We start from the raw sequence: 550,982 nt of genomic DNA, 5'->3' as shown, positions 1-550,982 counted from the left end.
TCATTTCAGTGTTAGGGCTAGCTTTTCCTTTGTTCTCTTGCCAATATCTGGAGAGTACCCAGGCTCCAGAGATCTTTCTATTTGCCCTCTGCATGCCACCGCATCTCCCCAGTGCCCTGCAGCCCCAGGTACCTTTGGCCACCCTGTGCCCAGTACCCACTTTGTTCAGGGACTGCTGGGTGGGATGTCAGTTGGCACCTGTATCTAACAGCCATAAAGTTTCAAGTTCCTTTCTTTCCCAGAGTTCCCCCATCACACTCGAGTTTTTCCTTAACAGCTGCTGAGATCAGCAGGGAGGTGCCAAATGTATTAAGTTTAGACGGAGGGAAGGGCTCCATGCCAGGAAGCAGTGCTTTGTGTTTACTTTTGATTTTGATCAGCTGTGCAACTTGTGCTCAGAAAACTTTGTCTTTTTGTGTCTACTCAGTTGTATCTCTTCATTGCTGACAGCATTCCTTTCATCTCTGGGGACCCCTTGACTCGGCAGCCGCAGCCAGTTTCTTTTCCTTGTGCTGTGGGGCATGCTACCTTGTGGTCGTGTTCACATTCTTCCTCTTCCCACCAAGCTGAGTGGGTGACCACCAACACACGATTGGGGTGGCTTTTTTTATTCCCACCTCTCTCACATACTTAGTTTCCAAACATTGATTTTCAGGTACAGTAGGCAGCCCATAGTCCCTTCCCCCTTTCCTACTTCTTGAGTGAAAACATTCACTGTTAGAGCCCAGGGAGCCATATCTCTTAACCCCGCCCACTAGGGCTCATCTTTTCCAGAGAAACATGGCGCCTTCAAGTGAAAACTGGCAAGAAGTACGCAGGGTCCGGAATTTTGCCCTGGTTACAAGCTAACAAGTTAGCCTATTAAAATTTCATGAGACACTGGCAGAAGACTCGAGACTCCTGGATGAGAGACACGGGACTTTATACAAGTAACCGGAGCTTCATGTTAGTTTATGTGCTCTCAAGTCCCTCAGGGGTGACATAAAGAGCCCGTGATGAATGCCTGAACACACAGTAGTTTGTATTGCTGGAGAGGAACACAGAGATTAAGCAATTCATAACTTTTATAGTAAGCACGAGTAAGCCTGTTTTTTGGAGAAAGATATTACATCATCATTCATGGTTGCTCGCTGCAAACTCAGCCTTGAGAAAGAGAGCTGGATACCTAGCAAGAACATGCAGTGGTGCCCAGAGCCCATGGTAGACTGCCTATCCCAACAAAGTCTCTTTCGCTACTTAGCCATAAATTGAACATTACAAGACCTGAATTTATGTGTGTAGTTTTGGAAATGAGTATTAGAAGAGCTCTAAGAAAATAATAGTAATTAAGTTACTGTTTACCTACCAGGTTCCAGGCACCCTTCTGAATTCTTTATATATTGCACCAGTTTGCCACAGTCACCACAACAAAGTAACATATACTAGGTCGCTTAAACAACATTTATTTTCTCACAATTCTGGAGGCTGAAAGCCTGAGATCAAGCAGTGGACAGGGCTGGTTTCCTCTGAGGCGTCTCTCCTTGACTTATAGATATTGTCTTCACATCTTCTCTCCACCTGTCTTTCTCCAGATTTCCTTTTTTGGTCAGGATACCAGTCATACAGGATTAAGGCCCACCCTAATGACCTCCTGTTAACTTAGTTACCTCTTTAAGGACCTTGTCTCCAAGTATAGTCACATTCTGAAGTACTGGAGTTTGAGACTTCAGTGTGTTAATTGGCATAGGGACACAGTTCACCCCTTAACTCATGTCTGGTCTCAGTCTTTGCGACATCTATTCTCTCCATTTTATGGTTGAGGAAATTAGCCTAGTAAGGTTCAGAAACTTGTCCAGGGTCTCACAGATAATAGGTAATAGAGCTGAAACTTGAACTAAGGTTTTATCTGGTTCCAAAGTCTATATTTCTAAGCATTAATTGTGACATGAAGCTTTTTTTTTTTCCTATGACAGCAAAACAAGAAAAGAGAATGCCTGGTTTATTTACAGGATTAATTTAAATGTATTAGAAAATGTAATTTGATTATCCTCATGGTTGGGAAAAGAATATCATTTTTGCTTTAGCACTTATCTTATATGTGTTAATGTGAGAACTTTGCACAGATAATAATTTCAGTTATACAGACTTTGTTCAAAGTTAGAATAACAACAGTATTGAACATTAAATGAACTGTTTTAAAAAATATATTATTTTACTTGCTATCAATACTTTTATTCTCCTTCTGTATACTGTTAACACTCAGTTTTTGTTAAAATGTCATGAAGATTATGAGTGCCACTAATAGTAACATAGATGTTTAACTCATATAGTAGTTTTGTTTTTTTTGCAAATCTGGTATTTGCATGTATTCATGCTATTATGAATCATTGAAAAAGCGAGATGGTTCTTTCATTGGATCATCGAAAAAGCAAGAGAGTTCCAGAAAAGCATCTACTTCTGCTTTATTGACTATGCCAAAGCCTTTGACTGTGTGGATCACAGCAAACTGTGGAAAATTCTTCAAGAGATGGGAATACCAGACCACCTTACCTGCCTCTTGAGAAATCTGTATGCAGGTCAGGAAGCAACAGGTAGAACTGGACATGAAACAACAGACTGGTTCCAAATTGGGAAAGGAGTACGTCAAGGCTGTATATTGTCACACTGCTTATTTAACTTATATGCAGAGTACATCATGAGAAATGCCAGGCTGGATGAAGCACAAGCTTGAATCAAAATTGCCAGGAGAAATACCAATAACCTCAGATAAACAGATGACACCACCCTTAAGGCAGAAAGTGAATAAGAACTAAAGAACCTCTTAATGAAAGTAAAAGCGTGAAAACGTTGGCTTACAACTCAACATTCAGAAACTAATATCTTGGCATCTGGTCCCATCACTTCATGGCAAGTAGATGGGGAAACAGTGGAAACAGTGACAGACTTTATTTTGGGGGGCTCCAAAATCACTGCAGATGGTGACTGCAGCCATAAAATAAAAAGACACTTGTTCCTTGGAAGAAAAGTTATGACCAATCTAGACAGCATATTAAAAAGCAGAGATATTACTTTGGCAACAAAGGTCCATCTAGTCAAGGCTATGGTTTTTCCTGTGGTCATGTATGGATGTGAGAGTTGGACTGTAAAGAAAGCTGAGTGCCGAAGAATCGATGCTTTTGAACTGTGGTGTTGGAGAAGACTCTTGAGAGTCCCGTGGACTTCACGGAGATCAAACCACTCAATCCTAAAGGAAATTAGTCCTGAATATTCATTGGAAGGACTGATGGCTGAAGCTGAAGCCCCAATACTTTGGCCACCTGATGCAAAGAACTGACTCATTTGAAAAGACCCTGATGCTGGGAAAGATTGAAGGCAGGAGGAGATGGGGACAACAGAGGATGAGATGGTTGGATGGCATCACTGACTCAATGGACATGAGTTTGAGCAAGCTCTGGGAGTTGGTGATGGATGAGGAAGTCTGGTGTGCTGCAGTCCATGGGGTCACAAAGAGTTGGACACAACTGAGCAACTGAACTGAACTGAACATACTATTAAGTACTGAGTAGATCTTGTAATAAATACTCTCCTTTGAAACTAGAAGTCTCACTCTAAAAATATATGTTTTGTAGGTTTGTTTTGTTTCCATATTTAAAAAAAAAAACTGCATGCTACCATGTGGTTTATCAGCTGTTTTTCTAATTTTTATAATCATGAGAAATATCTTTAAATATTAATTACTTATGGAACTTTTCTGTTTTTGCAAACTGAGGACAGTCCCTCAAATAAACATGATTCATCTAAGTAAGTGGGGTTTTCAAGAAACTCTGTCAGTAAGCAGGTATAGACACTTCTTTTAAAAAATATGTATTTATTTTTGGTCGCACTGGGTCTCTGTTGCTGCACACAGGCTTTCTGTGGTTATTGTGAACAAGGGCTACTTTGTAGTTGCAGTGCGGAGGCTTCTCATTGTAGTGGCTTCTTTGGTTGCAGATCACAGGCTCTAGGGTTTGTGGACTTCAGTAGCTGTGACACATGTGCCTCAGTAGTTTTGGCTCCTGGGCTGTAGGGTGTGGGCTCAGTAGTTGTGATGTACAGGCTTAGTTGTTCCTTGGCATGTGGGACCTTCCCGGACCAGAGATTGAACCCATATCCCCTGCATTGGCAGGCAGATTCTTAACCCCTGGACCACCAGGGAAGTCCCTAGACATTTCTTAAAACACCAGAGCAGTGTTGCTGTCTTTTGGAGACCAACCTGCCTGTTGAATATCGCAGACTACAAAGAGGTTTGCAGTTACTCTACATCTACATTATAGCCCATTTTCCTAAAGATAAATAACTCCTCCTAGACCCAGGCTTAACTAGTTCTTCAGAAAATTATCTTGAAAAAGTTCTTGCAACAGAATTCCTGTATATTGCAGGTGTGCCTGCCCACCCAGAGGCTGGGCAGATGCAAAATCAGCAGGAAGTGGTAAGCTGCAAGGTAAGTGAAGGGTTACCGACAGGTCATTGTGAGCTGCAGTCCCCCAAACTGTACTTCCAAAAGGGAGGGAAATAGGAGTGGAAAAATGTGTAAGCAAGTTTGAGCTAACCTGGGCATCACATTCTGCTACTGCTGCTGCTAAGTCACTTCAGTCGTGTCTGACTCTGTGCGACCCCATAGACGGCAGCCCACCAGGCTCCCCCGTCCCAGAGATTCTCCAGGCAAGAACACTGGAGTGGGTTGCCATTTCCTTCTCCAATGCATGAAAGTGAAAAGTAAAGTGAAGTCACTTAGTCATGTCCGACTCTTAGCAACCCCATGGACTGCAGCCCACCAGGCTCCTCCATCCATGGATTTTCCAGGCAAGAGTACTGGAGCGGGGTGCCATTGCCTTCTCCGGGCGTCACATTCTAGGTGAGTGCAAAGCAACAGCAAACCACCCCAACTCTATGTGTTTATGTTGTTGACCTGAAATAAATATGTATCTTCAGCGTATATATGTAGATATATATATATGCTGGATATATCTTCGGCAAAGATGGGTTTATTTGGGATCAGTGGAGAATTGCAGTTCAGGGTCTGCAACCACGGCAAGCCATGTGTAAGTCCCCACATGGCCAGGGAAGGAGAACACTTTCAAAGGGAGGAAAAGGAAGTTGGGAAGGATGTAGTAAAACAGTGCATGGCTTTAAATTGGCAGAGTCCTTGCCAGGAAAGAAGAGGAGTCTGCTGAAATGCCAGGGTGGATGAATCACAAGCAGGAATCAAGATTGCTGGGAGAAATATCACCAACCTCAGATATGCAAATTGTACCACTCTAATGATAGAAAGTGAAGAGAAACTAAAGAGCCACTTGGTGAGAGTGAAAGAGGAAAGTAAAAAAGCTGGCTTGAAAATGAACTAAGATCATGGCATCTATGGAAATCATGGGAAATAGAAGGGGAAAAGTGGGAACAGTGACAGACTTTATTTTCTTGGGCTCCAAAAATCACTGCAGATGGTGACTGCAGCCATGAAATTAAAAGATGCTTGCTCCTTGGAAGGAAAGCTATGACAAAGCTAGATAGTGTATTAAAAAGCAGAGGCATCACTTGGCCAACAAAGGCCCATATAGTCAAAGCTATGATTTTTCCAAGTGGTCATGAATGAATGTGACAGCTGGACCATAAAGAAGGCTGAGCACTGAAGAACTGATGCTTTCAAGTTGTAGTACTAGAGAAGACTTGAGAATCCCTTGGACAGCAAGGAAATCAAACCAGTCAATCCTAAAGGACATCAAACCTGAATATTCATTGGGGGGACTGATGCTGAAGCTGAAGCTCTGGTACTTCAGCTGCCTGATATGAAGAGCTCATTGGAAAAGACCCTGATGCTGGGAAAGATTCAAGGCAAAAGAAAGGGGGAAGCAGAGGATGAGATGGTTAGATGGCATCACTGACTCAGTGAACATGAGTTTGAGCAAACTCTGAGAGATAGTGAAGATCAGGGAAGCCTAGCTTGCTGCAGTCCATGAAGTTGCAGAGAGTCAGATAGGACTTAAAGACTGAACAACAACAAAATTGTCCCAGGGCATGAGAGCTCTCCATTCTGCTAGCTCTATTTAATTGAGATATCTTTATTTAATTTTTAACACAGTGGATGCAGGAGAATTGACTAGTTCCATGGTGATCTAAGCTCTGAAGAATATCAGAAACATTCAGCAAAGGGCTCATGTGCTCACGGCACAGAAAGCCAGACTCTGGCAGCAAGAGTTTTCAGCAGAGTAAGGGTTTGTTACTGGGACGGCAAGCAAGGCAGTGGGAGGCAAGCCTCATATCCACTCCGACTTGATCTTTGAATTAGGAATTTTAAAAGGGGGAGAACAGAGGTTGGGGTTAATCATCATCTTGTGGTGTATTTTAATTACAGTTTCAGGAGTCAGGATGTGTCTGGTTTACAATTCTCTGGCCAAGTAGTCCATGACTTGCGGGGGTTCTATTAGCTCATCTTGTCCTAGCAAAGCAACCAGTTTGTATGTTAATGATGATATCTATAATAGCAATTTTGGTACATTAATGATGTCATCAACAACAGCAATTTTAGTACATTAACGATGTTATCAGCAGTGGCAATCTTAGTCATCTGACTCTAGTTGATTAGTTCAGTTAGCACAGTATTCACGTCAGAGGGGACAAGAACAGGGATAAAGATTTGAATAGAGAGATTGTAATTATAAACTCAGTATGGAAACTCAGTTTTAGGGGGACTCGGTTTCAATGCTTCATTCCAAGAGAACTGAGTCACAATCTGAGTGGGGAAAAAATGTTGGAAGCAAGTAAAATAGAGCCGGGTGGGAACACTCGGAATAAGGGTAAGAGAAGGGTTACATTGGGAATGGTGAAACAATGTCATCTTGTATTGGTACCAGAGGCTAGGAGACGCTATGAGAGCTCTGAAAATAAATGTGACCTTGAAGGCAAGGTCCGTACACCTCTTGGAAACACAGAGCTGGAGGTAGAAAATCTTTCCAACCAGACTAAGCTTTGATAAGCAGAGAAGGACTACTCAGAAAGGTTGTATTTTCAGTCCTTCACTTGTAACAGGGGAGAGACCATGAGCTGAGAAACTGGCCCTGGCCATTCCCATCTCCTCTACAAGAATCTCCCCCTTGGTGGGATTCACAAAAATCCATGTCGTTTGAACATGAAGGAGAAAAAGATGCCATTTACACTCAAATGACCTTAGGACAAGCAAAGAGGTTAAAATAGATTAAATAATATTTGAACAATGAGAGCTCACCAGAAACAAAAATGGAGCTACAAAGCAGATTAAAAGTAATATTTCTAAATGAGTTAAAAGAAATAATTTACTTTGAAGTTTTTTGGGGAAAAAAAAAAAAACATTAAATAGCAATGACGACCTCAGAAATTAGATGGCTAACAACAGTTTATGAAATGACAACTAACACAACTCAGAAAAGCATTGGAATAAATTACAGTTGACCCTTGAGCAACATGAGGATTGGGGGCACTGACCACCAAGCCCTCGCAGTCAAAAATTTCGATATAACTTTGCAGTCAGCCCTCTGTATCCACATCTGAGGATTCAACCAACCTAAGATTTTATAGTAGTTTAGCATGTATTTAGGCAATGGCACCCCACTCCAGTACTCTTGCCTGGAAAATCCCATGGACGGAGGGCCTGGTGGGCTGTAGTCCATGGGGTCACTAAGAGTCAGACACGACTGAGCGACTTCACTTTCACTTTTCACTTTCACGCATTGGAGAAGGAAATGGCAACCCACTCCAGTGTTCTTGCCTGGAGAATCCCAGGGACGGGGGAGCCTCGTGGGCTGCCATCTATGGGGTCACACAGAGTCAGACATGACTGAATCGATTTAGCAGCAGCAGCAGCATGTATTTATTGAAAAAAAGAATAATGTGTAAGTGGACCAGCATAGTTCAAACCCATGTTATTCAAGAGCGAATTGTACAAATAACACAAAACAAATGAACTCCACAGAAAGCATAGTGAAGGATGTAAATTTCATTCCCAGGAACCCTGGAAAGTGATCTCCTCTTTCACAAATTCTTCTAAATTTCTGTAACACATCTGTAGTGTACCATTTTCTTTTAAGATGACGATTTAAATAGCCAAACTTTACAAAAGTTGACTTTTCTTTGTAAAGCAGGGACCAATCTAACATTATAGTCACCATTAAAGTCAGTGCCTTTAGTCACTCATTTAAGTTTGAGGGCAGCTTTTGGCTCCCTAGTTCATGCCAGTGATCTGCTCTAAAAGTCTCTGTTTAGTGAGGGGCAAGCAATAGTGGGTCAAAGGAATCCAGTCTCTCAGGGTGGCAGTGCCTTGCAGACACCCAGTGGCAGGGTTTGCATGACAGTAGGTTCACAGGCCCACAAACTTTTGTCAGGCTAACAGAGGTAACCATCATCAGTGTAATCAACTCATACTAACTAAACTCACAGACAGTTGTGGAAACAGATACTAATTTCATATTTATACCAAAACTACAAGGAAAAACAGGATACTCATGTTTACTGAGCCAAGACTTATTTTCTGCTGTGTATGAAAGTCTCTGGAAAGCTAGGAAGATTGCTTGTTGAGGCTAGAATCTAAGCCGAGGGTTTCCTGTGATTCAGCACGAGCAGTAGTGTCTACCCTTTCTTTAGAAAAAGAGTGGTGGGAACCTAGCACTAACCAGGAAGGTGAGCTCTTTGCTTACTTCTGTTGTGATATCCTTTATTCAGATGTTAAGATAATTAATTAGACACTGCTTTTTATTACTCAATCGTATTTTAGACTTGCCCTCTAGCGGCATCACCCTGTGGCCCCTTTAGGTTGTTTTTGTTTCTTTGACTTTTTTTTTTTTAATGTTTTTTATTGAAATGTAGTTGATTTACAGTGTTGTTAGTTTCAGGTAAACAGCAAAGTGATTCATATATATTCTTTTTCAGACTCCTTTCCCATACAGGTTATTACAAAATATTGAGGATCATTCCCTGTGCCATACAGTAGGTCCTTATTGTTTATCTATTTTATATATAGTAGTGTGTATTCGTTACCCCTGCTCCCACCTCTCCCCTTTTGTAACCATAAATTTGTTTTCTATATCTGTGAATCTTATTCTGTTTTATAAATAAGTACATTTTTATCATTTTTTAAAGATTCTACAGTAAGTGATAACATATGATATTTGTCTTCCTCTGTCTGACTTACTTCACTTGTAGTAATCTCCAGGTCCATTCACGTAGCTGCAAATGGCATTATTGCATTCTTTATTGCAGCTGAGTACTATTCCATTGCATATGTATATCACATCTTCTTTATTAATTCATCTGTTGATGGACATTTAGGTGGTTTCCATGTCTTGTTTATTGTGAATCATGCCTCTATTAGCATGGGGTTGCATGTATCTTTTTGAACTGTAGTTTTGTCTGAATATACGCCCAGGAGTGGGATTGCTTGATCATATGGTACTTCTATTTTTAAGAACCTCCATACTCTTTTCCATTATGTCTGTACCAACTTACATTCCCACCAACAGTGTCGAAAGGTTCCCTTTTCTCCACACCCCCTCCAGCATTTGTTATTTGTAGACTTTTTACTGATGGCCACTCTGATGGTACCTCATTGTAGTTTTGATTTTCATTTCTCTAATAATTAGCGATGTTGAGCATCTTTTTCATGTGCTTATTGGTCATCAGCATGTCTTTTTTGGAGAAATGTCTATTTAGATCTTCTGCCTATTTACTGATTGAGTTGTTTGATTGGATCTATGATCCCACATGTGGCATGGTGCAGTCAAAAAGGAAAAAAAAAGATTGCTTTGACTATTCAGGTCTTTTGTGTCTCCATCAAAATTTTAAGACTATTTGTTTTAGTTCTGTGAAAGATGCCATTGATAATTTGATAGGGATTGCATTGAGTTTATAGATTGCTTTGGGTAGTATAATCATTTTGAAAATATTGATTCTTCTAAGCCAAGAACATGGTATATCTTTCCATCCGTTTGTATCTTCTTTGATTTCTTTCATCAGAGTCTTATAGTTTTCAGAGTACTGGGTCTTTTGTCTCCTTAGGTAGGTTTATTCCTAAATATTTTATTTTTTTATATTATGGTAAATGGGATTGTTTCATTAATATCCCTTTCTGACCTTTCATTATTAGTATATAGGAATGCAATAGATTTCTGTGTGTTATATTTATATCCTGCAACTTTATCAGATTCACTAATGAGCTCCAGTAGTTTTCTAGTAGCATCTTTAGTATTTTCTAGGTATAGTATCATGTCATCTGCGAACAGTGACAATTTTATTTCTTATTTCCGATTTGGATCCCTTCTTAATTTTTTTTTTCTTCTCTGATTGCTGTAGCTTGTTCCTGATCTTAGAGGAAATTCTTTCATCTTTTTACTGTTGAGTATGATGTTAGCTGTGGATTTGTCATGTATGTTTTTTATGTTGAGGTATATTCCCTTTCTGCCCACTTTCTGGAGAATTTTTATCATAAATGGGTATTGAATTTTGTGAAAAACTTTTTCTGCATGTATTGAGATAGTCACATGGTTTTCTGTTCTTCAGTTTATTAATGTGTATCACACTGATTTGTTTGCGAATAATGAAAATTCTTGCATCCCTGGGATGAATCCCACTTGATCATGTGGTATGATCCTTTTAATGTATTGTTGGATTTGATTTGCTAGTATTTGCTTGAGGATTTTTGCATCTATGTTCATCAGTGATATTGGCCTGTAATTTTCTTTTTTTGTGTTATCTTTGTCTAGTTTTTATATTAGGGTGGTGGTGGCTTCATAGAATGAGTTTGTAAGTGTTCCTTACTCTGTATTTATTTTTTTTTTCTTGGAATAGTTTCAAAAGGGTAGGTGTTAACTCTTCTCTAAATGTTTGGCATGAAAAGATGCTCAACATCACTCATTATCAGAGAAATGCAAATCAAAACCACTATGAGGTACCATTTCACGCCAGTCAGAATGGCTGCGATCCAAAAGTCTACAAGCAATAAATGCTGGAGAGGGTGTGGAGAAAAGGGAACTCTCTTACACTGTTGGTGGGAATGCAAACTAGTACAGCCACGATGGAGAACAGTGTGGAGATTCCTTAAGAAACTGGAAATAGAACTGCCTTATGATCCAGCAATCCCACTGCTGGGCATACACACTGAGGAAACCAGAAGGGAAAGAGACACGTGTACCCCAATGTTCATCACAGCACTATTTATAATAGCCAGGACATGGAAGCAACCTAGATGTCCATCAGCAGATGAATGGATAAGAAAGCTGTGCTACATATACACAATGGAGTATTACTCAGCCATTAAAAAGAATACATTTGAATCAGTTCTAAGGAGATGGATGAAACTGGAACCTATTATACAGAGTGAAGTAAGCCAGAAAGAAAAACGCCAATACAGTATACTAACGCATATATATGGAATTTAGAAAGATGGTAACAAAAACCCTGTGTACGAGACAGCAAAAGAGACACTGATGTATAGATCAGTCTTATGGACTCTGTGGGAGAGGGAGAGGGAGAGGGTGGGGAGATTTGGGAGAATGGCATTGAAACGTGTATAATATCATGTATGAAACGAGTCGCCAGTCCAGGTTCGATGCACGATACTGGATGCTTGGGGCTGGTGCACTGGGACGACCCAGAGGGAGGGTATGGGGAGGGAGGAGGGAGGAGGGTTCAGGATGGGGAACACATGTATACCTGTGGCAGATTCATTTCGGTATTTGGCAAAACTAGTATAATATTGTAAAGTTTAAAAATAAAATAAAATTAAAAAAAAAAATAATAAATGTTTGGCAAAATTTGCCTGTGAAGCCATCTGATCCTGGACTTTTGTATTGGGGGAGTTCATAAATCATAGATTCAGTTTCAGTACTTGTAATTAGTCTGTTCATATTTTCTATTTCTTCCTGGTTTAGTCTTAGGAGATTGTACCTTTCAAAGAATTGATGCTTTTGAACTGTGGTGTTAGAGAGACTCTTGAGAGTCCCTTGGACTGCAGGGAGGTCCAACCAGTCCATTCTAAAGGAAATCAGTCCTGGATGTTCATTGGAAGGACTGATGCTAAAGCTGAAACTCCAGTACTTTGGCCACCTCATGTGAAGAGTTGACTCATTGGAAAAGACTCTGATGCTGGGAGGGATTGGGGGCAGGAGGAGAAGGGTTCAACAGAGGATGAGATTGCTGGATGGCATCACCGACTCTATGGACATGAGTCTGAGTGAACTCCAGGAGTTGGTGATGGACAAGGAGGCCTGGCGTGCTGTGATTCATAGGGTCACAGTCAGACATGACTGAGCGACTGAACTGAACTGAAGAATTTGTCAGTTTTCTTCTAGGTTGTCCATTTTATGGGAATATACTTGCCTTTACTATATGATTCTTTGTATTCCTGTGGTGTCTGTTGTAACTTCTCCTTTTTCAGTTCTAATTTTATTGAACTGGCCCCTCTCCCTTTGTCTTGATGAGTCTCACTTAAAGTTTACCAGTTTTGTCTACCTTTTCAAAGGATCAGCTTTTAATTTTATTGACCTTTAATTATATAAAAAAAGAAAGTACATGAGTCTCTGCTATGCCAGCTACTAGAATGTCAATCTAGTAAAACCTTGATTATTTTGGGTTCCAAGGGAAAAGCAGAAACTCAGACATTCCTAGCATCTTTTTGACTCTGTTCCTCCTCCCCAGTCAAGTTTAGCTACCGCCTCCTATGTTTTCTCAGCAGCTATTCAGAGAAATGCCAAGTACCACACTGTACTACAATCAGCTATGCATTTGTCTCTGTCCCCCAGTAGACTGGAATGTACAGTCAGGCTTGAGGATGCTGATGTAAAGGGGTGGTTTTTCCCCTTGTTCATTGGTTCTCAATACCTGGCAGCACTCTAGAATCACCTGGGGAGCTTTAGACAAATCAAAAACTCTAGAGTTGGGTCCTAGCCATCCAGATTCTTAAGGCTTCTCATATGATTGTTATGCACAGCTAGGCTTGATCAGTACCACTGTAACTTAAATGAGGCTTCTCTAGTGTCTTCAGTGGTAAAGAAATATGCCTGCCAGTGCAGGAGACATGGGTTCAATCCTTGGGTCAGAAAGATCCCCTGGAGAAGAAAACAGCAACCCACTTCAGTATTCTTGCCTGGAAAATTCCATGGACACAGGAGCCTGGTGGGCTCCAGTCCATAGGGTCACAAAAGAGTCAAACACTACTTAGTGACTCAACAACAACAGCAACATAACTTAAATAGAATATGAAGAGATTAAAGAGAATGTGAAGAGATATTGTTAATACAAAGTAATCGCTAATCTTTCCAGATAAAACTTCTTGCCCACCTTCAGGGGGAATACACAGTTGCAACTTAGCAAAAATACAAAAGTCATGCACTTAGCTCTAGGCTGGGGAGGGTAATGTGGGAAAAAGGCACAGTGAAAAAGAAAAATAAGGAGAGATGCAGATCTTCATGCATTATTTTATGTAAAACAGGTGCAATTCCTAAAGTATCAGATATAATTAACTTTAACTCAGCAATCATCCAAAGAAGGATTGCCCCTGGCAGAGTGGTGATCGTAGATCATAGTTACCATTAGACTTCTTCATGCCAAGCCTGATGGAGAGCACTTTACAGGCACTGGGTTGCTTAACCTCCACAGTAGTTCTGTGAGGCAGGTTCTACTGTTACCTTCACTTTACAGATAAGTTGAGGCTCAGAGGCTGTGTCTTGCCCAAAGTACACAGCTGTTTAGAGGTGTAGTCTGGCTGCAGGGCTTGAAAGACCCTAATGGCAGCCAGTGGTCTCTGAAGAGGGGCAAACAGAGACAAGAAGGTCCACTGGAGTGCAAGAGGAATATATTAGATTTTCTACTTCTGTTTAGCTTTGTTTTCTGTCATTTTTTGTTATATAATTTATATATCATATTAGTTTAATAGGATGTATATTATTTATAAACAAGTAAATGTGCAGGTATTGGGCCATATAATCAGAAAAGTTTGAAGACCTTTTTCTGTAGGACCTGCTACTGCCACTAAGTTGCTTCAGTCGTGTCCGACTCTGTGTGACCCCAGAGACGACAGCCCACCAGGCTCCCCCGTCCCTGGGATTCTCCAGGCAAGAACACGAGTGGGTTGCCATTTCCTTCTCCAATGCATGAAAGTGAAAAGTGGAAGTGAAGGCACTCAGTCGTGTCCAACTCTGAGCAACCCCATAGACTGCAGCCTACCAGGCTCCTCCGTCCATGGGATTTGCCAGGCAAGAGCACTGAAGTGGGGTGCTATGGTATACAAAGAACATGTGGCAGAATGTGAGTCAGTTTTGATACAGTAGAAAGTAACCTAGGAGCTAAAGGGTGAAAATCAGATGAATTTTGGCCAGCTCTAACTTCTTCTGTAGGTAAAAACATTGAGACTTAAAAATATATTTATTACAGTGTGTGTGTGTACTCAGTCATGTCCAACTCTTTGTGACCCCATGGACTGTACACCCCTCCAGGCTCCTCAGTTCATGGAGTTGTCCAGGCAAGAATACTGGAGTGGTTGCCATTTCCTCCCCCAGGGGATCTTCCTGACACAGGGATCAAACCCATGTCTCCTGCATCTCCTGCACTGGCAGATGGATCCTTTACCACTATGCCACCTGGGAAGCCCAGATTTTTAAGTATTTTTCAATGAGCCAATTTTTTAAAATCTAGTTTCTTTGTTACTTTAAAATGAGTTTTCATCTGTGACCACTTAGTAATGTGTTTTTAATGGAGTTTTAAGACAGCATAAGTCTCATTTAGACTAGAGAATTTATTAATTCTCTTAGATTGATTCCTGGGATAACAAAATCCACATTGTGCAAAGCAAAGAGGAATATATTAGAATTCACAGGCATGTGAATTTGCCTGTGCTGCTTGTGGCCTCGTTTCCAAGCTCCTCAATCATGGTCATGTTGTACAAGTTCTTACTTTGCGTCTGACTTTATCCTTCACCAATTCTTTCTTCCTAAATACTTGTGTCTCCTCATAGCCAAGCCCCATTCTTTGTATCTCTAACTATGAATAGTCTTTTCCTCTTCCCCTATTCACACTTCCTTCCTGAGATTTATCTTAATATCTTCATTATTCTTTGCGTTATTCTTCTAGAACGTTTTCAGAGGAAACTCTTAGTGTCTTTTTCCCTGCACACACCAAGATAACCATTATTAGTATCTGGTTTGGTTTTCCCAGGTCTCTTATAGCTCAGTTCGTAAAGAATCTGTCTGCAATGAAGGAGACCTGGGTTCAACACCTGGCTTGGGAGATCCCCTGGAGAAGGGAAAGGCTACCCACTCCAGTATTCTGGCCTGGAGAATTCCATGGACTGTATAGTCCATGGGGTCGCAGAGTCAGACATGACTGAGTGACTTTTTGGATGTAGATACGTTTTTCAGCAATCTCTAAATGGGATCATATGAAACACACTGCCATATAACCTCCTTCTGTCAAATAATAGATTAAAAAATATCTCAAATATCATTAAAGAGAGTGCAGTAAAATAGTTTCAGTGGAAGCATATTATTCCGGCTCAATAACCTACTTTATTTATTTAACCCATATCCTATCAGACATTTAGGCCAGTTACAGTTTGGCTGCTGTTACAAACAAGGCAATAAAAATGTATTTATAGCTGAATCTTTCCTCTTAATGATTGTATCATTTGAATGATTCTTAGAGATGGATATTGGATCAACAGATAAGTGGATATTTTAGCTTTTCTTTTTTTTTTTTATGTGAAAACTTTAATTTTATTTTATTTTTAAACTTTACAATATTGTATTAGTTTTGCCAAATATTGAAATGACTCCGCTACAGGTATACATGTGTTCCCCATCCTGAACCCTCCTCCCTCCTCCCTCGCCATACCCTCCCTCTGGGTCGTCCCAGTGCACCAGCCCCAAGCATCCAGTATCGTGCATCGAACCTGGACTGGCGACTCGTTTCATACATGATATTATACACGTTTCAATGCCATTCTCCCAAATCTCCCCACCCTCTCCCTCTCCCTCTCCCACAGAGTCCATAAGACTGATCTATACATCAGTGTCTCTTTTGCTGTCTCATACACAGGGTTTTTGTTACCATCTTTCTAAATTCCATATATATGCGTTAGTATACTGTATTGGTGTTTTTCTTTCTGGCTTACTTCACTCTGTATAATAGGTTCCAGTTTCATCCATCTCCTTAGAACTGATTCAAATGTATTCTTTTTAATGGCTGAGTAATACTCCATTGTGTATATGTAGCACAGCTTTCTTATCCATTCATCTGCTGATGGGCATCTAGGTTGCTTCCATGTCCTGGCTATTATAAACAGTGCTGCGATGAACATTGGGGTACACGTGTCTCTTTCCTTGTATATTTTTGCCAAATTGTTCTTCGTAAAGGCTCTGTAAATGAAAGTGTCATTTCCACAGCCATTGTCAACACTGGATGTTATTTTTTAAATTTTGTTTCATTAATTTGAATGAAAATGCAGTCTCATTTTGACTAACCATTCTTTAACTATTAGTGAGGAAGAAAGAACTGGTTTTTCTTTATATTTTTTGTTTGTAAATGTTTATATTTTAAATTTCTTCCTTTGATGTTATGTTTAGAAAGGTACTTCCAGCCCCAGGAGTGTGTTATGGTCACCTATATAGACGTCTAGTAATTTTAATTTCGTATTCAACTTTTATGTTTAAATATTTAACCCATCTTAAATGTGTTTTAGTAGATGATGTAAGATTCTTAAAAGAAAATTTTCTAAATGGTTATCTAATTGTCCCAACATCATTATGGATTTTCGTTGTCCACTCAGATACTTCTTGGCCATGAGAAGGAAAATACCAATAGAAAAAGAAACACCATGTTCTCAGTTGCTGTGAAACATTTTCATGCTGATCTAATTATGGATGTGTACTGTTCAGTGTTCCACCATTCTTTTCTGCTACTGTAGTGCCATATACTACTGAAAAAAGAATGTAGTAAAAACCTTGTCACATGAACAGTGATTAGGCAGAATCCCCGGTATAGAAGTAGTCCTGTGATATACTGAGAGCTACTCTCTCAAAGAAGTATTTTAAAGCACTTTTTTTAAAATTTAAATTTATTTATTTTAATTGGAGGCTAATTACTTTACAATATTGTATTGGTTTTGCCATACATCAACATGAATCCGCCACAGGTGTACACGTGCTCCCCATCCTGAACCCCCCTCCCACCTCCCTCCCCATACCATCCCTCTGGGTCATCCCATTGCACCAGCCCCAAGCATCCTATATCATGCATTGAACCTGGACTGGCGATTCGTTTCTTATATATTATACATGTTTCAATGCCATTCTCCCAAATCATCCCACCCTCTCCCTCTCCCACAGAGTCCAAAAGACTGTTCTATACATCTGTGTCTTTGCTATCTCTCATACAGGGTTATCGTTACCATCTTTCTAAATTCCATATATATGCATTAGTATACTGTATTGATGGTTTTCTTTGTGGCTTACTTCATGCTGTATAATAGGCTCCAGTTTCATCCACCTCATTAGAACTGATTCAAATGTATTCTTTTTAAGGCTAAGTAATACTCCATTGTGTATATGTACCACAGCTTTCTTATCCATTCGTCTGCTGATGGGCATCTAGGTTGCTTCCATGTCCTGGCTATTATAAACAGTGCTGCGATGAACATTGGGGTACATATCTCTTTCAATTCTGGTTTCCTCAGTGTGTATGCCCAGCAGTGGGATTGCTGGGTCATAAGGCAGTTCTATTTCCAGTTTTTTAAGGAATCTCCACACTGTTCTCCATAGTGGCTGTACTAGTTTGCATTCCCACCAACACTGTAAGAGGGTTCCCTTTTCTCCACACCCTCTCCAGCATTTATTGCTTGTAGACTTTTGGATCGCAACCATTCTGACTGGCGTGAAATGGTACCTCATTGTGGTTTTGATTTGCATTTCTCTGATAATGAGTGATGTTGAGCATCTTTTCATGTGTTTGTTAGCCATCTGTATGTCTTCTTTGGAGAAATGTCTATTTAGTTCTTTGGCCCATTTTTGATTGGGTCATTTATTTTTCTGGAATTGAGCTGTAGGAGTTGCTTGTATATTTTTGAGATTAGTTGTTTGTCAGTTGCTTCATTTGCTATTATTTTCTCCCATTCTGAAGGCTGTCTTTTCACCTTGCTTATAGTTTCCTTTGTTGTGCAGAAGCTTTTAATTTTAATTAGGTCCCATTTGTTTATTTTTGCTTTTATTTCCAGTACTCTGGGAGGAGGGTCATAGAGGATCCTGCTGTGATTTATGTTGGAGAGTGTTTTGCCTATGTTCTCCTCTAGAAGTTTGATAGTTTTTGGTCTTACGTTTAGATAGTTAATCCATTTTGAGTTTATTTTTGTGTATGGTGTTAGAAAGTGTTCTAGTTTCATTCTTTTACAAGTGGTTGACCAGTTTTCCCAGCACCACTTGTTAAAGAGATTAAGGGTCATCAAGAGATTTACTCTGAAAACCCTTAAAACATTTCTTCTTGCTTTTGACCTGTAGGTGGCAAACTTTCATTCTTATGTTCTTTTAAATATTTGATCTGCCTGTTTAAGTCCATAAAAAGAAAGGTGAGATTATTTTAGTGTGGGTTAGCATAAAGTTAAAGGAGATTTAAAGTAAAAGGACAGTAAAATAAGATGCAGTTCCTTTTTAATTACTGTATGTTTTGAGAAGGTCAAACAGACCCAGGTTAGCATGGCTCTGCTGTTAACTGGCTGGGCCTAGGGAAGGTAATTCAAGTTCTCTTGGCCTCTGTTATTGCATTTTTAAATCACAGAGTTGAATGAGGTCATCCCTGTTATACCTTCCAACTCTAAATTTTATGATTCATGTTACAAATTTAAATCCCTGACAGAATTTGAATGAAACTCACTTGAAAAGGGGCCAAAATGCCCCAAATTGCTTCTTTAAAGATGATAGTGATAAGGACCACCTTTAAAATTGATTATAAAAAACTATAGTATATGATGTATATAACATTAGGAGTTCAAAAACTGGCCAATTATAGATTCAAACCACTATTATGACATATTGCAAAGGAAGAGGAATACAATAGAGTGAGATAACTTTTTTCAGTGATATGAAGAAGAATTAACAGATCTGTTGTCACTGCAGCCAAATTAGTAATAGTGGATTCGCAAGTAGAATATAAAATATAAAGCAGCAAGAAACCAGAGTATAAAATGTAGAAGCCAGAATAAAATATGTATCACTTTTGTGGATGAGAGATGAATTCATGGATATTAAAAAGGAGAAGAAGGTATTAACACAATATATATTCTTGTTTGCTCTGCTGTGCTTAGTCACTCAATCATGTCCAACTCTTTTCAACCCCGTGAACTGTAGCCTGCCAGGATCCTCTGTCCATGGGGATTCTCTAGGCAAGAATACTGGAGTGGGTTGCCATGCCCTCCTCCAGGGGATCTTCCCCACCCAGGGATCGAACCCAGGTCTTGTGCATTGCATACAGATTCTTTACCGTCTGAGCCACCAGGGAAGCCCACATTTTACTTTACTACAAGAATAAAAACATTGTCAAGTGACAGGAAGAACTAAATGTGACAGACCATTAAAAGCTTACTATTTTAAATGTATGAATATGTATAATCTGGGCAGCGGTTGGGATCACCATAGCTTAAATCTAGTAACTCTGATAGCAAAAAGGCCTTCTGAGAATTTTATTTTTTATTGTGCTCCCCCAAACACACACGCACGCACACACAATTCTTTTGCTTCCATTTTTCCTTTCTTCTCACCACCCTTGACTTCTCCAGTCTTAGTGTCTACATCTAATCTATCCATTCATAGTATACACTTTATGGGTTTTTAAAGTACTTTATCAAAGATCTGAGGAAGTTACAGAGAGGACAGGTTTCAGAGTGTGGAGTGCTGACCTTTCACGGTTTCCTTCATTACACCCTCCTTTCCTGATTTTTCTCTCTCACCCTTTCGTCTTCCTCAATCAACAGAATCATCCCTAGTTTCAGGACGAGTTTTTCTTACATTCACCCTTGGCTGCAAACGCCCAGTGTTCCCAAAGGACAGTTCTCCTAAGAGAGATATTAGTAAATAAAATTTTCTTCATCTAATATCTATAGGGTTGGCATTTAATTCCACTTTAAAAAGGAGAAGCAATTTACAGAAGACTTGGAAAATGCACAGCTTGCTTCTATAATGCAGTGTATACTTTAAAGCAGCACTGTACACTCGAGTAGAAAATATATGAAAGATAAAACTCACTCTTGTTGAACGTGTGGGAAAACACACACTGACCTGCCTTGCTGGAAGAAATGCAGATTGGGTCAACTCTAAATTGTTCTTGTTCAAAAATGTTAATAGTAGTATTATACAAAGTGAAAACAAGCAAAATATTCCACAGTGGGAGAGTATTTATATTAATATGATGGAATGAGTACTATACTGCTTTTTAAAATATTGAGTATGCATTTTACCTTAACACATAAACAAGTTTATAAACGGTGCCAAATTAAAAATCAGAACTAAGGTAATATTAACTCTATGGCTACGTGAAAACAGTAACAATGTTTGGAATCCAGAAGAATGTAAATAATTTCAATGCTTATTAATTTGTAAAGTTAAGGTCCAGTTTTCAGAACTGACAATAATTTTATGAGTCATGATTTTATTCTGTCTTGTATTATATCTCTATATACGCTAAGACCAATTGTTCAAGTTTTATTTGAATTGATTCTAATAGTGTAAATGACCTCCCCCAAATTTTTTCTTTTAATATTCCTGTGAGTCAAATTTTTCTAGTGTATTAATTGAATATAGGAATAAGTTAGGTATCTTTAAAAGTTTGTTAGTGTGTGACATTCTAAAAAATGACCAGCTCTGCTCAGAACTGTCAAGGTAATGTCAAAACAAGGAAAGTCTGAGAAATAGACACAGAGGGACGTAAGGAGACATGATGACTGAAAGTAATGTGTTGTCCTGGCTGGGATACTGGAACGGAAAGAGGATATTGCGTGAAAACTCAGGAAATCAGAGTAATGGACTCTAATGAATAATTATGTATCAATACTGACTCATTAATTATAATAAGTGTACCACACTAAAATAAGATGTTAATAATAAAGGAAACTAGAATTACTTTAAACTAGGGTTTATGAGAATTCTCTGAGTTTTTTCACAATTTTTCTGTATGTCCAAACTATACTAATATTAAATTTTTATTTAAGAATGTCTTGGTACATTCAGACAATTAAACATCATCTCATGTACTCGACTAATGCATTAAATAATAGAATCTAGTTTACTGTTAGTGTTCAGCTGGTAAGGTGAACAGTTACAAGGTCATGTCTATAATCAGGCGGTAGAATAAGAAAACACTTTAGTAACGGAAGATACCCTTCAATAAAGAGAATGATGCATGTTTAAGAGCTGAGGATGTGAAAAGTACTATGTGGAACATTTTCCTTGTCCCTGGTATATATAAGCCCTCTCCAACAGGAGTACTGACTCTAGCTTCTAACAATATGTTCTTACTTAATCTGCATGTGAAGTTCTTACTATTATACTACAATATGTAAGGAAATCTATTTCAAACTGTTGGAAGATTTCTCTTCTTAATTTTTTTCTCCTTTCCCATTTTGTTTGCCATTTTTCTTGGCAGTTGCATTTTTAAAATTTCCTGATGTGTTTATCTGGTGATGTGAAGAAGATTCTTTGTACACTGTCCACTGTGAATGAAAAGCAATTGGGAATTGCACAGTCTGTTGACAAAATTGAGACTGGTGTGATGTCTAAAAAAAGTAAACCTGTTTTCCGGTGTTAACCTCAGAGTAGGAGTTGGAAAAGGCTACTTCCCAACAGGTTTCCATTTCAGACTAGTAGCAAAACAAAAGAAACAAGGCAGATGGAATACAGTTTTCTCCTCATCATGCTAAATTATACATTAAAATAATTTCTTTTTAGTGTAGTAAAATGTTTTAAACTTACATTTGTGTTTTCTTTTTCAAAGGCAATAGAAACCTCTGTTGATGAAGTCATTTATTTTCTTAGAAATAATTATTGGTTTCCTGCAGCATTTTTAAAGCTGTCTTCTTGACAAGAAGCACATGGACCCCTTGTCAAAATGCAGATTCTCTGGCCCACCCTCTCAAGATTCAAGTATGCCCCAGGGCCCAAGAAAATCTGTCTTGTTAACTAGAGCCCACTTCTGGTCAGGTTAAGTCTTCTGATTGCTTGTTTGTAGTAGTTTTAACCCTGGCTATCCAACAGTATCATCTAGAAAACCTTTAAAACCAGTAAGGCTCCAGCCCTACCCCCTTCTACACCATCAAATTGTCATTTATGTATTTTGGATGGGGCCTACACATCAGTAATTATTAACTCTCCCAGATTGATGCTAGTGTGCAACCAGGGTTGAAACCACTAGTCTTGTGCCTGGGAACAAAAATAATTAGAAAAACCTGTGTTTTACTCCTTAGGCTCTATTCAAAAAAAAAAAAAAATACTGGCTACTAAACACAGCATATGGATCTCACAAGCCTAACAGTAACAAAAGGCTACTAATAGGTACAGGGTGTTTAGCAGGAGGGTAGAAGAGAGGGATGGTGGTGGAAATGTTCTGGAATTAGATAGTAATGACTGTAGCACAACATAGAGAATATAGTTAAAAAAAAAAAAACAACCCACTGACATATACTTTAAAGTGGGGGATTTTATGTTGTGTGAAGTATATCTCAATTTAAAAATGCTACTAAGAAAGAGATGGGATTCCCAGGTGCCTCACTGGTAAAGAATCCACCTCAAAATCAGGAGACGTGCGTTTGATCCCTGGGTCGGCAAGATTCCCTGGAAAATGAAATGGCAACCCACCCCAGTATTCTTGCCTGGGAAATTCCATGGACAGAGGAGCCTTGTGGGCTATAGTCCATGGGTTCACAAAAGAGTCAGACATAACTGGGCATGCACAGACTTACTAACAAAGAAAGAACATACAGTTTAATCACTTTTATAAATTCCTATAACAGGCACGTGTAAGGTCGGTGGTTATCTTTCAGGAGGCAGGAGGGATGGCTGTTGGCAAGGAGAACAAGGAGGGGTCTTGGGTGCTGGCAAGGTTCTTATTTCATGGCCTGGGTGATGGGAGAATTCACTTTGTAACCTTTCATTTTTGAGCTGTATATTTATGAGTTGTGCTTTGGGAAAAGTGAGTTGTCAAGAGTAGGTTAAATGATATTCAGACTCCTCCACTTAAGAATCCAGGAAAGACTGACTAAGAATCTATCTTAACCTATGAGAAAAGCATGTCTGTCGAGACATAAAGATGTTAGACAATAAAGGTCATCTAATATTGACTTGTTACCAAAGAAAACTATAGAATCTCTGTCTTCAGAACTCTCTGAAAAACAGCCTTGTTGAAAAATCAGTTCTGTTTGGGAATGGTATCTTGTGATAATTGTTTAAATGTTTTGAGACTTAATCCAATTCTTTGAGACTAGTTTATGTTTACTTTTTATTCTTGGAAACTTGAATTCCTATAACAATACTTGCCAAAGAGAATTAGGTAATTCAAGTGTTTTTAGTTATAGCAAACCTTACTGCAATCTGTTTTACCAATTAGTATCTAACTGTATTTCCCTGAGCTCAATTTAATTTTATATTGTCTAATTTTTTCTTAATTGCTACCGATACACTGACAATTCTAGAGCCTCCTTCCTTTCTTTTTTGCTTACTGCTTTTCCAGGCTTTGTGAATCTGGTTGTTTCCCACTTTCTTTCTTCATATGCTCCAGAGTTTCGTATCTCTTTTTATATTTCTTTAGCACTATTTGTATTTCTAAGACCTTTGGTTTCCAGGAATAACTACAGTATTGTGAGGTTCTAGAAAATGGTCACTTCCTTTTGCAATAATGTTTGTGGGCTAGAACAATATGTTTCAACACTCACTCCTCTGGTTCCAGAATTACATCTTTAGAATTGAGTCAATTTAGCATTGCCACTGATTTCATAAGCTCTGTTTTGCATGCAGTCTACTTCCTTTGAAATCTTTTCATGAATTTCCAGAAGTCTTGCTTATTCCATTAGCCACTTGTAAACTATGCTTTTATAGTCTTACATCTAAGGTTTTATTTGTTTTACAAAGGAAACAAACATCATTTCAAATTTACTTTGTTCTTAATTATTCTAATTTCTCTGAGGACATCACTATCCTATAAGCACTCATAATATTAGCCAGATTTAGGGATAATGAGTATTTTTTTTTAAATCTTAGTTTTTCCAATTGTTTCTTCATTTATTGACAAATCTTATGTCAACTCTTTTATTAATGATGTTATTTGTTTTCATGTAAGAAAAACAAAATTACAGAAGAGCACATTTTGCTTCTTAGATATTAAGTAAATGTATATAAAACATATATTTAAGAATATATATATATACCTATGTGTGTATATATATTTGTGTGTGTGTGTGTATATATGCGTGTGTATGTGTGTGTGTACCATTGTGTGTGTGTGTGTATTCCCCTTTATTGAGGACCAAGTCCCTGTATTAGCTATGGAATATTTTCTAGCTGGAGGGAATTTTATAGATTCTCTCTTCCAATCTCATGATTTTATAGACAAAAAATTGAGGCCCAGAGAAATCTATATAGTTAATTGTTAATAAAGTCATTTTTCTTCCACGAGTCTTTCCTATTTCATTGTACTTAATTTAATCTTATTTTCAACATAAAATTTTAACATGTGAGTACACTGAGCCATTTTAGCTTTTTATCTTGTTTAATTTCTTTAAAACTTTCTGGTAAATCATTTAGCTCCTTATCAGTAACAGATGTTTAGCCTAACTACTTCAGCCCCATTTAATACATTATTATATGTATTAACACAACTTTAAAAAGTTCCTCAGAGCAAAATATTTCTCTTTGTTGTTGGTTTTTCATGTGTGTTTTTTCCTCCACCCTTACTAAATTTTCCAAACACAACTATTCCAAGAAAAGATCCATCCCTTGACATTCTCATACTCTTCTTTTCTTTTTTAGAGACCTGTTGATTAGTAACAACAGTTGACAGACAGTGAACTCTGTTGTTCACTGGACAGCGTTGATTGTTCCCATTTTACTGACAGAATGACTAAGGCACAAAGACACGGCAGAGTGGGATGCTCTTAGGCTTCCTTATTCCAAGTCTAGTATTTAACTCTGTATGCATCCCTTTAATAATTCTGCTTTTATGTATTTCATACTGTTTGTGATGTATTTACCTGTAGTGCTTGTGTATAGTTTCTAAATTTATAAAGGTAAGAATTATCCTCATCTAAAGAGAGGCCTGTCCTTTCCCTAAGCTCCCAGGAGACAGACATCTCTGAGCCCTTGCAAGTCCTGTCTGACAAAAGTGTTTTTATTACCTGGTGATCTCAGGCTACACTAGATAGTTTAATGATGTGACTTACAGTAGGGCTTTCTGCCAAGTAGCATCAGCCTACATGCATGTGTGCTTAGTCGCTCAGTTGTGCCCGACTCTTTGCAATCCCATGACCTGTAGCCCACCAGGCTCCTGTGTCCATGGGATTTCCCAGGCGAGAACACTGGAATGGGTTGCCATTTCCTTCTCCAGGGGATCTTCCCCACCCAGGGATCGAACCCACGTCTCGTGCATTGGCAGGCAGATTCTTTACCACCACTCCAGTGTTCTTGCCTGGGAAATCCCATGGACACAGGAGCCTGGTGGGCTACAGTCCATGGGGTAGCAAAGAATTGGACACAACTGAGTGACTGAGCACATACACACACAGCATCAGCTTGACCTTCAAAGAATCTGGACACTAAAGGCATGACCAAGCCCCAGTAAAAACCCTGGACACCACACCCCAGTTGAGCTTCCTTAATTGGCAATGCTCCATGTGTAATGTCACACACCGTTCCCGAAAGTTAGTGCTATTTATGACCCTACCAGGAGAGGACATTGGAAACTCTTTGCATGGACCCCTCCTGGATTCTGCCCTATATGCCTCTTCCCTTGGCTGATTTTAATCTGTATCCTTTCACTGTAAAAATCGTAACTGTGACTATCACACCTTTCAGTGAGGGCTATAAGTCATTCTAGTGAATTATTTAGTGAGAGTGATCTTTGGGACCACATGAACTTGCTGTTATTGTCAGAAATGAGGGTCTTGGTGACCCCAAAACATGTGATCAGAAAAGTTTGGAGCCCATTAGTCTAGGCAATATTAACAAATGATTATCTATTTTCTTCTTAAAGGTCTATCCGTAGATTTGTTCGGTGATCTATATTATGATGGTGTTGTAAATGTAGTCACTCACAGCAATAGCCAGTAAACGTCAAAATTTACCTGTTCTAAAAGTGTGTCTGTTTCTTTCTTTTTTTAATCTCCTTGGGTTATTTTGTTATCTTTCTGGTTCCTTTGACTGTGTTAAAAATTGTTGATAGCTCCAATCCCTCTTTAAAAAGGCTTTCTCCTGGCTGATCCCATAGAGTTAAAGGCTCCTGAGGGCTGAGACCATAACTTATTTGTATTTTTAGTCCCAACAGTTAACACAATGCCTGAGTTTCCTTTGTTAGAAGGAAAAAACAAATCATGTCTCTAATGTAGAGACAGTATTAGAGAAAAAGGCTGATTTCTAGTCCCTGGTGTTTTATTTGCTTTATCAACAATGGGTAAGTCACTTACCTTCTCTGAACCTCTGTTTCATCATATGTTGAACAAAGAATGTGGCACTCTTTTCAAATAGACTCGCCCCAAGAAGCCCGGTTGAAGCCTAAACAGGTTGTGGAAGCTATGGGAAGGCACCCAGGGCCCCTCTGCTCAGAATCCTCCCTTGCCCTCCCTGGTGTGGCCCCCCAGAGCCCTGCAGGACCCAGTGACTCTGGAGAACAGCCCCAGGATCTCACTGGATAATTCACTGGAAAACTCACTGTACACAGTCTCCACAGTCCTCTCAGGCTCTAAAATGCTATGTTCCAAAATCAGTATCAAAGTATTTTTTAACAGTTATTATCACCCCAAATGTTATCTAATGTTAGAAACTTTGTTTGATTCAGAGTTTTACTTTGTAACATGACATTTACATTGTAAAACAGATTGGAGTTGAACTCTTAAAGGGATGGAACAAATAACAAAGTAAATTGGAAGATAGATTTGTCATTTTCCTTCTCCTTTTCCAACTTAAGTCCAGTAACACCAAACAGATGGTGAGTAGTTAACAAGTCCAGACATCTTCAGTGACATGGGTGCTTTCTCTAGTCAGGAGGCTGCCGTTCTTAGCCCACTGGGAGAAAAAGAAGTCATGAAATGAGAAGCTGTTATACAAAGCTGAGTCCTGAACTTTCTAAATGCCTTGGGAAGTATCTTACAGTTAGTTTGCCTTAAAAAAGTCATTAGTAAAACCTGAACTTGGACTGAGAGTGAACAGCATTTTGTTTTGTAACAGTAAGAATTTATATAGCATCTAATTTCATTTCATAAATCTTAAATTTCATAAATCTTACTTTATGATACAAATATTAATTTGTTGGGACTTCCCAGGGGGCACTAGTGGTAAAGAACCTACCTGCCTATATAGGAGATTTAAGAGACACCGGTTGTGAAGATCCCTTCAAGAAGGAAATGGCAACCCACTCCGGTATTCTTGCCTGGAGAATCCCATGGACAGAGGAGCCTGGTGGGCTACAGTCCATAGTGTTGCAAATAATCAGACATGACTGAAGTGAGTTAGCACACATGCACACATTAATATATTATTGTCATCAATTCATGCTAATAAGTTTAATATATTTACTTTTATTGTGATTAGTAATACATTTGAACTTATATTTACTACCTTTTCTGTGTTTTATTTATCATGAGTTTTCTTTACTTCTTGTTTTCTTTATTCCCCTTTTTAAAACAGGTATAGTTTATGTACAACATTATATATGTTTCATTTGTACAACATAGTGATTCGTAATTTCTAAAGGTTGTATTCTATGTTTACTTATTATAAGATATTGGCTATATCCTCTGTGTTGTACTATGAATCTCGTAGCTTGTTTATTTTATACACAGTAGTTTGCATCTCCTAATCCCCTACCCCTATGTTCCCCTTCCCCTTCCTTCTTCCCACTGATAATCACTAGTTTTTTCTCTATATATGTAAATCTGTTTCTTTTTTGTTATGTTTACTAGTTTTATTTTTTAGATTCTATGTATAAGTAGTATCATACAGTATTTATCTTTCTCTAACATTTCACTAAGCATAATACCCTGCATGTCCATCCATGTTATTGCAAATGGCAAAATTTAATTATTTTCATGATTGAATAGTATTCCATTGTGTGTGTGTGTGTGTGTATATATATATGTGTATATGTATATATATATCCCATGGTCTTTATCCAATCATCTATTGATGGATACTTAACTTGTTTCCATATCTTAGCAATTGTAAATAATACTGCAGTGAACGTTAGGGTGCATGTATCTTTTCAAATCAGTGTTTTCAGGGCTATTTGGAAATATTCCCAGGAGTGGAATTGCTGTGTCATATGATAATTCTATGTTTAATTTTTTGAGAAACCTCTATACAGTTTTCCATAATGGCTGCACCAATTTATAGTCTCACTATTAGTGTAAAAATGTTCCCTTTTCTCCACATCCTCACCAACATTTGTTATTTGTGTTGTTTTCAATGATAGCCATTCTAACAGGTGTGAGGTGACACTTCATTGTGGTTTTGATTTGCATTTCTCTGATGATTAATGATGTTGAATATCTTTTCATGTGTCTGTTGGCCATCCGTGTGTATTATATGGAAGAATGTCTATTCAGGTTTTCCGCCCTCTTTTTAATCAAGATGTTTATTTTTTTGATGTCGAGTTGTATGAGTTTATATATTTTGGATATTAACCCTTTATTGATCATATTATTTGCATATGTTTTCTCACATTCAGTAGGTGGTCTTTTCACTTTGTTAACATTTTCCTGTGTGTTGCAAAAGCTTTTTATGTTTAATTAGGTTCCATTTGTTTATTTTTACTTTTATTTCTTTTGCTTTAGGAGACAGATCTAAAAAATGTTGCTATGATTTATGTCAAAGAGTGTTCTGTGCTTATTTTCTTCTAGGAGTTTCCAGCCTTACATTTAGATGTTTACTCCATTTTGAGTTTATTTTTGTATGTGGTCTTAGAGAATGTTCTAATTCCATTCTCTTCCATGTAGCTGTCCAGTTTTCCTAGCACCACTTTTTGAAGAGACTGTCTTTTCTTCATTGTATAGTCTTGCCTCCTTTCTCATAGATTAATTGACCATAAGTATGAAGATTCTGGGCTCTCTCTTTTGTTCCATTGGTCTGTGTGTCTGTTTTTGTGGCAGCACCACAAAATTACTGTAGTTTTGTATTATAGTCTTAAGTCTGGGAGTGTGATCCCTCCAGTTCTGTTTTTCTTTCTCAAGACCTTTTGGCTATTTGGGGTTTTTTGTGTTTCCATACAAACTTTACAATTATTTGTTATGGTTTTGTGAAAATTGTTTACAGGGGCATTAGAACGATATATACAACTAACAAACAGGCTGGGGGTTTCTAATAACAGGAGGAAACTAGTTAAGGTATGTATAGCCTTAACTTGATAAGGGATTGCGTTGAATCTGTAGATTTCCTTGGGTAGTATGGTCATTTTAATGATACTAATCTTGTTTTCTTCTTTACTGTCTGTTATCAATCTACAAGAGGAAGGTTACCATATTATTTCTATTTGTTGAGTGATTACTCAAATTTTAATATGCATATTTAATTTAATAAAGTTTAACCAACATACATCCCTTCTACCAAACAAAGATCCTTAGTATGCAATTGGTCTTCCTCCGTGCCTATCCCTGGATAGATCTTAGAGTCTTCTGGTCCCCATTTTATGGCTGAAAGGCCATTTCTGAGCCTTTTGAGCCCCTAGGTTTATGAAGAAACTTCTGTCTATCACCTAACATGCATGGGGCTATAATACATACCTTAACTGTTTCCTCCTGTTATTAGAAATTCCCAGCCCACTAGTTGTATGTCTTGTTCAAATGCCTCTGTGAGTGCTTTTAGCTCTCCTTCACTCTCTACATCTTGGCTTCTTATTTCCCCTTTATTTCATTTTTTGGAGATTTCCCTTTCTGTTCTAAAACTTTCTGGAATGAGTAGATCTCCATTATTCGCCCAAGCTACCAAATAACTGGAAGTCTCAGAGATAGTTTATTTCCTTCCTTCTGACGTGGAAGCTTGCAAGCATAGAGGAGTTATGACTAGCCTATGCCAGCATTAAAACAAAGGATAAGCAGACTTTACTTCAGATCTTGTAACTCCAAGTCCAGCATTAGTTCCATAATGTTGGAGTTCTTGTTTCTACCTCCTCCTTACTTATCCCTTGAAGTTGTTCCTAGATTCCTATTGACTTATAGCGCACCAGTCTAATTTTACCCTTCCAAAGAAAGTCCTGTTCATTCATTATGGTCCCAGAAGCTTTAGCCCAATCTTTGCCAGTATAACTTTTTAGAGCCATTTAAGCATTTTTCCCAAGCTTGTATCAGGAAAAAACTAGAGCTCTAATGCCTTAGGTGTATCATGAATACTAAGGTTTACCTCTTGCTTTTTACCTCTCATAGACTGATACAAAGCTATGTGAACCTTGTCCCCATTATTTATAAGTCCACACCTTTCTTTTACCTTTATGAATAAAAACAAGTTTCTGGACTCCTGTGACCCATGCATAAGAGAGTTTGCATACATAGCCATAAATGTAATTGGCATTTAAAAACTTACACCTCTGTGCCGTTTATAAAGGCATATTTTTTCTGTGAATAATTATTCTTATCTTCACCATGACTGTTCACCATTAATGTTCACTATTCATTCAATAAATATTTGTTGACTGTTGTTCTGTGCTAAGCGCTAGAATTACAAAATTTGGAAGGGAGCAATTACCCAGTGTAATCACAGTATTTTTACGGCTGAGCCAACCCAGTCTATCTGTCTAGAACACAGGTTTTTCCTGTATTGAGATGCATTTATTGATGGTACAGATAAGCTTGTAAAGGTTGATTAGGGACATGGATGACAAATGACTGAGGTGTTGATTCCACATGTTCATTACTGAAGATGAGATTGGGATAGGGTAGGAAGCAGAGATTCATCTTATAGTGTGTGTGTGTATAAAGTTTATAAAGTTATAGTAATTAAAAAATATGATACTGATAGTTCAGAAAAATAGCTTAATAATAGACCCTATTATATTACAAAAATCTGACTTGATGCATTAAAATTCAACAGAAATTGAATATTCATATTCTGAAAAATAAACCTTGTTCTATATTTCATACCTTTTATAGAAATTAACTTAAAATGGATCATAGACCTAAATGTAAAACATAAAACTGTAAAACCTTTAGAAGAAAACATAGAAATCTTTATGTCCTTGGGTTATACAAAGAATTCTTAGATACGATACCAAAGGTGGTACCATTAAGGAAAAAAACTGATAAATTGGACTTTCAAACAAAGGCTTTTGTTCTGAGAGCTTTGTTAAGAGAATGAAAAGACAAGTCACAGACTTGGAAAAATACTTGTAAATCACATGCTTGTACTGAGAATACTCATAACAACATAATTAATTAATTGTGGTGATGATTACACAGCTCTAATTATAGTAAAAAGAAAAACACTGAATTATACACTTTTAAGTGGTGAGTTGCATGGCATGTAAATTATATCTCATTAAGACTGTTATTAAGAAGTGGAGGAAGAGTTTAATTACTGAGGGAAGTTTTTTGTAGGATGATGAAACTTGATCCTGGTAGTGATTATATAATTCTATGTATTTGTCAAACTGCACACTAAAAGAGTGAATTATACTGCATGTAAATTTGATAGTAAGTTTTTAAAACGTAAATTCTGTGGAGAAGTTAATTTTAAGATATAAATGGTGCTAGGAAAATTCTAGTTAGGATTTCTCCTAACTAGCTAGTTAGGAGAAAAACTTTAAGAGGCTGACCTTGTACTATCTACTGAAACAGATTCTGGAAGGAGTGAAGAACTAATTATTTTGTCATAGAAAATAAAAAGAGATATTTATCAAGACTTTGTTGTGGGGATAACTTTTTAAATTAGAGAAGATGAAGGAAATGCTGAATGAAAGATTTATGGATTTGGTTACATGAAAATGTAGAAATCTGGATATCATAAAGCCCCCAAAGTAAACAAACTGGGAAAACATATTCAACAAATATAACAAAACAGTATCTCTACTATATAAAGAACTCGTACAGATCAGCCAGGAAATTACTTAAACCAAAATTGGTAAAACATATAATTCCTATTTAATTGTATAGTTACCATTTTTTATTTTCTCTACTATAGCTGTCATGTTCTGTACATTTTAAAGATGATTGATATAATATGCCTAGTATAATAACTGGCTTATCTTTGCCTCTAAAAATAATTGCTACTATTATTTTATTCAAGGCTTTACCAAGAATTTGCATGGTTTAATGATAATTAAACATTTTGTTAGCACTTTCTTATATATTTTTCTGGCTGAAGTGATACTTGATAAATTTACCATGAAAATTTTCCAAGCTAAATTTATCATTACCCTATTCTATGGGGTAAGAATTTAGAACCTCCTTTTTCTATTTGTTCATCTGTTGGAAACTGACCTAACACTATTGCAACAGTCAGTTATGACTGTGTAATCACACACATGATATTTAACAAAAGCATATATTTTGCCCATGGATCTGTGAAGTGGCTGGGGTAGTTCTGCCTCTGCCTGCAGCCCCTGGCTGTTCTTCCTGCTGCCAGACTATCCATAGTTTGGGACAGCTCTTCCCAGCATGTTTATTCTTAGACCTAGACTAACAGGGCCATAGCTACCCAAAGTAAGGTTATCTCAGGGTGATAGTGCAGGTGCAAGAGAACAAGCAAAAATATGCAAGATCTCTTCAGGTCTAGGTTTGGAATTGGCATCCTGTCACTTCTGACCATGCTTGCTAATTTGCTTCAGTTGTGTCCAACTCTTTGCGAACCTATGGACTGTAGCCCGCCAGGCTCCTCTGTCCATGGGATTTTCCAGGCAAGAATACTGGAGTGGGTTGCCATGCCCTTCTCCAGGGGATCTTCCTGACCCAAGGATCAAGACCCAGGGATCAATACATTTCCTGCATTGGCAGGTGGGTTCTTTACCACTACCACCACCTGGGAAACACTTCTGCCCAAGCCAGTAGAAGAAGTAAATTCACCTTTATAAAAGGAGGAACTACTGTGTCGCAGGGCCAGCTCCAAGCTACATTACGGGATGAGGAGTTGAAGACAATAATAGAATCTACCACAATAATGATTATAGAATCTTGGCTTGCTGGCAGACACTCCTTAATCCTACTTCCTTAAAGAGGCATGTATCCCGGTTAGGCTTCTCATGCTTTCTCAATAGGCTTAAAATCCCCTACCTGGCTGATGGTTGAGGCTTATGATTTTTTCCTCAAATAATAACATGGAATGTCTGCCCCTATTAGTTACCTAAAAGAGTATACCTGTGAATTCTGTGCTGCCTCATAAAATCTCAGTTTGGAAAACTGTATTTGCAGAGGATTTCCTAATGAGTTATCATCCCTCAAATTAGACTAAATTTCATACCTTCAACAAGACAGATTACAAAAAAGTTTCTCTGTATAGCATAGCATGTTGGCCTCTTATAAAGTTGCTTTTACTTAAGTAAACTTGAGTGTTAAGCTCTCTGCCTACACTGCAGAGTTATAAAGAAATAGTTTATAGACCTAATTATTAGTTGAGGTTGACATTGGTGTGACCTACATATTGCATTTTTTTTAATAACCATGGCAGAATTTTCTCTTGGCTCACATAAACAGGAATTTTCCATACTCCTCCTAATGAGTTGGCTTATTTTTATCTTTTAGTCTCTGATATAACCGATCATCTTTCTACTTTTATATTGCCAATAGGAAGCTCTGATACAGATTTATAAGCCATCTCTGCTGGAGCACAGAGCCTTGTGCACAGTATAGCTATTATGTGTCAGGCTTTAGGGAATATATTTAGCCATTATGTCATGCTTAAGTGCTTGACACATAGGAAGTGCTTATATGTTGGCCATTTTTAATATTTTATTATTATTATTATTATGGATAATAATGGGATAAATTTGGTATAAATGAAATTCAATAATATAAGAAAGTGAATCATAATATTTGTCCCCCTTTATACTTTTGGATTAAAAAGCACTCAATTCATATGTTGCTTTTCAAGACTTTTGTAATGAAATTTCCTGAAGATAAGCAGACCAAGTATCAGATGGGGAAGTTTTCTTTTCTTTCTGCTTAACCAGTATTTTCCTGATTAAATTTGTACTGTTTGTACCAAAATAAATGTCCGTTTCTTGCTAAGAACAGTTATAAAGAAATAACCAAAAGCTTAGATAGGACTACAATAAATATTACTAAAGGATGAGAAAGAGATTGAAACTGTCTTTAATCATCTGTGGCATGGGGGTTGGAGAGGATAAGACATCCAATAAGGAACTCTCTTCTTCACAACAGTTAGTTTTTGGCCTAAGCCGGGACACTAAGATTGCACTTTGCTCCCTTTTCCTGTAGACTGGGAGGGAGTAACAGGCCTACATTGGTTAGGATCGATAGTCTCATAATCTCAAAGATACTATTCCCTCAAGATCTCCTGATGGGAAAACAGACCAGAGCTCCAGTGTTCTGTCCATTGAGTTTGGTGCACTCTTGCCTTGATGCACATATCAAGTCTGATGCACAGTTTAACAACAAAGAAAGAAAATGGCTGTTTTATCCACAGTCAAAGGGCAAAACAAAGAACACAAGCTGTCAAGCCCCAGCCCTCACTCTTGACCAGAAGGAAGGACTCAAAAAGTCCCCTGCTAGATAAAGCAAGGTGTCAAGAAAAAATTTCCCACCAATTTGGGGCTATTTCTGTTATTCGTAAGAACAACCTTTCACAAAAGTAGACACATAAATCAATGGAACAGAAAAGAAAGCCCAGAAGTGAACCCACGCTTTTATGGGCAATTGATTAATGACAAAGAAGGCAAGAATATACAGGAAGAAAAACAGCCTCTTCCATAAATAGTGTTGGGAAAACTGGAAAGCTACATGCAAAAACAATCAAACTATACTACTACTTTCTTATACCACATACAAAAATAAATTCAAAATGCATTGAAGGCCTAAATTTAACACCTAAAACCATAAAACTCCTAGAAGAAAATATAGGCAGCACATTCTTTGACATCAGTTTTAACAATAATATTTTTTTTGATCTACCTTGTCAGGTAAGGGAAATTAGTAAAATAAACAAATGTGACTACATCAAGCTAAAAAGCTTTTGTACAGCAAAAAAATGATCAATAATAACAACAAAAAAAAGGCTGCCTACTGAATGGGAGAAGATATTTGCAAACGGTATATCCCACGAGGGTTTAATATCCAGAATATATAAAGAATTCATACAACTCAACATCAAAAAACCAAACAACCCAATTAAAAACTGGACAGGGGACCTGAATAGACATTTTTCCAAAGAAGACAGACAGATGGCCAACAGGCACATAAAAAAATACTCAGCATCATTAATTATCAAGGAAATGCAAGTCAAAACCACAGTGAACAAACACTTATTACACTTGTCAGAATGGCCATTATCAAAAAGACAACAAATAACAAGTGTTGATAGGATGTGGAGCAAAGGAAATCCTCGGGCACTGTCGGCGGGAATGTGAATTGGTGAAGCCACTGTGGAGAACAATATGGAGAATCCTCAAGAAATGAAGTTATGGTCCAGCAGTGTCTGTCCTTAGTATTTATCCTAAGAAAATAAAAACATGAATAAAAATGATACATGTACTCCTGTGCTCGTTGCAGCATTGTTTACAATAACTAAGATATGGAAACAACTGAAGTGCCTATCAATAGGTTAACAGATAAAGATGTGGTACACACACACACACACACACACACACACACACACACACACATTGAAATATTACTCAGCAATAAAGAATGAAATGTTGCCATTTGCAGAAACATGCCGTTTCACTTAGCATGATGAAATAAGTCAAGGGAAGACAAATACTGTATATCTTCACTTGCGTGTGGAATCTAAAAAACAAAACAAATATAACTAAACAGAAACAGAGTCACAGATACAGAGAACAAACAAATGGTTGACAGAGGAGAATGGAGGGGGAAGAAGAGAAATAGGTGAGGGAGATTAAGAGGTGGAGACTTTCAGTTACAAAATAAATGAACCATAGGTATGAAATATAAAGTGTAGGTAATGTAGTCCAGAATTTTGTGAAATCTTTGTATGGTGACAGATGGTAACTAGACTTATCATGGTGATCATTTTGAAATGTATAAAAATACCAAATCACTATGTGTATACCAGGAACTAACGTGGTATTGTAGGTCAGTTATACTTCAAAAAAAAAAAAAAAAGGCAAATCCATAGAAGAGATCAGATTTGTGGCTACAAGAAGTGGGGGGTTGGGGAAGGGGGAATTGAATGAAAGTAATTGAAAGGTACAGATTTCTGATTATAAGGTAAATAAATACTAGGGATGTAATGTACATTATGTTAAAGATAATTAACACTGCAGTAAATTATATATATAAAAACTGTTAAGAGAGTAAATCCTGAGTTCTCATTGCAAGGCTTTTTTTCTACTTTAATGTTAGATCTATATGGTAATCACTTCATGACATATGTAAGTCAAATCTTTACGCACTACACCTTAAACTTATATAGTACTTTTATATCAAGTTTACCTCAATAAAACTGGAAATAAAAAAGAACAACCTTTGGACAAAGAAAAACTGAATTTTAAAATTTTTTAAAGAAAAGAATAGAATGTAGTATGCAAAAGACATGAAAAAATCTATATTAGAAGACATCGAGATGAAATTTCCAAGTAATAAAATTAAAAAGATTTTACACTTTAAAGAGCATATCTATAGTGAGGAGTCTATAAAGATTTTATATCCCAGTAAAGACAGTATAGGGAAAAAGCAGTTAAGTTTGATATTAAAATGTAGGCTAATTTAATTATCTGCATTAAATTATAGATAAATTAGTTTAAAATGTAGACAGTTGGTTTTTTAAAGACAAAAATGATATCATGCCAGTTTTGTGGGAAGCAGTTTGAAAATATCTTTGAAAATAATTTTGATAAAGTCCAGTAGGAGGACTTTATCCTATGTGTCATGTGTGTGTAAAATCAGTAGAATCATATGTGCATAAAATTTTGTATATATGCAATTATTTATTATACTGTTGTTTGTGATAGTAAACTATTGGAAATGATATAAATACCTGTTGGGGGCCAGAGTGAGGTACTCCACCCATGGCAAAGGTCATGAGGAAGGAGGCTCGACATACGCAAAGGCGGGATCGAACCTCAGAAGTCCCCCTGGAAATCCTTGAGCATCTACCCCCATAACCAGAGCCTGCCTGACAGGCTTGTCCGGCCACATGTGATTGCTCACAGCCTCCCAACCGTGAGAGGCGAGAGATGCTTTAAACCTTCTAAAAACAGGTTCCTTAGAAAAGTTAGAAAACTATTAGTATAAGTATAATGGGCTGATTAGAAATTGTATTGGTGAAGGGTTTTTCATTTGTTGAGCCAATGTTTGTTGCTAAGTCTCCATATCCCCTGCCCTTATGCACATTAATGAATATATAGAAGAAATAAGTATTAACCTTTGATATTAATCATGTTAGACCTTAGGCTAAGTAAATTCTTTCCTTAACTAAAACCCACTACACCCTCACCCTATAGGAATGTAACTTTATTTGGGTGGCGTCTGTTTTAAGAATAATCACCCCTGGAGGAATAAGTGTCCTGGTTGACTGACCGCTGTCATAAGGAGAGGGTCATAAATTGTCAGCAGGCCCCCTGGCCAGAAGATGATGTAACGCCCCTAAGACCTCTGTATACATTTGTATGAAGCACCTGACTTTGATAAAAGTCAGGACTGCTGACCCCACGTGACTTTTGCATAACATCTCAGTGTATAAAAGTAGACCATGGAAAATTAAGAATTGGGATCAGTTTCTCGAAATACTGGTCTCCCCATGTCGCGCTCTCTCTCACTCTGGTTGAGTCTCCATCTGGAGCGTGGAACCCGCCATGCTTACTAATTATGCCTGGGCTTCTAAGATCCGACCGGGGAGGCATCAGCGTCTCCTCTCCTTCGGGAGAACGGAAGGACGCCTGCAGCCTACGTAAGTGGTGCAAACTTCTTGTCTTGAAGTTTTATTGGTCTCCCGCGTAAACCAAGCTACTCAGCCTCTTTTCTCCACTGAATTTTCCTACTGAGCTATCTTCATCCTATTACTCTTTATATCTTTGATAAAATATTTAAATAAATACGTCACCAACGCCATCCCTGCTTCGAATACCCTGGATCAGCCGGGGCTGGTCCCCGGCAAATACCCATTTGTTGGAGACCAGCTAAATAAATTATGACAATTCACACACTACAATAGGTAGTCATTAACCAGAGTGAGGCGGATATTTGCATAATAATAATACAAGCTTCCCAAGATGTATTTTAAGGAAGGTATGGAAGAGAGGATATAGAACTGCTGTTCATGTAATAATATTTACTTGCATTTACCTGTTTTCACATACGCACCCCTGGAAGGACCCACATGCTAAGTCCCTTCAGTCGTGTCCAACTCTGTGCAACCCCGTAGACGGCGGCCCACCAGGCTCCCCCGTCCCTGGGATTCTCCAGGCAAGAACACTGGAGTGGGTTGCCATTTCCTTCTCCAATGCATGAAAGCGAAAAGTCAAAGTGAAGTCGCTCAGTCATATCCGACTCTTAGCGACCCATGGACTGCAGCCTACCAGGCTCCTCCATCCATGGGATTTTCCAGGCAAGAGTACTGGAGCAGGTTGCCATTGCCTTCTCCGGGAAGGACCCACAAGGAAATGACAAAAGTGTCCGTTCCCAGGCAGGAACTGAGTGTCACATATACGGGAGTTTTTTACTCTATACCTTTGAGTTCCTTTTGAAGCTGATGCCATTTAAATATGTCATATTTAAATTTATTAAAATTTATATCATTAAAGAAATAGAGAATTCATCTGAAACAACAGGAAGCAAAATTGGCACAGTTGCAAGTAATCTGTGATGTAGAGGACAAGCTTGAGAAAAATCACGCAGAGAAAACAGAGAGACCATCCAAAGACATATGGAGGGCATATCACCAAGTTTCAACCTACAAATAATCAGTATCACCAAAGTATGTGTATTAGGATCCTAACTGTAAAGAAAAAGCTATGCCTACCAATTACCTTATATTTGTATGTGTAACTATCTCCTTATGTATGATTGTCTCCTCATCATCAACAAAAGCAGCGCTCACCACATGCCAGTCACTGTGAGTGCGGTAAGTGCTCTATAATGCTACTGTTAAGCTTCCCAGCAACTCCGGGAGGTAGGCAGTTACCTGCATGGTACAGATGGGATTCCAGGACACTGAGAGCTCAGTTTCTTGCCCCTAGGTCACGCAGTAAGTGGTAGAGCGAAGATTTGTGCCCAAGCAGTTTGATTCCCAAATCTGCCTTCTCAACTACTAGGTCACAAGACCTCCATGTCATATAAAGAAAACTGTTTGGGAGGATAAGCAACAGTTAATATCTGGAGATTAAAACTGTTGGGAATTTCTATTTTCTGTATGAACATGTTTATATCCTTTAAAATTTTATAATAAAGTACCAGTTTTGTAGTTAAAAAAAAAAAGCTATAAATTGAAGAGAGGGTATTAAACACTAATATGAGACTACTCTGCTCTCCCTACTCACTCTTAGCAGCAGAAGTTTTCTAAGGAACCTTTTTTTTTTTTTTTTTTTAAGAAATCCACAGAACCCATAACACACTTCTTCCAAGTCCAGTATTTAGGGTTCACCCTGATGCTTTTGATCTCTTAGTGAAGTTCTCTGATTGCAGATAAATAATGTTTCCTTTGCTCCCAGTGGCCCTCTTAAAAACAGAGTATGCTAGGGTTCCTTGTTTTCAAACCTACGGTTGCCCACCAAACCACTGAGCTCTGGCTCCTCAACAAATGTGTTTAGTTGGTCCCTGCTGCTGCTCTTCTAATCACCATGTCAGCTTTAAAATTCTAGCCTGGATATTCTGGTCCTCTCTGCAAGGATTACTATCTTTCTCATTTCAGTTCAACAATACCAGCATATCTTAGTTTAAGCTGCTATATCAGAAGGTATTTAATTCTATTATTAATAGAAATTTATTTCTCACAGTTCTGAAGGCTGAGAAGGCCAAGATCAAAGTGCCAGCAGATTTGCTGTCTGCTGGGAGCTTGCTTGCTGGTTCAGAGCCTGCCTGTGTGACCTTCCCACCATGTCCTCACCTGGCAGAAATGGCAAGATATGTACCTGGGGTCTGATTTATAAGAGAGCTTTACCTTGATGACCTAATCACCTCCTAAAGCCCTCACCTCCTAATACTATCTCATTGAGGATTAGGATTTCAGTTTATGCATTTTGGGGAGATACATTAAGTCTGTGGGGGAGCTTCCCTGATGACTCAGTGGTAAAGAACCCACCTGCCAATGCAGGAGACACAGGGTCGATTCCTGGGTCAGGAACATCCCCTGGAGAAGGAAATGGCAACCCACTCCAGTATTCTTGCCTGGGAAATCCCATGGACAGAAGGCATATATATTATATATCTATAATATATATTATATATGTCATCAGTACTAATCTATAATATAAAAATTCCATGGACAGCGAGCCTGGCAAACTATAGCCCATGGGGTTGCAAAGAGTTGGACATGACTGAGTGACTAACACAACACACACACACACACACACACACACACACACACACACCTGTACTATATATTATATATATCATCAGTACATATATAACAGTATACACTATTATATACATGCATACATACACACACACTAGATGTTTAGCATGTTAATAAGGGACACACATAATTGAGTCTTTGAAATTTAAGCTTTTCACCATGACGTTGTTTGAATAGCTATGTTCCTTATATCTTAAGACTTCTAGTGTTAATGGCATTTTTCTCTTTCATGACAATGGGATATATTTAGTAAGGCACTAAGGCTTATATATATAACATTTTAAATTATTAAGAATGAGCAGTTATAAAAATCTTAAGAGCATCTTGATCTCTCAAGAATCTAGATCTCTGTCTAGAGCCTAGATCACATTAACAGTTAAGATGATTATAGAATTAACAAATTCAACTTGTTACTGGTATCCATCAGGTTTATTTAGATGTAAGAACTCCTATGTGTGGGCATACAGTGAAAAACAGATATGATGAGATGTAACTGTAATAAATGTAGTTATCATAACAGCGTCTATATATCTATGTGGAATGAGGATTCCAGCTTGAATTTAGAGTATGTCGACAGTTTTCTTGGCAATTCCCACCCTCTCCCACTGTTGAATTATCAGGAATCCATGGAGAGCTTGGCTTGAAACAAAGCCAGTCTCCCAAACATGCCCAGACATGTTGGAACAATGTGTGTTGCCCAAAGATTAGAAATGGTGAAAGGCCATGGGACTGAAAATAAACTCCAGTTGGCCTAGTTTCCTGAGGATTTCAGCCTAATGAGTTAATCCGGTAATCTGCCCTTTTAATTTATTCTTTTAATTCTGAAATCTCTTGCTTATTTAGTCATCTGACTACTAGGAATTACTTTTGAAGTATAATATTACAAGAAGACAAAAACCAGAAGTAAGTATTATACACAGGATTTCCTGTTTATAGATTTGCAAAATACTTTAGAATCCTAATTAAATGACTAATGGGGGTGAATACAATATATCTAAACAACGTACTCACTAAAAGCTTCTACACAAATGCGTTGGATAGCTTGTTCCAATGTCTGACTCAGAAGAAAATATTCTAGTGCACTCATGTACATGGAGAAGAATGCTGACGGTAGATGGATGCAATCGTTGGGAATGAAGTGGCAGTGTTAACACTTCATTAAAATGATTTCATCAAAAATATAAGACAGAACGCTGAAATGCTTCTTAATTTTAATCATTGATTTACTTATTTTGGCTGTGCTGGGTCTTTGTTGCTGCATGGGGTTTTTCTCTAGTTGCGGAGAGTGGGGCCTATTCTAGTTGTGTGCGGGTTTCTCTTGTTGCGTCTCACAGGCTGTGGAGTGTGCTGGTTCAGGAGTTGTGGTCCCCGGGCTTAGGCTTAGTTGCCCTGTGGCATGTGGAATCTTCCTGGATTAGGGATTGAACCTGTGTCCTCTGCATTGGCAGGCAGATTTTTAACCACTGAACCACTAGGAAAGTCCCTGGGATGCTGATATTTTTAAAATTTTATTTTTAATTGGAGGATAATTGCTTTCCAGTGTTATGTTGGTTTCTGCCACACATCAACATGAATCAGCCATAGGTATACATATGTTCCCTCCCTTTTGAACCTCCCTCCCACCTCCCACCCTAATGCTGAAATTTTTAAATGATAGCACGTGCTGCTGTCAAATTGTCTAGTGACACCACTCAGTTTCTCTTTCCTTGTAATGTCAACTTCAATTTTCTGTTCTGTTTTTCTACCAGTTTTTGAAAATAAATATGTAAGAAAATCACCAAAAATAAACTTGTCGTCATTTTCATCTTTCTAACCTCTAATAAGTATTGACTACTTCCCTTTTGTACAGTAATTCTGACATGTGGAACAAAGAGATTTTCTGATTCTTAATAGAAGTAACAATGTTATAGCTTTTTGCCTTCTCATACTGTAAAAAAATTATGGTTTTCCAATAGTCATATATGGATGTGCACGTTGGACCATAAAGAAAGCTGAGTGCCAAAGATTTGATGCTTTTGAACTGTGGTATTGGAGAAGACTCTTGAGAGTCCCTTGGACTGCAAGGAGATCTAACCAGTCCATCCTAAAGGAGATCAGTCCTGAATATTCATTAGAAGGACTGATGCTGAAGCTGAAACTCCAATACGTTGGCCACCTGATGTGAAGAGCTGACTTGTTGGAAAAGACCCTGATGCTGGGAAAGATTGAAGGTGGGAAGAGAAGGGGACAGCAGAGGATGGGATGGTTGGATGGCATCACCAACTCGATGGACATGAGTTTAAGCAAGCTCTGGGAGTTGGTGATGGACAGGGAAGCCTGGCGTGCTGCAGTCCATGGGGTTGTAAAGAATCGGACATGACTGAGGGAGTGAATGAATAGAAGTAACAATACGAATTTCAGTGTTTGGGCATTATTGTTTTTTTCTTGAAATCACAAACTAATCTTTTGCACTCTTTCCAGGAATTACTATATGATAGTTTCTAATCTGATTAAGACTGTTTTTTATCAGTATGCAGAAAATTCAAAGAAAATTACTATTCAGTACCAATTATCAATAAAAAAGAAAAGGAGAAATCTGTAGTTTTCTTTTTTCTCCCTCCTCCCTGCAACCTATAACATATATGACAAGAAGTTTCTTAAAGCATTTGAAGAAAAGAAAACTTTTTTAAAAAGAGAGAAGAAAGAGGAGAAAATGGATACTGTTGAAGTTTGGAAGATTCTTGAATTTGATGAAGTTGTAATAAGAACAGTTTAAGAGAATACAGAATTTAAAAGCAGTTTAAATGTTGGAAAACAAGTAGCAACATGAAGTTATTGTCGGAGCATGCTGCTGCTGTGTCACTTCAGTCATGTCCGACTCTCCCCCTTCCCTGGGATTCTCCAGGCAAGAACACTGGAGTGGGTTGCCATTTCCTTCTCCAATGCATGAAAGTGAAAAGTGAAAGTGAAGTCACTCAGTTGTGTCAGACTCTTCACGACCCCATGGATGGCAGCCTACCAGGCTCCTCCGTCCATGGGATTTTCCAGGCAAGAGTACTGGAGTGGGGTGCCATTGCATATCCCAGTGCTAATTCCTGCTTTCAGAGCAAATCAAAAGTCTTACAGTCCCTTATCTGACCTGCTCTACTCCAGCTTCAGTTTTGTGGTATATCTTTTCCCAAGATAAATAGCTGTCACCACATGAACATTTTTTTAGATTTTCCAGATTATTTTTCTTGTTGCCCAGTTACAAGGATAAGCAAGTTATTTCTTCTGGGTTCTATGTCAAAACTCTTACTAGTAAATAGGATTTTGTAAAGCTCAGAAAGACACTGTACATAAATGTACTTTAAAATGCACAAAGAATCATACAAATATGTCAACATCATTACCAAAATGATTTTGTAATATGTCTTTTTTTTCCTTTTCTTTTTCCTTTTTTCTCATCCTATTTTTATTTTATGAATAATCAACACTGCTATATTGAAATTATAATATTATTCAGTTAGGTTCAGAATGTCAAGCATTTTTGGTTTTACCTTTTAGTAAAACTAACAAACATACTCCACCTTGCAAATTTTTACTTTAGATTGAAGGTGATAGTATGTTAAAAAAAAAAAAAAAGATAAGAAAACACACTCTAAAAATATTGGGGCTTCCCAGGTGGCTCGGTGGTAAAGAACTTACCTGCCAAGATAGGTGACACGGGTTTGATCCCTGGATCAGGGAGATCCCCTGGTGAAGAAAATGGCAACCCACTCGTCTTCTTGCCTGGGAAATCCCATCGTCAGAGAAACCTGGTGGGCTACAGTCCACTGGGTTGCACAAGAGTTGGACACGACTTAACGACTAAACAACAACAGCAACAGAGTTGTTATTTTCTAAAAAGTAGTTTTTCTTCTCGGTTTTCAATGATTAACCAGCTGCCTTGGTGGTGGTGGTTGTCATCAAAACTGTCATTGAAGTAAAATTCCACAGCTTGGTGTGTAGCCGTTAGCAGTCTCGTACTTCAAGGTAATTCAAGTGGTTACAAAGGTCATTCAGGGGAAAGAAATCAATGGTCATAATAAATTATTCCTTTCCTTAGTGTTTATAAACAAAGATCTCTGGGAAACACAGTCTGTGCAAAAGAAGGCAGAGAAAGCAAGACAAATTGTCAGACTGGCTACAGACACAGAAAATACGGTCTGTGTTCAGCCTGTCGCGCTCCTCAGGGGTTGTGCTTAGACCAGCACTACAGTAAGAACACACTTTGTATATTAAACACGCAAGGAGGCAAAGCCAAAGCCTGAAATGCAGTCCACTTCCAGTAATCTGCATTTTTTTTCCCTGGTTTATCACATAATGTTTTCTCTCAGATAGGAGATCTGGCTGGCTTCCCTGCTACTTCCCCTGACTATTGCTTTAGTGTTTATTATGGTATCATAAGTTATTTTTTATTATTTTCCCAAGTAAAAATAAGAAGGAAAGAAGTAAACCCATTCTTTAAAAAAACATAATACATTACATAGAAAAAAGAAAAAGGGTTCAGAGTGTGGCTCCAGCTCATTCTCTAGAATGGGTAATTATGAGGGGCTGTCAGGTCAGTGAATACTAAACAGAACAGAGACATGTTCATGAATCAGCCCTCGTTCACTGTTAGCATGGGACCTTTAGTTTATCTTTCCTCTGTTTTTGCTCATCTGCATCAGCACAGAAGAGCCAATGACAATAAAAGAATATATCTTCCCAATATTCCTTCCTTTATAGGCCCTTTTTTACTAAAGCTTGGTCATTTTGATCTCTGTACCTTTAAAAACCCATCAAACATAGAAAAAAAAAATTATAGTTACCAGGGGGTAAGGAAGGGAGGGATAAATTGTAAGACTAAGATTGACAAGTACACACTGCTATATATAAGAAAAATAATAACCTACTGTATAACACAGGGGACTCTACTCAATGCTCTGTAATGGCCTATATGAGAAAAGAATCCAAAAATGAGTGGATATATGTATAACTGATTCACTTGGCTATACACTTGAAACTAACACAGCATATTAAATCAACTATGTGCCAATAATTTTTTTTTAAATGCCATCTGAATCTACATGGAGACTGAATACTGGCAGAATATGCTTCCCCAAAATATGCCTTTGAGCATAAAAATTATTTCTTGCTAAAGGTGCCTGAAAAACAGCAGGTACAAGAAGGGTGCTCTGACTTCCCCTTTTCTTCCTGAAAGCAGAAGATAAAACTCCCTTGTGAAAGATGCCCTCACTGTACCGGGAGGAAAGGGACACTCTTATCACCAGAGATGGGGAGTGGAGGCTGAGAGAACTCTGGACAAACAGACCCTATTAAAATGACTCTGATTTTCCTTTGCTCTCCCCATAGATTTTATTTATTTTCCCACAACTTTCTCTCTTTGTTCAACCTAGTATATAAACACTTAGACCTAGCCCCTTCTTTGGGTATTCAGCTTCAGCTTAAGCATCAGTCCTTCAGATGAATATTCAGGGTTGATTTCCTTTAGGATTGACTGGTTGGATCTCCTTGCAGTCCAGGGGACTCTCAAGAGTCTTCTTCAGCACCACAATTAGAAAGCATTGATTCTTTGGTGCTCAGCCTTCTTTATGGTCCAACTCTCACATCCATACATGGAAAAACCATAGCTTTGACTATATGGAACTTTGTTGGCAAAGTGATGTCTCTGCTTTTTAATATGCTGTCTAGGTTTGTCATAGCTTCTTTCCCAAGGAGCAAGTGTCTTTTAATTTCATGGCTGCAGTCACCATCTGCAGTGATTTTGGAGCCCAAGAAAATAAAGTCTGTCACTATTTCCATTTTCTCCCCATCTATTTTTCATGAAGTGATGAGGCTGGATGCCATGTTTTCGTTTTTCGAATATTGAGTTTTAAGCCAGCTTTTTCACTGTCCTCTTTCACTTTCATGAAGAGGCTCTTTAGTTCCTCTTTGCTTTCTGCCATAAGGGTGGCATCATCTTCATATCTGAGGTTATCGATATTTCTCCTGGCAATCTTGATTCCAGCTTGTGCTTTATCCAGCCCAGCATTTCACATGATGTACTCTGCATATAAGTTAAATAAGCAGGGTGAGAATATACCTGAGAATATATAAAGGAGCCTTGACATACTCCTTTCCCAGTTTGGAACCAGTCCGTTGTTCCATGACTGGTTCTAACTGTTGCTTCTTGACCTGCATACAGGTTTCTCAGGAGGGAGGTAAGGTGGTCTGGTATTCCCTTCTCTTTAAGAGTTTTTCATAGGTTCTTGTGATCAACACAGTCAAAGGCTTTAGGGTAGTCAATGAAGCAGAAGTAATTTTTTTTTTTAGAATTCCCTTGCTTTTTCTGTGATTCAGTGGATGTTGGCAATTTGATCTCTGGTTCCTTTGCCTTTTCTACATCTAGCTTATATATATCTGAAAGTTCTTGGTTCACATACTGTTGAAACCTAGCTTGAAAGATTGTGAGCATTACCTTGCTAGCATATAAAATGAGTGCAGTTGTGCGGTAGTCTGAACATTCTTTGGCATTGTCCTTCTTTGGGATTGGAATAAAAACTGACCTTTTCCAGTCCTGTGGTCACTCCTGAGTTTTCCAAATTTGCTGGCACATTGAGTGCAGCACTTTCACAGCATCATATTTTAGAATTTGAAATAGCTCAGTTGTAATTCCATCACCTCCACTAGTTTTGTTCGTAGTAATGCTTCCCAAGGCCCACTTGACTTCACACTCCAGGATCTGGCTCTAGGTGAGTGACCACACCATCATGGTTGTGTGGTTCACTGAGACCTTTTTTGTATAGTTATTCTTTGTATTCTTGACACCTCTTCTTAATATCTTCTGCTTCGGTTAGGTCCATACCATTTCTTTCCTTTATTGTGCTCATCTTTGCATGAAATGTTCCCTTGATATCTCTAATTTCCTTGAAGAGGAAATTAGGAACTCCCCGATCCTGTTTCTCAAAAGATACTGAGATGTTTTTCAGAGACAGCAGAACAAAACACAAGTCTATGGCCAAAGTCTGCCCAGAGGAGAAAATTTTCACCAAAATAACACCTGGAACAAAGCTCCTCCCCAGGGAGCAGAAGGACTGAGATAGGACTAGAACCTGAACCATTTCAGAAGCAAAGGGTCCTGAGGGAGGGCACACAGGTTGTTGTACCCCATGTCAGTCAGTCGTTGGTTCCCTGGTTGGGGTATGGTGTGTGTAAGTGTGTGGTAACCTCCCATGCAGTTTTCGACAGTTCCCTGACAAGGGCAATTTCTGGAGAAGGGCAGATCCATAAGCTACTATCAGCCGACAGTCACAACAGTTGAGGGTGGAGTACTGGCCAGGAAGAGGGCATGGGGTGGGGCCAGTGGTGTCTAGTAGAGAGGGCTTCCAAGGCATCCAGGTGTTGGCCATGGTCCTGGATACCTGGTCTTCTACAGTCTGTCATCCAGCACTCTGCTTTATCAGCACTTACTCACCTAGTAGTGTACAGATACACCATCTGTGTGGTCTTCAGGTGGCCATCATCAACTGAGATCTGGCTGAGAATTCAGCTGGTCCCCAGGTGTGGCCAGTGCTGCAGCCCCTTCAGGTCCCAGCCCTGGGACCCTCCTCCCCTGCCTCCCTCCCTCTCTCTCTCACTCACTCACTGTCTGAACCCTCTCGCTGCTCCAGGACCGGGAAGCGCTGACTGCACTCCACACCTTCCTGGGTGAACAAGGTGAGTGAGGCTACCCCGGGCCTTGTGTGGGTCTCAGGCAGGAGCTTTCTGCCACCCAGGGCTACAGCTTAGGGCAGGAGGCTTCCTGGTCTTGGCCTTTTGAAAAATAGATTCTCTTCAGCTTCCCTCTGGGGACTCAGCCCCTAAGGAAACATGGGTTCGCATGCCTTCTCTGACCCAACTCTGAGCTGCTTTCCTCCCCTCTTCCGGTGCAGTGCTTTTCTAGTCTTTGGGTTGGTAGGTTCTTTATATCTTTTCTGTTAAACTTCACTGGGAGATTTTTCTATTGATACTTAACACTATCTTTTTGGAACCAAAAAAAAAAAAATCCTTTTCTCCCTCAAAAAACCCTGATTTTTTTTTTTTCTTTCAAAACTATTGTCTCAGCTCTGGGTTTCAAAAGTTTATTCTTAAAACAGAAAAGCTGGACAAGAACATTTTTTGGTTTTGCATTCCCGCCTTAATAATGCTGATCCTCCCTGAGGCAACACATGCCTCTGACTAAATAATAGAATCTTTGAAACAAGGAAGATTTCAGAAGAGGACACCACCTCAGCCCGGCCACCGAGAGGGAACTACAAGACCAGAGGCATGGGAAAGTGGGGCCTGGCTTAGAGGCCCTGGAAGCATAAGGAGTTTGCTACAGAAGAGGAAGCCTGCCAGAAAGACAAAGGCAAAGGAATGTGGAAAGAAATCAAGATGAGTTATTAGAGGTTTCTGGTTTCAGGCTCCATAGGGGAATCCCTAGATCACTGGGCCTGACCTGGGGCTGCCCTTCCTAGGGCATGTCCGGACTTGCAAGGTCTGGATTCTGGAAAAGAGGATAAGATGGAAAAGAAAGAGAAACCACCATGAATTTGTTCAACATATTTAAAATAGACAACAGTGAATATTGGGCCTTGATCTAGATACACAAACAGCCTAGGTGTCTACTACTAGAGAGGAATTTAAAAGACATAGAATGTAGTTCAAGATATGTCAGAGCTAGATAAAAGAGTCATGTAGAACCAGTAAAGGAAAATACAAAGTATAAGTTTTCTTCATTGTAGAAAACTCAGATGAAGAGGGAATACTGTTCTGATTTTCAAACTAGAATTAATGGTATTGGGTCAGGGCAGGCTGCCCCCAATTGTGCCAAAGGGGCATACTGATCATTTTGAATTTAAGTTACTTAAGAAACAGCCCGTCTAGGAAGGACACTCGGACCTTGCTCTGTCTTCCGTGAAAGCTGGAAATAAGTCCCCGCATGAACAGTGCCTTCCCTAACAGCAGGAGACAAGGACATGTTCTTCTTACCAGAGCAAGGCCAGTGCTCAGAGGCTGCAGAAACAACACTTGTTACTTCACCACCCCAAGTCCAAACTAATGTGTCTTGTCAGCTTTTCACAAATTTATTTTTTCTTTATTTAAAAAGTATAAAAGCTTCATGCCTTGATTATTTTTCCTTATCTTTGAGACCCCCATGGTACAAAATTTAATTTGAATTTCTCCTGTTCATCTGTCTTGTGTCAATCTAATTATTAGACCAGCTGAAAGAACCCAGAAGAGCACGGAAAAATTTTCCCCTCTTCAACAATGGCATGGTTGAAAACAGGCCTAGTAATTTAAGTAAATCATGTAAAAGGTACAAAGTGTATTCCAGACACTTACCAGGGTAAATGGAGGATTGGCCACATAATTCCTCTTGGTTTCTGATATTTGGGTCAAACAAACATTTCCAAACTGTTTTTTAAAGTATTTTTGTCTGTTCATAAATAAACAACAGGATTTGTTTTCTCACTCTTAGCCTTTTAATTGATAATTTATTATCAATCAATCATCTCTGAATTGATAATCATATTAAAAAAAATCATATTTATATTTACTGAGAGCTTAATATTTGTACTTTACATATAATAACTCATTTAATCATCACAAAAACTCTGTGAGATGGATTCCCATTTTATAACTGAGGAAAAATTAAATATTCTGTCCTTTGCACTAAGTGCTTTGTATGTAGTATCTCATTTAATTCTTAAATTAAAAAAATAACTATGGTCACCAAACTTGGGTCTGCTTGCCTGTCATACAGCAAAACCAATCTCATGACACCAGGTGGTGATGAAGGAAAGTACAGCATTTATTTGCAGGGCTCCAAGCAAGGGAAATGGGCAGCTTTCACTCAAAAGACCTGAACTCCCTGTTGGCTTTCAGGCAAGGGTTTTTAAAGACAACCTGTTGGGTGAAGGTGAGAGTTATAGCTTCTGGACTTTCTTCTGATGGACTAGTGGTGAGGTAACAGGGTGATGTTTCAGGAATCTTAATCATCAGCCATCTGGTTCCAGCTGGTCCGGCGTCTAGCACTTGTGCTCGGCAAGTAGTCACCATCCTTCACCTGGACAGAGGCCTTTGTTTCTACAGGACAACTCAAAGATGTGCATCCGATTGTTAGCATGTCTCTTGAGGAGAAATCAAGACTTTTATTGCTGAACTCTTGCTTCTTGACTGCTTTCTCTTTGTTTCAGAATTCCTTCACTTCCCTAATTAGCAACTGCTTGCTCTTTGGAACTGAGGGACAGTCTAGGAGACTAAAGCCTTTTTCTACAAACCAGAAACAGGTGACACAGGGACTTTTGTACCCAGGAGGGCCCTGCAGGGTGCTGCTTGGTTTCAGTCCCCTCTTTTCTTTGATACTCCTCAATCCTGAGTAGAGCAGGGATGAGCCCCAAAAAAGGAAGAAAGTTTTAGATAGGTTGGTCATAAACTCAGCAGGGGAATTTGATTTTAGGGAGGACTCAGTTTTCACTATGAGGTTCTATTATTTTCCCTATTTTGTTGATGAGAAAATAGAGACTCCGATGAATTTGTTTTTGTTTTAAATTTTTATTTATAGTTATTTATTGTTTTCACTTTTGGCTGTGCTGAGTCTTTGTTGCTGTGCATGGGATTTTTCTCGCTTCAGAGAGTGGGAACTACTCTCTAGGTGCGATGTGCTGGCTTCTCATTGTGGTGGCTTCTCTCATTGTAGAGCACAGGCTCCAGGGTGTGTGGGCTTCAGCAGTTGTGTCTCATGGACTCTAGAGCACAGGCTCAGTAGTTGTGGCACACAGGCTTAGTTGTCCTGCCACATGTGAAATCTTCCTGAACCAGGGAAAAACTCATGTCCCCTGCATTGTGACATGGACTGTTAATCAGTGAACCACCAGGGAAGCCCTATGAATTTGTTTTAAGGTGATACAACTAGTAAGTGATGCAGAAAGGATTTAACCCAAGCCTACCTGTTAACCCAAATGTAGTGTTAAAAATAAGGCAGAGTGCTAAAGAATTGATGCATTCAAACCATGGTGCTGGAGAAGACTCCTGAGAGTCCCTTGGACAGCACGGAGATAAAACCAGTCAATCCTAAAGGAAGTAAATCCTGAGTATACATTGGAAAAACTGATGCTGAAGCTGAAGCTCCAGTATTTTGGTCACCTAATGTGAAGAGCTGACTCACTAGAAAAGTCCCTGAGGCTGAGAAAGCTTGAGGACAGAAGAAGAGGGTGTCAGAGGATAAGATGGTTGGATGGCATCACCGATGCAATGGACATGAACTTGGGCAAACCTCTGGAAATGACATGGGACAGGGAGGCCTGGTGTGCTGCAGTCCATAGAGTCACATCGAGTCGGACACTACTGGGTGACTGAACAACAACAATGTTAAAAAGCTAGAAATAATCTGTTCTCCTCTTCCAGGAGAGGGGGACACATTTTCAAATGGAAATTTATATCAGCTTTATGAAGCTAAATTTATGGCCTGTTTTTAGGCAGAAAGAGGAAGGCAGAGTTCTTCCTTTGTCAGCTGCTTCTCAATTGCCTGCAATTCACAATAATCCTCATGAAAAGTAGTATATGGTATGTTCTGATTCCCTTCACAAGCAAAAAGAGAGTCAAGAGTGCTTATCATTGGGGCGGCTGCATGGGCATGTGGCCTATGCGGTCATGCAGAGCCCTGTACTCTGAAGGTCCTGTACTTGGTTCAATGCTCTGCTGTTTCCATCCTGAAATTCTTGGTAATTATTGAACAAGTTTAGGGGAGGGAAAAAAAAATTCCCTCTACCCTTTTGAGTTCTTGGCTAAGTAAATATTAGTTGCTCAGTCCTGTCTGACTCTTTGTGACCCTGTGGACTGTAGCCCACAAGTCTCCTCTGTCCATGGGATTCTCCCAGCAAGAATACTGGAATGGGTAACCATTCCCTTCTCCAGGGGATCTTCCCAACCCAGGATTTGAGCCCAGGTCTCCTGCATCACAAACAGATTCTTTACCATCTGAGCCACCACAGAAGCTTTGGCTGAGACCCCCTTGTTAATTAAAAAAAAGTTAAGAGAAAAAGCACAGAAGTTTATTAATATGTATACCTCATGTATATATGAGAGATACCCAGAAAAAACAAATAACTCTCCAGATGACTCTAGTATTCTTGCCTGGAGAATATGTTTAAAAAGTAGAAATAACGTATATATTCAGCAATAAGTAATTAGCTAAGTTAATGGTGAAGTGAAGTGTTAGTTGCTCAGTCGTGTCCAACTCTTTACAACCTCATGGACTGTAGCCTGCCAGGCTCCTCTGTCCATAGGGATTCTCCAGGCAAGAATACCGGAACCACAGCTCATATCTACATAACAATCCTTACTAAACAAGTTCTGTCTCCCATTTATTTCCTAGTCATCTTCCACAGTTGACTACCCATACAACACCCAAACCCCTTTTCCTTTGCTCCTCCACAATTTACCAACCTTTGTTAAAGTGATACATATTACATAAATCCACAGGTTTAACTACTTATTGGGGTTTTCACTTTTTTTCTGTGAAGCTCCAGTGCATATGAAAATATTAACATCTGTAAAAACAAAAACATGGCTTTTCTCATATCTGTCTTGTGTCAGTTTGATTGTAGGCTCCTAGATACAGAACCTGAGAGGGTAGAAGAATAAGTTTTTCCCTTTCCTACACTTATCAGTATTACATTGCTTGTATGTCTTGCTTTGGGAATAAAAAAAGGCCCTAATAAAGTAATAATAGAAAGGGCATCAACTACAGTGATGGGAGTTTGGGAATACATAACATATAAATATAGGTATACATACACATACATGTATAGCTAGATAATTTTTTTCTAATTGCCTTCCTTCCTTCTTTCTTGTTTAAATAATTTGATCCTAAAGCCAGTAGATGAAATTGAAGAAATGTAAATATCCATATTGGAGAGTGGGTGCTAGTGACCCAGTGCAAGGAGGTGGTACCCAAGAAGGAAGAGAAAGGCATTTGCATGGAGTGGGTGGTGGTAGCAGAGTGTGGCATGTGAGCCCATGCAAGGGAAGGACAGCATCCATACCATGGAGGAGCAGCTGCCAGACATGGATGTTGAAGGCAGAATGAGGTGAGGAGGATGTCCACTCAGGGAGCAGTGGGAATGAGAGACATTGGGGGTGGATCCAGCAAACATGCTGAGATAATTGGGGGCCAGGTTTCTCACCGTTAGAAAAAGAGTTTACAAATATGGAAAGGGAGAAAATCAGAATACACCTGTGGTATGTAAAATTAGAGTTGGATATATCAGTGATTTTGTGTTTTTGATAGTATGCCAGTATGTGTATATACATATGTAGATAGATATTCCCTAGTTCTTTCCATTGAGAGAGCCTAACAGCAATGTCATTGCACTAACAGTGAGCATACCTACTGTTCAAATACACTACTAAATACCATTCTCTGCAAAAATTGAAACGAAAAACAAAATTAAAAAACCCCAGAGCTCTTTGAAAATCTATTTGATTCTGGGGTTGGGATTGTAGAAGTGTAAGATAAGCCTTGAAAATTTTTGTGTGTGTTCTAGAAAGTAGTGTTCAAAGAATGATGGGATTATGTCAAAAGAACCTGAAAACCAACCTGAATGGGTTCCCACTAGCCAAATCTGGGACAATTTGAGCATCAGTAAGCAGTGATGGAGAAGGCAATGGCACCCCATTCCAGTACTCTTGCCTGGAAAATCCCATGGACGGAGGAGCCTGGTAGGCTGTAGTCCATAGGGTCGCTAAGAGTCGGACACGACTGAGCGACCTCACTTTCACTTTTCACTTTCATGCATTGGAGAAGGAAACGGCAACCCACTCCAGTGTTCTTGCCTGGAGAATCCCAGGGATGGGGGAGCCTGGTGGGCTGCCATCTATGGGGCCACACAGAGTCAGACACGACTGAAGTGACTTAGCAGCAGCAGCAGCAGCAGCAAGCAGTGATAGAAACAGATATTACCTACTGAACAAAATAAGCATCCATGAGTTCATACTAATATACATAAATGGATGGATGAGGAGAAGAAGAAGCTTTTCCTTACAGTATCTGATGCCATGTATATAAAATGCTCACTACTAAATGTGGAGGGAATGACAGATTTAGGAAATCAACATTTGGCATCATAGTAAAAAATCTTCCAAGGCTTCTCGACAAAGAATAGAACTTTCAGAGGCAACTGATAAAGGAAAGGTAACTAGACTAGTAAGAGACTTCTTACCAGCAAACTTGATTGAATCAGACACTTTGCATTTGTATTTACAGATCACTGGAGATATCCCTCTATCAAAGGCAGATCTCATCCACACATGAGAGCAAAGTAAAGAAATTTTGGTGTCTTGCAGAGGCTCCAAAAATATCCTGCCCATGTGCCTTTCTGAGAAAATGTTCCGATCAAATGAAACCCAAATCTCATGACAGGGAAAGTGAAAAGTTCAAGAAACATTGATAAACAAAGAATCTTCTAATATTTGCAATTATATCTAAATGGATAATGACAGTTAACTGGAGATTATGGTGATGGACAGGGAGGCCTGGCATGCTTTAATTCATGGGGTTGCAGAGAGTCGGACATGACTGAGCGACTGAACTGAACTGATACTCTGGTAAAAATTTTGAAACAGGAGAGAGATTCCGGGAGGAAAAACTCAATCACTGTCTGGGATTAAAATCCTATAATTACCTCATACAAACTCAAGATTTAGGCAACACTGGGAGGAAATGGGCAGTTAAATATTCTAGAGGTTTCACTTCAGTGGAAGGAGTGGAGAAGGATTAAACTAATAATACAGGGTGGTAAGAAGGCTAAGTTGTTACTAATTTTTTTGGTACATCAGCATAAATATTATAATAGTTGGGAAGACAACTATTAGTAAAAATGAAAATATACATGTCTGGTAGGAAATGAGCAAGTTGGAGGATATTATTTAATTTTCACATATCCATAGAAATGTAAATATGACTGTTAAAGCCAGGAACATTATGAGTAGCAGATGGACATCCAATTTATGAGTAGAGGAGGAAAAGCTAAAAAGAAACCTTATCAATCTAAGTGAGGAAAAGAGCAAAAAGAAAGTATAAAAATGTACAATAAAATGGAAGAAATAAAGTTAACTATAAAAATTGTCACAATAAATGTGAAATTCTCCCATCAAAAGGCAAAAATTATCAAGTTGAGTTTGAAAATCAAATTCAATTATATTCTCCATCAGGCAGGGCCTCAGTAAAATGACACATTTGAAACAGGGTAATTTGAGAAAGGTTTACTCTGGAAGCTGTGGGCGGGGAATGGAAGATCCACAAGGCATGGTGTTAGAACTGGGTGAATACCGGCAGGGCTATTACCACTCTGAGGCCCAGAGGGACAAGGGGAGAGTGGGAATTTGGGGAATTGCCAGAATCTGGGAAGAAAGAATCACGTTGGACACCCTGCAGGGAGTAATGAGTCTCAGGTGAAGGTCACAGAGGTGACATCACAGGAAAGAGCCAAGAATTAACTTCAGTCTCCTTCTTTCCCTTCCCATTTAGCTAGAGAGCAAGGGAAGAAGTTGGTGTGGTCCCTCCAAGTCAGCCTCCTTGTAGGGACCAGAAAGATGAATGGTGGGTCCAGAGAGGCAAGCAAGCCAGACACCTGCCACCTATAACATTTACAAAAACCGTACTTAAATTAAAGCAGTGCAGAAAATGTTGAAGAAAGGTACGTAGCTGTAACAGGATATTGATAGGACTTTTTCTATTATCTACAAGTTGTGGGATTTAGGCTGGACCCAAAGCTAGGGAGCTATGAGCTCCCTACATGGGAGATTACATGTTCTCCCACAAGAGAAGTATCTGGAAGTCGAGCTGCTAGAATATCCTCCCAGGACTTACTAATGGGCACACCAGCTAGTACCCTCTTCTTCCCAGTCTATATTAAGGGAGATTTAGGGAATGGGAATAGTGATTTTTAGGCCTTAAGGAAAGCAATATTCCTGGAGATAAGAACTTGAAGAGATACACAAAGGTTGTAAACTAGGTTACTTGTGTCCAGTTTCTTGACTGGGTACTTGCTGAGTTGCAAAACACACAGGTCTAATCAGGTGATGCCACCAAAGTAGTGAATAGTCAGAGAGTCCTTGCAAGAGTAATGTGACCTCCTAAAGCATAGGTCATGCCAGAATGTGGACACTGTGTCTCCTTCTGGCCTGGAGAGCCTTGAAAATGGCCATTGAGTGAACCCTGCCAGCAGGGTCTGTGACTGGAGCAGTGTAAGAGAGGGCATACACCAATGAGCAAATACAAGGAGGGAGCACAAATAGGACTGAGGTCTTAGGCTCGTGGAATGTGGATGAAGTCTTTTTTGTAGTCATCTCTTTTGCTGTCATACAGTTGCTTAAGTCTTCAGCAATGAATGAAATCAAAGGCTCAAAACAGAGACATAAATGGGTGTAAGTAGAAGAGACAACCATTAGACAACCCTTGAGGAATTTTGCTTTAGAGGGAAGCAGAAAATGGGGTGGTGTCTAAAATGGGCTGTGGGGTCAAGGGAAGGGAGGGGCTTTTATGAAGATATACAAAGAGCTACATATTTTTATGCTGATGGGAATGATCTGTTAGAGAGGAGCAAAAGTGATGCTGGAGCAAAGCCCTTCAGTAAGGGAGAGGAAATGTGACCTCCTCAAGTGGAGGTAAGCAGGGACAGGCCAGCAGCCACATGGAGAATAGGGGCGGAGATACAGGTAGGTTGGCTGTTTGATGGTGCGAAGTTGAGGAAATTCTATTCTGATTGATTATATTACCTTCAGTGAAATAAGCAAAATGATGAATCAACTAAGAGTGGGGTTTTTTGGAAGTTTTGAGATAAAAAGTGAAGTATTAAATGGTCTCAGAAATTGAAAGAGTTAAGGGACCAAGACAGTATGGTAGAATTTCCTGAGAAAACGGAGGATCTTGGGTAATAGGTCTTACTGACATATCCCACTGCAAGACAACCTGTCTCAAGTACATGATATCAATGCCTTGAACACACAGTCTTTCTTTTTTTCTGTGTCTCTTAAAGAACCCAGTTTCAGTTCTATAAATTGCTGGTATCCTCCTTTTTCATTTTATATGTGAACAATGATGTTGAAAGTACACTCGAGAGCAGCTGTCTTAAAGTATCAGCTTACATCTACTCTTCGAATGTTTTGTCATTATACCGGAACATCTTCTGCAAACAGAATAATCTGACCCTAGGCACTGACACCATCACCCATCAGAAACCATGACCTATGATTTACGGGTGTGAATTAGATCGTAGACTCTCGAGAACTGACACCCCTCAGCAACTGCAAAATGAAGAAATCTGTATCATTTTGCTTGGGATGAGTGATGTAGGATTTTTTTTTTTTTTAACGTAATGGCTCTAAGAGAAGACAAGGCCACACAAATTGCATGACTAACTCCTCTCAAAAGTTTGATATTTTTTTGCAGCCTACACGCTGATGTCATTAACAGTACTTAATACCAGTGAGGTGGATATGATTGCATAGTGGAATTTATTCTAAGTGGATCAGGAAATGAGGGAGAGAAATGAACATATTAAAAGGAAAACCAAATTTAAATACTTAAAATAATTGACCAAGAAAAATGATCAGTGTATATTTTATCTTTTGTTTCTTTAAAAATATGTGTTGTATGGAAATTGTGATGAGCGGAAAAGAACAGTTCAAAGGTACAGGTACCTAACTGGGTTTTCCTGTCAATTTCCCCAAATGTCTAGCTCATAGGCGCCTCTATGGTTCACCTCTGCACAGATGAAAATCTTTCTTTAACAGACTGGAAGGCAGAATTCTGAATATTTATAGCCTGAAGTTACTGTCTGTGAATCTGGTAGCTTAGACCAGAGAATGTTGTTTTGAACACTGGTGATTTAGGCACTTTCCAGATAACATTTAAATGACCGTTTCTAAGCACTTGCCAAACTTGTGAAAAAATTTAAAAATCTAAATTAAATCAGTAGTGAACTGACATTTTTTGCATGCCAAGGTAATGCCCGAGGTGATACCCAAAGTGAATGTGGAAAAAGAGGGACGCTCATCCTGCTCTCAGGAAAAGTCTGAACTGACACAGCTTTTTCAAGCAAACTTGATAAAATGTTCTCCAAAGTCTTAAAATGTTCATTTATTTAATCAGAAGTATTTATTGAGTGTCTTCTATATCAAGTGCTAGAAATTATATTCTATCAGTAAGTGAGTAAACATTACACAGATAATTACAAGGGCAATGGGCCCTGTGAAAGAGAAATCAAAAGGACCTGAGACCAAAGTATTAGTCCTGAGAAAGTAATTAGAATTATACAGTTACATATAACCTAAACAAGGAGAACTACTTATATGTTCACAAGCAAGGGATTAAATAAATTATTGTATATCCATGCAATGGAATAATGTGATGGAAATAAGAGTAAATTTACAGAAAAATACCTAATGACATGACAAATGCTTATAACATACTGTTAATGGAAAACACTATAAAAGTGTGCTATAAAAGTGTGTCCAGTATGACCCAATTTGGTGAAAACTAAACAAAACTATTTCTCAATCTCGATCCTTATCCGTCATCTATGAAAGATATACCAGAAAATACTACCAATGAAAATTGCTGGCTGGGGATATTAGAGCAATACCTTCTTCTTTGTGCTTATCTTCATGAACATTCTTGTAGTTTGTAAGAAGTAATAATAGTGAAGAAGTCTAGAATTGGGCACGGGATAAGTGACATTTGAGAGAGAAGACCTAAGGAAAGTATTATTCAACCACTCTTCTAAATTACCCAAAATCTGTTCTTGTGTTAAATTAGATCAACAGAATACAGTATTCCTGAAATACATTTTTAAAATCCCCTCCAGAAATGCTTTCACCAAGTTATAATTGAATGTTGAACTCAACTTTATTAAGGCAATCTGAAGAACATTTTCTTTCCTTTTTCGTGGTGAACGGAAGTGCAGCGTTTATTATAAGGTGCCAAACAAAGAGTCCAGGACAGTTAGTGCTGGAAGAAACCAAACTCCCGTATGGGTTTCAAGAAAGCAGTTTTTTAATTGGAGTTTGTTTGATTTGCAATGTTGTGTTGGTTTGTGCTGTACAGCGGAGTGAATCAATTATATATATATATAAAATAATATTTTATATATATAATATATATATATGTATCTATCTATCTCAGTATCTCAACTCTTTTTTTAGATTCTTTCCTCATGTAGGTCATGACAGAGTATTGAGTAGAGTTCCCTATGCTATACAGTAAGTCCTTATCAGTTATTTATTAAGAAAACATTTTTAAAGGCCAAGTGAGGGAGGGTGGTTACAGGGTGTGTGATTAGCTTGTGCACACTTCTCTGATTGCTGGTGACAGGGTGGTGTCACAGGGGTCAACATTATCAGTCCTTACACTCCAGTAGGCCTGAGGGCTGCACACTCATGTTCATCAAGTTTAACACTGTCTGTTTGGTGGGGGTTTTCACAACTGTAAAACAACTCAGAATACTATTATATAGGGACTTCAGAGAGGAGCTAAAGCAGATGATATAGGGGATGGGCCTGTCCCAGGAAGGTCGCATTGAGTCCTGCTCTGTTACATTCAGTTCAGTTCAGTTCAGTCACTCAGTCGTGTCCAACTCTTTGCGATCCCATGAATCGCAGCATGCCAGGCCTCCCTGTCCATTAAGACTGCATTATGGTTCAACTTCTTCTCTGTCCTACCTATTTTCCTAACTCCTCCATGGTGCTAATCCTAAATGCCCCTCTCCCCCTGCCCCCACCTGCCTCCAAATTCAAGCAGACAAATCTCCATTTGAGAGCCTATTTCAAGGGACCCAGACCCAAGATGCCATCCAATCTGATCTTGTTTCTAAGGTAAGGTTGTATTGCTATAAGCTTCCCTCTTGGAACTACTTTTGCTACACCCCACAGGTTTTGGGTCATTGTGCTCTCATTTTCACTTGTCTCTAGGTATCAGTGATCTATTAGTTGTTTAGTAGCTTATTGTTTAGTCTTCACGTGTTTGTGTTTTTATAGTTTTTTTCTTGTGACCAGTGTTAGTCACTCAGTCATGTCCGACTCATTGTGACCTCATGGACTGCAGCCCACCAGGCTCCTTTGATCATGGAATTTCCCAGGCAAGAATACTGGAGTGGGTTGCCATTTCCTTCTCCAGGGGATCTTCCTGATCCAAGGATGGAACCTGGGTCTCCTGCATTGCAAGCAGATTATTTACTGTCTGAGCCATCAGGGAAGCCTCTCCTCCTATTTTTTTTTTTTTTGGTAGTTTATTTCTAATCTCATAGTGTTGTGCTCAGAAAAGATGACTGATATGATTTCAATTTTCTTGAATTTACCAAGGCTCACCTTGTGGCCCAGCATATGGTCAACACTGGAGAATGTTCCGTGTGCACTTGAGAAGAATGTGTAGTCTGCTGCTTTTGGATGGAATATTCTATAAATACCCATTAAGTTGAACTGATCTAAAGTGTCATTTAAGGCCTTTGTTTTCTTGTTATTTTCTGCTGGATGATCTGTCCGTTGATGAAAGTGGGGTGTTAAAGTCCCCCACTATTATTGTGTTCCCATCAATTTCTCCCTTTAGGTTGTTAGTATTTGCCTCACATATTTATGCCCCTCTGTTGGGTGCATATATATTTCAGTTCAGTTGCTCAGTCGTGTCTGACTCTTTGTGACCCCATGAACTGCAGCACGCCAGGCTTCCCTGTCCATCACCAACTCCCAAAGCTTGCTCAAACTCATGTCCATCAAGTCGGTGATGCCATCCAACCATCTCATCCTCTGATGTTCCCTTCTCCTCCTGCCTTCAAACTTTCCCAGCATCAGGGACTTTTCTAAGGTGTCAGTTCTTTGCATTAGGTAGCCAAAGTATTGGAGTTTCAGCTTCAGCGTCAGTCCTTGCAATGAATATTTGGGACTGATTTTCTTTAGGATTGACTGGTTTGATTTCCTTGCAGTCCAAGGGACTCTCAGGAGTCTTCTCCAACACCACAGTTCAAAAGCATCAATCCTTCGGGGCTCAGTTATGGTCCAACTCTCGCATCCATACATGACTATTTGAAAAACCATAGCTTTGACTAGACAGAACTTTGTGGGCATATATATTTATAAATGCTGTATCTTCTTGGATTGAACCCTTGATCATTATGTAGTATCTTTCTTTGTCTAAGTCTTTGTTTTAAAGTCTATTTTGTCCAATATGAGTATTGCTATTCCAGCTGTCTTTTGATTTCCTTTTGCATGGAATACCTTCTCCCATCCCCTTACTTTGAGTCTGTAAATGTTACTAGGTCTAAAGTGGGTCTCTTGTAGACAGCATACATACGGGTCCTGTTTTTGTATCCACTGAGCCAGTCTCGGTGGTGCATTTAATCCGTTTACATTTAAGGTAATTACTGATATGTAGGAATGAAAAGAAATTAAGACAGCCCAAAGAGACCTCTGGGATAACATTAAACACACCAACATTCACATTACAGGGGTCTCAGAAGGAGAAGAGAGAAAGGACCTAAAAGAAAATATTTGAAGAGATAATAGCTGAAAACTTCCTTAACCTGGGAAAGGAAATAGTCAACCAGGTCCAGGAAGTGCAGAGTCCTAGGCTGGATAAACCCAAGGAGGAACACACTGAGACACATAGTACTCAAACTGACAAAAATTAAAGACAAAGATAAATTATTAAAAGCAACAGGAAAAAATGACAAAGAGCACACAAGGGAACTCCCATAAGGTTATCAGCTGATTTTTCAATAGAAACTCTACAAGCCAGAGGGACTGGCACAATATTTTTAAGGTGATGAAGGGGAAGAAACTACAACCAAGAATACACTACCCAACAAGACTCTTACTCAAATTTGATAGAGAAATTGAAAGTTTTATAGACAAGCAAAAGTTAAGATAATTCAGCACCACCAAACAAGCTCTACAAGTGCAAAAGGAACTTCTCTAGGCAAGAAACACAAGAGAAGGAAAAGACCTACAAAAAATACGCATGAAAAAATTAAGAAAATGGTGAAGAACATTATTATAGTTCAAAATATTGACCCTTACTGCTCCTTTTATTTCTTTTTTTCTTTTTTTGGCTTTGCCCCAAAACTGTCTTGTAAATGTCTCCTTAAGATATTAACATTCCATATGTGATGTGTTCAAAGTTCAGAGAAATTATACCCTTTTATCATCTGCACACTAAGCATGTATTAATGAAGCCCAGTTATGGTAACTTTGGGGGCAATTATTTACCTATTGGTTTCTACTAATCACATGATCTTTTCTTTTTCTTTTTTCGGTATACCAACAAAACTGATAACCCCGTGGCATATAGGATCTTAGTTCCTTGACTGGGGATTGAACCCATGCCCCCTGCATGGAAGCTCAAAGTCTTAACCACTGGACCACGAGGGAAGTCCCATACTCCTTTCATAAAGAGCCACTGGACAGGTTTTTAAGAGAATTGATTCCAGGAAAGAGGTTACTTTTCACTGAGCTTTTATCAAATAGCACACATTTGAGAATCTTACTTCTTATTGCCTTGTCTGCCAGAAACATTAGAGCTAAATTCAGGGATCAATTAACATAAAGATCTAGCTCCTGGTACAACTAGTTTTGTCCTTTTAAGTGACATGTGCTGCTCATTTTTATAATTTTAAGCTCTTCTGTCTTTTAATAGGCAAATTCCCTCAAATTGTCTTTCTAAATAGACATGCAAGGTAGAGGGATGTCCAGATGCTCTATAGTAAATAAACACAAAAAAAGGGAAGTTAGGACTCTTTTGCTCTTTGTACATATCCATAACACTAAAGTTTTAAAATAGTCATCCTTGTAATAGTCAATATGCTTTTCCTAACTTGTTTAGCCTTTTACATGAATAGTGAAAACATTAACTTTATCTCAGCCTCCTTGAATTATAATGGTTTTAAACAATGGCACCCCACTCCAGTACTCTTGCCTGGAAAATCCCATGGATGTCCTCCAGGAGCCTGGTGCGCTGCAGTCCATGGGGTCGCTAGGAGTCAGACACGACCGAGCGACTTCACTTTCACTTTTCACTTTCATGCCTTGGAGAAGGAAATGGCAACCCACTCCAGTGTTCTTGCCTGGAGAATCCCAAGGACGGGGGAGCCTGGTGGGCTGCTGTCTATGGGGTGGTACAGAGTCAGACAAGACTGACGCGGCTTAGCAGCAGCAAACAGAATCTTTACTATAACTTCATTATTCTATTAGTAAACTGTTGGTCAAAACATTAGTTTTTCAGACAGCATATTGTTTTGGAAAGTTTAAATTAATGAAATACATTTTCCTATCATAGAAGGAATATTGAGAGAACATTTGAAACCTTTAAGTCTAGTCAATTCTGGTTCCAGCTTTTTTTTTTTTTTAATCACTACTCTTTCTTTCTGTATTACTTTTGTGAGATGACTTTAACCTTTAGGAACACTAATTTGGGATGAAATTTCGTATTCTCCTAATGACTAGGGGGTGAAGTGTCTAAATGACCTTTTTCATCTCCAGGGAGATGACTGCTATAGGTCAGGCTTGAGGTCATTGGCTAAAGAATTACAAAGAAAGTCATAGTTTTGGCAGATACAGATAAAGCTACCACAGATAAAGCTGATGCTTCTGTGATGAAAGAGAAAAATATTACTCCTCTCCTCTGAGCATAAATAAACATTGGCTATAATCAGCCAGGTTTGGTGGTTTGGAGTTTAAAATATTTCTAAATTTGATACACATTACCATATGTGGTCAGGTTAAAGTTATTGATGTCTGGGAACATTTCTGGGAAAACAGAAATATTTCCAGAAAAAGATAAAGAATCTTAGAACTGTAGAGATGGAAGAACTCTATGGTAGTCTATTTGGTATCTAGAAAGGCTAACACAGGTTCGTAATATGCAGAAACTCTCTCTGGAAAACTGAAGTAAGATTGTTTTTGCAACTTCTTGCTGTAATGCACTTTTATTCAGCCTTTCCATAAAAGAAACTGATGAAAAGTAGGAATTTGCATGATTACCACAATACATGATTATGGTAATCGATGTTGCCCTGTCCTGAAAACTGTCTTGTCAATGTCTCCTTAAGATATTAACATTCCATATGTGATGTGTTCAAAGTTCAGAGAAATTATGCCCTTTTATCATCTGCTCATTAAACATCTATTAATGAAGCCCAGTTATGGTAACTTTGGGGGCAGTTATTTACCTATTGGTTTCTACTAATCATGTGATCTTTTATTTTTCTTTTTTTGGTATACCAACAAAACTGATCTCCTTAGGTATAGATTTACATGAGTATTGTAGGCCTGGGATTAGGCGATTGAATTTTTAACTTTCATGTCATCTTTTTTTTTTTTAATATATTTATTTATTTATGTATTTGAGTGTACCAGGTCTTAGTTTCAGCATGTGGAATATGGTTCCCTGACCAGGAATCAAACCTGGACCCCCTGCACTGGGAGCACAGAGTCTTAGCCACTGGACCACCAGGGAAGTCCCTTTGTCATCTTTTTTAATTGACTTTTCTCTAACCAGATTTTGCCATGCTATACTTGCTCAATTTATTCTTTTTTAAACTTAGTAGAATTTTACTATATCTGCTAATTTTATCTTAACACTTATAACTTGTAAAAAGGCTTTTAAATTTTTATTTCATCATCTGTACTAAATTGGCATTCCCAGCTTTATGATGCCAAAATTTGAACAAGAATGGCACCTCTATAAAGGCGTGAGCACTGTTCATTGGTAAGAATATAACATAGTACTGTCACTTTGGAGGTGAATTTGGCAGTGTCTTTTAAAATTAAAATTGAAAATGCAGGAACCCAATAAATCCATCACTAGATAACAGCTCTGGAGAACAAGTTGAATATATGAGCATGGAGACAAGTACAAAGAAGGATCCTACACCACTGTTTGTAATGGCCAAGATTTGTGGACAGCCTAAATGTACATCAGTCAGGGAATGGTTAAGTACTATGGATATATTCCTTGGGAATACCCTGTAGCCATTAAAATGAGCAAAGCAGATTCATGTTTAGTTATGACATAAAGAATTCTAATACATACATTGAGCAAAAACAAGTTACTGAGAGTTAAGAAAAAATGATAGCATTTAAGTAAAGATACATATACTCATTGGGCTTCCCAGGTGGCACATTGGTAAAGAAACTGTCTGTCAATGCAGAAGACATGGGTTCGATCCCTGGGTGGGGAAGATCCCCTGGAGGAGGAAATGGCAACTCACTCCAGTATTCTTGCCTGGAAAATCCCATGGACAGAGGAGCCTGGCAGGCTATAGTCCATGGGGTCACAAAAGAGTCAGACACAACTGAGCACGCACACATGCACTCATACTAAATAATACTGTGTGTTTTCTATGGTATACATACATATGTAAATGCACAAAGGAAAATTTGAAATGATGACCAAACTGAGAAAAATGGTTTGATCTGGGGAGAAGTGGGAAGTGCCTGGGATTGGGGGTTGAGTCCAAGGGATACTCTCACCATTATCTGTAATGCTTTCATTTTCTACAGAGATATTATATAACTTAGTATTACTATACAAAATTAATCTTTAATTAAAACCCAACAACAAAAAGAAACCTAATTCAAGTTATCAATAAAAATGTTTAAAAGTAAAACATCCTTAAACCCATATTAAAAACATACTTCTTCATTTTATAGAAATGACAAATTAAGAAATGGGAAACCAATTATAAGACATTGGCTGCCTAAAAAGCCCAGGAACATCTTCTGAATGGAGGAATCTCAATGTGCCTTTGTGGAATTTTGGGGTGGGTGGTGATGGGTTAGTTACTAAGTCATGTCTGACTCTTTGAGACCTCATGGACTGTATAGCCCACCAGGTTCCTATTACCATGGGATTCTCCAGGCCAGAATACTGGAGTGGGCAGCTGTTCTGTTCCCAACCCAGGGGTCAAACCCAGGTCTCCTGCATTTCAGGCAGATTTTTTACCATCTGAACCACCAGGGAAGCCCAAGAATACTGGAGTGGATAGCCTATCCCTTCTCTAGGGGATCTTCCCAACCTAGGAATTGAACCAGGGTATCCTGTACTGCAGGCGTATTCTTTACCAGCTGAGCTACCAGGGAAGCCCCTATTTTGTTGTTTATTTCCAGTCTGTTGCAACCACAAGCAAAGCTGAAGTGTGTGTATTGACCAAAAAGTTCACTCCTGTTTTTCTGTGAGATTTCTATATGTATGTCTCTGTGCCCATCTGAGAACTAGACCACTATATCTGATTCTAGGTTTAATTTGCATTTCTTTCACTCCCATGTTTTATATTTTATTTGTATTTCTTTTTCTATGAACTACTTGTTCGTGGGCCTTTGCCTGTGTTTTCTCACTAATACTTAAGGTCTCTTTGTATTTTAGATTAACTTTGATTCACAGATAATGTATAATTTCCCAGCTTGTCATTTGTGTTTTGACTTGGTTTAGAGCAGGGAGCTGTGGCACTGGAGGGGGTACTTGTGTTAAATTTATGTAATTGAAGGGTTCATTCATATAGCTTTCCCAAAATCAAGGAGCAGTCTGTCCCAAAGGTAAATTCAGGTTCCCACTTCTTGCACTGTTGCTTTAAAATGACAAGGGTTTTTTTCCTCCTGTATTTTGCCCATTAAAAAAAAACCAACAAAACTGCCTTGTATTGACAGTCAGGATGCCCCCCTTTAATTTCAAATAAAGAATAGATGGACAAGGTAATTGGAATCTCTCCAACCTGAGCAGACCACACAGAAGATAAAGCATAACATAAAGAAAGGGCCTTTCTGTAAGGGGCATCTTTGAAATGTATTCATTATTAACAACAATTTATTTGAATGAAATTAATACAAGGAAGGCTGAGCTCCTCTGATTTAATAGCTTTCTCCATCCAACTCTTACTATAGTATCAGATCAGATCAGTCGCTCAGTCGTGTCCGACTCTTTGCGACCCCATGAATTGCAGCACGCCAGGCCTCCCTGTCCATCACCAACTCCGAGAGTTCACTCAGACTCACGTCCATCGAGTCAGTGATGGCATCCAGCCTTCTCATCCTCTGTCGTCCCCTTTTCCTCCTGCCCCCAATCCCTCCCAGCATCACAGTCTTTTCCAATGAGTCAACCCTTCGCATGAGGTGGCCAAAGTACTGGAGTTTCAGCTTTAGCATCATTCCTTCCAAAGAAATCCCAGGGCTGATCTCCTTCAGAATGGACTGGTTGGATCTCCTTGCAGTCCAAGGGACTCTCAAGAGTCTTCTCCAACACCACAGTTCAAAAGCATCAATTCTTTGTATAGAGCTAATTAAAAAACATAGAACATATTACTTCTAGCATCCCTCTCTTTAGTAGGTAAAAATAAAAGGCATTGTAGTTGTCCAGTGGTCCTCAGGGAAGCCCAAGATAATTTAAGGGTAAAAGACATAGTGAAGTTTTTATTTTTCTGATTTTAGGAGTTGATTCTGGGAAGGCAAAATCATAGAGCTTATGAGAGGAGACTGATCACTTGATTAATACAGTCATAGATGCCTGAAAACAGTGCATGATTGTAGCTTGACTGTCTGTTTAGAGTGACAGTACAATATTTAAAAATAAAATGCCCTGAGGTGGCATAATTAAGCTTCTTGGCTATTTCAGGAACTTCGGTATGTTTGTTGTTACTTACCTGTTTTAAGAAATCAAGGACACAAAATCTACATAAAGCACAAATCATTATTCTGAGACCAGAACCTGCCATGTAGGAGGGAAGGTTAACGATAACCTTTTCCTGCCTCTCGTGGAGATGGAATAGAGGCGCTCACTCTGCTGATGGTCATGTGGTGACTCGAGAACTGGTTAGATGATTTCTGATATACTAGGCTTTGGAAGTCAGTAATTTATGTATTTTAGTAAACTTTCATAAGGAAATGGGGTTAGTGTGATTTCTTTCAAAACTGGTTCACATTTAGAGTTCCACTGTCATTGATCACACCCATGCATAATGTAGATAAAAAGTCTGGTTTTTCAAAAGAGCTTTCTAAAATGAAACTAGTGCATGTGTTCATTTAGTATATATTAGTTCAGACTCTGCTTATTGCCACTAGGTCCAAGAACACAGCAATGTTTAGGGCAAAAAGATCTCTTCCTTTAAAGCACTTTATATTCTATTGAAGTGGGATGACTGATAACATATAAGGAAATGAATAAATAAGATACAATTTTAGATAATAAGTTTTATGTAGTAGTGAGTAGCCAGATTATTTTTAGAAAATAAAAATAATTTGACTATCCGAGGTAATCAGTACTAACATTTTAATATATCTCATTCTAATATGGGCTTTAACAAATTTAACAAATGGATTATTATTCTATAGTTTTGCAAACTACTTTCAATTCACAATATATTATAAGCATTTGTATTCTATTATAAAACTGTCTATGTGGCTTCATGGAACACATTGGTTTCTATGACTATAACATGATTTACTAAAATTAATTTGTTCATCTTTAATTATTTATATTATCCTTCATTTTTTCTCATTATGATCAATTCACTGAATACCAGGGTTGCTAAATATATACATATGTGATTTTTTTTCTTGAGAGTAAATTTCTTACACCAAAACTGTTGGCCCACATTAAATTTACATAATTTCAAAAATTTAAGAATGTGATGCACACATTGCCTTTTCAAAATGCTACAATAATTTATCCTCCCATCTGGCAGTTCATGAAGTTTCCCATTCATCCTGTTTTTTGGTAACCTGCGTTAATATTATTTCTTTTTTTCTCTCAATTTCATAGGAGAATATTTCCATTTTTATTTCAACATGCATTTCTTTATTTTTTCTAAGATATAATTCACATACCATAAAATTCACCATTTTAAAGTATATAGCTTAGTGTTATTTTAGTATTTTCACAAAGTTGTGCAACCATCACCATTATCTTAACTCCAGAGCTTTTCCATCATCCCCACTAGTGGTCACTGCTCAGCTGCCTCCTCTCCCACCCCTTGGCAGCCACTCATCTGCTTTGTATCTCTGTGGATTTTTCTCTATTCTTGACATTTTGTATACCTGAAGCAAAAGTTGCTCAGTCGTGTTTGACTCTTTGTGACCCCATGGACTGTAGCCCAACAGGCTCCTCTGTCCATGGGATTCTCCAGGCAAGAATACTGGAGTGCGTTGCCATTCCCTCCTCAAGGGTATCTTCCCAACCCAGGAATTGAACCCAGGTCTCCCACATAGCAGGTGGATTATTTACCTTTTTTTTTTTTGTATACATGGAATCGTGTTTTTCTATCTGGCTTTTCTGCCTTCACTGTTACAAGGTTCATCTATGTTTTACCATGTATGGGTACTTTATTTCTTTTTATCTGCCTGCGATGCAGGAGACCAGGGTTCGATCCCTGGGTTGGGAAGTTCCTCTGAAGAAGGGAATGGCAATCCACTCCAGTATTCTTGCCTGGAGAATTCCATGGACAGAGAAGCCTGGCGGGCTACAATCCATAGGGTTGCAAAGAATAGGACACGACTGAGCGACTAACACACACACACACACACACACACACACACACACACACAGACACACAATATTCCATTTTATGGATATACCACATTTTGTTTATCCATTTGTCAGTTGACAGACATTTGAGTAGTTTCTACTTTTTGACTATGATGAATATTGATGCTACTAACACTCATTTATGTGTTTGTTTTTGTGTGAACATAGTTTCAATTCTCATGTGTGTATGTAGAATTAATGAATGGAATTGATAGGCCAAATTGTGAAACTTTGTAATTTTTTGAGGAAATGCCTGACTGTTCTATATATTGGCTATACCATTTTATGTCCCCCCCCCAGCAATGTATTGAGGTTCCAATTATTCCACACCCTTGACAGCCCTTGTTATCCTTTTTTTTTAAAAAATTATAGCTATCATATTGGGTGTGAAGTGATGACTCATTGTGATTTTGATTCACATTTTACTAATGACTAATTATATTGAACATCTTTTCATGTACTTATTGGTTATTTTTATAGGTTCTTTGGAGGAATGTCTATTCAAATACTTTGCCCACTTTTAAATTAGACTGTCTTTTAACTGTTGAGCTGTAACAATTCTTTACATATTTTGGAGACTAGACTCTCATCATATATATGATTAGCAAAATTTTTTCCCCATTCTCTGGACACCTTTCATTTTCTCAGTAGTGTAACTCGGTGCACAGAAGTTTTTGATTTGGAGGAAGTACAATCTATCTGTTTTCTCTTGTTGCTGTCTCTCTAGTGCCATATCTAAGAAACCATTGCCTAATCCGAGGTCATGAAGATTTATACCTATGTTTTTATCTAAGAGGGTTTGTAGTTTTAACTTTTAAATTTAAGTCTATGATGTATGTTAAGTTTTTAATAGTGTGCTGTTCTTATACATTTATTTGTCCAAATGAATTTTACAATATTGTTATTTAGTTTTAAAATGGTGCCAAATTTTTAAACTAATATTGTTTAATTTGACATTGTTATTTTACTGTATGTTTCCATCCAGGAACACTTAAGTATTTTTTAAGTTCTCATTACATCTTTGTACTTTTCATCATTTAGATTTTGAACAATTCTTATTAATTCCAAAGTAATTTACCTTGGTGTTGAGAAGGAAATTCTGGAACCTAATTTTTTTTTTAATAATGGGTTTTGTATCCGTCATCTTATAGAATTCTATTGGTTCTAGGTTTTTTTTTCAAAATTACTTTTATATTCATCCTTAGAGTTGGGTAAAATGAGAGTGTAAGTAAATTGACTGCTCATGGTTCAACTGAGAGCAAATTGATTGCATCTAAGAATATTGTGTCTGTCTTTGTGTATCTACAAGTGTATGTTGAGAAGAGTCTGGTTAGGAACATAAGACAACTTTCTTAAGGATGTCTTCTTGGAATTAATGCTATTTGACTTAGAGACCTAGATTCCCAGAGCTGGCTTATCCATTTCCAGTGGTATCTCCTCTCCTGGTTTTGCAAGATCTAGGAAACAAGAGGTTATTGTACATGGGATGCAGTTCCACAGGACCTGTGGTCCATTAGCATACACATTCCTGTTGCTGCTGCTAAGTTGCTTCAGTCGTGTCGGACTCTGTGCGACCCCATAGATGGCAGCCCACCGGGCTTCCCCATCCCTGGGATTCTCCAGGCAAGAACACTGGAGTGGGTTGCCATTTCCTTCTCCAATGCATGAAAGTGAAAAGTGAAAGTGAAGTCACTCAGTCGTGTCGGACTCTTAGCGACCCCATGGACTTCAGCCTACCAGGCTCCTCCGTCCATGGGATTTTCCAGGCAAGAGTACTGAAGTGGGGTGCTAATGCCTTCTCCAAGCATACGCATTACTTAACTGCTTGTAACTGTTCCCCAAATTTTTGGATACTACTGTGAAATAAATAGTTTGGCTTAGCTTTTATCCCTTTGTTCTTGGAATACTCAGGTTTCTGTGCACAGATTTCAAAGCTTGTTCAAGTCTAACTTGACTTCAAAGTAAGTGGCAACTCAATTCATGCTGCAGTAACTTTAAGCATCCCTGAGGATTCCCACAGAGATCTGCAAGGGAGCTGTTTGTCTTAACAGATTTTCAGCGCAGCTAAAACCTGTCCATTTTGGAGACAGATGTCCGAGAACATCCATCAGCCCAGAGAAGAGTATTCCTTGGTTCTTAAAGCTCCAAAGAATCGTACTCCTATTTAACATTCTAGAAATGTGTCTAGAGTTAAACCCATCTCAGAGCCTTATGAACAAATGCACCATGGATAATCTTTTGAAAGCAAACAAGTTCTTAAATAGAGGAACTTCTGTATTCTCACTTCTTCCAAGAAGCTTTCCCTTACTCCTGCCTATCCTCAAGCTGAATTACTCCTTGTCTGATATCTCCTGAAACTTTTTACTCGTCTATGGCCTTGACCTGTTCTACTGTTAATAGTATTTGTGTTACTCTGGGTCCCCTTGTATCACCTTCACTGTGCCAGAAGACCCTGTTTGATCGGGCATCTCCCACTGCACTTACTGAATGCTTTGCACACCGTAGATGCTCAGCATATGAAGTTCTAAAGATGAGTATTTTGCTAATCTGTAGTGCCCGTTATATTCTACTGAAAAATAAAGTGTAATTAACCTCAATTTTGTAGTTTGGGATTTTCAATAAACTACCCTTCCTCCAAAAAGTGCCTAACAGTTTAGCTAGAACAAGACATTAACATGCTTCAATCGCGATAAGGATTTGAGGGCCATTTTCATCTTTGCACGTTGACTATCTCCAGGTTAGTCAGAGAAAAATCTTTTCCTCTCTGCGACTCAACCCCTTCTCTGGCCTCTCTCCCCCCTCCTGTTAGTAAAATACTTCAGCCTCCGCCTCCCATGTTAACAGTTTGTGCCAGTGCGTGCCCTTCGTCTTTGGGTAATTAGAGACGTTCAAAACGTATTTTGACACACAATCCTCCCTGACTTCCAATTCCTCTACTTCTTTGGGGTGGAAATAGTTCCTACGCTTTGAGACGCTGGCAGAGAAAAAGACTGGGGGAGAAAATTGCATTTAAAGTTTGAAAAGTTGAGTCACGGCTGGTTGCTCAGCGAAAGCTCCGCAATGTAGAGAAAGTCGAAACGTGGTTTGGGCTGCGCGGAGCTGGGCTGGGGCGACTTCTGGGGAACCGGCGGGGTTGAGCCCCTACAGCGGCGGAGGCCTGGACCAGGGCCTCCCGCCGCGTCCCCGCACCTCCCCCGGCCCTGGCTCTCCCCCTCGGGCTCCCGGGGCACGGATGTCGCGCGCTTGCGTCCTGCGGCCCGAGCGCCCGACCCAGACACCCGCCCCAGAAAACCCGGAGCGAGTAGGGGGCGGTGCGCCGGAAGGGAGGCGGGCGGGGGGCGTGGGGGGTCGTGGGCGTCTGGGGGTGGAGACGTATTAGATGTGACGCCGCGGCCCAGCGGATAGCAGACCGGCGGACGCGGTGCCCGCGGATCCCGGGTGCTGCGGCTTAGGGAGGCGGCCCTCCCAAGAGCGGCGGCCGCAGAGGCATCCAGCCCTCACCCCCCGATCCCGGACCGCCGGGCTCCCCGCGCTCTAGGGCAGGCGGAGAGGGAAGCGGCCGAACAGCTCGAGGCTGGGGGCTCGCGGGCGCGGCCGCGTGCCGCGGGGAGGGAGGCTGGGGGGCCGGGGCCGGGGCCGCGCCGCGGAGCGCGTCGGAGGCCGGGGCCGGGGCGCGGCGGCTCCCCGCGCGGCTCCAGGGGCTCGGGGACCCCGCCAGGGCCTTGGTGGGGCCATGGCCGCCGGGAGCATCACCACGCTGCCAGCCCTGCCGGAGGACGGCGGCAGCGGCGCTTTCCCGCCGGGCCACTTCAAGGACCCCAAGCGGCTGTACTGCAAGAACGGGGGCTTCTTCCTGCGCATCCACCCCGACGGCCGAGTGGACGGGGTCCGCGAGAAGAGCGACCCACACAGTGAGTGCTCCCCAGGTCTTCCGCGGTGCCGTCTTCGTCCCCTGCGGTTCTCTCCCCCGCCCCTGCCTTCCAGCCTCCGCGCTCCTTCTTCCTCTTCACTGTGACCCCGGTGGGACTTGTGGTTTCTCTCCGCTCGGCCCTCGGCGGTTTCGGGCTCACCACTCGCCCCCCTCCTGCCCCGAGCTGCGGTGGCGGTAGACGCTCCTCCAGGCTTTGGAGTGTGCCGGCTGCTCAGCAAAGCCAGTCCCCTGGGCCCCGAGCCCCCGGTGCCCGGGCTTTGCGGGCGGCTCCCTGGGCGCAGACAACCTGTCGCGTCGGGGGTGCCCGGCGGCTGAGCAGAGGTGAGCGGCTCAGCGAGGTGCCGCCCGCGCCCCGAGCCTGAAGTTCCGACCGCTTCTATGGGATGCCCGTTGTCTCCGGGGCAAAGCCAGGAGGGACCGCAGACCAACTAAAAGGTCCTTGTTGGAAAGATACCTTGCATCAGGTTTGAGGATCAAATGAGAATTTGAAGTGCGCAGAGGACTCAATTTACTAGTCTACAGTTGCATTTTCTGTAAAAATAATAATGATGTATCTGTGGTAATAGCAATAAGATTGGTCTGAGGCGTTGGTTGTCAAACTAAGAGTGCATAAGAATCACCTGGAAGGTGTGTGTGTTGTGTGATTCATGGCTGAACCATCTCCCAGAGTTTCAGATCGCTTAGGTCTGGAGTGGGGCCTCATTTGCATTTCTAACTACTTCCCAGGTGATGCTGATCTGGGAGCACAGTTTGAGAACCCGCTGGTCTAGAGAAAGAGGAAGGAAAGAGGTATAAAATGGGCTGATAAAAATAGATGAGTTTGAAGTGAGACAAAGAGATCAGATATTTTTAAACTGTCATCCTGTAAGTAGGTAAAACATGTTTTGAAAGCTGTTTGTTCTGCCATTCCTTCCATAATGGTTTTCAGGTGGAAAACTTGATCCTCTTTTTTTTTTTTTTTTTTGCCCAAGTTCCGCAAGAGGCCTTCTTTACCTTGTGATGCTAATAGTGCGTCCTTTGGGGCTCTCCAGGTGGTACTGGTGGTAAAGATCCCACCTGCCAGTGCCTGGGATGTAAGAGGTGTGGATTGGATCCCTGTGTTGGAAAGATCCCCTGGAGAAGGAAATGGCACCCCGCTCCAGTATTCTTGCCTGGAGACTCCCCATGGACAGAGGAGCCTAGTGGGCTACCGTCCCTAGGGTCCCAAAGAGTCGGACACTGAAGGAATTTAGCAAGCTCTCACTCTGGGATGAGAGTTAGGAAGAGGAGAAAACTCTGCAGCCAAACCTAGCTGACAAATTCAGTAATGGGAAATGTCCCTTCATAAGAATTGGTCTTTATTGATTTCAAAATAGCAACAAGCAAAGGATTCAGGTCTGTAACTTTTTTCGGGCCTGCCATAATTAAACAATTTTCTTAACCACTTACATTATCCAGTAAAACTGAAAAGATGCTTGTAGTCCAATATATTGGTTAGTGCTCTTTCTCTATTTTGGTAACTAGGTTTCACAAAATTATCTTTCTGTGTGGGGTTTATTCTGTGCTTGCTGCCAGGGTAGCCCAGCTGAACAGGGCAAGGTGCACATATGTCCCAATTAATTTTGCTCTTTTCTAGTATCACAAAAAGTAGTTTGTTCTTTGACGAGAAGACAGAACTCTTCCCCCAGATTAGGTTTATACTGGAGCTTCCTTTAGTACATTTTCTTCCAGACATTTTATGAGTTGCAGGTATTTTCTTTGCCTTCTCAATACCCTATTTCCTTTAAAACAAAACTGTATAGGGGCTGGGCTTTCCAGGTGGCGCAGTGGTAAGGAATCCGCCTGCCAATATAGGAGATGCAGGAGACACTCGTTCAATCCCTGGATTGGGTAGATCCCCTGGAAAAGGGAATGGCAACCAACTCCAGTATTCTTGCCTGGGAAATCCCATGAGTGGAGGAGCCTGGCAGGCACAGTCCAGGGGGTCGCAGAAAATCAGACGTGACTGAGCACACAGGCATGTATGGGAGTTAGTAAGGATAATTCTGAATTGCATATTACATTACCACCCTTTTAAACACAACTATTAACTTTTTATTCCCAGTTTGGGGCTGGGCCATCATTACTGTATTCTTATTTTAACTTCATGGTCTGAAATAGGATTGATACTCTCCAGGGGACATTTGGCAGTGCCTGGAGATGTTTTCACTCATGCCTGGAAGGGTGCTACTCTCATTTGCTAAGTAGAGGCCAGGGATGTTACAGTGCACAGGACACCTCCCTAATCGCTCAGCAAAAGAATAAAAAATGTTCTGACCGTAAATGTTAATAGTGTTAAGGCTGAGAAACCCAGCCAACCTGATAACTAGCTCAAGACCTTTAAAGGTAGAGAGTAGAGTACTCATCCAGACTTGTGGAGAGCACTGATTTTCAAAAATCACCTTGTACCAGGTGGTAGACTGACAAGAATAGAAACCTGAAAATGATCAATTTAAATGACTTTTGTATAGGCCAACCTGGACATATGTTTAATTAAGGACAGTGTTTTTTTTTTTTTTCCCCTGACATATCAAAGGTGTACTGATAGTTGACAAAACCAGGAGGAGACGGGTAAGAAATATATAGGAAAAACAATGCCATATCAGTATCCTCTTAACCATATCCCCTCCATTCCCCTAAAGGAGCAAAACTGATCAGCAAACGTGGAGAAATAAAAGCTGTTAATGCTTGCTACAGCTTCCCACCGAATTAAGGTTCAGATATCTAGACATATTTGAAACATTGGAAAATCCAAGGCCCCCTCCCTCAAACTCATTTGTCCATACACCCAAAATCTATCACTGGAGATTTATCCCTTTGGCATTAACTCTCTGTCCAGATGTTTCTAAAATGCAAATGCAGTGTGCTCTCCGAATCCACAGTCTCCATCTGTGGTGATGACAGCCAACGGCCCTACACTGTTTTCCACGAGGGACTTGAGCCTCGGCGGGTGCTGGAAACCCTGGACCTGGGTCCTCATGGGTACGGGGTGGAGGGTGCCTCTGGAAGGACAAGTGGAGCAGTTACCCAGTTTTAACATTTCGTGTGAATTAAATTGTATGTGCATGATTTCTTTCCCAAAAGCTGACCAGCAGGGCTGGAGTTGAGGGGGGAGGCTGTGAAGTCGGTGGCATGAATGTGGGGCGCTGGTCAGGGGCAGGGGACATGGCTAGGTTCTGAAGGGACATAGGGCAGGACGGTGTGGGGCTGGGCGGACAGCGTTTCCAGCTTCCCACTTTTGCTGGAGATCACCTGTGTTTCTCCCCGGGTTTTCTCTTGAATTGTTTTCACAATTGTTTCAAAAGGCCCACTTTCCTGCACTTTTCTCACAATCCTGAAATAACCTGTATTTGACACGAGTGTGTTGGTAAAAGCGAGATAAAGACAGGGCCAGCGTGGGTGCCGCACATCCACCTTCCCTTTGGTGTCCCACTTGCCCACGGGGATGTGTAACAGAAGTATATGCCCTGAAGTACTGAAACCATGTGAAAACATTCGGAAGAGAGCACATTTTATCCCAGGCAGCACGTTCAACATGTGGTGGAGTATAATAAGGGCAAAGTATGCTGCTTGTGTACATTTTAGCATTAAATTTATTCCAGATGCTTTTATTTTGGAAAAAACGAAGGTAGTTAGAAGTGCTGGATCGACCTTTGGGTCTTCTCCCAGGAGGTGACCGCCTGCTTGCCACACTCCTCTGGCTTCCAGCCTCCAGAGGACACTGAGCCTTGAAGAGGCTGAGGGACCTGCCCACCCCCAAGTGGAGCAGGGCTGGGATCCCGTCTGACTCCCACCCTCTGTGCCACCGCACATATTCCATGCAGCCCCGTCATTAAAAACGAACTGTTCACCAGCTTCATCTTGTAGAAGACGAGATTGAGGTCCACAGGCGGAACTGATTGCCTGAGTTTACCTGCCGATTCTTGCCCACTTGCCCCCTTGCGGACTATCCCTGCTGTTCTGGCTTTTTAGGCTTCCTCCACTTCAAAATATTGACATAGTCGCTCTGGGGAGTTCTTATGAGTCCACAGGTTGCCTCTGGTTGTACCCCCTGGAGCAATGAAGAAAGCCACCTTTTCTTCTCTTCCTTTATGTCAATGGAACTTTTGATTGATGACACCAGATTCTCCCCCCTCCACACACATACACCTTTTTTGGGTAATATCTGGCAAGTGGATCCCACCAATTTACTTTAATAAGCATACTGTTTACTCTAATGACATTTGTGTGCAGTAAACAAATGAAGTAAGAACCCAATAGCTCATTTAATTGTGGAAATCGTGTAATTGGTTCAGCAATGAAAGGACAATTCATGAGTCATGGATATTACCACACCTTAGGAGCCTTTTAAAATGAGTTTGGTGCCAAATGACTTCAGCCTAGAACTGGCAATATCCTCTTGTGACATGCCTTGAGGGCTTTCTTTGTGTTTATAAAGTGGCCATCCCATAATTGGATTTTGACAGAGGTATGAAAAGTGGATTCTGAGCATTATGTTCAGACTTACGATGTTTTAAATGGATAGCTGAGATTTTTAGGTGTAATTTGAAAAAACGTTATAGACAAAACAAGAATCATCCTCAATACATTATAATTATAAAATTGACTGTTCATCTACATATTGATTCTCAGAAATTACTGTCAGCGATATTGGAAAAAGGCAGTATAAGGTCTTGCATTATTAGAATTGTTATTTTCTGGCCAAAAGATGCCTGTGGAACAGGGAGGTAACTACTCACGTGCCATTGCCTTTACTTGTTTTTCAAAACCCCCTGCTTGGGCCCCTTTGTCCTACAACAAACATCTGTAAGACTGGCCTGGGGTAACCACTCTATTTCTGGGAATTGGAACAAGACAAGTCAGCACATTTGGACTTGAACCTTAACCTCATTACCATATCCTCTCCAAACAAGTATTCTTGGTTCTATTTTGTTTTTGAGCTTGTCATTTTCTGCACTCTGAAACCAGGTCTTCTGCTTAACTTGTATGTTGTCAAGTGTTTGGCTGTTGACAAAATAATTCAAGTAACAATTATCATTGTGGAATTTTCATTATGTCACTGGTGGCTCAGCTGGTAAAGAATCTGCCTGCAATGCAGGAGACCTGGGTTTGACCCCTAGATCGGGAAGATCCTCTGGAGAAGGAATGACTACCCGCTGCAGTATTCTTGCCTGGAGAATCCCATGGACAGAGGAGCCTGGTGGGTTACAGTGCATGGGGTTGCAAGAGTCCGACATGACTTAGCAACTAAACTGCCACCACCACGTCAATGGGAAATGCAGTTGTGGCACCGTGATTTTCAGTGTTCCCTTACTGCATCCATTGCTGCTGCTGCTAAGTCACTTCAGTCATGTCCGACTCTGTGCGACCCCATAGACGACAGCCCACCAGGCTCCCCGTCCCTGGGATTCTCCAGGCAAGAACACTGGAGTGGGTTGCCATTTCCTTCTCCAATGCATGAAAGTGAAAAGCGAAAGGGAAGTCGCTCAGTCGTGTCCGACTCTTCGTGACCCCATGGTCTGCAGCCTACCAGGCTCCTCCATCCATGGGATTTTCCAGGCAAGAGTACTGGAGTGGGGTGCCGTTGCCTTCTCTGGCATCCATTGTTGGGGGGTAGCTATTGCTTTCTCTCTCTCTAAGCTAGGTTATTTATGGCCATAGGAATTTAGGCAGGGAATAAAGGAAAAATGGCAACTCCCAGGGAACTTCACCCATTGAGCCATATACCACATAGTTCTTAGAAACTGGATTAGTCCCATTCTAAATTCCTGTGGGATATTTTTAGTTTGAAGAAATTTGGAGGGCCTAGAGGCAACAGATAGCCAATATTCAGTTTTAATTTATGTCTCATCCCAGTTGTTCCCTGTCACTGTTCCTGCATATGGTGACTTTTGAGTTGACTGGTATATCCTTAATACTCATTCATTTACAGTAATCAGTAATGTGTGTGTGTGTTTGCATTTTGATTTTCTTTTAAAAAATTATTTACTTGGCTGCTCTGGATCTTAGTTGCTGCATGTGAACTCTTAGTTGCCACAGGTGGGGTCTAGTTCCCTGACCAGGATCGAACCCAGGCCCCTCCGTTGGGAGTGCAGAGGCTTAGTCGCTGGGATGCCAGAGAAGTCGCCTGCATTTGTATTTTCAAAGGGCTACTTACTTTCTCAAGTTAAGTTACCCTCTAAATTAAATTATCCCATAGAATTCTAAAGTGTAAAGTTCACAGATTTTTTAGGATATTGCAGAGGGTGGGGAGGGAAGGTTGTTTTTTTTTTTTTCCTGTTTTGTTTTGCTTTTTAAAGGAAATTTGTGTAGTGTAGTAATGATCTGGCTAGGATTCTGTGAGTGGGTTATTTTCTCTGTTCATGATTTATGCACTTTGAGAAAATTTGGCATCTTAAGGTAGGGACCATGACTTCTCCATATAAATAAACATCATAAAAAGGCTTGTACCTTTTACTCTGGTAATTCTCACTAAAAGTGAGCTGCTGATGAGAACATTCTATGTGGGTAACTACTCAGGGGCCACATGCTGTTCAAAGCCTGGTCAAGGTTTACAGTTCTCTTGGTATAGTAACATATACGATTAGGCACTTAGCCTTTTAATGAAGATAACTATATGTAACAATTATATTTGGAAAAATGTAATCATATTTGAAATATTAAAAAGCTGGCTATTAGCAATTTTGGTGTAGTCTATAAAAAGATGAATCATTGCTCAGGATAATTAGTTAAAAGCTCTCATTATGAATTGTTTTCTTTAAAAAGCATCTAAGATATTTACCATGTACTGTGTGATGGAAGATTCCTCAGGTATGCTGTGCATTGTTCATTCGTCTTTCTGTGACCGGTATCCTAGAATCCTGTACTCTCTGCTACTTCATCTCCTTTTCTCTTTCTAACTCTGGATTGTGCTTCTGGTATTCTGCTTAAATCATTCTGGGCCCCGGCAGTCTTCCAGTTCAATCACATGGACTTACCCAGTGTGTCACCCTATTTCTGACGCTTCACACTATTGTCTGCCTCTGTCTCACCAGAATTCCTTGGCACATTAACCCGGTTTCCTCTCACCCTTCCAACAGTCTTTTCCTCTGGTCCCTCCTATCTTCGGTCTTTTGCTGTTGTATCCCCCAAGGCTCTGTTTTTGCCTCTCTTCCCATCTTTCTGAGTACTTGTGATCTTTCAGCACAGATCATTTCAACTCTCTCTGCTTTTCTGTCTCTGTGTTAGTATCGTGTTCCTGCTGCCTAAAGGATAGATGTGCTGCCGCAGCCTCAATTCATCCCACAGAAGACAGAACATAGCATCATTTTCTCCACCTGGCACCCTTCCTACTGAATTTCTGCCTGAAATGAAATTCTTCTTCTAGTCTCCAAAACTAGACACCTGGGATTCATCCCTGCCTCAGTGACTTTTCTTCGCCCTGTCTCTTGGTTTCCTCTGTCCTTTTCTTACCTATGAACAGACCCTCCAGACTTTCCCTCTGAAGCATGACCTACCGGCTCAGTGTTCCAGCTCTTTACGATCCACACTCCCCTGATGCTGCCAGCGCTTTCTGCCTTCGTGATTGTCTCTAAACTGGCAGAACCATCACTATTACAGTTGGCTTTTCCACTTGGTGATCCTTGTTTTTGGAAAATCCTTTATCACACCAATTCTTGTCTCACACCCTCCTCCCACTCTCACTTTTCCCTGAAAAGATCTTTTACGAGCCAGCTCAGTGGTCTTTTCCTTTGTGAAACTTTCCCCTACCTTCCCAGGGAGACTTGGTTGTTTCTGTCTGTGCTTTTTTCCCCATAGTAGTTGGGATGTATTGTAGACTTAACAGTTTTTCTTGTAATTAATTGTTTACATGTCTATCTCCTGCACTGGGACTGCGAGCTCTGTCTACTTAAAGAATGTGTGTTAAGTTCATTGTGTACCCAACAAATGAGCCAAGTCTTCTGACTCCCTCTCTGATGGCCTTCTGACATCCTTCTCCTCTTAGCCTTGACTCAGGCCGTTTCCCTGAGCTGAAGTGCACTTAGTCCTCCTTCCTGACCCCAGTCCTAGGCTTTGCATCAGACCCTGTGGCTTTCACATGGCCCTGTACCCGTCTGTCCTCTCCTGCATTATCGAAAAATTCTCTCTAATAGCTTGATGTGTTTTAACCTCCTGTCCCTCAGTTTTACTGGAACTTTCTAGATGGCAAGGATTTTAAAAAATTTAAACATTACCCAGTAGTCCTTTGCTCTCTTTTCTACTCTGAGGACTGAGACTGACTTTAGGCACTCCAGAATTCCCTGGACTCAAATGAATGACCATGCTGAGGCCCATGAAGAGGTTCGATGTGTATTGTTGAATGAGCTAGAACTTTAAATAAATAAGCATATACACTTCAGCATGAAGTGCGCAGAGCAGATAAGTTGAACGTAGCATCACTGTGGTTCCTTCTGTGGACACCTTTCACATTATTCAAAGGAAGCAATAAAGGTAAAACACAATCATTTCATTAGGATTAATTTTTATTGTGGAAGTTTTTCTTTTCAGCTAATGAATAACATGTCAACATTTCTAGCCAATTTCAGAACTAGCTGTCATCTTCTAATTAAAAACCATAGATCTGAGAGTTCATACTTGAGTCAGATATTTAATCCTTAAATCCCTTTCTTTCCCTCTGTCTCTTTCTCTCTTTCTAAAAGCTGTGAATCATTTTATAAATTAGGATTAAGAACTGTCTGGTACCATTGTTAATATCCCTTTTGGCTGTGAGGAAATGGCACAAATAATTTCATCCTAATATTCATTCAGATTTATGAGCCAGTATTCATCACAACAATCTTAAAACTCTTGAAAGGATAGAAACTGTATGACAAAGTGAGTCATAGTCTTTGTGATGTGATGTCTGCAAGGGTGGGTGGGAGAGACTACTGAATGACCAGTCTCATTCTGCTTTCTGAGCTGAATCATTTTGCAAATAGAAAACAATTCATAGATTTATAGATGGTCATAACATAAATAGGAAATGGAAGAGAGTAACAGAGTCAAATAATACCTCTATTTAAAAAATTACTTTTTGAAACATAACACTTGATGAACAGTCTTTATTTTGAGTTAGAAATGAAATTAATCTACTGCCTAATAATACATATATTTTGATACTTGCTGTATGTCTTTATATATTTTCATTTTTTCCTATTGGTTATGTTTCTTTTAAAAAATTCTCTCATGTAATTTGACCTTTATCTTCATAGCTATTTCTAGCTTTGGCTTGTTTGACAATTGCGTGTGTGTTTGTGTGTGGAGAAGGAGGGGACTACTTGTATGGAAACTTGAGAGAAGAAGGTCCCTTTCCTCTTGAAAATTCTTAATAGTATAATCTTGCATTTTGCATGGTCGGTCTCCTTTTGTTACTTTTCATCTTATTAGAATTAGCAATATGGAGAGTCTTTCTCTGAGTCAGATTTAACCTTTAATCTTTAAATGTAAGATTGATTTACCTTATTTCCTTATTTTCTTTGAGACAAAGTATTTGTCAAAACAATTATATGAAAAGTAAACTATTCTAGTTTGAGTGTGTTTCTTGAGTTTTAGAACTTTAGGACTCTTCTTACATTCTTATATTTATCCATTAAACTCAACAATTTAGTAAGGGGGATATAATACAAATAAAATTGGGAAGCTAATTTTTCTAACTGGTTTAGTAGAGGACAGTAGTATATGAAGAAGACATATATTACATTTAATACAACGTGTTGGATTGAAAAATAGTTACAGCAATACCTTCAGTTGTTACAAGGTGGGAAAAGTAAGGCGCAGATTATTTTGGAGGGAAGGTATTAAAACCATGACGTGTTGATGGGATCTGTCCAGCCTGAGCCAGACACCAAAGCAGGTTCCATGGCAACTTGGCCACGTCCCTGCGCCTTTAAAGAGGAAGGGCCTATTGTTTGGCCTTCACCAAATGACTTCACCTGGGATCTTGTTATTTACTGAATGTTTTTTGAATGGATGGATGAAATTCCTGAGAACATGCTCTGGGCCAGCTTTATGAACAGTATGTTTAATCTTATTATAGTCTTATGAAACAAGTGTTATTTTCATCTTACAGATAGGGATAGAGTTTTTGCTACTGGCTTTTCAAACCATGGTCTCTTTGTGATTGTAAGTAATTAATTGTGTCTTCCAGATTTGTTAGTGTTTAGAATACAGTTCATGGCCAGAATTTCAGATGGACGGTGTGGCATAAATTTGAACAGAAATAGTGATTTTTAAAAATAGTTTAAACTTCCCAGAGCCTTTACTGTGCTCAGCAAAGTTAGTCTCTCATCTTTTCTTCTACCCCTTTATTGCATCCTTTTTAATTAGAAAATATTTGTCATGAATTAATACGAAACAATTCTTTAATATTTTAGGGATTGCTTTCTGAAGAACTCAAAGATTTTTAAAAGGCATATTTAAAAATTAAGAGTAGGACATAATTAAGAATAAATACTATATAAGAATGGGATAAACCTCAAAGATAGAGTCTGTAAAGATGCAGAATAAGCTAAGGCATGCAGAAAATACAAAGAGGATGATTAAAAGGATGTTTAAAAAGTTAGGCCCTTTGAAGGAAATTTGAGATAGGCTCACTATTTAAGGACATAGTGTAAGATGAAAAGAAAAAAATTAAAGAAAAAAAAGCAGATGGACCTGGGCCTATTTTATGTTAATGTTAATCTTCTTCTCCAAGTGAGATTGTCAATCAGTAATTATCTGAGTGTCTCATTGAGAAAATAAAGACCAAGGTAGACAAAGAGATACAAAGAAAGCACTTAGCCAGACACATCTAGAAATGTGTTTATAATGAAACTCCTCTTTCCTTGAAATCACTTGTCCCCCTTTTTTGACCCCCTGTATTTTAAAATATAAAATATTTAACTTTGTAAATTTCTTGCCAACCAGCCCATCTCGCAGAGTACATTTCTACTCTTCATCCCCTCAGTCTTCACATCCGTCTCAGGCTCTGTGCTTTCAGTTCTGCTGTGTCCTTCATACTCACGGGGGTCTCTGCGTTGTTGCCACAGCTGCTCTCGTTCGGTCCCTGACTGTTGCAACTGCCTTCTACCTGATCCCATCTGTATCAGTTTGCTAGGGCTGCCATAACAGATTACCGTAGACTGAGTGGCTCAAACAACAGAAATTGATTTTCTCATGTTCTGTAGACTAGAAGTCCAAGATACAGCTGTCTGCACGTCTGGTCTTTCTGAGGCCTCTTCGGGGTTTGCAGCAGCTACCTTACACATGGTCACCTCTCTGTGCACACATCCTGATCTCTTCTTCTTGTAAGGGCACCATTCAGATTTGGTTAGGGCCCACTCTATAACAGCCCCATTTTGACTTAATCCTTCTTTAGAGGCCCCATCTCCAAATAGTAATTTTCTGAGGTACTGGGGCTTCAGGCTTCAGTGTATGAATTTGGGGTGGGGGTACAGTTCAGCCCACAGCACCAGTGAGTCAACTGGATATTGTTCCTTGGCAGAGTATCTTTCCAGAGAGCAGCTCTGATCTTGTTATCCCTCTCTTTAGAAAAACTTCATGGACTCAGAACAGTCTAGTCCCCTGGTTCCCACATTGCTTACAGATGTGGGCACTGTTGAAAGTCTATGAGAATTACAGAGAATAGGAAGTTACCAGCAGATGAGTGATTGTCTTATATATCAGAAAGTGGGATAAAGGTATTTTCTGGAAACTCTAGATAGCTAGGAAGCCTGATGTAGGTCCTTGAAAAAAATCCAAGGGACTTGAGAATATGGAGAAAAGAAGATAACATAGAAAATAGTAAATAGGCTCGTATATAGTGGAAGAGTAGCAGTATACATAGGCTTCACATGTTATTTCGGTGGAATATCTGACCAAATTTCTCATAACAACCTTCTGCAAAAGAAGTACATTTTCTTTGGGAGAGTAGAGTTTTTTCATATTTGGGCTTCTAAGGCCAGGACCCAAGGACTGTATCACCTTTAATGAACTGGAAGTATGCTCTCCCTCCAAAAGGTAAAGAACTAAAGATAAAATTGGTGATATGGATTTATTATCATGATCTGAAAGTATTCTTAATAGACAGCTGACTCTGTTTCCTAATTACCACCCTGAAGTGAAGCTTTAGATTCTCATTTTAATTCAAAGCTTTTTGCTAGACCCTTCACCCAGCTATTGGCAGTATTGCTCACATCCTCATACAGCAGGAGAATTTTTAGTGATTTACATGATATTTTGCAGCTCAACGAATTTTTCTTGAAAGGCGTTGCAGGAAGCTACATTACTCAAGAAGTAGATAGTCTTCAAGTGTTTTAATGAGATTAGGGAAAAAAACACCAGTTGAGATACCTGTTTGGTTATACCTCTGTTGAATCTTTTCCAGACTTGTTATTTTGGGCTGTACTTAATGATGTTGAACTGTAGAGCTTTTGTGTTTAGGATTCTGGAGACTCTTGGCCTTGCCCATGCCCTCACCTCCAGCAGTGAGAGGGTGTTCCTACTAGGTACCTCTGTTTTCTGGAAGAAGCCTAATGCTCACCGTGGCTGACAGTTAATATATGTGATTCTTTATAATTCAGCCTGACTCAAAGAGATACAGTACATCTTCCTTCCAGGTTGGGTATTTTAACCTGGACAGTCCATGAACAAGCTCCAGGTTTCCATAATTCCTTGAAAATATATATAAAATATTATATCAAGGTGTTGTTTCTGAGGGGAGAATACACAGCATTTTATCAGATTCTCAAAAAGTTGTCCATGGCCCAAAATACGTCAAGGACACTGCTGCTGCTAACTGAGGTGTATCTTCTCACTAACCCAGCTGTCAGGAAGAGCCGATTTGAATGTGTTGATTTGAGTCTGTAGTTTATGGTGAATGATGCTTGGGAGTAACATCTTTGCAAAACTGGTGTCTGTGTTAATTCTAAGAAATATTTCAAGCTGCTGTTGATCTCATTACATAGTGTCCACTCTGAGGCCTCCTGAGGGAAATTTCTCTGTGGTAACTGTCGGGACTAGCTCATGCTTCTCCTTGGCAGCCAGTTTATTTTAACCTTATGGACTCTGGGAAGCTTGTTATTGCTACTGGCTTCTAGAAAGCCTAATATGTGGTCCACTTCTAGCAAGTATGATAATCTCAATCCTGGCTTCACAAATTTTTAACCCTTATTTCCTATTTGCCTTATTTAAAACCATTTTTAAAGTTTGTTTTTTTGTCTTGGTATATTGTCTGTATCTTTGTAACTCATCTTAAATATTATTTGGGGCCAGACAGGTTACATACCTCAATAAAAAATTTTATTGATTTCTTATTTTAACCACAAAATGTCTACTATAAAGTCCTATATAGCATTGGCTGCTGGAGATTAAAAGTCAAATAAGATAGGCACCTAACACTTGAAACTAACACAATATTGTACATCAGTTATACTTTGATTAAAAAAAAAAGGTAGGCTTCTGCTCCTTAAGCTGTGTATTGTCTGACAGGATGAGAAAGATGTAAGTCAGCATTGACACCAAAATGTTATGGCTGCTTTGCTTGTGCTGTGTCCTGGGGGACGGGTGAGATCATGTCAAGGAGGACAGTGATTCTCACAGCAAAGTCGGAAAAAGGCTTCAGACAGGAGCGACTGCTCCATTGGGTGTTGGGAGGCAAGTAGATGTTTGCCAAGCAGCTGACTCTCTAATCACCACCGGAAAGTGATGCTTTAGGTTCATACTCTAAACAAAGTTAGAAACTTTATTCTAACTTATTCTAAACAAATTTCTGCTAGATTAGCCACACCATTTTTAACAGTGATGTGGCTAATATCCCCATGCAGCAGGAGAATTCATTTGGTTATTACATATGTGTTTTGCAACTCAACTAATTTTTCTTAGAAAGCAAAGAAGGGCATGAAGGACAAGCAGCAGCACCAGCTTTGGTATGCTTTGGGGTCTGCAAATATGTTGCCATGGCTGGGGTGTAGGGTTAGGGCAAGAGGTAAGGTCTGCCACACAGGAAAGGGCCCAGATTCTTTTTTTTTTTTTTTAATTGAAGTATGGTTGATTTACAGTGTTGTATTAGTTTCTGGTGTACAGCAAAGTGATTCAGTTATACATTCATGTATCTATTTCTTTTCAGATTCTTTTCCCTTATAAGTTATTAAAAAATATTGGGTATAGTTCCCTGTGCTATATGCTGCTGCTGCTGCTGCTTTTATCCATTCTATACATAATAGTTTGCATCTGCTAGTCTCAAACTCCCAATCCAGCCTTCCCTGCACTCCCCTCCTCTTGGCAACCACATGTCTGTTCTGTGTGTCCGTGAGTCTGTTTCATTGGTAAGTTCACTTCTGTCTTATTTTAGACTCCTCATATAAGAGGTGTCATGTGGTATTTGTCCTTTTCTCACTTCTCTTAGTCTAATGATCTCTAGATCCATCCGTGTAGCTGCAAATGGCATTATTTCATTTTTTTGTGGCTGAATAATATTCCATTTTATGTAAATTTGTGTGTGTGTGTGTATATATATATATATGTACCTGTATAGATTACATCTTCTTTATTCATCCATCTGACAGTGGGCATTATGTTGCTTCTATCTCTTGGCTATTGTAAATAGTGCTGCTATGAACATAGGGGTGCACGAATCTTTTTGAATTACAGTTTTGTCCTGATATGTGGAAGAGCCTGGATTCTGATGGGCTTTGTAAGCCATACTAACACTTTGGTCTTGATCCTCAAGGCAGTGGGAAGTCAGTGAAAGATTTTAATCAGGAGAGTATCAGGTTTGGGCTTCTGTAAAATCACTCAGACATGCATGTGGGATACACTGAAGAGTATAAGGCTGGGAGTAGGGAGGAACCTTAGGGAATTATTGCAGTAGTCCAGCTGAGAAATGCAATTCTCTTACACCATTGCCTGGCATATCGTAAATGATATAAATGCACTAGAATGGAAAGGTCTCCATTTTATCAACAGAAAAAAGGAAATTATTGAAATAACACTAAAAATATTACCCCAAGTATAAATATACAAAAAGTACTATCTACTTACAGAGTAAATATGTAGGCTGAGATCTGAAAAGGATATGTACCAAACTGCTACCTCGTGCTTGTAACTTCAGAAAGGGAGCTAGGATTGAGAAGAAGTGAAGGGGAGCCTTAACTTCTTTATGTGTATTTGGAAAATGTTAACAATTATATATCCATATTTATATAAAAATTTCTAAGAAAGATGAGTGGGGGTGAGGGAGAGGAGGCAGATGTCGGGGTGCGGAGAGCGATGAGATAGTAACCAGTAGGTTCCTGTCTTGGGAGGGTGGAGCTGTGTGTGGAGGTGGTCTTTGGCCATTGGTCACACGGATGGACACGGCACACCGACTGACTGACTGTTGGAGATCAGTGCTCAAGCCTGTGCTTGCTCATTAGAAGAAACCTACTTCTCACTCCTTCATCTATTCCTTGGCTTATTTTCTCTTAAGTCCCACTCAAATGCGTGGCTTTGGTCCTTATGAGTGTAAATGTTTTGCTTTGCTTTGGGAAATGATGCTGTTTTTGAAAGTCAAACATTATATCTAATTCACTATACTTTCTAAGTAGCATTCACCACAGTTCGGCATAATATATTTTACTCTTCTAAGGTGAATCATAACTGTGTTCTTTGGGACGGTCCTAGACTGGTGGAACAGTGGCCTGGGAAAGACATGAAGGGACTGGATCAGATCACAGAGGGGTGGAGTAAGGTTCATGGAAGCAGAGAGACTCTAGGAAGGGAGGAGATGGGCACAGGTGGAGTCTGGACTGGCCCCGTGCACGGGTTGATATACGAGCAGCAGCGCTCACCAAAGGCCAGTCTGACTGAGTCTCATCACTGAGGCCAGCCCTGCTAGTGAAGGTGCTGCGAGGGCAACAACTAAACAGGTGCTCGTCTCCTGATGACCTGGCAGCTCAGTTTGTAGGAAGACTGGGCCGTATTAGGGTTCTGCGGAGAAACTGAACCATTAGGAGATACCTGTGGGAGAGGGAAGGAGAGATGTAAGAAACTGATTCCTGTGATTATGAGACCCAGAGAAGAGGCAGATGTTGCAGTTCAAGTTCAAAAGACTATCTGCTGACAGAATTCCTTCTTACTCAGGGAAGGTCAGTCTTTGTTCTGACAGACCTTCAGGAGATTGGATGAGGGCACCCACGTGGAGGACAATCCAATTTACTCAAAATCCATAAGTTTAAATATAAACCTCATCCAAAAACACCCCCCACAGAAATATCCAGAATGATGTGTGACCAAATATCTGGGCTCCATGGCCCAGGCAAGTCGACAGTGAGATTAACAATCACAGGGCCTTTGTTGGCATAAATCCTGGACTGGCCTAAGTTTTCAACTTTGGCTTTGACAGCGCCCCCTTATTCACAGCGATATCCCAAGGACGTGGGGGCAGATGGTTCCTGAGAGAGGCATAGACTGGCCTCCTGTCAATGCCAAGGTTGTTTGGTTTTGCTTTGGTCCCCACTGAGAGCCCAAGGAGACTCCACCTTCCATGACTGGTACCTGCTAGGGGACGTGGAGGCTAGGTTCTTTCTCCTTCTCCCCATCCTCTGCTGCCTCCTCCCTTTCCTCTTTCTCCTATAAATTGAGATATAATTGACGTATAGCACTGTATTAGTTTTAGTAATATATCAAATCATTGTTGTATGTACATATTGCAACATGATCACAAAAGTAAGTTTAGTTAACATCTGTCATCTCTCTTACAGATTTTTTTTTTTTTTATGATGTGAACTTTTAAGATTTACCCTTTCCCTGGAGAGGGAAATGGCAACCCACTCCAGTTATTCTTGCCTGGGAAATCCCATGGACAGAGGAGCCTGGTGGGCTACAGTCCATGGGGTCACGAAAGAGTTGGGCATGACTTCATGACTGAACAACAAAATGCTTTTAACCCTAGCACCAGCTGGCTGAAAGTTCAACCTTTCTGAGCCTTGATTTTATCATCCAGTGTTCTCTCCTACAGTAGTAAATGTTGTTAGGAGTACAGAATCCTTGGGGGTGAGAACAGTGCTGTAGAGTGTTGGACTTAAATTCTTGTCCCTAAAAACGGGCATAGTTTTGGCAAGTCATGAAACTTCTATGTCTCAGAATTCTCATCTGTAAATAGGAGGTGGTTCTTTCCAACCCTGAAATGTAGGTATGTGTTTATTAAGAGCTAAGAGAACAAACACGTTTCAAAGGTGGAGTTTATAGGTAAAAAGACTGGCAGCACACAAATAACAGATACTAAGAAGCCAGACAGACCATCCATGTTTCTATCATAGTGAGTTCTTACCATTATTAGGAGAAGCAAATTTCAGAAAGTGAAAAATCAAACACAAATCTCTTCAGTGTTGAAAGCTTTTATTTTTAACAATATTACCATTTGGATTTTTTTTTAAATGATTTCTCTTAGAATTTCTCAAGAAAGAGAAATAGTTTGAAAAAGAAAAAATCAAAGATCTACCCTTCTAGCAGCTTCCAGTTAAACAACACAGTTTTGTTAACTGTAGACACCGTGCTGTACATTACACCCCCAGGACTGCTTTCTAATTTGAAATTTGTACATTACCTTTATCCATTTTGTCCACCTTCCCAGCTTCTTGCCCCTGGCAATCAATCCATCAATCTGTTCTCTGTATCTATGAGTTGTTCTTTTTAAGATTCTACATGAAAATAATATTCATTACCTATTTTTGTCTGTTGGACTTACTTCACTTTGCATAATGCCCTTAAGATCCATCCCTGCTGTCAAACATGGCAAGATCTCCTTCTTTTTTAATGGCTGAATAATATTCCTCTGTATGTGGTCGTGCATGTGTGTGTTTCACATGTCTTTATTCATTCATGCATCAGTGGTGGACACTGAAGTTGTTTCCATGTCTTGACTGTTGTAAGTGATGCTGCAGTGACCGTGGGTGCAGATTTTGTCTTTGAGTCAGTGATTTTGTTTTCTTTGTGTAAATACCCACAGGTGGGATCATTGAATTATATGATAGTTTTATTTTTAATTTTCTGAGGAATCTCTGTACTGTTTTTCATTAGCTTTTTTCTTCTGGTTCTCTTTTCTTTTCCCCAACATATATGGGTTAGTCTTGCTTCCTTAGGATTTCTGAAAACAAGAATAATGACCCTATTCCAGAAGAAAGGATATTATTAAACAAAAAGGATCCCCTACAAGATCAGAGCAATACTTCCACGTGGAGACGTCTGGGGCTGCTGTCGCCTGTGGTCATCGGTAGGATGGCTGCTGTCCTGGTCTCTGTCAGCTGCCATCTGCTCCAAAGGCCCCCTGCTCAGCCATCATTACAGAAGTGAACTGGGCCTCAGGTGCTGGTTTCTGAGGACCAGACAGCAGAGAGGAGTTGAGGCTGCAGTCTGATTGCATAAAACAGGTGCTGGTTTTTCTTTTTTTTATATCGTATTTTAGTCTGTGATTGGAAATGTCTTTCATACATCATCCTCTTACTCTTAATTAAGGAAAATTAGCATTGACTAGAAGCAGGGGTATCAGCATAACTAGAGGTTCTCCTGTTGTAGTCTAAGCCTCATGAGAAATCCAACCGGCACAGAAGTAAAGGAAGTGGGGATCAGATGCCGTTCTGCTCCTCGGTATACATGAGTGGTGCTGCTGGGAGAGAGCAAGGGCGTGAGGGAGTGTGGCGAGGTGTTGGGCCGAGAGCAGGGCTTTTCCCTTTACTGCGGGTCTCCCTCACCGCACCTGGGACTGTTGGGTCTCCTTGACCGACTCTCCTGGTTTATATCCTCAGGGGCAAGTGCCTCCCCACTGAGAAGCTAAAAGGCCATGCCAGGCAGTACCACCAGATACAGAGATTTCATTGTGTCCATTTTGTAGCAAAATGGCACAAAATGACAAACCCTCTTCGGTGCCTTAGTTGCTGTTAAAAAAAAAAAAATAGACAAACGTGTTCCGCTAAATGATGAGCGTACTTGGCCAGCACAGTGTGAGAGTGAATTCATTTTTAGGAAAATGGGAACACTGAAGGACACTATGTCTGCAATAGTTTTTTTCTTTGAAGCAGGAGGCAGTGCTGTCTCTGGAAGAAGAGGTGTGGCTGTGGGCTGCGGCCTGTAGAGCATGCTATAAGCTTTGTGGCTGCTGTAGATGGTGTGAGAGGACAGAGGCGCGAGCTGTGCCCGCGGCTGCTGGCGGCTCACTTCAGGCTGGAGACCCACATTCCTGATAACACCAGTCTGGATGGTTGTGTCACTAATGGGTACACTTCCACTGTGTATGTTCAACAGTGCGAGTGCAGAAATGGAGAAACCAGATGGCAATATTGGTCCAAAAATTGGAGCTTAGGTTTTAGAAGTGCTAGAAGGAAAAAGCAGACCTGAGAGATGACCCACAGAGTTCAAAGTGATAAGGCCAGCCCCGGAGGCTACGGATGGGTAGATAAATGGTAGCATCAGAGTCAGTTACATCAGTGAGGCTAAAAAACCAGCCAAAGCATATAAGGTTATACCACATCACAGTTTTAGGTGAAGCTGCTCTCGGATGATGGCGTGGCCATAAAGGTGGTGAATGCAGGTTCCTAGAGTCGTTAAGCCAAGGATCTTGGAGGCTAGGTTTTTGGTGGGTCTTTTACATGAAAGGGGCAGTCTTTCTAGGTGATGGCAGGAGATGCAGGGTGCCAAATTCCAAGATCTTTAGTGAGTGATAGTGACCATCAGTGGATAGCCCCGACAAGGAGGAAAGCCTTGAGAATGGTGGTTGGAAATTAATATTGTAGATGCCGCGTTGCAGGAAGCCAGAAAAAAGCTGCATATATTAAGAGGGGAGCAGCCCACTCCAGTACTCTTGCCTGGGAAATCCCATGGACGGAGGAGCCTGGTAGGCTGCAGTCCATGGGGTCTCGAAGAGTCAGACACGACTGAGTGACTTCACCTTCACTTTTCAATTTCATGCATTGGAGAAGGAAATGGCAACCCACTCCAGTGTTCTCGCCTGGAGAATTCCAGAGACAGAGGAGCCTGGTGGGCTGCAGTCTATGGGGTCACACAGAGTCGGACATGACTGAAGTGACTTGGCGGCAGCAGCAGCCCGATCCTAGTGGAAAATGGCAATTTGGAAGAACTGGCTGGACCCGTGTGCTTAGCTCCCAGTGGTGTTGCAATGACCTGTGATGACCAGCAGCCCTTAGTGTTGCAAGGGGAAAGGTCTGGGTGGAGTAAGCAAAACATCTTTTGGTCAAGGCGACTGTTTCCTATTTTTAAAAACATTGGTGTTGGGACAGGTAATCTGCAAAGCGCCTTCCTAGTTTAACAGTTCTTTCCATGAACCTAAAAAAAAATGCATATCAGGAGTTTGATCCCTTGTATTGTCCAGCTGGAAGAAGAAGCCTAGATTCTGAATATTCCTTTCTTCATGGGAAAGTCATCTTTCCCAGAGACACAGAAAGTAGACTACGTCAGAAAGTCTTGGGGGAGAAAAAGATTTAAAAAAGGTAAAAGGTATGAGTTGAGCAAAGTGAGATGTAATTTTGTGTCTGGTTTTGGAAAAATCTGGCCTCTGCAGTAAAGAATGAGCCTGCAGCACAGGAGACACAGGAGATGCGGGTTTGATTCCTGGGTTGTGAAGACCCCCTGGAGGAGGAAACGCAACCTGCTCCAGTATTCTTGCCTGGAGAATCCCGTGGACAGAGGAGCCCAGGGGCCACAGTCCATGGGGCTGAGAAGTCAACGGAACACACACTTGGAACAGCTTCCTTGGGAGGGTGACTCTTTCAAGCCTGAGATAAAGAGGTTTCAGTTTGGAGCATCTCAAGAAGAATCACCTTTCTGTGCCTAAAGCCTGTACTTATTCCTCTAAAAATAATGCTGAGACAATGATGGGTATCTTTATAGATGCCTAATTTTTTTTTTCTCTTTTTCATAGCCCTCATATATTTTCTGGAGGAAGCAGAAAAGATAAAGTAAATCAGGGGAGCAGACAGGGTAAGGGAGGTAGAAAGTACAGAGGGAAAGGAAGAAAGAGGAAAAAACAAACACACACCCAAGAATACGCAAGAGAAGATTTAGCCTGAAACAGACTTTCATATTTAGCCTCCTGAGTAATTAGTTGTCCGGGGTTCTTGGCATTCACTTCAGAGAGTGGTTCCAAATCTGGGAAGGAGAAAGCAGCAAAGGAAAACAAAATGCCGACTTTTCATGGCACAGAGGAGGGAAATACATTCAGTGATTTTGATTTTAGGCTCTTTTCTTGGGACCCAAGTGTGAATACTAGAGCCAGATGCTATATGCTTTGCTATTTGTGTACTTTTGTGACTTTTTAAAAACTTTGTAAGCTATAGTAACTAACTCTTTGTCATTTTATTATAAGGAATAAGAAGACACAGTATAAGGCTTTCTTTGGGAAGATAAATTCCCTTGAAAGTGAAAGTGTTCGTCACTCAGTCATGTCCGACTCTTTGTGACCCCATGGACTGTAATCCATCAGGCTCCTCTGTCCATGGGATTCGCCAGGCACGATTACTGGAGTGGGTTGCCACTCCCTTCTCCAGTGGATCTTCCCAACCCAGGGATTGAACCTGGGTCTCCCGCATTGCAGGCAGACTCTTTACCAACTGAGCCACCTACTTCTTGGTCTTTTTCTCTATTTGCTGCTTCCCCCACCACTCTCTTCATCCTCACACAATTCTCTGTTTGAAACAAGGCACAATTTCAGCATTATTTCAATCAGCTGTTCTTTGAAGAATGGCAAGCGAGAAAATGACTTGCTTTTCAGGTCAGTGCCACTCAGCAGCCATCCAAGAGAGGAGGATTGGGACTGCTGACCTTTAACCCTGGGTCCTTAGCTCAAGCAGTCCACCAACCTGGGACTCTGCCTCCTTATCTTGAACTGAAAAGTCCTCACTAGATGATTTCCAAGGTCCAGGCTCTGAGGATTTTTGACTTAGATTCTGTTGGAGGTTCAAAGAGTCATTTGGGGAAAGGGCTGATAATGTCATCAGAAATAAGCATGGCCAAAGGAAAGACCACAAGCCGAGACAAGAGGGCACTTCATGCCAGGCCTGTCCCCGAAGATGGCCAGACAGTGACGCTCCTAAAGCAGAAGACTGAAGACCACGAGTGGCTCTGCCTGTAGCTGCAGGAGACGCTGCCGTCACCAGAGTTCAGTACAGAGGGAGAGTAACAGGCAGGAGCTGGCCTTCTAAACAGGGGCTCGACTTCATCATTCCCGCCCTAGACACATCGCCTCACTAGAATGTGTTTTGGACAGCTTTTCTTGAAGTTAGAGAAAAAATGCAAAACCATAAGCAAGTCGTTCGTTATTTCTGCCCTAGTCCTGCCCCCGGCAGTCCTCTGTTAAGGTCATTCTCCTCTTTCACGTTTGTACAGGTAACAGGTAGACCTGGGTTTAGGTCAGCTGTGCCTTTCTAGTTGTGTGATCTTGGGGAAGTAACTTCTTTAAGAACCAGTTTCCTCATCTGCCAAGTGGGGATGCTAGCTAATGATAGCTGCAGTGTTTATTTTGTGTGAATATGTCAGATAGTGAGCCCTTACTGGATGTCAGCTGTGACTATTGTTGTTCCTAAAGCTCCCCTTTATAAACTTACATCTCATCTATCTTCCAGGGCTTGAGATACCTACTGCTGGGTAACAAATGTCTCAAAAGTTAATGGCCTAAAATTACCACTTTCTTGTTTCTCACGATTCTGTATGTCGACTGTAGTTCAGCTGGATGGTTCTTCTTCTAGCACAGTTTGAAATTTGTCGTGCAGCTGCAGTCAGACGGTGGCTGGACCCGGAACACCTGAAACGGCTTTACGTACGTGTCTGGTCCTTGGCAGGGAAACTGGGGCCCCAGTGATCTTTCTTCACTTGGTCTCTCCATGAGACTACCTTGGGCTTCTTTACACCGAGGTTGGATCGCAAAGAGCAAAGCTCCAGCCTGTAAGCACTGTTTACATCATGTTTGCTAACGTCCCATTGACTAAACTCAGTCAGCCTGGCCCAAGACTAGAGTCAATATGGGAGGGACGGACTACACAAGGTATGACTATCAAGAGGTGTGGTTCATTGCAGCCACCAAAATAAGTCTCTACCACATCCAGTTTCCAAACCCCTACTGTCTGGAAAACATTTTCACTTGGACATCACTCTTAGTTTGAACATAGCTAATTCACTTCCAATTGAATATAGGCAATTCGTTGTTCTCATTGATGAGCATGGAGCTGGTGCTGGATCATAAAAGGTAGCCTCATTTTGTCAGCTTTCCTCCCGATTATTCCATCAGTTTTCTCCCAAGTTAAAAACCTAAACGCAACTCCCCCCTCACCTTTTTATTTATTTTTAACCAAAATCTAGATTTCATGAAACCTTGGCATTTATTCCTTTGTTCTCCACCCTCATGCCACCGTTGAAGTCCACATCCTTATTGTCTTGCATGTGAACAACTGCAGTAACCTTTCAGTTAGGTTTTCTTTAAACACCATTTTCAGTTTGATGCCTTTCTTTTCAAGAACCTGCAGTATATTTGTTGATCTTACTGCATCAAACCTGCTTGTTTTTCCAGTGCCCTTATTTATCAGACCCTACTCCATTTGTACAACTCTTCTCTTCCACTGTTGTGTATCATCCATCCTTCAGAATCAGAGAATGAGGACGGAAGATACTTAATGAGTTTAAGTCCATCTACATTATAAATATCTTTGAACACAGAGGGGAATAGAGGAGGTGATGAGGAGGCAGAGCAAAAATCCTGAAAGTAAAATGTGAAGTGGAAGGGATTTTACTGTTGCTGTTTGTGTCTTTGAGAATTAGGTAAGAATTAAAGGAGGAAACTAGGTATTTCAGGGCGCTGGAAATTAGTTCCGTTTTAATGGAATGCCTTAAGTTTAAAAAATCTTGAACTGTTTCGTTCTTCATCGCCCTGCTCCTGGCTCAGTTGGGTTTTACATCTGATAGTCTGTTGTATTGTTATCAGTGGTGCCAGCTGTATGTTCTGACGTGGTGCTTGGCCCACACGGAGTGCCTCGTGAATGTTTGGAGGAAAAATATAAGAACTCAGTCAGACTTTTTATAAACTAAAATGGACAATATCCACAAAGTATAAGGAAAGGATGTAGTTCTCTTACATTAAATGGACAGAGATCCAGGAGGCAGTTCTGTAAATTATGTTCACCACTGAAAGCAGACGTTTGTTAGTTAAGTACTTACTCAGTGCGTGTGCTCTGGACGCTAACTGAGGCTGGGGTGAGTGCGGCTTAGCTAGTTACGCTGCACGATGAGAGCGCCCATGTCTTCTGTAGATGGGCATAGAAAATGTGTCAGGAATGTGGGAAGAGAGACCTATTACACTTTTTTTTTTTCTTTTTTAGACCTATAAGCTTTTTGAATCATATAACATTTAAAAAACAGGATATTGAAAGAATAACTTCCTGTTCATATGAGGGAACAACATTATAAAGTGATAAACACAGAAAGGCATGAACCTAAGGAATTGAACAAACATATTCAGTTAATCCCTGACATTATTTTGATAGTTTATTTTTATTTCAAAGGTATCATATTTTTTGTGAAATCAGTGATAGTTTTTAACCTCAGTAATTGAGATTCTGTGTAAGGAAATGGCCAGCGTTTTGAAGAATCTCTCCCATTCCACCAGCTTTCAACCACAGTTTCAAATACACTATTTTAAAGAACTTAACTCCAGAGTAGTCCACTTAACTTTATTAACTTGGACTTCAAGGCAGCTGCATTCTTTGGGGTGGAGCCATGCTCTTCTTTCACTGTGATCCTGTTTTATTCCTTTAACTTCTCATCACAGCCGAAGAAGGGGCCCTATTTCTTCCTGGAGACTTAGAGGCCAAGGAGCTGTTTCCAGCTTCCTCCTGAGTCTGCCCGGCGTGTCATGCAGGGGCTGCAGGGGGAGCTGTCCTTGGGAGGGCCTCCTCAGAAGTTCTGGGGATGGGCCTCGAGCTCTTGGCTGCAGTCAGGGTTTTCCAAAGTGGAGGCGGCAGTAACGCTCGTCATTGACTGAGAGACGTGCTGCCTGGGCTATTTTCATGAGGGTCAAATAAAACTCTCTTGTCTTCAGTCTGCTTTGAAAGGTGTTTTCCTAATGATTTTACCAGTCAAACAGAATGACTGTGTGGGAGAGTGTAGTTAAAGAGCTGGAACACGCCGGGCCACTTCCCTTCTCCACCCAGTGCCCCTGCTTGCCTTTCCTCCTGAAGCTCCTCCTCTCCCAGGCACACACTCGCTGCTCTGTTTTCTGTTCTGGAACTGCCTGAATTGTGAGATTTTTGAGGAACTCCTCAATCCAGAAAGAAGTGCCAGGAACACAAACAGCTAATTGGCATTCATCCCTAGGGGAGCTGCATGACCAGCCAGGCTGGTCACATTATCTCCATGGAGCACTTAGCTTTGAGAGAGACCTTGGCACTCTCAAATCATCCTAGAAGCGTTTCCAAAAGGTAGAAAGAATTGCCAAGAAAAGGCTGTAATCAGTAGGTGCTGTATCTTTTGGGTATGTTGGACTGGTTGCAGAAATACTGGCTGGAGGCAGTGTATATTTTTGCTGTTTATCTTCATCTGATCTGCTTGTGATTTATTTCAGGGAACTCTGGCCAGGTTAATAAACCTTTGAAATGAATTTCTGATTGGTGATCCATAAGCCAAAATGCGACCTCAGCAAAGTGTGTGTGTTTGCATGTGTGCGTGTGCGCTCTTGGCTGGTGCTGAGTAGTGGCTGGCCTATCAGTTGGGATGTATGTCCTGTGGTTTATCATGGTCCCCACTATTCCCTTCTCCTCCTGGCCTTATCACCAAGCTGCTTCCCTCTTGTCTGTTACTCACATGGTCCCTGCCAGCTTTTGAGTTTGATGCCCTGCTTTTAGTACAAGTGTTTTCAGTGGTCCTCGAATGCTGAACCCCATTTATTCTGAGACAAACCAAAGGAGCTGATAAAGATTTTTCAAGAAAATTTAGAAACATCAACTGTTATTTTTCAGTGAAAATATTTCTCAGCTTCTAGCAGGCTGCCCCTGACTGAAGGTCTGTCTGACTTGCAACAGCTTGGCCCACGTTAGGCTGTTGACTTCCTCAGGGGCCTTCTGCCACCGCCCCTTCAGACAACACAGCAGCAATTCTGAAACCTGGCGCTTCCTGCTCCAGCTTTGGAAGGCTGCTGCTGGAAGATGGCTCCTCATAAGTGGTACAGATACCTGCTCTAGGAGCCGACGCGTGTCCTGTTTATTCAGGAAACACTGTAGGAAATACGAAGAAATGTGAAGGGCCCACATGTTCCAGGGTCACCAGGGCAGTTTTTAGTGTTCGATTACTGATGAAAAATGTAAAGATCTACAACATTCCACTATCTGATGCATACAAAATTTTTCAGTCTTTTTTTACATGACCACCTTCCACCATCTATATTTTAATTGTAATTTGGCTCCCTTTGTTATACAGCAACTTAGCACTAGCTACACGATGGTGTGTATATGTCAATGCTGCTCTCTCCGTTCATCCTACCTTTGCCGTCCCCTGCTGTGTCCACAAATCCAGTCTCTAGTGGGTTCCTCAGTACCATTTTTCTAGATTCCACATGTATGCTTTAATATATGTTTTTCTCTTTCTGACTGACTTTGTATAAGAGACTCTAGGTTCATCACCATCTACCTTTTAAATATGGCAACAAAGAGGTAGCAAAAGTGATATTTGAACTTCATTCTTCTTTCCTCTATCCTCTGTTCCTTTACCATCTAGTGGAAATACTGAGACGCTGTGAATAGAGAATGGAAAAAATTGAGAATCTATGGGGACAGAATAGCCCATAGGCCATGTAATGAGCCTCTGTATAATTGAGAATTCGATAAAATAGAATAAGCCATCAAAAAAAAAGAATTTTCAAGTAGTGATTTGTCTTGGAATAATTTCATATTTCCCCATGATTATTAGAGTAAAATCATTAAAATGTAATGTTAACTGAAACTTTGCATCAGATTTTTTATACTGTATGGTATTGTGTTTTATTCCATGTGCCTAGATACGACTGAGATCATGGACAGCCACGAGTTGTAGAATGGAAAACTATCTAGAGCGTGTATACACTTGAGCCTGATTATTTGGTTTATGGGCTGTTTTACCTATGGGTTCTCAATTCTATCCATTTCTGTTCACTAAGGAAATGGAAGTTATAGTAAAAATAATATCTAGAGTTTATCTTCTTTACATTACTTGGCTTTTTTCTTTCTCAAATAATTTTGTCTCTTAAAGCACATAGTCAAATATTAATTATTAAATGAGACGACATTTTGAATTAGTTGGCTGACATTTTTTAAATGAAAAAATTTGAGATAATTTTAGATTCACTTACAATAGTAAGAAGTAACATAGAGATTCTGTGTCCCCTTTGCCCGGTTTTCCCCAGTTGTAACATCTTACAGTGCCTTTCACAGTTTCACACCAGGATGTTGACATCAACCCAGCCAAGACACAGAACATTTTCATCATCACAGGTATTCCTCAGGCTGCCCTTTTATAGCCACAGTCAGTCCCCCAAGCCCACCTCTGGCAACTGCCAATCTCTTCTCTATTTCTATAACTTTGTGGCGAACTTATTTTTAGAAACATTTCTCCAATAGTTGGCCTCTGGGAAGAAAATAGCCATTAACACTTACATAGAGCAGATGACTTTTGTAGGTGGAAGCTGGTAATTATGCATGCGTACTCAGTGCTGACTTGGGTTGCTCTGCCAGGAGACAGTGTGGGGTCCTCAACTGCAGATTACTGAGGTGTCAGAACTGAAACAGTTCTTGCCAGAAAATGCTTCTGCCAAAGGCTGTCAGAATTTTCCCTCCTGAATTACACACCTCCACAAAGCAGGCCAAGAAATGACTTGGGTGGCAAGCATTTCTAGCCTCTCCTGACACTAGAATAGTCACATACTGTCTGGGATCCCTAGTAGCTATGGAAAGGGTGAGGGAAGGTATTTTCTCTGTCAGTTTGTGATTATCTGCTGATGAGGGAACTCTTTCCTTTTCTTTCCATCTTTGTAGTTATCTTTGCTACTGTGAAGCTCTGCATTAACCCTGTATTGCTCTTGGAGCTTCTGGAATGCCTCAAGGTGCTAAATTGTCTTTCCCTCTTCCTCCTTGTCAGTCTGACTTCATTATCTGATGCCACTAACAAAGTAAAAGCCATGGTGTGTGTTAGTCGCTTGGTCTTGTCTCTTTGCTACCTCATGCACTGCAGGTCATCAGACTCCTCTGTTCATGGAGTTCTCCAGGCAAGAATATTGGAGTGGGTTGCCATTCCCTTCTCCAGGGGATCTTCCTGACCCAGGTCTTAGGCATTGTGGGCAGATTCTTTGCTGTCTGAACCACCATTATTGCTGTTCAGTTGCCAAGTCGTGTCTGACTCTCTGCAACCCCATGAACTGCAGCACTCCAGGCTTCCGTTCTTCACTATCTGAGTTTGCTCAAACTTGTGTCCATTGAGTCAGTGTTGCCATTCAACCATCTTATCCTCTGTCACCCCCTTCACCTCTTGCCCTCAGAGTTTCCCAGCATCATGGTCTTTGCCAGTGAATTGGCTTTTCATATCAGGTGGCCAAAGTATTGGAGCTTCAGCATCAGTACTTCTAATATTCAGGGTTGATATCCTTTAGGATTGACTGGTTTGATCTTGCAGTCCAAGGGATTCTCAAGAGTCTTCTCCAGCACCACAGTTCAAAAGCATCAATTCTTCCATGTTCACCCTTCTTTATGGTCCAGCTCTCACATCCATATGTGACTACTGGAAAAACCAGAGCTTTGACTATATAGACCTCTGTCAGAAAAGTGATGTCTCTGTTTTTTAATACACTCTCTAGGTTTGTCATAGCTTTTCTTCCAAGGAGCAGATTTCTTTTAATTTCATGGCTACAGCCACCATTGCCATTCATTGTGTTATTAGAAGAATCTAGAATCATCTAATGTCTGCAGCTGTTTGGACCTGTGTTACATTTGCTCGTACCTGTAGCTCAGGTAGCTCAAACACTTCCACTTTAGGACGTGAAATAGGAGATCCACTAGATACTGTAAGAAATTGATTTTTATAAGTTTTTATGGGTTGGAATTGCTTGTAACAGCCCTGTCTTTGGCATAAATCAGCTGTACATTAAAAATTTTTATTGCAGGAATTAAATGATATGGTTTAGACATAAATGGCAAATTTGATGTTTCAGACATATTACACTTTAACTATTTTATATATTTTGTCATCATTGGTAGTCTTAAATCTCATAATGAAAACGATTTCTACTTTGTAGCTATAAGACTTGATACAGAGAAAGATTTAATCGACTCGTAAAGCCATGTCCTGAGTAACAATGAAAGAAGTCGTGGATTTCTAAGGTCCTTCCCTTCCTTCCTAGTTTTCTTTGTTATGCTAATTTTAACCTTTGAAAACTGTAGAGTTGCTAAGAATTTCAATGAACTGTGTGTCTAATAATGTTCTTGTTTATAAACTTAAGTTGTGAAGAGAATGGGATGTATGGGTTCCCCCTTCCCGCCCCAGGATGATGTACAAAAGGAAATGATCAATGAACGGTTAATGAGAGTCAGTGTGAAGCTCGTTAGTCAGATTTGTGTTTTGTCCACACAAAAAAGGAATAATTGAATAAATTTAGGTTGCTGATCTTTGTTATCTGATTACTACCCTCTGGTATTCCAGACATATATGGAGATTTAAGGGTTTTCATTTTCAAGAAGTGTTTCTTTTGTTACATGGACTCCTTTGTCAGTTATCTGTGCATTAGAAAGTTTTTAGTGTGGTCTTCAGCATTAAATTGGATGATTTTTGATGTAATAAAATAAACCAATGGGTTATGCCTTGGAATTTAGTTATTAGTTACTCATGAATTACAGTTCCAAGGAGACAACTGAACCTAACTCAGTTACTTATTGACTGAAAAATATTTTATTGTAAAGCTAGGGTTGGACACGACTGAGCGACTTCACTTTCACTTTTCACTTTCATGCATTGGAGAAGGAAATGGCAACCCACTCCAGTATTCTTGCCTGGAGAGTCCCAGGGACAGGGGAGCCTCGTGGGCTGCCATCTATGGGGTCGCACAGAGTTGGACATGACTGAAGCGACTTAGCAGCAGCAACACACTTTATCATCAAGTTTTAAATTAATGTTGGTTTTGAATGAGTAAGGAAGGAATTAATATGTGTGCAGTGCTCTAAGAGGAGGATGTCAGGAATATGAGTACTGTCAGCTGTAGACCTATATAGTGATCCTTGAAATAGTGTTAGATAACTGCTTTCTGATTATTTTTGTGTACTAAATTACAAATTTCACTTTGCTTTGACTTCAGATTATTTAAATGAGAAGTAACATTAATGTTGGACCAACTAAAGAACACCATGCATTTGCCACCAGAATGTAAGCTACGTGAGGGCAGACACTTTGTAGTTCTTGGTTCCTGTTGTATTTCTAGCTCCTAGAACAGTTTCTGACACATGAGGCAAGTGTGATACCATTTTGTTGAATGAATGAATAAATATTAAACACAGGACAATAGGTTGAGAAATTGTATAAGGCCTGTGTCTTCTTTGCAGTAAGTACCTTTTAGTTTACTTCCCTTGAGAATAGTGAAACTATAAATTTCATCAAGAGGCTTTTGAGTTCCTCTTCACTTTCTGCCATAAGGGTGGTGTCATCTGCATATCTGAGGTTATTGATATTTCTCCCGGCAATCTTGATTCTAGCTTGTGTTTCTTCCAGTCCAGCGTTTCTCATGATGTACTCTGCATATAACTTAAATAAACAGGGTGACGATATACAGCCTTGACAAACTCCTTTTCCTATTTGGAACCAGTCTGTTGTTCCGTGTCCAGTTCTAACTGTTGATTCCTGACCTGCATACAAATTTCTCAAGAGGCAGATCAGGTGGTCTCGTATTCCCATCTCTTTCAGAATTTTCCACAGTTGATTGTGATCCACACAGTCAAAGGCTTTGGCATAGTCGATAAAGCAGAAATAGATGTTTTTCTGGAACTCTCTTGCTTTTTCCATGATCCAGCGGATGTTGGCAATTTGATCTGTGGTTCCTCTGCCTTTTCTAAAACCAGCTTGAACATCAGGAAGTTCACGGTTCACGTATTGCTGAAGCCTGGCTTGGAGAATTTTGAGCATTACTTTACTAGCATGTGAGGTGAGTGCAATTGTGCGGTAGTTTGAGCATTCTTTGGCATCGCCTTTCTTTGGGATTGGAATGAAAACTGACCTTTTCCAGTCCTGTGGCCACTGCTGAGTTTTCCAGTTGATGATGGACAGGGAGGCCTGGCGTGCTGCGATTCACGGGGTCGCAAAGAGTCAGATACGACTGAGCGACTGATCTGATCTGATCTGATCTATTTGTTGAAGAGTTGCAGAGGTTTTACAAGTTCCCCTGTGCCTTTACCCAGCCTTCCCTGAAGTTAACTTCTTACATAATTTACACAGAAGTGTGGCATTTTACTCAAAAAAAAAAAAAAAAAAAAAGCTGATACTGGTACATTACTATTTGCAGACTTCATTTAGATTTCACCACTTTTCCCACTAACATCCTTTCTCTGTTTCAGATCCAATCCAGAATATTATGTTGCATTTAGAGTCTTAATTTTAATGCAGAATATTATACTACTTGGAAAGAATAACAGTTTTGTCTCTTAGTTTCCAAATCTCTGTATGCATATGTGTGTGGTGGTGGTGTAGGGATTAGGTATGTGTATAGTACATACCCTCAACAGGCTGGCTGAGAGAGAGAGTGTGTGGGTGTGTGTGTGGTATAGGTATTAGATGCGTGTATAATACATACCCTCAAAGGCTGGCATGGACTGACCACTCTTCCAGGTTCTACACCCTGTACTCCTCCTGTAAGTGTTGGTGCTCCCCAGGATTCCGTCCTTTGCCTTTAATTCACGCCTGCTACACACTGTTATGGATCTCATTTTAGTCTTCCTGTGTGGGTTTGGAGCAGCCTGTGCATCCAAGGTAGCCACTGTTTGCTATGATTAACCAGATCTTTATTCTAGCAGATTTCTTCTTTGAGCTCCATATTCATAAAGCTGACTATCTTTTGGATGCCTGTGTCTGCATTTTCCAGAGACTTCCAGTATTACTTTCAGGGAACGTAGCTGATCATCTTGCCAACTTGTCTCTCCTTTTGTATATCCCACCTCAACAAAGAGAAACAGTTCTTTCTTTCCTTGTTTGTGTCCTTACCTCCATTATCTCCATTCCTTTCAGATCTATTTTTGTTTCCTTCATTTCTCACATATTTATCAAGTTCTCTCCATCCAATTTCATACAAAGCACTCATTCTTTCATCCTTTTTCAAATTCCTTAACACAGTATTCAGAGCCTCTGGCCTCACTCTGTCCCGTGACACCCTCTTCCACAGCACACACAGCACCCTCACTGTGCTGGCTATATCCATGAACCTGGCGTTTGTGGCTATGCCATGCCGTCTTTCTCCTTTGCAAGTTTTGTCAGGATGCTTTTGTTGTTGTCCCTACTCTCTTCTGAGTAACTCCTGCTAATTCTGTTGGTCTCCATTCAGTTGTCACTGCTTCAGGAAGCCTCTCCTCTCCAGGCTGGGTTAGGTGTACCTTCTGAGTGCTCTTGGGTAGCTTGTGTGAATTCCTCTCATGGAACTTACAGTACTGACCTTGTTTAGTTACCTGTACCATCTCTCTTCTTGACAATACTGTATGTTTCTTAAGGTCAAAGACTTGTTTCCTATTGCTCTGCACAGTTCCTGGCACATAGCTGTTACTAACAAATGTTTATTGAATGAATAAATGTATTCCCTGTTCTAGGAAACACTGACTTATGTTTCCAAAAACCATATCCTTTTACCAGGGACAAACTTCTCTAAACGTCAGCTTATTTATATATGAGCAGGGTGCACTGCTGGAGAAGGCGATGGCACCCCACTCCAGTACTCTTGCCTGGAGAATCCCAGGGACGGGGGAGTCTGGTGGGCTGCCGTCTATGGGGTCATACAGAGTCGGACACGACTGAAGCGACTTAGCAGGAGCAGCAGCAGCAGCAGGGTGCACTGCATGACCTCTAAGTCCGCTCTAACAAGTTAGTATTTATGATTTTAAGATTTATCATCCCTTGAGCCTATTCAAAGGAAAATGATACAAATTCCAAAAAAGGAGTTGCAAAATGTTTTGAGCCATAGTGTCACATTGAAATAATCCTTTGGCTGGCTTTTTGGTTATACTGCGTAACTAAATGTGTCAGATGTTAATGGTCTGAGCACTTGAACATTTGAGTAGTTTACTTACTGTGATCAGAGTTTCTGTTTCTTTGCTTACCTATCTAAATCATTTTAGAAAGACCATGTAAATTCTCCTTTGCTAAAGACTGTCAAGTAAAAAGTAGACAACTGTTTATGGATATTGTAGATGGGATTTAAGACGTAACTGTATTATGATGGGACCAAGTGATGACTAGTGAAGTGAGTGTGTGCAAGTCACTCAGTTGTGTCCAACTCTTTCGGACTATACGATCCATGGAATTCTCCAGGCCAGAATGCTGGAATGGGTAGCCTTTCCCTTCTCCAGGGGATCTTCCCAACCCAGGGATCAAATCCAGGTCTCCCACATTGCAGGCAGTTTCTTTACCAGCTGAGCCACAGGGAAGCTTGCCTAATGATAAGGTTCTTCAATTCGGTGCTTTACAGCTTTTGTTTTTATGCTACAGCAGAGGGGAAAAAAAGTTGAATTTTAAGCTTGGATAACACACTTTTTCCAAGTTCATCTCTTACTGGACTTAAATATCAACATTAGGAAGCCATGAGAAGTCTTACGTTTATCAAAACTGTTGACTTCTGTGCATCCAAAACCTGAACATAGATTGGTGGTCTCCAGCATGCTGAAAAGACCTGGGCTATATCAGGGTTCAGAGGTCCAATTTAGAAAGAACGGTTTTCTATTGTAGATTATTTTAAAGAACTTTCAAAATGTAAAATGTAGATACAGGAAACCATATAAAACAAATTCGTATATTAATGGGTTATTACTAGGTGAACATTCTTATAACCACCACTCAGGTTAGAAAACAGAACTTTGCCAGCCACCCCAGACGCCTCTCTGTGTCCACTGCCTCTCCAATAAAGTACACAGATTTCTAATTACTTTGAATTTCTTAGTAGTTTCATCACAGTGATAGGCATCCTTAAATATTCTAGTTTAGTTTTGCTTTTTAAAGTATGAGCTTTAGGCCTTTTTTAGTCTCAGGTCCCCCTTCCATCTTTTTTTCCTCCATAGTAATTGATTGATTGTTGAAGAAACTAGATTATTTGACCTGCGAGGTTTCTCAGTCTGGATTATGCCTGTTGCTCGAGCTGTCTCAGACTTGGCTGTTTAGGCTTCGGGGCTGTCTCCTGCCTCAGTCCTGAAATGACAATCTGCCTGGAATATCATTTCTTTTAATCTCCCTACCCTGTACCTTGTTTGTGATATTATCTCCTACATATCTTTCAAACCTTAGCTCAAATCTCATCTCTCCTAGAAAGATTCTCGGATTTTTTCATCTGATAATATATGTCATTTTCTGTAATCTCATAGCACCTGTATAATACTCATGTACAATACCAAGGACATTACAGCAATGAGTTCCTTTATCCATTTTTCTTTTGCGTGAGATGCTTTCAACTCACCAGATGTTCACAAGGTATTTCTCTGTGCCTGGCATGGGATAGAGACAGATAAAGTATAGTTCCCTTTTGGATGATATGCTTCTTACATCTCTTTTAATTGAGATACTTCCTCTTCCTCTTGTTACTCATAAATGCAGTTATTTTCAGTCATGTTTAATATGGCATACACTTGGTATTTTATACAGCATATAAAAATTGGCTCACAATGGATCAAAACCTAAATATACAAGGTAAAACTAAAACACTTAAGAGAAAAGCATAGGCATAAGTCTTCATGACCCTGGGTTAGGCAATAGTGTCTCCAATACGACAAGCAATGAAAGAACAAAATCAATACGTTGGATTTCATGAAAATTAAAAAATGTTTATGCATCAAAGGATAACATCAAGAAAGTGAAAAGACAACCCACAGCATGGAAGAAGATATTTATTTGCAAGTCAGATATCTGATTAGGGCTTGAATCTAGAACATATACAACTCAACATGAAAGTCTTTAAAAATGAGCCAAGGATCTGAATAGACATTTCTCTAAAGATACACAAATAGCCAATAAACACATGAAAAGATATTCAGCATCAGAAAAATGCAAATGAAAACTAAGAGATAACCACTCTATACCCAATCAAAATAACTATAATAGGAAAACAAAAACCCAGGACTACAAAAAAAGTGGCCTGGATGTGGAGAAACTGGACCCCTTAATTTCTTGTGAGAATGTAAAATGGTTGCTTTGGAAAACAATGTGACAGTTTCTCAAATGATTAAACATGGTACCATATTGACTTTTCAGTATATGTCCAAGAGAAAAGAAAATGTGTCTATACAAAATCTTGTACAGGAATGTTTGTAGCAGCATTATTCATAACAGCCAAAAACTGGAAACTGTCTATCAAACTGGGTGAGTAAATCAAATGTGGTCTAATTCAATGGAATGTTATTTGGCAATAAAAAAGAATGAAGTGCTGATGCATGGCCATAACGTGAGTGAAACTTAAAAACATGCTAAGTGAAGGAAGTCAGTCACAAAAGACCACATATTGTATGACCACATTTATATGAAATTTCCCGAATAGGCACATCTATAGAGATAGGAGGCAGATTAGTGGCGGCCTAGAGTTGGGATGGTGGTACTGGGAACATAGGAGGTGTGGGATGAAGATGTTCTAAAACTAATTGTGGTGATGGCTGCACAACCTTGTGACTGTATTAAAAACCATGGAATCACGAATACTTTACATGAATTGTATCTTGACTTAAAAAACAAAAGTACCAGTACTAGTTTAGTACCAGTACTTTAGTACAAGTACTGGTACTAAACTACTTTAGTACAAGTACTGGTACTAAACTAGTACCAGTACTAGTTTAGTACAAGAGCCATTGACAGTACTTAAACATCATGGTAACTCTGGAGAAAGAACTTCTAAGCTGGAGTTAACTGATATGAACAATTCAAGTCAGCTAGGCAAATAAGCCGCTTACCGTGATGGCAGTTTTTTTGTTTTTTTTTTTTAGCATAGTTTTCAAATGACGATGTTAAGAGAATAAAGTCTCAGGTAAATGAAGCCTACCTGATCTCAAAAGGAAAAAATGTCAGATCAGGTTAGTTGACAATGTTATTCTTATATTCCATATACTTACTGATTTGTCAATTTTTGCTTCAGTTCTGTTTTTTTTCTTGAGGTATCTCTCCTGATTATGAAATAACTTTGCTCATATCTAGTTACACTAGTTGCCTTGAAGTCCACATCAGATACTAATATAGCCATACCAGCATTCTTAATAGGGTGTGCAACTTATGTTTTTCCCACATTTTCAATTTGCTCATATCTTTGTATTTAAAGTGCTTTTCTTGTAAACAACATAGTTGGGTTTTGCCTTTTATCTTGTTGACAGTTTTTTCACCTTTAAAAAGTGAAGTATTTAGTTCCTTTATATTTAATTATTGATATGTTGAGTCCCTTGGACTGCAAGGAGATCCAACCAGTCCATTCTGAAGGAGATCAGCCCTGGGATTTCTTTGGTGGAAGGAATGATGCTAAAGCTGAAACTCCAGTACTTTGGCCACCTCATACGAAGAGTTGACTTCTTGGAAAAGACTCTGATGCTGGGAGGGATTGGGGACAGGAGGAAAACGGGACGACAGAGGATGAGATGGCTAGATGGCACCACTGACTCAATGGACGTGGGTCTGAGTGAGCTCCGGGAATTGGTGGACAGGGAGGCCTGGCGTGCTGCAATTCATGGGGTCGCAGAGAGTCAGACACGACTGAGCGACTGGACTGAACTGATTGATAATGTTTGGGTTTAATTTGCCATCTTGGAATTTGTTTACCCCATTTGTTCTTTGTCCTTTTGTTTCTCTTTTCCTGCCTTCTTTTGGGTTGTAGTCTTCCATATTCCATTTTTCTGAGACAAAAATGGCCCAGCTGTTAACTGTTGGGGTAGTTCAGGAGTTAACTTTGCTCTTGAACTCCACCTTGTCTTTTCAGATCTCTCTTCATCCTCCTTTTCATTTAGTGAAGGCTCAGTGCTTCTCGGGGGCTCTCAGCTCTGTTCTGCTTCCAGACTTCAGTGGATAGCTGCTTTGCACTCAGCAAGGCCTAGGTGATTCAGAAGGCTCTGAGGCCCTTCTGTTCTGTCTTCTGCCTGTCGGGTGTGATGGTTCTACACTAGGTGTAAGCTCTGTAGGAGAGAACTGGCAGGTGGGTATGGAATTGCTCTTTGATATCAGCAGCTGTTAAAAGTCTGTAAAAGTTCAGCTGGTTTATTCATACTCCCCATTTTGGCAGGATTATTCTTCTTCCTGTTAAAAATGGAAGCAGGTCATCTCTTTTTGCGGGGAAGGGACCCCAAATGTGGAATTAAGTGAAATTTTGTTTGTTTAGATCTCTTTATACCTCAGATCTGATGGGTTTTTAAAGAAAATCTATGATTTTGTGGATTATCCAGCTTCTTATTGTTTTAGGCTCTGGTTCCTGTCTCTGTTTTTATGGTTATATGGTAACAGAAACACTTTTCAGGCATTGACAGTTTACTTTTTAGTGGCTTATCAAATAACAGTATCCAAACGTGAATTCCCAAGGAATCTATGAAAGGCCAATGAATAAATGAATGACATTTACTTTTGCTTCTGAGTCACTGGTATTGACCACATGTTAATATCCATAATCTGACTTATGAATAGAAATTATACATTTACAAAATGGTGGGCTGGAGCTGGGCTAGTTTATTGATAGATTGCCAGAAAAAAGTATAGTGATTGTGCAGTCATGAGCATTTATACAACCTCATGAGCTAAAAAGAGATGCTCATATATCATATATGACTTAAGGATCTAATCATTAATAGAATTTTGCTTATATTTGTCAAAAATCTTTTCTACATTTTTCCATAATGTTGTGAAAAACTCTGTTTTCATGACTTGATTATATTCCTTTTACTTTGTATCTTATTTATTTATTCCTATTTTACTTTGTATCTTTTAAGATTCTGCAGAAGAATTTCACCTGGAATGACTGGTACATTGAGGAGAATCAGACATAAAATTAAATGTCCAACAAATGTCTTTTTTACTTGATTCCCTTTGTGGTAATTTATAATGCAGGTTATGAGAAGCACAGTTCTGAGAAGTCTGACAGTAAAGAGTTAATCTGACTTACCAAGAATTTCTTAAATTTAACTGGCCCCAGAACCTGTTTTTTAAGTAATCTGTTAGTCAAAATACATTTTGGAAAATGCTGCCTCTGAATAGCAAAAGAGAAATTTTAAACTTAATTTTCATTGAGTTGATTAGATGATTATTTGTCCATCTAGCATTATCATGCTTATGTAATATCTATTTTTTGTTTGTTTTCTGACGATCTGTTTAATATTGACAGTGTAGTGTAACACCTTGGTCATCCTCTTCAGGATCTTATAGGCTGAAATCTTCATCACACCATATAAGCAAATTAAATGTAAACATTATTTTTTTGCAAATATCTAGTTGAAAAACAAAATCTATATATCAAAATCTGTCCATAAAGAAAGATGAATAAAGATGAATACATTTGCATTGTATTGAATGGAAAGCTAGAAATAAGAAACTCAAGGAAATACAAACCAAAAGATAATAGTGAGCAATTATATTTTATTTGTGAAGAACAGGTTAAAAATAGCTTTTAAAGAATTTAAACTTTAGTAGTGTGAAAATTCTCTTAATTGGTTTATATATTTATGTACCCTTCAAATATGTACACTCAAAAAATCTTTAGTTAACAAGGCCAAGTGGAGGTAATTGCCTATTGAACAAGAGAAATTCTCCATCTGTCCCTCTTATCAGCTGACACTGGAGTGAGAAGGGAGTCTGGAGGCACTTGTGCTCTAGAGGGTCATTCGCTCTAATAGAATTTAATTGACGTTTCACCTCGGCCGCCAGCTCCTTGCCAGGGTGGACTAGCTGGTTGGTTGTGTGTCTCAATCTTTTCCCGTATGTTGCCTAAATGTGTTATGTAGATGCCTCATTTTCCTATGATACTACAAAGGTAATTTTTCTCTGTTACTTATAGTCAAACTACAACTTCAAGCAGAAGAGAGAGGGGTTGTGTCTATCAAAGGAGTGTGTGCAAACCGTTACCTTGCTATGAAAGAAGATGGAAGATTACTAGCTTCTGTAAGTAATGCTTTCTGTATTTATATTTTTTTCTTTAACTTTTATTGCTGTAAATTTACTAGTATTGGTATTTATTAAATTTTTACTAAGGTTTTGTAAATATTATACCACTTAATCTTCACATTCATATAAATAGAGAGTATTATACTCTTATTTCACAGATGTAAAAACTATAGTCCTGAGGGAGAAATAAAGCAACCAAGAAAAGACAGCTCGTGTGAGGCAGAGTCTGGAGGGCACGCCAGGTGGTCTTAACTGTCTTGACTCCCGAGTAGGCACTCTAATTCACTGCATTTTGCTGCAAAGCTATTATTTAGTTATAAAAATATATTGTGCAGTTGTCTGAAGAGCATTGGGATGGACATATTAAATTTTGAGTATGAGTTTTAAAACTTCTTTAAAATTTGACATACAAAACACTATATAGAATACTCTCTGCCATGGACTGCAGCCTACCAGGATCCTCCGTCCATGCAATTTTCCAGGCAAGAGTACTGGAGTGGGGTGCCATTGCCTTCTCCAGGGGATCTTCCCGACTCGGGGATTGAACCCAGGTCTCCCACAATGCAGGCAGACACTTTACCCTTTGTGCCACCAGGAATGCCTGTGGGCTCCTCACTTAGGTACAAATGCTGGCTCTGTCACTTATTAGCTATTTGTTCCTGGGCAAACTATTCTGAGTTCGTTCCCTTAGCTATAACACAGAGACAACAATGATCCTATCTCAGTTTTTGTGCAGACTAGTTTATATCAAGTGCCAAAATCGGGGTCTCTTATACATAGTAGTGCTCCAGATTTTCACCTCCTCCTCCTGTTCTCACTTATAAACAAGCTCATTTATGAGCAGAGACTTTTTAACTTTTTATCACTGCCACTCCAGGGTCCTCACTCCTGGCTAGTATCTTCTCCATTAATGCAGGTTCTCTGTCAACTTCTACCATTATTATTACAACTGGGATTGCATGTCTGTTGACCAGACTGCGTGGGGAATGATGCAGGGAAACAGAGCAGTATAATAGACACAGACCCTACTTGTGTCATTTCGGGAGTAGGAAAGACATGTACCTAAAAGTGTGTTTATACACAAACCTCAGCCATGATACCAGTAGCAGTTAGAAGCTCTCTATAACTTTCCTCACAGAAGGGATCTAACAATACTTATTAGGTGTTTTGAGCTTATACAGATAGTTTTTGATTTTTTTTTTTCTGAGTGAAGATCTTTGGATTTCTTTTTAATTAACTTAATGGTGTGTAGTTGACAGTGTCACATTAGTTTCTGCTGTACAGCAAAGTGAGTCAGTTATACATAATATATTCTTTTTAAGATTCTGTTCCCATATAGGTCTTTAGGATTTGAGTAGAGCTCCCTGTGCTATTAAGTAAGTAAGTAAAGTTGCTCAGTCGTCTCCGACTCTTTGCGACCCCATGGACTGTAGCCTACCATGCTCCTCCGTCCATGGGATTCTCCAGGCAAGAGTACTGGAATGGGTTGCCATTTCCTTCTCCAGAGGATCTTCCCAACCCAGGGATCGAACCCAGGTCTCCTGCACTGTAGGCAGACGCTTTACCATCTGAGCCACCAGGGAAGCTTTTACTAGTTATCTGTTTTATATATGTGTACATGTCATTCTCAATCTCCTAATTTATCCCTCCCTCCTGGGTAATTATCAGTTTTTTACACCTGTGACTCTATTTCTACTTCTAAAATAAATTCACTTGTACCATTTCTTAAGATTCCACATATAAGCAATGATATTTGTCTTTGATTTACTTCTCTCGGTATGACAATCTCTAGGTCCATTCATGTTGCTACAAATGGCATTATTTCATTTTTTTTATGACTGAGTAATATTTCATTGTATATACATACCACATCTTCTTTATCCATTCCTCTGTTGATAGACATTTAGGTTGCTTCCATGTCCTGGCTATGTAAATAGTGCTGCAACAAACACTGGAGTGGCGTGTATCTTTTTGAAATATGGTTTTCTCCAGATATATGCCTAGGAGTAAGATTGCTGGGTTGTATGGTAACTACTTTTGGTTTTCTGAGAAGCCTCCATACTATTCTCCATAATGACTGTACCAATTTACATTCCCACTAACAGTGTAGGAGGGTTCCCCTTTCTCCACATCCTCTTCTAGCATTTATTGTTTGTGGATTTTTAAATTAATGACCATTCTGACTGATGTGAGGTGATACCTTATTGCTCTAGTAATTAGTGATGTTGAGTATCTTTTCATGTGCCTCTTGGTCTTTGTACATGATCTTTGGATTTCTGAAGGGACTGAAACATACTTACAGAGAAAAAGAATATTCACTGAGTGATCATGTGATTAAGATATATTTATTATGATATGTTTGTGATTTTTGCAGGAATAAAGTCTAGGTGTAAAGGTGCTTTCTCTCTCCCTTTTTGTAAAGGAATAAAAATTTAGAATGGTCTTCAAGAATAGTGTCTTTGAGTGTAAGGCAGTGGCACCCCACTCCAGTACTCTTGCCTGGAAAATCCCATGGATGGAGGAGCCTGGAAGGCTGCAGTCCATGGGGTTGCTGAGGGTCGGACACGACTGAGCGGCTTCACTTTCACTTTCACTTGAGTGTACTAGATACTATGCTAGGCATTAGGATGATAAAACTGAATGCCAAATGGCCTGTGCCTTTAATGAGTGGCAGTCCTGGGGAGGCAGAATTGTAAATAAGTATTTGTAGTAACGTGTAGGAGAAGGCAATGGCACCCCACTCCAATACTCTTGCTTGGAAAAATCCCATGGACGGAGGAGCCTGTTAGGCTGCAGCCCATGGGGTCGATGAGAGTCGGACACGACTGAGCGACTTCACTTTTCACTTTCATGCATTGGAGAAGGAAATGGCAGCCCACTCCAGTGTTCTTGCCTGGAGAATCCCAGGGACAGGGGAGCCTGGTGGGCTGCCGTCTATGGGGTCGCACAGAGTCGGACACGACTGAAGTGACTTAGCATAGCATAGCATAGTAACGTGTAAGGGGATTGATATGTTCCTTTTCTATCTTGCATGGATGCATAGTAATATAGGAAAGGAAGTGATTAAATGTGTCTAGATTGGGGAAGATGACCTATAAGAGGATTGAATGGAGATTGGGTTATGGGTAATTTTAGGACACAGCACATGCAGAGACATGGATGCAGGAAGCTTACTAGGAGTCTCTCCAGAAGTACAGTTTACTACTGTGGGAGTGTAAGGTGCAAAGGCAGTACGAGGTAGAAGGGAAGAGATGTGGCTGGAGAGGCAGGTAAACTGCCTCCTGAAATATCTAATGTGTCATGTTGCAGTCAGCAGTGGGAAGCTGTGAAGTGTTTTAAGAAGACACACATCAGATTTGAATTTGAGAAAGTTCTCTTGCAGCAATGTAGAGGATGGACTGGAGGGGGCCAGGACTGGTGGAGACAGAGCAGTTAGAAGGCTATGGCAATAGTCCAAGCAAGTGATAAGAATCTGGCAATAACAGGATGGAGCAATGAAGTTGATCAGGTTTAGGACTGGAATAAAGGAAAAAGTCAATGATGACATCTGGGTTTCCAGTTTGGATGAAGAGGTAGATGAGAAAGGGGTTAGAAGAAAAGAGCAAGTTCTAGGAAAAGGTAATACAGGTTCAAATTTAGTCTTATCTAGTTTGAGCTGTCTAAGAGAAATTCAGGTGAAGATGTGTAACTACACAGTTGGAATTATGGGTTTGGACTTTAGAAGTCTGTGTTGACCTCGGTGTCATCAGTATATAGTGGATAAATAAGGGGAATGGATGGACTTTCCTAGGCGGAAAAAAAAAAAAAAAATATATATAGCAATGAAGACTACTTGCATGTCTTCCACTGTTCTTGCTACAAGCCTGTTGTCAACTCAAGGGATGATGTAATACTTGGGAATGTACTGAAGTAGCATGTTAAATATTTCCAGGACACTGAATCTGAGGTTAACTCCAGTATTTTCACCTCAGGACGTGGCAGACACACACAGTGCGAATCACTTTGTCTTCTATAATAGTGTTGATTTGGCTACCACCAGACAGTAACGGTGGTGGAGATAAGAAAGGAGATGACAACGTTAGCTTCTGTCTTAACTACGAACAACACTAGTCAAAATGGTTTCAAAGCTCCAGACTTTGCTATGTCTGTCTCAGTCTGGCTCAGTGAGTGACTTCAGATTCTTACCCTGTGGTTTTCCATTATTGAGATTAGAAGATCCAGTAACCTGGTAATCATGGTGTTCCTGTAAGATCATCACTGGAGGGGTTATTTATCTTGAGAACATAGGCTGGAACTTAGGTTCATCTGTAATGATAAAAGGCTCTATAATTATCTAAAGTGATGATAACAAGCTATTCTACTTTATTTATGAAAACTTTTTTTTTTTAATTGAAGTTTAGTTGATTTATAATGTTTTAGTTTCTGGTATACAGCAAAGTGATTCAGTTTTACACACACATGCACCTGGCAGTTTAGTCTTTGGGGTTGCAAGAATTGGACACTTCTTAGCGACTAAACCACTACCACATACATACACACATTTTTTTCACATTCATTTCCCTTATAGATTATATAAGACACTGAATATAGCTCTCTGTGCTATAAAGTAGACTTTGTTGCTTTTTTTTATATACAGTAGCTTATATCTGGGCAATCCCAAACTCTTTATTCTTTTTCCCCTTTGGTAAGCATTAGTTTGTTTTCTATGTCTATGGGTCTGTTTCTGTTTTGTAAATAAGTTGATTTGTATATTTTTCAGATTCCACATATAAGTGATATGTAGTATTTCTCTTTTTCTGTCTGATGGACTTCACTCAGTAAGATAATCTCTAGGTCCATCCATGTTGCTTCTATGGCATTATTCTATGTTATGGCTGAGTACTATTCCATTGTGTTTATATACCACATCTTCCTTATCCACTCATCTGCTGATGGATATTTAGGTTGAGAAGCTACTCTACAGTGCATCTCTGAAACTACTGGGGTTATAAAAGAGGAGAAAATTTATGACACTAGACCTAAAAACTGAGCTTTCTTCTCATTCTTACAGAATACTCTACAAGTTAGAATTCAGAGAATTTTGACTCCTTCTCTTGGTAAATAGGCATTAAGTGTCCCAAACTTGCTTCTGTACCATCAGAAGCATAAACTACTCTAAAATGAAGTGTTTTCTAGTGTCTCCCTTAGCTAATAAGCAGGACCTTTCACAATATTTATGGTCACAGCATTTTTAGTCTTAAATATATTTCTGTCCCCTTGGACAGAAATTAATTCTTCCTGATACAACAGACTTCCTTTAGATTGGTATAGCAAGAGTTAAATCAGCAATGCTCAGATATTTACCACAAACTCTGTAGGGACAAAGCCACAGTTGTTACACATAAATGGAAAATTCAGGATTTATCGATTTTCTTTGAGGAATGGCACCAGCCAAGATCCATTTGTTCCAGCTCCCGTCCTAGAAGCTATTCCTGCCAAGTTCATGAGTTAATCTCTAGTCTTACGATACAGTTTGTATGGCTTTCTGCCTTGCGTTTCAACAGCCATCCTCTTTCAGATTAGTCTGGGTGGGCTGAGTCAATTTTCAGATGAAAAAGTAAGTGTCGCTACTCCCAAACCAAGGAGGTGGTTCAGTAAGTGGCATACTTCTTGGAGCCAGATCCATAGGCATTGAGCTGTCAACAGCAGCTTTTAGATACGAAATTAAAAGTCTTGACCCTTGGCTATTAATATCATCTTGCCAACATTTACTGGGTTGAAATGAATCACTGATGGTGAGACATCCCATAGCTAGGGATGTCACTGGGGACCCACTCAGGTGACTTCCCAGAGACTACTGGGCATGTAAGAAAAAAAGCAAAACGACTTTGCATGTAAGTCCAAGGTTGTGACCAGTAGCCATCATGTGGGGATGCAGATGTTCCTTATTATGTAGAGACACTGGGTTTATGAACTTGAACTTGCCAAAGGCATAATTCTTTCCACTCTTCTTTTACGGGGCCCTATTTCACATCCATCCCTGGGTTCTTCTGCATTTCCCCCTGTGTGTGATTCCTACACAGATTTATAAAACTCGTTTCCCTCGCCTCAGAAAGAGCATTCTGGACAATAAAACATTTTAGTTTCTAGGAGTCACATTAGGTTGACTACCACCAGTTGAGAGTATAAAAACAAGACTTAAGTTGTGTACCTTTTTTATTTTTTTCCCCAACATCTTCACATGTTAAGGGTCTTCTTCCTCCTCTTCGAAGCTAGAAAATATAAATGTACAAGCAGTAACTAAATTTATCTGCCAAAGCATAAATTAAGGCTGACGTTGAGTATTCTTTAATACACAACAGACTCCTTATTCCACTCCATAGCAAGATAAATTCTGTTGCTATGAGCAACAGAAGCCCATAACAAATATTAGAATTTGATTTCTTCAGTGTTCAAAAATTGCATATAATAAGGTTAACTGCGATCTTAAGTTTAAATCACCAAACCTCAGTGTTAGCACTGGTATGAAAAAATTTGCCTGATCTTTATCTGCTAGAAAGTTGCATGTTGTTTTCTATATTATGTGATATATTGTGATAACCTAAACAAAATAACTTAGTATTAGAATGTATTTGACCTGTGTTGATCCATATGAAATATGCAAAAATTATATTATCTGAGGATACACATTTAATTATTGGAAAATACTTTTTCACTTATCAAATAGGGGGCCTTATAATGAAATGAAATTTACACACATAGTAAAGGAAAAGATTTTTGAGGGTTCACTTAGATTGGCAAAATATACTGATTAAATTTGTCAGAAAAATGCAGTAATTAAAGAGCGATATATATCATTTTAATTTTCTTTAAAATCATTTTTAAAAGATAAAAAGCTTCCCTGGTGGCTCAGATGGTAAAGAATCCACCTGCAGTGTGGGAGACCTGGGTTTGAGGGTTTGATCCCCAAGTCAGAAGATGCCCTGGAGAAGGAAATGGCAACCCACTTCAGTATTCTTGCCTGGAGAATCCCATGGACAGAGGAGCCTGGCAGGCTGCAGTCCATGGGGTCTTGAAAAGTAGGACATGACTGAGCAACTGACACTTAACACTAGATTAGATGCAAACACTACTACATATTAAGAACTACTGCTTTTTTTTAGAAACCAATCATATAAAATTTTACACAGGCTACATACATACTACAATATTAAGATTAAATTTACTTTTAACTTTCCACACTCTGTGTGTCTTATTTTGTTTTGAAATAGTCAACACTGATACTGACATAATGTCTGTCTTTAATTCTCAGAAGTGGGGTAAGCAAAAGCATTTTTGGATTCATGTTGAGCAGACTCGTAAGTTAAAACTGCAACATCAAAGTACTGTAAAAGAATGACTAATCCAAAAAACAACATGGTGGAACGGCCCTAAGGGTCAATTTAACAGAAGTGCATGAGAATTCTGAGGCCAATATGTAAGGACAGGAGATTGGAGTGAGGGGGAAGGAGAGGAGAATTTACTCTAGTTCTTTTTTTTTCTTTCTTAAAGTGTGCCAGGGCTTTAAGATTGTTTGAAGGCTTAAAAATTGTTAAAAACTAGGAGGGATCAGAAGACAATCTCTACCCATATGGCATTTATAGTCTGGTGAAATAAAATGGATATGCATATATAAATAAATGATCTGTATCTGGATGTTTTAGAGCACAAAAATAAATGAGATGCTTTTATCCATCATGGTGTAACAAGAGTCACTAAATTTAGTTTCTTGAAAGATGCTCTTATTATGGTCACACTGTAGCGCTAGGGTCAGGTTTTAAAAATATTGATTTTAGAATAGTTTTAGTTTTTCAGTCAAGTTGTGAATATACAATACAGAAAGCATCTATATACTCCATTCCCAGCTTCTCCTATTAACATATTACATTGCATGGTACCTCTGTCACAACTAATGAATCAATATATTGATCATTATTAGCTAAAGTTCACACTTTATTCATATTAGTTTTACCTCATGTTCTTTTTCTGTTCCAGGATTAAGTTCAGGATACCACATTTAGTCATCCTGTCTCTTCAGTCTCCTCTACACCCTGACAGTTACTTAGACTTTCCTTTTTTTTGATTTGACAGTTTGAGGAGTACTGGTCAAATAAGGTCTTTCAGTTTGGGTTTGACTGATTAGACGTGGGTTATAAGTGTTTGGGAGGTAGATCATAGAGGTAAAGTGCTATATTTTCATTGTATCACTTATCACTAATAGTATTAACCTTGATCACCTGGCTGAGGTAGTGTTTGTCTCCACTGTAAAGTCACTCCTGTTCACCCCTTTCTGTACTGTATTCTTTGGAAGAAAGTCACTATACACAATCTACATTTAAGAGATTGGAGGGTGGGGATGGGTGGGGTTTATGCTCCATCCTTGAGGAAGTAGCTACATAAATTATTTGGAATTCTTTTGTATGAGAAATTTGTCTATTCTCCATTTATTTATTTAATCATTTATATCAGTATATGTGCATGGGTATTTAATTTTATGCTTTGGGTTATAATCCAAAACTTTGCTGTGTATTTGAAATTGTTTCAGCTTTGACCACTGGGAGCTTTTTCAGTTGGCTCTCATGCTCTTTCACATACCCTAAACAATGTGGGCTTTTTTGAGTATTTCCTTATCTTATGGCCTCTAAGAGTGCTCTAGGCTCATCTTGTATATTCCCTACTCCAGCCTAGAATGAGCTATTTCTCTAAGGAGCTTGGTTCCTTCTAATACCATTAGAAAATGGTATTAGAAACCAAGATCTGGGTGTTTGCTTCTAGGCAGCCTTACCTGACAGGGCAAGGCATCTATGAACAGTTCCGTATTTAACTATGTGTACAGTTTTATATTAAAAAATGAGTACATGCTGATGTATCCAACCCTAATCCACCAGTATCACATGAACCACTTTAGCCTTCCATGCTGGCTTGTCTATAGCCACCTACTCCAAGAGTGAGAAACCTGGTTCCTCCCATCTCCTGCAATTAGTTTTTCATTATGTGTAAATATCTCACACTGGTTCACTGTCTTTTAATTTACTTTGAAATTTAAAAATGTCTAGATGAAATACAAATCAAACTATTAAAAACTGTTGATTATGCTTTTTCAAACTCTCTTCAGTTCTTTGCTATTTAGATTCCTACAAGGGGTCAAACTTCCAGCCTGCACATCTTTAAAACCATTAGCATCACATCAGTATCAACAAATGCTTATTAAGTCCCTTATCTTATTAAGATCCTAAGCTATGCTGGTTCACGTACATAGCATTCAGGAAAGTCTTGAGGTGTGGTCTACCACTGACACAAGATACATTTGTATTACTCTCATACATGTACATCTACATTCATTTTTTAGATTCCATACCTTTTAGAATTGAGAATAATGGTTTACTGAAATTATTGTAACACACTTCCTAGCTTTCAAATAAATTAGTACTTTTCAAGTTCCAATTCTGTGGTTATTAGCATTAGTAAAAGGGAAAGAAGGTTAAGTGATGTCTGTTACATAGTAAGTGCTCAGTAAACATTTTTCTCCACTAGAATACCTACTATTCATCTCAAACTCAACATGTCCAAAACTGAATTCCAAATCTGTCCCTATAAAACCCATCCCCACTCATAGCTTTCCCCATCTCAGCAAGCCCATCACTGGGCACTAATGCCAGTGCCATCCTTGACTTCTCTGTATCTCTTACCCTGAACATCTGATCTGTCAGGTTAACTCTTGACAACTCTACCTGCAGAACACATCCAGGAGGAGACAGCTTCTGATCCTCTCTGGTGCCACCCCTGTGGTCCGAGCCTCCCTCTCTGTCTAGGTTCTTGAGCAAGCCGCCAATAGGTGTCTCCACATCTGCCTTTGGTCCAGAGTAATCCTGGAAAAATAGATCAGATCATGCTCAAAAGTCTATAGTGGCTTTTCATTTTCTCAGGATAGAAGCCAAAATATTTGTAATAGCCTACGACTCTTGTATCTCATTACTTCTCTGCCTCATTTCCTATTCCTTTTCTCCTCCAAACCTTCTGCTTTATTTAACCCTCTTGCACTTCATACTCTAGGCATGATTCTGTTGAAGGGATTTTACACTGGCTTTTCCCTCTGCTTAATGCTCTTCTCTGGTATCTGGAGGGTTAACCCCACTTCCTTCAAATTTTTGCTCAAATACCAGAGCCTACTGTTACTTTTCTATTTAATACTGCAACCTAGTGTGTACCCCCCACCATTTCCGTTATTCTATTCAGCTTTATCATATAATTTACTCAATTATGCTGTTTATTGTGTATCTCCACCAGTGAGAACTGGAGCAGCAAAAAGGGAGGGAACCTGGTTCAGATTTGTTCCCTTATTTGTTCCCAGTGCCTAGAAGAAAATATATGTTAAATGATTAAATGCATTATTTGAACTATGTGCTTTTTGTGTCCCCAAACTATTCTTAAATTTTAAAAAATGGAAAATTAAATTTGATGAAAAGGTATCTGATAGATACATGGGCAAAGGGTATCTACAATCTGAAGTTACTAAGAGCCTTGAATTTTGGATTCCTCATTTGTCAATGAGTATAATATTGTGTTGGCCAAAAAGTTCATTTTGATTTTTCTGTAATATGGTATGAAAACCTGAACAAACTTTTCGGCTGACACAGTAAATAAAATGCTATGCATGAGAGCGGCCAATAACCATGAATTTAGGGATTTCCTAGCTCCTGCGCCTATGTAAAATAAGGCCTTGAAGAACAAATTGTATAAGCCCTTAGAAGCTACTTATCTACTGCCTCTGTGATGTCGCTTTTCCTTTTCTCTTAAGTTTGAAATGGTGAGCAGTTAAACATTGAGTATAAGAAAAAAGCTCTGTAAATATTTTTATAAAGTTAAAAAAAATTACATTGCATCAATTTTTAACAGGAATACTGACATCACAGCTAGTGAAGAGAATTTGTAAACTCAGAATGGAAGGACTGAAAATCACTTAAAATGGGATATTAAATGCCTGGTTTTAGCGAGACTGAATTTTGGCCCTGCTACCCATTACAAAGATGGGAGTTTGTTTTCAAGTGCAGAGCAGCAGTTTAGGAAACTTACATGTCTGAACGTTTGGCACAGATGCACAGTTTCCTTCTTTCTCCTCTGTGTAAAAGAACAAGAAACCTCTGTTTTAAAAAATTGTGGGTTCCATGATGTATTATCCACTTAATCCCTGGTATCATTCCTTTTCTCTAAAATATTAGCAGTTGGCTGAGAAGGCATATATTATTGGTATGGTACATAAACCATTGGCGAAACATTATAGGTGACACACCCTTGAGGCTAACTGAACACCAAAAAATGAGCTTATCAACATCCTGAGGATAACTGATGTGGGTTAGGTCTACTTCTGGGGAATTAGCCCAAATCTCAATGGTGACCTTTCATGTTATCTTTATGATTACATGACTTTTCCTTTAACTCTACTGTTCTGCTTCTGATCTCAAACCTGGAATAGGGAAGAGGAAGATGTTTGTTGCTGGCACTCAAAAATGACAAGATAACCTGTATTACTTTAACACATGAAGCACGATAATTTCATGAAACGTAGAGTGAAAATACTGGCTATACAATATTCACGTTAGTATATGTATTCCACTGTTATCACATTTGAATCTCTTTGAAAACCCCAAGATAGTCCTATGTATCATACAGCTGTTCCTTGTGCAATATCTGCTTCTCTGTAAGGCTACCTGTGATTTATTTGCATCAGAAAGTCTGAAGTTGTTTTCTTAGTTGCAAAAGATGACCAAACTAGATAAATTTGCACTTCAATTTATAAAAGTTAACTGTAGTCAGAACAAGCCAAGTAAAATTCTTATCCCTAGAAGCTGACTAAAGGAGCTAATATTCACTTTTAGGGCTTTTTCAGTACTTTACTTTTAGAACACTGATTATCATGCCAGTTCTTTTCATTGCTGTACTTACATGTTTTTCTCACACTTTATGCCACTCTGTTTATCTTAGAACCAAAGAATCTGGGAAAAGATTCAAGTCTTTTGAATGTGGATTTCCCTAAACCTCAAGTTTCCTAGATTTGAGTATGTAGAAATCAGCTGGAATCTGGTATGCTCATAATACAAAACCATAGGTTTATGTCATGTATCTGTGTACACATGTTGTATTTATATGTGGACATATGTGTGAATTTATATGGTTTTCTATATAAAATTATCATCCTACCCTACTTAACTAATTATAACATAAAATATAATTTTTCTTCTCTTCTCTTAAATTGAGTAAGTCACTTGTTGACTTTTCCCCCCAGAGGTCAGTAAATATCATCAGTGCTGCCCTATGAAGTTGATTTTTGAACATTTACCTGAAATAATGCAACAGCCTATTGGACTCTATAATTTGGAATATTATTTCCAGGTCTCACTATTTGTAAATCTAGCTATTTTCCACCTCCTCTAATAAACTGTTGAAGTAAAATGGCAGAGTAGTTGCCCTTCCCACAAGAGACTGTCTAGATTATTTATTCCTCATTATCTATTAGTGTTTTGAGAATGCTGTGCTGTGCTTAGTTGCTCAGTTGTGTCCGACTCTTTGAGACCCCATGTTCTGCAGCCCACCAGGCTCCTCTGTCCATGGGAATTCTCCAGGCAAGAATACTGGAGTGGGTTGCCATGCCCTCCTCCAGGGGATCTTCCCAACCCAGGGATCGAACCTAGGTCTCCTGCATTGCAGGCAGATCTTTACTGACTGAGCCACCAGGGAAGCCCTTGAAAATGCTAACCGTGTTACAATGTTCCAGTACAATTTTTTGGCATTATATACATTGGCAGTTTTCTGTACAATAAATTATTCTCTTTATGCCTCAGAATCAGTGTTAGTCACTAGGAAAAAACATAATATAAGGAATAAATTGTTTCTTTGAGTAAAGTATTACTAAAACCCTTCTTCTTTATGGGAAGGTTACCCATGGGTTTCAGTACTAGAGATGCTGCTGCTGCTGCTGCTAAGTCGCTTCAGTCGTGTCCGACTCTGTGCGACCCCATAGATGGCAGCCCAGCAGGCTCCCCCGTCCCTGGGATTCTCCAGGCAAGAACACTGGAGTGGGGTGCCATTTCCTTCTCCAATGCATGAAAGTGAAAAGTGAAAGTGAAGTCGCTCAGTTGTGTGCGACTCTGTGTGACCCCATAGATGGCAGCCCACCAGGCTCCTCCATCCATGGGATTTTCCAGGCAAGAGTACTGGAGTGGGGTGCCATTGCCTTCTCTGGTACTAGAGATGGATGGACCATAAATACCTAAGCGAAAGCCATTGCTTTGCGTTTCCCTAACTTTTTCGTGCTTCCTGTTACTGGATTTATCCTTTGTGGAGACCACTGAAAATCTGTTCATGGGATGTTTTAGTTCTGTGCCAGTGTGGTTTTTAGACCACCTGGGTGCTTTTGCTGCCCAATATCTGACCTGTCCGTTGTGAGGCTGCAGGATGGTCCTTGGACTGCTCCTCCAAAGAGATGTGCTTCAAGTTGTACTGCTGACATGCTGTGTTCTGTCCCACATCTTTCTGCAGAATAAGAAACCTGTGTCAGATTTTGGCCTGTTGAGTCTTGCTAGTTTGACTGTCCTGCTGAACCCAAAGCACTGTGTACTATTTCTTTAAATATTTAATATGAAAGTATCACAACAACTACTAATTTTTCCTTTATTTTGCAGAAATGTGTTACAGACGAGTGTTTCTTTTTTGAACGATTGGAATCTAATAACTACAATACTTACCGGTCAAGGAAATACTCCAGTTGGTATGTGGCACTGAAACGAACTGGGCAGTATAAACTTGGACCCAAAACAGGACCTGGGCAGAAAGCTATACTTTTTCTTCCAATGTCTGCTAAGAGCTGATCTTAATGGCAGCATCTGATCTCATTTTACATGAAGAGGTATATTTCAGAAATGTGTTAATGAAAAAAGAAAAATGTGTACAGTGAGCTGCTCAGTTTGGGTAACTGTTCAGATAACCATTTATCTAAGAGTAAAATATTTAACCATTGCCTTAGTTTTTTTTTAAAGAAAAAACACAATAACAGCAAAAATTCCTGGAAAATGTATACATTTCCACTTTTTATACAGCATTTCCTTTTATCCAGTGAAACTTACTTAAAGCTACAATCTTTCATACAGTTGCTTCATTTGAAGAGGCTTTTAAAATGTGTACAAACAAGTTTTCTTCATGGAAATTATAGACATTAGAAAATTAAAGTCATATTTAGTTATTAACCCAAATGTCCACTACTTCCTATAATATGGCACACATTAATCTACATGTACAACTTACTTAAACATGTACAACTTACTTAAACATTTTAAAAACATGTAAATATGAATTTAATCCATTCCTGTCATAGTTTTGTAATTGTCTGGCAGTTTCTTGTGATAGAGTTTATAGAACAAGCCTGTGTAAACTGCTGGCAGTTCTTCCATGGTCAGATCAATTTTGTCAAACCCTTCTTTGTACCCATACAGCAGCAGCCTTGCAACTCTGCTTGTTATGGGAGTCGTATTTTTAGTCTTGACTAGATCGCTGAGATTCATCCACTCACACTTTAAGCATTCACGCTGGCAAAAATTTATGGTGAATGAATATGGCTTTAAGCGGCAGATAATATACATATCTGACTTCCCAAAAGCTCCTGGATGGGTGTGCTGTTGCCGAATACTCAGGAGGGATCTGAATTCGGATTTTATACCAGTCTCTTCAAAAACTTCTCGAACTGCTGTATCTCCTACATAAAAGAAAATGTACAAATCAATAACGATTATACTTTTAGAAATTTAATCAAAGATTTTCAGATAAGGAAGCATTATTATGTAAAGATTCAAAAGGTAAAAATTTACCCTAAGAAAAGAAAGCTTTCCCTGTAAACTCTGTCCTCTGGACATCCTGAAAAAACAAAGTATTTTCTTACCACTGTGTAGCTAAGAAGCTTTTGAAATAATATTTCTTTGGCTTCTACTTGCAAGCTTACCCATCTATATATATGTATTTTGGGAGTCACATATTTTTAAATTCTTCCTGCTTTATTTCCCAAAAGGTGAAAACATAGGTTGCAAAGCTGTAGTTAATATTCCTGTATATTTTTTCATTATTATCTTGTTCCTGATTATCCATTAAAACTGCCTAAACTGATAAACATTTGAAGTAAGAAAAAGTGATCCATTCTTCTTTACAAAAGTCTGTAGAGCTGCAGAATATATAGAACTAGGAAATGATTCAAATCATCCCTGGTCTCTCCTGGGACTGTCAGGCCTCTGAAGTCATAGGTCGGATTTCGTTATAACCATTTTGTTATGCTCTTCTAGTTATTCTGTCAGTGGAATCCCACCATGGTAATTTCTGGCATTTTCTTTGTTTCTTGCTGTTTCAAAGAACTTGGATTCATTCTTCTAACACCAAAATGCTACAGTCATCAGAAGTTTAAAAAAAAACTTGCAATTTACAGAATTTTATAATATTACCAGGCTTTTCACATTTTATAAAGTTGATTTTTAAATAATACGCAAATTTCTAGGACAGGATTTTTATTGCCATTAACTTATTTTTGTGGCTGCTCTTTCTAAATATCCAGATGAACCTCCTACCTGGGATTTCTGTAATTTTCTGATGCTGTCATTGTCTCCCAAAGTGTTTATGAAAAGCCCTAAAAAAGCTGCCTTCCTTGTCTATTTTCTGGGAAGTTTCACAATTGCCACAAGTATAGATTTTTGTTTAAATATCTTTTAATGCCTTCATTTTCTTGTTTGTCAGGTTGTAAACTGTATTTGGCTTCTCAGTAGTCCTGCTAGTGAGGAATAGGCAAGGAAGAGCAAGTAAACAAGAAATGTTGCAGTGTTTTTTCTAATAACAGCTCTGGAAATAAGCACAGGAAGAGTAGTGTGTAAAATATGACATCTGTCTACCATATTTGAATTCTGTGTGAATGAACTTTTTAATTGAGATTTGCTAAAGATCAAATCAACATGGTTAGAAATTATATTTTTAAACTGAAAATATAGAAAAATATATGTTAAGAAAAGGAAAACTTGGCTTAAGAAAAATAATTTTTGTTGTATTAAAAAACTTGTATTAAGTTTGTTACAGATTGTGGCACTAGTCTTAAATTTTACATGTCATTTGCTGATCTGACTTAAAAATTGTTTAAATGTTTAAAAAGTTCTTTAAACATTTTAAAATGACCATGGGGGTCTTGTTTAGCTCTTAATAACACTAGTCAAGAGTTTAACATTTAGTTCCTGTGTCTAGCCTGCTTGTATGTTATAGAAGCACAGGATGGGGCTGGTGAGTGAATCTGCCGGGCTTAGCCATCACCACAGCAGCTGATTCAAAATCAGCACTGCCTGGATAGTTTGATCCATTTAACTTGAATCATGATGTCATTAACTAGACTAAAAATTAAATGGGCAAATAAGTGCTTTTAGATCTAGAGGAACCAACCCCTTCTATATTAAAATTGAAATCTCTTCTCCAAGGATTTTATGATGAATTAAAAATTTTAATTTAGGTAAAGTGCGTTATTTGCTGGTATTATTTTAAATGTACTGTAAGTAAACTGAATAACGGTTTTATAGATTTGAAGAATATAGGAAAACCAAGAGGGTTTTGTTTTTATTTTTGCTGGTTGAAAGATGTTTAAAAACATCATAGTGTTTTATTTAGTTAAAGGACAGTACTGAAATGGAGTTTATATTTGTTACTTCTATTTTGTAATATTTAATAACAGGATTAGGTTGAAATAAAATAATAGGAAAAACTGTGCAGAATGTGGATTTTCCTGGTGTCTCCCCCTCACTCTGGTACACTGATGAGCTCTGAGCAGACCCCACTGCTTTACAGACCTTTGGCTATACAGGGAGTTCTCTTCCTGTTAGTGCTAATGAGATTTTTTTCCCCCCAGAAAGGCAGCTTCTGTTTTTAACCTTATCTATAGATAGCCTTTCGGAGAAGGCAATGGCACCCCACTCCAGAACTCTTGCCTGGAAAATCCCATGGATGGAGGAGCCTGGTGGGCTGCAGTCCATGGGGTCGCTAAGAGTTGGACACGACTGAGCGACTTCACTTTGACTTTTCACTTTCATGCATTGGAGAAGGAAATGGCAACCCACTCCGGTGTTCTTGCCTGGAGAATCCCGGGGACGAGGGAGCCTGGTGAGCTGCTGTCTATGGGGTCGCAGAGTCGGACACGACTGAAGTGACTTAGCAGCAGCATAGATACCTTTTTGTACTCTGCTTCATTTACCTAATACTTATCAAAGAATGAAGGATTCCAAACAAATGAGCTTCTTATTTTAACTAGTATTTACTGCTTAACAGCCAGTATGAACATTTGCACATTTATGATGGCGGCAGTCCTATTACATACTTTCCTAAAAACAGAGTTTAAAGAAAATAAATAATTCCTGGTTGATTTGGCTTCATCATTAAGAGTAATCTATTACTATACTGTTACAAAACAGAAATGTACTCTACATAGACATGGTCTTTCAGATCTCTATGTCTCTTATCATTTCTAGCTGCTTTCAGAGTTTTATCACTTCTGAGGCAATGCTTCAGTTTTTCCTACTCCTAGGCAATATGGTAAATGCCAGTTGCTGCTTTTTTCTTAATTCCATGTGGCTGGAGGCATTAAAAACAATCTCTGACTAGGTGGGTTGTTGTTATAACCACAAGTATTTTTAAAAAGTAGTGAATTTCTAGTTATATGGACTTGAAATGTTCTGGAGTACACTCAAACCTAAAGTGTACTTACTTACATGGTGTGGAAATGTGTTTATTTACATTTAAATATATCTGAAATTCAGAATATCAATGAAAACTCAAATGAAAAAAGTTATTCATTTGAAAGAAAAAAAAAAAAAAGTTATTCATTTGAGAAGGCAAGGTTCAGAAGAGGAAGTTATACAAACTTCCTATAGACTGCTATTTGCCCAGTATGGATTAGATAAGGATGTAAAACAGACACTTAACTAGTTCACCTGATCTCATATCACATGATAGTGTGAGATAACCAGGAATTCTAGAGTAAATGGCTTTTTCTTTCAGCACTGGCACTACTACAAAATCCTTTTATTTCAACAGAAGACCTAGGGAAGACTAAGCTAAAGGTCAGTGAGCACCTAAAAACCAAAATCTGCTATGATATATTTGTAGTGAAATTTATTTATAGGATGTTAGGAGTTGGCTCTATACTACGAATAGGACATTTTCATCTGTGGAACATTAAAAAAAAATCATTTCAAGTATATATATATACATTTAAAAATAATTTAGGGCACTGCCTTCATATAAGTGATGGCTAAAGAGAATAGGGTACATATACACAGTGAGGAAAAAGTCATAGAAAAATAGTTAAGTATGAAATGAGTTACCTATTGATTTATTATGATAAGGACTGTGCCTGACACAATGGTTTAAGGAAGAGACAGGAAAACTCAATTTCTACTCTCGATTTCCTGTAAAATCAGTGACATAAAGAATTCTTAGATTATTTCAAACTTCCCTTAGATACTGAGCTCAGTAAATTGTTCTAGGAAATTATCTCTCATTTCAGACTTTCTCACATGAGACATGTTACCATCTTTTGGCTTTCTGACTATTGAAAAAAATAGATAAAATTTCCATAAACAGAAGAATTATACCACCACTGTTCAATAATTGCCTTTAAAATATTTCACATTTCATTTAAAAGTTCTCTTCAACCTTGTGATAAAATGGTCAAGAATTTTTCTAATAGTACAGTTCCAACAATTTTGTTACGCCGAGTTGCTCAGTTGTGTCTGACTCTTGTGACTCCATGGACTGTAGCCCACCAGGCTCCTCTGTCCATGGGGATTCTCCAGGCAAGAATACTGGAGTGGGTTGCCATGCCCTCCTCCAGGGGATATTTCCAACCAAGGGATCAAACCCAGGTCTCCCTCATTGTAGGCAGATTCTTAATTGTCTGACCTACCAGGGAAACCCTCCAACAATTTTAGTCAAATTCAAAATATCCCTTAATGCTAACCTTAACTGTATATCCAAAGTTTCTCATTTCCAAATTATCTAGAAGCAGTCCTAAGCCAAAAAACAGGTGTTATGCTCTGAATGGTATTATTTATACTAATGGAATAAATTGTAGTGTTAAGTTTTGCTATTAATTTTATATCAGCACTGAATAACTTCTTTGAAATTTTCTGACTTAGTCTAAACCAATTAGAAAGCGTAAAATCTCATTCTCAGCTCTAGAGCAAGAAAGTAAACACATAAATTTATTCAGCATTTTCAAGTTAATTATAAATATATAAGATACCCACCAATATCTTCTCCAGGCTCTGACAGGCCTCCTGGGAACTTCCACATGTTTTTCAGCTGTAGCATTAAATCAGAAAGCAAAGTTAACACAGCTCTTATTTACTAACATACACATACATAGAGATGCCACAGAAGCTACCCATAATGATCAAGGTGGTTGAGAATTTATTTTTTGGTAACTGCCACCAATTTTTTTCAGCTTCCTTCCTCACTCCTTTCTTCTCTCGGGAAACTGCTGACTTGTGAAATCTTTCCTATCTTTTTCTTTAGGAAATAGAAGTGGTTTTTTTTTATGTTAATGTGATAAATTCTGTATGAGTGAAACAGTGGGGGGAACATCTACTGAATTTGTATAGTTAAAAATTTTTGCTGCTAGTTTATTAAAGAATACATGAATCTTACTGATGCTGCTATAAATTAGTAGAAAATATATAAATGTAATCACTAAAGTATGCTATTTTTAATTTTCAATTTACTTTCTATATTGTGTGTCTAATCAGATATATTAATCTTAAGAGTTTTCTTGTTCTCTGTGTTAATGATTTTATGTAAAAATATAATTGTCTTTCCTGGGAAGTGTGAATAAAATTGATTTAAGTTTCTGGCTTTTTGTATACACCATTTCCTGTTCTTGGTGGGGAGGGGCAGGTGGGAAGATCTGATCTAGGACTGGAGATAAATATGAAAACTTGATTTAAAATCATTCTGCAGTAGTATGAAACAATATTCTTATGGCTGACATGATTATTTTTTCCTGTTAGAATTCTGTTAATATCAATCCATCACCATGATAAAAACTGAAGAATTAGAAATTACAACATACTCATAAAGGTGCTGCAGCTTGGAGCCAGTACACCTCATACTCTTCATTCATAAAACAAGTTTATGGACCTTACTGGTGTGCTTTGTGGACCCACTCATTTCCTGGACAAGAGCTCCTTAAAGAATGTGTCATTTCCCAACTATGCTAGGTTGGAGACTAGTGGCATGGTTCCCAGGGTTTCCACAGACTGTTGATTATGTGGGTACAGAGTTCTGGCTTTCCACCCTTCCGTGTCTGCCTCAGACTTGAGATTAATTTATAAAGCACATTATGTTTTTTTTAATGTAGCGATATCTCCAAGTATATCTCAACATTAATGCACTGTCATTGGGGTTCCATTTTGAAATTGTTCCAGAAGCTACATTTCTATAGAAACTATGCAGACTTTTTTTTTTTTGTCTGCTAGGATATTAAACTTCACCACTATAAATTCTACTTCTAAAAAAGAAATGTTATGGGACAAACAAATGCTTCCCCAGAACAGAAACAAATTTTGAAAAAATCTTCACCTGGACCTGATTGTAAGTAATTGGAAATAGTTGAGCTTACAGTTAGTTCTAAGTGGTAGGCTGAGAGGCTTAAGTTTCGTGATTTGAAAAACCTGGTTAATGCTCTAGATAAAATCAATCATTGAGGGGATAAGTCTGCCTTCAACCTTTTTTTTTTTTTTACATTAAAAAATACTCCCACTATCTGGGTTTAGCTATGTAAGTAATAATAATAAATACTAGATAACATATTGAATGTTCACTATGTTCCAGACACTATGCTATGTTTTAAGAAGAACTGTACACATTTACAGTAACCCCATGAGAAACTATTCTTGTTCCCATTTTTTTCCTTTAAATTGAAGTATAGCTGATTTATAATACTGTGTTATAGCAAAGTATATAATGTATAGCAAAGTAATTGAGTTATATACATATTTTTTCATATTCTTTTCCATTATAGATTATTACAAGATATTGAATATTGTTCCCTGTACTATACAGTAAATCCTCATTGCTTATTGTTCCCACTTTAGAACTGATGAAACTGAGGACAAAAGATTTAATAATTTACCTGGAGTGACACAGCCAGTGCATAGTAAACTCATGGTTAAAATCCAGGTGATCTGATTCTAATCATCTCTTAAGAAATTTTAAAAGTTGATTTGGTATTTTCATACTAATCTTTTACCACTATTCACTGCTTTCATATACTTTTTGATCTCTTCTTCAGTTCTGATTGGAACATTCTATATAAAACCAATTAGAATCTGTTGCTTAGTCTGACATTCCTCCAGGAGTTGAGAATTTGAACTAACACCTAGTTTGGTGTCAGATGTCTGTCTACCTCTTGCCTATGAGTTCCCTATCTAGAATCTTCTGATTGGCATGAGATTTATCATTTTGTTAGTGATTTACTAAGATTTCCAGTATATTGGTCCACAGAGGAAAAATTACTGAGGAAGGAGTAAGGTTGGGCTTTGAATATTTTTTAGTTTATTATCTGTTTTCATCTTTGTTCTCTATCCAATAAAAGAATACAAAACATCTCTCTGCGTCATGTATAAAATTCCATGAACTTTTCCCTGCTAATCTTAAAAAAGAAACTTTCCACTCCCTTTTAAAATAAATATTCTGCTCAGACATTTTTGTGCCTCTTTGCCTTCTGGGTCTTACCCAGCATTCACGTATATGATCCCTCCCTACTTTGAATTAGTGAGGTCATCTAATTCCTGAAGCATATCTGACTTTTACATACTATAAAAAGGAAATTTTTTATAGTATGTAAAAAATTTACATACTATAAAAATTTACATACTATCCTTCTAAGTCATAAAAATGTGGGATTTTAAACTATATTTAGAGTAATTCCATCATAAAGAATGGTGAATGTGATAAATTCTTCCTGTACATTTGCCAATTACAAATCTGATGTTCGTATGTGTGTGTGGGTGTGCGCACGCACATGCAGGAGTGGCAAACAGAAGAGAGTGTGGATGAGGTACAGTGGTCCCATCTATCACTAAACTGCTAGCCCAAAAAGTAGGCATTATCAACAAAGGGTAACTTTTCAATGCATTCTTAATATTAACAGAGTGTTAGGTATTTTCTCTGTTCAGGCTATTTCAAGTTTAATTGCTCTGCTTCTTTTAAACCTGTCCTGAAGAAAAACTCCCAAATTTAGTGTTTCTAGAATAGATAAAGAGGAACGATTCGTTTTCTGATCCTTTTTCTATTCTTCCAGTCCCATGGACATCTTCTGTTTTCCTAAGCAAATGATTAGCTTCAAGATCTTCCCTGGGTGTGGCTGCTGAAATCCTAACTAGGAATTTGTATAAACAGCAATGCCCCCCGCCCCCCCCCCCCCAAAAAAAAAAACAAAAAACATTACTTTCTTTCAAGTCAGAAACTAATCTCTGAACAAGGGTTCAGACTTGCTAGTCTATTCCTTTCGGTCCTCTTGTACTATGTGACCTTCTCATTCCTCCCTTACTCCGAGTTGCTCAGAGAGACCTCATTAGCTTTTATTTTCATTGTTTTAACCTTTAATGTTACTGCTCTCACTTTTCAGAATTCAAAGCCACTGTACTTAGAAAATTAACTGAGTGATAGGTCTCAGGCACAGAGAAATTTATGCACAGTACAGCAGGCCAATCACTCTCTTTCTCCTACTACTACTGTATTTTCTTAATAACATTTACCACCACTTTTATATATATTTTATTATTTGTATCTCATTTAGTTGGTAAGTTGTGTCCGACTCTTATACAACCCCATGGACTGTAGTCTGCTAGGCTCCTCTGTCCATGGGATTTCCCAGGCAAGAATACTGGAGTGGGTTGCCATTTCCTTCTCCAGGGGATCTTCCAGATGAGGGGATAGAACATGCATCTCCTGGCTTGGCAGGTGGATTCTTGACCACTGAGCCACCAGGGAAGCCATTTGTATCTTACCTATTTGAATATAAGCTCCAGATGTAGAAACCTTGCTTTGTTCACTGATATTTACCTAGTGCTTAAAACTCATGAACTCTCTAATGTTTAGTGAATGAATGAAAAGGTCCCTACCATTAATTCAGCTCTTGAGCACCAGGTTTACAATGTCAAGTCACTGTTAGGTCTTGACAGTGATGGGGCAGCAGTAAAAGAACTGTATGGGTAGGAAAGGAGAAAGGACATGTTTAAAGTATCATTTTAGCTTTGAGTCTGAGTGTACATTTGCTTACAGTGAAGGTTAAACTTTCCTCCCTAAGACATGCTTGACACTAATGCCTAGGAGGAGTGAATCACTTAAAGAAAAACCGGCTCAGATGTCTGAAAATATGCTTATTAGTTATTTATGGCTAATAGCTATCATCAGGGCTTCCCTGGTGAGTCACATGGTAAAGAATCCGCCTGCAATGCAGGAGACCTGGGTTTGATCCTTGAGTTGGGAAGATCCCCTAGAGGAGGGCATGGCAACCCATTCCAGCATTCTTGCCTAGAGAATCTCCATGGACACAGGAGCCTGGCAGGGTACAGTCCACCGAGTCTCAAAGAGTTGGACATGACTGAGCGACTAAGCATAGCACAGCTATCATCAACCTCAGATAGACAGATGATACCACTAATGGCAGAAAGTGAAGAAGAATTAAAGAGCCTCTTGATGAAGGTGAAAGAGGAGATGTGAAAAAGCTGGCTTAAAACTCAACATTCAAAAAATGAAGACCACGGCATCTGGTCCTGTCATTTCATGTCAAATAGATGGGGAAAATGGGGAACCAGTGTCAGATTTCATTTACTTGGGCTCCATAATCAATGCGGATGGTGACTGCAGCCACAAATTTAAAAGACACTTGCTCCTTGGGAAGTATAGTTATGACAAACCTAGACAGTGTATCAAAAAGTAGAGATACCACTTCGCTGACAAAGGTCCAGATAGTCAAAGCTATGGTTTTTCCAGTAGTCACGTATGGATATGAGAGTTGTACCATAAAGAAGGTTGAGCACTGAAGAACTGATGCTTTCTAACTGTGGTGTTGGAGAAGACTTGAGAGTCCCTTGGGCAGTGAGATCAAACTACTCAATCCTAAAGGAAATCAACTGTGAACATTTTTTGGAAAGGCTGATGCTGAATCTTTTGGCCACCTGATGTGAAGAGCCAACTCACTGGAAACAACCCAGATGCTGGGAAAGATTGAGGGCCAGAGAAGGGGGTGACAGAAGATGAGACGGTTACTGACTCAGTGGACATAAGTTTGAGCAAACTCAGGGAGATAGTGAAGGATAGGAACACCTGGCATGCTGCAGTTCATGGAGTTGCAAAGAGTCAGACACAACTTAGCAACTGAACAACAACAGCAACAATAGCTATCATGCTTAAATTCCACCTAAAACCAAAATAATTACATTATAATTAATATAACAGCATCTCACTTTATACTTTTTATTACAACATTGAGCTATATAAGAATACTCAGTTTTCACATTTTATTACTCCATTAGATAAATCTGGTTATAACAAAAAAATCAAAATCCTAAGTAAGAGTATCACTTCTATTTAATCCACAAAGAAACCAAAGTCTTATATTAATATAATGTGAATTTGTTTCTAACTTTTGCCAATCCCAGCTGCCTAGAGGCATAAGGGGAATCATGATTAGATTCTGAGAAGCAGTACTTTCTTATTCTTAAAGAACCAGTCATTGGCAAGACTGAAAATCAGCAAATGAAGAATCTGGATGCCCAATGCTCTAGTTTGGTGGTTCTCAAACTTGACCATGCACCTAAATCACCTGGAGGGCTTGTTAACACATCAGTTGTTGAGTAGTATCCCCAGAGTCTGAAATCAGGCCTGGGGGTGGAGCAGAGGTGTGAGCACATGTGGTTTCCAAGAAGTTGATGCTATTACTGTCCCTCAGTTTCAAATTCACCCTCCATGCTCTGCCTAGTGATGCTAGAGCTGGGACTTCACTAACTAGTTTGTTTTGCCAACTGACTCCCTTAAGCCTCTACCAACAGACCGCAGAGCTGGGGGAGGAAGAAAGGAGAAAGAAGGCTCCTCCTGTCTGCTTCCTGTGCCTTTTCCACGTGCCTGTGGGTCTTGTATCGCTTCAGCATGTTGCTTCATTCTGGCAGTGGCAGGGCCTTCCCATAGCAACAGTCACATCCACTTTGCAGTTTTCTAGCATTTCCTACCTAAGCTTCATTGTGCCCTCTCTTCAAAGGTATCAGAAAGCTGATGCTTCATTTGCAGAGGTCTGGGCCCCATGTCCTCCGAGTTCAGAGACAACAACAGGAGTTGAACAGCATTTCTTATTAGAGATTTAATTAGCTATGGGCAGTCCCAGATGAAGGGATGCACAACCTACCAGAATGGCATAAAGATGACTTTAAACCACAGACATCTAAGATACAACAAGATGTAGAAAGAAGCCTTTCCTGAGATTCCCTTTATCAGATTAAAGGGAAAGCATTCTGAGAATGAAGCTGCCATAAATCCCTTCTAGGGGAACTTCCAGCCAGGAAGGAAACTAACCTTTAGTACCTGGTGAGAAACTGTATACACATACTTTATCAGAAGCTGCCATACCTTCTAAAATTACTCTAGCTCCTTCACTTAATCATCTTCCTTTTCTCCAGAATACTTTTTCTTCACACTTTTGTTCTAACCTCTCTTCTTGTACTACTAAAGTATCACTGCTGGTACCTGAATTGAATGAAATTGTTAATCTCAGCAACAGACAAAGGCATCTGTACTATATATTAAAAAAAAAAACAAAACTATCTCCCTAAAAACAAACCCCATTCAAGTGAAGTTTTGTATCCTAATATATAGGTATTGCCATACAACTACTGACTCCCTCAAATTCAGGTATTAATTCATTTTATGTTTTCATTTGCTTTATTTTAATGAACAGATTCCTCTCGAGGCTTAAATTCTCATTCAGTTGTGTAATGATGAAAAAGTTATTCAAAGTTTTTCCGAAAAATGGAGATGATAGTATGGGAAAATTTTTGTGGAAATATTTTATGTCATCACAGTGATCATCATTTATGTGATTTTATTTCTATTAAATAGCAAAACATGATGGAATTAATTTTTTTTTAGCCTGAAAACCTCATCATCAGGATCAGGAATGTGTACTATAACAGAAGAAAAGGTGACTCGGGGAACGTCAAGTGTTAGCAAATGGTTAGTTATGAATTTTTACGAGGCTGGAAGCCATAGCAGAGCTGGTGCTACCACTTTACCTGGGTTTTTAATCCTCTTCAGATATGGTTCCAAGAGATACCAAATAAACCATTTAGGAACTTATGCAGAGTTATTTACTCAAAAGTCTCCCCAGCTTAAAGGTATGACCTTCAATTGACCCTAAAGGCAATTGATACCCCAAAGAATCTGGAGGCAGAAGATGGAAAACTCTCCACTTGTGTCTTTGTAAGTAAATGTTACAGGATGAATAATGGCTAAAACAATGCCACTTTGGATAGGTCTCTTGGAATTTTTGTTTAGTCATTAAGTCTTGGGTCTCCCTTTGTTTCTTGACTACCTTGGAAAACACTAGCAATTATTTCTTTGAAAATGAGATGAGCAAAACTAGAGAAGCACTGATTGCAGTCATGATTAACTGAGAATCAGAGTTTTTAGTCATTTATAGTGGAGTTTATGCAAATTTATACATACTTTTGACCACAGTCCTGTTTTAAAAATGTAGCTCAACTCAATTCTTTCCTTTTCAATTGCTGTAATACAGATTGCTCTGGAAGTTTGATTTCTCCAAACTGAACCTGTTAAATCATGTTTTGACAGATCTTATAAGGGAAAAAAAACACACCCCCCCAAAACATCATGCGGTCTAGGTTTGGAGTAAGACAGGTCAGCCCTAACTGCCGGGGAAGCCCTTTTCTTTTTTTCAGACTGCAACCCAATTTTTAATATTTTTAGACTTAGGTTTGTTTTCTATGAATTTCCATGTTTTAATAAATGAGTAATTATATAAATAGATTCTTACTTGGTTGATCTACCAAACCTGAAAAACTGCTTAGAGTGGAGACATCATGTTAGCCTGGCTGTCTTTCATTCTCTGTTGAAGTCCTTAATGAAATTTTATTTGACAAAGTCATTTCCAAAATTGTGTTATTTTAATATCTTAAAAGTTTACCCTTTTCAAAACCAGATTACATCTGGTACCCTGCTATATATGTACATAAGAGGATAGGGAGCATTACAGTACTGGGGTATTTAATTTGTGATCACCAAATCTAACTCAATTTCATAAATGGTGCAAATTAGGTCCCCAGAGGCTCATAGATATGCCCAGAGTTGTTTCTTTGAACCCAGGTCTCCTGACCCAATTTTGTTTGTACAACTTCTTATGTCACCTGAGCCTAAAAAAGAATAAATAAATTTTGGTGATACTGCTGGTTCTTCAAATGCATGGAAAAGACAATTAAAGGGATACACTTAAAAGACAGTAAAACCTTTTATAATATCTCTTTAGAAGTGTTTTTTATATACCAAAGTATAGATTTTTTTCAAACTTAGCAAAAGAAATGAACCAATTTATGTTACTTGTATATCCTTGTATGGAATCTGTCAATAATGTAATGTTTGGGCATATCATTCATCTGCCATATTGCAGAGAGTTACAATACTTTAGTATAAGCCAATTTAACTGAACAAAATCCTAAATAAGTTCTCTGACCTTAGGTACTCAATTATATATAAGCCCCTTTGGTCTAAGGGTTGTAAGACCTGAATGATAAAATGATAAAATAATGACTACAGGAACTCTTCTTTTGTGGGTTAGAGTAGGATAAGTTAAAGAACATCTGTTGTCCCTCCTAATTTCATGGAGAATAGGGAAATAGCTGTATGTCTGTGAAACTGTTACTCAGTGTTTGAAATTGAATGTGAAGAGAATCAGGGCTTATTACTTTCAAACAAAATGAGTTATTTTAGGTTTTGACTAAATTTTTTTAAACAATTACTCTGAAACTGCACTGACTAGACTGGTTCCACTACTACATTATCTGCATGATTTTGGGTAAATAGCCCCTCTATATGCCTTTCACCCTATCTCTAGTTTCTAGATCTAGCAGTTTACCCTATGGTAAAAGATCCCTGTGAGATAAACAACATAATATAATCCTGAATATAATTTCTTATTCACCTTGTCTCATTACCATAATTTATACCTCAATTAAAGCATCATTCTATCTGCAAGTAATATATTTCTTTAAAATATTCTGTAATTTAGATTTCCATTTAGATAAACTTCTCCTCTTCCTCTTTTCTCAATCACTGTAACCTTATGGTATACCTCATTAAATTGTTTTCTCCCTTCAGTGAAACTCCCTCGAAACTCAAACTAATAATGCAAATACAGATGGAGCAAAATTAACATATTAGAAGAAAAGGATAAAAAATACATATGGATCCATGCTGAGACAATACAAAACAAAAACCACATACCACTATGCTATGAGGAGGATCCTGAGCGCACCCTGGCCCAGGTTAACTGATGTTCTCAGACATCCCAGATGTTCCCAGTGTCCTGCACTTTAATATAATTAACTGCTCCATTAAAGATGTTTCTATGTCTATTTCTGTTTGTTCAAAACAGTCTATAGCAACTTTGACTCCTAATCCTGAACATGACAATAAAGCAGTACCACATTATGTTTTTAGTCAAGTCATAGATTATAACCTAAGTATTTTCAACTCTTACTCATCTGTTTAAAACCAGACATTTAGGGAGCTAAGCAACATAACTGGTTGGAGATTTCAGATATATCATTTAACTATCCTCTGCTTCAGTGAGAAAGGATCCCTAAAGCTACTGATGAAAAATCTTCAATTAAAAATCAAGCAGGCTGACTCAGTGGTGGGCAGGTGAAGAACCTTTGCCCACAAAATCATCTATAACACTCCAGTTTTCTTTGCAAGACCAGGCTGCTCCTGACCCACCATTACAACACAACCAGGGTTCACATCAGAATATGAAGTCGAATAGACACTAATTCAAAACTACTTTTGGAACAAATGTCAGATTTTGATCTGTCAATGGTTCCATAGTGCAGTTGTCTTACAAAGCAGAGGCTCTGCATCACAACACTTGACTTTTCCTCCACTGAACATACCAAGTTAAACTGCTAAAGTAAAATAAGGCCTGAAAGAGGTACTGCATTTGAAATTATAATTAAGGCTGAATAAATACGGCTGGCTTGTGGTTCAAACTAATGTGCCAGTGATTATGTTAACCAAGTTTCGCTTTTTGTCCTCTAGCCTGTTTGTGAAGATGGTTTTCTCTCTCCTCCCAAGACCAGCATTCCCAGATGTGAGAGTGAGGCCTCCTTCATGGCTTTGGACTAGATACATATATGGTGGTGCTCAAAGGTTAACTTATCAGCACAGCGTTTCTCACGACAGAGTGCAAAAGACCAGGAATGGGCGTTTGCATCACAGTTAGGTCACCATGAAAGTATTTTCAATGAAAATGAACATCTTATCCACCCCCACCTTCTACTTCGATGTCAAATCCACCAACAGTTAGGTGGATGAATACTGAAAGTCATTCCAAAGCCAAAGAGCTTGCCAAAAGCTGGACCCCTCTTCATGAACCAGTTGCTGCTCCACAAGTGGCAGAACATCCTGACTGGCACAAATGATGGCAGGGTTGTAAAGACAGTACCACAGGGTGAAACACCCTTCTTACTTGGTTCAGCATTTAACTGGCAGCTGTTAAGGTATTCAGCTGATAAATATGTATCAACATCACAAAAAAAACATGAAGATCTTTCCCTGTTTCTCAAGCTCAGACACCTACATTTAGTCCTTATCTATGATTAAACTCTTCATTCAATGAGACCAAAAAGGTGTTAATTGTGAAAATTAGACTCATCTGCTACAGATTTTAGGCTAGAACAGACTCTAGATTAGTCCTTCTTTACAAAATATATCACTGTGAGATTAATTCTCTAGTCCTGATGCATATATACATCCCTGAAGTTCTGCATAAACTGTGCCAATACTTGAGTTCTTCTAGCAAGTGGCAAAATAATATTAATCATGGATCTAGTGGTCAATCATCTGATTCTTCACTTTCATGAGAGGTCAAAAAGGGTGGGAAGAGGATCGATCACATGTCTATACACTGTAAGATCTGTTTTCTTCAAAAAAGAGTTCATAATGTGTGCCCATATCTCTCAGTGTAATAATACCCTTCTATGATATAATTTTCATTAAATATCAGTTTCTCTCCAAGAGTACCATCCTCATCTTCCTATTCATCATTTTCATCTTCATGATTAATGTCCTCTAAGCAAGCTTCAATAATTGCTACCAATTCATCTCACTTCAGTTCAGTTCAGTTCAGTCACTCAGTCGTGTCCGACTCTTTGCGACCCCATGAATTGCAGTACGCCAGGCCTCCCTGTCCATCACCAACTCCCGGAGTTCACTCAAACTCACGTCCATCGAGTTGGTGATGCCATCCAGCTATCTCATCCTCTGTTGTCCCCTTCTCCTCCTGCCACCAATCCCTCCCAGCATCAGAGTCTTTTCCAATGAGTCAACTCTTCACATGAGGTGGCCAAAGTACTGGAGTTTCAGCTTTAGCATCATTCCTTCCAAAGAACACCCAGGACTGATCTCCTTTAGAATGGACTGGTTGGATCTCACTTATCTTTCTTTTTAAAATTTATTTATTTTTAACTGGAGGATAATTGCTTTATAATATTGTGTTTCTTTCTGCCATATAGCAACATGAATCATCCATAGTATAGGTATGTCCCCTCCCTCTTACACCTCCCTCCCACCTTCCACCCTACTTCTCTTTTCTAACAGGCTTTTCCTTAGGATAGTGAGTGAGATTCATTACCAACTGCAATACTTTCATTGCAGTAAAACATTCAAAGGGAATGACTCCATAAGGTAGTCTGGGTCCTATGCTAACTTCAGCTTTATCAATTTGAGAATGAAGAGACTCCAAAAGATCCTAGGTAGTTGTTCTTTATTGCCTTGATAGCCTTTGCTATTAGCCCTTATAATATACTCTAACAATAACATCTTCTCACTCATTTCCTGTAATTCTTCTTTTAATTGGGACATTTAGCCTTTCAGACTGGTTGCCCAGTTTGATAATGTTCTCACTTATGTAGGAGGGTTTGATAAAACTCTGCCATAACTTTCCATAATGATACTAGTAAGAGATGCATTTGCAGTCTCGGGGGCACATTCCATAAAGTGCAAAAATAATAAACTGGAGACTAAAGAGAGACCTAACAGCAGCCAGTAGGTCCTGCTGTGAAGAATCAATCATTTTCTAGGCATTCTTATTAATGTGAACTTGCCTAATGAGATAAGTGCTTTACTTGTTCATACCTTTAGCAAAACGTTATCAAAAACTACAAGAGTCAAGGAAAGACATTACATAATGATCAAGCGTTCAACCTAAGAAGATACACAGTTGTAAATATATATGCACCCAACATAGGAGCATCTCAATATATAAGGCAAATGCTAAAAGCCATAAAAGGGGAAATCAACAGTAATACAATAATAGTGGGGAAAATTAACACCCCACTCACATCCAATGGACAGATCATCAGGCAGAAAATTAGTAAGGAAACACAAGCCTTAAATGATACATTAGACCACACAGACTTGACTGATATGTTCAGGACATTCCATATGAAAGAAGCAGAATACATTTTATTCTCAAGAGCACATGAAACATTCTCCAGGTTAGATGACATACTGGGCAACAAATAAAGCCCTGATAAATTTAAGAAAACTGAAATCATACCAAACATCTTTCCTGATCACAACACTATGAGATTGGGAATCAACTACAGGAAAAAAAAAAAAACTGTAAAAAACACCAATACATGGAGGCTAAAAAGCATGCCACTAAATAACCAAGGATCACTGAAGAAATCAAAGAGGAAATGGAAAACAGAAAACCTAGAGACAAATGGCTATGAAAACAAGACAATCCATAACCTATGGGACATGACAAAAGCAGTTCTAAGAGGCAAGTTTATAGCAATACAATCTTACCTCAGGAAACAAGAAAAATCGCAAATAAACAACCTAACCTTACACTTAAAACAACTAGAGAAAGAACAAACAAAAGCCAAAGTTAGAAGGAAAGAAAGTATAAGGATCAGAGCAGAAATAAGTGAAACAGAGGCAAAGAAAAAAACAGCAAACATCAATGAAACTAAAATCCGGTTCTCTGAGAAAATAAACTAAACTGATAAAACCTTTAGGCAGACACATCAAGAAAGGGAAAGGCCTCAAATCAATACAATTAGAAATAAAAAGCAGAAGTTACAATGGACATCACAGAAATACAAAGGATCATATGGGCTACTACAAGCAACTATATGCCAATAAAATGGACAACCTAGAAGAAATGGACAAATTCTTAGAAAAGTATAACTGTCCAAGAACAAACCAGGATGAAATGAAAAATATAAACAAACCAATCACAAGTACTGAAATTAAAATTATGATTAAAAATCTACCAACAAAAGTTCAGGACCAGATGGCTTCACAGGTGAATTCTATCAAACATCTAGAGACTAGTTAACACTTATTCTCAAACTCTTCTCAAAAATGCAGAGTAAATAATAATCCCAAGCTCATTCTACACAGCCATCATCACTCTGATACCAAAACCAGACAGATACCACAAAAAATCTTTTACAGGCCAATAACACTAATGAACATAGACACAAAAATCCTCAACAAAATACTAGCAAACCGAATCCAACAGTGCATTAAAAGGATTATACACCAGGATCAAGAGAGATTTATTCCAGAGATGCAAAGATTCTTCAATATGTGCAAACCAGTGTGATATACCATATTAACAGACTAAAAAATAAGCATCATCTTAAGAGATGCAGAAAACACTTTTGATCAAATTCAACATCCATTTATGATAAACATTCCAGAAAGTGGGCATGGGGCTAGGGAACTTACTGCAACATAATAAAGGCCATTTGTGACAAACCCCTGTCAAACTCCTTTCTCCAGAGGGTGTGATGGTTGGATGGTATGACCAACTCGATGGACATGAGTTTGAGCAAGATCCAGGAGATGGTGAAGGATAGGGAAGCCTGGTGTGCTGCAGTCCATGGGGACGCAAAGAGTCTGACATGACTAAGCGACTGAACAACAATGACAAACCCAGAGCAGACATGATTCTCAAAGGTTAAAAACTGAAAGGATTTCCTCTAAGATCAGAAACAAGACAAGGATGTTCACTCCACTTTTATTCAACATAGTTTTGGAAGACCCAGCCACAGCAATGAGAGCAGAAAAATAAAAAGGAATCTAAATTAAAAAAAGAAATAAAACTGTCCCTGTTCACAGATGAAATGATACTATACATACAAAATCCTAAAGAAAACTACTAGAGATCAATGAATCTGGTAAAGCTGCAGGATACAAAAATAATACACAGAAATTCATTGCATTTCTATACATTAACAATGAAAGATCTGAAAGAGAAATTATGAAACAATCCCATTTACCACTGTATCAAAAAGAATAAAATGTCTAGGAATGAACCTAAGGAGGCCAAAGACGTGTACCCAGAAAACTGTAAGATACTGATGAAAGAAATCAAAGATGATACAAACAGATAGAGAGCTGTACCATGTTCTTGGATTTTAAGAATAAATATTGTCAAAATGACTGTATTACCCATAGTGATCTACCGATTCAATGCAATCTGTATCAAATTACCAATCCATTTTTCATAGAAGTAGAACAAAATATTTTACAATTTGTATTGTCAGCCATGGCAACTGCCATGGGTGCTTACCATCTACCTTTACAAGGATTAAATCATGTGCTGCAGCTGCTGACTTTCAACAACCCTTGAAGGAGTTCAGGGTGGAGAGCAGAAATGAAGCACTCTGTGCCTGGGAACTGGCAGGACAAGTCTTGAGATAGTTTGTACTCTCCATTCATCAAAATCATATTACACTGTCCTTTTCCTCTACCTGTATGGAACAGTTTCTCAGCTATCTGAGGTACTGTCTCCTGAGATGCAGTCCTCATTTTTGCCCCAAATGGAAAAAAAAAAAAGACACGAAGTGAGTGTTGCGAGAAGTTTTAAGTTGACAGTTATGGTGACGCTGATGAAGGGACCCAGAGTGGACTTCTCTCCTCTGCCTGAACTCTAGAAGGAACTGGATGGAGCCTTGGTAACCAGCAGAGCCCCCTTGTACCTGTACACCTTTTCAGAGTGTAGACAAATTTGCTAAGTCTCTCCTGGTTCTTGGATCTCCTGTATTGGTTGGTGATTCTGAGTTTTATTTGAGGTAGAACAGGTTCATGCCCCCTCCCAGCTGAAAGATATTTTTTCGGGGAGGAGCTGGTTGAAAGATACCAAGGAATACCCACTCAGCTGGAAGATAGGAGAGGGGCTAGATGAAGGATACCAGAATTTGCTCAGCTGTAGAAGACTGAATGGTCTGTGCTGGGTGGTGAGGTAAGAGGCTGATCTGATGCTTTTACAAGGGACGTCAATCAGGAAGTCAGCCTCTATATAAAACCTCAGCCAGGGTTATATACATACAAAACTTATACTTGCAAGTACCTACTTGATTGGGGAAAGTAATGGCACCCCACTCCAGTACTCTTGCTTGGAAAATCCCATGGACGGAGGAGCCTGTTAGGCTGCAATCCATGGGGTCGCTAAGAGTCGGACACGACTGAGCAATTTCACTTTCACTTTTCACTTTCATGCATTGGAGAAGGAAATGGCAGCCCACTCCAGTGTTCTTGCCTGGAGAATCCCAGGGACGGGGGAGCCTGGTGGGCTGCTGTCTATGGGGTCGCACAGAGTCGGACACGACTGAAGTGACTTAGCATAGCATAGCATACTAAAGGAGACCCCAACCTAAAATGACCAAATTGGGATTCTTCTGATATTCCAAAACTGATATTTTTACATACAGTTAGAAAAAGCTGGCTATAAGATCACACAGACTGAATGGAATGCTTACTTTGATTGGTATCTAGAAGCTTCTCTTGAAACTGCATCAGAACAAAAAAAGGCTACTAGCAGTCTGTCACTGACTCTGTCTCTACCTCTAGGTATCCTGTTTTATCTGAATTACTCAGTGAGATGCTGTATCTTTTTTTCTCTTCCAACTCTTCTGCCTCCTGCTGCTCCCCTTTCCCCAGCAAAGGAAGATTAAAACACAAACCAAAAAAAAAAAAAAAAAAAACAGTAACAAACTTTTAAAGCAATATTCTGGCTTGACACCTGAGTCATTCTCTTAACCACCAAAATGATCCTTTGCTTAATCCTGCCTTTCAGAAGGTTTAGATGAGAATTTGGCTATTCTAGTTTAAAAAAGACAATCTAGGTTAGTCTGAGTTATACACAAACACTTCTTACACTGATTGACCAACTTTTCAGAACCATTAAAAGAAAGATAAGGGGCTATCTATGAAAATTACAAAACTTCAGTTGTGCCAATTAATTACACAATGCCAGTGGAAAGGTAACTGACCCACAACCAGTAGACAAAGTTGGTTTGATTACATGTATGTGTGTGTGTGTGTGTGTGTGTGTATCCTGAGAGAAAAAGTCCAAATTAGAAGAATCTGATTTTTGCTCCCTGTGCCTTGAAACCAGAGCTCCCAGGATCCCAGAGCTCCCAGGAACACTAATCTATTCTACTCCTGAAACTGAAGTGCAAAAAAAAAAAAAAACACAAAACCCAGGGAATGCAGTCTTCTAAAATCTTTCTTATAAACTAGTGATTTTTATATTGAGATATCTGATTCATGACTAAGTTTAGAAAATGAAGCTAAATTTCTTTTATCTGTCTGAATATGTATCAGTATGTGTCTGTTTTTGGATAGTATTGCTGGGGTTAATTTGTAAGTGAGCTCTAATTTAATTGGCCTGCAGAAAAGTAAGTGATGAAAAAACAATTCTAAATATAAGGAAATTAAGCTAAAAGAATTTCTGCTTTATGGGAACTAGGAAATATTCAATATTAAGTTAGTTGTTGTCCCCTTGCTAAGTCGTGTCTGACTTTTTGTGACCCCATGGACTGCAGTATGCAAGACTTCCTGTCCTTCACTATTTTGAAAACTCATGTCCATTGAGTCAGTGATGCCATCCAACCATCTAATCCTCTGATGCCCCACTTCTACTCTTGCCTGCAATCTCTCCCAGCATCAGGGTCTTTTCCAATGAGTTGGCTCTTGCATAAGGTGGCTAAAGGATTGGAGCTTCAGCACCGGTCCATCCAATGAATAGTCACAGTTGATTTCCTTTAGGATTGAATGGTTTGATCTCCTTGCTGTCCAAAGGACTCTCAAGAGTCTTCTCCAAGCACCACAGTTTAAAAGCATCAATTCTTTGATGCTTAGCCTTCTTTATAGTCCAACTCTCACATTCACACATGACTACTGGAAAAACCATAGGTTTGACTAGACGGAACTTTGTTGGCAAAGTGATGTCTCTGCTTCTTAATATGTTGTCTAAGTTTGTTATAATTTTCTTCCCAAGGAGCAAGCGTCTTTTAATTTCATGACTGCAGTCAGCATCCACAGAATTCAGTAAAGTTGCAAGATACAAAAGTAACACATACATTTCTTGCATTTGTGCACTAACAATGAAAGATCAGAAAGAGAAATTAAAGCAACAATACCATTTACCATCACATTAAAACTAAACCTATGTAAAGAGGCAAAAGATTTGTACTCTAAAAACTGAGACACCAATGAAAGCCAACAAAGATGACACAAACAGATGGAAAGATATACTATGTTCTTGGATTGGAAGAATCAGTATTGTCATATTACTATACTACCTAGGGCAATCTATAGATTCAGTGTAACCCCTAACAAATTACCAATGGCATTTTTCACAGAACTAGAACAAAAAATGTTTAAATTTGTTTGGAGACACAAAAGATTTGGAAAAGCCAAAGCAATCTGGAGAGCAGAAAAATAAAATGAAATGGAGGCATCAGACTCCCAGACATCAAACTATACTACAAAGTTACAGGATTCAAAACAGTATGGTACCATCACAAAAACGAAAGTATAGATCAACTGAACAGGATACAAACCCGAGAAGTAAACTCATGCACCTATGGTCAATTAGTCTATGACAAAGGAGGCAAGACTATATAATGGAGGAAAGAGTCTCTTCAATAAGTCATGCAGCGAAAACTGGGGCACTATACATAAAAGAATTATATTAGAACATTCTCCAACACCATACACACAAAAAAACCTCAAAATGGATTAAAGACCTAAATGTAAGACTGATACCATAAAACTCTTAGAGGAAAACATAAGCAGAATGCTCTCTGACATAAATCACAGCAATATCTTTTTGTATCCACCTTCTGAGTAATGAAAATATAAACAAAAATTAAAAAAAAAAATGGGACCTAATTAAACTGAAAAGCTTTTGCACCACATAGGAAGATTACACAAAATAAAAAGACAGCCCACAGAATGGGAGAAAATGTTTGGAAATGAAGTGATCAACAAGGGATTCATCTCCAAGATATACAAACAGCTCATGCAACAGAATATTAAAAAAAATAAAGATAAAAAAATGGGCCGAAGACCTAAATAGACATTTTTCCAAAGAAGATATATAGATGGCCAAAAAGTGCATGAAAACATGCTCAACATCACTAATTATTAAGAGAAATGCAAATCAAAACTATAATAAAGTATCACCACACACCAGTCAGCGTAGTGATCATCAAGAAGTCTATACACAATAAATGTGAAAGACTGGAGAAAAGAGTATCCTACTATGCTGTTGTGGGAATTAAATTGGCAGAACCACTAGAGAGAACAGTATGGAGGGTTCTTAAAAAATATAGAACTATCATGTGACTCAGCAATCCCATTAATGGGCATGTATCTGGACAAAAACATTGTTTCAAATGTACATGCACTCCAATGTTCACTGCAGTGCTGTTTACAATAGCCAAGTCATCAAAGCAAACTGAATGTCCACTGACAGAGGAATGGATAAAGAAGATGTGGTATGTATATACAATGGAATATTACTCAGCCATAAAACAAACAATGAAACAATGCCAAAAAACACAGATGGACCCATGGATAATTACACCAAGTGAAGTAATTCAAATAGAGAAAAACAAATATGATGTCATTTATATGTAGAACTGATGATACAAATAAACTTATTGGCAAAACAGAAACAGACCCACAGACCCCCAACAGACTTCTAATTGCCAAGGTAGGGGGTAAATGTGAAGGGAAGGGATACATTTGAGGAGTTTGAGATTAATGTGTACACAGTGCTATATATAAAACAGATAATCAGCAGGGATCTGCCTTATAGCACTACACACTACTCAGTATTCTGTAACCATCTATATGGGAAAAGAACCTAAGAAAGAATGGATATACATATATGTTTAATGGACTCAGTTGTACACCTGAAATGAACACACCACTGTAAATTAACTATACTAGAATAAAAAATAGAAACTTTTTTTTTTTAAAAGAAGGCTGACCACTATCATCTCTTCTATTAAACATAGTATTGGAAGTCATAGCCACACCAATCAGAAAATGAAAAGGTATCCAAATTGGAGGGAAGAGGTGTAGTTGATATGATTCTACACATCAAGTCCCCTACATATGAAAGAGTTTGAGTTCTGTTCTGAGAGCACATTTGTAAGTCCAATTTTTCATAAGTCAACAAAATTAGCATTGGTACTCAACTAATACAATCAGCTGTATAGTACTGTGAGGTTTATAATTGTTATACAAATAATACATAAAAAATGAACACAAAAATAAAATATTTTTCATCTTACAGTATACTACCAATGAAAAGGATAGTAGTACAGTTCAACAGCTGATATACAGGGGCTGGCATCCAGTGAACAGGCAAGACTTACTGACTAGAGGAGTGAGAGGAAGTGAGAGTTAAGAGCCGAAGGATTGTCAGAAATAAGAGACAGATGGCCAAGTTGCAATTTCACTCATGCCTGACATTGATATAAAGCTCATTCACATCTTTGAACATATGCAACTTGAAGGTTCATATGCAGGGGACTTACTGTATACAGAAAGCCCGAGAGATGCCACTCAAAAACTACCAGAGCTGATAAATGAATTCAGCAAGGTAGCAGGATACAAGATTAACAGAATCTGGCTGCATTTCTTTAAACTAACAATAAAATATCATAAAGGGAATGTAAAAAAATACTTTTCAAAATCGCACCCCCAAAATAAAGTACCTAGGAATATAGCTAACTAAGGAGGTGAAAGTTTAAGACACTAATAAAGGAAAGTGAGATGATTTAAAGAAATGGAAAGATATTCCATGCACTTTGATTGGAAGTATTCATATTGGTAAAATGCCCACACTACCCAAAGCAATCTATAGATTCAATGTAATCCTCGTTAAATTACATATGACATTTTTCACAGAACTAGAATAAGCTTAAAATTTAATTAGGATTCATAAAAGACCCAGAATTGCCAAAGCAAGCCTTAGGAAAAAAGAACAAAGCAGGGGGCATAACCCTCCCAGACTTCAGATAATATTACAAAGTTTCAGTGATCAAAACAGCATGCTATTGGCATAAAAACAGACAGATCAATGCAACAGAATAGAGCACCCAGGAATAAACCCACACACTGACAGTCAATCTTCAATAAAGGAGAAAAGAATATACAATGGGGCGGTGGGGGGGGGAGTCTCTTCAGAGGGTAATACTGGAAAAGTTGGACAACAACACAGAAACTAATGAAGTTAGACACACCCTTTCACCATACATAAAAACAAATGCAAAATGGCTTAAAGATTTAAATATAAGAAATGACAGCATAAAACTAGAAGAGATCACAGGAAAACATTTTCTGACATAAATCATGCAAATGTTTTCTTGGGTCAGTCTCCAGAGGGAATAGAAATAACAAAAATAAACAAATGGGACCTATGAAACAAATATTTACACAGCAAAGGAAAACATAAACAAAAAGACAAACTACAGAATGGGAGAAAATATTTAAAAATTATGTGACTGACAAGGGCTTAATTTCCAAAATATAAAAAGCTCATACACCTCAACAACAGAAAAACAAAAATCCAGTTGAAAAATGGACAGAAGACCTAAAGAGACATTTCTCCAAATAAGAAATACAAAATGGCCAAAAGGCACAGGCAAAGATGCTCAACATTGCTATCTATTAGAGAAATGTAAATCAAATTTACAATGGTCACCATTAAAAACTCTCCAAATTTTAATAACAAATGCTGGATGAGATGTGAAGAAAAGGGAACCTTCCTAAACTCTGGCTGGGAATATAAATTGGTACAGCCAGTATGGAAAACAGGATGGAGGTTCCTCAGAAAACTAAAAATAGAATTATCATATGATCCAACAATCCCATATACCCAGACAAAACTCTAATCCAAAAAGATACACACATGCACCCCTATGTCACATAGCAAAGTCATGGCAGCAATCCAAACAGTCATCCACAGATGAATGGATAAAAATGTGGTACATATACACAATAGACTACTACTCAGCCATAAACAAGAATGAAATAATGCCATCTGCAACAACATGGATGCAACTAGAGATTATCATACTATGTGAAGCAAGTAGGAGAAAGAAAAATAACACATGGCATCACTTATATCTGGATTCCAAAATATAGAAATGAATCTATCTGTGAAACAGAATCACAGATACAGAACAGACTGGTGGCTGTGAGAGGGACAGGGGAGGGATGGAGTGGGAGGTTGAGGGTAGCAGATGTAAGCTTTAATACTGGGAATGGATAAGCAGCAAGGTTCTACTGTGTGGCACAGAGAACTATGTTCAATATCCTATGATAAATCTTTATCCTATGATAAAGAATGTAAAAGAATATTTTTAAAAAATCACACATAATTCAGTCACTTTGCTGTGCAGTAGAAATTAACAGAATATTATGAGTCAAATATAATTCAATTAAATTAAGAGAAATATTCTTTCTCTTGAGAAACTGAACAAAAAAACCTATTAGAACTGATAAATAAATTCAGCAAGGTAGTGAGATACATCAGTATATAGAAATTGGTTGTATTTCTTTAAAATAAAAATGGAATGTCAGAAAGAGAAAGCAAATGTACTATCTTATTTAAAATAACATTAAAACAACAACAACAACAACAACAACCAAACTCTACAAATAAAGCTAACCAAGGAGGTGAAAGATTTAAACTCTGAGAATTATAAAACTTATAAAGGAAATTGAAGATAACCAGGGAAATGGAAAGATAACCCATGCTCCTGGATTGGAAGAATTAATACAGTTCAAAAGGTCACAATACCAAAAGCAATCTAAGATTTAACATGATCCCTATCAAATCATCCATGATATTCTTCTCAGAAACAGAATAACCCTCACATTTATATGGAACCACAGAAGACCTAGAATTGCCAAAGCAATCCTGAGGAAAAAGAACAAAGTTGAAGGCATATCCCTTCCAGACTTCAGACAACAGTACAAAGCTACAGTAATCAAAACAGCGCAGTAGTGGCACAAAATCAGAATTACTGATCAGTGTTAACAGAATAGTGAGTTCAGAAATGGCAGATTAATCTTTAACAAAAGTGGAAAGAATATACAATGTAGAAAAGACAGTGTCTTTAGCAAGTAGTGTTGGGAAAGCTGGAAAGCATGTAAATTAGTGATGTTAGAACACACCTGCACACCATACATGAAAATAAACATAAGATTTTTATGAAAATAAGAAAAAAAATGAGGAGTTTCATAAAACTCCTCAGAAATAACACAGGGAAAACATTCTCTGACATAAATCTTAGCAATATTTTCTTAAGTAAGCCTCCCAAGGCTAAAGAAATAAAAGCAAAATTAATTGTTTCAAGAAGGACATGTGTTCATCTTCTGCCAGACCAGCAAAATTGCACCTAGCTGTAGAACCACCATTGACAACACAATGGAACCCACCAAAAAAGATACCTCACATCCAGGGACAAAAGAGAAGCCACAATACAACAGTATGAGGGGCACAATTACAATAAAATCAAATCCTATACATGCTAGATGGGGGACCACAAACTGGAGAACAGTAATATCAAAGAAGTTCTAGGTGTGAAGGTTCTAGGCCCCACATCAGGCTTCCTAGCCTGGGGATCTGGCCAAGGGACTGGGAATCTCCAGGGAATCTGACTTTGAAGGGCAGTGAGATTTGATTATAGAAATTCCACAGGATTGGGGGATATAGACTCTTGGAGGGTACAAACAAAATCTTGTCCACACCAGGACACAGAGAAAAGGAGCAGTGACCCAACAGGAGACTGAGCCAGACCTTACTATAAGTGTTTGAGGGTCTCCTCCAGAGGCATGGGTCAGTAGTGATGCACTATGGGGACAGGGGCACTGGCAACAGCAGTCCTGGGAGATTCGTGAATTCTCCAGGAGGTCACCAATAGCCCTACAATAGAGTCTGTAGACTCCAGGACTGGGTCACCTCATGCCAAACAACTAACAGGAAGAGAGCACAGCCCAACCCATCAGCAGATGACTGGATTAAAGTTTTACTGAGCACAGCCCTGCCCACCAGAGCAAGACCCAGTTTTCCCCACAGCCAGTCTCTCCCATCAAAAAGCTTACATAAGCCTCTTATCCTCTTCCACCAAAGGGAAAACAGAAGAAATAAGAACTACAATCCCAGCAGGCTCCAGAACTAATACCATAATCTCAGAAAACTAACCAAAATGAAAAGAAAAAGAATTATGTCCCAGATGAAGGAACAAGATAAATCCCCAGAAAAACAACCAAATGAAGAGATAAGCAACTACCTAGAATAATTCAGAATAATTATAGTAAAGATAATCCAGGATCTCAGAAAAAAGAATGGAAAAGATGCCATGAAGAGGCGGACATGACTGAGCGACTTCACTTTAATGCATTGGAGAAGGACATGGCAACCCACTCCAATGTTCTTGCCTGGAGAATCCCAGGGATGGGGGAGCCTGGTGGGCTGCCATTTATGGGGTCACACAGAGTCGGACACGACTGAAGCGACTTAGCAGCAGCAGTAGAAGAACTAAAGAACAAACAGAGATGAACAGTACACTAGAAGGAATGAATAACTGAGGCAGAAGAATGGATAAATGACCTGGAGGACAGAATGGTGGAAATCAATGCCACAAAACAGAATATAGAAAAAATAATGAAAAAAAATTAATACAGCCTAAGAGACCTCTAGAACAACATTAAATGCCATCAATATTCACATTATAGGGGTCCCAGAAAGGAGAGAAAGAGAAAAAAAAGAGAGCGAGAGAAAGAGAAAGGACCCGAGAAAATACCTGAAGAAATAATAGCTGAAAACTTCCCCACCATGAGAAAGCAAATAGTCAACCCAATCCAGGAAGCACAGAGAGTCCCTGGCAGGATAACCCAAGGAGGAACACACCAAGACACACAATAATCAAACTAATAAAAATTAAAGACAAAGATAAAATATTAACAGCAACAAGGGAAAAAAGACAAATAACATACAAGGGAAAACCCATAAGGTATCAGCTGATTGCTCAACAGAAATTCTACAGGCCAGAAAGGAATGGCAAGTGATGAAAAGGAAGAACCCATAACCACGAATACTCTACCCAGAAATCCTCTCCTTCAGATTTGATGAAGAAATCAAAAGCTTTCCAGACAAGCCAAAGGTCAGAGAATTCGGCACCAAACCAGTTTAACAACAAATGCTAAATGAACTTCTTTAGGCAGGAAACACAGAGGAAAAAAAAAAAAGCTACAAAAAATAAACACAACTAAGAAAATGGTAATAGGAGTATACATATCAATAATTATCTTAAATGTAAATAGAATAAATGCACCAACCAAGAGACACAGACTGGCTGGGTAGATATAAAAACAAGAACCATATATATGTTGTCTGCAAGAGACCCACCTCACACCTACAGACACTTACTGACTGAAAGTAGGGTGATGGGAAAAGGTATTTCAAACATTTGGAAATCATAATAAAGCTGGAGTAGCAATACTCCTATCAGACAAAATAGACTTTAAAACAAAGCTGTTATAAGAGACAAAGACAGACAATAGATAATGACCAAGTGTTCAATCTAAGATGATGTAACAATTATAGATACATACACACCCAACACAGGAAAAACTCAGTATGTAAGACAAATACTAGTAAAGGGAGAAATTGACAATAACACAATAATAGTAGGGGACTTTTATACCCCACTTTCATTAACAGACAGATCAACCAGACAGAAAATCAATAAGGAAACACAGGCCTTAAATGATACTTTAGACAAAATGGCCTTAATTGATATTAATGGAGCATTCCATCCAAAAGCAGACTACACATTTTTTTTCAAGTGCACACGGAACATTCTCCAGGATTGACCACATGCTGGGTCACAAGGTGAGCCCTGATAAATTTGAAATCAAAACCATATCAAGCATCTTTTCTCACAACGGCATGAGATTAGAAATAAACTACAAGAAAAAAAAAAACTCTAAGAAACACAAACATGTAGCGCCTAAACAATCTGACACTAAACAACCACTGAGTCACTGAAGAAATAAAAGAATGCCTAGAGACAAAGGAAAGTGAAAGCACAATGGTCCAAACTTCATGGGATGCAGCAAGAACAGTTCTAAAAGGGACGTTTATAACAATAGTCTTACCTGAAGAAACAAGAAAAGATCTCCAATAAACAACCTAACCTTACACCTAAAACAACTAGAAAAAGAACAGCAAACCAAACCTAAAGTTAGTAGAAGGAAGGAAACCATAAAGATCAGAGCAGAAATAAAGGAAATGGTGACAAAGAAAACAATCACAAAGATCAATGAAATTCAAAGTTGGTTCTTTGAAAACATAAAACTGATAAATCTTTGGCCAGACTCATCAAGAAAAAAAGGGAGAGGGCTCAAATCAGTAAAATTAAGAATGAAAAAGAAGTTACAACTGACCCCAGAAATACCAAGGGTCATAAGAGACTACAATGAACAACTGCAGGCCAGTAAAACGGACAACCTGGAAGAAATAGGCAAATTCTCAGAAAGGTACAGTCTCCCTAGACAGAAACCAAGAAGAAAGAAAATATCAACAGACTAATCACAAGCACTGAAATTGAAATCATGATTAAAAACCTTGCAACAAACAAACGTCCAGGACCTGATGGCTTCACAGGCAAATTTTATCAAACATTTACAGAAGAGTTAATACCGATCCTTCTCAAACTGTTCCAAAAAGTTGCAGAGGGACGAAAATTTCCCAGCTCATTTTAATGAGCTCACCATCTCCCTGAAACCAAAACCAGCCAAAGATAACACATAAAAAGGAAAATTACAGGCCAATATCACCGATGAACATAGATGTAAAAATTCAACAAAATGCTAGCAATTTGTATCCAACAATAAAAAGATCATATACTATGATCAAGTGGGATTCATCCCAGGGATGCAAGGATTTTTTAACATCTGCAAATCAAATCAATGTGATATACCATATCAACAAATTGAAGGATAAAAACAATACCATTCCAATAGATGCAGAAAAAGCTTTGGGAAAAACTCTGCACCCATTTATGATCAAAACTCTGCAGAAAGTGGGTGTAGAGGGTACACAGCTCAACATAATAAAGGCTGATATAGACAAACATACAGCTATCATCATATGCAGTGGTGAAAAGCTGAAAGTGTTTCCTCTAAGATCAGGAACAAGACAAGAATGTCCACTCTCATCACTTTTATTCAACATAGTTTTAGAAGTCCTAGCTGCAGGTATCAGAGAAGAAAAAGGAAAGGGAATCCAAATTAGGAAAGAAAAAGTTAAACTGTCACTGTTTGCAGTTGACATGATACTATACATAAAAATCCTAAAGCTACCAGAAAACTACTAGAACTCAATGAATTTGGTAAAGTTGCAGGTTACAAAGTAAATACACAGAAATCTGCTGCATTTCTATATACTAACCACAAAAGATCAGAAAAAGAAATTCAAAAAGCAATTCCATTCACCATTGCATCATAAAGAATAAAAAATATAGGAATAAACCTATCCAAGACAAAACTATAATATGCTGATGAAGGAAACTGAAGACATAAACAGTTGAAAAGTTTTTGTATTGGACAAATCAATACTGTCAAAATGACTATACTACCTAAGGCAATCCAGATTCAATGTAATCCCTATCAAATTACCAATGGCATTTTTCACAGAACTAGAACAAAAAACCTCCAAATGTGTATGCAGACACAAAACTCCTGAATAGCCAAAGCAATCTTGAAAAAAGGAGCTGGAAGACCAGGTTCCCTGACTTCAGACTAAACTACAAAGTGACAGTCATCGAAACAGTATGGTACTGGCCCCAAAACAGAAATATAGATAAATGAAACAGGACAGAAAACTGAGAAATATGCATATACATCTATAGTCAATTAATCTATGACAAAGGGAGGCAAGGTTACACAAAGTTAGAAAGACAGCCTCTTTAACGAATGGTGCTGGGAAAACTGAACAGCTACGTGTAAAAAAAAGAAATTAGGTCATTCTTTAACTCTATACACAAAAAGGCTCAAAATGGATTAAAGATCTAAATGTGAGACCAAGCACTATAAAACTCTTAGAGGAAAACATAGGTAAAACACTCTCTAACAAAAATCATAGCAATAGATCTTTTTTTGATCCATCACCCAGAATAATGGAAATAAAAGCAAAATTAAACAAATGGTAGCTACTTAAACTCAAAAGCTTTTGCACAGCAAAGGAAACAATAAACAAAATAAAAACACAACCACAGATTGGGAGAAAATACTTGCAAATGATGTGAGTGATAAGGGATTAGTCTCCAAAATTTACAGACAACTTAGTAAAATTAAAACAAACAATCTGTTCTTTTTTGTTTAGAGGACTTGAACAGACATTTCTCCAAAGAGGACATACAGATGGCCAATAGGCACATGAAAAGATGTTCAACACTGCTAGTTATTAGAGAAATGCAAGTCAAAACTATAATGAGGTTTTATAATGGCTATCATCAAGCATCAAGAAATCACAAAGCACAAATGCTGGAGAGAACATGGAGAAGGGAACTCTCTGCACTTTTGGTGGGAATGTAAATTGATACAGCTGCTATGGAGATCAGTATGCTGCTGCCCCTGCTAACTCACTTTAGAAGTGTCCAACTCTGTGAGACCCCATCGACGGCAGCCCACCAGGCTCCTCTGTCCTTGGGATTCTCCAGGCAAGAATACTGGAGTGGGTTGCCATTTCTTTCTCCAACACATGCATGAATGCTAAGTCACTTCAGTTGTGTTCGACTCTGTGCAACCCCATGGACAGCAGCTCACCAGGCTTCTCTGTCCACAGGATTCTCTAGGCAAGAATACTAGAGTGGGTTGCCATTTCCTTCTCCAGATCAGTGTGGAGGTTCCTTAAAAATAGAGCTACCATATGGCCCTGTAATCCCACTCCTGGGCATATATCCAGAGAAAGACATGGTCCCCAAAGATACATGCACTCCCATGTTCACTGCAGCACTGTTTATAATAGTCAAGACATGGAAGCAACCTAAATGTCCACTGACAGAGGACTGGGTGAAGAAGATGTGGTACATATATATAATGGAATATTACTCAGCCATTAAAAAGAATGAAATAAGACGCTTTGCAGCAACATGTATGGACCCAGAGAGAGTCATACTGAGTGCAGTCAGACAGAGGATAAATATCACATGACATCCTTATATGTGGAATCTAAAAAGAAATGATAGAAATGAAGTTACTTACAAAACAGAAAGAGACTCACAGAAAATGAACTTATGGTTGCCAGGGGAAAGGGTTAGTTAGGGACTCTGGAAGGTCAAGTACATACTGCTATATTTGCTATATTTAAAATGGATAACCAACAAAGATCTATTGTATCGCACATGGAATTCTGCTCAATGTTATGTGGCAGTATGGATGGGAGGGGAGTTTTGGGGAGAATGGATATGTGTATATTTATTCACTGTTCACCTGAAACCATAACATTGTTAACTGGCTATACCCTAATAGAAGAGGTTTTTGGTGTTGAAAAGAAATAAAAATAAAAAAGCAAAATTAAACAGATGGGATTTAATCAAATTTGTAAAACCTTTAGCATAGCAAAGGAATCCATAAACAAAATTAAAGAGAACATATTGACAGAGACAAAAAATTTGCAAATGGTATGACTGACAAGGGCTCTATTTCCAAAATATATGAACATCTCGTACAACTGAATAACAAAAAAAACAAACCGATCGAAAAATGGGTAGAAGATATGAGTCATTTTTCCAAAGACAGACAGATGGTCAACAGGCAACATCACTAACTCTTCAGTTCAGTTCAGTTCAGTTCAGTCACTCAGTCATGTCCGACTCTTTGCAATCCCATGACTTGCAGCACGCCAGGCCTGCCTGTCCATCACCAACTCTCGGAGTTCACTCAAACTCATGTCCATCTAGTCCGTGATACCATCCAGCCATCTCATCCTCTGTCGTCCCCTTTTCCTCCTGCCCCCAATCCCTCCCAGCATCAGAGTCTTTTCCAATGAGTCAACTCTTTGCATGAGGTGGCCAAAGTACTGGAGTTTCAGCCTCAGCATCAGTCCCTCCAATGAACACCCAGGACTCATCTCCCTTAGAATGGACTGGTTGGATCTCCTTGCAGTCCAAGGGACTCTCAAGAGTCTTCTCTAACACCACAGTTCAAAAGCATCAATTCTTCGGCGCTCAGCTTTCTTCACAGTCCAACTCTCACATCCATACATGACCACAGGAAAAACCATAGCCTTGACTAGACGGACCTTTGTTGGCAAAGTAATGTCTCTGCTTTTGAATATGCTATCTAGGTTGGTCAAAACTTTTCTTCCAAGGAGCACTAACTCTTAGAGAAATGCAAATCAAAATTACAGTGTGGTATCACTTCATATGGCCATCAGCAGTAAGTCTACAAACAGTAAATGTTGGCGAGTATGTGGAGAAAAGGGAACCTTCTACACAGCTAGTGGGAATGTAAACTGGTGCAGCCACTATGGGAAAAAATATGGAGGTTCCTTAAAAAACTGAAAATAGAACAACCACATGATCCAATAATCCTACTCCTGGTTATATATCCAATTAACAATAATCATACCTTGGATAAACCTCACTGGCTACAACAGTGCCACTGCACAAAGCTTGGGTACATATCCAGAAAGACATAAACTCTAATTCAAAAAGATACATATCTAACAATGTTCACAGCACTACTATTCACAAAAGCTAAGGCACTGTAGAAACAATCCACGTTCTCAGAAATAAACCACTGACTTAAGAAGCTGTGGTATATATTTACAATGGAATATTACTCAGACATAAAGAGGAATGAAATATTGCCATGTGAAGCAACATAGATGGATCTAATGAATACTTAGTTAAGTGAATCAGAGAAAGACTAATACAAGATACTAACTGTAAGTGGAATCTAAGAAATAATAGACATGAATCTATATATACAAAACAGAAGCAGATTCATGTAACAAAGTTACTAAAAGGGAACATTGTTGGGAGTGATAAACTAGGAGTACGGGATTAACAGATACAAAACACTACACATAAAATAGATAAGCAACAAGGATTTACTATTTAGCAGAAGAACTCTGCTCAATATTCTGAAATATTCTTTGCTCAATGTTCAGATTCAACAAACACCTGAAACTTAACAATATTTTAAATCAACATATTAAAAAAAAAGTTAAAAAAATTGTATCATGCTCTGTACTGCCATTCCATGCAAATGGAATTTAAAGAGAGCCAAAGAGTTCTAAGCAAAACAAAAACAGTTCTAAGAGGGACGTTTATAGCAATACAATCTTACCCCTGGATATAAGAAAAATCTCAAACTCACTGCCATATGACAAAATAGAGTTTAAAATAAAGTCTATTACAAAAGACAAAGAAGGATGGTACATAATGATAAAGGGATCAATCCAAGAAGGTATATCATTAATATAAATGTCCTGAACATAGGACCACCTCAATATATAAGGCAAATATTAACAGCCATAAAAGAAGACATCAACAGTAATACAATAGTAGCGGACTTTAACAGCCCACTTTCATCAATGGAAAGATCATCCAGACAGAAAATCAACAGAGAAACACAGGCCTTAAATGACATATTATTCCTGATGGCCTTAACTGATACTTATAGACCATTCCATTCAAAAGCAGCAAATATATATGCTTCTCAAGGGCACATGCAATGCTTTCCAGGATTGATATCTTGGACCAAAAAGCAAGACTCAGTAAATTTATGAAAGTTGAAACCATACCAAGTATCTTTTCCAACCACAATGCTATGAGGTCAGAAATCAAGTACAGGAAAAACTATAAAAAACAAACACATGGAGGCTAAACAGTATGCTATTAAATAACTAATGGGTCACTGAAGAAATCAAAGAAGCAATCAAAAAAATGCCTAGAGACAAATAAAAACAAAAATGATGATCCAAAAACCTATGGGATGCAGCAAAAGCAGTCCTAAGAGGGAAGTTTATAGCAATCCAATCTTACTTCCAGAAACAAGAAAAAGTCTCAAATTCACAACCTAGCCTTATACTTAAAGCAACTAGAGAAAGAAAAAATAAAACTGAAAGAGGGGAAAAGAAATCATAAAGATCAGAGCAGAAATGAATGAAATAGAGATGAAGAAAACAGCAAAGATCAATGAAACTAAAGCCTGGTTCTTTGAAAAGTTAACTAAATTGATAAATCTTTAGCCAGACTCATCAAGAAAAAAGGTGAAAGGGCTCAAATCAATAATAAAAGAAATGAAAAAGAACAAGTTACAACAGACACAATAAAAATACAAAGGATCATAAAAGACTACTACAAGCAACTATATACCAATAAAACAGACATTCTAGAAGAAATGGAATAATACTTAGGTATAATTTTCCAAAATTGAGCAGGAAGAAACAAAATATAAACAGACTTCACAAGTATTGAAACTGTGATTAAAAATCTCCCAACAAACAAAGGTCCAGGACCTGAAGGCTTCACAGGCTAATTCTATCAAACATTTAGAGAAGAGTTAACACCCACTCTTTTGAAATTATTCCCAAAAATTGCAGAGGAAGGAACACTCCCAAACTCATTCTATGAGCCCATCATCAACCTGATACCAAAATCAGACGATATCACAAAAAAAGAAAATTACAGGTCAATGTCACTGATGAATACAGACGCAAAAATCCTCAACATAATACCAGCAATCTGAACTTTATAGTATATTAAAAGGATCATACATCATGATCAAGTGGTATTTATTTCAAGGATATAAGGTTTTATCAATATCTACAAATCAGTGTGATATATCACATTAACAAACTGAAGAAGAAAAATATATGATCATCTCAATAGATGCAGAAAAAGCTTTTGAAGAAAACTTAAACACCCATTTATAAAAAAACAAAAAACAAAACTCTAGAAAGTAGGCACAGAAGGAACCTACCTCAGCATATAGGAAATATATGACAAACCCACAGCTAACATCATACTCAACAGTAAAAAGCTGAAAGCATTTCCTCGAAGATCAGAAACAAGTCAAGGATATGCACTCTCACCACTGTAATTCAACATAGTTTATGAAGTCCTGCTGCAGCAATCAGAGAAGAAAAAAAGTTAACAGGGATCTCAATTGGAAATAAGAAGTAAAATTATCACTGATTGCAGATGACACGATACACAGAAAATCCTAAAAATGCTACTGGAAAACTACTAGAGCTCACCAATGAATTCAGTATTAAAGTTTCAGGATACAAAATGAATACACTGAAATCTGTTGCCTTTCTATAGGCTAACAATGAAAGACTGGAAAGAGAAATTAAGTAAGCAATCCAATTTAACATCAGTATATATATGGAATTTAGAAAGATGATAACAATAACCCTGTGTACGAGACAGCAAAAGAGACACTGGTGTATGGAACAGTCTTATGGACTCTGTGGGAGAGGGAGAGGGTGGGAAGATTTGGGAGAATGGCATTGAAACGTGTAAAATATCATATATGAAACGAGATGCCAGTCCAGGTTCAATGCACGATACTGGATGCTTGGGGCTAGTGCACTGGGACGACCCAGAGGGATGGTATGGGGAGGGAGGAGGGAGGAGGGTTCAGGATGGGGAGCACATGTATACCTGTGATGGATTCATTTTGATATTTGGCAAAACTAATACAATTATGTAAAGTTTAAAAATAAAATAAAAAAAATAAAAATAAAAACAGTATGGGACTGACACAGGAATAGAAATATAGATCAATGGAACAGGACAGAATGTCCAGAGATAAACCCACACACTTATGTTCACGTAATTATGACAAGGGCTTCCCACACAGTGCAGTGGTAAAGAATACAGCTGTCAATGCAGGAGATGCCAGAGTCATGGGTTTGATCCCTGGGTCAAGAATATGGCCTGGAATAGCAAATGGCAACCCTCTCCAGTAATCTTGCCTTGAAAATTACATGGACAGAGGAGTCTGGCAGGCTACATTCCATGGGGTTGCAAAGACTTGGACACGACTAAGCACACATACACACACTCTATGATAAAGGAGGCAAGAATATACAATGGAGAAAAGACAGTGGTTCCCGGAAAACTGGACAGCTACATGTAGAAGAATGAAATTAGAATACTCCCTGACACCACACAGAAAAATAAGCTCAAAATGGATTAAAGACCTAAATATAAGGCCAGATACTATAAAACTCTTAAGGGAAAACACAGGCAGAACACTGACACAAATCACAGCAAGATCTTTTCTAACCCACCTCGTAATGAAAACAAAAAGAAAATAAACAAATGAAACCTAATGAAACTCAGAAGCTTTTGCAGAGCAAAGGAAAAACCATAAACAAAATGAAAAGACAATCTACAGAATGGGAGAAAATATTTGAAAATGATGAGATCGACAAGGGCTTAATTTCCAAAATATAACAACTCGAACAACTCAGTAACACAAAATCAACAACCCAATTGAAAAAGGGACATAACACCTAAATAGGTATTTCTCCAGAGAAGAAATACAGACATCCAATAAGCACATGAAAAGATGCTCAACACTGCTAGTTACTAGAGAAGTGCAGATTAAAACTACAATGAGGTACCACTTCACACCAAAATCGCCACTGCTAAAAACTCCATATAAATAACAAATGCAGGAGGAGATGTGGAGAAAAGGGGACCTTTCTACTCTATTGCTGGGAATATAAGTTGGTAGAGCCACTATGGAAAACAGAATGGAAGTTCCTCAAAAAACTAAAGATAGAATTACCATGTGATCCAGCAAAATGCAAATTCAAAAAGATACTTGCATGTTTATGTTCACAGCAGCATTACTTACAATAGCCCAGTCATGGAAACAACCTAAATGACCTTCCACAGATGAACGAATAAAAATGTGGTAGTTCCAGTTTAAGGTGGCAGAATAGAAGGATGGGTGCTCATCTTCTCCTGTGAGAACACCAAAATCGCAACTAGCTATTGAACAACCATTGAAAGGAGGATAATGGAACCCATCAAAAGATATCGCACATCCACAAAGAAGCTGCAGAGAGACAGTAGGAGGGGCGCAATCACAATAAAATAAAATCCCATGACCACCAGGTGGGTGATCCACAAACTGGAGAATAATACCAAAGAAGTTTTCCCATTGTTGTACAGGTTCTGAACCCCACATCAGGGTTCCCGGCCTAGGGAATCTGACCTTGAAGGCCAGCGGGATTTGATTACAGGACTTACACAGGACTAGGGGAAACAGGGACTCCAGTCTTGGAGGGCACAAACAAAATCTTGCCTGCACCAGAAACCAGAGGAAAGGAGCAGTGACTCCACAGGATACTGACCAAAACCCCTGCTAGTGTTGGAGGGTCTCCTGTGGAGGTGTGGGTTGGCAGGGGCTCATCACTGGGACTGGAGCACTGGCAGTAGTAGTCATGAAAGGTCCCCCTTGGTGTAAGCCCTCCTGGGGGTCACCATTAACCCTACTACAGAGCCCTTCACAGATTACTGGCTTGTTGTGGCAAAGGGGCTTGTGTAACTCAATGAAGCTATGAGCCATGCCATGTAGGGCCACCCAAGACAGATGAGTCACAGTAGAGAGTCCTGACAAAACATGATCCACTGGAGGAGGGAATGGCAAATAATCCCAGTATACTTGCCATGAGAACCTCCTGAACTGTATAAAAAGACAAAAAGATACGACACTAAAGGATTAGTCCTCCAGGCCAGAAGGTGTCCACTATGCTACTAGGAAAGAGCAGAGGACATCTACTAATAGCCCCAGAAAGAATGAAGTGGCTTGGCCAAAGTGGAAATGATGCTCAGTTGTGGATTTGTCTGGTGATGAAAGTAAAATGTGATGCTGCAAAGAACAGTATTGCATAGGAACCTGGAATATTAGGTCCATGAATCAAGGTAAATTGGACATGGTCAAGCAGGAGATGGCTAGAGTAAACATAGACATCTTAGGAATCCATGAACTAAAATGGACGGGAATGAACGAAGTTAATTCAGAAGACCATTATATCTACTACTTTGGGCAAGAATCCCTTAGAAGAAATGGAGCAGTCTTCATAATCAACAAAACAATCTGAAATGCCGTCCTTGGGTGCAACCTCAAAAACCACAGAATGATCTGGGTTTGTTTCCAAGGCAAGCCATTCAACATCATAGTAATTCAAGTCTATGCCCCTACCACCATCACTGACTCAATGGACGTGGGTCTGGGTGAACTCCGGGAGTTGGTGATGGACAGGGAGGCCTGGCGTGCTGCAATTCATGGGGTTGTGAAGAGTCGGACACGACTGAGACTGAACTGAACTGAGCCAAGTACGACTTAAATTCCCTATGAATATGCAGTCGAGGTAATGAATAGATTTAAGGTCAGTTCCTTGAAGACCTAGAAGATCTCCTAGAACTAACACCAAAAAAATATGTTCTATTCATCACTGGGGATTGGAATGCAAAAACAGGAAGTCAAGATACCAGGAATAACAGGCAAGTTTGGTCTTGGAGCACAAAATGAAGCAGGGCAAAGGCTAACTGAATTCTGCCAAGAGAATGCACTGGTCATAGCAAACATCCTTTTGAAACAATACAAGAGATGACTTTACAAATGGACATTACCAAAGGGTCAATACCGAAATCAAATTGATTACATTCTTTGTAGCCAAAGATAGAGAAGTTCTTTAGAGTCAGCAAAATCAAGACCTGGAGCTGACTGTGGCTCAGATCAGCTTCTCAAAGCAAAATTCAGGCTTAAACTATAAAGTGGGGAAAAGCACCAGGCTAGCCAGGTATGAGAAACGCTGGGCTGGAAGAAACACAAGCTGGAATCAAGATTGCCAGGAGAAATATCAATAACCTCAGATATGCAGATGACACCACCCTTATGGCAGAAAGTGAAGAGGAACTAAAAAGCCTCTCGATGAAAGTGAAAGTGGAGAGTGAAAAAGTTGGCTTAAAGCATTCAGAAAACGAAGATCATGGCATCCGGTCCCATCACTCCATGGGAAATAGATGGGGAAACAGTGGAAACAGTGTCAGACTTTATTTTTTGGGCTCCAAAATCACTGCAGATGGTGACTGCAGCCATGAAATTAAAAGACGCTTACTCCTTGGAAGGACAGTTATGACCAACCTAGACAGCATATTCAAAAGCAGAGATATTACTTTGCCAACAAAGGTCTGTCTAGTCAAGGCTATGGTTTTTCCTGTGGTCATGTATGGATGTGAGAGTTGGACTGTGAAGAAGGCTGAGCGCTGAAGAATTGACGCTTTTGAACTGTGGTGCTGGAGAAGACTCTTGAGAGTCCCTTGGACTACAAGGAGATCCAACCAGTCCATTCTGAAGGAGATCAGCCCTGGGATTTCTCTGGAGGGAATGATGCTGAAGCTGAAACTCCAGTACTTTGGCCACCTCATGCGAAGAGTTGATTCATTGGAAAAGACTCTGATGCTGAGAGGGATTGGGGGCAGGAGGAGAAGGGGACGACAGAGGATGAGATGGCTGGATGGCATCACTGACTCGATGGACGTGGGTCTGGGTGAACTCTGGGAGTTGGTGATGGACAGGGAGGCCTGGCGTGCTGCGATTCATGGGGTTGTGAAGAGTCGGACACGACTGAGACTGAACTGAACTGAGCCAGGTACGACTTGAATTCCCTATGAATATGCAATCGAGGTAATGAATAGATTTAAGGGATTAGATCCAGTAAACAGCATGCCTGAAGAACTATGGACAGAGGTCTGTAATACAGTTCAGAAGGCAGTGAACAAACCCACCCCAACAAGAAGGCAAAGTGGTTATCTGAAGAGGAAAAGCGAAAAGCAAGGGAGAAAGGGAAAGGTAGACTCAGCTCAACGCAGAGTTCTAGAGAATAGCAAGGAGAGACAAGAAGGCCTTCTTCAATGAATGATGCAAAGAAATACAGGAAAACAACAGAAGGGGAAAGACTAGAGCTTCAGGAAAACTGGAAATATCAAGGGAACAATTCATCCAAAGATGGGCACAAATAAAAGACAGAAACAAGAGCGACCTAGTAGAAGCCAAAGAGATTAAATGAAGCCAGAAGCATACATAAAGAACTGTACAAAAATTAACCAGATAATCATTATGGTATGGTTAATCACCCAGAGCCAGACATTCTGGAGTGTGAAGTCAAGTGGGCCTTAAAAAGCACTGCTGTCAATAAAGTTAGTAATGGATGTGATGGAATTCCAGTAGAGCTATTTAAAACCCCCAAAGATATGCTATCAAAGTGCTGCACTCAACATGTCCACAAATCTGGAAGACCTAGCAGTGACTATAGGACTGGAAAAGGTCAATCCTCATCCTAATCCCAAGAAGGACAGTACTAAAGAATGTTCAAACCACTGGACAATTGCACTCATTTCCCACACTACTAAAGTAAGGCAAAGTCAAATTGCTCATTCATATCTGACTCTTCACAACCTCATGGACTGTATAGCCTGCCAGGCTCTTCTGTCCATAGGATTTTCAAGGCAAGAATACTGGAGTGGGTTGCCATTTAAGATCATGCTTAAAATTTTGCATGGTATGCTTCTGCATTACATGAACCAAGAACTTCCAGATATCCAAGCTGGGTTTAGAAAAGGCAGAGGAACCAGAGATCAAATTGCCAACATTTGCTGGATCACAGAGAAAACAAAGGAATTCCTAGAAAAACATCTACCTGTTCCATTAACTATGCTAAAGCCTTGCACTGTGTGGATCATAAAAAACTGGAAAAATCTTAAAGAGATGGGAATACTAGACCTCTTACCTGTCTCCTGAGAAACATGTATGCAAGTCAAGAAGCATCAGTTAGAACCCTGTATGGAACAACTGGCTAGTTCAGGATTGAGAAAGGAGTATCACAAGGCTGTCTGTTGTCACCCTGTTTATTTAACTTATACACAGAGCACATCATGAAAGATGCCAGGCTGGATGAGTTACAACAGGAGAAACACCAATAACCTCATGTATGCAGATGATACCACTCTAACGGCAGAAAGCAAAGAGGAACTAAAGAACCTCTCGATGAGGGTGAAGGAGGAGAGTGAAAAAGCCAGCTTAAAAGTAAATACTAAAAAAACTAAGATCATGGCATTCGGCCGCATCACTTCATGGCAAATAGAAGGGGAAAAGATGGAAGAAGTAACAGACGTCCTCTTCTTGGGCTCTAAAATCACCGTGGATGGGGACCGTGGTCATGAAATCAGAAGACAAATGCCTCTTGGCATGAAAGGCATGACAAGCCTAGATAGTGTGTTGAAAAGCAAAGACATCACTTTGCTGACAAAGGTCCATATAGTTAAGGTTATGGTCTTTCCAATGATCACGTATGATTGTGAGAGTTGGACCATAGAGAAGGCAGAGTGCAGAAGAATTGATGCCTTTGAACTGTGGTGCTGGAGAAGACTCTTTAGAGTCCCTTGGACAGCAAGAAGATCAAACCAATCTGTCTTAAAGGAAATCAACCCTGAATATTCACTGGAAGGACTGATGCTGAAGCTACAATATTTTGGTCACCTGATGTGAACAGTCGACTCACTGGAAAAGACCCTGGATGCTGGGAAAGATTGAGGGCAGAAGAAGGTGTCAGAGAATGAGATGGCTGGATGGCACCACTGATGCAATGGACATGAACTTGGGCAAACTCTGGGAGATGGTGTGGGACACGGAGGCCTGGCCCGCTGCAGTTCATGGGGTGGCAAAGAGTCGGACAGAACTGGGCAACTGAACAACAGCAAAAACAGAGCCCTTAGACCCCAGGGCTGGGTATCCTCAGGCCAAACAACTAACAGGGAGGGAGCACAACCCCACCCATTAGCAAATAATTGGATTAAAGATTTACTGAGCAAGGCCCTGCCCACCAGAGCAAGACAGAAGAACCAGAGTTCACTGGGGCTAGAACAAAAACCACATTAAAGAAAGTTAATCAGGATGAAAAAGCAGAAAGTTATGTCCCAGAGGAAGGGACAAGACAAAAACCCCCCAAAAACAACTAAATGAAGTGGAGATAGGCAACCTTCCTGAAAAAGAATTCAAGACTCTCATTTAGATTTGATGGAGAAATCAAGCTTTCCAGACAAGTAAAGAGAATTCAGCACCACCAAACCAGCTTTACAATAAACGTTAAAGGAACTTTCTAGGCAGTAAACAGAAGAGAAGGAAAAGAGCTACAGAAAATAAACCCAAAACAATTAAGAAAATGGTAATAGGATCATACATATCAATAATTACCTTAAAGGTAAATGGATTAAATGTATCAAACAAAAGACATACACTGGCTGGGTAGATGAAAATATGTGCATGTATGCATTTTCCCTTATCACATCACTCTGCTTGACCCCCCCCTCCAAACTGTATGTAATTATTTTATTGTTAGACTAATCATGTTCCCATTATGGCTTGCAATTGTAATTATCTTTTATTGTCTGGCTACTGACTGTGAAAACTGATCAAAATATTTTACTGTTGTGATTATGTAACTATTACTCACTTAATACCACTGTATCATGATTGGTCAACAGAAAATATAATAGAATTCTGCATCACCAAGACTACCATTTAATAGAAAAACCTGTAAAAAGATGTGGTACATATATATATACAGAATAGAATACTACTCATCCACAAAAAAAGAACAAGACAGGGCTTCCCTGGTCTGGGAACCACTGGACAAGTGGTTAAGAATCTGCCTTGCAATGCAAGGGACACTGGTTTGACCCCTGGTACAGAAGGGTCCCCTGTGCTGGGGAGCTGCTGAGCCCGTGCGGAACAATAATGAGCCAGCACTCTGGAGCCTGCAAGCTACAACTACTGAAGCCTGAGCACCTGGACCCTGTGCTCTGTAACAAGAGAAGCCACCTCAATGAGAAGGCTGCACACTACAATGCAAAGTAGCCCCTGCTCAGCACAACTGAAGAAAGCCTGCATGCAGCAATGAAGACCCACCACAGTCAAAAAATTAAATAATCTTTGGGGGAAAAAAGAATGAAATAATGCTACTTGCAGCAACATGAATGGAACTAGAGATTATCACACTATGTGAAGTCAGAAAGATAAATACTACATGATATCATTTATATGTGGATTCTAAAATATGATACAAACTGATCTATGAAACTGAAATCATGGACATACAGAACAAACTGGTGGTTGCCATGGGGGAGGGGGTTGGGGGAGAGATGGAGGTTGGGCAGATGTACGCTTTTATACATAGAATGAATAAACAACTAGGTTCTACTTTACAGCACAAGGAACTATACTCAATATCCTTTGATAAACCTTAATGGAATAGACTATTAAAAAAGAAATGTGTATATATGTATAATTGAATCACTGCTACACAGCAGAAATTCACACATTGTAAATCAACCATATGTCAATAAAAATACTGATTGCAGTAAATAAAAAATATCTTTCTATATTTTTTAAGCATATCAAAGTTTCCACACTTTATTTTTCTCTAGATAGAAGTAAATATTTAGAAAGCAACTATAAAGAAGAAGCAACTTACTTTATTTCGATCTTGGACAACCAGTATTTTTCTAGTATTTTCATCAAATACAGCTCCTGTTGGGGGGAAAAGATAATCGAGAAACATGAATTTCATTCACCTCAGATTACTCCCACACTATTACCTGTGGTCATCTGAAGGCCTAGTTCAAATAACCACCTCATCCTTGAAGAGTTGTAAAATAACTTCAGTAAGAAACCAGTTGCTCAGTTATCTTGGGTCTTTTAATGGCTGAAAGTAACAACGATGGTTCTAGCATATGCTATCTTACAGAATAATCATTTGCATCTCCTTCTCTAGATCATCTATTCCTGATGATAGTTAAAATATTCTTTCTATTCTTTTAAGCATTTAGTGTCCAATTTTAAGTGCTTAAAAATATCCATTGAATCAATGGATTGACTTTTCCATTTTGATACTTATTCCTTGAATCGCTATGTATAAACATGATCCAAATCTCAAATATCTCAACTTTCAGTTCAAGACTTCTTCCTTAAAGCCACTTAAATTCCCTTATCACATTATGTACACAACTTTATAACTTACCAATATATTGCTACAGAATACTTTTTAATCAGCAGTTTATATTTTTTAAAGTTCTAGACCATTTCTTTGATTTATTCATTCAACATATACACTGCCCAGCACACTAGGCATTTTGCTAGATATCAGGCACTCAAAATTAAGTTTTTTTCTATCCTTGGGTAATGCTAGGTCAAAAACAAAATGACACTTTAATGATCTAGAGCTTCCCTGATAGCTCAGTTGGTAAAGAATCCACCTGCAATACAGGAGACCCAGCTTCGATTCCTGGGTCGAAAGATCCGCTGGAATAGGGATAGACTATACCCTCCAGTATTCTTGGGCTTCCCTGTGGCTCAGCTGGTAAAGAATCTGCCTGCAATGTGGGAGACCTGGGTTTGATCCCTAGGTTGGGAAGATCTCCTGGAGAAGGGAAAGGCTACCCACTCCAGTATTCTGGCCTAGAGAATTCCACGGACTGTAGTCCACAGGGTCAGAGTCAGACACTACTGAGCAACTTTTACTTAAAGATTTGCATTAAGTTTCTTTAAATGCTATAATTTAAATATTATTTGTATTTACATAATATGGGAAGATATTGTTAAAAAAATACTTTCTATTCATTCATTCAATATTAATTGAGCTCCTATATATAACACATGTAGGTTCTATATTTATAGTATATGAATTGAGATCTTTTTTTTGTGTCAGGCACGTTTCCAGTTGCTAAGGATACAGTCTCAAAGAATCAGACACAACCTAGCAACTGAACCACAAGGATACAGTGGTGAACAAAATGCCCTATCATTATGAGGCTCTTGTTTTGAGGCTGGTACGAAGTTACAAATGAAAAATAAATTATGTAGAACCTGTGTGCAAGCTAAGTTGATTCAGTAGTGTCTGACTCTTTGCGACCCTATGCACTATAGGCACCAGGCTCCTCTGCCCATGGGATTCTCCAGGCAAAAATACTGAAGGGGGTTGCCATTTCGTACTCTAGGGGATCTTTCCCACCCAGGGACAGAACCTCTGTTTCTTACTTCTCCTGCATTGGCAGGTGGATTATTTACCACTAGCGCCACCTGACGGTGCTTAGTCGCTTGGTTGTGTGCTACTCTGCAATCCCACGGACTGTAGCCCACCAGGCTCTTCTGTCCATGCAATTAATCCAGGGAAGAATACTGGAGTCAGTTGCCATTTCCTACTCCAGAGGATCTTCCTGATCGAGGGATTGAACCCACATCTCCTGTTTCTCCTGCCTGGCAGGCGAATTCTTTACCACTGCACCACCTGGGGAGCCCATATAGAACATGCTGCTGCTGCTGTTAAGTCACTTCAGTTGTGTTCGATTCTGTGTGACCCCAGAGACGGCAGCCCACCAGGCTCCCCGTCCCTGGGATTCTCCAGCAAGAACACTGGAGTGGGTTGCCATTTCCTTCTCCAATGCATGAAAGTGAAAAGTGAAAGTGAAGTCGCTCAGTCGTGTCTGACTCTTCAAGACCCCATGGACTGCAGCCTACCAGGCTCCTCCGTCCATGGGATTTGCCAGGCAAGAGTACTGGAGTGGTGTGCCATTGCCTTCTCCGATATAGAACATAAGGCGGTAATAAATATTACAGATGCAATACAGTAGGGAATAGATACATGTAACAAACGGAAGAACAATTTTCTCTGAAATTTAAACATCCCATTTTAGCACTTCAAAGTCAAGAAAGAAAACCACAAAGTGAGATAATTAACATTAATGTTGGCTTCTAGTAGAAAATATAAACTATAATTGGTTGAGTGAGCCTTAGGAAGCATTACTACAAACAAAGCTAGTATAAGTGATGGAATTCCAGATGAGCTATTTAAGATCCTAAGAGATGATGCTATTAAAGTGCTGCACTCAACATGCCAGCATATTTGGAAAACAGCAATGGCCACAGGACTGGAAAAGGTCAGTTTCACTCCAATCCCAAAGAAAAGCAATGCCAAAGAATGTTCAAACCAACATATAATGTCACTCATTTCACATGCTAGCAAGGTAGTGCTCAAAATCCTTCAGGCTAAGCTTCAACAGTATGTGAACTGAAAACTTCCGTATGTACAAGCTGGATTTAGAAAAGGTAGCAGAACCAGCGATCAAATTGCCAAAATCCACCGGATCATAGAAAAAGGGAATTACAAAAAAACATCTGCTTCACTAACTACACTAAAGCCTTTGACTGTGTGGATCACAACAAACTGTCGAAAATTCTTAAAGAGAAGGGAATACCAAACCACCATACCTGCCTCCTGAGAAATCTGTATGCAGGTCAAGAAACAACAGTTAGAACTGGACATGGAACAATGGACTGGTTCAAAATGGGGAAAGGAGCATGTCAAGGCTATATATTGTCACCCTGCTTATTTAACTTATATACAGTGTGCTAAGTGCTAAGTTGCTTCAGTTGTGTCCGACTCTGTGTGACCCGATAGACGGCAACGCATCAGGTTCCCCTGTCTCTGGGATTCTCCAGGCAAGAACACTGGAGTGGGCTGCCATTTCCTTCTCCAATGCATGAAAGTGAAAAGTGAAAGTGAAGTCACTCAGTCATATCTGACTCTTAGCAACCCCATGGTACATCATGTGAAATGCCAGGCTGGATGAAGCACTCAGTCCAATTCCAGGCTCAATCAAGCTTAAGATTAAGCTTGATTTATCTTAATCTTGATAATCTTAATAATCTTAATCTTGATAATCTAAGATTAAGGGTAAAATATCAACAACCTCAGATGATACCAGTTTAATGGCAGATAGAGAAGAGATAAAGAGCCTCTTGAGGAGCTTGCAAAAAGAGTGTGAAAAAGCTGGTTTAAAACTCAACATTCAAAAAACTACAATCATGGCATCCCATCCCATAACTTCATGGCAAACAGCTGGGGAGAAAGTAGAAACAATGGCAGATTTTATTTTCTTGGGCTTCAAAATCACTGTTGATGGCAACTACAGCCATGAAATTAAAAGATGCTTGCTCCTTGGAAGAAAGCTATGACACAGAGTGTATTAAAAAGCAGAGAGATCACTTTGCTGACAAAAGTCTGTATAGTCAAAGCTACGGTTTTTCCAGTAGTCATGTACAGGTGTCAGCGTAGAACCACAAAGAAGGCTCAACACCAAAGAATTGATGCTTTTGAACTGTAGTGCTGGAAAAGACCCTCACAGTCCCTTGGACAGCAAGATCAAACCAGTCAATCCTAAAGGAAATCAACCCTGAATTCATTGGACAGACTGATCCTGAAGCTCCAGTATTCTGGCCAGCTGATACAAACAGCCAACTCATGGGAAAAGACCCTGGACGCTGGGAAAGATTGAGGGCAGGAGGAGAAGGGGGTGACAGAGGATGAGATGGCTGGATGACATCACTGACTCAATGGACGTGAGTTTGAGCAAACTCCGGGAGACAGTGAAGGACAGGGAAGCCTGGAGTGCTGTAGTCCATGGGGTCACAAAGAGTTGGAAATATCTTAGCAACTTAACAACAAAAACAAATAATTTAACTGGACTTTATGTGAGTTTAAGGCCAAAGAAATAACCAAGAAAATCTACTCTTAATTTTTAATAATTTGTCATTACACAAATTGAACTTTTCCTTCCTTCACTATAAATGAGCCAAAAATAGCACCGGTAAACACAATGTGAGCGACCCCTGCTGGTCACAACACAGAAGCTAAATAAACCCAAAGAAACAGTGAAAACAGGGAAAAAGTGGAAACAATGACAGACTTTATTTTTGGGGGCTCCAAAATCACTGCAGATAATGACTGCAGCCATGAAATTAAAAGACACTTGCTCTTTGGAAGAAAAGTAATGACCAACCCAGACAGCATATTAAAAAGCAGAGACATTACTTTGCCAACAAAGGTCCATCTAGTCAAAGCTATGGTTTGTCCAGTAGTCATGTACAGATGTTAAGAGTTGGACTATAAAGAAACCTGAGCACCAAAGAATTGATGTTTTTGAACTATGGTGTTGGAGAAGACTCTTGAGAGTCCCTTTGACTGCAAGGAGATCCAACCAGTCCATCCTAAAGGAAATCAGTCCTGAATATTCATTCGAAGGACTGATGTTGAAGCTGAAACTCCAATACTTTGGCCACCTGATGCGAAGAGCTGCCTCATTTGAAAAGACCCTGATGCTGGGAAAGATTGAAGGTGGGAGGAAAAGGGGACGACAGAGGATGAGATGGTTGGATGGCATCACTAACTCAATGGACGTGAGTTCGAATAAACTCCAGGAGTTGGGGATAGATAGGGAGGCCTGGAATGCTGCAGTTCATGGGGTTGTAAAGAGTCAGATATAACTGAGTGACTGAACTGAAACCCAAAGAGATTAGGGATTCAATTATTGTATTAAGATGACTAGTCAGGTACTGTACTATTTTTCCAGAGAAGGCAACGGCACCCCACTCCAGTACTCCTGCCTGGAAAATCCCATGGATGGAGGAGCCTGGTGGGCTGCAGTCCATGGGGTCGCTAAGAGTCGGACATGACTGAGCGACTTCACTTTCACTTTTCACTTTCATGCAATGGGGAAGGAAATGGCAACCCACTCCAGTGTTCTTGCCTGGAGAATCCCGGGGATGGGGGAGCCTGGTGGGCTGCCGTCTATGGGGTCACACAGAGTCAGACACGACTGAAGTGACTTAGCAGCAGCAGCAGTACTATTTTTCATAATAATCCTGTGAGTGGTATAATTTTGAGTGCCCAACTTCACAAAGCCTTGAAACTGATGTCCTTTCTGGGTCACAAGCAGGTACTCTCACTGTCCAGTACCTTCACCACACAATTGCCTTTTCAGAGGGCTGACATTACCATTTGAAGATCTATCCAACCATTCATTCAAGAAATATTTACTGAGCAGCTAGATTATACCAGACAATGTATTTTTGCATGCATGCTCAGTTGTATCCGCTTCTCTCCAACTCCATGGATTGTAGCCTGCCAGGCTTCTCTGTACATGGAATTCCCAGGCAAGAATACTGGATTGGGTTGCCATTCCCTTCTCCAGGGTATCTTCCCGGCCCAGAAATCAAACTCATGTCTTCTGTGTCTCCTGCATTGGCAGGCAAAATTCTTTACCATTGTGCCACCCGAGAAGCTTGACACTGTGTTTAGTCTGAGGATTAAGAGGTAAACAAGACAGATAAAATATTTGCCGTCCCAGACTTCACATTATTGTGGGGACAATTAAGGACATGGTAATTTCAAATTGTGATAAGTTCTACAAACAAAAACAGAGCTGGGAACTTCCCTGGTGGTCCAGTGGCTAAGACTCCATGCTCCCAATACAGAGGACCTGGGTTTGATCCCTGGTCGGGGAACTAGATCCCACCTGCCACAACTAAGACTTCACATGCTGCAACTAAGACCTGGCATGGCCAAATAAACAAATTAAAATAAATATTAAAAAACAAAAACAGAGCTGGATAAAGGATGATGGGATTGGTAGGTGGGAGGACTATTTTATGCAGGAAGGTCAGGAACTTTTCTGAGGAGATATTTCAGCTCTAAAGAGCTCAATAAACAAAGCTCTCTGGAAGAGCACTGCAGGAAGAGAAGCCAGTAGGTTTAACAGCTCTGAGGCAGATAGAAGCTGTTTGAAGACAGGAGGAAAGCCACAGCTTTCCAATGTAGAGGAGGAAAGATTTTTTTTCCCTTTACTCACTTCAGCTGTGTCTGAGACCTGAGCTGAACTGACATGACAGATTAATGGATAAGAAATATGTACATTTTATTTGGTGTTAATATTACCACATGGCCTGGGTGGAGGTCTCCACAGAAATGAAAATCTCCTCAAAGTGTTTAGACCCAGGGGCTTATGTACATACCATTCTAGGAAAGAGGGATAAATTGTGCATAAATGACCAAAGAACGAGAGCTTTGTTCTAGGGGAGATAAACGGTGAAAAAAGTGCCGAGGAACTAACTATATGGGGAAACTAGGAAAACATAATGGTTGTTTTCATAAGGTTTGTACTGACAGTGAAGAATCTGTCTGCACTGCAGAAGACATCGATTCGATCCCTGGGTTGGAAAGATCCCCTAGAGAAGGAAATGGCAACCTACCCCAGTATTCTGGCCTGGGGGATTCCATGGACAGAGGAGCCTGGAGTGCTATAGTTCAAGGGGTCGCAAAGAGTCAGACACGACTTGAGTGATTAACACTTTTTTTACTTGTTATTTCATAAGGTTTGTACAGATTTATCTCAATGTCAACTCCCCATCTCTGGTGATAATATTCTCCTCTTTATGGTAGAAAAATTTATGCCCTGCTTTTAGATAGAAAGGGTCAGGCCGAGAGCCCTTCCTGCTCTCTCTCAATTGTCTTCACTTTGGCATATTTGAGGGTGGTATGTTCTGAATTCCTTAACCAGCTACATCTTGTAGCTTTTAACAAAAAATGTCAACTATTTTCTCTTCATCTAAAAAACTGTATCTTTTTAGAAAAATGTCTTACAGTATCTTCCGACCTCTATGGCCACTTCAAATCCTGGTTATTCTTCAAAACTCTGGTCAAGTTCCAGATTTCTCATCCCCTAAACTCCTATGGCATATCTTAACCATAATATATAGTACTTAGTTATAAACAAGTTCTTCATAGGTGACTCTTTATGCATGTATTACCAATTCTCTAGTACTAACTGGAAACTCTAATTTGAAAGTCTGTATCAATGAACTGATAATTATCTGTATGTCTTTTTAAAGAAGTGTGAGACTGTCATCAAATTTTCAAGTGGTCTTTTGAAGCAGAGAAGAATGGAAAGCTGAATTGCCTCTATTTGCTACAGGATAGTGAGACTGTGGACAGAGAAAACACTAGAAATCCTTGAGCAACTCCTTAGAATACTTTGAAGATGAGGACTACCTTTTAAAACTCTTATTAATTATATGAAGGCAAATGATGCTCTTATTAATAAATTACTAACAATACATATTGCTGCCTTGTAATAAATCACAAGCATTTTTTCCTATTTTCATTTTTCCGAAAACCTGAGAGCTTTCTTAACCCTCGTTCTCAAAGGGTCATCCTAGAGAACCAGCATCAATACCAGCAGCTGCAGCAGCAGAGAATTTATTAGAATTGCAATTTTCGGGCCGCATCTCAGACCAAATGAATTAAAAACTCCTGAGGCTGGGGCCCAGCAATCTGCTTTAACAACCCCCTCCAGGTGATTTTGATGCACTCTATAGTCTTGCCTGGAAAATTCCATGGACAGAAGAGCCTGGTGGTCTACAGTTCATGGAGTCAAAGAGAGTCAGATATGAGTGAGTAAGCATGTGCGCACACAATTTGAGAACTCCCGTCTTAGCTCAAAGCACTCAAGCTAACCACTGACTTAAAAGTCATGTTCCAATCACTGAAAAACTGGTTTGCTTCACCTTAAATTCAACTTTACAGTTTTATTATCACACAATTCATACTAACACGGTGTACCATAATGAAATGATATATTCCTGGATCCCATTAAGTGTTCCTATTTCAGTAGTGAAGTTCAAATGTCTGTGTAAAACATGTTCAAACATATCCTTTGGAAAACTAACCTTGCTTGTTCTCTGTGCTGCCCTCTGCTGATTCATAAGGCAAACTTCATCTCTTTAAAGCATTAGCTCCAGTTGGAAGATAATCATTTAATCAAATTATTCATTCCACATGAATAAAGTGCGGCTCAGATGGTAAAGAGCCTGCCTGCAATGTGGAAGACCTGGGTTCAATCCCTGGGTCCGGAAGATCCCCTGGAGAAGGGAATGGCAACCCACTCCAGTACTCTTCCCTGGAAAATCCCATGGACGGAGGAGCCTGGCGGGCTACAGGCCATGGGGTCGAAAAGAGTTGGACACGACTGAGCGACTTCACTTTCAGCTGTAAGAAGAAATCAGGTAATCCTCTAAACAATTGATTCTGATTATCTTCAGTTTGAAACTGACCTGCAACTCCCACTTGATGTGTAGCATATCCTGGTAATCTGCTGGGCCCATCTCCCAGCCACAGAGACAGCATAGATGAATCTGATTCCGCGTGATGAAAGCAGAAGCCCAGGGAAGCGGCAGGGGCAATAAATCGACTTTGGAGGATGGGAATGTGCAGCCACACCGCTACTCTACCTTCTGATCTCCATTTCTGTACTGCAGCTGAAATGCAAAAAACAGACATCTATAAATATTTTCCAGAGAGAAAACTGGAATAAATTAAAACTCAACTCTGGGTGTCACTTCCTCCAATAAGTCATATTCAAGTTCCACTTGGGGGATGGTGGTGGAGGGGGTAAGGGGGGATCCCAAAATGTCCTGTTAACATACATCAGCAGCATAATTTCCCCATTTCTTGAAAATGAAGTCAATATAGTGATGATCTTTATATATCATCTGACAACACCTGACATACAATTTGTGCTCAATAATTGCAGAATGCACAAACCGATTTAAATAAATTACTGTTTCAAAGCTGTTCTTTTTAACAATGAGTTTCAGTCTTTATAAATGACTACCACGGGCTTTTATTTACTGTTTCAAATATATGTGGGGTTTTTTTTTTTTGGTTTATACATTTTGAGGTGGTTAAAAATTAGCTTTGCTTTTAAATAATGTATGGTAGTTCTAGAAAATTTTGAAAATAAAATGAAGAAATCAAAACTTCACATTAGCACACAGAGACATTTAAAATTTTGACCCTTTTTCCATAAATATAATTTTGGAACTGACACACCACATATAATTTACAACATGCTTTTTTTTTTTAATATAGACATTTTGTTACCATTAAAATTCTTTAATGAACATATATTTTTAATGACTGCATAATTTTCCTCATACATTTAGGTGTACCACAAATTACTTAACTAACCTAATTTTGGACATGTAGATTGTTTGTTTAGTTCAGTTCAGTCGCTCAGTCAGTGTCTGACTCTTGGCGACTCCATGAATCGGAGCACGCCAGGCCTCCCTGTCCATCACCAACTCCCGGAGTCCACCCAAACCCATGTCCATTGTGTTGGTGACGCCATCCAACCATCTCATCCTCTGTTGTCCCCTTCTCCTCCTGCCCTCAATCTTTCCCAGCATCAGGGTCTTTTCAAATGAGTCAGCTCTCTGCATCAGGTTGTCAAAGTATTGTTGTAATCTTACCTTATTATTAATTATACCATGACAAACTTTAAAATATATTTTTGGTCTTTGACTTTAAATTCTCTTACTTTGTGACTTAAGATTGAGTTGGGGGAAAAAGATGCTAACATTTATCTGGCCCTTACTAAAATCCAGACATTTTAGATACAGTATTTTATTAAGTTCTCACAACATGAAAGGCAAGTACAGTGACCGCTAAATTTACAGGTGAAGAATACTTAACAGTTTCAGAAAAACTTCCCAGATCACTTTCTGTATCCACCATCTCAATCTTTACAATAATCCTATAAAATGTGTGGAGACAGGGGAAAAGACTGGATCATTTAATGGTTAGATTCCATTCCTTCCTCTTCTACAGCCTCTGAGGTAAGCATCTCCCTGTTAAGGACCATTGTTTCTCTACTCTTTCAAAGTCAGTGTGACTAACACAGTGACAAACAACTTGGGGCCTTAATAGACTTCTTGATTTGGGGCTATGGGGTCCTGTCACATCCTTCTCACATCGAACTTTCTCTGGTATCTTCTTAAAAACTGACATAGTTACATAAAGTGAAATGCATAAATCCTAAGCGAACATTTGAGTTTTGACCTATGCATTCACTTGTGTAGTCCACATTCCAGTCAGGATTACAGATTTCTATCACCACAGGAAGTTCCCAAGTCCTCCTTTCCAATCACTCCAATCAAGGGAAAAAGCTGAAGCTCTGAAAGTTTAGGGGAAAAAAGTTCAGAAAAAAAGTTCTGAAAAAGCTGAAGCCACTTGTTTACTATTTTTTATCTTCACACTCTGACTTGGAGAATCTGTCCACTCCCACTGCTTCAGCTAACAACTATACAAGGATGCTTGCCCGGTCCTGATCTCACTGAACACTGAATTTTGCTGCTCTCCAGCTGCTCTCATTTTCTGAAGGCTGCTGCTTCAAACTTCTTCATACCTGTATTCAAAACTGACTCCTACAGCCATCCTCAAGTAGTTTTTATTTACCGGTATACTTCTGGCTCCAATGCTCAAAGTCTAAGAATCATTTTTAAAATCTTTTTTTTTCTCTTTTTTCGCTAATAAACTTTAATGATTTTTCCTCCTGTCCCTCATTCCTTAGCTCAAATATATTCTTCAAAGTGAGCTCACATACCACCTCTTTGACAATAAGCTTTCCCTAAATGGTTTCCAAATGTGAACTTAACTCCTCTAATAGATTTATTAGAACTTACTACACAATGCCTAATGACATCTTTTGTCATTTATTTTTCTAGTCCTAATATTCTATGGACAGAGGAGCCTGGCGGGCTACAGTCCATGGGGTTGCAAAGAGTTGGACACGACTGAGCACGCACACACAATATTTTGTGCATCTGCAGTCCTCCAGGTTAACATGATATTATGCTTGGGCTCAATTCACATTTATTAAATGACTGACTGGTGTAAAGTTACACAGCTAGTTGAGTAGCATAGCAAGGATCAGAATCAGCGTTATTTCCCCACTTACGCAGATATTCGTGAAGCTTAATAACACAATACGTCTTCACCTAAATTTAGTTGTCTATAACAGGAACAGTAAAAGAACAGACCTCACGTGCAAAGGTGCAAAACAACTATTGCTAATACATTTATATACAATCAGTTCTATTTGCTTGAAAAGAAAGAACAGATTTAGACATCCTATCAGGCTTTCTTCTCAGATTATTTATTTCAGTTTCTTTTTACAGGCAACATCATTCAGTTTTGTTTGACTCAATAACAAAAAAACCAGCAATGGTTCTTATAGTGCAGCAAGAACAAATTCTAGAGCCAGGAGAAGTTAATCTGTCTGTTAGTACCATCATCTTCGAAATGCGGATAATAGTAGTAAATATCAGGTTATAAGGACTAAATGAGTTAATAATTTTGAAGTCCTTAAAAACAGTATCCAGCACCTAGTGAGTATACTAGGATTTTATTTAAAAAGTATGTAAGACTTCAGAGTTTATAAATTAGTCTCATGTAATTTATCTTTGATGACCATACCTATCCAGTAAAGTAATTAGAGCTGGCATTATTCACATAAGCAACCTAAGGGGCAGATATTTTCAGTGGTGATTATCCTAACGCCTGGTTAAGCATGTGGCAGAATGTGGGACTTGAAACCTGGTCAAAGAGAAAGAAAGCCACTCAGTCGTGTCCGACTCTTTGCAACCCCCTGGACTATACAGTCCATGGAATTCTCCAGGCCAGAATACTGGAGTGGGTAGCCATTCCCTTCTCCAGGGGATCTTCCTAACCCAGGTCTCCCAAGTTGCAGGTGGGTTCTTTACTAGCTGAGCCACCAGGGAAGACCGAAACCTGGATGTGACACCAAATCCAACCCACTTTCTGCTTTGCCTTCCTGATTGAGGTAGAGCTTTAATCACTAACAAGTAACAAGTGTGTACAATAAACACCTGTGTCTACCCACACATATTACACAGATTTGATTCTCCTACCGTTAACCCTGTTGGCAGTTAACAATTGTTCCCGAATAGGAGAGAAAATAAGGTGAAGGGGTAAATAGTTTCGAAATGAAGATAGTTAAAGATTAAAACAACTAGCTCAATTACATTTCCATAGATGCTCACTCGCCATATTGCTCCACAGGATAAAGATCTCAAGTTTCCTTTTTAATGAGAGAAGAGCAATTTTTCATGCCTTGCTCTCAATTTGATCGTAAGGACCCTTGGGCAGCTTGAAAAATCGGCTGCTCCACCAAATTATGGGCCCTCAAAGCGAAGGCTCCTCTATCCAAGTTATCTTTTCTATCAGTGGACTCAAGGTTCAAAAGTGGTGAGTTTTCCTACCGAAGACTGAAACCACTCCATCAATCTCCCCGGTTAATCACAAAAAGCAACCAGCTTTTTATGAAATAGACGCAAACTAGTTCACAGGCTCCACAGCTCCTGACCCAACCTGTGTACAATACGACCACTCAACCTCCCAGCCTATTCACTGGCCACCACCTGTACTAGGAAGCGACAGTTTTGTCCTAGGCAAAGTGCCCGGCAGAACCAAGGGTCGGTAAATGTCAGTAAATAATAATAATATTAACTAACGTTTACTAAGCGGTAAGTATGTGGCGGAAACTCTGCGAGGCACTTGATACGTGTTATCCATTTCATCCCTCAGCAATTCCACGAGTTCCTATTACCTGGTTTTACGGATGAGAAAATGGTGGTTTATACAACTTGGCTCGAGGGTACACACTAGAAAAAAGACCCGAAACAACGGCTGCAGATGCCAGAGTCTGAGCTCGTTACTGTTTCACCCAACCGCCTCAGAGACCTCCCCGCCAAGGGCACAAGAACGAAAGGCAGAAAACAGGTGCGGGTCACGCATGCCCTCTCCTTCCCTCGGGCGCGACTCGGGAGTGGGGACCGCTGTTACTTCAGGAGAAAGACTCAGCAGCCCGGAGAGCCTCGGACCAGGCGCACTTGCCCTGCAAGGCCCTCTGGAAGGCGACCGGGTCCAGGCGGTCCAGAGCGTCCAGCCTCCCCAGGCGCACGGAGACGCCTCCGAATCTGTCCAGCTCTCCCCGCAGCTCCTCAGCTCCCAAAGGGGAGTCCCGAGCGCAACTCGAACCCCCCGCGGACCAGCGGGGCCCTGCACCGAGCACCACGCGGTGGGCCAGAGCCAGCACGACACGCCGGTAGCTCCCCCTCAGGAGTGGCGGCATTTTAGCGCCGACCCTAGTTCCTCACGCGGACGCTCCAAATCACTCAACCCGCGTGACCTGGAAAGGAGGGAGCTACCGTAAGTTTTAGAAGAGTGCCGCCCAGGGTTACCTCTTCGCAGAGGAGACGGCGAAGTCCAGTCGACCGGTTCATCTCAAGAATCTGCCCAGATCCAGTAAAGCGGGAGAAACTTTCCCACCACTGCCCTCCCACCCCGATCCACCCCAGCACCTCCCACCCCCAGTTTAATTCAACAGATTTGTTCAGGATTAGGGAAGGCGGCGGAAATACGAAAAAAGTCCTGTTTTTAAGGAATTTACAATCTAAAAGAACGTTCCGTTCACCTAATCTGTTTTCCTTGGCCATTCAGGAACTCTTCAAAGACCGCGAATTCTGAAGAAGCTCGGTTCTCCGGCTCTTACTGCGCTGCACTCAGGGGATTACGGCTCGGGACGGAGCCTTGCTGGCTTCTGCCCCGGAAGTTTTTCTCTCAGAGAAGCGCGCACGTTGAGCCGGCTTTACCGCTGTTTCTTTCAGGCTGCCTACGGATCATGTCGTCCAAGAAGAACAGAAAACGGCTAAACCAAAGCGCCGAGAATGGTTCTTCTTCGGCATCCGCTGCTTCGTTTTCTAAAGGGGCCACAGCTTCTGCCGTGGCGCCCGGGACTCTGGTGGTGATCAACTTCTTAGAAAAGGGTAAAGAGTTCTGAGTGGGAGACCCGAGGCCGAGGGGGCGCCGTCTGAGAGGACCGAAAACCTAGCGATTCTGCCTTGAGGTGTAGAGGTTTTTAAAAATTGAGCGAGGCAGAAGTGTGAGAGCTCAAAGAAGTCTGTAAAATAACCGAAGTCGCCCCTGCACTGGAGAAGTTAGGTAGAAATAACTTATCAGTGCCTAAGTCAAGCTTTTTTGTAAATTGCCTTGAATTTCTAGTAAGTTGCACTTGAAGCAGCTTTGCGTTAAGATTAACGGCATCTCTAACTGCAAAATCGTTCGTATCTAGCGAGGATAGTATACGAAAGCTCTGAAATCTATTTCTGTAACAGTGCGGATTCGTCCTTTCTAAGAGACGTTCATGTGCCTTTAAAACCGAAAGGTATCTTTTTTCTTATCACACAGGTTCTGGTATTTAACAAATAGGTGTTAATTGCGCGCGGTTGTCAGCAGTAGGTTGGGTATTTCAGGTATATATCTCATTTACTCTTCTCAGAGCTTTGGGAGATGAGTACTATATTATTACGGTCATTTTACAGAGAAAAATTAACGCGATTCGCTTCGCCCCCAGGTTACACAGGTACTAACTAAATGGCAGAGACTTTTTAGAGTCCACATGTATTTGACTCTAAAGCCATTGAGCTACATCCCAACAACCTTGACTTGGAAGAACGGATTTAGTTGGTATAGCTTTTAGCAGGCTTGACCTCGTGGCAAAAATTTATGTCTGTTGCAGACCCTAAAGACAGTCTTAAAGTTGACGTAGTGTTTTCAGTCTCTCTTGGGATCAGAGGACAACTTGCTCTGTCCTGCATATTCAGTCCTTTTTTCGACTGGATTTTTCCCATTGGCATTTAAACCTGCTGATACTTTCTTTCATCTTAAAAGCTCCACACTCTCCATTCCAAGACTTATTAAATGGAGCCATCTCTGCCTCCTCAGCTCTTACTTATTCCTTGAGAGTGAAAGTGAAGTCGCTCAGTCGAGTCCGACTCTGGGCGACCCCAATGACTGTAGCCTACCAGGCTCCTCTGTGCATGGGATTTTCCAGGCAATAGTACTGGAGTGCATTGCCATTTCCTTCTCCAGGGAATCTTCCCGACCCAGGGATCGGACCTGGGTCTCCCACATTGTAGACAGACGCTTTACCATCTGAGCCTCCAGGGTAGTCATATTTATTTATTCCTTAGGCCATTCCTATTTGACATCCATCCCAGGATTCCATGGAAACTGCCTGCTCCCTGATCTCTGATTATCCCCAGGTTGGAAATCCAGTGGATGGTTTTCATTGCTTATTTACCTCAGCAGCTTTTGGTATTGCCAGCCGTTTCCGTTTTCTTGAAATACTTTGGTTTTTTTGACTTAAATGTCATCAAACTCTCCTAGTTTTTCTCCCTCTTTTGGTTGGCACTTTATCAGTTTCCTTTTCAGGTTGCTTTCTTCCGCCTGATGTAGAAGTTCCTTTATTCTTAGCCCTAAACTCTCTTTCTCTCTATAAATTTTTTTTTTCTTTGGCAAGTTCATCCAGTGCCCAGAGTTTTCCATTTACACTCTTGTTATTTTTAGATTTATATTTGTAATTTGTTTCTGAGTCTTGATTCAGTGGTCTTGTAGACCAGTGCTTCTCACACTCTGTAGGGAAAGTTTAAAAATTCCCGACATGTCACAGATCAGCACTTTTGTAAAATACGATAAAAGTAAATTACTGGAAAAATAAGTTAAATAATTTTTATTAGATTCAACAGATGTAAAATTACTCTGTCAAATTACAATAAAAAGTACTTAGTGCATATCCTTATTTTCTGAGGTAAGTACCTCTCATGAACAAAGAGTTCGTGGACCACGACTTTTTTTTTAACTGAAATATAGTTGATTAACAATATTATATTAGTTTCAGATGTAAGTCATATCACTTTTAAATACATTGGGAAACGATCACTGTGATGAAGTCTAGAAACCATCTGTCACTATCCAAAGTTGTTATAGTATTATTGACAATATTCCTTATGCTGTGCGTTAATTCTCTGTAACTTATTTATTCAATACTTTATAACTGGAAATTTGTACTTCTTATTCCCCTTCTTTTGCTCAGCCACCCCCACCTTTCTCCCATTTCAGAAACACATTTCTTTGTGAATTGGTTTCTGTTTATATTTTTGTTTTTTAGATTCCACATGTAAGTGAAATCATATGATACTGGTCTCTGACTTATTTTACTTGGCATAATATCCTTTAGATCCATCCATGTTGTTGCAAATGGCAAGATTTCATTCTTTTTTTAAATTGTTGAGTAATATTTCAATATGTATAAATGTTCTTTATGTATTTTGAATGTTAATTCCATATCAAGTTATCATTTGCACATATCTTATTTCATTCAATAGGCAGTCTTTTTGTTTTGTTTGATGGTTTCCTTCATTGTGCAAAAGCTTTTTAGTTAGATATAATCTCATTTATTTTTGCTTTTGTTGCCTTTGCCTCAGGAGAAAGATCCAAAAAATATTGCTGAGACTAACTTCAAGGAATTTACTGCATTTGTTTTTTTCTAGGAGTTTTATAGTTTTGGGTCTTACATTTAAGTCTTTAATCCATCTTGAATTTATTTTTGTAAGAAAGTGATTCAGTTATTTCTTTTGCGTGTAGCTGTCCAGTTTTCCCAACACCAACGATTGAAGAGTTTGTCTTTTCCGCATTATATATTCTTGCCTCCTTTGTCATTGACTACTTATCTGTATATGTGTGGGTTCATTTCTGGGCTTTATATTCTGGTCCACTGACCTATGTGTCCATTTTTGTACCACTACCATACTGTTTTGATTTCTATAATTTGAAATCAGAGAGTGTTCTACCTCCAGTTTTGTTCTTTCTCAAGATTGCATTGGCTATTCTAGTTCCATTCGAATTTACGATTATTAGTTCTACTTCTGTGAAAAATGCCACTGGTATTTTGATAGAGATTACATTGAATCTGTAGATTGCTTTGGGTAGTATAGACATTTTAACAGTATTAATTCTTCCCCAGTTCATGAGCACAGTGTATCTTTCCATTTATTTGTGTCTTCAATTTCTTTCATCAGAATCTTACAGTTTTCAGAGTAAGAAGTCTTTCACCTCCTTGGTTAAATTTATTCCTAGGTATTTTATTATATTTGATGCAGTGATAAATGGGATTCCTTTTTTTTTTTTTTTTAATTCATGATCCCCACTTTGAATATAGCACTGTGCTATACCTCTTCTTTTGAATTTTTCAAAGATACTTCAGGACTGACCTTGTGAACTGGTACTTCTCCAACAAAATAAATGAGCCCTGTTCAGTCTTTTTCACTGTAAAATTCAGAAATCTCAGATTCACCCTTGACACCTCTCTCTTAAATCTCACATTATCCAGTCCACCATCAAGTCCAGTTTACTAGCTAAAATTTTTCCCATGTTACACTTCTGCATTCCTTTCCCACTGCTTCAACGTTAATCTCAGACACCATCCTCTCTCACCTGAACTACTACACTGATTGCTCCTTTCTAATTCCTTTTCCACTCTGCAGACAGAATGATCTTTTAAATAAAATAAAATCTTAAAAATAAAAATCCTGTCACGACTCTGCTTTTCTCTACTAACTGGCCTCCAATTACTGTCCGATTGAAGACCAGGAACTTGATACAGCCCACTGCCCTAGGTGGTCTTGACCTTCCTTACGTGGCTTTCTGTTGTCTCCCACCACTCTGTCTACACTTTCCCCTCAGAGGCACAGTGCTGTCTTCTGTCAAGGATCTCTGTACATGCTGTTCTCTTTAGTCAGAATTGTCTTTTATTTCTTCCCCTCTTCATTTAATTAATTTTACTCTTCCTTCAGACGGATGTAAACATTATTCCTGGAAAAAAAACATTCTTTGATTCTTCTAAGTTATGTCTGATCCCACATTATAGGCTCTCTTAGCACTCTTAGTTGGTATTTCATTACATTAATCTTAGTTTATAATTATACAGTTATTTAGTGATTGTTAATAGTTCATATTCAGTTAAGTTATATGTTCCATGACAAAGACTGTGTCTGCTTTTGTCCACCTTGTATCTCCAGTGCCTAGTGTAGTATTTGCCTTAGAGTGGGCACGTGCTGTTTGCTGAATGAACAAATAAAGGGTAGATGGTTGTTTGAAATTACCTTTACTATCTCATTAGTTAATCTGCCCCATAAGGTGCTCAATAAATTAGTAGGGAAGTGGATGTGTGGATGTAGAGATAGAAAGAATTGGAGGAATGAGGACTGGTGAAGGGAATTGTGCAGTTAACAGTAGGTAAGCAGAGAATACGATGGAAATGTATTAGGAAATAAGGCCAGTGGATGGGAATTTGAATGCATTGGTGGTGGGGAGAAATGGAGGTATTTGAGAAGTGTGTGATGTATCAAATCTTGGTTCAGGGTAGGACGGAGGGAAGAGAGAAAGAAAACTTAAAATCTTGTCAGGGACTGAGTACCTCTGCAAGGTAATTATCAAGAGGGAAGGGTAATTCATTGAAGTTTCCTTCGTAACGAGAGAATTGGCAGAAACTGAACATTACAAGGTTATCAAACAGGATGCTTTGCTGTTACTGTTGTGTAAACTGTGTAAGAGACCTGGTGCTCATAGGAAAGTTGAATTTCTTTTCAGTCTCTCATTATAAAAAATGGTTATTTTATGATCACTCTTGTTAATCTTAGCCCTGGAAGATGCTTTGTTTTTCTATATTTGTTCATCTGATGACAGAGGGAAAATAAAAGTGTTGGGAAGTTACTTTGCAGTGGCAAAAAAATGATGTAAATCAAACCTCATGGTGTTGCTTTTGTTGACTTAGTTTCTTTTTAATTACAAAAGATCTGTCTTTCTGATTATGGAGGAACACGAATACTAGTCAGAGCTCTCTGATTATGATATATGTGACTATAATAAGTTTTATAATAAAGTTTGTGACAGGCATCGTAAGTGCTAGCATGGATTTTGTGCTGAAAAGAAAAACACTGTATACTTATCTCGGAGGAGGCAATGGCACCCCACTCCAGTACTCTTGCTTGGAAAATCCCATGGATGGAGGAGCCTGGTAGGCTGCAGTCCATGGGGTCACTAAGAGTCGGATAGGACTGAGCGACTTCACTTTCACTTTTCACTTTCATGCATTGGGGAAGGAAATGGCAACCCACTCCAGTGTTCTTGCCTGGAGAATCCCAGGGACGGGGGAGCCTGGTGGGCTGCCGTTTGTGGGGTCGCACAGAGTCGGACATGACTGAAGTGACTTAGCAGCAGTAGCAGTATACTTATCTACTGGATCCTTTCTTATCATGGATATTTATTATGCAGGCGAACTCTGTATTTGATGAACTTCTAGGCAGTGGAGTTTACAAAGATGAGTATGACCCAGTTCCTGCCCCCAAAGCAGTATATAGTTTAAAGGAAAGTCGAATTGTAAAATGAATGTTATGATGATAAGTGCTAGTATCAGACAATATAAGGTTCTGGGAGATGAGAGGAGGGGCAGCTAACTAGATGTGCAGCCTGAGGGAGTGGGTGGGCAGAGCTGGAGATGTTAGCACATCATTTTCAGAGATTTTGTAATTGGACTGAATTGCAGGCCCTTCTCTGGCCAAAAGTTGAAAGCACTAATGGTCATTTGAGCCAGTGTGTCTTCGCCTAAGGAACAAGACCTGTGTTATGGTTATCCATGTGTTCTTGGGAATAGAAAGGAAAATGTCTGATTGCTGTCCTGTGCATCAGAAGTGGAAACATAACTTTATCTTCTGGAGCCAGATTATGTGCCATTTCCCCAGTTCAAGCCTTTTAGTACTAGTAGCCAAGTCAACTTAGAATTTGTAATAGAAGTTCAGAACGCAAGTATGAAAAGCCCTATTGCAAGTATGTTCAGTTAGTAATGAAATTAGAGATTTTTAAAAAAATAATGAAAACCAATAGCTACCTGTAAAATATCCTTTTTTAGTTAGCATTCATATTGTCAGTGGAACCTCACCAAGGCTTGGTTTTAAGTCTGCTAAAATAAAGAGGGTTCGAAAAATAGTTTCTCCAGGGTATGGTAAGTGCATTCATGTAGTAATGTAGATTAAGGATTTTTATTTAGTCCAAAAGAAATCTTGCTTTAACTTCAGTTACAGAATACTGTGAAAATAATTTTCTTCTTCTTGGTAGATGACAAAGTTCCTAAAGCATTCCAGAATTCTCTTGTTCAACTTGGACTCAATACCATGAAGTCTGCAAATATTTGTATCGGTCGACCAGTGTTGCTTACCAGTTTGGATGGAAAGCAGGAGGTAAGAGTCCTTTTCATGTCCTTACTTTAGAATTATTTGAGATGTTTTTGATTTTCAACACAAGCACTGATAATTGAAAAGCTATATCTTACAAGAGCCTCACATCTGTATAAACTTCTCCTTTCTATAATACCCTGGGAGTTGTAGCTCTTAAGTGTCATGATGTGGAGAAGCCTTTCCCCCAGAGGTAGTGATACACTAACAGCCCTATATTTTTCTGTGAGTTGTATTTCCTCACAGAAATGTTATTTTGGGTCATTTGTTTCATATGTAAATATTTGATTACCCTCTGTTTGTCCTTGCAGCCATTCATCATACCTGAGACTCTTAAGTCCAGGATCTTCCTTGAATCATTTTTGGCAGCTTGGCTTTCTTCCTCTGCCTCTGCCATGTCTTCTGCTACTGCTTCATCAGTCAGTGTTCTCTCAACCAGTGGGGTCCTCTGAAAATATTTTGTAATCTCATATCTGCTGATGGCATGTCTCTCATTCCTTTTGTTGTCCTGGGCTTATACTGTAAAGAATCCTTTACTGTGTTTTGTGGAAGAGAAGACTATAAATGCATAAGCTCAGCCCACTAATCTGGAGCTAGAAACCTTCTCCCTAGAACATAAGTCTGATGAAATCCAGGTTCCCATGGAGCTCTTGTGCTGGTCCTCCCTGTTTCCTAGATGTAGTTTATGCTCCAGACTGAATTACCTTACAGTTAGCTTGCCTTCAGTATTTTTTCTTATCTTCTTCTTATCACCTGTTAACATCTTATCTCTTCCTAAAACCAACTCTCAGTTCTTCCACCATTTTCCCTGTGGGATTACCCCTAATCCACCAAAAAAAGGTGTAATATTTATCAGTTCAGTTCAGTCGTAGAGTCGTGTCTGACTCTCTCTGACCCAGTGAACTGCAGGATGCCAGGCTTCCCTGTCCTCACCAACTCCCAGAGCTTGCTGAAACTCAATAGTTTTTTGTAGTTTGTATCTCATAGTATCTCCTGTGGGGCAAAGACTGTGTTTTGCAGAGCCATGTACTTGACTGTGCTTAGTTTTCTTTCTTGTAAATTAATGATATTCTACAAATACGTATTTTCTTATTTTTCTGTTTCCTCTGTTCTGGGCAGGTCTATACAGCCTGGCCTGTGGCAGGATTTCCTGGAGGCAAGGTTGGCCTGAGTGAAGTGGCACAGAAGAACGTGGGTGTGAGGGTTGGTGATGCCATCCATGTCCAGCCTGTTTTGGGTGCTGTGCTGCAGGCTGAGGAACTGGACGTGGCTCTCAGGTTTGTCTCTTATTGGTGGTGATTGTCTGGATTAGTGCTGCCCAGTAGAAATATGACGAGTCAAATGTGAACCACACGTGTAATTTTGCATTTTCTAGTAGCCACATTTAAAAAGTGAAGAGAAAGTAATTGTATATTTTATTTAATCAATATATAAAATTTTATTTGAACTTATACTAAGTAAAAAAAATTATTAACAAGATTTTTCATTCTGCTTTTCAAACTGAGCCTTCAAAATCCACTGTGTTATGTTACCTTTGTAGCACATCTCAGTTTGGGCTAGCCGCGTTCTTGGCACTTGATAGCCAGAAGTGTTGAGTGGCTAGTGACCTACTGTATCAGACAGCACAGACTAGATGGGTGTTATGTCATTTATGGACTACAGGCTCTCTAATGTCCTGTGATTACAGTGTGCTCTGACATTTTAGGTAAGAGGAATTATTATTGGTGGATATTTAATGGTGATTTTCTCTCATGGTTTGTGGTGTAATCAGGGCTTCCTGTCTTACAATTGTAAAGACAGTAGTAGATTACTTTGAGTAGGCAAGAAACAAGTTTTAATTAAGACTGTTCAAGCAAAATATGTGATTGTGTATTTTAACTCATTGGTTATTCAAACCAATAAAATAGTTATATCTATCATATTTTTAAGTAGTCCCCTGTGAAAGACTATCGATGTGGTTAAAGTATATCACCCACCGTCTTGAACGTTCTGTATCTATTAGGGTTTTTACTCAGTTTGCATATACAAGTCTTACCAAAATTTGTTTAAAAAAAATCTTTTAATACTTTAATAGCATGTTTATAAAATTTTGGAGGATTTTATATTATGTTCTGGAATCACAAAACATTTTTCAATCATTAGCTTGATTTTGAAATGTTTTCTTCACTTTTGCTACTTTTGTAGATCCCAAGCTTAAGCTTTGGCCTATTTTTCTTTTTAAAAACAGGAAAATATCTTCAGTGCATTTTATAACATTTGGTGAGCAACAAAGTAAAAGGCAGAAAGGAAACGAGAACACAACATATGTTGAGCACCAATCATGTGCTAGGACACAAGTGCATACACTTTTCCCATTTTTCTTCCCTCATTTAATCCTCTAAATATCCTGCAAGGTATCCATGTTTATCCATTTTTACAGGTGAGAGAATGGGCTCAGTGAGAAGTAACCTGCTCATTATTTTATGGTAATTTTTTAATTAACTCAGGTTAAATGGGATTAATCTCTAGACTGTTCTAAAACAGTCCTTTGCTGCTGCTGCTAAGTCACTTCAGTCGTGTCCAACTCTGTGCGACCCCATAGACAGCAGCCCACCAGGCCCCACTGTCCCTGGGATTCTCCAGGCAAGAACACCGGAGTGGGTTGCCATTTCCTCCTCCAGTGCATGAAAGTCAAAAGTGAAAGTGAAGTTGCTCAGTCGTGTCCGACTCTTCACGACCCCATGGACTGCAGCCTACCAGGCTCCTCCATCCATGGGATTTTCCAGGCAAGAGTACTGGAGTGGGGTGCCATTGCCTTCTCCAAAACAGACCTTTAGTCAGTTATCAGTTGACTGGATATTCAGTTACAAGTGTGACCTCTTGAGGGCGCAGCAGTCTTAGGTGATAACAGGTACCTATTATAGAGGGACTTTATATGTATTAAATGGAAGCTTTTTTTTTTTTTAAAGAATCTTGTGTTTTAAATGTGGCAGCAGAACTCAAACAAGAAACTTAATTTTAGTAAGAAAAATTAGTAATTTTTGTCTGCTGCTTAAATCCTTTAGGTGTTATCTGAAAAATTTTATTACTAGTGTTAGAGCTCCTTCTAGTGGAAATGATTTTATCTGCACATTCTTTTTTTTAAAAGCAAAACTGTTTATTTTTACATATTTTACATATTTGCAAATATTTTCTATTCAAAGTTTAATAAGTAAAAACAGTCTAAGTAGTTTCAGAGTTCTATAAACAAATAAATTTAAGTATTTAAGGAAATACATACAGTTTCCTTTTTATACACACATTTGATTCATGAAATTTTCTCCTTGTTTTTCTTTTTTATTTGAATAAATAAAAAAATCAAATCATCATTTGCAGTAGTTATGTTACATGAAGTTGCCACAAATACTGAACCATTGCTTGGCGGGGGGTGAGTGTGTGTGTGTGTGTGTGTGTGTGTAACATGTTTAAATATATGAAAATGTATATGTTTGTTTAACATATATAAATATATGAAAATATATATCTTACATAGATTATAATTTATAACTTATAACTCCCTGAACAACCCATTCTTGTAGATTGTATTTTCTTTACTTTAGAAAAGATAAGTGGCTAAGAAGCATTAAGTGACTTGCCTGAGGTCACCCCATTAAGAGGTGCCAGAGTTAGGATTCAAACCCCCCTCTACCTGGTCCTGGAGCTGCAGCTTTTTGCTGTATATTGTACTGCTCCCTTCCCTCCCCAGCTTCTGTCCTCTGGTCACCTCTGAATGAGAGTTGAAATAGAGGCTTTTTTTTAACCTCAGCTGGGAAAGTGTTGGGTAACTCACATTTTTGTCTGTTCTGTTCTCTTTCACAAATGTCTGGGAAAGCCCCGCTAGTATTGCTTTTGGGGTTACAAACATATTTTAGCAAGTAGATGAATTTGCACATGGAATCCTCAAATAAGTTTGTATCAGTTTTCCCTGATAATGTGATTGAGATCATGGCTTAGATTTGAACCACATGGGCCTGCTAATATACCTTTTCCTGAGCTAAAACATTCTCCCTCTGTGATCTCTGTCAGAATTCAGCAGCCATAGGCTGCTTCTCCTGATACTGACTGCTTACACATGGAGGTGGAAAAATGCATGTTCTGAGAACTCTCCAAGGATGTGTTTCTTTACAAGTGTAATGATTTTTAGTCATACTTCTGTAATCAAACAAGCAGTCTTCCTGGAAAACACAGTAATTGGTCAGAAGAAGGTGTTTTCATCTTTTTAGGCATGCCCTTTCTCTTGAATAAACTTCCATTGTACCATTACCTTGCTTTTTTCTTACCTCTTCAGATAATATACTCTATAGGATTTAAATTTCCTTAAAGGTAATTTATAAATGATTCAAAGAGAATAAAGTAAGCTATTAATAAAAGCCTTTATCCAAGCTGGGCAAGTTCAGAAAGGGAAATGATTGAGGCCAGTGGTTTTTTAAAAATGTTTTTGGCTGTGATACACAATGAAAAACACATTTTTCATTTTAATTTATTGTACATATACTACATCCAGAGATGTAGTGCATAAATGTACACCACATGTACAAACATGTATGTGTGTGCTCAGTCGCTTGTACATATATGCACCTGAGTATATGGGGGGGGGTGTGTATAAGTGATACGTAAGATAGTAAAAAAAACATTGATTTAGGCTTCTAGGAAACTAAATTACAAATGATTTCATGGCTGTAAGATGTATCTGAAAAGTATAAATCATTCTAAAATTGTATAAATTTTTTCTAGGTTGTAAACTAATGATTTTCTTGATTAGGTCTGCGTTATCACTGTGTACATGGCATTTTATATTACATTTTAGTTTCTGGTGTACTTAATGCTGATTTTTATTTCTCCCACCCTTCACAGTGACAAAAATGCAGATATTAATGAAGAACAACTGGCTGGTTGTATTTTGAGAAAACTAGGTGAGATGTATTTTTAATAGTTTTCTAAATTTTGAAAAGCAAGGCAGCAGCAAATAAACTAATGTGTCTTCTAGGTCTTGTGTGCATAATACTTTTCTTTGAAATAGGGTAGAGAATATTCTTTCCAATGAATTAATGTCCCTTTGAGATAGGGATGTAGTCTCTCTCTCCTTCCCCCCACCTACCCCTCAGCATTAACTTCAGCTGCTGTGTAATTGACTGATAGTTGAGCTGTGGAGAGAACATATGACTTAACCTGTGAACAGTTGGTGGTAGAACTGAAACTTTTAACCCTTGAGCTCTGTTCTTTGCAGTGAGGAATGTTGGAGTGTTAGTTTAGGTGTGCCATCTTAGGTTGGTTCATTGCTGAACATGGAATGCCTGGCCATATGGGGATATAGTTGATAGAATCATACATGTATTGAGTGTAGAGGATCTCAGAAAATCATCTTTTCCGTCTGTCTCCAAATAGTGCTGTAATCTTAGGGGAGGAATTTTAGGTCCTCTGTTTTTCATCTTTGATTTAGTCTTTTCAGGCATAATTATGTTAATAGATTAAATTGCTATTCAAACTTTAAATGAATGGAAAATTGTGCTGACATATATATCTAATAAATTGTTTTCCAGATGGCAAGGTGGTTTTACCAGGCAACTTTCTGTATTGTACATTTTATGGACGACCGTGCAAGCTGCAGGTGTTGCGAGTGAAAGGGGCAGATGGCACAATGTTGAGAAGGGCTCAGAATGACTCTGACACTGCTGCCCAGGGAATGGCCTCTGAGCTGTCCAGCAGAGATCCCAGCACCCTGGATATATCCTTACAGCTAAGCCAGTTAGATCTGGAAGTGCCCCGACGGCCGGCATCAAGTAGCACTCCTTACAAACCAGATGACAGAATGATGAATAAAGCTGGTGGCATTTCGTCAGATGGTACACAGAGTCCTGGGACTGGCAGTGGACGTGGACTAGAGGAAGTCACAGGGCTCGAGTGTAGTTTTGAGTCTGCCAGGGAAGGAAGTGAGCAACCTGTCAATGAAGAGAGATTGCTAAAGTTACCCAGCGTGGGAGCACAGAGCAACACCGATACCTTTTATTTTATTTCTTCAAAAACAAGAGTCAGTTTTACAAAGAACCGTACAAATTCAAAAGACCAAGCCAATCAATTAAAAGTAACTTATGACATGATAGGTGGCTTAAATAGTCAGCTGAAAGAAATTAGAGAAATTATTGAATTACCTCTCAAACAGCCTGAGCTTTTCAAGAGTTATGGTATGATTTTTTTCAGTGTATTATACCCAGAAATGTTAAACTAGAAAGCAGTTGGCTCATTGCACTTACCTAATAACTGTTCACCTTCTCTTCCTGTTTTTTTTTCCTGATTGGGAGGTGTGGTAGGAGTTGCGAGTTGTTTCGGGAAATGCCTTTTAATTGAGCCTTTTTCTATGCTCCGGATCTAATGCCTAATGCTCTGATGTGGAGCTGATGTAATAATCATAGAAATAAAGTGCATGATAAATGTAAAACACTTGAATCATCCCTAAACCATCCCAGTCTTCCTACCACTGCACCCCTGGTCAGTGGAGAAATTATTTTCCACAAAACTAGTCCCTGGTTCCAAAAAAGATTGGGGACTGCTGCTTTAGGGTATAATGTGAGTCAGTCATAGTCTTGTCTGTTTTAACTGCATACTTCCACAGTTGTTTGTATTGGATCTGGAATAAGTACCATGCTAGATTAACTGTAATGACTAAAAAAATAAACCAAACATTAAATAGTTTGGGTTTCTTTGTTAGGCAGTGTAGCTGAATGCAGATCTCTTTGTATTGAAACAAGTGCAGGGAGTGACTTGACTTTTAGAAAACTCAGGGCTTCTGAAAGATAATTGCCCAGATCCTCTGCATATATGTGGTGCATACCATGTCTTACTCCACTTTTTTGCTTTTTCCTTTTTCGTGAATCTTTATATGTATCAAATGAACCCTTGAATTGACATTTTGCTGGTAATGCTTATATTCTCTGAGATGACTAGTTGGATGAAAACTGGGATTGGTGGCTTCTTTTGGATGTCCTTGTTTGGGTTTTGTTTTCTGGTCATTGGACAATGCTGTGTGGATTGGGGCATGACGATCGTGTGGGTATCCAACCAGTTTTTTACTAACCAGCCTGGCCTGGCTCGGTCTACACAGAGAGAAAAAGTCGGAGATGAGTGTTTAGGCTAGTTGGTGTGTCGGGGGTGGGGTGGGGGGAAGTTCTGACTCTTACTTTAGTTTTGATGCACATAAATTTATTTTATAACTCATGTTTGAAGTCATGTGACAATGCTTACCATAAACCTATTAATGCTGAATCCAGTGTTCTCTACTTCTTCTAGGAATTCCTCCCCCTAGAGGAGTGTTACTCTATGGCCCTCCGGGTACTGGAAAGACAATGATTGCCAGGGCTGTTGCTAATGAAGTTGGTGCCTATGTTTCTGTAATTAATGGCCCTGAAATTATAAGCAAGTAGGTGCATAAATTAAGAGTAAACAATATTATTAGATATACTTCTTAAATGTAGTTTTTAAAAAATGGCTAATCTGTCTGGATGTTTCACACTGAAATGTTAAATTTGCTTTTAATGTGTATAAAATTTAAGTTTAGAAAATAATTTTTTAAAGTAGTTTTAAGTATCCTGAAAATATTTGAAGTCAGATGAACTTTTATAGGCAGAGCTTTAAAAATGATAAGAGTTGGCCCTTAACCGTAATTTATTTCTTACAGATTCTACGGGGAGACGGAAGCAAGATTACGTCAGATATTTGCTGAAGCCACTCTGCGGTATTCTTTATTTTTGGATATTTAGAATTTTTTGGATATAGTCAAGGCTATATTAATGAAAGTAGAGATAGTAGCACTTTATATGAAACATGAAAAAATAGAACAAAAATATAGTTAGCACTGGAAGTAGATTATAAATTTAATGAGGTTCTAATCCAGTTCTATCTAATTTTATTTTAGAAACATCTTTAGAAATATTGTTTTAGATAAATAAGTTACTAAATTACATAATATAATACCAAAAGGTACAAACTTTCAGTTATAAATCATAGAGATGTAATCTATAGCATGGTGACTATAGTTATATAAAGAATACATATAAACTATCTAAAGGAAATTTAAACAAATAAAGAACAAATAATAAAGAGCATTTCTTACTTTCTATCCCTTGAACTTTAAACCACAAGGAATAGCTTCACTGGCCTCAGTTTCTGAATTGATCAAGAGATAGCAATTTAGGGGGCCTTAGTGGGCAAGCTCTATCTGAGCATTCACTCTCATCTCATGAGCTATACAAGTTCTCAGTATTCTGCTTTTTGTTGAGGGCAGATCTACTAGCATGTGATATTGGTGACTTAATAATTGAGGCGAGAATTAATCTAAGATTTTTCAGCTTCATATTCTGTTGCTTTTGTCTTTGATACTAATTAAATTCTAAATTTGATGCATTGTGTTTCAATCAAAAAAACAATGTCAATGTTTTAATTGAAATGCAGCGTATCAAATTTGAAAGCTAGATGTGTACTAGAGAATTCATTTTGCTTGTTTACTTTTAGGCACCCATCAATTATTTTTATTGATGAACTGGATGCACTTTGCCCTAAAAGAGAAGGAGCTCAGAATGAAGTGGAAAAAAGAGTTGTAGCTTCACTCTTAACACTGATGGATGGCATTGGTTCAGTAAGTATAGCACCAGTATTGATTTCTTTAGTAGGGGATATTTTCTTAATAGGGAGCAATTGCTCCCTTAATGTAGGAGCAAAAACTATCAAGTATGTCTGAGTTTTTTGGGATCTCTAGGGCTGCAGTCCATGGGGTCGCTAAGAGTCGGACACGACTGAACGACTTCACTTTCACTTTCCACTTTCATGCATTGGAGAAGGAAATGGCAACCAACTCCAGTGTTCTTGCCTGGAGAATCCCAGGGACGGGGGAGCCTGGTGGGCTGCCGTCTATGGGGTCGCACAGAGTCGGACACGACTGAAGTGACGCAGCAGCAGCAGCAGCAGCAGCAGGGTAAAGGAAAAAATATTAGCTCTAAGAATTAGAGGACCAAGACCCATAAAATAATTTTCTCCAGTAATTTCTTAGTAACAGCAAGGACAGTATAACCTGGCAGTGTTTTTCTAGCATATAAAATTATTTACATTGATAAATTTTTTTTTTTAATAAATGGTATTAACCTAAAAACCTGAAGTAAAAATCAGTAAGGAAAATTTAGCAGTTAAACTTAAGGGGAATTTACTAAGAAATTTCATGAGTAAATCTCATATAACTCTTGTAAAAATTAGTTTGGTGGGAGAGCTTTAAGTTTTGCAAGTGAAAGGACAAAGTGAGAATCATGGGAAAGGTACAACATTTAAAAAAAAAGTTTACTCATGTTACCAAATTCTTTGTATATAGTGCATGCAATCTTATATTAATAAGAACTATGTGCTGATTATGAAAGGAAGATCAGTAGAACTAATAGGGAAGAGAAATGAAGAAAAAATTCAGACTCCTGGCAGGCATTTATCAGAATACACTTCTTACACAAGATTGTAAAGAACTCAGTTTTTAGAATCTTAATATATTAGAGCCTAAAGAAATTTTAGAAATCATGGAGTCCCACATCCTTTTGCACATTAAAAAACTAGAGAGTTGGAGCCTCTTGGTTTTACTGCCTATTGATAGAAACTGAACATATGAAAATAACAAACTTTTGGTTATTATTTCTGTTACTTGCTTACCTGTGCTACAATTTCAAGAATAACCTAAGAGAAGGGTTGTTGCTTACGGCAGTCTGGATGACCACCTGGTTCTCAGTCTTAGGGAAGAACCTGGGTGTGATTATAATGTCCCAGGTTTGGACCTCCGCTTACAGAGCTTGGGAGGCTTCCCCAGTGGCTCAGTAGGTAATGAATCTGCCTGCAATGCAAGAGACACAGAAGAAAAATCCTGTGTACAGAGGAGCCTGGCAGGCTGCAGTCCATGAGGTCACAAAGAGTCAGACACAACTGAGCACACAGCACGCACACACTACAGAGCTGGAGGAGTCAGTGTTGTTAGTTTATTGGAGAGTTTATTAGTGGGGCTCTGAGGATAGGTCCATAATAACAATACTCTCAAGAGACCGATACATAAAGTGGGACACCAGTTTGTCCATTTATAAGAAATACAGTTGTTAAGCTGACCAAATGCTTTGTTTATAAACAACACTCTTTTCATCCTTAAAAATACATGTGGAGAGCAATGTTATAATTAGTAGTTTTTTGGTAAGTAGAAATCTGATAGAAGGCTCTGTGTTGGAGGATCTTAATTACTATGTCATTGCTATCTCTTTCTCTGCCACTGGGATAGGCCTGCTGTGAACTGATGTTCTTGCCTTTGGGCAGGACTGGGAGCAAGCATGTGACACTAATGTTTTGGCCTGGAAATGTTTAAGGGCCTATATTTCTGTCTTTTAAAGTCATAATTCGTAGATTCATTGTAGTCCATGCATTTTCTGTTGGCACATCCAGTTTAATTGATTAGGTTTAAGTTTTCTTACTTCAAATTACATTTCAGTTAAACTTGTCTCTGTGAGATTGCACTTAGGTCAGGTCATCTGAATAGAATGTTGGATAATTTCTACGGATGGCATATTGTGATCATATTGTTCCAAGTTTTATCCTCAGGGTAAAAATCCATATGTATTCAAGGGTATCTGATACTTGGGTGTTGGTTATATTGTGTGTGTTTCAGGAATGTGAAGATTTATCAAAACAAAAAAGAAACAGTCCATATGTATGAAGATTTCTTAGACAGCTGTGTAATAGGGCCTTGTTCTGTTTGAAGCACATGTAGATCATAATTTTAATGACTGTGAGTCATAATCTTAATTTCAAGTGGGGGAAAAGAACAACTTAAAACAGTTAAAACTATATGGTATAGAGTATAAATGTTATATAGATTGTTAGTCCTGAGAATTGTGTAGTTAAGATGCCAGAAGTGGGAGAGACGTCACTTACAATAGATGGAGAGTTAAGTATTGAAAACTTTCTAAGTGAAGGGGTATTTAGACTGAGCTTTGGGAAATGTGGGATGAATGATGAAATTTGAGAAAAAAGGGATAGGACTTAGCAGCATGAACAGTTAGATCTATCCTTGTCTGTATAACAAGTGCATTTTTTTTTAAATTTCACAAGAATATGTAATATATTTTTATTTTATTTTGTTAGGAAGGAAGCGAAGGACAAGTGTTGGTCCTTGGGGCCACAAATCGCCCTCATGCTTTGGATGCTGCACTCCGAAGACCCGGACGGTTTGATAAAGAGATTGAGATTGGAGTTCCAAATGCTCAAGACAGGCTGGATATCCTCCAGAAACTGCTTCGAAGGGTACCGCATTTACTCACAGAAGCTGAACTGCTACAGCTGGCAAATAGTGCTCATGGATATGTTGGAGCAGACTTGAAAGCCTTGTGTAATGAAGCAGGTGAGAGTGATTGCTATAGTGAGTCTGTACTGATGGATTTAATAACTCTGGTTTCTTTACAAGCTGATAATTTATATCTAATTACTTTCCTATTGGAGGCAGCTAATTTTTTCCTAATCATAAAAATATATATGTTTTAAAAAATTCAGGTAATTCAGGAAACTGTAAACAAAACAAAACAAAACACTCTTAATCCTTCTTCCTAAAAATAACCACTGTTACATATTTTTCTTCCTAAGTACACAGATACACACAGACACACACACACATAACTCAATGCATTAATGGCAATATTGATGGTGAAAGTGTTATTGATATTGTTCTATTAGAAAATAGGGAGAAGTGCTTGCTGGAGAATGAAAATTTTTCTTACAGGGCAGCTTTGTATTTGTTGAAGTGCTAAAAAAGTACTTAGTGAAACCTAAGAATTCTATACCTCAAAATAATGTGACAGTGATGTTTCAGTTTGAACATGTATAAAGGCTGTTATTAATCAGTTGACTCTGACTTTAACCACAGCATAACTGTAGTTGCTTTGGAAGCTCTTAAGACCTTTTTTTTCAGGGTAATTTTAGCCATGGAAAATGTAATCAGATCAGAGCAGTTTTTATAGCCTATTAAAGTATTTGATGGGCTTCCCTGGTGGCTCAGACGGTAAAGCGTCTGCCTGCAATGCGGGAGACCTGGGTTCGATTCCTGGGTCAGGAAGATCCCTTGGAGAAGGAAATGGCAATCCACTCCAGCACTCTTGCCTGGAAAATCCTATGGATGGAGGAGCCTTATAGGCTACAGTCCATGGGGTCGCAAAGATCAGGCAGGTAAGACTTTACTGAAAATGTCGAATAATCTTTTGATTTTGTTGTTCTGAGAGTATTTATTTCTAGAAAAGGCATCTTTCCTAGAAAAGATATCTTTCTTCTAAGACTGGGTGTATACCTCATAGCATTTCTAGTTTGCCAGTAATTTTAGGTTCCTTAAATTTATTTTTTCCTCTAGTATGGACATATGTTTCTAAGTCCTTTTATATTTTGGAGGAATCTTTTTTCATTTGTGGCATTCTGTTCCAGTGTGTGACCTATCCAGTATCTTCATAAGGTGCTTTAAATAAAGTTTAACCCTTGTAGGTCATGAAAGAAATTGAATTCTTGAATTGGGAATTTAGTTTTTTGGTTTTTTTTTTTTACAGTTTTGGTACAGAAATATGGTAACTTTTATTTGCAAAGCTTTGATTCATAGTTAATCAAATTTACTAGGTTCTGGACTCTTTTATTAGTCATTTGATCTTTATAATCTGACGTAGGTGTGCAGGGAAACAGTTTTGAGAAGGAAGAATAGAAAAGATATTTGGAAGAGATAATTTGGATATATTAATTCTTTGTAGAAAAAATAAGTTTTAATTCACTCTTATTTGGTCACTTTCACAATTTCCATTTTAGAGGACACACAACTAGGGAGGACTATAGGTTATGCAGATGACAAGGTAAATATGAACATTCTGCTGGTACTTTATGGTCTTGGACAGAGTCCCTTTCTGCCTAGTTTCTTGTTCTTCATAGCATTGATGAGTTTGATCATGAAAATGAATTCCCTGCTGATCAAGAAACAGAAATATTAGTGGTTTACTTTGCTTCCTTCATTCCATTAGATGACAATGAAAAGTCTGGATTACTCTTTAAGCATTACTTTGTACTTGCTTATCTAGGCAAGGATTCATTCTTCAGCATCCTTTTTCAACTTTCTAATAGATTTCATGCATTCTAGAAGGTTCTGGGATTCATGCTGTCTAGAGACATACAATCTGATGAAGGAAAAAGATCTGTAAAGAACTATACAGTGAGATAGAGCTTCCCTGATGGCTCAGTGGTAAAGAATCCTCCTGCCAATGCTAGAGACGTGGGTTGAATCCCTGGGTCTAGTAGATCCCCTGGAGAAGGAAATGGCAACCCCACTCCACTATTCTTGCCATGGACAGAGGAGCCTGGTGGGCTGCAGTCCAGGGGGTTGCAGAGTCAGACATGACTTAGTGACTAAACAACAACAACAGTACAGTGAGATACATGCTCAAAACTAGGGAAAAGTGATATGGTAACTCACATACCAGATGTAAATAGGATCATCTACTTTCTAGTCACATACTAGATATAAATAGAAACCCCGCCCCCCGCCAAGAACTTTAGGAAGATGGCAAGAAAACTTAATTTCTACTGCTGTGTTACATTTAATTGAAAAAGTTGTGAAAGGGTCAGAAGGTAGGGTAGGGAGAGAATGCTTATTTGAAGATATGTACACATAAAAAGGATGTATGTACATGGCATATACAAGCAGTAAATAAATATTAACTGCTGTTAATATGACTTAATGATTTCAAATCATCAGGTATTTAAACTTACCTTCTGTTTCCCTAATCTAGCAATACATCAGATTTTGAGAACATAATTTTAAAAATGATTTAGTCTCAGAGCTAAAGTGTCCAGTAGGGAAAATAATGTGGTTTCTGTATACTGTCTTAAATACTAGCCTGTGTTGTATTACATAATGTTGTTCTCTAATTTTATGTAGAGAATAAAGCTTAAGAACAGTGTCCTAGAAGTTTTGCAAGGGATATTCCTAAAGAGGCAGCAGGGTGGGGAGTTATAGTAGAAAATGGATTTTTAGTAGAAAATACCTTTAAGATCAGACTTGTGGTCTTGGGCAAGTTCTTTACCTTATCTGAACCTTAGTTTTTTTCCATTTGTAAATTAACGGAGTTATGGTAGATGATATCTAAGTACCCTTGTACATATGACATTCCCCAGATATAAGAGAACAAGAAAGAAATGGAAAAAGAGGGAGGGAGGAAAGATAGGAAGGGTAGAATGAACTTAAATAAGTTCGGGTAATAAATGGGTAATAACCTGGAAATACCCAAGTTACACAGTAAACCTGGCCTGACCTCATGAGCTACTTGCATATACCTGGCCTTTCCATGCTTCAGTGTCATCTCTTTTATACTTGTTTGCCTGAATTTAACTGGTTCGTCAGGAATTTCTCCTGCACTGTCCTTAGAAATAATGCTACAAAGCAGACTAATACAGATTGTGAAGTCAACTGCCTTTTCTCATTGAAACAGTTTTATAGTTTCTGACTAAGGATTTGAGTAAATTATACATTTGGTTAATAGTATGACTCAGAAGGGAAGATAAAACAACTCAAACTCTGTATGCATTAAAAATAGTAGAATTGTGGTCCAAATGCTATAGAATGGGCATATCTTACTTATCAAGGGCATCCCTAATATGTGCATTGAGCATAGGAAGAAAAAACTTAGTCATATAGTAAATTTGATTATGTATTCTCCTGTGAAGAAGGCTGAGCGCCAAAGAATTGATGCTTTTGAACTGTGGTGTTGGATAAGACTCTTGAGAGTCCCTTGGACTACAAGGAGATCCAACCAGTCCATTCTGAAGGAGATCAGCCCTGGGATTTCTTTGGAAGGAATGATGCTAAAGCTGAAACTCCAGTACTTTGGCCACCTCATGCGAAGAGTTGACTCATTGGCAAAGACTCTGATGCTGGGAGGGATTGGGGGCAGGAGGAGAAGGGGATGACAGAGGATGAGACGGCTGGATGGCATCACTGACTCGATGGACGTGAGTCTGAGTGAACTCCGGGTGTTGGTGATGGACAGGGAGGCCTGGCATGCTGCGATTCATGGGGTTGCAAAGAGTCGGACACGACTGAGCGACTAATCTGATCTGATCTGATTCTCCTAGTTCTAAGTAAAAAGAATTGGACATTTAATGTTTCCTCCTAAGTAAATGCAAATTTAGAGAAGTTATTAGGGTAAAAATTGAATGGCTCTTAGTCTTTTTAAATGACTGCCTAGAAAAGTTTGAACTGGTGGCCCTCTCTTTTATTTTACTATAGTAAGTGTCCTTGGACAGGTAGAAGCGGTCACAATTATTACATTGAGCTTAGAATTACAAAGTTAGAATCATGATTTTTTACAAAAAGAATCATGGTAAAATCTTAATATTTAGAGGCAATATTAATGATTTCTAGTACAAAATAGATGCCCAATAAGTATTTGGGAAGTGTATGTGAAAACCAGGAGACATAATGAGACATAGTTACCGCTCTACACCTCTTGTGGAAGTCGCTCAGTCATGTCTGACTCTTTGCGACCCCAGGGACTGTACAGTCTGTGAAATTCTCCAGGCCAGAATACTGGAGTGGGTAGTTGTTCCCTTCTCCAGGGGATCTTCCCAATCCAGGGATGGAATCTACGTCTCCTGCATTGCAGGCAGTGTCTTTGCCAGCTGAGCCACCAGGGAAGCCCATGGATACTGGTGTGTGGGTAACCTATCCCTTCTCCAGGGGATCTTTCCAACCCAGAAATCAAATTGAGGTCTCCTGCATTGCAGGTGGATTCTTTACCAGCTGAGCCATCAGGGAAGCCCATAATTACTGGAGTGGCTAGCCTGCCCCTTCTCCAGGGATCTTCCCTAAGTTGGGAAGATCAAATTGGGGTCTCCTGCATTGCAGGTGGATTCTTTATCAGACGAGCTATTAGGGAAGCCCCTACTCCTCTTGGTAGGGTAATAAAAACATTTATTAATCTCAGAATTGAGTTCAGTTTTGTCTTTAAACTCCTGGTGAGTTTCGTCTCTTCTTGACCTCTGGCGCCTTCAAAAATCACTGCTCTATGCTAAAGGAACAACTCCAGGTGATTATTGCTACCATCATAGGTAGCAGTAGACAGACAAGGAAGTGTCTTGTGGTGCTTTAAATGTGTGCTCAGTCGTGTCTGACTCTTGTAGCCCTGTGGACTGTAGTTCTCCAGGCTCCTTTGTCCATGGGATTTTCCAGGCAAGGATACTGGAGTGGGTTGCCATTTCCTCCTCCAGGGGATCTTCGTGACCCAGGGATCAAACCCGCATCTCTGGTGTCTCCGGAATTGGCAGATGGATTCTTTACCATTGCATCATCAGGGAAGCCCCCTTAAATAACTACTGCTGTTTTTTGTATAGTTCCAGTCAATTTTGGGTTTCCCACTGACAAGATTTCTCAGGTATAGTTCTGACTGTGGATTTAACTACATCTTGGTTAAAACCAGTGCTTTTTAGGAGGCATTTTCATTGTTCACCAGTTGGGTTGTGTTTAAGTGGACAGCTTCAGAATTCCCACTGGCGTGTGTAGGAAGTAAGACACCTTAACCTCCAAATTCGTGAGGACGGAAAATCCAGATCCAGGAGATGTATTCATCGGTAAACAAGTTAATTCTTCCTCTATTATATATTCTCTTCTGCAGAATTCATTCATTTCACATGTTCTCAGTTCCGGACAGATCACTTGGAGTTGAGGTTCTTAAACTTTATCATGCATCAGAATCACTTGGAGAACTTAATAAACTACAGTTTACTAAGATGGCTGGCTGTGCACTTTTCCCAGAATTTCAGTTTCAGTAGGTCTGGGCTGGTGCCTGTGAATTCCTAACATGTTTCAACTGCTGCTGATGCTTTCGGTCTGGGGACCACACTTTGAGAGCCACCGACATAGGTCATTGTTGCTTAAACCTTATCATGCCTTAGGTTGACATACATGCTCCCTTTCCATACTTGATTGAAGAAAGAAAGTGGGGAACTAGAATCAGTGTTTGTAATATTTCCCAAGTGATTTGAAGTAGCCAGTCTTGTACTTGCTTGTGAAAAAGAATTTGTATTATTAGGCCAGTGTTTCTCCTGTGTTAAACTTGTATATGAGAATTAGTTGAAGAGCTTATTAGGACACAAACCTGGGCTGCATCCTACTGGTTTAATAGGTCCAGGTCAGGTACAAGAATTTGCATTTCTCTCAGGTTACAGCTGATACCAGTGCTGCTATCCCAAGGGCTATACTTTGAGAACCACTGATCAAGGCCCACCCATCTCTCTGATTTTTGGAGTTCCTCTGTAACGGATTTAAATAACTGCATTAAGTTTAGGTTATATAATTTTGACTCTTTGACTGATAGTGTTGAGTTTCTTCCTAGAGTTTTTTTTGTGATAGTGATCTACTGTCCTGAACCACTATGTCATTTCTTCTAGAAGATGAGTATTCAGGTTTGTTTTGCAGGTGTGTATAATGGTTTTGAATAAAACTTTAAAGTGCAAAATAATTCTATTCATAGATTTTTTGATGATGGCCACTCTGACCAGTGTGAGGTGATACCTCATTGTAGTTTTGATGTGCATTTCTCTAATAATTAGTGGTGTTGAGCTGTCTCTCTGTGTCTTTGGAGAAATGTCTGTTTAGGTCTTTGACCAATTTTTTGATTGGGTTTTTGGTTTTTGATACTGAACTGCATGAGCTATTCATATATTTTGGAGATTAATCTTTTGTCAGTTGCTTCATTTGCAAATATTTTCTCTCATTTGAGAGTTTTTGTCTTGTTTATGGTTTCCTTTGCTTTTAATTAGGTTCTGTTCATTTTTGTTTTTATTTATTGTTTTACTCTAGGAGGTGAGTCAAAAAAGATCTTGCTGCTATTTATGTCACAGGGTGTTCTACTTGTTTTCCTCTAAGAAGTTTGTAGTGTCTGGCCTTACATTTTAGGTTTTAATCTGTTTTGACTTTATTTTTGTGTATGGTGTTTGAGAATGTTCTAATTTCATTCTTTTACATGTAGCTGTTCAGCTTTTCCAGCACCACTTGTAGAGGTGTCTTTTTCTTCATTGTGTATTCTTGCCTTCTTTATCACAGATTAGGTGACCGTAGGTGTGTCTGTTTATCTCTGGGCTTTCTATCCTCTTCCATTGATCTATATTCCTGGGTATATACCCAGAGAAAACCATAATTCAAAAGATACATGCATCCTAATGTTCATTGCAGCACTATTTACAATAGCCAGGACATGGAAACAGCCAGAAGTCCATCAAAAGAGAATGGATAAAAAGATACAGTACATATATACAATGGAATATTACTCAGCCATAAAAAGGAATGAAACTGTGCCTTTTGCGGAGACATGGATGGACCTAGAGCCTGTCATATAGAGTGAAGTCAATCAGAAAGAGAAAGACAAATATCCTGTAATATCACTTATATGTGGAGTCTAGAACAGTAATACAGATGAACTTATCTGCAAAGCAGAAATAGAGACACAGATGTAGAGAAACAAATGTGTGGATAACAAGAGGGGAGAGGAGGTGGAATGAATCAGAAAATTGAGATTGACATGTATAGACTACTATGTATAAAGCAGATAACTAATGAGAACCTGCTGTATATCACAGGGAACTCTACTGAATTCTCTTCAGTGATCTAAATGGGAAGGAAATAACAAAAAAGAGGGAATATATGTATACATATAGCTGATTCACTTTGTTCTACGGCAGAAACTAAAACAACATTGTAAAGCGGCTGTACTCCAATACAAATTAATTTAAAGTAACAGGTAAAATGAAAATAATTCTGAAAGCTAGAAAGCCACAATTAAGGAAATAATTGAGGGTTAACAATGAAGAATACAAAGAAGAATATAGACGTGTTTTTCCTAGAACATCTGCTTGTTTATGCCTTGCGGACATACATGTTCTTTGCGTTTTTTGTGTGTTGGCTGCCTGATGGTTTTCCTTTTTTCTGAGCTGGCCTCTTAGTTGGGGAAACTCTGCTGTTTTTAACAAAAGTGGTGCATGGGTATCTAGTCATTGCATACATTGAAGTGATTCAGAATTAATAAAACTGAAGTGAACTATGTTCCTGATTGCTTTGGTAATCATAAGGTTATTATTTGTGGTTTATTAATACAAAAGGTCAAAATCCTTGTAGTATATATGTTTGTGCATGGTTTTCCAGAGGACAGAACATTTGCAGTCTGTTCCAGAGTTTGTGAGAGTGATACTGCATCTTTTGCAGTGTGTATACTCTCAGCTTTTCTGCTCTTCTATTCTAGTGTTATTGAATATTATCCATATTTTTAAACTTTGTGTCTGTAATGAATAAGAAAGTTGGAAATACTACTGTAGTGTTGCTTTCAACACTTGTATCTTGTTTTATCTGAGCAGATACAGTGTTTGATGTTGAATGCTGGGTGTGAAACTGATTTTCAAATGTTATATTTTCCGTATAATTAATTTTTGAGCTAGAGTGTGGTTTGATAAGTGGTGACTTGTCCAAAAGCCTAATGTTTTGTAGTTCACCTTTTTAAGCAAAGAGCAGCTGCATTTTGAAACGTTTTATCTCAAGCAGACAAGCTGTTTTAAAAGCTCAACTCTGACACATCTTGACATTTAATGTCTATGTTTGTATCTGTCCTGGGATTAGGCTGCCTTTCTAATTAATTAGTTGCATAGCCTTTTATTAATTCCCTCAAAATTTATAATATTTTAAATTAACAGCATAGATAAGCATACCATGCTTTTTTAGAAAACATGAGATGTTAATTATGCAGCAGAGACATGAATTATATAAACTCTGTTGAATGTTAGAGGATGCTTAGCAACAATGTTTTCCAAATGCAGGGATTTATTATAAACTTATCCTTCTAAGGCTGCCTGTGCCATTTCAGGAGAGTGAATATAAATAGAGCTTGATTTCTTCAAGAAATGGACTCAGTCATTTTGTTTACAGTGGAAGGAAGCATTCGCTTCACATCTCTAAGAATTTATCTTTAGCATCCTTGTTGATTACACATCATTTCAACATATTCATACCAAATGCTTGGGCCTTGATAAGATACCATCACAGAACAGGAAGAGCTAAAACTCTTATTTAAACAATGGTTTTGTCATTATTACACTTACGTAGGTCTAGTAAAAATACTGAATCTAAATTACTATAACATAACTTTTTTTTGAAATGGAAAATTTTATCTGTCTTGTGGTGGAGTTCTGAGATATTTATAGCTGTTAATCCTCCCACCCTTCACTAGCTTGTTTTAATAGGAATTTATGGAGGATCTTCTCCATCCAGTCCAGCTCTTAAGAAAGGTTCTTTTTCTAACATTTTCCACCATTTTTTTGAATTCTGCTAATGTAATTTTCTAGGTTAGAATTAAAATACTGATACTGTAAAAATTCTGTATTTTTAAATAAATTGCAGGGAAATAGTGGGGCTTCAAGGAAAGCCATGGTAAGCTCTAGTTTCAAATACTAACACTACCTCCTATCAGCTGAGTCATTGGGCAAGCCATTAACCTCTTGAACTGTTCTCTCACCTGCTAAATAGGGATAACATTTTTCTAAAGAGTTCTTACAAGCTTTAGAAGTATAGCCTGACAGCAGTGTTCGTGGTTTATAGAGGCTCTTGGTAGGTGTCACTTTCTGTTTTTGGAAAAAAAATGTTTTGTGTGTATTTATGCATTTCTCTGGTAGATGTTTATTTGAATTTTGACAGTATTCTTGATTTTATGAAGTATTTGTTACTCTAGTACAAGAAATCTCAGGGAAATATAGCACATTCCATTCTCTTCTAGAGTACTGATTTTTACTGAATCTGGATCAGTTAAAGTCTTGCCCATCAATAGAAATATGCAGACTAGACTTAGATATGGCTTTTGGGGGCGGGGAGGGGTGCCTGCTTGACAGATGTTCTTGCTGAATGTGAGAGCTCTCCTGTCAAACACAATCAGAGTCACAATCTCTTCCCTCCCATCCCCACTTCGTCTCACAAGTGAGTCCACTGTAGGCCTGCGGTAGAGCAAAAAAATAAAATTGATGTATGAATCACGATTGTCACTCTAATTAGCATTTTATAAGGGAGCCTATCTTTACTTATTACTGTAACTGGATAAATAGGCAGTAATTATGCAGTATAATATTTCATATTGCATTGAATTTTCCCCTCTGGTTTATAACTCTGAAATATAGTGATAGTTATATTTGTGATGTTGGAATTTTTCCTACTGCATAAATATTATGGATATTATGTAAGAAGTGGAATTTTTTTTGGTCAGTGATTTGGGTATCTTAGTATTACGTTTGCTGTTCATTTGAAATGACTGGAGTTGAATGGTTTGTTTTAGGAAAACAGGTGGTAGTTTAAATTCTGGTTAAGCTCTAAGTGATATATACCATTTACTTCACTAATGGAAAATTTTCTGAGTTGCCTTGCCAAGGCTATAAAAGTAGAAAACTTGAGGAAAGGTTTTCTTTCTAATTAAAACAATTGCGAAAATAAAATCAGTCTTTCTAAATGGAAGTTATTTCTAAGAGTTATTCTTGACTGCTTTTTTTGTTACTCTTTATCAAACCCAGTTAGCTCTTTTTCAAGATTTATTCAGAGTTTCAACTTTAAAAGATTTTTTTAAACATCATAACTGTTTTGATTACTCTTGTCTGGACTGTAGAGATTTTTCTTCCTGCCCACTCTGTCCTCCACACTCTGTCCTCCACCTTCTATCACTTTTTATTCTTCACATTGTCTTAGCTTCAGGACTTTAAATTGCAGGTTTTGGAGATGAGAGTTTTGGTTGGATACGTGGGTCAGCAAGTTCTTAACAGTTAGATGATGACTGAAGCCATTGAAATGAATGAAATCACTTAGAATGAGCAAAGTTTATTCATTCATTCATTTCTTGAGTCAGGCACTGCACTGGGTGCCGAGGCTACCTCAGCAAGTAAGAGAGAATTGGACTCTCCTCATAGAGCTCACTGGAGAAGGCAATGACACCCCACTTCAGTACTCTTGCCTGGAAAATCCCATGGACGGAGGAGCCTGGTGGGCTGCAGTCCATGGGGTCGTGAAGAGTCAGACACGACTGAGCAACTTCACTTGCACTTTTCACTTTCATGTATTGGAGAAGGGCATGGCAACCCACTCCAGTGTTCTTGCCTGGAGAATCCCAGGGACAGGGGAGCCTGGTGGGCTGCCATCTATGGGGTCGCACAGAGTCGGATGGACACGACTGAAGCAACTTAGCAGCAGCAGCAGCATAGAGCTCAGGGTGCACAGGGAAGTGCAGCAGTGTAACAGGTGAGATTATAATACATTTGTGTTGTATTTGTGAATGATCAGGGGGTTTTAACATGCTAATGAGGAAAGAAGGGATCCTGAGGACAGATCACCACTCAGAGGTTGAATTGTTGGGAAAAGTGGTAGGAGACTGAAGAATGGCAAGAGAGGGGGAAGAGAACCCAAAAAAGTGGTGACTAAAATGAGGGTAGATTCCAGGGAGAAAGTAATTAGAAATAATATATTATTAGTTACCACCAGTTGAGTATTTAGTGTGTCAGCCATTGTTTGAAGTGCCTTAACACTTGTTAATAATTTCTTACAGCATCCTTTATATGTTTATCTTCATTGTATAGGTGAAGAAACTTAGTTCAGAAATTTAGTTACAGAACTTCACCAAGATCACACAGGAAGTAAATAGTGAAGCCAGCAGCAGTATAGAGACCACAGGGATATCAAGTGCTTAGTACCTGGAAGGTCATGAGGTCCTTAGAAGAGAGTGGGGTCCTGTGGCTCACTACTAGATTGCAGTAAATTGAGGGGTGATTGAAAGTTGAGGGAAAAGGGACAGTGATTGGGAATTTTTTTTCAGTTTTAATGGTGTGTTATTTAGAGTTTTTGTACCTTCCAAAAAAGAGATAAATATAGCTGGGTTGCCCGCCCTTTCTGCCCCCTTTCCTCAAGTCACAGTCAGACCTGGCTCTATCCCTTCATTATTTTCTTAAGTTCCTCTCTTCCATGGGCCTTGCCCTAGTCCACCAAGCCATAGATCTTCAGCCTTTGTCGGCATACAAACTGTGCTCTAATCAATTGTCCTTTTTTAAAAAACTCTACATTTTAATAGGGTTGGTAAGCCAGGTGAGTAAATAATTTGACATCGAGAATTTGAAACTAAAAGCTGTATTTTTAGGAAAGTTTGTTAAAACCTGGGACTGGTGAAGTGAATTAATTCTGATGTTTTATGTAAAACTAGAAGACTTTATCCAGAATCATTTAGTACATTCCCTAATTTCACAGATGAGGACAGACTATGTGACCAGTCAAAGCTCAAGCAGTTAGTGAAGTCTTGGCCCATAATTTGGGTCTTGAGACCAGGGTGCTTTTCATAGTGCCATTATTTTAAGAGCAACTTTTAAAAGTGATAGGGGATTCAGAATAGACTTGGCTTCTGCAATCAGTTTAAGTTATATCAATCATTTGTAATATAAATAACACAAGAACCACAGTACCCTCTTTGAGAGTATTCTGTTTAACTTCTTTTCTATGAATAAGAAGTGAGAAATGGAACTCTCCCAGTGATATATCGAGTGATACTTACCACCTTGTCTATATTTAATACTGAGTTGAGGGAGAATAAATACTCCAGATAAAACGTTTACTGGAGCTCTACTATTTTGAGGAAAGTTTATTTTAAAAAAAGAGACTTAAGATTTTGTTACAGTTGCTCTCAGACTTCATATTCCTGAGTATACTACTCAGAAGTTTTACACATGACTTTTAAAATTCAAATCTGAGATCCAGATGCCTGTGTTTCATGTTGCTTCTTTATATAATTAAGTGTCTGTAGGGTAGACAGTAATTCTAAAAAACATTATTACTCCTGTGATCAATTTAGTTTTCAAGAAGGAACTTAATTGCAGTCTCAAAAAATAACATTATTATTTAGCAAGCATAAATTGTAAAATTGTAGGATGCCATATGCTCGGCACAAGATGTTTGTTGATTGAATATGGAGCATATGGTTTTGAAGAGCATGAATTTAGAGTAATTACTCTTGTCCAGAACTGATTATATCTGGAGAGTGATGTGGGTCTTACAGAGAACATGTCATATTACTGGAAAGAATGTGTTGGCATTAGGCTTGCTTGGGGCATTTTGCCTTTTTTCCTCTTCCTTGCATCTTGTTTTCCATTTCAAAACTTTTGAGATCATTAGAACATAAAATAATGAAAACAAAATGACACATTTAATTATCTACACCTGTTTTTTGTTTCAAAGTTGTGTTTCTTAAGAACATAGAAGTATTGCTTCTGTTTTTGTTTATATTTTTAAAATCAACTAAACTTAGTAAGGAAAGGAATTGTCATAGATTGCTTGCCCTAAGCTATATTCCTTGATGATGTACATGTGTCCATTTGCTCCCGTAGTTAATTATTTACTTCCAGTTTATAAAAATATATGTATTTTTCAGATTTTAATTACTTAGCATAGATAGCATCATAGAATTTTAAAGATAAAAAAAATAATTTAGAGAAAATATATTTTTTTCTTTCCATGTAATAAATGAGATAACTGATGGCCAGAGGAACAAAATTTTATATGTAAAGTGACACCTGAGCTGGTGACAGATCTAGGACCATGGAAGACTGGTTGCAATAATATGATAGCTTCAGAAATTTTTAATTTTTCAAACTCTGATATACACTTAACATATAATTCATATAAATTCTGTTTCAACTTTATGTTGTTTTCAAGAACAGCATTTGTATAAAATACAGTACCTTTATATAGAGTATAGAAACATTGAACTTCATATTGAGAAAGAATCTGAAGGCCTATGGCTAGAATTTCCAGTATCCCCTGTTAGGTTTTGCAAATCTGTAATCCATCTTTCAATTTTCCTTTTCTGACAGTCTGCCCTTTATTTTCTCACATATCTGCAAATGAACAGAGTTGGATTTAGGTTTATTTAGAACATGTTTTTTCTTTCTAAGAATGAACTCTATAAGGACAGAGATTTTGTCTTTTATTGTTCTTCAGGGCCATGTAATCTCTAAAGCGTTATGCTCATTCTTGTCCCTAGGCCTTCATATATGCTATCATCTGAATACTCCACTGCCTCTTTGGCCTCAATTCCCATATTATCAGTTTTTCATCAGTTCATTTTTCAGGTCTAACTACTTGAGCTTGTACACAGTTTTAGTCTCGCTTCATTTGTGAAATTAAAGAATTTACTGAATGATTTCTGTGAGAATTACCTAACTCTAAACTGTCACTAATGCTGCTAAGCTGAGTTAGATGTCCCTGACATGTTTTTGTGCTACTTTGTTCTAGGTCATTGTACTTGGCATGGCATATAATAATAACAACTTCTTTTAATCTGTCTTCTTTATTAGACTGTTAGCACTGTGAAAGGTTTATCTGCCTTCTTGCGCTTTTGTATTATTGCGTGAAAGAGCTCAGTACATTGCTGGGTAAGTTAAATATGCCTAGGAGTTTCTCAGTGAATATTTTGAATATATAAGTAGGGTTAATATTGAAAAAGAACACTGTGAAAGAGTAACTTGTAGTCAATGGCTATATCTTCTCAGTGGCTTCATGACATAATATTTTATGATTTGTTTTGCTTTAATATGAATAGTACTGAATTGGCAAGTAATACAGGTCCAGAATAGAGATTCGCTCATTGAGAACTGTTCTTTAAAAATACTTGCAGATTAATTAACATAGGGAATGCTCTTGTCTCTCAAGTCCAGTTCTTTTCTCCCTTTTTTGTAGTGTCTTTATTTATAATTTTTTTCCCTTTAACTTTACTTTTTTTATGTATTCTATTTTTTAATAAACTTCTTCCTGAAATATATATAGAAAAATGAATAAACTGTAAGATCTATGCATTTTCCAAAGTGAATACATTTATGTAATCACATGAGTGTATTTATATAGGTAATTGGATATAAAGCATTATTAGTACCCTAGAACTTATATCAAATTTTCTCCCATTTACTACTCCTCACTTCAATCCAAAAGGCTTCTAACACCATAGATTAGTTCAGCGTGATTTGTGCTATCTTCTTTCACTCATTATGGTTTGAGAGCTTCATCATTTTATTCTGTGTATCATTAGTTCATTTTTATTGCTATATTTTATTGTATAAGTATTGTGAATAATTATGCCATCAATATTCATGCACATAGTTTTTTGGTGCGCAAATGTACAGATTTCTAGTTGCATTATATCTAGGGTGAAATTATTGGGATATGGAATATGTGTACGTTCTTGTTAGTAAATGCTGTCAAAACTTTTCTGTAGTGATTGCATCAATTTACTCTTCCACTAGTAATGTGTGAAAATTCTAGTTTCTTCTCATTCTTGCCAGCATTTGGTAGTTTTTTAAACAGAATTTCATTGTGGTTTTATTTCTTTGATGCTGTGTTGAACACTTTTTTATATATGTATTGTCCATTTAGATATCCTCTGTTGTGACATGCCTACTGCTGTGCTGTGCTTGTTGCTCAGTCATGTCTGACTCTTTGTCACCCCATGGACTGTAGCCCTGCAGGCTCCTCTGTCCATGGGGATTCTCCAGGCTAGAATACTGGAGTAGGTTGCCATGCTCTCTTCTAGGGGATCTTCCCAAGCCAGGGATCAAACCCAGGCCTCACACATTGCAGGCGAATTCTTTACTGACTGAGCCACCAAGGAAACCCAGGAATACTGAAGTGGGTAGCATATCCCTTCTGCAGGGGATCTTCTTGACCCAGGAATCAAGCTGGGGTCTTCGGCATTGCAGGTGGATTCTGTACCAGCTGAGCTACCAGGGAAGCCTGTGATGTGCCTATCAAATATCTATTCAATTTTTCTATGCTGTTGCTTTTAAAGAAATAATTCTTCTGTTTATAGTGTCTTTGAGGAATAGAAGTTTGTAACCATATCCATTTATTTTGGATATTATTATTCATTGTGTTCTTTGCCTCTGTTCTTTTCATTATATTTTATCTCTGTTAAAATTTTCACTATTCCTCCATTCTGTTCCTGAGTTCATTGAGCATCTTTATGATTATTACCTAACTCCCTATTGAGTAGATTGCTTATCTCCCCTTTGTTTAGTCCTGTTTCTGAGGTTTTGTCTTATTCCTTTGTTTGGAACATACTCCTCTGTTTCCTCATTTTGCATATTTTGCTGTTTTTGTTTTGTTTTCCTGTGTGTCAGTACAGTTGACAATACAGGTCAATTGTATTGAGTGATTTTGGAGAAGTGGCCTTTTGTAGGTGACGTTCTGTGGGGCCCAGCAGCATACTCCCCTATAGTTACTAGAGCTATTAATACATGCTTTAGGGTGTGACCCCTATGTGGGCTGCACAGGTCCCCCTATTTTGGTGAGGCCGACTGCTCCTGGTACACTAGGAGACAGAGCTGTCCCCAGATCAGTTGCCAGCCAGTCCCTCTCTCATGAGTAGCTGCTGGCCTGCTGGTATGTGCAGTTGGGTTCTAAGCTGGCTAGCTATGAAGCTCAGAATATTCTGGGACTGGAGATGGTCTGCTCACAGGCAGGGCAGGATCCTGGTGTGACTGGGCATCCCAGGAGGATAGGGTCTGGTGCTGGCCCACTAGTGGGTGGTAAGTCCCTGGCACTAATATGCTAGAGGAAGGACTCCACAGTAGTGCTGGCAAGCACCACTGTCCTCATGATAAAATGAGTTCCTAAAAAATGACTGCTGCCAGCAGCTGTGTTTCCAGCAGAAATTCCGTTTGCCTTCCACCTTTCTAGAAGGTTCTCCAAGATTAGCAAGTAGATCTGACTCAGGCTCATTTGAAATTACTGCCTTTGTACTGGACCCATACCTAACCCTTTTAAGAGCAGAGTCTCTGTTTTGTACAACCCTCTGACTCTACTGTAGAGAAGCCCAGCTGGCCAGATGTTCTTGGGGCTTGTCTTCCCTTCTCAGTTAGTGCAGGATCCCCAGGCTGGGGAGCCTGGTGTGGGGCTTGGGCATCTCACACCTTGGGGATAATTTTGTAATTATGATGATTCTTCTGTTTATGGGTCACCCTCCTAGGTGTATGGGTATTAACTATGTTGCATCTCTGTCCCTCCTACTGCCTCATAGTTCCTTCTTTTTATCTTTAGTTGTAGAAATCTTTTCTGTTAGTCCTCAGGTTGTCCTCATAGATAGTTGCTTTGTAAATAGATGTAATTTGGGTATCCTTGTGAGAGGAGAGGAGTCAGAGTCACCCTATTCTGCCGTCCTTGTGACACCCTCCCTAAACTCTAGGCTGCTTTATTCTTTTGCCTTTTCTGTCTCCTCTGGGAATTACTAATTTTCCCTTGCTATCCTTGTAGGTGTGAAGTTTTTCCCCAGCTCTATGTTCTGTAGTTTGTATTTGAATTTGTAGAGGTTTTGTTGTTTTAAAAGTATACATTTATATTATAATATTGTGTGTGCTTTTAAAAACCGTATATTGCTTTGTAATTTGGTGTAGTCACTGGAAAACAGTATAGACATTTCTCAGAAAACTAAAAATAGCTTTATCATATGATCCAGCAATCTTGAACTATATCCAGACAGAGCTATAACTCAACAATACCCATGTACCACTATATTCATAGCAGCACTGTTCACAATTGCCAAGACATGGAAACAGCCTAAACGTCCTTCAACAGATGAATGGATAAAGAAGATGTGATACATATGTAGAGTGGAATACTACTCAGCCATACAAAAAAATGAAAGAGTGCAATTTTCAGCGACATGGATGCAACCAGAGATTATTATACTAAGTTAAGTCAGAAAGAGAAAGACAGATTCTATATAATATCACTTAACGTGTAGAATCTGAAATGTGACACAGGTGAACCTGTCTATGAAACAGAAACAGAATCATGGACATGGAGAGCAGATTGGTGGTTGCCACAGAGGAGGGAGTTAGGGGAGGAAAGGAGTGAGGGCTTGGGGTTAGCACATGTAGGCTTTTATATATGGAATAGATAAGCAGCAAGGTCCTACTGTATGGCACAGAGAACTGTGTTCAGTGTCCTATGATAAATCATAGTGGGAAAGAATATTTAATAAAAGAACATATATATGCATAACTGAATCACTTTGCTGTACAGCAGAAATTAACACAATATTATAAAGCAACTGTATTTCAATTAAAAATCCCATAAACTTCCTGTCTTTTCCAAATCCCTTTCACAAATTAAAATTTTGATTTCTTCTGTTGTCAAACTTTTTGCTTCATGCCATAAATTTTGGAACATTATTAGACTACTTCCTTTGTTTCAGTTTTTAGTATATCAGTATCAGTAAGGTGTCTGATCTAAATTAGAAATGTTGACAAGTATTACCAGATAGCCATTTGAAACATGAAGTGTTAAATTCTTTTGGTTTTTTGATCACTTCCATTCATATAAGATTTTTTTTTTTTTTTTTTTAGCACTGCTTACATTCGTTAGGTCACACAGCTGCCTTACAACCAGTGCATTATTACTGAAGTTTTACTTATTTAGTTTATTATGCTATTACACTGTTTAACTAAAAGGTTTGTTGGGCAGTGAAACAGCCTAGTTTAAAGTAAACTTATATTTTCATGTCACGAGCTGTGAAGGGTTTGAGATTTTATCCTACTTGCAAGCTAACTAGGATCATAAGTTCTTGCAGAGGACACAGTATTCCTGGGTCAGAGTCAAAGGATAGACAGTTACTTATAGCAGCAGAAATAGCCAGAGCAGCAGAATTTGCACCAGCTCCTAGAGCCTCACTCACTTTTCCCAGAGAGACACAAAGAAGACTGGGTGACATCTGAGTCTGTATAAGGTGGCATTACAGGAGTAGAACCCTAAGCTTAGGGAACCTGAATTTTTTGTAATGGGCAGTAAGTTTATCTGCTCTTTGCTTTGGAGGGAGGCATTCTATCTTCCTCTGTACAAACATCCTTGAAAAGATAGTCTATAAGAGAGGCAGTTAATGCTGGAAAGATAGGTAGAAATTTGAGAGACATAAAGAAGAATTATCTTTCAGGGACTTCCCTTGTGGTCCAGTGGCTAAGACTCTGCACTCCCAATGCAGGAGACCTGAGTTCAGTCCCTGATCAGGGAAATAGATCCCACATGCTAAAGATCCTGCGTGCTGCAGCTAAGACTGATGCAGCCAAATAAATTAATTAAAAAAAAAACCTTTCAGTGTTTTTGGAAGGCAGAAAACCAAATGGGCATTTATAAGATAGACTTAAATAAGCGATTTATAGACTTTAGATTTCAGAGAATGGCCTAAGAAAATTTCCCTAGAAAATAGTGATCTTTTTACATAATATCTTTGATTTCCTCTTTTGTAGCTTTTTTTCTAGTTATTATCTCAAAGACCTCCATGAATATTAGACTCACAATGATAGTTTCCTTGGGAAAGATTATTATGTATCTGTTTTCTGAGTGGTGTCCTAGTATTCACTGTTTTTCTTTAGTAAAAAGGAAAGATACCCAAACTTTTGTTGGAGGGGATTTATGTTTGCCTTCCTTTCACCATTGCTTCTGTTTCAAAGTTCAAATAAATTAAAGCAAGTAAAATGACTATTATGGTATCATTTTAATTTGGCAAAATTCACTGAGGCATAGCGTTTTAGACAGAAGACATTAAAAATGATAGAGCTAGCTAGTGTCCCAGGGCAAGTTCAGTTATTCAGACTGGATTTCCAAGAGGTCTCTGAGACTTAAATTCTTCAGAGTGGAACTTGATTTGTACTAGAACATAAATATAGCACTTCATTACAAAAGACCCTAAAGCAGAGAGCACAGGGGGACTTTGCTGCCCTCTAGACTAGAGATTCTTATCATAGATCAAAAGGCTTTAAATCTGGCAACTTAGATTTGGGGGGATGAGTTGGGGCTTTCAGTTCTGTCAGTGTTTTAACTGCAAGCAAATAGCAAAAACAACGTAATATCTTTAACTTTTTAGGTCAGGGTGATCTTTTAAAAATTATTTTGTGTCTCTCTAACTCTGACTTAGTTGATCATTTTTTTAGCTTTGTGGCATTTTACTGTCTCTCTATCTCTGCCTATTCTCTCTCTCGTCTTATACCATCATTTCTTTCTGTGCTGCTCAAATGATCAATTTTCCTAAGATTGAAACTTCAGCCACCATTCTTTCATCCTGATCTCTCTCTAGCTTCCCTTTTATAGGTCTCTTCTCCTCCTATAATTTTTCATATATATACATATAACTCTCAAGTTTGATTCTCCCTTGAATTCCAAAACCACATTTCCAACTGCCAGCTGAACATTTCCTTCAAGATGTTCTGCCGATACCTTACAAGACCTGTAACTCTGATTTGTATGTACTAGCAAAAGGGGCAGGGCAAAAAGTATATTACTGTTTTAATATTTTACTCTTTTCAAAGAAATTCTCCAAACAAATTATTTTGACACACTTTATGTTCTTTTTTATGGGTGGTGTTTTGTAAATTTTATTTCACGTATGTAAAACATCTATCAAGATCAGTTTGTCATATTTTCACTGCCAAAACTAAGCAGTTAGATTTTTGCCTTCATCCCTGCACGTTATTCCACCTCCCTCTCCACCCTTCCACCGCTATATGCAAGCACACAAAATTTAAATATTATAATATGTATGAGGTTTGGATTTTGTTGTTGTTGTTTCTGTTGGTAGTGGTTCAGTATGTATTTATGAGGTAGAAGATAAAGCTCGTGTTACTTTCCTCTTTGCAGGTCTTCATGCCTTGCGGAGAGTCTTGAGGAGACAGCCTAACCTCCCTGACAGCAAGATGGCTGGATTGGTGAAGATTACTCTGAAAGATTTCTTGCAGGGGATGAATGACATCAGACCCAGTGCCATGAGGGAGGTAGCAGTCGATGTCCCAAATGTAAGTCATTTGACTCTCATGCTAGCCACATTGTTTGAATTAAACTGTGAAAGAAACTAAGACCCCAGGGGAACTACCTTCCTAAGCTAACCTTTAAAAAATTTTTTTAATCAAAATTTTTATGGAGATAATTGTAGATTCATTACAGTTCTAAAAAATACTTCAGTGAACTCCTGTGTAGCCTTTACCCAGTTTGCCTCAGTGGTAGCATCTTGCAAACTATAGTACAGTATCCTAAGCAGGATATTAACAGAATCATCGATCTTTTTCAGATTTGCTCAGTGTTTCTTCTACTCATTTATGTATATGTGTGTGTTTAGTTCTGTGCAGATTTATTACATGTGAAGGTTTGTGTGTTTATCTCCAGAATCGAGATACTGGGGAGTTCTGCCACCACAAGGATCCCTTGCTTTGCCTTTCATAATCATACCCACCTTGTTCCTGCATCCATTTCTAAAATTCTGTCATTTCACAAATCTTATATAAATGGAATTATACAGTGTGCAGCTGCTTGGGATCAGTTTTTTTCACTTAGTATAATTCCCTGTAGATTCATTCAAGTTGTTATATATCAATAGTTTGTTCCTTTTTTGTGCTGAGTATTGTTCCATGATAGATGTGTACAGTACTTTGTTTAACCATTCACCAGTTGAAGTATATCTGGGTTGTTTCCAGTTTGGGGCTAGATGAATAAAGCTGCTGTGAACATTTTTCTGCAGGTATTGTATAAATATAAGTTTTCATTTTTCTGGAACAAATCCCCAACAGTACAGTTACTGGGTTGTATACTAATTCCATGTTTACTTTTATAAGAAAATGTCAACTAGGCTAATTTTAGAACAACAAAAATGTCTTCTAATTATGATACTTTCTACTAATGATGCTTGATATTTCCTTGGATTTCTTTACATATGCTTCAGCATTGACCATTTCTGCAAACTTTCAGTCACATCACCATAAGGGCAATAGAAGTTACCTCTTATTGCATGAACCACCTGTTATGTTATTCATGACACATATGGGCCTGATATTTGAGGGGGAAATGGCCTTATAGTTTTCTTTGAATGTACTAATATTTTAAGAAAATACTGAAACAAGCATTGGCAGTGTCTTCTGTACTATAATATGTTAATGTGTATTTAGTTTGAAGTATCAAAAGCAGGCTATGATTTAAACTTATTTCACCATGGACCATGTGGAGCAGAGACTTTCTGCATTTTACAGTGTAGATTGCAAAAAATGACCGCACTTCCCATCACTGTGTTTGCTCATTTATATTGCACCCTGAAGTTTCTGCTGTGAAGACTAGGGAGTCAAGTTTTCTGTCCTTGTATCTGCACTTGGTAGTGTAATTTGCTTTGGCCAGTAGACTATTAGCAGCCATAATACAAGCAGGCTTGGAAGTGCATAGGGCTTGTCTTCACTTGCTGATCTTTGACCTTGCATTAACTTTCTTAAATCTGTAGTAATTTCCTGGAGGATGAGAGACTCTGTGGAGAAAAGATGAAATATCCTCATTCCAGCCGAGATCCCCTCATTTTAGTCATCCCCAGTTATCAGACATGTGATGCCATTGCTAGACTATTGTACCCCGATGAAAGTTTGCCCCAACCAGAAGAAACCACTCAGTTAACACTCAGAATTGTCAAAAATAATTAATGTTTTGAGCCACTAAATTTTATGGTAGTTAGCAAAGGCTAAGAGAAGCAGGAACTTGTTAGATTTTTATAGAACACACATGTTTTATATTCAGGCTGGGAAACATTCCTTGGAGATAAGAACATTCCCACGGACTAGCTGCTATCAGGTTGATGCGAAAGTAATTGCGGTTTTTGTATTGGTGAACTTTGCTGTTTGATGTTGGAATACATTCTTTAAATGTGGTTATGTTATACATCATTTTAATGCACATTTCTTGCTTTATTTTTTTTGCTAATGAGTTATTACTTGCTGTTTATTCATATTTATTTTAGACTATGGAAATGATGTTAGACAGAAAGCAAATTCCCGCAATTCTCTTATTCGAGCTCAATATGGGTCGTAAAATAGCAGAAGCAACTCGAACCATCAGCAGTGCATTTGGCCCAGGAATTGGTAATGAACGTACAGTGCAGCAGTGGTTCAAGAAAATTTGCAAAGGAGACAAGAGCCTTGAAAATGAGGAGCATAGTGGTCAGCCATCAGGAATGACAATGACCAAGTGAGAACCACCATTAAAGCTGATCCTCTTACAGCTATGTAGGAAGTTGCCAAAGAACTCAACATTGTCCATTCTACAGTTGTTTGGCATTTCAAGCAAATTGGAAAGGTGAAAAAGTTCAATAAGTGGTTGCCTCATGAGTTGACTGAAAGTCAAAGAGATTGTTGTTTTGAAGTGTCGTCTACTTTTATTCTATGCAGCAACAACAATGAACCATTTCTCAATTGGATTGTGACGTGCAATGAAAAGTAGATTTTATATGACAGCCAGCAATGACCAGCTCAGTGGTTGGACCAAGAAGAAGCTCCAAAGCCAAACTTGCACAGTCATGGTCACTGTTTGGTGGTCTGCTGCCCGTTTGATTGACTACAGCTTTCTGAACCCTAGTGAAACCATTACACTTGAGAAGTATTCTCACCAAATGGATGATATACGCCAAAAGCTGCAACGCCTGTAGCCAGCATTGGTCAACAGAAAGGGTGCAGTTCTTCTCCACTACAACACCTGACTGCATGTCAGAGAACCAATGCTTCAAAAGTTGAATGAATTGTCCTACAAAGTTTTGCCTACTCCACCATATATTCATCTGCTCTCTCGCCAACTGACTTCAAGCATCTCTGCAACTTTTTGCAGGGGAAATGTTTTCCAGGAGTTCACTGAATCTCAAAGCATGGAGTTTTACACTACAGAAATAAACAAACAATATATTTCTCATTGGCAAAAATGTGTTGATGGTAATGGTTCCTATTTTGATTAATGGAGATGTGTTTGAGCCTAGTTATAAATGATTTTAATATTCATGGTCTGAAACCGCAATTGCGTTTGCATCAACTAATAGTTTAGGCTGCCTAATGTGATTGTGAATTCTTTTTGAAACATTTTCAGATTTATTACTGAAAGCTCAACTTCGGGGTTTTTTTCAGAAGCTCCATAGAACATACTAATTGAGTATGAATAATTTGAGTTATAGAATAAGAATAATTGATGTTGAGTTAGTAGAAGCATTTCATTTCTTTGGAACTTATGGTCTAAAGTTTGGGGACATTGATTGATATGAATGCTTTTGTTTGCAGTATTTATATTTTATTGGTTACCATTGCATAATATGTCAGGTAGATGCCTAATCATCAAATGCCACATGTGAAAATTTCAGGAGATAGGGTTATAACCAACTATACCATCCCAAGACATTTTAGTGATTAAAAAAGTTTAGAAACTAAAGAAACATGTAGTAGGCTTTTAAATTTAGTTACTGCCAGTGGAGAATGTTTAAACAGTGGCTGTCCACTCTTAGAATTGCTGAACTGATTTATTCATCACAGGAACCAGTACTACAACTGCATTTTTAATTGCTCTAATGTAAGATTTTTTTCCTTTATTCTCTTTTGATACAGTATTTACAGTCCATGGACTTGGCCATTTTCCATTTGGCATGTTATTATTTGGCCTCGGGCAGTGGTGGACTCGTGTTACTCCTGGGCTCCAGGGTGGTTAGCCTTGGTCAGAGTACTTTGTTACATTGCTTTTCATGCTCACTTGAGATAGTAAAGTTTTCCTGAGAAGTCAACATTTCTATAACTGGATTCCTAAACTTCACTCTTCTGATTTCTATTACACCAACAAAAATATCTACAAGTTATTTCTGCAGAACCTGTTTTAAGTAGCTCATTAACTGCAAACTTTTTTTAAATAGTAAATTGAGCATTCAGCATCTTTTGAGAAAAGATTTTAGTGTGTGAAATTAAACCTTCTAAATCACATTTGCTAAAGTTTGAAAGAAATGTCTTAAGGTGGGAATGTTGCCAGTTATAATGCATTATTAATTTTAGGAGAGCACAAGTGTTAGCCACTTACTTTAATGTTTCCTTTTTTTGGATATTCTGAGTTGGTGACTATAGCAATTGATGTATTAAAAGTCAAATGTATTTTACATTTAATTGATGATAAATGTCAAGTATACTTCTTTACTGTAGGGATTCTTAGAATCTTTGAATATTGCTAATATCCATTGTGAGATTTCAGTTTTTCACACAGAGATAACTGTTAATATTGTATTATAGTTCCAATAGATTTTTTAGAAATTTATAGGTACTTTTCTGTGCATAGATTCTTTACCATCTGAGCCACCAGGGAAGAAGCCCTCTAACATAGTTAATATAAAATATAATATTTATATTCTGCTTTTTTCACCTAAAGTTATATGATAAACATTTTACTCTAAAGTTCTCGACAAACATCTTTTTTGTTGACAGCTTAATAAACTATTATGTTGATAAACTGTAATTGTTTTATTTTTCTTTCATTCTCAAATGTTAAGGGTTTTTTCTGTTTTTTTTTTTTTCCCTCTTATAAGCATATTTGTCCATTTTTGATTCCCAGAAGTGGAATTACCAGACTTAAATATGTGATTTTTAAAGTGTGTGATGAATATCATTAAGTTCTTTTTTCCCCAGAATGTTCTGATTTTTAATTATGTACTACATATGTAAAATTATGAAGCGCTTAAGGAAAATCTCATTTTCACTTTAGTTCTTTTCTTTTTTTACTTTCCACTAGTCTGTTTTTTGACTGAAAAGTTCTTTTGCAAGGAATAATACTGGTTAAGTTTTAGATGAATAGAGATTTTAAAAGAGAGTGAAAAATGTCTGTTAGTTGTATATCTTCTCCTTCCTATAAAACCGTTCAAGTTTTAGATACAGGGTATACGTGGATGGTTTTTTAATGGATTTTAAGTTCCATAAAAGCAGAGGGTCTTACTTTTTACTTTTATCCTTAGTATTAATATTTAGCATTGGACTAGCACATAATAGATGTCCAATCAGTATTTGTTGAATAAATGAGTGAATAATTATAATTTTCATGAAAAAAATATTACATGGTCAATTTCAGATATTTGAAGAATGTTTGCAAAAGAGTATCTAATCCTTCTTCTGTACCAAGGTATAATATAGGCCATGAGAATGCCTCATGTAGCATTCTTCATATTTTTCGTGTTTTATAAAGCAGCTGATTTCTTTAGTGAATTATAGCCATATTGTTAGTGAGTGTAACACTTTTGGAATACAGATGCCTATAATAGTGCTAAGCCTGTCCACTCTGGAAGGATATATAGTAATCCTTTATATTTAATGCAGAGCATGTTGCTTTCTTGATCTATCACTAAAAATTCTTAACTTTATTAAGGTAAACAAAATAGTGCTTTTAAAGAGTATTTATATTAATACATTATTGTTTTAGTAAGTCATTGCATATACATCATAGCAGTCATCACTGATAAGTGATATTCTTAATGAAATATATGCAGGTTAGTTCTATCGTTTATGTAATTCATATGTGTATCTTAACACCCTCCCCTTCCCCCTGTTTTATCTTATGTAGTTTAGGTTATCCCTTATTTATAAATAATCTATCTGTATGCTTCTGATATTACCTTTGGATTGCAGCTTTCAGAATTTGGGCCTTTGGTTTAGAATAAGCCAAAAGCCAGTTAAAAATAGGACTCTACTCTCGTGTGAACCCACTTTTGTAAAGTGAACTGCAACAGAGCATCGATACTAACTGTATAGCCCCAAACCCATTTGCAGTCTTTAATCCAGGTTAAATATAGAGATAGTTGGTGGTCAACTTGAGTGTCTGCCAAATGTCATTAAATAAACATTCCTCAGTTACGGGCTTCCCTGATAGCTCAGTTGGTAAAGAATCTGGCTGCAATGCAGGAGACCCTGGTTCAATTCCTGGGTTGGGAAGATCCTCCTGGAGAAAGGATAGGCTACCCACTCTGGTATTCTTGGGCTTCCCTGGTGGCTCAGCTGGTAAAGAACCCACCTGCAACTTGGGAGACCTAGGTTGGGAAGATCCCCTGGAGAAGGGAAAGGCTACCCACTCTAGTTTTCTGGCCTGGAGAATTCCATAGACTATTTAGTCCATGGAGTCACAAAGAGTCGGACACAACTGAGCGACTTTCACAGTTATCCGTGTTTTAAAAACTAGCAGACTTCTTTATTATATGAATAATCAAAAGGTTGTTTACTAATTACATATTCAAATGTTGCTGCTGTATTTTTCATTTGGTGCTTTTTTCAAGATGAGACTAGAACATCAGAATGTGAATTGATTTCCTAGGATGAGCTCATGAGCATTATTCTTCTGTTGCAGAGATTGAATTAAATAGTTTAATTGACCATATTTACATTTCATTCTTCTTGTATCCTCAGGATAATTAGAAGGAATTTGATTTTCTGCTTTTTAAAACAGTACTTTATTCTGTATTTTTTATTTCTTACAAACACAAAGGATTGAGGGTTTCTATGATGCTTTGCACATTGCTTTATTTTGGAATAGATAGTACAACCTGTGGACACTGTATTAACTCCATATTGGTTCTTGGCAGGGCTTTGGAATTTGGTTTCTTTTGATTTTGCTTCTTGTTGTCTAGACAGAAGACGGTCTTCTATCACTTCCAAGATCCTAGTCTTCCCTGCCAACTTCTCTTGTGCATTTTTATAGTTTTAAGTAATAACAATTGAATGGGAAAACACATTTAAGAGAGTTGATTACTTTTAACTAGAAATACTCTGTGCCAAAATCACAATTATAGCTTTAACATTATTAGCTATTGTAGAAGTTCAGCTCTTTCATTCCACTTTTCTTTTTCTACTGTACTTTTCTCAGGGTTCTATAGGGGAAGAAATGAGTGGAAGGATCAATAATTTCCATTCTCACCTCTGATCCCAGTTAACATTGATGAAGTTGAACATTTTTCTGTTCAGTTTGTAGAGAACTCTTTAATTTGCAATTTCTGATAGGTGTCTTATAAATAATGTTGAGGTTGTCCTAGAAGGATATGCCACACTTGTATATATAGTTGATCAGTACTCAGTATAATAAGCACAGCTCATTTTGTTGTGTTTCACTTTATTGCAATTCACGGATACTGTATTTTTTCAAATTGAAGGTTTGTGGCATGACCAGCAAGTCTACTGGAGCCATTTTTCTAACAGCATTTTGTCTTACTTTATGTCAGTATTACATTTTGGTACTTATTGCTGCATTTCAGACTTTTTCATCATTATTTTTAGGGTGAGCTTTGATCAATGACATTTGATGCTACTATTGTATCAAATAATTATTTTAGGGTTCACAAAATGCCCCCATTGTGTGTGTTCTGACTACTTTAATGGACTAGCCGTTCCCCTGTCTTGCTTCCCCTCCTTTGGCTTCTTTATTCTGAGACACAACAGTATTAAATTTATGTCAATGAATAACCTACAGTGGCCTCTGAGTGTTCAAGTGAAAGGAAGAGTCACATCTCTCACTTTCAGTCAAAAGCTAGAAATGATTAAGTTTAGTGAGGAAGGCATGTCAAAACCCAAGATAAGCCCCTAAAAAAGCTAGGGCCTATTTGCTGTATGATGCAGGGAGCTCAACCCAGTGCTCTGTGACAACCTACGGGGTGGGATGGCATGGGAGGTGGGAAGGAGGTTCATGAGGTAGGGGACATGTATACCTATGGCTGATTTGTATACATGTATGGCAGAAACCAACAGAACACTGTAAAGCAATTATCCTCCAATTAAAAATAATTTTGTTTTTAAAGCTAAAGCTCTTGTGCTAGACAGTTAGCCAAGTTGTGAATGCAAAGGAAAAGTTCTTGAGGTGGGGGTTAAGTGCTACTCCAGGGAACACGTGAATGATACAGAAAGTTTGTGTGATCTGGATAGACAAATCAGCTACAGGATTCCCTTACGCCAAAGCTTAATCCAGAGCAAGGCCCTAATTCTCTTCAGTTCTGTTAAGGGTGGGATAGGTGAGGATGCTGCAGAAGAAAAGTTTGAAGCTAGCAGTTGATTCATGATGTTTAAGGGAAGAAACCATCTCAATAACATAAAAGTATAAGATGAAACAGCAAATGCTGATGTAGACGATGCAACAAGTTATCCAAAAGATCTCGCTAAGAAAATTTAATGAAGGTGGCTACCTAAACAATGAAACAGGTTTTTCTTTGTAGACAAAACAGCCTTATATTGGAAGAAGATGTCATCTAAGACTCTAATAGCTGGAGAGGAAATGTCAGTGCCTGGTTTTAAAGGACAGGCTGACTCTCTTGTTATTGGCTAATGCAGCTAGTGACTTTAAGTTGAAGCCAGTGCTCATTTACTATTCTAAAAATCCTAGGACCTTTAACAATGATGCTAAATCTACTCTGCCTGTGCTCTATAAATGAACAACAAAGCCCGGATGACAATACATCTGTTTGCAACATGGATTTCTGAATATTTCAAGCCCACTATTGAGAACTAAAACTCAGGAAAAAACAAAATTCCTTTCAAAATGTTACTGCTCATTGACAATGCACCTGTTCATCCAAGAGGTGTGATGGAGATAAACAACAAGATCTATGTTGTTTCCATGCCTGCTAACAGCATCCATTCTGCAACCCATGATTCAAGGTGTTATTTTGACTTTCAAGTGTTATTATTTAAGAAATTCATTTTGTAAGGGTATAGCTTTTATAGATAGTGATCCCTTTGATGAATCTGGGCAAAGTTAATTGAAAATCGTGTAAAAAGGATTCACCATTCTAGATGTGGGTATGCCATTAAAAACATTCATGATTCACAGAAAGAGGTCAAAATACCACCATTCCCATCATCAAAATACCACAGGAGTTTGGAAGAAGTTGATTCCAACCCTTGTGGATGACTTTGAGCTTTTCAAGACTTCAGTGGAGGAAGTAACTGCAGATATGGCAGAAATAGCAAGAAAACTGGAATTCGAAATGGAGCCTTAAGATGTGACTGAATTGCTGCAATCTCATGATAAAACTTGAATGAATGAGGAATTGCTTCTTCTGGATGAGCAAAAAAAAAATGGTTCCTTAAGATGGAATTGACCCCTAGTGAAGATGCTCTGAAGATTGTTGAAATGACAACAAAGAATTTAGAACATTACCTAAACTTAGTTGATAAAGCAGTGGCAGGGTTTGAGAAGATTGACTTCAGTTTTGAAATTCTACTGTAGTTAAAAATGTAAACAAACATTGCATACTACAGAGAATTTGTTTATGAAAGGAAGAGTTGATTGATGTGACACACTTCACTGTTGTCTTAAGAAATTGCCATAGCAACCCCAGCCTTCAGCAACCACCACCCTGGTCAGTCAGCAGTCATCAGCATCAAGGCAGGACTCTCCCAACAGTAAAAGATTTTGACTCATGGAGTGCTCAGATGATGATTAACCTTTTTTAGCAATAAAGTATTTTGTAGTTAAGGTATGTACATTTTTTAAGGCATAATACCATTGCACTCTCAATGGACTACAGTATAGTGTACACATAACTTTCATATGCACTGGGAAACAAAAAGATCTGTGTAACTCACTCTATTGCTATATTCACTTTATTGAGGTGGTCTTGAACCAAACCAATGTTATCTCTGAAGAATGCCTATAAATACTTGATGTGTTGTGCTTAGTCACTCAGTTGTGGCCGCCTCTTTGCAACCCCATAAACTGTAGCCCACCAAGCTCCTCTGTCTATAGCAATTCTCCAAGCAATAATTCTGGAGTGGGTTGCCATCCCTCCTCCAGGTGAGGTGAAGTGAGAGTCACTGTCGTGTCAGACTTTGCAACCCCATGGACTATATGTATGTATATATTGCTGCTGCTGCCAAGTCGCTTCAGTCGTGTCTGACTCTGTGTAACCCCATAGATGGCAGCCCACCAGGCTCCTCTGTCCCTGGGATTCTCCAGACAAGAATGCTGGAGTGGGTTGCCGTTTCCTTCTCCAATACATGAAAGTCAAAAGTGAAAGTGAAGTCTCTCAGTCGTGCCCGACTCTTAGCGACCCCATGGACTGCAGCTTACCAGGCTCCTCCATCCATGGGATTTTCCAGGCAAGTGTACTGGAGTGGGTTGCCATTGCCTTTTCCATGATACATATATAGTCCCTGAAATTCTCCAGGCCAGAATATTGGAGTGGGTGGCCTTTCTCTTCTCCAGAGGATCTTCCAAACCCAGGGATCAAACCCAGGTCTCCTGCACTGTGAACTGATTCTTTACCAGCTGAGCCACCAGGGAAGCCCAAGAATACTGGAGTGGGTAGCCTATCCCTTCTCCAGTGAATCTTCCCATCCCAGGAATTGAACCTGGGATCTTCCCAATCCAGGGATCAAACCCAGGTCTCCCTTATTGCATGTGGATTCTTTACCAGCTGAGCCCCCAGGGAAGACCAAATACTTGATGAGTGTTTGCTAAAAACAGTTTTTCATTTACTGTAAAGGAAATCATTGGTAGGGTTAATGTGGTTCTTTTGTGGTACCACTTCTTCATTTCACCTTGTACAGATATGGAGCAATTACACATTCATCTGATCTTGCCCTTTTAGTTCATCGGTCCCAACTGTCTTAAAAGCCATTAGCATAACGACTTATTGATAATCTCTAAAATGAAGTCTTAAGCTCTTTAGCTTATTCGTAACCTGACTTGTGCCTTCTTCACTTTCATCTTACATTGTTCTATTCAACCATTTTGTATTTTTGCACATTGTCCCTTACCTGAAAAATTTCTGACCTCTGTTACTAAAGATCTTGTAATTTGATTCCTAATATACACATGCAAATCTTACACATATATGCCTGTGGTTCTTTTGTCTTATTCATCTTTATATCCCCTCTGTTTGGCAAATAGTACCAACTAAATTTTATTGAATAACTGAATATTTTGTGAAGCGTTTTGGCTCATAGTGTTTCTTATTTTTCAGAAATACTTATTTTGCCTTTTTGTATAAAAATACATGTAAATATATTTAGTAGCAGCTTTATTGAGATATACTTCATGTATGAATCATTCGCTTATTTAAAGGGTACAGTTAGCGTGGTGTGCTCAGAGCAGGGGGCCTGAAGAAATGGCTCACTGTTTACAACACACCCAACAGGAATCTGGGTTCATTGTGACAGGAGACACAAAATGTCTGGCCTTTCCATGAACAAGTACCCAACACATGTCCCCCTGCACCTCCATGTGGCTTCGGGACAGGACCAGTGAGACAGGGCTCAACATTGGAAGAAAAAGTATTTAGTGGGGAAGCTTGCTACCTAGAGCTTGTCCAGTCCACACGTGGGTGGGCCATGATTAATCTTATAAAGTCTTTGAACCTCTCTTTTCAAGGAGAAATAAAGAAAGAAAAAGAGATTCCAACTATATGCCATTCTGGAAAAGGCAAAACTGTGGAGACAGTAAAAAGATCAGTGGTTGTCAGGAGTTTGTGGAGAGATGAATATACACGGTACAGAAGTTTTTATGAGCAGTGAAAATACTTTGAATGGCTTTATAACGATGGATACATGTCATTATGTGTGTGTGCTAAATTGCTTCAGTTGTCCGACTCTTTGCGACCCCATGGACTATAGCCCACCAGGCTCCTCTGTCCATGGGATTCTTCAGGTGGAATACTGGGGTGGGTTGTCATGCTCTTCTCCAGGGGATCTTCCTGACCCAGGGATCAAACCCATGTCTCTTCAGTCTCCTGCCTTTGCAGCTGGGTCCTTTAGCACTAGCACAACCTGGGAAGCTCACATGTCATTACACTTCTGTCTAAATACATAGAACGTGCACTGCTATTCTCCTCATAAAAGTGAACTCTGAGTGAATGAGGACCTTGGTGATTATGAAGTGTCAATGCTGTTCATTCTTGGTTTAAAAAGAAAGAAAGAAAAGAGTACCATTTTTAATAATGGTTATGCCTGTGAGGGAGGGGGTATATGAGGAATTTCTGTACCTTGTCAATTTTGTTGTAAACCTAAAACTGCGTAGAAAAAAAAAGAGTCCCCCCCCACCCAAATTACACTCACTGTAGACATTTTTGGCAGAACTTTCATTTCACTTTAATATATGTATAGATATTATATATATGTGTGTGTGTTTGTTGGATTGTGGTGTAAAATGTATATTTTAGATCTGAAAAGTTTGTAGGCCACTGTAGTTATTTATTTTGGCAAATAAAAACAAATTAACCTCAAAAAAAGGTACAATTCAAAAAAAGGGTCTAGTATATGCAGGAGTTGTACAGCTATAATTACATTAATTTTAGAACATTTTCATCATCCCAGAAGGAAACTCTGTACACTTTTCCCATCGTCTCCCAACCTGTCCATTCCGTCAGCCTTAGGCAAGCACATACCAATTTTATGTCTCTAGATTTGCTGTTTCTAGACATTTCATGTAAATTAGATCATAAAATATGTGGTTCTTTGTGGCTGACTTCTTTCATTTAACATAAAATTTTCAAGGTTCATCCGTGTTGTGTCATATATCACTGCTTCATTCCTTCTTACTGCCAAATAACATTCTATTGCATGAATATTACATATTTGATTATCCATTCCTTAGTTGATAGACATTAGGATTCTGTTTACATTTTGGCTCTCATGAATAAAGCTGCTAAGAACATTCAAACATTCATGAACAAATTTTTGTTTGAATACCTGTTTCCTTTTTTTTTTTTTTTACTTAATTTAATTGCTGGATAATTACTTTATAATATGATGGGTTTTGCCATACATCAACATGTATATATGTATCCTCCCCATCCTGAATCCCCCACCCACCTCTCTCCCCACCCTATCCCTCTGGCTTGTACCAGAGCACTGGCTTTGGGTGCCTTGCTTCATGAATTGAACTCTCACTGGTCATCTGTTTTGCATATTGTAGCGTACATGTTTGTTTCAATGCTGTTCTCTCAAATCACCCCACCCTCACCTTCTGCTGAGTCCAAAAGTCTGTTCTTAAACATCTGTGTCTGTTTTGCTGCCCTGCATTTAAGATTGTTGGTACCATCTTTATAAATTCCGTATGTATGTGTTAATATACAGTATTTATATTTCTCTGTTGGACTTACTTCACTGTATAATAGGCTCCAGGTTCATCACCTCATTAGAACGTACTCAAATGTGTTCTTTTCATAGCTGAGTAATATTCCATTGTTTATATATATCACAACTTCCTTATGCATTCATCTACTGGTGGACGTCTAGGTTGCTTCCCTGTTCTAGCTATTGTAAATAGTGCTGCAGTGAACATTGGGGTACATTGGTCTCTTTGAATTCTGGTTTCCTTGGGGTGTATGCCCAGCAGTGGGATTGCTGTATCTTGGTTTCAGTTCTTTGGGGTATATATCAAGTAGCGTTGTTGCTAGGTCCTTGGTAACCGCTTGTTTAACCTTTTGAAGAGCTGCCAAGCAGTTTTTTGAAGTGGTTGCACCATTTTACATCCTCAGCAGCAGTGTATGCATCTTTTGTATCTTTTGAGTGTAGCTATCCTAGTGGGTGTGAAATGGTATCTCATTGTAATTTTGATTTATATTTTCTTTGTGGCTAGTGATGTTGCAAAGCTTTTCATTTGTATATTGACCATTTGTATGTGTTTTCTTTAGCAAAATGTCTACTCAGGTTTTTTGCTCTTTTTAAAATGTTTTTATTATTGATTTTATTAATATATGCAATTTATTTTATTGATTTTGATATTGATCAATTGATATTGATTTTATTAATATATACAATTGAGTTGTATATATACTAGATCAGATCAGATCAGATCAGTCGCTCAGTTGTGTCTGACTCTTTGCGACCCCATGAATCGCAGCACGCCAGGCCTCCCTGTCCATCACCAACTCCCGGCGTTCACTCAGACTCACATCCATCGAGTCAGTGATGCCATCCAGCCATCTCATCCTCTGTCATCCCCTTCTCCTCCTGCCCCCAATCCCTCCCAGCATCAGAGTCTTTTCCAATAAGTCAACTCTTCGCATGAGGTGGCCAAAGTACTGGAGTTTCAGCTTTAGCATCATTCCCTCCAAAGAAATCCCAGGGCTAATCTCCTTCAGAATGGACTGGTTGGATCTCCTTGCAGTCCAAGGGACTCTCAAGAGTCTTCTCCAACACCACAGTTCAAAAGCATCAATTCTTTGGTGCTCAGCCTTCTTCACAGTCCAACTCTCACATCCGTACATGACCACAGGAAAAACCATAGCCTTGACTAGACGAACCTTTGTTGGCAAAGTAATGTCTCTGCTTTTGAATATGCTATCTAGGTTGGTCATAACTTTCCTTCCAAAGAGTAAGCGTCTTTTAATTTCATGGCTGCAGTCAGCATCTGTAGTGATTCTGGAGCCCAGAAAAATAAAGTCTGACACTGCTTCCACTGTTTCCCCATAGATACAAGCCCTTTATTAGATATCTGCTATCAGGTGGCACAGTGGTAAAGAATCCACCTGCCAATGCAGGTGATACAGGTTTGATCCCTGGTCCAGAAGATCGAGAAGAAATGGCAACCCATTTCTGTCTTGACTGAAAAACTTCATGGACAAAGGAGCCTGGTGGGCTACAGTTCATAGGGTCTCAGAGAGTCAGACACAAGTGAGTACTCACACGTCAGATGTATGTGATTTGCAAATATTTTCTCCCATTCAGTGAGATACCTCTTCTTGATAATGTTCTTTGCAGCATTAAAGTTTTTAATTTTGAGAAAGTCCAGTCTCTCTCTTTTTTCTTTTGTTGTGTGTAGTTTTGATACCACGTTTGAAAAAGTATTGCCAAATTGAAGGTCAGGAGGATTTACCATATATTCTATTTTGAGAGTTTATACTTTTAGCATGCACATTTAGGTCTTTGGTTAATTTTTTTTTCCCTCCTGAGTATGTTTAACTCTGCTCCTTTACATGTAACCATGCTGCTGCTGCTAAGTCACTTCAGTCGTGTCCGACTCTGTGTGACCCCATAGATGGCAGCCCACCAGGCTCCCCCGTCCCTGGAATTCTCCGCAAGAACACTGCAGTGGTTTGCCATTTCCTTCTCCAGTGCATGAAAGTGAAAAGTGAAAGTGAAGTCACTCAGTTGTGTCCGACTCTTAGGGACCGCATGGATTGCAGCCTACCAGGCTCCTCTGTCCATGGGATATTCCAGGCAAGAGTACTGGAGTGGGGTACCATTGCCTTCTCTGACATGTAACCCATAGGACTATAGAAATTCTAACTGTAGCTTGGAGTTATAACCATATGTGGAAAAAGATTTGTTGTGGTTTTTTTTAAACTGTGGTAAAATGTGCAAAATATGAATTTTACCATTTTCACCAGTCTAAAGTGTGTAATTTGTGGCATTAGGCATATTCCCATTGCTGTGCATCCATCACCACCATTCGTCTTTAGAACTCTTCCTCTTCCTGCACAGAAGCTCTGTACCCATTAGAGAGTGACTCTTTGTTTCCTCCCTCACTATTAAGTATGATGTTGGACTTGTTTTTTCTTTTTTTTTCTTTTAAAGAGTCCTTTACTAAGTTCCTTTCTATTTCTAGTTTGCTGAGAGGTTTTTTTTTTTTTTTTAAATCATGAATGGATGTTGAATACTCTTGAATGCTTTCTCTGCTTCTATTGAAAAGCTCATATGGTTTTTCTTAGTCTGTCAATACAACAGATTACATTGAGGTTTTTTTTTCACATTGAATTGTTCTTTTATTCCTGGATGAACTCCACTCTGCTGTGATATAGTATCCTTTTTATATATTACTGGATTCTATTTGCTAACATTTTGTTGAGAATTTTTGTTGAGAATATCTTCATGGGAGATGTTGGTGTGTAATTTTCTTATAATGTTTTTGTCTGGTTTTGGTATTAGGATAATGCTGGTATTATAGTGAGTTGGAAATGTTCTCTACTCACTTATATGTTGGAAGAAATTATGTAGAATTCGTATTGTTTCTCCCTTGAATGGTCTCTATTGAAACCATTTGGTCCTATTATTTTCTTTATTTGGAGGGATTAGGTTTTATTTAATTTTTTAGTAAACCTAAGATTATTCAGGTTATCTGTTTTTTATCTTGAGTGAGTTTTGATAGTTTGTATCTTTTAAAAAATTGGTTGATTTTGCCTTAATTTTCTGATTTAGGGACATATAGTTGTTTATCGTCTTCCTTATTATCTCTTAACTGTCTGTGGGATCAGTAGTGATATTTTGTCTTTCATTTCTGATACTGGTAATTTATGTCTTCTTTTTTTTATCACAATCAGTCTGCCTGGGGGTCTAGTGATTTTATTGAATTTTTTTCCCAGTTACCAGCTTTTTATTTTATTTTTCCGATTTTGATTTCATTATTTCTGTACTCATTATTTTCTTTTCCATCTGCATTAGGCTTAATTTGCTCTTCTTCCTTTAGTGTGAGGTGGGAGCTGTGGTTAATGAACTTCTGTCTCTTCTAGGTCAGTGTTCAATGCTGTAAATGATCATTAGGCATTGTTTTAGCTGCATCCCTCATATTTGATGTGTTGTACTTTCATTTCCATTAGTTTAAAATATTTTTTATTTCCCTTGAAACATCTTTAACTTAATATGGTCTACTTTTAAGTGAAAATGTATCACATGCAAGAATCTTTAAACAGTCTACTTGTATTGCTCCCCTCCTGGCCTTTGTGCTATTGTCATATATTTTACTTTGAGTTCAGTTCAGTCGCTCAGCCAAGTCTGACTCTTTGCAACCTCATGGACTGCAGCATGCCAGGCCTACCCCTGTCTATCACCAACTCCTGGAGTTTACTTAAACTCATGTCCGTTGAATCAGTGATGCCATCCAACCATCTCATGCTCTGTCGTCCCCTTCTCCTCCTGCCTTCGCTCTTTGCCAGCATCAGGGTCTTTTTAAATGAGTCAGTTCTTCGCAACAGGTGGCCAAAGGATTGGAGTTTCAGCTTCAGCATCAGTCCTTCCAGTGAATATTCAGGACTGATTTCCTTTAGGATTGACTGGTTGGATCTCCTTGTCTTCAAGGGACTCTGAAGAGTCTTTTCCAAAACCACAGTTCAAAAGCATCAGTTCTTCAGCACTCAGCTTTCTTTATAGTCCAACTCTCACATCCATATATGACTACTGGAAAAACCATGGCTTTGACTGGATGGACTTTTGTTGGCAAAGTAATGTCTCTGCTTTTTAATATGCTGTCTAGGTTGGTCATAGCTTTTCTTCTAAGAAGCGAGTGTCATTTAATTTCATTGTGGCAGTCACCATCTGCAGTGATTTTGGAGCCCCCAAAAATAAAGTCTCTCACTGTTTCCCCATCTATTTGCCATGAAGTAATAGGACCAGCTATTTGTAAGGCCTCCCCAGACAGCCATTTTGCTTTTTTGCATTTTTTTCTATGGGAATGATCTTGATCCCTGTCTCCTGTACAATGTCATGAACCTCATTCCATAGTTCATCAGGCACTCTATCTATCAGATCTAGGCCCTTAAATCTATTTCTTACTTCCACTGTATAATCATAAGGATTTGATTTAGGTCATACCTGAATGGTCTAGTGGTTTTCCCTACTTTCTTCAATTTAAGTCTGAATTTGGCAATAAGGAGTTTATGGTCTGAGCCACAGTCAACTCCCGGGCTTGTTTTTGCTGACTGTATAGAGCTTCTCCATCTTTGGCTGCAAAGAATATAATCAGTCTGATTTCGGTGTTGACCATCTGGTGATGTCCATGTATGGAGTCTTCTCTTGTGTTGTTGGAAGAGGGTGTTTGTTATGACCAGTGCATTTTCTTGGCAAAACTCTATTAGTCTTTGCCCTGCTTCATTCCGTATTCCAAGGCCAAATTTGCCTGTTACTCCAGGTGTTTCTTGACTTCCTACTTTTGAATTCCAGTCCCCTATAATGAAAAGGACATCTTTTTTGGAGGGAAAGTTATGACCAACCTAGATAGCATATTGAAAAGCAGAGACATTACTTTGCCAACAAAGGTCCGTCTAGTCAAGGCTGTGGTTTTTCCAGTAGTCATGTATGGATGTGAGAGTTGGACTATAAAGAAAGCTGAGTGCCGAAGAATTGATGCCTTTGATCTGTGGTGTTGGAGAAGACTTGAGAGTCCTTTGGACTGCAAGGAGATCCAACCAGTCCATCCTAAAGATCAGTCCTGAGTGTTCATTGGAAGGACTGATGTTGAAGCTGAAACTCCAATACTTTGGCAACCTGATGCGAAGAGCTGACTCATTTTAAAAGACTCTGATGGTAGGAAATATTGAGGACAGGAGGAGAAGGGGCTGACGAGGATAAGATGATTAGATGGCATCACCGACTCAATGGACATGGTAAACTCTGGGAGTTTGTGATGGACAGGGAGGCCTGGTGTGCTGCAGTTCATGGGGTCGCAAAGGGTTGGACACAACTGAGAAACTGAACTGAACTGAACTGGAGCATCCCTTTAGCCAGTCTTGGCAGGAGAAGATTTTTCTCTACGTGTATGCAAACATTTTTATTATCAGGCAACCATCAAAAGAGATCAGAAGAAATGGTCTGAATTTATGACCCAAAAGATCATAAATTTGGACAGATCTGGGCTAGAAAATGTCTTGCAAAACATATGTATGGCCCAACACTTTTACATGTTGGCAACATTTTTGACTACTTCTGACTACATGTGTTGGTTAATTCCTAACTCCCTAAATTTCTATTTTTCCCATCTCACCTCCTACAGTCTATTTCCCTGTCATTTCTACTCCTCTGCCACTTTTTTTTAATATAGCACAAATGAAATGTACATCTGCTCATTTATTTATTCCCATACCAAACATTGAGCATCTATACTGTACAGACACTGTGTTAGGAAGGTCCTAGTGATAGATACATACATAACAAAAGAACCCTTCTGTTTGGTTATTATTCACTCATATCACAGATGCCCAAAGAAGAATAATCTCAACAAAACTTTAAAAAAAATCTTTGCTATTTGAAACTTTTCTGGGCCTTTTATATGATTTCTTTTAGTTTGGGGGCATTTGGTCATACATTACATGTGGCTGATTTAAAATTCACTTGAGAAACTTTGTGTACATGTGCTTCTTTGGTCCCAGGGCTAGGGGCCCAATCAGTAGAAGTCCCAGTCTTTTCCTACTGTTCCTGTATGTTTCATGTATTTTATCCATATTCTTTTATCTTTTCCCTATTGTGCTATGCCATAGTAAGAATGACAGAGGTTAGTAAGTTTCCTTAAATAATCAAAGAATTTTTTGCTGAATGCAGTTAAATTATTCAAGGAATTTGGTAAATTAGGAAAAACATAAAATATTTTAATGAGACATGAAGAATTTTCTAAATGAAACTTTGTCATTTTCATGATGTGAGTTTCATTTTTTTAAAAAAGAATATTGCTGCAATTGGATTTTTTTTTCTTGTTAAGTTTCCATTTTTTTTTTTTTGGTGAGACTTTTCATTGTTTATCAGACAAAAGTAAGTTGTTTTTTAAAAGCTCATTTTGGAAATGGTTAACCATTTTTAAGTTGAACTAGGGCATAAAGTTTTGATCTAAGGGGGACTTATTTACATACTTATTATATTTGTAAGTTTGACTTCAGTATAGCCAGCTCTCTGAGCACAGCTCATAGTAGACTCATTAAAGTGTGATTGTAATGTAAATGATGTTTTAGAAATTGAACTCAAGTTTTAATATAACCACTTAACTGATCAAGAAATCTATAGTTTGAAATTTGGTTACAGTATTTGCCTTAAAGTTGATCCTTATTGCCATGGATTTTGGAATATCTTTTTATTTACTGGCATAGTTCCTTTCTTCTTTACCTTAATGTTTTCCTTTATTAATTAGAATTAGAGAACCATCTGGCTCCCATAACTTTTATGTTTCAATGAGATTCTCAAATGTGATTTACTCAACAACAAAATCACTCAGATTGGTAGCAGTTTGCAATTATTAGCAAAGTTCTGATGTACAGTTCCTTATATTCTTTCTCATCTACTATTTTTTAGCAGTTCTTTCCTGTGAAACTGTTAGGTATTTCAACCTAGCAACCTTATGCAAAATGGAAGCAGGAAAAGGGGAAAAGCTGAGTTAAGAGAGAAAAGAGAAGGAGAAAAACACTGCATGCTCAGCCCTTTCCACCACCCTGTGCAAGGTCTTTCTCCGTATTTTTATTTGCCTTATGCTCCACTCGCCTTTTACTTTTCAGAGTCCTCATGTAGTTGGGTTTTGTATTTTGTCTGAAATTCGTATTTTTAATCAGTGGGGTTGGGAGACAGACAGAGGCTATATATGGTTTATGGTACTATAGTGGAACTGGAACTTAGACTTGTCTTTTAAGAAACCTCAAAAGAACATTCATTTGTTTGTTTATTTATTTAAAATTTTTTATTGGGGTATAGTTGCTTTACTCAGTCCTGTCTGACTCTGTGACTCCATGGACCATACAGTCCATGGAATTCTCTAGGCCAGAATACTGGAGTGGGTAGCCTTTCTCTTCTCCAGAGGATCTTTCCAACTCAGGGATCAAACCCAGGTCTCCTGCATTACACATGGATTCTTTACCAGATGAGCCACAAGGGAAGCCCCCACAATGTTGGTTAGTTTTTGCTCTACAGCAAAGCGAATCAGTTATACATATAACCAGTCTTTTTTAGATTTTCTTCCCATTTAGGTCACCAGAGATCATTGAGTAGAGTTCCCTGTGATATACAATAGGTTCTCATACACAGTAATGTATATATGTCAATCCCAGACTCCCAGTTTGCACCAGCCCCCTTCTTCCTTTGAAAACCATAGGTTTGTTTTCTACATCTGTGACTCTATTTTTGCTTGTAAATAGGTTCATCTATACCATTTTTCTAGATTCCATATATGAACGATATTACACAGTATTTGTTTTTCTCTTTCTGACTTACTTCATTCTGTACGTCAATCTCTAGGTCCATCTACATGTCTGCAAATGGCACTGTTTCTTTCCTTTTTATGGCTGAGTGATATTTCATTGTACATATGTACCACATCTTTTCTATCTGTCCTTCTTTCAGTGGTCATTTAGGTTCCTTCCATGTCCTGTTCATTGTAATAATGCTGCAATGAACATCAGGGTGCATACATCCTTTCGAATTACAGTTTTCTCCAAATATATGTCTAGGAGTGGGATTGCTGGGTCAGATGGTAGCTCTATGAATATTTTTAGTTTTTTGCTGTTTTCCATAGTGGTTGTACCAATTTTACATTTCCGCCAACAGTGTAAGATGGTTATCTTTTCTTCACATCCTCTCCAGCATTTATCCTTTGTAGATTTTTTGATGATGGCCATTTTGACTAGTGTGAAGTGATATCTCATTGTAGTTTTGATTTGCATTTCTATAATAATTAGTGATGTTGAACCTCTTTTCATGTGTTTGTTGGCCATCTGTCTTCTTTGGTGAAATGTCTATTTCGGTCTTCCACCCATTTTTGGATTGGGTCTTTGTTTTTTTTTAATACTGAACTGCATGAATTGTCTGTGTATTTTGGAGATTAATCCCTTATCAGTTGCTTCGTTTGCAGATGTTTTCTCCCGTTCTGACAGTTGTCAGTTGTCTTTTCATTTTATTTTAGAATTATTTTTTAAAGCAGGAGGAAAAGTATTTTGTCTTTTCACCATATAAAGCTAATGACTTTCACTTATTTTTACTTTGATGTAAGAATACTTTTTAAACACTGCTTCCTAAATTTGATTTGTCTTCATTAAAGAAGCATCTGGAACTTTTTTTTTTTTTTGAATCTTGGAAGTTGGTTTTCTAAGCTTATCTTTCTGCATTATGTAGTATCCCTAGTTATTTGGTATATTTATGATTTCTTATCAAATTAAATGTATCTTAAATACTTGAATTGTCAAGAAGCTGGTGTATGACACAGCAGAGAATTTGGAACAGGTGCCAACCCACTTGCTAGTGCCTGTCCTTACGTCGGGACTTGTTAGTGTACAAGAACAAAGTGAAAAGCACTCTTTGTTGCCATATATTCTATAAAAATTAACACTTTCAAAAGAATTTTTGTTCCTGGCAGTGTAATACTTGGCACATAGCAAATAAGAGAATCTTGACTAACAGGTATATAAGGACACTGTCAGCCCCATATAAGGACACTGTCAGCCCCTCTGGAGCTACTGAATCCCTCTTTCATAGTCATTTTTCTTGTTCCTTAATTTTTATTTTGTCCTCTTGGAAGTTGTCTGTAAAAGTTTTTATGTTTTGTTTTGTTTTAACCTGATCATTAAGTCTTCTGGCTTCTGTAGGTGTGCAGTTTGAACTGAGTTTTTGTTTGTGCAGTTTGAATTGAGTTTTTGTTTTTTGGGTTTTTTTGGATTTGTGTCATTGTTGGATGCTTGTTCAGAAAGTACTTATTTGTACTTATTTGTGAGGGGCATTTCCCTTTGGGAAATTTATTTCACTGTTCTGTGCTTCTTTGACAGCTGTTCCTTCACTTCTAACTTTATTACTAATTTAAAACGTTATAAAACCATATGTGAGCAGCTGTTCACCATTTTCATCAGAACAAAATAAGAAAGAAAGGACCCAAATATTATCAGGAATGATTTAGGTTAGATTGTAAGAATAATTTTTTTGGTAGTTATGATATAGTGTAACTTATTTAAAAGACAGTTATAGAATTAAAAATGATTTTAAAGAGCATAAAATAGTATTTGTTGAAAGATGAAATACTGACTGAAGGAACGATAGCAAACCAGCTAGTTTTTGAATTCTTGTTCTGGAATTTTATAATTTCATGGTGTTTATTCTTCTCTTACAGACCTTTTTCCATTACTTTCTGTGCTTTAAGATTCTTCTATGCAATAGTATTCTAAAACCAATTTACATTTATTTTTAATAGGTTTCTTAGCTGTACAAAGACATTTATTTGGCATGCATTTGCTAAATAAAAATGCAAAACCTGTTTGCCTGTAGTTTAAGAAATGTGGTAATGTATTTTAAGAAAAATAATAGAAAAGTTATGGTAATTCAGTATTGTTTATGAAACTACAGATGTTATGGCTTGATTGTCCTTAGTCTTCTATCACTAGTCCTTCAAAATATTACTATTCAGACATTTAAAATAAAAATAATACTTATGTAGTGTTTATTAGTTACCACGTGCTAGGCAAAGTTCAGCTAATGAAATATATACTAAACTTTTTGATTCTCACAATAATCCTGAAACCTTAGGTTTTGTTGTCCCCTTATTATAGATGAGAAAGAAATTTACAGAGATTAAGTAAATTGGCCCAAGTGATACAGTAACTAGTGAAAGTGAAAGTCACTCAGTCCTGGCTGACTCTTTGCGACCCCATGGACTGTATAGTCCATGGAATTCTCCAGGCCAGAATACTGGAGTGGGTAGCCTTTCCCTTTTCCAGGGGATCTTCCCAACCCAGAGATCGAACCCAGGTCTCCCACATTGCAGCAGATTCTTTACCAGCTGAGCCATGAGGGAAGCCCAAGAATACTGGAGTGGGTAGCCTTTCCCTTCTCCAGGAATCGAACTGGGGTCTCCTGCATTGCAGGCGGATTCTTTACTGAGCTATGATGGAAGCCAGTAACTTCATACAAAATGAAGTGTATGAAGTTTTTAAAAAGTAGAATATAAAGTTCTGTTATATTATGCACAGGCACAGCCATTTGAAAGACTAGAAAGTACTACCCCACAATATTAAAAATGGTTCTTTTTAGGTGATGAGGTAACAGGTAATTCTTACATTGTCTTTCATAATTTCTTACAGGTTGTACTAGCTATAAGAGCTATAATACCTAACCTCATAAACATATGAGGTGGGAATTGGTATTATTACCTTCATATTCTAACACTTTGACATAAGTCTTTCTATATGCCACCTTTTCCAAATTTCTGTCCTCCTCATCTCACATATTTAAGAACGTTAACCTATTTTATTTTCTCAGTAGTTTTTGTATTATTTTGTGTGTAGACAGATGTTTTATGTCTTTAGTCAAAGACTATGTCTTTTAAGATACTTTCCTTATTCCTCTTTCTAGATTAAAAATATTTGAGGACATTATCTCATTTTCTTTTGTGCCCTTACACTAAGACAAGTTGAGCACAAAGAAGACATTAAAGTTTATTGAATTTATTTCCCTTGTAAATTCCCCAGTGCAACTGGAAACTAATTCCTTAATTTCCAAATGTATTTTTCTCTCTTTTAATGTAACTTTCTATTATACATTTCCCCAAGTCTGAATCCTGACTGTTAAGCTTGACTTGGTTTTCTTTTTTACATCTCCTCTCCAAATCTAATTAAGACTCATTGATTAGTCTTACTAAATAAAGTTAATATAATTTTAATCCTTTTTCCTCCATAGTAATGCAGATAACTATGGTCTCTTATAAGACTTGGTGTAGAAGCCTCTCCTCCCCATCTTCCCAGTTTTAATCCCCGCTCCACTTTATAACCACAGTGCTCTTCTGGAGATCTGATCACATCATTTTCCTTATTAAGTTGCTCTCCATTGCTCTCGGGATAAAGTATAAATTTTTTGATGTTTTATGAATCTTCAGTGTCTGATAGCTTCATATGTTGGCTGACTTCTCTTGTTTCTCTTCTCCTGGTCTCAATTCTAGCCACACTGAATTACCTTTATTTCACCTAATGTTTGATGCCTTTTTTTTTTTTTTTCTTCACACTTTCTCTTTTCCATGGCATTCGCTGTTATTTTCAGCTGGCTAATTTTCTGTTCATCAGATCCCACTTTATATGTCACTTATGAAAAGCTTTTCTTAACCATCCATTTAAACTCTGTGACTACCCTTTTAGCATATACCAGGCTTTATAGTAATTATATAACTATGGAAGTATGCCTTTTTAAGGAAATATTCCATCAAGTCAGAAACTCAGTATGGACAAGTATTATTTTGTCCCTAGGAACTAGCATAGTGTGAACAGGCATTTAAACAACATTTAATAGATTGATTGATGTTTTGCAGATGACTTTGCCTTCTATTTTCCTGAAAGGCTCGAGTTTCTGATGTAACTCCCTGCTTTCCTGCGAGTCTTAAACTTATCTTTATCTGTTTACTCTCCTTCCCTGTCATTGCTTGGGAGGATAAATACTTAACTGAAATATAAAATGGAAAACATAAGTGTGATAGAAATAGAGGAATATGAACTATCTTTCAAGAAGTTTAGCACTGAGAAAGATGGGGAAATAATAGTAGAAATAATATCAAAGTAAGGTTGCTTTGAAGCATAGGGAGAAATGGGAAATATTTGTAGACTGAGGAAAAAATACAGATTCATGTTGATGTATGGCAGAGGCCATCACAGTATTGTAAAGTAATTATGCTCCAATTTAAATAAATAATTTTTTTAATAATATAATTAAAGCAGGAATAGCGAGAGACAACTGGTGAAGCAAGAGACCCCAAACATCAGGAGATAGGAAGGGGACGGCTTTGTTTTATCTCAGGGCAATGGACCAGCACTTCAGTATAGACTACTAGGCCATGCAGTGGCCTTGGTGTTTTGGCCTATTGCATTTCCAGTGAACATTCAGTTTTCTGGTAAGAGCATCTTAGTTTTTCTTGAGAAACAAGCCTTCTCCAGCTTTTGGTCCAGCTGACACTGTTTGCTTCTACTCTCTGATCCGTAACTAAAGAGATTATTTTTATGCTATGGATTTCCTTATCTTTTATTTTGGTGATTTCCATGTGTGTTTCATGGAGGTGCTTCAGGAGTTTAATATCTGATATTGCGTTCTTTTAAATGATTCTTTTTAAAGATTTTTTGAAAGGCTGATTAAAACCAAAATATACTCAAATGTGTTAAATTATATCATATTGAAGATTATCAGATTATATTGCTAGTTATAGTTTCATATAAATCTGAGAAAACCATTTTTCTCACCATTTGTAAGCATACCATTGGATTTTGTTTTAAATGCTATTGATTAGGAAGGATTTGGTTCTATACTAACTTTTAAGAAAATTCTATCTGTATATGTGTGCTTTTGTAAATTTTTGTTATTCAGTCACCAGGTTGTGTCTGACTCTTAGCAACCGCATGAACTGCAGCACACCAGGCTTCCCTATCCTTCACTGTCTCCTTGAGTTTGCTCAGACTCATGTCCATTGAGTCACTAATGGTTAGCTCATCCTCTGTCGCCCCCTTGTCTTGCCCTCAGTCTTTCCCAGCATCAGGGTCTTTTCCAATGAGTTGGTTCTTTGCATCACGTAGCCAAAGTATTGGAAGTTCAGCTTCAGCACAGGTTCTTCCAATGAATATTCAAGGTTGATTTCCTTTAGGATTGAGTGGTTTGATCTCCTCATTCTCCAAGGGACTCTCAAGAGTCTTCTCCAGCACCACAGTTCTAAAGTGTCAATTATTTGGTGCTCAGCCTTCTTTATGGTCCAACTTTCACATCCATACATGAATACTGGAAAAACCATAGCTTTGACTATATGGACTTTTGTCAGCAAAGTGATGTCTCTGCTTTTTATACACTGTCTAGGTTTGTCAAAGCTATTCTTCTAAGGAGCAAGCATTCTGCTAAAGGTTTCCCTGGTGGCTCAGACAGTAAAGAATCTGCCTGCAACACAGGAGACCTGGGTTCCATCCCTGGGTCAGAAAGATCCCCTGGAGAAGGGAATGGCTACCCACTCCATTATTCTTGCCTGGAAAATTCCATGGACAGAAGAACTTGGCAGCCTACAGTTAATGGGGTTGCAAAGAGTCAAAGATGACTTGAGTGAATAACACTTTCATTTTTTGAAATATTCTTCTGGTATATTTGTATTCAAGGTATAACTCAAATAGGGTTCAAGGCATGTAATAGCTGCTCCTCATGGAGCATGTTCTCCAACAGAATGTGCTGTTCTCATTGCATAGGTACGATAATTGCCTAGTAACAACTGAATGGGTATCATGCAGCATCATATCATTTGAAGTCATAAAAGTTGCTTCTCTGACTTATGTGTTTATGATAGTTATAAACACAGCTCTTATCCATTAGATAACATATATACCCTCCCTCTCTATATGCATGTTTGCATGTGTGTATGCATGTATGTGTGTGCTGTGTGTACGTATATATGCCACTGCTGAAAGGGATAAAAATACAAACTACTGATTTAATTAAGCAACTGTCCAATAACCTCATTGCAGATCTACTGACCATTTCTTCTTAATTATCTCTACTTTCTGATCTGTAACTTTTTTGATAGTTGTTGACTACCATCAGCAACTCCCCGTCAGAGTAACAACTCTGCTGTATTCCTGCCTATAGCAGGCTTTGGCTACACAAATAATAGTTGCCGTCTGTGATAAACAGTCACTTGGATCCTAATGATGATAGCTACATGTTTTTAAGGTAGTAAGATCATGTGCACTAATCTTAGGTTTAATTTTAATTTTATTAATTGGTGAAATCAGAAATCAGTTAGGAAAAACAAAGACAAAGTAAAACCTAAGGCTGATGATGCTTCAGGGAGATATACACATATTCCTCATGCCTTTAAAATGGACGAACTGGTTGCAATAGCAAACTGGCGTTAAGATTGTTTTTCTTGTTCAGTCGTGCAGTCGTGTCCAACTCTTAGAGACCCCATGGACTGCAGCACACCAGGCTTCCCTGTCCTTCACTATCTCCCGGAGTTTGCTTAAACTCATGTCCATTGAATTGTTAATGACATTAGGTATTAAGAGACCTAAAATGTTCATGCCTTTTAATCTAGTAATCTCACTTCTTGAAATAAATCCCAAGAAAGCAATTTAGAAAACAAATAGTTAAATCTTATCTCAGTGTTATGGTCGATAATACAGAATTATCCTGGTTCTGTGTACAAAAAACAAAAACAACAGAATCCCCCCAAAAAAATGCAAATTTATTTGGAAAAAATAATCTTTACCTGATAGTAACAAACAAAACCTATCTCTTTTTTGTGTTTGTATCAATAGATTACTTGTTTTCTCACTTTTCTTCTTCTTTTCCTCTTTCCTCTTCAATGTAGGTAGCATCCATCAACCTTCCTTTTACTTACATCTCTCTTCTCATGGTTGGCAATTTTAGTTGATCTCATGGTTTCTATTGTTTGTATGAGGATAACTCTGAAATCCAAAATTTCAACCCTATTATCTTTCCAGAGTTCCATTTGTGACACATATTCGACTCCATGTGTGATGTGTATTCAATTGTTAATATATGCAACTCTGTATATCCCCCCAAAAGTCTTACTTTCTCTCCTACCAATCATTTTTACTGTGGTCTATATTCTTACCAATCCATCTTGAAATCTTTAGCTTCACATTCTCCTTCTGTCTTCCACTGCCTTCATAATCCTCAGCTGTAGACCTGCAGTATTTTTCTGGTGTGTCTTCATCATCTCCATGTGATTACTGTAGTTCAGGCTTGCCTTTTTTTGGTGGGGGGTAGGGTGCTTCCCTTTTCATACTGTTCATACTGTTCATGGGGTTCTCAAGGCAAGAATACTGAAGGGGTTTGCCATTCCCATCTCCAGTGGACCACATTCTGTCAGATCTCTCCACCATGACCCGCCCGTCTTGGGTGGCCCCACAGGCGTGGCTTAGTTTCATTGAGTTAGACAAGGCTGTGGTCCTGGTATGATTAGACTGACTAGTTTTCTGTGAGTATGGTTTCAGTGTGTCTGCCCTCTGATGCCCTCTTGCAACACCTACCATCTTACTTGGGTGTCTCTTACCTTGGGCATGGGGTATCTCTTCACGGCTGCTACAGCAAAGCACAGCTGCTGCTCCTTACCTTGGAGGAGGGGTATCTCCTCACTGCCGCCCTTCCTGACCTTCAACGTGGGATAGCTCCTGTACCCTCCTGTGCGCGCGCAGCCATGCATGGAGTGGGGTTGGTCCTCCCGGCCGCTGCCCCTGGCCTCAGGTGTGGGGTTGGTCCTCCCGGCCACCGCCCCTGGCCTCGGGCTTAGGGTAGCTCCTCCCTGCTGCCGCTCCCTGCCTCGGGCGTGGGGGCGTGGGGTAGCTCCTCTCGGCCGCCGCCCCTGACCTTGTTCGCCAGGTAGCTCCTCTCGACCGCTGCCCCTGACCTCGGACGTGGGGTAGCTCCCGGCCAGCTGCCCCTGACCTCGGACTTGGGTAGCTCTTCTTGGCCGTTCCTGCGCCGTCGGAGCCTGGCACTCTTGGCCGCTGCCCCTGACCTCGGACATGGGGTAACTCCTCTTGGCTGCCGCCCTTCGGGCATGGGGTCCTCCTGGCTTCTGCCCCTGACCTCGGACGTGGGGTAGCTCCTCTCGGCCACGCTTAGTGCCCTGGTCACAGCCTCCGCCGCCGCTCTTAGTGCGCGGTCGCAGCTTCAGCCTCCGCAAGACCTTTTAGAATTAATACCGAAAAAAGATGTCCTTTTCATTATAGGGGACTGGAATGCAAAAGTAGGAAGTCAAGAAACACCTGGAGTAACAGGCAAATTTGGCCTTGGAATACAGAACGAAGCAGGGCAAAGACTAATAGAGTTTTGCCAAGAAAATGCACTGGTCATAGCAAACACCCTCTTCCAACCACACAAGAGAAGACTCTACACATGGACATTGCCAGATGGTCAACACCGAAATCAGATTGATTATATTCTTTGCAGCCAAAGATGGAGAAGCTCTATACAGTCAACCAAAACAAGACCAGGAGCTGACTGTGGCTCAGATCATGAACTCCTTATTGCCAAATTCAGACTTAAATTGAAGAAAGTAGGGAAAACCACTAGGCCATTCAGGTATGACCTAAATCAAATCCCTTATGATTATACAGTGGAAGTGAGAAATAGATCTAAGGGCCTAGATCTGATAGATAGAGTGCCTGATGAACTATGGACCGAGGTCGTGACATTGTACAGGAGACAGGGATCAAGGCCATCTCCATGGAAAAGAAATGCAAAAAAGCAAAATGGCTGTCTGGGGAGGCCTTACAAATATCTGTGAAAAGCAAAGGAGAAAAGGAAAGATATAAGCATCTGAATGCAGAGTTCCAAAGAATAGCAAGAAGAGATACGAAAGCCTTCCTCAGCGATCAATGCAAATAAATAGAGGAAAACAATAGAATGGGAAAGACTAGAGAGCTCTTCAAGAAAATTAGAGATACCAAGGGCACATTTCATGCAAAGATGGGCTCAATAAAGGACAGAAATGGTATGGACCTAACAGAAGCAGATATTAAGAAGAAGATATTAAGAAGAGGTGGCAAGAATACACAGAAGAACTGTACAAAAAAGATCTTCACGACCCAGATCATCACGATGGTGTGATCACTCACCTAGAGCCAGACATCCTGGAATGTGAAGTCAAGTGGGCCTTAGAAAGCATCACTACAAACAAAGCTAGTGGAGGTGATGGAATTCCAGTTGAGCTATTTCAAATCCTGAAAGATGATGCTGTGAAAGTGCTGCACTCAATATGCCAGCAAATTTGGAAAACTCAGCAGAGGCCACAGGACTGGAAAAGGTCAGTTTTCATTCTAATCCCAAAGAAAGGCAATGCCAAAGAATGCTCAAACTACCGCACAATTGCACTCATCTCACACACTAGTAAAGTCATGCTCAAAATTCTCCAACCCAGGCTTCAGCAATACGTGAACCGTGAACTTCCTGATGTTCAAGTTGGTTTTAGAAAAGGCAGAGGAACCAGAGATCAAATTGCCAACATCCACTGGATCATGGAAAAAGCAAGAGAGTTCCAGAAAAACATCTACTTCTGCTTTATTGACTATGCCAAAGCCTTTGACTGTGTGGATCACGATAAACTGTGGAAAATTCTGAAAGAGATGGGAATACCAGACCACCTGACCTGCCTCTTGAGAAATCTGTATGCAGGTCAGGAAGCAACAGTTAGAACTGGACATGGAACAACAGACTGGTTCCAAATAGGAAAAGGAGTACGTCAAGGCTGTATATTACCACCCTGCTTATTTAACTTATATGCAGAGTACATCATGGGAGAAGGCAGTGGCAACCCACTCCAGAACTCTTGCCTGGAAAATCCCATGGATGGAGGAGCCTGGTGGGCTGCGGTCCATGGGGTCGCTAAGAGTTGGACACAACCGAGCGACTTCCCTTTCACTTTTCACTTAAACGCATTGGAGGAGGAAATGGCAACCCACTCCAGTGTTCTTGCCTGGAGAATCCCAGGGACGGGGGTAACCCCAGTGGGCTGCCATCTATGGGGTCACACAGAGTCGGACACGACTGAAGCGGCCTGGCAGAGTACATCATGAGAAACACTGGACTGGAAGAAACAACCTGGAATCAAGATCACCAGGGGAAATATCAATAACCTCAGATATGCAGATGACACCACCCTTATGGCAGAAAGTGAAGAGGAACTAAAAAGCTTCTTGATGAAAGTGAAAGAGGAGAGTGAAAAAGTTGGCTTAAAGCTCAACATTCAGAAAACAAAGATCATGGCATCTGGTCCCATCACTTCATGGGAAATAGATGGCAAAACAGTGGAAACAGTGTCAGACTTTATTTTTTTGGGCTCTAAAATCACTGCAGATGGTGACTGCAGCCATGAAATTAAATGACGCTTACTCCTTGGAAGGAAAGTTATGACCAACCTAGATAGCATATTCAAAAGCAGAGACATTACTTTGCCAACAAAGGTCCGTCTAGTCAAGGCTATGGTTTTTCCTGTGGTCATGTATGGATGTGAGAGTTGGACTGTGAAGAAGGCTGAGTGCCATAGAATTGATGCTTTTGAACTGTGGTGTTGGAGAGGACTCTTGAGAGTCCCTTGGACTGCAAGGAGATCCAACCAGTCCATTCTGAAGGAGATCAGCCCTGGGATTTCTTTGGAAGGACTGATGTTGAAGCTGAAACTCCAATACTTTGGCCACCTCATGCGAAGAGTTGACTCATTGGAAAAGATTCTGATGCTGGGAGGGATTGGAGGCAGGAGGAGAAGGGGACTACAGAGGATGAGATGTCTGGATGGCATCACTGAGTCGATGGACATGAGTCTGGGTGAACTCCGGGAGCTGGTGATGGACAGGGAGGCCTGGCGTGCTGAGATTCACGAGGTCGCGAAGAGTCAGACACGACTGAGCGACTGAACTGAACTGAGGGTGCTTCCCTGGTCACTTAGCTGGTAAAGAATCTGCCTGCGATGCAGGAGACCCTGGTTTAATTCCTGGTCAGGAAGTTCCCCTGGAGAAGGGACAGGCTACCCACTCCATTATTCTTGGGCTTTCCTGGTGGCTCTGCAGTGCGGCAGACCTGGATTTGATCCCTGGGTTGGAAAGATCCCCTGGAGCAAGCCAAGGTAACCCACTCCAGTATTCTGGCCTGGAGAATTCCATGGACTGTATAGTCCATGCACAAAGAATTGTACAGGCCTAAGCAACTTTAATTTTCGCTTTACTTTTTTTTTTAAAGAATGTTTGTGATAGATCTTTAATTGTTCTCTCTGAAGACACTCTCCTCTCCAGTGAATCTTGTCAGAGAAGTCTTTCTGAAGCACAGATCAAAGAATATTGCTTTCTAGATTAAAAACCTTCAAAGAATTCTTATGAATAAAGAGATTCTTGAGCTCCATCTAGTCTTCAGCGTTCTCCACTAGATGGCTTGAAGTTGCTTTTCCTTTTTTAGAAAGAAGAACTTTCTTTTCTTTTCTTTTTTGATTTCCCTCTCAAGTCTTTTTTTCTCTCATATTCTTCATGTTTCCTTCTGAGCCTTTCATAATTTTTTGGCTTCTACCTAACCATTTTCCTATTTTTATATTTATGGATCTCATCCCTGTTTCAAGAGTTGGCTCTCAGATTTACCTTCCAGCTGGGAATAATCTTTTCTTCCTGGGAACGCCCAAAGGATTTTTCTGTTTCTTTGTCATTGTGGTTAGTATACTTTGCATTGTACTATGGTTATTTATGTGTGTGTTACTGATATTTGTTAAGTTCTTTAGGATCTGGATTTATGTCTCGTCTATTTCCTGTGGACTTTATATGATATGTAATGCATATTTATTAAGTACATAAACATAAAGAGCTCTCTTGTTTGGGGAACATTTTGGGAAGAACAAAATTTTGAGAATTCTTATTAATATACCGAAGGCAGAAAAGTTTATATGTTCCATAAGGACCTACAGAAGTGTATTTGAAAGTAATTTTGCTTTCAAGAAAAGAAATATAAGAAATTAGATATGTAGATTTGACCTTGAATCACTGATTCAAACTATTTTCAAACAGATGAAAGCTAGTTTTTAAAGGCATGTAGAATAGAATATAGACTTAACAGTATATTCAGTTGTTTAAACAGTTACTTATACAAGTAAGACTTGCAAGAAGTAACATTTTGGTTTTCTTTAGTATTTCTATAATACGCAGCTCACATTTTATAAACTCCTAGTTCTTAATCTTGTTGAGAATTTTTTAAGGAAATTATTGATTTTTAAATAGTTCTGTTTCCTTTCTTGTATACATATGTTTTAAATTTTTTGTTTGTTTTGCAGGTATCCTGGTCAGATATAGGAGGACTGGAAAATGTCAAGCTGAAACTGAAACAGGCTGTGGAATGGCCCTTGAAACATCCTGAGTCTTTCACCCAAATGGGTATTCAGCCACCCAAAGGAGTTCTTTTGTATGGGCCACCTGGATGCTCTAAAACAATGATCGCAAAGGCTTTGGCCAATGAGAGTGGACTGAATTTCCTGGCTATAAAGGTAGGGTTTAAGTTTATTAAATTGTTACTCTCTCTTCTAGCAGTCCACCCCCCCACCCCCCCCGACCCCCAATTCCTACCCTTAGGAGAGCATGGAAAGCCATCTTAAGGAGTAGTTGATTTTTTTTTTTTTTTTTTGAGGTTAATGGCAATGTAATATAGGGAGATGAGAGATAAATAAATTAGTGCCTATAATCAGCAAATCATGGTTTTGTTTCTTGATTTTCAGTATTTCTTACACTCACCCATATGTAATAGAAAACAATTTTCTTTTTTTTCTACATTTTTAAATTGTACTAATCACTTTTGCTGAACCATGACTTAAATATGAATTTAATAAATTTAATATTTATAAACATATTATTTTAAAAGAACTCAGATACTTTATATGGAAAAAATAAAATTTTAATAAATATTTTTCTAGTCAGAAGGTATATATACATTGTTTATATTCTGAAACATACACACACATATTGTTTGTTCACTGCATGCTAAGTTGCTTCAGTTGTATCTGACTGTACAACCCCATGGACTCTAGCCTGCCATGCTTCTCTGTCCATGGGATTTCCCAGTCAAGAATACTGGAGTGGGTTGCCATGCCCTCCTCCAGGGTATGTATACACACACACACACACACACGTATGTATATAAAGCCTTAAATTCATCTCTTTAGACTTTATCACAGAAATACATATTTAAATATGTTAACCATCAAAGTCATTTAGAAAAAAAGGCACATGATAATTTATTTTGATGTTTTCAGGGAATTTTTTCATAATAAAATGTTTTATGTCTTAAAACCTCCTCCAGGGTATGTATACACACACACACACACACACACACACACACACACACACACACACACGTATGTATATAAAGCCTTAAATTCATCTCTGTAGACTTTATCACAGAAATACATATTTAAATTTGTTAACCATCAAAGTATTTAGAAAAAAGGCCCATGATTATTTTGATGTTGTCAGGGAAGTTTTTTCATAATAAAATGTTTTATGTCTTAAAACATTGAAATCATTGGCAGTTTCACAATTATTTTAGTATAAACATTTCAGAAGGTCAGTCTTTTATTAATACTTTACTGTTGATTCTTGAACAACCTAAGTTTGAACTATGTGGTTCCATTTATACACAAGTTTTTTTTTTTTTTTTTAAAGTAAATACTATGATATTACATTATCTACAGCGGATTGAATTGGCAGATATGGGGGAACTGTGTATATGGAGTTATACTAAGTTATAATTAGATTGCACGGAGGATCAGAGCTCTCACCCCCTCATTTTTCAAGGATCAGCTGTACTTTTTGTGGAATGTTATTTAGATGTATTTAGGCTGTTTTCTTTTTAAGAATCAGTATCATTACAGTCACTAGTGTTTGCCTGTTTTTTTTTTATCTTGTGGAAGATATTGGATATGGATTTGGGGAGGGGACCATTTTCACCATGATTAGTTATAACTCACAACCACAGTTTTAAGGGTTGCAGTTTTAAATGTTGGAGTAATGAGTGATTTTGAAATTTCCAGAGACATCTTGATTTCTCTTTAGTCCTTGTTCTCTTATCTTGTGGTAATGAACATGGCCATTTTACTGGCATTTCCTCCTTTTTTTTTTTCCCTGTCATCTTCATTTCTCTATGTTACCTTCCACAACTGTATAGTCATAATCTTTGAATTTTTCCTGTGTACTGGATACCTGAAACTTATTTAATGAGGACTTAGCTCACAGTTATTTACACTTGAATATCAAGGAAGAAAAAACATGTATATTTCCTTACAAATTAGAATCTCACTCTTTTGTGATTGAAGATAACAGTTGCTACCAGGACTGCTTTCTGGCTTACCCTAGGATTACTTAGAAATCTATTTATTACAATTTTTAACTATGAAACCTTTCATAACTTTATAGTTTCACTTTGGTCTTTTTTCATGCTGAGAAAATAGTAAAAAGATTTTTTGTAAGGTTTATCTTGGACACTGTTCATATAAAATAACCATGTGTTAACTTATAAATGCCTTTCATTAAGTATTTAATTCTTTTAGGTCACATACACAAAAGATACATGATGTTAAGAAATTTTCTTCATAAGTTGAGTTTGTATTTTCTTAGGGAGGGTTACATATCCTACTTACTAATTTTTATGTAATGTGGACTTTCATTCATTATACAATTTCGTGTACTTTGAAGGTATTAATTTTTGAATCTGGGTGGAGGATATAGTTAATGAACAATGGATGTTCATTTACTGTTCTTTCAGATTTTCCTATCTGTTTAAAAATTACAAAAGAAAAAATTAAGAACACAAAAATAATTTGCTTTTCTATGCATTTTCATTAGTTCTTTCATCTTGGTTTGATTAATTTATGAGAAGAGTTAAAGTAGCTATGGGCTTCCCAGGTGGCGCTAGTGGTAAAGCACTTGCCTGCCAGTGCAGGAGACATAAGAGGTGTGGACTGGATCCCTGGTTCAGAAAGATCCACTGGAGGAGGACAGGGCAACCCACTCCAGTGTTCTTGCCTGGAGAATCCCCATGGACAGAGGAGCCTGGCAGGCTACAGTCCACAGGGTCGCACAGAGTTGAACACAACTGAAGCGACTTAGCACTCACAAAATAGCTGTATCATACAGTTTATGTATGAGGAAATCAGGTTAAAGAAGTTAGGGATTCATGTTGTATTCTTGCAAGTTTTATTTTCCTGTGAAAAAGTTGTCTTGTTTTCAACATAGATATTTGTTTTCTATGGGATTTAAATATTATAATTAAATTTGAACTTATTTCAATGACAAATCTTACACGTTTTGAAAGTGACCAGAAAAAAATAGATACTGGTATTGGGAGACCTAAGTGTTTTGGATATATGGGAAAGAATAAATTCCCTAACACTTTTTGCAATGGTGATTACCTTTAATTTACAAGATAAAGACTTTTAAAACTTTAAATGTTTCTTTGTTAGTTTATGAAAGAACCCTTTAGCTCCCCCTGTGCATCTTTTCTAAACAGTGATTACAAGATTTATATTCTGCTCAGAGTTAAGTCTTCACCTTGGCTTGTGTGGGCTTTTAATATTCTTTGGCATCTCTATGTGTTTTTGTACAGACTGTAGCACTTGACATATGCTTAACTTTAGTTTGTCATCTGGGTCAATTACGTCAAAATATTTTCCAGTTGAAATTTCCTCTCTGCTTCTCTCTTGCTTTTTGTCTGGAGTGCCACAATAGATTAATTACCCTTGAATAGCTGGGCTATTTCACTTTATGAAGAACTGTTACTGATTCTGGAAGAAGGGGGGTTAGGCCTCTGACAGGGATTTTGGGCAAGTCCTTTATGAACGGTATTGGCAAGTACAAGAATATAATGAACCTAGTATATCCTTGAGTTTTGGAGGAAATTCTTTTCTGATACATCTCTCATAGAGGAATTGTCCAAAATATATCCCATTTTCAGGAAAACAAAAAAACCCACAACCCTGTATTTTATTGAAATCAGTGCACAATTCAGAATAATTACTATTGTCCATTTAACTAGATGCCCTACTATTCTGTTACCAAAGATACAAGTTAATCTGAACTGTATAAATTCCATGTCCATTTTTAAGCATTTTTTAAAAAATCATGTAGGCTAGTCTATAAATCATAGAGCTTTCATTTTACAGATACTACATGGAAAACTGCATAGATTCCTCTTTTATATACAGAATGCTTTAAGATTAGTTTCTAGGATGACAAATAAGGATAATGATGTTTAAGAACGTGAACTGACTTTTCCAAGTCAAAGGAATGGTGATAGAACCGAAATTTGATCTCAGGACTTTCTGACTCCAGAGTCCAAACTCTGAATCACTGTATAATATAATCTTCCTTTTTTTTTTTTTTTAATAAAACTAGTGTCCAGTACTCTTTTTCATTAATTACACCAAGTTACTAGAAAAGATAGTTCAGGCAGTTTCTATAGGGCAGGTTCAGAGACATGGAAAGACATTTCTGGGACCTAGTTTAAAAAATAATTTTGCTTCTCAAGGGCAAAGAAAACTGAGGAAAATAGCATAGCTTTGGAGTCGAAGTTGGTTGAATTGATAAGAAAGGGTAAGCACTGCCAAAGAAACAGGAATCTGATAAATTAAATGGAAGTTCAGGAGCAAAGACTACAGGTTGAATAATGTAAAGCTTGAAATTTACTCATTAGTATATAATTTGTGCCCTTGAAATTGAGTGTGTTACAATGAAAAGAGCATGAAGCTGGGATTCAGATAGCTTTGGTTCAGTTTCTAATACTAGCACTTTTTAGGTCTATAGCCTTAACAAGTTCTCTAAGACTTAGTTTTTTCATCTGTATAGGCCTTTGGAGAGAATTATATTAAAACCATAAATGAAAAAGTTTTAGAGGGCCTAACTACTTAACTCCTGCATATAGTTATGACTTCCTTACTGAGGATTCAATGTGGAAAGGAGGGAAGTGAAGAGTTACTTGGTAGTGGAGAAACCTGCCTCAGCCAGGTGATCATGGTTAACATCATTAGGATTAGTCATGTTGTTAGTATGTACCCTTGTATGTATGATGTGATGAGAATGGTACTTTATTCCCAAGGTCTTCCTCCCAAACACTCATAACCCATGTTTACCTATGAGAAAAACAGCAGGCAAACCCAAATTGAAGGACATTAATTCTGTAAAATACCTGACCACTACTCCTGAAACTGAGTTGCATCCAACTCTTTCGACCCCATGGGCTGTAGCCTGCCAGGCTCCTCTGTCCATGGAATTCTCCAGGCAAGAATACTGGAGTGGGTTGCCATTTCCTTCTCCAGGAGATCTTCCCAACCCAGGGATTGAACCCAGGTCTCCTGCATTGCAGGCAGATTCTTTGCCAACTGAGCTATGAGGGAAGCCCCTGAAACTGTCAGGGTCATCAAAAATAGGGAAAGTCTGAGAAACTGTCACAGCCAGGAGGAGCCCAAGAAGACAGGAGAGCGAAATATACTGTTGTGGTTTCCTGGGTGAGATCCTGGAACAGAAAAGGACGTTAGGTAGAAATTGAGGAACTCTGAATAAACTGTGGACTTCAATTAATAGTAATACGTCATTATTCTTTCACTGGTTGTAACAAATACACCGTATTAATAATATATGATAAAAATAGAAACAGTATGTATTGGGGTAGGAGTGAATATATGGAAAGTCTTGGTACTGTATGCTCAATTCTTCTGTAAACCTTGGATGAGTGCTCAGTCATGTCTGATTCTTTGCTGCCCCATGGACTGTAGCCCGACAGGATCCTCTGTCCAAAGGATTTTCCAGGCAAGAATACTGGAGTGCCATTTTCTCCTCCAGGGGATCTTTCCGACCCAGGGATCAAACCCATGTCTCCTGCATTGCAGGCATATTCTTTACCGCTGAGCCATCAGGGAAGACCTCTGTAAACCTTAAACTTAACCAAAAGAAAAAGAAAAATCTGTGAATTTATTTAAGTATTAAGGTCAGTATCACAGATCGAGCCGTATTATGACCTGAGTATAACTGAAGTTTAAAAGGCCAGCTCAGATTTCTGTATTGTGCCGTACATGACGGGTGGAATGCAGGGAAAGAAAAGAATCATGGGGAGATTGTCAATTCCTTGGGTGAGGGCTTTGGAGGAGACCTGTTCATCACTCTCCTGTTCATGTTCCCCAAATTAGCGGAAAGTTACTGAGAAAAGCCCTTAGGAGGTTGGCTGAAGAAAACTGGGTTTGGGGCTGCTATGAGCTTGGCTATTTGAGTTCTCCGTTGAAGCCATTAAAGGTATGTTGGTTCTGGCCCCAGACCCAGACCCCAACATTATAAAGAATACTTGCCTTTAGTGTTTTAGTTACATTTTTCCTTTTACCTTGGGTGCAGATTGTAATTGAGTCTCACCAGTAACTATGTCCAGTTCCATGCCTTTTGTGGACCCTAAGTCTTTATTCTCTTTCTACAGGTTTTTATTGCTATTTGTGTTCATCTAGAGTCTGAAACCATTTGTTTCTTCTTAACTTCTGTTAGAGTTGTGTTTTTTTGTTTTTTTTTTTTTTTTTAATTTAAAATCTCTGTTATGTCTCCAAACAGTGTTGTCTTATGTGCCCCATACTCTTTAAGTTGACAATTACGGACATCAGAGTTAAAGACATATACTTAGTTTTAGTAATGTTTAATGCTATTAGGGAATAACTAATAGTTCTCTATTTTTCTTAGGACAGATAGAATAGTTACTCTGCCATGGTCAGAATCACAAAGTTATGTAGGAGTTAGATTGAATTTGCTTAAATTTAGTGTTATTTGTGCACTATATATGCTGCCATGTTAAAGCTGAGATATATATTAAAACCATATATGTTAATAAATTATTTTTTTTAGTTGAGTTTGTATCAAATTGATGTCTTGACATGAAAGTATTCTATAACATTTGGCTAAAAGTAAAAACAAAAAAATGACAATATATATACAAGAAATAAAACCTTTAGTATTTGGAATCCAAAAAGACCTAGAGAAATATAAAAGAAAAGAATGTTTTTACATTTCCAGGAAAGAGAAATAGAATATTTAATAGAAAACTTTGTTATTGTATCAGTTTAATTTTTTACCTGTGGATTTCAGTTGAGAGAGATTGATTATTTTTTCCTTCTTTTAAGTCTCCTTTGAATGAAATTTAATTCATGTCTATAACACTTAAACTATTTGTAAATATTTTACTTTTGTAGCAACAACTCAAATATATATTAAGCACCTTCTGTGTGTCATGCACTGTACATGGTAAATGAAGTCGTTAGAAGGGCTTCTTGCTACCTACCAAAACTCATAATTCAGTGAGAATAAACAAATGAAGTAGCAAAATGATTAGCATTTTGAATCTTGATGATTAATTGTATGTGAGAAATGAGAAAGAAGTTAAAGGTGATTAAAATTTTACTTTTAACGACTGGCAGGTCATTAAAACTACACTAACTCTAGGAAGAGTTAGCGGATGAGGAGGAAAAGTAGGTTCGAGGTGGGAAAGCAGGTACCCATTTGGGATTTAGACTTGTGGAGTTTGAAATGCCTTTAGAACAGGATGACAGAGATGTCTAAAAGGGTGTTGAACACAAATTTGTAGCTGAAGGGGGCTTCCCTATAGCTCAAACAGTAAAGAATCAGCCTGGAATGCAGGAGACCCTGGTTCAATCAAGGTGGGGAAGAGCCTCTGGACAAGGGAATGACAGTCCACTCCAGTATTCTTGCCTGGAAAACTCCACGGGCAGAGAAACCTGACGGGCTGCAGTCCATGGGGTTGCCAAGAGTCAGACATGACTGAGTGACTAACACTACTACTTCTACTCCTTGTAGCTCAAGAGAATGGTCATTTCTAGGGATGAAAAAATGGAAATTGAGACCTCACGTTTAAGATGCTGTACAGTAGTCAGTAAAGAAGATTGACAGCGTTGAGAGTGATCGATAATAATATAAGGGATTTTTCTGGGGCCAGGGAGTGTGCGTAGGAACACTATAGCTAGCTGAATTGTAGTCAGCATGGTGCCCACATTGTTAAGTTGTAAAGAAATGTGTCCTTTTCTTTTCTTGAAGGAATGAATTGTGGGGAAGGTTTGTGTTATAATTTTTGAGAAAACAGTTTGGATTCTATTTCCTTCCTTGCCAGCCGCTGTCACTTTTTTAGGTTTTTTCACTAATCCAGGCATTTCTTGCCTAGTACCTAATGCCAGTTTTCAAATTCTTTGAAGTTCCTTCCCAAAGTGGCCTTTTTTGTGTGCTAGTGCTGTACTTTTTATTAATTTTCAAGATCCTTTACTCACATTTCTATATGTAATTCTACCTCATGTGAGTTTGGGTTTTTATGAGCTTATTCCATAACATTTAACCATAGTTAACACTTGGGTTAACTTGCCTTCCCTAGACATTTTGGAATTTATAAAAGCTGGATATGAATTGTAAAAGCCAAAAGTAACAGGCAGGTGTCAGACACATTTAAAAGCCCTTGAGAAGACTGGGAAAAAAACCCAGTAGTGATTAAAGGGGCAAAATTGCAAGAGCATAATCTATGACTGGAGAAGGCAATGGCACCCCACTCCAGTACTCTTGCCTGGAAAATCCCATGGACGGAGGAGCCTGGTAGGCTGCAGTCCATGGGGTTGCTAAGAGTCGGACACGACTGAGCGACTTCACTTTCACTTTTCACTTTCATGCATTGGAGAAGGAAATGGCAACCCACTCCAGTGTTCTTGCCTGGAGAATCCCAGGGACGGGGAAGCCTGGTGGGCTGCCATCTCTGGGGTCGCACAGAGTTGGACACGACTGACGTGACTTAGCAGCAGCAGCAATCTATGACTACTGTACTTGAATTTGTGACTGGAATGGTGGAAAACACTAAAACAAAGAGATAAGTCAGGTTAGTTTCCACTAGATTAATAGAACAGTTGGACATATGTTTATATGTATTTGTGTTATTTTTGTTGTTTTATAAACTTAAGCACTTGAAATCTTTATCATGGAAAAATTAAAACTAACACCCCAATTTATGGTACTTTTGGTGGGTTTATTGATCACCCTTATCAATGAGGCACTTTTCTAACCAGGTGAAATGTGGCAGGACTATCATAACATAGTTATTTTGGCAAGTAAAACTAGAATAGAAATAACCTTATCTAGTTTTATCAGTCTTATCTATTTTAGAGATTTATTATTCCTTTTTTTGTTTATGAGCAAATGTGAGATTCTATATGTATCTAACCCTTGTAAGTAGATACTATTGGTCTCTCAAAATTAGTTATCAATAAAATTCTTTTTTTCAAAGTAACCTGTGCTCAGTTCAGTTCAGTTGTTCAGTCATGACCAACTCTTTGTGACCCCATGGACTGAAACATTCCAGGCTTCCCTGCCCATCACCAACTCCTGGAGCTTGTTTAAACTCGTGTCCATCGAGTCGGTGATGCCTTCTAACCATCTCATCCTCTGTACTCCCCTTCTCCTCCCACCTTCAATCTTTCCCAGCATAAGGTTCTTATCAAAGAAGTCATTCTTGGCATCAGGTGGCCAAAGTATTGGAGTTTCAGTTTCAGCATCAGTCCTACCAATGAATATTTAGGACTGATTTCCTTTAGGATGGACTGGTTGGATCTCCTTGCAGTCTAAGGGACTCTCAAGAATGTTCTCCAACACCACAGTTCAAAGGCATCAATTCTTCAGCACTCAGCCTTCTTTATAGTCCAACTTTCATATCCATACATGACTACTGGAAAACCCATAGCTTTGACTAGATAGACTTGTGTTGGCAGAGTAATGTCTCTGCTTTTTAATATGCTGTCTAGGTTGGTCATAGCTTTTTTTCCAAGGAGCAAGCATCTTTTAATTTTTTTGCGGCAGTCAGCATCTGCAGTGATTTTAGAGCCAAAAAATATAAAGTCTCTCGCTGTGTCCATTATTTCCTTCTATTTTCCATGAAATGATGGGACCAGATGCCATGATCTTAGTTTTCTGAATATTGAGTTTTAAGCCAACTTTTTCACTCCTCTGTCACTCTCATCAAGAGACTCTTTAGTTCTTCACTTTCTGCCATAAGGGTGGTGTTGTCTACATATCTGAGGTTATTGATATTTCTCCTGGCAATTCTTCAATTGTCCTTCAATACTTATTATCAATTAATAATTTATTGGAAGTTAGTGACAAAGGTTATTCATATTTCTCTTGGCGATCTTGATTACAGCTTGGGCTTTATGCAGTCCGGCATTTCACATGATGTACTCTGCATATAAGTTAAATAAGCAGGGTGACAATATACAGTCTTGATGTACTCCTTTCCATGTTTGGAACCGGTCTGTGTTCCATGTCCAGTACTAACTGTTGCTTCTTGACCTGCATACAGATTTCTCAGGAAACAGGTCAAGTGGTCTGGCATTCCCATCTCTTGAAGAATTTTCCACGGTTTGTTGTGATTCACATGGTCAAAGGCTTTGGCATAGTCAATAAAGCAGAAGTGGATGTGTTTGGGTGAACTCCGGGAGTTGGTGATGGACAGGGAGGCCTGGTGTGCTGCAATTCATGGCGTTGCAAAGAGTCGGACACTACTGAGCGACTGAACTGAACTGAACTGAACTGAAGATGTGTTTCTGGAACTCTCTTGCTTTTTCAATGATCCAGTAGATGTTGGCAATTTGATCTCTTGTTCCTCTGCCTTTTCTAAATCTAGCTTGAACATCTGGAAGTTCACGGTTCATGTACTGTTGAGATCTAGCTTGAAGAATTGTGAGCATTATTTTGCTAGCATTTGAGATGAGTGCATCCAGTTGTGGATGTGACTGGCGATAGAAGTAAAGCCTAATACTGTAAAGAACAATATTGCATAGGAACCTCGAATGTTAAGTCCATGAATCAGGGCAAATTGGAAATGGTCAAACAGGAGATGGCAAGAGTGAACATAGGCATTTTAGGAATCAGTGAACTGAAATTAACTGGAATGGGTGAATTTAACTCAGATGACCATTATATCTCCTACTGTGGGCAAGAATCCCTTAGAAGAAATAGAGTAGCCATCACAGTCAACAAGAGAGTCCGAAATGCAGTACTTGGATGCAATCATAGCAAACACCCTCTTCCAACAATACAAGAGACGACTCTACACATCAACGTCACCAGATGGTCAATACTGAAATCAGATTGAATATATTCTTTGCAGTCAAAAATGAAGAAACTCTATACAGTCAGCAAAAACAAGACTGGGAACTGACTGTGACTCAGGTCATAAACTCCTTATTGCCAAATTCAGACTTGAATTGAAGAAAGTAGGGAAAACCACTAGACCATTCAGGTATGACCTAAATCAAATCCCTTACGATTATTTAGTGGAAGTGACAAATAGATTCAAGGGATTAGGTCTGACAGACAAAGTGCCTGAAGAACTATGGACAGAGGTTCATGACAGTGTACAAGAGGCAGTAATCAAGACCATCCCCAAGAAAAAGAAATGCAAAAAGGCAAAGTGGTTGTCTGAGGAGGCCTTACAAATAGCTGCAAAAGAAAAGAAGCAAAAGGCAAAGGAGAAAAGGAAAGATATCCCATTTGAATGCAGAGTTCCAAAGAATACCAGGGAGAGATAAGAAAGCCTTCCTCAGTGATCAATGCAAAGATATAGAGGAAAACAATGGAATGGGAAAGACTAGAGATCTCTTGAAGAAAATTAGAGATACCAAGGGAACATTTCATGCAAAGATGGGCACAGTAAAGGAAAGAAATGGTATGAATGTAACAGAAGCAGCAGATATTAAGAAAAGGTGGCAAGAATACACAGAAGAACTATTCAAAAAAGATCTTCATGATCTAGATAACCATGATGGTGTGATCACTCTCCTAGAGCCAGACATCCTGGAATGTGAAGTCAAATGGGCCTTAGGAAGCATCACTACGAACAAAGCTAGTGGAGGTGATGAAATTCTAATTGAGCTATTTCAAATCTTAAAAGATGATGTTGTGAATGTGCTGCACTCAGTATGCCAGCAAATTTGGTAAACTCAGCAGTGGCCACAGGACTGGAAAAGATCGGTTTTCATTCCAATCCCAAAGAAAGGCAGTGCCAAAGAATGTTCAAACTAAGCCACGCTAGCAGCTATTTATTGAAAATTAGACTTTGCCCTTGCCACCTGATCTCTTCCAACAAAAACCTTTGAATTTGAATTGCTGCTATTGTGTCTAGTCTTAAGAGGACATTTCCTTTTTTATTTATTTTTTTCTTTTTAGAACTTGAAAATCAGAGGACATACAGTTTTTAGAAAGTGTAGTATTAGTATTCTGGAAACTCAAATCCTCTATTTTCTGTCATTTAGTTTGTCTAGGACTTTTGGTATTTCACTTAATTTCTTTTGCTTTGTTTTCCTCAGGCTTTAAGTGAGATAGCTTAGAGTAAATGATTCTCCTGAAGTTCTTTCACTAATAAAATTCTGTGAGTAGCTCACATAATGTTTGTATTCTAATCTGTTGCTTATCTTTTTTGCTTATTGGTGGCTAACCATTTGGGGCATTTTCTCTAATTGTCAGCATAACGATTAAGAGGCTTCAATATCTGTTCTGTCATCTACTAAGTTGTGTGACTAAGTTGTGTAAATTACTTAACCTTTTTTTCACTTCAATATTTTTTTCTCTAAAATTATGATAAGAGTATTCGCCTCAAAGGTGTGTTGTAAGCAGTTAGGGGGATAATGCATATTAAGCATTTAGCAGTATTTCGTAAAATTTGCTGTCGCTAGTTGCTATTTTCTTCTGTTTTTAATAATTGGATGTATGCTGCTGCTGCTGCTGCTAAGTCGCTTCAGTAGTGTCCGACTCTGTGCGACCCCATAGACAGCCTCCTACCAGGCTCCTCTGTCTCTGGGATTCTCCAGGCAAGAACACTGGAGTGGGTTGCCATTTCCTTCTCCAATGCATAAAAGTGAAAAGTGAAAGTGAAGTCGCTCAGTCGTATCTGACTCTGCGAGGCCCCGTGGACTGCAGCCCCCCAGGCTCCTCCGTCCATGGATTTTCCAGGCAAGAGTACTGGAGTAGGGTGCCATTGCCTTCTCTGCAGTGATGTATATTTGACCTCAAATAGAACAAAAAGTATAGCAGCACAGCTTATGATCCCTTAAGTTTTCTGTTAGTGTTAAAATGTATTTATCTTTGAAACTGAATTTAATCTTTTACAGTTTGTTGTACAAGAAAATAAGAAATTTTTGACAGTTGGAACTTCAAATTCAAAATTACCTTCCTTAGTGATGATGACTTCATAAAGAATTTTGGATTCAGCCAGCTACATAGTAAAAAGATCATACATGATGACCAAGTGGCTTTCTCCTAGGGATGCAAGGATTTTTCAGTATTTGCAAATAAATTGGTGTGATACACTATATTAATAAATTGAAAGATAAAAACCATATGATTATCTCAGTAGATGCAGAGAAAGCCTTTGACAAAATTCAACACCGATTTATGATAAAAACTGTCCAGAAAGCAGGCATAGAAGAAACATACTTCAACATAAAAGCCATATATGGCAAAACCACAGCAAACATTACCCTCAATGGCAAAAAATGGAAAGTATTTCCTCTAAAATCAGGAACAAAACAAGGGTGCCCACTCTCACCACTACTATTCAACATAGTTTTGGAAGTCCTAGCTGTAGCAATCAGAGAAGAAAAGGCAGTAAAAGGAATCCAGATTCGAAAAGAAGTAAAACTCTTCACTGTTTGAAGATGACATGATCCTCTACATAGAAAACCCTAAAGAAGCCACCAAAAATTACTGCTGCTAAGTCGCTTCAGTCGTGTCTGACTCTGTGCAACCCCATAGATGGCAGCCCACCAGGCTCCCCCGTCCCTGGGATTCTCCAGGCAAGAACACTGGAATGGGTTGCCATTTCCTTCTCCAATGCATGAAAGTGAAAAGTGAAAGTGAAGTCGCTCAGTTGTGTCCGACTCTTCACGACCCCATGGACTGCAGCCTACCAGGCTCCTCCGTCCATGGGATTTTCCAGGCAAGAGTACTGGAGTGGGTGCCATTGCCTTCCCCCCCACCCCAAAAAAAATTACTAGAGCTAATCAATAAATATAGTAAAGTTGCAGGATATAAAATTAATACACAGAATTCCTTTGCATTCCTATGCACTAACAATGAGAATACAGAAAGAGAAAGTAAGGAAACAACCCCATTCACCATTGCAACAAAAAGAATAAAATGCTTAGGAATCAGTTTACCTAAAGAAACAAAACACCTGTGTATAGAAAACTATAATAAAGACCTGTATGTAGAAAACACGGATGATAGAAATCAAAGATGACACAAATAGACAGACAGATATACTATGTTCATGGATTGGGAGAATCTATGTAGTGAAAATGAGTATATTACCCAAAGCAATCTATAGATTCAGGTCAATCCCTATGAAGCTACCAATGGTATGTTTCACAGAACTAGAGCAAATAATTTCACAATTTGTATGAAGACACAAAAAAACCTTGAATAGCCAAAGCAATATTGAGAAAGAAGTATGGAACTGGAGGCATCAACCTGCTTGACTTCAGACTATACTACAAAGCTACAGTTATCAAGACAGTATGGTACTGGCACAAAGACAGAAATATAGATCAATGGAACAAAATAGAAAGCCCAGAGATAAATCCACGCACCTATGGGCACCTTATCTTTGACAAGGTAGGCAAAGATATACAGTGGAGAAAAGACAATCTCTTTAACAAATGGTGCTGGGAAAACTGGTCAACCACCTATAAAAGAATGAAACTAGACACTTTCTAACACCATACACAAAAATAAACTCAAAACGGATTAAAGATCTAAATGTAAGACCAGAAACTGTAAAACTCTTAGAGGAAAACATAAGTAGAACATTCTCTGGCATAAATCACAGTAAGATCCTCTATGCCCCACCTCCCAGAGTAATGGAAATGAAAACTAAAGGGACCTAATTAAAAGCTTTTGCACAACGAAGGAAATTATGAGCAAGGTGAAAAAACAGTCTTCAGAATGGGAGAAAACAATAGCAAATTAAGTAACTGACAAAGAATTAATCTTAAAAATATACTAGCAGCTCATGCAGCTCAATACCAGAAAAATAAACAACCCAATCAAAAAATGGGCCAAAGAACTAAACCTGACATTTCTCCAAAGAAGACATAAAGATGGCTAACAAACACATGAATAGATGCTCATCATCACTCATTATCAGAGAAATGCAAATCAAAACCACAATGAGGTACCATCTCACACCAGTCAGAATGACTGCCATCAAAACGTCTACAAACAATAAATGCTGGAGTGAGTGTGGAGAAAAGGGAACCTTCTTACACTGTTGGTGGGAATGCAAACTAGTACAGCTACAATGGAGAACAGTGTGGAGATTTCTTAAAAATCTTGAAATAGAACTGCCATACGACCCAGCAATCCCACTGCTAGGCATATACACTGAGGAAGCCAGAATTGAAAGAGACACATGTACCCCAATATTCATTGCAGCACTATTTACAATAACTAGGACATGGAGGCAACCTAAATGTCCATTGGCAGAAGAATGGATAAGGATGTTGTTGTACATATACACAATGGATTATTCCTTAGTTATGAAAAAGAATGCATTTGAGTCAGTTCTAATGAGGTGAGTGACACTGGAGCCTATTATACAGAGTGAAGAAGTCAGAAAGAGAAACACCAATATAGTATATTAACACATATGTATGGAATTCAGAAAGATGGTAACAACGACACTGTATGCAAGACAGCATAAGAGACACAGATGTAAAGAATAGACTTGGAAAAAAAAAAAAAAAGAACAGACTTGGAATATGTGGGAGAGGTCGAGAGTGGGACAATTGGATAGAATAACATTGAAACATGTATGTTACATATGTAAAATAGATGACCAGTGCAAGTTTGATGGATGAAGCAGGGCACTCAAAGCTGGTGCTCTGGGACAACCCAGAGGAATGGGGTAGAGAGAGAGGTGGGAGGGGGTTCAGGATGGGGAGATACATGTATATCCATGGCTGATTCGTGTTGATTTATGACAAAAACCACCACAGTATTGTAAAGTAATTAGCCTTCAATTTAAATAAATAAATTAATTTTTTTAAGTCATGCAAAAAATAGAATTTTGGGTTCAGGTAACATGTCAGTTCAGCTAGTGGCATTGCGTTTTTAGGTCAGGCATCCAGATATAATTCCTTAGCATGTACTGTACAAAATCACATGTTTTCTAGAGTCCTTACAGAACTTTTCATTACTACTGTGACCTGTTAGTAATAATTGAATTATTCTAACCCAGATTTTCTTCTCAGTGCTAACTTCCTAGGTTTGATTTTCAAATTGGTTTGATTTTTGTTTTTGTTTTTTTCCTTTTGCTTTTGGAGGAAAAAAGCAGTCTTTCTTACCCACAGAGTTTTCTGTAGCCTACCTCTAGGTAGTGGTGGAATGAGCCTTCACTGGGTCATTAAGTGAAGGCTTAATGGTTAAGGCTTAAAGGTTAAGGCTATAGGCCATATTTTCACATTTTCAACAAAGTATTTATTGTCTGTTTGCTTGGACATCAGATTTTTAAAACAAGTTAATCTGTCTGTTATCAGTAGCAGCATATTGTATTCTCATGTCATGAAATGATCGTAGTCTTATTCCAGCACTGATATTCAAGTCATCTTTTTAGAGTCAGCTCTATGGAGATCAGTAATCATTTCTCCAAATTATCTAACTACTTTCCTTTAGTTAAAGCCAGATAATTAGAGGGCAGTATATATATGCATTAAGTATATTGCTTACTTTAAAAAATGGCTTCACTGGATTACTATTTTATGTTACACTATTGACTTTTATGGAGAGTTGCTGCAAGAACAATAACAGTAATACAGAGTTTGCGTGATAATGATTAAAAATAATAATATTGGAAACAGATAATGTCATTGATTACATGATTCCCATTCCTTTTTTTGAGAATTATCATAGAGTCATAAAAAGAATAGCCCTGAGATCTTGCTTCTTGTCAGAGAGCCATGCTGTTCTAGTACTAGACTGTTCTGTCTTCAGTGCCTAGCACCATGTTTGTTACATAGTAAAAGTATGGATGGATGTGTGGGTGGATGATTAAGATGTTTAACTATCATGTTTAGTCACAGATACTATATACTGATGTGCAGTTTTTAGAATACAAAATGGCTTTAATTTTTGAAGCATAAATAACACCCAATAAAAATAAGCATGCAAGAGGAACTAATTTAATGAAAAGCAGATTTTTTTTTCTCTTTTTTTATGTGTGTATTTTCTCTTTTTTTTAGACATAATCATGTAACTGGATTTATAAAGATGCTGAACAGTTGTTTTCTTTTCATGCAGGGGCCTGAATTAATGAACAAGTATGTTGGTGAATCTGAAAGAGCAGTTAGAGAGGTAAGATTATGCCTTAAAGTGGGACTCTGCATAGGAGAACCACACTTCTGTCCTCTAGTTTCCATTTTATATGGGGTTACAGATTTAGAATTTCCAAATCTAAATTCTAGTGGTATATTTTTTTCTTCAGGCAAATATTATTTTTAAATGTAATTTTGGTTATCTACAATACATAGTCTTTGTTTTTAAACATCATAATATTTCTAGCCTCTAGTTTTAGCAAATATATTTTTTTAACAACTGTCAGCATCTCATTAAAAAAAAAAAAGGATATGTTTATACTTAACAACTAACACATGATGTTAAAATGAGATTTAAATCCTTTAAACCAGGTAGTCCTTTAAATCAGAGAAGCTTATTAGTGTATGAAAATTTCAATGTACTCTCCTTATTTTATTTACTTTACCTTTGACTAGTGATTTAGAAAATGCATCCCCCTTCTCTCTTAAATTTTAAAGTTAGTGATTGGCCTGCTGATTACTTCATACTGCTAAAGCTGCACAATTGGGAAATTCATGCAAAATCAAGGCACTGAAGTGGGGTAAACTATAGCAGTTTGGCCATAAGTTTTGGCTCTCCTAAACAAAGGCTGGCCTGCCTCACATGGGCATCGTGTATCTTCCCAGATGCTGTTCAAGGACAGAAATACATAAAGAGCAGTGGAATGGATTGTCTCCATTTATGAAATATGTGGGTACCAACCAAGAGTATTAGAGATTGGAATACTTTGTTTTGCATCTGAGAAAAAGTTTTAAGTTACTTTTTGTTTCTTTTTTCTCTCTGAAATATAGATGATGGTGACCATATAAAATATTAACTGATAATGATAGCACCCTTCTTGATTAAAAATATGAAAAAGGTGGTGCTTATTAATACTAATGTTTTGGTAACTATTGTGTATTTTTATGGTCATCATAATTGTGACCAGAAAATGAGGGCCTGGTCACACAAATTTGTGCCAGTTAACACAAATTTGAATTTCTTTCTGCCTGTACTGACTTTTTCTAGCCCATTTCTGCATATTGCCCCATGGCTGTCCAGCCAGTCTTTGATTTTGATAGCCTGATTGACTTCTGGTCTATCCAATCTATTCTCTTCCAAGTGTTAACTATGTTTTTCCATATAGTCTTCAGAGAAATGAGCAAGGCATATGACTTTTAGGTTTATGGGTATTTTATATGCTAAACTTTGGCTGATTTTATACATTATTATTTTTCTTTTAAACTTGTGTTTATGATAGATAATAATAACTGTCATTTACTGAGCTGTTACCATGTTCCAGGCATTATACTAAATGTGTTGCCATCTTTTTAAATTCAGTTCTTAAACTTTTGAGGCCGGCATTTATCATAATCTCCATTTTTAGAGATATGGAACTTGAAGTTTAGAGAAGTAAAGTTATCTGCTGAAAATCACACAGTTACTAAGTGGCAGAGGCGGGATTTTAACTGAGATTGTCTGATTACTTAAGCCAAATTGTCTCCTACACACCTTTAAGAATATGTATTGATGTCTTGTCTGTTTGCAAGTAAGCACCATGATAGAAGGTATTTTACATCCATTATGAAGTGTGAATACATCTGTTACAGGTTGTATACAAAGTGATTGAGCTGGTTGACTGGTACATAATTGATTTGGTTCTAATAGTTTTCAAACTAAAACCAGTAATGGAGTTTTCTGAAGTTTGCTGATCTTTAGCTAATGTGGCACTCTTTCCACCAGATCTTCCGAAAGGCAAGAGCAGTGGCTCCTTCCATTATTTTCTTTGATGAACTTGATGCCTTAGCAGTTGAAAGGGGCAGGTAAGAAATATAAGACTGCCGCTAATAACTGTATATTAGCAACTACAGTGTAGAGGAACTAGCACTTTTTATACAGATTTTATTTATTAATATTATTAATACATTTGGCTTAAAAGAAAACTTTCAATTCACTTTTTTTTTTCTTATATCCTTAAAATTATTTCATATTACCACTTTATTACTTCTGAGGTGAGATGGAACAAAAGGTTACAAATAGCTTAAGTTCACCTTGATGCAAGGGAAGAATAAGAAGCCAGAGAAGTTTGCTGAATTAGGGTCATCTGCCACATTTATGTGCCATCAGAGACATCTGTTTTTGGAGCCTAAAAAGGAACAGGATGGGAAACATTGTTAAATATGAACCAGATGGTAGGTGGAATATATAGCAGAGTTCTCATAAAATGCCTTTGAAATATGTGTGAGAAACCAGACAAGATACTCGGTAGAAATAACCTGGTTTTGTAGGCATTTTGGCTCAGGAGGAATTGGCATATGTATTAGAGCTGTTAATAATTTGCAGCCTCTAGATATCATTTTCTTTAATCGTCTTCATCATATTGTGAGTCCTTCCTTAGTGACTCATTCAAATAAATTCTATGTAGTTTCCTTTGCACAGAAAAATTTTGGTCAAGTTAGTTGACGCTTTGAAAACAAAGGTAAGGCTGACTACGCAATGTAATGTTAATAGTACAAATAGAAAATTGCAGTTGTACTTTAGCTACACTAAGTCTTAATCAGTTTGGTTTTTATAGCCATAAGAATCTCATAGAATGATACTCTGTTTTCAATTGTTTTTTCCCTGTAATTGTATAATGAGCTAACATTGCCTAGAAAGTTATTGTTTTGTCTAGTTGGAGTGCTATTACCTGAAAACTAAAACAAACAAAATCTTGACACATATGTTTTTGTTCTTTAGCCATTTGAATTGGACATAGTTTCTAGAAATTGGAAAACATATCTGTTGATAGATAGCAAAGTATAAAATTCCCCAAATAATAAACCAGGTTTAGGCATTGTTAAAGAAATAGAAAACATAGGAAAACAGGGAAATTTTTAAATTCCGTAAACTATTAATTTTCTCTATAATTTTAGGCATTGCTTTCATTTTTTTATTTTCTATGATAACATTCAGATCAAACTCATATGACTAATCCAAAAAAGATAGTGCCTAAGAAAACTTTCTTCTTATCATGATTTAGATTTCCACACGTAAGATGTTTAACAAATTGAGCCATGAATCATAATATATGCTCGTCCATACTATCCAGGATGTTAACTCAATTATTTTGACTATTTGAGTTTACTCAAATTAGCCATGAAACTGAGGGTTGCAACCTGCACATTGTAAATAGAGTATAGACATACCATTTGCTTAGCTTTAGAAATATTTGTGCTTTCAGAAAGAGAGATTTCTACTTATAAAAGTGTCTTATTTCATGCTCACAAAAATGTCTACTTATAACCATGATTGTCTCCTTTCCTGTGCCCCATTTAAGTGTCTGTGGGACTTCAAAAATAAATAAGCCTGATACTTACTTCTCATTTTCTGTATGCCCATTTAAATTATGGGTGTTCTGGATAAGATTTTTTTGTCTGATTTTGTTTTGTGAGTTGGAGAAAGTGTTGTAAGATTCCCTTTGTGAAGTGCTTTAATGATCTCTGTAATATTTGGGAAAATTGAAAATGCTGTTGAAGTAGCATAGCTCTTTGGAAGATGGATAATATGGTAGAGAGAAAAGGCACTGAGGTAGGGAAGAGATTTGAATTATTCTGAGCTAATAATAATATTGGGGAACATTCACTTACTGCTTACCATATTCTAGAAACTGTTTTAAGTGCTTTACAGATTAAAAAAAATTCACAAAAAAGTCCCTACATTAATGCAAAGCAGGTTATTGTACAGTTGGCTCCAGTACTCTGCCCTGCCTCCCAACTAGCTTAAAATTTTACCTTTTTCAGGATTATAGTCAGGAAGGGTATACTCTGGGTAGTAAATCATAAGTCAGTTTTGTCTTAGGCAACAGTTCTGTCCCCAGAGGTGAAGACATATAGGATGGTCTATGTATATATAGAACATATACTATATTCTCTTGGCCCAGACTCCTCTGACTGAGGGAATGGCCACTAGACTAATCCAGAGATTCCTAGAAAAGCTTTCTCTTTCTCGGATGTTCCAGCTAGTCACTGGATCCTGAATCATCCTTAGTAGCTGGCATTAATTGCCTGCTTCCAGACTTCAAGCAGAACTAGAAATTTGAAACTAGAAACATATTTCTGAAGACTGCAGAGGCCCATCTTATTTATTTAATTTACAAATAGCATCACTCCCTTTGGATTTCACTCACCATGTTATGGCCTTTTGTTTATATTAACCTTTAATCATCACCACAACCCCAGGAGGAGTAGGTCCTATTTTCATCTCCAATTTACAGGTGAGAAAACTTAGGCATCTAGATCCATAACTGCTTTATTCAACATCATATACCACAAGTAGCAGAGCTGAAATTTGAATTTAAGTATTTTGACTCCAGAGCAGATACTCTGAGCCACTTTTTTTATTTGACTGTCACACCACAGATCTCAGGATTGCATGTCTAAGTAGTTAATTAACCTTTCAAGATTGTATTTATTGTATGTTCTCTTTGTGAGCCTGTGAGTATAAGACTCCTTTGCAGCATTCATTCATTCACTTGTTAAGTAAATATTTATTGAGCGCTCTTTCTGCAATAGGCTTTGCATGGGGGTAAAACAGAGAACAGGACCTAGAGCAATTACCTTAACCTCTTTAAGCTTTAGTTTCATTTCTAAAATGGAGATAGTAGTAATAAATTCTAGGTTGTTGGAATTAAATACATGTAAAGTGCTTTCTGTAGTGCCTGGCATTTAGTAACTGCTTAAAAAACTTGTTTCTCATAATTTCTGCATTGATATTCTTGTAATAATGATCATTTCCATATAAATAGAAATACAGTAATATAGATAGAAATGAGTCCTACAACAGGATTTAGATTGTAGTGGAGGATATTGAAGCATTTGGGAAATTAGAGTATTCTACAGGTGACAGGCACTATGGCATTTCAGCAATCTAATTTGTAAGTTAGATTTGGTTAGTTGTAAGACATACCATTATTTTACATACCATTACTGAAGAAAAATGCAGCCCTAAACTGTGAAATGGTATTGAGAAATCAACAACTCCAAGGAATATCCTGATTTCAAAAGTTTTAAATATGAAAAAAGTTTGTATTTTAGAAATAGAAGAAAGACATTATTATTTGGGAGAAAAAGAAGATGATCTATTGTGTTTTATAAAACTTAAGGCTACCATATAAAAATAGTTGATATATTGTTTTATGACTAGAGTATTAAAGAGATGGTTAAATATATGGAAAAATGAAAAAATTAAGTGCTCTGTTAAAAACTGACTGATATATTCTGTGAAGTATTAAGAGTATCTGTGATATTAATAACTGTTTTCTTGTATAGCTGTTTCTGCACTTAAAGTCCTGAATTGATTTCCATTTGGAGTGGTCAGGGGAAAAATAAGTTCTGAGCCAGCTTTCATTGAAAATGAAAATTCCAGGCTTAGTAACATTTTGAAAAGAGCTCTGAGTGTTAGAGTAATGGTCAGGAAATGGGATAGCCTCTTTTGCAGTATTTCCAGATTTCAGGTAACTTTAGTGAATTCATGACACCGAACACTATAGAAGAAATTTTTGTAGGCATCATTCTGTAAATGACACTTTTCAAAGAGGGTTATAAATTTTTAAATGTGATTTTATAGCAGTATTTGGGCTTCCCAGGTGGCTCAGTGGTAAAGAATCTGCCTACCAATGCAGGAGACACAGTAGACGTGAGTTTGATCCTTGGGTTGGGAAGATCCCTAGAGGAGGCAGTGGCAACCCACTCCAGTATTCTTGTCTGGAAAATTCCATGGACGGAGGAGCCATGGAAAGAGAAAATAACTTAGGCTGTAGTCCATGGGTTTACAAAGAGTCTGACATGACTGAGCACGCCTGCATGCACATGGTGGTATTTAAAATTTCATAAAATCATAAAATTTTGTAGCTAAGAAAGTTCTTAGAAATCATCTAGTACAACCTTTTATTTTTTAGAAGGAATAGAAGCCCCTAGAATTTAAGAGAAGAGGAGCATAACTCCTATGTCCTCTAATTTAGTGCTTGTTGGATGATAATACTACTGCTTCTTAGACTCTCAGGATTTGGGATAGAAAAAGTATGTTCATATCAGGGTAAAATTTATCATGTATCTAAATATTTAATGAATATTTTTTATGTAAGAAACTCTAGCAATAACAACTTATTAAATACTTTTAACTATTTTTACTTTGTATATCTCTGTTTCAAGTTGCTAAATTCATTGCATATTTCCTGGTATGCAGTTTTTTTCTAATTTATACTTCATCACCTCATAGTTTTTACATTGTTGAACTTTTAATATTAAACAGAACTGCTGAAAGAAACAGAGTAAAAGAATAAATGGAACATGTGTAACTGATTTCTTATTATAAGAGTTTTATGAAGTATAGCAGATTTCTATGAATATTTTGTATTTTGCATTTTGTCTAAGCATTGTGGCTGAGTACTATAGAATGGATTAAAGGTAAGACTTTCCCTAGAGAGATGGCCTAATGCAGCATTTTATTAGGAATTGGGACTTATTTCTTGTTGTTCTAGGACGTGTTAAGTCTCTTGTAGCTATTTTGGTTTTAAAATGAAAATTTGCTTGCATTTTGCATGCACCAAGAAAATTATCATAAGTAATGCTTGTGTTTAGGGCAGTATATGTCTGGCTATCCTTCCTTGGGTCTTTTTCACACCTAAATATTGACCTTGAGAGTATGGGAGGTTTGTTTTAAGAAACAAATTCAGATGCCTGCCATTTGGGATTCTTTATGACATTTGAAAATTATACTAGAAAAAAATTTTGAAATATAAATTGGATATTTCAACTGTTGGTCTATAATTTAAAGATCATATGAAGGGACAATAGGGAATTTTACTTTACTAAAGGAGTTGAAATACATGTCATTGTTGTGAAATTTTTACTATTGAAAAATAAAATCAATTTAATATTAGCATCATGGTGATGAGATTTCTTGAAGATGAGGGTTAGCAATGTTTTCTGAAACAGGCTAATTTGTAAATATTTTTTTGCTTTTTTTGGCCATACAGTTTCTATTGGAGCTATTCATCTCTTTTGCTACCATGCAAAAGGAGCTACAGAGAATATGTAATCAAATAAAAAACAGTTGGCTGGCCAGATTTAGACTGTGGCTGTAGTTTCCTGACCTGTTTTAAGATGTCATAAAGTCTCTTCAGTACATGGCACTGTGACTTTTGAAGGGGGGTAATTTGGGAAAGGGGCTTGACTCCGGAAGGGAAAAGAAAATTAATCTCTTGGAAAAGTCTAATTTTAGTACTTTCTGTAGCTGAACATTTTTTCCCATTGTTGTGTTGCCTTTATCTCTAGCAGATAATAAAGTTTTAAAATCATTTCATTATGTTAGTGATTACACATTTATTCTTAAACTTGAAGTTGGTTTTGATTTCCTAGGATGTCAGTTTTATGGATTTTGTTTCCTACTGCAGCTTTGAAAGTCAGCCAAGAATATTTCTCAGTCCATAAAACATTTTCATTATGCTATTCTCCAGCTAGTTCTCAATGATCTGTGGAAATAAAGGGCAAAGGCAGCATGGGAAATGAGAATCCAAAGAATTCCCTTCACCTCATCTTCAGCATTAATTATAGCTCCCAGTTTCTCTACAGATAACAAATTGGACCAGTATTATACCTTTCTATTTAGAAGCATTCTACTAGAGGTATCAATATCTTTCTGAATTGCTAATATTTTTATTGAAATGAATGAATTAAATAACTTAGGTGTTCTATGTTACCAACAGAGACTAACAGAATTTTGAAACTAGAAGAACCTGTATACTATCTAATTTAATTCCCTTATTCATATATGCCAATAATTATGACACCCTCAAGGGAACAGTAACATCTTTATCCTCTTACCTCACGTGTCCAAGACAGTGTCTAACAGAGAAGCACCCAAACGTTTAATTTTTGAATAGGAAATGTAGGCTTACAGAAACTAGAGTTTAGGTTCAATCAGCTGGTTGTTAGCAGAATCTGATTTCACCATGTGTTAGTGTCATTTATGAACTAATTTTACTTTAAACACCAAGATAGTCTTTTGGAATTTTGTCACTTGCATTATTTTCATAGAAGCATCATCATCTTTATTATAAAGAATTATTTGTAAGCTATAGAATACATTCACTTGTCAAAGAGCTCCAAAAAGAATTAACCAAGAGCTGACTGATATGTTTTTCTCAAAAAATTCGATAGTTTTTGTACACAGTAACTCTAAAAGTGAGTCTGGACTCAGAAAACTTTGTTAGTTGTGCTCAGGGTACAGAAATGATAAATGTTCTTTTCAGTGTAGCTGATAGCAACAGTATTCAAATCTAACAGAGGATAGCAACATAGATACTTAACTACAGTGAGAAAACATTTTGAAAGACTATGGACGTCCTTGGTATACTAATTAATTTTGTAGAGAGATCACCATGTTACCCTCTGCCAGAAGGCCATTCAGTCACACTTAGTGTAGGGGAATCAAATTGAGTCTTTTCTCATGCATTCAAGTCATTGGGTTCCAAATCCTGTGTGTCTGTAATCACACTTAGAGCATTATAAATGAAGATGCTGAATCAGTATCCACCTACCCCCTACACCCTTCCACTCCCCGCCCCCGCAAAAAAAGGTTCATTTAGAAGACTCAAAAACACGTGTATACCTATGGCGGATTCATTTTGATATATGGCAAAACCAATACATTATTGTTAAGTTAAAAAATAAAGTAAAATTAAAAAAAAAAAAAAGAGGATAGAAGTAACAGATGACGAGAATGTCTTTTGATATAGATCTAAGTAAGAAACCAAGGATGTGGAGATTTTCTTTTCATTCAGTTTCTTGAGCCAAGCAGTTCTACATCTGAGCAGTCTTACAGTATGTTGGTTTTTTCCATTTTAGAAGGTTTGCCATTTTTTAAAACGTCACTTTTAAATTATAAAAATATCTGAGCAGTACAAAGATCTCCTTATCTGGAAATTTTTGCTATTCAAAACATATTGTGCCTTGAGGACTTTGAGGAGCCAAACTCTCACTGCATTTGAACAGCTAGTATATAGGTAAGATTAAAATGTAAAGAAGTCTCATTACCAGTGTATAGTAATTTCCTTCTAATACATCTTGTATAAACAAAGTATTTCTTAGTAGTTTGTTTATTAGGCTCACTGTTTTGGGCATCGTTATGAAGGGCTTAAGAGGAGTAGTTTTTATCTTAATCTTAGCCAAAAGGCCGAAGAGCAGTTGAGTTTTTACCTTAGCATTATGTTGGTGGTTTTGATGGAAAAGTTTAAGGAAGTTCGATACTTTCTATCATGTTTTAAGTAAAGCTAAGTAGGAAACTGACAATATGTATTTGCTGACCTGTTTTAACTTCTGAAAATCTTTAATCATACATCATGTTCATGTTTTATTTCAGTAACATTTATGTGTCACACATTCCTTTTTCAGTTTAATTGGTTAAAATAACTTGTAAAAGGTTATACACATCGCCAGCAACCAAGGTACAGTGGTGATAATAGTTATAAGAATTATTATTATAATTATCTATTGATCTTTTCTTTGCACTAATTATTATGCTATATCTTTTATACATTTTATTTAATTTTGAGAGTGCTATGGGTCTTTCCGGAGAAGGCAATGGCACCCCACTCCAGTACTCTTGCCTGGAAAATCCCATGGACGGAGGAGCCTGGTAGGCTGCAGTCCATGGGGTCGCTAAGAGTCAGACACAACTGAGCAACTTCCCTTTCACTTTTCACTTTCATGCATTGGAGAAGGAAATGGCAACCCACTCCAGTGTTCTTGCCTGGAGAATCCCAGGGATGGAGAAGCCTGGTGGGCTTCAGTCTATGGTGTTGCACAGAGTCGGACATGACTGAAGCGACTTAGCAGCAGCATGGATCTTTCAAGCTTACTGAGTATCATCGTGGTTTAGTTGTTAAGTCGTGTCCAACTCTTGCAACTGCATGAACTGTAGCCTGCCAGCCTCCTCTGTCCATGGGATTCTCCAGGCAAGAATACTAGGGTGGGCTGCCATTTTCTTCTCCAGGAGATCTTCCCAACCCAGATTTCAAACCTGGGTCTCCTACATTGCAGGCAAATTTTTTACCGACTGAGCTACGAGGGAAGATTCACTGAGTATCATATCTTAGCTCTTTTCCAAATTCAAAGCAACCCTCCCAATAAGTACTGATCAGTGAAGATTTTACTGGAGTGATTTGTAAAACTTTATATTGTATAATCATTTATTATAATCACTGTAAAATTTTAGTTTTCCTTGTCGCCATTTCTGGATCTATGGCACTTAAGAAAATGACACGTTTATAAGCATTTTTTCTGCTTCAGTTTTTAGCTTGTTGTCAGAAAAATGTTTGAACTTACATGTGTTAATTTTCCTTATTTTCCTTTTGTTGGATTATGTTTATAACAGCAGCATAGGGAGGGCCAAGATTATGAAAAATTCGCTTCAAAAAATTGCTTTTTGTAGAGGGTAAATTGAGTTAAAACTATAGAACTGTAATGAGCAAAACTATACAAATGTAATGTAATACCTATGTTAGCTTGGAATTTTTACTGGGAAATCATGGCAAAATGAAAAAATATATACTTTTATGTCATTCTTTGTGTTAACAGTTTATACAAAGCTGCAGTTATTCAGAGCACATGCAGCTTACAAGCTCTCAGACAGCTGGGGAAGATAACTCATTATATTAATATATGTCTGTCTGCTTTTATAGGGTATGTTGTTAATCTAAAGTAATTTATTTACTATTAGGTTTAAACTGAATATTGACCATAATATGACAGCATAGATATCCTGTAGTGGTAGCTGGAATATTCAAGGCATTATTGATTTTTGATATTCCTTGATCTTGGATTTTGGTGTCAGACATTAATTTGGGGAAATTCTCAGTCATTATGGCTTTAAATATATTCTACTCTATCTTCTATTTTAGATACACATATATTACATATTTTGTTGTCCACAGTTCTTGGATATTCTTTTCTGATTTTTTTTTCACTGTTTTCTTTAGTCCGGTTTTCTCTTTGCTTTTCCATTTTGAATGTTTCTCTTCACTTAAACAGATTATTTCCTCAGCCCCTGTGTAATCTACCAATGAACCCAAAAAGGGAATTCTTTTTTTTTCTGTTACAGTGTTAAATCTCAGCATTTCTCTTTGAGCCTTAGAATTTCCATTTCTCTGCCTATGTTGCCCTTTTCTTGCATGTCGTCTACTTTGTCCACTAGAGCCCTTAGCATATTAGTCATAGTTTTAAAAAATTACTGGTCTGATAATTCTAGCATTCTCGCTGATTCTCTGGTTCTGATGCTAACTCAATTTCTTCCAGCTATATTGGTTAGCCTTTTATTCTGCCTTACAGTTTTTTTCTTGATAGACAAGGTTTACTGGGTAAAAGGAACTGTGGCAAGTACGCCTTTAGTAGTGTAGTAGTAAGTGAGCACACAGTGAGAAGGTGTCAGTTACCAGCCAGAGGAAGAGTTCTCACCTGACCATACTGGCTTCTTGATCTTGGACTTACCAGCCTCCAGAGTGTGATAAATGCAGTTCTGTTGTTTATAAACCACCTAGTCTGTGGTATTTTGTTATAGCAGCCTGAACGGATTAGGGTGCTCGAGTCTCACATTTCTGAGGGATCTAAAAAGAATTGTTAATTTTTCAATTTCTAGAGCTTTTTACTTGTTAGGAGGGAGTTAAGACTTATAAGATTCTTACTTTATACTGGACTGGAAAACAGACTAGTACTGCCCAGTTGGGGCTACCCTGATAGCTCAGTTGGTAAAGAATCTGCCTGCAATACAGGAGACCCCGGTTTGATTCCCAGGTCGGGAAGATCCACTGCAGAAGGGATAGGCTACCCACTCCAGTGTTCTGGCCTAGAGAATTCCATGGACTATATATTATATATATATATATATATATATATTATATAGTCCATAGGGTCGCAAAGAGTCCGATACCACTGAGTGACTTTCACTTTTACTGCCCAGTTGTAACTGGTTTTCTATATTGTAGCCACTGTGGTCCTCAGAATTATAAATCTGATCTTTTCATGCCTCTACTTGAAACTTGCTATCCACTTCAGTTTAAAATCCAAGCTCTGTAATTTGGATAATAAGCCTTTGTCATACACCCTGGGTTTATCTTTCTCTGCTGATCTTTTACATTTTTACATTAATGCTGCTGCTGCTGCTGCTGCTAAGTCGCTTCAGTCGTGTCTGACTCTGTGCGACCCCATAGACAGCAGCCCACCAGGCTCCCCCGTCCCTGGGATTCTCCAGGCAAGAACACTGGAGTGGGTTGCCATTTCCTTCTCCAGTGCATGAAAGGAAAAGTGAAAGTGAAGTCGCTCAGTCATGTCTGACTCTTGGCGACCCCATGGACTGCGGCCTACCAGGCTCCTCCGTCCATGCTGTGCTACTCTGAAGTGGTTTCCATTTTCAGTGTTCTCTCTCTTCCCTCTATTTTTTGACTGTCTAGTCCCCACTCATTTTTTTTTAAGTTGTAGGTTAGAAACCATTTCCTCTGGACAGCTCACCTTAACTCTCCCAAGACCTGATCCTGTGACCTTCCATAGCACCTTGTAGTGTAGTACCACAACTAATTATTAGCAAAGTAGATATAATTATAGGCCTCAGATGTAATCAGTTGACATTCTTAAATATTTATATGCTTGTAGTCATCATGCAGAAGCCCTAGAGCTTTTGCTAGCAATGTTCCTATCTAACATTTGGATAAGTTTTATCATGGAGCATTTTTGGAAAGATAGGTAATCCATTTATTCAAAATGTTCTAAGTTTATTCTTAAGTAGAATCAGGTCAGCAAATTCATACACCTGCCAATTGTTTACTTGCAGGAATTAGTGCTAACTAAAACAAATCTCACTGGCTTCTCTGATTCTCCTTGCTTGCTCGCAAAGTTTTTTGGCATTGGGAAAGACCATTTAATAAATTGACAGTGTAATTTATATAATAACCTGGAAGAACCTACCATTTAATTTAATTGATAGTAATGATTTATATAACAGCCTCATGTGTTTGATTAGTGTGAATTAGAGGCTGTTCTCCTGTGTGTCAAGTTTTGGAACTTGTAATGCATGCTGAGATCTAAATTCTTCTGTTTAGAGATCCTGATTACTTTATTACTAAATGTATTATGTGATGATTGTTGAACATTAAGGTGTACTTGTCATGCTAAGATAAGAGTATGGGGTGTGGTTTTCTACCCTCTTTCCCTCTTCTCCTCCTCTCCCACTCTGAACTGCATCTGGTTGAATTTATACATTTAATACATTTACAGTGTTGTGTCACTCTATAATTGCCCACCCAGATGTTTATTGTGTATTTCTCAATTCTGAACAGGTTTTAGTAAATTCCAGCTAGTGCTAATGAGAATTACTATTTTGAGACTTTGATTGTGTAATATCAGGATTTTGTTCACTATTAAAACCTGTTGGGTTTACTTCTTAAGAATAGATATTCAGTAATTTTTTTGTGATCAAAGGAAATGAGATTAAAGTATAGTTTCTCCAGGAGTAGCTTTGTAATTGACCTAGGACATGAACAAAAGCAACAAAATAAAATGCTTTTTTTTTGCCTGCCTCTCCAGATAGGTGTATTGTGGTGACTCCTTATTTGCTGATAAGTTTAAATATACTCTTAATATTTATGAAAATATCAAGATAGGTCAAAAATACCCCATTTGTTATATGTTTGTAAGGAATTTTCTGTCTCATGTAAGCTCTGAACTTCATTTGAGAATGAATCTGTATCTTACTCATTTGTTTATTCCCAATTCTTGTCAGTTTAATTGCCATGTAAAATGTAAATATCAGTTAAGTAATTATGTATTTGATGAACCTTTAAAAAATAATCTTACATCTTACTTAACAGATCTTTTATATTTGATGCTTTTTAGCATTTTGTTCTTAGGGAGAAAATAATCATGGTTGATGATGGAGGAAAAGAAATTATTTCAATCTAGTTAGTTCTTGAATATGATAATTCAACAAGTAATGAATTCTGAAGCATGCATTTTATAATTTGAAAAAGACATAATGTTTCTTGGTACAGAATATACAGTCTTTTAAAAATAGTAGAGTGTTTGGGGACAGGTAAATAGGTTTTTAAAACTGTGTTTTTAAAAATCAGTTCTTCAGGTGCTGGGAATGTAGCTGATCGTGTCTTGGCTCAGCTCTTGACGGAAATGGATGGCATTGAACAGTTAAAGAATGTGACAATTTTGGCAGCTACCAATCGTCCAGATAGGATAGACAAGGTAAGGAAAGAAGGCAGTGTGGGCATTGTATAATCAAGAACTGGATCATTTGATTATATTGGGTTCTTTTTTTGTTTTTTTTCTGTCAAACTACTTTTTAATCAGTTTGTCATTTAGAGGATACTGAAAGATCTTAAACTAAAGGAAATGAAGAGAACAGAGAAAAAGTTTTGTTTATGTTTTTATTGCTTATGGTTTGGTATTAATGAAATTATTTTATTATCCCTTGAGTTTCTCCTCCCTCATTGTTGCATTAAACTCTCAATATAGTTCCCTATGGTATTGAAGTTCTGAAATTCGTTTTGTGTTTCATCTGATTTGAGAAGTTTTTTTTTTAATATTTTCATTCATATTAGGATAAAATTCTAGATATTCACTAACTAGTTAGATTCAAGTTATTTTCAGCAGTTTTCTAGAAGTCCTGACCTAGCAATTGCTCTCAGAGTAAATAGAATCAAAATGATAATGAGTTTTATTTGTCTTAAGAAGTTACTTAGATTATACCATTAAATTAAGCTATATAGGTGCAAAATTAATACTATCTAGCTGATGTGAAGAGCTGACTCATTTGAAAAGACCCTGATGCTGGGAAAGATTGAGGGCAGGAGGAGAAGGGGACAACATGGCATCACCAACTCAATGGACGTAAGTTTGGGTGAACTCCAGGAGCTGGTGATGGACAGGGAGGCCTGGTGTGCTGCGGTTCATGGGGTCACAGTCGGAAATGACTGAGCGACTGAACTGAACTGAACTGATTGCTACCACTATTTTTCCCCCAAGTCATGTTTTAACAAATGAGTTCACTTAAGTTTTAAGAGCCTAATTTATACTTAATGTATAATTTTTTAACAAGGATCTAAATTGAGAGTAAAAATTTACTCCCAGGGCATCAACCAGTTTCTCAGCTTTTGTTAATGTTATTGCCTCATGTACATGACCTTATAAACTTTTTCCTCCTTGTGCACATATATACTGACTTTCAGTTTTAAATATGGGATTTTTTAAAAAATCATCTTTTTAAAATATGAAGGTAGGTTTTATATGGGAAGAAAGCCTTGCTTTCATTCAATTTGATATTTTGCTGTGTTATGAAGTCCCTTGGTTGAATGCAGATGAGAAAGCTTTGAACCTTAATAAATTAAATTGTTCTCTTCCTGATTAAGTGTTTTATAAGAAGCTGGTTGAGTTATGAACATCTGTAGGATCTGGGTTTGTACCCAGGCATCTCTCATGTCTGTTATGGCAGAACCAATACAATATTGTAAAGTTTAAAAAAAAAAAAAAAGATAGGACTATATCTTAACAAGAATTATAGAAAGTGCTAAAAGAAACCTTAAAGATGACCTAATCCCACCTTTTGGTTTTAATGAATCTAGAAGAATCATCTTTTTCCTGGTAAATACATATTGTATTTTATGATCTTTGTCTCCTAGTTACTATGGCTAATGAGCTTGAAATTTTCTTAGATTTCTTTCCCAGTAGTGTCTAATCTAATGGCCCTCTTTGGTATTTTAGTGTTGTATGTCATTGATGTTAGACACATTTCTTTTTTTTTTTAATTTTATTTTTAAACTTTACATAATTGTATTAGTTTTGCCAAATATCAAAATGAATCCACCACAGGTATACATGTGTTCCCCATCCTGAACCCTCCTCCCTCCTCCCTCCCCATACCATCCATTTCTTGAAGTAGCATTTGGGGCTTACTGTAAACTTCTTGGGTTCTTCTAAATCAAGCTATATGATTGAGCTTGATTAGTGCATGTATTAAGTTTGTCTTACTGTGTAACGAGTTACCTCAAATTTAACAGCTTCACACAATATTTATTACTGTTTCTCTAGGTAAGTCAAAATCTGGGCATGGCATGATGGGATTGTCTGCTCAGGAACTCAGCAAGTTGTTGGCCAACTATGTTCTTGTCCTTAGTTGATATTCCTCAGCTAATTGTGGCTGAATTAAATTCTTGTGATTGTAGACCTAAGAACTAAATTTCCTTTCTAGCTGTCACCTGGTAACCACTCTCAGCCCCTTGAAACTTGCATGGCCCCTTCCATTGTCCCAAGATAGCAATGGAGAATCTCCATCATATTTTATCCATCTTATGCTTTAAATTTCTGTTGCCAGAAAAAGCCTAGTTAGTGTCTTTTTAAGTTGTACATGATCAAGTTAGGTCCATCAAGGAAAATCTCTTCACCTTCTAGTCAGCTGGTTCAGGACCGTTTTACATTTGCAAAGCCCTTCACAATAGCATCTTGACTGAGCTAGAATTCTTCCTGCCACAGTACTCTTCAGCTTCTTCTCTAGCCCCTATGTGAGTTCTCTTCTGGGCACTAAGAATAACTTCTAACTTTCACAGAGACCAACTTATCTTTGCCATTCATTTGATTGGGTACAAACCTGCTCCTTTGAAATATTCTTTTCTGTGGAGTCTGTCTTCTTCAGATGGAGTATTTCTGTGCCTTGCCTTGTCCAGATATATCTTTCTTCAATTATACATATAATCTCTCTTAAAGTAGAAATGGATAAATGAATTTAAACTCCTTTATTTAAAGGATACATTTTTTCATGTTCTTTATAAGTGTAACAGTAAGCCTGTTGTTTAATACAGTGAAATTGTTGACATCATCTCTTTTGCTAACTTTTTGCTCTATAAGACCTACATTGAACCTCAACCTCTTGTGTTTTGCATTAAGGTGAAATTTATCCTAGTTTTTACCTCCACCTGGTAGAAAAGACCTAAAGAAGTTTTTAAGATAAACCTAGAGATTTTAAGTTATCTTGTGTCACTGTAAGGTTTTGGACCTTTATTCTCCTTCATCTTAGAATACGTTAAATACCAATACCCAGAGGTAATGGTAGATGACTTCCATTCTTTTAGGGATACTTTTGTCTGTGGATATCTTTGCTCTCTTGGAGAAAATGCTTAACCACTTTGGGCAGAACTTGTCTCCAAAGGTGGGAGATTGAAGGGAGGGAAGTGGTTCTTTTATACATTTCTTTTTGCATTGTTTTTAATGTGTTTATTGCTTGCTAATAATATTTGCCTTTGGACACAGATGCTCACAGATGCCACTTATTGCAACTCATAAGTGGCAATCTTCAGTATCACAGACTTAGAGAAATTAAAGTTTGGGAAATAACTTGCCAAAATTCTTGTCATGTTTTTGATCTTTTATAAAACATTAACTTAACATCTTGGTTCTAAAATCACCTAATTATTGAAAATGTGTATTTTAAGTACCAGTATTATTACACACTGGTAATGCCTTTTGACTAACCTTTGCTTCTAGATGCATCAGAGAAGTGCAAACATATACAAACACATATATGTATATATGTGTACTTATACATATGCTTGTTTGTATGTATGCATGCATCATATACACACACATATGTATATACTTTGATTAATTTTTTAAATTTAGAAATACAACTTTTTTACCAAACTAATCTTAAATGAACACATTTAAATTAAGATATTAAGAGTGTTTGTAATTCTATGCTGAAACTTAATTTTCTAGGTCATAGGGATCTAAAGGCCTTTACTACTCAAATTTTTCAAAATCTGTAGTATCTAATTTGTAATAGATGAAATTATATAATTATGACTGGCAGCAAGGCAAAATTGGTAAATGGAAAAAATATTTTGTGATAAAACAATGGCTTCAAGATCATCAAATGATACATGCTGTGCTTTCAAGTACAACTCTGAATTTAGTACATTGAACCATGGTTTAAATGTTCTGCATATGTTCTGTAGTTGTGCAAAAGACAATACTTTAAATAATCAATGATTTTTATAAAAATGTTTTAAACATTTTCTATTTCAGCTGGAACTCCATATTCATATTTAGTATGAATTTTTTATTAACTGTACTTCTCTTATTACTCAGATGATATAAGCTATATCAAAGGTGTATTTTCTAGATTTTTTATGGACTATTATATTATTTGTGTATTGTTTAATAGTACTATTGGGGAAAAAAAGGTTTTAGCACATGTGTGATTAGAACATGGTGTTCAAAATGTGCCCTGAATGTGTTGTTAGAAACAAAACAGTCTTAAGAGATGATTTAACAAAGAACAACTTCCTGTTATGAAATGAATAGACGTAGTTTTCACCACCTGTCTTGTCTGGGAAAAACAGAAGTAGGAAGAGAATAGGCGACAGGAGAATTTAAAGTAAATTTCCTGTGCTGATGTTGAAAGGTAGAGATTTTTTTTTTTTTTTGACGTAAATCTGGAAAGAAAAAGGATTGTTCTAATATGAAAGATATGATGCAGTTAATCTAACTTGGGTACATTTAATTAAGGTGTTTGGCCATGTAAAATTAGCTTGCATACTTTACAATCCTGTTGCCTGTTGACTAACAACCTCTGTATCATGATGACCTTAAGTTAGTATATTGGAATGGAAAGAATTCTTGGACTGTCAGAGAAGTGAAATTGATATCATTCTATGTCCCATATATTGTGCATGTTTAGTATCTTTCTTGGACAATATTTCAGTTTCATATAGCCTGGGGAAACTAAAGCTGGAGTATCCTGAGGATTCAGCAAGGGAAGTGAGACACATACCTCAAGAATCACATTAACCTGCTTCCTGCTATGTCATGTTTACATGTTAAGCACATTAGCTGCAGTGTAGCTCTCTAGGCTGAGTGAAGTGATTGCCTGGAGTCTCCAGTGGTATACTGAAGCCACCATAGACCTTTTACCCACTTACCCTCCTCTTTCAGCTTTTAGATGAGTGAAGAGAAGTTGCGTCCTTTAGAGGCCATTTTACATTAAGAATGACAGAATGTGAAGGACAGATGAAGATAAATGAGATTGTGATGTCAGGCCATTGCATTGTCTTTAGATTGATGATGGCCTGGATTTACACAACATCAGGAAACAGAGCAACAAACAATTATTTTTGATGCCCAAATAATGGTTTAAAGCTCAAACTCTGGGAGTTTATATTGTTCTTTGTTAGACTGTAGCTTACATAGCACCTTTAGAAGAGTATAGTGTTCAATCCATGGTATTTCAAGTATTTGTGTTGGATATTAAGGAAGAAATGATCATGTTTTCTTACCCTAGTGTTAAATAAGGTTCAGAATGGTTTGATTTTATGAATATTTTAAAATGTAGTCCCTTTGGCTACTTTTAGTACTGATGCTTAGTGTGGCTACTTTTAGTACTGATGCTTGGTATATAACAGGCTCTCAATAATGATTACTACTATAATTATTATATCTAGCCTGAAACCTAGTTTTCTTATAATAGTAAATTTGTAGAATTTTAAAAATTATGCTCTAAGCCATCTATGGAAGAGATTGCTCAATTGAGGACATTTTTGTAAGTTATGTAGAGGTCATGAGTGATTCAGTATTCAAAATTATTTTCTAACTTAGTATTTTAACTCATGGAAGTTATAAACTGGAATTAATTTTCCTCCCAGTTTTTCTGAAAGGCAGGTTGATTGGTTAAATATAGCATAATATTTTTATTTCTTAAATACTATAAATTAAAAGTTGACTTTATTGATATCTTTGTAACATGGAAAAATTAGCATGTTTAGAAATGTTAGCAGATGAGAAGCTAAATAGATGAGAAGCTAAATACATGTAGCTTCCAATTTTCAAATGAATTGTATTCCAGAAATACCTTCAGACAGGTTAAAAATACGTTTGTGAACAGTTTTCCTCTCCACCCTTCCTAGTTATAAATTAAAAGTCCTATTCATCTGTTACTGCTATTCTCAGATAAGTCAGAACTAAAAAACAAGCTGCTTGATCTAAGAAACATTAAAAGTTTAAATGAATCATAATTCTTTTTTTTCCTGTAAGTATTTACAGGATGCTTTTTGATCTTTGGGCTTCCCTAGCAGCTCAGACGGTAAAGCGTCTATCTGCAATGCAGGTGACCTGGGTTCAGTCCCTGGGTTGGGAAGATCCCCTGGAGAAGGAAATGGCAGCCCACTCCAGTATTCTTGCCTGGAAAATCCCGTGGACTGCAGAGCATTGTAGGCTACCATCCATGGGGTCGCAAAGAGTCGGACACGACTGAGTGACTTCCCTTTTCACTTTTTGATCTTTCAGTTCAGTTCAGTTCAGTCTCTCAGTCATGTCCGACTCTTTGCGACCCCATGAATCGCAACATGCCAGGCCTCCCTGTCCATCACCAACTCCGGGAGTTCACTCAGACTCACATCCATTGAGTCAGCAACGCCATCCAGCCATCTCATCCTCTGTCATCCCCTTCTCCTCCTGCCCCCAATCCCTCCCAACATCACAGTCTTTTCCAATAAGTCAACTCTTTGCATGAGGTGGCCAAAGTACTGGAGTTTCAGCTTCAGCATCATTCCTTCCAAAGAAATCCCAGGGCTGATCTCCTTCAGAATGGACTGGTTGGATCTCCATGCAGTCCAAGGGACTCTCAAGAGTCTTCTCCAACATCACAGTTCAAAAGCATCAATTCTTCAGCGCTCAGCCTTCTTCACAGTCCAACTCTCACATGATATTTATCAAAATGATATGGAGAGTCTTAGAGTGTTAGAAGGTGAGCCACAGTGTGGTCAGATGTAGGAGGCTTCTTGCAGGGTCATTGGTCAGATGTGGGAGGCTTCTTGCAAGGCTATTTTCCAATTTCAGCTTTACCATCATTTTGTAAGACAGAAGTAGTTTTGTTATTGTTGCTGTTTGTGTGTGGGTTTTTTTGTTTGTTTTTTTAAAGCGTTAAGTGTTTTCAGTATATTTATTATGGCAGCAGTTAACAAGGGTTTCAGCTTCAGGACCAGGGGTACGGAATTTTGTCAGAGGTTGTATGCATATGTGAGTCATGTCTCATTTAGAGATTAAGGTAAAGACTGTCCTTCCCAGGGGAAGTCAGCAAACTATGGCCTGTGTGCCAGATATGTTATCACTTGTTATTCTGCATCTCATGATCTAAGAATGGTTTTTACTTATTTAAATGGTTGACAAAAAAGGTAATTTTTGTGATGTGAAAATGATACTAAATTCAAATTTCAGGCCTCATAATAAAGCTTTACTGGTACAAGGTTACACTATTTTTTTTTCAGATTTTAAAGCTTTTTATATTATATTGGAATATAACCAATTAACAGTGTGATAGTTTCAGCTACACAGCAGAGGACTTAGCTATACATGGATACATATACATGTATCCATTCTCCCCCAAACTCCCTTCCCATCCAGGCTGCCACATAGCATTGAGCAGTGTTCTCATGCTATACAGTAGGACCTTGTTGGTTACCCATTTTAAATATAGCAGCTAAGTTAGACTAATTTTTGATGTATTGTCTGTGATTTCATTTGCACTATTTAGTAGTTATGGTAGAGACCCTATGACTTATAAAGCTTAAATTATCACTTGGAACTTTGCAGAAAAAGTTCACCGACCATTGGTGTATCCTTGTAAGCTTTTATCAGTTTACTAAAGTCTCTAATGTCCGTTGTTCACACAAGAACCACAACATTTTTTTTCTAAAGGTTGTTTAAATATATTATTTCATAAATATATATGACCGATAAATATGGGTCAATATCATGCTGAGGTTAAAATAAACCAATAATAGTAGGGAGACTATATTAACTTTTTGTTCTTTAAATTACCTTCAATATCTTCTTGAGCATTTTTTAAATATTTCATCTTTAAAATACGTTTTCTTGGGCTAAATAATTATTTTTCCAACTGAATGACTTACCAAAATCCATAAATATAGAAGCAAAATTTTTATTATATGAAAAAATAGTATTCATGACATCTCAGTCTTAAAGTTGTATTGTTTTTTTTTCTTTCTATAATTGTGAGTTGAAAGCCCTTTGTAGTGTTTTCATTGTTAAGATTTTCAGACTAGATGTTTAAATTTTGAGGAGTTAAGACTCTGTAATCACAGATAGCTGTTTTGTACCTGATTTTGTTTTTTCATTTGTTTATGTGTGCCCCAGTGTGCCTGAGGGCTTCCCTGATAGCTCAGTGGGTAAAGAATACACCTGCAATGCAGGAAACCCCAGTTCAATTCCTGGGTCAGGAGATCTACTGGAGAAGGGATAGGCTACCCACTCCAGTATTCTTGGACTTCCCTGGTAGCTCAGCCGGTAAAGAATCCACCTGCAACGTGGGAGACCTGGGTTCGATCCCTGGCTTGGGAAGATGCCCTGGAGAAATGAAAGGCTACCCACTCCAGTATCCTGACCTGGAGAATTACAGTTCATGGAGACACGACTGAGTGACCTTCAATTTCACTTTTTAGTAAATAACATTTGATTATTTCACCATACAAATAGGAGTATGTTTAATCTTCTGTTAGAGTAATAATAAAGTACATATTGTCCTTGATACACACATTCTAAAAAAATTATTTTTTTTAAGATTAGAGAGCAACTTGGACAATTTAATAGTCTAGTTATGCTTCTGATACATTGACCCTGTTATAAAATTTCTACCCCTCATTTCTCCATTCTTTGTTTATTACTTACCTATACTGATGAGGAGTATGTTAACTCATGAAATAGACCACTTCATCTTTGACTCAGACTACTAGGAAACTCTTTTTCTACTGAAGAAACAGCTGTTTTTCTGCCTAAAGCATCTACATACCAGCCTGATTCTACTCCAAAATGCTATAAAGAACAGTTTTTATTACCTCTTCTATGTAGTTCTTTATTTTTGAAAACTGTATTCTGGGTCTTATTTTTACATTCCACTTCACAAACCAGTCTTTATGTCCTCCAGGCTTGGCATTTTGTTTTATTTCATATGATACCTTTATTGCATCTTCAGAAATCTTACCCTTTTGTTATAGATACCACAATTTCAGAGAGAGAAAATAAAAAGCATTCAAATTGGAAAGCAAGATGTTAAAACTGTCACCGTTTTACAGATGACATGATATTGTATGTAGAAAACCCCAAAGACTCCATCAACTAAAGTATTAGAATTAATGAATTTAGTAAATTATCAGGATGCAATATTAATATACAAGTATCTGTTGCATTTCTATATATTAACAAAAAACTATCAGAGAAACTAAGAAGGCTCTTCCATTTACAATTGCATCAAAAATAAAATACTTAGAAATTAATTTAAACATAGAAGTGAAGACCTGTACTCCAAAAGTTATAAGATGTTAATGAAGGAAATTAAATATGACTCAAATGGAAAGATATACTGTGCTTATGGATTAAAAGAATTAATATTTTTAAATGTCCCTACTATCCACATCAGTCTCAGAGTCAATCCCTATCAAAATTCCAGGGGAATTTTTCACAGAGCTAGAACAAATAATCCTGAAAATTTGTATGAACTCATAAAGGATAGCCAAAGCAGCCTCGTGAGAGAAGAACCAAGTAGCAATCATCATGCTCCCTGATTTCTAACTATACTACAAAGTGTAGTAAGCAAAACAGTATGATACTGGCACAGAAATAGACATATAGATCAACAGAGCAAAATAGAGAACCTAGATATAAATCTGTGCTTGTATAGTCACTTAATTATGTCAGTGGTGTCAAGAATGTACAGTGGGGAAAAGACAGTCTCTTCAATAAATGATGTTGGGAAAGTTGGACAGCAGCATGTGAAAGAATCAGACTGGATCACTTTCTTATACTATGTGCAAATAAACTCAAAATAGATTAAAATATAAGACCTAAAATTACAAAAGTCCTAGAAGAAAGCATAGTAAGTTCTTTAAGATTGGTCATAGCAATATTTTTTGAATCTGCCTTCTGAGGCAAAGGCAACAAAAGCAAAATAAACAAATGGGACTACATCAAAATAAAAGCTTTTGCACAGTGAAAAAAAAAACTATCAATAAAATGAAAAGGCTTCCACCTGCTGAATGGGAGAAGATATTAGCAATGATATATCCAATAAGGGAGTAATATTCAAAATGTTCAAAGAACTGATACAAGTCAACATCAGTAAACAACTCGGTTAAAAACTAGGCAAAGAATACGCATTTTTCCAAAGTGGACACAGATGACCAACAGATACATGAAATGATGCTCAACATCATAGTCATCAGGGAATTGCAAATTAAAGCCACAATGATATATTGCCTTATACCTGTCAGAATGCTATTATAAAGAAGATAACAAATATTCAGTTCAGATCAGTCACTCAGTCGTGTCCGACTCGTTGCGACCCCATGAATCGCAGCATGCAAGGCCTCCCTGTCCATCACCAACTCCCGGAGTTCACTCAGGCTCACGTCCATCGAGTCAGTGATGCCATCCAGCCATCTCATCCTCTGCCGTCCCCTTCTCCTCTTGCCCCCAATCCCTCCCAGCATCAGAGTCTTTTCCAATGAGTCAACTCTTCGCATGAGGTGGCCAAAGTACTGGAGTTTCAGCTTTTAACATCATTCCTTCCAAAGAACACCCAGGGCTGATCTCCTTCAGAATGGACTGGTTGGATCTCCTTGCAGTCCAAGGGACTCTCAAGAGTCTTCTCCAGCACCACAGTTCAAAAGCATCAATTCTTCACCGCTCAGCTTTCTTCACAGTCCAACTCTCACATCCATACATGACCACAGGAAAAACCATAGCCTTGACTACACGGACCTTTGTTGGCAAAGTAATGTCTCTGCTTTTGAATATGCTATCTAGGTTGGTCATAACTTTCCTTCAAAGGAGTAAGCGTCTTTTAATTTCATGGCTGCAGTCACCATCTGCAGTGATTTGGGAGCCAAAAAAATAAAGTCTGACACTGTTTCCACTGTTTCCCCATCTATTTCCCATGAAGTGATGGGACCAGATGCCATGATCTTCGTTTTCTGAATGTTGAGCTTTAAGCCAACTTTTTCACTCTCCTCTTTCACTTTCATCAAGAGGCTTTTTAGTTCCTCCTCACTTTCTGCCATAAGGGTGATGTCATCTGCATATCTGAGGTTACTAATATTTCTTCCAGAAATCTTGATTCCAGCTTGTGCTTCTTCCAGCCCAGTGTTTCTCATGACGTACTCTGCATAGAAATTAAATAAGCAGGGTGACAATATACAGCCTTGACGTACTCCTTTTCCTATTTGAAACCAGTCTGTTGTTCCATGTCCAGTTCTAACTGTTGCTTCCTGACCTGCATACAGGTTTCTCAAGAGGCAGATCAGGTGGTCTGGTATTCCCATCTCTTTCAGAATTTTCCACAGTTTATCGTGATCCACACAGTCAAAGGCTTTGGCATAGTCAATAAAGCAGAAGTAGATGTTTTTCTGGAACTCTCTTGCTTTTTCAATGATCCAGCGTATGTTGGCAATTTGATCTCTGGTTCCTCTGCCTTTTCTAAAACCAGCTTGAACACCTGGAAGTTCACGGTTCACGTATTGCTGAAGCCTGGGTTGGAGAATTTTGAGCATTACTTTACTAGCGTGTGAGATGAGTGCAATTGTGCGGTAGTTTGAGCATTCTTTGGCATTGCCTTTCTTTAGGATTGGAATAGATTAAATAGAAACTGCCATATTATTCAGAAATTCCACTTCTCAGTATTTATTTGAGAAACAGTAACACTGCAAGAAGAGAGATGCATCCCAGTGCTTACTGCAGCATTATTTACAACAGCCAAGGTAAGGAAGCAACGTAAGTGCTCAATGATGAGTGGGTAAAGAAGACATGAGCTGTAGATAATGTATACACATATACATAGGGGCTTCCTAGCTTGTCTCAGTGCTAAAGAATCCACCTGCCAGTATAGGTGATGGGGGTTTGATCCCTCGGTCAGGAAGATAACCTGGAGTAGGAAATGGCAACTCACCCAGTATTTTTGCCTGGAAAATTCTGTGGACAAAGGAGCCTGGTAGACCACAGTGCTTGAAGTCACAAGAGTCAGTCACGACTGAGCGACTGAGCACGCATGCATGCATATATATATATATACATATACATGTATGGCAACCAACTCCAGTACTCTTGCCTGGAAAATCCCATTGACAGAGAAGCCTGGTAGGCTACAGTCCATGGGGTCACAAAGAGTCGGACATGACTGAGCGACTTCACTTCATATATATATACACACACGCACACACATACACGGAATATTACTAAGCCATAAAAAATTATAATCTTGGCATTTGGGACAACTTGGATGAACCTTGAGTGTGCTATGGTAAAGAAGAAAGTTGGAAAGATAAATACTGTATTTCACTTACATGTGAAACCTGAAAAGTGTAACAAATGAACAGACTTAACAAAACAAATAGAGTCATAGATACAAAGAATAAACTAGTGGTTACTAGAGTAGAGGGGAGTGAGAGGATAGGTAAAATAAGTGAAGAGGATTAAGGGTTATAAACTTCCAGGTATAAGATAAGTAATAAAGATATAATTGTACAGCATAGGAAATATAGTCAATAACATTGTCATAACTTTGTGTAGTGACATTAAGTAGATTTACTATGATGATCCTTACATAATGTATAAAAATGCCAAGTCACTCTTGTATGCTGCTGCTGCTGCTAAGTCGCTTCAGTCGTGTCCGACTCTGTGCCACCCCAGAGACGGCAGCCCACCAGGCTCCCCCATTCCTGGGATTCTCCAGGCAAGAACACTGGAGTGGGTTGCCATTTCCTTCTCCAATGCAGGAAAGTGAAAACTGAAAGTGAAGTCGCTCAGTCGTGTCCGACTCTTTGCGACCCCATGGACTATAGCCCATCAGGCTCCTCCGCCCATGGGATTTTCCAGGCAAGAGTACTAGAGTAGGTTGCCATTGCTAATATAATATTGGAAGTCAGTTATACTTCAATAAAAATGGAATGAATAACTGATACACACAACATGAGTGAAATTCAAGGATATTTCTCTAAGTAAAAGAAAGTAGAAAAGATTATTTATTGTATTATTCCATTTGTATGAACTTTCTAGAGAAGTCAAACCTGTAAAAATAAAAAGCAGGTTATTGTCCGATGCTAACCCTTGGAGGAGCAAACCAGTCAATCCTAAAGTCAGCCCTGAATATTCATTGGAAGGACTAGTGCTGAAGCTGAAGCTCCAGTACTTTGGCCACCTGATGCAAAGAGCTGACTCATTGGAAAAGACCGTGGTGCTGGGAAAGATTGAGGGCAACAGAAGGGGGTGACAGGATGAGCTGGTTGGATGGCATCACTGACTCGATGGACATGAGTTTGAGCAAACTCTAGGAGATAGTGAAGGACAGGGAAGGCTGGTGTACTACAGTCCGTGGGGTCAAAAAAAGTTGAACATGATTTAGCAACTGAACAACAACAGGTGTGGGAGAAGAGATTGACGGCAAAGCTGCTAAGGGAAATTTTCCAGATGCTGAAAATACTATAAAACTAGATTTTGTTGATGGTTGTACTACAAATATTGAATGTACACATCAATGAGTATATTTTATGGTATGTAAATTATATCTCGAAATGAGCCTATTTAGGGGGGAAAAAAAAAGAAAAGTGACTGATACAAAGAGATCTTGGTTTGTAACTCAAGCTCTGTTGCTATCAAACAGTGTATTCTTTGAAATTATTTAGCCTCTCTGGACCTCATTTCTGTACCTGTCAAAGATGTACCACATAATCTGTAATATGTCTTTAAGGTTCTCAGTTCTTTTATTTTGTGACACAGAGATAGATAGTAATAGAGATTCCAAATGCTGCATTAAAGGTTGATATTTACCAAACAAATTTCTGGAGTTTTTGTTTTGGCTTTTGAGGTTTTATGCTCTTTTTTTTTTTTTTAAGTTTTTTTTTCAGGTATCACCTTTTCAAATGTTCTTGTTTTTGAAAAGTTCCTTTCTTCATACAGGTTATAAAGTAGGCAAATATCATCCAGATGCAAAAGTGACTTTTCTTTTTAACCACTTGATTGTCAGAAAATGGGGGTTGGGGGAGAGCCATAAATCAGCCTTAAAGGTACTGTTGTGAAATAGAAAACTTAGCTGACAGTTGAAAAACACCTTAACTTCTTCCCTGAAAATTTATTACTCTTTAAAAAAGGAAAACTTGTTGAGCTGCATATTTTCTCTTTTCATAGTTGTCTGTTCAGCCTGTAATATTTTGGTCTATTTACTATGCTGTTTAAAACCTTCTATTAATGTAAAAATAATTCTGAGTTACACCAGAAATGTCTGACTATGATTATTCAGAATTGAGTCATTTTTAAAGTTGAAAAATCTTCTCTTGGATTATAAATACCTATAGAATCTCATGTTTGGGAACTAATGTTAAGTGTAGCCAAGAACTAAATCTGGAGCCATTTTTTGACTATTTTAAAGTCAAATAGAAGAGCTAGTTTGGTGATTATTTTTAAAGTGCTTATAGAGGGTTAACAGTAATATGCCATATTTTGGTCTGGCATTATATTTTCTTTTGTATTTGTGTGTTTGGAAGTGGTGTACAAAAGTATCAGATGGGGCATATAAGAAAATTCAGTTCTTAAGATATGTGCCATCTAATTTGAAATACAGGTAAATTTTGAAGTATTATAATCATAAAACATGAACAGTGTAAACTTTGTATGCAATAATTATTGGTGTATACTTAGAGTAAATTTGAAAAATGGATTTTAGATCTCATACTTTGGTCTCTATTATCATCTGTGTTCTATATTTGACAATAAATTTGGTACTGCAATTACTGTTTTTGAACACAAGATGGTGATGCTCACCTGAAATGTTTCCTGCATGTAGGATGTATTGCTTTCATTTATTTTAGTCATCAATTGCATTTTAATTTATTCATTTATTTTACCTATTGATTGAAGTATAGTTGATTTACAGTATTATGTTAGTTTCAGATGTACAGTATAGTGATACAATATTTTTAAATTTATCCTCCATTAACAGTTATCAGAATATAATGGTTATAATCCTCAGTACTACACAATATACTTTTGTTGTTTATCTTTTTGTACATAGTAATTTGTTTTTTTTTATCTGATCATGGCACCCAGTCCCAACACTTCATGGAAAATAGATGGGGAAACAATGGAAAGAGTGACAGACTTTATTTTGGGGGGCTCTAAAATCATTGCAGATGGTGATTGCAGCCATGAAATTGAAAGACTCTTGCTCCTTGTAAGGAAAGCTATGACCAACCTAGACAGCATATTAAAAAGCAGAGACATTACTTTGCCAATAAAGGTCTGACTAGTCAAAGCTATGGTTTTTCCAGTTGTCATGTATGGATGTGAGAGTTGGACTGTAAAGAAAGCTGAGCACTGAAGAATTGATGCTTTTGAACTGTGGTGCTGGAGAAGACTCTTGAGAGTCCCTTGGACTGCAAGGAGATCCAACCGGTCCATCCTAAAGGAGACCAGTCCTGGGTGTTCATTGGAAGGACTGATGCTGAGGCTGAAACTCCAATACTTTGGCCACCTGATGCAAAGAGTTGACTCATTGGAAAAGACCCTGATGCTGGGAGGGACTGAGGGCAGGAGGAGAAGAGGATGACAGAGGATGAGATGGCTGGATGACATCACCGACTTGATGCACATGAGTCTGAGTGAACTCCGGGAGTTGGTGATGGACAGGGAGGCCTGGTGTGCTGCGATTCATGGGGTCGCAAAGAGTCGGACACGACTGAGCGACTGAACTGAACTGAACTGACACTGATGGTTAGAATCTAAATTGTAGTCACTATGGAAAACAATATGGAGATGCCTCAAAAAATCTAAGAATAGAGTTACCATATGAGCCAGCAGGCAATCCCACTCCTGGATATATATACTAAAAAAACCCCCACAAACTCAATTTCCAAGAAAATGCATGCATCCCAGTATTCATATTATTCAAGATATGAAATAAACTATTCACAATAGCTAAGATATGAAAATAACCCGTGTCCATAAACGGCTGAATAGAGAAGATGTGGTATGTGTGTGTGTTATATATAACACACACACATACCACATCTTCTCTATTCATATATATATATATATATATATATAAAACACACACATACACAATGGATATTACTTGCGATCTGCTGCTCTTAGAGGCTTCTCTTCTGCAACTGATAAATGAACAGCTTAAAGGAATGAGTGGGATTGGTTTTGCTTTAAAAAGTAGTTGAGGGCTTCCCTGTGTCTTAGTGGTAAAGAACCCATCTGCCAAATGCAGGAGACGTGGGTTCTATCCCTGGTCCGGGGAGATCCCCTGTGCCATGGATCAGTAAAGCTCATGCACCACAACTGCTGAGCCTGTGCTTTAGAGCCTGGGAGCCACAACTCCTGAGCCCATGTGGTGCAACTACTGAAGCCCGCACACCCTAGAGCCCATGCTCCCCAACAGGAGAAGCCACAGTGAGAAGCCAGTGTACCACAGCTAGAGTAGCCCCCACTAGCTGCAACTAGAGAAAAGCTCGTGCAGCAACGAAAACCCAGCCCAGCCAAAAATAAATAAAATTATAAATAAAAAAAACAGTGGTTGAAATTTTTGTCTTTTCTTTTGTATAGCTTACTTAACAAACAGTGATTTACATTTAACTGGGGGTTTATGTAAATTTGGGTTTGGGGGAGTTGAGAACATTAAGAAAATGGGAATTTGAACAGTGTAGAGAGAACAGTCATTAGGCATATACTGTGCACCAGGTATGTGCTGGGGAATTTGCATATATTATCGAAGTGATTCTAGTTCAGTGTAAGCAATCTATATTTTACACAGTACCAGTGTGTTCCTTTGGAGAAGGAAATGGCAACCCATTCCAGTATTCTTGCCTGGAGAATCCCATGGACAGAGCAGCCTGGTGGACTGCAGTCCATGGGGTCGCAGAGTCGGACGTTACTGAAGGGATTTAGCACACAGTGTATTCCTTAACTTGATAAATTGCAGGATTAGTAGTGTGTTCCCTCTCATAAGAACTATGGTGTACCATCCATTTAGTATCCTGTTTTAGTGAAGGTATCAATCTTTGTATTTTTTTAATAAAAAATTTCTTATATAGTTAAATATATCCTTATCATATGTATAGCAACTCTAATCCTAGGTGTTTGTCCAACACAAATTAAAATATTTGTCCACATGAAGACCTTTAAGTTAAACTTTTTAAAGCAGCTTTGTTTGCAATTATCAAAACAGGCCCAAATGTCTATCAGCTGATGAACGGATAAAGAACTTACGATATGTTCCTACAGTGAAGTACTGTTCAGCTATAAAAAGACATAAACTGATATATGCAACAAGATGAACGAAATCTTAGAATTGTCATGCTCGATAAAAGAAGACAGGCTACACAATGTCCCATTCATGGGACAGTGTGCAAGAGGCAGAATGCTGCTGCTGCTAAGTTGCTTCAGTTGTGTCTGACTCTGAGCAACCCCATAGACAGCAGCTCACCAGGCCCCACTGTCCCTGGGATTCTCCAGGCAAGAACACTAGATTGGGCTGCCATTTCCTTCTCCAATGCATGAAAGTGAAAAGTGAAAGTGAAGTCGTTCAGTCATGTTCGACTCTTCACAACCCCATGGACTGCAGCCTAAGAGCTTCCTCCGTCCATGGGGTTTTCCAGGCAAGAGTACTGGAGTGGGTTGCCATTGCCTTCTCCGAAAGGCAGGATGATAGGATCAGAAATCGGATTTGATAGTTGGAGGGAAGGGCCATGGACCACAGAGGGCAATGAGGAAACTTTCTGGAATGATGGAAGTTTGTGTTTGGGTTATATGTATTTTGTAGTTTGTGTTTTGGTTATACTGATGATCATTGGACTGTGTGTGTTTGTCAAAATGTTTCTGTCTATAAAACTAAAAATAGAGAATTTTACACTATTTAAAGTGAATTTCAATAAATGTGACCATTAAACACATTTGGGGGGTGGGGGGAGCAACATGTTTTAATTGTAAATGCAAAGGAAGAAAGGTCAAGTTTATTTCAGCAACAGTTTCTTCCCAGTAGTACTTTCTTGGAGGTAAAGCCTCACACATCCTGGCTCTTTTCCTAGTGTTTGTCTTCTTATAACCCATTTATGCAGACCTTCCTCTGTCAATGCCTCGGTAAGCTCAGAACTACCTTAGCAGATTTTGCTTTCAGACAGTGCTACCCAGCTTTGAGGACAGAAGTAGGTGTTAGAATTTTGATGCTGGGATGATTAGAGAATTTGGTTTCTTAACAAAAATTTGGCAAACTAGAGATTTTACAAATAAATATTTTAGAGAAGTTATTAAGTACCAAAGTCAACTTGTTACACATGTATCATGGACAATTTTTAATCTAGTTTTTATTGTAGTAAAGTGTAACTAAAATTATGAAAATATACTTTTCCTTCATATTTTTTTAAACACTAGATTATACTCTTGTCTCCTGGAGGGGACAGTGCAAGTGAGTCAGATCAGTGCTTTAGACCAATCATCATATTGCATATCAAGTAATAATGTTTACCTTCCAGTAACCTTTTAATCTCTTATGCCAATAAAATTTATGGTCCAAAGGTTACATATTTGATGACAGACTTATTTAGTTATATTTTGTTAAGGAGAAAAGAAGTATAAGTCAATCATAATAGTCATACCTTTTGGAAATCTTGATTCTCAAACTTTTTTTGTATTAAAGTACAAAAAAGGGGTTATGATCTAATAAAATAGAAACAAGAGGTGGTATAGTTTATGTAAGTAGACAGGTGAAGGAATTAAATGTTAATGTGTGGGCAGGTAAGCACATTATGTTTTTAAGCACATTTAGCATCGGAGAAGGAAATGGCAACCCACTCCAGCATTCTTGCCTGGAGAATCCCAGGGATAGGGGAGCCTGGTGGGCTGCCGTCTATGGGGTCGCACAGAGTCAGACACGACTGAAGCGCCTTAGCAGCAGCAGCAGCATACTTTTGGAGATTTAAGAGTTCTCTTTCGTTAATCCTTTATTTTCAGTCTTAATGATGTACTCATTTCCTCCTCTGGATAAAATGTAGGTGTGCTCTTTCAAAGGCCAGTGGAAGGCTGATATTTTATTGAGTGCAGTGACTTTATGAGGTTGGCGCTGTTATTGCCCCCGGTTTACAGTTGAGGAAACTATTACTTTAAAAGATTTAAGTAAATTGTCTGCTTCACTGGAGTTGACAGTTTAACAAATTCACACAATTTCCAAACTCACACTCTGAGCCACTAACTAAATTAATTCTTAAATTCTGTATCAGACTTAATGTCTTTGAATTGTTTGCTTATTTAGTACTTCGAGCAGCTTCTGCATTTGCCTTTATTTACCTGAATTCAGTCTCTGATATTTGCATTGTATTACCAGATGGCTGGCAGTGCTGCGTGTGTGTGTGTGTGTGTGTGCTCTCTCACAAAACCTATGGGATGACATTAGCTAGTGTAGTAACTTCTGTCCCAGTTTGAGTGAGTCTCCAATTTTCACTTAAAAGAGAGAGGGAAAGGAAAAGAGAAAAGACAAAACAGGGAGGGAGACGTGGAGTTTGCCTGTGTTGTTATTGCTGTAATTATGTTTCGTTTATTTGAGTTAGTTGATTAGAATTGAAAAAGTAAATATTTGCAAGTAGGTGATTAATTTGCCTTTATTCTTGAAGGAAATTTTAACTCAAGACTTCAGCCAATTAGATATAGAATAAACTAAGAAGAGATTGGAAAACTCCTGTGCTGATTGCATGTTTTTTATACATTAAGTTTTATTGGAACACAGCCACACTCATTACTTGTTTGGCTGACAGTCTGAAAATATTTATTGTCTGACCCTTGAAGAAAACCCCTGAACAAATTTTGGGAACAAAACTGTTCAGATAAACTATTTATGGCTTGGATTGTCATCAATAAATACTTATTGAGCATCTTTTATGTGCCAGGCCATGTGCTAAGTGATGGAGAGGCAAAACCAATGTTCTACAAACATGTTTGACTCTCACTTTTATTACTAATTATAACACCAGTTGCAGAAAGCTAGTGGGAGTTATTAGAGCTATGAAATACTCATAAGACAGATCTAATTTCTGAAACAGTAATAATACTGCATCTCTTAGGCAATAGCCTTATCAGTTATGACACCAGAGATACTTCAATTCCTTTTCTCTGGTTTTCCTGATTCTCTTCTAGGCTACTCAGTTGTTTATACACACACACACACACACACACACACACACACACACACACACACACACTATTATCATATAGTGTACTTACAGTGTTTATTACTCTCTATCTCCCCTTGTCCTACTCCATAAAGGCAATGATTTCTGTTCTGTTTACTGATGTATTTCAAGTACCTGGAAGACATAGTAAGCAGTTAGCATGAAGCAGACCTGCCTTACATACTCTTCTTAATAGCTATATTAGCTTACCTGGAAAGCATCAGTGTTTTCATGTCAGCTATAATTTTGTTGATTGAAAATGAAAAAAATCTGCAGGGCTAAATTGTATATCTTTTTGTTTTATATGTTCTTTAAAAGTTAGATAACTGTTTAGTAAAAATCGTTTTGTGTAATTGAATAAAATTATTTATTGAAAAGAAGTGCATACTTTTATGTGCATAAATAAAACTTATGTTAATTGTTCTGATAACCTTGAGGAAGTAATGTGGTTGCATAAACGTTTAATTACTGTTAAAATAATAAGAATAATTTCTCATAAAACTTCTTTTTCTCTTAGTTACATTTGTAAGTATGTTTTGCTGATAGTTGATTACTCTGCCTGCATAGTTTGCAAAATTAGTAAGGAGAACGGTATTCTGAAGCCAAGTTTCCATGAGTTGATATTTCACATTCACTTTTGTGACCTGAACCTGTATTCCTTCAGACAGTGAGAAAAGCCAAATGTTCTTATAAGCAGTGAGGATTTTCTTCATGGAAAACAAAGATGTAAAAGTGTATTCCAGATAAAAGTATAATGTGTATATGGAATATTATAGGTAAATCTACCTATATAAGTATGAATAAATGCTTTTAAGCATTTCATTGTAGGATTTTGTCTTGGTATTATTTTTAAGGTAAAAATTAAAATAAAAATTGAATATATGAAGGGAACCAGAAAAATCCAGAAATATTACAATTAATTGAGCAGGCAACAGCATCTGTAATTCTAATGATCCTGCAAAGTAGTATTTCTGTTTACAGAGATGAGAAAATTTATGTTCAGGGAGATTAATAGCTTGCCATGGTTCAAGAACTAATAAATAATAAAGGCGGTATTGTACGGCAGGGCTTTCTGTCTCTGAATACCTTATTCTTTATCCTATAGCATGTCAGTTTCTCCTATATTGTCATGATGTACCCCCCAAATAACTATGTTGATACTTCATTTAAAAATGTTACATATTGTACATTTGCACTCTATACTTTTAAATTTTAAGTTTTTGTAACATAGTATGCTTCTAAATAACCCGGAAAGGGTGTTCTATGAAAGGAAATGGTTTCCTAATTTCAGGGAGTGGTGCATGGAAGAAATAAATGCCTCCTTGTCTTTCATTTTAAAGCTAAAGCCATTGCTTTCCAATTTTCAGCTAACATATATTCTTCCATTTTACCTCTCTCATCTCATTAACATACTAGGCATTATGTAGCCACATATACACATGTACATAATCACAGTATGATTTTCAAAATGTTTTATTTAAAATATTTAATATTTCAAAAGTTTTTAATTGAAAGTACTGTGTATAAGAACATTGACCAAAGACATCTTTATTATATAAACTGAATGCTGAAAAAAGTGGGATGTTATATGGTACTTTTTATGACTGTAGTGTACATTGTTCATATCATTAAGTGGAATTAGCCAGCCATGTTAGCCAAGAAATTGAGATAACATAATTCTGTAGCCCTTTATATAAAATTCACTTCTACTTTTACTAAATTCAGATGTTGAGTTGTTTTAAGAATAAATACTTCGATTCATTTAGTGAGTTTTCCATTTTTAAAGCATTAAGAAATAACGTATTGTTTTCACTGAGACTTGAGGGCATATGACCTATGAACCCTTGTAATCTGGTTTAGTATAAAATTTGATGTTATCTTGTTACATAGACATCTACATTCTCAAATAGCTCTCAGATTTTACATTTAATAAAGACACTGAAAAGGCTTATTAAACTTTTGACTTGATGAAAGGCTGAGAAACCAAAGGGCAGTGAAGGAATTAGTATTTCTGATAATGGTTATACATTCAAGTCTTGTGGTGGCATATGGAAAAGAATCCTAGTCTTGAAAAATTGGGAAATTTAAGTTTTAATATTATATTTAATTCTCTAACTTTCAAGTGACTCCTTATAGCTGCTTCTTATTTCTCCCTGTTTTTCATCACAAATTTAACTTTTCCCCTTTTAGAGTAGATCATAAAACCAAAAAAGAATAAAAGGTTAATTATAATAGTGTAGTGAAATTATTTTGTACGTATTTAAACATTAATGGGGGTGTGTGTGTGTGTGTGTGTTTAGTTGCTTAGTCATGTCCAATTCTTTGTGACCCCATGGACTGTAGCCTGCCAGGCTCCTCTGTCCATGGGATTTCCCAGGCAAGAATACTGGAATGGGTTGCCATTTCCTTCTCAAGGGGATTTTCCTGACCCAGGGCTTGAACCCACGTCTCCTGTGTCTCCTGCATTGGCATGCAGGTTCTTTACCCATTAAGCCATTAACCCAAATATGACACATTTAAACATTATTTAAATGTTAATTCTTACTATAGTGATAATGATTGCAATGATACAGGACCTTATGGATAATGTTTATTAATACCAACAATTGCCTTAAACTAATATCTGTTGAATAAGTATATGACCGAATGATTGTATGAATTTAGAGCTCTGGGCTCCTTCCTTTGAATGGATGGTCCTTCTTCTTGGTTTTGAAAATATTATTTTAAAAGACAGCTTAATGGGGTTTTTTTTTAGTTATTTTATATAAATGCCAAAGAGAAACCGTGGAGTCCTCCTCAAGACAAATGAGGTAAAGAAAAACCCCAAAAATTGATGAGCTAAAGTGTTGATTTCTATTTGTTTTCTATGTTCCTCAGTTCATTGAAATTAAAATTCAGGTATGGAGGCAGTCCTCTTGAGTTTTTTGTTTGAGTCTGTCAAATTTGTTCTTTCCATATCAGATAGTAATACTGCTCAAGATGATTCTTGATTTAAGGATTTTTTTTTGTATTTCATATTTGCCTATTTATCAGTTAAGTCATATGAAACTTAATTACTTCCATCATTCAGATCTCAGTTTCTTTCCCATCAGAGAAATAGTGCTATGGAATCATTTTGTGTAAATAGTTGGCTGCAAGTACAAAGATAGAAACTTAAATACAGAATAGTAAATTTGTTCGTATTCTTCTTTATCTGATTCCCAAGCATTAACATTTTTTCTTCTGGTACCAGTGTTTTAAGAGTCTTCAAAAGTATCCCTGGGGCACAGAAATTCTGTTTAAATATTTCCATGTGCTTTATTTTCTTGATATTTTAATTTTGCAGAATGAATTTGCCATTTACTTTTGATGAAGTTAGTATCTATATAGTATCTTTAGATTATTATTTCCTTGATTTAGAGGATAATTTGAATGTTAGAGTTTTTTAAATACATGTACATAGATGGCTATTAGTAATCAGATTTCGTTTACAACTAATCTACTGTAATATAGTTATCAGGAGCTAGTGGGGAGTCATTCACATATTTTTATTTCCTATGTCATGTACTTGCAAATATTTGATGGTCTTCATTGGCTTTTTTCTCTGATGTGTTTTGAACTTCAAAGAATGAAGCACTACATACTTATCTCTCTGTATGTGCATTTTCTTATGTGTTTATTGGTTTTAAGTAATCTACTATACATGTAAGTGGACATTTAAAAATGATAGTCCTTCCAAAAACTTTGCTTGGGGTCTTTGCTGGGAGGACGATTTAGAGGGATGAAGAGGGTCGCTTGCTTTACTGTTTATCATTTTCCCAGACAAATCCATGGAGACAGGCTGCTGATAGGATAGGAGAAAAACAACAAAAACAAATACAGTGCTTTGGCCTGGAACTGAATTGTATTATCTGCACTGTCAGCTAGAGTCTTTGCTCACTTACCCAGACAATCTCTACAGGGATTAAAACATCCCCCTGCCTTAGTAATAGCCTTTAGTATGCTGCAGCCTCATATCCAGTTAAAAATAAATCAAGCTATAAACAGTTCTTAATAGCTTGCAAAATCCTCACTAGTTCAGCCTTTGAGGACAGTGATTATGCTGAAAAATCAAACAGGAGTGTCAGTAATTAAATTACTAATTACCTGTATTTCATTTTTAGTTTCCATATATAGCTCCTTACAACCCCTGCTTTGAGCCTGATTTGGAAGGTTGACATTTTGTCATCTTTGTCAAAGTTAACAAGAAAAACATGAGCCCTTACAGTAATGGGTACACTGGTAATTCAAGACTATTTTCAGGACATTTCTCTTATTTGTTAGATTTATAAGAATTTTGACTCTACAAGAAAGTTTAGAGGGAGAGATTTATAGAAACAAACAAGAAGAAAAACTTCAAAAGATGCTGTAAACCAAACAGAAACTATTAGAACCAGATTCTGTATCAATGTCTGAGCTATCCAGAAGCTGATTATCTATTCTTTCTTCTAAAATTTTTAATAATGGGGATTTTGTAATCTTCTCTAGCAGTGGTTCTCAACCTCGTGATTCCTACTCACCACACCCCTTGGACATTTGACAATGTCTGAAGACATTTTTGGTTGTTGCAAGTAGAGTGATGATATTGACATCCAGTAGATAGAGAGCAGGGCTGCTGCTGAACATCCTATAATGTACGAAGGAGCTCCCATAACAAATATTATCTAGCCAAAAAGTCAGTCATGTTGAGGTAGAAAAATCTTGCTCTCAAGCATGCATTTTATCCTGATGGCAATTTTCCGAAATGAAGAGCCACACTGATACTTAGAGTGTTTTATAGGGAGATTTTTTTGGTCTGTTTGAATTACTAAGAAGAGAGAAAAGAGAGTTTAGATGTTGATTTGGGGACTTATGGACATGGTAAATATAAACATTCTTTGAAAAATATTCATGGAGACAATATGGTGATCTCATGATACAGAGAAATGAAAATCTTATCATAGAAAGGTGAGAAATTTTGTGTAACTTCTTACCTTCACAAATATAAAAGGAAGCTTCTACTTTGTAGGAGATGAGGTTGTAAAGAATTTTTTCTTTATTAATGCTTAAATCATTTAATTAAAAAATAATAATATGTAAAATTCTCTTAGAATATTCAGCAGCCTGAAGCTTTGAATTTACTTCATAGTTGAGACCATGGGTAATTTATTTAATGTCTAAGCCTCAGTTAACACATCTGGAAGTCATGTGGTTATTTTATACTTGTCACATGGATGTTTGCTAATTTGTACTGACCCTGAACTTCTCTCGGATGAATTAAAAGAATTGTCCAACCTTTACCTAATTGAGTGTTGCTTGCAGTGTAAGAGGTAGGCATTTCCATGTTCATTCCACAAGTGGAGCTATTGTACCTCCATTCATTTTCATCATTATCTACTAAATCATAGTAGTTTGCAGTAGGAGGAAGTATATGTAAACCACACATGTATAAACACAAACACATCTAGTAACTTAGTGGTAGGGAAGTTAGAGACTGACAAAAAGTGTTTATATTGCCTTCCAGAGATCTAGGTTTTTGGAACCTGGCTTGTTTCCAGGGTATTTCTATTACAGCTGTAGAGGTTTGTGGCAGTATTTCATAGAGAAGAGCATATAGCCTCTTAAGAGATGTAAGAATATTCCATCCATTGTATGTCCTCATCATACATTGGGGACTAAATGTAAGTGATCTCCTTAATGCCACAATACGTAAAAAATTGCAATTGACCTTGTTTTTAAATAGTTGTGTTGTTTGCCATACTTCCCATGCTCCATTAACTGAATACATTTTATGAAAGTTATGCTTACTGTAGAGGGTGAAAAAAATGCAAATTGAAGTTACAAATCATATCCAGTCACTTACTTTTGTTTCATGTTTAAGACGTTGTCTCTTTCATGGAGACATGCAGGAGATCTACATTCTGTCATCACCAAAACTCTTCATAGGATTTTGGTTTTGTTTTGTTTCTTTAAATTAAGGGACCAGCCAGAGCTGTGAAGTTAGTATAGAGAAAAAATGGTATCTCAGTTAGAGGTGAAAAATGACATATGATTTCTTCAAGATTGTAATGTAGAAAATAAATTTTTTCACTGATAACAGAAAGGAAAGTAATAAATAGCTTCTTGTATTCTATGTATATTTGAGTTACTTTTCACCTTAAAGACTATTTTACATGATATCTTAATATCCTGTAATATAGATCTAAAAGATCTAAAGTGTTTAGAAAGACCTGTATGCTGATATCTTGCTCCTACCTCTGTATCCCAATCTTGCCTTCCTCACCTGATTTTTATTAGTCTCTTTCTTCTTCCAATGCTGTTTTTAATGCAAGAAAATATGCATATATTTTACTTCTTACACCCATGTCTCCCACAGTTCAGGTCAGTTCAGTCTCTCAGTCGTGTCTGACTCTTTGCGACCTCATTGACTGCACTATGTCAGGTTGCCCTGTCCGTCACCAACTCCCAGAGCGTGCTCAAACTCATGCCCATCAAGTCGGTGATGCCATCCAACCATCTCATCCTCTATACTCCCCTTCTCCACCAGCCTTCAATCTTTCCCAGCGTCGGGGTCTTTTCTAATGAATCAGTTCTTCACATAAGGTAGCCAAAATATTAAAGTTTCCAGCTTTAGCATCAGTCCTTCCAATGAATATTCAGAACTGATTTCCTTTAGGATGGACTGGTTGGATCTTCTTGCAGTCCAAGGGACTCTCAAGAGTCTCCTCCAACACCACAGTTCAAAAGCATCAATTCTACACTCAGCTTTCTTTATGGTCCAATTCTCACATCTGCACATGACTACTGGAAAAACCATAGTTTTAACTATATAGACCTTTGTCAGCAAAGTAATGTCTTTGCTTTTTAATATTTTGTCTAGGTTTGTCATAGCTTTTCTTTCTTTCTTATTTATTTTTTTTTTAATTTTATTTTATTTTTAAACTTTACAAATTGTATTAGTTTTGCCAAATATCAAAATGAATCCAAGGAGCAAGTGTCTTTTAATTTCATGGCTACAGTCACCATCTGCAGTAATTTTAGAGTCCAAGAATGTATTCTCTCACTGTTTCCACTGTTTCCCCATCTATTTGCCATGAAGTGATGGGACCAGGTGCCATGATTTTCGTTTTCTGAATGTTGAGTTTTAAACCATCTTTTTCACTCTCCTCTTTCACTTTCATCAAGAGGCTTTTTAGTTCCTCTTCACTTTCTGCCATAAGGGGGGTATCATCTGCATATCTGAGGTTATTGATATTTCTTCTGGCAATCTTGATTCCAGCTTGTGCTTCATCCATTGTGGCATTTCGCATGGTGTACTCTGCATATAAGTTAAATAAACAGGGTGACTGTATACAGCCTTGACATACGCCTTTCCCAATTTGAAACCAGTCCATTGTTCATTGTCCAGTTCTATCTGTTGCTTCTTGACCTGCATAAATATTTCTCAGGAGACAGGTAAAGAAAGAAATAAAGTGAAGTCGCTAAGTTGTGTCCAACTCTTTGTGACCCCATGGACGGTAGCCCACCAGGCTCCTCTGTCCATGGGATTTTCCAGGCAAGAATACTGGAGTGGGTTGCCATTACCTTCTCCAGAAGATCTCCCCAGCCCAGGAATTGAACCCAGGTCTCCCACATTGTAGGCAGACACTTTATTGTCTAAGCCACCAGGGAAGTCCAAAGTGAAATCGCTCAGTCATGTCCAACTCTTTGCACCCCATGAACTGTAGACCCCCAGGCTCCTCCGTCCATGGGATTTTCCAGGCAAGAGTACTAGAGTGGGTTGCCATTGCCTTCTCCAGAGGATCTTCCTCACCCAGGGATCGAACCCAGGTCTCCCACATTGCCAGCAGACACTTTACCGTCTGAGCCACCAGACAGGTGAAGTGGTCTGGCATTCCCATCTCTTGAAGAATTTTTCACAGTTTGTTGTGATCCACACAGTCAAAGGCTTTAGCATAGTCAATAAAGCATAAGTAGATATGTCTCCCACAAATACATGAAATGTAGAAAAATGCATACTTCTATGTCCTTTGCTTTTTTCCTTTAGCTTTGTATCTTGGAGATCTTTCCTTATCAGTCTTTGGGTATTTTCCTATGCTTTTGCAGGTAGACAGACACAATTACATACAAATAGTCCCCCACTGATGGACACTTAGGCTGTTGCCATCTTTTGCCATACCTCAGATATGCAGATGACACCACCCTTATGGCAGAAAGTGAAGAGGAACTAAAAAGCCTCTTGATGAAAGTGAAAGAGGAGAGTGAAAAAGTTGGCTTAAAGCTCAACATTCAGAAAACGAAGATCATGGCATCTAGTCCCATCACTTCATGGGAAATAGATGGGGAAAGAGTGGAAACAGTGTCAGACTTTATTTTGGGGGGCTCCAAAATCACTGCAGATGGTGACTGCAGCCATGAAATTAAAAGACGCTTACTCCTTTGAAGGAAAGTTATGAGCAACCTAGATAGCATATTCAAAAGCAGAGACATTACTTTGCCAACAAAGGTCCGTCTGGTCAAGGCTATGGTTTTTCCAGTGGTTATGTATGGATGTGAGAGTTGGACTGTGAAGAAAGCTGAGCGCCGAAGAGTTGATGCTTTTGAACTGTGGTGTTGGAGAAAACCCTTGAGAGTCCCTTGGACTGCAAGGAGATCCAACCAGTGCATTCTGAAGGAGATCAGCCCTGGGATTTCTTTGGAAGGAATGATGCTAAAGCTGAAACTCCGGTACTTTGGCCACCTCATGTGAAGAGTTGACTCATTGGAAAAGACTCTGATGCTGGGAGGGATTGGGGGCAGGAGGAGAAGGGGACGACAGAGGATGAGATGGCTTGATGGCATCACCGACTCGATGGACGTGGGTTTGGGTGAGCTCTGGGAGTTGGTGATGGACAGGGCGGCCTGGTGTGCTGCAGTTCATGGGGTGGCAAAGAGTTGGACCTGACTGAGTGACTGAACTGAACTGAACAGTTCCCCTGGAGAAGGAAATGGCAACCCACTCCAGTATTCTTCCTGGAGAATTCCATAGACAGAGAAGCCTATGGTGGGCTACAGTCCATGGGATTGCAAACAACTAACACTTTCACTTTCTTTTTCAACAGTACCTCAAAGAATAACCTTCTCCAAGAATTATTTTGTACTTATATGCATTTGTTGTAAAGTGGAATTTTCTGTCTCTATTGATTGGCTTTCTACTATAAGGAAGAATGTTCCCTTTTTCCTTGTTTTTATCACTATGAACTTAGGAATTCTTACTGTATTCACTTTTTTAGTTTTTACCAGTATTTATCTTGATGTTCAAATTGTCCCAATTTAGGCCACTTGGATCACCTTCCACTCCCATACTCTTTGTTTGATCTCCATCGTTCTTTTGTACGTTCTTTCTGGCAAAATGTGTTCTGGACTAATAATCCTGAAATCTGCCACTTCTTCAAGAGGAACTGATTCCTTTTGATGGAGAACAGTATTTAGAAGTCAAGTTGTGCATACCAAGTGTGTTTATAGCTACTGGGGTGTCCAGGTCCAATTTAAACTAAATTTTTAGTTTCAAGTTTGGGGGCTATGTGTGTAGTCTTATTAAGACTCATGATTATCAGTTCTGTGGAGAGTCTTTGTTTCTTTATTTCTCTTTTACCTAAGGCTGTGATGCCATATCCCAGAGTCTCCCTCTGTAGCCTGGGTTAGGCAGTGTTGACCTATTTACAATGTCCATTTGGGACTCACTTCTTTTTGTACTCTCTCTGATTCACTCATCCTCGAAGGCAAGGCCCTTGACTTTTTTGTTGTTGTTCTTTTTAAACCTTCACAGATATATGGGAGTCATTAATTTCTGGATTACAAGGAATCCTCAGGTATACTCAAGACAAATGCCTGCTCTAGAGTTAGCTATTTTTCATTAGCTTACCTCTGTAAATTTGTAGTTTTCTTTTTGTTTCTCGAGAATTTTCTTATATTTCTGTCACTTTTTAAAGAGATGGTTTTTTAATTTTGTGTTTGATATTTTTAGGTGCTGATAACTTAGGTTTTCTTTATGTTGGGGAAAATACAGCTCTATAATTTTAAAATTAGATATAGTTGAAGCTTTCTCCAACAATATAGGATTTTGCTTAAAGAAATTATTTATAAAAATATTAAAGCAAAAATTCAGGTAGAATGTCTTAGAAAGTAGGAACTATTTATGAAGAGTTATAGTTGACTAATTTAGTGCTGAAAGTTAGAAGATAATCCTAGGTGTGATCAAGTTTCTTGCATTATTTCAACAGGTTATTTTTTTCTACCATTTCATTCCATCTATTTCTGTTTCTTGCTCTTGTTTATGAGGAGACTTAGGATCATAATCCTGGCTTCAGGAGAGAGAGAAGATAATAATTAGTTGCACCCATTTCACATGCTAGCAAAGTAATGCTCAAAATCCTCCAAGCTAGCCTCAGCAGGATATGAACCAAGAACTTCCAGATGTATCAGCTGGATTTAGAAAAGGCAAAGGAACCAGAGATCAAGTTCCCAACATCCACTGGATCACACAAAAAGCAAGAGAGTTCCAGAAGAACATCTACCTCTACTTTATTGACTACACTAAAGTCTTTGACTGTGTGGATCACAACAAACCGAGGAAATTCTTAAAGAGTTGGTAATACCAGACCGCCTTATCTGCTTTGTGAGAAACCTGTACGCAGGTCAGGAAGCAACAGAACCAGACATAGAACAACGGACTGGTTTCAAATTCGGAAAGAAGTACGTAAAGGCTGTATATTGTTACCCTGCTTATTTAACTTATATGGAGAGTACATCATGCAAAATGCTGGACTGGGTGAAGCACAAGCTGAAATCAAGATTGCCAAGAGAAAAATCAGTAACCTAAGACATGCAGATGATACCACCCTTATGGCAGAAAGTGAAGAAGAACTAAAGAGCCTCTTGATGAAAGTGAAAGAGGAGAGTGAAAAAGCTGGCTTAAAACTTTAGTTGTACTCAAGTTCATCTAAGTACATTAAAAAATCTAAGATCATGGCATCAGGTCCTATCAGTTCAGGGCAAATAGATGGGGTACCGATGGAAACTGTGACTGACTGTTTTCTTGGGCTCCAAAATCACTGTAGATGGTGACTGCCGCCATGAAATTAAATGACACTTGCTCCTTGAAAGAAAAGCTATGACAAACCTAGACAGCATATTAAAAAGTAGAGACATTTCTTTGCTGACAAAGATCTTTGTAGTCAAAGCTATGGTTTTTCCAGTAATCATGTACAGATGTGACAGCTGGACAGTAAAAAAAAAAAAAAGACTGAATGCCGAAGAATTGATGCCTTTGGACTGTGGTATTGAAGAGGACTCTTGACGACTCCCTTGGACTGCAAGGAGATCAAACCAGTCAATAGTAAAGGAAATCAACCCTGAATATTCACTGAAAGGTCTGATGCTGAAACTGAAATTCCAATACTTTGGCCACACTGATGCGAAGAGCCCTCTCATTGGAAAAGACCCTGATTCTGGGAAAGATTAAAGGCAGGAGGAGAAGGGGATGACAGAGGATGAGATGCTTGAATGGCAGCACCAACTCGATGGAGATGAGTTTGAGCAAGCTCTGGCTGATGGTGAAGGACAGGGAAGCCTGGCGTGCTGAAGTCCATGGGGTCGCAAACAGTTAAACATGACTGAGTGACTGAACAACAACAGTCCTTTATTGTCTTTCTACCATTTCTCTTCTTAGACTTAAAAAATTAAGATGAAATAGAGTAGTGTGCAGGATGGAGCTATCTTCACTCCCAGTTTGGCTTTCATTTTGCAACTTGTTTCTTTTTGGAAATCTTAACATTTTCTGTGGAATTAATCGATGAGCTAGATGTGCTGGGATTTAGAGAGCTTTAGACCAGATTACTAAAATAAAGGTTCAGTTTAGATAGTATTGTGTTAATGAGGCCATAATTATGGGCTATTTCATTGTCGTGACCAGTTGTTTTCTAAACTCACATAATTTATTATCAACCCTGACCAGCCATTTCAGTTGTGTCTTAGTTGTTTCAAGTACTGGTCAAGGGAATGTGGGTGGATCCCTGGGAGTTAATCACTCCTGTTGAGGAAACAGTTCATTACATTTAAATTTCTACAGTGAGTCATTAACACAATTCTCATATTTAAAGTTCTGCTTGTATCTTTTCTGACACTTTCTATCTTGCCTTTATTCACATAGCTTCTCAGAGAAACTAAAAACAAAGAAACAAAAAATAATGATTAAGGGATAATTATGATCAAAGGACTTTGGTATGCTGGTGATATTTTATCCATCAGTATTTATGTCTAAAACAGATAATTAGTATTAACCATCCTTTCAGTTTACATTATTTTTCTTATTGTGTGTGTGCTGTCATCATGTATAGGACCTTAAACATGTTCCTCAGGCAAGAGTAAGTCTTGGTGAATGAGGATTGTTACTGCTGTCAAATTAAGATACTTTGTTCTGTAACCTTCTTATCTAAATATACTATTTTAATTGAGTCAAATCCCAAAGGCCTTTTTGTATCCCCTTGGAGCATAATGAACTTTTTCCTCCTAATTCTTAAAAGATGAGTATTCCAGGGTGATTGTTTACAAAACTTTTTAGGGGGCAAATCCAACTTTTTTAAACTGGCTTTGTTACTCACTCTCAGGGATACTATCATCCCATAGTTTTCATTTCTGACCCAGGGGCCAGTGTATGCTCTCATTTTCTTAGTTTTTTTGTTTGTTTGTTTCTCATTGTTTTGTTGCCTCACTCATGTCCGCACATCACCTTCTATTTCCAATCTGTATGTTCAAAACTTACTTGTTTTAGTGTTTAGGGTATTATTCATGGGCTTTTCATGTGGCGCTAGTGGTAAAGAACCTGCCTGCCAATGCAGGAGATGTAAGAGATGCAGGTTCAATCCCTGGTCTGGAAGATCCCCTGGAGGAGGGCATGGCAACCCACTCGTATTCTTGCCTGTAGAATCCCATGGACATCAGAGCCTGGTGGGCTACAGTCCATAGTGTCACAGAGAGTTGGACACTACTGAAGCAACTTAATACACAGTGTATTGTTTAGATAATTAGGTAATTATTTCTGTAGGATATGCTGATATGGGATAAGTATGTTTGTTTTAACTATGCTTCTCTCAACATAATATTGCTACTTTTGATGTTTAGTGCAGTAACAACTAATGAAGATACCAGGAAGAAAGACTTTTAATATTGTATTGATAAACTGTTCTTTCTGTACTTAGGACTATTTCCTTGTATTTTTATTAGTCTATTTTAATGAATATAGTATAAAACTATTTTAGCTTGGCTGTGTCATCTTTTTTCAATTACATGTTTGTTAGACAGCATTTTCATTTGTGAGCAGTGTTTTGAAATATACCTCTGCTCATCATCCAGATGTGTCCTACATTCAATATTGATTTAAATTTGCTTTACATTCCTTAGTTAAAATGGTCATTCCTTTTGTCTTCTCATATGTACTTTACTTTCTGAAAACTGACCTCTTTGTTTTTTTAATTTTACTTTTTTGTGGGGAAATCTCTTGTCAAAGGAACTTTAATTTTGTTTTCAAAACGGAATTGACTTGGAAAATCCCGTTTTACTTGAGTCTGAAAATGGAAAGGTGACATTTTTAATTGCAAAAGGTGTTTGAAATATCTAGAGTAACTACTGCTATAAAATGTGTTCATGTATATAAAGACTAGAGGATGATATTCAAAGAATTGAAAAAAGGTTAATTCTTTTTATAAAATTTTATTTAGTAACATATAGTCGTTTTCAATTTAAAAGGAAGAAGATATTATCAGATCTCTGCCTATTTAACTTTAGAGAAAACTTTGTTTGGTCTATTATGTAGACATCCAGTCAGTATAGCACTTTATTCATTTTACAAATACTTATGATTTTTCATCTTTTCTAGGAAATATCAATTAGTGTTAACATCTCATATCAATTTTATTGTAATGTTTTGAAGATTTAGTCATGAAGAGAAATAACACCTTGCTTCAAAACAATTGGTGTCCTCTTCAATAAAATAATACATTCTTATTGGACCTCATTATATCCTGGGGTTTTATTACATCATTTTTGTGAGTGTGAGTTTTAAGAGGAAACTTTGATCATGTCAACATTCAACTTTTAAAAAATATTTGTTCTGTGCTATGTGCTGTGCTAAGTCGCTTCAGTCTTGTCCTACACTTGACAACCCTATGGATTGTAGCCCCCCAAGCTCCTGTGTTCATGGCATTCTCCAGCCAGCGATACTGGAGTGGATTACCATACTTTCCTCCAGGGGATCTTCCTGACCCAGGAATCAAACCTGTGTCTCTTAGGTCTCCTGCATTGGCAGGTGGGTTCTTTATCACTAGCACCACCTGGGAAGCCAAAAAAAGTGATTATTAATTATTTATTTTATTATTTATTTGCCCTGCTAGGTCTTAGTTGTGTCATGAGGTATCTTCAGTCTTTAGTTTTGTCATGTGAACTCATATATTACACTTCTTTCAACACAATTTCTTTACAGCGAAAATGTAACATAAGGTTCAGAAATTATGATTTCTTTTGTTTTTGTTTTGTGTGTGTGTGTGTGAGATTCTAAAACAAAAGTACTGTTTTATCTTAGGAGACACATTACTTTTCCATGTGGTCTTCTTTACTGCTTTTACCTGCAGCGTATGAATAAAGTCTATTATTGAGTTGCATGCTCTATTCCAGATGAATTCACAGAAACCGTATTTGGAAAAACTATGCTGACTCTTTGTGACCCCATGGACAGTAGCCTACCAGGCTCTGCCATCCATGGGACTTTCCAGGCAAGAATACTGGAGTGGGCTGCCATTTCCTTCTCCAGGGGATCTTTCCAACCCAGGGATGGAACCCAGGTCTCCTGCATTGCAGGCAGATGCTTTACCATCTGAGCCACCTAAGGGCCTACATGTATGTGTCAGAAGCAGTGTCATCAGTGGGTCAGCTTTAAACTTTTTTGCAAAATAACACACAGATTTTTCTAGATAGATATAGAAAAATGAGAAGTGTTGACTAGAAGAAGCCATTCTGTGGGACTGGTCATCTCCAGTAGACACTGGATTCCTGGGTAGAAATGTGGTATCAAGTATTTTCCAGGTTTTTTTCTGAATATTGATCTATCATTTTTTTGTTTTTGAAAAATGAACTTGGAAGCTGATTTATTGAGATAATTGAGACCATTTGCCATGAAATTCCTCATATATCCCATCTTGAACTATAAAAATAGCTCTGCCCTGTTACTTATATGCTCCTCCTTTCCTCTAACCTGAGATGGACATATTCTCCTTAAAGTGAATTCCTCTGCTTTGTTTCTGTATCTCATCTCAGTTTTTTAAATTTTAAGCTCTCTAGTTCCTCCTTGGGTGAACAACTTTAATAAAAGTGAATATGTAAGGGTCACCATGACTACCACACAAAATTTAATGGCTTCTTAAGGGTTCTTATTTGTCTTGAATTTCACAAATTTAATCCTGCTGACTACTCACATCTCCTTGAAACTCTGTATCCCATTAGCTCCAATGACACTACAATTTTTCCTTCTGTTAACTTTTTGTCCACTGCTCTTTTATTTCAGTTGAATTTAACAATCATTTAATATGGCATAAGAATTAGACAAAAAGCTGAATCCAGTTAGGCACTCAGTATTGTTTTTAACTCAAAATGTGTCTCAATTGCATTTCTCTTTTCCATTCCCTTTGCTTCCATTCTGGTTGACTTCTTTCCTTGGCTTACTATAGTTGTCTTCCAGTTTTCTCTGCCCACAGGCTCTTCTTCCTCCATTTCCTCTTTGTTTCTGTTTCACAATATTCTTCCTAAAGGATTGTCTTTAACCAGGTTTTATGCTGCTTTACCCCATTATTACACTGTTTTTACCAGGGTATCATGCTGCTAAGGAACCTTCAGTGAATCCTTGTTTGTCTCAAGTCTCGCCCTTCATTCTAGCCTTTTTAGTTTCAAAAGTTGGGTCCCATCTCTCTCTCTTTTCTATTCTCACTAAACATTTGTCCATTTATTCTGGAAATTAAACTCTTCTGGTGTCCTGTGTTCTGTGCATTCTATGTTTAGGATTTCCTCCAGGCTTCTTCTTACTTTGTCTCTTTTATATTTTCTTACTACATTTTCTCAGCTGTCTTGGTCTTACAGTTTTTTAAACTAATTTTGCCCTACCAACCTCTTTCCCTAGCTTACTTCTCTTCAGTACTATTTAGTTTAGTTCCTGATTTTCTCTAATAGTTTATTATTTTTCAGATTTTTCTGTTCATCTAATAACTTGTAAATATTTTGAGGCCAGAGAGATGAAATCATATTTTTGATAAGTGTGAGGTCATAGATATTCCACAAATATTTGCCCATTGAGTAAAAATAAGACATGGAGGTTTAGGTATTTAAATCTCCTTCATTTTCAATAAGAAATTGAAGCTAATTTCTGAGTAAAACATAGTTTAACTATTACAATTTTATTAACTTCTGTAGTTTTGAAAATTTTGCATCAGCAGGGGGCAGTCAAACCAAAGTTCATTTTGCTATCATATGAAAAATTAAAATTAATCTCTGTGAAACTTACTCTACTTGGGTTCCCAGTTACACTTTATAATCTACTTGTAAGAAAAGGTGAAAACTCTTTAGTAGTAGGTTTGTAGAAACTTTTTTTTTTTTTTTTTTTTACTCATGGAAGGTAAATTTTTTAAGTGAAAACAATGAAAAAATATTTTTTAGAACATAAAATGCTGTATTTGTTATTTTTGATTGGTAGCCCCTTTACACAGAAATTTATTTTTTCTGCCTCCAAATTAGTTTTTCAGTAAAATCAACTTATTAAGCTGTTTTTCATTCAACAAAGTATTAACTTTGATAGACTACTTTTATTTTCTCCTGTGAACTTGAGAAAAATGAGTTTTTTATTAGACGCTGTAGTGTGACACTCTAAAACGCAGTTTGGCAGATTCTTCAAGTTTAATTGGGTTTTTCCCTGAGCCTTTGCTCTTGCTGGCTGCAAACGCCTAGTGGTTTGTGTTTATAGATGTGCTCATTTTCAGCTCCTTCTCCTGGAGGTTAGCCTAATGCTTAGGAAGAGAGAGACACAGTTTATACTGAATAGTGTTTAACATAGACTGATGGTATTACTGTATTTCCTGTTTTGTGTTCACAATAAGAAGATTCTGAAAAAACCCGCCTTTGTATAAATACTTCACTGACATTCCAGACAAGTATAATCTTGTCTGCTAGTAGGCAGGAAAGAGTGATGTCCTGGAATGCTGTTAAGAGAAGGAAATCTCTTTGTGTTCCACAAATGATACCCGTAAACCTTTTAAGAATATAATTTAAAAATGACAACTCTGTATTTGCTTTTCCTTCCGTTTATTAACTTTGTATGCTTCAAAGTTCAGAAATGAATTTAGTCAGAAAAAAAATCCATTGTGTCTGAGAAAACAAGCATCTTCCTGGTAGTTTGCTAGAAATGGCTGGTAGAAACACCAGAGGGTAAACATGAAAAAGGGTTTTAGTAAATAATTATTACTTTTTTCCCTCTTAGCATGAAACTTATTTTGATACTTCAGTCAGGCTTTTGATAATTCTCTGCAGGCTTAAAAGATGCAGGATTTTCTACTCTTTTCCAAATTTCCAGTAAAGAAATAATTTGAAGATTGTTTTGAGAATACAAATTATATATTTTTAAAGTTAGATTGGAAGTTTTTATGTTATTCTGTTATTGTGAACCATTAAGATTTAGAAAAATAAATCATATAACTTTAATCTTGAATATTATAGTGAATGGATTTTCTTATACTTAATTATGATAGTTAATTCAATTAAAATTGTACTGAAGTTTGTCTACAGTGACTGAAAAAGTAATAGTCATGATTAAAGCTTTGAATAATAACAATGACAAATAGCACAGACTAAACCTATGTCTGATTTCTAGATTATTTGTGCTTTTTCTGCTTTCTTGTTATATTCATTATTAATATGAGAAATAACCTAATTACTTACATTGACTCTCTACTTCAGCCCTCATTCCTTCCAAAAATCCAACAAAACAAAGAATCATTTGTGAGTATTTTTAAATACATACAAACTTTAAAATGCTTATCAGTTTCAAACTGTAGAAATCTATCATGTGCTTTTTGTGATTAGGTAATTCTTTTTGTAATTAGGTAATTAGGTACATTAATATGTACATGTCGTATGTTGTGCCTTTTGTTTAAATATTTGCTTTAAAATGTGTTAATATTATTCTTTGTGTATGCCCCTTGTCATAAATCTGCTTTGATGAGTTCTGAAAATACTGTGACTGCTGTATCTTCAGTTAAGAGTCTTTTAAAGGGAGTAATAACACAGTGGAGCCGCTAACTTGATAATGGAGGTTCCATGGTGTCAGAAACTCAGATTCCTTCTATCTTGCTGCTGTCCCGTTCTTTAGGCCACATAGTAAAAATCTTATTTTTATGTCACTTTGGTTCTCAATCGGATGAGCAGGAATGAGGGATGAGGTAATGAAGAGCTCAGTCTCTCACTCTAAGGACATAACCTATAAATTTGTTGTTGTTGTTCAGCTGTAAAATCATGTCCAACTCTTTTGCGACCCCATGAACTGCAGCACACCAGGCTTCCCTATCCTTCACTGTCTCCCAGAGTTTACTCAAACTCATGTCCATTGAGTCAGTGATGTTATCTATCTATGTCATCCTCTGCCCTTCCCTCCACCCCCCACTGTTCTCTTGCCCTCAATCTTTCCCAGCATCAGGGTCTTTTCCAGTGTTTTACATGGCAATAATCTGGTTTTACTTGTATTTCTGTCTCCTCTTGATGCCTTTACATATTTATTCTCCTCTGCTTAGCCATAAAATGTTGAAGTTAATGAAAATTGTGTGCCATGACCCCTCTTTTCCTTTTCTGTCCATAGGCAATCTCATCTATACCCATGGCTTTAGGAATCAACATGATTGCCCCTGATTCATCTCAGAGATTTGTTTTGACCTCTTCATTGAACTGCCTACTTAGATACCTCAAAGGCATTTCAAATTCAGCATATCCTGAATCTAAGTTTTGTTGAAAATATTTTAATCGTTAAATCTTAACTTTATAAAATCAATATAGTACCATACTTGATCCTATAGGTAAAAACTGAAATGTAGACAGGTTAAGAAACTTTACCAAGGTAATAGAGCTTAGTAACTTGTGTATAGTTCTCTGAGTTTTTGATAAGTGTGAATAATTGTATAACTACCACTACAATCACAATACAAAAAATTTATTCATTGCAAAAAGCTTCTTCATGCTGCACCTTTGTAGTCAAACCCTCTTTCTGCCACTAACCCCTGGCAACTATTGATCTGTCCCTATAGTTGTCATTTCTCTTGTCATATAAATGGAATTATATAATATGTAGCCTTTGAACATGGCTTTTACTTAGGTTTTTGAAATTTATTTGTGTTGTCTGTATCAGTGATTTGTTCCTTTTCTCTTGCTGGGTAGTATTCCACTGTCTAGAAGTGCTACAGTTTGTATATCCATACATTCCAATTTGTTGAAGGATATTTTAGACTGTTTTCATTTTTTGTTATGAATAGTGAAAGTGTTAGTTGCTCAGTCGTGTCCCAGTCTTTGGGACCCCATGGACTGTAGCCCACCAGACTCCTCTGTACATGGGATTTTCATGCAAGAATACTGGAGTGAGTTGCCATTCCCTTCTCCAGGGGATCTTTGACCCAGGAATCGAACCTGGGTCTCTTGCATTGCAGGCAGTTTCTTGAGCCACCAGGGAAGCTTCTTTGTTATGAATAGTGCTGCTATAAACATGAGTGGACAGATTTTTGTGTGAATGTAAGTATTCCTATCTCTAGAAATAGTAAGTCATAGGGTAACTGTTACTGGCAGTTTGTGTCTTCTTCCTCTTTTGAGGTTTCTCAATTTTCTCAATCTTTTCAAAGACCCTGGTTTCATTGATTTTTCTCTTTTGCTTTTTAATTTTCAATTTAACTGGTATCTGTTCTTGTACAATTTTCCTTCTTCCTTTGGGTATTTTTTGCTCTTTTTATTCTTGTTTCATATAGTGGAAACATTACTGATTTGAAACCTCTCTTCAGATGCTATAGATTACTCTCAAAGCACCGCATTAGTGGCATTTCACAAATTTTTGATATATTTTTATTTTATTTTCATTTAGCTCAAATATTTTCTAATTTCTCCCCTAAGATTTGATTTCCTTTTTGATTACAGATTTGATTACCAGTGTATGTTGCTTAATTTCCAAGTATCTGGAAGCTGTCCAGATAGAATTGTGCTTTTAACTCCTAGTCAATTGTTATGGCAGAGACATTTTTGTATGATTTCAGTTCTTTTAAATTTGATAGATTTCTTTCATGATCCAGGATACCATCCTGTCATTGAATATTCCATGTAATTTTTAAAAGAATGTAGTTTGCTGTTGTTGGGATGTCTTTTTCTATTCTTTTACATATAACATATCTATTATTTTATTTCATTTTAGTTTCATATAGAATAACAGGTCTCGGATTTTTTAATTGATGTGTTTATACCATTTACATTTAGTAAAATTGTCAGCATGTTTGGGTTTAGTTCTATGATTTGTTTTTCTTTCCTCTACTATCTTTTGTCAGCTTCCTTTTGAATTACTGAAATATTTTTCAGTACTCTGTTTTAGTTTATATTTTGCTTTTGTTATTGTATTTCTTTGTATGCTTTTTAAAATTTAGTTATCCTAGTTATTATAATATTAACACTTCATTTTTCAGATTCTACTTAGATTTACTATATTATAACTTAAAGTGAGACCTTACAACCATCTGGGTCAAGAAAAGTCAGCAGATATTTGGTGACAGCTAGGTGTGTGCCTCAGAAGACATCCTTAAGTTATTTGCTCTTTAGCCTCTTCTTGGCTTAATCTTTTCTGTACTACCTTTAATCATTTGTTTTGTTCTATACTACTTTCAGCCTGTAGTGTACAAGTATGTAGGAAATAACTGTATTCATGCCTTTTTTCTTGGAATTATTTTTTTTAATTCAATATTAGATTATTAATATAAATGAGAAAACTGAGATGCTAAGAAATTTAATTGCCTAAGGTCACATAGCTAATAAGTGGCAGGTCTTAGATTTTTACTCTGGCCCTCTTGCTTCAGGGTAGGCACATTTGACCATAATGCTACTACTGACTATATTTTACTTCAGACAATAGTAGAGCTTATGACAAATCTCTTACTCTTTTAAGCATAAGGTTTTTAAGTCTACTTATTACTATATCTGTGAGTGTTCTAATTTATTAAGTTTTTAAAATGTACTTTTTTTCCCATCTTCTTTTTTTATTTTTTTTTAATTGGAGGATAATTGCTGTACTGAATTTTGTTGTTTTCTGTCAAACCTCAACATGAATCAGCCACAGGTATACTTATATCTCCTCGGTTTTGAACCTCCTTCCCATCTCCCTCCCCATCCCGCCTCTCTAGATTGATATAGAGCCCCTGTTTGAGTTTCCTGAGCCATACAGCAAATTCCCGTTGGCTATCTATTTTACATATGGTAATATAATTTTCCATATTATTCTTTCCATACATCTCACCCTCTCCACCCCTCTCTCCATGTCCGTAAGTGTATTCTCTATGTCTGTTTCTCCATTGCTGTCCTGGAAATAAGTTCTTCAGTACCATTATTCTAGATTCTGTATATATGTGTTTGAATGATATATTTCTCTTTCTGACTCACTTCACTCTGTATAATAGGTTCTAAGTTCATCCACCTCATCAGAACTGACTCAAATGTGTTCCTTTTTATGGCTGAGTAATATTTTCCATTGTGTATATGTACCATAACTTCTTTATCCATTCATCTGTTGATGGACATCTAGGTTGCTTCCATGTTTTAGCTGTTGTAAATAGTGCTTCAGTGAACAATGGGATACATGTGTCTTTTTCAATTTTGTTTTCCTCAGGGTATATGCCTAGGAGTGGGATTGCTGGGTCATGTGTTGGTTTTATTTCTAGTTTTTTTAAGGAATCACCATACCGTCTTCCATAGTAGCTGTATCAATTTACATTTCCATCAACAGTGCAGGAGCATTCCCTTTTCTCTATACCCTCTGCAGCATTTATTGTTTGTAGATTTTTTGATGATGGAAAAATCCTTGCATTCCTGGAATAAACCCAACTTGATCATTGTGTATGAGCTTTTTGATGTGTTGCTGAATTCTGTTTGCTAAAATTTTGTTGAGGATTTTTGCATCAATGTTCATCAGTGATATTGGCCTCTAGTTTTCTTTTTTTTGTGTTGTCTTTGTCTGGTTTTGGTATCAGGGTGATGGTGGCCTCGTAGAATAAGTTTGGAAGTGTTCCTTCCTCTGCAGTTTTTTGAAAGACTTTTAGAAGGATATGCATTAGCTCTTCTCTAAATGTTTGATAGAATGCTCCTGTGAAGCCATCTGGTCCTGGGCTTTTGTTTTGTGGGAGAATTTTGCTCACAACTTCAATTTCAGTGCTTGTAATTGGGTTGTTCATAATTTCTATTTCTTCTTGGTTCAGTCTTGGGAAGATTGAACTTTTCTAAGAATCTGTCCACTTCTTCCAGGTTACCATATAATGTTTCATAATAGTCTCTTATAATACTTTGTATTTCTACATTGTCTGTTGTAACCTCGTCCTTTTTCATTTCTAATTTTGTTGATATGATTCTTCGCTTTTTCTTGATGAATCTGGCTAAATGTTTGTCAATTTTATCTTCTCAAAGAACCAGCTTTTAGTTTTATTAATCTTTACTATTATTTCTTTCTTTTTCATTTGTTTTTGCTCATACCTTTATGATTTCTTTCCTTCTACTAATTTTGGGGGATTTTTGTTGTTGTTCTTTTTGCAGTTGTTTTAGGTGTAAAGTTAGGTTGTCAATTCAATGGTTTTCTTCTTTCTTGGGGTAGGATTGTATTGCTATAAACTTCCCTCTTAGAACTGCTTTTGCTGCATCCCATAGGTTTTGAGTTGTTGTGTTTTCATTGTCATTTGTTTCTAGAAATTTTTTTTATTTCCCTTTTGATTTCTTCAGTAACCTGTTGGTTATTTAGAAACGTGTTGTTTAATCTCCATGTGTTTGTGTTTCTTACAATGTTTTTCTTGTAATTGATATCTAGTCTCATAGCATTGTGGTCGGAGAAGATGCTTGATACGATTTCAGTTTTCTTAAATTTACTGAGGTTTTATTTGTGACCCAAGATGTGGTCTATCCTGGAGAATGTTCCATGTGCACTTGAGAAGAAGGTGTATTCTTCTGCATTTGGATGGAATGTCCTGAAGATATCAATGAGATCCATCTCATCTAATGTATCATTTAAGACTTGTGTTTTCTTATTAATTTTCTGTTTTGATGATCTGTCCATTGGTATGAGTGGGTTGTTAAAGTCTCCTACTATTATTGTGTTACTGTTAATTTCTCCTTTTTTGTCTGTTAATGTTTTGTCTTATGTATTGAGGTGCTCCTATGTTGGGTGCATAGATATTTACAATTGTTATGTCTTCCTCTTGGATTGATCCCTTGATCATTACATAGTGTCCCCTCTTATCTCTTGTAATAGTCTTTATTTTAAGGTCTATTTTGCATGTTATGACCAACCTAGATAGCATATTAAAAAGCAGAGACATTACTTTGCCAACAAAAGTCCGTCTAGTCAAGGCTATGGTTTTTCCAGTGGTCATGTATGGATGTGAGAGTTGGACTGTGAAGAAAGCTGAGCGCCGAAGAATTGATGCTTTTGAACTGTGGTGTTGGAGAAGACTCTTGAGAGTCCCTTGGTCTGCAAGGAGATCCAACCAGTCCATTCTAAAGGAGATCGGTCCTGGGTGTTCTTTGGAAGGAATGATGCTAAAGCTGAAGCTCCAGTACTTTGGCCACCTCATGTGAAGAGTTGACTTATTGGAAAAGACTCTGATGCTGGGAGGGATTGGGGGCAGGAGGAGAAGGGGACGACAGAGGATGAGATGGCTGGATGGCATCACCGACCCAATGGACGTGAGTTTGAGTGAACTCCGGGAGTTGGTGATGGACAGGGAGGCCTGGCATGCTGCAATTCATGGGGTCGCAAAGAGTCGGACACGACTGAGCGACTGAACTGAACTGAACTAAACTTGTCTGATACAAGGATTGCTACTCCACCTTTCTTTTGTTTCCCATTTGCATGGAATATATTTTTCCATCATCTCATTTTCAGTCTATATGTGTCTTTAGGCCTGAAGTGGGTTTCTTGTAGACAGCATATATATTGGGTCTTGTTTTTGTATCCATTCAGCTAGTCTGTGTCTTTAGGTTGGAGCATTTAATCCATTTACCTTTAAATAATTATTGATATGTATGTTCCTATTGCCATTTTCTTAATTGTTTGTGGTTGATTGGTAGATCTTTGTTCTTCTCTTGTATTTCTTGACTATATAAGTCCATTTAACATTTGTTGTAAAGCTGGTTTGGTGGTACTGAATTCTCTTAACTTTTGCTGTTCTGAAAAGGTTTTTATTTCTCCATTAATTTTGAATGAGATCCTTGCCGGGTACAGTAATCTTCATTGTAGATGTTCCCCTTTCAGTATGTTAAATATATCCTGCTATTCCCTTCTGGCCTGCAGAGTTTCTGCTGAAAGCTCATCTGTTAAGCGTATGGGGTTTCCCTTGTCTGTTACTTGTCGCTTCTCCCTTGCTGCTTTAAATATTCTTTCCTTGTGTTTAGTCTTTGTTAGTTTGACTGGTATGTGTCTTGGCGTGTTTCTCCTTGAGTTTATCCTATATGGGACTCTTTGTGCCTCTTGGACTTGATTGACTATTTCCTTTTCCATGTTGGGGAAATTTTCAACTATAATCTCTTCAAAAATGTTCTCATACCCTTTTTCTCTTGTTCTTCTGGGACCCCTATAATATTCAAGTGTTGGTGTATTTGATATTGTCCCAGAGGTCTCTGAGCCTATCCTCAGTTCTTTTCATTCTTTTTACTTTATTCTGCTCTTCAGAAGTTATTTCCCCCATTTTACCTTCCAGCTCACTGATTCATTCTACTTCAGATATTCTGCTGTTGAAATTTTTTTAATTTTAGTAATTTTGTTGTTTGTATGTTCATTCTTTAATTCTTCTAGGTCTTTGTTAATTGATTCTTGCATTTTCTCCATTTTGTTTTCAAGGTTTTTTGATCATCTTTATTATCATTATTCTGAATTCTTTTTCAGGTAGTTTGCCTATTTCTTCTTCATTTATTTGGACTTCTGCATTTCTACTTTGTTCCTTCATTTGTGTAGTATTTCTCTGCCTTTTCATTATTTTCTTTTTGTAACTTATTGTGTTTGAGGTCTCCTTTTCCCGGGCTTTCAAAGTTGAATTCTTTCTTCCTTTTGGTTTCTGGCCTCCTAAGGTTGGTCCAGTGGTTTGTGTAAGCTTTGTGAGATTTGTGCTGAGTTTTTGTTTGTTTGTTTTTCCTCTGATGGGCAAGGCTGAGTGAGGTGGTATTCCTGTCTGCTGATGATTTGGTTTGTATTTTTGTTTTGTTTGTTGTTTAGATGAGGCGTCCTGCACAGGGTGCTACTGGTGGTTGGGTGATGCTGGGTCTAGTATTCAAGTGGTTTCCTTTTTGTGAGTTCTCACTATTTGATACTCCCCAGGGTTAGTTCTCTGGTAGTCTATGGTCTTGGAGTCAGTGCTCCCACTCCAAAGGCTCAGGGCTTGATCTCTACTGAAAAGCAGAGACTTTCAGATTGGCTTAAAATTCTGCCATATACTGTTTATAAGATGCATGCCTGTAGAATTTCAGATCAGACTAAAGTACCATTTGACATGTTTTGGTTTCCATATTCCATGCTTTAATTATAAGATTTGCCATGAACTACAGTTGGGGCACCTGGTGGGCTGGCTCCACCCTAGCCATGCTCCAGGAGAGGCCCTGAGGAGTAGGTTGCGACACCCTGCCCACCTCCTGCTCCCGTACTTCTTAAAATGGCTCTTAAAATTTTGTTTCAGCAATTTTTAACATTTTTGAGTTAGTGGAATTAGTTTTTGGCATCAAAAAAATTTGTGGATTCCCATATGCTGCTGCTCCTGCTGCTAAGTCGCTTCAGTCGTGTCCGACTCTTGCGACCCCATAGACACAAGCCCACCAGATTCCCCCGTCCCTGGGATTCTCCAGGCAAGAACACTGGAATGGTTTGCCATTTCCTTCTCCAATGCATGAAAGTGAAAAGTGAAAGTGAAGTCGCTCAGTCGTCCCCAACTCTTAGCAACCCCGTGGACTGCAGCCTACCAGGCTCCTCCGTCTATGGGATTTTCCAGGCAAGAGTACTGGAGTTGGGTGCCATTGCCTTCTCTGGGATTCCCATATAATTGCAGTTAAATTTTCTCAGTGTAATTGAAAAAATGTCTTCTGGAAAATGGTACTGAAAACTGTGTAACATTTTCTTTCCTGTGTTTTTGTAATCATAGCATATTTATATATATTTGAAAAAACAACAGCAAAATATGTGCTAGTCATATTATTTCTTCATTTTTAGATAATGCTTGGTGTTCATTAGGGTCTTTAAGTACAAGAGTTTGCAACCACACTTTAGACTATTAGTGAATAATAGTAACAAAAGTAAAATTTGCATTTTTTTCCCTAGGATGCTAGAGTTGAATAGATTCAAATTTAGGGGGAAAATATATACACATACGGAGAAGGCAATGGCAACCCACTCCAGTACTCTTGCCTGGAAAATCCCATGGATGGAGGAGCCTGGTGGGCTGCAGTCCATGGGGTCGCTAAGAGTCGGGCATGACTGAGCGACTTCACTATCACTTTCATGCATTGGAGAAGGAAAAGGCAACCCACTCCAGTATTTTTGCCTAGAGAATCCCAGGGACGGGGGAGCCTGGTGGCCTGCCGTCTGTGGGGTCACACAGAGTCGGACACGACTGAAGTGACACAGCAGCAGCAGCAGCAGCAGCTTATACACATACAGATCAAAGAACTCTAATTTTTATCAAACTCAAACCTTACCATTAAAATGGAAATATTCTTCATATTATCCACCTAAAAGGTTCCTATTACATGTGAAGTATTCAATGGTATAATTTTTTGAATTTTTAATAGCTATCTTTTTCTCTTTCAGCTTTGATTATAGTATATAGTCTTCTCAAATGGAAATAGAAATTTTTCTTTTTTAAAATATTAAGACAACCAAAAACTTGTTGTATATGAAGCAGATTATTTCAAAGAATATAAAGCTAATTGATCTGAATATGCTTCAAATTTGACTGCTTTCTTTTTCTTTCTTCTTTAGTAATTATATTTTCCTAAAGAATTAGTACTCGGGGTCATTTGAAAAGATCCATTAAAGCCATCAATGCAATTGTTCTGAACAGAGTACTTTTAAGCAGCCTCTATTTTTGTTTTTTAGCCTTGGGCACAATAATCTTTTCTTCTTTCTGAAATCAAATGAGTTTTAAAGATTTGAGAAAATCAACACTAATGTTTGGAGGTTAAAATGGATCCATTCAACAGACTTTTGATTCAGAAAAGCTAGAAGTAAAAATATAAATTCTAGTTTTACAAATATAGTAATGAAGATTATGATTTAGTGGTAACTTAATCTCCATATTAGAGAATTAAAATCAGTGAATTTCAAAAGATCTGATTGATAAAGTAACATCTGGATTAATGTACTCTGTTTAAAACCATTATAAAGGAATGACTAGTCATATAAACTGAACTTTTATCTTTCATTTAAGTAAAAATATATGTTGTATTTTATGTTCTGTAAAAGTTGACACATTATTATACTACTTGTATAGTGTAAATAGCAATTTGGGGACAACTTTGTGAATGATTACTAGTTTTATAAATCATTTAATTTATACATTCTTTTAAATTTTTATGCTTATTAGTTAGAATGAACTTTTTCCTGTTTTCAAATCAAGATCCATTCCTCTTCAGCCAAAGCAAATGAATAGATTTCCAGGATAATACAGTTTAAAATACTGTCCTCACAAAGAGATAGAGGTCCTGTAGCTAAAGTTGAAGAACTCACTTTCTTCCTTCTTTTTAAGACACACAAAGCGTACATCACAATGATTCATCCTGTTCATTGCCATCAAGATTTGTATGTTATAATAAGCCCTACTCTCTCTCTGTGTTGACTCCTCTCCAGAATACTGTGGCAAATCACAGGTGGATTAAAAAGATGCTCAAAGAGCCCTCAGGAATAGGCAATCAACTGACAGGTCATTGCTGAATCAAGGAATTATACCCTTTTCTTTGGCATATCACAGCTCATGAAGGCTAACATTTTGGTGACTGTTTCAGGAAAAGAAATACTGTACTGTATTTCCTCTCTTCCCTTCAATATCTGTTATACAAAGCAAACAAACCTGTTTACAGAACAGCCAGCCCTTTGGTTGAGTAAATGACAGGTAGGAAATTAAGCTGTTAATACAGGAGGATGACTAAGTGAGGAAATCCGTCTTTTGTCAACCACTCTTACATTTTTATTATTTTCAAGTAGAATCTGCTTTCGGTTTCAGTGGGGGTGTTAGATGTATGTGGCTTAATGGATTTTGTACTTGAAATTCTGGCTTCCCTCTTTTGCTTACAATCCAACATCACAGTAGAAAATAATGCAAATAGTCTTCTAAATGATTGATATACAGTGATGATTTAGGCTTATTTATTGAGTCAGAGCTCCACACCTGTTCTGTGTCATAACAACTTCCTCCAAGAATGAGTTTTTTTTTTTTTTTTAAGCCATCCTTTCTTGCAATGCCAGAGGCATTAAAAATCTCTAAATTGAATAATACTGAATTAAATTTGCTTCTTATTTAAATCTATTTAAAGGTAACCCTTTGCATACTTTCTGGGTTTTTTAGTACGGATTGTTGATTATCACATTGTATGTATACGTGTTTATACATAATTTATATACATATATATATGTATATGTATTTCTTTTTTATAAATTTTGATAAGATATTAATCTTGACATTTATCATAACATGAAGAACAATCCTAACATTATTTACAATGTTCTTCCCCTAAATGAAGTTTATTGAAAGCAACTGTGATGTTTACATTTAAGTTCATCAAAGTAACACATACAAGATGAACAAGACTTTACTTATTTGGTGGTACATGGAAATTCAAGCTCACATTTAATATATCAGTATTGTCATGAACCTACTGAAAAACGCTTATGTCATTTTAGGCTTCATTAATGACAGTTTCTAGATCACATAAACTAATGTTTTGAGGTATTCTGTCCTGGTTAGGTCACAACTAGAATATAATATACAATTTTGAGATCTCATGGTTTGTGAATAATTTTAGATATAACAGGTATAGATCAGAGCATGATTTTACCTTGGAGAACAGAAAAATACATGCAGATACAGTTATTGCCTTCAGATGTTTAAAAGTTTATAGAAGAGACAGAGTTAAAAGGTTCTGGTGAATCAGAACAAATTCCCAATGAACTAAAATTGTTCACTTATTACCCTCTTATTGCAAGTGTTTTAAAAAGGGTTGATTATGCTAAATATCTGCTAAGTTGATTCAAAGTTGGAAAAGATCGTTTCTTATCTCGTCAATTTTGATTGAAGTTGATTAGGAAGCTGGAAAAGATAAGTCTGATCTGGTTTCAATTTTGAATTGAATTGGCAAGCATAAAATGATTTCATTATTCAGTCACTTAGCATATATGTGAATATTTACAGATTTAAAATTTAAATTTTGAGACTAATCTTTGAAAATTACCTTATGTTTTTTCTTCTTTTTAAATGATGATTCCAGATATTTATAAAAAAGGAAACATCAAAATTTGGCCCAGGTCATTTAAGTCTGGCCTGAAGCTAGAGGTAGGAATGAGAGTGAATAATACAGGTCCCCTGTTTAACATGTGAATCCCACTTTTCCCATCATATATGAAGTTGAACATTAAGAATTTAAATGGACAGTCTAATAACTTACTGCTTTCTTTGAAGCAAGCATGGTTCCACCTCAAAAGGGGGGAAATGTATTTGAATTTCATTCTTTGACAGTATTGTCCTTTGAACTCTAGGCTGACTGAATAAATAAGCTTTTTGGCTCATCTCATCTTCCAAAACTTCCTGACCTTATTCTCCTTTCTTTAATGTTTTAACTATTTCAGAGAGTGGATAGTAAATATAGCTTATATGTTTGTGTAGAATTCAGCAAGGGAGATTGTGTGCCTTGCATTAAATATTAATATCTATATTGCTATAAATTTTAATTGCTTTTAGATACTAGTTGACATTGAGTAGCACACAGAAAGTACCTATTACATAAACTTACTGTGGAATGTAAAAGTGAAAGAATGAATATGCATATGCATGCATCCTTTATAGTTACAAGATCAGTGATCATGTTTTATTGATGGCCTAGTCTTAGGGTGTTTTTTGACACTCTCAAGTCCTGATTAACATTTGTCGTATAATAAATATATCAATTTAGGTAGCAGCAGATAGGTGTCAGCATTTGAAAAGAGCAAATAATTATCATTTAAATAATTAGCTTATTTCTTTGTTAAATTATGAATTTTCTAGGGATTCTATGCATATGTTGATTTCATATCAATCTAAAACAATGCATTGAATAAATGTATTAACTTTAGTAGTCTGCCATAAACTTCACTCTATTCTTGTGGCCATTAATTTAGGAGAATGGTGGTTCTTGATGCCCTCACAGTATTAATCTCTAGAAAATAGCACAAAGGTTTCTGAGATCTCAAGGAATCTGGAATGGTTGTATATGTATGGTCCTCACCCACTGTCAGAAATCCAGCTACTTAGGAGCTTTTCCAGTTTTTTGGCTCATATGTAAGTGGAATTTTCTGATTTCCTCAACTTGGTGACTAAATTTTTTGTATTTTTAAATTGGTCTGGATTGATACCAGTCTATTTAGAGAAGGGTAGCCTGGAAAGTGTTAAGCCAGAGACAGGAAGACTGAAGATTGAAGCACCTTGTTGTTCATTGTACACATAATACCTTATTTTCTCCAAGGTTCTTGTTGAGCCTATGTGATTTGCGTTACAGACTTTCCAGTACAGTCTACAACATATACTGAATAAACTACACCATCTGTATCTTTCTGTCTGTTCTAATCTTGGTCAACATCTGCATAGCACTTCTAGTAGAATTGCATACAATTTATGAGCTCAAAATAAACACAATGAAGATTTAAGCTTTTCATCTTTATTCTAGGAACATTCCCTATTTCCAAAATATTTATATTATTGTGATTCTACTATGAAATCATAAGACAAAAATTGTACCATCCCTTCAAATCAGAACTTTATTCAGTTTATGACTCTGCTTGGAATAAGAACACAAGTTTAAAGAACGCATTCTTTAAGTGCCACTAGTGCGAAATAAGGAAAAAAGTGTTACGTTAATAAATTTGTGTTGTATGCACATTGTCGGTCTCCCAATCTATAGAAACATGAAGAATAGAATTCATGTTTTTAATTTCTTAGAGACCAATAGGATTTTAACATGAAAGTGTTAGTCACTCAGTCGTGTCCAACTCTTTGTGACCCCACAGATTGTAGCCCATCAGGCTCCTCTGTCCATGAAATTCCCCAGGCAAGAATACCAGAGTAGGTAGCCATTTCCTTCTCCAGGGGATCTTCCTGACCTAGGGATCGATCCCAGGTCTCTTGCATTGTGGGCAGATTCTTGACCACCTGAGCTATCAGGGAAGCCTCAATAGGATTTTAACAAATTCGTAAATGGAGCAGAAAAGAAAAAAACTGTTGAACCTAAAGCCTGGCTTCATCCAGAAATAAATATAAATTTTTCTTTTTCTGTCTCTAACCTGAAACTATGTTCAGAAAGTGAGACCTCACCAGAAACATTACTGATGTTCTGTAGGACAGTACTTTTTTCAGCTTATGTCCTTTAGTTTAGACTTCCTGTTTAGTACTAGGAAATATTCCCACCAATATTGAATAAATGAATTTATGCAAAAATTTATATCTGAGCAAAAACCACGCTAGAGGCTTTTGATACCTGGTTCCAGGTGGTTTGATACAGTAAATGTTACAGTTCAGAGAACAGAGAGATTATGGAAAGTCAGAATACTTAGGAAAACATACATTACTTATTTTTAATTAAAAAATTAATTTTTTTGTGACAGACTAAGTTGTTTGCATATGCTATATCATTTCAGTCTGCACAATAATGCAATTAAGGTAGATATTTTTTATACTATTTTGTAGGTAAAGAAATAGTATCACAGAAGTTAAGAAATTTGGTCCATGATCCTAATAGGTAATAATTATAATGAATGCTACATTTGTTCATTTGGATTTTCTTTCCAGAAATCAGTGACTTTCGATGGCCTTTAAAGAATCTGAACTGGTTAACAGGGTTCCTACAGCCCTTGGGAGTCGCTGGGAATGGATTTAAAGGCGTTAGAAAATCTGACAATGGCTAATGAGTGGGAAGTTGCGTAATCCATCTAATTCTCTTTACAAAAAGTAAAGTCAATTGCATTATATTTCTCTATCATTGACCTGATTTCTGAGTGTGTAATCTTGTGAGTGATGTGGGTCATCCAAACTTGCTTTACTTTTGGCAGATCCCAACTGAAATCAAAGAAGTACCTGCTTCTTATTTACAAGATTTTAATTTGCTTAAGAGACAAAACTGTTTGCAGTTTGAGGGACCTTTCATGGATTGTGGTGTTCAGTAATACATTTCTTACAAGCATGCCATGATATCTTATTTACAGTAACATGAGGTAGAAGTCAAAATCATTTCAAGATACTGCTCACTGTACCATTATTGGCATCTTATTTTAGCATACCAGTAATTATTAGGGAGCTAATTTTATATGGCAATTTAACATTTTTTAGTTTATGGATGCTAAGCTGCTGTAGCTTGGTACTTAATGATTAAGCACATGGACTCAAGCCTTGGGTTTGAATCCCAGTTATATCTTGTACCATATGTATGACCTTTGGCAAATGAGTGAATCTATGTGACTCTGTTTTTTCACTTGTAAAATGGAAATTACAATAATACCTATTACAGAGAATTGTTGTATTAAATGAATAATAAATTTGTAATAACTTAAAGCAACACTTAATAAATGTTGTGTGTTATCCTTTTTAAAAGTTTGCCACCATTTATATTTGATTAAACTAGGAGCCAGTGAAACATTCTTCATGGATTTTTCACTCATTGTGGTATTGAAATACATTATGAAATGTGGTTGATTTATATGTAATAGATCATCTATATATTCATTTTAATATACCATTTATATATTAATCTGGTAGGCTAATACACATGTATTCTTTTTGAAAATAATTTGTGCTTTTGGAAATCTGAGATCCTTCCCAACATTTAGGTATAATGAATTTCAAAAAAGAAAATGAATGTCAGATTTATGACATACATGGGAAGAGTCTATCCCCATTCAGTGAATAATTATTATTAAATTCCTAGTTATACTTGGCCTTTATTAAAATATTTTCAGCATTTTGTTTGTTTTCTAGTGTGTTTTGCTCATTTGTTTTTAAACCTACCAAAAATATTTATTTAGATCCTTAGTATGTATAGTGTTAGGTGCTGGGAATACAAAAATGAATAAATAGATGGAATTACTTCTCATGGGGCATACAGTTTGGTGGTGGTTATAGACAAATGAACAGTGAACCACAATAAAATATGCTAAATTCTGTGATGGCAGAAGTGCAGAGAACTCCACGGGGAATGGGATTAGACAAAGAGGACACTAAAACTAGATTTAGGGAGAAAAGAGTTTCTTGGAATGAGCCTGATAAGGGGGCTAGAAATAATGAAGTGGAAGTGATGAGATGTTTCAGAAAGAACATAACATTATGTGGAAAGGCCTAAAGTAGAGAGAGCACGTGATACATTGAGAGAGCATGTGAGAGCACGTGTAGTTCCGTATGGCTTTGCTGTGGAGGGAAAGGTGAGAATGGCAGGGGGAATCACACTGTTATGGCTTAACCATAATAGTCTTTGAATGCCATGGCACAGAATGTTTCTTTTGTCCTGGAAGCAAGAGTAAGCATTAAGGCAGTTAAGCAGGAGGTGACATAATCAGATATGTGTTTTAGAATTATCTGATTATAAGAGGATGGACAGTGAGGGTCTGCTGGTAGGAGTGACTTTTCGGAAATCTAGGAGGAGAATCAGTGGTCTGAATTAGAGAATGATGAAGGTGGGATGAAAGGAAGTAGTTGGTTTCAAGAGATCCTTAACAGTGAGTAGAATGCACAGGACATGATGGTTGATTAGATGATGACCTTGATTCTCCTTTGACAGGATCAGCTTCATGAGTGTGCGGTCTATACATATGCATGGGATCCTATGCCCAGAAGGGCCTCAGTGTTGGTTTAATGCTGTAGTTGCTCTCTTTAAATTCTTAATAGTTTTTGAACACAGAACCCGAATTTTCCTTTTAAACTCCACCTTGTAAATTATGTAGTCGGTTCTGGTCTCAAAAAGTGGTTGGATAGTGGTATGTTTGAGCTCTCTGTATGGGAAGTCCATATTGAGTTTAAGGTACTTAAAATATGTAATAGCCTTTGGACCTTAGTTCAGCAGGTTGATGATACAGATTTAAGAAAGAACCCAAATTTTCCTTTTAAACTCCACCTTGTAAATTATGTAGTCAGTTCTGGTCTCAAAAAGTGGTTGGATAGTGGTATGTTTGAGCTCTCTGTATGGGAAGTCCATATTGAGTTTAAGGTACTTAAAATACGTAATAGCCTTTGGACCTTAGTTCAGCAGGTTGATGATACAGATTTAAGACTTAGCATTTTAGTGATAAGTGAAGCCATTGGAATGGATACTATCTCCCAGGGTAAGTATATAGTAGCTGAAGAAAAGGTTGAATAGGAAGAAACCCAGGTGCATTCTGATATTCAAGGGTGGGCGGAAGAAGAGGAGTCCAAAATGAGGACAGAAGGCATTATATACACAGAGGAGTTTGAATATTCAGAAGGAAGAAGGTATATAAAGTTAGAGTTATAAGTTTATTGATGTCAGAAAGTTAAGAAAATTCCCATCTAATATATTGTATTTCCTCTGTGACATATGAGGTTAATTCAGCTGCTGAGAAAAAAAAAAAAGTGGTCAGGTCAGGCTTTTAGAGGAATGGAGAAGCTTGAAATAACTTCTGAGAAAAATAAAAGAACTTTCTGAGAAAATAAGAATGCCAGGCAAGTTTAAGGATCTCTTTAAAATTGGAGATAATTTTATTGCAATTTTTCATTAACCAAGTATTTAGCCATCAGTTATAGTTGTGTGAAATGGAGACAGTCATATTGATTGGCTTCTTATTTATCTCTGGGTCTTCAGTGTTTAAGGCTTCCCAGATAGCATAGTTAGTTAAGAACCTGCCTTCCAATGCAGGAGACTCAAGAGATGTGGGTTCGATTCCTGGGTCAGGAAGATCCCCTGGAGAAGGAAATGGCAACCCACTCCAGTATTCTTACCTGGAGAATCCTTCATGAACAAAGGAGGTTGGTGGGCTACAGTCCATGGGTCGCAAAGAGTTGAACACGACTGAAGTGACTGAATACACATATTGATTAGGACTCAGTTTTGCCACATGGAGGAAAGAGATTTGAATGGAGCCAGATGCAAGGGAAGCCAGTAAATAACTTAATAATATCCAGAAAGATCCCAGCTTTAGTTGGAAAAAAAGGATGTCTTGTAAGTAGGACCATTGTAAACTACACAGTAATTATAAATCTCCATAATTATAAAGGGGCATTTTCTCTTCTTTCTTTAACCTGTCTTAAGTATTAGATATGATTGAAAGAAGTGTTTCTCTCAATAACAAGAAAAATATTTATTTTTACAGTCAGTTTTTGAAACAAAAGGAAAAACTCCACAGGGATAAAAATATGTCCACACAGTGCCTGCCATGTAAAGTTTTCCAAACTCACAGAGACTTGAACCCTGCTTTTTAGTTATTTGATGAAATTGCTTACACTAGTTTATAAATAGTTCTGAATGTTCTTGTATTCTTTTTCATATAAAATATTTAAAAATGTGTCAGTTTTGGTTTCTCCATTAGTAGATGGACCTGTGGAAAAGTGGGGCTTGCTTACAAAATGCTTTGAAAGCAAGAATTTTCCCAGCCTTGAATAATTTATTTTCTCTTTCTTCGAATCTCTTGTGGAACATATTATCTAGAGTATCCACTGAACATTTAATATATATGCTTTAAATTGCTATATATCTTTGTTTATTCCCACATTGCGAGCTTCTGAAAGGCAGAGATTCACTCTCTTGCATGTGAGTCACCTAGTACCTGTGTCTTAAATAGAATAAGTTTATAAGAAATCATTATTTATTCTGACTAAAATCATGGCATCTGATCCCATCACTTCATGGAAAATGGATGGGGAAACAGTGGAAACAGTGGCTGACTTCGTTTTTCTGGGCTCCAATGTTACTGCAGATGGTGATTGCAGCCATGAAATTAAAAGACATTTTCTTTGGAAGAAAAGTTATGACCAACCTAGACAGTATTAAAAAGCAGAGACATCACTTTGTCAACAAAGGTCCATCTAGTCAAGGCTATGGTTTTCCAGTGGTCATGTATGGATGTGAGAGTTGGACATAAAGCTGAACACCGAAGAATTGATGCTTTTGAACCGTGGTGTTGGAGAAGACTCTTGAGAGTCCGTTGGACTGCAAGGAGATCCAACCAGTCCATCCTAAAGGAGATCAGTCCTGGGTGTTCATTGGAAAGACTGATTTTGAAACTCCAATACTTTGGCCACCTGATGCGAAGAGCTGACTCATCTGAAAAGACCCTGATGCTGGGAAAGATTGAAGGCAGGAGGAGAAGAGGACGACAGAGGATGAGGTGGTTGGATGGTATCACCAACTCAATGGACATGGGTTTGGGTGGACTCCGGGAGTTGGTGATGGACAGGGAAGCCTGGTGTGCTGTGGTTCATGGGGTCGCAAAGAGTCGGACACGACTGAGCAACTGAACTGATACTGATACTGATTTATTCTGAAAGTTTCTTTTACCTGTTATGCAATTGGGGGAATAATTTTATCTAGCTACACAGACAGAGCTTGTAAGTCTATGCTGACTCTTTTACTCATTTGCCGAGTTGTTTAAATGAAACTGAAGTTGGAGACAAGTGAAGGAAAAAGGACCAGTGCTATGAAGACACAGGAGTTTTGAAGGTGGCTGCAGTTTCTTCATTTAATCTCTGTGTCATCAGTGACATAGAGAGTAGTCAAGTAGAACTTGTCAATGACAAATTGAGCAGTTGGTAATACAGCACATCTAATAATGACAAATCATGCACTTTCAATTTGTCAATACGCTAAGCACTTTACATTATTTCTTCCTTTTGCAAGAGAGAATCTGAAACTTAGAGAGTTTATAAACTCCCATGGAGTAATATAGTTCTCAGTAGGTGGATTCATACTCTCTGTGAATCCTAGGAGTCAGAAAACGTTAAACCTTAAAGAGACTCTAGAGATAATCTTAGCCTACCTCTCAAGTAGGGAGGTAGAAAGTGTCTTTATTATGTAGAGGAAAGTCAGGAGCCATTCTAGAGGGATCATAAGCTGAGGGATAGTTTTCTGACTGAGCCCTTTTCTCTCCTCCATAGTGCCCTTTCAGTTGCTCACTCTGTTTTTAGTATTAGGCAAGAAAATAGTAGTCTAGTGCCAACTAGAGACAGGACATCTAGTAGGGGCCTGGCTTAGGAGGCAATATTGTATTAGGAGTAGATTTAGGTATCTTAACTCTCTCAACTTTCCTCACTATGTGGACCAGGCAACTATTGCTACTACAGAAGCAGGAAAGCCCCTAATAATAAAGATGCCTAGACTGGAGAACCTTAGAGATTAGTAAATAGAGGGCCTGGAGAGTAAAAACAGGAGTTCACGCTGAGACATCAGAGGAACTTAAAACTGCTTTGGAAAGCACAAGCTAGGGCCCTTCCACCTAAGTAGAAATTATTAACTAAGGCAGCTAAAAATCACACCATAAAATGAGCAAAACCAATGGTACAGACAGAAGAGAACTGTAGTATAAATAGATGTTCTTAAAGATAATAAGGGAAAAAACTGGATTCATAAAGAAAAAAGCAAATGTAACCAATTGGATATATTGAGTTTGAAAAACTGCCACTTTTTAAAACTAAAATGCAAAACAAAACAAAAACCCGGTGGGTAAAATAGCACAATGAATACAGCCAAAGAATAAATTCACGATTTGGAAAATCAAATCTAGAAATCTTTTTAGAAACATCAGGAAAAGATAATGAGAGGGAAAGAATGTGAGAAAAGTCAAGAAGTATGAATGATAGAAATAGTTATGTATGTCATTATTTGTGTACTAGAAGTCTCAGAACCACAGGCAAAAAGTAAATTGAGAGGAGAAAATATTAAGTAAATAACTGAGAATTTTCTGTAATTAAAGGTACAACAATTAAGATTAAAAGGTTCAGAGAGAGCTGAAGAAAACCTACATCCAGACTTACTGTATTCAAATATTAGGTTATCAAAGCTAAAGAAAAAAACTCTAAAAGCTTTCAGGTAGGAAAAAACATGAATCAGACTGGCTTTAGAGTTCTAAACAATACCAGACAGAGGGGAAACCGAAATGACATCTTCGGAATCTGGCAGGAAAATAATTTTGAACCCAAAGTCTTATTCAACTTGACTGTCACTTAAATGTGATAGAGAAGGGAGGATATTTTCTGATACACAGGATCTTAGAAAATTTACTATGCAAAAGTCCCTCTCTGAAAGAGCTCTCAGAGCATGCACCCAGGCAAGAAGAGAACTGAATCCAGGAACAAGTAATGATATATACGGGTAGTAATAGAGAATACAGAATCCAAGAATGTGCTTTATAGATGTGTGTGTGCTCAGTCCCTCTGACTCTTGGCAGCCCTTTGGACTGTAGCCTTTCAGGCTCCTCCATCCATAGAGTTTTCCAGACAGAAATACTGAGGTGGATTGCCATTTCCTTCTCCAGGGATCTTCCCAACACAGAGATCGAATCCATGTCTTCTGCATTTGCAGGTGGATTATTTTACTGCAGAGCCACCGGGGAAACCCTGCTTTATAGATAAGCAATGGCAAAAAAAAAAAAAAGGATGGGGGATACTAATAACCAAACATCTCACAGCCTACAATTAAAACTCCGAGTAATATTAATCTTTGGGAATTTCTAGGGGATAAGAGGGGTAAGATGAAGAGAGGAGTTGCAGACCAGAGGAGGTGAAACTGTAATAAGGTTGTTGTCTTCTTCATGGAGAGTACATAGATATTAACATTAGACATTTACAATGAAGAATAAGCATAGTTATAGAATCTCTTTGCTTGATAAAAGATAACATGAGCAGATCACGATACATTGGAAAGAGTTCCAGTATTGAACAAAACAAAGAATACCAGTTTTCAGATGCCTTGTCATTTTACCATGTTTGAGAACCACTGTGTCACTTAAATCAGGGCTCTAATATTTTTATTCTTTGAGACTGCAGCAGTGCATACCAAACTTCTCATTTCTACCTCGGCATTCCACCCTATGTCAAATGCCCATGGTCTGAACAGATGAAACAGCTTTACTATGCTGTCATGTCATATTGTTTGTAGAACCATAAGTAACTCCTCTCATGGACATAGATCTACCATTCTAGACCTTTTCTATTCTGAATCGTTTTTCCTTCCTTGAAATATTGCATTTTATGAAAAACGTGGTCTTACTTTATGAATTTTTATTACTTGTATTGTAGTTTTACTCTTTGGTTGTCTTGACTCTAACACTTGAATGCTATATGGCCAATCTTGCAGAAGTTAATTTCTTTCATTCATTTTTGTAAACCAGGAGACTTCACTTATGGGAGTGCATGCTTTCCATAGGAATAACAATTTAAAGAAATTCATTTCCAGATCTTTAATGCCTAAAGGTGATCTGCCTGAGAACACACTTGTGTTGAGAGTGCAAATTCCCCCTGTCCAAACTCTTCATTATAAACCTCTGAGATACCAAACAAGAAGAAGGCAGTGGGAAGTTAGAGGTTTGAAAGAGTGGATCACTCTGAAGCACCAGTTTTCTAAGTGTGGTCTGGAGATTAGAATTACTGTTTGCCTTTTTCACTCTCGTTTTCTCAGGAGTTGCCGTTTAAAAGGCTTCCCTGATAACTCAATTGGTAAAGAATCCACCTGCATTACAGGAGACCCTGGTTTGATTCCTGGTTCAGGAAGATCTGCTGGAGAAGGGATAGGCTACCCACTCCAGAATTCTCGGGCTTTCTTTGTGGCTCAGCTGGTAAAGTATCCTCCTGCAATGCGGGAGACCTGGGTTCAATCCCTGAGTTGCGAAGATCCTGTGGGAGAAGGGAAAGGCTACCCACTCCAGTATTCTGGCCTAGTGAATTCCATGGACTGTATAGTCCAAGAATTTTAAGTTGTCCCTTGTTCATCATCTTTTCTGAGATATAATTCAGACTTCAGAGAATTGGGAGGTGTCATTATGTGAAAATTTCTTACACTCTCATTTATGTGAACAAAGTCTCTTTGTACTTTATTCCATTAAAAAAAGGTTTTTTTTTTTTTTTTTTTTTTAAAGAATTTTAAAAGAATCGAATCCTCCCAATGAGTAGGTGGCTCAGCAGTAAAGAATCTGCCTGCAATGCAGGAGCCGCAGGAGATGCAGGTTTGATCCCTGGGTCAGGAAGATCCCCTGGAGGAGGGCGTGGCAGCCCACTCCAGTTTCCTTGCCTGGAGAATCCCATATACAACAGAGCCTGGCGGGCTAAGGCCTGTGCGGTCGCAAAGAGTCAGACATGACTGAAGCACCTGAGCACACACGCAATGAGTAATAGTCTCCCGTGTTTACAAGAACACATTTGGGAGAAGGAGACTAAGGAGGTAATTCTATCAGTCTCTTTAAGAAATGAGTTTCCAATAAACTTTAACTTTTTATGCTTAATATTTTGCCTGAATTGATAATATGTATAATGGTACCTCAGTAATTGTAATGCTAATTCAACACAGAAGAAATTTAATACTTAGAACCTTTTGTTCATGTGAATTTTAAAAAATTTAATGTGTATATGTATTTTTATTTGTTAAAATTATTACCAAATGATTCATGAAGGAAGGAAATTTTCTTGGAGTAGTAGAATGACAATACAAATTTAAGGAGAAAAAAAAATCTGTTTAAAGTTTCTCGGAACTAGTTTTTAAATGAACCATAGGATTAACTTATTTAAAATCTGTTGAATACATTGATGAAAGTTGAAATAGAAATCATATTTTAAAATATCAATATTTATAGTATTCTGGAAGTTCATCTTTTACTACTGTTTAAACATGGATACATGTGAGAAGGCAATAATCTCACTTTTCTCTTTAAAATATATGTATAATTCCTTTTTAGCACTAGCAAGAGCTATATGTACCCACTGATTAAGACCAGAACCCTACATTTTTGGAGAATGGGAGGGAGGTAAAGAGAGAAATGCTTTTAAAATTAAGCAATGAAGCTTTTCCAGGGAGTGACAAAGAGTGGGTACTTATAAAATGATTTTGGAAGCAGATCAGCCAGAAAGGTAAAAGAATCAGAATGCTGATATGGCAAAAGATAATGGAGTTGGTCCCTAGCTAGGCTGTCGCAACTGCCTTATTATATTTTAATATATGCTATTAGCTATATGTCTTGATTCCTTTGACTTTCTGCCAAATAAATGACTCTTTATTACTGTAGTCACTAGAATTGAGTTGACTGGTCTACTGATACCACCACAGTTTTTTCTAACCCATTGTATATTTATATAGTGGAATAGGAGGATGGTGGTATTCGTTTGATTACCAAAAAAAAAAAATACCCACCTTGATTTGTTTTTAAGACTTTTTCTCATTGGTTTTTAGCAACTTCATTATGATATCCTTTAGTATGGTTTTCTTGTGTTTATCTTGCTTGAATTGCTTTATGCCTACTTATTCTTGAAGCTGCTTTTTTTTCTGTTGGGGTGATAGTTTTATTAAAGCTGAACCAATTTTGGCCATTATTTTTTTCTTTTTTTTTTGGCCATTATTTCTTTGCATCTGTTTTTTCTGATTCTCTTCCCAATCCACCCCACCCCCCACTCCTCAGAATTCAATTTCACCTATGTTAGATTACCCAGTAACATCCCTTAGGCCACTGAAGCTCTGATCTTTTGTGTATTTGTGTGTGTGTATGTATGTGTGTAGTTTCGTTTTGTGTGGTTATGTTTTGCTTTTTGCCTTTTTCTTTCTGGGCTTCAGTTTCAGTGGGGTCACCTACCAAGAGTTTACTGATTTTTCACCTAAGGTTAAGTTCACCTAGTATTCTCTTTTAAAAAGAAGCACTGGGAAAGATTGAAGGTGGGAGGAGAAGGGGACGACAGAGGATGAGATGGTTGGATGGCATCAGCAACTCAATGGACATGAGTTTGAGTAGACTCAGGGAGCTGGTGATGGACAGGGAGGCCTGGCGTGCTGCAGTCCATGGGGTTCCAAAGAGTCGGACACGACTGAGAGACTGAACTGACTGATAGAGTGGCAAAACAATTCAAACAGGATAAACACATGCAAACCACACTAGGGTATATCATAATGAAGTTGCTAAAAACCAGTGAGAAAAAGAATGTCTTAAAAGCAAACCAAAAAGAGGAAAAAAAGAAAAAAAGTCACATTAAATACATTGTCAGAAACAGTGCAAGCCAGGCAACAATGGAATGATATCTTTAAAATGCTGAAAAGAAAAAAAGCCCATCACTACAGAGAAAGCAAAACCTATTCAACTTAAATAGTCAAATGTTTTCTTTTTGAAAGTGTCCTTTCCATTTATAGTCATAGAAACCAATGCTGAAAAGGACCTTTGACTTTATTAGTCCATAGTAATGGGAGTGGGAGTAAGATTAGACTGACTACTCTCTAGAAACACACACAGGGCTTTAGGTTTGTCCGATACACCTGGAAGCTTTCTCACGGACATCCTTCCTCTCCCCTCTCACTGTAGCATTACTAGGGCAGTGAACCTCTGTGTGCAATGAGACTAAGATCATCTAGGGTTTGTTGAGGCAGAAAACAGATGAGAATCACTGACAGTCCACATCCCCACTTTATACATAGGATCATTAAAACTTTGAGAACATAAAATGACTGTCTTCAAATCATTTTTGACAGAGAAACTAGTACACTGAGTCCTAGATCAGGTGCTTCTCTATTTCTTTTGCATATTAAAAAAATTGGGAGTCCTCCTAGAATTTGTTTATGACAACGTATTTGCAACGAGAGGTAAATCACAAGAATTTCAGACAAAATTTGTGTTTATGTATGTGTGTGGGGGAGAGATACATAGAGTTTTTATATCAATGCAATTTTATATAAACTCGCAGTATATAAACACTAGGGTTTACTAAGCTATTAATTTACTAAGGCATAACAATAATAAAGATGAATAAAACATCTTTCCAGTATTTCATCTCTCTCCTTGACACGTGAAGTTCCGGGTGTGGTAATACCTATTATGGAGTGACTCCTCAAAGTTCAAGTCCAGAAATACAGAGTACATAGACAGTATATAAACATGCTTATTGTTGCATCATGTCAGGGGAAGAAAATACAGAAGGAACATTTGAGCTCCATAAATCGCTGCTAAAGAGAGCGTTACTTGCTGCAACCTGTCTGCAGCAATCAGAGGAAGGAAGTCAGCAAAAAAGGGAAAGAATGCCAAGTTGCAAGTGCCAAATTGTCTCATCACTTGCAGCTCAAGAGAAAGACCAGATTCCTATAACTCAAAACAAGGTTCAAATTCAGTTGCTAAAATTACAATACTGTCCTGGATTTTAGAATCCATTTTGCCCATTTTTCCCCTACCAGTAAAAGTGATCTTTATCCAAATGTCCGTGAAAGCCATGGAGGAGAAGTGTTGAAAGGGTCATAAATCATGTCAAAACCTCTTATATTCCGATGAGATAACATGAATCAAAGAACATTATTTGACTCCTCCTCCAGCGGTCTGTCCATTAGACATTGTTAGGAAGAATAATTCTAACCAAATCACTTTCAGATTCGAGGTAAATCATGCCTCATCTGAAGTGTGTCTTTGTTATTTGGTTCTAGCTATTAAGTATTCCAAGGAGCTAATTCTGAAGGATTTATGGGTATTATTTAGTTTTCTTTTATAAAGGTTTTGACAAGTTTTTAATCTGATAGTCTGATTCATTTGGGAGCTACCAGATGTTGCTTTTAAAAGTCTCATTTCTCACTCAAATACAGTTTTGATAAAACAGGCATGATTCTGTGGGGGTGTGTTTTGGACACATAGAGAACCAAGTCAGATGGAAGTCACAGAAGTGCTAAGATGCCACTGATTGGAAGGTGTATCATTACTTTATAGATTACTGAGATAGAAAAATGCAGCCAATTATGATGTACATCGATTCCAAGATAACACACCCATTTCTGTGATGTTAAAGAATGGAGAAATGTGCTCCTTAGAATCAGTGAAATATTGAAGGTAGTTGTTTAGCAAAGGTAAGGACACTTCTGGAAAAGCAGGAAGCAGAATGGATACAGGAGTGCAGAGTAGACACTAGATTGCAGAGCGTATGAGCCTGTCACTCCTGGAGAGCGCTGGGAGAGAACTGCAAGCCAGCAGCACATTGGGCTGGGGTAAGGTAAAGAGTGAAGCCCTTAACCTGAGTTCATCTTCCAAGTGAACAAGAACATTTACCAGAAATTGAGTCTTAACAATTTAAATGGGAGAGCAACACTCAAAATCTTTGAGACTCTCCTAGGATTTAGAAGACAAGATTGAATGCTGACCTAAAGCATTTGAACCTTAGATTTTAGTCATTAATGAGCTCTGAAAGAGAAATAAAGAGTGTTTTAAGAAGATGAATCTAACTAACAATGGTGTGAAAGCTATAATCTGCCAAAAATACTGTCTTTTTTTTTTTTTTCCATCGGCAAGTACTCTCTCTGGAGAAAAAATAGTAATGTGATCACTAGCTTTTTTTTTCTCCCCCGTTCTTTCTGTTTTTTCCTATGTTGTCCTACTTCTTTGAGAAAAATCTAAGTCCTGCAAATGGTAGTAAAGAAGCTAGTAGTTGTTTACATGAGCTTTTAACCTACTCTCACCAGTAAGCTAAAACACAACCTTCAGTTACATCTTTCAGAGGGAAAAAAAAAATTATTCACTTTGGGTGGAGTATAGACTTGCCCGTAGTCTTCAGTTTTACTGCAGGCAAAACAAAGACACGCCTCTTCCTGAAAACATAGACAACACAAATTGCTGTGGGCAGCTCCTTGCATTATCACTTTTACATCAGCTCATCCCTAACTGCTAACCACCTAATACTGCTAATGTAAAACACCTGCCCTTTGCAAGCACCGGGCCTCCTTTGGTGTAGTATTCTGGGATAACCTCTCATTCCACACTATCTTAGACATTTCTTCTTCCTATAAGATATTCTCATCTCTGTATTTTATCATCTCCATCATATCACTATGAACAAGAAATTTCCTTCCTGTTTGTTTGTTCTGCTAAATTTCTGCTTCTTTTAAGAATCAGGTCTCCTCATATGACTGTGTTCCTTGACAATAAGATTTCTTTCTCCTTATCATAGTGCTGTTCTTGAATGGTTGAACATGTCTCTAATTCTGGGGTCTGTCGAGGTCTCACATGTGGGATGGCCTGCCTTTTTCTCCCCTCACTCTGCTTAGTAATTAAAATTGAAGCTGCTTAAGCATATAAGAATATTAAATTTTTTTCCATTATAAAAAAAGAATCAGATCTCCTGATCACTCCCAGCAGAAACTGGAGGTTCTTCTGTGCATAAAGCAGTGGTCTGTCCATCCTTCCTTTCTTCCATCATCCTTTTCCCCCTTCCTTCCTTTCTTTTTAAAAATACTTTAGTTCTTTCATTGTATTGTACACTCCTTGAAAGCACAGGCCCTATCTCTTCAGATTTATATCCCAGAAGCTTAGCACAATGCCTCATATATAACAGATGGTCACTAAATGTCTGCTGAATTGATTGGTTGGATGATGGAGATTTATATCATCAGATCAGATCAGTCGCTCAGTCGTGTCCAACTCTTTGCAACCCCATGAATCGCAGCACGCCAGGCCTCCCTGTCTATCACCAACTCCCGGAGTTCACCCAGACTCATGTCCATTGAGTCAGTGATGCCATCCAGCCATCTCATCCTCTGTCGTACCCTTCTCCTTCTGCCCCCAATCCCTCCCAGCATCAGAGTCTTTTCCAATGAGTCAACTCTTCGCATGAGGTGGCCAAAGTACTAGAGTTTCAGCTTTAGCATCATTCCTTCCAAAGAACACCCAGGGCTGATCTCCTTCAGAATGGACTGGTTGGATCTCCTTTCAGTCCAAGGGACTCTCAAGAGTATTCACCATGAACACTATTGGCTTAATAAGATATATTCACTAGCCTCAAAATCAGAATCTAATATTAACTTAAGAAACACAACTACTTTGAAGACAAAGAATCCAAAATAGTGTACTAGAAAGAGCAGACAGAGAACATCCAGCAAGGGCAGATTTCTTCTAGCAGGAGTGACTGAGATTATATTATGCTGAGTCTTGGGTGAAAGCATATTTCAGGAAACAGGAGAGGAGTAGGTAGGCATTGCATATGGAACTGACACTGTAAGCAAAGAACATAGTAGACATGAAAACAAGAAATATATTTGCAAAATGATGAATATTCTAATTTATATGGTTCAGAATTATAAGTACAGGATCAGTGGCTCATAGAGCTGGGCAAATCAGTTGAAATCACGTCTAGGGAGAGTTCAGCTTTAGTAAACTGGAGAGAGAATTTCTGAGTAGAAGAAAGAAACTGTCATGAGATTTTAGGAAGATTAATCAGTGCTCAGGCTGGATTAGAAGAGGAAGAAACTAAAGACTGGGGTGAAGGGTTGCAGTACTTTTTTAGGAGAGGAATTTAAGACAAACTAAATCAAAAGGATATATGTGAGTGACATGGTAATATATTAAAAAAAAAAAAAAAGGTGTCTCACCCTGTCGTGTGTTGGCCAGTTTACATTTGGATCACCACATTTATGAGAAACAGTGGTAAGCCAAGGTAAACCAAAGAAGAGCAGTCAGAACCGGGGTGGGAGGGAGGGACAAGGGTCTGCAAACTGTGAGTTCCTGATGAATCAGGAGGAGAAAAAAGGCTTTGAAGAAGTGATGTGATAGACAACTTCAGTTAACCCAGAGGACTGACATCTGGAAGAAACAATAGCATCCGTATTCTGTTGCTCCAAGGAAGCAAGGAGAGATACTAGGCTATATCCAGAAGAATGTGACCTAGATGTAGAAACCGTGTCACAGAGGAACAATAATTGTGATGTATCTCACGAGGATGAATTTTTATGATAAAGGAGATTTGGAAGGAACTTCAACACTGTCTTCAAATACATGAAAATTTGGCCACCTGAGAATGGGTCTGGTGAGCAGATTTAACTCCATACGTCAGAACAGTTTGTAAGTTATAGATAAGCAGCTTTCTCTCTTTTTGAAAAACATATCATCTTAACTATTTTAAAAATAATTATTATTTGTTAATTTATTTTTGCCTGGACTGGGTCTTCAGTGCTGCACGCAGGCTTTTCTCTAGTTGCGGTGAGCAGGGGCTGCTCTCCCATTGCAGTGCATGGGCTTCTTTTGTGGCTTCTCTTGTCGTGGAGCACAGGCTACAGGGTGCACAGCCTTTAGTACTTGCAGCATCTGGGCTTGGTGGTTGTAGCTCCCAGGCTCTAGAGCACAGGATCAGTAGTTGTGGTAAATGGGTTTAGCATGTCCTACAGGGATAGAACCCACATCTCCTATGTTAGCAGGCAGATTCTTTACCACTGAGCCACCAGGGAAGCCCCAGCTTTCTCTATATCATCAGAAACCGACTAGCAGGCCATTCAGCAGAAATATCATAAAAAATATGTTAGTATTGGCAAGTGGTTTTAAAAGGACAGATTAATAGAGTCCGTTGGATTTATCTTATTAGTATATATTTCTATTATCAGAGAGTAAAAAAGAATCAGTGGACCCATCAATGTCTTAGAACTTAATGTCTATAAATTTACTTACGACATTTACTTATTGTCCATAAGTTTGCTTATGAATGACTATTTCAGAATTTATAGCTCTAAGCAGAAAATTCAAAGACATATAAGGAATCTTAGGTACCCATGTATCCATAATAAAGTCACTTTCTTAATCTGAATCCCAAATGAGGTATGGTATAGTATAAAGAGTCATGGGTTGACATCAGACATTTCTGAATTTTAAGCCAACTCTGCCACTTACCAGCTGTTTTAACTTTAGCATGTTACTTGGTCTCTCTGGGTCATAGTTTAAACAACAATATAATTACTCTCTTCCAGGGTTATTACAGAGATTAATAATAATATTTATTCAGTATATAGAAAATAACCTAGTACATCTTTGGTACTTTTAAAAATAACAACAATTGATGTTATCTGAAAAGGTTTTAAATAAGCATCCTTCATAGATAAAAAAGTAGTAAAATGAAAAGAACAGGAGCTCTGGAGTCATATTGATGTCACTTTGAAGCCTACCTCAGCCACTTCATTAGCAGTATATCCATAGCAGCCTATTTAAGCAACATGAACTCTGATTCTTTATCTGTAAAATGAGAACAGTACTTATCTACTCTATAGGGTCAGAATATTAAATTAGGTCACATTTATTATTTCTGTGTTTAGCAGAGTCTGGTGTGTAGTAAAACCTCAGTGTTAATTTCATTTCCTCAACTGTATGAATAGACAGTATCCCACTCATGACCGGTTAGTATTTTACATGGACTGGAAGTCCTGGCTAGGCTTCCAGGTCCCTAAGGGAAGGAAGAGCTGTTCCTGTATGCCTGTGCCAACTCCTAGGACTGATAAACCTAATAGGCTTCCCTGTATTATGCAACCCTACAAAGGAAATGTCTGAATTTTAAGAGATCAAGAGGACAGAGATGCAAATCTTGTTTTATACCAAACCAAAGAGTTTCTTATTAACATCTGCATGCAGGCATGCTCATTCACCTACAGTCGTGTCCAGTTCTTTGCAACCCTATCAGTTCAGCCGCTCAGTCGTGTCCTACTCTTTCAACTCCATGGACTGCAGCACACCAGGCCTCCCTGTCCATCACCAACTCCCAGAGTTTACCCAAATCCATGTCCATTGAGTCAGTGCTGCCATCCAACCATCTCATCCTTTGTCATCCCCTTCTCCTGCCTTCAATCTTTCCCAGCATCACGGTCTTTTCAAATGAGTCAGCTCTTGGCATCAGGTGGCCAAAAGTATTGGAGTTTCATCTTCAGCATCAATCCTTCCAGTGAACACTCAGGACTGATCTCCTTTAGGATGGACTGGTTGGATCTCCTTGCAGTCCAAGGGACTCTCAAGAGTCTTTTCCAACACCACAGTTCAAAAGCATCAGTTCTTCGGCATTACTTAGTTTTAAGTATTTGTTGAGGATTTTTCCAACACTTAATTGCTTTGTTCAGTTAATTTGCCTTTGAAAATTTTCTTAGCATTTCTGATTTATTTTCATAATTGGAAACAATAAGATTTTGTATATAGGACTCCCTTAATGTAAAAGACTCACTAAGTGTTCTTACTCCTAATGCAACTTTTTTTTCTCCTAAACATGATACTGAAGAAAACAACAAATGGCACTTCTACTTATTTAATGATTCTGCAATTCTGAATTATGATTAATGGCAGTAAGAGTGTAACATTTGAAGATTCTTTTAGTATCTCTGAAAAGTCTTAAAATTTTTCTGTTTATTTTATATATAGATGTTATAATCTCTGATAAAAATCTGGGATTTTCATTTTCACTTGACTTTAAAGGTAACTTTGCTTCCCTGATAGCTCAGTTGGTAAAGAATCTGCCTGCAATGCAGGAGACCTCAGTTCTATTCCCGGGTCGGGAAGATCTGCTGGAGAAGGGATAGGCTACCCACTCCAGTATTCTGGCCTGGAGAATTCCATGAACTCTATAGGACTCTATAGTCCATGGGATTGCAAAGAGTCAGACATGACTGAGTGACTTTCACTTAAGGATAACTTTATTTGGAGAATCCTGTAAACAGAAAAAATGTACATTGAACTTTAGAAAAATTCTTCTTAGTAAAAAAGCTAATAAATTACATGATTCCATTTATGTGAAATACCCAGATAAGATAAATGTAAGGAAATAAAAAAGTAAAACAGTAGTTCTCTGGGTTTTGGAGATGCTTCAGTAAACTTGTTAAAAATTAATTTATGAGATTACATGGTTAGATTTTATTTTATAATAAATTTCCCAAAGTGATAATGTTTCTAGTTTGAAAGGCAAATATATTGATTCACATTATTCCAATAGAAAAGCAAATTATTGCTACTCTTTAATTGTTACATTGATATATGAAATATTCATGAAATTCAGATAATTTCTCACTGATATCTGTGATTTTCAACTCTGAAAATAATATAATTATTACTTGCCTATTTAAATCAAGACATACTACTAGACTTAATCATAAAGTGAATTTTTTCAAAGGAAATATTCTTCATATATTTCTATGATTAAATTTGTGAGATATTCACACTGGGAAAAAATTAAAACTTGGTAAGTTATAAACTTGACAATGAAAAGTTGAATTTACTGGCTTAAATTTTTGCTAATCTCTGCTTACTATTCTATTTCCAAGCATAAGAATTTCCCTTATCCCAATGTTGTTTGACTTTATACTTTTAGGTTCTATTCCTAGATTTGTATTTTCATATATAATTAAGCAGTAATGCTGATTTTTTACTTCACACATGTGCTATCAGACAGGAAAATTTACAGGTATAAGAGACCTTAGGCATTATCCAGTCCAACTTTTAAACTATACAGTTAATGTGAGATTCTAGGTGGTGAAGGAATTGGTTTGAATGTATAGAGTTACATAGGTAGCTCTTAATTTTCATGGAATATTCACAATAAACCAACCTAATTTCCTCACCTAGTCAAAGAGAAGAGAGTTAGACTGATTTGGTCAGTTCCTTGAACTTCAAAATTACATAAACTCTCTGGATTTGAATCTAGCTCTGCCTGATATTTACTCTGTGACCTCAGACAAATTGTCCACCCCTTCAGTATGGTGAGAATAAAATTCTTCATAAACGTGAGAATTAGATGAGTTAATACATAGGAAGTGCTTAGATTAGTACATTGAATATAGTATAATAGGAACTCATTAACATACTGTTAATAATATGTTTAACATTTAATACAAGTTGAACATATTGGTCAGAAGGAGTAAAGAGTCAGATCTATATTAGTAGCTTTTTTCCTCTCAGTCTTTTGCTCCTCAAAGGTTTAATTCTGGAGCTGTGTTTCTTAAACTTACATAATGAATGCTTATGCACATTTTAAAGAAAATAATTCTATCAGGCTTTTAAGAATATACCTGAAAACCAATGAGGAACCTGCATTAATTAAATGTTGTCATTTCCATAATAACTTGGTACCAACACAATCAGAAATACAAATGCAAATTTATGTGCTTAAGTTAGCAGTAGCCATTGTGAGGTGTTCATTCATTCGATCTAGCATTATTAAAATGCTAATTATAATTTTTAAAATTAATTTTGAGGTTATCATCAAAAAGAAAACACAAATTTAAACTTTTCTTGGCAATACTTCAGCATACCTTGCTGTAAGAACTGTTGCATCAAGCAAAAATAACCCATCTCATGTACAATGAATCTCTCATTTTATATGTATCCAATACTCTGTTATTCCTGTTTGTTTTGATCGGTTGAAATCACTGCAGGGTACTACCAGATCTGACTGCCAATGGTGGTAGCAACTGAAGCATCTTTGGTCAGATCACAGAAGAGCAAGGAAAACCATTGCTGGGATCTGCTCTAGGAATAATGATAAAATTGGTTGTAACCTCTTTATCTTCCTTCTCTATCATCCCAATAAGCTCTCATGCCCTTCCTCCCATCTGATAGGTGCTTACATTTCCCGGAAGATTTACTTTTTAATAAAACTGTTCTCAGGCCTTGAAAGACTTTAAGATTTATTAGAATCTCTTAAAGTGGAATTTCCAATACTCTGACAGTTTTAATAACAAGAAATATTGATATATATATTTATATATAATTTTTTATGTTTGTAAAGCAAGACTATGCCCTCTGTAGTAAACTTTGAAAATGCAGTGAAACAATGAAAAAGCATTCTCCACTTATGAAGACAACCAATTATAATATTTTTGTTATATTTCTTAACATATTTGTTTGGCATTTTAAAATATTATTAAAACAAAACTGACCAGTTTTATACTTTATCTTTTTCATTAAACATTATAAATGTCCCTTTCTCATGTTTTTATAAACTATTCTAAACATTATCTTTCATGATTGTTTACTATAGATTTACTAGGTTATGAGTACTTGTGATGTTCTTTATACATATTGCTAATAACCTTTCAGAAATTTTGTACTATATTAGATTTCAACCTGCATTATATCACTTTATTGCCATATTTTAATTAATTTGTGAAAATGGTGTCCTTAAAAATAGTTTCTAGTTTTCAGATTTTTGTTAGTTATTTGATTTTCTCTTGTATAAATGTGCTGTTTATATACTTGCTCATTTATCTATTGAAATCATATCTTTCTTAGCAATTTGGTTAAATTCTTTATATAAATTAGTTATTAATCTTTCCTTGGAGATATTTTCCCAGGTGGTTGTTTACTTTGTAGTTTCACTTTTAATGTTCCCTAACATACATAACAGAGAAGGCAATGGCACCCGACTCCAGTACTCTTGCCTGGAAAATCCCATGGACGGAGGAGCCTCATAGGCTCCAGTCCATGGGGTCGCTAAGAGTCGGGCACGACTGAGCGACTTCCCTTTCACTTTTCACTTTCATGCATTGGAGAAGGAAATGGCAACCCACTCCAGTATTTTTGCCTGGAGAATCACAGGGACAGAGGAGCCTGGTGGGCTGCTGTCTATGGGGTCGCACAGAGTCGGACACGACTGAAGCGACTTAGCAGCAGCAGCAGCAGCAACATACATAAATCATCTCTGCAGATTTTTCTTTGCTTTTAAACTTAGAAAATCTTGGGGGGAAGTTATTTGGAGATAAGATGGTACTTCTATTGCTTTTCAAACTATTAAGATTTATATTTTTAAAAAAGCTAAACTTGCATTAATTTCTAAGCAGTTTATTAATGAAGGAACAAATGATATCAGAGGTTTGTGTAGAGTCTTCTTAATTGTGATAACAGATAAAGGGAAAATGAGAAAGTAAATCTCGATTATTTACATTTTTATTTTTATTTCGGATGATACAGTAAATGATGTAATATCTAACTGCTTTTAAAAATATCTATAAGACAGGATTGCTAGTATTTAAAATGATATGTCCAACTAGGTAATAGGTTAATATTCAAAACGTTGGGTGTTTTACAAAATAATAATAAAGTTAAATTTTAGAACTTGGTACATTAACGAATACCAACGTTATTAATTGTACTAGGAGTAAAGGCAGAGTAGTCTCCATGTTTGCTTATAAAAACATAATGATCATAAGGAATTAATTGGGGATAATTATATATGAAATATTGTGGATATATATTAATATAGAAATTATTTAAAATATAAAAGCATTATGTCATTTTGTAAGTCTCTTTCTTTCTTTAATTTTGGAAAGAAAAAAGCCAAAGATTCCTTTTGTATATATATATAGTACTAAAAGCTATAAATACTATTGATTTGTATCTGATAGTTTGTTATAGAAAAGGAAGAATTGGTACTACCATAAATACACTCTATTCTTTGACTGAGTTGTTGAAGCTAATTGTAGGTGATTGGTATTTCATTTTGTTTCTGGTATCATGTTTAGAATCTTATCTTATGACATGATTTGTTTTAGAGTAATGCTGGCTTGCAATTAATTAAGTACATCTATTACTGTAAACATGGTTAAATAGTACCTGTCCTCAGTTGGTAAATGTCTGCTTGTATGATGATTATGCAGTAACAATCTGGATATAACAACTACAGTATTAAATCTGTGATGATGAGATGGCAACTGTCTTGTTAGTTTAGTATATTATTGGAAGGTTACGTGTTTAATAGGGCTGGGAGAGGACAAAGCAATAGCTTCTTCTTGTTAGAAGTGAAGTGAAGGCTTGTATGAAGATCTCTTACATTTCCTTGAATAATCCCTTAAAAGGTGACCTTTTTTTTCCATCTTTACTTTCAGTTCTTGCTTATACAGTGAAAATAAAGTCAGAAACCAGAAATATGAGTTTAATAGATTCTCATTTTTATATTTACAAGCTGTAAGGTTTTAATCAATAAGTGCCAAATGGAAGAAAGAATTTATATTTTCTTCCAACCTAACCCACTCCAGTGTTCTTGCCTGGAGAATCCCAGGGGCGAGGGAGCCTGGTGGGCTGCCGTCTATGGGGTCACACAGAGTTGGACACGACTGAAGTGACTTAGCAGCAGCAGCAGCAGCATGGCGCTCCTATATTTTCAATATAGTCATCAGAATAACCCTGTAATTCCAGGGAGGATTAATGACTTGTCCAAAGAAGGTCATTCACTCTCAAACAGGTAGAGTCTGCCCTAGTATAGTATAATTTCTGGTTAGTGCTGACTGCGTATGACAAAGAAAGGACAGATTGCTCCACTCTGTAATAATCAGGAAAAGCTATGTGAGGATACAACTTGAATTGGACTCTAAATCATGAGTGAATGGGATATCTCTAGAGAGATATTGGCCTTAGGTGGAAAGAAGACTTTTGGAAGATAATTGTTACTGTGTGTTTAAAGACAATAGGGCTTCCCTGGTGGTGGTGGGTGGTGGTCAGTCAGTAAGTGGTGTCTGACGCTTTGTGACCCCATGGACTGCAGCATGCCAGGCTTCCCTGTCCTTCACTATATCCTCGAGTTTGCTCAAACTCATGTCTTTTGAGTCAGTGATATCATACAACCATCTCATCCTCTGTTGCCCTCTTCTCCTGCCCTCTATCTTTCTCAGAATCAGGGTCTTTTCCAATGAGATGACTCTTCACGTGAGGTGACCAAAGTATTCGAGTTTCAGCTTCAGCCTCAGTCCTTCCAATGAATATTCAGGGTTGATTTCCTGTAGGATTGACTGGTTTGATCTCCTTGCTGACCAAGGGACTCTTAAGAGTCTTCTTCAGCACCACAATTTGAAAACATCAGTTCTTTGGTGCTCAGCCTTCTTTATGGTCCAACTCTCACATCCAGACATGACTACTGGAAAAATCATAGTTTTGACTAGACGGACCTTTGTTGGCAAAGTTATGTCTCTGCTTTTGATATGCCATCTAGGTTTGTCATAGCTTTTCTTCCAAGCAGCAAATGTCTTTTAAATCTCCTGGCTGAAGTCACCAGTGCACTTCCCTGTGGCTCAGTGGTAAATATTCCGCCTGCTAACGCAGGAGATGTGGCTTCAATCTCTGGATCAGTAAGATCCCCTGGAGAAGGATATGACAGCTCTCTCCATCATTCTTGCCTGGGGAATCTCATGGACAGAGGAGCCTAGGGGGTTGCAGTCCATGGGGTTGCAAAGAGTTGGACACAACTTAGCGACTGAACAACAACAAAAGACAAAAGAGAAGATGGTCTCTAGGTTACTTAAGAGTGCGGTCTCGATTATTGGCATCTCAGTTCTTAGCACAGTACCTGACACCCAGGTGTATGTTTAACAATGTTTAAATGGTATGTTTGTTGAAAACAGTCTAGGAGATGAGAAACATAATTGAGAGTGAATTGCATTGTTGGTGGTAGCAGAATTAAGAGCACTTTACCCAAAGGTGTTAGCCTGGTATGGGAGCTGGAAATGGGCAGGAATGGGGAAAGAAAGAAAGAAAGAAAATGAGCACAAATCAGCTTTTCCTCTGATTTAGATTAATGGGTCAAAAAAAGTAGAACTTTTGATGTCATGAGCAAGGTTGTTGAAAGAGTTAATACTTAGCCAGCTTTGAAGGACAAGAGCCTTCTTGAACCATTAAAAGTGAATGTATTAGTCACGCAATTGTGTTTGACTCTGATCCCATGGACTTTAGCCCACCTGGGTCCTCTGTCCGTGGAATTCTCTAGGAAGAGTACTGGAATGGGTAGCCATTTCTTTCTCCAGGGGATTTTCCCAATCCAGGGATCAAACCCTGGTCTCCTGGATCGCAGGCAGATTCTTTACTGTCTGAGCCACCAAGGAAGCATTGAGAGAAGTAGAAAAGATTTGGATTAGCCATTGAAGAAAGGTTAGATATGTTCATAAAAAGAATAGCCATATAGCAAAGCAGCAAGGACCAAGCTGAAATTTAAGAACTATGTTTGAATTATCTTTATTTCACATGGTTTTTCTGTTTTCTTCTCAGAAATCTGATGTGCAGTGCAGAATTCTACCTTACATATACCATTCCAAATCTAACATGCAGTCATATGAGTTTCTGTACTTTTTTCAGGTCATGAGATCCAACCACACATGTATCCCTAGGCCTCTATGCAGGGTTGTAACAGTGCATCAACACAAAATTTTAAAAAATATTCTACCAATCAGTCTTTCAAAAATGCTTTAAAAAGCTTTAGGTCATACAGCTCAAGTCGTAGAGCTGGAAAAACGATTTTGTGGAGAAAGCTAATGGGTTTATTTTTGCAGTTCTAATAATCGTAGTATTTTTAGTAGTTAGGATGTAGAGCTCTGTCTTTCCCATCTAATTATAATGTGCAAGGGCTGATTGCTTGTGCTCTTTGACTACCCTCCTGGCACTAAGAACCATAAACAAAGCTGCAGGCACTAATTACCTCCTTTTCCTAATCTGAATTTTGATGTGCTTTTGAACTAGTAAGTCTTCTAGCATTCTAAGAGGGCTTCCCCTACTATTGGAAAGACTTCTACTTCCCCTGAATTCCAGGAGCAAGATTTTGAATCAAAGTTTTTTCTGGAGAAGTTTTTAATGCTTATCATTTTACAGCAACAGAAATAAATTGGTATGGCTATATTTGTTTTATATATTCAAAGTAGCACTACTTGCATATGAGGAGATAATTATAGACATTTACTCTTAAGATACTCATGAGATGTGTGTGCTTTTTGATAGAGAGTATAATGGAGACAAAGGATTTATTTTGTCTCCTGATTGTCAGATTCTATCCATAACTGATCAATAATGGGATCCTGTATCTCTTTTTGATGTGCTACCTGACTTTCTTGTGGTAACACTAAGAAAGTAGAAACAAAAATTAACTTTGGGTTATGTCAGCTTAAAGGAAGGTGATTCACTGACTGCTAAGAAGTTTTGAAAAATGAAAAATGACAAGGCAGAGTTTATTTATTCCTTCTTGGTTAAAGAACCAGGAAACAATTTTGACTAATGGTATTGTAATGAGTTAAATTTGTTATCTTGAAGCACAGAACTATTGTTTTTCTCCAATCTTGACCGAGAGAACATGATCTCATATAAAAATAAATATAATTTGGTTTATCATTTTTCTTTTAAGAAAATTCAATACATTTAATTTTTTCTTACTCCTTTTTAAAATTATTATTATTAATTATCTGACCTGGGCAGCTCTCTCTACTTCAGGTTCCTTATCCTTTAATGGGGTTATTAACTGACCTATTTAACAGAGCCATTGTGAAGATTAAATAAGATCAAGTCTGTGTAATGATTATTCATAGAATGACTAGAACAGTACCTAACAATTAATGAATATTGGCTGTTGTTTTCAATTAAAGCAGAATGACTTCAACAACACTGACGGGGATAATATTTCTATTCCACCCTTTACTAGGATAGTTACTTAACCTCTTTGTACCTTATTTTCTACATCTGTAACATGGAATAATATCAATGCCTTATATATTTTTGCAAAAATAAATGCATATTAGAGTGCTTAGAACGAACTGGCATTTGTAAGCTTATTACTGTAATTATTTTCAACATTATCACTTTTTGTTGGGAAAAATTTTATAAAAATGCAAGAAAAGTGCTATAAATGTACATAATTCTACATTGTGGCCAAGTAGGGAAATAAAAATAGATACTCTAAAATCACAAGACATGAGGGAAGGAAAAGAATCCAGATTGATAGGAATCTATCCTATCTATTCTCTCTCCCTGTGTACATGTTTACACTATCTGCTTCTATAGTCCTTACTCTCATTCCTGTTCCTAACAGTGTAAAACAGGTGCACACAGGGAGAGAGAACAGATAGGAAAGTTCCTGAAAGTTTTTCCTGCTACTAAAATTCATTTACTTGTTTTACACAACACATATCCAAAATATAATCTTAGACTGTACTTGCCTTGTGGTCTACTATCTCCCATAATTTCACAGTATTTATTATACTATACTCTGATTGCTTGGTTAATTGTCCATCTTCCCCTTCAGACTGCAAGTTCTCTGAAGGCAAGAAGCATGTATGTCTTGTTAATCTTTGAAATGATTGTGTCTAGCACATACTAGGTGCTCGATTGTTGTTGTTGTTTAATTGTTCAGTCCTGTCCAACTCTTTATGACCACATGAACTGCAGCACAGCGGGCTTCCCTGTCCTTCACCATCTCCTGGAGCTTGATCAAACTCATGTCCATTGAGTCAGTGATGCCATTCAATAGTCTTGTCCTCTGTCACCCCCTACGCCTCTTGCCCTCAATCTCCCAGCATCAGGGTCTTTTCCAGTGAATGAATGGGGTCTTCATATCAGGTGACCAAAAAAAGTATTGGCACTTCAGCTTTAGCATCAGTCTTTCCAGTTAATATTTGGGCTTGATTTCCTTTAGGATTAACTGTATTTGATCTCTTTGCAATCCAAGGGATTCTCAAGAGTCTTCTCCAATGCCGTAGTTTAAAAGCACCATTTATTCAGCGCTCAGACTTCTTTATGGTCCAACTTTCATATCCATACATGACTACTGGAAAAACCATAGTTTTGGCTATACAGACCTTGGTAGGCAAAGTAATGTCTCTGCTTTTTAACACACTGTCTAGGTTTGTCATAGCATGGAGGCACTCAGTAAATATTTGCATTTCAAAAATAGGACTTTGCAAGACTAACTTGGATTTTCCCATCAATTTTCCCCCCAATATTTCCCATAAATACGCCTTAAATATTAAATATGTGTGTATTTTACACATATATAAAACTCCTTGACTGTGTATAACAAATGTGCCTTTAATATATATAACATTTTTGTTTCTAAAATTTTTGTCTTAATGTGGAAGTCTCAATACTTATAAATACCAATGCTATTTAACATAATAATGCTTACCACATATTTAGGAAAATGCAGTCTTATTCACTGCATTTATGTCATGTTAATTTTTCTATTATTTCTTTTCTTTCAGAGTCTATTATTCTTTTTGTTTGTAAATCAGCATGCTTGATGCTGCAACCAATGGCTTTTTGCCATGCATTCTTAGTACTTCTTGGAACATTTGGTTTAGGAAGTAGGGTAATTAGTATATAAACATTGTGTAGCAGAACTACTCTAATTAGTGCCTTTTGGCCTGGGTCCAGTGATAAACAAAGTAAGATGCACGTCAGTATTTGTCCTAACAGTTTATAAAAATCCTGTTATGGCGCTGTGGGACAGCATGCACAAGATATATTAAATAATGTGGTTGTTGAGATCATGAGAAAAGGTTCCATCATGTCAGTTTAATAGTCTTCATATAATAAATTAGCTGCCTAACTTTGAAGCCTTTCATTAGTCTTAATTATTCAAAAAGTCCTAACATCAAAGTGTAGCTTCCCTGGTGGCTCAGATGGTACAAAATCTGCCTGCAGTGCAGGAGACCCCAGTTTGATCCCTGGATCGGGAAGATCCCCTGGAAAAGGAAATGGCTACCCACTCCTTAATTTTTGCCTCGAGAATTCCATGTACAGAGAAGCCTGGTGGGCTGCAGTCCATGTGGTCACAAAGTGAAGTGAAAGTCCTTTAGTCGTGTCTGACTCTTTGCAACCCCTTGGACTATACAGTCCATGGAATTCTCCAGACCAGAATACTGGAATGTGTAGCCTTTTCCTTCTCCGGGGAAAGTTCCCAACCCAGGGATCAAACCCAGGTCTCCCACTTTGCAGGCGAATTCTTTACCATCTGAGCCATAAGGGAAGCTCAAGAAGACTGGAGTGGGTCACAAAGAGTCAGACGCAAGTGAGCGACTACCACTTTTGTAGTACCCTAATAACTTTCCACATCTTTAGTGAAATGTTGTTTCTTTGAGAAGTCGCTCGTTGTGTCCAACTCTTTGCAACCCCATGGACTGTAGCCTACCAGGCTCCTCCATCCATGGGATTTTCCAGGCAAGAGTACTGGAGTGGGCTGCCATTTCTTCTCCAGGGGTTCTTCCCGACCCAGGGATAGAACCTGGGTCTCCCACGTTGTAGGCAGACGCTTTACCATATGAGCCACCAGGGAAGCCCTGAAGTTGTTTCTTTAATCCATACCTAAACCAATTTCTTTTTGTTCCTATAGTTTGCTAGCTGAAGAGCATTCATTGATGTAGACCATCAAAATGAAATAGATTTAAAAACCAGGTTTAGAGGCAAAACATTTCTCAGTCACTTTATGGAACCTTCAGCAAATTTCCTTCGGTTCAGTTCACTGTTTCTTAAGTCTCTCACTTCTGATAAGTACTACTTCCTATTTTTGAAGTAGACATGCCCAGAAGACTTTTCTTAATAATATTTTGTCCTGTGAGTCCACATTACTAAAGCTGATATCCACATAGGGACAGATCATTCTTTTCCAACTTTTTGCTAACCAGCTTATATTTTAGAGATACTCCAAGTTTAAAACTGGGGACAGAGTATGAGGTCTCAGTGCTGCTGCTTTTGAATTTCATTTGTGTTCAGATGGTTGGTTGTCAAAAACTTCTTTGTGATTAATTTCCTCGTATGAAACCACTGAAAACAGAAGGTCAGATCAGATCAGATCAGTCGCTCAGTCGTGTCCGACTCTTTGCAACCCCATGAATCACAGCACGCCAGGCCTCCCTATCCATCACCAACTCCCCGAGTTCACTGAGACCCATGTCCTTCGAGTCAGTGATGCCATCCAGCCATCTCATCCTCTGTCGTCCCCTTCTACTCTTGCCCCCAATCCCTCCCAGCGTCAGAGTCTTTTCCAATGAGTCAACTCTTCGCATGAGGTGGCCAAAGTACTGGAGTTTCAGCTTTAGCATCATTCCTTCCAAAGAACACCCAGGGCTGATCTCCTTCAGAATGGACTGGTTGGATCTCCTTGCAGTCCAAGGGACTCTCAAGAGTCTTCTCCAACACCACAGTTCAAAAGCATCAATTCTTCGGCGCTCAGCCTTCTTCACAGTCCACCTCTCACATCCATACACGACCACAGGAAAAACCATAGCCTTGACTAGACGAACCTTTGTTGGCAAAGTAATGTCTCTGCTTTTGAATATGCTATCTAGGTTGGTCATAACTTTCCTTCCAAGGAGTAAGCATCTTTTAATTTCATGGCTGCAGTCACCATCTGTAGTGATTTTGGAGCCCAGAAAAATAAAGTCTGACACTGTTTCCCCTGTTTCCCCATCTATTTCCCATGAAGTGATGGGACTGGATGCCATGATCTTCGTTTTTTGAATGTTGAAACAGAAAGTAAATATATATAAAAGTAGAAAACTTAATGGTCAAATATTTGTCAAAGAAATGGAAATGATAATCAAGGCTCTCCCTAAATTCTACATACAAACACCTGAATAAACCTGATCTCAGGTGGCCTTGGCCTGTAGCAGCTTGAAGCAGATTTCAGTTCCTGGCCAGAGATTGAAGTCAGGCCTCAGCATTGAGGGCGTTGAATCCAAACCATGAGACCTGTGGCCAGTGACAAGGTCCTGGCCTGTCAGCTGTGTAGAAATGAATTCCACATAGACATGGTAAGTAGTGAAACATATGTTTTTAGGAAAAGAATGCTTGTGGATAGACACACAGATGGAATCAGAGAGAGTCATGCCCTAGTGGTATCAGTAGTTTGAAGCACTTCTGTGGGGCATTTCTTTCAGGTTTCCTTTGGCCAATCACCTTGCTTTGCCTGCTTCTGAATCTGTATTTTGTATATCTTAGGGTCCTCCTAGGTGTGTGCATGCATCTCTTAGTCAAGATAGATTCTAGGAAAGAGGCCAATGGATAGTCAGCTTCACTTATTGTGAGGTGATGTCTCCTCTCTTTTGGACCTTCAAGGAGCCTTTCTGCACATGTGCAGTCAAGAAGGTCTCCTTGACTTGAGAATGAGGAATATGTGTTTTTTTTTTCTCTCTTATCTAGGCAGGGCTTCTCCTCTCCTCCTGCCATTTTGCAGTGTATCTGTCCACAGGGGACGAACTCTGGCTCCTCAGCCTGGGACTCATCCATCTCCTGCCTCAAACTGGCATACCTCCCCAAGTTGAATGAGTTTTACAAAAAACTTTTTACCAAACTTTCAGGAGTTATACCTCCTGTCTCATGAAGGTTTTTTGTTGTTGTTGTTTGTTTTTAAAGGGGAGAGGGGTTGGGAGAATGGTGCCTGGCTAATTTTGTAAGACTTGTACAACCTTAATTCCAGAAGAATAGTAAAGAAAAGAAAATTATAGGTCCATCTCACAATGACAAGTGTGGGAATTTTAAATAAAATACTTGATACCTAACTTCCCACAGCAGATTTTCTTTTATATATACTATTTATCTCTGGAGGGTGAAGATGGTTTAATATCAGAAGTATCAATGAAATCTGTTAATAGTGAACAAATATAATAAACAAAAAATGTTACATAATTATCTGAAAAAGCACTTAAAAAATATTTAACTCCAATTTGTGACTAAAGGTCTAAAAAACTAGGAAAAGAAGGAAACTTTACAAGCTTGATAAATGTAATATACTAAAACCTATAGCATGGCACCCCACGCCAGTACTCTTGCCTGGAAAATTCCCTGGATGGAGGAGCCTGGTAGGCTGCAGTCCATGGGGTCGTGAAGAGTCTGACACAACTGAGCGACTTCACTTTCACTTTTCACTTTCATGCATTGGAGAAGGAAATGGCAACCCACTCCGGTGTTCTTGCATGGAGAATCCCAGGGACGGGGGAGCCTGGTGGGCTGCCGTCTATGCGGTCGCACAGAGTCAGACACGACTGAAGCGACTTAGCAGCAGCAGCAGCAAAACCTATAGCAAATATCAAAACTTTAAACAAGCTTAAGATAAAGCAAGACAGATATACCGACTAAGATATATTCTTGATATTGATCTGACTAATTCAAGAAGCACAAGCTGGAATCAAGATTGCCTGGAGAAATATCAATAACCTCAGATATGCAGATGACACCACCCTTATGGCAGAAAGTGAAGAGGAACTAAAGAGCCTCTTGATGAAAGTGAAAGAAGAGAGTGAAAAAGTTGGTTTAAAGCTCAACATTCAGAAAACGAAGATCATTGCATCTGGTCCCATCACTTCATGGGAAATAGATGGGGAAACAGTGGAAACAGTGTCAGACTTTATTTTTGGGGGCTCCAAAATCACTGCAGATGGTGACTGCAGCCATGAAATTAAAAAACGCTTACTCCTTGGAAGGAAAGTTATGACCAACCTAGATAGCATATTGAAAAGCAGAGACATTACTTTGCAAACAAAGGTCCATCTAGTCAAGGCTATGGTTTTTCCAGTAGTCATGTATGGATGTGAGAGGTGGACTGTGAAGAAGGCTGAGCGCCGAAGAATTGATGCTTTTGAACTGTGGTGTTGGAGAAGACTCTTGAGAGTCCCTTGGACTCTTGAATAAATGAAGAGTTATAACACATTCATTGTGGGGCACATGACAACATAAGATGTCAATTCTCACCAAATGCAATTCTAATTCAAATTACAATGGGGTTTTTTTTGAGGACTTCAATAAAATGACTATGATGAGCAACAAAAAAGTCCAGATATCTAATAAGTCTATTTGAAATGTATCTGGAAAAAAATTAACTTTTTATTTTTTTAACCAGATTTTAATTTATGTTAATAAAAGCAATTTGAAACAGGCAAAGAAACAGATAATCAGACTAATGAAACAGAGGTGAATACTCAGAAACAGATCCAAAGTGGAGAAGAGGTGTGTTGCTTAGTGGGTTCTTAGAAAGATGGTTTATTAGATGAAAAAGGTTAAGTTGGGTCCCTGCTTCATATCATATGCTATATATGAACTGCGAAGAGAACAAAGACCAGCCTAAAAGTAACAGGTAAAACTATAGAGTTAAAAGAAAATGTTAGTATCTTTGTGATTGTGGTATGTGAGAGAACTTAAACCCTTTCCTAAAAGCACAGGCTTTCAGGGATAAATTGGTAGCTTTACAATGTCGAAACTAAGGATTTGTGTTCAGTGAATTATAGGGTAAAGCAAAACTAACATTAGAGTTGCAGGTTGGAAGAAGATATCTGCAGTACTAAAGCATGAAAGGAGATAAATATGTGAACTATATGAGAAATGCTTGCAAATTCATATATGTGTGTGTGTGAATGTATAATGTGTATATTTTATATATATATATACCATATATATGTGTGTATATATATACTGTATATATATATGTTTTTATAAGGTTTATATATATTATATATATATAATATATACCATATATATGTGTGTGTATATATATATAAGCAAAGGTTATTACTAAACAATTCATGGGAAGGAATTCCTGAGCAGCTAAGTGTTTGGAGAGAGATGTTTATTTAACCTTTTAAGTAATTAGAGAAATGCCAATTAAAATATGAGTAGCATACCACTTACCACAGTAATATCTGTGGTAATAGTAACATCTCATATACCACAAGTATGTGAGAAGAAAGTTTTGAAAAATCAGTAGGTAAATCAAAATACAGGTAAAAATTTGGAGTAGTGGGGACAGGTCCTAGCTAATGCTGGGCATCTAGACTGCTGCAGTTGTTGAGCGGGCTTTCTCTAGCTGCGGTGAGCAGGAGCTACTCTCTCTAGTTGTGGTGCTCCGGACTTCTCACAGTGTTTGGATCTCACTGGGGTTTTCTTGTTTGGATCATGGGCTCTGGGGCACCACAGGCTTCAGTAGCTGCAGCACATGGACTCAGTAGTCGCAGCTCCTGGCTCTAGAGCACAGGTCCAGTGGTTGTGGCACACAGGCTTAGTTGCTCCGTAGCGTTTGGCATCTTCCCAGATCAGGGATCAAACCCATGTCTCCTGCATTGGCATTTGGATTCTTCATCACTGAACCACCAGGGAAGCCCCCCTTTTTCTTTATTTACATCATTTTATAGACAGGCAAGGGAAGAAGTATCCTGTGATAGTTCATATGTCACCAAATCTTGTTTTGTCATTTCTGTAATTACTTGAACCTTTATTAACATCATAGGAGTAAGTATAGAACTTTTTAAAGCATTCAAAACCCTGAGATTTGTTTTTAGGGATAATTACTCTTTATTATATTACCTCTATAAATCCATGGCAGATCCCTATCTTTTATGTCCAATAATAAATAAAATGAATTTTTATTTAAGAAACAAACATACCTCCATTCACATTCTTGAACAAAATCTCAATTGGTGACTTACTCTGGAATTCTGCTTATGAAAATACAACCTATGAAATCTCTGTATTGTGTAAGATCTCTGTTTTCTTAGAGCGAAGTGACATTGTTTCTTATAGAACTTATTCAGACTTCTGAGTTTGATCTCTTGAAGTGTCTGTGTTTCATCTCTAAAAATATTTAGCAAATTCCATTTGTTATATGTAGATAGGATTAAGAAGGAACTGTCTTCTCAAAATTGTGTTGTACATAAATTGTCCAAATTCACACTTTCCTGTAAAGCAGTATTAAGAATGCTAGCTCACAGTCTCTTTGAAACCCATAATATGACTGACATGTTTGCAATAAGGAATGCTAGAAAAATAATACTCCTACAAGCATACGTAATAGTCCTTAATTCCACATGTCCCTCTACTTCTGTTAATACATACACATAGGCTTCCCACAATTGCACTGGTCCATTCCAGATTCTGAAACTCTGTTTACATTAAAATATGAGTAAAAAATGTTTGACCTACCTTTAATCTTATGAAACAGAGGGATCTAATGGACAGTGGTACAATATTATCCCTCTCCTCCCCTCCAACCAGTTTTCCTTCCTAGACATAGTTATGTTTTCTATATCCCCTATACCCTCAGGCCCAAGATTAGAAAGCATGGTAAGAAGCCAAAAAGATTACTTTTAGAGGAACTTTCTTCTAGTTAGCGCACCTTGGGCCTTAAGCAGTTTTTCTTACAGATACTAGCAATCTGGGAGGAGTAAGATGAGAGCAGACAGGTTGCTGCTTCAGCTGAATAATGGAATGTGTTTCTTTGCAAACTCTTCAAATTGTCAACTCACATTCTTTAAGACTGTATTTAATATACCCATATCAGAGACGGAACTTGACACACTTTTCTCTATACGGACCCACACATAATAAATGTCACCCTCTTGCAACTGCTGGAAGAATTAGTGCTTATAGCATTGGACATTCTGTTAAAATCATTAACTTAAGATCATGTTCTGTACAGGGGAAATTTTATCAGAAAGGCTATAAGGTGTTTTGAGCATGTGATTCCAAAGGAAAGGAAAAACTAATAAAGAACTTCTTAGTATAACCATTGATTTAGCGATTTTACAGGCACAGTTTGAAACTAAAGTGATTTTTTTTTTTTTAAGAATCTTTAGACACTGTGATGGTAAGAGACAGATTTCGTATTTATAGAGGTTTGCATGTGGTACATTTGGCTTTAAAAGTAATTGTGTTTGGCACCGTAGTAGGAAGTCATCTACGGTGATGCTGACATCTAATACCAGGGTTTCTGGTAGCCATGGGCCAGAATTTGGTTTGGTTTTTTGAGAAGGGGATTATATGTCTATTTAGGCAAGGTCAGTTCGTTCTTTTGGCATTCATACTAAAACTCTCTATTCTGATTCTTAGGTTTTTGTACATAATAGACAAATAGTAAATACTGTGATTCTCCAAACAGAGAAATTCTTGAGAATATAGATGTTTAAAACCTGAAATCAGTTGACCTTAAAACATTTCAGTGTGTTGAAGGAGAAAAGGATATTGTCTTAATTCCCCCTTTACAAAGAAGTTTTGACTACATTTAAAAATTGTGTTTATTACCCGATATACCAGGGGTGTACGGCTGGTATTCTTTTTCTTCCTATGTCTCAGTATCTCTGTTTTTCTTTAAAGCAAGGTCAGCAAACATTTTTTGTAAGGGCCCAGAGAGTAAATACTTTAAGGCTGCATATGGTTTCTTTTGGGGCTTCCCCAGTGGCTTAGCAGTAAAAATCTACTACAATGCCGGAGTGGCAGTAGACCTGGGTTCGATCCCCGGGTCGGGAAGGTCCCCTGGAGTAGGGCACGGCAACCCACTCCAGTAGTCTTGTCTGGAGAATCCCACGGATAGAGGAACCTGGCAGGCTATAGTCCATAGAGTTGCAAAGAGTCGAATATGACTGAGGTGACTTAGCATGGCAGCATGGTCTCTCTTGCGTCTCTCCTAGTTCCACTGTCCTTTTCCCCATCTCTCTCCTAATCTCTGTTACAACCTTTTAAAACTGTCAAAACCGTTGTTACCTTGAGTGGCCTATGAAAATAGATTTGATCCCATTTTATTTGAGTCCTCAGTTCTAGACCCAGTTGTGTCCCACACACACTTGTGATTGTTGGCAGTTGGTATGATTGGCTTCTCTTACCTTTTTATGAATATAACCTAATAGTCTTTTCCAACTTGCAGAATCTGTGAAATGCCTATACACTTGCTTTTGTTCTTTCATTTTAGATACACAGTTTATTAATTGCAGAAAAGTTTGGTTGTGTTTCAATTAAATTTCATAATGCTTAGATTAGAATTATCTAGAGCCAAGCCATCTGGCATGTGAACTCAAGTGTCAGAATTCTGAATTTGAATCTTTTTTTTTTTTTCCACCACTTATTAGGCTCTTGTGGTCTCAAGCAAGCCACCAAACCACTCTGACTTTCAATTTCCTCTTCATCAAATTTAGGAAATGACACCAACTCTGCCAGCCTCTTAAAGCTGCTTAATTTTCTAACTGAAATGTAGATACTGAAAATGCTTTGTAAACTACAAAACATAAAATCATCAGTATGTATCATTCTTTTAAGCTCCATGCTTTTATAACTGTGAATTTCCCCTTATAAACTTTATTATAGAAAAATATTTTTTCTTAAAACTACTAGCTTAAATGACATTAGCCAAAAGGACCAATAAAGTCTTCTCATTTTAACATCTGGAAAATGACTAGTCAAGGCAGCAGTAGCTTTTCATAGTATCAGATGCTCTCGAGTATGGATACGGCAGTTTCTAATATAGTGCCTTGCACATAGTAGCCACTCAAACATTTGCTAACTTTCTGTAGGACCTTAGTCGGCAAAGGCATCAGATGGTCCTATTTCCCTTTCAGCTGTAAATAATTACATTTTTATACTTACAATAGTAAACTTTGGGCCCTCCTTCTTTCATAGTTGTTGTTAAAGAAATTCTTCACAGATGTTTGCTCCATTCCCTCAATGATTCTCTTTTTCTATTTTCCTTCTTCTAGGATAGGAGAATGAAAAGAAAAATATTCCCTGAGACTGGATAGGTTTTGTCTAATTGAAAGGGAGTTAATTCCAAGTTTACTTTTTTTCCTTAACCCCCTCCCATCAGTTATTTTCATCAAAAGGCTCTTTAAACCAATTTTCAAGTAATAAAATCTATGCCTTGATTAATGAAAGTTGATCTGGGTGGAGGCAGGTGGGAAGGAGACTCCCTAGAAATCTGAGATGGATTTCTCAGACTTATTTGGTTTTGTGTTATATATACCCTACAGGGAAAGAAACCAAAGTAACCTAGTGCAGTAACCCCCAAACCTGGCTATACATCAGAATCACTAGAGAAACTCCTGGCCCTGTCTTAGACTTACTGAAGTAGAATCTTTGAGAGGGTCAGGCCTAGGAATCTGTAGAATCCTGAATCTTTTAAAAAGATACAGCCAGGTTTGAAAACCAGTGGAGTAGTTACTACTGTGGTCTGTAGAGTAGTAAGACAGATGTAAGTTTAAACTCTGGCTCTATTATTTATACTTCTTATATGAATTTGAGCAAATTAATCTCTCCAATAAAGTAAAGACAATAAAATTATATTTCATAGACATTTTCAAGGATTAGCATGAGATAATTTAGCATTTAAGTGCTTGGTACATAGCACTTAGTAAATTGTTTATCATTGTTTATGACTATCTCACTGTTTTTCTGACAAATACTGTATTCCTTGGGAAAAAAGGTTAAACCGAAGTTAAATTTTGAATATAATCTTATATGAATAGAATCACAAATTAAATTAGTCATGCCACATGTGACTTTTTTACATCTCATTAATAGAAATATATATTCACTCTGAAGTTTTCTTTTGAAAACTTGATACTTTTTACAGCAGTAATTCATACATGTTGCTAACAGGCCAAGTGGACAAGTCATGTCTATTTGGTGACATTTCTATTTAGAATTCAACCCAATGCAGTAAAAAAATATTGAAAAGAAAGAATGCAAAGTAATTTTGTGTTCATTGCTTGATTTTCATTAGGCTCAACCTGATTTTTTTTTTTTTTCTAAGACCATAGTCACAACTGAGCCTGGGGATGCTGGTGCATACAAGACTATGATACAAACATGGCAATTTTAGCAAATATTTACTTTTCTTTAAAAATATGAGTTTAAGTACTATACCAGAAAGAAATGATATCAGTATTTTATATGTGCTGAAATAACTATCTGTACAGACTGCTATACAGATACTGTAACATCCTAAATATTATGAGATTCTTTAAAAATATTTATCCTTTATGTTTGTTTATATGTAAAATAAAAATAAGTCTTATGAAATGTAAGAGCGCTTCATCCGGTACTTCTCATATCACGCTAAGTATTGTATTACTATTTTAAAAGCTGATTTGCCCCATAGTTTAGATATGTTCCCTGGTGGCTCAGAGGTTAAAGCGTATGCCTCCAATGCAGGAGACCCAGGTTCGATCCTTGGGTTGGGAAGACACCCTGGAGAAGGAAATGGCAACCCACTCCAGTATTCTTACCTGGAGAATCCCATGGACGGAGGAGCCTGGTAGGCCACAGTCCATGGGGTTGCAAAGAGTTGGACACGACTGAGTGGCTTCACTTTCATTTTCACTTTGGATGTGTTGTATGAAACACTGAACAGCTACCACAGTTATGTATTGCTGAGAATAACCCTTCCAGTAAGGTCTAGGGTAGCCATTTCTGAAGTGACAGTGAGCAATGAAAAGTCATCATTTAAAATAGCCTATTATGTGGTTCTTTGGTTAGAATGAAATTCCCAGTAATAGCCATGTAAATTATAGCATTGTATTGATAAGCTGAATTTGGCCAAGTTTTGGCCAAATCCCCAAGATGGATTCTTAGAGAGTATTTATTATTAAACATTGAAAGTCACAAATTCATGATGAGTATAATGCCAAAATTTCCATAGATTTTAGTAATTAATAGCATAGTTTTCTAAGAATCCTGATATAAGGATTATTTTGGTGACAGATCATTCATGCATTTCTGTTTTACTGACAGCAGTACGACTGAACCTGGTAATGTATTGATTCATCTTAGGTGGATATTATGACTCCTGAATGATTAACGTAAGGGATGATTTTGGCATAAGCAATGGAGAAGTTGGGTAGAAATTATTAACAATAGAAGTTTTAACTTCTTCAAAATAGTGGCTTTTCAGAATATGAGGCAGTTTTTCATTATTGTGGCCTGCCTTATGTAGCTTTTAAAGTGAAGTGGAAGATAAGGTGTCTATATGTGAGTGGATTTATCTCTGGTCTTTCTATTTTGTTCCATTGATCTATATTTCTGTCTTTGTGCCAGTACCATACTGTCTTGATAACTGTGGCTTTGTAGTAGAGCCTGAAGTTAGATAGGTTGATTCCTCCAGTTCCATTCTTCTTTCTCAAGATAGCTTTGGCTATTCGAGGTTTTCTGTATTTCCATACAAATTGTGAAATTATTTGTTCTAGCTCTGTGAAGAATACGGTTGGTAACTTGATAAGGATTGCATTGAATCTATAAATTGCTTTGGGTAGTATACTCATTTTCACTATATTGATTCTTCCAATCCATGAACATGGTATATTTCTCCATCTATTAGTGTCCTCTTTGATTTCTTTCACCAGTGTTTTATAGTTTTCTATATATAGGTCTTTAGTTTCTTTAGGTAGATATATTCCTAAGTATTTTATTCTTTCTGTTGCAATGGTGAATGGAATTGTTTCCTTAATTTCTGTTTCTGTTTTCTCATTATTAGTGTATAGGAATGCAAGGGATTTCTGTGTGTTGATTTTATATCCTGCAACTTTACTATAATCATTGATTAGTTCTAGTAATTTTCTGGTGAAGTCTTTAGGATTTTCTATGTAGAGGATCATGTCATCTGCAAATAGTGAGAGTTTTACTTCTTCTTTTCCAATTTGGATTCCTTTTATTTCTTCTTCTGCTCTGATTGCTGTGGCCAAAACTTCCAAAACTATGTTGAATAGTAATGGTGAAAGTGGGCACCCTTGTCTTGTTCCTGACTTTAGAGGAAATGCTTTCAGTTTTTCACCATTGAGGATAATGTTTGCTGTGGGTTTGTCATATATAGCTTTTATTATGTTGAGGTATGTTCCTTCTATTCCTGCCTTCTGGAGAGTTTTTATCATAAATGGATGTTGAATTTTGTCAAAGGCTTTCTCTGCATCTATTGAGATAATCATATGGTTTTTATTTTTCAATTTGTTAATGTGGTGTATTACATTGATTGATTTGCAGATATTGAAGAATCCTTGCATCCCTGGGATAAAGCCCACTTGGTCATGGTGTATGATCTTTTTAATGTGTTGTTGGATTCTGATTGCTAGAATTTTGTTAAGGATTTTTGCATCTATGTTCATCAGTGATATTGGCCTGTAGTTATCTTTGACAAAGGAGGCAAGAATATACAATGGATTAAAGACAATCTCTTTAACAAGTGGTGCTGGGAAAACTGGTCAACCACTTGTAAAAGAATGAAACTAGAACACTTATAACACCATACACAAAAATAAACTCAAAATGGATTAAAGATCTAAACATAAGACCAGAAACTATAAAACTCCTAGAGGAGAACATAGGCAAAACACTCTCCGACATACATCACAGCAGGATCCTCTATGACCCAGCTCCCAGAATATTGGAAATAAAAGCAAAAATAAACAAATAGGACCTAATTAAACTTAAAAGCTTCTGCACAACAAAGGAAACTATTAGCAAGGTGAAAAGACAGCCTTCAGAATGGGAGAAAATAATAGCAAATGAAGCAACTGACAATCAACTAATCTCAAAAATATACAAGCAACTCCTACAGCTCAATTCCAGAAAAATAAGTGACCCAATCAAAAAATGGGCCAAAGAACTAAATAGACATTTCTCCAAAGAAGACATACAGATGGCTAACAAACACATGAAAAGATGCTCAACATCACTCATTATCAGAGAAATGCAAATCAAAACCACTATGAGGTACCATTTCACGCCAGTCAAAATGGCTGCGATCCAAAAGTCTACAAGCAATAAATGCTGGAGAGGGTGTGGAGAAAAGGGAACCCTATTACACTGTTGGTGGGAATGCAAACTAGTACAGCCACTATGGAGAACAGTGTGGAGATTCCTTAAAAAACTGGAAATAGAACTGCCTTATGACCCAGCAATCCCACTGCTGGGCATACACACTGAGGAAACCAGAAGGGAAAGAGACACGTGTACCCCAATGTTCATCGCAGCACTGTTTATAATAGCCAGGACACGGAAGCAACCTAGATGCCCATCAGCAGATGAATGGATAAGAAAGCAGTGGTACATATACACAATGGAGTATTACTCAGCCATTAAAAAGAATACATTTGAATCAGTTCTAATGAGATGGATGAAACTGGAGCCTATTATACAGAGTGAAGTAAGCCAGAAAGAAAAACACCAATGCAGTATACAAATGCATATATATGGAATTTAGAAAGATGGTAACAAGAACCCTGTGTACGAGACAGCAAAAGAGACACTGATGTATAGAACAGTCTTATGGACTCTGTGGGAGAGGGAAAGGGTGGGAAGATTTGGGAGAATGACATTGAAACATGTATAATATCATGTATGAAACGAGTCGCCAGTCCAGGTTCGATGCACGATACTGGATGCTTGGGGCTGGTGCACTGGGATGACCCAGTGGGATGGTATGGGGAGGGAGGAGGGAGAAGGGTTCAGGATGGGGAACACATGTATACCTGTGGCAGATTCATTTCAATATTTGGCAAAACCAATACAATATTGTAAAGTTTAAAAATAAAATAAAAAAGTAGAAACAACAACAACAACAAAAATAAAGTGAAGTGGAGTCACTCAGTCATGTCTGACTCTGCAACCCCATGGACTGTACCCTACCTGGTTTCTGTGTCCATGGGATTTTCCAGGCAAGAATACTGGAGTGGGTTGCCATTCCCTTCTCCAGGAGATCTTCCTGACCCAGGGCTTGAACTCGGGTCTCCCGCATTGTAGGCAGACACTTTACTGTCTGAGCCACCAGGGAAGTCCCTTTTTTAGGTAGCTTTTAGAGTTTAGTACACAGCTATTAATATAACCTATTCTAATAGAATTGGTAGACCTGTGAAACCTGGATGCCTTATATTCTTAAAAAGTAATGGGTTCTTCTAATTTGTAAGGTTTAGTTTGCTAAAATCTAATAACCTTGTAAAAGATAACATTTTTTGTTTGAATTCTAGTTTGTCTAATCAAATGCTTTCAATCATGGCTTGTAGTTTTCCTGAAAAGTATTTGCCATTAGTATCATACAGGAAAATGATGAAAACTATATTCCTGAACATATTTGTTGTTTGGGATGTGAGGTATAAACCTCTAGGGATGTGCCTGAGAAGATACCTTAATCATAAGGAGAGTACCATATGCTGTTCTTTGGCCTTTCAAAGAATGAATGTACATTCAAAGGTGCTCTGGCATGTGAAAGAAGTGTGAGGCAGGCTGAACTACCTAAAAGACTACACTCATTGCAGTGCTTCCTAGACACTGCTTTTTGAGGAAAGGAAAAAGGAAGTGTTTCATATGAAGGAAAAGACTTGGGAAGAAGAAACATCCATGATTTTCTGAGTGCCTCTTCTGTTTTCATTGCTTTTTAAATAAGAAGAAGGCAAATACATATAAATGACCAAAAATACAAATGACCACAAGAGAGGAGTCAGGGTTCAGTCTACTTTGTTTTTACATCCGTTTTTTTTCTGGCGTGCATTTGTGTTTACAGTGTTCTCTGAAACAAACCTCCCATAATCACTTTTTTGGTAACTTCTTTACCAGTCGTTGTCTCACTTTTATGAAGTGGTTTGCATTAATTTGCATTTATAATCATTCCCTAAAATCATTCTAGAATGATTGAAACCACTTATAAAAAAGAAAATATTGAGGATATCTGTTGGTTTAGGGTGTTACTTACGATTGCTGAATTTTGCTTTTGACCAAGAGTGTATTGACATTTACATTCAGAAATATATCATTTTCTTTTTGTAATTAGAATACATATGGAGATAATAGTCTTTATTAATAATATTAATAAATATTTTTAATATTAATACATATTATTTTGAATATTTCTCTTTGAAGCTTAGAAAATTTTGGCATCAAAGGTAGATTTATTGCTGATTATACCTAATAATAAGGGATCTTCCTTCATAGCTCATTTGGTAAACAATCTGCCTGAAAGGCAGGAGACCCAGGTTCGATCCCTGAGTCGGGAAGATCCCCTGGAGAAGGAAATGGCAACCCACTCCAGTATTCTTGCCTGGAGAATCCCATAGATGAAGGAGCCTGGCAGGCTACAGTCCATGGGGTCGCAAGAGTCGGACACAACTTAGCGACTAAACCACCACCACCATACCTAAAAATTGTATCATTTGTACCATTTATATCTAAACTAAAATAATTCTTCAGAACTCTATGCCCTAGAGAAAAAAGAGACTGAACTCTAGTCTTTAAATTTATGCTTCTGGATTTTAAGAAAAAAGGAAGGAAATAAATTACTATTTTATTCTTAATATTTTATTTTATTTCCTATTATTAAATATATACAGCACAGTATTATATAGTGCATATAAATTTAATAATCTATATTTAGGGGGATTGCATATTCTAGTATCTGTTCCTTAATAGAATAAGTACATTCCTAAAAAATTTGCTCTACAACAACTTTCTATTTATTATATTCCCTATGGCTCAGACAGTAAAGTGTCTGCCTTTACTGGGAGACACTAGTTCGATCAAACTGGAGACCCAGGTTCGATCCCTGGTCAGGAAGATCCTCTGGGGAAGGAAATGGCAACCCACTCCAGTACTCTTGCCTGGAAAATCCCATGGACAGAGGAACCTGGTAGGCTACAGTCCATGGGGTCGCAAAGAGTCGGACAGGACTGAATGACTTCACTTTCTCTTTCTTCCCAGAGATTTCCATTATAATATTAAAATTGTAAACCACTTTTTCTAGTTCTGACATTAACTATCGTAAAATCACATTTGTTTTTAAACATCTTAAAAGCAATAGTTCTCCCATAAGATATTAACAGTGTTGAAATATTAATAGCGTTTTTTCAGTGTACTCAAGACCACAGTCTTTGGCAGATTGTCATTCTCGTCTTTCTTCACAAACCGTTCTCCAGTCATGGACAATCATATGAGCTTTAGTGATTAGGCTACGCTGATGGCTGGTGTGGAATTGCACTGCCACTTCAAATGTTGTCTCCACGTTAACAGTGTTTTTTCATCTTAGCCATTTACCTTCTTTAAACCTTACTATCTTCTCCAAAAGTCTTGATTTAGACATCTTTTAACATGTTGATCTTAAAAAATAATTCTGTTTTAATAGAGTATCTATTATATATGAATCATAAAAGCATCATTTTATAGGTAGGCATCCTAATAGTCATAAATGTTGTATTGGTCCCCAGAATTCTGTAATCAGTTCTTGTTCTATAATGTTGAGGCAATTGACAAGTTCCAAAAATGTGAGTTTTAACAAGTGAATTTACATTCATTATTCCTAAAGATATGTCCTTCTTATAGTACTAAGTGTATGAGATAATTTCTTTGAAATATCATGAACCAACTACATTTGGTAGTTAAGGCTGTCACAATCTATGTCAGCCTTCTTCTCTGGGTTACATTTTCCCTTATCTCCAAGGACTTTTCTTTGGAATTTTTATCTTTGGCCTCAAGAAACATGGTGTTGGTTCAGGTTAACTCAGCACCCAAGCACACCTGGGTGGTAAGCAGTTGGAGAAAGATTAAGAAATGATGGGGCTATCATATAAACACTTCTCCAATCCCTCTTCATATGAAAAAAAAAAAATGTCTTTTATTTGTCTTCCTAGTGGTTTCATTGTGACCCACATAATAATATGTGAAAAAGAGAACATCATTTAGATGATAGAAATAAAACATTCAGAGGCAAAGAGTTGAAATTGCTTATCATTCCCCAACTTTTCTTTGAGCACCATCCTGTGTTAAACCAGATTAATGTAAACTAGCAGAAAAGTAATATTAAATATGAGTATATGTGAATTTTCCTGGCCAGGCTTGTTTATTGGCTTCTTGATATAATTCCTGAATTTCAGAATCCAGACCTCAGCATGTACTTTAGATGAATGTTTTTAAAAATTTGAAATACAGAGAATATTATTATATACTTGGTTACTGGATGTTAAAGTTCTGAAATACATCTATGTATAACATATTCTCTCCATTTTAATAATTCACCATGTAGGGAGGTATCTTAAGACCTTAAAGAAAGACTTGATCGGAGTTAAACCCTATACTTCCAATCCTTTGGTTCAGAAGAGTAGTTGCATACATATTTTCATGCTTTTGTACATTTTGTATTCCCTTAATGGAATTCCTGCCTGCTGACAAGCTCTAGCTTATTCTGTAAAGCTTAGTACAGGTGTCATATCCCCTAAGGCAACTTCCTGACCTTCCCACACTTAATCAAGTTGTTGTTTGCCTCCTTTGCACTCTCATCACTTTATGCACACTTACTGGAGCACTCTTTCTCAGTCACTAGGATCTAAATTTCTTGAGGGCAGAGACCAGATCTAATTATCTTTGTTTCTATTTAACCTGTATACAGCAGTTTATACCTAGTGTATGCTTAGTATGTGATTACTAAATACAAAGATAAATGACCATGGTAGGAATCATTGACTCAATGAATCCAGTTATACCCTGAGCTCAGGAACACATGTTCCATCCTTAATATGTATATTTTAGGTGATTATCAATCTGTGAGCATTATTGGGTATACAATATCCATATTTACCCATAGGTTAATAGAGTTGCTAAAGAAAAAAATTGTAGATAATTATCAACAAATACAACTATTTCTACTATGAGCAAGGCATTATGCCAAAGTTAGTTATGGGTTCTCTGTTACAGAAAAACTTTAACTTAGGTAGCAAGACATAAGCATATGAAAAGTGGTTATTGTATTGGTTTTGCCACACATCAACATGAATCTGCCACGTGTGTACACGTATTGCAAAGTGATTAGCCTCTAATTAAAATAAATACATGTAAATTTTTTTTAAAAGTGGTTATATGCCTCTGCAGTTTTCAACACTAGTTCAAAATACAAGAGGTCATAAGAGATGCCAAATGATTTTACAGATCAGTTTAAAACCAGGAGAAGAACTACTGTATTGATTCCTGGTCATCTTAATGGTATGACAACTAACAAATCACCGTTCTCCATTTTAGGCAGCAGAAGTGCTGTACTGCAAAAATAACTAAAATTTGATATGGATTGTTTCACTAAAGCAGTGGTTTTCAACCAGAGGTGATTTTTCCCTCTGAGAGACATTTGACAGCATCCAGAAACATTTTTGTTTGTGGTCTGTGTGCTGTGCTGTGCTTAGTCACTCAGTCCTGTCTGACTCTTTGAGACCTCATGGACTGTAGCCCACCAGGCTCCTCTGTCCATGGGGATTCTCCAGGCAAGAATACTGGAGTGGATTGCCATGCCCTCCTCCAAGGGATCTTCCCAACCCAGGGACTGAACCCAGGTCTCCCTCATTGCAGAAGGATTCTTTACCATCTGAGCCACCAGGGAAGCTGTGTAGAGACCAGGGATAGTGCTAAAACATTCTGTGATGCACAGGATCGTTCCCCCATGACAAAGAATACTGTGGACCAAAATGTTAGCATGGCTGCGATTGAGAAACCCTGCTAAGTGGTGCAGTATAAAAACTCTTTTGTATTTTCCTTTCCTTTTACAGGAAATTTTATTCATCTGTAATTATTTCTATTTTGTTCATTGTTTATCATCTGCTCAGTTGTAAGTTTACCACAAGTGAGACCAGGAGCATACCCCCAGGGAACAGACCACACCGTAATTCAGTTCCTCATAAGTTGTTTCCTAAAAGAGCCTCCTTTTCTTTCTGCTAGAACCCTTCGGATGACTTTTTTTTTTTTTTTTTTTTTAAGGCTTTTCCAGCCCATACTAACACCAGAAGTCTCCAACTTACACAGATCATATTCAGACCGAGTTTATAACCACAAGGTAGAAGTGCCCACAAATACTAAGATAGACTCTCCAAGGTGGCCATACCCTGAACAAGCTTTCTGCCACTATTTTTTTCTCTCTAGTTTTTCTCTCACTTTGACAACTGCTTCAGCCTTCATTCCTGATCTCTGCCTTCCCTTTGCCTGTGCTGACTTGTTGCCTGGATTGCTTCTGTGAGTTTGATCTGGACTAATTTTAATCTTAGCCATTTGCTAAGATCGGTTGAATATTGGAAATGCCCTCTTCCTAGGCAGCAGTCCCAGGATATTGTAACAGTACTGTGATTTTTCTCTTTTCTCAAAAATGCACACTGGTTTAAATGTTTAAGAGATGGGGAAGACAAGGTCTTGATGATGTGCACACCAACGTAACAGCTGAAGTGGTGGCTATATATCTCTGCTTCAGTAATAGCACTCTTGGCATTAATCCACTATCCAAATTAATTCCAGAAAAGTATGTGTCACATTTTGTTTCACCAGCTTTCCATCTCAACATTAAAGATGAAGGCAAAAAACAAAGCAGTGTGCTTTATGTATCTAACCTCATCTAATTTCGTAGTCATGGCCAGATTTCACAGAGATGAATAGAGGACTTTGAGGTATCAGTTTTCTTGTTAGATTTCCATCTTTGCTGTGTATGTTTAATAGAGCCAGCAGAATGAGAAAGGGTCTGAAGGGTACCTCTGTCTTTGCTTCCTCCTCCAGTGAAAGCACTTCCTGTCATAGATAGTGGACAAGGGTTAATAAAAGCAGTATTCACAGGAGTAAAAGAATAGCTATGCATGAAGGAAATCAGGTGTTACTGTAGGTGTGTTTATCAGAATTCTAACTTCTGTACTATGTAGTAGTGTTTGGAACATTTGTTGTTCATGTTTTATAGAATACCTGATTTCATTGTGTAATAAGAATGTTAATATGCCAGTTTATAGATGAACACTGCCTCAGGTTTCAAGATCCGTGCTTACACCTAGGTGTCAACCCTTTCACTGTGATGCTACAGAGGAGCTCTGTCTGTCACCTGAAAGCTGTCTGAAAGAGTTGTTGTTCAGTCACTCAGTCGTGTCCGACTCTTTGCGACCCCATGGACATGCCAAGCCTCCCTGTCCTTCACCATCTCCCAAAGCTTGCTCAAACTCATGTCCATTGAGTTGGTGATGCCATCCAACCATCTCGTCCTCTGTTATCCCCTTCTCCTCCTGCCTTCAAGCTTTCCCAGCATCAGGGTCTTTTCCAATGAGTTGGCTCTTCACATCAGGTGGCCAAAAGATTGGAGCTTCAGCTTCAGCATCAGTCTTTCCAATGAATATTCAGTATTGATTTCCTTTAGGATGACTGGTTTGATCTCCTTGCCAGCCAAGGGACTCTCAAGAGTCTTCTTCAGCACAACAGTTCAAAAGCATTGATTCTTCAGTGCTCAGCTTTCTTTATGGTCCAACTCACACATCCATACATGACTACTGAAAACAACCATAGCTTTGACTAGAGAGACCTTTGTCAGATCTTGTCTCAAAGAGTACAGAGGTTGAAAAAATTGCTCCCATGTAAAACTTTACAGAGATGTCACTTTCTGCCTATAAATGCCCTCATCTTGCTATCTAGGAAGCACCTTTCATGGACTGCTACCTTCTGGTAGATACGTATCAACCACATGCAGTTTGACAGAAAAATTCACAAAAGTTAAGATATGAGGATACTGTTTTCAGTTAGTCATTTAAAAGTGAAATTACAATTTGATTCATACAAGTGATATAGACCCTGTCACTAGATATTTTTGTCAAGTATTACCAGCAACACAATGTGTCACTTCTTTGAGAAGTGACCTTTGGGTAAAGGAGCTGATCATAGCCTCCTCAACTCATCTGGGGCTCTTTTTTTCTTTCAGAACTCCCTGGAGGCAGAAGGTTCCAATGTACCTACTGTACCAGGCAGTAAGCTGACAGAAAAGGTTTCACCCCTAAAGGGAGCCTGCAGTTGGCTCATGTGACTAAGCCTCTTAATGAGTCAGCTCTTTGCATCAGGTGGCCAAAGTATTTGAGTTTTGTCTTCAACATCAGTCCTTCGAATGAACACCCAGGACTAATCTCCTTTAAGATGGACTGGTTGGATCTCCTTGCAGTCCAAGGGACTCTCGAGAGTCTTCTCCAACACCACAGTTCAAAAGTATCAATTCTTCAGCACTCAGCTTTCTTTATAGTCCAACTCTCACATCCATACATGACCACTGGAAAAACCATAGCCTTGACCAGACGGACCTTTGTTGGCAAAGTAATATCTCTGCTTTGTAATAATGCTGTCTAGGTTGGTCATAACTTTTCTTCCAAAGAGTAAGTATCTTTTAATTTCATGGCTGCAATCACCATCTGCAGTGATTTTGGAGCCCCAAAAAATAGTCAGCCACTGTTTCCACTGCTTCCCTATCTATTTGCCATGAAGTGATGGGACCAGATGCCATGATCTTAGATTTCTGAATGTTGAGCTTTAAGCCAACCTTTTCACTCTCCACTTTCACTTTCATCAAGAGGATTTTGAGTTCCTCTTCATTTTCTACCATAAGGGTGGTGTCATCTGCATATCTGAGGTTATTGATATTTCTCCCGGCAATCTTGATTCCAGCTTGTGTTTCTTCCAGTCCAGTGTTTCTCATGATGTACTCTGCATATAAGTTAAATAAGCAGGGTGATAATATACAGCCTTGACAAACTCCTTTTCCTATTTGGAACCAGTCTGTTGTTCCATGTCCAGTTCTAACTGTTGCTTCCTGACCTGCATATGGGTTTCTCAAGAGACAGGTCAGGTGGTCTGGTATTCCCATGTCTTTCATAATTTTCCACAATTTATTGTGATCCACACAGTCAAAGGCTTTGGCATAGTCAATAAAGCAGAAATAGGTGTTTTTCTGGAACTCTTTTGCTTTTTTGATGATCCAGCGGATGTTGGCAATTTGATCTCTGGTTCCTCTGCCTTTTCTAAAACCAGTTTGAACATCTGGAAGTTCACAGTTCACATATTGCTGCTTGGAGAATTTTGAGCATTACTTTACTAGCATGTAAAATGAGTGCAATTGTGCGGTAGTTTGAGCATTCTTTGGCATTGCCTTTCTTTGGGGTTGGAATGAAAACTGACCTTTTCCAGGCCTGTGGCCACTGCTGAGTTTTCCAAATTTGCTGGCATATTGAGTGCAGCACTTTCACAGCATCATCTTTCAGGATTTGGAATAGCTCAACTGGAATTCCATCACCTCCACTAGCTTTGTTAGTAGTGATGCTTTCTAAGGCCCACTTGACTTCACATTCCACAATGTCTGGCTCTAGGTCAGTGATCACACCATCGTGATTATCTGGGTCGTGAAGATCTTTTTTGTACAGTTCTTCTGTGTATTCTTGCCACCTCTTCTTAATATCTTCTGCTTCTGTTAGGTCCATACCATTTCTGTCCTTTATCTAGCCCATCTTTGCATGAAATGTTCCCTTGGTATCTGTAATTTTCTTGAAGAGACCTCTAGACCTTCCCATTCTGTTGTTTTCCTCTGTTTCTTTGCATTGGTCACTGAGGAAGGCTTTCTTATCTCTCCTTGGTATTGTTTGGAACTCTGCATTCAAACGGGTATATCTTTCCTTTTCTCCTTTGTTTTTTGCTTGTCTTCTTTTAACAGCTATTTGTAAGGCCTCCTCAGACAGCCATTTTGCATTTTGGCATTTCTTTTTCTTGGGGATGGTCTTGATGCCTGTTTATGTTTTATATGGTCTTTTATTATAAGGGATTTTTTTCACTTTAATGTAACTTAGTTTATCAATCTTTTCCTTTTTGTGTTCTTTATGTCTTCTTGAAGAAATCCTTCTGTGTACCCAAAATCATATTTTTTAATGAAATTCTCTCAAGTTTTACTTTTTATTTTTGGGCTTTTGATCAATCTGGCATTTTTGATGTAATAATCAGTGCTGCAATGAATATAGTCATGCATCCCCTCATGTAGATATACACTGTCCAACATAGAGACTACTAGTCACCTAACTATTTAAATTGATTAAAATTAAAGAAAAATTTTTAAGTTCCGTTCTTCATTCTCACAGTAGCCACATCTCAAGTGCTCAGTAGTCCTTTGTGGCTGATGACCACGCTATTGGAGAGCACACTTGCACAATACCTCAACACTGCAGTAAGTGGTTCTTTGCTCTTCAGGTCTTTACCAATACTCTCTTCTTAGTAGGTTTTAATTTTCTTTTTTTAATTTATTCTTGCTTGCACTGGGTCTTCATTGCTGCATGCAGGCTTTCTCTAGTTGTGTGCAGGAGCTACTCTCTGTTGCAGTATGTGAGCGTCTCATTGCAGTAGCTTCTCTTGTTGTGAAGCACAGACTCTAGGCATGCAGGCTCAGTAGTCGTGGTACATGGGCTTAGTTGCTGTGCGGCGTTTGGGGTACGGATCGAACTAGTGTCCACTGCATTGGCAGGCAGATTCTGGTCCATACGGTACCATCAGGGAAGCCTTTGGTGGGTTTTGATTCCAGTTTCTGGCCTCCTGAACATAAGCATGTTGAAAAGGCAGCTGGTTTTTTATCTATCAATAGCTTCTTCCAGGAATTAAAGCTGCTCCCAAGTGAAAAGCTACGCTAAATACAGGTCTTATCTCTATAGTCCTCCTTCCACATCTTGGCTTTGTTATTACTTTTTAGTTCTCTAATTGCTTCAGCTAGATATTTTTCTCCAATTTTTCTAGTTATTCTGAACAGGAGAGTTTCTTCAAATGACCTAGACTCCCATTAGTAAGAATGCAGCTACCCAGTGTTCAAGCTTACATTTCTTAACTAAAATTTGTTCATTTATATATAAAGGTTTGATTCTTTTAGCCTTAATTTTGAGCTCATGCTATTTAAATTAAATATATTGTCTTTTTAAGTCAATATATTTTTCTTCCCAAATCCAGATTGGGATTTACCTAATCTACCTTTGATTAGGTCTGTTAAGTAAATAACCTAGTCCATTTAAAGTTATACCATATTTGGTATTAACTTTAAACATAAGCACGCTGCTGCTGCTAAGTCACTTCAGTCGTGTCCAGACTCTGTGTGAGCCCATAGACGGCAGCCCACCAGGCTCCCCCATCCCTGGGATTCTCCAGGCAAGAACACTGGAGTGGGTTGCCATTTCCTTCTCCAAAACATAAGCATAAATTATAATAAATATTTGCTTAATATTTCTAAGGCATTCATGTGAATAAATAATGAATAAGTCTAGGCTTTATCTGAAAAAGTACATTGTTCATTTTTTAAAATATGTTTTGCTTGCTCACTGAATAACTTTATATATTCTGAGGATACCAGCAAACTCCATGTAAATACAAATACTCTTGGAAACATGAAACTTTCTAGTAAAACTTTGCTGAAGCACAATTTTGTGAGGAGACTTATAAACTTTGCAGATTAACACAGTGACAACCCAACTTGAAGCATTAAAACCAAACTGCCTAATAACAGATGTCAATAAAGCTATCATGTGCATCTAACATTAACATACTTGGTGACATTAATGCAGTGCTACCAACTGTAAAATACTGCAGGCTTCAGTACACTCAGCATATAGGAAATTGAAAACAGCATTCTTAATGTTTCTGTTTTTTTTTTTAAATACTTTTTAATGTTACAAGATTTTAATATATTTACCCATAGGAAGTTTTGACCTATAATACAATATGCAGACAATATAAAATTGAAGATAACTGTTAGTACTGGTTATTCCTAATAAACTTTGTTGCTGAATGTTATAGTAAATAACAATCTTCACTTTAAAGTACCACAGATGGAAGTAAAGCATAATACTTAACAGCTAATTAAGAATCCATCTGCAATGCAGGAGACCCCTGTTCCATTCCTGGGTTGGGAACATCTGCTAGAGAAGGGATAGGTACCCACTCCAGTATTCTTGGGCTACCCTTGTGGCTCAGCTGGTAAAGAATCCACCTGCAAGGTGGGAGACCTGGGTTCGATCCCTGGGTTGGAAAGACTGAGAAGAGAAAGGCTACCCACTTCAGTATTCTGGCCTGGAGAATTCCATGGACTATACAGTCCATGGGGTCGCAAAAAGTCAGCCAGGACTGAGTGACTTTCACTTTCACTAGTTACTGTATCACTTGGGCCAATTTACTTAATCTCTGTAAATTTCTTTCTCATTTATAATAATAGTCCATGCTATGGCAAAGAGTCAGACATGACAGAGTGACTTTCACTTTCACTTCACTTTCTTAATAAATGATTTAGCATTTTAAAGCATTTAATAAGGCTGAAGTATTTAGTATACCTTTGTTTCTTAATAAAAATGTGGGAAATACAGAATTTTATTTCATTAACATTTAAACCAGACTTGACGTCTTTAAAATATGCCTCAAAATTTAGAAGTATAGAAATGTCATCACTTATACAAATAAGAAAAAACTAACACATGTATACTCCATCTCAGTCATTCCTGAAAACAGACTACACAACAAATTTACATTTTTAAGCCAAGAAGACTTTAAAATATAAAGCGGAGGAAAGGAAACTTAATGGCCTCAGAACTAATGTCTTCTGTGTATTGAAAGGAAAGTTCTAGTGTAATAGGGCAAGTATTCTTCTGTCAGCCTCTCAGTTTACTTTCCACTGATTTTTAGAGTGAGAAAGTAATTCATTCTCTGTACTTTATTGAATCAAGGCTATATTAAACAACTTGAAATAACATATAAAATGTCTTATGTGGACTTCAGTCTTTGAGGGACAAACTAATCATCAAATTTCTTTGTACAAGTTTACAGGATTGTACTTTTTCCATGTTAATACATAACATTATGCTGCTTTATTTTCTATTTTACCATGTTGTATAAGTGGCTCTTAGAAATTTTAAAGGATTTGTGCAATTCAGTATTTGTTCTTGGGTAGCTCTGGGAAATGGAAGTCAGGATAATGCCAGAGGAAATCATCTGCTTTTCTTCCAGAAGGAATACAAGTATTTGCAGGGAAAATACAAGTTCAGATATAAGGGCTAGAGAAAAATTCATTGAAACCTCAGTCCCACTTTTTATAATAATTTTTCTTAGGGATACCCTAAGACTGAGCCATTTTAAAAATATATATTTTCTCTATAAGAAAGGGCAAATCTGTCTTATTGAATAATATAAAATCTAAGAGATTTGGAAAATTCGAAAAATTATTAAGAAAATTTATCAGTATTTTGATTGCATTTCAATTACGAAGTATATTTATGAATAATGTTTAAATTTTTAAATAATTCAAAATTGATGATCAGTGCATGACTTTAAACATGAGATTTCCTAGCTTTGTGGTGATGATAGAATCGAAGTTCCTAGGCTTGTGGGAGGCAGATGCTTGTGGGAAAGACTGGTACTTATTAGCAGTAGTAGAAGTAGTAATAAAAATAATGATTTCTTAGAATAATACTCCTTACTTAATTGCCATCTATTTACCAATTTTCTTTTAAGATGCTCCTCCTAATATTATTATTCTTAAGTAGCAAATAGGGAAAATAAGAGAAAAACGAGTCAAATGGCTTTAAATCTTTGTTTTTCCATTTATTCCCTCATTAGTTTATTCATTTCCCTCCTGGTTTCTAAAAGAATATTAAACTATAATAGCTTAATGATAGACATCATATGGTGATGCTTAAACAAGTGACAAAGTAAAACAAAAGCATGAATATTTTACACACTTCTGTCATCACTGAGGCGTTATGTCAGTTAGTCAAATACAAAATAAGTCAAACCAATTTGTTTTATGTAAACAGAGCGTAATCCAAGTCATTCCCTTTTCTCACAGTATTTGCTATCCTGAGAATTGAGTCTGAATCATGTTGAAGCCAGTTTATAAGATACACATCAAAATGTATCATAAATATAAAGCTCCATGAGGTCAGTTTTATAAATTTCACATTGTATTTTTTTGTAATACTTAAAATAGTTTAAAGCTTCAATTAAGAAACCTCAGATTCAATTAAAAGTAATAACTTTTGGATGAAAGAATACACAGTACATGTCAAGAGACAGAGTTTGAGTTTATGAATGTGCAGATATACAGTGATATTTTTAAAATCTAGATTAGAAAATTGATATAAAATCCAAGTTTAACAGCATATCTTATTAAGATAGGAATCTTAATCCTCTATGAAAAGAAAAACAAAACAAAGCCCGGATAAGAGGTTTCTTTTGGTGGTGATCTACGAGGTATTAGGGATACGATTTCCCTCTTGTTCTGCTGTCTCCATGTCCCTCAGTCATCATAGGTAGCCCATCACTTCAATAACTCTTCCTGTCAGTATTGGTGGCGACAGCCAGTCTGACCCGAAAAGAAACCAACACTCCTTCCCAACCTGGAAATGTTGGTAATTTATTTCACCAGCTCCTACCCCCTACAACTGCCCCCCTCACTGCCCCCCAGCAGCAGGCTTTGTTTATTTAAAATACAGAATACCTCTCTCAAGTGTAAGCTGATTGGATTCTTCAAGTACTAATCAACTTAACGTAGTTTTCCTGAACATTACACGTAAAAAGAAAAAGACTACAATTTTTTTCCCCCACATTAGACCATTACTTCTGAGCCATTCTACTTCTTTAAAGAATTTCTTATAGTGGATGTTGTAATAGGAATTGTTTTATTTGCTATTTGTTGGTCAGGTATAACTAGGTGCAGAGATTGGCTGAGGAAAAGTAAAGAGAAATTACAGAAGCGTACTTCTGAGGCTCTCAAAGTTCATTACTGTTTAACACTATTAGAAACAAAATAACTGACATTTCCTTTCCCAGCCCTATATATAGTGTTTGTAATATGCTTGTCATGGTGTCTTTACTATTCATGGATTTATAGGAGCCATTTTTCTGGCAATCCAAAACTCTTTCTTAAACATAAAACATTGAATAAAATAAAAGTTGAAAACATTATTAATACTATTAGGCAAAAATGCTGTTCATTAGCTTCAGAGAAGGTGATGTCATCAATATTAACAGTGGCACTTGCTTTAAAAGAATAAGTATCCTACTCCTGTTTCTCATTAGAATACAAGCAAGAGTACTAACAAAGTCTTGTTTGCAATAATCAATCATTTGAAAGACTTGTCTAAATCTATTAGATTTACACACTTTATATTGGCCATATTCAAGTTTATTATGAGTAGTCAAATACAGTTAAAATATGTATTAAACCCACCAATTCAGCCAGTACAACAATTGAGAGGGGCACTGATTCTCTTATTTTAGACATTAGCCCAAACATTAATGTTTGTTATAATTATATATTTTCCCTTCAGTTCAGTTCAGTTCAGTCGCTCAGTCGTGTCCGACTCTTTGCGACCCCATGAATCGCACCACGCCAGGCCTCCCTGTCCATCACCATCTCCCGGAGTTCACTCAGACTCACGTGCATTGAGTCATCATTTCTGTTACTTCTTAAATCTACCTCTTGGTTAAGAGAACATAGACATTTGCATGTTACTGTAAAGACAAGATAAAAAAAGAAAATACATATTAAAGTCCCAATTAGGCTCCTTGACCATGCTCACTGGTTTCACACTAGGTTTCTTTTTTATAAGCCTTATGTACTTCACTTTCATGGATGTGTTCAAAGTGTTAATTAACTCTGTTAAGAGTTTTTGAGTGGTGAATTGCAAATTCTATTTAAATAGCATTAGCAATAGAAACTCTGGGATTTTGAAGCCCCCAACATAATGGTGCATTAAGAGGATAATAAAAACCAATTTGAAAGTATCTCGCCTACAGTTGCCCAAGCCTCCTTTCCCTATACCATGGGCCCATTTTGCTTGGTATTATGATATGTGTGTCTGATTGTATATCTGTGTGTTTTCTATTACTTGTTCTAAAGCAAAATAAGAAAGAGGTGGGAGGAGACAGATTAAGGAATGTGTTGACATTTGTGGGGATTAGATCCAGGACATGAGGGGTAAACTGGAATTCTGGGACTTCTGGTGTTAGTATGACATAACATAGGTGAAGGGCAACATGAAATTAGTGTTAGTAGATTCAAGGCATAAATTGTAGTGGCGCCACTGTGAAGGGTGGGAGAAGGGAAGATCGGGTATTGGGGGCTTCCTCTTGAGCCCGTTTATAAACGTAAATGGTCTTAGTAAGTGAACCTGAATCCCAGTGTACAGAACTCATGCTTAACCTGGAGTGGGGAGGAAGCCTTCATGTGAGAGCTTGTGCTCAGTCGTGAAGTCATGTCCAACTCTTTGCAACAAACACAATGGACTATAGCCTGCAGGCTCTTCTGTCCATGGGGATTCTCCAGGCAAGAATACTAGAGTGGGTTGCCATGCCCTTCTCCAGGGGATCTTCCCAGCCCAGGGATTGAACCCAGGTCTCCCACATTGCAGATGGATTCTTTACCATCTGAGCCACCAGGGAAGCCCACCATGTCAGGGCTACTCCTCCTCTTATAGGTCAGGGCTATTCCCTGACATCTGTGAGTTATAGACATTCTGGATCAGTAAATAGATGACAGGTATAAATCTAGAGTCTGGTCAGGTATATAAAGATACAAATTTTGAGCTCTCCAAACATCAAATATAAAGTAATGTTAATGTTTATTATACAAAAGGACTTTTAAACAAACTGAACTTGGAGAATTTAGATGACCCACAGAGACGCTAATTTTCATTATGAGTAATAGCATAATTGTTATTCCTGGTCGCTCACATGGTAAAGAACCTGCCTGCAATACGGGACACCCAGGTTTGATCCCCAGGACAGGAAGATCCCCTGGAATAGGGAATGGCAACCCACTCTGGTATTCTTGCCTGGAGAATCCCATGGACAGAGGAGCCTTGCAGGCTATAGTCCAAGGGGTTGCACAGAGTTGGGCATGACTTAGCAACTAACACACACTAAGAGACTAAAATGTAGCTCTACATAGATAATGTCACATTGTTTTCCATATTAAAATTTTAAATTTGTTATCTTATAAGCACTAGATAAAATACAGAATGTTTTTTCAATGATATACCCAGGTTTCTAATGTTTTATCTGTTGTCTTTCCTACAAATCTACTTATGGATCCACCAATCCTCATGGCAGAGTGTATAAAATATCAACCTGCATCTACTTCTGCTTTATTGACTATGCGAAAGCCTTTGACTGTGTGGATCACAATCAACTGTGGAAAATTCTGAAAGAGATGGGAATACCAGACCACCTGATCTGCCTCTTGAGAAATTTGTATGCAGGTCAGGAAGCAACAGTTAGAACTCGACATGGAACAACAGACTGCTTCCAAATGGGAAAAGGAGTACGTCAAGGCTGTATATTGTCACCATTTATTTAACTTCTATGCAGAGTATATCATGAGAAATGCTGGACTGGAAGAAACACAAGCTGGAATCAAGATTGCTGGGAGAAATATCAATAACCTTAGATATGCAGATGACACCACCCTTATGGCAGAAAGTGAAGAGGAACTCAAAAGCCTCTTGATGAAAGTGAAAGTGGAGAGTGAAAAAGTTGGCTTAAAACTCAACATTCAGAAAACGAAGATCATGGCATCTGATCCCATCTCACTTCATGGGAAATTGATGGGGAAACAGTGGAAACGGTGTCAGACTTTATTTTTCTCTGGGCTCCAAAATCACTGCAGATGGTGACTTCAGCCATGAAATTAAAAGACGCTTACTCCTTGGAAGAAAAGTTATGACCAACCTAGATAGCATATTCAAAAGCAGAGACATTACTTTGCCAACAAAGGTTCGTCTAGTCAAGGCTATGGTTTTTCCAGTGGTCATGTATGGATGTGAGAGTTGGACTGTGAAGAAAGCTGAGTGCCGAAGAATTGATGCTTTTGAACTGTGCTGTTGGAGAAGACTCTTGAGAGTCCCTTGGACTGCAAGGAGATCCAACCAGTCCATTCTGAAGGAGATCAGCCCTGGGATTTCTTTGGAAGGAATGATGCTAAAGCTGAAACTCCAGTACTTTGGCCACCTCATGCGAAGAGTTGACTCATTGGAAACGCCTCTGATGCTAGGAGGGATTGGGGGCAAGAGGAGAAGGGGTCGACAGAGGATGAGATGGCTGGATGGCATCACTGACTCGATGGACATGAGTCTGAGTGAACTCCGGGAGTTGGTGATGGACAGGGAGGCCTGGCGTGCTGCGATTCACAGGGTCGCAAAGAGTCGGACACGACTGAGCGACTGATCTGATCTGATCCTTATTTTGTGTGAAATATTTACCTAAACCAGGCTTTGGTTTTCTTCTGCACTACATTTTTTAAAGTTATTTCCACATACATACATTTAGCCTGGTTCATCCAGTTCAGTATTCTTTCCTGGAAAACCCCATGGACAGAGGAACCCAGTTATAATCCATGGGGTCACACAGAGTGTAACACAACTTAGTGACCGAACAACAACAAAAGAAATGAAAAATATCTTTAGTTTCCTTAAAACTACTTTTTTGATTCTTTGCCCTTATATCTCGCTCTTTTTATTGATATGTGGAGCAAGAATGATTTTTCTCTTTTCCAGACTCTGAAATGAGAGATATATAGCAATTCACATTATGATTATTTATGAGATAAACTTAAATATACAGGATCTTAGTACATACTGATCTTCCCTGGTGGCTTAGCTGGTAAAGAATCCTCCTGCAGTTTTGGAAACCTGGGTTCGATCTCTGGATCAGGAAGATCCCCTGGAAAAGGGAGCAGCTACCCTCTCCAGTATTCTGTCCTGGAGAATTCCATGGACTATCCATGGAGTTGCAAAGAGTCGGACACAATTGAGCAACTTTCACTTTCTTTAGTACATACCAGCCCTAATTAAATGAATACATAAAACATTGTCACCAATTATTCTGTTCCAGAGAAAAGTCCACATTCTGTGTATTAATTTGTTTTCTACCATAGCCATTTCATATGGGACTCAGAATTATGAGAGGAAGTGCATTTATTTTCTCTACTCTAATTGTATATCATCTTGAAAGCCTGAAGGTATGTCGTGTTCAAAATAGCAGTTTGTGTTGTTGTTCAGTACATACCGATAACACACTGGTAAAAAGCTGTGGGTACCTGAGGGGCTAATGCAGGTGTCATGTTAAAACATTTATTTGAAGAGATAACTTGTGTTTGCCCAGGGTTGCCCATTTGGGAATGCTCCTGTGCATACCATAAGCTTGGCCCTCAGTTTGTCCCTGCTCATAGTTTGGAGTGGCTCCTTTCATTGTTTGAATTTGGTTGCATTGAAAAAGCAAGCCTGTTTCTTCATTGTAAAAAGAAAGTGCTTGTCCAAGCACGTTGCATGTTGGCAGTTTAGAGTCTGCTCTTTTGCTGTCTGGAACTTGGACAACTTTTTAACCTCTCCAAGGCAAGGTAGCTGTGACAAGGTGTCAGTTACTTTAAAAAAGTAAATAAATCACGGGCTTTGAGTTTCGGTGTAATAATAAAGATCCAATGTCCTCACATGAGTTTCTCATTCCATGATTTTGAATCATATTTTTTGTACTGAATGCTCTACCTTCAAAGTAAAACTTTAAATAAAAGAAAAAGCACAGGTTGAAGAGCAGAGCATTCTGAGAGGAAGATTTTTAAGAATTAACAATGAAAGAACAGTGTGTTAACTTTAATAAAGTGAACTAAAGAACAACAAAAAAAATTAAAGATGTATTTGAAATTTAATCTTTCTTAGCTTGTTTTCTTTACCAAATCAGGAAATCCCAGGATAGCTATAGTGTGAGCATCGTGGTACTAGAGGGTGTGACTTTCAGTGCTTAAAATATTTTGTAAGCCAGGTAGTCACTTGCTGTAAATTCACCAAAGACAAATTTCCATGAATAATTCTAAACTTACTCTATAGAACAATACCTCAAAAACTGACAAATTCAGAGATAAAAGTCTTTATGACTTAACTCTGTTGATTGGCTAATATCAAACAGCAGTCTACATTTGCCAGATTCCCTCCAAAATCATAAACTGTACTTTTTTAAGAAAGAAAATAAAAACACTAATCATTAATTAAATAAAGAGATTGTTTGCCTGATAACAAAGTGGTCTGCAAATATATGAAGCTTGATTTTGCTAATCTTTACCAATTTTCAGGCTATCCTGGGGGCTCAGCCTAAAGAATCTGTCTACGATGCAGGAGATACCAGTTCGATTTCTTGTCGGGAAGATCCCCTGGAGAAGGGCACGGCAGTCCACTCCAGTATTCTTGCCTGGAGAATCCCCATGGGCAGAGGAGCCTGGCAGGCTACAGTCCACAGGGTCGCAAAGAGTTAGACACAGCTGAACACCCACACCAATTAATTTCCAGGGTTTTTCAACTATGTGTAATAGAAGAATGATACCTTGATGAGCAAAAATTATGTTTCACTTTTAGTTTCATTTGTTCTTATAACCTCAACAAAATATTTCTACTTAGCAGTTTTCCAAACTTATTTCAGTATTTCTTGCTTTTACTATTTAATGCTAGGGTAATATTCTGGACTTAATATTGTGCCAGAATACTATATATATTACATTTTGTTTTTCACTGTTTAAAAACAATAGGCTAATAACACATGAGAGCATTGGTCTATCAACTTTTTTATTATATGTTCCTGTGATTACCTTTTAGCGTGAACCACCAATATATGCTTGCTTGATAAGTTTCTTAGTCATGTCGGACTCTTTGTGACCCTCTGGACTGTAGCCTACCAGGCTCCTCTGTCCATGGGGATTCTCCAGGCAAGAATACTGGAGTGGGTGGCCATACCCTTCTCCAGGGGATCTTCCCGACCCAGGGATCAAACGTGCGTCTATTATGTCTCCTGCATTGGCAGGCAGATTCTTTACCATTAGCGCCACTTGGGAAACCCAAATAAGTGTAGTCTAATTAACACTATTATACCCATAACAGTATCCTGGTTTTAGTAGTATTCTACAGTTATATGAAACACCACCACTGGGGGAGTTGGTGAAAGGTTCATGGGAGTCTATGTACTGTTTCTTACAGTTGTCTGTAAGCCTATAACTGTGTTAAAATAAAAAGTTAAAAATAAGAGGAAAGAGAAAAATGATCCAGTGGGTATAAAAATAAGACAATTCAGTACAGTCACTCAGTCGTGTCCAACTCTTTGCGACCCCATGGGCTACAGCATGCTAGGCTAGGTTTCCCTGTCCATCATCAACTCCCAGAGCTTACTCAAACTCATGTCCAATGAGTCAGTGATGCCATCCAACCATCTCATTGTCTGTCATCCCTTTCTCTTCCTTCAGTCTTTCCCAGCATCAGGGTCTTTTCCAATGAGTCAGTTCTTTGCATCAGGTGGCCAAAGTATTGGAGTTTCAGATTTTGCATCAGGCCTTCCAATGAATATTCAGGACTGATTTCCTTTAGGATTAACTGTTTGGATCTCTTTGCAGTCCAAGAGACTGTCAAGAGTCTTCTCCAACACCACAGTTCCAAAGCATCAATTCTTCACCACTCACCTCTCTTCATAGTCCAACTCTCACATCCATACATGACTACTGGAAAAACCATAGCTTTGACTAGATGGACCTTTGTTGGCAAAGTAATGTCTCTGCTTCTTAATATACTGTTTAGGTTGGTCATAACTTCTCTTCCAAGGAGCAAGCGTCTTTTAATTTCATGGCTGTCGTCACCATCTGCAGTGATTTTAGAGCCCAAGGAAATAGTCTCTCACTATTTCCATTGTGTCCCCATGTATTTGCCGTACGTGATGGGACCAGATGCCATGATCTTTGTTTTCTGAATGTTGAGTTTTAAGCCAACTTTTTCACTCTCTTCTTTCACTTTCATCAAGAGGCTTTTTAGTTCCTCTTCACTTTCTGCCATAAGTGTGGTGTCACCTGCATGTCTGAGGTTATTGATATTTCTCCTGGCAGTCTTGATTCCGGTTTGTACTTCATCTAGCTGGCATTTTGCATAATGTACTCTACGTATACAGTAAATAAGCAGGGTGACAGTATACAACCTTGACATACTCCTTTCCTGATTTGCAACCAGTCTGTTGTTCCATCTCCAGGTCTAACTGTTGCTTCTTGACCTGCATACATATTTCTCAGGAGGCAGGTCAGGTGGTCTTGTATTACCATCTCTTTAAGAATTTACCACAGTTTTTTGTGATCCACACAGTCAAAGGCTTTAGCATAGTCAATAAAGTAGAAGTAGATGTTTGTTTGGAACTCTCTTGCTTTTTCAATGATACGGTGGATATTGGCAATTTGATCTCTGCCTTTTCTAAATCCAGCTTGAACATCTGAAAGTTCACAGTTCACGTGCTGTTGAAGCCTGGCTTGGAGAATTTTGAGCATTACTTTGCTAGCATATGAGATGAGTGCAATTGTGTGGTAGTTTGAATATTCTTTGGCATTGCCTTTCTTTGGGATTGGAGTGAAAACTGATCTTTTCCAGTCCTGTGGCCACAGTTGAGTTTTCCAAATTTGCTGGCATATTGAGTGCAGGATGTCACAGCATCATCTTTTAGGATTTGAAATAACTCAACTGGAATTCCATCACCTCCACTAGCTTTGTTCATGGTGATGCTTCCTAAGGCCCACTTGACTTCGTATTCCAGCATGTCTGGCTCTAGGTGCATGATCACACCATCGTGGTTATCTGGGTCATGAAGATCTTTTTTATATAGTTCTTGTGTGTGTTCTTGCCACCTCTTCTTAATATCTTCTGCTTCTGTTAGGGCCATACGATTTCTATAAGGCATGAAATCTCAGAACCTTTCACCAACTCCCTCAATTATAACGTTTCATATGACTGTCAGTTCAGTTCAGTTCAGTCACTCAGTCGTGTCCAACTCTTTGTGACCCCCTGAATCGCAGCATGCCAGGCCTCCCTGTCCATCACCATCTCCCAGAGTTCACTCAAACTCACGGCCATCGAGTCAGTGATGCCATCCAGCCATCTCATCCTCTGTCGTCCACTTCTGCTCCTGCCCCCAATCCCTCCCAGCATCAGAGTCTTTGCCAGTGAGTCAACTCTTCTCATGAGGTGGCCAAAGTACTGGAGTTTCAGCTTCAGCATCATTCCTTCCAAAGAAATCTCAGGACTGATCTCCTTCAGAATGGACTGGTTGGATCTCCTTGCAGTCCAAGGGACTGTCAAGAGTCTTCTCCAAACCACAGTTCAAAAGGATCAATTCTTCGGCGCTCAGCTTTCTTCACAGTCCAACTCTCACATCCATACATGACCACTGGAAAAACCATAGCCTTGACTAGACGGACCTTTATTGGCAAAGTAATGTCTCTGCTTTTCAATATGCTATCTAGGTTGGTCATACATATGACTGTAGAAGAATATTAAAACCAGGATATTGTCATTGGTATATTAGAGTTAATTAGACTATTTTTATTAATAGTTCAGAAATTAAAATTAGACTTTTAATATGTAGTTAATTCGACTACAGGTCTTATTTAGCTTTCACCAGCTTTTGAATGCACTCATTTGTGTTTGTGCCTTTGCCTCTGTGTACTTGAATGTGTGTTTGTGGTATACTTCTTGACCCCATTTATAAATTCATGTAATCACTACTGCAGTCAAGATATAGCATTGTATCTTGGATCACTGCAAAGAATTCTTTTGTATACTCCTTTGTAGTTGAATATCCCCCTATTCCTTTCTTTTTTGTCTGTCACCTTTCCTGTTGATTGCAAATCAGGAAAGGCAGTCACAAGTTGGTGTCCATCTCCACAGTTTTGTCATTTCAAAAATGTCATATAACTACAGTCATACAGCAAATACGTAATTATGGGAGGTTGGCTTTTATCAGTAAACATTATATTCTTGATATCCCATCCAAATTGTATGTATTGATGGTTATAACTTCTGTTAATTGCTGAATAGTAATCCACTGTATAGATATATCTGAGTTTGTTTAACCACTTACCTGTTCAAGGACATTTAGGTTATTTCCAGATTTGGGCTCTCATGAATAAGTAAAGCTGCTTTAAACAACCATATAAAGATTTTTGTGTGAACAAAAGTTTTCAGTTCCCTGTGACTAAGTTTACTGTTGGTCAGTCACATGATGTATTAGTTTTCTATTGTGGCTGTAAGAAATTATTAAAAGACTAGCCACTGAAATAACAAATTTATCATCTTCCAGTTCTGTAGGTTAGAAGTCCAATATGATCTCACTGGCTAAAGTCAAGGTAAATGTCAGGGCTGCAGTCCATTCTGGAGGCTTTAGGGGAGAATCTGTTTCCCTTGCCTTTTCCAGTTCCTCCTGATGTCCTTGCCTTCTGGCCCCTGCCTCCATCTTCACAGTCAGCCAAGTTGTATCTCTCTGCCTTTCTTCCATAGCCACAGTCCTCCTCTAACTGACTCTCCTTTACCTCTCTCTCCACTTTTAATCCTTACCTAATGTTAATCTCCCATTTTTAATCAATTCATCAGGAACCCTAATTCCAACTATAACCTTAATTGTTTTTGCTAGATAAGGTTCATATTCCCAGGTTCCAAGGATTAGGATATGGACAGCGGTGGGGTAGTGGAGCCAGGCATGCACTGTTCTGCCTGCTTCATGTGATCTGTCTTTAAAAACTGCTAAACTATACCCCAGCAGGGCTATACCATTTTATGTTCCCACCAGGAAGTATAGAATCTAAGTTTTCTATATCCTTACTGGCATTTGGTGTTCTGATAACTCTGTAGTGATATCTCATTGTAGTTTTAATTTGCATTTCCATAATGCCTAATGATATTTAACTTTTTTATATGCTTATTTGTCCTTAATATCTCCTCTATGGTGAAATGTCTGTTTATGTCTTTTGCCCATTTTCTAGTTGAACTTTTTGTTATTTTACTGTCATGTTTTGAGAGTTCTTTATGTATCCTAAATATAAGTTCTTTGTTGAATATGTGCCTTGAAAATGTTTCTCTCTGTCTGTAACTTGTCTTTTTATCTTCTTTAACATGTTCTTTTCCTTATGGGAAGCTTTATAAAATCTCGTTTCTTGCTTTAAGTAAGTGATGCCATGTACGGCAACCATGAAATCTCATGGGGTTTTAAAGAAATTTACATTACACAGTAATTGTTACTGAAAAGTGTTCTTTAGGTAATATTTTGTGTTGATCTGGATGCATTTAGAGTTGGACCCAATGATATGCTAGAACTAGCTCTTACCGGTTTACAAGAACAGATTTAAATTTTTTCACAAATGTTACAAATCAGTTTTAAACAATCAGTACAATGTCTTTGCCATTAATGTAAACTTAAGTAAGTAAAGGAAACAGATTATGACAGAGTTCATAATTATAATATGTGAAAGAATTTAAAAGTATAGCATTAACATTGGTCTTATTAAAATTATTTGTTTTGGCTGGATGTTAATTGCTTATTTTTTAAGATATATTTTTCAAAACTTAATATTATGTGGATATAAAAATTAGGTCAGATATTAGTGTTATTTTAATTAACTTGTGGAATAAATTAAAATTGAAAAATAATACTCATTCATCCCTGCTTGTTTTAGATATTGAAATAAATATGTAATGACTTCATACATTAAATCCAGTCTAGAGCTAAACCAGTTAAGACAGAGTTGACATATCAGATTTGACCACTTTTCTATAAAGTATTTTAATGCTTTAATCAGACCCTAAAGTTGTCTTCAGGTCTTCCCCAATGGCTCAGACTTCCCTTGTGGCTCTGCTGCCGAAGAATCTGCCTGCAATGCGGGAGACCTGAGTTCGATCCCTGGGTTGCAGAGATCCCCTGGAGAAGGGAAAGGCTACCCACTCCAGTATTCTGGCCTAGAGAATTTCATGGACTGTATAGTCCATGGGGTCGCAGTCGGACATGACTGAGTGACTTTCACTTTCACTTTCCCCAGTGGCTCAGTGGTAAAGAATCCACCTGCAATGCATAAGACACTGGAGATGCAGCTTCAATCCCTGGTTCAGGAAGATCCCCTGGAGAAGGAAATGGCAACCCACTCCACTATTCTTGTCTGGAGAATTACATGGACACAGGAGCCTGGCAGGCTACAATCTCTGGGGTCACAAAAGTCAGACACTGAGTGACTGAGCAAAATATCCCCCCCTTTTTTTTAATGGCTTAAAACAGCACGAATTTATTATCTTGCAGCTGTGTAGATCAGAAACCTGACACCAGTCTCACTAGGCAAAGATCACAGTATCAGTGAGACACATTATGTTCTGGAGGCTCCAGGAAGAATCCATTTCCTTATATTTTCTGTCTTTTAAGTGCTGCTTGCTTTCCTTGACTCATCACCATTTTCCTTTATCTTCAAAACCACCAGAGGCAGGCTGAGTTCTCATGTTGCCATCTCCCCAGTTCCCTCTTCTGATGCTCTCTTCCACTTTTAAGGACCCTTAGAATTCCAGGGACGGGGGAGCCTGGTGGGCTGCCATCTATGGGGTCACACAGAGTCGGGGGGGAGCCTGGTGGGCTGCTGTCTATGGGGTCACACAGAGTTGAACGCAACTGAAGCAACTTAGCAGCAGCAGCAGCAGGATTATATTGGGTTCACCAGGATAATCCAGAGAAATCTCCTACTTTAAAGGTGTCTGGGTAGCAAATTTATTTCCATTTGCCACCTTAACTCATCTTTGCCATATTGCCTCACATATATTCATAGGTTAGATAGATTAGGATATGTACATTTTGAGGGGCCATTATTCTGCCTGCCACAACTTTCTATCTAATTATTTATACATACATCCTGGGAAATACAGTGAGTCATTTTAAAAATTGTATTCATATCCCAACTCTGTTTTCCCAAACCCTAACCGCCCCCCCAAAAAAAAGAGAAGAAAACTATCCAGAGAAACAAACCACAGAATGAAATAATTGTAAAGCTAAAAAAAGTTACGTTCTGCTTTTGCTATATGAGTTTAAGAGATCAAGATCTCCGTAGTATCACCTGTGTGGGAGTTTTATGTGTGAAAATCTAAGTGCTCATAAGTTACTTCCAAGTCCCGCTCCCAGAATGAATAGATGTGATCTTGTTATAATCTGCCCACTGTTTGCCTGAAATTGTTTAAGCCCTTTTCTTTTAACTGAGATATAACTGACTTATAACATTTTGTTTTAGGTATACAATATAATGATTCGATATCTGTTCAGTTCAGTTTAGTCACTCAATCGTGTCCGACTCTTTGCAACCCCATGAACTGCAGCACACTAGGCCTTCCTGTCCATCACCAACTCCCGGAGTCTATCCAAACCCATGTCCATTGAGTTGGTGATGCCATCCAACCATCTCATCCTCTGTTGTCCCCTTCTCCTCCTGCCTTCAATCTTTCCCAGCATCAGGCTCTTTTCAAATGAGTCAGCTCTTCGCATCACATGGCCAAAGTATTGGAGTTTTAGCTTCAACATCAGTCTTTCCAATGAACACCCAGGACTGATCTTGTTTAGGGTGGACTGGTTGGATCTCCTTGCAGTCCAAGGGACTCTCAAGAGTCTTCTCCAACACCACAGTTCAAAAGCATCAATTCTTCGGTGCTCAGCTTTCTTTATAATCCAACTCTCACATCCATACATGACTACTGTAAAAACCATAGACTTGACTAGACACACCTTTGTTGGCAAAGTAATGTCTCTGCTTTTGAATATGCTATCTAGGTTGGTCATAACTTTCCTTCCAAGGAGTAAGTGTCTTTTAATTTCATGGCTGCTGTCATCATCTGCAGTGATTTTGGGGCCCCAAAAAATAAAGTCAGCCACTGCTTCCACTGTTTCCCCATCTATTTGCCATGAAGTGACGGGACTGGATACCATGATCTTCGTTTTCTGAATGTTGAGCTTTAAGCCAACTTGTTCACTCTCCTCTTTCACTCTCATCAAGAGGCTCTTTAGTTCTTCTTCACTTTCTGCCATAAGAGTGGTGTCATCTGCATATCTGAATTTATTGATATTTCTCCCAGTAATCTTGATTCCAGCTTGTGCTTCCTCCAGCCCAGCATTTCTCATGATGTGATTTCTGTATGTATTGTGAAATGATTGCCTAGTCTGTTTTGAAAGCCCATGTTTTTCCTACTACGTACATCACAGTGCGTCCCACCTTTTAACTTGCCGCAATCCAGATATTTGCCTCAACACCCACCAAAGAAAATTCCTAATCTGCATTCTCTGCCTCCAGGTATATTTATTGCCTGAATGCATCTCTAATTAGGATGCTCAAATAGTGTAACAAGATGAAACACGCATTCTAATGTCAGAGGGGCTCTTTTGGGGGCCATTGGGGCTACTAATGTGGAGGCTCTTAGGTCTGCCCTAGTTCCAGTCTGGCTTATTATTCCTTGTTCTTTAGTTCACTCCTGAAATGCATAAGGTCTCTAAAAACCCTGGGTGTGTCCCCTCGCACCCCCCCTTTTTTTCTTTTAAACTGTATGCTATCCTAATAATGCAAGAATAAAGGAGAAAGGCTTTTCAGCAAAATAGATTGTTTTTAATTTGGTAATTGTGTAGCAGACATTTAGGGCCCTGAATTTCATGTTCCAAGATAGCAGAAGAATACATATAGGCAGCACAGTGTCATGACAGGTTTTTCTTGAACATTTCTAGATGGCATTCTACATTTTTTTCAGTATCATATATTTCCATATTATACTTTTGAAAATATATATAGATTAAAGTGCATGTGAGCATAAATTAGCATAAACTTTCTAAAAGGTAGTTAATATATAACAAAAAAACCTTCAGTATTCCCCTTTTGTCCTACTAGGAATTTATCCAGGATATAATAAGCAGTCCACACTGTTAGTGTAAAATGTTCATTGTAGGATTTTTATAGATTGAATCTCTAAATAAGACTAATGGTACCCATCTATCTTAAGAGTAGTTTTGAGAATTGAATATTACATATGTGCTGTATGTATGTAACAAAATAATGAGCAGCTATTAAAATGGTTATATGTACTATATGTATTAGCAGTAAAAGAAATCCATACACTATAATTACTGGGAAATAAAGGTAGGTTATAAAACAGTCATAAATAGCACAACTTTATGTGAAACAGCATACATTACAATGGTCTGGAAAATTGCTCCCCAAAATATTAACAAAGCCATCAATTTGGTAATTTTTTGTTGTTGTCGTTCGGTCACTGGGTCATATCTGACTCTTTGTGACCCCATGGACTGCAGCATGCCAGGCTCTTCTGTCCTCCACTATCTCCCAGAGTTTGCTCAAATTCATGTTTATTTTCTAGTTAATGTAAATCAGTGTTGTGTCAAAATTGCTTACAATCTATGTGTAATTTTTATATTCACAGAAATCAGTCATCTTTATTTTTAAAATAAACTGAATGGGTATTACGTTGCTATTTACTAATTGTATGGCTTTTAATTTATTTTAAACTTCCTTCTGTATAAAAGGAGAATCATAATAAACTTTCAGTTTAAATGTCAATTATAATCCCCGTCCCATCTTCCTTCCGATTTATAAATCCTGAGCCATTCTTGGCTGCATAATAGCTGAAATGAATGAATGTCTTCTCAAAGGATGTGGGGTCAGATTTCTCATCAGCAACTTCCTTAGCACAAGTCACACTGTCAGAGAAGTGGAGGGGGGTGAAAGGAAACCAAGATGTTGATAGAACCCAGGAGAGAAGTCAGCCTGATGATTGCAAGGGGTATTGGCAAAGTTGAGAATTAAGTTGCAGTGTTAAGACTATATTTAGTTTTGCTCATTGTTTAGAACTCAGTCATGTTTTAAAATTATCTTGGCGAATTTCAGGAAGGAGAGACCATCTCTCATTTGGACTCAACAACTTTATTTTTAGGTGTATACATAGAGGAGAAATTCTCTTGGTTAAAAAAGGAAAAAAAAAGTTTTTTTAAGGAAAAACTTTATAGACAGTTGAAGTGAACGGTAATCTTGAGTGTACGTGTGGAGGATGTACTAAATGACTGTGTGTCATACCCTCCCACCCACACCAGAACTTTTACCTTGAAACGTGAATGCTTGTTCCTGGCTATTCTCAGACATAACACACTTTTAAAGAATACTGTATAATCAAATACGAGGTGTTTAAAAATAAGTGAAACAAGGTATCCTATGATACAGCATATGGCTCTTCAGCATTTACAGGTTATTTTTTCTTTCTTTCTTTCTTTACTTCCCCATTTGGTTAATATTAGACAATAAACCCATTTCAGAATTATTCACTGAGAAGGAAATGGTTTAACAACTCCCAGCTGTGGCTGCATAGGTCATCAACAGCTCCCTGGGATTTAGGATCAAATCTGAGTCGATATTATCAGACTACTTCTGCCCAAGATAATAAAATTTGAAGTCCTGTGTTTTAAGAGGACGGCCATGTGGGCAAGTACTTGAGGAAATGTATTTCAAGTATTTTTGTTTCAGAAAAGAGAAGAAGGAGTGCAAAAACAGGATAGTGTATTGGGGATTTTAGTTTAAGATTCCTCTTTCAGTTTTTTTCCCTAAGAAATTTTAGTTCTCTTTAGCAACCTGCTTGTCAAGTACAATAGTGAATCTTACAGAAAATATGAAACTGGGGAAATGAAGAAATTCACTTGCTATTTGTGCTGAGATTGGGTGCAGGTATAATAAAAGTGGGCATCTGATACAAGAACAAAGAGAATTCTATTGATTGAGCTGAAGTGAATCCCATCTCTGTATAGGTTGAAAGGTTTAGAGGTTTTGTTATGATTATTTTGTTTAGGAAAGTTATACAAGTTTTACCTTTAAGAACAAACTTTTGAATCTAAGGGGTCTCATCATGAACTTATGTGTTTACCTGTCATTTCCACTCTGTAAGCTTTTTTAAGGTATGGATGATATTGCTTATTTTTGATAAATCCAGTTCCAGACATAAATATTTGTTTGGTTAGCTAATTAATTAATTTTGCCTTCTAACGCAGGATATTTGCCTAACAGTAGTTTTATACACACAGGCCTACCTTTTATTTTCTGCTGCTTCTAACTTCAGGAATTTGGGAATGGGAATAGTTTTGGTATAGCAATTTATAAAATTTTAGCATTAAGGGATGAAGTTAAAATAAATTGAGTGGGAATTGGAAGGAACAGTAATATTGGAAGTTGTTTTGTATTTTAATTTTTATGTGCTAGAGGGTAGGAACCGGAGAAGGCAATGGCACCCCATTCCAGTACTCTTGCCTGGAAAATCCCATGGGCAGAGGAGCCTGGTAGGCTGCAGTCCATGGGGTCGCGAAGAGTCAGACACGACTGAGCAACTTCACTTTCACTTTTCACTTTCATGCATTGGAGAAGGAAATGGCAACCCACTCCAGTGTTCTTGCCTGGAGAATCCCAGGGACGGGGGAGCCTGGTGGGCTGCCGTCTATGGGGTCGCACAGAGTCAGACATGACTGAAGCGACTTAGCAGCAGCAGCAGAGGATAGGAACTGGTCAGCTGTGGCCTTCACTGCATTCAAACATCAAAATCTGTGACAACAATGAATTAACCACCCGTTTCCACATTGCCACTTAGTGTAATACGTCAATGCTAAATGTGGGATAACTAATTTACATAATTTCTTTCATATTTTAATTCCTATGGATAATATCTATATCCATAATGTGCACATATATAAATATAAATAAACATAATATCTATTTCAGACAGTTAAAATATAAATAAGACACAAAACTTTACTTCTTTGTGTGGTGTTTGTGTGTATTTATTTAAACAAACATACATACATACACATATACCTAATATTTCTAGTAGTACTTACCAAGAAGACTTTAGCTCCATTTCTTAAAATGAATATAAAATTCTAATTAATAGACATTTTTCATATCTCTGAACTTGAATGAGTTGAAATCTTGAATTTCTGCTAAAAGTCTATGACAAGAATTTAGGACTCAGTGTCGTTGGAACAGTACCGTTCTATTACACCCTTCTCTTAACAAGTAAAATCTAAATGGTTTACAGGATTATTTCATTTTCTAACAATTTGTGCCTCTAGTAGAAATCTAAACAAGAGTTCAGCGTAACTGAACAACAAATTGAAATTTTACTTGGAAAACGCCTCTATTGTCACAGGTTCTATTTTCTAGTGAAATTTAGAAATGATTCTTTCATTGTTGTTATTAATGAGCTAAGTATTTTTCAGCCGATAATGGTTCATTTTTTAAATGAATTTACACATTTTTAAATTATTATTAGTGACAATAAGCAAAAGTCTTTTGGAGAGAAAGATGCTCTCTTGTGACGGCAGTTGATGGGACTGATAATGCTTCCTTAAGGGTAATTTATCCAGTGTTCTAACAGTTTAGTTTGCATTTGAGAATGGTTTCTTCAGTGAAGGTCTCCACAAAGCCTAGAACTGCCGGACCAGTTTGGTAGCTACTGGCCACGTGTGGCTGTTACGCACTTGAAATGTGACTTATCCAAATCAAGAAGTGCTTTAAATATAAAATATACTTCAGATTTCAAAGGCTTTATATAAAAAAGTAAACTATTTCTTTAATAATTTTATGACATTTAAATAATACTTTATATTGACATATAGATAAATATTGTATTGTATTAAATAAAATATATTATTAAAAGGAAGTTTACCTTTTTTGAAAACTTTTAAAATGTAGCTACTAGAAAATTTTAAAGTATATTGCATCTGTGGCTCACACTCCATTTCTACTGGGCAGCTCTGACCTCAAGTTTTACTCTTATTGTCAGAGTTTAAATGGATGATGATCTTTGATGCTAAAGATATAATCAGAATGGAAATCTCATGCTTCAGAGCTAAAGAGTCCTGAGTCAGAGGTCGTTTCCAGCTTTTACTTACTTTTTACTAGTCTCAATTGTGTCCTACTTTTTGTAGAAAATACAATTTTTCCTGAGCTAATAGGATATCAGAATATTTCTTCACTTCTCTAGATCTGGTAAAATAAGTTAGAATATTATTACAGGAATGACTCTAACATATAACACTTTCTTGTGTGTCTGTTATTTTAAATTTAAAATTCTCTGTCAAGGCTCCAGGATGGCTTTAGCACATGTTTCTCCTTGCTCTGAAAGCTGTTATTTTCAGACAACAAAAGTTCTCAAGCACTAGTATTCTGGTATGAAGTTGCTCTGTGTTTTATAATGTTACTGGCAAAACAGCCATGCATGGTTTTAATCTTTCGATTAAAGGGGTATCTTTTCAAGAGGATGTTATTTTTATAGTGTTGTCAAAGGACTTGCCTCACAATCACATCTGAATGTTTCTTCTGTGACAAAGGTTAGAGCAAAAAGCAAGCCCCCAAGTTTTAGAGCTGTTTCAATTACTTCTTACAATCTCCTAATTTATTATGCTTATAGATTATTGAATCTTTACTTGTAGCTCAGTTGGTAAAGAATCTGCCTGCAATGCAGGAGACCAGGTTCAATTCCTGGGTCGGGAAGATCCCCTGGAGAAGGAAATGGCAACCCACTCCAGTATTCTTGCCTGGAAAATCTCAGGGATAGAGGAGCCTGGCAGGCTACCTACTGGGGTTGCAAGAGTTGGACATGATTCAGCGACTAAACCACCATCATAGATTATTTAATGTTGCTTTTTGTATGCAGATCATTGGGGAGAAGATTTATAAGAAAGAATAAGTTTCAATAAGTCTTTCCAATTAATTCTTTCATCACATGGCCAGGGTGAGGGGAGATGGGTAGAGAGAGAGAGGATGAGACCAGATAGATCCATGAACTGAGGAGACTGGAGCCAAGAGAATGTTCTGCTTCAAGATAAAGGCCAAGTAGAGTGCATTTTTGTTACTGTTTATTTGGTACTTCTCCAAGTTATTTCCTTTTAAAGTTCTTGAAATTTCTAGGCAAGTTTGAATTAAAATCCAAACTGATAATGATTTGCTTCCTGGATTTGTAAAAGAAGGACTAGAGGTAATACCCTTTTGGCAGAGATCTGGCAGAAGTTTGATTAGGGGTCAGGGGATCATTAAAGGCCCTAAAACATTTTGTGCAACTAGAGTTCTTAGTCTGAGTCTAGGCCAACAGAGATTCAATAAATTAAATCTTATCATGAAGATTCTAAGAAGGCAGCCCCTATATTCTATTTGGCTAGGCACCTAGAGATGTAATGGCAATACCATTTATATGCAGTGATCATACTTTCTTATATTTACTTTTGAGTTCTTTTGAGTTTCTTACTGAAAATTACTTAATTATAGAAATTACTTAAAATAATCAGATGCTTTATCTGTCATTTCAGAACCTCCTTCTCAAAAAAATCTAAACATTTCATTGAAGCTCCTGAAAGTAAGCTGTGGTTTCCCAGATCATATCATTTCCTCCTAATCTGTTTATTTTTTCACTCTCCTAGGCAATAGTCTAGTATGTTCTCTCTCTTCAGGCTTTCAGTAGCATCTCCTCTATCATCAGTCTCACCTTATGTCTTTTTAATAAGAAAACTGAATAATCAGAAGGAAAGCATTCAATAGAAAATACACCAAGCTAACAGGGATGATAAACTTAAGGAACTATAAGGCAGCTATTATAAATCTATTTAAAAGTTTAAAGGAAAACATAATTAAGAGGAGATACATGGAAGGTATGAAATAAATCAAGTGAAAATTCTAAAGCTGGAATATGTAGTATCCAAAGTAAAGATTCACTGATTGGACTTATCAACAGATTAGATACTACATAGCCATAAAACTGTCCAAACTGAAGCGCAAAAAGAAAAAAATACAGAGCAGGGGTCCGGTCATGGAAAAAAATATAGCCTCAGTAACCTGTGGGATGATATCATATAATCAGAGCACTTAAAAAGAAATCAGAGAGATTGAGGCAGAAAATTATTTGATAAAATAATGGTCACAAAAATTTCCAAATTTGATAAAATATGTATTTTAATAAACCCCAAGCAGAATATACATAAAGAAAATTGCACAAGGCACACCATGATTAAATTGTATGAAATTCATGATAAAGAGAAAAATCTTAAAAGCAGTTAGAGAAAAAGTGATTTTATATACAGATTAACATGATAATTCTGCTGATTACTTGTAGAAACCATGCAAAACAGAATGCAATGAAATGACAAAATCTTAAACAAATGAGTGCACAAAGCCAAACATTTCTTAATAATGATAACTTCCATTTCGGTTAGTACATGTTATACACCAAAATTATAATATTAGATTTAATATACGTTATTTCATCCTTAGAACACCTCTGAGAGGTAATAAAATAACCATGTCTTAGAAATGAAGAAAATAAGTCTCAGAGAATCCAAATAAGCATCTCTTATTAAATATTTCTATTTTAAAAATAATTTTAAATATTTAAGAAAATAATTGTAGATATTTAGAGTGCTTTGAATAAATACTAAGTGCTGTGAAAGCATGCAGGAGAGGGATTCTAACTTAGTCTGGAAGGTTAGGGAAGGCTCCCCTGAGTTGCTGATTTCTAAGCTGAATCTAAAGAATGAATAGGCTATTAGCCAGAAAAAGAAAAAGTGGGGTGCAGATGATCATACTATTCAAAGGGCTCAGCATTTGAAAAGACATCAAGGCTGGAGAGAGGATAGTGTGTTCTTTATTTCAAGGACAGTGGGAAACAATTGATGGTGTTAAGAATGTGATTGCAGGATGGCTGACAGTCATCCCGTTTGCTTTGAAAAATCATTTCATCAATCCAGCACTCTGTTATGACCAATCTTTGAAATCCAAGAATGGGCTGCAAGGATAACCATGGAAAGTCTCTCAAACACTGAGAATGGACCAAAGTTAGAATCCACAGAATCTGGCAGTTTTGAAAGTGGGAAATGAGAAAGAAGAGACATAGTTCCTATGTCTCTTGCTTGGGTTGGTGGAAAGGCTTTTTACTGAGAATAGGAATCATGGAAATATTGTCAGCTTGGAAATGAAAATTATGAATTATGTTGGGTATGTTTGTATGGATATACCTTTGTGACATCCAAGTAGAGATGTCAGTTAGAAAGTTTGACACAGAAGCCTGGAGCTCAGAGGAGAAATGTAGGCCTGCCATTTAGATTTGGGGAATCATTTGTCTATAGATGATAACTGAAGTCAAAAGAATGAATGGAAAAGTGAAGAGAAGGAAGAGAAGATTAAGTGTAAGTTCTGAGGAACTTCAGTCTTTAAGTTTAGGTAGAGGGAGAAGAACCAGTCAACAGGCATGGCTGAGTAAGAACATCTGGAGAAATGAGAGGTATCGTGTGGAGTGTCAAAAGCCAGGAGAGACATGTTTTAAGAACAAAAGAGTAATTTAGCTTTTCAGACCCTGCTGAATGTTTAGACAGGATATGGGTAGATAAAGTATTTGTTTTTTAATTTAACATTAATGACATTTAGTCGTTGATTATCTTAATCAGGGTCCTTTTTGTGGTGTGATAAGAACAGATTGGAGTCAACTGAGAAAAGAGTGACAGATGAGTAACTAGAGACAGCTATTGCTTCACTCTTTAACTATGCATGGGGAAGAAAGAGTTTGGGCAGTAGCTAGGATGAGGTAACGAACAAGGGTTTTTGGTAGATAAGAGGTATGTGAGTGTGTTTAAACCATGATAGAAAAAAGAAAATAGAGTCAAAATTGAATTTTCCCAGGGTGAGGACAGTTGTAATGCTATGTTCCATGTTGGCAGAGTGATGTTGGTTTGAAGGGAGTGCTGCTCAATAAGAAGGCTAGTTGGCCTGATAAAAACATAAAGTAGGTGAAAGCGTACCATCTAGTCTAAATGTCAGTTCTTACCATCACACTGAAACCAGGTGAGGACATTGCTTGCTTTTTCTAAAGGAAATCTTTTTTGTTAGACCAAAAAGGAAAACTAACCCCCAAAAAGCAGATGAAGATACTGAACTGACATCAAGGAGCAATATCAAGTAATAAAAAACAAAATTCATTCATTGTTTAAATCATTAAAGCAGAATTATCTATTTGAGAACTTTTATATCTGTGGTCCTATTAATTTTAATATCCAAGTGTTAATTCATGATCTATATGATTTTTTTAATGCTTTCTTAGAGAATGTGGTGGACTTTAGTTGCAACTTTCAAACTCTTTAACAGTTTGTAATATTTGCCTAGAATTCTATTTTTTCTTTTTTTCATACAGAGGTCTCTGTCCTCCCCCACCTTCAGAGTAGGATCTGAAATGATACAGTCACATCTGTTAGAGCTATGCTAACCTCTTGTCCAGCTGTTGTGGTTCTATTTCCCTTCCTTTTCCTCTCCTCCTAGTCTCCCAAATCTTTAAAAAAAAAAAAAAAAGTTGGGATAAAAAACAAATTGTGTCTCTTTTATATTGATATTTAAGGTGGAATAAAGGTAGTTGTAAAAGCATCTATCAACATAGCACTATCTTGCCAAACTAAGTATTTGGGTTGGAAATCATTATTTCCCAACTGCTTCAAAACAGGAAGTGTCTCTGTTAAATGATAGATAGCTCCCTGATGCTGCAAGGGAAGGCCTCTTTCATTTCTCTGCATTTTTCAGCAGTATAGTGAGTTCTACAGTTCCATACATAGGAGCCAAATACATACATACATAAATACATACATGTGTATATATACGCACTGCTGCTGCTGCTGCTGCGAAGTCGCTTCAGTCGTGTCCGACTGTGCGACCCCATAGACGGCGGCCCACCAGGCTCTGCCGTCCCTGGGATTCTCCAGGCAAGAACACTGGAGTGGGTTGCCATTTCCTTCTCCAATGCATGAAAGTGAAAAGTGAAAGTGAAGTCGCTCAGTCGTGTCCGACTCTTCGCGACCCCATGGTCTGCAGCCTACCAGGCTCCTCCGTCCATGGGATTTTCCAGGCAAGAGTACTGGACTGGGGTGCCATTGCCTTCTCCAATATATATGCACACATATATATTAAAAAATACATTTGCAGTATGTGTGTACACACACACATAAGTACAGGCATACCTCATTTTGTTGTGCTTTTTTTATGCTTTGCAAACATTGCATTTTTTACAAATAGGTTTGTTATCCTGTGAGTCTATAAGCACAATTTTTCCAACAGTATTTACGCACTACATTTCTCTCTGTTATATTTTGGTAATTCTCACAATATTTTAAGCTTCTTCATTGTTATTAAACTTGTTATGGTAATCTGTGATCAGTGATTTTTTTAAATTTTTATTTGTTTATTTTTTAACACCAAAAACATTTTGTATTGGGGTATAGCCAGTTAACAGGATTGTGTGTTCTGATTGCTCCACCAATTGGCTCTTCCCATCTCTCTCCCTCTCCTTGGACTTTCCTGTTCCCTGAGACACAATATTGAAATTAGGGCAAATAATAACCCTACAGTATCCAAGTGAAAGAATCAATTGATGTGGCAGACTTCATTGTCTTATTTTAAGAAATTGCCACAGCCACCTCAACCTTTAGCATCCACCCTGATAAGTCAGCAGTCATCAACATCAAGGCAGGACCCTCCACCAGCAAAAATATTGTGACTTGCAGAAGACTCAAATGATGTAACCTTTTTTTAAGGTTACAAATACAATAAAGTATTTTTAAATGAAGGTATGTACATTGGTTTTTTAGACATAATGCTATAACTTTATATGCACTAGGAGACCAAAAAAATCTGTGATTCACCTTATTGCAATATTCACTTTATTGTGGTGGTCTGGATCCCAACCTGCAATATCTCTGAGGTTTGCCTGTCTGTATGTGTAAATATATGGTAAAATACCTTCAAAGGTTTTAAACATAGAATTTCTTTTCATAAGCCAGCCCAGGCACATCCTATCCAACAATTCAGGCAGAGTTTTTGAATCTGTCAGAAACAGCCTATAGGTTTGCACTGGGTGATTAATTGTCAGGAGATTCTGGTTCTATATTTCATGAGATATAATTGTTATCTTTTCTAAAGGTGTTCTTTAACTAAGCTCCTACCTTAAACAGGGGGAAACACATACACACATAACTTACATTCCTGATGCTTAGCACTTCTTACAAAAAGAAAAAGGAAAAGTTTAGCTTAATCCAGTAACAAAGGCCTATTTGTCTTGGTTCACAGATGATTTTTCCCCCTGTTTTTACTAAAACTTAAATATTTTAAATTACCTAGAAATTTGTCTTGAGATAGCAGTGTGGAAAAATGGAATATAGTTTAGTTATCATGATCTGAGGGTATGGAATTAAACCTTAGTTCAAATTCCAGCTTTGCTATTTAATGTTCCTTTGACCTCTGGCAGTTATTTAACCTCTTAAGCCACCATTTTCTGTCTTATAAACTGCAAATTGGAATATCTTTCTCAGTGTTATTGTGAGGATTACACAGATTACCACAGTAAAGCATTTATCACAGTTGTGAATATATAGAAGGAGCTCAATAATGTTATCATTTTAAACATATTTAGAATGCTTCCTCTAAATCTACCACTTAATCATGTATGACTTTTGACATTGATTTAAGCTCAGTGGACTTATGTCTTCTTAGCAAATGTAAGAGTTTAGAAATGAGAGAAATTTATATGACACTGATATCCTGTGACTTTCTAATTATCTTAAGGTCAAATTAAGGAAATATATTTTTGCTTTAGATACAAATTATTCTTGCCTTCCCTCAAAACTGAGAAAAGCAAGGAACCTAGCTTCTGTTTACAGGGTAATTTTTGCATTACTTTTCAACTGTGAGTATTCAGTAGGATACCCTTTGGTGTAGTGACTGAATGTGGACTCTTAAGACTTCTAACATTTCCCCCAGCTCTACTGCTTACCATATAACTGGGCAAGTTATTTCACCTCTCCCTACCTCAGTTTTGTTATCTGTAAAGTAGCTAACTGCCAGGGTTGTAAGGATTAAATTAAATGAGTTGTTTTATGTAATGGACTTAAAACAGTGTCAGGCATACATTGTCTTCCATAGGAAGGTGTTTAATTGTTATCATCATCTTCATCCTGGAGCAGCTTCTCCATTGCCTGTAAAAAAAAAAATATTTATTTATTGGCTTTGGTGGGTCTTTGTTGCTGCACATAGGCTTTCTCTAACTTCAGTGAGCTGGATTGGGAAGATCCCCTGAAGAAAGAAATGGCAACCCACTCTGGTATTCTTGCCTGGAAAATTCCTTGGACAAAGGAGCCTGCCGGCCTAGTCCATGGGTTTGCAAAAGAGTCAGACACTACTTAGTGACTAAACAACCACAGCAAATTCTACCTATTATGATAGGCAGTTAGGGTTTGGTTTCTCTCAAACACAGGGACTATTTATGACTGTAGTCCTATGAATATTTAGGACTAAGATCTCTAAAGATGCACACATACCAACAGAGTGAGAGCAGAAAATGTTAGTAATTATCAGATCAGATCAGATCAGATCAATCGCTCAGTTGTGTCCGACTCTTTGCGACCCCATGAATCGCAGCACGCCAGGCCACCCTGTCCATCACCAACTCCCGGAGTTCACTCAGACTCACGTCCATCGAGTCAGCGATGCCATCCAGCCATCTCATCCACTGTCGTCCCATTCTCCTCTTGCCCCCAATCCCTCCCAGCATCAGAGGCGTTTCCAATGAGTCAACTCTTCGCATGAGGTGGCCAAAAGTGCTGGAGTTTCAGCTTTAGCATCATTCCTTCCAAAGAAATCACAGGGCTGATCTCCTTCAGAATGGACTGGTTGGATCTCCTTGCGGTCCAAGGGACTCTCAAGAGTCTTCTCCAACACCACAGTTCAAAAGGATCAATTCTTCGGCGCTCAGCCTTCTTCACAGTCCAACTCTCACATCCATACATGACCACTGGAAAAACCATAGCCTTGACTAGACAGACCTTTGTTGGCAAAGTAATGTCTCTGCTTTTGCATATGCTATCTAGGTTGGTCATAACTTTCCTTCCAAGGAGTAAGCGTCTTTTAATTTCATGGCTGAAGTCACCATGTGTAGTGATTTTGGAGCCCAGAAAAATAAAGTCTGACACTGTTTCCACTGTTTCCCCATCGATTTCCCATAAAGTGATGTGACCGGATGCCATGATCTTTGTTTTCTGAATATTGAGCTTTAAGCCAACTTTTTCACTCTCCACTTTCACTTTCATCAAGAGGCTTTTGAGTTCCTCTTCACTTTCTGCCATAAGGGTGGTGTCATCTGCATATCTGAGGTTATTGATATTTCTCCCGGCAATCTTGATTCCAGCTTGTATTTCTTCCAGTCCAGCGTTTCTCATGATGTACTCTGCATATAAGTTAAATAAACAGGGTGATAATATACAGCCTTGACAAACTCCTTTTCCTATTTGGAACCAGTCTGTTGTTCCATGTCCAGTTCTAACTGTTGCTTCCTGACCTGCATACAGATTTCTCAAGAGGCAGATCAGGTGGTATGGTATTCCCATCTCTTTCAGAATTTTCCGCAGTTTATTGTGATCCACACAGTCAAAGGCTTTGGCATAGTCAATAAAGCAGAAATAGATGCTTTTCTGGAACTCTCTTGCTTTTTCCATGATCCAGCGGATGTTGGCAATTTGATCTCTGGTTCCTCTGCCTTTTCTAAAACCAGCTTGAACATCTGGAAGTTCACGGTTCACATATTGCTGAAGCCTGGCTTGGAGAATTTTGAGCATGACTTTACTAGCGTGTGAGATGAGTGCAATTGTGCGGTAGTTTGAGCATTCTTTGGCATTGCCTTTCTTTGGGATTGGAATGAAAACTGACCTTTTCCAGGCCTGTGGCCACTGCTGAGTTTTCCAAATTTGCTGGCATATTGAGTGCAGCACTTTCACAGCATCATCTTTCAGGATTTGGAATAGCTCAACTGGAATTCCATCACCTCCACTAGCTTTGTTCGTAGTGATGCTTTCTAAGGCTCACTTGACTTCACATTCCAGAATGTCTGGCTCTAGGTCAGTGATATCTGGGTCATGAATATCTTTTTTGTACAGTTCTTCTGTGTATTCTTGCCATCTCTTCTTAATATCTTCTGCTTCTGTTAGGTCCATACCATTTCTGTCCTTTATCGAGCCCATCTTTGCATGAAATGTTCCTTTGGTATCTCTGATTTTCTTGAAGAGATCCCTAGTCTTTCCCATTCTATTGTTTTCCTCTATTTCTTTGTATTGATCGCTGAAGAAGGCTTTTTTATCTCTTCTTGCTATTCTTTGGAACTCTGCATTCAGATGTTTATATCTTTCCTTTTCTCCTTTGCTTTTCGCTTCTCTTCTTTTCACAGTTGTTTGTAAGGCCTCCCCAGACAGCCATTTTGCTTTTTTGTATTTATAGTCATGATTATTTTGTGTAGCATTTTTTAAATGTACATTTGTGTGTGTTATATAATATATACAGTATGTTAATACAGAGATACGTGTATATACTTTCTGAATAAATACAGGAATACTGGGAGAAAGTGCTCAAATTGATTTTAATAATATGAATAAAAGTCAAAAAGTTTGAAGACAACAGTCCCAAGAGCCAGTGTCTTCCACACTGACCTGGCTCTCAGTCTCAGTTGTCTCCCAGTACTCAATGGAGACGAACACATGCTGAAGAAGCCAATCAAACTTCTTTTCATAACTCCAGAGTGCTTGGAAAGACCTTAGCCAGTGAGCAATTCTTTGCTAAAGACAGGGTAAACACAGTGTGGAATCTGGGTTTTTCTGGGTGTTTTGACCACTTAGTATGACTGAATAATGAGGTGACTGAGAGATATCAGATCAGTCAGTTCTTTTCAGTACTCATATTTGGACTTGACTATGTAAGAAATTCTGCTGTTCTCAGTATCCAGGAATCACAAAAACACACTTTGATAGGATAACCAAAATCCTCTTCTGCTTATATTAAATGGCAATATAACAGAGACTTTTCTGACACATTTAAAAATATTTAATTATAAATATACTTACTTCCATAGGATTGAGGAAATTATTAATTTTTTTGTTTTTTTACTTTGTTTAGAAAGCAACAGGAATAAAAGAAAGCCAACACATTTATTTCTTGAGTGGATTCATTTTAAGCCAGGGCAGCAGCATTTAGAAATAATTCACAATGGGTTTTTTGTTTTTGGTCTCCATGACAAGTTTTCCTAATGGGTTGTTGATAAGGCCCATGTTCTAGGACATAGATACTTAGAGGTAAGTGACCATATTCATCTCTTTAATGAGTGGATTCTTTGGGGAATCTCATGGATACACTCTGAGGAAAATGTGCATACACAGTTTTTGCATACCAAATTTGGCCTCCAGTTTTAAGAGTTAACAGGTACTCCCATCCCTTGGGCTCTCCATGAACCTTTAGGTCATTGAGATCCTCAGGCCTCTGAAGGGAATGCAGCTACGTTTGTACTCCAACCCATGAGTCACTGTGCAATCCTGTAGGGCACACGTGCTACTAAGTCACTTCAGTTGTATCTGACTCTGTGCAACCCCATGGACTGTAGCCCTCCAGGCTCCTCTGTCCCTGGGGATTCTCCAGGCAGGAATACTGGAGTGCATTGCCATGCCCTCCTCCAATCACTGTAGTATTGACCCCGTTCTGTAAACCCTTTATTTTCCAGGTTTGACTTCAGAAAGTCATTGGTACAGTTCCTAGTCTTATGTCTTGTTTTTACACTTGAAATTGTGCTTAAATTTGGTATCTGTATTATCTGCTTGTTATGTGCTTATCTGCTTATAAGCAGAGAGTTGACAGAGCACATCTTATAGCAAACTTATGAGACAGGCAACACAGAAAGAGTTGCATTTTACAGATGAGAAAACATAGACAAGAGCAATTAGGGTGATTTGATTCATTGCTGACGTGGGGACAAGGGACCTTCCAAGTTTACCTGTGTTTTTTTCAAGCCAACTTCTACAAACTGTGTCTCTCAGAGTCTAGTCTCTGGACTCCCTGCATCAGAGATCGCTTGCATACCTATTAAGCATGCAGAGTCTGCTCTATCCCTCCAAGCCTAATGTATCCCAGTGAAGGTGAAAGTGAAGTCTCTCAGTCATGCCCGACTCTTTTCGACCCCATGGACTGTAGCCTACCAGGCTCCTCCGTCCAAGGGATTTTCCAGGCAAGAGTACTGGGGTGGGCTGCCATTTCCTTCTCCAATGTATCTGAGTGGAGTATAAATAGGGCATGAACCCTCCTGGATTAAAGAAGAAGTCAGATGATTACTGGGGATGTTGAGGTTTAAGAAATGAGAAAGTACTTGAACAGTGGTTTAACTGTGACTCCACACTGGAATTATTTGCACAGCTTTGAAAAAATACTTTGCCTGAGCCTGGACTGATAGAGTAAAACTCTGGAGAACTGAGTGATAGAGTAAAACTCTCTGGAGAACTGAGTGATAGAGTAAAGCTTACTGGAGAAGTGAGTCCAAGGAAATCTGCTTTTTAAAAGGTTGATTATAATGCCCAACAAGGATTAAGAGCCACTTTGTAAAGGATTTGGAAACTTTTTCCATAGAGGATCACATAGTAAATGTTTTAGGTTTTTCAGGCTGTTATCTTATCAGTTGCTGCTGCTGCTGCTAAGTCGCTTCAGTCATGTCTGACTCTGTGCGACCCCATAGATGGTAGCCCACCAGGTTTCCCTGTCCCTGGGATTCTCCAGGCAAGAACACTGGAGTGGGTTGCCATTTCCTTCTCCAATGCATGAAAGTGAAAAGTGAAAGTGAAGTCGCTCAGTCGTGTCCAACTCTTAGTGACCCCATGGACTGCAGCCTACCAGGCTCCTCCATCCATGGGATTTTCCAGGCAAGAGTACTGGAGTGGGTTGCCATTGCCTTTTCCGATCTTATCAATTGCAGCTAGTCAACTCTGTTATCCTAGAATGAAAGCAGCCCCAGGTAGCACTTAAATGACTGAGCACAGCTGTGTTCCAGGGCCACTCTGTTTGTAAAACAGGTGGCGGGACAGATTTGGCCATAGACTATGATTTGCTGAACTCTCCAGAGGTACGTGGTTCTTCACATGCCTCACTGAGCCACTTTTGGGCTGTGGCTCTATATCTCAGGCACTTGGAGTTATTTGACACGAGAGTTGAAAACTACTATATTAAAACTCAATTAATAAGTAATTGAGCCAGAATTTTTAACTATGTGAAAGAGAGAAAAGAACCTGGTAGTATGTATTATCAAAGATAAAACAAAAAGGTGTTAGGTACGTGGAAGAAGAAAGGTGCACTGAACAGCCAGAGCAGATAAAGCAGGTGCAGTATTAATGGTCATAGAGCCCAGAAGTGGGCTAGGATCCGTCTGAGAGTTGTTTTATTTTTTAAAAGGAAAGGATAAAGCAGTCCTTTACTCTCAGATGGTGGAATTGATAAGAAATAACTTCATATACTTGTTATTTTGAACCTTCAAAAATTGGGGTGTTGGCAACAGTAGAAAAGAGAATCATTCTGTTTGGAGTGAGAGGCAGAGGAACATTCAGCTCAATGGCTGTAGAACAATCATGAACCTTGCCGATACAAGCAGGGAGGCCATGTGTAGAGCTCTGTAGTGCTGCTCTGCAATACCCATCAGCCTTGTGGTGCCCATTCAAGTCACACTGTGTAAATCTGTCATGCTGCATCTCTATCATTGATAGCTACCTTTAGCACAGAATAACACAGGAGAGGGGAAAACTTTGAGTCAACAAGAAATGGTTCATTTACATTTACCGTATCATCTGTTAGGTTTTTACAAATGGTTGTATGTAATGGATTAAATACCCCACCTACCCAGCAATTTGTTTGTACCAATATTCTCAGCAATTTGTTTGTACCACCCGATATTTCTTGTATGGTAGGTATGCTCTTGAATATGGTAGGTATCTGTAGGTAGGTCACCTTAAATTTTGACAAAATGATTTTTTTTTTAAATTTGGACAAATATGTGTCCATTGAATACCTTATAGTCCAGTGGAGGCATTAGAACATATGAGCAAATGTTGTAGTGTAATCTATTCAACGGACATGTAAACAATGTTTAGGAGTAATGTAGAGCAGAAAATGACTGTTCCATTGTGTGTGCAGAAGTGATTTGAGGGAAGAACCAGAATTTTCATGGAGTACATAGCATAGGGCTGGCTGAATAGGACTTTCTGAAAGATCAGCACGTACCGAGGTACAGAGCATGTGCTATTTTCAGTGAACTACAAGGTGTTCAGTATTGGTAGAAAACAAAGAGAAAAAAGAAAAGATCAGAGAGGGGTCAAATGATGGGAGCTGATTCTGGCAAATAAGCACGGGACAGATCATTTCTCCCCCGACAACCACCTCTCACCTTTTCCCCCCATTACCAACCTATGGGTTTATTTATATTTAAATATTATAAAAATTGGTGTTTTCATGTAAGGAAGTTTCCACCCCTTTTCAACCTTATGAAGAGCTTTTAAAAGAGTGCATTTTTATAGAGATATTAGAAAGATTAATTGTACTATTTTTAGTTTTCCTCTGTAGTATATCAAAAAGCACATTCACTTTTTATAAGAGGAATAATTGATTAATTCTAGATAAATGCTGTTTTGGTTTTGTAAAAGGGTTCCTTAATAGAAGTGGGTGAAGAATATAACATTCTAGTAGAAGGACTTAAGTGTGTGTGTGTATGTGTGTGTGTGTGTTGAATTATTTTTGTTCTGTTTTCTTCCCTCTTTTGTACTCCTCATCAAGTACTGCCATTTATTGTGATACATTCTTCCTAAACACCTGCTGTCAAATGTATCAAGTCTTTTCTTGCACAGTGCTACGGGTTTCTACAGAACTGAGCAGGCCCAACATTAGACAGCCTACAGACTGATTGATTTATTTGTTTTAATACAAACACGTGCTCAGATGTTGTCATACAGAAATCCTTTTTAGAAGAATTATTTTTCAAAGAACAAAGAACGTTGTAACCCTAGCACCTAATCCTGTGCCTGACACAGAGTAGATACAAATGTTTGTGGAATTGAACTGTTCTGTGAAGTCTCAAACTGAATAGTAAAAACTTCCTCAATTCTAGGGATAACTGAATATCTTAAATAGCTATAATATGAACTGAAATGTTTAAAAAGCATTTCTAGCAGTTTAAAAATGAAGTTGTGACATATTGTCAGATCCAGATTTTAATTTGGCAAGTATTACTGTCTTTGCAGAATACAAGTACAAATCTGTTTAAGAGAAATCCTGCTTTATCTTTCTTTGCAAAATGAGAAGGCATTGTCAAAAGGAGGAAATGTCTAGTAATAAGTTGAAAACTTTGGGCAGTTTTACCTCAGAGATATATCTTAAATTGTCCTTTTCCGGTTCACTGCCTCTGTTATTATTTATGTTCTAATTTAAGACCTCAAGATTATATTCTTTTCCTAACTGGAAGCTGCACTTCATTCCTGTGCTACCTCCACACTGCAGCCAGATTTATTTCCTTAAGCAGAACATTGAGCCTGTCCTTCACCTGATTACAAACCTTTCACAATTTCCTATGAACTATGATGAGAGAAAGACCAAAGTTCTTGGCATTGCCACTGTGTGTGATAGAATCATACTTGTGGTGGATATTTGTTTGTTTGTTTTACTTCATCTGCCTCCATAGTCCCATGTTTCATGACAGGACATGACATACATGGTAATAATAGCCCAACAAAGTTGCTATTGGACTACCTGGAGCCTCTGGCTTCTTTGGACTCCTGGCCCTCCTGAGACCTGAAGAAAGCAATGTCCTAAGCACACCTGTAATCCATGCTTGGTGCAACTGTTGGAAAGGTGTGCACAGTAAACCCTTTGCCTTCCCAGATGCACCTTTAATTCTTTGGGCATAGTATTTTTATCTGCCTTTTCCCACCTTCTCAACCTGGTAAATCTCCCCTATTTGTCGTTTAAGGGCCATCTCATTTGGTTCAGGGTACTGTTTCTAGATTTTTTAAGGCAATTTGAAAGTCCTTATTTCCAAAGTCTTATCTCAAATTAATTAATTTTGACTCTCAGAACTGCTTACTTTCCATTATCTGAATCAGTTGTAATAAATATAAGTGGACTAATAATGAGTTTATGTTTTAAAAATACAAATAAAATGTTTGTTTCCTCAGATTTTTTGGATCTTTCCCACCTGGATTATATTCTCCATAGTTTCAAATATACCTAACTCAAAAGGGCTATTTATTTAAAGGATGGTGTGTATAATGCAAATATATATATCATTACTACTTACTATACTACAAAATTTTAAAATCTCAAATGATTTCTTATGAAAAGGTTTACTAAGCTAGAAGCTGTAAGAGAAGAATTATGAAAGTGGGTTTTCTTGGTTTAACAGAACCTATTGCTTGTTTTAAGTGTAATTGATCTCAAACATACCTGTCAACTCTCTCTGCCTTTCCAAATGTTTTATATATGCATTAGGTAAATATTCTTGGTTTTATCTCATTAAATGAGTGGTTTTTAGTTTCATAGCATCTATCAAGTTGAAATTTGATTCTCAATTCATCCTTAAATTATTAAGTTAGCACTTATTCATGTATTTTCTCACCTTTTCTACTACTGTCTTTTTTTTTTTTTCCCTACTACTGTCTTAACTCATTAGTTACAATTTACTGTATTTAACTCTTTGTACATTGACTTTTTTCCACTTATAAAGTCTAAATTCTTAAAAGTTAGGACCAAGTCATAATGCTTGGTCACGCTGCTTATTGTGCTTTGTACAAAAACAACTCATTTGGTGTTTTTAAGTTACTTTAAAAATATCACATGGGTAGTTAAATTTTTGTTATTCAGATTTTATGTAAAACCTGTTTCTGTTTTCTAGTTTCTATTGAACAGATACTTCCCTCAATTTAAGTGCAATTTGTATACTTCCTCATTGCCCTAAAAGCTTAATTACCAAATGATATAATGTAGAGTGTTCCTTTCGGTGGCTTACATGGTTTTTACTAAATATTACTTATTTTATTGGTCTCTAAAGCTATTCTTCCTTCAATCTAATTACTTTTAAAGTTTCCTGAATTTCATACAAGATATTATGAAATTATATTCCTGAAATATTAAGAATTTCAAGCCTTATAAAGATCATAGCTAAAGTGAAATAAGCAGACGAAAACTAACACTATGTGGTATCATTTATATGTGGAATCTTAAAAAAACAAAAGCCAGTTTCATAGAAAGAGAATAGAATGGTGGTTGCTGGGACAGTGGACATGGTATATGGGGACATGTTGGTCAGAGGGTACAGACTTTCAATTATGAGTAAATTCTGAGGATTTAATGGACAGCTTGGTGACTGTAATTAATAATATGGTATTATATGCTTGAAATTTGCTGAAAGTAGATCTTAAGTGTTCTCATCACATACACATAAAGGAGTTAACAATGTGAGGTGATGGATATGTTAATTATCTTGATCTTGATAATAATTTCCCAATGTATATATATATCAAATCATCACATTGTATACTTTAAATACATATAATTCTATGTGTTAATTTTCTCAATAAAACTGGAAATAAATAAATTTAAAGAGCAACTAAATTTAAAGATATAAATCATTTCCATACCAGCAAATTGGACAACCTAGAAGAAATGGACAGGTCTCTAGAACCATACAGGCTGCCAAAACTGAGTCAAGAAGAAATAGATAATTTGAACAGATCAATCATTAGAAGTGAAATAGAATCTGTAATTTAGAAACAGAAAAAAAACCCTGCAAACAAAGGCAGGAACTGGATGGCTTTACTAGGGATATGTTTGGATATGCCAAACATATCCAAAGAGAAACTTATACTATCCTTTTCAAGCTATTCTAAAAAATGGAAGAGGAAGAAATACTCCCAAATGCATTCTATGAAACTGTCATTACTCTGATACCAAAACTAGATAAAAACACCGAAAAAAAGAAAAGAGCAGGCCAATGTCTTTGATAACTATAGATTCAAAAATCTTCAACAGAATATGAGCAAACTAAATCCAATGATACATAAAAAGGATCATACTGAGAGGGTAATAGGTAGAAAGGCCAAAGGTCCCCAAGCAGCAGGAAGAAATAAAATGCAAGTGGCAGATAGTTTTATTCTTTTTCTACACAAAATTAAAAGAATCTTGTTTTAATTCTGTGTTCCCTGGTAGCTCAGCTGATAAAGAATCCACCTCCAGTGCTGGAGACCCTGGTTCAATTCCTGAGTCTTTCCTGTCCCCTTCTGATGTCTATGTCAGAAGCTTTCTCTATCTCTTTCTATACTTTAATAAAACTTTGCTACACAAAAAAGCTCCAAGTGATCAAGCTTCATCTCTGGCTCTGGATCAAATTCCTCTCCTCCGGAGGCCATGAATCCCATGTTGTTCATGGCTCATAGCAGCAATACATCATGATCAAGTTGGTTTCAGTCCAGGGTCACAAGGATGATAGAACAGTACAGAAGTCAATTAATGTGATATACCACATTAACAAAAGGAAACACAAAAAACACATGATCATCTCAAAAGACACAGAAGAAAAACTTAAGAAAATTCAACATCCATTCATAATAAAAACTCTTAAAACAAAGTAGGTATAGAGCGAACATCTCAACATAATAAAAGCCATTTTGACAAACCCACAGCTAACATAATACTCAAAGGTGAAGAGCTGAAAGCCTTCCTGCTAAATTCAGGAACTAGACAAGGATACTCACTCTCTACTTCTTCTATTCAACATAGCACTAGAAACCCTAGCCACAGCATTCTGACAAGAAAAAGAAATAAAAGGTATCCAAATTGAAAGGGATAATATTTGCAGATGATGTGATACTCCATATAGAGAACACTAAAGCCTCCACACAAAAACTGTAAGAACTGATAAATTCAGCAAGGTAGCAGGATATAGAGAAGGCAATGGCACCCCACTCCAGTACTCTTGCCTGGAAAATCCATGGATGAAGGAGCCTGGTAGGCTGCAGTCCATGGGATCACTAAGAGTCGGACATGACTGAGCGACTTCACTTTCACTTTTCCCTTTCATGCATTGGAGAAGGAAATGGCAACCCACTCCAGTGTTCTTGCCTGGAGAATCCCAGGGACGGGGGAACCCGGTGGGCTGCCGTCTATGGGGTCGCACAGAGTCGGACACAACTGAAGCCACTTAGCAGCAGCAGCAGCAGGATATAAGATTAACATACAGATATCTGTTGCATTTCTTTATACTAACAATGAAATATCAGAAAGTATAAAAAAAAAATCCCATTGAAAATCTCATCCAAAAAAATTTCTGGGAATAAATGTAACAAAGAGGTGAAAGACCTATATGCTGAAAACTATAAAACATTGATAAAGAAAACTGAAGATGATTCAAAGAAATTGAAAGTTGTCCCATGCTCTTAGATTAGAGGGATTAGTATTATTAAAATGACCATACTACCCAAAGCAATCTACATATTTAATACAGTCCCTATCAAAATATCCATGACATTTTTTAACAGAACTATAACAAATAAACCTAGAATTTGCATGGAATCATAAAAGACCCACAATTAATTGCCAAGACAATCCTGAGGGGAAAAAAACAAAGCTGGAGACATAACCCTTCCAGACTTCAGACTATACTACAAGCCTATGGCACCCACTCCAGTATTCTTGGCTGGAAAATCCCATGGACGGAGGAGCCTGGTAGGCTGCAGTCCATGGGGTCGCTAAAAGTCGGATACGACTGAGAGACTTCACTTTCACTTTTCACTTTCATGCTTTGGAGAAGGAAATGGCAACCCATTCCAGTGTTCTTTCTTGGAGAATCCCAGGGACAGGGGAGCCTGGTGGGCTGCCATCTATGGGGTCGCACAGAGTCGGACACGACTGAAATGACTTAGCAACAGCAGCAGAGAGCCCAGAAATAAACCCATACAACTATGGTCACTTAATCTATGACAAAGAGGCAAGAATGTATGATGGAGAAAAAAGAGTCTTCAACAAGTAGTGTTGGGAAAGTTGGACAGCTACATGTAAATTAGTGAAATTCTAACACTGTCTCACATCATATATACAAAATAAACTCAAAATAGCTTAAAGACCTAAGTATACAATGTGACATGTAAAACTCTTAGAAGAAAACATGGGCAAAACACTCTAACATAATTTGTAGCAATATTTTCTTAAATCATTTTCCCCAAGCAAAAGAAAGAAAAGGAAAAATAGTCAAATGGGCCCTAATCAAGCTTAAAAACTTTGCTCAGGAAAGGAAACCCTCAACAAAATTTCAGAACAACCTACAGAAGAATGGGAGAAAATAATTTGCATACATTGCAGCCAGCAAGGGTTAATATCCAAAATGTGCAAACAGCTCATACAACTCAATACCAAAAAACAAATAACCCAGTCATAAATGGGCAGAAGAACCTGAATAGACATTTTTCCAAAGAAGACGTACAGATGGCCAGATGGCCAACAGGCACATAAAAAATACTCAGCATCCCTAATTATTCAGTTCAGTTCAGTTCAGTTGCCCAGTTGTGTCCGACTCTTTGCGAGCCCATGAATCACAGCATGCCAGGCCTCCCTGTCCATCACCCACTCCTGGAGTTTACCCAAACTCATGTCCATCGAGTCGGTGATGCCATCCAACCACCTCATCCTCTGTCGTCCCCTTCCCCTCCTGCCCCCAATCCCTCCCAGCATCAGAGTCTTTTCCAGTGAGTCTACTCTGCATGAGGTGGCCAAAGTATTGGAGTTTCAGCTTTAGCATCAGTCCTTCCAATGAACACCCAGGACTGATCTCCTTTATTTATTTATTTTATTTTTTTTGTTCCCCATCCTGAACCCTCCTCCCTTCTCCCTCCCCATACCATCCCTCTGGGTTGTCCCAGTGCACCAGCCCCAAGCATCCAGTATCGTGCATCGAACCTGGACTGGTGACTCGTTTCATACATAACATTATACATGTTTCAATGCCATTCTCCCAAATCATCCCACCCTCTCCCTCTCCCACAGAGTCCAAAAGACTGTTCTATATATCAGTGTCTCTTTTCCTGTCTCGTATACAGGGTTATCGTTAGCATCTTTCTAAATTCCATATATATGCGTTAGTATACTGTATTGGTGTTTTTCTTTCTGGCTTACTTCACTCTGTATAATAGGCTCCAGTTTCATCCACCTCATTAGAACTGATTCAAATGTATTCTTTTTAATGGCTGAGTAATACTCCATTGTGTATATGTACCACAGCTTTCTTATCCGTTCACCTGCTGATGGACATCTAGGTTGCTTCCATGTCCTGGCTGTTATAAACAGTGCTGCAATGAACATTGGGGTACACATGTCTCTTTCAGTTCTGGTTCCCTCAGTGTGTATGCCCAGCAGTGGGATTGCTGGGTCATAAGGCAGTTCTATTTCCAGTTTTTTAAGGAATCTCCACACTGTTCTCCATAGTGGCTATACTAGTTTGCATTCCCACCAACAGTGTAAGAGGGTTCCCTTTTCTCCACACCCTCTCCTGATCTCCTTTAGAATGGACTGGTTGAATCTCCTTGCAGTCCAAGGGACTGTCAAGAGTCTTCTCCAACACCACAGTTCAAAAGCATCAGTTCTTTGGCGCTCAGCTTTCTTCACAGTCCAACTCTCACATCCATACATGACCACAGGAAAAACCATAGCCTTGACTAGACAGACCTTTGTTGGCCAAGTAATGTCTCTGCTTTTGAATATGCTATCTAGGTTGGTCATAACTTTCCTTCCAAGGAGTAAGCGTTTTTTAATTTCATGGCTGCAGTCACCATCTGCAGTGATTTTGGAGCCCAAAACAATAAAGTCTGACACTGTTTCCACTGTTTCCCCATCTATTTCCCATGAAGTGATGGGACCGGATGCCATGATCTTCGTTTTCTGAATGTTGAGCTTTAAGCCAACTTTTTCACTCTCCTCTTTCACTTTCATCAAGAGGCTTTTGAGTTCCTCTTCACTTTCTGCCATATGGGTGGTGTCATCTGCATATCTGAGGTTATTGATATTTCTCCAGGCAATCTTGATTCCAGCTTGTGCTTCTTCCAGCCCACTGTTTCTCATGATGTACTCTGCATAGAAGTTAAATAAGCAGGGTGATAATATGCAGCCTTGATGTACTCCTTTTCCTATTTGGAACCAGTCTGTTGTTCCATGTCCAGTTCTAACTGTTGCTTCCTGAGCTGCATATAGATTTCTCAAGAGGCAGGTCAGGTGGTCTGGTATTCCCATCTCTTTCAGAATTTTCCACAGTTGATTGTGATCCACACAGTCAAAGGCTTTGGCATAGCAATAAAGCAGAATGTTTTTCTGGAACTCTCTTGCTTTTTTGATGATCCAGCGGATGTTGGCAATTTGATCGATCTCTGGTTCCTCTGCCTTTTCTACACCCAGCTGGAACATCTGGAAGTTCATGGTTCATGTATTGCTGAAGCCTGGCTTGGAGAATTTTGAGCATTACTTTACTAGCTTGTGAGATGAGTGCAATTGTGCAGTGGTTTGAGCATTCTTTAGCATTGCCTTTCTTTGGGATTGGAATGAAAACTAATTATTAGAGAAATGCAAATTAGACAACACAAGAAACATTCCCAGAAGTCAACTGTGTTCATCTCTAGGCTGAATAATGTGGATCAGCAACACGAAAAGATTTAATAAATACAGGCGTATTCTAGGACCTCCTCTCTTACTGATTCCTTAATTAGATTCCTGATGAAGAGAGCAAGCGTATGTCTATAACTTCTCCCTTCCCTATTACTAAAAGTCTCATTTCTGAGACCATTATAAGAGGCAGGGAGAGGAAGAGGCAAGTTGAAAGTTGTTAAATAGTAATCCCTTTTGAACACTGAGATTTAAAACATAAATCAAGAATCTTTATTTTAACCTGATTTGTCTACTATTGTTCTAACCTCATGGTTTTAGAACATTTATCCTTTTATTCATTCAAAGAACATTAATGCTTACCTTGTGCCAGGTTTTAGGATCCAAAGATAACTAGCATTCCCTGTATTCAAGGAGTGCAGTCAAGTACTGGGATAATTATACAGGAACAGTAATGATGATAATAACATCTAAATTGAAACACGCATGCCATTGCCATGTACCAAACACTGTGCTGAGCCCTTTATTTAGATTATATGATTCAATCCATAGAGTCATCCTCTTAAGTAACTAGCACTGTTAAGGATTTTAAGGTACCAAGAAGTTTAAATGATTTGTCTAAACACACAGATAATACATGATGGAGCTAGAATTTTAACCCAGTTAGACTGATTCTTGTTCCCTCACTTTTAACCTGTATGCCAAATTACAAGTTATATGGTACTCAGAAGAGTCACAGAAGGTTGCATAAAAGAAAAAACTTTTAAGTTGAAACTTGAACAAGAAGTGGAGTTCACCTGATAGGCTAGGAGATAAAATGTGATTCAGAGCTGAGAGTGAATTATGTGTGAGAGCAGGGCTGCAGAAAGCAGCATGGAGTTTGGCTAACTCTGAATGCTTAGATGCTCTTGGAGTCAGAGGATGAGAAAGGAAAAGTAGCCGCAGATAAGTTGAGAGAGTTACACCAAAATTATAGACGCCTGAAATAGTATGCTTGTATATGACTTTTTTCCTTGAGGTGCCATTCAGTGATTAGAGAATAGGGAGTTATAGTATTTGCAGTTAGAATAATTACTCAGCAATGATGTAGACACAGAGAGGGAGAAAAAGGAATGAGTAAGACTGCCAGTAGAAAGACAGCTAGCAATATAGTTATGGTATTCTAGACAAGAGATTATGTCAGCCTGACTTCATTGAGTAAGCATGTATTGAGTGCCTTGAATATGAGTGTGTATGAGTGTATTGAGTGGCAGAATATGATATCTGCCATTACATTTCTGCCTGTAATCTGTTGGGAAAGACAGACAGTAAACACACACACAAACATATAATAAAGAAGATGGAATACAAGTGACAGTTTCAAGAGAGATTTAAGAGGTAGCATTAACCACACCTATTAATCAGTTGAATTTGGAGAGAAAGATGCCCAGAGTAAGTCCAAGGTTTCTTTGAAATAAATCAGAGCTGTTACTAAGGATCCACCTCTCTCTCTCTACTTTCTGGAACTGTTTTCTCCATGAATCATGATACACTGATATGTTTCCATCAGAGTAAAATGTAAAGGCTCAGTATTGCTTTTCTTTATAATAGAAGATGTTCCCTACACTCACATACACACCCATGTTGATCATTTTCTTTCTTTCTTTCTTTTAAAGGGGGTAGGCGTATTGTGTTTACTGAACACCAGCCTGTGCCAGACACAGTGCTAGATGATTTACATACATCATTTCTCTTAATCCTTCTAAAAGCCTTGTTGATCATTTTAAATGAATAGGAGCCAACAGAACCTAATTTCTCAGAGTGTCTATTATAATACTTTGGTGTGAACAAGTATTTCTGTGCTAATTAAATTAGATTTGGACATTGATAGAATATAAAAATTGCATATGTTGAACTTCAGAATTTATAAGAAAGAAAAAGTAGAGTTCATTTTGTAAAGGTCGGAGGAAAGAAAGGGAGTAGTGTTAGTTTAATTAAGTAGTGTAATTGCTAAAATTATACTAACACCTTTTCAGTAAAGACCATGTTACATAATCAGGCATTGCCTTGAGTAAGATAGTATATGAATTGAGTCCAGAAGACCCATGTAAAAGGTCATCTAATATAGTCATGCTTAGTGCGAGGTGCACAAACAGATTTCACTTGAACTCAGTGGAATTATTTGCAGAATTGCATGGGGATGTTTTCTCTTCTTGTGTATTTTGAGGGAAATTCTTGTCAGAAGTATATAGGCTTCTCTGATTTAAAAACCACTATCGTTTTCACTCATGAGGAAACTGAGGTTGTTAGAGATATAGAGACTTGCCTAAGATGTTGAAAAAGTCCTCTTTAAAAAGCTGTTTGCCCAACAGTTGTTTAACCTAGAATTAATATAAGGCTACAGTGTCTATGCCCTTGCAACCAGAAGTATTCAGAGTTTTAGGAAGCCTGGGCTTGTTTTTTCATTGAGAATTGTCATATGGTGATTTTAAAGTAACAGCAGATGCCATCATTCGGAATACATTCTTCCACTCTAGTATTGCAGAACAGTATTTTTAAAGAAATTCTAGGAAGGGTGTTAACTCATTCAGGGTTTTACAGGAAGGAAAGCTCTTTCCTACCTTTTTTTAAGCTAACTTTCACTGACAAGATCAAGCCAGAAAAAGCTTAGCTGGCTGTTGGCCCAGACAAAGTTATAATCGTTGAAGTATACTCAACCTCCGTTGCCCGGGGAAAGCTGCAGCTTAGGGGAGAAGGGATGAGGACGGAGCACAGATGCTTGCTGAGTGTTGTTCCAGAGACTCAGATGACGTGTGTGCTCTATATCCTTTGCTGTGTTATTCTTTCAATTATTAGAAAGGAAATTTTAAAATAGCCTAGAATGACTAGTGTTCCCAGAAAGGTGAAAAGGATACTTCAACTTTAAAAAACTAACCAAGCCATTCACAGCTGTATCCCTAGCAACTAAAAAGGAGCCTGGCACATAGTAAAGGTATAATCCTTTTTTTTTTTTTTGGTGAAAGAATTCTTTAAGTTATTGTGTCACTTATGTTATATTTTAGAACAAGAATTTTTTTTCCTTCATCCATTGATACTGAGTATCATATTGTAGTGGCAAGATAGTAAAAAAGAAAAGGTGTGACTCAACATTCAGAGACCTCCTGATTTTCGTTTACTTTCTATCATTTATTGCATGATCTTGGGCCTCGTTTTTTTTCTTAATGGGGGTATAACAATATCTAATTCACAAAATTTAGAATAATATTAAATGAAATTTGCTATGTGAAAATTGCTTTATGGATTCTTAGTTAAGTCTCTCAGTCATGGGGTCCAACTCTTTGCGACCCCATGGACTGTAGCCTACCAGATACTTAAGGGCTATATAAATATTAATGTTGATTTTAGATAACATTTTTAATAATTTGAAAAAAAATGTGTTTGCTGGTATCATCCTAATGTCCTGAATCCAGAATTTGTTTCTTTTAGGTAGGGAAGAAGTGATCCCAGTGATTGAGATACAGGTTTTAATTCTATGATAAAATACATTTCAAGATAATCATGTGTCATTTCTACCTAATGAACTAATGTTAAGTGTGGGGAATAGTCTGAAAATAATTAAAGCATCCATTTTTAAACAAGGGCACTATATTTATTATGTATTTGTTAATTGAATTTTTGTTTTCTAATTTGTACATGACTTAAAAATTAGTACATATTTATTAAATGCTCAGCATATTCTAGGTATTGTGATATGTGCAAAAAGTATACAGCACCTTTTTCCAAAGTGGAAATGTAATATTAACTTTTGAGATATTCTATTTTGAGAATTTGGAGTAGACTTTCTATATACTACCTGCAGTTCTCTCTTGGAGATTTCTCATACCCATTAGTATCAGCTCCAGAAATCCCTGCATGTAGAAACCTGTTTAATTTTGTTTCTACCCAGTGTTGCCCTAACTTATTTTAACAAGAAGATCTTTTTTTTTCTCCTTTTTATCTGCTAACATTTTTCTGAGCAGTTTATGAAGCACCTGTATAAGATACATAGTATTGACTCCATGAGTTTTAATATTCTATTTGCAACTCTAAATATAAATATCGGGTGACTTTTTTAAAAAGTGGGAGATATACTTGTCTGGAATTGGAATGGTCGTGATGCCTGTCATCCGTATACATGGCCAAATCATAGAAATTGAGCTATAAAGCTTGTTAAGAAAATGTTCTTTCTCTTATTGAATGGTTATATTACTTTTCAAAAACTGCTTAGTCCGAGAACACAGTCTGTTCGAAAAGAGGATCTGAAAACATCTCTAAGCCCCTTAAGTTTATTGATATTTAATATTGAGGATCTCAGTATTATATGTCAATATATGTTGATATATAATTATATGAGTATAATGCTAAGAAGTTTAATCATCTTTATTTAGCTATAATTTGCATATAGTAAACTGCATCAACTTAAAGAGTATAATTCAACTAATTTACGTGTGTGTGTGTGTGTGTGTGTGTGTACTTACCTGTGAAACCACTTCTGCAATCATGATGTAATAAGAGAACTAATAATAGAACATTTCTGTCAGCCTGAAAGGTTCCTTTTGCTCCTTGGAAATCCATCTTTCCCTTTACCCCAGGCTCCAGCCAGCCACTTGTTTGCTTTTTATATAGATTAGATTGAAAATTTTTACATATTTTATATAAATGGAATTTACAGTAGGCAGTTTTCAATGTCTGCTTTCTTTAACTCAGAACAATGGTTTTGAGACTCGTGCATATTATTGAGTGTAGCAGTAATTTTTCTTTTTTATTGCTGAGTGGTATTCTATTATATGTAAATACATATGTGTTCATTCATGAATTGGTAAACATTTGGATTGTTTACAGCTTAGGGTTGTTGTAAATGAAGCTGCTGTGAACACCTATGTGCAACTCCGCATGACTCTCTGCTTTTGCTCCTCTTGGATGAACACCTGGCAGTAGAACAGCTGTATTGTTCTGGTGGGGAACTTTCTAAACTGCCACTTTTCCAAAGTAGTTGTGCTATTTTATGTTTCCATTAAGAGCCTACAGTTTCTAATTTTTCTGTATCCTTATTCAATCTTTGGTATTGTCAGTTTCTTTAGTTTTAGTCATTCTTATGAGAAAGTAATGATATCTCATTGTGGCTTAAATTTGCAGTGATCTGATGAACCATGATTCCATGCAGCTTTTTATTCAACATTTGCTTGCTTGCCAGTCCTATAGCTTCTTATATCTGAATCTGTTTAGATTTCTTGCCTACTTTCTATTGGGTTGTTTATTTTCTTATCATTGAATTTTAAGGTTTATTTTTATAATTGAATATAAGTTATTCATTAGATATGCCTATTGTAAACATTTTATCCCAGTCTGTAGCTTGTCTTTTATTTTCTTAAAGGTATCTTTAGAAGAGAAGGGTTTATTTTTATAAAGACCAGTTTATCAATTTTTTAATACTTGTAGTAGTTTCAGCTCTTAAATTGAGATTCATGATTCATCTCAAGTTAATTTCTGAGTTTGGAGTGAGTTAAGAGGTCAATGTTTATTTTTAAAAATGTGGGTATCTAGTCATTGAGCATCATGTCTTAAATTGCTTTCCTCCATGAATGCATTAAAAATAAAAATCAATATGGACTCCATATCCTGTTCTATTGATCTGCTATGTCTGTCGTATAGACCTCATCACACTACCTTGTTTCTTTATTAGCATTATAAGTTTTCAAGTTAGATAAATCCTTCAACTTTGTTCTTTTTTTAAGTTTTAGCTTTTACTATTCTCAGTTATTTGCATTTCTATATAAATTTTATAATCAGTTTGTCAGGTTTTTTAAAGTCTGTGTAATTTTTATTGGAATTGCACTGAGTCTGTATATAAATTTGGAAAAAAAGAATATCTTAATAGTTTTGAGTCTCTGTTTAAATTGGTCATCTTTAATTTCTCTCAACAGTGCTCTGTGATTTTCAGGGAAGCATTCTCTTGTTACTTTTAGTCCTCCTTTATGTTTTTATATGTTTCCATTAGGTGGATTTTTTTAACTGTATTTTCTAGTTTGCTGCCTAATACATCTTTTCTAGTTTTAAACTTGTATCCTCTAATCTTGCTATTAGTTGTTTTGTAGACTGCTTAGACGTTCTAGGAATCAGCAAACTAAAATGGACTGGAATGGGTGAATTTAACTCAGATGACCATTATATCTACTATTGCGGGCAGGAATCCCTCAGAAGAAGTGGAGTAGCCATCATGGTCAACAAAAGAGTCCGAAATGCAGTACTTGGATGCAATCTCAAAAACGACAGAATGATCTCTGTTCATTTCCAAGGCAAACCATTCAATATCACAGTAATCCAAGTCTATGCCCCAACCAGTAACGCTGAAGAAGCTGAAGTTGAACAGTTCTATGAAGACCTTCAAGACCTTTTAGAACAAACACCCAAAAAAGATGTCCTTTTCATTATAGGGGACTAGAATGCAAAAGTAGGAAGTCAAGAAACACCTGGAGTAACAGGCAAATTTGGCCTTGGAATACGGAATGAAGCAGGGCAAAGACTAATAGAGTTTTGCCAAGAAAACGCACTGGTCATAGCAAACACCCTCTTCCAACAACACAAGAGAAGACTCTACACATGGACATCACCAGATGGTCAACACCAAAATCATATTGATTATATTCTTTGCAGCCAAAGATGGAGAAGCTCTATACAGTCAGCAAAAACAAGACCGGGAGCTGACTGTGGCTCAGATCATGAACTCCTTATTGCCAAATTCAGACTTAAATTGAAGAAAGTAGGGAAAACCACTAGACCATACAGGTATGACCTAAATCAAACCCCTTACGATTATACAGTGAAAGTGAGAAATAGATTTAAGGGCCTAGATCTGATAGATAGAGTGCCTGATGAACTATGGAATGAGGTTCGTGACATTGTACAGGAGACAGGGATCAAGACCATCCCCGTGGAAAAGAAATGCAAAAAAGCAAAATGGCTGTCTGGGGAGGCCTTCCAAATAGCTGTGAAAAGAAGAGAAGCGAAAAGCAAAGGAAAAAAGGAAAGATTTAAGCATCTGAATGCAGAGTTCCAAAGAATAGCAAGAAGAGATAAGAAAGCCTTCTTCAGCGATCAATGCAAAGAAATAGAGGAAAACAACAGAATGGGAAAGACTAGGGATCTCTTCAAGAAAATTAGAGATACCAAGGGAACATTTCATGCAAAGATGGGCTTGATAAAGGACAGAAATGGTATGGACGTAATAGAAGCAGAAGATATTAAGAAGAGATGGCAAGAATACACAGAAGAACTGTACAAAAAGATCTTCACGACCCAGATAATCATGAGGGTGTGATCACTGACCTAGAGCCAGACATCCTGGAATGTGAAGTCAAGTGGGCCTTAGAAAGCATCACTATGAACAAAGCTAGTGGAGGTGATCGAATTCCAGTTGAGCTATTCCAAATCCTGAAAGATGATGCTGTGAAAGTGCTGCACTCAATATGCCAGCAAATTTGGAAAACTCAGCAGTGGCCACAGGACTGGAAAAGGTCAGTTTTCATTCCAATCCCAAAGAAAGGCAATGCCAAAGAATGTTCAAACTACCGCACAATTGCACTCATCTCACACGCTAGTAAAGTAATGCTCAAAATTCTCCAAGCCAGGCTTCAGCAATATGTGAACCGTGAACTTCCAGATGTTCAAGCTGGTTTTAGAAAAGGCAGAGGAACCAGAGATCGAATTGCCAACATCCACTGGATCATGGAAAAAACAAGAGAGTTCCAGAAAAGCATCTATTTCTGCTTTATTGATTATGCCAAAGCCTTTGGCTGTGTGGATCACAATAGACTGTTGAAAATTCTGAAAGAGATGGGAACACCAGACCACCTGATCTGCCTTTTGAGAAATCTGTATGCAGGTCAGGAAGCAACAGTTAGAACTGGACATGGAACAACAGACTGGTTCCAAATAGGAAAAGGAGTACATCAAGGCTGTATATTGTCACCCTGCTTATTTAACTTCTATGCAGAGTACATCATGAGAAATGCTGGACTGGAAGAAGCACAAGCTGGAATCAAGGTTGCCAGGAGAAATATCAATAACCTCAGATATGCAGATGACACCACCCTTATGGCAGAAAGTGAAGAGGAACTCAAAAGCCTCTTGATGAAAGTGAAAGTGGAGAATGAAAAAGTTGGCTTAAAGCTCAACATTCAGAAAACGAAGATCATGGCATCTGGTCCCATCATGTCATAGGAAATCGATGGGGAAACAGTGGAAACGGTGTCAGACTTTATTTTTGGGGGGCTCCAAAATCACTGCAGATGGTGACTACAGCCGTGAAATTAAAAAACGCTTACTCCTTGGAAGGAAAGTTATGACCAACCTAGATAGCCTATTCAAAAGCGTAGACATTACTTTGCCAACAAAGGTCCGTCTAGTCAAAGCAATGGTTTTCTCAGTGGTCATGTATGGATGTGAGAGTTGGACTGTGAAGAAGGCTGAGCGCCGAAGAATTGATGCTTTTGAACTGTGGTATTGGAGAAGACTCTTGAGAGTCCCTTGGCCTGCAAGGAGATCCAACCAGTCCATTCTGAAGGAGATCAGCCCTGGGGTTTCTTTGGAAGGAATGATGCTAAAGCTGAATCTCCAGTACTTTGGCCACCTCATGCAAAGAGTTGACTCATTGGCAAAGACTCTGATGCTGGGAGGGATTGGGGGCAGGAGGAGAAGGGAACGACAGAGGATGAGATGGCTGGATGGCATCACTGACTCAATGGACGTGAGTCTGGGTGAACTCCGGGAGTTGGTGATGGGCAGGGAGGCCTGGCATGCTGCGATTCATGTGATCTCAGAGAATCGGACACGACTGAGCGACTGAACTGTACTGAACTGAACTAGGAGTTTACATAAACTATTATATATCCTCCGTAAAGGAGGATAGTTTTTTACTTTTTACTCTTCCAAGTTCTATACCTCCTTCCCCTATACTCTCTCCACTCTGGTTTTGCCTTATAGTACTTCTGTTGTAATGTTAGGTAGAAGTGGTGAGTTTTTACCTTGTTCTTGATCTTAGGTAGAAAACATTGAATATTTTGACATTAAATATGATGTGACCTGTAGGTTTTTATAGTACCATATATTATATTGAAGAAGTTCCCTTATATTCCTAGTTTGCTGAGAACTTTCTTATCATGAATAGATCTTAAATTTTGTCTTTAGTTTTTCTGCACATACTGAAGTGATTATATGGTTTTTCTCCTTTATTCTGTTACTATGGTGAATTATACTCGATGGATTTTGAGTTAAACTAACTTTGCATTCCTGGGATGATTCTTACTTGGTTACTATGATTTATCCATTTTATATATTGTTAGATTCTATTTGTCAATGTGATTAAAGAATTTTTAGGTCTGTGTTTATGTCGTCAGTCTGTAATTTTCAATTTTTGTGATGTCTTTCTCGAATTTTGGAGTTAGTATCATACTGGCTTTTAAAACAAGTTGAGAAGTGTTCCCTTCTCTGTATCCTAAAGTGATTGTGGTCTTCTTTCTTATAATTTTGGTGTTATTTCTTCTCTGGTTCAGAAATAAAATTCAGAAAGGAAGCCATCTGGTTTTGGATTTTTCTTAATGGGAAGGTCAGTTATAATGAATTCAACTTGATGAGTTCAGTTCCATTTAAAAAAATAAATGTAGAGCTATTCTGATTTTATGTTTCATTCCCTGTCCATTTTCATCTTGAATTTCTCAATAAATTTGTTTATTTTTATTGTCAAAGTTGTTAATAATAATCGATTATCCTTTTATTATCTTTGGTGATAAACCTTTTTTTTTTCATTTCTAATTTGTTCTCTCTTTTATCCTTGTTCAGTCTAGCTAGAATTTAATCAATTTTAAAAATCTTTGTGGAAAGCCACTCTTAACCTTTGATTTTTCTCTCTCGCTTGTTTCCCATTTCATTGATATCTGCTCTCATGTTTCCTTCCTTGTACTTACTCTTTAAATTTAGGTCATTGATTTTAGACTTCTTTATTCTTATAAGCATTTAAAGTTATAAATTTGCCTCTAAGCACTGGAAATGGCAGTCCACTCCAGTACTCTTGCCTGGAAAATCCCATGGACGGAGGAGCTTGATAGGCTATAGTCCATGGGGTTGCAAAGAGTCAGACATGACTGAGCGACTTCACTTCACTTCACTTAACTGCTTTAAGTATATTTCACACATCTTCATTTGTTAAATTTTCATTATCATTCAACTTGAAACATTTTCTAATTTCCTTTGTGGTTTCTTCTTTGATTAATGTCTTATTTAAAAGTATGCTGTTTAATTTCTAATGTGCTTGGGATTTTCCTCTCTTATTTTTATTCATGACTAACTTATCTTCTTGTATTCAGAGCTCTACTCTATTTGAATTTGTTGAGTTTTGTTTTACTGCTTATCATATGGGCTGTCTTGGTGAATATACTCAGTGTACTTGAAAAAAATACGTGTTCTGCAGTTATTGGACATGATGGCCTATATATAAATTTCAGTTAGGTCTGAGTAATTGATGGCTTGTTAGATCCTCTCTGTCTTACTAATTTGTTTTCTAGTTCTATTAATTACTAAAAGAAGAGAGTTAAAATCTCCTATTTATGTTGTGAATTTGTATTTATTATCTTTTTAATCCTGTCAATTTTTGCTGTATATATGTTGAGGCTTCATTATTAGGAACATACATATTAAGAAATGCGAAGGTTCTCAGACTTTACCCTATTTGAAAGCTAACAAGTTAGCCTGCCATAATTCCATAGAGTCTGGCGAAAGACATGAGACTCCTGAGTCAGAGACAAAGGATAATTTATTACTCACAGGATATCATCATTTTTTATGCCAGTTCCCTAAGAACTAAGTCCCACAGAGCAACTATATGAAGTTTCAATGTTTGTGTTTTCTGTCGTGTTTTATGTGTGGTCACAGCTGAGTGTTTAAGATTTTGTTTTTTGTTGTTATTGTTGTTGTTTTAGATTTTGTAATTAAAAGAGATTCATGTCTGAGTTCTTGTCTTCCATACTTTCTGTATTCCTATCACATCTTTTTTCTAGATACTTCATATTCATAAATACACATTAAAAATACACTGTTTTGCATTATAAGTAAGTATCTCTTATATATTCAAGGAGTACTATTTCTCATTATGCCAGTAACAAGAGTAATTTTTGGCATATCTAAGGAGTCTACATGTTTGTGGTATTTCATTTCCAGTCCACTTTCTTTCTTTCTGAAGATTCAGTTTTTCATCTCATGTCATTTACCCAACCTTAAGAACTTCCTTCAGCATTTTCTATAGTGTAGATCTACTGGTTTTCTTCCAGTGGAAGGGTCTACTAGTAGATATTCCTTGGTTTTCTGTTACTGAAAGTGACTTTATTTTTCCTTCGTTATTGAAGGGTACTTTCACTGGGAATAGAATTCTTGAATGACATTTTCATTCTTTCAGCATTTTAAAGATGTTGTTCTACTGGTTTCCATATCATTTTGATTGAGAGTCATTGGTGATTCAAATCATTGTTCCCTGTGTTCACTCTGGCATCTTTAATTTTCAGCAGTTTGACAGTAATATGTTTGTGTATGGTTTTCTTTGTAGTTACTTTGTTTGAAATTCATTGAGCTTCTTGATTGTGTCAATTCATGTTTGTTTACCAACTGGGAGGAATTTTCAGCTTTTTCTTCAAATAATTTTTTCTACCCCATCTTTTCTTGGATTTTTATTATGTATATGTTAGACCTTTTTTGTCCCATAAGAATGATCTTTTCATATAAATCTTATCATTTCACCTTCCTGCTTAAAGCCTTCCAATGGCTTCTCATTGCAAATAGAATACAATCCACACTCTTCACCATGTTGCTTAAGGCCTTAGAATCTGCCTGTGACTGTCCCTCTAACCACATTTTCCTACATCTTTTCACTTTATTCAAGATTTCTACCACAGTGGGGTTTTTTATTTCTCTGGAACCTACCGGTCATCTGTGCCTTTACACTTGATGTTTCCTTTTCCTTGAGTTCTCTTTCCCCAGATTTCTGTATGGGTGACTTCCAGGAGTATCAGCAAAATTTATTTTTTCAAAGAGGCTTTCTCTGACTGTCCCCCACTAAAAGCTACTGCATCCTGTCAACAGACACACTTTAGACCCTTATTTCTTTTAATAGTTTTATTAAGATATAATTCACATACCATAAAATTCATTCACTTAAAATACACAATTCAAAGGTTATTAGTATATTCACAGACATGAATAACTGTCACTATAATTGGTTTTGCACATACCTATCTTATTCATGCTATTTCCTAGAATCAAGAACAAAGTCTGATATATAGTACATGCTCAATATTTTTTTTTCTGAATAGATGACTTCATTGTTTCTAAGATAATTCAGGCATTAGCCTTCAATAAAATATTTGGGAAGTTTTTTGACTGCCATCAGCTCTTAGAAGTATTCTTTGATCTGAGCTGTTATTTTGAGACCTCTGAAATAGCTTAACCCATATTTTAAGAATTACTGCAGGAAGTTATCCAAACACAAATCTTTTGATATGATGAATGCAAGTCGTATACACATTTCCTTAAAAGAGAAGAATCGTCTTTTACCGACCTGACAGTTAGTTGCAAGGGAGCAAAAAGCCGTTCAGAAGTACTGCTTTTCTGTTTTCAAAAGTACTCTGACATTGCTATTTGTTTGAGTCTTTGATGTAGATATAGAATCACTGGTACTTGTTTTAGTTACTAATTATGGTAGTAGTGAGTTATTCATAAGATTCTGGGCATCCTCTTTCCTTGTGTACCTTTCATGAGGAATGTCAGTTCTGAGCTTGGTTAATCTGTGTTGCCCCCTCTTCTTTATATAGGCTTTGATGCGGCCTGGAAGAATTGATAGAATCATCTATGTGCCTTTACCAGATGCAGCAACAAGAAGGGAAATACTTAACCTGCAGTTTCACTCTATGCCAATCAATAACGAGGTTGATCTGAATGAACTCATCCTCCAAACAGATACGTATTCAGGAGCAGAGGTAAGACAATTACCTTCCAAATACCTTGGTGAAAGGAAAGCAGTGGTTTGGGGTCATTAGCAAAGAACGTTGCTTGATGCCAGCTGTTTTAAATAACTCCATATTAAGAAATCTTAAAACAGGAAATACACTACATGACAGATAGTCACTAAAATTAAATTACATTTTACCTAGCCTACAGTATTTTGTTTGCTTTTACCTGGCTTATCTTATATCTCAAAATGTGGTCTTCAGAGAGTTTGCATAATATAGTGGAGAGATCACTGGACTAGAAGTAGAAGATTCTTTGGGGGCTTCTTGATACAGCAACTTCCAACCAGTTACACACTTTTCTGAACTTTTATTCCTTTACCTAGCAAATGGAAATAGTGCACAACTTTCCCTACTGTGTTCTCATAAAGATCATAAAAATGAGATTAAGATATCATGAACATACTCCGAAATACAAAAGACTTGATTTTCTTATCTTTTAAGCTTTTGGAAAATTATCTCAATCTACAAAGATTCTGTGATAAAAACCATAAAAGGGACAGCCAGCCTGCTCTTAATAGTAAAAATACAGTTTAAACAAGAACAGCAACACCTCTGTGAAAATATGAAAATTTTAAGTATGGCATATTAAGTAAGAGATATTTTTCTCTCCCTAGCAGCTCTTTACTTAGGCTGTTTTTGTTTACAGAATAAAATTCCACTAAAATACTTGTGCAACTTTTCTACATGTGTTCAACACAGAAATCTCTTCTGAATACCACTGATACAGGTTTGTACTAGAAAATTAATACTCTCATAAATACGAAGTTGCAGATTCTTTTCATTCTGAATTATCCAGCAGACTGGGACTCCACTTTCTGTTTTACTTGCTGTTATTTTTATCTGTCTTCTATAAAAACCAAAGAGACTAATACATAATAAACCATATGATAATCAAAGTCTTGTAGATAAATTTACATGTGGAATTGGATTTAGTATATCATGCAGTCATAGCTAATAGCAACAACCAAAAAAAAATCTCAGATCTACTAATTGTTTCTACAACTGTGAACTATGTATATTTGCTTTTCCCCCTTTAAATGTTTAAATTCACTGGGGTGGAAAATTCTTGTAGAAAGCTTGAGACGCAGTTAAAGTGCCTTTACGTTTAAAGTCTTGTCTAAAACAATAATCTTTATGAGCATCTCTTTGGCATGACCATCCATTAAGTTAAAATGAACATATAGTTACTGCTAGCCAACTGCTGTAGCATTTCTAAAATTTCGTTTTTGATGTAAGAGCAAAGGCTGGCATCCTGTATATGGTATGTCAGTTTACAGGAAACAGCCAGGAGAAGAAACCATAAATCTTTCACTTAAGTGAAGTGGAAGAGCAGTTAGCAAAGTATAAATATGCCTTTCTCACTTTGAAGTAATTCATGATAGTAACACAGAAGTGCAAAACAAAAATCAAAGCCAGTGAGGTTCTGTCTGGCTGAGAAGTAAAAACTCATTTGGTGCCAGGAATTATTGTACCAGCTTGCTAATTCTTATGTAGTACATGCCTTATTCAGCCTAAAATATAAGCACATTCATTTCTGATTAATTTTTATATCAGATCTTCTAAAAATAGTCATAGAGAAAGTAGCAGACATTTCTGTCCCTCGCTTTACATTTTTGTGTCCCATAATGCTTGGATGAGGGAAGGGTATTCTACTGTGGTCCTAATTATAATTAGTGTATGACTACAATTTTATAGACACTTATTCCAGATATATATCTTTGTAGTTCTGCGTTTTCAATTTGGACAAGACAGATTAGTTACACAGTTTTTGTTTTGAGAGGAGGGTTTAGTCTCAATATTTAGGTAATTCACACAGGTGCCCTATTCTTTGAAAAGAAATACTAACTTTTTTAAAGTCTTAAAATTGATCAATAGGAAATTTAAGATAGATTAAACTTAGCTTCACATAAAATATAAGATCTCATCTTTTTTTCTTCTCTGTATCAGAATGAAAATGGCAAGACAATGTTTGAAAGCCAAAATTAGTTTTGATGGGTTTTTAAATAGTAAAAACAAAGTCAAAGTTTTCACTTCAGTCATGTGACTCCTACAGACTCACTGCTTTATCACTGATGTCACTAATTTATTTCTTCCCCCAGCAAGGCCAGCACAAAGCCTACTACATAGAATATACTTAACAAAGACTTAATAAACTGAAAAAATTATATTTAGGAAAAACAAGACTTTCCCTCCTCATTTGTCATATAGGAAACTTCTTATAGCAATGCGTCCAGCTATGGGCACAACCTCTTTTTCAGGGTTGAAGTGTCTCTGTGGCCGCTTTTGGTATAAAAATGAAACTGCCGACTCAGTTAATTATTGTCTTCTCAGTAAAGTAGTATATTCAGTATTCAGTATTCAGTATTATATGTAGTATTATATATAGTATATATATATAGTACTCAGTATTATATAAAATTAATTTTATTTGGCTGTACAATATCAACTATTTAACAAAAATTTGTCTGGGTGAGCCAGAAATGAGGAAATTACTGGCACTCTGTTTTTTTGGAAACAAAATGTTTACTTTAACTGTGGTGAGTATTTTATTTATCTTTTTAATTAAAAAGTTGTAGAGGATAATTGGGATGCAGATGATATCGGCACTTATTAAGCAACTGGGATAAGAGGGGTTACTTTTTCAAAAGAAATTTTTGTCACCTGGTGCTTTTGTTTCATGGAAGCTTACAGACACCCAGAGATTGAAATAGCTCCTTATACTGAGTTACTTTATTTTTCCTCCTTGGAAAGGGTCTACAGGGAATTAGAATATATTTTTTAATCCTAAGGAGAGTCCCAAGGGGAAGTTTGTCACCCACTGAAAGGAGAAGGTGGTCCCTAGGGAGTATCTTCTGCAGAGAGGCTGAAGCAGGCAGCGTCCATCAGCCACCCCTGCAGCCCGCTATTCCCCGGTGGCCAGAGCCTCATTGTCTTTGATTTCTTGGCTGTAGCTTCCACTTAATGGAAAAACATGTTGCCATTTAAAAGCAGATGGGAATTCAGCTCAGGAGGAAATAAGAAGTCTTTTTTGGTTATGGCTATTGTTTTCTTTTGCTTTGATTTTTGTTTTTTAAGTTATTTGTAGCAGATTCCACTTCATGTATTTCTGCTATGTCAAATTATCCTAGTTCCTTTTGGAAAACTTTTACCACTGGCAGGAAATCAGCAATCATAAATATATGTATATTAAGCCATAACTGGGCCCATTACTCGTGTGCCATGTGGTTGAAGACAGAGGTGATGAATAAGATACATAATTTCCTCGGTATAAGAATTTGCTGAAACAGGCTGACAATTAATGTCAGTAAAATTTATATTAACTATTTGCATTTGGATGTTATCCTCGTTTTAGTGATTATCTCGTTAAATTGACAAAACATCTAAGAGCCAGGTATCAGCTATACATTTATGAGTAATATAGGCAATCATAGCATTTATTTCACATATCAAGATTTGAGAATTCAGCTTTCAAGAGAGGCAATTAAGTAGGAGAAAAAACAATTTTAATAATACAGTTGAATTGTAGCTCATTTCTTCAGAGTTGCTTCAGACAAGTTATTTAATATTTAACTTCTTTGAATCTTAGTTTCTTCATCTGTGAAATGCCTGCATGACAAACTGTTTTGAGGGTTGAGTGAGATAATAAATGTAAAAGCAACAAGGCCTGACACATAATGAGTGCTTCATAAATGTTATTTGCCTTCATTTTATCCTCCTCATATCAGTTCAGTGTTTATATTTACCACTGCAGTATTGAATGATGCTGCCATAAAACAGTTTTGCATGGTCTCAATAACCAGATAATTTATCTGAAAGCTGTTAATAAATAATAATTGAGTTTGCCTCTTACACTTTTCTCCAACTGTAGAAATCTACTTAATATAGTGACCCATTCATAAGATGACTATCTTATGAATCTAGCTCTAGCAATTTGTTAGAGTTAAATTCATTTCACATTAATTTTTTAAAAAGCTTTAACTTCATGTAAATTTAGTCTTATCTTTGTTTTACTAAAGCGATGTGTCTTGCCCTGAATTCTGTTTTGAGTCTAAGTCTGGGCCCTTCTGAGTCTAATAAAAGCTCAAAATCTTCATGTCAGCTTGACATTAAAAAAATCACCTTTCAGTGTGCCCCATCAATTCAAAAAGGGTTCTATGCACTGTGCTTGAGCTATTATAGCTAATAAAGTTGTTGTTCAGTCACTCAGTCGTGTCCAACTCTTTGTGACCCCATGGACTGCAGCACACAAGGCTTCCCTGTCCATCACCAACTCCTCGAGCCTCCTCAAATTCATGTCTATCATGTCGATGATGGCATCCAACCATCTCGACTTCTGTTGTTCCCTTCTCCTCCTGCCTACTTTATTGTCTTGCTGACTATTATTCTTATAACATACTTTCTCTTTTCTCCTACCCAGTGAAAACAGAAGGAGCAATTATAATCATGTAGGATATCTGTACTTTTCCTCCATGAATCCTCCTGTGACTATTTTCCCTAATCTAAAAATCATGATCAATGTACTGGAACCTGGCATAGATCGACTCTTTATATGACCAGCCTAGCAACACATCTGAGACAGGACTCAAGATCCTCAGGCAGGACAGGACACGTTTTGGTTCCCTGTGCAGTGCTGGTGGAGAGTGATTAGCAGCAGTGTTCACATCTCTAAGTGCAGCAGGCACCACGGGACTTAGCAACCTCCTGTAGATACACCTGCAATCTGCCTGTCCTGCCTAATCAGAAACTGCCCTGTGAAATCGTGCTGTTGTGACCATTTGGTCTACTGCTCTTATTTGAGATCTTTGTTCTCTCCACTCTTTATTGTGCGTTTACCCTAAAATTCTGTATCTATACCCCAGAGTTTCAAAGTACTCTTTGCTCACACAGCCTGTTGAAATCACTGCTTTGTCATAAAACCATCATGACAAACCCACCCAAAAATGGCTTCTCCTTTTGAATGCTTTTACTCTGATTTTTGTTTCATTTGTTTGGCTCTTAGGATATTTTCCCTTCTGGTTATTTTAATAAGGGCAGCTGCCTCATGTCCCGCCAGACAAACTGTAAGATTGTCTATGGCAGAAACTAGGTTCTGTACTTCTTGGACTCCCAGCACAGCAGCCATGTGTCCACTGCATCAGTGAACTCTATGGTGGATGGATGATTTGTGTGTTGATTCTAAGTAATCCTAATGAACAAAAATACCAATTTTAACATTCACTAAAGTGACACTTGTAGTTTTAAACTTTTTTTGATACTGATTTATCTGAAGTCCCATAACAAACAAATGTGACAGACCCAGAACCAGAAATCAGATCCTTGAACTCGTCCTGAAAGGCTCTTCCTGCCTCTGAGTCAACAGAAGTATCTTTGAAAAAGTTCCATAGTCCCTTTGACATCTCTGATCTTTGATAAAGGTTTGCCTACTCTTGTGGACAGTGGGTATGAAACATCTTGACACTTTTTTTATATGTACTTTTCTTACAGTTATTGTCATCTTCACAAAAATTATAAGCTACTTAAAGTTAGGAACTATATTTTTCTTTATTTGCTTACATTATTTCCCCAGGTATTGTGAATAAGATCTTCAGTTTAGAGGGAAAGACATATAAACAACTAAGTTCTATGTAATGTGTTTGTGTGTGTGCTGAGTTGTGTCTAACTCTTTATGACTCCATGGACTGTAACCCACCAGACTCCTCTGTCCACGGGATTTTCCAGGCAAGAATACTGGAGTCGGTTGCTGTTTCTTTCTCTACTACAATGTGTTTATGTGATATGATATAGTCATGTGCAGAATACTGTGGGAAAAAGAAGAAGTTGTAACTCTGCACTAAGTAGGATTCAAAGAGGGGATAGCTGATCTGAGTCTTAATCGATGAAAAGGAGTCCCCAATATAGGAGGGCTGGAAAGGGGAGTGTCCCTGGCATACAGAAAGGTAGAAATGCATAAAAGTACATAGTGTATTCTACATTCCATTAAAGGTTGAAATATGAATAGAAAAAGAGTCTGAGAGTAGAAATGGTAGGTAATAAACCAGGGGAAATGAGTCAGACAAGTGTGAAGGACCTTGGACATCACATCAAGTAGCCAAAGTATTGGCGTTTCAGCATCAGTTCTGCCAATGAATATTCAGGGTTGATTTCCTTTAAGATTGACTGCTTTGATCTCCTTGTTGTCCAAGGGACTCTCAAGAGTTCTCCAGCACCTCAATTCAAAAGCATCGATTCTTAGATTCTCTGCCCTCTTTATGGTCCAGCTCTCACATCCATACATGACTACTGGAAAAACCATAGCTTTGACTATATGGACCTTTGTAGGCAAAGTAATGTCTCTGCTTTTAAATACGCTCTATAGATTTGTCATTGCTTTTCTTCCAAGGAGCAAGCGTCTTGTAGTTTCATGGCAGCAGTCACCATCCACAGTGATTTTGGAGCCCAAGAAAAGAAAGTCTGTCACTGTGGACAGTGGACAGTCTGTCACAATGGAAACATTGTTTCCCCATCCACTTGCCATGAAGTGATGGGACTGGATGCCGTGATCTTAATTTTTTAATGAGTTTTAAGCTGGCTTTTTCACTCTTCTCTTTCACCCTCATCAAGAGGCTCTTTAGTTCCTCTTCACTTTCTGCCATAAGGGTGGTTTCATCTGCATATCTAAGGTTGTTGGTATTTCTCCTGGCAATCTTGATTCCAGCTTGTAACTCATCCAGCCTGGCATTTTGCATGATGTGCTCTGCGTATAAGTTAAATAAACAGGGTGACAATAAACAGCCTTGTCATATTCCTTTCGCAATTTTGGACCAATCAGTAGCTACCCTGTTTAAATGAATCATGATAAAATCTTCCAATGCAAAAACCAGATATACTGAAAGCATGTATTAATTAGGCTGTGACTTTTAAGCCAGTCCTCTGCCCCCTCTCTCTTACTGTTTGGTAAAAACCAAGACCTAGACTTCAGTCCTTTGTTGACCACTTACTACAGTATTAATTTGGCCAAATCAGTTATCATCTCTGGAACCAATTTCTCGTATTTTAATAAAAGAGTAGAGTTATGGTCTTCATGATCCTTCCTAGTGCTGATAACGTGTACCTATACCTGTCATAGATTAGAGTAGTCCTATAAGGAATTCCTTAGAGATTGTACCTCCAGGGACGTATAACACAGTTATGTTTTCCTTACAATGCTCCTAGAAACCTGGAATCTTGGGATTGTGGTCATTGTCTCTAAATGCTTGCTTCTATGGCCTAGAGACCCTAACCATGGCACAAGAAGAATAGGAACCTTGAAAGACTCTGACAGTTCCTAGAATTTGGATTTTAATAAACATTCTCCTGGGAACCCTGGAAGTCCAGTGGTGAAGACTCCATGCTTTCACTGCCAAGGCCCCTGGTTCAATCTGTGGTCTGGGAATGAAGATTCCACAAGGTGTGTGGTGTGCCCGCCCCTCCACCCCACCAAAAAAATCTCCTTAGCAAACTTGAACAATTTTCCACTGAATGGAAATGAAAGTTTTAATTGCTTAGAGATTCCCATGCCCAGTGATTTTTTTTTCCTTGATACCTTTGGTTTTCCTGCTTTCTTAAGGACAGCTTGTCAAGTTCAGTATCTATGATTCTGGAGGCATTAGAATAAAAACTCTTATAAAATGAAAATATACATCAGCCTGCTTTTTCCCTAAACTCTTTGTTAGGAAAGTAAGTAAAAGCTACAAAGTTATAATGTTCATTTTAACTTACAGTTTTAAAAATGTACAGTGTATGGAAATGTAACATTCTCTATATTTCCAAACGTGAACTTCTGCTTAAATTGGCAATAAATTCGGCTTACCTGAAGGCTATTTTAGATAGGATGTTTATACCAAAGCAAACTATCCTCCAGAACACCTTGTGCTGCCATACCTGTATTACTGACTCCTTGCCAGTTGTTTAAAACTGCTGTCAGATTACAAGAAGCATTAGTCAGAAAGGAAATGAATGTTGAATGAGAGGCTGGCTGGCAACAGACTTAATAGAGCATGTTATTACTGAAAGTATAAAGTACTGAAGCCCATTTATAAAAAGAAGTGGTGTTATCAAAGCAACAAGTTCATCAAGACCTACCTGATAATCTAGTCCTCAAGCCTGGTATCCAGGCAAAGTAAGTATCTATGAAGAATTACTCCGGCCCATAGTAATGGCATTTTAACAGTCTCCGTTGTTTCTCCTCTTCCAGATTTTCAGTCTCTGTATTGATCCATGCTGGTCCCCCCAGAATTTTTGTATAAACATTGAATCTGTGCTTCTTCATCTTCGAAAGAGTGATAAATTTGGGGGTTTTACCAACTTGGAAGGAGCTCAAGATTTTTTTTTTAAATGTGTAGAGCATGCTTTAATTCTGTGGTATAGATCCTGGTAGAGTTGGACAGTTTTGATTATTTGAGGTGAAGTAGGCTCAGTCCATTTCAGTTCAGTTGCTCAGTCGTGTCCAACTCTTTGTGACCCCATGAATCTCAGCATGCCAGGCCTCCCTATCCATCACCAACTCCCAGAGTTCACTCAAACTCACGTCCATCGAGTCGGTGATGCCATCCAGCCATCTCATCCTCTGTCGTCCCCTTCTCCTCCTGCCCGCAATCCCTCCCAGCATCAGAGTCTTTTCCAGTGAGTCAACTCTTTGCATCAGGTGGCCAAAGTATTGGAGTTTCAGCTTTAGAAGTAGGCTAATTTCTAATAATAATTTAATTGATCTACATATGAAAATCACTGCAGATGGTGATTGCAGCCATGAAATTAAAAGATGCTTACTCCTCGGAAGGAAAGTTATGAGCCTTACTCCTTGGAAGGAATGTTATGAGCAACCTAGATAGCATATTCAAAAGCAGAGACATTACTTTGCCAACAAAGGTCCATCTGGTCAAGGCTATGGTTTTTCCAGTGGTCATGTATGGATGTGAGAGTTGGACTGTGAATAAGGCTGAGCACCGAAGAATTGATGCTTTTGAACTGTGGTGTCGGAGAAGACTCTTGAGAGTCCCTTGGACTGCAAGGAGATCCAACCAGTCCATTCTAAAGGAGATCGGTCCTGGGTATTCTTTGAAAGGAATGATGCTAAAGCTGAAACTCCAATACTTTGGCCACCTCATGCGAAGAGTTGACTCATTGGAAAAGACTCTGATGCTGGGAGGGATTGGGAGCAGGAGGAGAAGGGGACGACAGAGGATGAGATGGCTGGATGGCATCACTGACTCGATGGACGTGAGTTTGAGTGAACTCCGGGAGTTGGTGATGGACAGGGAGGCCTGGTGTGCTGCGATTCATGGGGTCACAAAGAGTTGGACACGACTGAGCGACTGAACTGAACTGAACTGATATATGAAAAGTATGCCATCAATGTAAGTGAAGACTTTTTCTTCTTTTAAGAACAATTTGGGGACTTCCCTGGTGGTCCAGTGGCTAAGACTGCACACTCCCAATGCAGGGGGCCTGGGTTTAATTCCTGGTCAGGGAAGTAGATCCCACATGCCAGAACTGAGTGTTCACTTTCCTCAACTGAAAGAACTCACTTGATGTAATGAAGACCTGGTGCAGCCAAATAAACAAAAAAAAAATTGTTTAAAGAAAAGAACAATTTGTACCATATGAAACTGCATTATAGTTAGCAGATAGGTTAATGAGAGAGATCTGTTGTCCAGAATAGATGAAATGATTCATACAGTAAGTACATAAGTGTATTTATCCTCGTACATATAGCAGGTGCTCAATAAATCATTTTTGTTGTATATTTGTATAAATCAGCAAAATCAATTTCATTGCTCTCTAATATAAAGAACTTATGATTTGTTTAATATTTCTATATTTTACTGCCTTAGATTTTATGAGTACTCATGAGTATTTTATGTATATGTCATGTTTTTAGTTATAATGGTATGTTCTTTAAATTCAAACTATAATTCATAGTTACGTACAGAATTTATTTTGGCTGATTTAGATTTAAACATCTGAAATCCCTATTTTTATTTGTTCTTTTTTAAACACATATACTTTTTTTTTTTTTACTTTCAAGTACGAAAAAGTATTTGTAAGTATTTCCTTACCAACTGTCTACATAATATCCCTATTTCAGTATATTAAAGTAATATTTGGTTCCTTGGGTACAATGTAATTTTTTAATATGTTTTTATTAATTGAAAAGAAAAAAATGGTACATCTAGCATTTCTACTGGAATAATTGTTTCGGAAATACACATACCAAATTACTATGCCCTTTCAATTTTAGCTTAGAGTTGAACCTGAGTGTTTAGGTAAGGCTCAGAAATGTAACGCAAAGGACAAAAATACCTCCTGTTTGTCATCTGGTGTTAGATGGTGACACAGAGATGTTCTTATTCTTCATCCTCAAATGACAGTGATTCTGAGTTCTCAAAGGTGTCATTCTATTAAAATATTACCAAAACTGTAAAATAGTTCAGAGTTACAATACAGTCATTGAATTGTTTTTAAACATAACCTCTCCTGTGTTTTAGAAATTTAAAAACTGAATCTAACCTTGCCTTAGGCTTGAAAGAAAAGTACAAAGAATTAAGATTTGCATCTGTTTTTTGTTTTGTCTGTTTTTAACCTCCAAATACTATTTCTGGTGGTCTTTAATAACAGCTAGCTCTCTTTTTGCTTAAAATCTGGAAAATGGGTTTTGCTTTTATATATGTGGGAAAGTTTCCCTGTTCATTTAGAAGGAAAAATTAAGATACAATATACATACCAATTTCATCATTGTAGAAGTTCCAAATCATAAATTAGCCATTTTCTCTTTTTCTTCAGAATTACCCAAAAAGATGGAAAATCACTTAAATTGTTTTTGGCATTTGGAAAAGACCTTCTTTCTGTGATAGCAAAAGTAGTCCTTTGGCATATTTTTATTCACTTCAAAAGAACCCTTAAGGAATGGTTTTATATTTAAACGCAAGAATTATATTTGTTTGCCTAGCATTAACTTCTTGCCAGAATTCTTAAAAATACAAAAGGTCAAACACTGAACAGTCGTAGTCCCCAGCATTTCTTTTTTCATTTCTTCTCTGTATCATAAATCCAGGTCAGAACTGGAGATTTGGGGGAGGTGAATCCAGAAGTGTCAATAAGAAGTGAACTTTCTTATTTTACAATTGAATTGGTCATATGAGTGAGTGAGTGAGTGAAGTCGCTCAGTCGTGTCTGACTCTTTGCGACCCGTGGACTGTAACCTACCAGGCTACCCCGTCCATGGGATTCTCCAGGCAAGCATACTGGAGTGGGTTGCCATTTCCGTCTCCAGGGGATCTTCCCGACCCAGGGATCAAACCCAGGTCTCTCGCATTGGAGGCAGATGCCTTAACCTCTGAGCCACCATAATGAGCGTAAAGTATGTATACATGCACAAGTTCATGGACACTGGGCTACCATTTCATCCATGGCTTCTTTCGAACTTAATAAAAGACATTTATGCTATAAAATTAATATTGTGCTCCTGCTATAAACAGCACACCAAAGTTTGTTGCCATGTCTAGTTTCCTGATTTTTGAACCTGTAGGGATAGTTTCATGAGTAAATTATATCCTTGGTGCTTTTAAATTACATATTTAAAAATATATTTATAAAATTTTAGAACATTTATTTTGTAAAGCAAGTTACATTAATATTTTCATTCACTTTGCACTTGTATCTAAAACTAGAAATTAGTCACTGAGTTTTAGGAATATAATAAAATAACTCAAATGTATAAGACTTGGTCCCTATTATACAACATAATAAATTATGTAAAAATTGAAACACATCAAAGGCCTGCTGTAACATGATCTAGTTTATTATAAAATCCAGTTTAATGTGGGGATGACTTGGATCCTACCCCAAGTGGTTTATTTTCAATTACTACTCTAAAGCCTCATCATAATAATTTTTATAATAATATCTTATAGCATAAAGTAGTATATAGCTGTGTTCTGTATTGTTTTGAACTTTTGTTTTTGCTACTCCAGTAGTGATATAGCCTGAGGACCTCCTGAATTCTTTTTTGATAACCAATACTTTAGATGATCAAGATGTGATTCACTTTGAAAGTCATATAATAGGCAAAATATAAAATATTAAAGAGAGTATTTCTCCCATTTTATGTGCTTCACAGAGAGAACTACAGGCTCATAAAAGAGAGGCAGAGATCTTAGTGCCTAATAAGTTTGAAGTTTTCTTTTCTCTTTTTCATGATCATAATTGCTTATAATTTTTTAAAGAGTGGCTATGAACCAAAATCTGTCCCTGAAAAATTCATATTTTGAAGCTCTAACCCCCAACGTGATAATATTTGGAGATAAAGCATATAAGGAAAGGAGGGAACTAGGATTAAATAAAGTGATGGTTAGGGTCTAATAAAGCCTCCTGATGTACAGAGGAAAGGTCATACATGACCTAGGTCACTATGATACTTTTGGATGTCTGCAAGATAGGAAGGGAGCGTAATTGACCCTGATGACACTCAGTCTTAGATTTCCAGCTGTGAGAAAATAAATGTCTAGCGCTTCTACCATCCACTCTGGTACTTTCTATGGCAGCCCAAGCAGACTAACAGAGTCCATTACACCTCGCATTATTAAAGAATGGGTCATGTTATATTTTTTCTTTTTTTCTGACTAATAAAGAGTATTTCTGTTAGTTAATAGTCATTAATTTCATCCTGAATTATCTTTGAGAATCGGGTTGGTATAGGCAGTTCCTAGTTTAAACAAAATTTACTCTGAGTTGCCTCTTAAGGATTAAAAGTAACATTTATGTCTCAAAGCAATGCTTCCATTGGTGAAGTGTCCAAGCTAGTTCCCTGAAATATAGTACATCACGGTATAAGTAACCTAACAGGAGTGGGTATAAATTTTAGTTCCTGGAAAAAGAAGGACATGAACTATTAGAGCCAACCAAAGGAATGAGGGAGATTGTTTTTTTTTTCCCTTGGCACAAAGCCAGTCCTGTGCAAGATTAGATTAGAGAAGGTTTGTCTTCACTTTTTCTCTTTGGATAACTTTTCACCCTTCATCTTCCAAGTTCCTTGCCCCACCCCTAACATCCTCCAGACCTACTTTTCTGAGTTCTTTTTTTGACGATCTCAATCATCAGTTGTCTGGTTGAAAAGCAATCTGATTAAATCAATTCACTACATAATGTTAAATAATCAAGAACATACACAGAAGTATCTGCATTTTTTAAAAATTTTACTCTCTCAAATGAATCTCTTAAGTGGTGCATTTTGGGGTTATATTTTTTAAAATAAATAGAAAAGAACTTAAAAGTATTCTAGTATGTTCCCTATAGCTTTTCTTGTTCTTTAACACTTTCAGTTCAGTTCAGTTGCTCAGTCATGTCCGACTCTGCGACCCCATGAACTGCAGCACTCCAGGCCTCCCTGCCCATCACCAACTCCCAGAGCTTACTCAAACTCATGTCCATGGAGTCAGTGATGCCATCCAACCATCTCATCCTCTGTTGTCCTTTTCTCCTCCTGCGTTCAATCTTTCCCAGCATCAGGGTCTTTTCCAATGAGCCAGTTCTGTGCATCAGGTGGCCAAAGTATTGGAGTTTCAGTTTTAGCATCATTCCTTCCAAAGCAATCCCAGGGCTGATCTCCTTCAGAATGGACTGGTTGGATCTCCTTGCAGTCCAAGGGACTCTCAAGAGTCTTCTCCAACACCACAGTTCAAAAGCATGAGTTCTTTGGTGTTCAGCTTTCTTTACAGTCCAACTCTCACATCCATACATGACTACTGGAAAAACCATAGCCTTGACTAGACGGACCTTTGTTGGCAAAGTAATGTCTCTGCTCTTTAATATGCTATCTAGGTTGGTCATAACTTTTCTTCCAAGGAGTAAGCTTCTTTTAATTTCATGGCTGCAATCTCCATCTGCAGTGATTTTGGAACCCCAAAAAATAAAGTCTGTTTCTACTGTTTCCCCATCTATTTCCTATGAAGCGATGGGACCAGATGCCATGATCTTCGTTTCCTGAATGTTGAGCTTTAAGCCAACTTTTCACTCTCCTCTTTCACTTTCATTAAGAGGCTCTTTAGTTCTTCACTTTCTGCCATAAGAGTGGTTTCATCTGCATATCTGAGGTTACTGATATTTCTCCTGGCAATCTTAATTCCAGCTTGTGCTTCATCTAGCCCAGGGTTTCTCATGATGTACTCTACATAGAAGTTAAATAAGCAGGGTGACAATATACAGCCTTGATGTACTCCTTTTCCTATTTAGAACCAGTGTGTTGTTCCATGACCAGTTCTAACTGTTGCTTCCTGACCTGCATACAGATTTCTCAGGAGTCAGGTCAGGTGGTCTGGTATTCCCATCTCTTTCAGAATTTTCCACAGTTTGTTGTGACCCACACAGTCAAAGGCTTTGGCATAGTCAATAAAGCAGAAGTAGATGTTTTTCTGGAACTCTCTTGCTTTTTTGATGCCATTGGATGTTGGCAATTTGATCTCTGGTTCCTCTGCCTTTTTTAAAACCAGCTTGAATATCTGGAAGTTCACAGTTCACATACGTTGTAGCCTGGCTTGGAGAATTTTGAGCATTATTTTACTAACGTATGAGATGAGTGCAACTGTGTGGTAGTTCGGGCATTCTTTGGCATTGCCTTTCTTTGGGATTGGAATGAAAACTGATTTTTTTCCAGTCCTGTGGCCACTGCTGAGTTTTTCAAATTTGCTGGCATATTGAGTGCAGCACTTTCACAGTGTCATCTTTCAGGATTTGAAATAACTGGAATTCCATCACCTCCACTAGCTTTGTTCATAGTGATGCTTCCTAAGGCCCACTTGACTTTGCATTCCAGGATGTCTGGCTCTAGGTGAATGATCATACCATTGTGATTATCTGGCTCATGAAGATCTTTTTTGTATAGTTCTTGTGTGTATTCTTGCCACCTCTTCTTAATATCTTCTGCTTCTATTAGATCCATAGCATTTCTATCCTTTATTGAGCCCTTCTTTGTGTGAAATGTTCCCTTGGAAATGTTCCCTTGGAGAAAGATCTCTAGTCTTTCCCATTCTATTGTTTTCCTCTATTTCTTTGCACTGATCACTGAGGAAGGCTTTCTTATCTCTCCTTGCTATTCTTTGGAACTCTGCATTCAGATGGGTATGTCTTTCCTTTTCTCGTTTGCTTTTCGCTTCTCTTCTTTTCATAGCTATTTGTAAGGCCTCCTCAGACAGCCATTTTTCTTTTTTGCATTTCTTTTTCTTGGAGATGGTCTTGATCCCTTTCTCCTCTACAGTGTCACGAACCTCTGTCCATAGTTCATCAGGCACTCTGTCTATCAGATCTAGGCCCTTAAATCTATTTCTCACTTCAACTGTATAATCATAATGGATTTTATTTAGGTCATACCTGAATGGTCTAGTGGTTTTCCCTACTTGAATTTAAATCTAAATTTGGCAATGAGAGGTTCATGATCTGAGCCACAGCCAGCTCCTGGTCTTGTTTTTGCTGACTGTATAGAGCTTCTGCATCTTTTGCTGCAAAGAATATAATCAGTCTGATTTTGGTATTGACCGTCTGGTGAAGTCCATGTGTAGAGTCTTCTCTTGTTGTAAGAAGGTGTTTGCTCTGACCAGTGAGTGCGTTCTCTTGGCAGAAGTCTGTTAGCCTTTGCCCTGCTTCATTCTGTACTCCAAGGCCAAATTTGCCTGTTACTCCAGGTATTTCTTGACTTACTGCTTTTGCATTCAAGTCCTCTGTAATGAAAAGGACATCTTTTTTGGGTATTAGTTCTAGAAGGTCTTGTAGGTCTTCTTACAACCATCCAACTTCAGCATTATTGGTCGGGGCATAGACTTGGATTATCGTGATATTCAATGGTTTGCCTTGGAAACGAACAGAGACCATTCTGTCATTTTTGAGATTGCATCCAAGTTTTACTAAGCCTTATTAGCATGAGGGACTTTAGGGTAGAAACTAAAAGATAGGTAATAGTAGTAGAAAATTCAATAGTAAGTGATTTTATAATTGGAAAATATTTCTATTTTAGAGACTAGTTTGAAGCTGACTCTGAAAGCACCAGGGTTCCTCTGGGTGGTCCTAAGGCTGGGGCATAGGAGCAAACAGGAAGAAAAATACTAGGGCCCCTCATCTGGACTGCATTGAGGGGAGCAGCTCCACTTAATCTGTAGAATTTTGTTTGATAAGAGGGATTAGTTTCTAAAAGAATTTTGGTTTAAGGTCCAAATTTAAGAGGAAATTCATTGTTAAAAATATAAAAAACTGGGAATTTCCTCCACTAGCTCAAAAAGACAACTGAGTTAAAGAATAAAAGTCATAACCAATTTCTGCCCCTTTTAAAAAGCTTTTCTTCATTAGACATTTTTATATAAAATTTTGGGAGATGTATTAGAAGGCACCCAGTAAAGAATTTCCAAAGAAAACTATTTATAAATATTTGGTCACTAATTCTTAAACATGACCCCTAAAAAAACATGACCCCTAGGACATACATGCTTAAGACCATATTTTTCTAGTATTTGTATATAAAATCTGAAAAGTACCATTTTCTATTAACAAAGGACCAAAATTCTTTTTTTTTTTTTCAGGGATGCATTTCTGTAACTTGAAAGTTACATTTAGGACTCATATTTCTAAACATCTGTCTCAGTAGAGAAATTAAGACTATTTCTTCTACATTGCTAAAATATTCTTTTATTAACTAGAATTATCTCTTATGTGACATTTTTAATTATATATTTTTTATTAATAAATTTTATTTTCTGAGCAGTTTTAGGCTTACAGAAAAATAAGTGGAAAACATAGAGTATCCATTCACTTTCTCACCTCCTTCTCCCATTTCCCCTATTATCATCTTTCATTATTATGATACATTTATTAAAATTATTGAGCCAAAAAAATAAATAAATAAAATTATTGAGCCATTATTAATATATTACTATTAACTCAAGTCCGTAATTTATATTTCAGTCTTGGTGATGTACTTTCTATGGATTTTGACAAATATATAATGATACTTGCATATGACATTTGACAAATATATAATGATATAGAATGGTTTCACTGCACTAAAAACCCCATGTGCTCCACTTATTCACCCTTCCTCCCTAACTCCAAACCCTTGATGTTTTTACTGTCTTCTTAGTTTTGCCTTTTCCAGAATGCAGTATAGATGAAATCTTCTTTAACATAGCAATTTGCGTGTAAAGTTCCTCTTGTCTTTCCGTAGCTTGGTAGCTCATTTCTTTTTATTGTAGAATAATATTCCATTGTCTTCATGTACCACAGTTTATCTGTTTACCTACTGAAGGACATCTTGCATGCTTACAAGATTGATTAAAGCTTTTTATAGATATTTATGTGAAAGTTTTATTTATGGACTTAAGATTTCATCTCTTTGTGGTAAATACTCAGGAGGGTAATTGCTGGATCATAAAGTAAGAATACATTCAGTTTTATAAGAAACTGACAAGCTGTCTCCACTCCCAACAAGTTTCTTGTTGCTCCAGATCCTCATCAGCTTTTGATGTTGTCAGTGTCTTAGATTTTAGCCATTCAGATACATGCATAGTGATAGCTCATTGTTAATTTGCAGTTCCCTAATGATCTATGATATTTAGCATCATTTCCTTATTTTCCATCTATATAACTTCTTTGGTGAGGTGTCTGTTCAGATATTTTGCCCACTTTTATTTTTTTTTTCTTTTTTTTTTTTTTATTTTATTTAATTTTTAAACTTTACGTATTTGTATTAGTTTTGCCAAATATCAAAATGAATCCACCACAGGTATACATGTGTTCCCCATCCTGAACCCTCCTCCCTCCTCCCTCCCCATACCATCCCTCTGGGTCGTCCCAGTGCACTAGCCCACTTTTAATTGGATTATTTTCTCTTTTTTGGATTTTTAAAGTTCTCTATATATTTTGGATATCCTTCCTTTATCAGATTTGTGTTGTCTAAAGAGTTTTTCTTAATTTGTGGCTTATCTTTTCACTCTAATCTAAAATTTCATAGAGCAGAAAGTTTTTATTTTAATAAATTCATATCTGTTTTTCTTTCTTTAATAGGATATTAAATGTATTCTTTCTGTAAGAAAAAGATACCTATTTGGAATCGTGTTATGTTTTATAAATGTTTATAGGTAAAAACAGCCATATTTGCTCAATACTTTACTTTTTGCCCTCATAATTGTGATGATTTATAACTTATAATGATAAGGGAGAATTATTCCCTCCAAGAACTGTTAACCATGAAGAAAAACATTCTATTTTGAACATTATGTTGCTGTATTTGAATTAGATATTTCTACCTGTATGAATAGAAGAACGTTCTCCTCAGAATTGGGATTCACTACTCAACAGGAGCATTTTTAACTTGGGCACATGCAGTATTTTATATGTAGATGACACACCACACAGTGGCCGTACTATATGGCAGTGCTTTAAAACACAGGATGACTGTGCTGGGAGGTGATGGATGAGGGGAGGGACCTTTTAAATGACAAAGTACATTATAGAGAGAAGTTTTTACTCTTAAAGTTTTGTCTGATTCAAGAACCTTGTCACATCACACAGAATTTATATATGACAGAATTTATATATTCAGCAATCTCTCTTTAATGGCACAATTTTAATAATATCTGAACAAGATACTGTAGTAAAATAATACAGAACAATCTAGTATAATTTTTCTTTTTATGTTGACTTAGCTTTACCTGTATTTTGTGGATTTTTCTGTTGCCACAGTGCATGTATGTATATATGTTCACCTACACACCAAGCTCATACACAGACCATAGAAATGAGAACTTCAAACTTTGCTGAAACTAATTTATTTTTCATATCATGCAGTTTTCCATAATTAACAAAACTACCTTATGGGAATCATACAGCAAACGGGAGCCTTTTATTATACTGTTTAAAAAGCCCGTAGAATGGGTGTGCCCTACATATGACCACAGCTTTAGAGAATGACATCTTGGCAGGAGAAGCCAATATACAGTTATATTTGGGTGGCATTAACAGGCTATCATTTGGAGTTTAGTAGAGGTAAGAAGCATTCACCTTTGCTTTTTACTCCTGCTCTCCTGCTTTCCTCTTTTTTCCCCCTTGCTTTATTGAGATGTAATTGACAAATGTATGTTAGTTGCTCAGTTGTGTCCCACTGTATGCAACCCCACAGACTGTAGCCTACCAGGCTCCTCTGGTAGTCCATGGAATTCTCCAGGCAAGAATACTGGAGTGGGTTGCCATTACCGTCTCCAAATTGACAATTGTAGGATGTTTAAAGTATCCAACATGGTGGTTTGATAAACATTATGAATGGATTCCTCCATCAAGTGAATACAACCATCACCTCATGTATTATGTGTATGTAGGTGTGAAAGAGAAAATTTAGCTTCTACTCTTAGCAAATTTCAGCTACACATCACGGTATGATCAACTTTGGTTACCATATTACACATTAAATCTTCAACCTTTTATTCATCTTATTACTGAAAGTTTGTACCCTTTTACAACATCTCCTGATTTCCCCAACTCCCCCAGCCTCTGGCAACCACTTTTCTCTTCTGTGAGTTTGATTTACCATTTATTTATATATTTTTGTTGTTGTTCTTGTTCAGTCACTAAGTCATGTGTGACTCTTAAGCAACCCCATGGACTGCAGCACGCCAGGCTCCTCTGTCTTCTTCTGTCTCCTGGAGTTTGCTCAGATTCATGCCAGTTGAATCAGTGATGCTATCTAAGCATCTCATCCTCTGCTGTCCTCCTCTCCTTTTGCCTTCAGTCTTTCTCAGCATCAGGGTCTGTTCCATAGAATCAACTCTTCACATCAAGTGGCCAAAGTATTGGAGCTTCAGCATCAGTCCTTCCGGTCACTATTTAAGATTGATTTCCTCTAGGACTGACTGGTTTGATCTCTTTGATGTCCGAGAGACTCCCAAGAGTCTTCTCCAGCGAAGTTCAAAAGCATCAGTGTTTCAACACTCAGCCTTCTTTATGGTCCAACTCTTACATCTACACGTGACTACTGGAAAAAACCATAGCTTTGACTAGACGGACCTTTGTCGGCAAAGTGATGTCTCTGCTTTTTAACATGCTGTCTAGGTTTGTCATAGCTTTCCTTCCAAGGAGCAAGCATCTTTTAATTTAATGGCTGCAGTCACCATCTGCAGTCATTTTGAAGCCCAAGAAAATAAGATCTCTCACTGCTTCCACGTTTTCCCCTTCTTCTTGCCATAAAGTGATGGGACCAGATACCATGATCTTAGTTTTTTGAATGTTGAGTTTCAAGCCAGCTTTGTCACTCTTATCTTTCACCCTCATCAAGAGGCTCTTTAGTTCCTCCTCACTTTCTGCCATTATAAGTTTTTAGACTCCACATTATAAGTGATACCATGAAATATTTTGTCTTTCTCTATTTACTTCAGTTGTCATAATACTCTCCATGTTTGTGTCACAAATGATAGGATTTTCTTCCTTCTAAAGACTGAATAATATTCCATTTTATGTGTATTTATAAATATTTACATAGTTATATATATGCACACATCACATTTCTTATCCAGTCATCCAGAGACAGACACTTAGGTTGTTTCCATATCTTGGCTGTTGTGATTAATACTCCACTGAACCTAGGAGTATAGGGGTCCCTTCAAGGTAATGCTTTCATTTATTTTGAATGTGTACCCAGAATTGGGATTGCTGGATCATATAATACTTTTGTTTATAACTTTTCTTCAAGTAGCCTCTGTACTGTTTTCCATAGTGGCTTTATTAGTTTACATTCCCACCAACAATGTACAAGAATTCCCTTTTTTCCATATCCTTAATAGCATTTATCACCTCTTCTGTTTTTGATAATAGCCATCCTAACAGGTGTGAAGCAACAACTAACTATGGTTTTGATTTGTGTTTCCCTGATAATTGGTCATGCAGAGCACCTTTTTATGTTGGCCATTTGTATGTATGCCATTTGGAAGAAAATAACTGTCTGGCCTTTTCCCCATATTTTAACTGAGTTATTTGGTTTTTTGATGTTGAGTTGTATCAGTACCTTCTATATTTCTATATGTTAGATATTGACCCCTTTTCAGATATATAATTTGCAAATATATTCTCCCATTTAGTAGGTTGCCTTTTCACATGTTGATGGTTTCCTTGCTGTGTAGTAGCTTTTTAGTTTGATGTAATCTTGTTTATGTTTGCTTTTGTTGCTTTTGCTTTTAGTGCCAAATCCAAAGCATCATTGCCAAAACGATTGTCAAAAGAGCTTACTCCTGTATTTTCTTCTAAGAGTTTTATAGTTTCAGGTTACATTTAATCCATTTCCGGTTGGTTTTTTATGTGGTGTAAGATATGAGTCCAGTTTCATTCTTTTGCATCAGATCAGATCAGATTCCCAGCACCATTTGTTGAAGAAGCTTTCATTTCCTGATTGTATATTTTTCACTGCTTTAAGAAAATTAATTGACCATATATGCATGGGTTTATTTCTGGGCCCTCTATTCTGTCTCATTGATCTATGTGTCTATTTTTATGACAGAATACTGTTTTGATTACTTTAGCTTGGTAATATAATTCGAAATCAGGATGTATGATGCCTCCAGCTTTGTTCTTCTTTCTCAAGACTGTTTTGACTATTCAGAGACTTTTGTGGTTCCATACAAATATTAGGTTGTTTGTTTCTGTGAAAGATTTCACTGGAATTTTGGTGGGAATTGCACTGAATCTGTAGATTACTTTGGATGTATGGACATTTTAACAATACTAATTCTTCCAGTTTATATTCTTTAAAAAGATATAAACACAGTATATCTTTAATTTATTTGTGTCTTCTTCAGTTTCTTTCATCAATGCCTTGTTGTTTTCAGTGTACATACAGATCTTTTACCTCCTTGGTTAAATTTATTCCTAAGTATTTCATTCTTTTTGATGCCATTATAATTGAGATGTTTTATTAATTTCTCTTTCTGATCATTCAAAGCCAGAGCACCAGATGTGTATACAAACTCCTTCCAGGGAGATACTGGCAACTTAGTTTCATTGTTTGAACTGGCCAAAAAGAAGGTGGGAGAAGTGTTTGCAGGCCTCCGCCAAGAATTGCAGCCAGCTCCTATATGTATGCTACAAGTGCAAGCTGGACCCGTGGGCAGCAGTTTGTAAAGTAGGCATTTAGACCCCTTTCAGAGAAGGCAATGGCACCCCACTCCAACACTCTTGCCTGGAAATTCCCATGGACAGAGGAGCCTGGTAGGCTGCAGTCCATGGGGTCGCGAAGAGTCGGACACGACTGAGCGACTTCACTTTGACTTTTCACTTTCATGCATTGCAGAAGGAAGTGGCAACCCACTCCAGTGTTCTTTCCTGGAGAATCCCAGGGACGGGGGAGCCTGGTGGGCTTCCGTCTATGGGGTTGCGTAGAGTCGGACATGAGTGCAGCGACTTAGCAGCAGCAGCAGCAGAGAAGGACTGGGAGAGATAGGTGTTGCTAATGTATCCCTGTACTGAGTCCTGGGGAGTGGGAGGAAGGGATAACTACAGTGATTACTTATGCACCAATGAAGCATTGCTTCTTTGTTTGCTGTAATCTTCTGGGTCTTATGGACACCAGCCAAGCCAGGTGGAAGTCTTAAAAGTTGAGGCCTTAGATGTTCAGTCCAAACCCTTGCTCCTCAGGGAGAAGCTGAGAGTTTGGAGTTCTCTTCAGGTTTTATGGCTCTGGGCCAGGAGTGAGGTTTATGATGAGTGCATCTCAGCCTTTCCTACCCATTTCAATGTGGGTATTTTCTCATTCATTCTATGTATACAAGTCTCTCAGCTTATTTCTGGATTTCTTTCATAAGTAATTGCTCCTTGTGCATTCAATGTGTATGTGGGAAGAGGGAAGTTCAGAAAACTTCTTGGTTGTCATCTTGCTCAACTTCCCTCTTGCTTTCCTTTTTATAGTATAAAATCCCAGTTATTTTACTGGTATCGAGCACTGTAAGGGATAAGCAAAGGCCAGACCAGAAATGGATATGTTTCTTTGCCAGGGTTCTGTTGCTTATGTTAAAAAACTAACATGCCAAAAAGAAGTTATAATAGAACAGGATGTAACTTATGGTCTAGATTCATCTTTCTGTGTTTTTTTTTAATGAGTAATTTGGAAGCTTTGTTTGAGGACTGGTGAGCTTAAGCAAAACTCTGAGAAATAATGGTTTTTTTTAACCTGGGGAGACAGGCTTGTTTTTCTTAGGACTGTTCAGTTTCTTATTTCTCTGAAGAGACCCATGGACTTCATTTGCTGACCTTATTAACAACAATCTTCTAGCATATTAAAGATTGAAGTTTCACTGCTACCAGTTTAATTTCCTGTGTAATACCTTGTCTTTAAAGCACTATGCTTCGCTTTTCCTGCTCTCTGTCAGCTGCAGAGCTGCTGTTGTCTCCCTTGTTTTAAAGGCTACATTCTCTCTACCCATAAAATGGGGAAGGACTTCCCAGGTGGCACTAGTGGTAAGAACCTGCCTGCCAATGCAGGAGACACAAGAGACTCCGGTTCCATCCCTGGGTTGGGGAGATCCCCCAGAGGAGGGCATGGCAACCCACTCCAATATTCTTGCCTGTCAGTCCATGGGCTACAGTCCATAGGATTCCAGAGTCAGACACAATTGAAGTGACTTAGCACACATTTCTTATTGGGTGGGAAAACAAATATATTTAGGAACATTTTACAGAATACCTAAAGCTTCAAAGAACTATTCATCTTAGTTTAAGTCTTTTGTACCCACCCACTCAGCTTAGTTATAACTTCTTCCAGAAAGTCATTTCTAACACTTGTAACTCAGATTAGATACCTTCACTCTGTATCCCACGGGCTTCCCTGGTGGTTCACGGTGAAGAATCCACCTGCCAATGCAGGAGACCCCAGGTTCAGTCCTGGGTCGGGAAGATCTCTTGGAGAAGGAAATGGCATCACACTCCAGTATTCATGCCTGGGAAATCCTACGGACAGAGGAGGCTGGCAAGTTACAGTCCATGGGATTGCAAAGAGTCAGACGCGACTTAGCGACTAAACAACAACAAATGTATCTCATAACACCTTGCACATTTTCTGTTCTTATCTAGATTTTTTGGTTTTTTGTTTATTTAAGCTTTGTGGAGAGCGAATCAGTAAAACTAGCTATACTTGGTTTTAAGAATCTTGACTTATGAGTTCGGATCCACATAGGCCAGTAATTTTGGTACCTTTAAGCTAAAACAGGTTCCTCAACCTAGCATTTGGTGATGATGGGAGAAGTTGTCGAAAATATCTTAACATATGCAGCATAATAAAGCTCTAGCAGATTTTACTTTCTTATCTTTCTTGTAATAGTTTCTGATAGTTTCTCATTCCTCCAGTATGGCTATGATAAATACTTTGGATCACTTTGGAAGCTCAATCAGTAAAAACGTTTTTAAGCTTCTCTGTGTAAGCTGACAAGGAAAAGTCATTCTTTTCAGATTGTCACTATTTGTCTGACTTGCTTTTCAATTGAGAATAAATAATAAGGAAGACTAGGAGGTGACGATTACATCAGTTACTCTTAGAAATTATAAAAGCAAAATATTGTCTAAAAAAATTATCATGTTCTTTCCATCTCTTCATTCCAATCCAGAACTGTGTTTCTCCATGGAAGCTTTATTTTAGAATTCAGTGTTAATCTTTTCTATCATTTTTGAAACTAAAGAAGAGTAGTTTCTGAAAGATTTTAGTAGCCAAAACTTGTTCTCTCCCTCAAATAAAACTTTTTGTAGAAAGTTTTGTTCGTTGTTTAGTCATGCAGTCATGTCTGACTCTTTGAGACCCCATGGACTGTGTAGCCCACCAGGTTCCTCTGTCCATGGGATTCTCCAGGCAAGAATACTAGAGTGGGTTGCCACCAATTCCTTCCCCCTGGGGATCTTCCCGACCCATAGGTCAAACCCACGTCTCCTGCACTGGCAGGCAGATTCTTTACTACTGAGCCAAACAGGGAAGCCCCACGTAGGAAGACCATTAAGGTAAGAATGAATCTGCTTTGGTTGGGGCCTGTCCCACCTATATACCTTTCCCTCCTTTTCCTGCTGTGACCTCTGAGTCACCTTGCAGACTGCAGAGTGTTTTAAAAACTGTTTCACTAACTAAGAAAGCTACTGACCACATGGCTTATTTCATTCTTGTTTCTCAGAATTATAACCCGAGTACTTATTATTTTCTTGAGCTCAAGAAGCAGAACATGCTTGTAAGGTTTTGTACCTCTGTGTGTGAAATGCACACTGAAATTCCGTCTTGACAAGTTTGCACCTATCTGATTATAATAGTCTTCTTTTTAATGAAATGTCTTTGCTACAGTTTCAAATAAAAGTTGGAACTTCCAGTTTTTACATTCCTGACATTTTTAAGTTTGAAATTAGTAACTCATATTTCTTTTCCCGTGTATACATGAGCTGAGGCAAACATTGAGCATCCAAATATCATGTGTTAGGGGAGGAGAGCCTGCGGTTCAAGTACTCCTTGTACAACACCCCTTGTCCCTCTTAATACTGTCCTTTCTTTTTCCCGTGTCACCCCTATAAAAGAAACCGTTGACAGATTTATAGTTTTAAATAGCTTCTCAGATACGATCTTCTCTGGTAAATAAAGCTAAAAGATGAAGTTAAAGAATAAAAACAGATAACTGAATGCTATGAGAATTTGAGTTTTTGTATAGTGTAGTCATTATGTCTTTCACATTGGAATGGAACCTGCCTGTTTACCTTAAAAATGTAAAACACGAAATAGTAGAGCCTGGCAATAACCTCAGTTTGAAAAGTGATTTATCATTGGTGAATATTAAAAATGCCAACTTGTCTTTATTACCTGTATACTTTCTAGGGGAAGGGTATTCCCTAATGAAACTTTTTATGAAATGAGTTAATGTTTAATATTTATTTGTAAAGCTCAGAAATATAATGAAGAAATAGCTATAAATCTTGTGTGCTTTGTACATCAAAAAATTTAGGTTCATGTTGCTTTCCCATTCACCTGTTCATTTGGGGTTCTTCAATAAAATAATGCAGAAAACATAGTTTGAACTTAAAAGAGGAAAATAATGTTTTAAAAACTCCACCTTTTATATCCCTACCTGTAATTTTAAGAATTAAAACCCTGAGCAACAGTGTGTCTTGGCAGGCAAATTATTTTAACCTGAAGCTTGATCAAAGTACAATTAGAAGAGCACTCTGAATTATAGCTAGAGATATTATTATCTTCTTTTGCTCAACCTAAAAAGCGGATGCACAGATTACCTTTTCAACTCAGGATGTTTTCATCTTTAAGACCATGAAAAGTAGTGTACATGGGAAAATCAGTATAACAGTCCATCATTTTTATCCCTCATTCATTCTCCAAGGATAGTTTCTGTGACACCTGTGAAGAAGCTTATCATGGAGCTATGTGCACATAGGTAATAGGATATACCCAGATTTAGCATAATTGATGAAATCCTTGTAGTGTACTGCAGCGCAGTGCTGGAGAGTGACTAGCACTCCAGGGAAGTCCCTCGCTAAGGAGTTACTTCCAAGGCCAAAGTATTACTTAAACATAACTTTAAGGAAAATTGTGCCTTCCCAGCTTGGCAAGAAAATAATACTTGGAATAGTGTAAGCATGTTCTTCGGTTCTTTATCTGCTTCTGGTTTTCTGCCTATAGAAAGAGTTAAAAAAAAATATCCATACGTTTTTACTTTTCTTCTTTTGGTTTAATTTAATGAGGATTCTTTTGTTATCAAGGGTTGACAGCACTGGTAAATTCCTGCCAGCAGGAACACAGCAGTGCACAGTTTCAGGGGGGATCCCTGTGAATATTACCCCTTGACTCAGACAGGACTCAGTCACTGTGGCCTTATTCGGTGTCCTTGCTTGCCAGCTTCATTTTATATAGCTTTCCATGAAAGGTTCATGGCTTGAAGGATGTCCTAATCCCTGTGGGTTAAGTTTCCTCCTTTTCTCCTTTGGCTTACAGCTAGCTTACTCATTACTGAGAACAAATCTTTGGGTACTTGAGATTCATTGTTCATTTGGTGAAACTGGTACACGTGTGTGTGTGTGTGTGTGTGTGTGTGTGTGTGTGTGTGTTAGTCGCTCAGTCATGTCTGACTCTGCGATCCCATGCACTATAGCCCACCAGGCTCCTCTGTATGTGGAATTCTCCAGACAAGAATACTGGAGTGAGTTGCCATTCCCTTCTCTAGGGGCTCTTCCCAATCCAGAGATCGAACCTAGGTCTCCCACATGGCAGGCAGATTCTTTACTGTCTGAGTCACCAGGGAAGTCTATGATGCACATACATTTGAGTGAATTTAAGGTTTTCATTTGCCATGTGCAACTTACACTGAAAAGTCATCTGGTCCTACAGTTGAAATTCTGCCCTGGGCATTCTTAATATTTCAGTTTTGTTTTTTTTTTCATCATCCAAGATGGTATTAATTTGAGTCTGTTCATTGGAGCATGCATATGATTTACCTTTAGTAATTTTGAAAAGGTTTCACATGCTGAGAATCACAGTGTCATTAACAGTAATGCACTGTAGTACACAGTGAGATTCTTGGAGGCGTTGGCAAGAATGATCTTTCCTATCAACCAGTCAGCAAAGGCAGTGCAAAATTTCATCACTCAGTCTTGCTGCTCAGATAATACCAGTAGTTGGGGTGACATTGTTGAACTTCTTTCTGCTAGAAAATATCTTGCTTTTTGTTTTCAAAGATGGCTGTTGACAGATAATTCATTCTCTATGTGTATGGATATAATGAAAATACTTCTGTGAATTTAGTAGACCAAAATCCATCTTTAGGACTTTGCTACATATTTGTAAAACTTATTAAATAGTTGTACATAACTGTGTCTCCAACCTATGAACTTCCTTTCTTCATTCCTTTACGCTGTTCCTGTTTAACAGTGTATTCCCCCTCAGTCTCCAATATTGGATGCTAAATGCCTATAAAAATTCATTTGGAGTTGCTTTGTTTATAGTTGTCTCATATCAGAATTCCATTTATCAGCTTCAATTTTTTACTAGAAGACATTCCAAGTAACAGCTGGAATTTTAGGAGTTAGAAACAAATTACAAACGAAAGTGGACATTTCCACAAGTAGAAACATAAGGATGTGTGAGATAGAAGCCTCCTAAACCACTCACAATGACTTCCACTTGAATTAGGTTATAAATAATTTGCATTGGGAAAAAAATGGTAGATAAATCCATAGCCACATCTTCACTATACACTCAGTAATCAGGTAATAATGATTTTAGTAAATGTTTGCAACAGTTTTGTTGAACAATTACTATGATATTGCTAGACAACTAGCAATAATGTCATGTAATAAATAATTTAATACAATAAGCCTAATATAATTTGTTGTTTAATTTTTAATACAATAATCCTATGAGACACAAAGTTATTTGATTTAATACAATAACCCTATGAGAAAAAAAAAAAACAGTACACTCATTTTACAGAGGAAGAAACTGTAGCTTAAAATAGTGTTTTTAAGATCTCACAGATAAAACTGGGAGATCCAAGATTTGAACCCTACTAATACCCCAAAGCCTATGCCCTTAAATCTTAATTTCCTTGAATATCCATTGTTTCTTTAGGATGGTTTTGAATGCTTTCAGTAAATGTGTGTGTGTGGCTGGGAATTTGTGTCTATTAAGCTTCTGCTCTAGCTTTTTCTTACTTTCTGACCAGCTTGATAATCTAGTCTTATCTTCAGTATCACAAGGAATTAATCTATATAGTATATTAGTTGTAACTCAGTGTCATCTTGAAGGGTTTTTTGAATTATTTTAATAGTTGCCCTTCTGCAGTGATCTGAAAACACCACTTACATTTACCAGAAATAATGCCTTTCTAATGCCTGTGTTAAAGCTTCAGAATCTTAGAATGAATTGATTGATCAAAGAAGACTATTAGTGTCTGGCCTATAGTTTGTTCTTAATAAATGTTTGATGAGTGAAAGACCTCATGCATACAGTGTTACTTTTGTGAAAGTTTACCACACTGACCACTCTACCGTCTTCTCTGGAAAGAAGTAGTATGTGTCCTTTTTGGAATATCTGAAACTATTTTATCTTAACTGTATTAAGAACAAGCATTTGTTTGAGTCCCAGGCATTTGCCAAGATAGTCACTGGAGATAAAGAGACTTCTCCCACTGCCTTTTACCTTGGGTTTGAGTTTTGATATTTGATGATAACAAGTTGGGATCAGTGCTGGTCTGGGCAAGGTTCAAATTAATTATATAAAAGGGTACATCATTTTTTAAACCCTATCATATCCTGTTACCCAGTTCTCTAGTTCAGGTGCTCTAGGCACTGATTTAATCTGGAAATGGTAATTGGACTCCCCACTAGAATAGTCCATGTGTTTTGAGAGGCTGTCTGGTAATGAGAGGATGTCATTCTTATATGAAAGAACTTGAGGCAAGAATCCAGGATGAAGAACTTTGGGTGATCTCACCAGAGTCCTGGCAACACTGTGATCTGAATCATTTTGGTCAAAGTCAAGTTTCCTGAGGGTCATAATTTTCAGTAAGAGGAAGAATCCCAGAGTAATTTTCTAGATGGGTCTAAATAAAAGCACAACTCATTGGTTGCGTAATTGAACATGTTTGCTCTTACTTCTTGAGTTGTGCAGGTATATTAACTTTCATATCCAAGTCTGTCAGAAACAGTTTTTTATTTTAATTGAATTATGTTTATGTTAATTTTCTCTGCAGTACTTTTTCCTCAGAAAGACCCTTGGATAGTTGTCTTTTTTTTTTTTTTAACCCCCTTCAATTTCCACCATTGTCAACTCACTTGTGTTCCAGTTAAGTGGAAACAACCACAAACAGCCACACTTTGTGAAATAACCCATTTCTGCCCTTGAGTCTACTCATTTACTCTTCTGATACATGACTTTTGGGGCTTGCAGAACCAAGGGATGAAACCTCTGGAGGTAATGTTGATGCATTTATAAGCAGTGTTTGCATAAGGTTCTGGTAGCCTCTTCTGTCCATGTTTGGTTTGGTCTTTTAAACTGCCTTACCTACCACTGTTCTTTTGTTTTTGTTTTGTTCATCATTTTAGTCCGTTTACGACCAGAAAAATGACTTGGGAGGGAAAGGAAAGTTTTATGGCAATCCTTATATTCTTAGCTAACTGACCTAATTGGCTTATCATTTAATTTTTGTTTATGAAAGTATAAAAACATAAAGCATGTGATAAATGCCGAGTTAAGGTACTGATACTTTTCCTTAAGTTTGTACATTCCAGAAATTTGTTATGTTTCTACATTAGGGGAAGTTGTGTGCTTAAGTTTTAAGGGGAAATTTTATGTCTTAATCTATATGTTTCTTATTAAATGGCATTTTGTGGATGTTGAAATAAACCCCTGGATTTAGGACCATGGTAAACAAACCTGAAATTATTAATTTTTCCCTTACTGTGAGTTTATATTACTTCTGATTGAAATGACAGTTTTTTTTAAGCTTCAGCTAGAAGGAATAAATAACATATAAAAATATACACAAATTGGAAGTATAGCAGAAAGATGAAAAACTCAGTGTCTTGAATGAGGCAATCCTGGATTTGAATCCCATCTCTGATATTTACTAGCTCTGTGACCTGGGTAGTTTTCTCATATATATAGTCATTGTAGTAATAGTAAAAGAAGAATAACTACCAGAGGTGTGGAAGCAACCAAAATGTCCTTCAGTAAGTGAGTGAATAAATAAACTAGCGCATCCACACAGTGGAATCTTTCTTATTCAGCACTGAAAAGAAATGCACTATCAAGCCATAAAAAGACCTGGAGGAACCTTAAGTGTATATCACTAAGGAGCCAATCCAAAAAGGTGACATACTACGTAATTCCAACTATATGACATTCTGGAAAAAGCAAAAAAGCTATGGAGATAGTAAAAAAAGATCATTGGTTGCCAGGGGTTAGAAGGGATGAATAAGTAGAGCACATAGGATTTTTAGGACAGTGCGACTACTCTGTCTGGTACTGTAATGGTAGATACATGTCATTACACATGAGTCCAAACCCACGGGTTGTACCGTGCCAAGAGTGAACCCTCATGTAAACTCTGAACTTTGGGTGATAATATTGAGTAGGTGCAGGTTCACTGATTGTAACAGATATACCCATGGGTGAGGGATGTTGATTATAGGGGAGGCTATGTATATGTAGGGGCAAAGGGTATCTGTACTTTGCACTCAGTTTTACCATGAATCTAAAAACACCTCTAAATAATAAAGTATACTAAAAATAATAATAAGGATACAGCATGGGAGGAAATGAAGAAGGAGAGAAGAAATAAAAAGACTGCTCACTGAGCCTGCTCTCAAGGCCACCGCCTGTTTTACACCCTAGGCCTTCCCACTCTCTCTGGCTCTCCCTCGCCTCCAGCCTCAATCGTTTCCATGTGGATGGTTAAGGCAGCTTGTTTCCCCACAATGAATTCCTAGAACAGTGCCATAAAGCAGACCACCACAAAACAGGTCACTGCTGAGAGAGTTCTGTTTCCTTAAACAGACAATATTATAATAGAGGATTGCATTCCTGACCAGAACTTGCCATCAAATAAAAAATTGTGTTCTAAATTCTCTAAAACAAGTGTGACTACCCACTCCACATTGATTGCAATCCTGGGTACCATGAGTGACCAGTCCATAAAAATACAACTCTGGAGATAATCCAGTTTTACAACCATTTGGGGGTAATATATTCATTTTTTTAAACCTTCCCTGAATCATTGTTCATCCTCGGGACACAATCTGTCCCAACCAGCTGCGTCTTGCAGCTACCCCTGTGGTACCCACAGTGCCACAGGGCACCGTGACCACACTGTAAAGGGTTGATGTGGCTGAGGAGCAGTTCCCCGAATAAGAAGGCCTCATCTGTTCAAGATTACTAAGGAGAAGTACTGGGAATATCCACCCAAAAAAAAAAAAAAAGGAATACTGTTTCCTATATCAACGTAGTGAGACACCTACCGGGATGTTTTGTAAGTGTTTCTCCTTGAATGCAGAAAGAAAAAGTCAGTGTTTGTTGCATAATAGAACATTGAATGTATAAAAATTATTTTGCTTCACAAAAACTGTGAATGTACATGCTTTGCACTTTTATATTTCCTTTGTTTCTGGAAGTCTAGGTCAGATGATCCATAAAGGTTTTATCACCATGTGATCTGCAAAGCATATGTTCCACCAGAAAACCCTTCCAGTACCCAGCTCTCTGGTTTCCATAGAGGTGATGATGGAAATTTATGTGTAATTCCTGACTACTGTTATGCTACAAAGGATGTTTATAAAATATTAACTTCTGATAAAGGGGATAATATTTTAAAACACCCTTGATCCCTGAATAATGTTGCATATTAATGGTTATATAGCATTTGGCTTCAAAGTTTCTTCCTACATAAACTTTGGTTTCTTATGTAAGTATCCCCCTAGAAACAGATAGAGGTGCTTGTCTTTTTCACAGGGTTAGAGTCTGCTGCATTGTCCAAGTAAATGCTTTTGCCTATTACTACTGTTTTTTTGTTCAGCTACTGGCCCAAAAAAAAAAGCAGTTTTTATTACCTAGAATCCCCCAAATTTGAGTCAAGCCTAGTTTCATAAGAATGCTCTATCTGAATTGGGGTGGGGGTTGGGGCAGCACACTGAGTCTGCAGGTCAGATATGTCCCACAATCTGTTTTTGTAGGACTCATAAGCTAAGAATAGTTTTATGTTTTGAAGTGATTGAAGAAAAATCAAAAGAAGAAAAATACATGTAATTTCAGTGTCCATAAAGTTGTGTTGGCACACAGCCACAACTCATTCATTTACATACTGCCTATGGCTGCTTGCGAACAACAAAAGCGATTTGAATAGTTACAGGAGGGACTGTGTTCTCCACAAAGCCTAAAATATTTGGTCTCTGGCCCTTTGCAGAATAAATTTGCCAGTCCCTAATCTGAATAATTTTTCACCATCTGTCACTCTACCTACACACGTATATTCTTATTCTTTCTCTTTCTCCCCTCCCTTTCCCTTTCTTCCTCTCTCTCCTTTCCTTCCGCTTCAAACATATATCATTTTGAATCTGGCAATTACAATTACAAAGAAATCAGATTGTGAGCCTATCATAAATGCTAAGCGGAAACACGTTTTAATTTCCTTTGACTTGTCAACTCTCGTCCCCTCTCTACTCTCCCTTTCCTCTACTATCTGTATATAGAATTTCTAAGGCCATGCCAGTCTCCAAACACATTTTGTTTTTAAGGTGGGGGTTAGATCTTGATACATTTTTTAACTTCCATGAAAAGTTCCCTGCTAGTATGTGGTCCCATTTTTAACCTATTTGTAGACACCCCCGATTATCTAAAATCACTTTCACATGGGGCTGAGGTTAAGCTTTATTTCTCTTGGCATGTCCCTGCCATAGCAGACACTTCCTCTTTGCCTTGAAAGGACAAAACGATGTTCAGCTGTCTGGGCTCAGGCCCAGTATTTGATTTATACATTATTTAATTTCCTCCTGAAAATTGGAAGCAGGACTTTCAGGAATGGAAGTCAGTATTTTTCATTTGTTTAAGAACACTTTTAGGTCTAATATAATCATCGGTAGTAGATGTCAGCATGATTAGGGGGTGACTTAAGGTAAAGCAAATAAAACATGAATACAAAGGAAGATTATTTGACAATGGAAAAGATCTGAAGTTTTGGAATAATCATATGTTATGTGTTAGTAGGTGTTTTGTTTGCTAGTGTTGTGTGCTAGTGTGTGCTTACACTTGAGGGTATCTGTCTTTACCCACTGGCAGAAAAACCTCTAACCATTATGCTATAGCTGAAATTGGGGGATTAGAAGTTTGAGAAGAACTTAATGTAACTGTTCCTGTAATTTTACAGAGGATTTTTTATTTCTGTCCGAGCTGCTACTGCATTTATCTCCACAATTAAGTTCATACACATGCCAGGATATGAGTGCCAAAATGGTTTGAAATTCGTACTGCAGTGAACTCAGGAAATTAAAAATTAACTCTGGAAATACCATTTCTTGTTTTACATCCACTTTTGGATAGTATATTCCTTTTTAAACCTCCCTTAGATCGTTGTTACTCTTAGGTTACAGCCTGTCTCCATTTTACCACCGAAATTCTCAAAAGACTGGAACACTTACTGCCTCCAGTTCCTTGCTCCCAAGTCACTTTAGAAACCCTGGCAGCCTGGCCTCTCTCTCCCTCCACACTGCTGAGCTGACCTCACCAACAGTTTCCTCATCTCCAATCCAGGACCCAAGCTCCAAGCCCTCAGCTTCCCTGGCCTTTCTGCCCCATCTGCCAGAAGTCATACCCTCTTCCTGAAATGCTCTTCTGGTTTTCATGTGAACTCTCGTAGGCTCCTCTGCTTCTTCCTTTTACAGACTCTCTCTTTGTATCACACTAAGCTGAAGTGTTCCCCAGGTTTTGTTCCTTCAATCACTTCTTTCTCTACGCTCTCAGCTGTTTCTTCTCATTCTTCCTCTATGCCCCAGACATTTGACGAGAACCCGAAGACTACAAGGAGCACAGTCTCAAACCACCCAAGTCTTGTGAAACTACTTTTGAACCTCTGAATGCAGCCTACCCTGTGCTGCCTCTGTGCCTTGCTCGGGAGTGTTCCTTCACATGGAGTGCCTCGCTGCCAGCACCACCATCTTCACATCTCCCATTCATTTAAAGCTCATTACTAAGGGCCTTCTCTTGATTAGTGAGCTCCTGGTAGATGTTTTCTCCTCCTCATCGGAGCTACGGTGAGGGCCAGATAGCCTGATAATGATAAATAGTTTGAAGGTACCGGAGTCATGCAGATACGGATTTAAACCTGGATTCAGCACTTACCTGATTATATGATATTGAGCAAATATACCTAAATGCTTTAAATGTCAGTTTCTTCATTTTTAAATTGTTGGAGAGGGGGACTGCTGCCTCCCTCACTTGGACTGTCGGATACATTAGGCATGTGAAGATCTAGAACGTTTGGGAGTCAGTCAGTGGTGGTACTGGTGGCGGTGGTAGTAGTTGTAGTGATAACTATTACCATCGTCATCAGTATTGTTCTTCCATGCCAGTATTTTATATTTCTCATATATCACTCACTTCACTTTCTAAAAAGCATTTGTACAATTGTCTTATTCCCCCCTTCTGAATTCTAGGCTCCTACAGGTTGACTTTATATTCCCTCCCCAAGAGCATTGAGCAATGTTTTGTGCATTGGTTTTCCTAAGTGAATTGAGTTGATAAATAAATACTGGCTTCACAGTGTTCTTGGGATTCAGAGCTGCTGTGTTTGTGGCTATATCTTCATATTTCTGTCAAATACTAGCATGAAAAGTCTTTGTTGTTATCTTTTGTCACACTGAATCTTGAAACTAGCCTCTAAAATTATTTCATTTTAATTTGTCAGAGACTTAAGGACCTATACATTTAGAGCTAATCTGAAGTAATTCATATTTTTGGGGAAAAAAAAAAACTACTAAACTGCTTTGTATTTGATACATAAATGATATCAGTAGTAAAATACTTAAGATAAATTAATTAATGTTTATACTTAAAGTTTTTACATTAAATTGTTTCTTTTGATTTTATACTTTCTGATTTATAAAAGCAAAGCCACCTGCAGTTTTTTTGGCTTATATAACTAGCAGTTTTTCTTTTTTACAGAATGTTTTTCCTTATAAAACCCTTACTTTCCATCTCTGAACATATTCCTAGAAAGCAGATTTTCTGTTTCTCAGAAATGTCACTTCTTCACAAATCACACACTATCCTGGTTACAATATCCTGTAAGTGCTTTGTTTGTTGTTCAGAGGACCAGGAATGTAGAGCAGGTTCTGCTGATGATTTTTGAAGGAGATAGCAGAAGAAGACTTGTTGCACCGTTGCTCATCTGAACATCAGTAACACTGAGGTTACAGTGTCTGACACTAGTGAGTTTGACTCATAGACCAGGTAGGCACTGAGGCCTTAAGAAAACAGCACAGATCACATGGAGGATTTTTTTTAAAGTACCAGCACCCAAAAGTCACTGAGATCCCCCCGATCAGGCTTTCATCAGTCAGAGAGCTTTTTTGGATTTGCAGTTTTGCAGAGCTCTGTATTGGGTGGTGTTCTCAGAGCTTCGAACCAGCTGTGCAGCACCTGAGTGTAGGATACCCCTGGGTGAGCCCTGGGTTAGGGTAGTGATGGGGTCAGGGACAGACTGAATTTACATTTCAAGTACTTTCAGGAATTATTTGCAAGCACTCAGGAATATAAAATGGTATCACAGCTGAGAGCTTTATTTAACATTCCATTTAGCTCTAATCTCTACTTAATCTCCACTGTTTTTATTTGGTTACTAGGTATTTAGCACAGCCCCGTTTTGTGGAAGGCTGGCCAAAAGCACACTTCAAATTAATGGTAGTCAAAGCTTGCTCTACTGAATCTATATTGGAGCATGAGCAAGAGGTTCATTGGTTCTAAGTTGTTTTATAGGGCTTTTTTGTTTTTGTTTTAACAATCTGCCTCAGCAGTATATACAGTATAAAGTTATAAATACAGCACCCGTGCTAAGGAATAAATTCCACATTTGGTCAAAAATCAAATTGTTAGGATAATAGTCCTAACTTTAGTTAACATTAAGTCAAATATCAGACGTGTCCTCATTCATTCAACATGTATTTATTGAGCACCTACTATTAAGTAAATTACCAGTCACTGATGCACAATAGCAAACATACTAAATGAAAGTCTATCAATTTGTAGGTCCATTTTTGTGAGGAGAAAGAGCACATCAACAAAATAAGTTAAAATGTAATATATTAGATGACAATAACAGAGGAGGAGCAAAATAAAGCAGAGAAGGAAAAAAGGCCTAGAGAGTAGGCCATAGGTTAAATACAGGTGGCCAGGGAGAGCTTACCAAAAAGGTGATACTGGATCAAAGCCTGAGGTAAGTGAATTGTACAGTTTGTTATCCAAAAGAAGAGCATTCCAGAAGGGGAACAACAAGAGCAAATGATCTGAACAAGAGTAAGCCTTTCTTGTTTAAAAGCAGTCAGGAAGTCAGTACAGCCGGAGTGAAGAGAGTGGGGGGTGTTCCAGTGTCCAGCTGAAGAAAGTGGGAGGGGTGATTGATAGCAAATGATAGATCAAGTTAATTGAGGACTGAGGACTGACCATTGGATTATTGACAGAGCAGTTCAGTGGAAGGTCAAAAGTCTCATTTGAATGAGTTTAAGGGAGAATAGAAGGAGAGGAAGTGGAGAAAGGCAAATAAAGACAGCTATTCCCAGGAGTTTCACTGGTGGTGGATTAAAGCAGATGTGGAGGGACTTCCTGGTGGTCCAGTGACTAAGACTGTGCGATCCCAATGTGGGTGGCAGGGGCGGGGGAGGCGTGGTTCGATCCCTGGTCCAGGAACTAGATCCCACATGCCGCAACTAAGACCCAGCATAGCAAGCTAAATACATACATGACACATACTTCATTAAAAAAATTAAGCAAATGGGAGGTGATTATGCTTTTAAAATGAGTAATTATAACATATTGTTATGCTGATGGGGGAAATTGATTATGCATGGGGAAGCAATTACAGCAGCAAATCTTGACTTAGGAAAAAGCGAATGGAATCCAGTGATTAAATAGGAGGTCTACTCTTAGGAACCCAGGTAGTACAACTGTTGAAACAGAAAGGCCAGTTAAGCATGCGAGTACAAGTAAAGGGAATACTGTAGACTCGATGATGGTAGCATACTGAAAGTTCTTCTCTACCATGTAAGCAAACTTTCTTCCCAGTATTTGAATAAGATCTACAATATTCCTGTCACGTGGTCATGAGTTTGAGCAAGCTCCAGGAGTTGGTGATGGACAGGGAAGCCTGGCATGCTGCAGTTCACAGGGTCGCAAAGAGTCGGACACAACTGAGCAACTGAACTGAACTAATAATTGTTTACTCACTATCTTTAGAGCTATCTACATCTGGGCAGCTTGTGAATTATTCATGTGTTTCTTTTATTGAGCAGAAACCTCTCTCCTGCAGCCTTGGTCCTAGATCTGCTTTCTAGAGCCTCACAAGATCAACAGTTCTAACCCTTTCGGTAAGCACCTTCTAGGTACTGAAGAGTTGAAATGATTTCTCACTGCAGCCCTCATTCCTTCTGGTATCACAGTTGTCCCATTAGGGTTTCTACTGGGCTGTGGTTTGGGCCCCTGTGACATCTGATCACTTTCTCTACTAAGAGGAGCCATGTCATTTGGGATCTTTTTTCTCCTAGGCTTGTTTTTTCCCCCAAATATTCAGTGGTTCTAACAAATATTCACACTTGATTAGCATACCAACAAAGATCTTGTCTAATGTGTTTATCCATAGACTGCATCCAAGGACAAAGCACGGGTATTCAAGAATCCCCTCCAACCTGACTTTACCCATTGGTTAGCCCTTTCTGGGTAGAATTGGCACGTGATGCCAAGTAAATCAACATCTGATTCAGGAGAGTTGGTCAGATTAAGTGGTATCAGGCCAAGAAAAAGGGCTATATTATTAGTGGATTCAAGCCTGGTTGTCAAGATGAAGGGCATATCCTTGAAAATGAGTTAGTGAAGCAAGCAGTTCTCCGATCAAGGTGACACATCTGATGGGGGACACTTTGGGTTGTAGGGGCTTGGAAGGATGCCTTATAGCTGAAGATAAACATTTCAAAGGCATTGGCATAGAAATGATGTTTGAAGACACAGAGTAGATTCATTATTTGAGAGGGGATAAGTAAAGGCTAGAAACTAGGGGCCTAGAATAATATATCTCTACTAGGAATGTCTATGGCATATTAAGCATATGATCTTCCAAGAATTCAGAGCTAGTCCCAGGACATTACCGTGTACATGAAAAATTGATTTGGAGAACCACACTGGTCTGAATCACAAAAATAAATGAGAATCCTGATTTTCCTATTATCACTTCCTAAGCCCATGATTGCCCCACTGCCAGCCCCGTGAGCTCTGCTGCTGCCTCTGCCACCACCACATTAGTGTAGCAGCAGTGTTGATCGCCAGAAGGCAGAGACTGCAAGTGAGACAGTTCCCGTCACCAGGCTTCAGACAAAAGCCAGATCAGTTCTGTAGCATGAAGCCACTTAGAGATGTGAAGAACGCGAGCCATAACTAGAGCTGGTTGAGGCTGAAGGCCTTTAAAAGGCGAAGCAAGGTGAAAAATGGGAAGAACAGAGGCAAATACAGGAGCCAGAAAGTATGACTTCAAGACTCACTGTTTCTAAAATTTTGAACAAGTAGTGGTTAAGAAAGCAATATTCTTTAATCATACTCATGCTTCAGTGAATAGGAGCTTCTTACCAGGTGGATGACTCTTCTTTACTTTGTCCCATTTGATTGTTTGTAGACTACGATTGACATATAAATAAGGGAGGAAAGGACTGGCAACAACTCAAATGTCCATTACCTGGGGCCTGGTTGGGTAAAATATGCAGCTATAAAAGAAAAGAGAAATGGCTCTCAGTATAGCTGTGAAGTGATTTCTTGGACAAGTTGATGAATGGAAAAGTTAAGGGAGAGAAAGGATTGAAGAGTATACTAACATTTATCTAAGATGATGTCAAGAAAGGGATGGGAAAGCTTCCCTTTTATAAATATATCCCAATCAATAAATGAAGAAGGAATACCAGAAAGGTGATAGTACTGTTTTGCAGCCCTAGTGAAGTAAAGGACTTAGGCAATCATGAGTGACTAAACCATAAGAGAAACAGCCAGGCATTATATGAATCTAATATCTTTGAAGTATTTGTCCCCAAAAATCAAACCTGAATATTTTCAAGCTTCTAGATCTTATTATGAGTTTATAGGAAATAAGGAGACAGAGGAACATTCTAAATCACACCACAGAAATGCTCAGGAAAGTAAAGAATGTGGGAAACTATATCAGACATATGATCCAGTTTCTCCAACATGAATTGTAAGGAAAAAGAGGGAGAGAAATGAGATATATTAAAAAAAAAAAAAAAAGAAATGAGATGTATTAATGAAATGCAATGCATAGGTCTTCTTTTGATTCCAGTTCAAACAAATTAGCTGGAATACATTTATGAATAATGGGCAGAATTTTAACACTGACTAAATATTGATTTATTAAGGAATTATTGCTCCTTGTAATGTGGAATAATGATGTCATTACACTTTTAAAAAAATCTTTTAGAGATATATGCTGAAATATTTATGGACTAAATATTATGATTCTGAGACTTGCTTCAAAAAATTTAGTGCAGTGTTGGGAGTAAGGATTAAAGTTTAGATAAAATAGGGTTGGCTGTGAGTTTATCATTGGTAAACGTGGGTAACAGGTGAATGAGAGTTCATTATATATTATTCTCAGGGCTTCCCAGGTGTTGCTAGTGGTAAAGAACTGCCTGCCAATGCAGGAGACGCAGGTTCCGTCTCTGGGTCGGGAAGATCCCCTGCAGAAGGAAATGGCAACCCACTCCAGTATTCTTGCCTGGAAATCCCATGGACAGTGAAGCCTGGTCAGCCATAGGGTTGCAAAGAGTCAGATGTGACTGAAGCGACTTAGCACTTAAACACACACACACAATCTACTATTGTATATGTTTGAGTTTTCCCAAGTTTAAAAAAAAAAAGCAAAAATATATTATTCTCTCTTTAAATACTCACTAAGGACTCAATTTCATCTATCTTCCCCTTTCTCCACTATTCTCAAGAGAAAGAGCTGGTCAAGTTTACAAAGTGGGATTGAGCTGGTGTGAAAGACACTTAAAATCATTTTCAGACACTTAGAATAGGTACAAGTTTTTCAAACTTGGAATACTGTCCATTTCATTCTTCCCCTCCTTAAGTCTTGTCAACACACATTTCTAGTTTAACTGAATTTAGGAACTGTCTTCAAATAAAATTTCCATAAACTTCCAAACTGAACAGCTCCAGACTCAAGTTTTGTAATCTATTAGCTATATGACCTCTTCCACCATAAAGGAAGTGGAACTTTTGTTTGCTTTCTTTTCTGATTTTCATTGAGACTTCTCTTGTTCCTTAGAAAGAGAATGGATTTAACACAAAGATAACATCTATTTTTCACCATGACCCAGTTAGAATCATCACTCAAAAGAATAGCTTTAATTTTTACTGTAGATTCCATAATCATTGCCAAAGAAGTTGGTCCTTGAGGTTTTTCAACTTCATCATATTTTGTATAAATACTGCACACTGATTGCTCCACTGGAGCTCCATCAGTATCATATTTTGGATGATCCAAAAATCTGTTGTACAGCCCAGACTGTTACCTGGACCCCTAGTGAGCAGCATGATCTAAGCAAACAGCAGCTAGAAGCAACTGACTGCACTGAGGCACACTGAGCACTGGTTTTGAAAGCATGGCTGGCAGGCGGGCCAGTCCACTGGTGGGCGCAAGGTCAGTTTGGCAGCTTTTCAACAGAATGTTTTGAGGTAATGTGTTGCTAGACAGCATTTGAAGCATGTATAAGCAACACAAGTTTGCATATAAATAAGGGCAGAGGACACTTTAACATTCTCTTTCACCCTTCAACCAACCAACATAGGCTTGCCTCCAGTCACTTATACTTACAGGATCCCAAGGATTTTCACTCCCCACAAAAAACTACAGAGTTGTCACGTTATCACAACATGAGAACACACACACGGTTGATAATGGTGCAGAGGAAATGATCTACCTCACTTTGACCCCATCGTAATACCCGCAGTGACTGGGCTAAGCCCTTCAGAGACTTGCCATAGGAGTTTTGGTTAGTGGAATGAGAAAATGACTTTCTTGTGGCTAAATCTGTAAGATATAAAACATAGACACTGTGTGTTGCTGTGTTTTCAACCATGTTTAAAAAACCACTCTGTAGTGAGTGAGGAGATCAAAAATATGAGAGAATGAGTACCTGGTCCCAGTTGGACTGCTGAGGCCCAGCTACACTACTGTCCTCGGGTTCCATTAGACCCAATAATAGCATTATAATAAATTTCCCCTTTGATGCAAATTGAGTTTCTATGCCTAGCAGTCAAGGACTAATCTACACCAGATGTCACAAATGATTGTTCATATTTGGAAACAGAGAGAAGCTGAGGCAGAATTTTATCTGCCTTACTGAGAGGTATTCACATATGGAGTGTGAACAGTATTCATGAGTCCCCTTTGATTAAGGTTAGCTTGGTTGTATTTGTTATGGCAATTAAAAAATACATATCTTAAAGTCTTTTCAGGACTTGGGTTTCTTCTTAAAGAAAATAAAAGTGTTCATTAAAAGGTTGATACAAAAAGTAATTTTGAGGTTAACCCAAAATTTAGCATAATCTTCCATGGGAACATTTGTATATGTATGTGTGGGTTTTAAATTCCACAGATAGCACTAAAATGAGAAATAGGCAAAAAGGTGTTTTAAAATACTTTGTTTCAGCATGTAAAATCTCGTTTTATTACAGAATTCTTTTGCTAAAGGCACAGCTCTGCTGGGTTGATGCCAGAGTGATGGGATCTTAACAGCCTAGTTAATTTTAAAAGATTTACAAATGCTGGGCTTCGAACTACTGATAGTAAAATATACTTCACACTTTAATATAGTGCTTAAACTCATGCCACATCTTGTGGACTTAATATTGCATCTGCACATGAGTGTGTGTATGTGTGTGTGTATGTGTTTGAATGTAGATATGTTTATCTCAAAGAGAATAGTTGGTGGGGGAAAGCAGGACAGACCTGTAAAATAACTCAGAATTTCTCGTGACTCTCACATTCTTCAGTGTAATTATAAAGTATGTACAGAAGATATATGAACACACTGTATCAAGTATGGTATGGGTTTATTTACAGTTAGATGCCAGCATACTGGGCTTCCCTGATGGCTCAGATGGTAAAGAATCCACCTGCAATGCAGGAGATCCAGGTTCAATCCCTGGGTCAGGAAGATCCCCTGGAGAAAGGAATGGCTACCCACTCCAGTATTCTTGCCTGGAGAATTCCATGGACAGAGGAGCCTGGTGAGCTATAGTCCATGGAATCACAAAGAGTCAGACACAACTGAACAGTTAAGAATGCACACACACCAGCATAATAAAACAGAGGTTCTTGTTATCAAGGTAGCCTATCTAAAGTTTCGTGATTAGATCTCCAAATAAAAAAATACAGCCCTTAACAGGAAATTCTTGGCACTTGCTCCAATTTTCTCCTCTTTACAACATTATAGAGTCCTTTTATGTGTATATTTTATCATGTATAATAGAGAATACATTGACTAAGATTGCAAAATAGAGTCCAATGTATGGTATTCCCTTGTGTCCAGCTGACTCATCTCCATGGGAAAAAAAAAAAATTTCTGCTGTCTTTCCAATGATAGATTTTTTTTATGGTTAGAAAAAGCTGATGGTTAGTTTAAAATGATGAGGTAAAATATATGAATACAGTCATGAGATTTCTAAATACACATAGTCAAATTCACTCAATTTTACATCTTTAGATTTTAAAAAATTATAGACAAATAATCTATGCTTTAAAATTTCACCATTAGCTCCTTAAGTATAACAACTATGTTTCTGATAACAAACCAATCCCACCAAGTGATAATTTAATACATTAAAGTTTAGAAAATGTTAGATGTTATTTTTTCATTATCAATAGGTAGTTTGATCTGTTCTCCTTTTTCATAACCTTTTCCATATCTGTGGATTGCTTTTATGGCCTTTCTCATAGTTTTTAGTTTTTCCTTTACAAATGGACATTTTTCAGTCTCTGGCTCTTTTCATTATTGAACTTGTCACAAACCTTATTCTTTCATTAGAATTATTGTAAAAGAGTTTGGGTAACAGTGGTTAAGAAAGAATGTTTAAGTTTCATACACCATTAAGTAATGGACTTAATGATCAGAAGAGAAAAAAAAGAATGTTTTGGTTAAAGCCTTCATAAACTGAATCATCTTTATTCTTCACTTTCTTCTGGATTAAGGGTAACTATAATGAAAATGATTAGCCAATGTGGCTCTTACAAGTATTTGTAATTTCTCTTTAAGTTATGCCAAATATATAATTTTTTAATTGTTAAAAGACAAGCACTGTATCTTACTACTGCCTTTTAAATCGGTAAAATCAGGGATCTTTTTTTTTTCTTTTCCTTTTTAATGGACATTCAAGAAATAGTTCAAAGTGCATCTCACTCCTGGCAAGACAGTGGGCCATATAATTTTTCAGATAAGGAAACAAGTCCTTCAATTTCTAAATACCCCAGTGTGTGATGTTATTACCAAACATCAAAACCTACATGTATTTAAATTTAAAAACTGACTTACAGGTTATCTAAAATTACACATAGTTAATATGTGCCACTTGTAAATTCTAATCTTATCTTGGGAACTTGGGTTTTGCATTCCTTAACTAATGTGCTTAAATTTGCTGTCTTAGTGTCTTATTATCCTAACTTTTTTTTTTTGTAATAAATGAAATAGAAGTCTAGTTCCTCTTCATGTAAATAAAGACCTAAAGAAGCATTTAGTTACACCTAGAGGCAGCTGTAGAATTGTTCTGGGCACAAGAGGAGGTCTAAGAAAGTACGAACTCCTTGTCTTTACTGTGATTGACCACTGCAGAACTCCTGTGCTCCAGCTGTGGCAGTTCTACCCCAACTGCATTCTGCCCTAAGTCATCTGGAAAGGGGAAAACAGATACTATTATGAAGCATTCATGGGACTTAAGAAGGTTTAAATTGTAGTTACTGTAGAGTGGTAGTTCTTAACCTGTTTGGGGTTCCTTCTTTTATATGATGAAAGCTTGAACTGTCTCTCTACATACACATTTTCATAGGTCTCAGTATGTTCTTAGACCCATCTAGCTACCCAAGGACCCTAGGTTAAGAATCATTCTTATGTAGCCAATAAACACACAAAGCTGGTGAAGTAATACTTGAAATAGCACCCAATTCATGTTACAAATAAGACAATGTTGATTTATAATTATGTGAGTTTAAAAGGATATAATATGAGCTTCTAAGCAAATGGCTCATAAGCCACACAAGTATTATCCGTCAGAGGAAACAGAGATCACCTTAAAATGTAAAAGTAGAAGGACTTCCCTGGTGGTCCAGTGGTTAAGACTCTATATATCCAATGCAGGGGGCTCAGGTTCAATCCCTGGTAGGGCAACTAAGATCCCACATGCTGCATGGCATGGTCAAAAATAAGTAAATAAATGATACTAACAACTAAAAAAAAATTTTTTTAATGTAAAGTAGAGAAGATATGTGAATATATACTGTTAGGTGTTCTAGAATAGCTTATCTGATGGTGATATCATTTAATATAGATCCTTTTAAAAAAATATTTATTAATTTACTTTGGCTGTGCCGGGTCTTAGCTGTACCAGGTGGGGCCTAGTTCCCTGACCAGGGATTGAACCCAGGTCCCCTGATTGGCAGCACAGAGTCTTAGCCACTGGACCACCAGGGGAAGTCCCAGTACAAATCCATTTTTATTTATTTATATGCTACTGGGAAAGAAGAGCTTTCTTTTCTATCAGAACAGTACTACTGTAAATGAGAATGACATCTGTAGAAGAAGTGTGAATAATCATGTCTTCTCACTCCCTGTCATGAGCTAATGGTATATTTAACATAGTGTTTGCTCCCTGGAACCTAACTTCATATGCCCCTTAGCTAGCTAACTATTGTCAGGCATTTTTCTCTGTTTAACACAGATAGCCATTATCATTATAGCATACTCTTTCAAATGACTCTGAGAGTGAGAAAGGAGAAATGAGCTCATTTAAGTCAAGACTGGGTGTAGGGTGGGTGAAATGGCTGAAGATGATCAAAAAGTAAAAAACTTCCACTTATGAAATAAGTTAGTCCTGGGGATGTTATGTACAGCCTGGTGACTGTTAATGACACTGTATTGTGTATTTAAAAATTGCAAAAAGAGCAGATCTTAAAAGTTCTCATCACAAGACAAAGAAATTTATAACTATGATTATTTTACATTATAGACACATAGTGAACCATTATGTTGTACAAGTAAAACTAATAAAATGTTTTATGTCAGTTATATCTCAAATAAAAAAGAGGATGTAAAAAGTTCTGACTTCCAAGTATTCCATTCCATAGTCAGGGTCCAGAATCTCAAGGTAGACAAGATCCAAGGAAGAATACCTGAGGCATTCCCGAAGCTCTGGAGTTTCAAAGGAGGCACTTTTCTGCATGTGTTGGTGGTGCATGGTGTGGGAGTTGGCAGCGAAGACAGTTGACAGATGATGAAACACAGGGTCTATTAAAACTGGCTGAATACCCCCTGCTTACCTCCTCCCTCCCCCAGCCACTGCTTCCCAAGCTCCACGACCCTGGTCCGGAGGATCTGACCCTTCAGACATGGGGTGGCGGGCAGAGGCGGGGTTGGGGGTATGCTAGCTGAACTTTGTTCGCTCTTTCCTTTCTTGACTATCTCTTGGCATGCTCTTTGCCTGGGCCCAAGCACTCCCATTCCTAAATGCTTTGTACCCAGTTAGGTACCTCTTCCAGGGCCTTAATAGCTTTCCAGGCATAACTTGTCATCAGCAACCCCCCCACCACCCCCCAAGGGTTCACAGATACACACCTCAGATGATCCACTGTGCTCCAGACAATACTACTTTTTTAGTCCAGAGTAGACAGTTATTTTGGCTGCAGTTGTCACAGCAGGAGCTGTGTTTGTGTGTATTTAAAACAAAACAAAATGTAAAAGCTACTTTCTCTCTCTCTGTTCAGAGATAGCTCAGCAGTAGCCCTTTTCGTAGACTCCCAGGGGTTAAGGGACATGCTAACTTGATATTTTGGGGGAGCGCAGCAGGGCCAAGGCTGCCAGCCTTCATGGGCCTTCTCATCTAGTGAGGGGAATAGACATTTACTACTAGTAACTCTGTCCTGACCACTGTGAGATAACTGCATGGTAGTACAGCTTGCTTCCAGAACACAAGACGGGCAACCGAGTGTGGGGAGGGAGTGAAGTTGCTGCTGAGAGTGCCGCTCAGTGGAAACATTCACACTGAACCTTGACGGAGTAGGTACGTTAACCAGTACTTTCCACAGCCTTGTTCCCTGAAAGCAGGACTTTGTTTTCTTCACGACTCTGTTCCCCAGGGCCTGGAACCTTGTAGGTGGTCAATAAAGATTTCTTGAATGAATGAATGAATGGAAGGTTCCCAGCATCTGTTTACCTTCTCACCCCTCTCCTTCTCTACCACTGGGCTTCTTATGTTCTCTCTATAGCCATACCAGTTGGTGTGTTCTTTTCAAAACTAAAAATACTCCTTTTTAACTTGTTGCTGCTGCTGCTTCTAAGTCACTTCAGTCGTGTCCGACTCTGTGCGACCCCATAGACGGCAGCCCACCACGCTCCACCGTCCCAATTAATGTTAGAAACATTTCAAATTCCCATAGCTGCAGATGGTTGCAGAAACAGTAAGAATAAAAACCCTCAGTCTTTACCCCTGTGGGATGGTCAATTCATTTGTAAATCTTTCAAAATCAAAAACTATTATGGGTTTCTCCACGCAAATAATAATGATTGGATGTACACTCAGCTATATATTTCAGAGATCTCATAATAACTTTAAATCAGCAAAATTAAGCAATCAAGGAGTTTTCCCCCCTGCTCTAATATCATTAGACTTTTTACATGTCCTTACAGACCTCATTTTCTTTTGATTCAGTACTCTGCATGGCACTCTAGATGGTTTTCACTTTAACAGTTCCAGATGAAGTTGCATCATAAAGCCTATTTTGCATACAATCCAAGGGATTGTACCATTCCTTAAATCTGAAATTGGCCCTCCAAAATTCTCACCTCTAGCATCCGCAAGTAAAAGTTTATCTGTGAGGTGAATTGTGAAGAACTTTAAATCAATGCCACCGGCTTCCCTGGAATTCCCTTCCTCGACTGGCCCCGTTTTCGGCTCTGATCTGCGTTCTTGGCCGTTTGGGGCACCCCTGGCCGTTTGTGCCTGTGACAGTCAGACTCCATCTGCTGCTCCGCGGCCAGGAGCCCGCTGCGTGCCCTTCAGTCACATTTTTCAGGCGCGGCCATTCAGCCACCTTTCACCGCGTCTCAATGGACCCGGGAGAATGGCCCTCGGCCTTGCAGTAGTACATAATCTCCCAGGTAGCCTCCTCCTTGAAGCACCTCCAGTGGCAGGCTATTCGCGAACAGCGGGACACCACTCTCTACTGGGTTCCTAATCCCTCAGACACACAGGGGAAGGAGGTCGCGGACTCTGAAAGTGAAAAGAAAAGCGAGGGGGCGGGGAGCCGAGCGCACACAATGTCCCCCCGCCGCCCGCGCCACAGTCAGCGCCAGCTGCAGCCCAATTAAGCTCAACAGGTCACAGGTGTTCCACACAGACGATGCTTTTAACAAAACCACTTTCTTGAAAATACCTAAGACGTCGTTTTAAAGCACTGCAGCCCATTTCTTTTGGTGGATTCTTTAAAGCTATTTAGTACACTTGAAATACAAAGAAGCTGAAAAGCACATTTAGGCCTCACTGGAAGGCAAGCTTTCTTGGTTCCAAACAGCAGGAGCCGGGGGAGAGGGGAGCGCCGCCTCAGCGTGGACTCGGCGGGTAGTTGCCCGAAAAAGGGCTGGAGGGGCGTCTCCGGCAGCCCGGGTTCCCCCACAGTAGTCAGCTCTGCACCGTGCAGTTCACCTACTCAGGCAAGAAACTGCTGCATGGCCATCTCCTTGCACCCATAAATTACTGTCCCCAGGACGCAGGTGTAGTTTCCCTCTAAACTTTTAGAAAAGCAGCCCTGACAGGCGCTGATTAAATCAGGTAAAGGAACCCAGCGCTGCAGAGCCGCTTTTCTCATTATCTGAGGTCACCCTATAAATAAGCCTCCTCTTCCCCCACATTTAAAATCACTGACAAAGTTTCTCCACAGACCTGAGTACACACTCTGGGCCCACAGGTTGGGGTGATGGGAAGCAAACAGAACTTGAGTTGGTTGTTTAGGCCACTGTCAGAAATGTGTTACTCTTCCACTTTTGGAGGATACAGATAATCTCTGAGAGGTAGTTGGGAGTTGAGTGGTGACAGTTGCCTTAGGATTTCAGCGTCCCTGTTGGAGGTGAGCAGCTCCAGGCCAGCTCCACAGGCCTGCATGCAGCCGTGTCCCTTCTTCTTGACCTCACCTTCCACTCAAGGCCGGTGTTCCTGTTGTCATTGTCTTCATTCTTTTACAGCCAGTAGAACAGGCGTGCACATACTACCCCAGCCTTATCTGGAATGGAGGGGACTGTGCTTGAAGTTGCTGTTCGGCTCCTGTTTTTCAGAGCCCCAGGAAGGCAGGTCGTGCTGCTGTGACTCTGAAGAAAACGGGAGGGCTACAGCCCAGGACGAACAAGTACCCGAAATAAGTGCCCAGCATTTTCAAGCTTTCCTTCCTGTTGACTAGTTTTTGGTAAACAGTTTTTGCCTTGACAGTCAGTCTTAACAACAACAGTTAAAAAATGCTGCCGCCTGTTTAGAAACCATGTTGGTTTTAATTTTCGCAATATGCCTCTTTCTGTTTTACAAAGCTGAGCCACCTGTTTAAACTCTTCTTGTCTCGTGGACTGGGGGAAAGAACCATAGGCTATGTGTAAGAGGTTTCTTTTTCTTTTTTTTTTTTTCCTCAGTGAAGTAAGACATTGTTCTTATTCTTCGTGGCATTCAAAATTCTGCACAATTGCCTCTTTTGCCCTTTTGCATTTAAAAGTGAGGTAATTAGATTTCCCAAGGTTCAATGGTCAAGAGCCCTCTCATCCTGGGAAGTTGCTTCCCCACACCCCTCGCAAGAGGAGTTGTCTCACCTAATCCAGTTATTGCTGTATTGTTGTTCTAAAGGCACTGCTTTTTCAGAGGGCAAGCGTAGCAGGAAAATTCATACTCATATGTCCCTTTGCTGATATTGCTGAGTGTTTTTTTTTTTTTTTCCTGCAGTTGAATACAGTTACTATTTTCTTCTTTGACTTTGTTTTGAGGATTTGTAAACATTTTCATAAAAATCTTTTCCTTTCCTACCTTTTAGGAGTTCATCTCAAATATGCCTAAATCTTTCATACAGAGATTTCCTATTTATTTTGCTATTTTTCAGATATCTGATAGAAATGTTATGACTGCTGAACAAATGGAAAGAGGATTTGTAACATGTTGGCACCAAATAAATGAGTGTCATGGACACTGAAATACAACCTATCTTAATCACTCTGACAGTGAGATCTGAGGCTTTTTTGGTCTTGTTTACGCACTTACTCAAATAGAAACTGTTTTCACCTTTCAGCAAAGCACATAAGTATTTTTAAAGTCTGGGTATTAATTTTTTAGTCAAAACTGAAAAGGAACACACAACATACACTCTCAGCTTTACGGAGTCGGCCAAAACATTTTGCTTTTACAACATAATGGCAAAAACAACCTTATTGGTAGTTGGCTAATAATTCATTTAAATGATGTAGTCTGCAGCCTATGGGGAAAGATGACAAGATGGTGAAGGGATTAGGGGAAAGCTTCCAAAATCCTCTTTGCCAAAGATGTTAAAGCGTCTAAGTGCTAAGAGTGTTCTTTCTAAACAGGTTAGTTCAACATTCCAGACAGTCTGTGACTCAAATTTGTGTATTGGTCCACACTTCTCAGTGAGATTCTTCTGTGGCCCCATGGGAAGAATTCATCTGAATTCCCCCATCACTGAAACAGTCCAGACTCTGATTTTGAAAGTGAAACCAGCAGAATGATGAGCTGTGTGGTCCCCATGTACACTGTAGAGATATCCGTACATGTACACACATTCGTTAAGTTTCCTTAAAGCTTCAGAGACAGTAATAAGAAAGGTCCTAGTTTAAATTGAAGGCCCTTCTTCTCAGCTTCTATAGGATTCATTCCCGAATAGAGAGGTGTATTCTTAATAGCGAATTTATCTGAAAAGACCTCACCTCTCCAAGCTCAATACAGAAAAGGAAATCCTTCAGTAATGAATTGATGCCAGGTTACTTTTACCAAGTGAGGCAATAAACTTTGGCACAATTTGTTAAAACAAATCTTCCATTTCAGTTATCTAAACCAATATATATTACTGCATTGTTGGTAAATTTGGGGGACTGTTTCTCAATTAAAGTGCAGGTTTTTCCCCTGTGACAGCACAGGAGAAATTTTACTTTCCCTCTATAACAAATTTTGATACCTAAGAAAGCATCCCACAAAATAACAGGCATACTTGTATTCTCGCTAAAATTTCTGATCTATATCACTTCTAAGGAGAGAATTAGATTCAAAGTTAGGCCCCAGACCAAAACATTTGCTTAAAATGAACATACATCAGTGTTAACTAATTTTTCCTACTGAGTTTATCATTCTAAAAACTTAACTATAACTGACAAAGTCTGGGTCATGATAGACTTAAGTAAAAATATTACAGAATATTGGCCAAATATTAGAAATACGTGTATAACATACACTTTTGAAAAACTTGTTAGTTAAGGAACTGCCCAATTCAGTTCAACAAATGCATGTGTATTAGGTATAGGTCCAAGGCACAACTGTGTACTGTGGCTGCTGCCTTTTGACTCCATTAAAAAGACTGGCCCTCCTCCCATCTCTCTTGCTCAGTTCTTTCCCTTTTCTCTCTGTTCTGGAATTTGTTACTGTTGTTCAGTAGCTCAGCCATGTCTGACTCTCTGCGACTCCATGGACTGCAGCACACCAGGCTTCCCATCCTTCACCATCTCCTGGAGCTTGCTCAAACTCGTGTCCATTGAGTCGGTGATGCTATTCAACCATCTCATCCTCTGTCGTCCTGTTCTCCTGCCTTCAGTCTTTCCTAGCATCAGGGTCTTTTCCAATGAGTTGGCTCTTCGAATCAGGTGGCCAAAGTACTGGGGCTTCAGCATCAGTCCCTCCAATGAATATTTGGAATTGATTTCCTTTAGGATTGACTGGTTTGACTCCTTGCAGTCCAAGGGACTCTCAAGAGTCTTCTCCAACATCATAGTTCAAAAGCATCAATTCTTTGGGGTTCAGCCTTCTTTATGGTCCAGCTCCCACATCCATATATGACTACTGGAAAAACCATAGTTTTGACTAGATGGACCTTTGTCGGCAAAGTAATGTCTCTGCTTTTTAACATGCTGTCTAGGTTGGTCATAGCTTTTCTTTTAATTTCATGGCTGCAGTCAACATCTGCAGTGATTTTGGAGCCCAAGAAAAGAAAGTCTGTCACTGTTTCCTTCGTTTCCCTATTTGCCATGAAGTGATGGGACCAGATGCCATCATCTTCATTTTTTGAATCTTGAGTTTTAAGTCAGCTTTTAAACGCTCCTCTTCCACCTTCCTCAAGAGGCTCTTTAATTCCTCTTAGCTTTTTGCCATAAGGGTGGTGTTATCTACATATCTGAGGCTATTGATATTTCTCCCAGCAATCTTGATTCTAGCTTGTGCTTCATCCAGCCCAGCATTTCTCATGATGTACTCTGCATTAAAGTTAAATAAGCAGGGTGACAATATTCAGCCTTCATGTACTCCTTTCCCAATTTGGAACCAATCCATTATTCCATGTCCGGTTCTAACTGTTGCTTCTTGACCTGCATACAGATTTCTCAGGAGGCAGGTAAGGTGTTCTGGTATTCCCATCTCTTGAAGAATTTTCCACAGTTTGTTGTGATCCACACAGTCAAAGACTTCAGTGTAGTCAGTGAAGCAGAAGTGGATGTTTTTCTGGAATTCGCTTGCTTTTTCTATGGTCTAGCAGATGTTGACAATTTGATCCTCTGCCTTTTCTAAATCCAGCTTGTACATTTGGAATTTCTCAGTTCATGGACTCTTGAAACCTAGCTTGGAGAATTTTGAGCATTACTTTGCTAGCGTGTTAGATGAGTGCAATTGTGTAGTAGTTTGGCATTCTTTGGCATTGCCCTTCTTCGAGATTGGAATGAAAACTGACCTTTTCCAGGCCTGTGGCCTCTGCTGAGTTTTCCAAATTTGTTGGCATATTGAGTGCAGCACTTTCACAGCATCATCTTTTAGGATTTGAAATAGTTCAACTGGAATTCCATCACCTCCACTAGTTTTGTTCATAGTGATGCTTCCTAAGGCCCATTCAACTTTGCATTCCAGGATGTCTGGTTCTAGGTGAGTGATGACACCATCGTGGTTATCTGGGTCATGAAGATCTTTTTTGTATAGTTCTTCTGTGTAGTCTTGCTACCTCTTCTTAATATCTTCTGCTTCTGTCAGGTCCATACCGTTTCTGTCCTTTATTGTGCCCACCTTTGCGTGAAATGCTCCCTTGGTATCTCTAATTTTCTTGAAGAGATCTCTAGTTTTCCCCATTCTATTGTTTTCCTCTACTTCTTTGCATTGATTGCTGAGGAAGGCTTTCTTATCTCTCCATGCTGTTCTTTGGAACTCCGCATTCAGATGGGTATTCTTTCCTTTTCTCCTTTTCCTTTCGCTTCTCTTCTTTTCTCTATTCGTAAGGCCTCCTCAGACAACCAATTTGCCATTTTGCATTTCTTTTTCTTGGGGACAGTTTTGATCACCACCTTCTGTACAGTGTTATGAACCTCCATCCATAGTTCTTCAGGCACTCTGTCTATCAGATCTAATCCGTTGAATCTATTTGTCACTTCAACTGTATAATCATAAGGGATTTGATTTAGGTCATACTTGAGTGGCCTTGATGCTTTTGAACTGTGGTGTTGGAGAAGACTCTTGAGAGTCCCTTGGACTGCAAGGAGATCCAACCAGTCCATTCTGAAGGAGATCAGCCCTGGGATTTCTTTGGAAGGAATGATGCTAAAGCTGAAACTCCAGTACTTTGGGCACCTCATGCAAAGAGTTGACTCACTGGAAAAGACTCTGATGCTGTGAGGGATTGAGCGCAGGAGGAAAAGGGGACGACAGAGGATGAGATGGCTGGATGGCATCACCGACTCGATGGCTGTGAGTTTGAGTGAACTCTGGGAGTTAGTGATGGACAGGGAGGCCTGGCGTGCTGTGATTCATGGGGTCGCAAAGAGTTGGACATGACTGAGCAACTGAACTGAACTGAGTGGTCTAGTGGTTTTCCCTACTTTCTTCAATTTAAGTCTGAATTTTGCAATAAGGAGTTCATGATCTGAGCCACAGTCAGCTCCCTGTCTTGTTTTTGCTGACTGTATAGAGCATCTCCATCTTCGGCTACAAAGAGTGTGAAAGTGAAAGTTGCTCAGTCATGTCCGACTCTTTGCAACCCCATGGACTGTATAGTCCATGGAATTCTCCAGGCCAGAATACTGGAGTGGGTAGCCTTTCCCTTCTCCAGGGAATCTTCCCAACCCAGGAATCGAACCATGATTTCCTGCATTGCAGGTGGATTCTTTACCAACTGAGCTATGAGGGAAGCCCGTACAAAAAGTGTAATCAATCTGATTTTGTTATTGGCTGTCTGGTGATGTCCATATGTAGAGTCTTCTCTTGTGTTGTTGGAAAAGGGTGTTTGGTATGACTAGTGTGTTCTCTTGGCAAAACTCTGTTAGCCTTTGCCCTGCTTCTGGAATAGGGGAGAGCAAAGGGGAAAAATGGATGTAAGATAGGCAAGAGTCACGTTGTGCCTAGACTGGATTGTTTGTTATGGGTTAGCACTTCCCAGAGTGCATGCAGAAAATAAGCAGTAACCCTACAGATAGCTATTTGTAGGAGTTTCACCAAAAGCAGAGAGTTCTGGGGGAAACATCAGGTTAAAGAAGATTCAGGAGACCATCATGGCTAGGCTTCCCTCAAGTTAATAAATCTTTAACATTCTACTGTGCATTGTGGGAAACAGTATATATACTATTACACTTATTTGATCATGCAGTACTTCTTCCTCTGAAAAGACACTAGTATCTCAAGGGGAATGCTGGCATGGGCCATGAAAACAAGCAGGAAGCTGCACCTCTCTTGGGAAACATGGAAGCTTGAAACACATGCCTAAGTAAGTGACCCAGAGCAAATAGAAACCAGTCATCATGAAATGCACCTCCTAAGAATACTTGCCTTTTCAGGCCTTTTTATTGGAATTAGGATAGAAGAACCAATAATCTAATTACTGCTTTTCCTTCTGGGATGTCTACTAAAAAGCCCTTTTATGGGGAAAAAAGTAAAAACAAAGGCACTTTTAGGAGTTACACTGTGTCAGCTGCCAGTGCATCAGCTGCTTTTGAATTGGGTTTAGAGATGACTGTCATTGACTACCCTTCACTGTCATTATGGCCCACAGGACTTCTGAAAACTATCATTATTTTCAGTGACATTTTAATGATAGAATTACTCTTTTTCCCTCCATTTTTGGATACTGAAGCTAGACCCATGTAATTCCTGGTCTCTTTCTCCCCACCTTGCTCGCTTTATTTCTTCCACCCAGCGTGTCCTTTCTTCTGCTATGTCCATATCTAAATTCTGTCCTTCACACTCCAGTTTATGAACCAGTAATTTCTTCCTTCTTTCCACACCAAAGCACTTTCCTTTTGCTTGCTAGCAGTACCTCTTAATACCATGTTTTCTGTGTCTCTGGATCCTCCACCTGCCCTCACATGCTTGTTGCATAGTATCTGTACTGCTGCTGCTGCTGCTAAGTCGCTTCAGTCGTGTCTGACTCTCTGCGACCCTGTAGATGGCAGCCCACCAGGCTCCCCCATCCCTGGGATTCTCCAGGCAAGAATACTGGAGTGGGTTGCCATTTCCTTCTCCAATGCATGGAAGTGAAAAGTGAAAGTGAAGTCGCTCAGTCGTGTCCGACTCTTAGCGACCCCATGGACTGCAGCCTACCAGGCTCCTCCGTCCATGGGATTTTCCAGGCAAGAGTACTGGAGTGGGGTGCCATTGCCTTCTCCAATAGTAGCTGTACAGTGTGTGTTAATTGATGAATGACTGGTTAATTATGAGTAGAGCTCTGTTTCCTCTCAGTTACTTGTTGTATATTGCTAAGCAGATACAATAGGAAAATAGAAGTGGCAGAAAGGATTGCCTAGTTGGCTGGTTCTTCAGGACATCCCTTGTAAATAAAAAGCAACAGGATAAGGTTTATTGAAGCAAGTGTAGAATTCAGGCAGGCCCTCAGCCACCTTTGAATTGTGAACAGCTGGACTCCTCCTACACAGCGGAGGCCAGCTTCCTGTGAGGTGCTTGAGCACCAGCATTCAGCTGCTCTGTTTCCCTTGTCATCATCTCCCAGAGAGCCTAAAGGTCGTCTCTGTCGAAACCAAACATTCCTTAGTGCTTTAGTCAAAGGTCTCTCCAAGTTTTCTGTATCTCACAATTCTATAGAAATTGTTCATCAAGGGTCAGGCCAGTACTCAATATAGTAGGCCAATTACTATGAAATGTTAGCACATACTGGAGGCCCCAAGTCACTAAGCATCCAGCTTTCAAATGGCAGTCAGTGCTCTGACCACCGCCAGTGTCCCCTCTGTCACTGCCGTGGAAGCTGAAGGCAAAAAGCAATCTATAGCTTAGAGGAAAATCTATAGATGCAGATATGAAGGAAGAGGAATTGCTCAAGGGAGCCAACCCCAGGGACAGCCTTGAAGGCCTCAGTGACTCACTTGCCACTCCCTGTATTTCCCTACCTTGCCGTGTTAGGCTACCCGAGATTCCAGTTACTAGAGGAGTATAATCATTTCTTCTCCCTATTCGATTACTGTGTCTTGAGAGAAGTTTTACTAGACTGTGGGTTCATTTTCTCAAATGTGCCAGCGCTATTAGCCACCTGATCTCTGGCCACATGAGCCGAATTCCAGGAATTTTGAGAGGTTCCAGGCAGCCTTGCACCTCCCCTTCTTTCCTCACCCTAACCTCCCTACCCCACCACCCACCACCACACCATTTGCTGGTTTCAGACTTTCTGCACCTACCTCTACGATGAGATCACTGCATGTGCAAAACCTCGGAGCACTGGTCACATAGCAGTTAATTCGTAAAGTCATTAGTAATTGTCTAGCACACATAGTAGGTACTCAGTAGATGTTTGTAGCCATTCATGCTGGGTCCAGTGTTCTCCAAGGTATCAGGTAAAGTGTGTAAGACAAGGCGTTGGCCATGGGGTGGTAACCTTTCTACTCTACTTAGCCTGAGGAGGGAGCCACACAATGGAAGCATTTTCTGTTCTGAGAGAGGGAGCTGGAATTGCACCAGCAAACGGTTAATCCCTTCCTCTCTGCCTCTCCCAGGGATTTGGCTTCCAACTGTTCAGCCTTGCAGCCATTGCTTCAGATTCCTGCACACAAGAGAGAGTGCTGCTCAGATGGCGGGGCTAGGAGGACGCCAAGCTCTCCCCACTCGGTTCCACCACCTCCTCATAGAGGTCCCCAAGGTCCCTTTGGAACACAGTGGAACCAGTTTACCATGTGGGCATTTTATATGCTTTCACTGTGCTTATTAAATATCACATCCCATTTTCAAAATAGCCCTTTTTGCACCAGAATGTGTGATGAGGTTGTTTCACTAATCCCTAGAAGTTTTGTTTCTTCCTTCAACAAGTCGGTAGCCATTCTTTTGGGAAAAGCATTAACATGCATAACCACTATAGTCAACTTCAGTGCTCATTAATGAAGCCCAGAACTAACAGTTACATTGTGGTAATTTGACAAAGCCATCTAAATCTATGCATGTTTTTTGAAAGCTCCCTAAACATGCTGCTAAATCCCCTAAAAAGCTACTAAACTGCTTTGGCAGCCATTAGCCCAGCATAAGCAGAGGAGCTCTTTTCAGTAAGTGAACAAACAGAGAAAATATGCTGAATGGCTGGACAAATGTGTTTCAGCTGGCCCTTTCATTTACCGATATAAGGGTGCAGTCAATATCAATCACTGTTTTCCCTGTTGCCCTGAAAATCACAATATCTCTTTTCATCCACCAAGCTCTTTTCACCACAGTAATGTGTCTTTAGAATGACACTGGCATCAGCCTGCTTCCGCTGTCTAAAGTCCAGAGAGCTTAAAACACATTTCAGGATTCAAGACTGGAACCTTCCTCCCTTCCGTTTTCCTACCGCCCACTTTCTCCTCCCTCCCCCAGCAGCCCCTCCACCCCCCCCCCACCCCAGATTCTTTTCAATTCTCCCAGCTTTCCTCGCTGAGTAAACAGAATTCACCTCTCTGTTTTAATGCAGCTCTCCAAAGTAAACGGAGACAACACTATCTGATATTCCTAAGATTTAAGAACTCATTAAGGAGATGCACATAAAGAAATGCTTTTACATGTCGGTAATAGATCAAAGGTGGAAAGGAATGTGGAAATTCTGTGCTATGACAAGGTGTGCTGATGCGCGGGACCTCGCTCTCCATCAGTCTCCTTCCCAGGCCCTGCCCTTATCACTGGTCCCCTCCCACCTCCCCCGCCACACGCACACTCACCCTTTGTCTTCCTGTGTTAGAGGTCTTTGTTGAAGTTGAAGTGTATGTGTTCAGTCCTGTCTTTGCAACCCCATGGACTGTAGCCCACCAGGCTCCTCTGACCATGGAATTTTCCAGGCAAGAATACTGGAGTGGGTTGCTGTTTCCTTCTCCAGGGCATCTTCCCAAACCAGGCATCGAACCCACGTCTCCTGCATTGCAGGCAGATTCTTTACCACTGAGTCACCTGGGAAGAGGTCTGTGCCTGTACCTTTACCATTGTAAGTTCCTAAGCACCAGTGCCATAACATAACATCTTTTTGCCTCCTGGATCTCAGTATTTAATATATTGTTTTGAAATTAAAGTGATTACTTCTTATCCTTTTGAAAACTCAAGTGGAATGAGTCTCAGAGATCAATGTGGATAAGTTTATAGTTGTAGAAGTTAACCATAGATGAATATCTGAAATGTGAACATTCCTAAAAAACAGTATGATTGTTCTCTACTTTTTTTTTTTATTATTCCTTTTTATCCTATTTTTGTTTTTATTTGTTTGTTTTGTGTCAGATCATAGCTGTCTGTAGAGAGGCAGCCCTGCTGGCTCTGGAAGAAGACATTACAGCCAACTGCGTTATGAAAAGACACTTTACTCAAGCCTTGAGCACCGTGACACCCAGACTTCCTGAATCATTGAGACGTTTCTATGAAGATTATCAAGAGAAGAGTGGGCTGCATACACTCTGAGAGAATGTGTACATTCGATATGCTAAAAATCCTTCGTAGAGAAAGGTTGTTTCAAAATAGTGTCAAGATAGCCTTTAATAAGCGAAATGTCTGAAATATGTTGACCAGATTGAGGGGCTTCCATTCTTGCAGACATTTTAAGTCATATGGTTACAATGAAAATCTCTGGACAAGAGTTAAAATTAGTTTTATCTAGAAATGTGTGCTGAGTTTTAAAAATCAAACTTTTATATTTTCATTACTGACCTGGTTTATTCCTCCCATGGTGCTTTCCTTTCTTCAGAATCCATTTCAGTGCTTTTCCAAAAAACAAAACTGTGGGCATCAGTTTTATACATGAACATAGAAAATGCATGTAGTTGAAATCACGGTTTAAAATATTCACAAATCTTTAATTTTGAAGGCCAGCCCGTGAAATGGCTAAATGCTCCAGCCAGGCTTATGTGACCTTGTTTCCAATTACATATTTATTCTCATTATAATTCATGCATACATTTTTGGCATTAGCCTTCTTAGGTCTGTACTCGCGGCAATGAAACAAAGAATTGAGAGTTATCTCATACCCCGTAATGCCCTTTGAAAGATTAAAAACTTGGAAATGTAAGCTCAGTCCAGGTCTAGAGAAGTACTTGGTTGTTTTTTGTTTGGTTTTGTTTTGTTTTTTTCATGAAAATGCTATAAATAAACCATATGAGGTGTTCATGTTTTAACTTGTACACATTTCCAGGTTACCAGTAAACTTTTTCAGTTGAAAGAAGAACCAACTTGTACTGTTAATCATATTGTCTTACATTGCATTCTAAATATCTGTGTTTATGCTCCAAATTATTTGTCCTTGAGATTTCTTGACACTAGTACTCCGTAAATATCCTTGAAAAAGCTGTTGGAAATTGATTGCCTGACTTCCAGGTCAGAAGCTGGTGATGGGAAAGATCGTGCATTTAAACCTAGTCACTGTACGTCTTTGAGAATTCCCAGAAAGACCATAAGGTGAGAGATACCTGATTGTGAAAATATCGAGACTATACAGTTTTGTGGTTGTGGATATTCTGAAGTCGTGTCTCAACTGTTTCATCCTTTGACTCTCAAAAGTGGATTTTGTAAGAGTTTTTTTTCTCAGACTGCATTGGTTTACTATTACAGAAAATCTCCCAAGGAATGAAGAATATTACTGCTATTTAGAAATGTGCTATCAAATAAATAGTGGAATGTGGCTATTTAAGTTGAGATTTTAATTAAAATTAATTAATAATAAAAATTTAGAGGACTTCCCTGGTGGTCCAATGGCTAAGACTCTGCACTCCCAAGGCAGGGGACCCAGGTTCCATCCCTGGTGAAGGAATTAGACCCCACATGCCACAACTAAGACCCAGCACAGCCAAATAAATAATTGTTTCTTAAAGAGAAAGAAAGCAATTTTTAAAGTTTAGTTCATCAAACCTGTTAGCTACATTTCAAGTGTTCAAAGGCCACATGTGACATGTGTCTGCCATATTGGACAGACTAGATTGTAGAACATTTCCATCACTTAGAAAGATCTGTTGGACTCTGCTGATTAGAAACTATGGCTTACACATTGAAATAAATAGAACCTCGAAGTTGCTTTTGTGCTTCCCACTATACCTTTAGTTATTAAGGGACCATAATGCAAAGAGTTGACTCATTGGAAAAGACTCTGATGCTGGGAGGGATTGGGGGCAGAAGAAAAGGGGACAGCAGAGGATGAGATGGCTGGATGGCATCACCGACTCGATGGACGTGGGTTTGGGTGAATTCCGGGAGTTGGTGATGGACAGGGAGGCTTGGCGTTCTGCAATTCATGGGGTCGCAAAGAGTCAGACACGACTGAGCGACTGAACTGAACTGAACTTCTTTAAGTGCTAGGGTACAAGAAAATGAGAGAAAAACTTATTCCCAAAGGCCTAACCAGGAAAATTAAAGAAATCCTGTTGCCTATAAACTACAAACAAGAACAGGAAGCTTGAACCAACACTGAGACTCTCAGATGGGGCCTGGGTGCTGGGGGTGAGAGGAAGGCAAACGCTACTCGGAGTTTACGTATTTATGGCCACTCAGACCCGTTAGCTCATATGACATTTGAAATTGTGACTGAGCCTCATACATAATGTTCAGATCTTTAGAGACCAATACCTTGAGTGTAAGAACAGACTAACATTCTCCCACAAGCCAGGGAGACCACAAAGAGCTTCTCTTGACTTGGTCTGTGCTTTGAGTTAAAGAACTAAAATCCTGCTTGTTGTAATTTAGCTATTAAATTGTGTCCAACTCTGCAAGCCCCCAGACTGCAGCCTGCCAGGCTCCTCTATCCATGGGATTTTCCAGGCAAGAATAAGAATACTGGAGTGGGTTGCCATTTCCTTCTCCAGGGGATCTTCCCAACCCAGGGACTGAACCTGTGTCTCCTGCATTGGCTGGTGGGTTCTTTACCACTGAGCCACCAGGGAAACCCCAAAACTCTGCTTACAGAGTTTATAATCCCAAAGGGCGTGTGGAGCCTCCACACTCTCCTGGTGGAGTATAAATCAGTACAGCCACTTCAAAAAGCAAGTAGCGTAACTAGTAATGTTGAAAACCCTATAATCCCAATGGTTCTCCCAAGTGTATAAGTCAGAGCAAGTTATTCAACAAGGTAATGAATGCAAAAATCATATTACCATTATTTGTAAGTAGTAAGAAACTGGAAACAGTATCCATCAGTAAGAGAAGGGATTTCTATGAAATACTCATACAGTGCAGTCACTGTGGCCGTAAAATAAAATACCTATATGTAAAACAGTAGTCTCAAAAAGAAGGTTTCAGAAGAATACTTAATAAAGTTTTAAGGCATGCAAGGTAATATGTTGTTTAAGGGGACGTGTAGTAGAACACTACATGGATGGAAACCAAACACTAAGTATTGGAGAAGAATTTCCTCAGAAAAGTTGAAATGCTTCATATGTTAAACTGAGTGATGAGAATACAAATATTGATTGTAATACAATCTGTAATTTTTGTATACCTAAATATTTTACAGTTTTTAAAAGATGACCTTAAATTGACATGTTTTGATGCAAGGGCAAAATGCACCTATAGCCATGTTCTGCATTCTAACCAATATCATAATCATAAATTCACCCCACTCCATGGACTTCCAATGCAACCTGCCACATTTCTGGAAAATCAGGAATACCAGGCATGATGGAATAAAATGCAGACAAGTAAATAAGGATCAGGTTTTTAGGACCCAGGAAATAAGTAGAAAGAATGTGGTTCCTACTAGCTTTTTTTAATTTCTAGTTTTATTGAGATACGACATACAACACTGTATAAGTTTAAGGTGTGCAGACAGCATAGTGACTGGACTTATATCATGTACTGATGACCACAATCAGTTTAGTAAACATCCATCTTCTCAAACTGATCCAAAATTAAAGAAATATAAAAACGATATTTTTTCCTTGTGAAGGTGGAAGAAATTTGTCCGTGAAAGTTAGTATTTAGGTGCTACATGTCTTGCAGTGGGTGGGAGAAATTAAATCTCAGAGTCAGTCCGTGGCACTGTGATCATACAAAGAGGTAAAATTTAAGGATTTTAAGAGATTTTTATATCACTACATCTGTAGTCGATTCCAAGCCAATTATTATTATTTTTTTATATCTTTAGGTAGCTAACGGTTGCCATTGAAAAGGCAGTGATAGTCCTTTACCTGAAGTTTGTGCCTTTTCTACAGCAGTAACAGTAAAGGTCTGAGTCGCAAAAAAGAGCAGGTCAGGTGTCACTGATGAGAGTTTACCTAGTTTTAACTCTGTAACGATTTGATTTCTCAGAATTTAAAACGGTGTATGAGCCTATTATTTTGGATTATTTGTGATTGAATACACAATACAATTCATGGAAAATTTAAGTTCAGCAAGGAAAGAAAATGCCCAGCTTCCTGTCTAAGGACAACTTGGTTTGGGGGTGTCTATTTGGTCAAAAATATTTCACTGGTTCAGATTCTTTCCAGGGTTTGGGGATATTCACACTGACACTTTTTGCAACATTCCAAGGGACTTTAGTTTGTACAGTGAAACTAATATTTCCTTCTAATAACAAAACTTAGAAGAATGGCTTTTAAGTTCTTTGCAAGCAAGAAAATTTATTTACAAGTTTAATACCGACCGCCCTAACCTAGCTTGAAAAGTATTCAGGTCTGTGCTATTTCTAATGCATAAAACAGATTTTAAAAATAATATATAAGCTTTCCATTTTGGAAAAATAATTATTGAATTTTATAGAAAAACAAACCTGAGTATCTATTTCATTTGTCTTAAGCAGGAGAAGGCTGTAGAAAAGGTGCTCAAAAGATAGAATAAAATAATGTCCCTGGCCTGTATGTATAATGTCTTCAGTCCTTGAATGTGAGGTTGTTAGAGTCTTGGTTCATTTTGCCATGTTTTCCTGAGTCCTTCCTTTAAAGATAAGCACCCATCAGAGCACTTTTTGAAATTATATATGCATTGATTTAACAATAGTTTCCAAATATGCTCCATGTAGAAATTCTGGTTCTCCAAATTGCTTTGCTTTCCTCCCTTCTTTTTTCATTATGCCAGTTGTGTGCATCGATAGACTTTATCTAACTTCTATGTCAGATATACCCCCGTAACATGTATCTTTTGGGGAACAGAATTCACTAGCAAATTTAAGCAAAAAGAGATGTTACAAGTTTTTTAATAGTCTACAGAATCATTGCAAAACATGTAGATTCTTCTTTCAAGACTTAGCCACAGGCTTCCCTCGTGGCTCAGTGGTAAAGAATCAGCCTGCCAGTGCATGAGACATGGGTTCACTCTGTGATCTGGGAAGATCCCACATGCCGCGGTGCGCCACAGTATTGAGCCTGTGCTCTAGAGCACATGTTCCACGAGAGGAGAAGCCACCACGGTGCGAAGCCTGCACACCACAACTGGGGAGTGGTTGCTGCTCACCACAGCTAGAGAAAAGCCCACGCAGCAACGAAGACCCGGCACAGCCAAAAATAAATACATAAAATTACTTTTTTTAAAGAAACGTAGTAATAAACATTCCTGGGAAGTGTTTAACGTGTCACACAACACACAACAAAACCTAAGGAAATGGAAAATTGAGCTCATCTGTAATGAAATTAGAGAACAGAGAAATCATGTGTTAAATATTTCAATTGCTATCTGTCAGGTACAACACAATTTGGACCAATTTGAAAATGTGCTCTGTAACCACCATGTAATAAAACTAAAAATAAGTATAGAAACAATAATAACAACAAAAGCAACTACTTAGAAGTTCAAAATTCATTTAGAAATAATTATTTGATCAAAGAAGTCAAAATCAAAATAATGGAATATCTGGAAAATAATAATGAAAATACTATTTATGGTTGATGACAAAAAATTTTTAGCACAGATGATTATATAGTCAAAAATTCATTTAGATCTTCAATCTGATCATTGTAATGCTACCTAAACTGATTCAGAGCATAAAAAGAAATCCCAATACTGCCAAACCCCCTTCACTAGCTACATATCAAAATCTTTAAAAGTACCTTTTAAAAATGATTACTCAAGATAAAATAGTAATTTTAGCATATTAACAGATCAAAATAGAAAAAATTACTCAGTTTTATGGGATTCATGCCTCTTTTTTTTTAAGTAAAGATAACATTAACATGCTAAAAATAGTAATCCTAAACCAATGGCCAGTAACATAATTAAATATCAGAAACTAGATCAGTTGTTCATCTTTATTGCTTGAGTGCTAGCCAATGAAGGCATACTTGGAAATAGAGTAAAAACCCCAAGATAATTTACTGAGAGATTATTATGTAACTAACTAGTATGGCCTCAGACTTCACTGACTGTTAACAAAAAAATAAGGTCACATTTTCTTTTATACTCAAATTATGTCTTCATCCTCCGATAACCAATTCTACTGATTCTGCCTCTTCAAACACTCTCTGGGACTCTCCTATTCACATAGTTCAATATTTGTTAAGTACATAGTGGCAGAAGCTTAACACCAGCTCCTCACTGTCCACTCAGTCCCCCCCCCACCCCGCCCGCATTGTCCCCTCTGTGAATCACTTCCCACCCCTGGGCCCCTGCTGCTGGCTTCTAATGAGCTCCCCCAGGTCACCACCGCTCTTTCCCATCTCTTCTCCCTAGTTTAGACAGTGCCCGTACCTCGACTTCCCCCAGTGTATAGGCTAACACTAGGCTGTGATTTTTTTTTTAAGTAATAATAAAAAAACAATGAAAACATCTTAGTTTCATGATGGATATCAGATCTCCTAGAGTGTGTACGCGTCTTCCCCTGTGGCATATGGTCTCTTTTTTCTACCCTGTTGAAAGATCATTTGGGGCTTCCTTGGTTGTTCAGACAGTAAAGAATGTGCCTGCAAAGCAGGAGACCCAGATTCCATCCCTGGGTCAGGAAGATCCCCTGGAGAGGGGCATGGCAACCCACTCCAGTGTTCTTGGCAGAGGAGGCTGGCGGGCTACAGTCCATGGGGTCGCAAAAGAGTTGGGCACAACTGAGCAGCGGTTCTTGAGTGACCTTTAAGAAAGCTAGGTCAGTAGAGGAATAAATGAAGATGGTTACACTATGTTACATACTTGATGTGGTTTTTTTCCAAAGAAGTTTTAATTCATTGTGTCCATTAAGTAATTTTCATCCAACCCCAAATCCAACCTTCTAAATTTGGCTTTGTAGTGCTGAGACTGTTCCTTGGCAAACCACAATACTTCTTTGCCACCTGATGCTGGTAGGCTGCAGTCTATGGGGTCGCAAAGAGTCGGACACGACTGAGCAACTTGACTTTCACTTTTCACTTTCATGCATTGGAGAAGGAAATGGCGACCCACTCCAGTGTTCTTGCCTGGAGAATCCCAGGGACAGGGGAGCCTGGTGGGCCGCCGTCTATGGGGTCGCACAGAGTCAGACACGACTGAAGCGACTTAGCAGCAGCAGCAGCAGCAGCTGTAGCTGTGCCAGTAGGAGGCGCTAGAGGAAGACTGCGAGGCTAGAATAGAAGATGGGACTTGCTGTGCTGTTTCCTGTGGGAACCCTGTGTCTGCCCTGCCTCTTTCCAGAACATTACCTGATAATAGTTGTTGTGTTTTTTTTTTTAACCCCAACTGTGGCATTTCCTTCCCACAGCAGTTGAGTCCAACATTTGCAAATACAGCCTTCCTTCCCGCAGAGATGCTGGCACTGGGAGAATGTTTTGTGGGCATATAGAGTCTAAGGATATTAGACCAAGGAGGTTTAATGTAACACTGGATTGAGCTCAGGGTATGATATAGGTTCATTTAGCACAGATTCTGGATTAAATATGTTTGTTTAGCTGCAAGTGGCTGTCTTAAGCTGCTTCTTTATTTTACTTGTTTATTTGTACATTGTCTCTGTTGTCTCCAAATGCTCCACGCATGTGGGGATTCTTGTCTGTTTTGCTCACTGTTGGATTCTCCCCAATCTCCATTGTAAGTGAAGAAAAAAAATTTTGTCTTCTGTGCCAAATTAAAAAAATAATAGCTTCCTTTTTCATTTGCCTGTGTGCTCACTCAGTTGCTCAGTCGTGTGGGACTCTGCGACCCCACAGACTGTAGCCCAGCAGGCTCCTCTGTCTATGGGATTCTCCAGGCAAGAGTACTGGAGTGGGGATCATGCCTGCCACGTCAGGATCTTCCTGACGCAGGGACAGAACCCGTATCTACTGCGGCTCCTGAATTGAATCATTACTGCTGAGCCACCAGGGAAGCCCGTTTAATTTGCATAGTTACACACACACAAATGTGGCCTTTTGTGCTTGCTCTCCTCTGTAGAACATCTCAGTAGAAATTCTTCAGAAAATTTGATGAGCGTGATTGAATGAATGCAAAAGAGCCTATTGGCTGAGAGTCAAAGGACAATAGTGCACCGTTTCAGCTGCTGCTACTGAGCTTTCTGAGCTTCTGTCAAGAGAGAAATCTGGTCCTTTGTCTCCTGTTTTCACCTGTAACCGTTCACCACATTATCCCTCCATGTCGCTCCCATTTTAGTAATAAAATATCTAGTAAAAACTAGGAGGAGGTAGAATCATTCAAGTCGATATGTAAATATTAACACTCATTTTTAAACATTTCACAATGGCCCATGCTTTTGGAAAATCTTGAGATTTTTGATAGGCTTTCTCACAAAAAGTTGATATACCCAAAAAAATGAAACATTACAGTGAAGTTTTAGCACAGAGCCAGCTTGTGCCAACCCAAAGAACAGGATTTTTCCAGTAGCTTCTGGGATAATCTGTACTGTTCGCCTCTTAGGCTGGTTAGAGTTCACCATCACAGGGCATATCAGACCTGAATTACAGGAGTCACGGCTTGGAACCACAGGACTTTGTTCAACGCTCTGGGCAGAAGTTGTCCAGGGTCAGGCTTGCTACCCTGGGTAGGGCTTCTCCTCTGGCTTCAGAGAAGATAAGGTCCACACGTCTTCCCCCACTCCCCTTCCCTGGAGGGTCAGTGGAGGTGGACACTGCCAAGCAACTTATACCACAGTTCACATCTTTCTTTCATGTTTTCTTTCAACAAGTTTCACTCTTTACTATGGTCCCAACTGGCCAGCCCCGGTGGACTCCAGGTACATTCCATTAGAAAGCGCACTGGGGAAGAAGGCAAAAGAATTCTGGCAAAATCACAGAATGTGGATAATAATATACCAGTTGCAATGGAACATTCACGCATCTCATGGGGGTGCTGTGAGAACCAATTAATGTTTGTAAAGGCCTTTGAGTTCCTCGGAGGAAAGGTGCCACCAGAGCGCTAAGCATTATTGTGAAGGGATTATGTGCACAAATACAATACCAGGAGCCAGGATATGACTAAAAATAAAGCAGAACTTTCTGTGAGGAAGGTAAGGAAGGAAATGCCTCACTGAAAAAGGCTTAACTGTCTTTTAATACAAATGCTTAGGCTACCGGGTAATGGAACAGCAAATCTGAGATTCTATTCTAGGTGAAGGATTATGTTTTCTCGGCATTGTCAAGGTGCTGGGGAACAAAACAAAGTGACTGCTTTACCCAAAAGGAGGTTCGAGTCTTTGAAAAAGAGATTAAGAGGATGTTTGGCTATTGCCCTGTGTCCATCCATGAGGAAAAAGGCAACAGAAAAGCAAATGTTTATTTGCTTTTGGGGGGAAGGGGTTTAAAAAATTGGAAGGAAGGAGACTGCTTCAAATTTTATGGTGGCTCCCAATAAATCTAATGATGAGGATTAAAGCTTGTTAGACACCGAAATAACACTTTTCGTTTGCTTCTTTCTCAAACAAATGCTTCAACATCTGTGTTTGAAATAGCCGAAGTAGTATCTTCTGGCTTGAATATTTACAAAAAATGATAACGTTAACTCTACAAACAAAAACCCTCTACTTTGTCTGTGATATAAGTAAACCAGGCTATATTTATGGACTGGGTCGTATAGTGTTTTCAAAGCCCTCGTTAGGCACTGGGTTCATAAAATTCACAGCAGAAATGGGGATGAAAACCCTGTCTCCTCCCAACCCCTCTTTCTGACCCTTTCCTTCTCTTCCACCTGCTTATTTTATAACAAGGCCTCTGGAGTCTGAAGCAGATTAGCAAACAAATAAATCCTTTAATGTCATGGAATACTTTCTGCAGCATAAATGGGATTAATCTGCCAACCCAGCAAATTCTACATTTCAAATACCTCAGCTGCATTAATAAGCCACTCTGCCAACCCCCTAATTTATGGCACAAAGGTCATTTTATTTTCATGTTTGCCCTGGTTAGACTTTCTTTCTCCTTTCTTCCCTCCCTTTCCATCTCCCGCTCTCTTGTTTTCCCCCTTTGAAAATGTCCTGTACGCAGCCTTCAGACAAGCATCAAAGAGCACAAATAATAACCTGTGGTTCCCAGAGAAGCCAGAAGAGTGAAAGAAGGTGGGGCCTGAGCCGCCCTTCACCAGCCCCAGAATTTCCCGCGGCCGCCTCTGTGTGGCCCTGGCTGGACAGCGTTGGGCTGAGTGAGGCCTGGACGGCACGGCCAAACGCAGGCGCTCTATGGCCTCGAACCTTGTTTCCCCAAATTTTACTGTAATCATGAAGCAAAGCTGGGCTGGTTCTGTAAACCCTACTCAGACATTTTAAGAACTGCAAATGGGTGGAGTTTTGTATGAATGGAGAAGGCAGGCCGCCTGATCTCTGAGCTCAGAGTTAGAAGGTATCTCCAAGTGCCATTGAATTCAAGGACTTGCTCAAGGTCACAAAGTAAGAGGGTCAAGCGGGTGGTTTACAGTCACTGGTTCTTCCGTCTGCCTGAGCCAGCCTGTTCCCACCCAACCGCACTGCTTCCCTGAGGAAAGGATCGCTGCACTGCTCTCTCACTCAGGAGCCTGAAGGGGAAAAGGCTATTTTGGGGTTATTTACTCAAAAGCCATTGGGTATATTCTGAGTCATATTAACATTTCCCTTTACTCACCCTTTGAAACCCGAACACCATGAGTCACTGTTCTGTCCTCTTGGTTAGTGACCGAAGGGAAATGCTTCATTTTGAGAAGTAGGGCCTCCTGGCTGTTGTGGATATGTTTCTGAGAGTCACAATGGACACAGATGTGATGAAGAGTAAGGCCATAAGATCCATGCAGCTGTGAACCCCAAAGTCCTCATGGCACATGAGCCAGAGAGACTCCTCCTTCCTGAAATACACGGTGTCCATCAGGCCTTTAAGCTAAAATAGTAGGAACAATGGGGTAAGGAAGAGCAAGATCGTAAGCATGTTTCTCAAGAACAGTCATGACATCAGGACCTTTCATTGTAAGACAGCAAAGCTTAACGAAGTACAGGAACATTCCACACAATGGATGGATCTTAGCAACAGGATACTGAATGAAAAAGAGGGTCCCCAAAGGCCACATGACACCCTTTATATAGGTTAAAGCATGGTTTTAAATCCATGAGCAGTTTAGGAAGACAATGAACTACACAGAAAGAAAAGGAGTTAACGGGCTCAGGATTCAAGATGGTGGGGAGGAGAGACGTGATGCCAGCTGGGAAATGTATGAGTAGATATGAGTTATTTTCTGGTCCTGCTTTCGTTTGGGAGATGGGTTCATAGATGGTAAGTATTTACATAATACATTTACATGTTATTTACAAACCTAGGATTTAGCAGGCACATTATTTCTATTAATACTTGCATGTATGTGAGCTAAGTCACTTGTCATGTCCAACTCTTTGCAACTGCATGGACTGTAGCCTGCCAGGCTCCTCTGTCCATGGGGATTCTCCAGGCAAGAATACCATGTGGCTTGCCATGCCCTCCTCCAGGGGATCTTTCCGACTGGAACCCAGGGATTGAGCCCACATCTGTTTATGTCCCCTGTGTTGGCAGGCGGGTTCTTTACTGGTAGCACAGCCTGGGAAGCCCCTCCCCACTGATAACCACCAGTTTGTTCTCTATGTCTGTGAACCTGTTTCTGTTTTGTCATGTATTCCTTTGCTTTACCTTTCAGATTCCGCACATAAGTAACGAGTATTTATCTTTCTCTGATTTCGCCCACTAAATATAATGTTCTCTAGGTCATCCATGTAGCTGCAAATGGCATTATTTTATTCTTTTTTATGGCTAAGTCATATCCATTTCTTTATCCATCTTCTTTATCCATTCATCTGTTGCTGAGCGCTTATATTGCTTCCATGTCTTGGCTATTATAAATAATGCTGCAGTGAACACTGGGATGCATGTATCTTTTCAAATCTTCTGTATCCACATCTTCTTTATCCATTCATCTGTTGCTGAGTGCTTAGGTTGCTTCCATGTCTTGGCTATTATAAATAATGCTGCAGTGAACACTGGGATGCACGTATCTTTTCAAATTACTGTTTTCATTTTGTCTGAGTCTTTTTAATTGATCACAAATATTACAAAACTTTAATCCAACTTTAACTCATTCTTCTTAAAGCAGCTGTGCCATCCCAGGTGTCCCTTCTGTCAGCCAACATCTATCAACAGTTAAAACACATCAGCTTCTCTCTTCCTGGAATCCATTTACAACATGAGTTTTTTAGAGATGTCCAAGGCTGTTTATGGCAACATTGTACTAGCAAAAGCATGAAAAAATCCTAGAAACAGCCCAAAGGTGTATCAATAAGAGAATGATTGAATAAATTACGGTATAGCCATGCTGTGCACGCATGTAAAAAGAACAAGAGACAGTTTTATAGTGATAGCTAGCTACCAGCCGTGTGTTAAGTGCACTTATACAGGTTGTCTGATACATTCTCGGCCAGTCAGTTGTCAACCAGGGACGGTTGAAAACGGGAGATCTAAGAGACAGGTCAAGTAACTTGCCCAGATTACACAACTAGCACAGCTAGGCTTCAAGTCACGAAAGTGTGTAAATGTGTGAAACGTTTTGAGAAATACGTACCAAGGTTGCAATAGCAGTTATTACTCTAAAACATGGTCGAGTTATGGATGTTTTTGCTTGGCTTTAAAATAAAAAGAACAAAGCTTGTGTGTCTCAGACCCATTCCTTTCTTCCTAGCTGTTCCCACTGCTCCCAGGTAAGCCCAGGTTTTGTCCTCTCATGCTTGGTTTACACACTAGTCTCCTGGGCTCTGCTTTTTCTCTAAACATCCTATCTGACCCGTCCCTCCAGCGGGTACCCTGCCTTCCAAGAAAGTCCTGCTCTTTGGGCTGGATTCACCTGACCACCTCTTAATGATCCAAACGTTTCTTTGTCCAGGGTTCAATCTGACCAGCTCTGCTGCAAGCAGCCTCATCTTTTCCCTTCCCCTCACTGTTCCACGTTTCTGCCCCTTCGTGTCCTGACATGGTTTGCGGCCTCACCTGCTAGGACCCCACCGTCCTTCTTTTCAGCTCTCAGCCAAAGACCACCGCTTCATAAAACTGTCCCTCCATGGCTCTGCCAACTTTCAGCACTGCCCCCTCTCCATGCCTTGCTGTGGCATCTGGGCCATTCATTTTGGTACTGTGTTCTTGTGGTTTTTAATATATTTAATTTACTGGGTGTTTAACAAATATTTTATTTATTTGGCTGCATTGGGTCTTAGTTTTGGCATTCCAATTCTTAGTTGAGGCATGTGGGATCTAGTTCCCTGACTAGGGATCGAACCCAGGTCCCCTGCTTAGGGAGCCTGGACTCTTAACCATTGGACCAGTGAGGAAGTTCCTATTATGCTTTATTCCTTTTAGGAATAAAGTGACTCTTAAAGGCAGACAGCACCTGTTGTCCTTTTTTGAAACATTCAGCACTGTGTTCTCTCTCTACCTGCTGTCCAAGAAACATATATTTAATAATGTCAGTGAATTAACGTGGCCATGTTTAAAATAGCAAGCTTACGGATACTGTCCGTAAACAGAATCATAGATGACTTAACTGAAGTATAAAACACATAAGCATTACTGCCAAGTAAATCTTCCCCTGTTGTTACACCAGTCCCTCCATGACTGGCCTTCTCATCCTTGAACCGAACCCCTTCCATGGCGTTGCTACCACACCTGTCCAGCTGGATGCTCACGGGAGCGTCTGCCTAGAACTCGCCTTGGATTTTGGACTAGGTTTGAACCTTTAGCTAGTGGTATTTATCTTCCATCCCCAAGCTATCCAGGGGCCCACCCAGAGTCACCTCATTAGCATAAAATCAGGCCAGGTTGAAAGGGGATGATCCCCTGGAGAAGGAAATGGCAGCCCACTGCAGTATTCTTGCCTGGAAAATTCCATGGACTGAGGAGTCTGGCAGGCTCCAGTCCATGGGGTCGCAAAGTCAGACACGACTGAGTGACTAACATATATATATATATTGAGAATATATATATATATATATTGAGAAGAGCACAAAGACACTCTGCTCGCCCCAGGAGGAAAGTACGAGGGTTTTAGGAGCCCTGTGCCAGGAACCGGGGATGAAGACCAAATATGTATTTCTTATTATATCACATTATCACACCCTCAAACACAAAACTCACACCTACCTTTTAAGGTGGTAAAGGATAAAAATGAAGTAACGTGTGTGTGTGTGTGTGTGTGTGCGCGCGCGCGCGCGCGCATGTGCGTGTGTAACCCAGACCCCCTCAAAGCTCAGGGGCCTTTCCTTCCCACCTCCCTCCCAGCTCTGGTTCTAAGCACAGGGCATAGCCTCCCTACGTGCACGTCCTTCTGCCCTTTAAACACGTCCTGTGGAAATTTGAACAATTCAGAGACGTTTTTCTGAACAGGCATCACCTGTTCTTTTTCACAAGGATTATTTATGTGTTCAATCTGACACTTGTTTCTTTTTTTCCTCACAGAGTTTCCCTTTCTTGTGAATCATATTCCTGGCCAACAGGGGCATACTTATCATTTTTTCCTGAACTTTCCAAAGCCTGTTTTCCGAAGTCCAGGACTCACGTCAGCTCAGCCTGATGGTCCCTTTCCTCTGTTTGACCAGGAATGACGCAGTCATTTTTGCTCGAGGTTCCTGGAAATTACACAATAGCCATTAAGTTCTTTTTCGTCAGATTTAAGTCAAGAATAGAAGTTCCCTTGTTGCTTCCTCTGTCTTCTTGGTGATGAGGGCATTAGGAAGACTGGCAAGGACTTACCACATGGTTTACTTTTTTTCTGTACCTTTTTTATTTTTAATTGAGGTATAGTTGATGTATAATATCATGTGGTTTACTTTGAGCAGACTAAGACTTCTGCTAAAATCTGAAACTTTGAAGCTGGTCTCCATCATCGCCTAATTTACCTGTTAATTATCTGATATTGATAAAACATTTTCTCACTTGACTTTCAGAATAATAAAACAGTAATAGCTTTACATTTATTGTGCATTTTCAATGTGTATACCAGGCACTTGTAAGAGCTTTAAGTACAACATAATTTTTAAGCTTAAAAGCAACTCCATGCTTTTATATATATATATATATATATATAACTTAGTTTAAAAAAGAAGGATATCCTGTCATTTGTGACATCTTGGATAGACAGCGAGGGTACAATGCTAAGTAAAAAAAGTCAGAGAAAGATAAATACTACATGGTATCATTTATATGTGGAATCTTTTTTTAAAAAAACAGATACTGTGTGTGTGCTAAGTCACTCCAGCCATGTCGGACTCTTTGTGACCCCATGGACTATAGCCTGTCAGGCTCCTCTGTCCATAGGATTCTCCAAGCAAGAATACCGGAATGGGTTGTCATTTCCTCCTCCAGGGGATCTTCCCAACCCAGGGATTGAACCCATATCTCTTAAGTCTCCTGCATTGGTAAAGGCAGGTTCTTTACCATTAGTGCCAATCTTTTTTTTTTCTTTTTAAATAGATACAGAGAGTAGAAAAGAGGTTGCTAGAGTCTGGGGAGTGGAGGAAAGAGGTTAGTAAAAGGGCACTAACTTTAGTTTTGTGACTCTAGTTGATAACACTGTATTGTACAGTTGAAATTTGCTAAGAGAGTAGAACTTAATGTTCACACACACAAAAAAAGGCAAATATGAGGTGATGCATGGGGGAAATCATTTCACAATGTACACACACATATATCAAATCATCACACTGTAGACTTTAAATATCTTACAATTTCATTTGCCAATTATACCTCAAAGCTGGAAAAAAAAGCAGTCAAAACCAACCCCATAAGGTAGGTGCTATTATTAGTTCCCATTTTACAGATATGGAAACTGAAGCACAAAGACTTTATGGGATTTACCTAAAGCCACGAGGCTTGCAAGTAGGACAAGGAGGATTCTAAGCTGTCTTAAGCCACCACTCTTTATGGCTTCTCCTGCTTGGGTTCTAACACCAGTTCCCTAACTCACCAGCTGCCTGATCTTGGGGAAAGTTGCTTAAAGTATGAGTCTCAATCGCCTCATTTGCAAAACTTGGAATAACAATATCAGCATTGTAGGGATTGTCATGAAAATGAAGTGAAGTGTGAAGTGGACACCAGAGTGTCACAGCACCCTGCCACCCACATCTTCTCTGCTCCCAAGCTGCTCCCTCTCTTCACGTGTTCCTAGTCTGACGTCAGATTCCATCATATAATCAATGCATACACTTGTGTTGTTTCCCTAAAAAGATATTGCGTGGTAGTATGTCTTTGTATAAATGGCATCGATGAATCAAGGAAATATATCATTTCCTTGTGCATTTGTTTTGTCTGGCTAGTGTATTGATAATTTAAGGGGCAAGAGACATATCTTGAATTTGTTTGAGTTCTTTCAAAGCCCAGTGTTGAATCTCACACTCTCTAAATACTCGATAAACAGTTGTTGTCCTGTGCTTAATAGCTCAGTTGAGTCCGACTCTTTAGGACCCCATGGACTGTAGCTTGCCAGGCTCCTCTGTCCATGGGGGTTCTCCAGGTAAGAGTTCTGAAGTGGGTTGCCATGCTCTCCTCCTGGGGATCTTCCCAACCCAGGGATTGAACCCAAGTCTCCTGCACTGTAGGCAGATTCTTTACCATCTGAGCCACCAGGGAAGCCCAAGAATACTGGACTGGGTAGCCTATTCCTTCTCCAGAGGATCTTCCTGACCCAGGAATGGAACTTGGGTCTCCTGCATTGCAGGCAGATTCTTTCCCAGCTGAGCTACCAGGGCATATTAGTGTTTGCCCATAAAAGCAAATGTAGCAGCTCTGCACTGTGCTAAGTAAAAGATGCTTTTTTTCCACCCCCAGTGCAGGATTGCATTCTCCTCCAGGGTCATTTTTCCTTCCATCAGAGAGTGGGGGAGGAGGGGGCCAGGGCAGGGGGCAGCACTTTCAGGAGGGTGTAGAGAGAACAGCCACCCAGTGCTCAGCTGCCAAGTCCTCTGCGCCCAGCCTTGCCAGGTGACACTATAAGGAAGCAGAGGAGGCCACTAGCTGGAGGGGGAGGTGGGTGGACTTGTCTGGATGCGGCACTGAGCTCCAGAGCTGCAGAGTCCGCAGGAAGACAGAAGGACACAGCTGAATTCTCTCCTCTGAGGTTTGGGGCACGTGTGTGCTGGGCTTGTGCATCCCGCCCCCACTTGTGTGTGCTCATACAGTCGTGTCCGACTCTGCAGACGTGCTTCTGCCAACGTCTCGGCGGGACTCGATGAGAGGACGGTCAGGAAGCAGCCCTGCTGGGAGAGAGGGCAGCTGTCCACACCAGGGACAGGCTGAGCGCAGGCCGGAGTGACTGGAAGCCAGAGCACTGCAGTGGTATCTTGTGGCTGCAGTTTTCCTGTCTCGCCCACTCAAGACTTTTATGACTCCTGCTGGAAAGCAAGGAAATCAACAAAATTAACTCATCTGAAAGCTGACCTGCTAAACCTGGAGACCATTCTTTCTCCCCTGAAATTAGTAAAGTTCCTAAATTGTTGATCTGTAAGGATGTGAAGTCCTGTCCTGACTCTGGGGACATTTTTGTTGTTGTTTAGTCCCTAAGTCACGTTCAACTCTTTGGGACCCCTAAACTGGAGCCCGCCAGGCTACTCTGTAACTGTAGCTATTCTCCAGGCAAGAATACCAGAGTGAGTTGCCCGTTTCTAATCCAGGGGATCTTCCGCACCCAGGGACTGAACCTGTGTCTTGGGTGTCTGCTGCATTGGCAGGTGGATTCTTACCACTGAGCCATCAGGGAACCCCGGGGGTGTTTTTAATTGCTCTTTAGTGGTTTCAAAATTAGAAAGAGTAGATTGCCAGTTGTACCAGGATTACCTCCTCCTCATTATTAAAAGGGTGACAGAAATAAATTTGTGTGGCACACACTTCTGTAGTATATCTACTGGCTTATAAATATTTTACACAATTACACTAATTGGATTTTGAAAAAGGTCAAGAGTTGCCCGGCTCCTATTGCACACAGAGAAATGTCCCTGTGGGTTTCCAGGGGTTCTTTTTGTTTCTCTTTGCTTTTTCATCTTTAGGTTCTGTTTTGATTGACAGGGCCCAATGCTGGGGTTGCTTATTGTGGGAAACCTGCTTTTCTTTGTGTATTTATAGAAATCGAAACATGCTTCTGGATGAGCTCTGCTTCCTAATGAAAGGCAGCCCTATGTTTGGTTTCTCAAGTCACTCAGCTCCTATTGGGAACTGTCCTCACCATGGGAGTGACCGTGGCGGGTGGCCGCGTTCCCCGCACCCACCCCCAGTCAATGAGAGATTATTCGGTTTGTTAATCAATAAAAGATAAAATCTTTTTCTGCACTTTGTGCTAGAAATGAACACTTATGACTCTTCTCAGACGTCGACCTCAGCGCTCTTCCTGTCCATTCTGCTGGATGACGATGTTGCCAGCTCCAGGGGCAGCACTCCCTGTGGGTTCACTGCTTCAAGCTCCCGGGCTGCATGCCCCCTGTGGGACCTTGATTCCTGGGAGCAAGGGCCTTTCCCCCTCCCGTGAGGCTTCCTTTCTTTCTGATCTGTTCCCTCAGTACCTAGTTGTTTCCTCCTCTCTCTGGCTCTATCCCCCTTCTGCCAAAACCATTCCTGAAGCCCCACTTTACCTCGTCTCTCCGTGGATGAGACTCTGAATGGCATGACGGACTTTGGAAAACTGTTCAAGAATTATGTTTTCCAGAGTGCCTTGGGATGGGTATCCTGAGTGGCTCAATGGTAAAGAATCCACCTGCCAATGCAGGAGACTCAGTTCGATCCCTGGGTTGGGAAGATCCCATGGAGGAGGAAATGGCAACCCATTCCAGGATTCTTGTCTGGAGAATCCCCAGGGACACAGGAGCCTGGCAGGCTACAGTCCATGGAGTGGCGAAGAGTTGGACACGACTTAGCATTTAAACAACAACGGTACCTTGGAACATTTCTTCTGAGAAACACTTTTCAAGAAAAGGGGTGTCTGGACATTAAGGGAGAAGTGTCAAAACATATCTTTCTTTTGGACAGTCAATTAACCTTGTTGGTCAAAGTTAAAATAAGCCTAGGAAAGGTCCTGTGTTTAAAAAATGACCAATGAACCCATAGGAACAGAAAAATTAAATGTAGTTTAACTGTGGTTTAACTGTGTTTAACCCACAATTTCCCAGATGGTCTGTACTTGTTTGCTTCTTGGCGCTGGGGGCCTCCAGGACAGGCATTGGGAATCCCTGTCCTAGAGCATCCTGGCCACCTTCTAGGTCCAAGGAAGTCACAGTAACTTAGCAGAACTGTTCCATCAGGCTCCACAGAGCTGTCTATTACGTTTAAATGTTTATGTTGTCGTCCTAAAGTAGGTAACATCTAGAAGTTGAGTTGGATTTATTCTTAAAGCCTCATTATGCAGAGACTGTTCTGCTGGTGCCCATGAGAAGGGCCATTTGCTACCCTGGCCCAATCTAGGTGGTGAGTCTGGAGAAAGACAAACTGAAAATGTTGTAGAATAAGGCCAAGTGACAAGAAAGGCCTCTTGAGGAAACAGGACCCCTATCTGTGTCCTCTGTGGCATTTAAGTCAAGAAACTGGATTTGGTCAGTGCACTCAGGTGACCAGACTCAACACTGCTGATTCCCATTAAGAAGACTCACACACAACACCAAATGCTGCCGGAGATGTGCAGCAACAGGAACTCCCATTCACTGATGGTGGGAATGCAAATGGTATAGCTACTTTGGAAGGTGGACTACAAGGAGAACAAACTAGTCAGTCTTAAAGGAAATCAACCCGGAATATTCATTGGAAAGACTGATACTGAAGCTGAAGTTCCAGTACTTTGGCCACCTGATGCAAACAGCTGACTCATCAGAAAAGACACTGGTGCTGGGAAAGATTGAAGGCAGGAGGAGAAGGGGACCACAGAGGAGAGTTGGTGGATTCTGCTTTATTGACTATGCCAAAGCCTTTGACTGTGTGGATCACAATAAACTGTGGAAAATTCTGAAAGAGATGGGAATATCAGACCACCTGATCTGCCTCTTGAGAAATGTGTATGCAGGTCAGGAAGCAACAGTTAGAACTGGACATGGAACAACAGACTGGTTCCAAATAGGAAAAGGGGTACGTCAAGGCTGTATATTGTCACCCTGTTTATTCAACTTATATGCAGAGTGCATCATGAGAAACGCTGGACTGGAAGAAACACAAGCTAGAATCAAGATTGCCGGGAGAAATATCAATAACCTCAGATGTGCAGATGACACCACCCTTATGGCAGAAAGTGAAGAGGAACTAAAAAGCCTCTTGATGAAAGTAAAAGAGGAGAGTGAAAAAGTTGGCTTAAAGCTCAACATTCAGAAAACGAAGATCATGGCATCTGGTCCCATCACTTCATGGGAAATAGATGGGGAAACAGTGGAAACAGTGTCAGACTTTATTTTTCTGGGCTCCAAAATCACTGCAGATGGTGACTGCTGCCATGAAATTAAAAGACGCTTACTCCTTGGAAGGAAAGTTATGACCAACCTAGATAGCATATTCAAAAGCAGAGACATTACTTTGCCAACAAAGGTTCGTCTAGTCAAGGCTATGGTTTTTCCAGTGGTCATGTATGGATGTGAGAGTTGGACTGTGAAGAAGGCTGAGCACCGAAGAATTGATGCTTTTGAACTGTGGTGTTGGAGAAGACTCCTGAGAGTCCCTTGGACTGCAAGGAGATCCAACCAGTCCATTCTGAAGGAGATCAGCCCTGGGATTTCTTTGGAAGGAATGATGCTAAAGCTGAAACTCCAGTACTTTGGCCACCTCATGCGAAGAGTTGACTCATTGGAAAAGACTCTGATGCTGGGAGGGATTGGGGGCAGGAGGAGAAGGGGACGACAGAGGATGAGATGGCTGGATGGCATCACTGACTCGATGGACGTGAGTCTGAGTGAACTCTGGGAGTTGGTGATGGACAAGGAGGCCTGGCGTGCTGCGATTCATGGGGTCGCAAAGAGTCAGACACGACGGAGCGACTGATTTGACCTGATCTGATCTGATCAATGATTCAATGGACATGAGTTTGAGCAACCTCCTGGAGATGGTGAAGGACAGGGGAGCCTGGCGTGCTGCGGTCCATGGGGTTGCAGAGAGTCAGCCGTGACTGAGCGACTCAACAACAACAACTTTGGAAGACAGTTTGGCAGTTCCCTACAAAACTAATGTACTCTTACACTGGCTGTAGTTGTGGTTCAGTTGCTAAGTTGTGTCTGACTCTTTGCGACCCCATGGACTTTAGCCTGCCAGGCTCCTCTGTCCGTGAGATTTCCCAGGCAAGAATACTGGAGTGGGTTGTCATTTCCTTCTCTAGGGGATCTTCTCGACCCAGAGATTGGACCTGCATCTCCTGCACTGACAGGTGGATTCCTAATCACTGGATCACCAGGGCAGTCCTGCTTACCTGTTTTTAGTATTCTCCACCACCTGAATGTAAGTTCAGGAAGACACACGTTGTGCTGTCATCTTGTTCGCCATTGAATCCCCACTTTACCCATAGAAAGCATTCTATACATATTTGAGTGAATATGCCTCTGTAGACAGTTTTCTCTTATGAATCTGTCCTTTTCCTGGACACAATATTCTCATTTGTTTCGAGCGTTCTCCATATGCCATGGTACTCCCTGGCCACAGCGTAATTTTTTCCAAGTTGTCCTTAAAATACAACACTGGGTCTGACTGAACTTGCACAGAATACAAAGAGGTTGTCTCCTCCGTTTTCTGTCCATGCTGGAGCCCAGGAGTTAGCTTTTGTTAGGGAAGGGTAAGTTAGCCACCCTTGCCAAATGTACAGTCATTTCAGATGCTGCCAGACTCCTGCTCCATGGGGCACTAGTTAATAGTAACCAGCTGCTTTCACCTATAACCACCAAAGCCGCAATCTTTAGCACTTGCAAGTTCAGAGGTCTAAATACTCCCACCATGGTTGATTTCAAGCCACTAAGTGAAGTTCACTGGTCGTGGCTTTGGGGAGAGCTGCTAAGTGTCAAAGAGCCAATGGACACAATGCTGCCATGCCTCCAGCTCCTACCCCACCCCCACAACCTCCGTGTTCATTGAGAAACATCCCCGAAGAGAACCCACACATCTGCCTGTTGCACACACTGCATTCATCCGTAAAGCCAGAGTTCTATAAAATACAGACATAAAGGCAACCAGAAGGGAAGGAAGGAAGGAATGGATTAAATCTCTCTCAGGTCTGCTGCTTGCGTCTCATTAGGCCTTTGGGCACATGGACACTTGCCGATTTTCATGGCTTTCCTACAACATGTAGACTTATTAACACTCCTTGTTTTCTTTTTCTGACCCAAACCAGTCGGCGAAAGAGAAGTAGCTCTTTTGTTGATGTTTTGGTTTCTCTTACTTAACGACATTCATCACTTCACCAGCCCTACCTAACTCTCACCACAGGTGTTACGACTTAGACGTAATTCAGCGAGTTTGTGGATGCGAGATGTTCCTCACGGACGGCTGTGATGTCATTTGAACACCAGGTTGTGTGTGGGTGTCTTTTGAGACTGTGCTGCAGAACTGTAATTTATTTACCATGTTTTTCTTTGGGTCAGTGGGAAAGGATTGACAATTAGTTATTTTGGCAAACGTTCAGCTATGCCTGAAAAAGGAACACAGACTTAACATGTTACATAATCACCCTTAAACCACCTCCGGGAAGTTCTCCAAGCCCCGTGTGTCAGTCTGCATCGTGCATGTCCGGACACAGCCTCTACAGGAATTCCTGTTCCATGAGGCACGGTGGAGAACTGCTGTGAGACAGAGCTGAGTTAAACTATGAGGTGGGCTTGTTAGGGGAGAGTGAAGAGAAAGAACATACCTTATCCTGAAATCCACCGCAGCCATCGCCAGGCAATGCTGAGGCACAGACTGTCCTCCCGACCGCTGGACTCTGTGGAGTTAAATGATTTTTACTTCAGAATGGAATTGTGTCTATGGGTATTTTTAAGGTGTATGTGGTAAACTTTTATTTAGGGCTTCCGCAGTGGCTCAGCGGTAAAGAATCTGCCTTCAGTGCAGGAGACACAGGTTTAACCCCTGGGTCAGGAAGATCCCCTGGAGAAGGAAATGGTAACCGACTCCAGTATTCTTGCCTGGAGAACCCCATGGACAGAGGAGCCTGGCGGGCTACAGTCCATGGGGTCACGAAGAGTCGCATTTGACAGAACGACTAAACATAAAAACTTTAAGTGTAGATGCCTACAGAGAAGTACGCAGATCATAAATATACAAGTCTAGGAATTGTTGCAAAGTTAATATAGCCACGGAACCACTCCCCAGGGCAAGAAATTAACATTATCAGAAGCCCTCGTGTGTTCACCCAGGGGCCACCTCCCCACGCATTCCCAAAGGTGAGCACTAAACACCTCTTTGGAAATGTTTTCACTTCACTTTTGTGATTCCAAATCACAATTCTAATTTTTTCCCCATGATTGTCTCTAAGGACTAACTTATTCATGCTTTTCATTTAGAGTTGTGGGGTGTGTGTTGGGGGCATCACTGAGTCAGATGTTGAAATCCGTGTGAGGTCAGAGCCACCTCGAGAGCAGGCAAGTGTCTGGGTGGACTTTTTTTTGCTAGGACCCTGGTGGCTCAGACGGTAAAGAATCTGTCTGCCAAGCAGGAGACCCGGGTTCAATGCCTAGGTCGGGAAGATCCCCTGGAGAAGGGAATGGCTACCATTCTCCAGCATTCTTGCCTGGAGAATCTCCATAGACAGAGGAGCCTGGTGGCTACAATCCATGGGGTCACAAAGAGGCAGACATGACTGAGAGACTAACACATCAATATAAACAATTCAACTGAAGAGTATACTGCGAAAGTAGTGGTGCCATGGGAGGCACAGTGATTTATCATGAAGATTTATAATAATTGTTAAAAAGAAGTACTCACGTGTTTGTTTATTGTCCTGTTTGTTTATTCTCCAGTCAGTGCACCTGGAGGGTCTCAGTACTGTCCAGGCACCATCTCTTCCTCTTCAGGTCCAGGAAGTATCTCTTCCTGTTCTTTATTGCCAAATGCCTTGTTTCTGGCTCATTTCACATCTCTCACCACAGGAAAGGATAGCAGTGCTGCTGTTACAAATTACCATGGTTCTTCTGAACCATGAAACAGTATAACTCTTTTTGCCTGTTCCTAATCCCATTTATTTCATCATTATTTGTGATACTCCATCATCCACTGTGCAATCCATGCATCCTGACTTCCAATAATGTTCTACAAGTTTCTGTGTTTTGCTGATGCTTTCCATTAATGCAATCCTTGCCCAGAGTATGCAGGACATTGTGAATGAATGATGACTTGTTTTCTGGTCATATTAAATTTACCATTGGGAAGTTTACAGCATTCATACATGACAACTCATCTTCCAATTATGTTTTTTGTTGTTGTTGTTTTGCTTTGGTTAGTGTCTCCTCCAAGGCCTTTCCTTCTTCCTTTCTCATTCCTTAAAGAATGACTCATAGGACATCTTAAGCTTCATTCCCCTGCCCCTCAGCAAAGCACTTATTATTTAACATACCAAGTACTTGCTTCTTCATCCTATTTATCATCTGTCCCTCCCTATACAATGTAAGCTTCATGATGGCAGGGACTTTTTACTGATTTGTTCACTGCTGTAGTCCCAGGTTCTAGAATAATCTCTGGCATGGAGTAAGCACTCAGTACATATTCAAATTAACACATAAAATTCTACCTACAATACATAATTGAATTAATAAAATTCCACTTAGTCTATGAACTTCTCCTTCACAATACAATCTTTTGTTTTTTTGCAAGCCTAAACATGTGGTCTGTTTAGCACCCAGTTAGATTGTAATTGTTGCAGGCGTTCTATTTTGTTTCTCTGAGTTTGGGGATTATTTGTATTTGTTTGTCTATGTATGCCCAACTTCCTTTCTTCCCTGCTTGTTCTAGAAATATACTTGCCACTCTATTGCACCTGACTCCACAGAGGTGGACCTGAGTCTCAGTAGGGGTCACTTGTAGGATCCCACTCCTGTGGCCATGGAGAAGGGTCAAGGGATGGTCACCAGTTACAACATGTAGATGGTTTTCCCCCACACCACCAAGCAATGAAGCAATTCTTGGATACCAGCTGAGTGTCTTTCAATTTAACTCAATTCGGATACCTTCTGCCTGGAAATAATATCAGATTCCACAAATTAAGAGTTCAGTCCTACAAGACCCCCCCCTCAGCTGTTTCATATACCGATCCCAGGTCCAGGTTGTCATCTGAACTTCTGACTGACCAGCTATGGAGCAGATCACAGAACTCAGGGAAGCATTTTGCTTGCTGGATTACCAGTCTATTATAAAAAGGTATAATCTTCGCATATTCACCAACCTGGAAGCTCTCCCAGCCCTCTCCTCTTGTGTATTATGGAGTCCTCATTATAGTTGTTCAGTCTCTCAGTCTGTCCGACTCTTTGCAACCCTGTGGACTGCAGCATGCCAGACTTCCCTGTTCTTCACCATCTCCCAAAGTTTACTCAGACTCATATCCATTGAGTCGGTGATGCCATCCAACCAGCTCATCCTCTGCTGTCCTCTTCTCCCGCCTTCGGTCTTTCCCAGTGTCAGGTCTTTTCCAGTGAGTCAGCTCTTTGCATCAGGTGGCCACAGTATTGGAGCTTCAGCTTCAGCATCAGTCCTTCCAGTGAATAGTCAAGGTTGATTTCCTTTAGGACTGACTGATTTGAGCTCCTTGCAGTCCAAGGGACTCTCAAGAGTCTTCTCCAACACCACAGTTCAAAAGCATCAATTCTTGGGCACTCAGCCTTCTTTATGGTCCAACTCTCACATCTGTACATGACTACTGGAAGAATCATAGCTTTGACTAGATGGACCTTTGTCTGCAAAGGTCCCCATTATAGAGTCATGATCAATTAAAGCATGGACCATTGGTGACTGCCTCAATTTCCAGCCTCTTTCCTCTCCTAGAAGGTCAGGGAATGGGACTGAAAGTGCCAACCTTCTAACCCCATGGTTTGTTCCCCTGACAACCAGCCCCCTTAGGTACTTTCCAAAAATCATCTCAACAGAAATTCAGTAATAACAGTCCAGAAATTCCAAGGGTTTTTTTAGGAGCTCGGTGCCAGAAACGAAAGGACTACCAAACAAATATTTATTGTTATGAATCACATCACACACCCCGTTTCATCTAACTCCATGGAGGTAAACCCAGGATCCAGGCTAGATCATTGTAGAACACCACTCCCTGGGCCACAGAGAATGGTCAAGAGATGGATGGAAGACTCATGCAGGGAAAGTTGGAGGCCTTCCCACAACTTCACTATTCAGGCTCTTGTGAGCTTTCCCTTCACTTCCATAGCTACCATTCCAAGAAATTCCCTTTTTGGCTTAAGTTGGCTTGAGTTGGTTTTTTGTCATGTGCAACTTGAAGACCCTGTCTTGTATATTTCTTATATTTTTCAACTTGCAGGACGATACATGCATTTGGTTGTATATAGACATCTACTATATTCAAAATTATAGGTAATTCAATATATCTTTCTCCCCTCTTCTTATGCAAGCAGTGAATTATTACAATGAAATAGTGTATATAATACCTGGTTATGTGGTCCAGCATAATCTCTGAGAAACATAAGATAATAGCAATGGCAATAATGATGGAGGGAAAAAATAAATGCAAAAGGCTATGTTTAAGTATATTGTTAAGTGTACTTTTTATGATTTCATTTTCCAGATAGAAGAATCGGAACTTTAAAAAAAGCAAATATAAAGTCTGGCTTTGTAGGTGCTTGTTGCAGCTTTCTGAGTTCTATAATAGTGTCAGAGCTGGGTGAATTCTGGTTCAGGTTGTTAATAACTTGGCTAAGTTATTTACCACTGATATTCTCATTTATATCATCCATATAAATGAAGATGACAACCACTTATTTCTCAGGATTGTTTGAGAATTTTCTCTTTTTTAGGTAAAATATATACCTGATTTCACTGGGCTTCCTGTGTGGCACAGTGATAAAAAATCCACCTGCCAATGCAAGAGACACAAGAGACATGAGTTTGATCCCTGGGTTGGGAAGATCCCCTGGAGGAGGGCATGGCAACCCACTCCAATATTCTTGCCTGGAGAATTCCATTGACAGAGGAGCCTGGCGGGCTACAGTCCAGGGGGTCACAAAGAGTTGGATATGACTGAATGACTGAACATTCACTACACACCACACACACCTAATGTGGTGGAAACCAGGAAACACAGGAGTTTCAGGAAGCAGAGGGTGGACTTGAAGGGAGGCCATGCTGACTGGTGTAATGCCCACGCAGCTGCGTGGCTCAGGAGGCACTCCGAAGACATCCCATAAAATGCCAAACCAAGAAGGAAATCTGGAAGCAGCAAAAGTGGACCCAAAGATCATAAGAGCTAAGTGTGAACCCTGAAGCCACAGAAAAAGCTAGCAGAAGATGGGCCAGAGCTTGCCTCACCCCAGGAGACACTTGGTGAGTGTCTCTTCTATGTTAGGGCTGAAAGTTCCCAAGGCTTCTGTCTGAACTAAGCATTTCCCCCAGCCTGCAAGAGGCACTTGGAGCACAAAGCCACTTTGACTGTTGTTGCACAGAATCAAAGATGGTGAGTTCTCTTCTCTTTCAATAAACCACCCTGCCTCATTGTCTCATTATGCTTGCAAGTGGGGAGTCAGTGCCAGGTAGGGAGATACCATCACTGGTTGCTCAGTGAAGGCCAGAGTTGGAAAGCTGCTCCATCCTTGCAAAGGGGCCTGGACCCACAGAAGCATTTTCTCCCCATTTTTAAATTGATACATTTAATTTTTTAAATTTTATATTGGCATACAATTGATTTACAATGTTGTGTTGGTTTCAGGTGTACAGTAAAGTGATTCAGTTATACATACAAATCTACCTTTTTAAGATTCTTTTCCTATTTAGATTATTATAGAATACTGAGTAGAGGACCCTTTGGTATCCAGTAGGTCCTGGTTGATTATCTATTCTATATATAGTAGCCACAGAGGCACTTTGGGGCAACATTTTTAGAGGTAGGATCAATGTCTTTGAAATTACTAGCATGACTGGGATGCATGAGTGCCATGTTGCTTCAGTCAGGCCCAATTCTTTGTGACCCCATGAACTGTAACCTGCCAAGCTCCTCTGTCCATGGGATTCTCCAGGCAACAATACTAGAGTGAGTAGCCATGCCCTCTTCCAAGGGATCTTCCTGACCCAGGGATCGAACCCGTATCCTTTGCGTCTCCTACATTGGCAGGCAGGTTCTTTACCACTAGTGTCACTGGAGAGGCCCTGTGACTGGGAAACATTGATAGAAATCCCATCTCCTTCTCTGTGTGTCTGAATCATACTCCAGTGGCCTGTGGGTCAAACTGTCTTCTTTGGCATGCATAGCATTTTGAAAAATTAAATGAATCCTCAACATTCAAGAATCAGGGGACTTCATCTGAAGTACCTCGATGTACAATTTTTCTGCAAAGCCTGGCAGAGCTGCCCACACTGGGCCCATGGTCCCACGAGGTGGCCTCGGCCAGAGCTGAGGAGCAGTGGCCTCAGGTAGAGGGGCTGCTCTTTGTCTCTTCAGCACAAGCCCTGCTCTCTGGGTTAGGTAACCAACTCTGAGGCTGACTGGGGCGGCCATTCATCAGAGTGTCGTGCTTTTTTCTTAGAAAAGTTCTTGGTGCCCATATGTCTAAGAAAAGAGAAGTCAAAGTGAACTGCGAGAAGCACGTGTTTCTTACACCCTTCACCCACGTACACCACCTGCCTGGGTCCCCTAGCCTAAGATGCCCTGAGGATATTTTTCCCATTCAGCATTTTTAGTATTAGTACCAGCATTCTCTAGTCTTTCTTCCTTGTACCTGCTTCCTCTCACCCTGGAAGAATGATTATTATTATTTTTTTTTTTTGGCCATAAGGCATGGCATGTGGGATTTTAGTTCCCTGACCAAGGATCGAACCCATGCCCTCTGCAGTGAAAGTGCTGAGTCTTAAGCACGGGACTGCTAAGGAAGTCCCCTAATTATGATAAAAATGTATTTTGCTTACCAACTAACATAATCTGTGACTGTTGCCTCTCAAAAGACATCATTGTTCATTTTCAATTTGCTTTGGGGGCAAGAAGGAGAGACACAGGTAGTGTCTTAGATTATCTTTTCTTGACTGTAGAGAAGGTTATAGCTGATAGCATTTCTGTGTGTTGTGGTCATTAGGACTAGTCTCCTAATTGGGCAAGTGTTAGTCGCTCAGTCATGTCTCACTCTGCGACCCCATGGACTGTAGCCTGCAAGGCTCCTCTGTCCATGGGGATTCTCCAGGCAAGAATACTGGAGTGGGTTGCCATGCCTTCCTCCAGGGGATCTTCCCCACCCAGGGATCAAACCAGGTCTCCCACATTGCAGGCGATTCTTTACTGCCTGAGCCACCAGGGAAGCTTCTAATTTTTATAAAAATGTATTTTGCTTACCAACTAACGTAATCTGTGACTGCTGCCTCTCGAAAGACCTGAGTGCAAGAGAAAGACCTGAGTGAGAGAGTTGCTCCAGTTGGCACATCTGAAACCTTAGAGTAGGAAGCGTATTTGAATTACAAAATTTGGCACCTTCAGTTTAGCTCCGTGAAAAGTGATTTAGCAAAAGTAAAGAGTCCGCCGGGTGTGGTGTGGAAGCAGGAATGAGAGACCGATGCATCAAATCATCTTGCTTTCCACAATCTGTGGCAGGTTATATTCATATTCATTATTTGCTAGTCATGAGATGTTTCCGTGATCCAAGGAAGGACCTTTTTGGTTGCTTGAATTATTGTTGCAAAGTGATTCAAACCAAAAAAGAAATCTGGATCCATCTCTGGCTTTACCAGGCTCCAAAGTTTGTCTTTGAGAATGAGCTGGAAATAAAAAATTGCCTTTCTTTCCACTTGACATTATACTTTTTTTTTTCCTTTGAATACCTGCCTACTTGTTGGAGTGGGAGATAGGTAGTCTTTGGGGAAATTTGGCAGAGGATAAGTATTTATTAATTGAATGAATGAGTGAACATCAGAAACTGTATCTAGAAGGTTGACTCATAGCCTGGAGCATATTGGCACCCAAGGCTGAGCAGCAGAGCGTGGTGTAATGAAAGGCTTGCAGGTGTTACGATGGCCCAGGTGAACTGTACAAATCTCATGGCATCAGTTACTAACCAAAGACAGGAGTGGGGAACTAGGAAGACCAGCAGAGAAATGAGAGAAAGAGGGACAAGTGACTGACTTCATCAACTCTAGGTTGTACACGAGAGATATATCTAAAAGAAGGTTATTGAAAACTTGTTGAAAATAAAGAATGAGGAAAGGTATGCCAGGTAAATGCAAGCAAAAGGTAAGTACCATCATTGTCTGATTGCCATCATCAGACAGGGTAGGATTCAGGACAAAAACATTTAAGGCAAAGGAAAAAATGTTAAAGAGTACAATTCAAAATAAAGCCATAATAGTAGTGACTTTTATATATATAGTAGCAAAATTCAGAAAGCAGATATCATAGAACAAGCAAGGGAAAATTGACCCCCCAAAAAATGCTAGTAGTAGATTTGTTTTCTTTCAGTTCCTAAAAGATCAAGGGTTCAAAAATATGAAAAGACATAAAGGAACTTAAAATAGCATTAATAAGTAAATAGTTCTATCATATATACTTTTTCTCTCCTAATAATGGAGAACATATCTTCATTTGAACTATGCCTGAACTGATACCTTATATTAGTCCACAAAGAAAACTTCAGCATAATTCCAAAAGTTAAAAGAGTATAGACAAAATTCTCTGATTACAATGAAAACAACCCAGAAATTAAAACAGTAAAAGCCTGTACTACCTGGAAATTAGAAGCAGAAAACAAACTAAAACAATCTGCAATTTTCGGCTCAAAGAGGAAATGCAAACTGAAATATATACAGAAAATACAAGGAATAGAAAACATTCATATCATAACAAATGGGATAGAAATAAGCAGTTTTTAGAGAAAAACTTCATAGTTTTTACTGATTTACATGAGTAAATCAATAAACAGTGAAACCAAATTAAGCATCTTTAACAACAACATGATATGCTGAAAAATGCAGAAGGAATATAAAAATAAAATAGAAGTTAATAAATTGGAAAACAGAAAAACTAGCAGATATAAATACATTCAAAATAAGTCTTTGGAAAATACAGTAAAATAGACAAATTGATAGCTGAACAGCTAGTTCACAGGAAAAGAAATATACACATAATTTAATGTGTATGTTGTAATTTAATATATTCTGAAAAGATGTTCAGTCCTACTACTGTCCTAACAGAAATATAAAACCAAACCATGCCTAGGTACCATTTTTTATGTATCTGATTGGCAAACATTCAAAACCTTGATGATACACTGTTTTGATGAAGTCTTGAGGAAATAAAGTCTCTTTAACAGATCTAATAGGTGTGAAAAATTGTACCATCTCTTTTGATGGGAACCTGAAAATATCTAGCAAAACAACAACTCTGTAAACCTTACCAATCTGTTTCCAGGATTTTCTCCTGCAGATACATTCATGCAAGGATGAACAAATTTATCTTTTGCTTCTTATAGCAGAAGATTAGAAAAAAAACCTAAACATCCACAGTTTAATAAACTGTTATGGTCTATGTAATAGTATACCATGCAGCTGCAAATAAAAGGGAGGAGGTTATTTATATGCTAATATAAAACGATTTCCAAAATATAATGTTCAGTGAAAAAGGCAAGAAAAAGCAGTGTGTAGAATATTTTATCATTTCTATAAAAATGGTGGAATAAATCGAAAATAGATATATATTCATAATTCTTTGTGCAAGCATTAAAAAATTCTAAAAAGAAAGCCTAAGAACTAAGTAGCTGTGGTTACCTTTTTAGGGGGTTAGGAACCAGGTAGAGAGTGAACTCCGGGAGTTGGTGATGGACAGGGAGGCCTGAAATGTTGCAATTCATGGGGTTGAGAAGACTCTGACACGACTGGGCGACTGAACTGACTGAGAGAGTGAATGTGCACATTTTTATACTTTTAAGTTTTGAACCATGTAAAAATGTTATCTAGTCAAAAAATTTATAATAATAAAGTTTTAACAGTAAAGTTTTAAAGTTTGATTTGCTATGCTGAACTAAAGTAAAAATTAACAATATTTTTTATGGCAAAGGACATTTCCATAGCATATCATTTTGCAATTTATTTCTTTCATAATCAGAGTCCCTATCTATGACTCAGAGATGTTATTTCTCAGAAATAATTTAAATAACTGGAAGCTTCAGTACAGATGGGGATCTCTTGATGGAACATGAAGATTAGACATTGTCTTAAAATAAGATAATTTTGAACAATGAATAAGCATTATGTGAAATCCATTATGCATGTGTGGGTGCATGCTAAATCACTCAGTCATGTCCCACTCTTTGCGACCCTGTGGACTATAGTCTGTCAAACTCCTCTGTCCATGGGATTCTCCAGGCAAGAATACTGGAATGGGTTGCTATTTCCTCCTCCAGGGGATCTTCCTGACCCAGGGATCAAACCCATGTCTCTTAACGTCTCCTGCGTTGGCAGGCAGGTTCTTTTTCCCACTAGTGCCACCTGGGAAGCCCCTCCATTATGCATACCTATATTTATCTGCATTTTAATAAGTTTTTATTATAAATGGTATGTTTATAAATACACATATAAAGTAGAGGATCAGCTCCAGGCTCTGTAGTAGATCAACTAATTTGGTAACATGAATCTCAAATCATATGGGAGTGGAGAATGGGCTATGATAAATGAGTTGAGTTCCTAGCCTTTGTAGCTGTAAACTGAAGAATGAGAGGCTTCAGTAACAATGACGCCTGATGGACCACACCAGACCCGATAGCCTAAGAAGACATTGACATTCAGCAAGAAGGCAATCTTGACCTCCTGTCTCAGGAAGTAGACCGTAGACTATCTGCACTCAGGTTCTAGAAGATGTTTATAGAAATTCAGGGTTCTGTGACTCACTTCATCATCATTATCTCTGGGAGTGGGGTCCATGAATCGTTAACATTCTGATCATCTCCACCTTGTGCAAGGCTGAGAAAATGAGTTGAATACGAATCTTCTTAGGAGTAATAAGAGTAACTCAGCTAAAACTGACTGAGAGCTCAGTTGATGCCAGGCATTGTCATAAGCACAGAGCTCATGTAATTTTCCTAAAGGAGCTTTAGATAAAGAAGCACATTTCTTTAATATTGAAACATATTTAAAAGGACCTCATAGCCAATGAAATGTAAGTACTTCCATGTTATTGAGCAATGGAAACAAAAATGCATATGCAGCCTTAGGTAATCTAGTTTAAGTTAGTTAAGTATATGTTTCAAATGTCTTAACTTTTGCAAAAGTGAGATGCAATGCCAGAAATAATGAATGTTTGTAAGTGTGATGTTATTAAATAATGCATTAAATAAACCCACAGTAGAATGCAGATCTGTGAAAGATACATGATTAAAGCTAGTGGCTAGAACTTTCAGTACTGTGATATAACAGTAGTGAGAATGAACATCCTTGCTATGTTCCCAGTCTTAGGGGAAAAGTATTCCGTTTTCACCACCAAGTATGATGCTAACTGTAGTGTTTTTGTAGATGTTCCTTACCAAATTGGGTTAATTCTCCTCATTCCTAAGTTTTTTTTATTTTAATCATAAATGAATATTAGCTTTTATCAAAAGCTTTTTCTGCATCAATTGATATGATGATGTAATTTTTCCTCTTTAGACTGGATTATATTGATTGATTTTCAAATATTAAACCAGGCTTGCAAATCTGGAATGAATCCCATTTGGTCATGAAAAAAATAAACAAATTTGAAAGTTCTTTTCTTTTTACTCTGGATTGAATTTGCTCATCTTTTTTGAGGATTTCTGTGTCTGAGCTTATGAGAGATATTGGTCTGTAGTTTTCTGTTTTGTAGTTTTGGTTTTCATATGAGAGTAATACTAGCCTCATAAAATGAGTTAAAAAGTATTCTCTCCTATTTTTCTGGAAAAGATAGTATAAAATTGGTGTTAATTCTTGAAGTATTTTGTAGAATTTTCCAGCAGACACATCTGAGAATGGCAGTTTCTTTTTCTGGAACACTTTAAACTATAAATTCAATTTCTTGAATGGTATAAGATAATTCAGATTATCTATTAATTTTGGCTGAATTTTATTAGTTTCCTTTTTTGAGATATTGATCTGTTTCTTATAAATTTATAAGCACAAGGTCATTCACAGTAATATTTCATTTTTCTTTCAATGGCTGCAGAGTCTATAATGATACCTTCTGTTTAATTTTTAACATTGGTGATTTTTATCTTCATTTTTTGAATACCTCTTGTAATCTTAATTCCATCATCTGTAAAGGAAGATGACTGCCTTACTTTCCATCTGCTGCTGTGACAAACTAACACGAATTCAGTGACTTAAAACAGCTCAAATCCATTAGCTTACAGTTCTGGAAGTCAGAAGTCCAAAACAGATCTCACAGGATGAAAATCAAGGTGTCAGCAGGACTGTGTTCATCTCTGGAGGCTTTAAGGGAAAATCTGTTTTCTTAACTTTTCCGGTTTCTAGAGGCACTTTCCTTGGCTCATGGCTTTTTGTCTTCAAAGCCAGCAGTGGCTGGTTGTCTTTCCCACTTTACATCACTCTTGACTGCCTCTGCTGCTTTCCTGTTCCACATTTAAGGACCCTTGTGATTACACTGGGCTCACCCCAATAATCCAGGATAACCTCCCTATGTTAAAGTGAACTGATTGACAACCTTAATTCTGTCCGCAACCCAATCTCCCCCTTGCCATGTACCATAACATTGTCACAGGTTCCAGGGATTAGGACCCAGACATCGATGGGACAACACTGATCTGCCTGCCACCTGCAAACAATAATGTATGTCAGAGCATTTTACAAATGTAATGCACTAATTTAATATTTGCCAAACATCAGCTATATGCCAGATAGTGTGTGAGGTGCTAACCTCAGCTGATTTCTCTGCTGCAAAGAAGCACTCCATTCCCATAGGTTTCTTCATTCTTGACAGTAAATCTCACACCTCCTTTCATAAGCAGTACTGGGCTGTTAGAGTTCTCCAAATTCATCTGGCTTTTTCAAACTTGCATGACTTGAGAGATGTTTGTTTTTCTTAGATTGTCACTCCCAGGTCCCTTGTTCCATGCAGTCTAGAAGGTCTGCCTCCCCCTTCAATCCTATAACCCTGTGATTCTAATTGTAGATGTGTTTATCGCTCTTACTACCCTTCATACACAACTAGTTGAACATTTCCACACTGGGCCATAATCCTTGGTTTACTGCCCAACATCTCCGCTAGACCTATAAGGTATACGAAAGAAGGGACTGAGTTTTTATTTTATTTTTATCCTCAGGGCCTAGGATAATGCCTGGAACAAAATAAGCACTACAATAAAATAATTTTTTGCTGAATGTATGCTTGCCTGCTTAGTCGCTCAGTCGTGTCCAACTCTGCAGCCTCATGGACTGTAGCCCACCAGACTCCTCTGTCCATGGGATTCTCCAGCTAAGAATACTGGACTGGGTTGCCATTCCCTTCTCCAGGGAATCTTCCTGATCCAGGGATTGAACCCAGGTCTCCTGCATTGCATGTGGACTCTTTACTGTCTGAGCCACCAAAGAAGCCGGCCAAATGTATAAACAACCCCTAAATCCTAAAGTTTTGTGTTCAGACTTTGCTGTTCTTTACTTTGCTCTCTCCCTTAGAGATTCTCTCTTTTCAATCAACTACCAGCTTTGTGCATGAGACTCAAATATCTAGGTTCGCATGTTACTGCTCTCCTAAATTTTAGTGTCTGCCGGATGGCCTCTAATGTCATGGAATTCTCCATATAATTTCAAAATCACCATGTTCAAAATATAACTTTTTTTTTGCCAAATAATCTCTATTTAAATTTCAATGTTATTTTAACCTCCTATTTGGGCTTCCCTGAATCCACCGGCAATGCAGGAGACACAGGAGATGCAGGTTCCATCCCTGAGTCATGAAGATCCCCTGGAGAAGGAAATGACAACCCACTCCAGGATTCTGGAGAATTCTCTAGGATTCTCCAGCCTGGAGAATCCCATGGACAGAGGAGCCTGATGGGCTACAGTCCATGGGGTCACAAAGAGTTGGACACAACTGAGCAGCTAAGCATCCATGCATGCATGCATTACTTCCTGTTAGCTCAAAACTTTGCTGTACTTTGCTTTCTCTCGTGTCCACTCCATTGCCAAGTCTCATGAATTACCTCTATCTTAAATGCCCCCTGTTTTATTTCTTTTGGAGTTCCAGGCTTCATCACAGTGTGCATGGCTGTTTCAATAACAAGTCTCCTCTAACAAGTCTCCTCTGAATCTCCCCGCTTTTAATCCAGTCTATACCACAGGATGTACTTCCTAAATCATAGTAACAGTTAAATCATTATTTTGCTAATAAAACTTCTGCTGCTGCTGCTAAGTCGCTTCAGTCGTGTCCGACTCTGTGCAACCCCATAGACAGCAGCCCACCAAGCTCCCCCGTCCCTGGGATTCTCCAGGCAAGAACACTGGAGTGGGTTGCCATTTCCTTCTCCAGTGCATGAAAGTGAAAAGTGAAAGTGAAGTCACTCAGTTGTGTCTAACTCTTAGCGGCCCCATGGACTGCAGCCTACCAGGCTCCTCCATCCATGGGATTTTCCAGGCAAGAGTACTGGAGTGGGGTGCCATTGCCTTCTCCGAATAAACTTCTAATGCCTCCCTATTATCTTATGCCACATGGCTTCTTCATCAAGTACACCCCTTCATCTACTTTCCTATCATATTGACATTTTTTTGTTTTCTGCCTAGACAGGACTACCATGGTAGGTAAACATGAGCCCCTCCTCTCAAAATGTCCATGACTTAATCCCTGGAATACACAAATACTTTATCTGACAGGGCAAGAGAGATTGCACAGATGTGACTAAATTAAGGGATTTGAGATGGGGAGATTATCCAAGTGAGCCCAACATAAAAAAGGTCCTTATGAGAGAGAGGCACAAGGGTCTGAGTCAGAGGAGGAGGTGTTATGATTAAGCAGAAGTCAGGGTGATGCAGGGCCAGGAATCAGGAAATGCAGAGGAATGGCCAAAAGGAACGAAGCCCTGCTGGCCCATTTCAGACATTTGACCTCTGGCACTGGAAGATAATACATTTAAAAAAAAAAAAAACGATTTTACTTATTAGCTGCAACTTACAGGATGTGAGATCTTAGTTCCCCAATCAGGGATCAAACCCGTGCCCCTTGCATTGGAAGCTCAGAGTTTTGACCACTGGACCACCAGGGAAGTCCACGTTTGTTTTGTTTATAAGCCACAAAATGTGTGATAAATTTTTATAGTGGCAATAGGAAACCAACACAAGTACTTAGCTGTTTTTCTCATTCTGTAATATAGTTCAAGTTATTTAGTTTGTATGCCTCTTCCCCGTTTCTTCCAATTTGTTGAGTCTATCCACCTCAAAGTTCATCGAAATGCTACTGCTTCTTTCCTGAAACTTCCTGCAACTTGGTCTGGGGGTACATCATTAAGGGACTCATTATTTATCCCACAAACCACAGTAACCTCCATTAGTCACCTCCAACCCCTCCATCATAGATCTACCTAAGATGCAGATCTAAGCTTCTCACCCCTACCTGGAGTCAGCCAAACTCACGGTTCAGGGTATAATCTTCCAGACTGCCAAGTCTGCCCAAGACGTCTGAGACCAGTCAGAAGTTCAGGGCCCCAAGCCACTGTCACTTCAGACCAACTGACTACGAATTCTGGGGTTTCCATTGGCCCCCTCAGGTTCAGTGATTTTGCTAGAATGACTCACAGGATTCATGAAAGTGCTACACTTATGATCATAGTTTTATATAGTGCTGTGCTGTGCTTAGTTGCTTCAGTCGTGTGTGACTCTTTGTGACCCTATGGACTGTATCCCACTAGGTTCGTCTGTCCATGGGATTCTCCAGGCAAGAATACTGGAATGGGTGGCTATACTCCGCTTCACAGGATCTTCTCCACCCAAGGATCCAACCTGCGTCTGTCTCTTGCATTGGCAGGTGGGTTCTTTATCAGTGGTGCCACCTGAGAAGCCACTGTTATTATAGTAAAAGGATACAAATCAGAACCAGCCAAGGAAAGACATGCATAGGGTGGAATCCGGGACTGGGAATGTTCCCACTGTGGGGCTTACCTGTCCTCAGGTACACATTACGCTCCTGGCATTGGTGTGTGCAGGTATGTACATGGAGCATTGCCAATCCAGAAAGCTCACCTGAGCTCTGGTGTTCAGAGATTTTATTTAGGCTTTGTTGAGGGCATCCCAGGTTGCACTAATGGTAAAGAATCCACCTGCCAGTGCAGGAGACATAGGAGACTCTGGTTTGATCCCTGGGTCCAGAAGATTCCCTGGAGGAGCAAATGGCAACCCACTCCAGTGTTTTTGCCTGGGAAATCCAATGGACAGAGGAGCCAGGCATTCTACAGTCAATGGGGTTGCAAAGAGTTGGACACGACTGAGCACACAAACACAGTTCAGTTCAGTTCAGTTCAGTCGCTTCGTCGTGTCCAACTCTTTGCGACCCCATAGACTGCAGCACACCAGGCCTCCCGGTCCATCACCAACTCCCGGAGTTTACTCAAACTCACGTCCATCGACTCGGTGATGCCATCCAACCATCTCATCCTCTGTTGTCCCCTTCTCCTCCTGCCTTCACTCTTTCCCAGCATCAGGGTCTTTTCAGATGAGTCAGTTCTTCACATCAGGTAGCCAAAGTATTGGAGTTTCAGCTTCAGCATCAGTCCTTCCAATGAATATTCAGGACTGATTTCCTTTAGGATGGACTGTTTGGATCTCCTTGCAGTCCAAGGGACTCTCAAGAGTCTTCTCCAACACCACAGTTTAAAAGCATCAATTCTTCGGCATTAGCTTTCTTTATATTCCAACTCTCACGCCCATACATGACCACTGGAAAAACTACAGCTTTGACTAGACAGACCTTTGTTGGCAAAGTAATGTCTCTGCTTTTTAATAGGCTGTCTAGGTTGGTCATAACTTTTTGTCCAAGACGCAAGTATCTTTTAACTTCATGGCTGCTGTCACCATCTGCTGTGATTTTGGAGCCCCCCAAAATAGTCTGTCACTGTTTCCACTGTTTCCCCATCTATTTGCCATAAAGTAACGGGACCAAATGCCATGATCTTAGTTTTTTGAATGTTAAGTTTTAAGTCAACTTTTCCACTCTCCTCTTTCACTTTCATCAAAAGGCTCTTTAGTTCTTCTTCACTTTCTGCCATAAGGATGGTGTCATCTACATGTCTGAGGTTATTGATATTTCTTCTGGCAATCTTGATTCCAGCTTGTGCTTCAGCCAGCCCAGCATTTCTCATGATGTCCTCTGCATATAAGTTGAATAAGCAGAGTGACAATATACAGATTTGATGTACTCCTTTCCCAATTTGGAACCAGTCTGTTGTTCCATGTCCAGTTCTAACTGTTGCTTCCTGACTTGCATACAGATTTCTCAGGAGGAAGGTCAGGTGGTCTGATGTTCCCATCTCTTGAAGAATTTTCCACAGTTTGTTGTGATCCACACGGTCAAAGGCTTTGGCATAGTCAATAAAGCAGTAGATGTTTTTCTGGAACTCTCTTGCTTTTTTGATGAGCCAACGGATGTTGGCAAATTTGATCTCTGGTTCCTCTGCCTTTTCTAAATCCAGCTTGAACATCTGGAAGTTCATGGTTCATGTACTGTTGAAGCCTGGCTTGGAGAATTTTGAGCATTATTTTACTAGTGTGTGAGATGAGTGCAATTGTGCAGTAGTTTGAGCATTCTTTGGCATTGCCTTTCTTTGGGATTGGAGTGAAAACTGACCTTTTCCAGTCCTGTGGCCACTGCTGAGTTTTCCAAATTTGCTGGCATATTGAGCGCAGCACTTTCAGAGCGTCATCTTTCAGGATTTGAAATAGCTCCACTGGAATTCCATCACCTCCCCTAGCAAGTAGTTGTAATTAAGTGAATGGTTGCCCCTGTGTTTGAGCTTGATTTCCAACTGCCCTCCCTTCCACAGGGGTTGGGCTGATGTCACAACACTCAAAGTTCCAACCCCCTCATCACATGATTGGTCTTTCTAGCACTTATGCCCTACCCTGAGCCACCTCATTAGTGTAAAGTATCAGATACCAACTCAGGGGCCCACCAGGAATAACAAAGACACTCCTATCACTCAGGAAATCCCAGGCTTTACAGGTTACCTCCAGGAAACTGGAAACAAAGGTCAGCCAAATTCTTTATTACACAGCCTTCACTTGCTCCCTTTGAAAATGAAATGCAAGCTACTTAATAGATTATTCCAGGACCTTCCTGAGAAGCAGCCTGATACAATGGTCTTAAAAAAAAACCTCTTTGTAAAGAATGCAGGAGCTAATGCTCACTACAGGACGTGTAGTAGATATTCAATAAAATTCTTTAATAATTAATTATTAACTGACTGATGAAATGCAGAAGAGAAGTATAAAACAAAC

General features: G+C 38.3%; 3 protein-coding genes, 1 long non-coding RNA gene, 2 other non-coding genes and 1 pseudogene across 15 annotated transcripts; 3 read left to right on the top strand and 4 right to left on the bottom strand.

The window, feature by feature from the left end:
• The first annotated feature begins 73,834 nt into the window (after nt 1–73,834).
• FGF2 (fibroblast growth factor 2) lies at nt 73,835–127,789 on the top strand. The gene is made up of 3 exons (XM_061384256.1): nt 73,835–74,384; nt 113,652–113,755; nt 127,456–127,789. The coding sequence occupies exons 1-3, from the start codon at nt 74,207–74,209 to the stop codon at nt 127,639–127,641; spliced, it is 468 nt and encodes a 155-aa protein (XP_061240240.1). The 5' UTR covers nt 73,835–74,206; the 3' UTR covers nt 127,642–127,789.
• A 43-nt stretch (nt 127,790–127,832) lies between these two features.
• Nucleotides 127,833–187,827, bottom strand: NUDT6 (nudix hydrolase 6). 5 transcript variants are annotated; one of them, XM_061384251.1, is made up of 6 exons: nt 187,143–187,232; nt 186,761–186,855; nt 182,501–182,704; nt 174,030–174,085; nt 133,087–133,141; nt 127,833–128,522 (listed from the first exon to the last, which is right to left on the bottom strand). In XM_061384251.1, the coding sequence occupies exons 2-6, from the start codon at nt 186,819–186,821 to the stop codon at nt 128,125–128,127; spliced, it is 774 nt and encodes a 257-aa protein (XP_061240235.1). In that variant the 5' UTR covers nt 186,822–186,855; nt 187,143–187,232; the 3' UTR covers nt 127,833–128,124. The 5 variants fall into 5 exon arrangements, with proteins under 5 accessions (XP_061240235.1, XP_061240236.1, XP_061240234.1 ...); XM_061384252.1 differs by lacking the exons at nt 186,761–186,855; nt 187,143–187,232 and adding an exon at nt 187,723–187,827; XM_061384250.1 differs by lacking the exon at nt 186,761–186,855 and having other exon boundaries at nt 187,143–187,438.
• Nucleotides 137,059–147,955, bottom strand: LOC133229250 (chondroitin sulfate N-acetylgalactosaminyltransferase 2-like; annotated as a pseudogene).
• LOC133229307 (U4 spliceosomal RNA) lies at nt 163,001–163,138 on the bottom strand. The gene has a single exon (XR_009730532.1). It is a non-coding gene; the product is annotated as a U4 spliceosomal RNA (small nuclear RNA).
• An 11-nt stretch (nt 187,828–187,838) lies between the features above and the next one.
• Nucleotides 187,839–511,756, top strand: AFG2A (AFG2 AAA ATPase homolog A). 6 transcript variants are annotated; one of them, XM_061384245.1, is made up of 17 exons: nt 187,839–188,074; nt 194,262–194,383; nt 195,497–195,654; nt 199,250–199,308; nt 199,936–200,577; nt 201,680–201,809; nt 202,068–202,124; nt 202,901–203,024; nt 205,544–205,799; nt 226,152–226,306; nt 259,752–259,961; nt 276,832–276,885; nt 278,608–278,687; nt 291,023–291,149; nt 451,185–451,349; nt 489,435–489,509; nt 510,358–510,446. In XM_061384245.1, exons 1-16 carry the CDS (start codon nt 187,930–187,932, stop codon nt 489,474–489,476), a joined length of 2,526 nt encoding a protein of 841 aa, XP_061240229.1. In that variant the 5' UTR covers nt 187,839–187,929; the 3' UTR covers nt 489,477–489,509; nt 510,358–510,446. The 6 variants fall into 6 exon arrangements, with proteins under 6 accessions (XP_061240229.1, XP_061240228.1, XP_061240227.1 ...); XM_061384244.1 differs by lacking the exon at nt 489,435–489,509 and adding an exon at nt 452,029–452,109 and having other exon boundaries at nt 510,358–510,443; XM_061384243.1 differs by lacking the exon at nt 510,358–510,446 and adding an exon at nt 452,029–452,109.
• LOC133228647 (uncharacterized) lies at nt 200,177–201,723 on the bottom strand. The gene is made up of 3 exons (XR_009730309.1): nt 201,635–201,723; nt 200,647–200,787; nt 200,177–200,334 (listed from the first exon to the last, which is right to left on the bottom strand). It is a non-coding gene; the product is annotated as an uncharacterized LOC133228647 (long non-coding RNA).
• LOC133229290 (small nucleolar RNA SNORA11) lies at nt 237,378–237,506 on the top strand. The gene has a single exon (XR_009730524.1). It is a non-coding gene; the product is annotated as a small nucleolar RNA SNORA11 (small nucleolar RNA).
• Nucleotides 511,757–550,982: the final 39,226 nt, after the last annotated feature.

The sequence above is a fragment of the Bos javanicus genome, chromosome 17, assembly GCF_032452875.1.
Source record: "Bos javanicus breed banteng chromosome 17, ARS-OSU_banteng_1.0, whole genome shotgun sequence".
In the NCBI taxonomy this organism is placed as follows: domain Eukaryota; kingdom Metazoa; phylum Chordata; class Mammalia; order Artiodactyla; family Bovidae; genus Bos; species Bos javanicus.
The sequence above is the reverse complement of the archived record's forward strand: the minus strand, read 5'-3'. Positions and strand labels throughout refer to the sequence as shown.

Coding starts and splice junctions, on each gene's coding strand:
- FGF2 (XM_061384256.1), top strand. CDS start 74,207: ATGGCCGCCGGGAGCATCACCACGCTGCCAGCCCTGCCGGAGGACGGC. Junction 74,385..113,651: donor CGAGAAGAGCGACCCACACA/GTGAGTGCTCCC, acceptor TGTTACTTATAG/TCAAACTACAACTTCAAGCA. Junction 113,756..127,455: donor ATGGAAGATTACTAGCTTCT/GTAAGTAATGCT, acceptor TTTATTTTGCAG/AAATGTGTTACAGACGAGTG.
- NUDT6 (XM_061384250.1), bottom strand. CDS start 187,380: ATGCCGCCACTCCTGAGGGGGAGCTACCGGCGTGTCGTGCTGGCTCTG. Junction 182,705..187,142: donor CTTCCAGAGGGCCTTGCAGG/GCAAGTGCGCCT, acceptor TTTGCATTTCAG/CTGCAGTACAGAAATGGAGA. Junction 174,086..182,500: donor ACATCAAGTGGGAGTTGCAG/GTCAGTTTCAAA, acceptor TCCCCCCAACAG/GAGCTGTATTTGATGAAAAT.
- AFG2A (XM_061384242.1), top strand. CDS start 187,930: ATGTCGTCCAAGAAGAACAGAAAACGGCTAAACCAAAGCGCCGAGAAT. Junction 188,075..194,261: donor GATCAACTTCTTAGAAAAGG/GTAAAGAGTTCT, acceptor TCTTCTTGGTAG/ATGACAAAGTTCCTAAAGCA. Junction 202,125..202,900: donor TTTGCTGAAGCCACTCTGCG/GTATTCTTTATT, acceptor GTTTACTTTTAG/GCACCCATCAATTATTTTTA.